General features: G+C 39.3%; 5 protein-coding genes across 32 annotated transcripts; 3 read left to right on the forward strand and 2 right to left on the reverse strand.

Moving 5' to 3' along the window:
• Positions 1-192991: 192991 nt before the first annotated feature.
• On the reverse strand, positions 192992-383819 carry ANAPC10 (anaphase promoting complex subunit 10). Of its 15 annotated transcripts, XM_075421061.1 has the most exons (12): positions 383735-383818; positions 380995-381042; positions 377211-377327; positions 375722-375812; positions 374817-374937; positions 346240-346414; positions 300895-300967; positions 299333-299391; positions 262517-262604; positions 256976-257039; positions 252586-252679; positions 243555-249091 (listed from the first exon to the last, which is right to left on the reverse strand). In XM_075421061.1, the coding sequence occupies exons 3-12, from the start codon at positions 377323-377325 to the stop codon at positions 249072-249074; spliced, it is 900 nt and encodes a 299-aa protein (XP_075277176.1). In that variant the 5' UTR covers positions 377326-377327; positions 380995-381042; positions 383735-383818; the 3' UTR covers positions 243555-249071. The 15 variants fall into 15 exon arrangements, 10 of the variants coding, with proteins under 10 accessions (XP_075277183.1, XP_075277176.1, XP_075277175.1 ...); XM_075421060.1 differs by lacking the exon at positions 380995-381042 and having other exon boundaries at positions 383735-383819; XM_075421062.1 differs by lacking the exons at positions 252586-252679; positions 380995-381042 and having other exon boundaries at positions 249045-249091; positions 383735-383819.
• Positions 204054-281862, forward strand: HHIP (hedgehog interacting protein). Its single transcript, XM_075421055.1, has 13 exons — positions 204054-204320; positions 211245-211440; positions 218712-218868; positions 219662-219863; positions 254403-254554; positions 254995-255168; positions 256554-256697; positions 257591-257712; positions 259723-259846; positions 260530-260660; positions 261246-261327; positions 271442-271590; positions 274131-281862. Exons 1-13 carry the CDS (start codon positions 204054-204056, stop codon positions 274322-274324), a joined length of 2094 nt encoding a protein of 697 aa, XP_075277170.1. The 3' UTR covers positions 274325-281862.
• Positions 383820-383965: 146 nt separating the features above from the next.
• ABCE1 (ATP binding cassette subfamily E member 1) lies at positions 383966-402001 on the forward strand. 3 transcript variants are annotated; one of them, XM_075421059.1, is made up of 19 exons: positions 384319-384461; positions 387106-387234; positions 390198-390365; positions 390657-390742; positions 391125-391222; positions 391617-391734; positions 393665-393802; positions 393970-394039; positions 395155-395251; positions 396209-396298; positions 396894-397015; positions 397710-397931; positions 398286-398345; positions 398428-398486; positions 398654-398764; positions 398851-398993; positions 399099-399221; positions 400362-400473; positions 400712-402001. In XM_075421059.1, exons 3-19 carry the CDS (start codon positions 390263-390265, stop codon positions 400757-400759), a joined length of 1800 nt encoding a protein of 599 aa, XP_075277174.1. In that variant the 5' UTR covers positions 384319-384461; positions 387106-387234; positions 390198-390262; the 3' UTR covers positions 400760-402001. The 3 variants fall into 3 exon arrangements, with proteins under 3 accessions (XP_075277172.1, XP_075277174.1, XP_075277171.1); XM_075421057.1 differs by lacking the exons at positions 384319-384461; positions 387106-387234 and adding an exon at positions 383966-384263; XM_075421056.1 differs by lacking the exon at positions 387106-387234 and having other exon boundaries at positions 400712-401241.
• A 1813-nt stretch (positions 402002-403814) lies between these two features.
• On the reverse strand, positions 403815-441405 carry OTUD4 (OTU deubiquitinase 4). 7 transcript variants are annotated; one of them, XM_075421049.1, is made up of 23 exons: positions 441242-441405; positions 438250-438529; positions 437587-438122; positions 436217-436300; positions 432004-432054; positions 430031-430077; positions 426657-426729; positions 426108-426189; positions 425179-425323; positions 422738-422795; positions 422231-422348; positions 421932-421996; positions 418297-418397; positions 416815-416939; positions 416502-416682; positions 415168-415333; positions 413687-413807; positions 412233-412288; positions 411526-411684; positions 410806-410944; positions 409492-409761; positions 408710-408750; positions 403815-406462 (listed from the first exon to the last, which is right to left on the reverse strand). In XM_075421049.1, exons 3-23 carry the CDS (start codon positions 437737-437739, stop codon positions 405236-405238), a joined length of 3462 nt encoding a protein of 1153 aa, XP_075277164.1. In that variant the 5' UTR covers positions 437740-438122; positions 438250-438529; positions 441242-441405; the 3' UTR covers positions 403815-405235. The 7 variants fall into 7 exon arrangements, with proteins under 7 accessions (XP_075277164.1, XP_075277167.1, XP_075277166.1 ...); XM_075421052.1 differs by having other exon boundaries at positions 409492-409588; positions 409682-409761; positions 437587-438529; XM_075421051.1 differs by having other exon boundaries at positions 409492-409606; positions 409682-409761; positions 437587-438529.
• Positions 441406-498595: 57190 nt separating this feature from the next.
• On the forward strand, positions 498596-556984 carry SMAD1 (SMAD family member 1). Of its 6 annotated transcripts, none has more exons than XM_075421072.1 (8): positions 508536-508610; positions 529127-529214; positions 530172-530798; positions 543938-544195; positions 546905-547021; positions 550834-551055; positions 553404-553660; positions 555575-556984. In XM_075421072.1, the coding sequence occupies exons 3-8, from the start codon at positions 530399-530401 to the stop codon at positions 555716-555718; spliced, it is 1398 nt and encodes a 465-aa protein (XP_075277187.1). In that variant the 5' UTR covers positions 508536-508610; positions 529127-529214; positions 530172-530398; the 3' UTR covers positions 555719-556984. The 6 variants fall into 6 exon arrangements, with proteins under 6 accessions (XP_075277190.1, XP_075277189.1, XP_075277187.1 ...); XM_075421071.1 differs by lacking the exon at positions 508536-508610 and adding an exon at positions 508646-508875; XM_075421073.1 differs by lacking the exon at positions 508536-508610 and adding an exon at positions 527468-527557.
• Positions 556985-576716: the final 19732 nt, after the last annotated feature.

Raw genomic sequence — 576716 nt, forward strand, 5'->3', positions numbered from 1 at the left:
TGAATTTCTAACACCTTTTACCAACAACTTGACTCAAAGTCAAGTTGTCTTGAACAACCTGACAATGAAAGAACTGAGCTGGATAATGATTCAGTGCCCTAGCTCACAGTTAGCAGTCAGCCTGTGATAAAATGCAATTGTAAGTCTGCATAATTCCTGAGGAAAAAGTGCCACCACAACATTGTTATTTTTACAGAATTGCAAAGCAGTAATGTAGAACAGTATAGACCTTCTTAAGTAATATTAATGTGACCTATTTTCTCCAGGTTTCACTTTTTTTCCAGAAAAATGAGATAGGTCTGGTCATATAATGCTCTCTCCAGCTGTATTCTGATTGGTTTTATGTATGGCTGCCACAGAAAGGTCAAAACTTCTGAATTTCTCTTCTGAGTTTTAAATTCATTTTGATGGAACTTAATAAGCCAGATTAATTTATGAATCTTATTTGTGTTTACATTGCGAATAACCCTGGACCTTGAGTAAGGCTCCAAAATACCCCATACAAGTAAACAGGTGTAATACACAATACCAGTAGAAAGAAATTTTTTTCCCCCTCAATGTGTCCTGAGGGGGAAAGAAAAAAAAGCTAACTGGGTAGACACAATCACATGCTACCCGAAATTACTATCAGTTTTGTTACAATGCGGCCAGACCTGTTTTTTACCCAAGAAATCTTTTGTAAAAGTTTTATCTGAATATCATCTAAGTTATCTAAGTGTTTAATTAAATCTGTTGCATTTCACTACTCATTCCATAGGAATTAATTGTCCTCGTTTAGACAGTTTTTTAATGCCACTATTATAAAATTTCCGATGTAACCATTGAGCTATTATTTTTTTCTAGCACATCTGAAATTCCCATTAACAGTATTAATTCATAATAATCTCAAAAACAAAGAGCTTCTTGCAGCCATTTCTACTTGATACTCAGCTACTTTTATTATACTGCGTCCGCCAAGTGATTGCAAATATGCAGCTGAGTAGAACAAGTAAAGGAGTTACACCTAACTGAACATCCGCACCTCACATTCTTGGTCTAGTGTATAAAAAACAAATGGGCTGATTATAAATTATGTTTGTATGGCACATTTGTAGTTTACACCGTAAAATGGTTATTTTAGGAAACTGGACCAGACCACTTTTAAACACAGACTCCCTCTAGAACCCGAAACAACTATTTTCAGGTAAACTGACTAGAGTCACTCACCTTGCTAGGAGCCCTAGTTTTACAAAGCCATCTCTATTCTCCCGATACAGGTATATTTTCCTCATGAAGAATGTTTCTGTACCATGACACAGACAATTTCATTGCCTTCCTGAGGAGTTCAGACGAAAAACTGAACTCCCATAGTGTAACGAGAAGATAATCCTTTTGTGTCATGGTCACCGGAATGAAAGTGAGCTGATGTCATTATTTAGTTTTGTCTTCTGCTTTGTCAACTTTTTCCAGTCATTTGGCCCATGAATGTAGGCATTCAGATGGTGATGTATCATGTTTTGTACTCAGCATATTCTGTTCTTCTGTAAGTGGAACTGCAGCAGTCTTCTACAGCCGCCAGCACAGTCACACAGAGGAGCATATAGACGGCTACTAATAGTGGGACCCAAGTTTTGCTTGCATTTCCTCACCAGACTATTTAGATGGTGCTCAACCAGTAGTTGTTGAAAAGGCTTGCAAAGATGTACACTTTTCTTGGAGTGATGGTTGTACCCTGGTAATCTGGCTGCTTTCTGAGCGTGCACTTCGTGGACCTCAAACATGGACCTATCTATGGTTCTTTCTGTGTTTCTCAATGCTCATTGCCACTAGCAACATAGTCTGATTCTTCAGGCTGTTTTGCTTCAGTCGATGCTGTCTGAGTGGAAGGGACAACTGATTCTTAGGAGCACCTGATGCCATCTGCTACAACATCAGTGACCAAGGTAGTTCACACAGTTGCAGAAAACCAATGACAAATATGGATCGCCACCCAAAATTCTAATAAATTTTCTTTTTACTCACTTGTTTTTAAAACAAATGCTTTTTGTTAGATCCCTGCAATGGTGTGTTGGCTGATTAATTTAGTTTTTAGAACTTGCACATCAGTGAAATTTATGCACTTTGTGCAATACCATTACTTATCATTCCATCCTGACACTACATCATTGTTCTGCCTGGTGTTCACAGAAAGCCCTGACTTTTGAGGCTTGATCAGCACTTGTTCCCTTTCCTTTTCTCCTAAGTAGGAATAAACTGCACCAAACCTTTTGCTGGCATGAGGTACTGGCCTAGTGACACCCTCCTGATGTCCTGAGATCCAGACAGCATATGTAGATTTGCAAGCTAGTGCATTGTGGGAATGTCATGATCACAGTTTCCTTGGAAGTCAATGGGAGTTTATCTTGAAAGGAACAGGCTAATAAGGATTAGGTGACACCAATTCCAGCAGGTAACTCATTTCAGTATTACTGCCAGTGCTGCAATATATCAACTTCAGAAATTTTTTCAATTTAATTTTAATTTTAATTTAATTCTACCTCCTAAGCAGGACTGTCTAATCCCTGTCAAAACTGTATTCAATGACAGAATGCAGCCATGTGTCTTTAAAGATTGCCAAGCCTGGCAATGGCTTGACAGCTGTTCATTATTCGGAGAAGGCAGCCTGAATGCAAGTAACTTCAGCTTTCACAGAAGCTGCATGACTGAGTGCTTAGTTGGTTGAGAAAGTGAACTCATTTCAGAGCTGTTGTTATGGACACCTGACAGTTTGAAATGAAAAGTGTTCTAAATACTAGCAAAAATTTTTATCCTATGATATAATAAAACCATGAGCCATATGAAACCCAGCAAGAAAAAGAAGAATATAGCAGTCTGCATTAAGTAATTTTAAGTTAAGAAAATGGAAAAACACAAAACTCGAGAATCAAGCCTATTATGACACATTTACTTACTGCACAGTTCAACAGACTCCTTCCTGTGCAAGCTTATCAAGTTACACAAGGAACTGACATTTAGAAACTGCTTACCAAGCAAATTTTGTGAGTAATTTCTTTGGTCTAATATGCAGGCCACTTTGTATTGAAGTTTGCATCTATGGTGAATGGATGCTTAAAACTAGAGGCAGCTGACACAAGCACTTCTGTCTTTCAGAGCTTCAGAAGGAATACACTTTTCTTAATTACTCACCTCATCTGCTTTATAGTTGTGTTGTGCTTTTGTGAGTGGCAACTTATTCTTAGGTTCTGTTTAGACTTCCTGAGGTGCAGGTTTATCACATAGTGAAACCTATGTTTTGAATATGACAGTTGTTTTGTTTGTTTTACCGTGTCTTAATCATGACATCATTAAAGTTCAAGAATTAAGAGGAAGTATAAATATAATCCTAGAAGAAATTTTGCATGATATGTTAGTGTCAGTTCTAAGTATTAGTTCAACTTTCTCAGCCATAAAATTAGACAATCCTGTAAAATTGTGCTAAGTTCCCGTAATACCCTTTACAATTTATTTCTAGACTTCTGACCTCAAAATAGGAATACACATGGCCCAGGGGGGAAAACCCCCCAACATTCTGGTTGTTTCCATGATTCTTTTCTCTAAACTTTGAGTCACAAGTTTTGAAAACTGGCTGAATAAATAGCTACAAACCTGCAAATACTTGATTACCACCATTCACATCTATGCATCCAAATCTCTACAGTGGCAATTCAGGATTGCCTTGCCAGATCCCCATAGATAAGACATCTATGGTGTCCAAAGCACTTAACAAGAATCTCCCTCCCCTGCCCCTTGGGCTTCAAAAAATGCTCTATTGCTATTGTCTGATAGACTGTTAGAAAACTGAGTGCCACATGTTACTTCCCTTACTAGTTTCTTTTTCAACATGTGCAAATTTTTCATCTGTTCTCAGGGTGAAATCAAAACTCTGTTAAGGAGAAATTCTCTACATATGAAATGCATGACAAATAAAGAATAAAACTGAAATAGAAGGAAAATCAACCAAAATAACTAAGAAGGAAATAATATACAAAAAACCATTATTTTTTAAGTTCTTTTCTTCCTTAAACCCCAGTCTCACAGCACAAAGATTGGTATGGCAATAATAGGTTTTCTGTAGTCATGTTTAGTTTAGAATTGTGTGTAATAATGCTATGGCAGTAAGTTTATACTGCTAAGAGCTTTCCAGTTCACAGCTTGCGTATTTCCACTCTGAGCTGTGGAACACCATAAAGTCCTATAGCTTATCACAAGGGCCTGCTGCATTTAAAGCTTACACCACTAGCTGTAGGGGTTGGGGGGGGGGGCAAGAGGAAAAGATGAGGCAAAAGAGAGTAAAGTGAGGAAAATGCTTTGACAGTTCTTTAAACACACCTAAAGCTTAAACACATATGGTTTTGGAAATAAGCTCTATTACATGGTACTCATGGAGATACTCATCTACTACTTGAGAAGCTGAAGCAGCCCCAAGTCATTTGGATTTTTGTGTACTCTGCATTTGCAAGGATGGAAAATATCCATATTCCTTCTATAATCTCTAAAATAAGGTTATTCACTCACTAAAATTGGTACCGTTCTCCCCAGTACTATGTCTATATTCCATATATTTCCCTATATTTGTTTGGCAGCTTTTCCCATAGATACACTCCCTCTCTTAAATCCACTTATTAACTGAGTATGATAGTATTGTTACCCACCCAGGAAAATGACATCATCCTGTTTTACCATGGGAGAATTAAATTTGATAAAGAAACACTTGGATATAAAAAGATGAAGTATTTCTTTCAGGCTAACTACAGTCTTCAATGTAGTAGCAAGTGTAATGGCTGGTTGTAACTTCAAAAGTATACTCTAGGCCTGCCTTAATCTCCTTTGTTGGTAAAAATAATCAAGCTCACTGGTTTTAGGAGCTAATTGCTCTAAATTGGAGTATACTTCATTTTGATTTGTAAGCTTCAACTTTTCTATACACAGTAAACACTACATTTCTGAATATTTCTTTTTTTTATACACAGAACTGTATTTTTCCAAGCTAGCTGGAGTTTTCCTATGCTTTGAAAAAGGATTTTTTTTTCTAGTCTACCAATGTCTCCTTGTTATCTCCTTTCCATTCCTTCCTGACCAGTTCAGAGATGTTCCACTTTGAAAACTCCCCTAATTAAAGAATTAAATTAAGTACTTTTATTAATCTTCCCAACAGATTATTCAGGGTTTTCTTTTTTAATCATGATGAACCCTTTTCTGCAACCAACTTGAAATGCTTTTTTTTAAAAAAAGGCAACTTCTTTTCCAGAACCCCACAGCTTCTAGCACCCACTCCAATACTTTTTAACATGTATGAAAGCAATCTAAGGAGATAAACATATTAAAAGATAAGCCAATTATACCATCTCACACAATTATGTTAATCAAATGCATATATTTGTCTGGAAGACCAGGAGCTAAATCAACAACTTTCTGTATCCTTATATTAAGGCTAAACTTTGCTTATGTAAGAACTTCTAATATCAGTTAATTAAAAAAATAAAATAAAGAGCATGACTGATATAAGATAACACTGTATATATATACATATATATATACACATACCTGGCTGGAATTTGGTCTGAAACACTAATTTAAAATTCGGTTAGTACTAAATCAACAAAAAGGACTGATTTTCAAAAGCATATTATGGCTTTTAAATCAGGTTTAACATCTATTTTACAGTAAATTTCCACCTGTTTTAAAAGTGATATCTAGGTAACTGTCCTGCTGTCATTATCACTATACTTCTACGTGTTTGTATCCTGTGAATAGGTGGACAGATTGCTCTGTACTATGTGATGGATGAAAGCTTAAGATGGACATCTGAGCCAGGAACGACAGACACTTCCCAGAGTTTTCCTCAGAAGACTTCATCTCCAGGAAATTTTGGAGGACAATAGTCTCACACAGTAATACCTTTAAAAAACAGAAAGAAAAAGGAATACTGTCAGAAATAACCTGTAATATCACTTGCATACAGGTACATGATAGCTTGTTGTCATTTAGGGGATATGCATGCTTACTCACCACGGGCTCCTCTGGAACTCAGATCACTGGTGTTAAGCTTTTCCTTTCTATCTGCAGTATGGCCCTATAAGCAACCTTAATACTTGGCTGTCAATAGGGATGTAGAAAAATGTGTAAAACATCTTTGCATGTGCTATCTTGAGACTTAAGAGGAAGTTTTTGTTAGCAACACACTGTTAAAGCATTAGACAAACACAAGCCTTCTATCATTTGAAATCCAAAGAGTACTTTCACTCCTGAGCTGAATATTGACGACAGATCCAAGATTACGAACCAAAGATCCCATGCACAAAGTAAGTGCGGAGATATGCTAACTGCCATCACACAGACTAACCACAGAACCGGAATTATGCAAAGGTGTGGTCTAGGGTCACTCAAGCAAAAGAAAGCGCAGATTTGGAAGCCATGGTCACAGGTTACTGTGTAGAGCCAATAAATCTTGTAGAAATACTTGCAGACCCAACCATACTCTTCATGGAGATGGCCTGGTGAATTTGCCTTGTGCTGTTACACAAACATCCCAGGTCAGTTCTCCAGACGCTAGGAAGACATCTGCTTTATTAAACTAATGACCAATTTTTTGGAAGACATGCTTGAGGCAAAGGCAATGCATAGTGTCACAGTTTGGCTTGAGCAATAGCAATAGAAGAGTTAATATTAACATACTCATATTTTCTTTCCTGAGTACTTCTTTTTAGTTTATTGTAGATTGAACAAAGATATCTCTTGTTTTCAAACAAACCTGAGTACCGACTTCGTCCAGAGCACATAAAATTTTTTCCATTGATTTTACCAGGTTTTTCATCAGGACAGTCATACTGCACTTGGCAGCTAAAAACAACATACATCCTACCTCCCTAAATGCCCAAAGGAACAGAAAGGGCCAGACACTGTGAGAGAAGATTTGTGCAAGTATACCCACTAGTATTACTAACATTCTGTTAGCAACTGGTGTTTCAACTGGAGGGAGGCTGTGGTAAAATGCAGGTAAGAGAAAGGAGGGATCACATGGACAACGCTGTTGCCGGGCAAAACCACTTCCACATTACTTTTAAAGATTCTTGGTGAGGAAAAGTATAGTACAGTGCACAGTGCTTTTCCTTTTCTGGTCCTTTCTGCTGTTTTCTGTTAGTTTTGCAGTCTACCTCTCTGCTCTTCCTTTTCTCCACCACCACTAATTCCCTTACATCCTTATTTACCTCACACAGCCCTGCTTGCATTTTTATGCAAACCCATCATATTCTTTGCCTGTCGGAGACTGCCCTGGTGCTACCACGGGCTACTGACACTTGTTGAATTGAGCTCAATTTAGCAACAGTCAGGAAGATGAGGAATCATCTCTGAAAAGCTAAAGTTTTAATGTGAGTGTAATGAAATATTACAGAATAAGAGAAGAGGTATAAAATTTACTGGAATTGAAATGACATGATTCAGAGCAAGAGTTTCAGAATAATTTGAATGGCTAAAAATGCAATTAGGTGTTTGTATAACTTTAGATAACTGATTTTTAAAATACTTCTGAAACTTTTAGTCTATACTTTACACAGGTTGGTCAAAACGCTGACCTCTCTTTTCTTCCTCCCTCATCCCTCCAGTTTTTCAACTGGTGTGGCCAAGAACTGTAGAAAACTGCCACAAAAGGGATATGGAATATACCATCCCTTCAAGAAGACCCACAGAGATTTTTAAACCAGGTCTACTGATGAATTTTAGATTTGTGACAGATCAGCAGCTGCAGGGAGTCAAACCTTCCTTTGACTGCTTGCTCAGTCACCTTTACTACTAGTGAAATAGAAGGTGTCTTTGAACTAAAAACTACAACCAGAATAACAGATCGTATCAGCTCTTCAGAGCACCCGTTCTCTAAACAAGGTTCCATAATACACATGGAAAAATCAATGGACTCTATTTTTCAAACAGCTTGATTGTAAACATTGAATAAAACCAATGTTATTTAACTCTTTGGACAAACACTATTATACCTTTGCATGTATTTTCTGCTTCTTTATTTCAGTCACACTGGAAATACCTTTCACAAGTTTCTTCTAACTGTAGAAAATTAAAAAAAAAACTGCATCCTTTTCCGTATAACTTTGAGATATAACACAGATCACAAATTAGCTTTGTACCACCTACTATCTGAAATAAATTATGGGAGAGAGATTTACAGATTTCAAGGAATATGGGATTTCAAATCTTATCTAAATACAGTCCATATTAAAAATGACCAGGTTATTGAAAGAATTAGGGCTTTTTTTTTCCTGTGCTTGTAAAATTTCCACAGCCTGAGTGCCTCCATTCTAAAACATGTCACTGATTCCTGAAGAGAAATACTATTTAATTTTTTATATATATTTCAGTTCTTTGTCAACAGGGTCTCTACTGTTAGCATTTTTTCTTTGCGGACCACTGGTCTCTAATTCAGAGTTGTAAAGAATATTGTGAATTTCTTTAGTTCATTAGTAATTAATGAAAGGCAAAAAGGAAGAATTACTATCCTACATTGCCACCCAGGCACAACCACCCATGCAAACATAAACACACGTCCCATGTGTTAATTACATAGCTTTTGTTCCCAGTTTTATGTATCACTTCACCATATATCATCCTCATTTAGGTTTTCATGTGTGCAAAGTGATTAATTTAAAATCATGGCAAATGCTTCAAAGTTCTATAGCATTTTAGAAGAAAGAGATGCTCTGGCTGCATGCAAGCGGAGTTCATGGAATGTACTGTGTTATGACCGATCAGAAAAATCAAAAGCTTCTGATGTTGACAGGTACTGGTTGCACAGGCTGCTTGAAAAGAAAGTGCCTTTTCAAACATATTCTTTCTGCATATCTGTAATCTCTTTTCTGGATAAAATCACTTCCCCTCCCATACTATCATTACTGTCAAGTTTGTTAAAACCTGAACTATGTCACGTCCATTCAGTCATAAGCTTCTCCAGGACTCTGGCCCCAAAGGACCCGGCTTGGGAACCTGCAATGTCATAACATTTTTGCTGTTATCACCTTGACTCAGTTCCTCCTTGTCACTGAGAACATCTGATAAAAAGTCTCTTCAACATGTCTACGTAATTGGATAGGAAATGCTCTTCCGATCTAAAAAATATTTGACTCTAAAAGAGTATTTCCTTTTCTCAGCTGGGGAATTTACTTTGCTACCTTCTGTACCTAGAGAACATATAGACACAATGAATAACACATGAAGAATGATTACATCAACAGACAACCAAATTACTGTGTTTCTTCCACGGACCAGGGAAATACAGCCCAAATACAAATCAAAGTACTAAATGGTCCCACTGGCAGCAAGGATTCTGAGATTATCTTCTCTGAAACGCGACAAAATTATCTTAAAACCAACACACGCAAAACCCTCAGAACCCAAAGCAACAAAACATCTCTCCATAGCTCCTTTCCTTCTCTGCTGCCTTTATCTCACAAACAGTAAGACTAGTCAGCTTAAATGCTGCTTCTCTATTTGCATTTATGTAGCCTCCCTCATTTGGAGACAACGTAACCCACTCATGGAGAACAAGAAGGCTTCTCTTTCTTCAGTTACCAGAAGCTAGTAGAAAACTTGTCAGGAGTGAAACATCTTTTGTCTGAAGCACAGCACTGGGGTTTCTGGCACAAATGGATAGTAAGATTAATAACTAACCTGGAGCAGGGCTTCTTAGCCAAAAATTAGTTTTGCAAGCTGTTATACACCCCCAGCCTCCAGATACTGTTTGTTGAAGCAGTGGTGATTTTTAAAATTTAAATCTCTATAGCCCCTTGGATGGAGTATCTGCATGTAACTTTCACTCCAAGGAGCACCGGGATGGGAAACCATTGGGCAAGTTGTAGACAGTATGACTTCCGGTGGTGGTTAATGGTAGGCTTGTACTTGCATGATAGGTTAAAACCAGCATTGAAAATCCAGACTTTCTCTAGGTATTCGTAACAAAACAGCTTTCGCAAACCTCACGAGAAACTTTAAGGACACGTTCACAGGACTTGAAGAAAAATGCATGTTCTAATTTACTTTTGCTTCAGGCTTAGGCTGGGCTTGGTGTGCTTTATTGATAGATGCTTCCAACAGGGGTTTCTGGTTTCCATTTTGCTGGCTTGTTACTTTTTGTAACAACTGTTGTTTTGATTGCTATGGAACACCGCCTAGCACCACGCATTTCTCAGATCTAAAAATAAGTAAACTTACAGTAACAACATAGTAGCACTTGGCTCATTCCTCAAAAGGCAGTCTGCAAAGCACTCCCTGGTAACCTAAGGCTGACTAAACAGCTCTCCCTCTTTCCTTTCAACCTGTTGCATAATAAAACAAAAAATGCAAACACCTGGCTGATTTCTAAACAAGCAGCTCATGTATCCAAAACGAAAACTAGAACTCTGATTTTTGAGACAAGGACCACAAAGTGAAAGCAGTGCCTGTGCCACCTCTCCATACCACACTCTCACCACAGAATCATAGAATGGTTTGGGTTGGAAGGGACCTTTAGAGGTCATCTAGCCCCCCGCAGCAAGCAGGGATGTCTTCAACTAGATCAGGTTACTCAGAGCCCCGTCCAATCTGGCCTTGAACACTTTCAGGGACAGGGCCTCCACTGCCTCTGCGGGCAGCCTGTTCCAGTGATTCACCACCCTCATGGTAAAAAATTTCTTCCTTATATCAAGTCTAAATCTACCCTGTCTTAGTTTAAAGCCATTACCCCTTGTCCTATAGCAACAGGCCTTGCTAAAAAGTATGTCCACTTCTTTCTTATAAGCCCCCTTTAAGTACTGGAAGGCTGCAATCAGGTCTCCCTGCAGCCTTCTATTTTCCAGGCTGAACAACCCCGACTCAGCTTGTCCTCATAGGAGAAGTGTTCCAGCCCTCAGATCATTTTTGTTGCCCTCCTCTGGACCCGCTCCAACAGCTCCATGTCCTTGTGCTGAGAGCTCCAGAGGTGGACGCAGGACTCCAGGTGAGGTCTCACCAGAGCAGAGTAGAGGGGCAGAATCCCCTCCCTCAACCTGCTGGCCACACTTCTCTTGATGCAGTCCAGGACACGGTTGGCCCTCTGGGCTGCCAGTGCACATTGCTGGCTCATATCCAGCTTTTCATCCACCAGTATCCCCCTGTCCTTCTCAGCAGGCCTGCTCTCAATCACATCATCCCCCAGCCTGTATTGACAGCAGAGGTTGCCCTGACCCAGGTGCAGGACCTTGCACTTGGCCTTGTTAAACTTCATGAGGTTCACAGGTCCATCTCTCCAGCTTGTCCAGGTCCCTCTGGATGGCATCCTGTCCTCCTGGTGTGTCACCTGCACCACTCAGCTTAGTGACATCTGCTAACTTGCTGAGGGTGCACTCGATCTCGCTCTCTAGGTCACTGATGAAGATATGAAGCAACACCGGTCCCAGTACGGACCCCTGAGGGACACCACTTGTCACCACTCTCCATCTGGACATTGAAACATTGACCACTACACTCTGGCTGCGACCACACAACCAGTTGCTCATCCACTGAACAGTCTACCCATGAAATCCATAACTCTCCAATTTAGAGAGAAGGACGTTGTGCGGGACCATGTCAGAGGTGTTACAGAAGTCCAGGTAGATGACATCTATAGCTCTTCCCTTGGCCACTGATGTAGTCACGCCATCATAGAAGGCCATGAGGTTGGTCAGGCAGGACTTGCCCTTGGTGAAGCCATGCTGGCTGTCTCAGAACACCTCCCTGTCCTCCACGTGCCTTAGCAGAGAGTCTAGGAGGATCTGTTCCATGATCTTCCCAGGCACGGAGATGAGGCTGACAGGTCAGTAGTTCCCTGAGTCCTCTTTTCTACCCTTTTTTAGAAATGGGTGCAAGGTTTCACTTTTTCGGCTCACTTGGGACTTCACCTGACTGCCATGACCTTTCAAATATTGTGGGGAGTGGCTTGGCAACTACGTCTGCCAATTCCCTTAGGAGTTTAGTATATAAAAACATAACTTCTGTGCTTGAAGATGTCTATTAATTTTCTGTTTCAAGAGGACAATAGCAAGTGTTTCATTCTCTCTCCCACAATCTAGATTTCTAGACATATGAGTAGTTGTTCAATTACACGATTACTCAGACTCTGTCCTGCATTTTAATTCACTGTACCATATTATGTGCTTCTTCATGGCTAATAGTTACACAATTCCATTATTTTATATCTGACTAGCTGCAAATACAGATCAATCATTGTTACCAATCCAATTCGGGAAGCAGTTAAATGACTTCTTGTTACAACAAGCTCCATAAATGTTGCCAATGTTTTTCAAAGCAAGTACTTTTGCCCAAAGTCTCTGAAGAGATAGTTACAACCAGGCCAACCTGACGCTTCAAAATCTATTTTGGATTTTGTTCCCTTTATCCATCTGCCATCAACCTCCCTTCTTGATTTGAGCAAGTTCAGGTTACTGTATTACAAGATTTTCTCTGCTTGTTCTTTCCACTCTCCTTAGATTTAAGCACAGCACAGATTTTTCTCCCTTTCCTTATAAGAAGTTTATAATGGCTGCAACAAATACCTGAATGACATAATAATTTACAGGAAAGAGGAAAACAAATACCTAGTCTTTTGGCAAATCACTTGTAAAGTCAAATATTTCTGTCTGCAAGAGAGCTTTGCTGCACTAACAGTAAAATTGATTTTTATGCTCAATTATTGGACTTTATAATGTGTCCTACCAGATGTATTTCATCTCTTTCCATATCCTGTAGGTTAAAAGTAATATTTACATGTGCCCAAGCAACAAACTTGGATCAAAAGTTCAGCTTCTTAATCTATGTTCTGCTGTCAGTTCTGCCCAAGAAAGTACCTGCTGCAACAGACATTTCCAATAGCACTTGCCCCTAAAGCACATTCACTGGCACTTTTACTTCAGAAGCCCTCAGAGAGCAAGAAAGACACTTGTTAAAAATTTTACAATGTTTTCATTATTTGTGTTAGGAGCTTAGCAGCTATGGAAATTGTCATCTACTATGTCTTTAAACAGGCAAACCATTTCAGGCCAGGTCCAACAAATGCCAGTTACTACAGATCAAGAAGCAGTATGGTAGGGCAAAGGGTCGGATGCCCTTCTGCTTAGATTCTGCTTGGCTTAACAGGGAGATGAAGATTTCAATCCAAATGACCCCACTAATAAGCTCAGACTACAGTATAGAGGTTCCTCAGGTCTGCACTGTCCTTTGTGAGTGTATCACAAAACTGTAGGGATGAATGAGATATTCTCACCTGGAAGTGCCAGGAAGCCTTTGCCAGCTTCTCAGCCATATTGCACTGGGAGAGACAAACCCTGAAGTAGTGATACTGAGCTGATGTTTTCTCCCATCAGCTCACCTGTTCCTACAAATGTAATAATCTTTCTAAAATCTAGAGGTTTTTTTCAAGAAATATTTTCTATTGGCTTTGAGCTCAAGGTGGTTTGCATTAGAAATGACTTCAAGGCCCTGGCTGAACCTTTCCTTCGAAAGGGACCTATATAGATCAAAATGTGTGTTCCCATGCTGATTTTCCTCCTCCTCCCCTTACTTCTGCAAAACAAATGTTCTCCAGTTTACCTAAAAGAGAAAAATTATTTCTTTTAGTTGTACAAGTCAGTAAGGCAGTGCTCTGCATCCTCCCCTGACCACCATGAAAGAAGAAAGATTTCTGGCACCCCACTAGGAACACCCCAGAATCATGATGTTCCCAGTGGTCCATATAGTAATATACATAGCAGGGTTTCATTGTTACTTTGCTGGCGTACACTCATTCTGTGTTGGCTGGCTCAGCAGTATTTAGCAATTGTTCCTTGCTTATGTGGAAATATTTCTTGGATTAGAAATCAGTCTCTCTGTGCAGCCTATTTGTTGAACTATGTGGTAATAGTAATGTTATTTTGTACTTAATCACTGTTAACAGAAACACAGCCATGACCGAACTATCTTGGATATACATACGATATTCAATATCATGTATAACAAAAGGCATTGTACTAAAAATGTCTATTGAGTGTCAATGGTTTTAGTTACAACTTATAAAATTACACTTAATGAAGCCCATAACATTTCACTTACTAGCATTTCTGTCTATAACAAATACTGAACTGGGAACTGCAAAAGGAGTACCACACTGATTCTCATAATAAAAGCGTCCATTGCAGTCATTCTACATAATCCTACATAACTTGCAGTTTCCAAGTTTGTGATCCTTTGATGCTTATTTGGCTACAAAAAGAAAGTCGTGCCTTCAGATAATGAAGGAAAGTTGTCCTAGGCCATTTGAAGTCTGAGAACATTTGATTCTTCCATTGCTTACAGCTAGGCTTGTAAAAGATCAAAAAGATTTTTGCAAGACTAGCTTAGCATAGAGGTTTACTTCTGATTTGTAGCACAACCAGTGACCATAAAGAAAGGTATTATCTTTGAGAAGCAATTGCACACAGTAATTAAAAAGCAGGTTACAGATCACTTCATACAACAGGGAGAAGCTGGAGCAGTGGAGAGCTGTTTCAGTATGGAAACAACTTCTGTACGTATACTCTTAATTTTAGCCAGGAAGCTTGAATTCACACAGAAGCTAAGATCTCTGTTCACTGAAACATTCCATTTTTTGTTATTCTTTTTCACTTGTTCTGGAAATCAGCAGACACCCAGCTTGCCATTAATAACTATGTCTGTTTTCCTTTATGAAGCCATGCCTAATTATCCAAATGGAGTGTTAAGACACAATTGAGTAAAACAGATTTTTAAATGTTTGCAGCTTTCTCCCCATGGGAATGAAATTTTCCTCCTACTAGGATCTGAAATGAGTGTTATAGTATATAGAAATGGAGAAGAATCCCACTAAACAGTCTTGAAACAATCCTTAATGTATTTTCTGATTTTCAAAGGTACGTTAGTGCAAAGCAGCAGGATGCATAGGCAGCTAAGCCTAGAATATCAAACACTCTTGAAAGAAAGGCGTTTGGATCCCACACGAAAGAAGAAAAGAGACAATGGCAGACTAGGAATATATGATGAGTCCTGCGTTTGATAGATTAATATCTATGCAGCTGAATTAAAAACAAGATTGAAACAAGGACAAAGATAAGACACTTGATGCATACTGCTTCAAAAGAATTCAGACCTATTTTGGGTCTCATTTGAGTGAAAGCAGCTTATGTTTCCTGATCAGACCCCAGGATTGGGGTACATTAGATACCTGAGTCAGTGGCCTTGGGAAAGACGTAAACAGGCTGTCAGCAGGCTTGGGATTACACTAAGACCAAGAGAACCTGTTCCTTTTGAACCAGGGACAGGAACAGAGCTTGTGATGAGCTAAGGGTAAAGTGAACTCGGTAAGGAAATTAGCGTGGGGGAGCCTGTCGTGAACATGATTTTCTGGTAAAGAAATTAATCTTTGCTCAGAATGTGATCTCTTTGAATCAGGATTGAAAAGTGGGCTTTCTAATGACAGAAGCATTGGACTTATGGGATCATGAAGAGTGAAGTCAGAGATCCAGTCTAAGGCTAGGACCAGGGTCTGTGTGAAGAGAATAGAAAGAATTTACAAAGGAGAATAAGTGACCACCTGAAATGTAGTTTTATGTATGAAGGACAGAGAGCACCTCCTTTACACTGGGGGAAGAGAGAGCCTCTATCCAAAACAGTGAATAAGCTACCGGTGCACTCTGCTGTTTTGGGTCTGAGCTATGCTTTTTACATCTCCTAGGTATTGTACCTACGCATCCCATTTCCTGGACAAGCACTTGAAGAGCTAAAAAAAGGTGAAGGTGGACATCAGCATCATCATTTTCACTTTTGGTTTAAAAGAAGGTCTCCATGCACATATTGTGAGGGGGACCTGATCCTACATGAAAAGGTTGAGCATACTCTAAGTATATCTACCAGACCAGGACAGATTAGGATTTTAAAAATATCAGTCCCTGGTGGCAGACAATTCCCCGCCCACCTCCCCATCCCCCCCCCCAGTAATGTGTTAACCCTGGGTATCCTCGTTAAATTTACAACTCTACTAATTGCAGTCTTGCTACTTACTTTACTTTTGAGCTGCCTACGCTGTAGATTCAAATTTATACTCTGCCATCCTTGGGGAAATTGATATTTTAGGTCCAAAGCAACAGAAGATTTCTATTTTAGACTGTACTTTCTGAGGTACCCTGTAGATGCCCATTTAGATTACATGAGCAAACAACACACCTTGATATAAAGGAAACTGCATGAGGCTTTACCTACCCCTTAAAAAACAGTCCAGCCTGTATATTCTGACATGTCTGCAGCACAGCAGGCTTAGAGAAGTGGATTCTATTTGTGTTAAGTGAAGTGTTGCCAGATCTTAAAGTGATCTGAGGTCACACCTAGATCTAACACACTCTTTCTGTGACTGAAACCAAGCCTTGCCTCACACAGAGCTCGCTCTAGACAAGGCGGTGCGCTGTGATGCTGCAAAGAACCACCATGAACAGTCCCAGAAGCAGCACTGTGGTTTCAGTATGAAGCAAGGTTTCAGCTACACAGGTGGCTTGCACTGCCATGGAGGGGTGGCTGAGATTAGTCTGGCATAGCTGTGCATTGTATCACACTCTTGGTGGGTACAGATCTTCAAGGTCTTGCACTACAACACCAACCAAAAGCAACAGGAGAATGGAAACATGAAAAAAAAGGTCTTGAGCTCTGCATCTCAGTTACCCAGCTATCAAAAAAAAAAAAAAAAAAAAAAAAGACCTCTGCCTCTAATGGTGATAACTGCTACCAAAAATCCTGTGCATTAACAGTATGTAAAGCGCTACCTAGAAAATCTTCAGCAGCATATTTTCACTGCCCACTTGGTAGCTCTCAAGATATTCTGACTTGGCAAAGGGCAGAAAAATCATGATCAGAGAAACGGTTTCTAAAAAAAGCTCGATTTATGACAGATTCTGTTTAATTCTGTTTACAAAGAATCCTGCTGCTGGGAGAAATTGATCTTGGCACTGACAGGTTAACATAAACCTACCAAGGGTGAAAATGAACCATCAACATCACAGCTAAGATGTAGATGTGTGTATTACTATGTCACAACTACTCAGAGTGATGCAAAATGTTTGTAGGCAAAATTATTATTGCTACTGAGAACATTGTTCTCAACCTCTTCACATAAATAATAAAAATTACTCACTTTTTGCAAATATTTCTTCCTGCTAATTACTGAGATAATACATACTGAGCTTTGGATATTTTAAAACCTGGAGAATGCAAAAGACAGGAACACTTGAACTTCTTATTAAGAAGAAATATTCTGCTTTTTAAGGTATAAGACAATGATGGATTTCAGAGTTTATGTGGGTATTGGTCTGCAGCTACTCTGCTACACCCACAGGACAAACACAATGGAATGAGTTTATCCGTCTCTCTGGCCTTGGCTTATTATTTAGTGTGATAGAGAAGGAAGTCAATCACTTGTCATCAGTTGATAAAGCCACAGAAGAAGATGTTTACTCCTGTTTTGTTTTTATTTGGTTTCTAGGATTTTTGTTTTTTTTCTTAGTATGAGGGTAACCACTTTTGTAAAAATAATATTTGCTAAACAAAGCATCATGCTGCTTAGCTGCAGAGTTTTCTCTAGTAAAGGCATTTGTCTTCCTGAATTTTTATTTCCTGTTCTCCTAAACACTGACATTGTCAGTTAAACATGAGCTTATATATTAAGAAAAGGGCTTGGCTTATACCCTTCTAGCTTACGTACAAGGCTGGAATATTTAAAACTTTGGAACTAAGGTAAAAGTTATTTGTTTGGGGAACTTGACGATACAACAGGATATTAAGACAGTTAAGTGTGATCATGATGCATGTTACAATTTGGTCTCAGAAGGAAACATGAGAAGGAGTAACACTCAGATAACAAAATTCTCTTGTTAGTCTTTCATAAATGCTTTTTTTCAGTCAGACACTTGATGTTTATCAAAACAACATATTTCATCTAGAACAAATAACAGTTTTCCATTTTACTTGGGATTATGTAATTACAATCCATCTAGTTCCTCATATGTGATGAAATGCTCATTCAAATAATCTGAAAATGGAAGTATGCTATTTACGTCATTTGTGAGCTATATTAAAAATATGTTGAAGTAGATGAGAGAAACTACGAGATAAGTGGGTATGCTACATTTTACAAAAATCTTCTGGATACTGCCATGAACAAAGACAATGTTCACACCATAAGTTCCTCCTGAAGAGGGAAAAAAAAAAATCTTTTATGTGAGGTCTAAGCATGTGAGGCGTATGTCTATATATTTAGCTTTCCAGAAAACAAACGACACTAACGTCACACCCAATCCTTCGAAAACGCACGTTGTAGAAACCCTTGTGGATTAACAAGTGCTGACAGTAATTCTAGCAGCCAACACTGCCCTCCTGTGTGGGTTGTTCCAACTTCATTCTACAATGGCTTCCTTTTTCAGGGTTGATAAATACATTTGGAGTGCATTGTTGAGTATGTCACTCCATGACTCAATTTAACTTTACCTTCAGAAAATAATTTTGAAAGCTAGTGTTTATTAACTGTTACTCTCCTTCCTATGAATTTCTGCAAAAATATAAAAGAAAGTGTAAAGACAGGAATTTTGGTTTTATCACTTATATTTGCTTTATGTTGTGTTTAGCATTTTTTTAAAAGTTCTACAGACCCCGTGGATAAGCCTCACAAGTTATGCCTAATATGGTGTGGATTTGCTTTCTGCAATTACATTTCTATATAGTTTATCTATGTGCAAATTTGATAGTGCTTACAGAGGTCTATCAAAAAGCTGGCAGAACATACTCACTTAACCACATACCTACCTCCTCAATGAATGCCATGAGCTTGTGCATGAGAAAAGCAGGTGTATTTAGATAAAAGGACCTAATCCAAAATTCACCAACATCAACAAGACTCTCTTCAGCGGACTTTGTGAGAGATGAAGAACTTCATACTTTCATATACTGAGCACTCAAACTACGATCTAACACAAATAACACAAAATGCATCCAGAAAGTGTCAAACTCTACAGAAGCAGTTCTGCTGAAATCAAGAGTCTTCAGAAGGCATCGTTATGAGCCTGTGAGCAACTGCCCTATCCACCACCTCTAACCTGTCCTGCCACACCAGCATCCCTGTGCAGTCAGGCTATGGGCCACCACATACGCAACCATGCTAGTTAGCATTATCCCAACCAAGCAAGCAAAAATATTGCGAGGTTAGCAACAAACAGAAACTTTTGCAATTTTGCAAGTACCTTGTCAGATCTTTAAAGACAGTAAAGAGAATCAAAATGTTGTTACACTACCATCCCAGCAGATTTCTGATAGTCCATATAGTATTAAAAAACCCAATAAAACTCTTTTAGATCAATAACCGCCTCCACCGGCCTCAAAGCATTAGGTGCTGTTAATCTCTGAATATATGATTCATCTCAGTCCACACACCACATGTATATACACAAACAAACATCTCAATCTCATTTAGAGATAATTGGGATTATTATAAACACAGCTGATTTTAATTTATTAATGAATTACCTTCTTTCTATCATTCCTCTAGAATGTACTGCTGAATTTTAATCCTGAATTGCATTAAAAGATAGCATTAATGCAACACTATGTTAGTATGCTTAAATACTCCCAATCAACAAGTTGCAGAAAGGTTAATTTAGCCACAGATTCTCTAAATTTTATATTGACATATTGTACAGTTACTGGAGTTGGCATTTCATAAGGAAAAGAATGGATTCCTAAGTAGTCTTGTTGTTAGCAATTGAAAGAAAATTTCTATACATTTTTGATCATAATTTAACATCACGTATGTGTGCCTGCAAAATTTCAGTATTTCTACTGTTGCAGAAAGCACTGTAGAGAATAATTTCCGCAGTCCAAAATGTATACAGCTCTGTGTATGAACCCATACCTCAGAGATCAAAGAAACAGAGATGGTCAAAACTCTCCACCTCAGGGACCACTTTTTGCAGATTTCATGCAAACGCTTCACTACACTTTTGTGTGAACACTGTGCTACATTCCTGTGTCGCATAGGACATCCTTCCAATATAAAGAAGCAAGTATTGTTCCAAGTTAAGACACTTCCCAAAATTATTAAAGGAAATGGTAGAGTGAAGAAAAAGGTTAGCACCAAGAGCAGTGTGGTCCAAATACAAACTATAGTATAGTAAGTCTGGTATAAAATTAAATTGTAGCTTGTTAAAAATGATTCTGATACTGTTTTTCTGAAGAGCACCAGTTACAGTAAGTATGCTGGAGAACTGAAAGTATTATAGAAATGCAGTGTTTTGCTGGTCTAGGAGGAATAAGAAATATGGGTTTGACCTGCACGTGCGGAGCTGAAAATTCATACTGAGACTGGGGAAGAGGGGAAGGGTAAGTCCCAAGGTGCTAGTGACAAGTCACTAAATAGCACAAGACAGTCACTGTGCTGTAATTCTCTACCAAAACATACCATACAGAAGGTGGCTGGAAAGCACATTACAATCAAGAAGAAACGTAGGTATGATTTCATCTGCAATTGTTGTGAGAAAAATGAACAATTCCATTGTTTCCAACCACTACAAAACAGCTGTTTTACAATGCTGATGTTTGTAGCTATACTTGGCCACCAGGCTGTGAAGTAGCCATGTTCTCAAACACCCTTCTTTCCTACATTATGTGGTGCAAACCCCTCGGTTCTTGTGCACACCATTACGCTGAGTTCCCTGGTTTGGTTTGTATTTCATCTGATCTTTGAAGGAAATAAATTCTGATGGAATAGCAGCTCGGCTTTGCTTCTTCTCAACCCCCTTCTGGCACCAGTAGTTGTTCCCAGTACTTCTACTGCCAGCAATACGGGAGGTTTCATGCCAGGCAATTGCAACTGCTAGTGTCAAGGGTCAGCTCTACAGCCTCTTGTCTTTGTCACCAACTCTCACAACTGGCTGGCATCAATTTACTTTTTTCTTTCAGTTTACAGTCAGCTTGAGACTTTCTTCCACATAAAGTTTACTTCCCCCTGTGACCCTCGTAACCTTTACTTGAAATAATTTGTATTGCTGAACCTGAGGTAGTTTGGCTGTGCCCCTGGGCATCAATTCAGCTTCTGCATCCTTTCAAAAACCTTGTGTATGTATACATAGTTTTCAGATGCCATCAAGAGGCAGAACACGTTTCACAGTTTTCTGTTCTGCACTGACACAGCCCCAGTATCGACCCCTGGGGTACCCCACTAATGACTGGCCTCCAGCTGGACTTCATGCTGTTGATCACAACACTTTGAGACTGGCAGCTCAGCTGGTTTTCAGTCCACCTCACTGTCCATTTGTTGAGTCTGTACTTCATCAGCTCGTCCACGAGGATGTTATGGGAGACAGTGTCTATAGCTTTGCTAAAGTCAAGGCAAACAACATCCACTGCTCTCATCTCCTCCACCAAGCCAGTCATCACATTGGAGCAGGCTATCCGGTTGCTGAAGGATGATTTCTCCTTCACAAATTCTTGCTGACTACCCCTGATAACATCTTGTCCTTCTTATGTTTGGAAACTGCTTCCAGGATTAGTTGCTCCAGCACCTCCCCAGGGATCAAGGTGAGGCTAACCAACCTGTAGTTCCTCAGATCGCCCTTCTTGAAAGCAGGGGTGATGTTTCTTTCTTCCTTCCAGTCCTCAGGAATCTCGGCCAATCGCCACGACCACTCAAAGATTATTGCGAAATGTCCCCTAGTCACTCTTTGCACAACATTCGGAGCATCTGTTTTCTGGATTTGTTAGTTGTGGACTCCTCGTTCTCCATTTTTAAGGAGGCTATAATAGCAGTGTAGATAGCAATCTCAATTTTTACCTTTTTCACAGACAAAACCTTTTCACTGGAGCACCAATGGAATAAATACTAATTTACAGATTACTAGTCCCAAGGTGCTAATGACAAGTCACAAAAGAGCATAAGACAATCAAACTTATATCACTCCATCTGGCGAAGGCAAAAGCTGAATGTCTACTTCAACAATGACCATGAAACAGAAACATTTTGCCATTGTTTTGCATGCTCCCTAAGAAAAGACTTGAAAGAAAAACTTCTGGTTTTGTACTTGATCATTCTTCAGAGGCATTTCTTGACTTGAAATCTGAGACCAGTTCTGTGATCACTATCTTCCAACACAATCTCACTGCTCCAAGTCATTCCAGGGGATAGCTAGAAACCCCCAGAAAAATGAAAATTCAAATACATTCAAGAGTGATGACAAAAGTACCTCATTGGTACAAGAATTTTTAGTGAAACTGAGGTTATGTTATAGTATAGTTCTGTATCTCTTACATAAAGGAGTTCGCTTAGTAAAAAAAAAAAAAGGGTGTTAATTCATAAGCCTTCTGCCCCTCCATTTTTCCTCAGGAAATTCTGAATCTCCAAGATGATAAATCATTTTGCCCTTCAGGTCTTTCAAGTAAAAACGCTGAAACCCTATTATGCTTTTCTAGGGCTCAAGCTACATAGAAATATGTGGGAGAGCTTTATTCCCTGCAATGAGCCTGCAATGAGCCTGGGGCGGGGGGGGCAGTTAGTGGCAAAAGAAGGAGAAGCATTGTACAACAGACCCAGCCAGAGAGCCATGAAGTAGGATATTCCTCCCTTTGAAATATTTTTTTTCCTTCTACTTGAGTCTGTCTTTGCATAATCTCTTCTATTTTGTTCAAGTGAAGCAGCAAGAAATTCCCCCCCCCCTTTTTTTTTTTAATTAAATTGAGAAGAACTGCTGGTACTTAGCCTCTGGTGGGAAAAAACACCGAGGCACAGTCCTGACTCACTTCTCCCACATTATTCACTCTGATGCAGTTAGAAGCCAATGCACACTAATTGCTGTGATCTCTCCATTTGGCTTTTAACTTAAATAGCCGTCTGTAGGAGAATCTCAGCTGCTTTCAGCAGCCAGAAGCACTTGAAAACAACAGCCCCCTAACATTGTTTAATTTTTACAACTTTGAGATCACAAAAGAGACCACTAACTGTTTCAATGAAACTCCATAGGATGGGCTTGGCTGGATGATTTGTTTCTGCTTTAGGATTTAATTTGAACAATATGGACTTTTCTCCATTAGCATAAAATAAATCAGCACTTTGCACCAGTTTCCCACGCATCACTTTCAACATGCTGCCAACATTAGGATCATGTTGATAGATGACAAGCCCTCAAACTACTTACATCTATTAGAGTCCATTGGTCACATCAGTTCTTGGTTTTGATGATTCTTTAAGTTGTATATCACTCTTACTTACTTCCCACAGCCACCAGGTTTAATATACACACAAGCCTTGTATTTCAGCCACAGAGCATATTTAGACAGTCATAAATTCAAATCAGGTAGCAGGGGTTTGGATAATATAGGACGTTTTCCCTCAGTAAGGCAGTTAGTTGAAATATACCATAGCTACACTTGCAGGATTTCAAGGAGATCAAGCATCAGAATTCATATTTTCCTCCCCGAGCTTTCTATATTCTTGTTAGTACATAAGATGCTGCTTTATATATAAAAGATTTTGTTCCACAAGTCTAACTGAGGTTAAGTTTGAGATTTACTGAACTAGAGTCCAGTTATGTCAGTTGATCTTCAAAACAATGTGGGATGAAACAAACAATCCAAGATAATAAAGCTAAGCACGGAGCTAGCTGCAAAGAAGAGGATATTTTTCCATTAAGGTCTTTCAGGTTTCTTCTTCCCCCACACCATCCCTGCCTTCTTGCACTGTGCCATAGGGGACATCACAAGGAGAAAAGGAAGGGCACTGGATTTATGCAGAAAGAAAAAATTAGCCTGTTTGAGATGCCCTTGGCAGCTGTACCATTTCATACCCTTACAGATGATGAGGAACATGAGGCTGTATGCAAACTCAGTTTGCGGGCAGGAGGTCAACACTTCATGGACAGTTTGGTTTCACACAGGTGGCCTCAGCTCAAGGGCTGGCATGACGTGATACAACATGGCCACCAACCCAGCATGCCAGACCAAAGCTGCCCCCACAACCATTCCTGGCAGCCCTCGAGGGTCCGTGGTGCCCCCCCACCTTCCCCACAAGCATACCCTGCTGTGAGCTTTCTGCATTTGGCCACACAATGCACCCCTCACCCTCAGGACACACAGCATCAAGTCTGTCTCTCCCCCACTGTAATGGCAGACCTCCTCCTACCTGACCCCGTTAAGAGCAGACCTCCTGCCTCCCCCCAGCGCTGCCTGCCTGATCCCTCCACCCATCCCAGCCCACTGGGGAACTTCTAACCCTTTTCTGCCCAAAAGAACAGGAGCAGCAGCTGACCTCACACCGTGGGACGCAGCAGCAGCAGCAGCAAGCTCTTCAGGAAGGTCGCTGGCATTTGTGAGGCCGGGCTCCAGGCGCCGCAGCTGACCACTGAGGGGGCCGTCTCCTCAGGGGAGGCCAGCAGCAGCCTCTTCAAAAGTTTTTAAACTCCCACCAGGGAAAGCCCAAACAGGCGAACACGTCTTTTATCTACAGTAATCCGTATGGTGCTGTGCACAATGCTGTACTTCTCCTTCTCAAAGAGGTGTTCACCATTTAAAAAAAGAAAAAAACAAACAAAAAAACAAACACAAATTAAAAGTTATTCTGAACTTTTCCATTACACATCTGGCCCATACCTGATACAGTGAAGGGGTCAGTCCTGCCAGAGGAGTCTCGCTAGTCAGGACCCTGCCATATTTTCTGGGGAGAGAGCAATAACACAGCCACAGGTGTTTCAGCCACCAGCCTGTCCATGGACAGAGGGGATACACCTCGATGGAGCACAACCAGTCTTTTGTACTTGATTTTACAGTGCAGAGGAGCCGTACTGGGGATCTCCGGTTTCCGTCAGACGCACATTCAGTGATTAACGCTGAATATACGCTTGGTCTGGGGGGAGCCCTGGCAGTTTGGGGAGCTCACATCAGAGAAGCTGCCGAATGCCCCGACTGAGCCTCCTCTGTGGAGAGGGGGCGAGCACAGGAGTTGCCATATCTGTACAGGTCATCCCAAACAGCCCGCGCCTTCTTCCCCAGCCTGGCTGCATGGGGTAGGATCCCTTCCCACAGTCCACTTTTAAATACCCAAGCCCCTGGACTCTGCGGTCCCAGCCCCGCACCAAAGGAGGCAACACAGCAAGCAGGTTCGGGCTGAAGCGGCACGGCGGTATCCAGGAGCATCCCTGCAGTCAGTCTCGCACTTGTGCTTGGTACATTTCCTCACATGCAAAACAAAGCTAAGTAAGAACACACAGTTTTCAGTTGTGTAACCATGAGTTCTGCACACCAAGAAACCACTTAAAAATAACAACGTTTTCTGGACTTCTTGTGAAGCGGGTATGTCCTAAAACTGTCAATGAGATAAGACACAGGATACAAAGGTTTGGGGAGACTTCAAAGAAAAAAATTAATAGAAAGATAAAACTAATCAGAAACTGAACTAGGGCATAGGCAGCAAAAGCATGTGATTTCTGGCTCTGGGTCCAGCAGACAGTGTTGGTGATCTGCTGGGGAGAGAGTTTCTACAAACAGTTTTGCAAACTACAGCAGAGGTCCAAATATTTACAAAATATTCAGAAACAGAGACTGCCATTCAGCTTTCTGCACCAAGTGAAAATATGTATCCTATCCACATTAAGGGGCTTTACCTATACCTAGACATTTCTATGGTAATCTTTCCAGATCCAGTTATCTCTGGTCCAAATTATCTGTAATACTTCTTTTCTAGACCAGTCTGTATATTGTATATGTAAACTTATATGCCAGTTTTAGTTACAAAAGAAAGATGGACTTGCTGAAGAAAGTTGAATGTGTATCTAAACACTACAATAAAACAAACTGCAGATGCTTCTCTGAAAACCATGACATTAAATATGCACATTTTTTTCTAAACACTTCATGTTTCAATTGGCAGCTATAAGCCAAATTACTCTGCCTAGCCCCAAAACAACACTTACAGAGAAGCATCAAAATTTCATGTAGAAACGTTTTTTGAAAATGAGGGGATCTTTTTTTCTTAAGACTTTACATAGATAGACTAAACATTTCTAGGTTTTTTTAAATATACAAAAATCAGATGCTGTCCACCTGCTAATCACCCAAGTCAGACAGAAAAAAACCGCAAATTGCTCCACATTCACATCTGAGTTTTTATGTATGTGTAAAAACATCACGTTGTACAACTGTTAGAGCAGTTTGGATTGAACCAAACATTGAACTAAAGAAGTAGCTTCAGGTTTTGTATTAACAAATAATCGTTTTCCCTGTATCACTGGACAGTTGCAGCACAGCTGCAACCAGCCTGCTTGGATGCAAAGACTTCCTTTCTTGCATTCACCTGAATCTAGAGCTGCAACAGCTCAAAGATGCTTTTTTTTTTCACCTTGGTAGCAGTGTAAAAAGTCTTCCGATTGTGCATATGTTCGTATTTTCAGAGTAGGCTACAGTTGGAAAAAAGAGGGTAATTTTTTGTTTTACAGCAGGAGATGAGAAAGACCAGTGCCATAGACAAGATTTTCATTAAGATGAAGAAATCCTGGTTGTCCAAATGGAAGAAAAATTAAGCTTTGCTTGAAGATCTTATATGAAACAGTTTGTGTGGCCTTTATCATTTCAGTCTCTTAAAGAGTGATAGCTGCAGATTTATGTGATTGTTGGACCTGGCCTTGAAATCTGAGTTCTTCAGCCTGTTTAAGCCCAAAATTCCATTCCAACCACGTAAAGACAGTTTTGATCAAAAAGCTGTTGCACTAGCCTGTAATCTTCCAATGAAATCTATCAAAACCATAGCAATAGGCCTAAAATAAGACATTAAATTTGACAACCAAAAAAATTAGCTGCAATTATGTATCATTGTCTTACCCTTACTGCATCTTCCGAGGTAGTCATCCTCTAAATCACATGCATAGCATGGTTTTGCATGTCTGCAAATATTTTAATTATCCTAAAATATGACCGAAGACTGTCCTGGTGGTGTTAAAATGTTGGGAGCAGCAGAAGAATGCAAGACATTTTTTGTATCAGACAGTGAAATATCCTGAATTAATAAAGTGAAACGAAATGAAAAATTGTTTAAGATGGAACAAACCCAATTTATTTACATATTACTTTCCATCATTTTAAAACTTCTTTTTATGTAGTTGGTTTATGGCATTTTTCACTTTCCTTTTCTAGACCAGAAGTTAAAAAGTTTAGTTAAAAATGAAGAAATATAGAAATGAAACCATCTATAACATTTACGAAGTGTCTCTTTCATGTAAAAATTGTCTTCAAAATCCTCATTTCTCTCTGTTGTGGATGTATGTACATGCCCAGGTAGATGCATGTTTTAGAGTAGTGTCATGCTTACTGATATCACTATGAAGCACTATAAGAGAGCAGGAACCTCTGTCTCAGAGCATATGTAAGTGGGTTATTTTTGAGGGAAAGATTCTAATACATAAAACCAGTATTATCTATTTGTTATTAGTGCTTTTCACTTGTATCTCTCAAAGCATCCCTTAAAGGGAGTCAGGGTCCCTAGTAGGAGGCCTGCTAATCTTTTCTAAAGAAGAGAAACACATCATCTACAAGGAGCATGTTATTGGACAAACACTGACAACGGAGAGTAATTATGAATAAACTGCTGTATTCATCTTACCTTCTTAAAGCAAAATGGGAACAATTCGAAACAATTCTAGTAGCTGACTGGAACAACAGTGGAAACCTTGAGAAAACTTTTTTCATTTTACCGAGGCGGAAACTGGCATCTAACTACACATGTATAAAGCAGCTCCCCTCGACGGAATGCAAGCATCTCAAGATCAGAACATTTGTATGCATGGCTGCCCACCAAGATCAGGTATTTTCAAACCTAGCCTAACACTTGGATGCCTACTTAAACCGTTGCATGTTTCAATACCCCAGTTCATGACAGTTCTTTAAATACCTTAGACATGTAGATGGTTTTGCCAATTTCTACTCTCATCTGCTTTCACTGAAGAAGGAGTAACAACCTAGTAGATATTATTTCACATTCCATTAAGGTACCAAGTCAGGAGGTGGGTAAAGAAAGAGGAAAAGGGACAGAAAATATCATTCTAGACTACCTGGCCATATTTACTAAAATTCCTTTAGACAAAAATTTGCTCCTCTGAAGATCTCCAGATGTTCCTCCACTGATTGTGCAGGAATGCTACAAGAAATACCAGGTGATTTCTACAACTTGGGATCCAGACTGTTCAACTTCCTGAAGATAGATGCCTCGTGGAGTGAGAATAGCTCTTAAAAATAATAAAATTATCACGTCATAGGGCAACACCAATGCCAGTCCCTAATATTGTCTTGCTTTTCTGTATGATAGTCTAGTGGGCAACACCGTTGTCTGGGAAGTGGAAAATCTATGTTCTAAGTCTTCTTAAACTGAAAGGCTCTGAACTTACACCTTCCAGCTTGTAGAAGGGTATCTTAAGCAGCAGGTGAAGGCCCTTTTGGGAGGGCTGAAGTGGAAGATGCGGCACTCTCCAGCCTTCCTATGGCTATGCAGTCAACAATGCCAGTCATGGGGCCAGGAGAAAAGTAGGCAAGCAGGACTCTGTGAGCTCTCGAAAGAGGTCACAGCGGGAGATATCATGCTCTGCTACCAGCCAAGTGCATGTATTTTACCCTAGACTTACCCTGGCTAAAAACCAGAGGCTATAACCCTAAGTGGGAGAACAGCTGTCAAGATTCATCCATATTGTTGAGCTGAATCTACACCCTACTTGCTTCAGCTATGGCACTGGAATTGACCGACTATTTATTTGCTGTCTTTTATTTGACTGCAATCTTCAAGTAATAGCATGGTCAAGCCTTCAAGGGAGGGATGAAAGCCAAACGCACTCTGAATTCAGAGTACCTGGTGACTGAGGTGCTTTCCTGAAACACAGATTCAAGCTACCTTAGACTTTAGGGACATAGCTTAGTGGTGGACTTGGCAGTGCTAGGTTAACTGTTGGACTTGATGATCTTAAAAGTCTTTTCCAACTTAACCAATTCTATGATTCTATGAAATACACGCTTCTTGAAATACAGTCCTGCCTTCTTACTCTTGGGGCAGTTGCTGTAGTAGCCATCACTGTAACGGGTGGCAGACATCAATAAACTGTGTTCCAGGAGACCAGGGTTATGTCTTGGGTGAATTTGGACAAGCTACTTCACCTTAGTTTGCCTCACCTCATTAGCTTCAATTTCTAAAACAACAACGACAACAAAAAACAATTATAACAAAAATAAACCAACTAAAGCTCACTGGTTTTAGCTACATTAAATTTTTCCCCTTAGCCCCATTTTTCACTTTCACCCCATTACTTCGATACCACAAATGAGGTATAGTAGACAGAAGAGCTTTAGGTACTACAGTCACAGGAGGGCAGGGCAAGAAGACTCTTTTCTATGAAAAAAAACAATTAATAATTTGGTTATTTATTTATTTTTTAGAAGGACAGGTTTTCTATCTCATTGCAAGCAATAAATATATACTTCTTTATCATTGAAAGCCTCTGGAAATTTTCAGTGAAGTCCACAGCAGGCTAATTGGAAGAAATACTATAAACAAAGAAATAGTGTTTTGCCCAAACATCTAGTCAGTTTTTTTCTGGAGAAATTGTCATCTGAATTCTTCCTCTTAGTAGCACGTCACCTTGATGAAATGCCCATCGCCACCACCCTCTGCCCCATAAATAACTATATTTCACATACTGGAGTATAAAATCAGATTTCCCTGAAATTTCTAGCTGTCCTTCGGTTTCACTTTGGTTTTGCAAATACACATGCTCATCTTCCTAACTATCATCTGAAGAGACCACGGTACTTTGGCTGCTGGTGAAAATGTGTATATGCTGTAGCCATAGCATTCAAGCACATTTTTCTTTAGATGCTTCTATTATGGAATATCCAGGAGGTGAAATACAAATTTCTATTAAAAGAGAATTTTGTATTTTTAGAGAACATTATCTGTCATTTCATGAAGCAAAGGAAGTAATCTGCATGAGCACCATGCATACTGGAATTGTTCAGGACACAGTTTCCAAAAATTTGAGCTCGTTCTGGAGTTCAACTTTTTTCATTGGAAGGGATTTAAGTTAGGTTACCATAGAAATGAGTGATGAAGCAGAAACTAGTTCCTGACAAAAAAAACCCACAAAAACCACCACCACAAAAGAAACCCTCCCCCACCAAAACCCCAGATATGGAAGTTTAGCAACAATTCTCCTGAAGAGAAGAAAAGAAAGATTATTACTGACCTTTCACTTAGTGATATAGTGTGCCTCATTAACTTGCACTGCATTTAGTTGTTGAAAACCATGTGTGTCCACACAACCAGACAGCAGTGCTGTTGTGTAGACATCACCGTAGAAAGGGCTTTAACCATTAGGAAAAAAATTAGACTCATATTTAGAAATATCCAGTCCTTTGGACAAAATTCCTATTTCCTTATTCACCCCTAATGTAACATTCAGAGAGTGCAAGATTCTCCAATTCCATCTTGTCAAGAAACATTGGATAGGAAACAGTGGTACTGAGTTGATTTCAATCTGAACTGCAAATACCAGTTCATTTGGATTTTGCTGTTAACTAAAGGGCCTTCAGAGAAAAAAAAAAAATAAAGGTAGGTATCCTCTAACCAGTAAGCTGGTATCATACACTGACTTAAATATAATTGAAGCCTGTGCCCAACAGCTGTGTTTTCAAAGCTGCTGAATGTGCAAAATATTTGGGTCAAAACACCCTGAGTTCAGGATTACTTCAAACTACAGTTTTGTTTTTCCCATTATATAGACAGTCCTTGCTTCCAGTACACAGGTCACACATAAGAACTTACTCTGAAACACGTTGTCCTTTCTAACATTTGGACACTTCAAATCGATACTTGTGACTTTGGTTTGCACTTATCTTTAGTTTTCCAAAGATAAGTGTTGAGTTGCTTGATATCACTCTCTAAATCTCAGCATTTTCTTTCTACTTCCTTCTAGCTTACACCTTCAGCCTTCCAAGCCTCCACCACCAAATGTCTTCCCTCACTTCAGAGATCTTTACTTCCCAGACTTCATCATTGTTGATTGCTTACTATCTTGGCTGTTTTCAGCCTTCAAATCTCAATTCTCCATCTGTTCTTCTAGTCTCTGGTCTTTTTGCACTCTTTGCGCTATCTTATCCTTTATACTCTTCTGGACTTCTCAGACCTATTTCTTCCATTTATGTGAACTATTTCTAACTGTGAACACTGTCCTTGCTTCATTCTTGCCCTGTGGGCACCTGACATTGTAACTAAGGCCTTTACATCTGAACCAGAATACTTATTCCTAGTCTTGCTTAATCTCTCCATTTCATTTATTCTTCACATGCTCCCAGCTCTCATTTCACTTTGAAAAGTTTTTTGCTGTAGTATTTCAGAACTGCACTTTTTGATTTCTTACATCTTAGCAAAGGGTGGCATCTGTATCTCTGTTATTTATAAGCAGAAAGCATTTTGGTCATGCACATTATGTGACTACATAAATATTGCATTGTTCTGTGTCTCCACACTACCTCTGAGGGTTCCAGGATCCTGTGTGGTGAAAAAGCACAAGGCAATTTTGGAAGATCGTATTTTCCACTGACAGCTCATTCTGAGCTGAAGTGAGTACACACTGTAGTGACATTTTTAGCTGTGAGTCCAAATGAAAGTTTTTTTTGTGGTAAAAGCCAAGCTAACCCTAGTATTCAAAGGCCTCCTGCTATATTCACTTTCTTGAGTTAATAATTGGCCCAACTACCTCTACCTCTAAGCTGACATTCAGCTTCAGTCTTGTGGTTTTTTTGAATTTGGCAAAATCTACGTAGCTGCAGAGTACTTTGCGCCAGCCTCCACTAGTCTGGAGTTGTCATTAAAACAAACCTAATATGTCTTACAGTCAGGAAACTGAAGATTCTGTGAAAAGCAGATATGTTCTCATAAAGACAGATCCTGTCATCAGACATTGCCTTACAAGGAGCTAGGACTGATTCGTAGCACCTCAGTCGTACAGAACACAGTCTCGCACCCATGTGCAAGGCATCCCTAGGGCAGAGGAGACGATGTTGCCCCATTTCTTAAGCCTCGGTAAAACAACAGTAGGAGAATGTTCCTGGTGTTTTTCTCCCACTTGTAGCAACATAAAGGGCAGAAAATGAAGTGCCTTAGTAGAAGATACAAAGCATATTGCTTGATGACTATGGATGAAGTCCCTGATGTAATTTTTTTCTTAATTGACAGGATTTTGTCCAGAACAGAGCAATAAGAAGAATTCAGTAACTGTAACATTAATGAAGTCCATGTATTTTGGGCTCAGACATCTATTTGTTCAGTCATCAGAGTGCCTGAATCCAACATAAATGTTTTGGAGAAGAGCAGAGACAGGGATTACAATACCATCACAGAGTTCACAACTTTCTTCCAAGATCTTTCTGCTAGGCCCCATTCATGCTTACATCTCACTTCTTGCATTCTCTGTGAACGCCCTTCATTGCCCATGAAATAACAGCGCATGAAAGAAAGTTTGAAGACTCTGGAGCCACGAAGACGGAAAATACAGCTTTTTCTTCTTTGCTTGCAGTAGTTGTTTTTTCCTCTAAACCCCAGCTGTTAGTTTTGCACAGTCATATCCTGAGTTGCTCAGTCAAGCTGGTTTATGAGATGTGGACAACTGTGCCTGCTATAACTTCTCAAACACACTGAATTGCTCTGATTTACGTGTATGAAAGCAAAAGGCTTTGCTGCTAACCCCCACAAACACTTCCATGAGTGGCAAAAATTATGTAACTACCTTTATTTTGGATTCCAGATATCTTTCTGTTACTCATCTATGGATGGTTTTTATCTTTGTATGGGCAAGCAGGTCATTTAGGCAGATGAGAGCTACACTCACAACAGGACTTCTGTGCATTTCACAACTCTGCTCACAAAAGAAGAGCAGACAGTTCAGAAAGGCATAAAAGTTGCAGTTTTGCCATGAATGCGTTATCAGTGAGACTGGTGGTCTTAGCTGGCATTGGTACAGCAACAAACTGAAAGCTTTAACTCAGCTGAGGAGCTGCACTGGTAGGCCATAAAAAGGTGCCAAAAAATCTGTCACTGTTCTGGATAATTTCCACCTGAAGTTAAATTTTCAATTAGTTTCCCCACTAGCACACAATCCATTTGTGTTGCCAATCATATTTATAATTAGCACATGCAAACCTGCTTCATTTTCTCAGTTGGCTTCCTAGCAAATACATGCATATAGCGGAAAAAAAATGCCCCTTCTTGGTACTAACCAAAATAGTTGCTAGTAAAATGTGTGAATGAGAACTGAGATCCAGATTTCCAAAGTTACTGAAACACCTGTGAACATTTTTAGAAACAGTCCAAGTTTCCTGATAAATAACTAAGTAGCCTTGGACCAAGGAGTCACATTTCTATTTTGCCTGGTTAGCATAAAATGAGCAGAAAGAAGTTTCTTCATTCCACAGCACAAGCTCATCAGGAGATTATTGGAAAGAAACCATTTCGGATTTCAGGGGAAACAATTTGTGCATTTCTGAGGATCTGACAAATTTAGATTGCTAAATCTTGATTCAACAGCACACAAACAAATTTTGATTTAATGTCTTAAATATCTAAATGACTTTCAAAAATAACATATTTCTACCCAAGATCCTTATAAACTACAACAGTGAGTGAAGCACCATTCAAATATCTTTTTAAATCAGGGTCTGAATTGAGCACTGATTAAGGCATTCTCTTTCCCTAAAAGGAAGGCCCATAAGAAATTATTTAAACCTAGGAACAGGCAAGCCCTTATAAAACCTAGAATTCGACTTAAATATCCATGGTAATTATATACAAATGACAATGGTCGGAATTTTGTAAATGGTGGTATAAATACATAATTTAGCATAACAGCATATATTTTAGCAACATCACAACAATCAAGTGAAGCAGAGGACAGAAGCTTGCAAAAACTAAATATGAAACCATGTTTGGGTTTTTTCTGTTCTCCCCCCCAGAATACCCCAAAACAAACCCCACAACAAGAAACAGATTTCTGTTTTAATGAAACACAGAGAAATGGAAATGAACAAGCGCTGGCACAGGTTGACCAGAGAGGCTGTGGAGTCTCCATCCTTGGAGATTATTCAAAACCTGTCTGGACGTGGTACTGGGCAACCAGCTCTAGATGGTCCTGCTTGAGCAAGGGGGTTCAACCAAATGTCCTCCAGAGGTCCCTTCCAACCTCAACCATTCTGTGAAACGTACAGATGCTTCCACATATATGTTAGAACTCAGCGAAAGAAAATAAGGGTAGTTGGATTGTCCAACCTTAAAGACTAAATCAGCCAAACAAACAATTTCTTGTGAAGCTGGCTGCTTGAATGGCCAGATTGCTTTTCGATAGTTGTAAGAGGTACACGCATCAAGGACATACACCAAACTATGTAACAGAAACCACCTCAGTGGTTCTCTTTGATGAACAATGTGGCTTAAACCTTTATCATTCATATCATTTAATCGCAGCTACTTTGTCCAGTCACTACTAAGCTACTGTTGAAACTGCTTTCTCTTCCCTGTTAGCCTCACCAGCTAATGTTTTCTTCTTGGTATGCTCACAAATTTGTGAGCTTTATTTTGATATGAGCCTTCTTTGGTGGCTCATCTCTTAGGTGGGAGCCAAATAGAAATTTTCTGCAGCACAGCCACTTGAGATCCCCTCCCTCTCTTTTTAAGACTGTCCTGACTTGCTTCACTATCCCAATCCTGTCCAGTCACTGCACTTCTGAGATTTGAGTTTTTCAACTATGAGTGTCTGTGTGTATATGCATATGTAAATCTTTTTGATTCTGTTCTCACCGCTCAAAGCTGTTTTCTGATATACATCCCACGTTCTTTTACATTACACCAAGGCTACTGAGGTAAATTTTGAAGTGGGAACAGATAGTCCTGGCTCTGCTTACTGCAGCTGGTGGCCACCTTCTACTTTCTGGCATGGCAACCCACCCCTCAGTCTTTCTCTATATTCACAATTTGTTCATTGCTTTTCTTCCATACTGGGTGTTCCTGCAAATGCATGTTTGAAAGCAAACATGTGGAAATTTCAGTCACTACAAATCCCAGACACTGATTCAGCTTCTTAAACAAAAATATTACAAATAAGTTTTGAATAGAAATTTAAAGGGTTTAATATGATCTAAAAATATCAGATAGGCACCTTTTAAAAGGTAGCTTTCCCCACCCCAAACTCTACATTTTGCCTGACTGTATAACAAATACAAATCCTAAACAGAATATATTTTCAGTCTTCTTTGAAAACCTTAAACATGCTATGTCCTAAGTCCAACTGTATACATTCTCTGTTTCCATTGCAGTTACTAAATTAAAGCTAGCCATAACCTCCTCTGTCTAGTACTGAATTTATGTACTTCAAAGAAGTTGATACTTCCTTTTTTGTGTTTAAAGCTTTTTGCGATGTCATTATTTTAATAAGAATCTTCCTGATGATTACAGACTGTTTGTCTATCATCAAGGTCTATCATTGGTCTTGAAATTCAATATGCAGATAAGAAAGAAAATCCAGCCTTCTAAGTCACTAGAATCTCTCAAGGTGCTAAGATTCAAAATGCAGTGGTGATGAATTCATTCTTCTTCTAATCACAGTAGGATCAGAATTTGGGGTGCCATGTTAATCATCCTCACAATAATCCCATTTTAAAATGTACTTATTTAATGCCAAGATTATACATCTTGATCAAAATGTATTCTTGGGTCACAATAGGGTGCCTATAACAGGGCACAGACAGACTGCCTAGGTGTAATGAGGCTGATGGGTGAATAACAATGTCGCTATTCATGTACCCAGACCCTGCTGTATCTGAGCCATCTGCTGCTGAAATTGCAATTCTGTACTGAAGAATGGTAGATTATTTTTTCTCTTCTGTTATTCAGACAGTGCTTTTCATTTGATATAACTTGCAGGCATTGGATCAATGCTTACTTGCTCTAAATGAGAATCCAAGATCAACTTTTTTGCAAGCTCAGAATAACATGCAACTGTGAAATTATATTCCTTAAAACAATACGCCTAACTGGATGAAACTTTAAAAGGAATTCATTTGTTAACACAAATGAGATCTAAAACTGGAGTTCTAGTTCTAAAGAAGTTGTATGGGAGAAGAAAACCACAGCACAATATCTATAGCACAGAGCAAGAGAAATCAAGCTCAAGAAATTGCTCTCATGAATGGTCTTGACAACTCCAGTGGATTACTGATGTGAGAAAATTTTGCACAGTTTGGCCCATAGTTACAATGAAAATTAATTTGTCTTAGAAGTCATAAGCAATACTTCTCCTGAATGCTCTGGGCTTGACCCCAGAAAGGACAAAGCAGCATGGCTGACTTTGAGAAAGCACACATCATTGCTTAACACCAGTCAATGTCAGAGGCTAGTATTGCAGAACATTACAAAACCTGTGCTAGATGAAGAAGTGGTCTTTGCGCAAAGATTAGATTTTTGCCAACTATTACAAATGAGGGAAGAAATAATGTCAAAATATATTTTTTCCTAGAAAACAATGGCTAGTTTATACTTTGTGATTCACACTTAAAACACTGAATCTACCACCTTTTACTGTTTGTTAACACTAAGTTACTGTAGTTTACTGCTATCCCAGCACGCCCTGTTAGCAGTAGCTATGTATCTGAAAGCCTATTACACTGACTTACTGACTAAACAGATTTGAGTCCTCTGCATATTTTTAGTCACTGCTAACAGCAGTGAATATTCTATATTCTGTGCTGAAAAGAGGGACCTGGACTTTGTTTTGTTTCATAGAGTTGACTTTTTACTGATGTTGTCTTTCATAAAAAAAAACACCTCAAAATGTTTGCAGAAGTCCAACCTCCAGAGGTCCCATCCAACCTCACCCATTCTGTGATTCCACGTGCATGTGTTTATGTCTACAAAACTTCCTGATCCTAACAGTGCATATGACTGCTCTCATGGGATATCTTTTACTGAATAAGCAACAAGTTCCATTGCCCCTAATCACTCTGCAACAACAATAAGAGAAAACACCATTGCAGCCCTGAGGGGAAGGACTTGGGGGTACTGGCGGATGAGAAGCTCAATATGAGCAGGCAATGTGTGCTTGCAGCCCAGAAAGCCAACCGTATCCTGGGCTGCATCAAGAGAAGCGTGGCCAGCAGGGCGAGGAAGGTGATTCTGCCCCTTTACTCCGCTCTCGTGAGACCCCACCTGGAGTACCGCGTCCAGCTCTGGAGCCCCCAACATAAGAAGGACATGGATGTGTTGGAGTGGGTCCAGAGGAGGGCCATGAAGATGATCAGAGGGCTGGAGAACCTCTCCTACAAGGACAGGCTGAGAGAGTTGGTGCTCTTCAGCCTGGAGAAGAGAAGGCTCTGGGGTGACCTTATAGCAGCCTTCCAGTACCTGAAGGGGGCCTACAGGAAGGATGGAGAGGGACTTTTCACAAGGGTGTGTAGTGATAGGACAAGGGGGAACGGCTGTAAACTAAAAGAGGGCAGATTTAGATTAGATATTAGGAAGAAATTCTTCACCATGAGGGTGGTGAAACACTGGAACAGGTTGCCCAGAGAAGCTGTGGCTGCCCCCTCTCTGGCAGTGTTCAAGCCCAGGTTGGATGGAGCTCTGAGCAACCTGATCTAGTGGAAGATGTCCCTGCCCATGGCAGGCGGGTTGGAACCAGATGATCTTTGAGATCCCTTCCAACCGTTACCATTCTATGATTCTATGATTCCTGATACACATACAGTGCCTTGCTGGGACAAAGCCCTTTTCAGGTGCCCACCACATTTTCCTTGATGAACTTTCTCAGAACCCAGGATTTTCCAGACTGATGACAGCACAGCCTCTAAGGCTGATATTCTTGCACCCTTACTGGCATCATCTGCAGTTTCACCCAGCAAGTAGCATTCCACACCTCATCTCCCATTTTTGTAGAGATCTGAAATAATGTATTTTTCCACTCAGAGAGCAATTACTGAGATGCAGTGTCATCCCTGGTAATGTTTGTGGTAGAACAGACTTCATTAAGTTAGTCAAAATCCATGTCCCACAGTTCAACGCAGAAGAATTTTGACTACTGGACAGGAGTCTACCTCCTCAGTAAATTCATGACAGCATACATACAGTCAATGATTATGTTAACCAGAGCATGTGAAACAGAAATTTTCCTACATTGCTTATACATCTCTATGTTTACCTACCCAGTCTGTACTACTAAACTTTCAGAATTCCCGCTGGAGATAAAAATGCAATAGCCAGCCTGCTGAAAATTTAAATAAAGGGATCTCCAGAAATTTATTTTTCTTTTTTGTTTAAATGGAGTTACAAAACTGCTGCCAGGTATACCTGAAATACATACAAAGTAGTTCCACTAAAATTAGCCCAGCCATTGCACTTAAGGCTACACTACAGCTATGCAAAATGATCCCTCATCAGCTAGAGATTTCAGGAAAAAATCTCCTTGTCTGGTGTTCTTTTAATGGCACAAACCTGGCAAAAGCACTTCTGCTGCTTCTTATTCAGAACATACTTTGTATGCAAAAAAAAAAAAGTTTATGTGTAGCATAAAGTGAAAAAGAGGGCGTTCAGGGGTTAACTGAGGCAAAGGAGGGGCACTGGGGAACGTATCTCTATCGGGGGATCTCACACAAACCCTATCAGTGGCATACATTAGAATACACCCCTTCCTGCTCTTGTACACAGACTGGAGTCCCCATATCAGCCAGCACAGATGTCTTACTCCGGCATTTCTCTCTACTATACTTGAGCACACATAGGAGGGAATAGAAAGCCACAGTCATTTATTTGACTAGTATCAAAACATGATTATGAAGTGATGTCTGAGAGCAAAACTTAGTGCTTTGAAAACAACTGGCTTGAAATTCTCTGCCAATGGACCCATGTCTTTCCATCCAAAGAACGAGCGCTATCAACAAAAAGCGTCCAGTTTGTCTCCAGTATGTTTGCTTGCAGCCACCCAGCACCAACCAGCCTGGTTCAAAGCTCGCTAGCAGGAAAGCTTGTGAGAAAGAAAGACATTTCACGTGTTTGTGTGTGTGTGTATTTAATGGTTTGCTTCTCATCAAGGACTGCCAAAGAATAAAAGCAGTCCTTCTGATTTTTGACCATTCACTGCAAGGTGCTTTCAGTCTTGTTTGAGGTGGTGTGAAATGGCCTGGTGCTGGTGACCACACCTACTGTCTGTCTAAAGAAAGACACACATATTGCTAATAATACCCTGGGCCCTTTAGTCCTTTCTCACCCTGTGTTATATTTACCATCTACAATATCCTGTCTGGTTTCATTTATAGGTTAGACCTCTATAGACAGCAAAACACACTCACTGTTGCTAAGCCTGCTTCCAGCATGTAGAAACAGAAGGGGAATAGAAAACACAAGTGGATACAAGCAAAATTTTAAAGGCCTGAAGGACAACTTTGCATAAGAAAGGACTTAAGAGTTAAAAATGCCTAAGTTTTTACTGTCAGGCTTTTGATTTTAATCATATTGAAAACATTTTTCTCTGTTTACAAGGTAGAGGTTAATGCAACTTGTGGGTGAATACTTCAGTGTGTGTGTGTCTTCATGTTAAGCAAGAGTAAGTCTTATTTAAGACCAAGATGGCTACTGTGTATAAGAATAGGGATGATACATACCTAATATGAGTGACTATATAAAAGACTGTCAATATTCTATAGCAGAACATACTCGAACTGAAGAAGTGTACGTTTTGCTTCTAGCTTGTGTTCCACACTGTAAGTGCAGACACTGACTTTTAAATGTTTTGCAGAAACTGTAGAAATAGCAATTATTACCTCAGGAATTACAGTAAACTTGCATTTTTCAGTCTCCAGTTACTAAAAGCAGATGTGCTTTCACATTTTTAAAGTGTTAAATTTTAAATCAATATAGTATAAGCATCACTGTTACTTTGGGGGACAAAGTAGCTTTTATAGAGGTCTATAATATCATGAATCACATGGAAAAGGGAAAGAGTAACTCTCCACTGCTTTTGTTCGTATTAAAAAGATGAAAAGGACAATGAATAAGCCTCTCACATAGCAGATTAAAAAAAAAAAAGGCAAGAAAAGAGTTCTTGAGCATGGACCTCATGTCTTCAGTATGTTGTACAGGTCAAATCTGCACTGTCAAAAAGGCAGTAAATTTGAGAAAAGGTTTGAATGCAAAGGGAGGAAGATTACATCTGCCCTACGCTCATCTTTGTCTTAAGGCACCTGTTACCAGTGTTGCTGGCTGCAGGGTACTGGGCTCAGTGGGCTTTCAGCATTTTCACTTTGTGCAAGTTATTCACAAATAGTGCTAGGGATTGCACAAACACAGCTAGCTAGCTGTGGATTTGTTAGAATTTAGCAATTCAGAGCTTGAAGGGACCTGCAGAGACTGTTTAATACAACTTTTTTCACATTGTGCCTGGAATAGGGGTATTTTGTGTAATCTGTTTTTTAAAGCAATCTCCACTGAGCAAGGTTCCAACACCAGTTCGCTTTTACCTTCTCTTACTCAAAGAGATTTCTCTGGTATCTGATCTAAAACTTATTTCCTGCAAATTAAGCCAATTACTTCTCATCTGTCCTATACTGGAAATAAAGTACAAATAAACTAACTTAAAATGGGCTTACCATTCAAACAAATATAGGTAGCATCTGCTGCTGGTCTGACTTTCATGCCCCCAGCTCCTGCAAATCAGGGCTTTTCTGATTTCCACACACTTCTCCCTTTCCATTTTAATAAACACTTCCCTTCCCTCATCTCACGCCAATCCCCTCTAATTTTTCTATAACATGCACCTCATTTCCAAATGAGAGCCACAGAACAGGTTTTTTTTTTTAAGATTCCTGCTGCCTTATTGTCTAAACCTGCTTTTTCAGCATCATCTTCCCACTGTTTCCCAGCAAGCTGCTACTGCCATCTACTCCATCGGTAGGTAATGCCTGTCAGTCTACTTGCTGATCAGCACGCAATGAAACTGCAGTGACCTAAACAAACTGCTTTGTGAGCACATGTGCCAGGCCATATGTTGCACAGACTTCACTGACACAAATAATTTGAAGTTCACAAATAGTTTAACTGCTAAGTAGTCAGCATCCACTCTTGTGGGACTGGTCACCCAAGCTAGGGGAAATTTTTTTGATTACTTAGCAATCACAAACATTTTAAACAGTGCAATAACAAAACATGAACACCAAGTAACAAATAGTAAATATTATTTCTAGTACACAAATTCCGTAAAAGTTCAGATGGAATGCAACAACTCTGAAAACATTTCCAAAAGCAGAATCATTCACACAGAGGCTTGCAAACATCAATTAAAAAGTACTGTAAACATGGTTTATGAGAATTATTCCTGGAAAGTGATCAAAAGTTTATTATTCTTACTTTCTCTGCATTCAATTAACACTGTTTGTTGCCCAGGACACTCTTGGTCTAGAATCCCAAAAAACATTTGAGCACTTACTGAATTTCTATTTAATAAAAGAAAAAAGGAAGATGCATGTTAAAAAAACACATAGGAAGCAGCTATAGCTGACTCTTGCACCCCATATGATATTGCTGCAGATATAATTACGTCATACTTAAACTCAGAAAAAACACACAGAAATGAAAAAGATATCTTTATTTATTGAGCAGATGGAAAAAGCTGTGACATTTAAAACTTTCCTTCACATTTTATTTCACTGAAGTCAACTGAAAATATCTCTGGATTTCACGAAGTGCAGACCCTGGCAAGGAACTGCTTTTATTTGTAAAGAATGTCCATCAGTACCTGAAATTGCAGGCTGACATAGAATTCTTCCCTACTCTTACTGGGAAAAATATTACTGGTTTGAGAAGATTTACACACAAACAGAATCTGATTTCCTGCAAATTTACAGCTCTCAGGATAGCTTCATTACTGCAGGACTTACACACTCCACGCTCTTACATGCATTTATCTTCACAGATAAATATGATATAGGGACATACTACTGTTTTTTTCCTATAGACCCGGAGCTCAGTCTCAGAAATAAAGGTCACTTGCCAAAGCTCTCACAGGAATGTTTTGGCAGAGCCATCTCAAACGATCCCCTTACCTCTCCAGTCCTCCTTCCTCTACCACCTTAGTGGAGGGCAGTCCTTTGGGTATCTGTTTTCTGGCCCCTCCTGCCCCAGATCCCCTGGCTCCTGCTTAAGCAGAGCTCCACAGCAGTCGCTGCTGAGAGCACCTGACACCAGTTAGTAAGCGCTACTAATTCAGGGGAAGAAGTAGCGGAATAATGAGGGTATCATCCAATATAATTCAGGTTTTCAGCCTTAATTGACTCTTGATTATTATAATCATCATCATAAAGGACTAGAACTAGAGGCGGGAAGGTCTGTCAGTATATACCAACCGAGGAATTAACATTTTAGCCCCACAGTTGTTGATTTTAATGGACGTATTTCATCCAGGCATTAACTTATTTTTTTGCATTCTATAAAAATAGTTTCTCCTGAAATTTCCTTATTTCCTCTCTTACAAAATTGATGATGTGTTGAAAACTGAATTATATGTCCTTGCTCAGGCTATGGAATTTCTCTGGGTACCAGTGGCAGCCTTTTCACAATATGATGCTTCACACAGCCTTGCAGAGCCACAGGCCAGGATATGAATTTACATTGCAATACTGATTTCTACATTCACTCAGTGAAGATGCAAAAGCTTTGGCCTAAGGTCAGGGTGTGAGACTGTTCTGTTACTCTATTCTATGAGAGCATCTACTTAGTGAGAGTGCACAACACAGCTCAGCTCTGTAAATTCACGCTCCAGTCTAACGTACCATAATAAGCTTTTAGCAACAAGACTTCTGTTCAAGCAGCTGGCTTTTTAGACAGCTGCAATACAGCAGAAAAACAGAGCACAGTGAGTAAATGAAAGTTTGCAGTGGTCAGCTTTGATTAATCACTGCTAATAACTGTCAATAAATGAGTGAGTAGGTACATCAAATATGTAATTTAAAAATGGCTTTAAACAATAACACTGTATATCTAGACTAGTAAATTAAACAATGCCTAGGAAACTCCCAGGCACTTAAATAGTACTGTTTATGCTGGTAAGCTAGTTTTGGCCCGAGCCAAAGTGTGGAAGCTAGAGCCTTCCAGGAGCCACTTCCAATAGGCAGTTGACACATACACAAGCATAAACAAGGACTATTCCAGCTAGTCTCAACAGCAGTGTGTTCCTGTGCAGCTTTAATTTATTAGTACAGACATAGAATAACTGTGTCATTTTCTGTAACTAAGATCTCTTTAATTTTAAGAACTTGTTTTTTGAATATATAGCTCTTTTGAGAGTGCTGTTTAAATAGCTACAAGTGAGACAACTTTCCTTTCTTCTTTCCTCCTGAAAAGGACATAAGAAAAGAAAACCATGAAAAACATTACCGAAATAAGAGTAGGATGGAAATACACCTCATTGCTATACATAACAGATCAAACACACAGCAAAGGCCATAAGTACCAACGATAAAGTTTCCCAGAGTCCTTAGTATCACAGAGTTCTCAGAACTGGACTTAGTTATGGTATTGATGAGGAAAGAGATTCTAAGGCTTGAGGCCCCGCAGCAGTTTGACCTTTCTCTTGTTATGCTACAGGCACCACATGCCACGTCAGGTGGCATTTAAGAACTTCCTGGTTTTAATGTTTCCCCTGGTTTTAACACTTTACTTAAGAGCATTGATTGAGACTCTTTCAGTAATAGGATTTTCTTGTTAACTGACATTCCAAATTATTCTGGAGTGGTTTGAAACGCTCACTGAAAAAAGGAAAATTACTGACTGGAAGTCCCATGGTATGTGCGGCTTTGCCATATAGGTGCACAGACCAAAGGGTCATGCAACAGTTCTCCCGCTGTCATTGTAATGCTCTTTCAAAAGGCCGTTCGCATGGGTTGTCATGTGTTGAAATTTTTTTTAAGGACACTTCTGGTTCATCAGAGGGGTCAGAATTAATTTCAGCCGAACTTCCCTGTGTAAGAAATACAAATATACTACTGTCACTGCAGTATGCATCTGAGGTACACAAACAGAAAATCAATAATGTCAATACAATGTTAGTATTAGTTCTGCTGATATTTTTCCTTATATTAACTTATTTCATTAATACAGTAGACTATGTTTGCATAACTAAATCTATAGTACGTACTACTGCGCTTATTCTTATTATTAGATAAGTTATCTAATATTTTAATTTTTAGCAATGTCAACTTATCACAAATAAGACTGTGGTTGCAAAATAATTATAGCATCCAAAGTAGCTCAGACAGATAAAACGCACTTGAAGTGTTCAACTGCAATCTCTGATGCAGGACTTTTAATGACAAAAACTGTCATTAAATGGAGAATAAAACTGCAAACCAGGAACCATTCCTCCTAAAATGTGAGCAGGTACTACCCAGGAAGGGAGGACAGCTGAGGTAAATTAAACCTTGATTACAAGATGACTAATGTTAAGAATGCCATCCAGTGGCAAAAAAATCCTAGTGGTAAGGCAACTAAAGTGTAAATGAACACCAGAAATTTGAGTGAAAAGTGGAAAAAATTAGGAAGCTGACACTTCATATTCTATAATACATACAGATAAATATACATACATAAATATCCAAAGGTGTAAGCTTGGACTTACCTTTGATTTTTTCCATGCATACCAAGCACAAGTAACTCCAAGAATAAAAAGGAACATAAAGGAAATGCTGATTCCTGCCACTAGAAGAGCAAAAAGAAAGGTAGCCATGACTTTAAGCCATTAAGGAAAGAATTAATACCCACATTTGTGGTGGATAATTATGCAGCATGAAATGGTTATATGTGTCTCTAAAACAATAGGTCTTAATTTTTCCTACAGTCAAAAATCTCATTCAAGTCTGGATTTGTACAGAAACGAACCGAGCATGTTATAGCTCATTATAGTCAATGATTTTTTGTCAGTGCAAAGTATGTGCTATAGTCATCTCCAATCTTAATATACGGACAGCTATTGCTGCTCACAATATTATTGGTGCTACAGATTTTACTGACAGAAAAAGCCCAAAAAACTAATTATGGTAATAAGAAAGTAATGTTTCTGTAACGTAATACATAGTAAAGTGATATTTTTATTACTCAGATCACCAGAGAAACACCGTGATTTGCGGTTAAGGAGTGTCTTTAATACTCTATTATGAAAACAGAGTTTTTCAGGCTAATCTAGGCAAGTCCATACATAGCTTTTGTATTCTATAAACAATTGCAGTAAAAGAAGTTACAATTTCAAAACTTCAGAAATAATTTCAAAAATTATTTAAGCAGAAGTATTATATTGAAGTTGTCAACTTACCTAAGAGAGTTGACAGATGTTTTTCTGTTAAAAGAAAAAGAATGGAAATCAGAAGCATGAGAAAACTGTACAACTATGTGTAATGAAGCTAAAGCTGTTATCCCCACCATTTTTTGTAATTACAAAGCACTGAAGTTACAGTCAGGTGTTAGAAAGAAACATTATTTCCTGCCAAAATAGTAGATGGCTGCTATTAACTACTCTGTACCTACATTCACCATACTTGTACGTTGATTTCTGTCTACCCTCCTTCATACGTGCTTAGTCTGTTTGGCACACAAGGCTTTGTGTGCTGGAGCCCTCTCATACATTTAGAGAGCTGTGCATTTACATGTATTTATAATTAGCATAACTAAGTCCAAGTCAGAACAGCAGCTTTCTTCAGATCCTGCCATGCTGAACGAGGAAGGAGGAAGCAAGCAGATAAGACTGTTGCCGCCGAAAGTTTCCTTCTTCTTTTTGCTTTTCTTCCATCTTCACCACTCAGCCTTGAATAGTGTCTTGAAATAAGAAGCACAGAGAAGACACAAGCAAGAAAACAGGCAGGTAAAATTACTGACTTTTCTGCTAGCAACATTGCCCTAGCAGCTGTTTCAGAGACCACCACCACCACCCAAACCCTCACAAAAGTAGGAATTAAGAAAGTATTAGCGTTGCGAAACTCTGGCCTGCACCTATAAAGTTTCATGCAGCTCGTAGCTGTGGTCGTAAGAGCAAAAACAGGGCTTGTGAAAGCAGTCACTTCATAAAGCCTCCAGAAACATCAGCAGGAGCAGGGTATCCCCTGAGACACACACAGAGGGGTGTTACAGAAAGAATCAAGACACTTAGCACGTCTATGGAGCGTTTTGCTGCTGTTATCTTCTTCATCCGTTTTCTGCCTTTAGCTCAGAATACCAAGCTATCCACTGATCATGAAAAGTGACTGACATTTTACACTAAATGATTTATTTTCTGCTTCTTGACAGACAATTATTTAGACTGTGTATTTGAGATATCTGAAATATTCTGTGTGCTTCCACCTCTGTAGAGAAACAGGAGGAAAGCTGTTTAAATCAATCACAGGGCTATACTGCTGCTAAATTGATTTGTGTCTGCAATTTTTTTAAGGCTTTTGGATAGAGTCATTGGGTGGAAAACAACAGGGGGAAAGTGGAACAGCATATTCACAAGACATGGGTGTGCACACTGACGGAAAAACTGACCCAGGATTCGGAGGAAACAACAAATTAAAAAACAGACCTGGAACCTGATCATTCCCATGTGCTATTTCTGATTCAGAAGCTTGCTTGACTTTGGAAGCAGGTGAGAAACTATGTGGTGATGTTGTGGTGTTTGCAGCAACGTCCATATTGTTACAAAGATATCCTAAAATTAAAAAAATAAATAAATTATTGCTGGACTGTGCCATACCATTTATTATTAAGATTGTTTGATAATGTCAGTTATAAAATCCTGCTTTCAGATGCTAATAACTTGGACAGTCTTGCCTGCTGTTTTACATTTGGAATGTTTCCATCCGACTGTCTCACCTTTCTGTATGATAAATTGTGTTGTAATTGCTAAGACATTTCTCACAAAAAGTTTGAAAAAAACCAAGACTGACATTTACTCAGCTTAAAAAAACATTTTCATAGATATTCTTCTCACATACTGTTTCCTTGCTTTGGAGTAGGAAACTGAAAACCAGGAAGGAACAGTAGCAGAGCTATAGCCTTTACTAGATTTGGGCACTCTGTAAAAATTAGCAAAACCATTTTCATTTGCTTTGACCAGTCTTGATAGGATACAGCAGCTAAATTCACCTGGGATGTTTATTGATGTTCATCCTTGTTCTCACTTTTCCTCTTGGCCTATAAGCTTCTCATATGGGAAGCAATCACATTAATACAGATGATGACACTCATTAGCTCGCTTTAGTTAACAAATGAAAACACATTTTCTTTCACATTCCTCCTCAACTTCGACTGCAAATTAATCAAAAAGATTTGGGGAAGGTGAAAGATACTCTCCCTGAACTTTTTCTGAATGACAGGAAGAGAGGAAAACTACACCCTTTGCTAAATTATTGGAGGATTAAGCAGATGTTTTCTTACACAGTCTCAGTTGTGACACGAAAAACAAAACAAAACCTCTTCTACACAAACAACTTTAGCCAGTGAAGTTCCAGGAGGTTCCACATGGGAAGTAATTGACTGAAACAGCACAGGGGGAGAAAAGCTGTGCCACGTGAGATTCTTGGACATACAAGTTAAAAAAAAAAAACCACACCATCAAACATTTGAAATTCTAATCTCCCCTGAAATCTCGTTATCTATAAAGTACTTCCTAGAACTATAGTATCATCGCCAGGTATAACATCCACAGCCTCTCTGGAAGGGAGCAAACAGATGCACCCATGGTGTTGCAATAAAAACGAAAAGTATTTATGGGCAGATGCTGCCTCTCTCTGAGAATATGCTGCACTTGCTCGCAATGGGTTTAAGTTCCTCAGTGGTCAGGAGAAAAACTTGCTTTGTCACTTTTAAGCTTTTATAGGACTCTGCCAAGCAGAGCACAGCTCTACAGAGGGGACCTAATGATATGCATATCTCCATGAACTCCTTTGAAGAGGGATGGCATAAATTCTCAGCCAGGCTTGTGATCTTGAGAGCGCCTGTATGTTCAGGATAAGAGGTCCATTAGCCAACCCCCTCCACCTCTTAGCACCTTCTTAAATTCTCCCTCTATTGCTGCCTTTAGTAGGACAGAGGTGTAAAGAAGAAAGTGCCTTACAATCTTCACACTAACCTAAACCTATTTTTCTCTTTTTGAGATGGAAACAATGTTCTAGTGAAAATTCATGAAACTAATAAAATCAGTCACAAATTCTAGCAGTTAAATATAAAATCCTTTCTCTATTTTCAAAAATTAGATACAATATCATATCATATCACATATCATATCCAGTCACAAATTCTGAGTATTAAGCATAAACATTTTCATTAGACAGAAATCACGTAAGGAGCTGGGGTCCTGCCAGACCCAGTAATGAAAATGGTGCAGTTGGGAAGAAGTTTATGAAAATTGCAGTGACATGCCAGCCCTTCTCACTTCTACTCAGTAAATTTGCAAAGTCTTTGTGGGACAAGTAGCAAGCCCTGATGCTTGTTGTTAAATGGAATGAAATAATTCAATTTTTTGCTTTCTTTGCAGCATAACTGTGATACTGCCACTGTATCTGTAACTAGCAATGCTGAAAAAAAAACGATGGGCTGTATGTGTTGTAATTTCTCTAGTTCCACCATTGATTGTTAGAATATTGGTCATTATTGATATTAACATTTATTCTTGTCATTCATTGTTGAATCTATGATGACAAATGTTGCAAGAAGACTTACCTTTTATTGGCATGTGTCTCTAGCTGCAGGGGATTTTTTAAAAATACAACCACCTAACTTATTCTTGAAGTTTTATTATTAGGGGTGCTACAGATATTCGTATGGGAAAATAACTGTACTCTTTTTAAATGAGTTATAGCTTAATGATAGAGAGGTAACTAAAGTAATCATTCATGTGGTACAATATAATAACACATAGAGAAAACGCCTTCAATGATTGTACAATGATTTGTAGATGAAGTCATATGAATTAACATTTGAAATATACTTGAGTATCTTCAAACTGTAATTACAAGTATTGAAGAGAAAGTAATAGCTGAGAAAAATATAAAGAAATGTTCACTCACCTGTAAACAACAGAATGAACATAGGTATTGTCTTAGGCATCTCCATTTTTTCCTTTTGTATCTGGAAAAGTGCAAAACCAACAGAAAACAAACCTGAAAAATGCCCAGGTTACTGTCCCCGCAGCAAAGACGCTGTGGTCATTACCCACCAAGGCAACAGACCTCAAAAGCCTAAGCCTGCTGCACTTATCATCCCCTGAGCTGGTCGTTGGCCGAGTCAGACTGCTTTCTAAAACCGCTGGTACAAGGGCTTAGGTGCCACACAGGCTGTGTAACTCCAGGAGCTTTGGATGTACTGAAAAGAATTTACTTACTACCGAGTATAAAAATTACAAAACCAACAGCTAAATGACAAGTTGTATTCATATGTAAAACAAGTTCTGAACTGTGCATTTACTAAAATACTCTAGTTGTGATGAGGATATTCTCGTATGTCACACCTACAGAGAGACTTTGTGTAGATCTCAAAGCTCTTTGTAAGCATGGAAAATGTATCCTTTCACAGATCGAAAAGCCTGGACACGTGGAAGTGAAGTGCCTGTTGATCACAAAAGACAACCATTTTCTTTTGTACTAGTCACAGATCATAATACATTCCTAAATATTCAGTGCACCATAAAAATAAGTATTCAAAGCAAAAACGTTGCCAGCCTGTAAAGTGCAATGATTAGTCACATACCTGGTTATTTAGGATTGTTTAAAGAAACAGTACCATGCCTTCCATAGCTGCTTCCCAAGTGCATCACGAAATTGTTGTTCAGTGTTCCAGGTGGTCTGACACAAGCATGTACTTCATCCGAGGGTATACCACAGATGATGCTGGGTTAAATATTGATAATTCGAATAAAAGGGAAACAAATTTGTCAAGCAAAAAGAGTTTCCTTGGAAAACTGTCATGCTGCTGTCAAAAATCTCACCCTCTTTCTCTGCTGAGACTATTTCTTTCAAAGTATACAGTAGTACAACATGGAGTACTTGTCTCTCCATGGACTCATGCACTGTACTACAACTCCTTGTTAGTAGGATTTGCCTGGATGTTCCTCAGCCATGAACCTCCACACATGAAAAACATACCAGTTAGACTTTCACAAGTGACAAATTGCTGTCTCACCAAGTATTAACAAAAAACCCCACAACTGTTTACAGTCTCTTTTTATGAATAAATTGCCAAATGGCACTAAAACCAAGCAAACAGGAGTAACAAGTATTTGGATAGACATCTCCATTCCACAAGACAACATAATGCTTGCAACAACGTTACATTAACAGCTTTTTTCAGTGCACACATTCTTATCTTTTCTTCTGAACATTCCTTTATCAGGTCTTAGCAGGCCTTTGCAGTAAGAAACGCTGGCACCAAGTTTTCTGCCTTCCAAGTCTATTCCTAACCAGCACAAGAAACCACTTTCATTATGCATCCTTCTTCTTTCAAAGACTGCTCCCAAATTATTGAGTAACAGATCGTTTCTTCTCAGACTTTGTTTGAAGAATATCTTCAATAACAATTATGTTCTATGTCCCTTCTAATAATATCTTAAGAATATTTTTACTGGATTAAGAAATGAATTTCTTCATGTATCTCCTATGTGCACCTAAAAAAGTATTCACGCAAATCCACTACACCAGTGGAGAGCCAGAGCTCCTTCTACAGCCAATGGAAAGAGGTAATTCAGTGGCAGAGCCCCTAAAAGGCATTGTGAATTTCTGAAGTACCAAAGCCTGTCCATCAATTCAGATGGATCCTAGGAAAGATTGGCCTCTTTTGCCTGAAGTCTGACCATCTAGTTAACTTGTCTAAAAGCTGGCCATTCTGCCTACATTTTCTGCCTTCAGACATTCACTTGTAAACAGCAGTGAAAAGGTACCAGTAATGAATGCACCTACCTACAGGAGAGGAAGAGGATATATAAAATGTGTAGGATGCTCATTTGCAACTAAACGTAACAGAAGGCTCCCCTTGGACCACAGAGGAGCTCTGTAACCCATAAAGGTCAGCTCTGTACTGATATTGACGGAGCTTCTGTTTCCCCTGGCTTGAAGTGTAAAACCCCCTGACAAAAATGTCTCAGTACTGACAAAATCTCTTTCCAATGTACACTTGATAAAATGGTACCAAAAAAACCAGACCTCCTCTTCAGGAAAGGCTCCTCATCTAGGCGACTGACTTACCAGGCGTACTGATCTCTATTTCTTCATGACCTTTCTTGAATTACTGCCTGTCACATAAGAACTTTCAGAAGGAAGGACTGGTGGTGGAGCAGTGTATATAGGAGAGACGCTTCCATCTCTTTACAAAGATCAAAGGTGTAAAGGAGAAATATATTTAATACTTTAGGATCACTGTGCATTGTATCACATTCGTATCACACAAACATCATGCCTACTAGATCACCTACACTTTGCTGAATGATTAAAGTTCTACACAGTGTTACAAAAGAGGGAAAAAGATACACAAATTTTGTGTGCGTATATGTTTTTTCTAACTACTTTCTCTTACACAGTGGCTTTCAAAAGTTCCGTTTCTAATAAACTGTGCCAGTTAGATGGCCAGATAATTATATGGTTGGTGGCTACTGTATCTTCATTTCTCCTCATGCTTTGCAGCAACCAATTAGATGCTATGTCACAGGTACAGGTCCTTTCCCTATTACTTCCTATTCTAAGTTTTGAGATTTGCTTTGTTTGCTCTTACTAGAATTGTTTGGAAAAAAACCCTACCATGTATTTTTGTTAGAATGTTTTGATTTTTAAATACTTTTGGTCATGGTTCAGCTCTGATAAATCTCTGATAGAAAACCATTAAATTTCTGCCTGCCTAGCAAGCTATGCTCCCAGAGTTTGCCACTTCATGAAAGACATACATGTGGATTCTTTTGGACACGGGGATGCACAGAAGTCAGGCTCATAAGCAGCCTGATGACAGGTAGCCCTCCAGCCAGGATTTTTAGACTTCCCAGGTGTATTATATGCAATAAACAAGTTTAGAAGTTTTAACTGAAAAGGCATATTTCCCAGATTTCCATCCCTTTGTCATCTGGAGGCTGAAGTGAGCCTTGAAATCCTGGGATCTGTGGGTCAGCAATACTGTACAGCTGCATTTGTGGCACTCCACATTTAAAAAACAAAGTAAGGTGCTTAAACTGAAGTCATATATCTCTGAAATCAAATACAATACAAAACCTGTGGCAAATCAAATAGAATTGCTTTGGTTTGTGGAAGTTATTTATATAGGAATTTGGTCATGTATGCCAAATTTTACTTGTTCTCAGTAGAAATCATACAAACATTAATTAATGTAACGGGCAAATTTCTTCACTTAAAAATTGGGCAGTAGTTATTATGGATTGTGTGTCTAAAAAAATACTTGATGGACACAGTATAATTCCACATGGCCTACCAGAATGCACGCTGCCATGCTGTGGGCACTGTACAGATGCTTGACCAAGAAACAATGCTTGCTTAAGAAATGCTTGAGTCTCACATCTCTGACTGTATACTAGACACGTATTCTATAGACATCTGGATTCAAGCACAGTTGCCTAAACGGTGTTTAGGAGTCATTTGACCTGATCCCAGGCCGGTGAGCTCAGATTCAACTGTAATTCTGCTCTGAAGTGCAGAGATGAAGTACTGAGAGACAGGCTGTTAATGTATTTTCCTTTCTCCCTTGCAGGGAATGCGAGTCTTCCCCAGAAGTGGCATCATAGACAGATCTTTCCTGCAGAAAATCAACAGCCAAGATGTCAGCGGAATTGTCAGTGACTGGTTATTCACTGCTGAAGAACAGATGAAATCTGCTTCTAGTGTGATTTTGTGATCTTGATCCTTCTTTCAGTTCCTCCATCTTTCTTAGAGCCCATATTCTCCATCTAATGCTTTTAATCTTAAAACCTGTCAATCTCTCTACTCTGGCTGCCATATCTTGCATTTCTGAAATCTGCTGTCATTGCCACTGCTAGCAAGAATGCCAGAGTGAATCTGATCTAATTTTAAGAAGTGCCACAACAGCAATAGATGCACCATATGACAAACAACAGTGATTTAAGAAACAAAGTGGAAGTGGGGGAGAAAATTCAGAAAGCCACCTGTAAACAACTTTGCTGAAACTGCAAAATTAAGAAGCATTTTGTCAGCTGAGTTCTGCCCAGTAAGTTGTCTAAACATCTGGAACCTTTCTCCAACCCTTCTCAACACCATATTCTCATTTGCAGTCACTTTCTTGTCCTCACACATTCAAATATAGGCACTTCAAGCTTCCTGAAGTGACAGCAAATATAGATACAGGCAACAAAGAAATAATTAGCCAAGAAAATAGACCATATTCATGGTGGCAGCAAGGTCTCAGCACCGTGAGGTTCAGGTGAATGCAAGTCACTAGGAGAATGTATGATTAAGCTAAGGTAATGCAAGGAAGAGCTTAAATCAGTGCACTTAACAACTCTTCACAGAAGTATATTAAACATCAGTAACAAAGAGTTAGCTGCAGCGGTTGACATATTGCCAGCATGTGCAATCCTGCCCTGGAAGAAATGATCAGCCATTAGTATCAGTGGACTTGCATTAGCTGCTGCCCCCCAGGAACTGAATTGTAAGAGGTAAGAGTACCATCAAGTATGAAGAACAAAAAGCAAAGAAGCATAGCACCTTACTACTATAAAAGCTGCCCCTTGTCTTTCTACAGCCTGCTAGCCTATAGAAGTAATTGTGTTTAATATGAAATGAAAGCTTCTAGCTCTATGGGGCAGAAAGCTCATCTCCAGATATGTGCATGAAGAAGCTGGCTTCTATATGCTGTAAAAAATCAACTGTCTTTGGTAATAAATGTTCCTGGCAACAAGTACTGGAGAATAGTACAAATTTATCCTTTTGGAGTAACTTGCAAAAGGTCTGAAGAGTTAAATATTTTTCCAGTGACTTCAGAGTCATGTGATCATTCAAGGGCCTGTTACAGCAGTTAAAAAACATGGCCTGAAGTTTTAAAATTTTGGATTTTTTGCAGACTAATATTGTCAAGAGAAAGTCCAAGTTGTAAGTTGAAAAAACCTCTCTTATTTGCCTTTTACCTCATGGTAATGCTATGTTATGTCAAAACAAATCAATGTGTCATTCTTTCCAGCTTCTAAATAGACCTCTTCAAGTTAATTTAAAAAAAGAATTCACATGACTCAGTGTTACCAGCACAGCTTTGCACCCTACACAGCAGGTTAAGTTCTACTTACAGAATTTGATTGTTACTATTTTCAATAGTGCAGAACCCTCTATATATTTAGAAACTTTGCAAGTATCATGATTGCAAATAGCAGTTTTTGCATCATGTGTCACACACATTGATTTTTATGACTATACCACTGTATGTGCCTGGCAGCTGTGAATGATGCAAAGTAGCAGAGAAAATAATAACCACTAAATTAGAAACTGTATTACATTCAATGATCTACTCGCAAAACAGCTTCTATTTACTTATAAAATAATAATAGGCATACCTTCTAAACTAACAGACCTTTGTAACAAGATATTTCCTATAAGGTGACTCAAAATCATTGCTGCTGCAGATTAAGTCATACACATCATAGTCCACCAGTCTCTTTTCCTGGTCCTCTTACATGCACACATATGCACCCATGCTTATGGTTTTTCTTCCAAGCAAGGCTGAGGACGAGCTCCAGGGATATCCCTGCTGAATTTTCCTCAAAATTATTCCAATGAGGAAGAAGGGCTTACCCCCCTGAGGAACAAGCTGCCAGGATCCTTCTTTCCAGATTTTAACAGAGCTAGGTGCCATTTGTTGCTGACTTGTACAGTACTCCTGTTACACAACGCCATCACCCACAACTGAGATAACTGAATGGAGCAGAGTTCTTGAATCTCAGTGGTTAACGAGCAATACAGTTTTCACATGTGGAAGAAATTTTGCCCAGTCTGATCTGCAGCGACTTACTGGTAGATTCTCTCTTGAAAATTTATGCAGCGCCTAGCAGATACAGGGAGTGGAGGTAAGTAGTTCATTCCTCTTCCTGCTTACCTTGGCATAATTACTGACACCACACAAGAAGCCTCAGTATTGTGGACAACAAGCAGAAATCACTGCTGTCTTACACCTCATATTTGGAGAACTTCAAAATTCATCTTATCATCTTTGCCTTTTGACTGAAAAGTAACGTTAGCCTTTTACATTAACTTGCTGTCCCAGCTGTCTGTACTAGGGAACAAAATGTTGCTAAATTTGCAGAAACTGTCCTCTTTATACTAGAAACTGCAGACATGTATAACACAAAATTTCTGCCTCAAAGCATTTTCAGTTTCATTTATGTCTGTCCTGTTTCTCCTACCTGCCAAAACTATGGATTCCCCATAACGCCTACAGGAATAGAGATTGATCTGTATATTGAATTAAATTCCCTTGAAGTTATTCCACGAAATGATCCCATTTATCAAGGAAGGATCTTTCACAGGCCTGGTGAAAAACTAACCCCTGAACCAAATGAAAGTTTGCCTCCCGTAGCGACAGCTCTCATTTTTGTGCTTCCATGTTTGTTTTACAGTGGCATAGTCCTTCATTCACAGACTACAGGTAGTAGTTTGAATTCAGCACCGTATGGAGGTTGCTGAAGTGAGAGACTGTCAGCTATTTATTTTTTCACATTTGAGCATTTCACTCAGGAACTATAAAACGCTTCATCCTTTCTGCATTTTGTAGCGGAGAATAACATTGAGCCCCTTGTGTTTTAGTTCCCTTGATCTATTGACCACACATTTTAAGGAGAGGCTGACAGCTAGCATGTCAGTTATTTTCAGATATCTGTCTCTGTCAAATTCAGAAATCCCAAGAAAATAAACGAAGTGCAGAATTATAAATACATGTGAAATCAGAGCTGTCATCACTCTCAAGGATTTTCCATTGTGCCTGCTGCACTGTTTTTAAGCTAAGATTTCCCAGATGTTTAGTAGGAATGTTTAGAAAGCAAAGCATTCCATTTTTCTGATGGCTGCAATGTTCTTAAATTTAATCTATTCAAATTTGGGGTTTTGTGCCTGATTTGTTTTTCTCAATTGTCTGAGTGGAATAGAAAAATAAAACCAAAGAAGTTTAGCAAGCCTACATAGCTCTTGATGGCCTCAAAGCTGTTGTTTCAAATTTTCAGGTACCCTGCGTTATTCAGAAGAATAAAATGTGACAGAGACCCCTTGAAAGGATGCTCCTCTTGTGCTCACCCTGGTCTTCAGAGGCCAGTATTGGGTCTGTATTGCTCTGAGCCATAGAGGAGCAGAGCAGAAATTGCACTCCACATTGTGTTCCTCCTGCTAACAACTGGTTTACTGACTGCAGATCAGACAAGACTGATTTAAATTATAAACTTTAATTATCATTTAAAATATGAAGAAGGAAATTTTATCTAAAACGTTCATCTTATTTTACCTTGCTAATTGATATAACTGAATACCTCCACTTTCTGGTCAAGCAGGTGCATAGCTATACATTGAAACGTAAGTAAATATAGTTTTCAACATACTTGCTTAGAAACCTGATTTTTATGCTGGTTGAGAATACTGACTGACCCATTATCTGTGTCCCCTAAAATGGTTCATTTTTACTCACTTTTTTGGTCAAGCTGCACTTGGAAGGAAATAGTAGATCTTATATGCTTACACTCTTAATGAGTCATCTTGTGATTTTTACTCTCATTCTGGCTCAGACTACGGATGATCCAGTCACTAACACAATCTTACAGGTAGGGAATATCCACTCTGAATCCTCAGAAGAGGCTGCTATTGTCAGAATAGGTCTAAGGTAGCCACAGCCTCCAGGTGATTGAACAGTGATACCCCCGCCACAGCAGTGGCTTTCTTTAGAACCACAGTAGTGCATATTTACTACCTAAATACCATTTTTCTGTGTAACTTTTTTTTTTTTTTCAAATTTGTAACTTCAGATTCAGCTGTGTATGGCTACTAGGTATGACATGGGACACATGGTAGATATGTGTCCTTCTAGAGTATTCGGGTACTGTAAGACATGCTGAATGGCACTACACATGGTGGGAAACTGAATCAAGCCCCTACAGGAAGCCTAGCAATAAAGAATAAGAAGGAGAATCTACTATGATAGATCAATAATCCCCAAATTTGTATTTTCGCAGACTCTCATGAAGAATGGAGACTGACGCAGGCTTCGTCTTCACTGGGTTATGTCAGGCGTGACAGGCAAACTGTGTCTTACAAGGAGGGATGATCAACAGGTTCTCAGGGGCAAAGGACCTAACTACAGCAATGCAATTCCCATTCCGTGACACGTGAATCAATACACAGTGTTAGTAAGGTTGTACCCCTGTACCGCTTCCGAAAGTGTGCCTCTTGTGTTCCTTGGGCAATGTGTGCAGCACTCTGGATTGCCACCACCTTACAGACCCCACTCAGAGGACCACTGCTAGGCAGCCAACATGATCACAAGACAAAAATGTTTACCTTAAGAATGTTCTGCTCACATTTGAATTAAGATTCAAGCCATTTCCTATGCCTTAATCAAAATAAAGAAGTTTCCCCATTCCAAAGTTTTGCTGTACTCTGTATACAGTCAGCTACTGTAATTTACTGTCCTGTTAAGATCATATATAAGCTGCAGAAAGCTCAAAAAGTTGTAGCTAGGTGGCTTGTGTTCACTGCCCATAGTCACCAAATTACGTCAGAAACGAAGTAATGTAATTGGTTTCGCCAGCCAACAGACAGATTTTAAGACTGCACTTATGTCTCTCTATGGGTAAGTGGATTTGGCATGGTTTATATTACAGAGAAACCTAGCTTCTGTACACACCTCCTTTTCTTCCCATACTCTCTTTTTCTCTCTCTCACACATACATACACATGCTTTTGCTCAAGAAATGTCCAATAACTATAATGCTAAAGTTCTTTGACGCTAGATCATTAGGCCACTTGCGACAGACCCAATAAACAATTGAAACAGCTAAGAGTTTTAGGCATCTGGTCTCTGGAGAAAACACCAGAACTGTGCAGAAGATGTCTGTGCGGTGACAAGTGAGATGAAGGCAAGTCAGAGTGGCAACCTACAGAGCCTGCATGCTACCATCTCATAGGAAATGCTCATTCTGCAAGAGCAGTGCTGTCTGCAACACTGCAACACTGAGCCTCTCTGTAGCTTATTAGACACCTGACATAGTACTGCAGGAAGATGCATTCTTTCATCCAGGATTTTCAATTAAGATTCCATCTCAAGATCCTTCTCTTTTAAAACATAAGAGGGCAACTGCCCACTTCTTCAGTAACAGATTACATTTCACAGCATTCAGAGATTCAATTCCTTTATCAAAATAAGAAGACTCAAGTCCACATTGCAAGTGTCCTTCACCACCAGCAAGGAGACTACTGTGAGTCTTTCTTTTAAAATTGGATTACAGTGCAGCAAGGTGTTTAAGAATGGTGGGCAGGATGCAAGAGCAAAACTCTTCTTGATCTTGGTTAGCATACAGTCTTGGAAGGAGAGATCTGAGATTCCCAGCCCTGCTGTAAGCACGATTTCTTTATCTTGTTTCTATCACAATACATACATTCAGTTATTAACTCCTTTATACATAATTTTCTAGTACCACTTCTCTCAAAGCATAGTTTAATACACTTCTGTTAACACTGTTATACATGAATTATCCATTATTTGCACATTACCAAGTTAATGTTAGCCACAGAAAATTTCTCATTACCTAAAGTCTGAGTGAAGTACAGAGATCCACTTCTAGGGAGGTATCCATACATCCTTTCGAAGTTAGATGTGCCAAAGCACTCTGCCTAAGTGACATGGAGTGCCTGGACCTTTGTAACCATCCATCACTTCCATAGATGACAGGATAGCTGTGAAGTTCAGAACTGCTTTGCAGAACACTATGTAACAATATTGTTGTGAAGGAAATATACGCAATACATTTTCCTATCTTTGTGCCTTCCCACAGGAAACAACAGCCTGATCTCATGTCATGTGTGCTATATCAACAGAAATGTCCTAATAACCAAAACCTCAAGCTCTGAACCATCATGGTCTTTGAGTGGGTACTTCGGCATCCCATTTTCTCAGCGAAATGCCAACTGGCTAATAACAACATTACCTGCTTAAGCCTCATGCAGAACTTGAATGCCATCTTGAGCCTCTGCATTGTAGTCTGCACTGGCTGAAGCATGAAATTTCCACTGCAGGTTTGGTTCCTTTTCACAGGGTGAGAAAGTGACAAACGTCTGAAACAAATGATCCAAATGTGAATAATCTTGCACAGTATTCATTTCTACAAAAAAAGTAATTTTCTATAGTCTTACAATTAGCATAAATCTTTTTGCTTCCCCCAATACACCAAGTTTCTATATTATTACTTTGCATTTAAAATATCGCGAACTGAAAGCTGATGTCAGAATTTTTAGCAATGAAGAAAAGGACGCTATTGTATTTGATGTTCTTGCGAAGAAATGCTTTGGAGAAACTTTGAATACCTGTTCTCTCCGTGAACACTAGAGGTCACCAGTGGTACAGACACGAGGAAAGGCGTTGGTTTTATGATCTTCAGCAATACAGACAAGGGCCTCAATCCCTCTCCTGTGACCTTCATTTAAGTTATTACTGGAAGTGCTTTGGCATCTCGATTTTTGGAAGACTGAGAAGATTAAACTATTTCTTTCAAGCACGATATGCGTCAGATGTATAGCTGTGTATCTATTTGAAAGAGATGGGTGTCTCTTGAAAACATGATTTATTTGTCCCTCTGATACTTGAGAGTTCCTTGGCTGATACCTGCTGTATTTCAGCTCTGAGTAATGTTGTTGAGACAGAACCACAGAACACCCAGCAGAAACACATGTTGTTTCAAACGAAACAGCATGGCCCATTTCAAGAAAGAAACAGTGCTCCTTTACTGGTTCCATGTGTGGTGTGTGAAGGGTTCACTGAAGCAGAACGTTCAAGAACACCAGTTGCGTTTTTTGACTAAGAGACCACATCATATTTTAATACATTCAGGACTTTCCATTTCTATGAGTGATGCTTATGACAAAATACCCCAAGTCCTCTTGCACATGAAGAGGCTCAGAAATGCTGAGAAAACTATGCTGCAGCACAGCCATTCCTTAGAGAATACATATCCAGCCTTTAAACTCTAAAAGACAGAAATTTGCTTAAAACATTTTTTTATCACATCAGTAGTTAAATTTAGCAACCATCAAATTTATACACTCTATCAGCTATTTACGTAATACGTGATACTAATATAATCCTAAATATAAAGCAGGGGTTTTTAGCAGTGATTCATTTTATAAAAGTGTTGACATGGTACAGTGTAATAAAGAGAGTACTGCAATTACGGAGACTGACCGGAATCAAACAGTACCACCTAACAGAAAGTCTTCTTCATGTGTCAAAAGTTATTCCCATGTTAAATACCAACTCAAAGATTGTTTTGTCGAAAGATTTCATAAGATTTTGGATATTAAACTTGTCACATTGAAATTTTGGTGCAAAGTCTATTGAAACTCTATAAACACTGAAACCTGCGGTAAGTAGCAATACCACACAGGCTTTTTTCATGCTTTCTTTCTTCATCCAGATTTCATCTAACTTTGAACTCCTTTTACTTTGAGGTGCAGTACATAAAGAATTTTTAAAGTTACAGAAAGTTCAAAATTAGGCAGGCAGAAGAAACCTTACCCTTGAAAGAAGTAAAAACAATTGGACGCTATATGCTACATTTTATCATGACTTTGTTTAAAATAGCATATTGATGTACTTAAAACACTTCAGATCTGTGTGTTATTTATGATGCTGTAAACACACAGAAAAGCATGAAAGTCAGATTTTCCACCGCATCCAAGGAGAGAAATTTAAAATTACAGCTATTAGAAATCTGTTTTACAAGCTGTGTGAAAGGTGTAGTTAAATGCAGTGCTATAAACTTTGATCTACAATACCCAACATATTGCAACTCCTAGATAGTGTTAATGAAAAGAAAAATCAAACTAGATTGAGACTTCTGGCTACGTTCTGTTTTTTCTACATCCTTCTCAAAGGAATGTGAGAGCACATGTGAAAGCACATTTTATACATCCTTGTACTAGCAAGACACAAAATAAGAATACTGCAATATACAAGTTAATGCAGTACTTATGATCAAAGGTAAGCAGAGGAGACAGCTCAGCTCAGCGGGGAAGACTATCAAGCGGTTGTGTGAAGCTTTATGAGTCAGGGAGCAGATCTGGGATGCAGAACTTAGTGGAGGGTCTTTTCTTGTGAGCTCCTGCAGCTTCTGCTCATGGGCTTTTTTCCCTTCTCTCCTCCTCCCTGTTCTCTCACTACCCCGCAGCAAATGTCAGCCGAGAGTAAGTGGAGCATAATGTGGCATACCTACAACACTGCCATGCCTGTGCCCAACCCATGATATCTCTTCTACCAGGACTAATGCACATGGGAAGCAAATGGAGCATCAGCAATAGCTGAGAACTGTGCCTGCATGGGGAATTCAGCATGAGGCAAATCTAACTGCTTTTGGCTTCTTTTGGGCAACCCATCTGTGCAATGCAGCATCAATACATATCAGATACGATCTTCACCACGCAGTGTTTGTCCAGTGAGTCTGAACTGGACTTATTTAAAAAAATGTTAGTTTTTTATTTAGTGCATTCGTAAAAAGGCAGGGACCAGTGAAGAAAGGGAGCTAGATAATGGATTATGAGATACAGCTCTGCAATCACCCTACAACAACAACAACAACAACAACAATGTTAGCTTTCACCTGGATCAGTTCTCTGTTGCCTGTACCCTGTAGTCAGGCAAGTGTGTGTTGTATCGGCACAAATGCTGGTTTTGGTACAAGACAGCAAACACAGGAATGGATGGATGGGACCAGCTCTTTTGGCAGAAGTCTGAATTAGCTTGACTGAAAAGGCATCACTGAACTGTAGCATGCATTTTATGAATATGCCCATGAAAGACAGAAGTTGGCATCAAAAGACATGAGAGTGGGCCTTAAATTTCCCCTTTAACGTAAAACATCCAGAGGTGTTGATATTCAGGATATGCTACTAAACTCATCCCACGCCTTTGTGGATGTGGGTCTCAGCAGAGGGTAAGGGTATTAGCATATGAGATGGGGATATGTACCTGGGTTTAAAGAACCAAGCATTTTTTCTTTGCTGATCTCAGGGAAGCTTCTGACACTTTTACTATAATGATTTACTACAGTTTTCGTATTCAGTGAATATATGTAGGTCCTGGAAAATCTCTTCTGTATTTACATAAATCTACTATAAATAAGGCTGATTTACCTTCATCCACCCATCATATAGCTCTGGAACTAGAGGAAGTAAATATTGGACCTGGCAAATATAATATTTTATGCTTCTGGTCCCTTCCCATTTTCTTAACTTTCATCATCTTCCAAAACAAGGTTTCTATTTTAATTATTCCGTTGTTGTGTTTTTGGAGTTTTTTTCCTAAAAATGTCTGATTGATGAGAAACCTCTGTTCAACTGGAAAACAGCATTCTGATTAGCAGAACATATGTTCAGCTTGGTGAACCCCACAGATAGGCCAAGTGCATAATTTTTCTGATTCTTTCGTCTGAGTAGCTGAAACCCTCATTGGTTTCCACAGAGGATCAACGTGTTTCTTAAGTCCTTAGCCTTGTGCTACTTGCTTTGCACTGACTTGCAGAGTAAGGTAGTTTACTTGGGCATTTGTGGCTCGCTCTATAGCTTGAAAGTAGCTCCCCTCACCTGGGTCCAGGTCTGTGGTCAGAAAGAGGCAGCGCCCATCGCCACATTGGCTCAGAGGAACCTGGCTGCTTGCGTTTCTTAAGAGCTCTGTCTTGCCAAGTAAGTCAGGGTAAATTCTGGCACACATAAATTGCTTAGACTTGAGACCCAAGCACACAGCCCTGCAGCATCAGGGAGGTGATAGAGGTGGCTTAGAGCTCCTTGTATGCTTTCTTCACGAACCTCAGTGTGCTTTTCCAAAGATGTTAAGGTTTTCCACCAGACTTGTGCCATACCTGGAGTGAAGTTAACCATCACGGCTACCTTTGCTGTCGGAGCCCCTGCAGTCAAGGCAGGAATGCAAGTACAGGCTGATAGCCAGCTGTCCTGAGACTGTGTAGTTGCTGGACTTCAACAGAAATCAACTTGTAACACAGACACTATGTTGGTGGGGGAAGGGACAGCACTCTATCCATGGCCACCCACTGCCTAGAAGTCGTCTGGCAACAGGGGTGTTATTCTTGTTCCACTGGCAATCGTGGGACTTCTGCTGGGCTTGATCCTAAATGAATGCATTTTTCTGACCCGGAGTCCTTTCATGTGGTTCGGCATGGAAAAGTGCCATGGTATTTGTCACAAAAAGTCCTTGCTAGCTAATCTGTTTTTAGGATTGTTGATAGTTTATAAATTAGAATTATTAGTCAAACATTGCTCTGTGTATGCAAACTCCTAGTACAGACTGGGACTATATAACCAGCATGGAACCACCTTTCTATCTATGGCAAATTCTTTTGACACAATGAAAAGGTAGTTGGAGTAAAACCAGAAGGCTACACAAGCATTTTAGCCCTGACATGTACTCTAACATATCTTAGTCATTCTATTGGCCTCGGAACATTTACACATCTCCAATAAAAGTGAACTTCTTACGTACCAAAACCTTGGCAGGTCCCATTTAAATATGCCATATGCTCTGTGGCAACTAACTGCCTTGTTATTCTCTATGTGTTAAAAAGAACAGGGACACATTAATAATTTCAAGATTAGAGAGGCAAAACTAGATGAGTCTGCTAATCAAAGCAGATTCTCTTTAATCAAAGGGCAGGTCCTTCAGTAGCGCACCAGCCTGCCTCTCCTAGGCACACAGCGTGCCTGTCCATGAGTGAGCTGAAAGAGGTATTCAGCAGCAAAGAACCCTTCCCAGGTGCATGACCATAAATCCCAAGTCAGGGAAGTTCTGTTACTACAATAGACTGAAACAGTGAGAAAAGGAAAGTTGGCAGGCACTTCTGTGCATCCATGTGTTGCTGTGCTAACCCAGCTTTCACATCTCACACTCCCAGATTCTCTTACTCCCTAGATTCTCTTGCTCCTTTTGTATTCCAAATTCCTTGTTTATCCAATTACCATAATTAAAACTATATACAAATGTGCATATAGTGCTAAATTCTACGATAGATGTAGAACTGAGTCTTGAACTGCAGAACGTTCAAAACAGCAAGAATGTCTCAAGTCATATAGACCCTGTAATTTTTTGCCATTCCACACCTGGCTGAGTTTTGGAGCCCCTTTGCCCATTCTCTGAATGGACCTTCCTACATTAAAATGTTCTTGGCAAAATGCAGAGTTGATGATAAACATGAAAGAAATGTGGATTCATTTTCTAAAAAATTGGGATTTTTCTGCCCATGTTCCTCCTTGCCCCTAAAATTCAAAGTCTGAAACTCAAAAATAGGGAATGTCATCAAATGTGGAAGAAAAAGACCATGCTAGCTGCTCCTGAAGCCCTAAAAGTAGGTCACTTTCAATCGGACGACATTTCAAATGGAACATGGATCTTTTGTACTAAGTGCCGTGTGAAAATCTGTCCATGCAGCTGTTGATAACTATTTTTTGCATCAGACTGGTTCTGATAAACTTTTTTTTTTTTTTTTGTCATATCCACACAAACAGATATTCACAGGTTGGGAGAACAACTTCTTTGACCTGTAGTTTTCTGGTGGTGGAATCCAAATTCTGTACATTCCACTCTTTTTCCAGGAATGCTAACTACAAAATTAATACAATGTGCAAAACAAAGGACAAATTTAAGGAACAAATGGGGGGAAAAAGCCACCAAAACCAAACTCCTGTTTACACTAACACAGAATTGAATACTACAGAGTAACTACGCTTGCTGTTCTCCCCACTCAATTTCATTTAAGAACCTACTAAATATATTTGCTTTGATATGACTCTCAGCCAAAGGATTTCACTCTCTTTTCTTTTACAAGGCAACCTGAAATGTGTTATTTGTTTTGTGTTTGGCAAAAGATAATAGAAAGATTAGAAACATTTGTTTTCTTCAGTCACATTAAAGTGAGAGTGCATGGCAGCTGCTAACTACCTGAATTTAAGTAAAAATTCTCCACTGAGCTTTCTATATACATATGTGCATGTGTGTGTATAAAAAAAATATATTTATAAACACATACAAATATACAGTATATATAAGTATGCAAGGTCAGCTTCCAGACAGTTCTTCTAGAGCATTTGATATAGCTGCTGATAGAAGCAAGTCTACAAAGCTATATGAATGACTGGTAAATCTGTAGTGGCAGCTTCTCCTTGCCAAAATTTGTTGGGCTACTTCTCATGCAGAGAAGGGTGACGAAGCAGTGTCTTGAATGGTCTGAACCTTCACCATGCTATGCAGCCAGAACCTCACACCATTTTTAATCCTTTTCACCTTGCAGGGGAGAAAGGAACCTCTGAACTGTGCTACCTCTATAAAAGATGCGCATATGTCTGAGTGGAGATCAGACTTCCTTGGATTTCTGGGCAATGAAGGCTTTAATGGCACAGTGTGAAATGAAGGAAATGCTCTTTCCCCACTTGTACTTGATGTTGTTTTTTAATCTAGCACTATCAAAAGCCAAGTTATGACACACAACTCAGAGAATAAATTTCATGTGAAGTCTATGACACTGGAGATGTGCTCAGATTCTAAAACACAAACATAAAAAAACCCTAGAAGTATGATCTGCAACAGTGCCATGCGATGTCTCATAATTAACATTCTTGTTTCCTTGACATCAAATATCTCTGAAGGACACATCTGTGCAGACTAGAATAAAACCTGCTGTATCAATAGGTGATAACAAAGTGTGAAGTTGAGCCCAAGCTCTACATGTGCAGAGAAAGACAATATGCACAGAGTACCAACCTACCATACGTTCAACCATGTAAGTGAACATGTTTTATCCTTGTACATGATTACAGATAACTGAGGATAAGCACCTATTCATTTGCATCTTTTAGCGGGACACATTGTCAGCAGCACGTGATTTTCAAAGTGTTAACAACGTGCAAACTCAAGACATTTGCAGTCACAAAGCATTATTTCATTTTTTCTAAAAAATGTGAACATGTGAAAACAGGAAAGCAAAACATAAATTGCTGAAAAATGAAAACTCATAGACCACACAGTTCTGACTATGACAGACTGCCATTTACAATGATGGGCTGTATGTACTGCATATACTTACAGAAGAAATGAAGAAACTTAAGAGCCTATAGAGTGGCTGGGGCTGAACTTGAGATGTTAATTTACTCAAATTATTTCCTGCTTTTTTTGGTATTTGTTGGTTGTTTTTTTGCTGTTGTTTTCGTGGTTTAGTTACCCTCAGTCAGTCAGGACAAGTTAAGACTGTTTTTTTGCAGCATGGACACAGCTGAAGTGTCAGCGGTAGTGGTGATTAATACATCCACATTTTTCCAAGTCTGGCTAAGCCTGTATGAGCTCCTTTCCTTTCTCTTTCTCAACCTCTCACCTCTTTTCATTTGGAACATTCTCTAAAACAGAATTTAGATCCTGAGTAGAGAAACAAAGGGAATTTCATGAGTGGACAAAGGTACACTGGATCTAAAATACAGAAATACCTAAAATTGACATTAGCTGCAGTTGCTTACAAGCCACTGCCTCAGTCACGGTTTAACACAGTTTACAAGAAAAGGAAAGGAATGGTCAGCATATGTTGTGGAAAGAATGAGTGACCCTGGTGGAATGGGTATCAGAGATCATGTATATTGCTCACCAGCAAGACATCTGTTTTCAGCCACGGGGCTTTTATTCAAGAACTGATGAAAAAAGTCTCATGATATCCAAATACCATTGCTAACTCTTGTGACAGTCACAGAATTTCTTTAAATGTCAGTCCTATCATCCTGCACTAGTGATGCTGCCCATGCCAGCTGTTTGCAAAGTATACTGCAGTCACTGTATGTGCATGTTTGACTGATTTCTAATTTGGAGTTACCACTACTACATTTCTGTCATTGTACCAGGCTAGGCCATTATGGACCTAAGTTCCATTGACTTAAGTACTGAAATTAGAGTGGGACATACAAGCAGTATTGCATCTCTGAAAAGGAATTAACCCATCTTCCTTCCCATTTTGCTAAAACATTCCTTTAAAAATACTTACAATACAGCACAAGTCTGAAATTTACCTGCATATTGCCACTGAACTGGTTTGCTGCTATACAGGAACCTTTACAAAGCAGAAAAATCAATTAAACATCCTTTGAAATGAAAGTCAGATGTAATGAAGATAAAATTCAAATAAGCTTCAAGCACCAGACTTTTTTTAAAAGATAATTCACTGTTATTGAGAGGGACGAGATGTTTATAGTAGTCTTATCCCAAAAGGCCACCACATACAATATTCCCACTGACTTTAATAGCTATAGTAGGTGCAGATTTATGGTTGGGTGTAAGGATGTTTCAGTCTTCACCTCTTCACCTCTTATTAGCACTTGTCTTCTGCTTCCTTGCCACAGTTTAAGCAGTCCCAGATGCTGTGCAGTTCCAAAGCTCCCCTCTAGCCCCCATAAAACCAGAAAAAAGTATGCTGCGGAGTACGTTGTGAGAGGTAGAGATGGGGCGGGAGGGCAAAGAGGAAGGATTCTCTGTGGAATATGACATGATGAGCAAAAGATGGTCTCAGCTCACTGTTAGCTGAGTTAAATCTAACCTTGCCCTGATCATACAAAAATTTTCAAGATTAATGCTTTCATTAGTACAAGTATCTTCAACAAAGTTCAACTTATTTAATTTCTTAGTAAGAAAACCTAACAGTGAGGTTCTGATGCATATTAATAACCTAAATATCAGAAACATGAAAAAATAAACCCACATAAATTTTAAACAATCATAAATTCTTCACTGCCTTCATGAATGAATCTATTCAGGCATTTCAAAACTACAGCAATTTGGCCAGTTATAATTTCAGTGATTAGGATAAATGAAACTAGGAAATCTTTATATAGAATAAAAGAAACAAGCCTAATGCCATTTTATCTGAATAAGAATGCATGGAATTTACTTTATCCTAAAGTTGCCATTTAAAAATACCACTTACATTGCTCTAAATCTGGAAGAGGTTCCTACAAAATGTCTTGGACTGTAAAGTAACGTGAAGAAATGGATATAATTCTCTCTGGAAATGAATATATTCTCCTCAGATTATTACAATCTTGCAGTTATGAATGATACTTTCTATAGTGCTGCGGTAAACAGGAATTTTAGCTTCCCATATTCTAGCTATAATTAAGATGGTTTAGTTGCTTTGTCTCTTTCTATCTCTGTCAGAAGATCAAGATTCATATAAAGATACACAACCGCCTCTCCAGTGAGAGAGTATCTTAGTAGCCAAATGCCTCTCCCTTTTCTGGCAATCACACTCAGCCCTTGTTATTGTGGAGTCAGAGATTCTGCCTTTAATATTACTATTAAAATGGCATGCAGAGGGCAATTTGATAAGACAGTGACACATATGCATCAAACGCCATTAGTATTGAGTTTTGAAACTCCTTCAATTTTTTCTAAGTGGTTCTCTACATCAATAAATTAAAGCCACAACAAAAAAATACCTTTTTTCTTATTAGACTGCCAGAGATCCCAAAGTCTATTTGATATCTGTTTCCAATTTGTCTTTGTGGAAAGGAGGCCAAAGAGCTGCTTTTCTTCCTCCTCGCAGAAAGCAGCCAAAGTGTAGTCTAACCTGGGTGCACCCACCCACACTCACCAGTGTATTCAAGTCATGACTCAAGTTAATAAATTCGATTAGCTCGTACAGTACTCCAAGCCAGCAGCCCACAAGGCAGGTTCAACCAATACCTTTGCTTCACTCACTGCTCTCAGCAGACCACCAAGGCTCTAGTTTATATTTTTAAACCTGGGTTAAATTGTGGCATAACCACAAACCATTGTATGCGATTAACAGTGGGGTTCCAATGACTGACTGACAAACAAAATCTTAGCACACTGAGTCTGCTTCTCCCAGTAGTAAACACATGTTATTAATGAAATGATTCTAACAGGCTGCAGAATTGGAAGCTTTTTTCTTGATTGACAGACTGCTTTTCTTAACAGGCCAAGTAAAAAGGGCATAAAGAGTACACTTGTATTTTTTACTTTGTGAAGACATAAAATTATTGCAGTAGTTTCTCCATTCAGTTATAACCTAATGGAATGTTTCTCTAGCCAGTCACTGAGTGATCCATTACCTTGATATACACACTCTGTTACTCTGAGCAGAAGGGACTAGCATTTTTAAAAAGCCCCACTCCCCAATCTGTACTCCTTCCTTTCCACCACTGACCCACTGCTCTGTCATCACTGACATAGCTTAACAGGAGAACAGCTAATTGGAAAAAAAAAAAAGAAAAAAAGACGTCAGCGTGCATGTGGCATGAGAACATGACACCATCACTCAAAACTACTGCAGACTGGTACAGTTTAATGGCCAGCTGCTCAACACAATGCTCACTAAGTTAGACTGGGTATTAAGCAGCGAATGAAACAGATGGGCTTGCTCATTCATGGACCCTAGAGTTCATACTCTTCAGAAGAAAGTGATGGCCAAAAAGCAGGATGAGAAGTGTTACACAATTTCAACATGCTTTTTTTTCTTTCCACAAGAAGTGGATGAACTACATATCCAAAACATCTTCAATGACACAATTCATACCAAAATTGTCATCACAACTGTCAAGGCCCCTAACATGGACCTACAACATCCAGGCATGGGATTTAGCTACACGTTCAGCAGCTGTGCTCTTCAGGCTATTAAGCAATTCTCACTACTTCAGTCTCTGCCTTGACTGTTCATATATGCTACTAGGGTGTCATTTGCCAGGCTGGTGGAGGACAGAGAGAGGAAGCAGAGGTTTCTGTCAATGCTGCTGCCAAAAGGTAAAAACACAAGTTGAACTCTAGTGTCGATCTGATGAAACCACCCTAATTTATGGGCAGTTGATCTATCTGGTTAATCATTACACCCAGTGATACTACTAGCCAATAAACAGTAACACACATGTATACTCTCCTGGTAAATTTGCTCCTGTGCTCAAAAAGTAGGTTTGGAATATTTATCTTACACAGCCTGTCCTGCCAATCCGTACAGCAAAACCACTATCATTACACCACGTGCTTGGCCTCCAAAGCTGCAAAGAGAGGATGAGATGAAATGCTTGACTTTCATGGAAGGTTCTTACCGGGGAAGAGAAAAGTAGTATTTTATACTGAGCCCATTCAGTGCTCCACTATCATCACTATCTTATCCTTTTCTTTTTTTTTATATGGAATACGACAGCAACTAAACTAAAAGGTCAATATTAATATTGCTATTTTGAGGTTATTACATGAAATTATTCTGTTGCATCTCCTACATGTGAATAGCAAATTTGTTGGAGAAAACAGTCAGTTTTCATGGGATTCACTGTTTCATTTCAAAGAAACAAGCTGTGAATGTTGAAGGGAGGTTTCTTCCATGTAAATGTCAGAGTGCATGTGAGAGCAATCCATCACAGTTGAGTCAGTGGTATTTCCATGTGGCACTATTCTCCGTGTACGTGGTGTACAGCATGCTGAACTGCCTGAATTGTTATGGTCAGGCTAGAAAAGGGTTTAGTAGGTCACTTTTTTTACATATTATTGACCTCCCTCTTGGAGACAGATCTCACATCTCCCAACTTTGCAGTGTTCTTGGGCAGAGGAGTAAATTTATGGGTGGGAGGGGACAGAAACTTAGGAAAGGAAGGACTGGAGGGAATGAAACAGCAGTGGTGCAGTTAGGTAGGATTATCTGTCAGGCTGTGACTCTGCCTTCTTCTAAAGGTCCATGAGAGATGGTGTAGATTCCCTCCAAATGACTAATGCAGATTTTCCTGGATGGTTGCTGTAGTTGGATATCTACTGAATGTTTATGCACCCACTCTTGTCCTTACTCCTTCCTGTTCATGTGGGAATAAAATGATTCTTCCTCTGCAGCTTTGAGAAGTGACTAAACCCAGAAAGCCAGTTGTCCCATTACTACTATTCACAACCACCTCCTTTTTGTGGCTAAGTAGTAGCCACAGGCTTAACCTAGAAGTTCTCTTCAGATTCTGCCCCTGAGGATCTCTCTTCCTATAAAAAGAAAAGTTTTTCTTTAAATAGAACTTCAAGGAAAGAGCTAAATTGCTTTTTGTTTGCTCAGTTAGTGTTGCATTATCCTCTGTTTCCTTCATTAATAATAGAGTAGCAAACAAGACTCCTCCGCCTTCTACAGAGGAGAGGGGGAATGGCAAAACAGTAGAAAATGATCCAGCTGTAAACTGCTTTAAACACTAAACATAAGCAAGGATTTCAGTCAAGGCACTTTTGAATCACTCACAGCATGGAGTGTTCTAAAATAAGGTGACACCCTCACATTAAGCCTTAGAAATTAACAAGTAACTGCCTTAAACTTGTTGAAAGTAGTTTCAATGGGATTAATGGCTTCAATGAACCAGTTAAAATGTTGATACTAATTTTCATTCTTATATGTTAGAAATCATGATAAAGGTAATATGAGAGATTGCTAGCCAGGGATTCCTGCCTCTCAAGGACCAAGGAGTGAGAATATGAAGTCTGAGTTTTATTGCTCCATTTTGGCTGGCTGTGATGAGGGCTTGGTTCTCCTATCATAAAGCACAGGGACATCCTGTTGTCAATTAGACTCACCAGTATTCTGTGGCAACAGCATTGGGCCCCTGGGATGTTATATAGTTTGTTTTGCTATGTAAACAGCATGAAGTAATACAGGCAGTGAAGGACACAGATGAGCAGACAATTTGCAGCATACTAAGTAAAAGAATAAAAGTCTGTAAGTGAGAGTCAGAGAATAAACAATAACAACATCCCTGGGATATAATTTCCACTGGTCTGGGGTCATAAAAAATATATACAAAAGAAAGTTAAGGGACTAATTAAAATAAAATATACCCATTCTTTTGTTTCTGTGGATAGAGCAAGAGAAGGACTTAGTGTAGGAAAAAAACCAAACTTGTTTGTTATTCACTTTGATTTTAGCACATATCAAATACAGCTTCTAAGTGGATTTTTTTTTTTTTTTTATATTGCACCTATTCTGGGACCTGATCCAAAACTCAATCAATTTGTTGAAAATTTTTACCCTCCCTTGTTTTCAGTAGGCTTTGCATCAGGTTATAGAACCAAACGTTTATTCTGTACCTGTATATTTATCTATTTGGACAAAGTAAAATGTAAGATAGTGTCCTTAGACACATTTTTAATTGGTGCAACTTAGGTGCCCTTTGTTCAAAAATGCAGTTCCATATTGTATTAGAAAAATCTCTCTATTTGTAATACTAGCATAAAATTGTACGAAAATGGGACTGCAACAGATTTAAGAATGTGCTCCTGAGTCTTTCTTCCTCTCCTTTTGGACACACAGAAATGAGGTATGCAGGATGTTTAAAATCTATCAGAGTTCACTGATCAAAGAAAACATATAAATCCATGTTTATTAACAATGTCTGCACTTAAGTAAAACTTACCACAGCACACAAACACCAAAATATTTCCCTTAGTCCCCTGGCGCTCATTGTTTATGGCATTCAGCATAGAGTGCGCCTTCCCACCCTCTCATTTATAAATAGTGTTTCCCTGATAGTAGTTTTCTATTATCAATTTTACAACAGCATGTCATTCAGTCTTTGAAATTTCTAGACAACACTGTGGAAAAATTGCATGGTTTACTGTTTTGAACACAGGCTTGAGAACCCAGACTCTTGGTTTCTGTTCCTCTCTCTGTCAGCACTTTGCTGTGTGACTGTGGCCAAGTTACTCATCTTTTCTACTCTTTGTTCTGCTACATCTGCCATTTTCTGGATCCTTCATCCATCCTAATTTCAGATAGGTGGAAGCAGGTTTTTTTGAGTTTTCTCTCACAACTTACAATAGAATAGAAACTACTGAAGGCAGGGATAGAAAAGATACTCTCTGCCCCAATGGATTTTTTGTAGTGAAAAGACGAGAGGCTGCACAGGAAATAAAACCCAAGCAGTAACGTAAACAGCCCTATGCACTGTCCAACGCGCCCAGGAAGGAGCAGCTGAGCACTCAAGAAAAAATATGGGAAGAGTGGATGTGGAGATGCATGGCAAAGAAAGAAAGAAATTCAGCAAAAAAGAGAAAGAAAAAGGTAAAAAAACATTAAAAGGTACAGTGGAAGCTTCCTTTCTCATGCAGAAAAATAAGGGAACTAACCATTCCCTATCCTTCCCTCAAACGTAAGTATAGAAAACATGGGGCTAAAACAGAGTAGAAAGGAAGGAAACCAATAATGAGCAAGGATGTTAACAGGCAAGTCAAAACCCATGTACTGCTAAGGTACATAAATGAGAGCCACAAATGGTAGCCAGTGAGTGGGGGTTGAAGGAGGAGCGCTCCTGATGTTACAGGAAAATTTCCTTTAAAATTTACAAGGAACATCCTCAATCTACAACCCATTTTTTCACATTTCAAGAGCTAAAAGACGCATACCTCCAAGATTAGAGAAGGAACTCACAAAATATTTCACAGCCAGAAGACGACAACGGCTTCCCAGAGACGGCCCTGCCGACCGCAGGGACTCAGCTGGCCACGGAGCACGGCCCCAGGACAACCTGGCAGTGCTGGCCCTGCTGGCTGCTGCTGCTTTGCTTCCTCCCATAGCCAGGGAAGTCAATAACCAGCATCCCATGATTACCCAGCTCTTGCTGATCAGTTGGCACGGTCTGGCATGGAAGGTGTGCTTGAACTGCTTGGTAAGTGCATGCAGCTCTACAGCAACAGCTTGGACATCCCTCTGATAGACAGCATTAAAATTGCTTCCTAGGAAATACCATCAGTGTTTAAGTTTTCTCTCTCTCCCCCTCATTCCTTCCTATCAGCATGAAAATGTCAGCTCCTCATTTGAGAAGGCCGTTGCAAAATCAGATGACACAGAGCAAGCATCTTTCAAGGACTTATTGTAGTCTTTCCTTTTAGTAGGAGGACTTTGGATGCCTCCAGAAAAGAACCGAAATCTCCTCTTTTGCTAAAAACATCTCACATTTTATATAGTGATGGGAGTTTAGCCTTCTAGAAAAGACTGAAAGGCAGGTCACTATCCTAGAGACAGTGAATTAATGTGGAGGTAGTGTACACACAGATTCAAACATAACTTTTTTTTTAGTTCACACAAAGACAGCATAAAAAACAGATTATTTTATGACAGTGTGAGCAATAGATCTGCCAAAGTGAATTTAAACACAGCTCCATAACAGAATTAAAACCCATCAAGTGGCGTGACATGCAGTATTTCATTTTCTGGCTCACACTACACTGTCTGTGAGAAAACATAAAACTAGTATCTTTGTGGACTCTATTACTGACACTTTCTGAAACTGTGTGGTACTCATTAATCAGAAAGGAAGCCAGAATTCTTATATGAAATATATTTCCATTTAAATCCTAACAAAAAAAAGCTTAGCCCAAAAATGTTAAGAACTGATCATGATTGCAAAAGAGGAAAGGGTAAATATACTTACCAAAAAGATGTCCTTTGATTTACTTTTAATTTTTTTTTTTTTCTGAATAAACAATGGAAAGATGACTTCTGCAAATAATTCACCTTCTATTCATAAAATTAAAAATGCAATTTTTTTATCACTTCTACCTGTTATTGCACTGGAGAATAAGTTTCAGAACATGACAGTTAGTTTATAGCGTGATAAATGATTGCATTACTTTGAAGCTACCCAGAACCCCACCTTCCTGTGCCGGCACTATACAGCCCTTTCGACTTCCAGAAGAGAAGTAATGCTAGCAAAGATGTGCTTATTTGAACATACTTCCCACATTTTTCACTAATGTGTGCATATATTTATATTCCTCAGCTGGTGGATTTTGAAGAGATAATTGTTCATATTGTTCAACTCCTCTGGAGATGCTCCTGGGGCGGGACCTGGGGAAGATCTATTTGCAGATGAGTGCTGGGAAGTAACATTGCTTTTCCTTATTTTCCTCTTTCAGAGTTGAATTTTTTCATTCACTGCCTAGGCTGTATTGTAGCGTACCGGACAAAACAGCCCTGTCAGAGCTCTCTGTATACCTCTTGGGCTCAGGGGATGGAGTTACAAGCTGCCTGTCTATCATTTACTACTTACTCCAGAGAAACCCAATTGTACAGAGAGCTGTTTGGTTTACTTTGCTTTCTCCAGAGCATTTCTCCAAGAACGAAAGCCTTAGGAGACTTCTGTTCATTTACGTAGAATGTTTCTAGATTTTCATTGTTGCCTTCCTCCTTCATTTATATATCAATACTGTACGTACATATTCATCTACATTTGATTTGCTGAGAATACAGCATCCCAGAACTCCTCAAAATACAATGATACACTACACAATGCATTTTTTTCAGATGAAATCTGCAGCAATTAAGACTTTAAGAGTGACAATAAAGCCACTGAACTTAGAACACTGACCAGAGAGGAAGACAAAACCAATGGTGCTGAAAGATGATTATTTTACTTCCAAATATATTAAAATAGTAAGCATGTTCCTAGTAAAAAGACAAAACAAAAAACTGAAGCATGCCAGTATTAAAAAGTTGTTTGAAGCCTTTAAAAAAATTCACTTGGCCAAAATTTTTTTATCCCTGAAAAACTTTGAAAAAAACATCTCATAATTTGCCATTTCAAGACTATTCTAAAGTGCTTACAAGTTGCTACAGATAGTGTACTGTTCTTTGACCAAAATAAAAAAGGAAAAACAGGTATGTCTACTGTAGAAATGTGTCCAAAACCCAAAAATAATTGTGGATCCCCAAGGGCCCACCCACAGACTCAAAAGTAGAGTGAGTTAAAATATTTCTGCCCAGACTACAGTAACTTTTGCACATCTTTGATGCAATAAAGATCTGTGCAGCATCCTGTTAACACAAAGATGCTGTTCACTACAATAACTTGCTCTTAAGAGGTGACAGAGCCCATTGAGTACTGGACTGGGTCTAGGGTGGTTCTGTTGAAATTCTGTTGAATCTTTGAAAATTACCCTACTTTGTGCCTCAGAGGAAGAGTTTGCAAATATACCTTCCTGCTTTTTCAGAGTATTTAGTCATCTACACATGAAAATGTATTCTTCTTTCTATGTATTTCACGGTACAAACATTTCATAACAGAAATTCTAGAATTTGGTAGATTTTCATGCAGTTGTAAAAATCTGCATCTCTTTCCAACATTCCAGCATGACTATTTTAACAGAAATACTTTTGTATTGTTCCACTGCTACTCTTTGTAGGATTAGAAACACAAGAAATACATGTGAATCAACAGGAATATTAGGGGGCTAAGATTTCAATTTGTACAGACTGTCCAACTAAAGCAAACAAAACGCACTCTAGCTGAGAATCTAGTCCTTGAGACTACTTATTGGTACTGAGGATGTCTAAACACAGTAAGGCATACGTATGTGTAATCAATAGCTGCTGTCTGCAACCTGTGTGCAATCTCAGTCTGACCGGTAGAGCTGTACAGACACCTTGCCAAGAGCTCACCGTACAGTATAGGAGCTTGTACCACACCTAGCAATGGCAAAGCCTGCTGTACTCTCCCCTGCAGTAAATTTGTCCCTGGAAGTTATCTAGGTTTTCTATACATTTTCAAGACATGGAACAAAACAGCAATCTCAGTCTTTTGGACATGCAGGGTAGAATCTCACATCGCTGAATAAAATGCCAGTATTTCCTATGAATTTAATGGGTTTCTGGTATCTCTTAGGGGTAAAAGTTTCTTTCTTAAAATTTGTTTTGGCCACCAACGCTTTAAAAACACCCACTGGAAACACATTACACTAAAGCTTCATTATTAAAACAAATGAAAGACTTAATAAATATCTTTTTACCCTACAGATGTTTAAAATAAAACGCCTCTTCCTATCTAAAACATCGAGAACCAGAATTGTGCTGAAGTTTTGAAGAGCAGTGATCATTTTATTATTTGGAGTCTGCATTCCATAACAAGGACTATAGACTTGTAGAAGTGGGGATTGAGACAAAGCACTGAGTGCAATGGGACACTAGTAAAACTTCGGTGCTTCATACGGTTGAAATTGCATCAAGTATCCCTTCCTTGCCCTTTGTTGTTTACTCTTCAATACTGAGGACTGGGTTTTGGCATTTCTTTTGAAAAGAAGAAGTTGCTCTAGTCTCTGTTTTTTTCCTCAGTGATGCTTGCCAGTTGTGCTAACTGTGCTACAGGATGTAATAGAGAAAACAGAGTCATTCCAGGCCGCTAAACTCATTTTCACTTTTCAGTGAAATAAGTTTTAACCAACTTTTTAAAAGGTGAAAAGCCAGTGCATTAACACACTAGTACAGACTGAGGTTTGCAGTCTAGAATTTAAACTCTTCCATTGACAAACCAAGTAATATATTACATGCCATACAGATTATGGTGATCCATAAGCCACCTTTGTTCTGGAGACTGTGTTACCCTCCATGGAATGCAATTCTCAAATCTCTGTGGAGAAAGGTTCTTTTTACAGAGGAAGGAAATACTTCCTAATGAGAGCATTTACTGGAAATACTGTAAGTTCATGCCATATAACAAAGATGCCTAGTAAGTCCTGCAGTATCTTCAGAAAGGACAAAACCCAAAGTCAAAGGGGTGTCAAATTAATTCAAGGCTTTCCTTTGTCTGATCTGGATGAGAACTTCAGGTTTCATCATAAAGGGAGAAAACTGGAAATTGAACTGACTGATTTGTAATCATTGAGAAAAGGCATCAACATCTGTTTCTGGTCTTTAGCTGAAGAATCCCTTCAGCTGATCATTTGGATTGAAAGTAAATTGATTTGTTTTCATAGGTCCATTTCTTCCAAGTTCAGAAAAAACAAACCTCTCCTGTGGGCCTGATGGATTGTGTTCTGAATTCTTGGCTCTTTTTTTTTCTGGCTGGGTTTTTTTTTCATTAGAAACTACATATTCTTTAATTATATTAAAGAAAAAGCTGATTAATTCCATTTTCATCAAAAAATGGAAACTATTGATAACTCTAGCAGTTCTCAACTGAACACTATAATTATTTTCAGCAGTGTGTGCATTAGATTCATTAGATAAAGCCAATAACTGTAGTGCTGAAAAAAAGATTGGCTTCTGAAATATCTCTAGATAGATGAAAGAAACTACTTTATCACAGTTCATTCAGAAGTCAAGGATTAAATGGATGTAAGAAGCCCTGGTTTTCCAGTATCAATAGCATTCGGAAATGCAACAAAATTCTGAGTGCTGTGAGCCACAGAGGTACAATAAAACACAAAAATTTAATAAAAATACTATCTTTTTGTTATTTAGCTTCAGCTATACGCAGACCTATAAGTGCCAAATGAAGAAGACTCAAAGCTTCAGTCTGATTTCTAGTCAAAGTACAAACACAGACTTCTCTGTACATAATGATCAGAGTTTTATTTCTGTTGAGTCTTGTTTGGAACCTGATCTTAATTTCATTGCACCAAATATAAAAAACTGTTACAACTTACTGAGAGGTGGTCCCTTCCTTTGCCAGGCAGCAAAAGAAGAAAAAGGACTTCATTTGATTAAATAGTTTAAATGTATGATCTTAAAATGCTAGGAAAATGCTTACAAAACTTTCCAATGACTCAGTGAAATCTGGTCTGAGAACATACACCTCAAGAACCCCTCCTGATGTGCAGAAAATCCTCCAAGCATGGGAGGTTCTTGTAATAAAGGTTATTTACAGTGTGAAACAAAATATGAGCAATCCGGGATGACACAGTTACCCAAAGTTCTGTATTAGTAAGTCTAAAAGTAAGAGATGTAACGTCTACAGACATTCACAAACAGGCAAAATAATTATCCAGGTTATAAATATGACTTTTTTAGGGGGAAAAAAAGTCTCACAGAAGACTTTAGAATATCTAAGTGAGGTCTTCTGAAATTATGTATGTATTGGTAAAATATCAGAAACTGAAACACAACCTTCAAAAAGAGAAACTTTGTATTTTACTCGAAATCCAATTTTACATTAGAAAATCGTAATTCTAGTCAAAATTCACTTCTTAGATATTGGTAAGAATTCTGAGGACACTTCTCTCACTTAAGAGACCTTAGTACCCAGCTAAACTACCTACTTTACAGATATCATGTACAGAATTCTAAATAATATCAATGTATTATGCTTTTTAAACTAGAAATCAATTCTTTTGACAAAGGATTATTTCTTTCTTCCTTTTAGTGATTGTAAATGACTGTCATCCAGATTTCTATACACAGGCCACCATCTTCATTCAAGACTTGAGTGTGTGGCAGCTAAGTAACAGCAGTGCATAACAGAGCACTCCTCTACGCCTGCCTGAACAAAGAGGAGGCTGGTGTTTATAAGGGAAGCATCATAAAGTGGACAGCATGAAATGGTGAGTCACCAAACCATGACTGAAAAATAAAAGGGATATTTCTTACGGCTTACTAATGACTCAAGAGGCCATCTGCAACCAGTAAATCACCAGCGTCTTTAATATCTACTAACGCTGTTACGAAAACTTACATAGATAATTTTTAATGGCCAAGCATAACATTTTTTTTCCACCTTCACCAACATCATGGTAAAAGATTTTGGTTAAAAAAGTCTACTGCACAGGCTGGTTAGGGGTCTTTATAAAACCATGAAGATCATATTTAGAACTAGATTTTGCTGACACTTCACATTTTACATTTATGCTAAATGCACAGGCAATAATTTAATTTGCCTGGCATTTGTGTCGGTAAATATCCTAAAGCCACCAATGGGGGCTCTGTACAATCAGAGAAAGGATGCTTGCATTTTCCAGTTATACTTTTTCTATAAGACACAAGTTAGTTTCAGTATGAGCATTTGAAACACGAAAATAACCTGAAAGTGACTAAAATCAAAATACGTTACAATTATGTTAGATCACTCAAGATCTGCAATTTAAAGTCTTCGTTCTTGACTCCATATAGCTGCCTGGTGAATTGTAAGTGATTCTTCAGCTGCTGGAACTTAAGAACCCAAAATTTCCAGTGAGTTTCCTATTATACCTTAGTATGACTGGTGTTTTCTTTAGGGTTGCCAGCAGTTCTCTTGAAAGTAGCTCAATTTTTCCAGATGTTTCTTCACTAAAGAGAGCTACTTCTGCTTTCCAATATCAAATCTTTCTTACTGCCACTTCCTTTTCACAAGATGTTATCAAACATCACTGCCATCGCTATTCTTCCAGCTTCACATTTTACATTTACGCTGTTGAGTTAATATAGCAAAAACCATAACGTAATCCAAACACGGCAAATTCTGCTCAAATTGTGAATTCTGGGTGATCTTGCTGTTCCTGAACTAACTACAGCTTCTTTCAGCACTCCTCACAAACCAACCAAGTATATCTCATTGTCTTTGTCATCTACCGTATATCATAACATTATGGGGTATTGAGACTTGCTTACTTCAAAATATTTCAAAGTTTTGATCACTAAGAATCCTGCAACTTGCACCACCATTCCAGTGAATTTCCAAGTGTTTTCTAAAGTTGCTTTTGAGTGTGTTACTTCATGAAAAGTAACACTGCAAATCCTAATATAAGGAAAAAAAATGCCTTATAGTTGATCAGACAAGAACCTCAATGTACTTAATTAATAAATCATAAATTAATAAATCTGTTGGGCTGCTGAACATGACAGCATTGAAAGACAGCCAGTAAATGAGTGGGATTTAGACTGTTACATCTGAGACAGTTCTCAAGAATCCCCTTACAGCCTGTGCAGAAGAAACCGTACTATTAAGGCATGAGACATCTCATTCCAAGGTTACAGAGGTCAGATGAGTCACACTCAAGAAATGCCTTTTTCTTCTCTTCCCCCCCCCACTGATTTCAAAGGGAATTTAGTGACTAGTTCTTATATTGGTGCTATACTGATAACGTCTAGTTAACCAAGGTGAATCCTGCCCAGGATACCTGAACTGGAGCTATGAAAGGACAGAAAGTAACATGATGATTTGAGCTTCTAACACTTTGTGAAGAAGTACGAACAGGGCCTGGATCTGAGAAGTTTAATAAATGTGTTTAACTTTCTTAGGGCTTAAATGAAGCAAACCACAGAAATTTGAGGCTTGGCCTTCATGAGCTGGCAGATTAATATTTTTTGGCATTCCATTTCTGTGATGATGTCAGATTGATTATTTTATCAGAATCCAAATTTGAATGCATATGACATTTTGTTTATGCCAGTCCTCTTTTCGTTCTCCATGTGTATGACAGATATACCAGTGCTAAACAACTACAATTTTGTGTCACAGACACAGATGTGGAGCAGTATGGAGGCTTTCAAAAAGTTCAGTGTTGCCAACAAATAATCTTTCACCTATCATCTTGTGCAACAGTGTTTCAGAAGACTGTTCAGAAGACACTGCAGGCACTGCAACCCACTACTCGCATCAAGAAAACCTAGTATTCTTGCAGGATTTGATTGCACAATAAAGAAGATGGTACACCTACAAGTTCTACAATGTATACATACACCTAAACATATTTTAACAAGGTTTCCGCCTCATTCTAAACATCTGAATTTTATCAGAATTTCATAGTGTTGAGGAACTTCATTTGAACAAGTTCAATGCTGTCCATACTGTAAAACCAAAATGCATCTAAATGTGTTCAGTACTGTTACTGTAATTGGACTTTGCAACAAAGCAGTTATGTTTGTGGTGTTTTCCCACAAGTAGGTGGGCTATTTAAAGCTCCTTATTTTATAAACAGCTTTAAAAAAAAAACCCTGGAGCTTTCAATCTACAAAGGCAAAGCTCTTGCTGAAAATACCTTTACAAAATCGAACAGCAGCTTCCTTATCCATTGGTTCTTTTGTGTGCCTTTAACCAAAGACGTGTCTACGTTGCAGCCAGAGGTGTGACCATGGTACGTTTAGGCACTCCTGAGCTCGCCCTGATCTTGCCAATACCACTGTAAATGTAGTGGCAAAAATTTCAACACAGGCTGTATAACCCCATGAGACCGTAGTACTAACGCCAGCTGAATTAAAGCTAGCTGTGATATGTCTCTCTCTGCTTCAGGCACGCTTCTGATTGCTTTGCAGACATAAGTCTGCTTGATTTTGTACATCTATGACTGAGTCAAACTTTTCTCATGCTACCAAGCCTTATGCTGGCAAGCTTTCTTTCTGTGTACAGAGTCAATATACTCTCACTCTGTTTTCAAGATTCTAGAAAGACAAGGCTGGAAAAGCAGTATAAATCATTCCATATTGGAAAGAATTGCTTACATTTGAATTCTGTAATCCTTATTTGAACAAAACTCATATAGACCTTAGTGGGAGTTCAGCTCAGTTAATGACTGCAGTACTTGGCCCTTAATTCCTTTTTCTGCCCTGCTATCAGATGTATTATTATTATGAGAAACATCTGTAATAATACTTTACACTTCCATAGCCCCTGACATCTGGGGGCTTCAGCAAACTTTCTCTGAAATTACTATTAGGTATTCTTATGTTACTAAGGATGTCAAGTAATTTGCCCAAGCCAGAGATATAATATTTATGCTTTATGTAGCTCTTACAAAAAATTGAATGAGGTTGCATTGATAAATACCATCTATTACACAACCCATGTCTTTATTAACCAACTGAAGAGAAAGGCGACTAAAAAATGACTGATGCTGAAGGTTAAAAAGAATTGTAGATGCCCAATATCAAATAGTGTCAGATTCAGCTATCCGTACTTGGAAATTCTTGTTTTGCTTTTCAGACTCTAGAAATCACTTAGCATATATGAGGCCAGAAGTCTGAGTGGGACAACAATGTGGTTTCTGTTTATGCTTGCTAGCTTGCCTGTCTGTGTTTATCTGTGGGCTGCAGCTAACTGATCACATACCATATCTGTTCCACTGTGGCAAACCAGCACTATTTGCTTTGTTTTTTTCCCCTCGAGGTGCTTTTTAAAATGCTTCCAGATATCAAGCAACCAATTATTTTGGGAGATCTTGGACCTGATCATGTTCTGTCACACAAAATGTGGCACACAGTAAGCAAATGTTCAAAAATGCACATGAAATGAGGTGCACGATGTACATGCAGTCGTCCCAAAAGAAAAATGAACAAACCCAAGTACTGTAAGGAAAGAAATAACAAAATCATCTCATTATATGAGGGCAAAAAAATAGAAAAGCTGCAATATCACGAAGAAAGTGTCTGGCAAACTGATCATAAATGTCGACGTGTTCATGACAATGAAAGGGAAGGGCCTGTGTTCAGTCCACAGCTAGTTACAATTCATCCCTCATTATAAGGCACTCCGTTATCAAGACTCAAGAATAATAGTTCATTGTTCTGTTAGCTCTTTCAGACACTCAGAACCACAGGATCTCAATTCTCCTCTGAATAACCCTGTCACTGTAGAAATATAGACTACTTTACAGCTATGTATGTCAGCTGTTATATCCCCTTGTACCTGCTTTATGTGGTCTCTCAGGGTGATAAGGCAACACAGTACCTCCCTTTCTGGACACTTCTAGCTGTAATTTGTCCTTTATCAGACGAAGAAATACTGCTTTAAGGCTGAGAGCAGCTGTTATGCTGAAATGCGAATGGGCCCACAGCCAACACAAGTACTTTTGCTTTAAAATATAATGTATGACTTACCTGTATTAACTTAATCACATAACAATCTACAGACAGAAACACATTCAGTTGTCTTAAAAATCTGCTAGGATGCAGCACCTTGCTGAAGCATTTGAATGGCTTAGAAATGTAAAATGCATGCTTCACAACCCTAAGTCTTCACATGCGTGTTCTTTGAAGGGTAGAGGGCTGTCTGAAAGCATTGCCTGAGAGGAGCGGGAGTGAAAGAAAGTGAGACCAAGTGTGCTGCCTAGCTGCCTACAACTTTTGGCAGTGGATCAGACAAACAAGTTCAGCAGAAAGTCGATGTAATTTTATTGGACCACACTGTCTCAAGCAATTAGAAAAATATTTGTAAAACATCAGATGAGAAGGGGAAACGTGGAGCCAAATAATGCAAAACAATGTTTATCAGACAGAAATTGTGAAACTGGAAGAATAAACACAATTACTCTATCAGCACCTCCAGTTCTTCTGAAGATTACTTAGCTTAAAAGCAAAATGTTTTCCTGTTGCATTTAAAAGAATTAATAGTTAAAAATAAACTTTACAAATGTACACATATATAAAAAGAAAGTGCTATATATAGAGTTCTACTGTGAAGTGGTCAGTGCTCATCAACAGAAAATTACATACTACATGAGTGCACTTTATGTACTAACATTCACATGCATATTTGGGCAAGGAATTCAAATCCATGGTTGTGCAAGAAGGATAATTTTTAGATCCACAGATTCTTTCTAGTAGAACTACAGATCATCCAATGTATGTGTAAGCTGCTCAGATAAATTAATACTGTGTGAGGTAAATTCATTCTTTGTAATTATTTCCCCTCTTTAAATACTATGCTGAGAAAAACAGTTTTGACAACTTGCATAGTGCAAGCTTAGACACACAGCACAGTAAAGATGGCCATATGATTTCTTTTTAAGTTGCTGTCAAGCCAGAAATTTGTCTGCATCTTAAGTTGGGATATTTGTTCTTTTCTACCAAGTAGAAATATTTCATTTTCTGCCCCAATTAACATCATAAGACTTGTCACATTAACTGTTCTGTTAAAACTCCAGCTACTTAGGCATTAGCACATGGGGAAGATTTATCTGGTAATTCTAGGATAACACAGTACTGCCTGACTGTTGGCAGTTATCTCAGTAATAGGATTGGACAAAATGCAAATATTACTATGCCCATTAGAGGTTCTATCAAGATTAATGATGGCTGTTAATGAATCAGAAATAGATTCTGAGCTCCCTGGAATTCAGGTGTATTGTGCATACCAATTCAAATCTATCTTCAGCCAAGATGGAAACCTGCTGTCCATGTTTACTCTTTGTATAAAGAGTCAAAGAATTCAAGCTGTTGAAAGAACTGTTTTGACCAGAGTCCCAACGAAAAACACAGCATGCCAAATAAGAGAGATATTCAGGTGAGAGAAGGGTGTCCTGAGGAAAGATTCATGGTGCTGAGTGACAGAGGCAGGACTTTCACAAACACGGGGCTGCTTCAGGCTAACAAGATGGCAGCCCAGGCTTTTGAAGAATGCTGCTCTTTCAACACAGGGAAGAATTCTCAGTATAGCAAAGACAGGAATCCAGGTGCTTGGAACTGCTAGAAGTTTCAATAGTTTATAGACTACTACAGTTACACAGTTGAAACCTCAGCAAAAGCAGGAACAGGCCTTTATAAGACCAACCATCAAGTTTACCTTCTGGGCTCGAATCCAGTGCCAACATATTCAAATACAATCCAGAAAGAACAGCCTGTGTTGCCCAAACAGTCTACTTGTACCTAGCTATACAGCAATGATTTCTGGGCAACGGTGAAAATTATCTACAGTATAACAGACTTTTCCCACAAGCATATTCACAATGAAAACAACCTGCAAATTTCAGGACAAACTTAAGTCTAGAGAAAGCAGCTCTGTTTGAAGTTGTGTTTACAGTGAAACTTTGGCAGTCCCGAAAAACAGCTAAGCTCCGATTTCCGTACATCTATATACGCTGCAATATATCTTGTGTGGACTAGAAATGAATCCTTTGCATTCCAGAAGCATCAAAGAACGACTGCTAAAGAAGACTAAAACTTCTGTGAGTGATTGCTGGGGGTGGGGTTGGGGGATGTGACATAACTGTAACCAGACAGGACATTAAATGTCTCAGCAGAGCTGTTCCTTACACACATCCTTTAGTGTACTGTCAGCACTGGAAAAGAATCTGTGCTGGAAAATACTGACAAATTATATTTTTCAATACATATTACATAGTCGGTTGAGCAAACAAGAGGTAAAAGCACATGAATAAACAGCTGATACCAGAAGTTCAACCAGCAGCATGCAAAAAAACCATGAACATAAAAATGGACAGTGAAAAGGAACTAGGCAGTTGAAACAAGAGCATGGAAGATAGTAGAGAGTTGTATGAACAGATTACATATGGCATTTGTATGATTTTAAGAAAAAAGTTTAAAGCAGCATGTCATGCAAGCAAATTTCACTCTGAGAGAAGTACTTCAGCAGATCAATTTTCAACTGGATGTCTTCATTGACCACACGAGATTTTTTTTTCAAGGACTAATGTAGAGCAAATACAGAGTAAAGAAACCCTTTGCAAGAAGTATTTACAAACATGCATTTGAATAAAACCACAACGTGCTTTAGATGGTATTTGGTTTACCTTTTCATTCATACTCTAAATAATGAAAATTACTTGCACTTGCAGAGAAAAAAAAGTTTCTCCATTAATATTTTTGAGAATATTAAATAGAATTACACACACACTTATACCTTTAAAGTTTGTGTCTGGAAGTTACAGTTGTATAAAGGGTAAGATGCAATGACTATGTTTATACAATCTTTCAGGAAAGACTGCAAAAGTATGAATATTGTTGACTATCCCACCTTCCATATGTACCCTTCACCTCTTCAGATAGCTTGCAAACACAATTACCTGTGTGGTATACCAAACTACATAATAACAGAGTGAGCCATGATATATGTTATACATGCTGGCCCCCACACTTGCAGGGTCACTATCTGTTTGGAGGGCAAATGTGGCCTCAGTGGAGCATTCAAAGAACAGTCTAACAGGTATCCAATGCTTTACTGTCTTGGTAAGGAGTGCCTTGTTCCCAAAATAAAGGCCAATAGCATTAACAGAGCTATCAAAACATATCTGACAAGATCGCCTGTGCATATGGGACCCTGAAGCTCCCTGGCCTGGTTCCTTGCTCCAAAAATGTATCTTTCCTATATTTTAAAATTACAGATTCACAATTCAGCATTTTTAACATTTAAAATGTCCTATGTTGATTATCTCCTACTCTTTCCTTTAAAGAGGTCCCATCCCATCCTTGAAAGAAAAAGATCCTGCTGGAATTTTTCAAGATGTTCTCCTCCTTACAAAGCATTGTCGCTTAATTAGAAATAACTACATTCTCATTGAATTCAGGAAAGAACAAGATTAGAGATGTCGGTGGATAATGAAAATATCAAAAGTTACATTACATTACATGTTTTTAGGAACAGTATAAGCTCATGTACTTCAGGAAATAATGCTAACCCATAAATATCTGAGGATAGAAAGTTCTTAATATTATTCCGTAATATTCTTAGTCTTCCACTAAAGCTTTTTTGTTGTTTGGGTGGGTTTTTTGTTTGGTGGGTTTTTTTTTTAATCTTCTTGGAACATCGCTATTGGTGACAGAGCACTGGCCTAGACAGCTTAATGTCTTCCTCGAATAAAACAATTTATGTTGTTATGCATGAAGTCAATAGTCTGCCTTGAGAGTACTTTTTCCAATAAAGAAAGGAGGGAAAGGAAAGAATCACACTGCCAGGTTTTCCTGCCTTACAGGTCATTGTTTTTTCTTGTTAATCTCTCTGCATCTTTTCTTTGTAGCATCTCTCGGGAACACAAGCATCATCATTTTTACAAGGCAGGAAACAGTCTCGTTCTCCAAGGACACAACTTCAAAATCACGAGTAAGTGACAGAGCTACAGTGAGAGGAATCCTAACATACCTTCCCACAAGGGGAAATTGATTTCCCTGAAGCACTGGGATATTCTGCCTGCATTCCTCTTCATCTTTCCTTTCGTATTCTTGATATACAGGTGGGGTTGAGGGACATTTTGCAAATGAACGGAGTGTTATCTTCCTTGGTGTCAGTAAATATGGCAAGATAATTTCTGCTGAAAATACTTCCTTTTCACACAGGCACAGAGCAGAGAAGAGACTAAGTCTGAGTCAGTTTTTCATCTGAAGGAAAAACCGATTAGGCTATGCCAAATATCTATTTTTCTAGACAACCTATTTTTTCTGCATTGAAAATTTGCTTCGAGGGGCAGTCAAGAATGTTTTACCTTGGTGAGTTCTGGATAGCTGGCAGTCCAGTTAGTGCTATCGTACAGTTTGTAAAGTGGTGTTTCCACAGCAAATGGATATCTCTACTGCACTACACATGAGAAGTAAGTGTGTAATTTTCTAGAAGCACCATATTTACTGTCCCTGCACCATACACTCGATTTGTGCATGCACAGTAAGTGCAGTGCTTCTCAAATACATTAGATCTGCTCATGTGCATGTCTTTGCTGTGTCCATGCATTGGATCAAATATTTGCCACATATACTTCACCAGTGCACTAAATTCTGTTTGCATGTATTCCTCTACTGGAAGACTCAGGTGCAAACTTGGCAGCCTTGCATATTGGATGCCCGAGATGTAAGTATTAGAACACTACCCCAAGCTGCATTTAGGCAGCCCACCTTTCTGAAACATGTAGGTTAAGGTCAGAAAACTACTGTTCTTCAATATGGCAATGAACTGTAAGACAATACAGATATAGTCTGAAATATGAGTATCGTTTTCCCACTGTCACATTAATCTGCTTTCCTCTCATGGTAAAGAAGTGAGAACTAACAGAAACGGTGCTTGAATTGGGATGCTCTCTAAATTACTCAAAAATTAGGGATGTTCCACATGGAGATCTAACACAGTCTTTGATTCAAATGGCATTGTTTCAGTTGTCTTCAAATACAAATTAGCATTTTTCAACAGTTTTTCTGTCACACCTCTTGTGATCTCAAAACATACGAGATATGAAGTCTACATCCACCCCAAGGCAGAGCATAAAATGGAATGATTAGGGTGATCTTTTTTCTGATGTAGTCACCTACACATGATTGCAAACATCCCAAAATACAAGATACTCAACTACAGGGTGAAAATATAATTTCTGAAAACATTTCAAATAAATCCAGGACATATTTTTGAGAAAGTCTGTACTCTTTTCCTCTTTTCCTGTCTTAATTACCTCCACAAAAATGTCAACTACATTTGGCAACAGATGAAGAGTAGGAATCTACAATAGAGCCAAAAAACTGAACTAGGAAAATGTTGTTTCAATGGAAACTAGTTCAAATTACTGTAAAGACTTGTATGTTACCTTCACTTAGAATAAGTTACTAATCCTGAATGCCAGTTCATTCTAGCTGTTTAGGTATGAGGCAGTGAAACAACCCATGAACAAGAAAAATACACACAGTGGTTCTGCAGCATGCACTAAATAATCTGCAGCAGGAGGCAGCAATAGCAGTTTTATCTTGCAAGTTCCCTCACTGGTTCTTTAAAGAAGGTAGTATAGAAAAGAAAATGTACGGATCATACTTTTACATTAAAAAAGTAGATGGAAGAGGTTTTCAGTTGGTCACATACAGATCCATTAGCTTAAACCTCTCAAAGAAAAAAAGAAAATCAAACAAAGGCATCTTTGTCTTGCTTACTTGCATCAGTTGACAATCACGGTCTATCACAATCAGCTTACACTCAGGTATAATAAACAGTATTGAGAAGGTTATGTTTTAATGTAAGAGATGTAATTTGCTGCTGGTGACAGGTTCAAACCATGCCTGTAAACCCATCATATAACACATCCTCTTTTAGTCCTACTTCGATTAAAAATCATAATACTAAAGGATAGGTTTTGGCTTTGGTACTCACTGCAGGCACTTCAAAAGGACACACAGGGTAACTAGATACATTTTCATTGACTCATCCAGAGGGCCTTTTGGGTCCATCCAAAAAAGCAACTTAAAGAAAGCATGCATATCCTCCCATCCCATAATGGTGCTCCATTACTTTAGCGCATGTGGAGATATGCATGCCTGTGTAGGAGATGGAGAAAAAGACACACAAGGAGGAAACTTCTCACCCCATTAGGCACTGAGTGCTTCCAGAAGCTCTGCAAACCATAACAGAGATTCCTCTCCCTGCTGTGCCCCCAGGGTTCATCTAGTCCTTGCACCACCATAAAAGCAGGAAAGATGTAGAATCACACAGTTCTTGCCCTATTTCTTACACTTATTCCTTAAGCACCTTCTTATTGACATCTTAGGTTAAATAGACCTCTGGACTGCTCCAAGACAAGCATTGTCACACTTTGATGTGATGTTCTTCTCTTTTCCTTTCAGAGAAAAAAACCTGTGAAGTCAAGCTGAAGAAATTCCTGCTTTGATGTATTCTCTTGTAGTAAAGGGCGTAGCATTACAAATTAACTGCCCCAAACCTGTGAACTTTACAGATTTAGTAAATCTGAATAATAATTTATCGCAAATAAGCCTGGGGAAACCAGTTTGCCTCCAAATATTTGCCACCAAACTAAAACAAGTCAAAGTCAAGCCTTTGTAAAAATTTAGTTGGTTTATTTCACTATTATTGTCTATTTTCCTATCCTTGGCAATAATCTGACCAGATCTGAAAGGCTGGAACTTTTGCAAGAAAGTTTGCCTTCTCAGATGGTCTAGTACCCCACCTCTGATTCTGTATGTCAGGGCAGTTTAGATAAACGTTTGTTATTTTAGGCACCTATCCAAGACTCTTGCGGCTTGCTTATTAGGATTTAAGAAGTTAATTGGAAGGACACACTTTTCCTTAGTGGTAGAAGCAACTGATTCATTACATTATGTGAAATCTCCTATTCAGAGAAACAGCAGAACATAGCATTCTACAGACTGAGATAAAGAGTGTTTGTGTGTGTGTGGCTGAGGGGAAGGGGCACAGCAGGGGAGTAAAATACTAAGAATATCAGTGCACCAGATGAGATGTCAGTGGAATAGAAAGTCATCACAGGATAATGGTCTCCTGCTGTTAAATGAAGGCCAAGGCAAAGCAGATGTTGACTCAGAGCAAAGAAGTTTATTTTTAAAGCACAAGACACCAGTTCTGTCGTAGTAGTTATTCTGCTAAACTGCCGGTAAAGTATCATTCATTTCACTTGATAGACATTTTTAAGAAAAGCATTACTTACTGTGTTTTATTATGGAGTTGTTATATTTTTATTGACTTTAAAAAAATCAGCCAAAAAACCCTTCAGCAACTTACTGTTATGTTCCATCAAGCAGAAATGAAACTAGTAGTGAAAGTACAACCTTACTTGAAAATTGCACTGAACTTCCATGGTTCTGCAAATTTCTGACTGAGGTTGGTTTACTGATAGGCCTCAGGCCATTAAAAACTAAGTTATCTAACAGCACTATCAGCTGACTTCAGTTACATCTATTCTTGTAAAAATCAATCAGTTGTCCTAATCTGCAAATACAGGAAGGAAAAAAAAAATGTTTGAGTAAGGAACCCGATCTTTTTGTTAAAGTTGACACTTCTATTCTTAAAGCTCGCACAAGACTGACAATTCTATATAGACATTTTGACTGAAACCTTGGTTCCGCTTACATCAGTGGCAATATACCCATTGATCCACAGGGACTAATGATTTCATCATGTGTTAGTCTGCAAAATGGATTTAGATGCAAAATGGCCAGTGCTGCACATTCTTCTGTCTGCTGTCCACTGATGCACTTCAGCTTTTCTGTTGGCAAACCACCTCTGTGGTTTGATGTAGTATCTTCTCTCACTTGTTTATGGCCTTTGGCAAATCCTTTAACCCCCATTTTCTCATCTGTACATTATATGATCCCTTGTGCCTCTTTATTTTGGTTACGGGATCTTCAGAGTAGGGACTGTCCTGAACAGAAAATACACGGAGAGTGGCTAAAATGCTCAGTCACTGATCTCTGCTATTGCCACTGAAAGTACTATGCCAAAAGATAATCAGAATACATCTGATGCCTCATGCAGCATGTTTGTCTGTTCACTGGCTTGCTGTTGAATGCAGAGACAAACAAAAGGCCTTGACAGTCACATTCAAAACCTTTTACAGATTTGGGTGTGGTTATTTGAAGAATTACCTCAACTTGAGTTATCACTTTTCATCAAAACTACATTTGGAAGAAGAGAACTCCTAAACCAAGAGGACAAGAAACTTTCCTAGCAAGTTCTGAACAGCTGTGTTTTGGAAGAATTCTACTCTGGAAAAAAACATGACAAATACAAACTTAGCATCGTCTTCCTCTTCTGGGATCCATTAGTAAATCCTTCTTTAAAGTCCACATTTTAAAAAATCATGGACATTTATGAGAAGAGGTCTCCTTAAAAAACAATGGAAACCAGGCTCCCAAGTCTCTGTGTTGGTCTAAAGACTCACAGTTACACTTCTAAGTCACTCAGGTGCTTCAGAATTGTATAGCTGTTCATGTCTCAAAAACCACTTGGGTATAAATAGACAGCATTCCTAAAAAACGAGCTCAACTGTTAAACTCCTCTAACCAATGCAATAAAAGTATCAGAAAAATCAATTTAATCTGGTTTTCTTTTTGAATCTGATATATATTGCCAACCAGTTTACTAAACTAAACATACTGTACTAAATTAAACAGCTGTACTATAATTTTCTTACTTTTCCCTGCATATTCCCATCAGTCAAATGATAGTTCAAATGTACGCAAAGAATATATGCTCTTACAAAAATTTCAATTGCAAAAATCAGTATTACATATAATTAACAACACAGACAATCATGTCGGAACTGGTTGGAAACATAAACATACTGCCGTGCTAGTGAATTGCATCTCTAAGAGAAAAAACCGGCCACTACTCACAAAACAGTAGCTATATCATCGACCACAGCCTGTTTTTATATAGTAATCTGTTTGTGTATTCTGGTCATCAAGAGATGACTAAAAATGGATTCATTAAAATGTGTTAGTTAATGAACCTGCTACATTCACCTTAGTTTCTCCATCTAGGCAGAGCTTTAACATGTTTGAATTTAGGTTTGCTCATCTGTAAAATGGGGATAATGATATTTTATTTCCTCTACTCCTTAATTTATTTATATAGACTGTTAACTCTCTTGGGCAGGAACGATGCCACTGGGTATTTTACACCACCCAGCACAGTGGGCCAGTAATCTGGGCTTGCACATTCAGATACTATTATAAATCACCATTTTTCAATGCTCTTAACAAAGTCCATATTTACGTGAATCCATTTTATTGTTAGATTTTTTGTTTATTTGGTGTACATTTTGGTTGTTTGTTTGGGTTTTTTGGATTTTTTTGTTTGTTTTTTTAAATACAAATAGGAAGGCAATTCCCTTTGCATTTTTACAAATTAAATAAAGATGATAGCATCTCTCCTGAAAAAATGGATTGGAAATTAACAGTGTCAGAAGAATCATCTAAAAAAGTACAAAACGATATTGCATTGCCCATTATGCAAGCAATTATGAAGTAGGCAGCTATACTTTAGAAATAACCCAGATAGATTTTTAAACAGAAGCAGTATGATACTCTGAAACAAAGACAGAAAAGATAACAAGGTTTCCTCGCTAGGGACAGTGGGAAAAATATAAACTTTCTAGGAACGCAATTATTTTACATGCACGTATTCTCACTGCAGTTAAGGATAGTTCAACAGTTAAATGTTTTATACTCAGCTTTGTCTTCGAATGCATGAGACATATAATATCCACTGAAATACCTGGGAGTTGTGATTGTGTATCTGAGAACATAACTATGCCAACTGAGTCTAAAACTGGGCCAAAAATTTGTGAAGTTTTTGCCAAATATTTGGTGGTGCTGCTGCTGTTGTCATCCACAGCTAGGAAGTTCAGAGGCATGCATAAAAGAAAAATAACTAGAACAAGGACTAACATAAAAAGTATATGAACTTTGATTCTGAAATTTAGTAGAGATTTATTGCTGTAATTTAACACTGGCAATGGATTTGGCTTAACACAAGACACAAAGGTCATTTAATGAGAGCACCCTGCTGGTCTAATAGATCGCCGTGTGGCATTGATCCAGCTGGTGGTCTAGATTGAACGGGTTTCCACAGCTCCTAGTAACCACTGTTTCTGCCACAATAAAATTTTACCATTTCAATAGGGTGTTGCACATAGTTTAAATTTGTATTTAAACAAAATTGGACGCTATCAGTAGCATCACTGGCAGTTTGGAGTTGACTTTGCTTGAACTGCTTCATAACATCTCACTAAGCTCTGAGAACTCATGCTAGAAGAGCATCTACTCCTCAGAATTAAAAAGGATACTGTGTATGACAAACAGCTGGAGTATATGTTTTTCTTAAAAATAATCAAGCATTGTATCAATACAGAATAGTAAACACCTCAAGAATTGTGTCACTTCAATTTAAATACCAAAGTATGACCCTGAGAACAGGATTAATCTCACCTAATTCTAGCCATCTACAAATCAGGCATCTGATCTGTCAGCTGGGTTCCCAGTACAATGAGTAGAAGAAATAGGTACTTCCTGATGCAAAACACCTAATGTATCTATGTTATACTTTTAAGACGGGATGGAAATTTGTTAAGTGCTATGGATATCCCACCCCTGGATATAGAGAATCTTGGTAACTAACTTAGCTTTGTTGTCTTAACTTAAAAATGGCTAAAAGCAGGTGAGAAATATCACTCCAAATGCCCAGCTTTACACATCCTGTTGTGAAAATTCTGCATTGGTAAGTCTTGATAGTGAGTAATTTTTCTGTTGCTTTGATTGATGAAGAATGAGCACAACATATAGCCGTTTTCAATTTATGAAACGCCACAAAATTAAATTAGGCCGTTTTGCTTATATTCTAGTTTATAATTTCATGACTGGCAACATTATTATTTGAAAACATTTCACACTTGTAATAAAAAATTATTTTAAGCTCGCTTTGCAATAGCTGCAGTAACAGTCATAAACACGAGATAGAAGCAGAATGCGCATTTATGACTTTTTAAAGCATGTTACACAATTATAGCATTTGCTAATCAAATTCAGCTACTGTTGCATATTTGCCCCACACTTCTAGAAGTGAAAATTTTAAGTTATGGCACATTATTTACCATGGAAGCACATTAGGGACAGGAAATGGAAAGATTTATATTATTTCAATTAGTTATTACTCACACAGGATTTTTGTTTAAGAACCTGAAGAACCTGGGTGCAATCAAAAAGCTCATTTGTCATTTAGATATTTTAGGTGAAACTTCAAACTACTTTAATATAGCTCAATGATAACAGGAATGAAAACGTACTTTAAAATTCAACAGATTTTTTTCAAAGACATTAAACAAAGATATTAGTACTAGCTAACACAGGTGAATTATACATGTTTTAAACATGAGCATTGTTATTGGTAGTAGACTTCAGATGATATTTAAAACATACTATTTAAATACTACTTCATTTAGTTTCTAGTTAAACACCACTTTCTACTGTAGTCAACATCTGGTGCATAGGTAAAAGTTGGCTGTTCTCTGTAACATCCTTATTAGAAGTGGCTCTGAATCCCCTTTGCTCTTCTCCACCTCTGTCATATTCCCCTGTCCTCATGGATTTGTGGGGCCATGCCAAAGAACAGCAAATGCATAATCCATTATTTATTTATTCCCTGGTTATTCTACATGTCTTTCTGCAGATGGTACCAAAAAAATGAAACTCACAAGATGTTTAAGAATTAATGATTGGAAAAATTAAGAAGGACAAAGAGATTTCAGGGTTAAAAATGACCCCTGGAACTAGACATCACTATCCAAGCTGCACAATAGAGTTCACTGGTTGAGACGTCATTCACCGTGTGCATAATCTTAGAAGTAAAACATGACATAAGACAATAGTCAATGAGTGCACATTTTGATTACAAGTAAGAACTTATTTGAACAATCACAAAAATGAAGGGAGGGAGGGGTGCGTGCATGAGTAGAAAAGCGACAGAGTGAGCACACACAGAGCCTCTTTCAGGTGAATCTGAGAGGTTGGTGGAAAGCCTGGTGAATGCGGATTTCACCATCTGGAAATGAAGCTGCTATATGTTTACTAGAGTTCTCACAAAGAAGATTGATCATTTCCAGATTTCTCTTTTTGCTGGGATGGATTAACATCTGGAGAAAAGAAAAGCTGTGTTTGCTCTTGCAGAAATTTCTACTACGTGTATGCATTTACTGAAGCTTGCAAAGTCCTGGGATATCAGGGATTCCAACTGCTGACGAAGTCTTCACACTTCCGAGATAGTGAAATGAAGCTAAGAAGGATTTTGCCTCTTCTTGGTAAAGTAGTTACTGCTATTATACAGAATGACAGGATATAGCCCACTTTATGAAGTTTATGCTAGATCCTTGCTCAAGGAAACGTCTCGTAACATCAGTGCTTTTGTCGGAAATCTGGTGAAAGCAATGGTGGGAAATTTTTTATAAGAAAGATAGTCAAGACTAACCACTATCTGTCTGTCAGGTTTTGCTGTTATCTCTTCTGTGGATTTGTCCAGTGTTCTGCATGACAACTATTCATGAATGATAAATATTTAAAGAATCAAGTACATACTCAATATCATTGATACCATGGATTAACAATTCATGTGTCAAAGTCGTTTTGGATGAAAGAGTTAGAGCTAATTAAAATAATAGGTTTACATTTTTATTTAACCATTAAGCAAACTACTTTTTTCTTGTAGACTGTTCTACTTAATTGCACATCATTTTGAATATGAATCACAAGAAGTTACTTTTCTGAAAATCTCTGCTTCATAGTATAATCTGGACTATCTCCTTGCACATGAATGAGAATTTGTGATGGTTTTGGAAAAGCTTTATGGCTCACACCATTTTTCTTTCCAGATATTTATTAATTTTTTAAAAAAGATGAAAAGACATTTCCTATGATAAAACATGGGTATTAAAGCTAATGTATTGAAACAAATGAAAATTACTTTGAAAAGAAAATGGAACATTATTTTTAGAAAATGGAGAGAGCTTCTTATCATCAGTCAGATTACAAAATGCCTCTATAGATTTCAGGGGGAATAAGACAGCTTTTATAAGCTCTAAATCAGCAGTTTGTTTGTACTCAGGAAAATGATTTAGTACATGTTTAACTTTAGGCACATCTTTAAATTCCATTGATTCTGATGGAAATAAAGCAGATGTGCTTGGAGTTGATCACATGCTTAAACAGTGTTGAATTGGGGCCTTCATACTTTACAAGTTCCATATACTAAATGTTAATTAATCCTTACCGCACTTCTCAAGGAATGTCTCATTAATAAATGCAACTAGTGGGAGTGGAGATTGCCTAGTAACTCATGTAGTAGCTAATTAGTTTGTGCTACAAAATGTAGCTGCAGACCTCCTAAGCTGTCTCATTTCTCTTGTGTTGCAGAACTGCGGATAGAAAGGAGGTACTAATGGTAAAAAAGGTTTCTTGTCAATAGGAGAACTTCAGTGAACGCTTCTGGTTTTGTGCGTACATTCATAGTAAGCTATATTTCAATCATTGTTGGTGATATACTGAGAATAAGAAAATAAATACATGCAGTATGTAGGCAGAATGTATTATTAGTGGTCAAAATACAAACAGGAGGTGAGGAAGAATGATAGGGAAAAGCAGCGACTTCAATAGCACACTATAAAAACTAAAGCCTCATTACTGTGGAAATGTCTAAAACAACTGAACTCTGGAAAGCAAAATATTTCAAACCTTTTAAAACAAGTAATTATAAACAACATCTTGTGAAGCATTTAATTGAAACTTGACATTACTTCATAAGCATAGTCCATATAAGAGTAGGAGGGCACTTTCATCATGTCAAACAGCCAGTATTTTTTAACATCAGAAAAGGGTTGAGTAAAAAGGAGGCTCTTTGTATTTTAGGTAGTTTGTGGTAAGCATGGTTAAGAACTCCGAACCCAAGGCAACCAGGCTTTCACCAATCCCACAAGTTTTCAGGGTAGACTTCAGTAACAAATATACATATGCCTGCAACTAGATATTTCAGTTAGTTGACTTAATCAAGAAAAGATTAAGCTTTATAGTTCTAGTACAAGACATATCCAGACTTAAATCATTTCAATAAGATCATTTTCTACAACAGTTTAATAACACACCACTTTATTACTAGATTTACATAGTTCCACCTTCACCTAATCCCTCCTTTACACCAGAGTTTGTCAGTAATTAATATTGCCATAGGTAAGAGCCTTTCAGTATTCATCAGTACCAGAGGGGACCCATATTCAACCTGCTTCACATAGACAAGAATCTGCCTGAAAATTCTGGGACATCTGACTTCCTTCTCTCTCCCCAGTAATTTACTTTGAAAAGCAAAATCTGATATGGGACAAAGCATCATTAGAAACAGGACATCATGAGGAGCTAGACTGTTTTTACTCAATACTCCTGAAGTTTCTTTAAAGATATGCTGCCTCAATTCACTCTTTCATACTGACTCTGTGCTACATCCTTCTGACAAAACACCCTCCACGACTTCTCCCTGTAACAGGTAGCACATGGGAAAAAAAAACGCCTCCCCTAGGAATCCCCACTGCCAATACTGCAAATGCAACTATAGACAAGAAATCTGTTGTCTGATTTATATGTCCCGGTGTAAACTGGTGTAAAAGGTTTCCCAGTGCCAAGGGTTGGCTCATTGGAATAAACATAGTGGTCAGTGGCTTGAACATCCTGTGGCCAAGTGTGTCATTAAAACCTGGTGGTCCATGTGTAAGGTGAAACCACAGCCATATAAACACACATGCTATTTCCCACACATCCAAAGGAATGCTAGAATGTCCTACTTCCCCACTGAGTGATGCTGTTTCGTGGGCAATGGCACCTGGGAAGTAAACGTAACAGGCTGTCTTTTTGCTCCCTTCAGTTTAAAATTCAATCACTCCCCAGGAATACTTCTTTAGTAGTGCAAATGACCAAATAAAGCATCAAAGATCATCTTCACAACAAAAATGACTTATTAACCTGGATCATACTAAATACCAAACTCCTCCCCGATGTGTATTCCTAGATAAACACTTTTTCACCCGTGAAACAGAGTATTTAACATGAGACTTGTATCATTTACCCACAGAAACTCCTCATTTTCCTAATGTTAACTGTTCTTTGGGATTGAGGCCAGAACACTGACATTGTCATAGGATCAAGACCAGGTTTAATCTAAGAGTAGTACGTATTCTTGTAAAACACTGGTGCAGTGACACAGAAAAAGCAATGTACAGTGAAATAATATAGAAAGCTGATGCAGCAGTAACTAGTCATTTTCAAAAGAAAACGTAAGGTGAAGCTTTTAACTGGCTAGGTGCTTAGTTATCACTGCCTTCAACTCTAATATGTCACTCAACAGCCATTATCAAATCAAGTATCATAGTCAAGCACTCTCACGTGGTAGGTGCAGTTCAGGAAAAGGAGGTCAGTCTTGCTCTAGTTATTGCTGGTGGCAAGAGTTGTTCCCTCTTCTGTCAGGAATGGACAGAATACTGAGGATGGCAAGAAATAATCAAGAAAAAAAAAAACCCAGAACACAAACCAGAAGAAAACATGAAGAAAAAGAACGATATGGAAATAAAGATAAAGCTATGTTGGCAGAGCTGTAGGAAGGGAGATCAGCACTCACTTTATCAGTTCTTGGCACACACGGCCCTGCTCCCAACAGATCCAGAGAACACCATTTTCAGATGGGCAACGTCCCCAGTGGCAACTTTCAGGTGACTTTCCTAGTGCTTATGAGGGTTGCCCTGGCTGGGAACAAGTTTGGCTCAGAACAGCTCAGAAGACCTTCCACTATGAATTCTGCCAGGCATTACCTCAAACCTGATCTGATACGCTGCCTGCAGGATTATCTGGGCAGTAGCTATGCAGCTTATTTAGGATAATAATTTTGTAAGTGGTCCATTTAGAGGCATTAATTGCTGCAAAAGCACGCTTTCCTTTGACTCTCCAGGAAGCGAAAAAGAAAAAACAACATAGTGGCAGAATTATCCCAGAAGTATTTACATGCTAATATATTTTAAAAATACTAATTATTTATTTTAGAATGGCTATTTGTTCTAATTTTCCTAATTTGGAATGGTCTTTAGTTAATGCTTTAAAGCCATATGCTGTAGTAAGGCCCAAAATAATGTTTAATATGTATCTTAAAAACTGCAGTGAGTGGTGCAAAGTAAACACTTATGTTTTGATTAGCCCCATTCCATGCTATGTGTCAGAACAAAAACTCTTAAAAACATTGGCCCTACTGTATTGTAGGACCTATGTATAATTATTTCAAAACACATAGAAAGTGGCACACAGAAAAGTAACGAATAAAATATGCAAAAAATAAAAATCAAGAAAAGTTTTAGATATTACAAACAAAGCACTTTCTGTGGGACTAGATTCTTTCAAATCCAACATATTTATAAGGGTACCCTGCTTTAAAAAAAAAAAAAAAGCTGTATATAAACTAGATAGCATACATAGCTGCTCTGTTTAGAAAACAGCAAAGTACCATGTAAAAAAGTCTCTGTTTAGTCAGCCCACCCACTATGAAAGAAAAAAAAAAAGCTGACATTTAGAAAACAGGATATACTGAACAGTTTTCACAATTGTGCCCAGCAAATCTGATGGAGCTTTTTGTGTAAAACCTACAGGATGGGCCCGATCCTTCAAGTTACCACCTATTGGGACATGAAATGCATTCAGGATAAAAGTTAAACCAGTGTTATAAGCCCAAGCTTCCTTTACCAAATGGCCTAGAGAGAAACCACTATTTATCAGTGAAACAGGAAATCAAACAGTAAGTGTGCAGCAAATATCAAAACAACCTCATCTTTTGGAAAAGTGGTCTTCTCAGTCCTACTGCAGACATGACAAAATATTGTTACTGACAGACCAAAAGAGAGGTTAAAAAAACCTGCAAACCCTAAGTACATATAAACATGAGAAAAAAACCCAAATACTGTTAAATGAAATTTTCAGAGTACAGATTTTCCTATGTGTTTGGAAAATGCTAAACACAATGAGGTCCAGATGCTGATTGGAGCCAACGAGCTTAATGCAAAGCAAATACTGCATAGAATTATTATGCACGTCACGTTCTCACAATGCTGCCTGGTGCGGAGGAAGCCTGTGTGCACTGCTCGGGGTAGTCTCCATCCGGGTGTGACGTCTGCTGGCTAATGCTGCAATGAATCAAACACGTTACAGGACGGCAGCGTGTAATCTTCTGAGCACAGGTATACTGCGGGTGACATTCAGCCTCTGAAACCACATCAATATATACAGTCCTTCGTTTCAGACTTTCAACAGACATGAAGTCTGTATTTACACACACACGTGTGCATATATAGGCATGCTTTTCTGGTTGAAAATACTGCAGTAGGGAGCACACTTGTTGTGGAAAAACAGAATAATAAGGAAAAGCTGCTCTTTATCTAGCCAACCCAGAATCATTCCTAAGAACTGGGCCTACCTTTGTCTCTGCTTCTGGCTTGCCTGCCTGTCTCCCTTCAGCCCTGCCCCCAGTCCCTAGTACTTGTTAGTTTCACCTAGAAGGCTAATAGAAACACGCATATACAACTAATAACACTGAGGTTATGTATACAAAGCCCTCCCCAGTCTCCACTGAGCCAGCCAAGGAGCTCTCAGCTCCTGATCACTGCCTCCTGAAGGAGTCTAATTAGACCCTAAGATCGGCCAGCAGAGATGCTCATCTGAGCCCTCCAGTCTGTTCCCCTCTATGTGAGATGGGCTAACTTAAACAGCAGGTCTTTTTTATCTCTCTCAGACCTATGAACGATAAAAGGCATAGTCAACAGATAAGGAACAACTTTAAACACTGCAGAAACATAAACAAAACTTTAACTGCAAGCTGAGAGATTTTTTTTTCTTTAAAGTGCATGCAGTCCAGCAGAGTCATCCTATGCTAAAACTTCCGACACAGAACTCCCGCAAAAGCAAAATCCAGTGCCAAGGAGTCTCCCCTTGAGTATTCACCGAACCTTACTAACTAGACGGTGGTTGAAGGGGATTCCATTGGGGAACTCACAAAATCAGCCCTTGTACAGACTTGTGTCAGCCTTGCATCTCAGAAACAGAGGAGTCTAAGAAACAGCAGCATGCTGTCAACCCAATGGCAGGCCAACCAATTCAGTTCCTGACAAGGTTAAAACAGTGCTCATTGTCTGAGCAGCAAGTCAATATAAGCCAGGAAAAACTTTCAGACATTAGACCAGTGGCTATACTTCAAGCAACAGAGGAAGTTATGCTGAGGAATCCACTGCTTTTTTGTCTTCTTTTCTCCTTCCCGCCAGGGGAAAGAACGTTGGAGCTGCTGTGCAGGCTGGTAAGGAAAGCAACTAAATGAACGAAGCTTAGCTCCTTCTCATCCAAAATTATAGTGTGTTCTCTTACTTTGTTTCCTTGAATACTGCTGAAAGATAAGAAATTACTCAAAAAGCAAATATTTTCCCTTTGTCTTCTGAACAGAGGTCAAGTATTTAACTCTTTGAAGAACCACTAACTGCAGGATCATCCCTAGGAATAAGTCCTAAAGGGCACTTTCAGTAAGAATGTGTTTGCTAAGCTTTAAACCATCCTGTTTTGAGGAATGTTAATTTCAGATCATAATTTCAATAAAGATAGAAAGACTACACACACAATTTTCATTAGTGTCTCTCCAAGTTTAAAAAGATATTTCATATTTCTCTTGGTCAGTGAATGAGGAGTTACCTCCTGTATGTCCCACCAAGCAGACGTACACCAAACAGTGAGTGACTGAGTTCTATAAAAAGGCCTTAAGCGATTAAAAATGCTGTTAAATTATATAAACTTATTAGATGCATAGGCTACTGTTTCCACAACAACACATTCTATAATTTTTCAGAACTGGACATACAACAGTTAAAAACTAGAATTCACTAATGTAGGGTTCAGCTAACAAGTCTGACCATCACTTCCTCCATCCACTTGCCATGGAAGAAGTAATGGCATTTCCATTAAAAACTGTTATTGAAAATGTTCAGAACTTTCACTACTCACTTTATGCTTCTTCAACTGAATTTTTATCATACTTGAGGACATATACATTTGGAGTTTGGTCTAAATGTGGCAGAAGTGAGAGCAAACAAAACTAATCCAAGTGTCACTGAATAATGATATACAGAAAGAGAAGATAAGCAGATAAATAATTCTTTGTTTCTTTCCTGGAGTCTCAAGGATTGCACACATCAGGAAAACTGATTTTTTTCAGTTAGTGGACAACACCAGGTATGGAGAAGTAAAAAATTCATGCCCCTGTCCTCATCCACATCTTCTCTTTTAGACTCCTGAAGAGTTCCTTGGCAATACCAGAGGGAGAGATAAGTTCTATTCTTTGCCTATATCATATTTAGAACCACTAGAAAAAATGGTAAAAAAATTATGTGTTTCTTTCACCTCTTCTTTCAAATTTTATGGTTATTCCCTGCCTGTCTCTAAACTCAATTGGGGCATTGTTATGTGCTGCCACATATTTGCCAAATCGAAATGAATATGCAACTGTACTTGTGCATACTGAATTAAGTGACTAGCACAGTAAAGAACTTGCAGTCTGGCAACTGGATTGAACAGAGTGGCTATCAGCAGGGGATATATGTCAGAAGCTGTACATTAAGCTAAAACAGTGCCTCCAAAACACCTTGCACAAAACCAGGTAAAGGTGTAATATTATCAATGAAAAGCAAAGTAGAATCTATTCACTCTGAAGCCTGATAAAGTCTCCGTAAATGTAAGGACTATCATTCTGTATCTTTGTTAAATTTGGTCTTAAAAATATTTACTAAATGGCTAACCACGAGACTAAACAAAAGCATTACCACCATTGTAAATCAAGATCAAGGCAGTTTCATGCCACGCATGGAGGCAGCTGATAATTTAAGAAGAGTGCTACAGATATTATGAGAGGTGAGAGATGATGACGATCCCATTGCTGCCTTTTCTTGAGATGCCGAAAATGTATTTAATAGGGTAAGATCAAATGCTGATATCTACAATATGCTTCTTGCAAGTTTTGTTTTGGATTAAAACTCAGAAACCTAATTAAAACAATTTACTTTCACCCATTAGCCTTAATCCTTATGAATGGCTTACTGTCTTCTCTGGTTATTTTAACCAAGAAGCACTTGAAAATGATGTTCTCCCTCTCCTGTCCTACTTTGCACTTGACCTTGAACCTCTGGCCATCTCCTGCGTTTTTATTCTGAAAAGTATTTGGCATCCAGAAACTGTTGGTATGTGTAGGTGACATCCAGACAGCTATTAAGAGGCATTTTCAAAGAACAACAAAGACTCCTGAAGAAATAGCTCAATTTCATTTTCATTTACAATAGTATCCTCTTTCACTCCCTTGCAAGACCAAGCTATATCTTCATCACAACACACTGGTGTACCAGAGTCATAATATCTAAAATATCATAATATACAAAATTTTATCTAGATACACAAATAGCTGCTTTGCAGGATCATAGATTAGGGCCTAACTCCCATTGACATCAATTAGTGTTAAGAACTTTGCTTGCTTAGGGTTCTTTTAAAAAAAGTAGTAGGTGCTCAAAGTTTTAAAAACATGGGTTACTTCCCTAAGTAAGAATCAGGCCTATCATAATTTAATAGTTCAAAGAAACAAAGCTCTGCCAACTGCAGAATGAAGTTCCTAATTCTAAGCACTTAGCTTTTAATCTTCAATAATATTTCCAAAGTGTAAAATGCTTACAAGTGAATTTGGAACTCAAACAAAAGGAAGACAGATATACAGTGAATGATAATATTACTGAAAATAATTTAAAAGGTTTCAAAACTGAGATCCTCAGAACTGTAGCCTTTCAAAAAGACTGTTAACATTAAGAAGCTTATACAGAGACAGCTTAAGCTCCTCTCCATTTGCAAGCAATATACAGTCTTTTTCACCATACACTAGTGAAAGGGCTTTCCTGACAACATCATTTCACCTGCTTGCAGCAGAAAATACCTTTCAGATTATGAAGTACTTTTCAGTGTTGCTTTATTTTTAGATTTTTTAGCAGTGACATTCAGATTGTTTTTTGTCAAAGGTCCTGGCCAGCTTCTAAAGTCTGCAAAGCCAGCACATACAAAATCTCACCTATGAATAAGTAAAACATACAGCTGACTGGGCTTTATGACTCGCTCAACAAATCTGTGCATGTCAGAGACTGTCAACAGCTTTGGAAATATCAGTAATCCATGTACAGTAGCATTTCCAGCTTTTAAGAAAAATAAGACTCACTTTTTTGGTAAAACTGAGAACACTGGATGTTGTTGAAAGAAATGTGCTTAAAAAATCTTAACATGGAGAAAACTAAATAAAAAACTAAACAGAGATATTATTTCTGAATATTTTCTTCTTTACGAATAATTTTTATACCTTCTCACCATACTGGAAACACCAGCTTGCCAGTGTGTGCTTTTGCCCTTCCGGGCTCTCACTGCTACTCTGCCTATCAACCGTCAGCTTAGTAGGATGTATGTTGTTGACTTTCATTACTTTCTGCCATTTTTCGATTGTTAAATTCTTTATAAAACCCTATCTCACTTGACATATTTTTCTCTCTGTGCATACACTCAGCTAGAAAAAAATACAGATAGGTCTCCAGGTAAAAGCCACAGAATTCTTGAGGTTGGAAGGGATCTCTGGAGGACCCTCTGATCAAGCAGGGTCACCTAGAGCAGGTTGCCCAGGACCTTGTTCAGTCGGGTTTCGAGTGCCTCCAACGACAGAGACTCCACAACATCTCTGGGCATCCTGCGCCAGTGTTTGAGCACACTCACAGTAAAAACAAAACAAAAACCCACAGCAAACAAACAAACAAAATAAAAAGAAGCAACCCAAAACACACCAAAAAAGCAGACCCTATATTACAATCTTTCTTCCACTCAAAAAAAAAAAAATTACAAACTATGAGTGAGTAGTTATTAAGCATATGCAAATATGAGTGTCTAGGCACCTGTATATATGCAATTCTCCTCTGTATTTATTTAAGTATTTCAATAGGAAATGATGCATTCAGATAAAATCTTTTATCTCCAATGATGGCCTAGGGCAAGTCAAAAACAAGACAGGAATCTATATTATTATACATTTCAACGTAGAAAACATGTTAGAAACAGCTGCACACCATATTTTTTTGAGAACAGAAATTGTATAGTCTGCCCAGTTGAAATATATTTAGTGTAATATGTTATTCTATTCAATACATGAACTTCAATTACAATACATATTAGTTTTCAAATATTCTTATTATGATTGGGTGCAGAGCATATTTATGACATAACATATCAATAGCAAGGCATATAATTCTGTATATAGAAATGGATTCGATACATCGGATTTTGAAGGAAAGGATGGGCAGAACCATGGTTTCTGCATGACATATTTCACTACAACATAAGAAATCAACAGTTTTCCACAAAGAAAAATAGGTGAAACCCCGCTCTTAGAAGACATGTGATTGGTTTCTTTAGTTTTTAGATGGATTAAGAGAAAATGTCATTTTAAAGTCCCAGCTGACAGTTTGTCATCAATGCTGTAAACCAAAGGTTCACATTTATTGAGCACAACAGCAATCTCTCTCTTTCTCAAAATCTTTACTTTTTTGGTAGTTGTTCTCCTCCAGCTCCTTTAAGGACCTGAAGTATGTGACATTCCTGTGCTTTGAACAGGTCTGCAGTTCGAAGATCTGAGAAAGATCACATTTTCTCAGTAGTGTCATTTCAGGGAGCCTGGCTGAAGGCTTTTCAAAAGAGAAAAGGAAGCACCCAATTCCCACTGATTTTCTGTGGCACATATTCTTAGGAAAGTCTCAATTCTTGACTGTACATTCTAGCAATGACTGCTTTATATACTCTAAGTCTCTTCTTTACCTATTGCTGCAGATAGTCCTCATCACTTGAACAGCCACAATGACTTTCTCTGACTACTTGTGTGTAATGGTTGTAATAAATTTCACCTGTTTAAATCCAACACTGACATTTGTTGTTGCCAAAAATTTCAAATGCCTTTTCAGCCAATAATAATATTGGTGTCAGCTGCCAGGTCCTTTGCTTTGTGAACTTCTGCCCATTTAAACTAATGGTGTCTTATTTGTTTTATGACTGTTTTTTTTCTAGTAGATGCTCTTCTGTGAAGCCTCCTCTTGGCTATGTAAGCCATACACCAGTCTGGAGGACACCTGCTTTTTAGTACTTGCTGCCAGACCTATTTGAAGAGTCAGATCTCCACTAAGCACATCAAACACTCTGGTCTCACTAGATCAGAAACACCGTGAGTTGTTTAAGAATGTGGCTTGATATTATACATAATCCGGTCTAGCTGCAGGTGGCTGCCAAAAGGGGAAATCCTGCTCCCCCTACCCCCCAGCCCATGAATGCTCTTTCCCTCCCCTCACTTCCATTTGGAAGTAAAGATCCTGAGGCCCTTAGTTGAATCAGTTCCTTAAGTTGCTCCAGTGGAAAACTCCTTTCTTCCCCACCAAGAAATAAATGATTTTTGCTGAACTGACAGCCTGGCAGCTGCATGACGTGCTAGATCTAACGTGAGGGGGAATGAACTCCTGGACAGGAGTGAAAGGAAGATGACAGAAGCACCTCCCCTTCTGGTGGCAACTAGCAGTGAGCAGTTAGATCAGATGAGATAAAACATCAAGCAGCAAGTACATGAGCAACAGGTACGACGACGAGTCAAGACACAGAGTTGAAGACAAATATGAGAATCAGCTGATATGTAGGCATAATGCAATTTTTGTAAAACATTTTGGCAAAGAAAGACGGTATTGATTAGAAAGATTAATTCAACAGAGAGTGTTCTGAGATTTGAACATCCATCCCAACTGTGGTTTTCTTAGAGTAAGATCTAAGTAGCTTCAAGGTGAATTCTTAGAACATTGTTTCCCAAGTCTATTTATAATCTACTTTTCATAGACGGATCTTTACTCTTATATATTGCAGAATACAGAGTCTCAAAAGGGCAGATAGGGGAAATGAAGTGATCATCCTATCCTGAGACCGTAGAACACATTTTGGCAAATTGCCATATGGGAGATAAATGTGTACATACAAAAACACAGATGAAGGCAAGAGTTAGTGCAATGAAGAGAAAATATATTAAAAAAGCAAAGCAAAAAAGAAGCGATAAGCTATGTGTGGAAATTACAGTGTCATGGTCTACATCTAGCAACTGCCAATGTTAACCATTGATTCTAAATTTGAAAAAAGTAATTTAAAATTAGGTAAAAATCCACAGAAATTAGTTTTCATAGTGACTTTCATCTGAGGATCTGAAATCATTTGGCAAGTAGTAAGGAATTTAGATGCGCAGATCACTTGTCTGTTTAGGGAATATTCATATACACTTTTCAATGGGGAGAAATTAAATACCAAGCAGAATGTGACATGCCCAAGAATATTCTATGACAGAACCAAAAATAAAACCCAAACCACTTCCCTCTTGAACACCTGTACAAATTCAACCGATTATATGAAAGACAATAACATCAACATGATTAAATATTTCAGCATATTGATTGGTGAAGACCAAAATTCCCAATCATTTAGAAAACCTTCTTCTGGACAAGTGTATCACTGACTTCCATGTTACATATTTCTAACCATAGTTTGGTCCAAGAAGATGCATGTAATAATCTCTGTGCTACAGAGAATGATTGCCCACCAAACATGTTCAACAAACTACTGTACGATCAGCTCCCTGGACAAGGAAAGTAAGCCTGGAGGATGAAGAAACAGGCTAGAGTCCGACTTTAGCTAATATAATTTAACAATACTAAATGCCCTAAAACTGTATCAGAAATTCCAGCAACCAAAGGCATCTTATCTTAGGTTTCAGTGACATTCAAGTCAATGTTCCCAAAAACTAGCAGATCAGAATCTTTCAGATGTTATGACTAACAGATAATTACGAGAAAACTCTGCCCTATGACTCAAGAGCAAAACCAAACTGTATGGGAAAAGATGCTGACAGAATAGGAACCAAAGTAGAACAAACAGAAGCAGCACATTATAATATTCTTTAAGTGATAGCTATCACCGTACAAACGGCAAAACCAAACTGCACATTTAGTGAGACTGGCAGTAAGGGCTGGCAGGTAGTAGAGTGAAAAACCAAGCTCCAGTCAAGCCAGAGTACAGATTACATGAAGTGACATGAAAGAGCCAGTAGCTGATTAAATGGGTCAGGTCTTTTTGTTTTACCCTATGAACCCTGTATGTCATGAACATGTACACCCAGTTCTATAGCCTTTATGAGCAAGCACTAGGGGATTATTGTTCCAATGCAGCCTTGATAAAACTAAAAAACGGGTGATGAGATTTCATTATAATGTACATCCCAAATGAGGATAGCTTCAACCTCTCAGTGGCATCTGGTAATAATACTGTACTATAGCAAATAAAATATCAGAAGTAATAATTTAGTTTTCTATATACTCCCCTTTAAGGCATCTGAAACTGGCTACTGTCAGAGAACAGATGTAGGACTAAATGGCATGTGTCCAGTGTAGAGGAAAAACCTAATTCCCGGCTACTACATTTATATGAGGAGAAAAAAAAAAAAAAAAAAAAAGAAAAAAAAAAAAAAAAAAAGGAGAAATTAGAAAAACCAGATTTAACTGTAATATTTATGTGGATACAGGCAGACCCCAGTAATTTATACTAGGACCTCATTACTGAAAGCCTAAATTGCACAAAACAGTGAAGTTAAGCCAGCAGATCACAGAACATGACTGCCTGGACAAGGGGTAATGGTTTTAAACTAAAACAGGGTAGGTTTAGGCTGGATATAAGGAAGAAATTCTTTACAATGAGGGTGGTGAAACACTGGAACGGGTTGTCCAGAGAGGTAGTGGAGGCCCCATCCCTGGAAACATTCAAGACCAGGTTGGACAGGGCTCTGAGCAACCTGATCTAGTTAGTGGTGTCCCTGCTCGCTGCGGGGGGGTTGGACTAGATGACCTCCAGGGGTCCCTTCTGACCCAAAAACTTTCTATGATTCTCTGAGATGGTCTGCATATTGTCACTTAGGTGACAATATCCCAAGAGCTACTCCAGCTTCTTCCAGTTGTCAATCACCACTTAGAATTTCAGAAATTCAGATGACTTCTCCATGCCCCTCACATTTTAGTCACAGAAGACAGGTGCTGTCATGATATCTGGAAAATATTATCTTCAGAAAAGATGTTCGCAAGGAAGGATCTAAAGCTACTGAATGTATAGCCACCTTATGTTACCAAAGCAGTCACTGTGTGACTTTCCAGGGGAAAAGAAACCTACTGAAGAGAAAGTTGAGGTTTTCAGTCAAGAAAGTCCAGAGTCAAGTTTACAGCTTGCAACCTAGAACTCCTGGACTACCAACACAATCCTCATAAGTCAAAAAACGAAGAGGCTGTCTTCACAGGAGAGAGAAAAACATCCCAAGTCTGTACCATTTGATTTATATTTGCAAAGGAAAGCTGAGCCAGTTATATGTGTAAACAGGGGTTGAGCTGATGTGTTGCTTTTCTCCTCTTCCATTCTGGGAAATGACTGTGGGTGATCCCTCTTCTTTCTTTACCTCCCACTGTCTCTTCCTCCTCCACCAGAAAAAAAAAAATAAAAAAATCTGTTTGCCAGTAGACAGTGTGAATACCAGCTGAAACACCTGCATGCCAGACACATACAGCTGTCCTCTTCCATGCCTCTTGCTGACAAGGCATCTGTGCTGCACACCACACACACCAGTTTCCACGCTGTAGGTAAGTAGACTTTTAGTATTATTATTCCCACTGCTCTTGTACAGTTCTCTTTACCATCCCCCCTAGCCTGAAGAGGGGAACTACTCCACAATGTAGAGCAGCCCAGTGAAAATCCTCTGTACAACCCAGAGCAATGACTTTTAAAATTCTCTTATGGTACAGTCACCACATCATTCTAGTATTGGTTACAGGGCAGCATGAAGTCAGAGCCCTCCTCTAAACAGGAAATACAAACATTTACAAGGTTAAGAACAGGCCTAACCCTCTACTACAGAAACCCCTCACTCCATTTTCACAAATTTCTGTGCTTAGATAACAGCATCACTGCCGATTTCTTCACTTTTTTTCTTCCTGGTTGTGCAAGAATCAGACTTCCTGCTATGCTTAGTTTATTCCTTCTACCTTGAGATTTTTAACCTTATTCCAGACATCTCAGAAAACTGGACAGGAAGGATAAACTTCAAATGAGGGTCAAGCAAAAATTTCAAACCTCTGTGTCTCAAGATTACAAAATAGAACCTTATGAATAACTGCTTTCAGTTCCTGTCTAAAGGGAAAAAGGATTTTAAAAAACTGTTTCAGATTAACAACTTATATTCAGGAGTTTCATTTGACAAGGTACAACCAAAGTTTTGGAATACATTAAAACAAAAGTATTACACATATACAAGATTATTTCAAAATGCAAATAAAATATATTATTTTAATAAATGTAAAAATAATACACTTTGACTTTTTCAACTACGTATTTTTCACCAAATAATTCACCATATCTGCCTACGTATATAATATCTTTTCTTCGATGCCCAAATTTGACTTTCTGTAAATACAAATGTTGTATGATTTTTTCTCAAATAATATTTATAACTAAAAAAGTCTTGAATTTTCAAACTGCAAAGCACTTGCAGTACTCTTTCACTTCAATTACTTCTGTTTTGTGGGTTCTCAGCATTTATAGAAATTGATGCCTGTGTGTAGAAATATGATTTAGGATCCTAAGATCTGTCATCTAGATTTTAAAACTTTGGCTACAATACAAAAGTCTACAAAACTGCAAGCTAAAATGCAAAGACATACACATAAGGTATTGTTATTTAAATAAAAGCTGTTAAATTTTAATTTTTCCCATTTTCCAAAACTTTTGACAAAAAATGGCGACTTCTGCTTTGTCATATATTTGATACTAAAAGCACATAATACATTATATAATTAATTTTTTTTCTTTCCTCTACTTGCTTGCCAATAATTCAATAACTAAAATAAATACTAACACCAAATCTTCCTTTCAGTTATACCGAATTGCCTTATACTTACTGGAGTTGACCAAGATCTAACTTTGGGAGGATGGAAGGAATCTGGAATGTCTGTTCCTAGAGCTCCGTATCCTTTTTTTTCCTCATTTTATTATAGGTCTCTTTTTAAAAGTTGTGCTCACCATTTTCAGAAAACAAAGAAACCACTAGCAAAGTGTTAGTGATTAATTTTTAATGTTTCACTGGTTTTCATGTATAGCATGAAGGAAGATATTAGTGTTGGGAACACAGAATTTCTAAATACTTTTTAAAGACTACAAAACTTCTTGATTTTTTGTCTCTCAGTATCGGTGGTGGTGGTGGTGGTTTTGTTTTTAATATGTCCATGTGAAGGCACAGTTACCTATCAGGAGGCAAATACACATACAGTACTTTAACCTCCCCTTAAAAGTCAGGAAAAATTGAGTAAAACTAGTGACGGTGTTGCCATAATGAAACAGACTGATTTAAATTTCTTCTCAAAGAAGAATATGTGGGTTTGCCATTCTCTTCAGTTAGGACAGAGGCAGACTCTTAATTTAGCCCACACTTTCTTCCTTTAAATCAGAGACAGTAGTGTAACTAGTCTCAAGCAATGATGCTTAAATGTTGTCCAAACCTGTTTTCCTTTACACTTCTAAGCAATATATAAAGAAAAACAGTATTAGAAAGTCATGTTAACATGAAGAAAAGTAGAGATGGGAAAATGTAAACAATAAGCCCCATAAAATTCACGAACAAACCAGTACATTTTGAATCGCTCCTTGGTAACTGATGAAAAAAAGTGTTATGAGGCAAATCCTTCACTGGGTCACTCACTGGGGAGACTGGTAAAAATAAATTGCACCGCTCTAATTTTCCTAGCAGCTTCCATGCTATTCTTTGAAACTGAGTAAGAAACCCTTGGCCTAATCCCAAGAGCCAATCTATAGTAAATAGTGCACACTTAATGCCTAAGTTCCTTTTTAGCACCATTCAGACAGTGACTTCAGCCACACAGCTTAGTCATAGCAGACATTTTTGTGGTGAAAGCATTAAACCCACATGCAGCTCTCTTTCTGTGGCCACTGGGGGTCATGCTCCTTTCCCATTAGCTGAATAAATCATAAAGTCTGCACAGACCACACAAGAAGCAAGGCTAGCAAGCCACAGGCAGTGCCTACAGCCTGCTATTTCTTTTCAGAATTGAAAAAAAAAAAAAAAGGAAGAAAAGAAAAACAGGAGAGAAACACAGCAAAACAGCCTAGCTTTAAGAAATTATTTGGGGTTTTGTTTTAATTTGATCTCTTTGAAGTCCACAGAGATTTGTTTGTCTGTCTTTTAACCCAAGAAGCTACAGTGAAGAAGCAAAGCAGAGAAAAATAAAAAGAGCAGCATGCGATTCCTTTGTCCTATTCTGCAACAGTAGAAAATAAAAAATCCTGGTAGTCTGTTAAATAATAGAGGCTGTCATGCAATATAGGACCTCATGAGACACCCACAGAAAACAAAATGTATCAAGATGTTGATAGATAATACATAATATAGGACTGAACACGGAATTAAAATAGTGTATAATATTTTTCACATCAAATGATTTATTCTGCCAATGAAAATGACAGTAACTGAGCAAGGTCTGGAAGTCTAGAGGTTGGTTCAAGTTCCCATCAATCAGGAAACAAGATAAGAAGGAATTTTAAACATAGCTATTAGCATGCAACTAATGAACATGAAGATATGCAGAGCTCATTATACTAAGGAGCGTTTCTTTAAAATGTACCAAACCCTGAAATATTTTAAAAAGTGCACTGAACTTTAGAGAGACTTTACATGACAGCTTGATTGGCAGCTAGAACATGCCCTATTTCTCAAAGAATCCAGATGGAGTGGGTGGGGGGAATGTGTGGGAGGGTAGCTTTTCAAACTATGTTCTGTTCCATGATCCTGTCTAGATCATTTGGACATGCAGTGTTTAGAAAATAACATTTACATGCTTCACTGTCTACATGCTGGAAAACTTTTTTCAGCAGGGAGGACAGCTGAATCAAAGATTGCTGGGTCTATTTATGCACCATCAGCTGAAGCTTTGTTTGCATCCTGTTATGTGTTGGCAGTTTTGGTGCAATCTAGGATATTTTCTAGCACAACAAAAAAGCACACCAGAAAAAAAAATAAAAACAAACCAAAAAAACTCCAAAGGACAATAGAACCAAAAAAAGGAAATAAAAGAAAGTAAGCACCAGCTAGGGTCAGATAGGCTTAGACCAGAGCTTAGAAAGCTCTTTCAATCAGCTCTAGCAGTAATCCTATATCCTTACCTGCAATATAACTTACTCTTTAGCTATTACAGTCCTCCTGAGCAAAGACAGATAATCGTGTTGAATTGTGACAAATTACATGGTGGTTTTGAGATGTGAGCAAGCACTCACAAGGGAGTAGGGCATGACCACTTAAATCCATTTCATTTGTGACTTAATATTGTGGGTTAAAACTTGTGTGACCTTTGCCAAAGACATCTCATATATGTGCAGGAGAAAAATCAAATTCCAAGTCCCAAAAGATTCCTAGCAATAAGATATACAGTTTCTGACAGGTCACCCAAGGCCCAGCCTGAGTTTTATCATGAGATTCTTACTGCTGGATTAAGTACCACTTTAACCAGAACAACAATAAATAAAAATGCCTCAGTGAAAAAATATAGAACTGTGCAAAATTTAGGATTTCACCCATTCCAGTGGAGCACACAGCTTTTAACATCTTCATACATGTATCTTCCACACCAGTAAAAGCATAAGACATTCTTAGACAGCTCAAATAAGGCATCCTTCCTGAAACCAGAGAGCTCAAAACATCTCTAATAGTTGAGATTTCAAATTGATGCAGTTACCAAAAGAAGCTGAGTGAAGCACAGCTCCCTTCTGGCCACTATAAGCCAAATTTTTAACCTTTCCCTCAGGCAAAACTTGTGCTGATCTCACTGGGAGATTTGCTCAAGTGAGTACAGCAATATCAAACCCCACCAGCAGCAAGAATCAAGGATACCACTTCACTAATTTTAAAATGAAAACCATATAAATATACTTGTTCCATCCAAATGTGTATGAACATTAGCAACATAAAACATTTCATAGGTCTGTATAATACAATGATAACTACAGATTCAAACTTGGCTACTTTCAAAGCACCCTTACTTGTAATGAGCAAGCACAATGCAAAACATTGTGAGGCCAAAATCTCTCTCCAGAGTCTGGCATGGATACATGGTCTCCAGAATCTGGCATGAGCCCAGGATAGGGTAATGCAATATGTGTAAGTGAAGGGAAGAAAGACTTTCTCAAGGCAAGCAGAAGGGAACCTAAAAGGTTCAGGTAAGGGAGAAAAGGCCAGTCTTCCCTTCTCACTTTACCCCCTCTGCCCGAGTCCCATACTAAGGAAAGAGTAAACATAGCTCAATCAAAGATTTCAATTGAGTTTAGCTCTGACATTCCCATAATACAGAAATTCTCATGTATTTTTGCCCTGCTGCAAACAAAGACATGGGGAAATGGTTTAATCCTTAATAAATGTGCTACCAGCAACACAGTACCAGGCCTCTGTCCTCAGACGTACTGACGAGAAAACACAAATGTTTGAGATAGCAAAGGTTACAGCATACACTAACGAGAACAATCACATTCATTCCCATTGTATGCCATTATTTCTACCTTTGCAAATGAACTTAAGATTCAGATGTTTACACAGAAGAATAGTATCTGACAACTTATTCTGCATTGGTTTCTTTTGTACCAAAAAGCATCATCAACTGGGACAGACGTTTTCCTGAGTATATATAGGGTCTTCCATCCTCACTGATCAAATACTATGAACAGTGTAAGTGCATTAAAAAGTACATTTCCATGCAGTGCAAACCAACCAACATAATACATTCTACAAAAAAAATATGAGCATCTCCCGTACCAGTAAAGGCTGAGAGAGCTGGGGCTGCACAGCCTAGAGAAGAGAGGGGACAGGGGTTGGGGGTGTGTGTCTTATCAATGTATGTAAATACCTGGTGGGACGGGCAAAGAAGGTGGAGCCAGGCTCTTCACAGTAGTGCCCAGTGACAGGACAATGGGCATATGCTGAAATGTACGAGGCTCCCTCCGAACGTCAGCAAACACGGCTTTCCTGTGAGGGTGACCAGGCACACGTAGACATTGCCCAGAGAGACTGTGGAGTCTCCCTCCTTGGAGATCTTCAAAAGCCATCCGGACCTGGTCCTGGCCAACTGGCTCTAGGTGGCCCTGCTTGAGCCCTGGGTTGGACCAGATGCCCTGCAGAGGTCCCTTCCAACCTCACCGTTCTGTGATTACGTTGACTAAAAAAAACCCTGAAATTTTCTTATTTTCAGGTTGAATTTGTGATATTAAATACCTTTCCGCCTTTAGGCCACAAATTCTAGATAAAACCATAGCATTACATAGCATTGTGCTGAAGAAATACGACAGAATGCATTTCCATATATTGCATGAATCGAGTAAAAGTGTCACCAAAGGTTCACATTTTCTGTATTTTTAAACAAAAGATTAACAGAGTTCATATTTTTTATGACATAATACAAAAATCAGCTGACTGCAACAACACCAATATAAGAATGTTGCTCACTATAGTTCTGTATTAAGTGTGACTAGGTGTACATTAAATTTCAAGTACTCAGGACTATTATCTCATCACTATTTTCAAACATGCAATAGCACACAAAACACAGACTCTTTTTTTCCGGAAAAGGTCTTGTAAAAAAACAAGGGTAAAGCTAGGGGTGTGGTTATGATGAGATAGTACCAGTCACTCCTGTTTTAAAGATACCTATTCCATGTCGAACTTGTGATATCCAAGATAAGGAGTATCTCATGCTAACCAGCTTCTCTATTGTGCCTAATTACTTAATTACTCTTTTGCTAACTTCCTCGGAATTTTCGCCACCTCTTAACATTGCAACAATAAGAATTTTTTTTGCATCTTACTCTTGTTGATCTCAGGATTTTACTAACTGGTGAGTTGATAAATTTAGGAAAACTGTTAAAAGCATGCAATTCACAATATTATAGGTAGGTAAATTCACAAAATATAGGTGTATTCTGTCATTATTACATAACCATTTAGAACTGATGGGCAATATCCACAGATAACATGTACAGTGCTTTCAGTAATTTAATAGGAAATTATTGAAGACATATGGAGCATCTAGAGCTGTGAAGTGCCACTTACCTACATCCCATCGGTTAAGATTAAACCTTAAAATTTATTATCACAATGAGTGATTATTTTATATTCTTGAATCCAAATGCTATTAGAGCTATACAAAGAGGCTCATACCTTGGTATGCAACAGTATATTAGGACTTCTTAAAACAAGGCTAAATTTGGTTCTGTTTGATACTTGTCAAAAGGTAGAAAGTGTTAAGTTTTTAAAAATGTTACTTCAAAAATGCAATACAATTGAATTAATTCTGTTTCTAAGAATACTGCTGTAGACCAGATTGTGAGACAGCAGATTGTTCTTTTAAATGTCAAAATTAAAATACTGTACCAGTTGGTCAAATATTTTGCTAGGGAAAAAATACATGAAATAAGCCATCTCCCTGAAATTATCAGAAGAAATCCTGTTGGTGTGAAACATATTTATCTAGCTCTCTGTTTATTGATAGGGGTATTGCCACAAACTTCAGAGTCAGTTTCTGCTGTGTCTTATTATGGCTTGTTGCTGCTGCATACCCTTCTCCGATTTAAAATCACTTTACTTAGAATGATATACATTTTGAGCAGTGGACTATATTTGTAAAACTAGTAGTTGTGGTAACAAGACGAGGTTTACATGTCTGTCCACATCAGCACCGTGTACTCAAGATGGATTTCAGCTGCCAAAAAGGTCAATCCAAACTGCTTGCACAAACCTGTCTTTATGCTCCTGTTTATTATGCTCCCATGTAGTAGATGTCTCGTGCACTAAAACAGTGCAGCCATATGTCAACATCTCTCTGGTGGTTCCGAATGTTCTAAACAAGAGCGAGGGTGCACTGAACCTCCCATGTAAACTTTATACAACAGATTCAGCAGAACTGTAATTATTTACAAAATGATGGCATGAGAAATCTCTGGATTTATATCTCACTTTAAAGTAACAGGGATTGTGTCCACATAATTCTTGAGTTCATGGTAGGTTTTTAATTTACTTTCTCATTTTTGGTACCATAAGATACAACTCAGCACTCTTTAAATATCGATGTCATTACTTTTTAAGTTTTTGATTTCTTTCTAAAAAGCACTTCTCACTCTGTTTTTCTTTTTTTTTCCTTTTAATAAAGGCACTGTATTTAATTACAGATGAACCTGTACATTGAGTTACTGGCACTACATGACACTTGTGTCTTGGATTCCAGTTACTCCCTGGACAGAAAGAAGCAGGTAAACAAGAAAAGCACAGAATTCACTCATCTGCAGAGAAGTACAGAGTAAGATTGGTAGGTTGAATGCCACTGGACTAAATTTTCAAGCTTCTCTCAAAGCCTGACATATTTGTCACTATGTAAGGTCCTTAGATGAAAAACAAATCATTCTGTCTTTTCCATTGTTTTTTATAGACAGATTGAACAGAATAGCATATAGTCAGGCCTACCTGAAACAAACTGCACTCGGGGATTCTGACCCCAGCTGATACCAGTTTTACAGGATTATACCTCATCAGTCCCCCAGTGCCCTGAACTTAAAATTTGTGACTCTCTCAGTCTTATTCCTTCTTACTTTTGCCATCTTCTTTTAAATATGTTGCTCTCTTCCCCCAAACAGTACACGTGCAACGAATCAAGCTGCTTCTGTAAGATCAGACTAAGTGACTAAGTAAATATGACACCTTGGGTTTTAACTTAATTATACCTCTTCTGCAGATAGCCACAATGTTTATGAACATTTGCATCAACTGCTTTTTAGTTACTTTAACATTTTCATATGCAATTAATCTTGTCATTCCTACTTAAAGTATATTGAATTACCTTTACTCCGTGTACAAAAGTCTTCAGTTGTTTTTGCTGCAAAGCTAATATATAATGAAATAATAATGACTAAATCATAATACAGTGCTTCTTGTCTTAGGATCTCCAATAATTGAGTATAATGAAGTATTTATTATTTCTGGTTCAGGACAAGCAAACAGTGTTAAATGGCTTCTTCAGAATCCAGGGCTTACAGTCCTCTGGTCCAGCCACTCCTACTACAGTTTGTTATTTCTCTATGCTGGTGGGCCTCTTGCCTGACTTTAAGACAGTTAAATAATTTAATTAAACCATTACGATGATTGTGCTTAAATGAGCAATTAAGACAGAATTCTAAACATGCTTCCTCATTTGGAATTTAGCCTACTTTCTATCTCCTTCTGTGTATCAAAGCCAAGGCAGCTAGGCTAAATCCTGAAATCACTGCACTTCTTATCTTACATGGTTTATCCTAAGCTTATACGAGTGCTATGTGGTGAGTGCTGTTTTCTTAGGGCTTGGGAAAACTTACATCTACACAGCCAATCAATGCAGTCAGCAGATTGACTGATGTAACATGAAGAAAAGATAATTTTTATTTCTTGCTGCACTATATATGTGTTACTTTCCTCAATCTAACAAATAAGTTCTAGAGTTGCAATGAATATCCGTATTAATCATCTGAAGTCTTCTGAAATAACCTTCACAGGCTTACTTAGAATACTCTTTGTTAAGTACATTTGGACTGGGGCAATAAAAACCAAAACCAGCAATAGCACAGTTACCATACCTGTATTTAAATAATTACCAGGCAGAACTGAACTGATAAAAATAAAGAGGCTACAGGGATTTTGTGATATGTAAATGAAACTGGCATGCCTAAAACATGTTTCATCTCTAATTGCAGATAGTGCAATTTAATTTAAAAGGAATGATCTTTAAGTAAAAGATTACCCACTTAAACAAGTTTTCTCTCCAAGCCTCCCTCTCTCAGTTTTAAGTCACTCTGTTTAGATCCTTTGCAGAACTGGTGTCTTTCTTTACTACTTTCATTCTGTATCATAAACATTCAGTGTTATTACAGACATCATGGTATCAAACTCCAGATAGTCTGTTGTTTTAGGGGAAAAAATTAGACTATATTTAAAGTGATTATAACTTTCCACTTGATAGTTTAACATTCTACAATCATTACTGAGTCTGCAGGCACTGTTAACCTGTTCTGGTGAGACAAACATGTCTTTTCTAATGTTTACTGAGATATTGTAAATTACTTAATGTACAGCAGAGTACGTTTTTCTCAGTTAATCTAGATCTGATCCCTGAGGGGCTATTTATTACATATGTATACAACCTGTCTGTAGAAGTGAACTTAATGTAATATGACACAAGTAGCACACATTGTTTAAACGTGTTCCAGAAAGTCAGCAAATTTAGTTAGAAGAATACTTACATGCTCTTCTGCCTGGAAAACAATGAGGAAAAGGGTTCTATATATTAAACACTGCTGTTCACTGTAGGTGGCCAATTAATACACTGTATCCAAGCTGGAACAAATCCTTCAAATATATACGTAAAGTATATAATCTCTTATCTACTTAGGCATTATCAAATTTTTAACAAATCCTCATAACTTCAAACACAGCTTTAATGGGATGTAGTACTAAAACATGCAAAGTAAAGAATGAAGTTTTTAAGAACATAATCTGTTTTAGAATGTTTCAAGAGAACTGCTTTGAAATGCAATTATAATCTTAACACATGAGTAAATGTGTTCCATCTTGCAGCATTACATTACATGAATTAATACATATAGAAAGAGATACCCTCATGTTCCTAACACCTACCACACTTTGAAAATGGGAGTTTAGACACAAGTATATGAGATGGTTCTAAAGGGTAGCTATGTTTCAATACAGGAGCACGTTTATGCTGCAAGTTTGGTCCCTGTAAATGTTTTATTTGATAATGAGAGTTCACTTGAGAGAAAATTCTAGCAGGATTTTATAGCTATTCTATAAATAGTCAGAACATATTTTAATAGAATCTATCTGTACTTTTGGGTCTTTATCTCACTAACTAAAATTAACACAATGCATCTTTTTCTCAGGGTGCAAAAAGGTCAGTGCGTGAGTTGCTGCTTCCTTAGACCGTCTCAGCTTTCCCTTACACATATAGTGAAATCTCTTATGCCAAAGGCTACACTTCCAGTTTCCTTTGTGTACGCAGAACACAAGTTTTTCACAACATTTTGGTCTATTCTTGTTCTGGTTTACAGTTCCCTTGTCTGCATGACTGACATAAACGAGAACTATTTTTGAAAAAGCAATATGGGTTTAAAATCATAGAACACCAGGTTGGAAGGCACCTCAAGGATCATATGGTCCAACCTTTCTTGGCAAAAGCATGGTCTAGACAAGATGGCCCAGCATCTGTCCAGCTGAATCTCAAAATTGTCCAACATTGGGGAATTCAACACTTCCCCAGGGAAATTATTCCATTGGCTGATTGTTCTCCTTGTGAAAAATTTTCCTCTTGTGTCCAGCCAGAATCACCCCAGGAGCAACTTGTACCCATTACTCCCTGTCTTTTCCATGTGACTCCTCATAAAAAGAGAGTCTCCATCTTCTTTGTAGACACCTTTTAAATACTGGAACATGATGATAAATTCTCCCCTAAGCCTTCTTTTCTAAAGGCTGAACAAACCCAGTTCTCTCAGCCTTTCCCCATATGGTAGGCTTCCCAGTACTCTGATCATCTTTGTGGCCCTTCTCTGGACCCTCTCCAGCCTGTCCACATCTTTTTTGCATAGCGGGGACCAAAACTGAACACAGTATTCCAGGTGTGGCCTGACAAGTGCTGAGTAGAGTGGGATAATGACTTCTTCGTCTCTGCGGGTGACGCCCTTGTTGATGCAACCCAGGAACCTGTTGACTTTCTTTGCTGCAGCAGCACCCTGTTCACTCATATCGAGTTTGTTGTCCACCAGGACCCCCAGGATCCTTGCCACAGAGCTGGTCCCCAGCCAGGTAGATCCCAGCCTGTGCTGCACTCCCAGGCTATGTTTTCTCAGGTGCAAGACCTTACATTTGTCTTTGTCGAACTTCATAAGATTCTTGTTAGCCCACTCTTCCAGCCTATTCAGGTCTTCCTGCATGGTGGCTCTCCCTTCTGAAGTGTCCACTTCTCCACTCAGTTTAGTATCATAGACCTAATGGTTTGGGTTGGAAGGGACCTTACAGATCACTCAGTTCCAAGCCCCTTGTCATAGGCAGCGACATGCCTCTCCAGTTTTCTTGTAGGCCCCCTTCAGGTACTGTAAGGCTGCTATAAGGTCTCCCTGGAGTCTTATCATCAGCAACCTTCACCAGCGTACACTTAATCCCATCACCCAGATCATGTATGAAGACACTAAACAGCGGTGGGCCCAGTATGGATCCTTGGGGGACTCCACTTGTGACAGGTTGCCAGTTTGAGAGGAAGTTATTTACCACCACCCCTTGGCTGCAGCCTGCCATCCACGTTCCCACCAACTGCACAGACCACTTGTATAGACCTTAAGGCAACAGTTTCTCTAGGAGGAGGCTGTTCTATTAGTTTGAAGACAAAGTGACAAACTGTTTCAGGTCATAGAATCCTAGAAACATTTAGGTTGGAAAAGACCTTTAGGAAGGCCAGTACGTTCTGTTCAGATAAGCACAGTTCACACTCACCACTTTTCCTTCCGAGACAAAAATTATTACCTGGTAAATGAATTTTGCTTCTTTTCTCAAAACACATTGCAATCCCCAATTAAGAAAAGAAATAGATTGTATGCATGTGATACAAGCCTTGTACTTTAATAGAGCAAGCAAACCTTTACACTATTTACAGGCCATCCTGTTAAAGAATGTCAGTGAACTTAGATGCTCTTTCCAGTGCTTTGATATTAAAAGAAAAATCAAAAGCGGGGGGGTTGGCCACATATGGTAACTATGCAAGGTGTGATTTTGATCTTTTTTCAGTGAACAGCCATGGTCAGATACAAAAAAAGATGCAGAAATATAACCGAAATTTAGGTAGAATTTAGGGAATCATGAAATGGCTATTCAGCTACCATTAAATATAGCCAAACTCTAAAAGCACCTTGGTTTTCATTTTTAAGAGTCCTGAGTGCCTTCATTGCTGCTTTCATGCCTGCCTTTGAACACACCAGTTAACACAGAGCAGAGCAGCTCAGACCTTAGTTCCTGCCTAACCACTAGCATCTCGAGGATCTCTGACAATGCAGTTTGCATACATTCTAGATTGGGTTCCAAAAGCAATGCAATAGTAACTACAGCTATGTTTTTAAAGATATATCAAAGGGTTAGGCTACAGCATCTTTTTATTAACAGATCAGCACTTGTAGAATCTTCCATGTATGAAGGCGGTAGAGTTTCAGCTCCATCCTCTGTCTAACAGGATTCAAATCCTGATTGCTCACTTGCAAGGGAATTTACCATTGCAGGGTGAAAAAGAAAGGCATGCGTACGTGTGGACAGCAACAAGAATCATTGTGCTGAAGTTGTTCTTGAAAATTCAAGGTTTCTGTTCTAAAACTAAAACAGAACAGGAAAAGTTGAGGAACTGTGGGTTTGACTCCTGCTTCAAGAACAGTGTATATAATTTACATGAAAAAAAAATCAATAGGTCCATAAACAGACGTTTCTAGCACTGGTAAGGCCCTAGGTCTCCTGCTGCTTGATTGAAGGCTTCATCACCAAGTCTGACAACTGTATTCATACTTGCTTCAAGCAGTTCATCTAGGGTAGCTAAGATTCAAAAGAAAAGTTACTGTCCCTTTATCCCTCTGAGCCAAGTATGGCCTATACTATTTCATAGCAGAGGCTCAGTTTGAGTCATCTAAAGTGGAAGAAGGACTCTGTACTTCCCACACATGGTGTGTGAGCACTAATAATAGACACTTTATTGTTTTGGAGGTGGTCACGGCCACTGGAAGATTTAAAAAAAAAAAAAGAAAAAAAAAAACCCACCAAAAGAAACCCCTGAACATTTTAGTTCATTCTGTGAAGACTTAGGAAGTCATATTGGGAGAGGGACCTCTGCTGCAAAGTTCTAACAGAAAAAAATAGTTATGTCTCAAATATGTTAAGGCAGAACTGAACATGCACCTCTGCCTTCACCACTCTCTACTGAATAACTACATGCTCAGTGGCTCTGGTGCCTTTCATGGCCTTTCTCTCCCTGTACATAATATAACTGTTTTAAGTCTACTGTGCTGGCCATACATACAAAATTACACATTGCAGAACATCAGAATGACAGTATGGAGTAGTGAGCGCTCATCCCTTTTTAGATCTGCCCCTTAATGTGGAATGACATTGCTTGTACCTTAGTATTTGTGTGTTTTTCGAAACATAGCACATCCTGTTCAGATTTGCAAGTGTCAAACTATCATTCACTATGTATTTCCTGGTTTTAGTACTACTACAAGATCTTTTTTGACTAATGAATAGTATCTTGAACAGGAGAGGGAGGAAGGAGAGCTTAAAGTGAAGCTAGTTGTTTCCTTTTCAAATTAAGGAGCTGTCTTTTTTTTTTAATATTTGCTAGAAAGATTATACTATTTGTTTCATGTTGTACCACACAACATGCTGATTTAAGCTGTGTTTATTACAAGCCTGATTTACATAGCTTTCTACATTTACAGGAGCACTTGTCCTAAAGGGAGTAATGGGGATGTCAAGTATGCAGACAGGAGTAATTCCTTTTGTAGTCAGTATAAAGCAGGGAAAACAAAGAACTCTGAGGTAATCTGTTCTAGTTTGGGAGTGCCCCTAAAATGCACACAAGACTACAGATTCCAAATTAGGGTCTTGATCCAAATCCCAGTGAGTTTAACTGAAAGACTCCCCACCAAACAGGGCAAATTCAGTACGTTTTGAATCAGGTCCTAATATCTTCACAGTGATTTGAATGTTGTTTTCCATGCTAGTGGAAGATGACAAGTATATTCAGGTACAACATTGTAAACACTCATTCCTGGTCTCAGTAAAGTCACTGCAAGTTCTACTAACCTGAAAAATATATTTGTGTGAAAAACTTTTTACATAGCTTCAGCACTGTAATCACTGAATTTTATGAGTCAACATTTTCTTATCAGTTTGACTAATGGCTAAATCCTTGTATCAATGACATACACAACAAGGGCTGTATTATCAGAATATTCCTACATTACACATCTGTTTTCCTTTGAAAAATGCAAAATAAAATATAAGTATTTATAAGATCTTTTTTTAGAAATAGAGAAACTAAAGAATAGGGAGGAAGCAATTTTCTCACTATTGCACAACAAGCTAGGAGCAGGATATTAAGCCATAACAAACCATTGCAATTGTCCGCTCCGATTTCATGAATAACACCAGTCAAGGACTCTGCAGAGTTTATCTTGTTTAAAATAAAGCATATTTTCTAGAAATAAATGGATAGAAGTAGAAAAAGAAAGTATAATTTTAAAATGTTCAGTGGCAGATAATCTATCACAACTGTTCTGCTCGTGCACTATTCCAAAGGTTAATTACTTTCTTTCCTCAAAATAACACCTGAGTTAAAGTCAAAGTTTTTCTAGCTATCAGTTGCACTGACTTCTAACTTTGCCTGCTAGAATGAAGTGCCCTGTATTAGAAGATTTCTGTTCCACATATGCATACTTGTATGGACGAAAATGCAAGAATAGAATTTCATTTTCCCCTCTGATTGGCAGTTAGCCACTGTCACTATAGTCCCCCAGGACATCCTCCCGCAACTATAGCTAAGTATAGTTTTACATCCACTTTTGAAAATAATGCATCATACATATTACTTTAGTACAAAATTAAGGCCATATGGAATGCACAATGTATCTTAACATCAAATGAATTTGGATTGTATTGAAGTTACAAAGGAATAAAAAAAAAAAAAGGCATCTTACCTTAACTTCTCCATGGACTTTTATCTTCAACAATTTGTTTTCCTTAAACTGTCGCCAAACACTTAACATTCATCTACACAGGTGAATTAACTATGTGTTACTAACTATATGGATTACATAAAACTGACTTTTAATAAAACAAGAAAAAAATACTCCAGTATTCAGCTGTGCTATGGCACATTTCCACAAGAAATTGAAAATTGTATAGCAAATCTCTAGCCTATATAGGATAGTATATGACACGAAACTAAGCTGCCTCATTGGAACTTCTATCCCAGCCTCTCTCCTCCCTTTCAAGGTGGCTACAGGTAGACTGTTAAGTCTGATCTGTCCCCACTGATACAAGTGCCCCAGATCCATCAACACTACAAGCATGAAGAATAAACTGAACAATCTAATCTTAATAATAGCATAGCCTAGAAAGCAAAAATTCTGTCAGTAAATGAATAAATTATGTTCATGTTTTACTGTAACATAGGATAAATTTACTTAATTAATACATATCACTATAGTATACATATCAATAAATTTGTATGTTTTCTGAAAAAATTTTACAGATTTCCCAAAGTCTGTGAAGCAGAGATTATCCTGCTTCACAGCAGAGACGAGAGTAAATTTATATTTGAAGAACAGGCATCTTTTTAAAGTTTTCTGAAGTGCTCTCAGCTCAGGAAAATACAGAGGAAACAGCAAACATTCAAGAACTTGGTCCGCAATTTACCTCAAGAAATCCAGTACATATACTTGCTAAATTATAATTTATTGTGTACTTTTCACATTTACAACTATTTTTGCTTGTAAAGGTACAGATGGTCCATTGCTTCTGAAACAAGGAAAAGAAGAGTTTAAATATAATAAGAACAGTGTCTAGGTCTGTTTGGTCCTCTGCCAACACTTATTCTAAATACTTAACATGATACAGACTACTTAAAGATACTTTTTTAAAATTCACAGTCACCTTACTTAAATCACGTTAGAATTAAACAAAAGTTGCATTCCATACTGAGAAAAAGATTAATAAAGGTGAAAACAAGACCATGTTTCTCCAGTTAGCCTCTTGTCAACTCTGTAGGTCTAGATAATATCAAGATGCTCTAGAGAGAACCCAGCACTCCAGCTAAATAACTGGTAAGGTATTTGTTTTATCAAAATCTACACACAAAAAACAACTTGAAACTTCACCACCCAGAATGAATACCTAGGTCCTTACGGGTTTGTTTTTCTTCATTTTCATTTTCTGAGACTAATAAAGACCTTGGGGCAGGGCATTTCCTTTGGATTAATGACTGGCTGGGGTTAATGGCCAGGAGCTGTTCTTTGGGCCATCAACTCTTCTCAGCTGGTTATTAATCCCCAGGAAATGCTCTGTGCCTCAATCATTATTGCTTAATTCCAGTGCAAACAAACTACTGTGGCAGACAGCATGCTCTATGCTAACCCTTAATTACATGCAACACAGATTCAGTTAATTTAATCAATTGTTTACACCATAGTCTATTTTCTGTAGGCAGAGGAAATCACAGATCTTTTGACTGTTCTATGAAATCTGTTGGCCTTGGACTCATGATCATTTGACAGACTGGACTATTTCTGGATGAGCTGTTCTAACTGTCACTTATGTTGTCATTGTTACTAACTATAAGCTGGATGGTTATTTCTCATTTTATTTCCTGGCAAAATTAAAATACATGCCCTGAACATTCTTTGCAAAATGCTGTTTCCAATGACAGCATTACCTACCCATGCATGCACCTTATCTTACGTATGAGGTTATTAAATTTTACAGGATACCTAATTTGACACATCCTGACATTTGCTCTACAATTTCAGGCATGCCATAGAGTTATTAAATTAACAACAGTAAAATATAACATGGACTTTCTCCAGGCTTGTGCTATACAAATATTTACTAGAGCACAGAATTTTGTTGTATTTCCCTAGTCTACTTGATAATCCCCTGATTAGACATCCACATGCTTGGTGGAGCCGAGGGAAAACTGTAAATGGTCAAAAGCAATGCAGCATATTTGTTTTTAAAGGCCAACTTTACAATAGTTTGACTTAAGAAAATTATTTAATCAAACTGGCCAAACTCATCGATTTCTCAGCTTTGGGATTATAACAAAAGGATTCAAAGAAGCTATCAGTGGTAACTGAAAGCCACTTTTACTACAGCTTTCAAAGCAGAAAACTTTAGGAATGTAGATACTGCTAACTAATTGGGGGACTTGTCCTCTGCCTTTCATGTGAAAAACGGAGTTAAAACTTCAAAATATAGTAGGTAGGTGCTTATTGTCAAAAGCCTTTATTCTTTTCCAAACCTCTACTCTTAATTCAAATACTAGTATAAGGATGATACTATGCTGAAATAAGTGGAATAAACAGAATTTAAATTACGATTTTCAAGTACCTGGTATATTCTTCAAAGTTAGATGCATTTACCGTGCATGAAACTCCTCTGTGATATGAGAAATGTTTGCTACATCTTTCCTGTAACTATTCAGAGTATTACATTGCCGTGCTAGGCACCTCACTGACTGTTTCTCTGAATGCAAGAGAGAGGATTAGGCTGTGAAGGCAGCAACAGAGAAGGAGGTTGGGTAATAAAAATTCTTCATCATCATCATCTTGACTGGTCAGAACTCAAAATACAAAATCTAAACAGATATTTAGGCTGCATTTCCAAACAAGTTTACCACATAAGCAATATGAGTTCCCAGAAAAGATGCAGGAAGCTGTGTTAGTATACTCTATTAGTACCACTCTGCTAGAAGGCATTCAAACTCTAATGGTGTGCAGCATGTCCATGAAGGGCCTGGGCTGAAATGCTGCTAATAAACTTGAGTTGAAGGTAGTGGGACAGGGAGGCCTCTTGCAGAATCTGTTTTTACAATGCCCTTTTTTTAAACCTGAAAGACAGGTTATGTCTTAATTTGGGTCTGCAGTTTAGGAGGTTGTTTCAGGTAATTCCATTCTTTCAGATGTTAATACGTACTGAAGAAAAATATCTCCACAAAGGGTTGCCCTATTTGTCTAGACTACAATATAGTAATGGGAACACACACTCTCCTACATAAAAACAGTTTGATATATACTATATCGAAGAAGGTCGCCAAGTTGAAAAGGTATTATAGAGCTCAAAGCAAAGAGCTTTGTTAAGATTGCAGGAGTGGAAAGAAGTACACAACAGGCTAAAAAAAAAAAAAAAAGAAAGAAAAAGCATCAAATATATTTCAGATCCAAATATGGCATTTTAATCTAAAAAATATGAACAATTGATTGAGTGAAGTCACCCAGGTCATTCTAAGCATACAGATGTCAGGTATTGAAAAACAGTATTGCACTTTGATTCTCTGAACAAGAATTTCCAGTCTTTTCCTGCATGGTTTTGCTTTCAAATATAAGCAGATGACATTCATTAAAACCAGATGCTACTGTTTCTTTGCTCCATTTCAGTTATCAATATCATGTTTGAAAGATTCAAAACATTTTAATAAAAATTTGACTGTGTTGCGATCACATCAGGCGAGGCTGGGTTAAGATGCCAAATTCTTTAGGCTTTTTGCAAAGAGAAAAGAAAAATCCAGATAATTCAAACTGTACTTCCCCCTCTTCTATAAAACAGTTTTAAAATTACTTGTGCATTCCAGAGCAGAAAGCAAACAAATAAAAAAATCATCAAACCCAAACAAAAGATAAAACCCTAGGTAATAAGCAAACATATGTCATCTGACGACATACCCTGGTGACTTTCTGTCAGCTGGATGGAGTACCAGCCATGCTTTTTCCCTGTTTTCTTCTACTGTGGGAAACCTCAGAAGAGGAAAATACAGAATACATCCACTTTAACTTTGCTTTTGCTTCACTAGGGAATGTTATTCTAAGGGGATCTATTCTCTGCTTCCTGTATGATACTCCAATAGCTGAAATGGAGGTGGTCCAGCAAAATCACGTGTTCAAAGCCTGGATGCTCAGTTTGCAGCTCAAGACCATTCTCATATTCTGAGATCTACTAGGCTTCAGGGTTTGTGCCAAAGTTCAGAAACCATTGCTCTAATTTGGGAGCTTTTAATGGATTAGTGTTCTACATTTTCCTTGTTTAGGCAGATACACACAGTATGGTGCTTGGCTTTGTTCCAGGCTGCTACATTTCGATCTTCTCATTTCTCGGATTTCTTACAATTTACCAGGTAACAGCTACAATATTATTCTCAAACATTCCATTGCTGGCAGTTGTTAGATATGACTCTGTAGCTTGTTCAGATCCCATTACCTTTTGATTTATTGATTTTTCCTCTCTTTGTTGCTGCTTCTCTAGAGAGCAGATTTTCTTCCTCCTAATTATGTTACAGCTTTCTATAATGAGAATCGCTCCTTCGTTTTCTTTCACATACAGTGCTTCTTATTAAAAAGTAACTGTGTTTGCAAGAAGCTAGTGTCCTCCATCAGAACCTTGTAATAAATTACTGGATCTGTCCTACTTCATTGTGAACATTCGCTTCTATCACAGAAAAGCTCTAGAGAAAGACAGTCTTGGTTCAAATGATAACAGCTGAGTCTTGACACAAGTGCATTAAGCAGTAAAAATACTTGTTTTACCCAGGCAGAGCTTCACTCCAGAACTGGAATAAAAATAGGGCAAGGATGGGATTGAGTCATATTTGTGTAAGGAAGCTTACAAATATGCCCTAAAAGTTCTAATTCTTCAAATGGTATGTCTGTTTCACTTCCCACTCCTAAAATAACACATAATGTGTCTCTCTGTGAAATTATGAGTATCTGGATATTTCATTAACAGGTAATAATCAGCTGTTCTTTTTATTTTATTTCTGCCTGTTTTTAAAACAAAGCCATTTGATTGAGATAAGAATAAACAGGCAGTGACATAAGCAACTTTCGTGATCCTTTCTATGAGAAAGATGCAATTGCCTTGCAAATACTCCACTTCATAAATGTACATTACTTTGAAAGCATATGTAAGGAAACATCCCTTTCATACATCCAAAGATACTTAATGTATGCACATGCTTCAGATTTCAGGATACTTAAATGTACATACGTCAAAATGAATGGGAATACAGTGCAGCTCTTAAAGAAGTAATACATTTTTAAAGAAGCACTCTGTTTCAGTCTTCTGCGGAACAATTCCTTTTGAAATTGTCAAGTGTCCACATGTCCACAAAAATAGACTATGAAAAATGTAACCCTGATAGATTCTAAAGTTCGGCCCATGATCACTGTTAATTCACAGATCTTTATTTCACAGGTCACAAAAATTCTGCTCACTAATACGGTTCTACCCCCTCATCATTTCTATCTACCAAAGCACAGGTAAATGCTGTTAAGACAGAAGATCCTTTCTGCACAGCTGCAAATTGGAGGGTCCCACTGTGATCATGAATCAGATGAAACATACTTTGTGTGACTACAAATATTTAAAGCAGTAGTGTGTAGGACAATCTCTATATTTTCATGTGATCCACATTAAAAAAGATTGGGAAACTGGAGGCAGGAAAATGTACCATGAATTGTAAGCACTTTCAGGTAGGCTGAATTAGATTTTGTAACTAAAGACAGTTTGAAAGAAACAGATCTTTTCAAACAACAACTGAATGACTTTCCATTCGTTCACTGTTTTGTGGTACAATGGTCACTCTATTGTCTACAAAAAATTGGTACTGATTTCTGTTCTATCTTCCTATGCTGAAACTAAAGCTGAGATACTGTACGTTTTCGTTCTCCCAGCCATGACATCATTTTTCCAGCAATAAATTTTGCCGGGGCAGACAAAGTGGACTCTGATGATTTGTCAGAGATCTACAGATGGCCAGAAGAGAAAGCAAGCCTTAGCTGTAGACCTGGTCTGCATCTGCACAAACTATCATCTGAGCAGTATGCATGCAGTTGATCCAATTAAAAATGACCTTCTTGGGGTCTCCACACATGCGCTACTTGACGCCTATGATATGAGTTCTCTTCAGAAAGACTCTGACAGAGGTATCAGTAATCTTGAAAATCTTGTTTAGTAAAATCCCAACATTCTTAAAAAAAGTGTTCGGAGTGGGAATTTTAATCTTAGTTTACTTTGTTGCTCCTTTTTTTTCTCTGAGCAACTTCAGAGGTTTCCATTCTCTCACAGTGTAAATACTATTAAACTTACCTTATTCAAATGGAGCAAATACAAAATAGGCATAAATGTTCTCCCTTGGACAAAGAATTTCCCTAGCTATTGGGTGGCAGTGAAATCCGTTTGTCCACCCTGAACACAAAGTACCACTAGCCACTTTGTAACCACATTTAGAATGGAGATTAGTATTTTTTAGTGTCAAGATGACATAATAAATTCCCATTTGTCCAGGGGGCCCTGATGGATAGGCATGACTTTTTGAGGGATTTTCTTTGGATGAAAGGAAGAATTCCTAAAATAGAAGGCATTCTGTCTCACATGCCATGCCTTCAGGGTGTGGCTGCTCGTACTTGGAAACCTTCACTTCTCAGATTAACTCAGATGATTTATATAGCACTGAAGACACAGTTGTCTAAATAAGAGAGAGAAGGAAAATCACATTGTAGGGCCACCATGATGGTTAAAAGAGTGGCTAAATTCAAACAAACTCTCTTACAAAACTGTCCTGTTTACCAAGTAAAACCTAAGATAGTCACATACCATCTACCAAGTGAATCTCATTCTAAGTGCTTCCTTTCTTTTGGGTTTTTGGTGGTTTTAAATCTTTAAATACAATCTCTTCAGGCAATCTGTGCTGTAGTTTGTATGTCCTCAGATCACATGCTACATATATTTGAAACATAAGGAATCACAAAAGACTACAACTGCAAAGGAAATTTCTCTGTAACAAGTATCCCAGCTACTACTCTCTGTGTCCTTCTATTACTGAGACGCTATGTACGTTGTCTTGAGCAAGGGTCCTAAAACTGCACGTAGGTCACATCTGATACTTGTGGATCATAACACTTCAGTAACTGTAGTGCACAAAGGACGTTAAGCTAAAGTTGCTGGGGGAGGGGAACCTCAATTCATTCCACTCCTACCAGTTTGATGCCAGTGCCACCAGTAGATGCCCGGAGCCTGGAGAAGGGTCACAGGTCAGCAGGAGAGCAGCTGAAGGTCCACAGAGGAACTGCAGCTTCTCCAGCCGGTAAGTCAGTGCCATGGAGGCCCAACTTAAATGCCTCTATGCAAACACACGTAGCATGGGGAATAAACAAGAGGAGTCAGATATAGGCACATGCCTGCAGTGCTATGACCATTGCAGTCAACAGCTCAATGTCCAAGTGAAGACAAGTGATGAGTGGCATTCCTCAGGGGCTGGTATTGGGACCAGAGCTTTCTAAGATCTTTGTCAGCGACATGGACAGTGGCATTGAGTGCACCGTCAGCAAGCTTGCTGATGACGCCAAGCTGTGTGGTGTGGTCGACAAGCTGGAGGGAAGAGATGCCATCCAGAGGGACCTTGACAGGCTTGAGAGGCAGGCCTGCGTGAACCTCATGAAGTTCAACAAGGCCACGTGCAAGGTCCTGCACATGGGTTGGGGCATTCCCAAAAACAAATACAGGCTGGGTGGAGACTGGATTAAGAGCAGCCCTGAGAAGAAGGACTTGGGGGGTACTGGCGGATGAAAAGCTGGACATGACCCAGCAGTGTGCGCTCACAGCCAAGAAGGCCAACTGTATCCTGGGCTGCATCAAGAGAAGCATGGCCAGAAGGTCAAGGGAGGTGATTCTGCCCTTCTACTCTGCTCTGGCAAGACCTCTCCTGTAGTGCTGCGTCCAGCTCTGGAGCCTTCAGCACAAGAAGAACATGGACTGTTGGAGTGGGTCCAGAGGCAGGCCACAAAATTGATCTGAGGGATGGAACACCTCTATGTGGAAAGGCTGAGAGAGTTGGGGTTGTTCAGCCTGGAGAAGAGAAGGCTTCAGGGAGACCCTATAGCAGCCTTCCAGTACCTGAAGGGGGCCTACAAGAAAGCTGGAGAAGGACTTTTTACAAGGGCATGTAGTCACAGGACAAGGGGTAATGCTTTCAAGCTGAAAGAGGGTAGATTTTGATTAGGTATAAGGAAGAAATTCTTACTGTGAGTGTGGTGAGGCACCGGATCAGGTTGCCCAGAGCAGTTGTGGATGCCCCCTCCCTGGCAGTGTTCAAGGCCAGGCTGGATGGGCCTTTGAGCAACCTGGTCTAGTGGAAGGTGTCCCTGCTCATGGCAGGGGGGTTGGAACTGAATGATCTTCAAGGTCCCTTCCAGCCCAAACCATTCTATGATTCTATGAAGCTGAAAACTATGCTGCTACTTGAAATTCTTAGGTATTTTCTAAAATAAATGGCTGGCTTGTCTGCACTCACAATTATCAAGCCAAATGGAATTTTTAAATCTCAAGGAATTTACATTTCTGGGTTTGATTCTTCTCTAAGGACCATTTCGCTCTACCTGGAAGGATGAGTTACTAAAAGCAGGAGTAAAATACGCAATGTCACTGGCAAAGTTTCTTTAATTTCCTCCTACTGTTGTCACTGGAACATACAAGTAAAAAGGCCATCTACCAATAAAATGGCAACTCATTGCTAGACAGCAGCAGATTATAAAAAATAAAGTGATGAGGCTGGGATTTCTTGACGCAACATTAAAGCCTTTCCTTGTCACATGTCATGAAGCATCTGCTACACTGCATGGTGCTATGTGGAGGCTAATGACCCTTTGGGCCCCCTGGCAAGTTCTCCTTGACAACAAAGCATAAATGGCACTTTAATATAGCCAGCCCCTATTGAAACGAGCCTTCTAAAGCCAAAAAGTAGTACTGGGTTATGTGGTTCACTGTAAGACTGCTTCTGGGTGCAGCATGTCTTGAATGCTGTACACAAGAAAGTGAATCAGAAGGAGAAAAGTTTTCCAGATAAAGAAGTAGAGCAGGTATACCCAAACGAAAATAACATGACTGCTATGAAAAGAAGTAAAAGTTAGCCTTTTTTTGGTTGTACTAAGAGAAAAGAAGTAAAATGCCAAAAGAAACCTAAAAAATAACTGAGATACAAAAACCTAGAATTTACATAGATGCCTTTAAATTTCCCTAAATATGAACACAAGGACACTGAGACAGTTTCTCAGGGACCAAAAAAGAAAATAAATAATTTTACTCCATTGTTGGATGGGAAAATAAGCAGCAGGACTTCTAACTTGATGTCATATCTGCCATTATCCTGATTAGCAACTTTTATCTAGTTACTTACTCCAGTTTAGTTACTTCTCCAATGGGAATAAAAGATAAATCTCATAGAGGAAATTTTACAACTTCTCTTTTGTATAATGATTTAAAGATAAAAAATCCTATTTCAAGGGCTCTTCATGCAGAAAACATATTCTTTCATTGAACAGTTTATAGAGGCTCCACACACAGTCCACGGCCCCCAGTAAAAGAGAGATTGACAAACTGGCATGAATCTGGAGGAAGACCACTAAACTGGTCCGGAGCACATGATGTAAGAGAAGAGGCTTAGAGCTGAGTCTGTGAAGACACATCTTAGGGTTTCTATTGTTCAGCTACCTGGTAGGCAGACAGTCAGCCTCTTTTCAGAAATGTAGAGTAAAAGAAAAACTCATGAAATTCTGATTGTTTGTAAGTCAAAAAATGTTGAAAAGAAGGTAGCTATGCAGGGAACAAGCTGCTTAGAGAGGCTATGAAATGTCCGTCCTTCAGTCTATTCAAAGCTTTACTAGGCAAGGCATGGAGCAACGTGATACAACATAGAAGATGGCCCTGCTTAGAGCAGGGTACTGAACCAGACAACATTCAGACTTAAAATTTTCTATAATTCTACAAACATATACATTGATATCAAATTTTAATGCACACATCTCAAGAAAATTTTAAACACCCCACAACCCACAAATAAACCCCATTTTAACTGATTCAGCATAATATTCTTCACTGTTATTGATCAATGACTAAACTATTTCATCATTATTTACTATCACGAAAGACAAGCAGCAATTATTACCCTGTCCTCTTTCCTAAGCCCCTTAAAGTGTCCTTTATGGTACTACAGTTTTTACTATATAGTTAAATTACAAGCAGATATGACCTTAAATTAGAACTTCCGAGACACCCCTCTGAACTTGTGCAAAAGCTGGACACAGAGGCAAACTTAGAAAACCTAAGCTTTTAACACCCTGAATTTAAGAGAGGCTTATTTTGTCAATGTCCTAAAAGAAATGGTTTGTCCAGCTCCTTTCAGAAGCATAAGAGAATGAAATCTTGGAACCACTAAAACAATAGCAATTTTGTCATAGACTTGGTGAGGAAATTAAGATTTTCTAAGTTTGTAAATTTTATAGCCTCAAAGCTTGTTCACTTTATTCCGTCAATTTTTGATGCAAATGTCATTTGTGTGAGCAAGCCACACGGAAGTTGGAGCTATGTTTGGAAAATATCCCATGGGCTATTTAAGAACTTTCAGAAAGATTCTGCTTTAAATATCTGGGTAAATTTATAAAATAGGTTTATAAAAATATGCATAGAATCACAAATTATTTTAGTCTTGACAAGAGCATATGAATTTAAAGAACATGAGTCATAAAGGCAAAACTTCATTTACACAGAAGAATCCAATTTAGGGTTTCCATTAGCTTGCATGTTACAATACTGAGTGAACTTTATTTCACTTTCGTAAGCAGTACATTCTGAAGCAGTGTTTCAGTCAGAACAACAGGAAACATTAATAGAACAATACTAACATTAATAGAAATTGTTCTCTTCTCTACGCTAACGTAACATTATCTTTAGTAGAATGCTGGATACTGTGTGAGTATTCCTTAAAGTCAAAAGGATTGCAGCCTACTGTTCAACAAACATGGAGGAAATGCCTCTGGAAAGTGTTTATAGCAAGTAGACATAGGAGAATAAGTACAAAGAAAAAGATGGGTCTTTAACTCGTAGATTTCTACTTCTTCAACAAACAGTTGATGCCGAGCAGGGTATTGCATAGAACTATGAATTCAATTTCAGATCAACAGTTCATTTTAATTGTTCGGTCTCTGAAAGACTGTATATAAAACGCAAATAAGAGGATCTCTCTCCTGAGTAAGACTTGTATTATCCTTGTGAGCTTCATGCAACTACCAAAAAACATAAATATGCATGTGTTTGGGTATCAGTATCACCACATACATCTATATTTATGGATAGTTTGGCTCAAATTTAATGCAGAGATCTTATAGTATTCCAGAACGTGTCATACCTAGTATAGCAACTTGCTTAGTATTCTTGTGGAAGGGGCTCTGAACAGAAAGGCATGATAGTGATACCGTACTCTCACTACCTTCTAGAGCTACAATGGTCCTGGAGACTCATGCATCCATGCAACATCTCTCCTGAAAACCTGCTTAAAGAGAACTTCCAAAGCTGTGAAAGTCACTCCTGCATGTACTTATGCGAGAAAGGTAGTGTGGGAGACTGCTCCAGCGCTAAACATATTCAGTTAACCTAGAAAGACTAATACCTTTGTTAGTCAGGAAAGGAGGACCCTCAAACATTTTAAAATTGTACACCACAACTACACAATTTGATTCATTCAAGGAAAACTAGACTGAGGCTAAAGACATACCTACATGCAAAGGCACACCTCTTTGCAGTGTAAAAACCATTCACTGCAAGTGAAAGGCAACTCGTAAAGTATGAGAATCTTTAAATTCCAGTGAATTATAGGAACTCAGATTTTGTCAAACTATACCCATCCCAAGACCTGTGTAGAGCTTCTTCAAATGCTGCACCAATCATACTCAGTGTAAAAGGCAATGTTTTTTCTTATTTTTTTTATATTTGAAAGAGACCTCTTCACACGTTTAAATTGATATTAGCACTACTTATTTTTTCTCGATAAGAAGGCAAGGTAGGTTGAACATAATAAAAAAAGTCTCTTAAATTACATAAGCATTTCGGATTTAGTGCCTTTATTACAGCCTGCATTGCAATAGAACATCTTAAGTATTACAAAATTATTTTTAGCCAATCTAACATTTAATATTCTCAGTCATCGTTTTTCTTTACAGTGAGTAAGCACTGGAAATGTATAAAGCATAAGCCTAGTTATTAACAGGTTCAAAATATTTGTCCATTAAACCCTGGTTTTGTGGCACTTCAAGAATTCTTTAGAATATACACAGAATCCAGTAAAAGCAGATGGGAGTTAATGGAGATTTGGAGAAGACTTAAGCTGGGAAAAAGAAGGTGTTTATCATTGAGTATCATTTTAGGATGAAGAAACAGACAGCAATTCCTTGTTTATGTGAACATTCTTCCAGTCATCTATGTCTGAGAAAGAACAGAGTTTTTACTAAACGATTTTCAAATATTTTGGTTACCCTGTAGGAAACCATTAATGAGCAAAGTTGGTAAATCAACATCCTTCACTGGTCTTCCAGACTGACTTTCAGTTGAGACAAACTTCATGTTTCCTTCTAGCACGGCTGAGAAGAGAATCCCTTGCCTCAGTCAGGAGACTTAGACATCTGATTTACATGTGAAAGTTGATAATATGAAGGACACGCAGCTTGCCCTCAGTTTCACTCACTCTCCATCTGAGCACTTCCACAAGTTCGATGACGTCTAGTACAAAGAATGACTATGTTACATGATCTTCAGAGAAACAGATGGATTCAGATATGCAACCAACTGCAAAAAACAGGATTGTTATTTTCAACATCAACCTGAGCTCCTCAGTTTCTACATTCCTTTTCAGAAGACAGTTGAAAGCAGCTTGATTTTCACAGGTTTCTGTACTTGTTCCTAAAATTGGTTTCATAGAATCATCGTAAGAGTACAGCTCTGTGGAGAGGGACCTGGGAGTGCTGGTGGACAACAGCTTGACCATGAGCCAGCAGTGTGCCCTGGCTGCCAAGAAGGCCAGTGGTATCCTGGGATGCATTAGGAGGAGTGTGGCCAGTAGGTCAAGGGAGGTTCTCTTTCCCCTCTACACTGCCCTAGTGAAGCCCCATCTGGAGTACTCTGTCCAGTTCTGGGCTCCCCAGTTCAAGAAAGATGAGGAGCTACTGGAGAGAGTCCAGTGGAGCGCTACAAAGATGATGAGGGGACTGGAGCATCTCTCCTATGAGGAAAGGCTGAGGGAGCTGGGCTTGTTTAGCCTGAAGAAGAGAAGGCTGAGAGGGGACCTAATAAATGCTTATAAATATCTCAAGGGTGGGTGTCAGGAGGATGGGGCCAGACTCTTTTCAGTGGTGCCCAGCGACAGGACAAGGGGCAATGGGCACAAACTGAAGCATAGGAAGTTCCGTCTGAACATGAGGAAGAACTTCTTCACTCTGAGGGTGACAGAGCGCTGGAAGAGGCTGTCCAGGGAGGTTGTGGAGTCTCCTTCTCTGGAGATATTCAAGACCCGCCTGGACATGGTCCTGTGCAGCCTGCTGTAGATGACCCACAGAGGTCCCTTCCAACCCATAACATAGCAGTTAAAAGTGGCAAGTGGGTGCAATGGGAGTGACTTCTTTGTTGCAAATCACCAATATGTACATATAATATCAATAACTGACATGTAACGTCATGGATTCTTCCAAAAACTCTTTTCAACTTCAGTTATTTGATACATAAGGAACACTCTGGTTAGCAATCTAACTTCTTTGTTAAATTAATTTTGAGAATTATATAATTTAACCACACTTAATGCGTACAACTTTTAATGCATTATTGCAGGTTTCCCATCATTGATTACTAACATTTACATTTAAAAATATAAGAACATGGGAAATGCCATACTGGGTCAGACCTACGGTCCATCTTAGCCTGGGATCCTGAACAGTGGCAACAGCAGATGCTAACTAGGGAGAACACACAAGCCTGTTCTTTATCTGGGGTCACTCCCCTGTTCATCCAGATTAGGGATGTTAAACAGTTCCTCCCTGCCTATTTTGTTTAGTATCTGTTTATGGACCTGATGTTCATGAATTCATTTAAACGCTTTTGAATCCACTGACACTGTCCCCACAGTCTTTTGCGGCAACACATACCAAAATTAGCTATCTGTCTTAAGAAGGAATTATCTGTTTTAAATGGATGTCCTGCTAGTTTCAACAAGTGCCTTCTAATTCTAACACTGCCATGTTAGCAGCTAATTAACATTTAGCATTCACCTTATCTACCACCTTCATGTCTTTGTAAACCTTGATGATAATCCTTTCCTTCTCTGTTTCAAACTGGACAGTCCTAGCTGTTTCAGTTGTTCTTCATAAAACAGGTGTTCCATCCTAATTATCATTTAAGTTGCTCTCCTGTGAACCTTCTTTACCTCCACTATCTCCTCTAGTAATCCAGAAGTCAGAAGTACACACAGTACTCAGCATGTGAGCACACCAGGGTTTTACATAATCTGTCCTGTTCTCAGTACCCTTCCTGATAATGTCAGCAATTTATCGTCTCTTTTTGACTGCTGCTGCACACTGAGATGGTGATTTCAGAGAACTTTCAATTATGACTCTGAATTCTCTTTCTTTAGCTGTAACTGCCAGTTCTGATGCAGCTTCATGTAAGTATTCTTGAAGTATCTTTAATTTACCATATTGCATTATGATACAGTTACTCAGGACTCAGAATTCCTGACTAGTATCCATAAACACACACTTGCGGCCTATGCTAACTTTCTTAGTGCGTTGTACATTTCAAGAATGACCTCTGTAGAAACTTGCAAATAACAATGCTGCACAGCACACATTTTTATAATGATCTTTTTTTACCTTGCATTACTTCTTGGCGCCCACCATAGCTCCAAAGAAATAATAATCAAAGAGAGATGACTGGAATCATAACCAGTTTTCCTCCTATCAAGATGGTACAGCCTCCATTAAGATGGCTGCTGTAGATACCTTAGCTCAGCCAGAGCAAACTAAGCAATGTGTCAGAGGCCACCATTTTTTGTTGCACTGAAGGAAACTTGCTACAAATCACATTAGCGCACTACACTTAGGCCTAATATCTCACGTCAGTGACGTAATTTCACACTATGTGTATTGACATTCACTAAGACACTTAATGTTCTTTGACTAGTTTTCCTTTGCTTGACTTTTTCTGTGGTTGACTTTTATGGATAGCACATTCCCCCTTCAGTTTTGGCCCTGGCAGAAACTGGGTTGACTAAAACCACACAGAATTCCAAAATCAATAGCCCAGGTACCCACATCAAAGTGGCAGGAATTATCATACTGGTGGTTCTGGCCATACATCAAAGCCAGACCTTCTACACTTTATCAATCCTAACAGTAAATTTAAACCTATTACATCTTCAGTAGCTTTAAGTCAGCACTTGTTAAACACTTATTGTTTACAGTCCTTCTGGTATTTCTTTTAAATTCCAGGACCTCCTGGAGTCTTTAATAGCCTTCCAGATATTTGATTCATTCACATGTTCCCCTGGATGACTTTCAGACAACTCTGCACATTAGATGCAGTGGATACATCACTAAATTATTCTACTGAAAACCAATTATTTTGTTACTGTTCATAAAATAGGATTTCCAAACAAATATAATTACTTCACTGTCACTTTTAAGATGAGAACATCCCTTTCTAACGTGCTCAGAAGTCACTATTTCTCTGCTGATTCTTTGGGGTTTTGGCCACATGATAAGCTAAAGCCAAGGGACTCTCTTTTAATAGGCATGGACAGATTATCAAGCAAACTTCACCCTACAAAATGGTTAAAGCCTTTATTTGAAGTGTCTAAGTCTGTCATGCCTTAAAGCTCTGTGGAGAACTCTGGTGCAGTCCTAGACTTTAATGCAAGCAGATGGGTGCACAAGAGAAAATAAAAAAATATAAACAATTCTTCAACTTCAATACCTAATGATAAGCACAACTGTTTGCATGTTCGTGCCTTCAGTTGCCTAACTGCTGCCACCACTTTCTTTCTAATGAGCCACTGATAACATTTTGAAGGGATTTTTCTCTCGCTTGCTGGAGGAGGCATTACTATCCTTGGTTGTAACCAGACACACTTCAAGCTAGCAGAAAGTTTAGGCTGACTTTGAATATTCGAACTGGGTGGAAGATGCTCCCTAAAACCTGTGTGTCCTGCCAATAAAGTTTAAATCATTTAAGTAACTTTACTGTAGTTCCTGCAGTAACTTAAAGGAGCCCAGAAGCTCAGCAGGAACACTGAAGAAGCAAAGGCAGGGTGACAGACATGTTGGCGGATATTATACTGTTTCTTACCACCAACATAAGACCACCAGAGCAGTACAACAGACCCAAACAGAAGGGACAGAGCAAAATAAAATAAAGAAACAGTTCCAAATCAATGCAAACATTTGAAAAAGGCTCGGAATTAGTCTGTAAACATTTTAAAACAACATACTGGGTTTGTTTGTTTTTCTAAATCAGTTCACCCTTTCCCAATTTACTTAAGACAAAAATGTCTTTGGAGAGTTACCTCTGCCAAAGTATTTTGTACATCAGCCATGCTGTGCATGAGATATGGCAGGGCTCTGGATGCACTAATAGGCCTTAATGGCCCTGACGAGTCTCTTCTGGGCTCATACTCACACACTCTGCCCATTTTTCATTCAGAAGAACAGAAAATGGTATCTGGAAGCAGCAATTCTCTCTATTCACCTTCAGCAAAAAGAGAATTGATTTAATAATAAATTCTTCCCCATACGCATCATCAAACTTTAAAAAATCCATTAATTAGTTCATACAACCCCCTGTGATAGCTCTGCCTTCATTACAGATTCATTTAGATTCCTTCTGAAAGGTTAAGTAAAACTACCAAGAAAAATTATTGTAATAATGAGCATAGCTCACAATCCTCCTGCTCCTTTCAGACAATCAAAATAAAGTAAATTAAAAGCCAGCTTATGTTTAATCACAAGTGTCAAATATTTAAGTTGTTAGAAAAAATGTTAGTAGGAGCCAGGTTCAAAAAAAGCAACCAAACAGAAGAAAAAAAGAGGGTGTTTTTAATGCTAGGAGTAGTAATTCTACACAACTTCTTGCCAAAAGATGTGAATGTAAAATGTTTTCGTGGACTCAAAGGAAGACTGAATAAGCACTTGAGAGAAAGATCTGTTGCAGGTAACTAAACAGACAAGTCACATCAGGGTCTAAAAATTATTGGTGGCTGAAAAAGTATCAGAGGGATCACACATGTGCCTGCTATTCCTGGTCCTACTTTTCCCTAGTCACTGTCTTATGGCTGACAAAAACAAAACACTGTTGAAATAATTGCTTGCGTTGAAAGCAGAATACTAGACCAGATGGACCCTTTGCTCTGAACTGGTAAAACTGTACTTAGTACTTCTTGAGAAAAACTAGGGAAAGAAATGGTAAGATACTTTCCCTCTCATTTTAGATTTTTATATAATGTTAGATCTTCCTTCAAGAAACTCAAAGATATACCAACAGACATGTCAGTGCATCCACATGTTTGGGGTTTTTACATAATTTTTTTTGTATGCTAAATGTAAGCCCACCTACCTACGCAATCTTTGAGAGAAAAACACAGATTTATTCCTTTAAGGCCATCTGTTTTAAACACAACTCCTCACAGATGGCCACACTTTAACCTAAGGACAACATTTGGCCCAGTTTTATACTCGCAGCAGAAATGGTCCCTTCTGTGGCCCCTTTGCAAAACAGGTAGGCCACAGCCAGCTGCTTCTATTCGTTCTGCCATTTTCACGAGTTACTTGAGACAGAGATAGGAGTAGAGCCCAGCACAAAGCAGAAATAATGAAGTGCTTTGCTCCAAAAGGAAATGTGGGATAAGAACTATAATAAGACTGAAAGGGTAAGCAAAGAGTTTGCGGCTTAAAGCAGTGCAATGTGTCAGCAAGAGAGAACAGCAGCCTTGCTGGCACTGTTGCAGACTGGAGCCTTAATCTGTAAATCACTGTGCAGCCAACACGTCAAAAAAGTTTGGCCACCCCTGGTGTACAGGCATCAGGCAACAAAATAACCTACTGTGCTAACCTCCAGTGGATAACCCGTTCAAGCGAGCAAAACACCCAGCAGTCCAATAAAGATGAAAATTGCCAAAGTCCAATTACTTTTAATCAAGAGGCCACAAGTGATGAGAGCCTGTCCTATAATCTTAAAGGAGAAAAAAGTCTCAAGAACAGTAGTCTGTAAATTTCCTCATCTCCGTTTGGGAAAGCACTCTAGAATTTTTGGCACTAAGATGACAAGTCAGTAGTAATTTAACTGAAATGTCAAATGTTACTGCCAAATGTTGGTAGCTATTTCAAGGTATAAATCCAGGTTGCCCTGAAAGCCTGAACTGCTACCTTCTTCCCCACTATCACCACTAGCATTTTACAGGAATCATTTAGTCACGCCAGAGAAGTTCAGATTTTTAAATAAAACTAGAGGTTTGCAAACTTTGAAAGTTCTTTCCTCCACTTCTGAAGCCAGGCCAAGTTATGTTCTCTGAATAATCACATCTGGAAGCACCACACAAGGTGGCGTGCAGTCTCCCATGCGGAGTAGTAAGTTGCCATGGTGAAGAACACAGCATGCTCACTAGAGCAAATACCCTAAATAATCACACTGAGACATAAATATTGCATAGAACTAGTCAAGATTTCTTTTTTCCTCCTCTCCTTTCTCCTCACCTCCCATAAATTTTGGTTTTCCAATTCAGAATATCCATGCACCTAAACAACAATTGCTCATGGAAACGTGCCAGGGTTTCACCAGGAAGTTCTATCCTCGCCAGACAGAAATTTCCAGTCAAATCTAAGGTCAGAAACCTTGAATTTGCACCTGTCCTGCAGGTTATGGCACTAAGACAGGATGTAGGACACACAGATTCAAATTTCTGCTTTATTTAATTTGAAGCAAGAACATAACTTAGATTTCCCAGAAGAACTTCATAACTACTGGTACACCAAATCAGTCTTTTCTGACAAAATTATTTCACTTTTTTTGGGAAAAAGTAAATACTCATTAGGACACAGAAAAAAAGAAACAAGCTCTATGGTCTAGCAGCATGGGAGCTCTCTTTTGTTGAAGGAACCTCAAACCAATGCTCGTGTTTTTATTGAGAAAATTACTCAGATTTGAGACCTGCCTACTCAATAACTGGTTTGGTATGGATCACTCTCCTGTGTTCATTCACAATACATATTGAGAGCTCTTGTTTATGTTATGTACTACGAAAAACCTCCCAAATATTGGAAATTATTAATAACAATGGTTTGGGATAATTTTAATACTGGACTGCTGAACCTCTCTACCAGCAAAAGCAGTAGTAACTCCTATGCCTACTAAAGAAAACAATCTTTGAAACTGGTTCATAATGAAGGAAACAGAAAATATGAAGTGAGGAAATAGTGACACAAAATGGCAACCAATTTCCCACTGGCCTCTCATGGGGGATCTTTACGAAACTTTATTTTACCTTTGAGAGTCTCTTCTTCTCCAAAATATACTTGCTAATCTTTATTAATGTACTTGTACTCAAGTGAGAATGACTTTAAGGAATCTAGAAAGACAGCTTTTTTTTATATGATTTGGAAACAAAAAATTTCAATCTTCTCCTACTGTGACTTATTCAGAGTTGTAATTTTCATTGCCAGACATGCATTGGTTTCATTTGTGCCATTTACAGAAGTGAGTGCAGACCTTCCAGAGTCAGGCTAGAAAAACTAAACCTTAATTACTGAGATTACGGTAGTGCTGATTTGATTTCTGTTCTTAAAGCAAACACTTCCCTGTTTAAGAAATGTTTTATAAAATGATAGTACTTACTGTTTGAAAGCCTGTTATCTGAATATTTCCAAGTAAATCCCTTAATCAGCTGATGAAGTAAAAGTTCTAAAATTTGACCTTTTAAGAAACAAAGTAATCCTACAGCCTGAGATCAAATAATAGGAAGGAATCCACATTAGCTGCTATGTTTTATAAAGCTTCAATGCAAATACGAATGTGCAGTTAAAAGAATTATCTTTCAGTATCACCAACTTAAAATCTGTCCTTGTTACAGTCTTTTATTATGTTCCTTCCCAGAGGGGACCTCTGTTTTCTCTATTAACAGATGACTGCCTCGTGAAACGGTAAGGACAAATACACTTTTCACAGCAGTTCAGGAAAAGGTAAACGCCATTACACTAGCATAACACAGCCTCCAGTGCTAATTTGTAAATGAGATGAGAATCTAAGGCACTCACTAAAAAGCTGATGGCCTAGTAGCAACATTTTAATAGCCAGATTTAAGTCTTTCTAAAATCTATGTGTCATCAAGGTCCCAGTAAACACACACCTGCCTCACAGTATTTACCCCAATAAATACTTTTAGAAGTCTTTCTTAAAAAAAAATTGAAGAGTTCTTCCATTCAAAACTAGCACATATTAATAATATTGAATGAATGTAATTCCAATAAAACCGATGTTTTTTGCATGCCAACTGCCAAACATTTATTAAGCCAGGTTCCTACTGGCATAAAAATTATTTTAATAAATATAAAATAAATAATATTGCTTGAAAATTTTGTAACACCCCAACATTATGGCTAGCATGCAAGCACCCATAAATGAGTCAGACCGTATTTTCCCACTTAGGAGATACTGTTTCAACTTAATTGAAAACTGTAGCAGAAATTCCACAAGGATATGTCATTTTGCTTAATTTCAATATAAGAAAGGGATATTTTAAATGAAGGAATTAGCTTTCAAATAATTTAACACATAATGATTTTATAAAAATTGAAATTTCATAAATATCTTCTCACTGAGAATTCTAATTCATTGTAGTTAAGCACAGATTCAAAAATGTATTTGTAGTCATTTTTTCTGTCAAATTTGGAACAGAGATGTTGAACTATTCAAATTTCCTATGGTACAAATTTGTTCTTTCTTGGTCACCTCTAAATGAATCTAAAATCAAAACACTGCCAGGCAGAAACTACCACTGACAATTATTTATCTGGGCTTGGTCTGAACTGTGAATCTTAAGCTAGACAGCTACCAACATAAGGTACCAATTCTCCAAAACTTCTCATTAAATACTGTTGAAGAGAACTATGAAGAAAAAAGACCTAGGAAATTGTTTTGTGTCCAAAGTTTGTAACTGAGTCTAAATGGAGTCATTAAAGGGTCTTCTCGGCAACAGTACTATTTCTTTTAGTAGCTGTGTCAGAATTCAGGCAGTGGTCTAGCTGCAGAGTAAGTGCAGTCTGTGAGGCAGAACTTGTCTGCACTGCCCCAGATAACTACTACAGGTACATAGGTAAAAAACACATAGGCCATCATGCCCTGAAGCATTGGTCCCTGCCAGTGCTGAGTCATTTTCTTCTCTCCCCCTCAGTCATCCACCTGGGACATTCTTTCCTTCTGTTCCAGCTGCCATAAGCAGTGGTCTTTTTTGCTCTGGTTTCCCCTGAAACAGCCAATTGCTTTCACCAAAGCTGAAGAATGCAACTGCCTTTTGGTCATCTGGGAAGGTCTGGCTGCCCCTACTATGACTTAGTAGGTGCTAATGGTAGCATGAGCAAAGACCAACTTGTTTCTTCAGGGCTGTTGATCTTGCTTAATGATCTTTGGAAAACAAGGCAAGACAGCTAATGATGCCAGTTAGGTGTTGGTTATTTCCATGCTGCTGCTAAGAGCAGAGTATGGACTAGTTCTCCATCAGTTCTATCCATTTTAAAGTGGGTCAGAGCACAATCCAAAATGAAAACATTGTGGACATTTGCAGATCAAACTAAATGACAGGCATTGTTTTTTAATGGTGATCTTCCATAGTTAACACTTCTCTTCCCTCCACAGAGACTACTACAGAATGAATTATTCAACCTCCTTATCCACAAACTTAAAATTCATGTGCCTTCCACTATTTTTTGTGGGGTTTCTGTTTGTTTTTTCTTTTTAAATCAACTTTCAGGTTAAAACTTTCTCTTGAATACTTACTGCTTGAAAATTCAAAAATCATACCCCATCTTACAAAAAGGCTATTGACTGCATTGCTGATAGTATGAGCTTACCTTAAAACAAGCTAGTGTAAGAATGGATAGCACTCCAAAAACCACAGTAAAGGAATCAATACAGGTTAATTTAGACATAACTCCAAGTATAGCATCATATTCAAGTTTATCAAATATTCTATTCAGAATAGCCATGTGTAAGAAGCTGCTCTTAGCACATAATTATCATAAAATACACAATGTTTGAAAATAAAGTTTGGATTAAAATTAATGTCTTGCTGGGTCTGAAGTCAGCTAGCTGCCTGAAAAATTATGTATTTTGGGGCTAGATTAGTTGTACAGAAGCTTACCTAACAGACTGCACCTGATTCCTATCCTGCTTTAATAATGGTTTAACCAAAGAAGTGCTTAGTTCCCACACTGCTGCTACATGCAGTGAACATAGTCCAAACATTTCCTTCCCTGTGCCCTGTCTTTTTCTGCAAACACACAGCAGTGGCTACAAAGCATAAATCAAAGTGCAAGTTCTCCTCTGAGGTTGGCTGCTCGATGTGTTTTTTCATTGCTAGACCTGCCACTTTTGTCCCTCATCCCCTTATTTAGAGTTTCCCTTATCTACCTTGAGAAGACAGAAACACAGAAGTTCTTTTATACTCCTGTATTAAAACAGAAGGCCTGGTTGGTCTAATGGCAGCGTGAGTTGGCAAAACCACCTTCACCTCTGGGTAAGGTCCTAAGAATACTTAGTATTCCTCAAATAATAATCTCTTTGTATTATTAAGCCGGTTTGATTGATTGCCCAGTGTTGATACCCAGTATTTTATGGTATATTGTGTGGCCTGTCACAAAATCTGTTACTTGTCAACAAGTGGGCCACCAGCAGTAGCATGCCAAAAGTTGTGGAATGACAAACGTAATTACAAATGGTATTCTGAAATGCATCTCACAGTTTCGATGTGGAGCAGGATTACTAGTTTATCCAGTATTTTTAGAAAAGCCTAGCAATAGAAACGCAGGGAAGGAATCTCAGAACTTCTGAGTTCAACTCAGAATGCAAAAGGGAAGTCCATTACAGTTTATAATACGATCAAACTACATGCTAATTCAAGAATCGTCTGGCACGTGTGGTAAGGCATTTAACATAAAAGCACTGCACAGCTATTCATTAACATACGAATATGCTGAAATTCTGCAGGGGAAACAGTAGAGAGCAAGGAGAAAGGACTAAGGGTATATGAACAGTGGATGGAAAGCACATTGCTTTCAGCTACTAGAAAGATGAAGCATATTACAGAGACAAATTGTGTGGGCAGACAAAGACATGATGCAGGAAAAGGAACATCAAGAGCACAAAAGGAGGGGCAATAAGAGGTCATAAAACCAAGCAAGTCAGATGCAAAGGTTCAAGTTATTGGGGAAACCCAGAGCAGCAAATGGTATGTGCTTAATACATTCCATGTGAATATATGTCTGCCAGCCACCTTTCACCATCCTCTGTTTCCACAACCCATCACACTTCTCCTGTGGAAGAACCTGCTTTGAAGGGCCTCAGAGGGAGGACTTCCCATACACCCTGTGTAGGTCTTCCCACACACCTTGTGTGTCACTGACTTCACATATCTAGGGCCTCTTTATAGAAACTGGGATGAAGAAACAAAAATCTTTACTAAAAAAGAGGGAAAGCTGAACATGTGTTTCAGTGAAGTCCACTAACTCCTGTAAACAAGTACTGTATGTACTATTCCAAAACTACTGTCCTATGAGAAACCTTAAATTCGAAATACCTGGAATGCAGCAGTAGCAGGATCTGTTCCCTCTGGCCCATATAATCCTTCCTAGCTTACACCATGCACTCAGTTTGACATTTCTCGCCATAAAATTGGCAAAAGTATACACAGAGGTCAGACAATATATTGCTAAAAGATTGTTTGAATCACATTTCTTATTCAAGAGTCTCATTTCTTAATAAATATCCTAGTGATCTGTGGTTTTGACTTTTGCATGTAGTTCTATGAACACTAGTAAGAAATTGTCAAGTGCACAGTGAAAACTGGGTGGGCAACAATGGGTGATAATAGATCCAGCGGCAACGGGGAACTAGCTGGAGCACTCTTAATTCCTAGGTTTTCCTCATATGTGAGGTTTTAGAAGTATAGATATTTTCAGTGTGTACATTGCTTTGAGTTGTTGGTAGGGGTCATTAAAACCTTCTGTTTTTTTCTGACCATCACCAACCACTGTTGTTCTCAGTGTTCTGCTGGCTGAGAGATGTGGTCTCAAAAGGGGAAGGGCATAGTGGTATTGGGGTGGTCAGTCAAAGAGATGCTGAAAGGTACTCCCAGAACAGCAGAAGCACATCATGGGGGACTGTTTCTGTTCACTAAAGATAATCAAATCGAGAACATGAATTTGACTGTCTCTTGGTATCATTAACTTCTTTTTTATTCTTTTTGAGTTGTCTCATTGAATCTAACTTATTTTTCACAATTGCTATGCAATGTCTTGGTGGCAGTCATTATTACTTCATATGGAGGAAAATAACCTGTATGTCGACAATATCTCCCATCCACAGTGAAGAAATAGGGTGTTATGATATGCTATGGCTTTTCAACTACATAACCTGGGACAGCATCCAGCCAGCATAGAATCAACGTTTAAGAGGTACACTGGTATAATTAATTCTTGTCCAAACCCATCATTATTGCAGATTTCTTTGAGTGCTGAAGACTGAATCCAGTGATGGTATGAAATAATTCTTTTAGATTGCTAAGAGATAGGTCTGGACATATTTTATCCCTGGTAGTCTGATATCGAAGTAAAGACTACAAAATATTTTCATCAAAACTTCATAAACACAATACAGATTACACAACTAGTCTAAGAGTACACGAGTGGAGGAAATCAGCATGTTCCTAAGAAAAAGCAAGGAAGACTGTAACTGGAATAGTTATGTCACAGGTCTTGCGTCAAAAACCTACTGGAATGAACTACAATGAACTGAACAAACATGTAAAGAAAGGCATAGACCTGGTCTTGCTCCTAACCACTTTTGAAAATTGATGGACTGCACAAACATGACAATAAACTGAAAACAGATTATTCAGTCAGTCATGCTCCCTGCAACATGCTGCAACTAAGGACGACAGTCTATGCAAGGACATATGCAGTCCTTTGAACAAAGTATTCTGGCAAGCTTCCAGTTACAGCTGCGTTTCCCTCTAAAAATCTCACCACTGCTTGGAATTTCTTTTTTGTGCTTTTTGGGCAACCCTAGACCCAGAGTGTGGTAAAACTCCTGGCATGTCACTGATTTTAAATTGCTGTGTCAGCTCTATTTTTTGCATCATAGCAAATAATCTCTCAAAATAAGCACAAGTGAATGCAAGATATGTTGTCCTAGCACTTGAAGAATTATAAGCACATGGCCAGTACAAACAGAAATCCTCATATCAATATTTTTCACTGTAAAATTATTTACAATACATTGTAATTCTGCACAGAAAATAGTGAGAGGCAGTAGTTCTGTTTCAGTTATCGCTAAAACCGGGATATAGAGGTGAACCATTTGTACACACTTTAAATAATTGTATTGAAATAGGCTGTTTCACAGAATCACAGTATAAATACCTCAAAACCAGACTAAATCTAAAGTGTCCAAATTCCAAAACTAAATACCTCTCAATTGGACTGGATATAGAATTGCAACAATGCTATACTGCTGCTCTGTAAATGTTTTATAGCCTTTTTCAAAGAATTGCTTCCTAGCAACAGAATATTACCTTAGAGCTGACAATTAGTAAAGTCCATCAGAGAATATCTTACACCATGTCTGTCATATCGTACTGTCCTTTTTTTCCCCAAAACAATTACTTTTCATATGCATAACATATGTTTAAATGTTTTTTGGAGCAAGGTCAAGAAATTAGTAAATCTGAACGCCATCTGGGCAAATTCCAGAAGCAGAATCCTTCAAGTTGCTAACTATTTCTCCTTCATGAAAGGCTAGATCCTGCTCTTTTTTCATCTCTGAGACTTATTTGGTGAAAAACAAACTGACATTGAAATACTTCTATTTCACATGCTCCTGTTATTTGGGGAAAGTCAGCAAAGGATAAGAGGTGCTGGAACAACAAACACAGCCTTTATAAATCAAAACTAGTATATTCTTAGATACTTTCTTCTTTGAAACCCAGTGGTGTATTACTTGCTTTTTTCTTAAATTGAACAGATGTATGGGCATTATGTTGAGTGAAATCATTCCCCAGTACAAAATAAATTTGCATAATCCAGACACATGACATAATCTACATGATGGCTGTAGAATGGCATTCAAGTTTTCTCTTTTACACCTAAAATCAGTGGTAGAGCTACAGGCAAAGAAAATGGTGATCACTGGATTCAGTAGCTATGATTTGGACAAGACAGTATAATTTTGTTCCGTATCTGTCTTCTGAGATGCAAAAACAGACACAAAATGAGAAACAAACTGAAGACTAATAGGATGACTACATCTTCCTACAGGATGGAAAGATAGTACAAAGGCTAGAAAAAGTACACAGCCACATGAACAAAGACTGCAGATCCAAGAATATGAGGATGGAAATTTGAAAAAAAGAGTACATTTATTTTACTAAGAAAGTTTAAAAAAAATACTGTTTGGACAAATATTCATTCTCCAACTAAGTCTGACTGTGAAAAATTAAATTATAATCCTGATTCAGATAATTGTTAACTTTGAACATGTGTGCAAGTTATTGAGCAACACGTACTAAATATGTGATTAGCTTAATATAAGATTAGAATTAAACCTCACACAAGTTGAGGGATTCTTGACAAAGGCTAACTGATTAAATTGGCAACATATCAATAAGCAGAAACAAAAACAAAAACCCCACCACTCATTATGTCACAGATGGAAAATTTTGCCAAGCAATGACACCTTAATTAGTAGTACTGTCAGCTGCAAAAGGTCATTTATTTTCAACTGCAATAGCAGCATTGTACGAATTATGGTTGGCAGACTGGTACCTCCTCAATCAAAATAAAACATAAAGTGATCCTTAGTGGACCAACTGCAGCTGCCCAATCATAATAAACAAAATTCCTTAGTTGATTTTTTTTTCTCGATCTATGTTTTCTTCACCTTTTCCAAAAATTAAATGGATAGAACAGAGGTGAAGGAAAAGACATTTTAGGCCGATTTGTGTATGTGTTGGATTATCTGAGATACACAGATAAACCTGGGTGTTAGCCTGAAAATTGAGCAGTATCAATTTCAAAATAAATAATGTTAAAGGTATTTTCAGGATCAGCTTTTTTTTTTCATGTTCATTGCCAAAGAATTTAGAGTACCCTGTTGTACTCATAACATAATGTGGGTGGTGAAAAGAATTACCTATACACATCTGTTGTTTCTACAGAACATATTACATGTTGTTTCAGAGCACTGAATGCAAAAATTAACATAAATAACCTTGATGCTGCTATAATGCAAAAAAATACACTAAGCAAGGCTTAAAATAATGGAATTAGTACTTAAATACTGAGTTTAAAATGTTTACAGTAATTGGCCCAAGGAAATGCTGTAGAAAGAGCATATAAATTGTGTTTTTTCCAAACCAAATCTTTTTGGGCTAAAATCTGAAGGCCTTAGTAACACAGTAGCAATTTACTCCACATGTCCCATAAATATACCTGAAGAAAACACAATCCAACCATGACATGTCATCAGTAGGCTTAAGTTTAAACACAGTGACAATATCATAATTTCCCGCTGGAAGGATCATTGCACGCTAAAGTTAAGAAGAGATGAAAAAGCTTTGAAGATGGAGTATGTAAGCCCACTTTGTTATATCATGAAACAAATTATGGGTGTGCACAGTTAGTTCCTGTGTCACAGATCAACACCTGTGATTTTCAACTAATTTCATGCAACTTCCACTTCTCAAACTGCTCTATTAATTATTACATATTTGCCTAATTTTACTCACGGGTGATTTGTGTAAATCTAAGAAAAATACTGAAGCTATTACACAATGTGAGGTATCAGACTCAGTCAGTATTTATTAAATACCATGTATGCATTCAGTACTGAGTGTACAACAAAACACAAAAAAATATTGCCTCAGTTCTCAGATCAGCAGAACGTGATCTGGTCTACTGTAATAGAGTAGCTGATAAAAATAAACCTTTGATACCCATTAAAAATGTGTTATTACGTTATGAATGGCATTCATTTCACCTAGCCCTAAAAACTGCATCTAGACTAAGTTTACAAGCTAAACTCCATTTCTACTAGATTCAGAGAGACAGGCAATTACAGAGGATGATTTATCCTACCTCAGTTTGAGATCTTAGATAAGACTATGATTAAACTTAAAACACAGGCAAAATTTTGCTTCAATCCACAAAGGTCTGACCCCAACCTAAGCAGAATGAAACCAGTGTAATTGAGAACAGAAAGAATGCTTATAGAATATTTGCTGTTAAGAGTTTTTAAGTTATTCTGTACCTTATCTCAAGACACAGCCTCCAGTCACAGTTTGTCATTGTAGATCTCCTTTAGAGTGATTTAATGAAGTTTTACTTATTATTCACAGCTAAGAAGTAATGACTAAATTAATTTCATAGCAGATCTCCCTTTAAACTGCCCAGACAGAGAAAAGTTTAATTGCAGATCTCAGTTTAATCCTCCTTGTCAAAAGCTACTGAGTTTTATGCTCTTTGATCTTATCCTCAGCGTCATATTCCCAGTAGTCCTGTGTCTAGCATCCTTAATGGATGAGCCTCAAGTGTTCTTGAAGACCTTTGCTGCAGACTCCAATACAGATCAGTAAAATATCCCTGTGGGTAGCAACTCTCTGTTCTGCCATCCCTCAACCAAATGCTGGCAGTCAGGTAAATATTCATTCCATGGTGATTCCTAGCAACAAGCTGGGCCATTATGGAAGCTTTTGATGATAAATACCAACTACGAGCTTCATTTTCCACAATCCTAAAAATATGACTAACTTACCACTTTACCTAACAGTTTCTCACCTTGCTTTCTAATTTACATTCATTCAATTGCCAGATGCTCAGCAATGTACTGGCCGAGTAGCTGCATATCAGCTACAAGGTTTGATAAGGATTAGCCACAACTCAGAAAAGAAGTATGATATAGTGAAAAGAACCTAAAAACATGATTCAGCATACTTGCATTCTGATCCTAGCTCTATACCTGATTTGCTAGATGGGCCTTGTTTCTTGGCTCCCTCTTCCACAATCAGCCTACAGCATGTTCTGTACCATGCCTTAAACAGAGCACACCCATTTAACTCACTTCTTAACTTTTCTTCTGTTTCCAAGATTGCATCCAAAGTGGCATAGTGTAAACAGGTCACAAATGAGTGGTACAAGCTACAAAGTGAGGCAGTAGTCATTGGAAGAGATTGGTACTGTCACAATTGATCTATTGCCTGAAAGCAAGGAAACCTCTCAAAGGGAACTTGCTAGAGAAAGAATCATTAAGGTGAGGTAATTCCGTAGGACTGATTAAGCCAGTGGAAAGAGTGCTGCACTAAATGTATTTCTCCATATATTCATCAAATTCCACAAACACAGACTTCTCAGGGTTAGGTAATGTCTGTTTAAGCCAATGGTTCTCAGTCATTTTAGATGTGCAACATACTTCAAATAAGCTTAAAATGCTAAGGCATCATTTTCCTGATTTAATAGTCTTCCATCAGAGAGAATCTTATTTAAAAGCAAATGTCTTCTCTAATTTCCAGAAAGGCTATAGACAAAGCTACAAAACCACATATGAAGTACACGGATTTATGTTTTAGTCTGATATGTCTGTTGATCTCCATACAAAAGACTCTTTTCATACTAGTGACTCAGGACCTCCTTCCAAAAAATCCACTATTTCTTCTGCATGGACATCTCCCAGAAGCTTCTGCTATTTGTTTCACAGCATTTTAATAACTTATTTTCTTGATTATATTTTTTCAATTAAAATTTATTTTTTCACCTGAAGTACGAAAATTAACATTTTAATCTGTTTTCAGAGACAACAATCTTCATGAAATATTATTTCATTTTTCCCTGAAAAATAGTCCTGAAAAAATAGCTAGTTAAGCAAAATTTGAAGATAACTAATGATCTCCGTTGATGAAAGTGCACAAAGAAAGACAAAGAATTTAATATTTCAATTGCTGTTGTCCTCATGAGGGAGAAAATATTGGTGATACAATCGCTTAGCTGGTTTCAGAAAAGCTGAATCTTAGGAGGCTTTTTACAATATTGTTTAATTCCACAATGATAAAGTATGCAATTTTTAAAATGTGAAAGAAGATTTAGGGGAAAAAAGACAAATTCCACAACTACCTCTAGATCCTGCTCCTGTAAATGTTTATAAGTTTAATATATTTACATCTATAAAAATTTTCTTTATACCAACCACCATAACTGTACTATGCTTACAAATATCTGAAGGGTGGGTGTCAGGAGGATGGGGCCAAGCTCTTTTCAGCGGTGCCCAGTGACAGGACAAGGGGCAATGGGCACAAACTGAGGCACAGGAAGTTCCGTCTGAACATGAGGAAGAACTTCTTCCCTCTGAGGGTGACGGAGCACTGGAACAGGCTGCCCAGGGACGTTGTGGAGTCTCCTTCTCTGGAGATATTCAAGACCCGGCTGGACAAGGTCCTGTGCAGCTTGCTGTAGGTGACCCTGCTTCGGCAGGAGGGTTGGACTAGATGACCCACAGAGGTCCCTTCCAACCCCTACTATTCTGTGATTCTGTGATTCTGTGATTTGTGAAACAACTTCATTGGCATGACAGAAGCTGGAGTCACGGTGGAGGTGATAGTAGATATATAGGAGGGAAAAACAAGATTCCATTGCACTTGAGCATGACCTAGTGGCTGGTTCATTGAGTGGCATTTATGGTAGAAACAGAAAAGACTACCTGTCTGCTCTGCAAGCATCAGGGTAACTAATGTGCATGCAGCTGCTCATTGAGGATTGGATAAAGGGAAAAAATAGTGGCCTGGAATGAGGTGTGTAGATGAGAGACTCAAATTAGCCATTTGGGACTCATGTGCCTGGTACTTGGACCCATCAAATGCACTCTATTTTGTGACTAAATGCTCTAACAGATTTGCACGGAGGATCAAAATCTGTAAACTTTTTTCTTCCTACCTAAGTATTTACTATAACACCTATTTGAACTATATAAAGATTTAATGGGCTAAAAATATAGACTTAGTCGCACACAGTTAGTATCACTATTAAACCAGAGATAGGTATTTTTTATATTCTGTATTTAAATTGTGTATGATTCCAGTTAGACAACAAGTGAAAACTCTACTAGTAAAATAAATGGTGAAAGAGTATATCATCTATATTGTTTACATGTTCAAATCATTTCTATAGTTTCTCAAGAAAGACTGTATACTTATTCTCTAAATCTATGAAATAGTTTCCTCAAACTTAGCCAAACTGTCATTTTACTTGAGTACCCTGGATAAACTATGTGGTATATGAAGCAACTGACATCTGTGCCTATTCAAACTTTATTGATGCTACTTACATCATAAAAATTTAATGTGATTGCTTTCAATTTGGAAAACATTAGTTTGTCTTAACCATGAAATATCCCACCCATAGCATACTCTACACATTCAAGGCAATAAAATACAAACCTTTTTGGCCTGTACCAGTCAAACCAAAATGGTAAATGGAAATATGTATTATGTTTTCAATAATAATTTTTAACTAAATCCCTTGAAATGTAAAACAAACTTGCATTACTGAAGCTGAAACAACTTTAATACTACTGTGTCAACAGAATCTGAATGCCTTTTGATGATGACTGACAGACAAAGATAAATATTTCCAATATAAAATGTCGTACACCCCCCGTCCTCTTTATCCATGTCCTAAGACATTAAACAGGCTTCTGCACCTCTTCATTTTAGTGGTCACAACACTTAGACTTCCAGTCACTAAAAAAATTACTTACATGGGCACTATGCTGAGCTGCTTAATCACCCTAGCTACTCCATGACAGTCATTCAACCACTAAACATTTACCTTGCTATCTAGAGCTGATCCACAATGAAGATTAAAATCTTGGCTCTGATCTACTCTTTCATTCATTCTGCTGTCTTCTCCCTTAATAAACCAAAAGGATTCAAAAAATGAATAAATGTAATGGTTCAGTCACACTTGTCTATGTTTCAGCAAGATCTAGCTTGCCCACATGTTGATCCTTAGTTCAAAAACTCACAAGCAAAAGGAGTAGGTACATAATTCTGCTTGTAAATCATTAAAGCCTGGACCTATCACTTCAGCTGTGAGCTCAGGTTTTAGACTCAGGATTTTCTTCCAGGCAGCTAGAAAACACTTCATATTAAACCAGAAAAAAAGCAATTATAGTGATTGGCATACTCCTTTCTGAGTAAACATGTGTCACTTTAAGAAGGACAGAACACATTGGGAGTGAGTAAATATAAATAAATTCCAAAAAGAACTAAAATAACATTGTCTTTGGTCCTCATTACTAAATGGGACATATTAAAAAGTCTGGAAAAAAAATCATGCGCTATGTCATCTCCTGTTTAACTACTGAAAAATTATTCTTAGTTGAGATAATTCTTCATAACACTACTCTACAGAGTTCATAAGTCAATTTTATATGCAGCCTTTTTGGATGAGCAAACTACACAAGGCTACTTACTGTACACAGGCTGAAAATACGTCAACCATGGGAAAGGCAAGCCTACTGCACAAAGCCACATATGAAAGAGGAGAAACCTCCACAACAGGAAGTTGTGGAGCTGCCTGTGGGGTGGAAAGCACATGGAACTAAGCTCCTTGCCACCCACACACTCCATTTTTTCTGGAGCCAGGTACAATATCTTGTATGATTTCCTTCTGTGTCAGTGCTTGAGTAACTTTCCTGCACAGGCCTGCATAAAGCACCTACTCTGTTAATTTGCTTAGGGGATGAAGAGAAAGCGAGGAACATTTTGTGGTAAGGAATAATGCCTTCCTTTCCCTTCCCTCCGTCCCTCCTTCCCCAACTATCGTTTTGTTTTAGTTCGATTTGCTATAATGAAATGGCCAATGTTATTCTGCACAGAGCATCCACAGCTATGTAGTCATCCAGAGTCTCCAGGTTTCATACAAACAGAATTACATAGAACCAGCAAATCCATCACAGAAAAGGAAGCCCTAGGTACCTGTAGTGACAGACCTATACTGACATTTAGTCATTACACAGTTGTTTCTAAGAGACACGTGTGTTACCTGTATAGTCCTCTGTATTTTTTGCCCAGTTCCTCCAGATCTTAAAATATATGCTCATCTGCTCTTTGAAATCACGCTTAACTTGCAGTTGGTGGCAGGAACTAAAGCCCACACTGTGCTTTTGCTTGTGCGCGACCCCCCACGGCTGCAGTAAGGGCAGCCTTTCAACACCTTTTTCACACTTCTTACCAGAAGATATGTAAGTTCTTCTGCAGTAGAGATAAATAACTGCAAAAGAATCCTAGTGTGTCCACACAAAATTGAGGAGTTGTGTGGACTGCACAAATAAGTAGAGTACATCAGTGCTTTTGTGTAAATGTATGAGGCCCAGCTAACTCGTTCTACAGACCCCTCACAACTGATACTTGTGCAAGTGCTTAGCTAGGCAACCATTGATGATTTTTTGCTGTAAAGACAGTAGGAAAAGAAAGAGGATGAGAAGAAAGCAACCACAAATGAGCAAAGAACTCTGATTCATGACTGAGAAAACACTGATCTTGGCAGTGTTACAAAAGTAATATTTTCACTAGAATGAACTGTTCTCAAACAATTTCTCCAATATGTTAGATACAAAAAAGTTCTCATTCAGTCTTCTCTTTGCACCTCTTTTTTTTGGTTCCAAACCCAAATATATTGTGGCCAAAAGTTCTTAAAAAAATCCCAGTCTCCGTTTGTATTTTAGCTGTGTTTCTCTCTCATAGTATACCAGACCAGTGACGCAGTACGGAATCTCGTTCCAGAACAATATTTCTTTTTCTCTATCCTTCTCTTTTAATAGTCCCTTGCCATAGAGAAACTACTAGCATTTAGTGAGTTTCTGTGCCAGTAGTACTCAGTTTTGGAAATGAATGAAATTTTCTTTGTCTCTCAATGATATTAGTAACTCAAAGAAATACTGATACTTTGACAAACTCATAGTAACCAGTAACATGCTATGGATTACTTAAACCACAAATGAAACATAACTGCCTGTGGGAGGAAATGTGGCAATTGTTAAACAGTGGTTAGCTTCAGAAACACTTCTAAAGTTTAGACAAGAAGCAAAGCAAAGAACCAAACTGAACTGAAACTAAAAAGGGGATGCAGACAGGAGAACCAAACCTGGAGCCTGGCCTCAATTAATCCCCCTGCTTTTGCAGATGCAGTTTAATAACTGCATATGATGATCAGCACCAGGTTACAGTTCTGATGCAATCCAAATCAGCTGTTATCTAAAGGGATGCAATTCCAGCCGTTTTCAGGGGGAAACTGAATGCAGCCTTCTAATTGCAAAAGCACTGTATTAGGGGACTTACTTTGCTATTGATTCAAAGGAGTGACCTGAAATTAGCACTGCTGCTCATAAGAGCAGCCTGGGGGGATCTCCACTTTAAACACAGATTTTGTGCATGAAAATAACATACTATATCTTCATTGCCCTGGGAAGACAGCGGCATTGGAAGCAAACAGCTTCCTGGTGGATATTATGAGTGTGGATTCCAATTACATCTTGGGGTAGGTGCAGGACTAGTGGGGAAGTACTCTTCCTCTACTGCTTTGGCTACAACTTCCCCACTGAGGCATTACTAGAAACTGAATTCAAGTTGCATTAAGGTCTAGAACTGCAAACAGGGTTAATATTCTTTTGTTATAAGGAAAAGCAATAGCTTTACCCTCCCTCTCTAGAATGACAGCACTTTAACAGTACTCACTGTTAGAATAGAAAATACGTAACTTAGAAAGCCAGCAATAAACCAACCCAGTAGTTTAATTTTACGTGCTCAAAAGAGCTGAACTGACATCCCGGGCCTAGTATTGTTTTGTGCTATGCCACCTTACAAACAGCTTTGTTTAACACTACGATTTTTATTACTTGAAACTCTAAACAAACCAATGCATTATCTATTTTTAAATAATAGCCCTGTTAGCATTTGTACTACCAGTAAGCTTCCTAGAATGTTTAAAAAATGGGTTAAATCCTGACACTGAAAAAAACCCTAAATATCAGAATTATGACATTGAAAACTTGCACTCTTCTGAGATCACGCAGAACCATCTGAATCAGTTTCCTGACTTCCAGACTTCTGAGATTCTTAGACGTTCCTTAAAGCAAGAACTTTCACCGAGAGTGAATCTGATAATGTCCTAAAAAGTACTACAAGAAATTGGCTATAACCCATTATGTTAAACTGACTGCTGAAGTCTCTTTTCAGTGGATGTATCTCCTGTTTATTACTTGAAAAAGTTAGAAATTTGAGAAAAGTCTTAAAACATCTCTTGAAAGAAGAAAATATTTCTAAGAATATTTTATTACAGTAGTCTTGTGAACACTTGGTTTTCATTGTAACTTCACTTCAGCTCTGTCCCTATATTTCTCCATATCAATATTACCTTTAACATGGAAAAAACTAGCGTATGATGTTTTTGCAAGAAAAGTTTCAGCCATGGAAAGTTCATAGATTTAAGCCCCAAGCATGTAAATCATCTGGAGCAAGAAAACCCTTATTCCAAAATACTCTGTGAAGTAACAGTGAGACTCTGTGTTTGAACGATAATCTGTCACGTCATGGATCTAAAGTAAGTTTTTGAAACTTTCAGAGATTTGAAGAGAATGGGTATCAGAAAATCAGATGAAAATGGGACTAATGACCTACTACACCTACACAACTTGAGCATTTTCTTTGCTTTTTTACATAGGTATAAGTCTTTTAAATATATTCATCTGAACTGTAACAGGAAGTAAAACTTGGCAGAGTGCAGTTTTGGAGGCAGTGACTTCAGCAGTGGGAGATTAACAGAAAGGAGTAAAAGGTCAGAGAAAAAATCTGAGTGGATTAAGAATGCAAAGGAATGCACAGTATGAAAATAGGATTTTAGATACAGGTCTCCTTGTCTGTCAGTAAATTTATATTGTCCCCATCATCGTAAGATCTCAGGTGCTGGAAATCTCAGAGGTAAAAAATGAAAGAGCAAGTATTGCCTGCTGTGCCTGTCAGATAGCGCCGTGTCACCCACAAAAATACCAGTTGAGATTATGAGCTCCTTATGTAGACTAATGAAGAAATGACTAAATGTTCTAATTGAAAATAATTATTTTCATATCCATAAAGTATGGGTTCTCAGAATTTTGGCTAGAGTCTCAAAATGTTGTATAACAGCAATCTACCATATATTTTCCTAGCTATGTAATAGCAAAACAAATGGTAATACTTTACATCACAGCAATTTAGCATTTTGCATTGCTGAACAATAAACATAGGCTAGAAAGTACATCCTAAGTTCAAAAATGAGTTTTATTGTCTAGCTTCCATACTGTATTTAAGACAGGAATCTCAATGGAAATCTCTGAAGAATAATAGAGTTAGTATCACTATGCACAGAAAGAGTATGTGAAGCATGTGAGTAAATTTAATGAAGCAGAAAAATGCACACAAAAACCTACAGACTCAAGAAAATACCTTATTTGTCATGTCAAGCTAATTAATCACTTCCTGCCACTTCATGTGCAAAGTCCTCTGATATTGCAAGTGCAGCCAAGCAGCATCTTGGATTAAAATTTTATTTTCCTCCGTATGAAGTAAAATACATTATATCAGCATAGCACAGCGCCATGTGCCAAGTTCATACTATTATCCACAGATCAGAATGCCCAACCTTTCACCTGCATGTCTTAGACAGCGTTCAGCTGGACAACGTTCATACCTGGCATCCCTTTTTGGCAATGGGCCAGGAAGCATCCTAAGACAAATTGTTATTTTGGATATATTTCTAGTCATGCAATGGAATAGGGACCAAGGGATACTCAGGAAATGCAATGGCTAGCTTGTACTTGCTCCTAGGAAGTTACTGAAAAATCACTACGAAATAGATGAGGTGGAAGCTATTTAAAATGAATTATTCTGATACTGGGAGTCAAAGTCTGGTCATCCAGGAGACTAGTGAGATTCTCCAGGGACTTTCTGAGGTATACACCCTATCAGCTTTTGAGAAATGTCTAACACATTGCTCATGCAACACCAGGTCAGCAGTGTTCAACTCCTTCCAAGTAGTAACAGAAAAGACTGGAGACTGTAGCGCTAGACTACACATACAAATGTAGTAATAAATGTTCTCATTCAGAAGCTCTTTGGAACAAAAGAAACCCTTTGATAAATGTAATAAAGACAGAAAAACTATTCCAGTTTCAGTCCTTTATCTCTCTCTCTCTCCATGCGTCTACATCCCAGAAGATTTTTTAATTACCAGCCTTTAATGTCTGAATGTTTGTTGGCTCTCTTGGACTGAAGCTGTTCCACCTTGCCTGAACATTAAAATATTTATTAAAGTGAAAAAAAATGCATCTACAATGCTAGAGACTATGGGCAACTCAATAAGGAAATGATTCCAGCCCTATCATGTCAATGACTGTGTCAGTTCTCAGGCCCTGCAGGCAGGACAGAGACAGCAATGCCTGTTTTACAGGTCCTGATGGGATGTCAGCATGAGCAATGAAGCTGTTTATTTAGGCCAGTCAAGACTAAGGCAATTCTAGAGTTGAACATGGTATATATTCAGAAGATTTTAGAAGGGAAAATTCAAGTGGCTATGGGCATTACACACTGTCAGCAGTAGCAAAAGCTAAGGGTTTTGCTTTTAGAAACTTCACATCTAGTTAACAAAAAGTGAGATGCTTACACTGTAAGACCATATGAAAATAAATGCCTTACGGGGTCAGAGAATGGTCTACCTAGCCCAGTGTTCTCTTTTCAATAGTGGCACTAGCAGATGGTATTTCAGGAGAGTACTCAAGCCTGGCCCTTGTCTACAGGTACCCTTTTTTAAGGCCTTATTTTAATGACACTGTAAATATTGCATGCTGTTGCTACACATGCTTATTTCTTAACTATCAAGGAGCTTGAAAGAAACCATACATGATTATACCACACAGATCAATTTGCAAGATAAAGCAAAAGGATTTCACTAGATGTTTCAACTTAAACTTAGTGTAAGCAAAAATTAGCCTTCTAAATACAAATATTAAAAGTACAACCAAAGATTCATCTGATAATACATATTTGAAAAGCCGCTATGTTAAAGTGTCAGGAATAGTTTAATAAATTCTAGGTCAGAAAGATACATTCAAATTCTGAATAAATAAATTAAAACGTCTATTTAGATCAGTATTTGAACACTGCTCATCAGCATTTTTATATGTTGCTTCCATTCTACAAAGGCTGCTAAAATACAATGGAATTTCAGATGGTCTCCACATTGACTTAACTCATCTGTTACGGAAATCAACTGAGAATTCTTTTGAATGTCCCCCTGACATGAGAACAATTTCACCAACCCATCCTTGTTTGCAAAAGCCAGAGTTCCAGTGCAGTAGCTTGCTGTTGTGATTTAAATATTTCCATAAACCCAAATGTCAGAGGATTTTCTGACAGTAGAATATGTAGTGAAAATTGAAAACATGTTATAAACAGACTGAATTACTGTATAATTAGGATTTCCAAGAAGGCAGCTTGCAGTCTAGTCAGCATTTTAAAGATGCAGAAATAATAAATAATGGGATTGTTCATGTAATCGTTTCCCAACAAATACAAGTCTGTTAACACAGATCCAACTGACATGGATCCAAGATTTTACATCTTTTCTAAGAAATCAATATTTCTTAGTCTGTGATTCCATTTGCTTTATCAAAAAACAGTAGAATATGAAAATAGACTATCAAGGTGGAGTTTTAAAATAGTATGAAATGAACAGAATACTATGGAACTTCCTGCTGCACAGAGTAACAAGTGCAGGTGGCTAAGCACACAGGTCTAGAACATTTTTCAACTAATTCTCATTATAGAGTAATATAAACCACTTGCTTTTATGTTCTACCTCTGTAAAATACAGGTGGTATGATCATGCAAGTCCAAACTTGGCGAGCTCAGCTGAACCAGAAACCTGGAGTTGAAGAATACTATATGCTACACGGTGTAATATATAGAAACGCTCCAGGCTTCCTCACTGTTTTTTGAGTTGTGTTGTCCCCCTGAGAATCTTTGTCTACCTCAGTGGCATGCTTCACTCCACTGAACTGCAGCAAGATGATATTTTAGGATTTGTTTGATCTGACTAATCTCACTGTCTTGCTGTTGGCAATGAACCAGGATCATCCTTAAGAAGCTGGTAATAAATAGATTCATTAAATTATTTTAAGTTTTATTTCTAAGTCTGCACTTTAATAAATCAAGTTCTAGTGGAATTTTAGGAATGGAAAATAATGATCAAAGTTTACAAATGTAAATTGACTTCCTTTTTTAACTTGGCTAAGGAGTAGAGCCCACCCTCACACCTTTGCTTCATTCATCTGCACAATCGCTGTCAGTCAATGCAGTGCAACTATATGGGAACTTAACTTATTGCTGATATAAACTATCAAATAATGTTTTGTCACTAGAATAAAAAGTGATATATGCAGGGTACTCCAGGGATGAACTGACTGTAAATTCTAAAAACTAATGACTTCCTTGAAAATGCTCCTGTAATTTCAGTGAACATAAACCTTGGAACAATTTTAAAATCACTGCAGTACAATTCTAACATTTTCCCCGCAAGAATAAGTTCATACATAACAATAAATAATTACCAGTTCTTATGTTCTTACACATAAAAAAATAGACAAGAGTTACGGCTATTATTTCATTGCACAGAATTTTAACTGATGGGGCTGATGCTGTTCGGGTGAGTAATTTGAACATATTACTAGGTGTAGCACTTTTCTTTTAAAATACGGAAATAAATGAAAAGCATAGAAGATCTTAATCCTGACAGTTTATTAAGGCCATGAAATATCACAAAAATTATGACTGCAAGCTGTTGCAAGAGTAGGCTGTAAAATGTCTGTTATCTCACAATACTATTTACCACACGTCTCAGGAGATGCATTATACTCACAATAACCTGTCCCTAGCAGTACAGCCTCCTTATATCACATCTTCCTCCAGAGTGATGTCTGATCAAGTGCAATTGCTATTTCTTTCCATGAGGTGATTTGGAACTAGATAGTCCTGTACTTAAATGTGAAGCCAGTAGAGTAAATAGGAGTGTTTGCATCAAAAGGTTCATGTACTGAATGTATTAATCACAGAATTCAAGGGAGTTTTATAACAAACTCCTAAACCGTGCCATGTATGTCTCTTAGGGACACTGTAAAGCTGGCCACTTTTGTCCATCTGTCTGCCTCTGACAAGTAAGCAACAACCTGTCACTTTGTAGGCCTAGCACCTTATCTGTTACTGTTCTTCACACCCAGGAGCATTACCGTATTGACCATGCTACCTGTTGAAGCAGCAGGTTCCGATGACTGTTCTTATTGTGTTTAGCACTACAGAAGGTATTGCATCAAATAATATTTATAATGCACTTATATCAGATGTGTATGTAGCAACCATGTAAATACAACTAATCTTCTTTGTCTCTTCCAACTTTAGTTGTAACTTCTTGAACTACTAAATTCCTGTAGTAATTTCTAAGAGTAATCACATACAGGATCCGTTTTTTACTGGGTAACCATGGGGTCGATAGATCAAAACTGTAAGCAAAACTGGTGCTTTGCAAGCAAGCAACTGCTCAGGTACATATTGCTATTAAAAACAGCTTTGTGCAAAACATGACGATATATAACAAATCACATAGTAGAAGAACACAGTGCCCAGCCAGAGCCAAGAACCGCTGAAAGTACTCTGAAATACCTGCCTTAAGTACTTGGATTCACACATGTTTTTGAAAAGGGGTTGATGGAGAATCAAAGGAAAATTCTTCTAACTATGAACTGTCAGATAACAGGAAAGAATGCTGTCATGAACAGGGATATACTTTTGAAAGATGAATGAGGAAAGGAAGAAGAAACTACAGTAAGTCTGCACTGCAAGCTGAAAGCAGAGTGGATGTAGCATTTTCTCTTGCTACTGAGCAATGAAGAACAAGAATTTCTGCATCTTCTGGACCTTTCCATGGATCAAGACAACAAGGTCAGAGCACCTGAGGTGTGTGCTTTTTCTCATTTGCACATATTCCTTTAAGTTACCTGCTACATTACTGCTTTGTGAGTAGTAAAGAGGGGGCAAACCTTATTTCATCTCCTTGACATGACAAGAGCCAAATACAAAATGCATACAGGATCAGCAAAATATATTCAGATCTAACAAACTGTGCTGACACAAGGGAACAATATGTATAGTTTCATTTTAAAAAATACTTTCCTACTAAAGTTTAATGCTTTCACAGCTTGCTTCTAAAGACAACAGTATGCATCAGCAACAGCAAGAATCCTTTTTTTACAGTGGTCATCCGTGAGATAACCTGATAGAAAAGTTGGAACTATTTATTGCCAACATCGCTTTGATATTTAGTCAGAGTGTTATCATACTTATAATAACATTTTCCTTCAGTTCCAAACTCCAACTATTCATTATAAAGGCATTCCAACAGATATTAATATCACACTCCATATTAATTACTAATCTAAAGACTGCCTGACGGTGATTGGCTCAGTATTTCAAAACTCTTAATAGTGGGTACTAGACATAATGAGGTCATGATTTTTTTTTCCCTACAAGATAATTATTCACAGAGTGTCTCCTTTATCAACACAAGGAATCAGATGAAAAAGAGTCTTGCATGTTGGTAAACATTAATGGATTCAGGCTTCTAATTATATTTATGTCTCTCTAAAAGTGTTTCATTATGAAAAAATGACTAAAATTTGTTGTAGTAAAGCCCTTCATCTCCTAGTACCATGTATCCTGATTAAGACTTGACAGTTTTTGAGAACTATTTTTAAGTAATTTTCTGTCTCCCTAAAAAATCAGTTGTCAGTGATTAATTCAATACCCAAAATTGTCTGTTTTAATGTAAAAGTTATTTCATCTCTAATTTGCATATTTTGTTATGTCTTTTTAGCTGCCAAATTTATAATTAAGTGATAAATAGAGCCTCCTAAGGGTTTTATTTCAATTAAACTTGGCTTCAGGGTGGTCTTTATTTTAGTCAAAATTAGAAAATTGATGCTTGATTTCCAAAGCAAAAGCCACACCAAGCTGCACAAAAATAATTCATTCTAACATTTTCCAGAGTTTCACTGATGTGTGTTCATGGTATGTTCCACATTTTATTAACTGTTTATGTATATTAGTACTGTATTTCCAACAATCCATAAAAAAATCTTTAAATGTGGCTATAACAAATAGTACAGCTGACATATCCTTTAATTTTTTTCTAACAAATTCTTCCAATTCTTGTAAGCTAATATGACTTTTTTTCAAAAATAAGCTATTACAGAATACTATAAAACATTCAAACCATTAAATACAAAGAGAATAAACCATAAAAACTATTTTCCAGTCAAGTATCACCAGGAAAAGAACAAGCATAAGGAATCACACTAGACAATTTAAGACATCAGAATACAGGAAATACGTATTTGTTTAAATGCAAATGAATGCATTTGTTTAAATGCAAATAAAAATCACAAGATTTTTCCAGATTATCTTAAAATGCAACTCTATATTCATGAAAATGTTTTTAAGCAAATGGGATGGGTTTCACATGAGTTGTGATGTTTCCAACTACGTTATTTACTTCATATTTGTCATAGAGGTAGACATCAAAAGTTATCCTCCCCACTTCCTTTCAGTACAATATTTACAAATTTGTTGAATGTTTTCCTCTCACCGGAAAACATAAATACAATAAAAACTACATTTGACTGGTGTCTCCATTCACAATTCCACTGCAAGTGTATTAATAACAGTTCAGACATACTAATACCTCTTCTTATGTCAAGTAAACATATTTAATAATCTTCGCCATTAAATTTGCACTTGCCACCTGCAACCTGCAAGGTGCAGGAAATGCATCTTCAAATATAAATTTGTCCTGCTTTAGGAAACAGTCCAGTCACTTCTCCTTTAAAACGAAGAACACTAACTTGCCACTGGATTTCTTCTACGTTTTGATATGTATAGCATGTGTTGCTGAAGTCTACCCTTCATCTGCTCTGATAGGTCGGTATCTATATTTTATATGAATGTTTGAAGTTGCATGTATACTACGATTTGAGCTCAGAGGTTGCACGTTCTTTTGGGACAACTTTTCTAATGTGAACTAAAGATGTTCAGCACTATTCCTAGTGACCTCATAGACTTCTCAAAAACGGTAACAGATATGAAGAGGCTAAGACAATAGCACATAAAATTATAATTTACAAAAAGAGCCATTCCTATGGCCATATACAGCTGCTTCACAGATTTAGCAGATCATAGAAAACACCCAGCAGGGTTGCAGAAATACGTTTGAAGATATACATAGGCATATATTGTGTATGTACATACTTCTTTTGGACATAAAATATATTTGCTTTTTGTCAGCTGTGTCTCTGGCTATCAATTCATAGCTTAATGCTACTCTTACTGGCACTATTACTGTGCACCCTGGAGAAAGGGGAAAGCAATTTCAGTCTCTTGCATAACTAAATCTGTACATATCTAGAGGTGACTTTCAGAAGTAACAGTGAGTCCCATGTAGGTCACAGAACATAACAAAACAAAGTGGCCATTTCTGTTCCTGTAATGACACCTCTTCATTCTTTGTGATAAAGCAATTTAGTTCTTTAACTTTAAGATTCTGCTTCCTTTGAACAATTGTATTGGCTTCAGTAGGAGGCTTGACAACATGATCAAAGTTAAGGTGATCAAAATCTTTCTTCTCTTCTTTTTTTAATGCTTATAGATTAAATTTGTTAAAGTTAGCACCATGTTGCATACTGGACACACCAGGGTACAAATGCTCCTATATGGACTAAAGACTAAAACTGTATGAGTACAATCAGACAATTAAACTGCTGAATGTCATCATTCAAGGAAACAACTGATTTTACTTCCAACTTGCCATCCACAAAAGTACATACTGTATTTTAAAGAAATAATGTAATCTATGTTTAAATGCCAGTGTTCTAGAAAGTAATGGTAAGTTTTCAAGGACAGAGCTAAAACAGAATTGCAGCATTTACTGGTGTCAAGGACATGGAATTATCAGTTTATGTCTTGCCACAGTTTCTAGAGCAATAAATGCATTTGTTTATAATGTAGCCGAATAATTATTTATCTTAATTTTTGTCAATTGAAATAGTGTCTCCAACTATCTTAAATAATTTGGCTTATCATATAATACTCTTTGTGAAAGCAAGTATTAAACATTTTAACGTTCACAATAAAATAACATTCTTAGTGAAATGAAAGAAACAGAAAGTTTAAGTAATTTTCTGTTACTCTACTTAAAAATCATAACACAAAGATTTAAAGATTAATACATCCTGGATATTGTAATGCTATTGCTTTAGCAGGTGTCAAAATAATCAAATCTGCTCATCATAAACAGAGAGACAGGCTTCAAGAAGTATTACTTACTGTTTGACATGACTTTACATCAAGCTCCTGAACTCTGGAGAAATGTCTCATCATCTACACCAGTAGTTAGTAATTGCATGACATTACGTGCAGTAATTTCCATCAGTTCAATTTCAGCCAAAAGAAGAAAGAATTACTATTCCAGATAAAAATTAAAAGAGTACCAGTGTGTCCTATGATACAAACAGCGCAGTTCCAGGCACACACCAAAGAATAGACGTTACATTCATGTCTCGAAACTAATTCGGAACAAAATAAGCCCTTTACTGTTCTTAGTTACCATCTGAGAGCCCAGCCTAATATGACTGAATTCAATTTTGCTAGTCATCAGCTTAACTGGGAGAACTATCATGCCTAAAATATGACTTGAAATATTTTTCATGCCCTAGTTCCAAATAAACCATATGGGATGTTCAAGTCTAGGATAGATACATCAGAGGCAGAAAAAAACCCAAACATACAACAGATAACTGCAATGACGGTGAGCAACATTATTTTGTTACTTTCAGTGAGTGTGCCAGAAACATTGGTCAAGCACATTAGCTTTTACTCCACAAGGGTTTCTGTTCCAACAGTTAACAGGGATGAGCCAGTCACGAATGGCTGTAGTGAGCTTTCCTCTTACTTCAATTCCTAGCAGCACTGATGCATTGTGTATTACGAGATATTAACAATTGACAGAGTTACAAGGTCACCTCATCCAGCCCTTGTCCATTCAGAATTGTTTTTTCCCTTTCGCGTACACTCTGCCATGAGTAGACTGAAGCAACAGGATTTCTCCTCATTCATACGGAAATTTATTCTATAGGATCCTAGGAAGCATTTTATTTTATCCTTGAAATTTTCACCTTTCATGCACTCTGTTCTATCAGACATTATCACATTAACTTTCTGTCCATTCTTCTTACGATTCTGCTCATCATTACGGCACTGTGTGTTAACATTAATTTCTATGTTTAATTGTTAATTTTGTTGAAAGTGCTACAACACTTTTTCTCTAGATATGTGTTCATGTTTTAATATAGTTATTATGCATGACGTGCAAATTCTACTGAATGCAACCACATTAGGATTCTCTCTCTTGATGACCAGGTTGTTAGACGTTAGGGAAGCAGACAGGGACAACTCTCTATATTCCTCTCTCACTACACTTTACATGTATAGCCTAGAACTGAGTGTTGACCTTATGAACTCTATGAAGTATCTGCCTCCTCGACATCCCAAACTACTTCAAATCAGTTACAACTGCTTGTTATACAGAAGAGGTAATGGGCTTTCCTGCGTCTTAAGTCACTATGTCTAAAATACCAAAACTGAAAAGTATCCTGTATTCTAATTGTACAGCTAGGATTTGAGGATTCCAGATGATTTGAATCAATGATTTGAACAGAATACTGATTTATGTACTTAGACAGCCTTTCAGGATAAGACAGTAGGCCATTTCTTAACTGCCCTGTTTTCTCCACCCACGATTTATTTCTCACTCTTCCAGTTCCAAGATGAATCACCACCAAAGTCTGATTCCCAGGGTGTTTCACTAGTCAACTCCAAGAGTCGTAGCCCACCACTACTACTGAGCAGAGCTGCGGACACTCTTTCTTCTCCCTAGCCCTTCTTTACATCTGTGCAATGCACAGTTCTTATACAGATCTTTGCCTTTCTCTGGTTTCTGCTGTTCATTCCCTGTAGTAGTTCCATGTGAGCGGGGCGATTAGACAGTGAGCTCTGAGAGGAAACAAGCAGATCTGTGGTGTACATGTAGCTATTCTCCTAAGAGCTTTCTTGAAATAAATTTCCTGATACACAAACTCCTAAACACATCCTCCACAAACACCTCTGATAAGATGACCAAAATGAAGGTCTGTATAGAAGTCTGTTCAATAACAACGACAGCAAACTGAGATAAGTCACTTCCTAGCTGAAAAAGCCACTTTGCTGATTACTCCAGGTCACAAAAGTCATGTAGGAGAGCCGAATATGTAGGGCCAGCTGGTCCAGTTAATTATACACTGTACAGCAATTATCAGAAAGGTCAAGGACTTGAAAAGGTGTCACAGGAACTCACACTACTTGGCCAGGTGCCATCGGACATAGTACACTAGAAAGGAGTACATAGCATAGCTTGACTGGAATGAGGTAACTACCTTTGAACCAGAAATTTTCAGCGTTGTGTAAAGACTGCTATGATGACTAGATTCTAGAAATGGGACTCTCCATACCACAGAATTGAAGACTGCATAAGAAAAAGATTGAGGCTATAGATCTGGGGGTTTCCTATGTTTTATATGCCTTTTCTCTCAGGTAACCACAGAAACATCTGCAAAACTACATGGGTGTAGGTAGCCACATAGTTTGGCTTATTTTACGTAATCCAAAAAGACTTAAGTTAAAAAATAATGACAGCTTCCCCAGCATGACCATTGCCTCCTCCCATTCATTTCCAGGAAAGCAGGTGTTTAGCAGCTTATTGTGAAGAATAGTTCTGGTGGATGATATGTTCAGACTATGTTCAGGATAAGCCACAGAAGCCACCGTCTCATAAAATGTGCCTAAGAAATGATACCGCTATGCATAAAACATTTTTGCTACCTGAGAGCAGATAGACAGGGTAACAGAACAGCTGGAAATGTCTGCTGCGTGGAAAGATGTCAGCTATCAGAGAACTGTCCATGGGTCAAGCATATTTCAAGGCTAGGCTGGAAACAGATTGTAGACAGATCCCAGAAACTTGGCACAGGTATGTAAAGTAGCGGTTGGTATCTGAGATGGTAATTGTATTTATACCTTATGCTCACTGTGATCTGATGAAGGCACAGCTGGGATTAATGGAGTTTTCCAATATTCGTTCAGGTCCTGCTACATGTCCATATCATCCTGAAAATGTTGCCTTTCCTGAAAATTCCTGCATGGTCAGTTTTCAGTTTTCCAAATCCCCAAGGAACTTGATTTATTCCTCTTATTATTTACTAACTTTTTTAATTCTCCAGGTATCCTATAGGCCATGGATTGGTAAATGGACTGATATGCTGTACAGTTAAAGAAGCCAGTGGACCAAGGGCAATACTCATTAAAGACTTTGATGGAGGTGGCCAAAGGCATCACAGAACTGAGGGTGGGCCTGTTCCACAACTAAGCACTGCATAGCCTCAGTCTGCTTAGTAATTCTTTTCAATTCAAGCCTCCCCCATGGAGCTGAGAAAGTTGGAGTAGGTGGCCTGCTGCTTCTCTGCCAAGCTAATCTCCCCAGCTCCTCCAAATGTCCAGACATAACTAAGGGAAAACATACTGTCTAACTTAGCAAGTCTGCTTTCCCCTACACCGTTCACCCACTGACCCTCCCTGCCCCATACCTCTAACCTCAATTTAGCTGCTCTTGTATCCAGTCTCATAGTCAGTCTTCACACCCCACTTGTCGCTTGCACGGTCCCCCTCATGTCCCCGATAAATCTGTTGCTGTTTCCCAGTCTATCCTATCTCTCCTAACACATACCTTCTGTGTCTCTGCTCAAACTGTCTGCTAACCCAAAGGCCTGAATGAGCATGAGGGAATAATGGCTTTTATACTCGTGGACAAGCCTTGTTCCCAGTTTGGGAGCCTTGGTTCTGATCTTCCTGGGTGGGCTAGTCATGACCCTGTCTTGACAAGAATTAAGGACTTTCCACATGGGTTGGGCAATATTTAGGCACGCGGCATGAGGGAAATGAATCAAAACAAGGATGGGTGGAGGACAGAAGACTAAGTTGGCAGGAGAGAATTGTAAGAATGTGAGAAAAGCAACTTAGAAGGCCAGATAACTTTATAAATCTAATTCTGGATGGCTACCTGACTTAGACAAGTAGTGCATCCTTGGGAGGTAGGGTTAAGGAAGAGGAGAAAAGAAGGCAGATGACATGGACAGCAAGACTTAGCTACTGACCTTCACCTAACTAGCTAAATGAGAAAGAGAATCCTAACATTAATTTCCAGAATCTTTGCCAGGAAAACAAATTACTCAGCCAGCTATACTGAAAATATATAATCTTATATTCTAAAACATTCTGTAGCCTAGTCTCTTTACTGCATTCTCCAAGGTTTCTGGAAATTTGGTGCTTAGAAGATGCAGTTTTTCTGGGAAAAATAAATACTACAATCTCCCTATATCCATGAAGATACATTCAGTGTAGAAATTAATTACTTATGCTAACATTCATATTGCATTTATCTCAGCAAATATTTCCAATATGACCAAGGAACTAATTTTAAACTTAAGTTTCAGGGAAAAGCAAAATTAAGCATTCGTGTCAGAAATTGGAATTTAAGAGAATTAGAGCATGTATTTGACCAGGACACAGCAGTAATACTGTATAAGTTTTCTGACCATTAGTAGCCAAATAAAATAAACTATTAAAATATTTATTCAAACAGCAAGCCATATTATAGTGCATATTTATGAAATGTTTTGCTAATAGTTTCAGTTTCAAATAACAATATTTGAGATAATTTCACTGGTTTATGGATATTCAGCGAAGATTTTTTTCCTTGGCAAACTTCTCACTACTATTCCTTTTTAGCCATTCAATTTGACTCATGTTAGCATCAAACATGAATTGATCCATCCTACACTGAAAACATGATAGTTTTTCTGTGGACTCTTAAGAGAACTGGATTAGGTCCACAGAGAAGAAATATTCCCTCTTCACTCCATGATACGGTTTATAAACTTCAAAACTGAATTTTCTGTTTCCTACAAGCATTTACACTGATTATACAGTACTCATTTACAACTTGCTAGTTCACTTTTTATTTCTCTGTCCTCTCTACAGCATGCTGTTCATCACAATTCAGGGACAGTTCCACAACTAGTTTATTTCACAATCCATGTCCATGTTGTCACCAAAAGGGAAAGTTCTCCCTATTTCCTTAAGCCCTTGGCCCCTCCTTTGTGCCAGCACTGGATTGCCGGGATCAGATGGATTGACTCTGTTCATCCGAAAACTACCAAAATTAATTAGACTTCTGGCAGATCAGCTCTCTGATCCAACCAATTACACAGCTACATGAATGTTGGTGCCACCAGAAGAAAGGCATTATAACACATTGCCTGGAGCAGAAAAGTAGCAGAATAGATTTGAACTGGTTTACACCCGTTGTGAAACTGCAGCCTTAATATCACATGTAACTTTACTGAACATACTGATTACCGTGTTCTTCAATAAAGGCAATAATAAATAAAATGGGAGTGAACACCAATCCAAAAAAAGAGCACTTTGAATACTAAATAGTTCTTAATGTGACAGAGCTAATCTGTACAAACTAGATACTAACATATGACTTTATGCAGCACTATATCACTTGTTTATTAAAATGTATACTATTCTATATTCATCTCTATTTTAGGATCTTACTGAAAAAGGGACATTTTAGACAAATTTGTGCCTCAGCTATTTTTTCTGCTTCACAAACATTAAAATTTATACCTTCTTATTAATACTTACCTAACAAAAATGCCAGGAATGCCCTTTCATCACACATTGAAATTGTTAAATAAATTTTATCCTCATCTTATGTCAATTTCCTTAGAAATAATTCTTACTGTTACTATACACATAACAGCTGTATCTTTTTGAAAAAATTGGATACCTATTGTTTTGATCAGTCTAATAATAATTCATATATTCATGAACAAGTTTCATCTACCTCCTCACTGTTCATATGTTCTGCTTTATTTGTTTCCATAATTTTTAGCCCCATTGAAGATCCTAACAGGTAAACATAAATGGATGTTGCATATGTGAAACAAGAAAGACATATCAAGTAATGTAATTAACCAGGATATATGGCAGTAATTTTCTAGAAATGTACTATTCACACCTGTTGAAATTATTTTGCTTCTAAAAGAAAAAAAAAATAGGTTGAAACTCTCTTTTTTGTCCCTTTCTTCTTAACTATAAAATGTTCGACATAGAGCATTTCCTGGGATTCACTACTGGCTGTTGTTAATGACCCTCAGCTCAGCTCTAGACCATCAGTTTTCGCCAGCCAGTAATTTTAAGTCAGCACCAAAAAATGTTATTGCAGAGCTCTGTTGAAAAATCACAGTGAGTTTTCTCAAAGAATACTGAAGACCATTGTCAGCTATTATATACTACTAGAGAGAAATTTGTCCCAATAAACTGATGCGATTAAGAAATCACTAGCTTCCTCCTCTCATATATCATATTTCTAGCTATTCCAACAAGAACTTTGTCTTGTTTATTCCTCCTGTGGACCCTCTAGACCTCATTACCCAAAATACTTAAAATCAGCTGACCTCCTTCTACTCTACCTAATCCCTGTACAGACCATAAAATTTGCACTGATATCAGCATATTGCAGTCAGGAATTAAAATAAAAGAGTCAGGTATTCTAGCTGTAGTTTTTCTATTTCACCTTAAAATGCCAGAAGTCATTTGTCACACTTATTGAATGACCTCATACGTGTTCAAAGTCCGCCAAGTCCTTTTCACTATTATTTCCATAAACCTTCTGATGTGATGACTAATCTGCTGCAGAACTACATGATGTAACACAATGGCTAAAAATAGTAAGGAGTATCTTTGCTTTCTTTTACTGCCAGTCATTTCTAGCGTTCTTCCTGCCCTCACATAACTTTCTGCCCTTATAAAATAAAACTTTAAGTAGCTTTATGTCCTTCAGTAACTTATACATAATTTTTTTCTCACACTATATTGTGTATATATGAATGCATATGTACAATTATACACATGAAAAATTTAAAAGACAACTACAACTTTAAGCACTAGAAAGTTAGGAAATACTGGAATTAGTTGTTGGTGGTGCAACCCTACTTAAAATATTAAGAGTGATAGGGGCCTTACAAAAGTCTCTGAAAAAATGAATGATTCTGCCTTTGGACAAGGATTTGAAGTGTCTGCAATAACTAGGGCTTGGGGTCATGCATGATAAGGGCAAAGCAATATATTTAATAGCTGCTCATTAAGTGCATCCTGCATGAGGTAGGAATTCTGTGTAAAAATAGTTTAATCTCATAATTAAATGTAAACATATGAGGGACCAAGTTTACTCCACCAAAATCTCCCAGGCTTTTTCTCCATCCTTCTCCCTATCTATTAGCACACCTCTGTTATCCCCACTGTCCATTCCTTTCTTGTTCATGTCCCAGTTTGTTCCTTTTATTTATATATGTTTGCCTTTTTCCCCTCTACATTCCACAAAGGCAACTCCTCCTCTATGTTTCCATGGGGGTAACAAACAGCATGTGTAAAACAGATTCCCTGATCTGTTCCAGTGACTGAACCTAGATCCAATCCAGTTCAAAACAGTGCAGGAATGTATGTGTACAAAGCAACAGTTCGGTTCAAGGTTACAATATCTAAAATAGAACATTTGACTGTTGAACTTGACAACACTAACAGTGTTCTTTAACTGTAGGTTGTGTGTGTATGTGCCCATGTTTGTATGTGATTTATTTTACAATAAAATTGAACTTGATCTATGCCCTTAATACACAGGAGGTTCGATTCTCTTCACACACTGCTTTACACTGTAAAACTACTTTGGTTTCAGCAAAGTTATTTCTGATGCTTACTAATCCAACAGTAAACTATTGCTTTCTTTCCATACAGATAAATACCCGCACATATACATTAGGATTTATACATGCGGTCACATATGTACTTGTACCTCAGTACTCATTATATAAACATTGTAACACAGAGAGTGTACAAAGCAATTTATGTCTACTACGTTTTGTGTATTGCCGTGTTTGACTACATTTGCTCTACTGTGTTTTCTGGAAGATTATGTTACTAAGATCCTATTCAAGCTTGTTGCCAGAAAATTTCAGTTCAACACTAAACTGAACACTAAATTAAGGCAATAAACTAAACTTCCCCCTTACTCCTGGAGGGGGTCCAACAAAAAAAAGAACATAAAAGCTGCTTGTTCAGCTGTGGCACTCCTCTTTTAAAGCTATTGTATGACTGCCTTTATTTCAGTGACACATGCTGCCTGTCAGAAGGTGATAGTCTCTGTCATATTTATTAAAAGCCGTTTTGGTACTAAGCAGCCTTAAGTAGCTAACTAAAGACTGTGACATAAATGATGTATGACATCATAAGACACGAAAAATGGGTCTCAAAGTAGTCACCAATCAGTGAGCCTACCGTACAACATTTTTAGCTACAAAACATGAGCAGAAAAACAGTGACTTACAGGGCAGGAACTTCAAAACTTTGAATGTCAAAAGCCATCCTTCCCAGGAGTTTAATTTGGTTTTGTCTCTTTTTGATAACTGAAAAGGTATAGAATCTTGCAAGCTAGAAGCTTTCTGCTAGCTATGCCTTTTGAGGGACTCATGAGAATTATCTAACAGTTTCTGCATCTGATTAACTCTGTTTTTTAAAGTGTTTCCGACTGCTGACGAAAACATGCAATAAATAATGCTTTGTTTTAGAAGTACTTATTTACTATACCTTTTCTGAAGGTAATCTTCTAATGCATTATTTTTTACACAGCAGTAAAGTAACATTTAAGACTGGTATGCCACCACTAATTTACATCACAGAAAAGTCTGTACAAAAGACTGGAGTGCAGAGATATCCAAGCTCACTTTAAGCCAGCTACGAGAAGCCATCCTGCTGTATGGCCATGGAGCCATGGCAGCTTATTTTCTCTGGAAAACTTCCATCTTTCCCCAGTAAGATTTCTTCCAATGGTTAAACTTTCTTATTTATACAGGTATTTGAGTACCTCTACATTGTACTGAATGTGCAGATTACATTTACACATCTCTGGCCCTGCCTGAATTTAACAAGATTTCTTGATTTGGCAGCACTTGCCATGTTGCTGCTACTATAAACTTGGAAAGTGGATTTCTTTTTCCCTTGGAGATACCGAGTATGCCATACTGAAATCCAGATCACATACACAACAATTAAGGTTTATAAACACACTAAGCATTATTTTTCCCCTACTGCACCTAACACTGGGTTATAACTGTCAAAATTGGGATAGGTTTCTTACATCTCTTCCTTTGAACAGTAAAATACAAGGCCATGTCTTTTATTTTGTACTGTCCCTTTAAGAGTAGAATTCAGAATATTTCATAGGACTAAATATTAAATATGATTGTGTTCATGAGAAAGCTGAACAACTGCTTTGTAAAGAAAGGAAAAGTTGGTTTTGGCCATACAAGAAAACAGCTGGTGAAGAAGAGACTCTGTACAAGTCCTCCTTACAATATTTACAATAAAGCAGACTTGCAGTTATAAGGCTTGACTGTACAACAGAACAGAAAGACCTGATCTCTGCTTGGCTAAAGGAGGAGGATATGAAGAAAGTCAAGGAGGGCTGACAGGGGTAGTGCAGAGGTTGAAGTGAAGTCCTAAAACAAGCTGTTGCAGAACTTGAAATTAATATAAACCACAAGAATCAAACGGCTGTGAGACACAGTGCTGCTTACTTCTCTCTGCGAGGAGGCAGATGGAAATATTTGACACTTATTGAAGTATAGTGACATTAGGTCTTCATATTATGCAGAAAGAAAACAGGTGGGTCTCAGGAAACAATGAGATGAAAGCTTAGTGTACCGCCTGTACTATCTAACAGTTTTCATGTTAAACTCCTTTTCTTACTCCTGAAGACTCCATTATTGTTAGAATAAATAGCTCCACTTCTGTAAAGCAATCAGAAGCACACTCCTATTAATAACCTGAATATTTTGGGGGCAAGAACCTGGAATTTTACACCTGGACAAGAAATGACTCGGAATGATTCCTGCTGACAATTGTTTTGCTTCATGTTATTTCTTGACATTGTAGCTGGGTGGTAAATACTACCTTTCCTGTTAAACTCTGAAATCTCAGAAATATTTATTGCCCACATTAGAATTAACCCCAGAAATTTCGAAGTTTTTCCACATAAAAGCAAGGAAGAGAGACTCTAGAACAGCAAAAAGGCATCATTGTCAGTGTTTTTATTCTAAAGTCAGAGCAGGGATTTGAAACTTAGCCTTCTGCAACTCAGTTTGCCCCCTTATTTTTTTGTATTTTTCATTAATTTTTTCTTTCTTCCTCACTCATAGTAAAAGTGTTCATAAATTAACCTTTCCATGCCCCACCCCTCCAATAATTTTATCACCGCCTACAGCTTTATAGAAACAAAGAGGAAAAATAGCCAGTCATTTTGCTTGCTCTTACTGCACCAAGCAAAATCCAGTATGTCAAGAAACACAACCATTTGCTTGATAAAAGTATATTTATTTTAAGCAACTTGAGAATACTAACCTAATCAGTTCTAAGGTGTGAGAATAAGTATGCAAACCATTCTGTTGAATAAGATATTCAAATAAATCAACATACTATTAACAACTATTCCAAATATTCTAGATTAAATTGGAAGTGAAGAAATCAGACTAACGTTAGCCAAAGAATTTTCACCACTCTTATGAATTTAAATTATTTAAGCCAGTTTCAACATTTGAAGAACTTTCCTACTCTAAAGGGAGTTATTAAACATATACGTCAGTAATTCACAGATTGCTGCTAGTCATCAGAATCTAGAGTTAATTCTATATAGCTAAAATTTCTCTTCAAAACAAGAGTGTTTGATTCACTAAAAACATCTCAAAATCAAACAGAGAATAAATAATCTTATTAATGATAGACAATTTAAAATGATGCCTTTCCTTTAGGACCTGAGAAAGGGAGGTACCCGATAATCCAGACTATCTAGAGAGTGAACTGTGAGCTAATTTACGTGGTAGTAATGAGCACATAGCTTTCATACGTCTTCGTGAATCGTTTGCACACTGAGCTAACTGAACCTGGAGTCTAGAGAGTAAAGAATATGACACTATAGGGAAAAGGAAATAGTCCAAGCAAAAGGAGGTAATAATAAACATTTGGATGAAATTTACTTGGGTGTGAGGAAAAAAACAGGGTCATACTGTGGCAAGGAGTTCAGTATTCTTCATTTCCCACCCTTCATACATTTTAGGGCTACTGTAATGCTATACCGTTCCCAGCAGAAACAGAAGATGAGGTAAGGGTCTGGACATTTCATCCTGCATTAGGCAGGGGTCTTGTTTGTTGTCTCTTCTTGAATGGCAGTTTGGTTTCAGAATGGCCAGCAGAAGATATCAGACTGTTACGTTCCCCCCAGCATAGATCGGCAGGGACTTGTTCTTCTATCCTCTCCAAAATTCTTTCATACCATTCCTCAATAGACCTAGCTATCAAAGGCAGCTTTCAGAACAGTCGCTAACCATGGAAGGGATTAACACATTATTTAGGTGCTATACGGCTCTCTTGAGGAAAGAGGGGCTTTAAAGTCAAGATCTAATACATTCTCTGCAGATGCTGAAGCTGACCACACTATGAATCGCCAAAGAGTTTTCAAGGAATGCAAAGTGGTCTCATTGCTACGTAAGAATTAATTTACAGTTGTATTTATTGAACAGCAGGATAAGTCATTCCTTTTTGACTTCTTTCTTGAAATGAGACCAAGTGTCAGCTAGTACTTAGCAGAACTATGTTACTTTTACACAAGATGGAGAGCTGGCCTGACAACCTTTATTTCATGTAGAGAGTCAGCTACGCATGTTAAAAACTCCCACTGACTGTTCTTCCCAGAAAAAAAATTTTTCTAGAAACTCCTGTTCTATGGATGAATCTGGAATTTTCTGTAATGTTAGGCAAATAATGTTGTCTCTAGGAGTCTTCTAAACCTGTGTGCGATTACACACTTTGATTATACGGTTTTAACCCCATTTCTGTAAAAGAACCAATAAAGAAGCTTAATTTTACACTTCTGTTCGTGTTAAAAAAATTCTTATAGCTGTTTCACTGAGAGGGTCTTCAACCTTCCTTCTTCGAAGAAAGGACTTAAAATTTGGCAGGATGCTTTTCACTGTCACTATGCAGTCTCAACCTATTTGGACAAGCTATAAACTTCTGACAAAAATCAAAAGTTTGCACATTCTTGATGAAAGTTTATTAGAGGGTATCAAGCAACATTCTTTATGGAGTCTGTTTTCACATTTTGCCTTCCAGAACTGTACAGCGCTTTTCCCTGCAACAGCTCCTCATGGCTGCCAGAAACAATTATGGCACTGGGCACTGGAACAGAAAAGAGGCAAACAGTCTTCCTGTGTTCTCAATGTTCCTCTTGTTATATACACAGCTCAGAGAGAGAATCACTTGGGTTGGAAGACACAGTGCTCAGAAAAAAGCGAGTGAAAAGTGGATGGGAAGGCTTGACAGGAGAAAAAGGACTATCAGACAATATTCTCAATTTTCAACATTCCTCTGCTGTAGGCATATGGTTGGGCAAGTCACTGCTAAACTGCATGCATCTTCTCCACGCTGCGGCCAACCCACAAGAGGTGATAGTTTATAGCTGTCGCCAAATACTTCATTTGGAAACATGCAACAGTCTATGCTACAGGTCTGCAATATCTCTATTTAATATCAATGTAGTCATCTGTGTAGCTCCACCTAACAACAATTCTGTCTTTCAGGGAGGTCTTATTTGGTTTACTGTATCCTACTTTGTAAGATAGGATGGTACATTAGAATATGTATGCAACATGATCCATGCTGCAAAGTCTTGTTCAAATTTTTTAACATATCAGCATTAAGTTCACCTGTGCAACCTTTAATTGCTTCCTGCATGCACAATTATTGTATTTAATTTTTGTTTACACCAATAGATTTTGTCCTGGATCTCTGCTTAAATGAATAGTCAATGTTTAGGGAATGATTAAGGCTTAGGCTTTGTATAAGGATGTTGTCATTAGACTTCTGACTCATTTGCTCCAGAGGGCAGATAGTGCCCTGGAAGGACCAAGCAAAATCAAAGATTGGTGTTCTCTTCTGAATGTGAATTTAAAAGTCTGTGTTGAGCTGAACAGGAGGACATCCAGAGGGAAGGATCCGCACTGTGGCCACTGAGGGAGTAGACTGTGTCAAGAGAAAGGCGAGGGAAGAGAAAGCAAGGTCTCGCTAATGCAATGGAAGGCTGCTTTATTGGAACTGTGTTCTGTCTCTGAAGTCTGCCAGAAGACCTGAATTCTTACAACAGAAGCATAACTCCAGAAGAGCTCTGTTTTTCACACTTTAAGCTCTATAAGCAGCTCCAAACCATATGAGCAATCAGGCCTAAAGTATCCTACATTCTGATGATTAGACATTTTTGACAAAACAGGATTTGCTCTCTCAGTGTTTCAAGTACACAGATATTTCTGTGGAGGCACAGAAAGCAGCTCATTTTACAAAATAAGTTATGTCTTTCTTGCAGGGAATCTATTTAATATAGTAATCATTGCACAGAAAATTCCACATGGAAATTAGTTACTCAAAGAAGGGTTTGGCTAGAGGTCACCAACAAAGCAAAAGGGGAAAACATTGACTATGCAACCACGAAGCTATGCTATGTTGTCAACGCAACTGAGGTATATTTAACTGGAGCAACACAGTACCATATACGGATAGACAAGCTCGCTCTGAATGACAGACACTGCTCCCTCTGGGCCAAAACACCCTACTGCTTAATAGGGGTATGAAGATAAAAGACTCCTGAATTAATTAAAATCAAAGTATTGTCCAGAATTTATTGATATTCCTGTAAATAACAGGTGCATGCCAGAAACTAGGATGCAGGGCTCCAGGAACCCAAAAGAACTAAAACGTCCCCAGCTCCCATGTCTACTGCTGTGGCTGTCAGTTCAGAAGCAGCCAAGAGAACAGAGTCCTCAAATACTATTGCTTTTCTGCACATTTAGTTGGGAAGCAGATGACCCCTTAGTTCTTTGCCCTCCACTATAATCTGCTGCACCAGAACATAAAACTGCAACGTATTTTACTTAAACCTTGAATAACCTTGGAGATACAGCATGGACTAGAATTCTGTCTCTTTTCAAGAGCTGCAATTACATGTCATTTCCTCACAGGAGTTACACTTGAAAAGCACAACCAGCAACTGACTTAGTAACTCATGTTACTTGGACAGGAGTAAATTCTGCTTATTGCAGAGAGTCCTGAATTCACAGAATGTTAAACTTATGAAAGAGTGTCTTCATGTCTGAGGATCAGATTCTTAAGGTCCAGTCTGCATAAAAATTACTTACATGGCTCTTGGCTCAACTGAGGGACCACAAACGTTGTGTACTATGGAGCCACTCAACATAATCTGAAGAGAGTATTTCCTTCAGTGCAGCTGCAAAAAACCATAAATAGGCATTCCCTCTGCTTTCTTACAAAGAACAGAATCTCAGACTTGGCTTAGTAAAACATCTGCTTCACTTGGGGGAGAGAATCCCCTTCATTTCTTTCCTACAATTATGACTATGTAATAGAAGCAATACAAAAAAAAAAGGCAAATCTAAAGGATGAATCTATGTTTCGCTCACCTTCTCTGTCTTCTTTTACACCTGTAAAAAAAATTACAATGCCATGCTGGAGTAATTTTCCCTCCCTATATACTCTCAAAGAAAAGTTAATGCACAGCAAGGAAGGGGCAGAATAGCATGGAAGTCCAAGAGCTGTTGTGATCATTCTCTGTCCTACTTGCTCAAATTGTTTTATGGCTTGGAAGCTATGGAAGGTTTTCTTCTTTTCTGTCAAGTGGCTATTGACTTGAACAGATTAACTTGTCACGAAAACTGTTCAGGTATATACATTTTAGTAATAAGGGACATACATGCAGGCTCAATCTGATATTGAGAAAATTTATGCCTATTGTAACTGACAAGAGTGGAGACTGAGTGCCCACAACCATTCAAAGTAAAGTACTGTCTGTTCATTTTCCCTTATTGTCTCTAAATTGCTATAAAAATTAATCCTTCGTGTTAAAATAACGCTACTGTAATGAACCTATAATATGCACTCTTTTCCCAGACAAAATGTTGCTTATTTTTTTAATAAAACATTTTTATCTATTTTTTTCTGTTCCTTGAGACAATAGTTGAAAAAAATTAGCATATAAAACTTTTCTCATTCTTCATTCTTTATGTGTACACCCCATACACACAATGAGCAGAGGCTACAGTATTTTGTGTTGTCTTCCTTTCTATCTGCCTGTAAGTTGGGTTTTCATAGAATCACAGAATGGTTTGGGTTCAAAGGGACTTTTTAAAGCACATCTAGTCCACCCCCCCTGCCATGGGCAGGGACATCTTTCACTAGATCAAGTCGCTCAACGCCCTGAGCAGCCTAACCTTGAATGTTTCCAGGGATGGGGCATCCATTACTTCTTTGAGCAATGTGTGCCAGTGTCTCACCACCCCCATTGTAAATAATTTCCTTCTTATGTCTAATCTAAATCTACCCTCTTTTAGTTGAAAACCATTAGCCCTTGTCCTATCACTCCATGCCCTGGTAAAAAGTCTCTCTCCGATGTTCTTATAAGCCCCCTTACAGTAGAGCCCAACCCAGGGGCAGGACCTTGCAGTTGGTTTTGTTGAACTTCATGAGGTTCATATGGGCCCAACATTCAAGTATGACAAGGTCCCTCTGGAGGTCATCCTTTCCCTATAGCGGGCATCCTTTCCCTCTAGCAAATCAACTGCATCACTCAGCTTGGTGTCATCCACCAACTTGCTGAGGGTGCACTCAATCCCCCTATCTATGTCATTAATTAAGATATTAAGCAGTATTGGTCCTAGTACAGACTTTTGTGTGACACCACTCATTGTTGGTTTCCATTCGGACATTGAGCCATTGATTGTAACTCTCCGGATGTAGCCAGCCGATTCCTTATCCATCTAATAGTCCATCCACCAAATCAATCTCTCTCCAATTGAGAGGCAAAGATGTTGTAGGGGATCATGTCAAAGGCCTTACAGAAGTCCAGATAGGTGACACTGATAGCTCTTCTCTTGTCCACTGATGCAGTTATTCCATCATTGAAGGCCACAAGGTTGGTCATGCACAATTAGCTCTTGGTGAAGATTTGCCCTTGGTGAAGCCATGTTGGCCATCTCTCATCTAATTTCTGTAAAATGGTGCAAACCTTGTTCATGTTTTAGTTAAAGACATGCTTCCTTCACCTTAATTTAACATATCTCATGGTACTCAGGTGTGTGACACCATTTCCTAGCACAATACTTCCAGGAAATGTGGCTTTCAAGCACAAAAATATTCTGGCCACAAAGAGTATGTTTTCCACTTCTTCACTGTGTTGGGAAACTACAGAGGATTCACTGGTACTATTAGGTTTCCAGCAAGTAATATACTGTTATAATACACATCACCTAATCATAATCTTTGATAGCCAATGAGGGGTGACTAGCATTTTAGAAATGCTGACAAAGCTACTAAAATGATCTTTTATTTTGGAAATTGAGTCCTTGCACGTATTGCAATTGAAAAGCTTGTGACATTTTTATAGGACTGTTACTCCAGTTATGGCAGTGATTGGCTAGATTCCGCCTGTGGCTGTGATTTCACTAAATCAGGGTAACAACTCTGAGAATAAATTTCTGTGAGAAAACATGAATACAAGCAGCAAAAACTAGGCAAAAACTATCACCAATAAAATGCAAAAATTTTTACAAACCACTGTCCAGTGGGTAACTATGACATAAATTCCTCTAGCTGAGCACTTTTTGCCGTCCAAACAAGGAAGACTTTAATCAGTATGAACCATATCCTCTTCCAAACCCACTAGCTTCCTAGCACTTCATTGTCTTCTCCAGATAGTTTTGCATCCTGCTTGAAATTACTTTCATGAATAGTGTGTGTCTGGTACCCTCAGTAAGCTGTTCTGCTGCCATTTTCACTGTTCCTGTTTTTTCTGTCCAGAATAATCACTGCTTGTTCTCAGTTCTGTGCTACTTTTTCCAGTTCTCAACCTGCTCCAAATACTTGACACAGGTCTTTATTGCCTCTGATTCACCATCTTTTCATACTTCATGTATGACTGCATAGTTTCCTCATCTTACTTCTGTATTTATTTCTTTCACTAGCCTGTCCTTGTCCTCCAGTGCCATTTCATTCTCCATGAACATTTCCAGAGACACACACCCTACAACTGTTTAATAAGTATATTTAATAACTATAACTGCTTTGTCTCTACTTTAGCTTTATCTGTTTTTAAGTATGCCATCACATAGTCGTTTACAACATCGCTGATTGTAATTTTCAAGTAAAAATCAGTTTCACTAATGAATAATTAGCCATAATCAGTTTTTTTTTTCTGTTCCTTTTTGATGCTTCAATTCAATTATTTGTGCCTAAACAAAAGTTTTCTTTGAAAGTTAGCCTATGTCTTAATTCCTTCAGCTGTTGTCTTTCCTTCCTCTTTTCTGTCATCATCAGTCATCTCACGGATGTAAAGACAACACTAGAGAAGAGAAATGAAAACAAAGAGGAGTGTAGGATAGTGCAGTAAAGTGAAGAGAGCAGAAAGAAAGGAGAAATGACAGACTGAAGGATATTGGGAGAAAACTGGGAGCAGGGAGGAACACCAGAGGAAGACAGGGGTAAATTGGTGTGAAAAAAAGAGCTGAGCATGAAAGGGGGTAAGAAGGAAAAGGCAAGAAAAACTGCAGGAAAGCACCATAGCTATAGATAGCATAAAGTATAGACAATAAGAAAGAACAGATAAAGAGGAAACAGAAAAAAAAGGAGATTAATCTGGAACAACAAAAAAAAAGCCCCGAGGAGATGTTCTGTATCAGAAACAAGCGGTGTTTTTAACCAAACTTGGAGATGCACAGTATAATGGGAACACTACAGACCAGTGTAGAGGGCCTAGGACAATAAACAGAAGAAATATTTTAAAATAAATGAGCACAGAGTGAACAGAGCAGTTGTGCTGCTGTACACTCTAAACAGAAAAGGGGTTATAAGTTATGAACATTAATCTGGTGTTTCTCTACAATTTAAAAGGCAAGCAGGATTTTAAAAGGTATTAGCATAAAACTAAGATGTTGTATTATGGTGTGTTTTTCTCTGCTATATGGTCTTTGACAACTCTATGTGCTACAGTATATTGAATAGGATACTAAAGCTAGCAGAGCTCTGCTGTCATGACACAATGATATATGGTAACAGTAAATGTACACTTGGGTGTATTGCTCCTGATTACTTATTTCAGTCTTTTGCCAAGCTGTAGTCTGCCCCATTCCTGCTAAACATTATAAATATTTTTAATGGAAATGGAATACACATCAAAAGATGCGATATTATTGTTTTATGAGGCACTGGTTAGACCTCATGCTTAGTTGGGCTCATTTTGCTACAGAAAGGCTATTATTGTACAACGTAATGGAGTACATGGGATAAATTCAGCTTTTGAGATAATTTCTTAAGAGGAATTGCATGTTGGCAGATGCACTGATTTCAAGTGAGGCACGCGTGTGCATCTGAAGGTAGAAGGTAGAATATTCTCCAACAAAAAGAAAAGTGCAAAGTAGCCAGATGAAATCCCTTAAAATTAAATTGTCAATTTGACAAAATATACTTGGTTCTTACAGTGCTTTCAATGCACAGTGCTTGGTTATTATCATTATGCTTATCTTGTGTAAGGGGAAAAGATATAGTGACTTGACAGAGGGCACTTACAAAGTCAGATGCAAAGCCAGCAACAATAGCATGAATTAATGTCAGCTTTGTCAAAGTTGATATTACAATTCTGATTAGCTCCAACTGTCCCGGGGCTTAAGCAGAGTTTTCCTATCACTCTGTCTATTAATTCATCAGTCTAACCAGGAAAAACAACAGTGGCCTAGCTTTCTTAGGGACAGGTGCTAGCTTCCACTTGTAGCATCTTCTCTGAAGATTGTTTTGAAAGGACAGCTAGTCCCTCAAGACACCTGGCTGTGCTCAGGAAAAGGGATGTCTAGTGCCAATCTCTTTTTCTGGGTGGACATGGCACAACAGTTGGGCTTTAAGCATGGTTATGTATCTGAGCAATAGGTAACATTTGCTTGTGAGAGCAGTGCGTGCCCTTACAGTCATTTTCTAGCTCCTCCTTGGCAAATGCAGCAGGCCAGATGGAACTGTTCCTTGGGCTGCCAGTTGGACCACCCTGGTTTGTACCAAACAGGATTTTAAAAAACCCAAGGGGATGGAAAAAGTCTGAAAATTAGCAACTAAAAATAAACAGGAAATGAAGGCAGAACTGTTTCACATGAAGTGCCATAAGTACGTGAAATAGAACTGTCACAGAATCACAGAATCACAGAATGTTTGGGGTTGGAAGGGACCTCTGTGGGTCATCTAGTCCAACCCCCCTGCCAAAGCAGGGTCACCTAGAGCAGGCTGTCCAGTTAAAATTATCAAAATGATGAATTTAAGTAAAAACACTGGGAATAGTGAAAATAATGCCAGGGCAGAAGGGAAAGGAAGAGTTATATTTAAACAGAAAAACCCCCACAACTACAACTATACTATCATTAGAACCATACATGGATATCTTCGATGTGAGGTAAAGGAATGTGTCCAGAAGTATGGAATTTTGAAGGTCTGAAACATGGTAACTTTAACAACACTCCTCTGCAATTCCTTATTTCTTGCAGCAGCTATGGTCTGTAGCTTGAAAATTTTTTCCTTTAAGGAATAGCTTGGAGATAATAAGACTTAGGCCAAATACATAACAGAAGTTTGTATTCTATCATTTGTTCTGCATAAGCACAAGCAATTAGATAGGAGAAAGTTACCACATAATAATAACAACAACAACAATACTTTACTAGTTATCCAGGATCAGTTTGGAAGGTTTAATGCAGACTTTTTTTCCAGATGGATATAAGATGCTGTCGGTCTGTGAGGACACATTATTTTCAATATACATTATTTAATGGAAACACAATGCCAAAGAGAAATAGCTCCACCTACAATTTGATAGCACTGTTTAAGCTGGAAAAGTCAGCAGAATGTCTCAAAAAATACAAGGCATGATCCTCTATTGCCAAGATAAAACGTAGATGATCTACTCATGGCCATTTTCTTCTGTAGGTTCTGTTACTGCAAAGAGCTATGAAACTGCTTTCTGACCATTCCATTTAACTCTCACGCCAACAGAATGTAATACAGAAACTAAAGTATAAACACACATACACACATTATTTACACAATGTATCATGTATGCTAATGTCAAGATATAGAGTAAAATACTGCAATATGCAATTCCTTTCGGTATTTTACTCATCTGAGACCTTGAGACACTAAAGGCTGTGTTTTCTAATTTTGGAGTTTTATACAAATGTGGGCACTGGAGCACTTTCATTATTTAAACAGTTCCTCAAAAAATTTAAACACGGTGAAGCACAATCAAGCATTATCAGATAGATTATTAAGTAGGACTTGCTAGGGTACTTGAACTGCTGACCGAAACAACATATGCAGCACACGTTTGTGCAGCAGACTGGGAGCCTTAAAAAATCTTCCTGTTCCGCATGGTGAATTCCAATGAATAACACTTGGTTCTGGCAGGGGTGGGGTGGGGCAGGGGAGGGAAGTAACAACAACAAAAAAAGAGATATTGCTTTCCTGCAGGACATATGGAATGCAAAGCATCCAGGACAGCAAAGTGCAGAATTATCACTTCAGAGTTCTTTGGATTTGGTGAAGTCTCCCTACAGTTAAGGCCAGCAACACAGTCAGAATCTTAGATATTTCCATAGCATCTCGAAGTCAGCGCTTTTTTAGTTGGCTGTCTCTGAAGTGGCACCATAGAAACAATCTCTCAGTGATTGTGCTTGTGTATCAACACTCTAAAGTTTGCAGGTGAAACAGCACTAGGTTTCTTTTTTTTTTTTAAGTTCCAGCACTACAAGTATAAACTGAAAATGATGCTGTATTCTTCTGATTCACTCTGCCTCACTAGTAGTAACAATATTTCTGTATTTGGGATTTACAGTAACAAGCAGAAGATAGTAATTCAATACAAGAGAAGCTGGTTAGCAAAGAAGACGTCATAAGACCACATAAAATGGTGGGTAGAAACTGCATGCTGCTTTAGTTGGCAGGCCACCTTCCTTTCTTTTGCTACTAAAGTGCCAATAGACTTTAATATTCTAAAACGATAATGCACAAGATAGAGCACAAGGCATTTTGTTGTTGTTCCATGGGTATTTTTTTTTGCCTTTCAAAGAAAACAGAAGGGTTTTTACAGAAAAACCTTGGGGCAGATTCTTAGGTAGTAGAAATTATCATAACTGAAATCAACAGAGACATGACAGTTTCAAACAGCTGATGAGCCTTCTCTTCTCTTTTACGAGGGGTCTTGAATGTGGCCACAAAAGGATCACAAAAAGTCCCATCACAGAATTTCCAAGCCACAGACGTCATGGCCAAAAATCTGCCTCTGCTACAGGTTTTCCCAAATGTGCTACTGGTTTTAATGAAGCTCAGATATTGTTACTTCTTTAATTGTTAGAGCATGGACGCTTCAAAAGCTTAGAATTTTTGGTTTTTCTGTAACTTAGAAATTTTCAGTTTCTTAGGGAAGTAACAGGCTATGTTTTCCTTTCCCAAATTTAAAAATTACATTAAGACCTAGACAACCGATAAGTAAAGGAATTTATCTGTTAATTTAACATTTTCCTTTATTTTTCATTACATGCAATCTTTAATCATTTACTTAGAATTGTTCATGGGACAAAACCAGGAAATCACCATTCTGAATATTATCCATAGCTCAGAGTTCACACCAGAGTGTGAACTTCAGCAAGTCTCAATTGCTACCTACAGATATTTAATTTAATAATGGAAAGAAGCATGCATTTTCTCCATATACAACACTATTCTAACAAATGTTCCTTCTACAATCTCTATACTTCCATAGTTTCTTTAAAATTTACTCTAATATTACTCTATCAACTACTGTAATATGAATTAGCTGAGAAAATCAAATGTAGATTGCCACTGTGCAGGGCAACATATAAATACATATAAAATACACAGGGAAAATTAATTTCCAAGGGCCTTAAAACAACAGACTAGAGATATATTAAACCAACTTAAATAATAAAGGTTCTTAAAATAATTGTATTCAGGTTTCTATTTCATTATGTGTCTCATTCCAGTATCATCATTGTAGTCAGTGAATTTCCAAAAGCTAGGTGATTCAGACATTGTTTTACTGATGCCACCATGTGAAAATAAGATTAACTTTGATGCACACTGTACCAGAAACTCAATATAGGCCCTGCAAATAGTGTTCCGTATCAACACCCATATTTTTTATTGTCAACTAAAGTTTTTTAGTGAAAGCTAATTACCCATTCTCAGTATGAAACATCGATGGAGTTGGCGGTGGAATCATACTTGGGTTGCAGCACTCCTCACCATCTCAGCCAAAATTCATGCAGCCAAGGGTGTTGGCTACCTGTAAAACAGTGATATCATCATTTCCCATTGTCTCCTTTCTAAAGCTATGTGAACAAAATCATAGTATTAACCAATATGGCTTCTTGCAAAGCTGTATTTCTACAAGCAAAGCAAAGTCAAGAAATTGCAACTCCAGAGTACTTTACATGTTTTGAAAATGTAAAACTATAACTATGAAAAAGAAGGAATTTTTATCATTCACTTGAACAGGAATATTTGACATACAATACACACTTCTGACACACTGATCCAACAGAACCTCAGTTCTTTTCCATCAGGTCAATAATAAATATTCCACAATGCTTATGAATATGCAGATTCATAAAGCACTAAACCTATAAGAAAAAGCACAAGATCTCTCAATTTTTGCTGTTTTATGCTAAAACAGTTATTCAGAGCACTTGATACCAATAGAAAATGCATGTTTATCAAATCATAACTTAATAATATAAACTGCAGTGTTACAGTTCTTTTCTAGTTTGTGGATTGCCATACACAATAACTATATCTTACATGCCAAATGAAGCAATGAAACATTATTCTCATTTAAACACTACAGAAAGCTCCATCACAGCCTGGTTAAATTATTTACCAAGAAGATCTTAGGTAGTTTGGGAATGTAAGAAAAATTGCCTGTTATAAGCTGTACTTGGCACATATGAAGTGCTTTGCATTTCCACAATACTCCTCAAACACGCACGTAAGTATCATGCGCCTTGTACAACTAAGGTCATTTAAATGGACATCTCTCTCCAAGAAAGATTTAAAAACAAATGTTTTCTCAAATAAGAATCAGAATACATTCAGTGGTTTCTGCTTTAGAGCTAACGAGAAACCATGGCTTCCTCGATTGCTTAAAAGTTAAGTGGTACATGAACCAATTTTATTGTCCTATCAATGCATGACTTAAAAGATTCCATATTAATGTAAGTATAAAAATAAATATAAGTATGTAAGTAAACAGATACTGCTAACATCTTTGCACTTATAAGAAATTAAGTATCAAGTTGTTGCAATGCTGTAGTTCAGGCCCAGGCTAGAAGGATGTAGATAATAAGGGGATAAGTAGAGAGAACTGATAAATTTAGGGGAACCTGTTCAATGGACTCTAGATCAAGCCACAACAGAGAGGATAAATGATATCTGAAATAACCTTGATTTCATTATTCACTTTTCCTTCTCTATTTTGTCATTAATTGTTCTCCATTTTTTTCTATTTTTCAGTGCCAGCCTCACTTTCCTTTTATTCCTAAATTTTTATTTTCTTCAGATAAAAGGATCTTTACTTAGCTCCACCCATCAATGGGTGAATTGCTGCCTACTTTGAGGAAGGATATAAAAAATCATAATTAATCCATTTAAATGTTATGTCTTTTCAGAATTCCATCTCATCCTAAAGGCTGTAGGTAGGTGGATCTCAAGATACAGTGTGGAATCCTATTTGAGAAAACTCTAAACTAAGGATCAGTAAGAAAGAAGAGAAGCACAGGACTGTTACCCCATCAAGTTTTCTAGAAGTGTCCTATTTGTGTCCTATATGACTCCCTCCCCGCAGGAAAACAGAAGGTTAAATAACTCATAATTACTATGTTATTTGCTTGAAATTACATTTTTTAACATAATGTTAAAAACTATTATTAAAACTTCTAAAAACTCTGTCTCCTACCTAAAAATACTGGAAAATTTAGAATTGGTACCTGTCCACTCAGTTCTGTCAAAAGAATTTAATACTGCAGACTTCTAGACTAGTTCATTGATTTCTTGGTGCAACAGCACTCTCAGGGAACATACAGCTGTCACTTAGAAGTGTTTCCCAAAGTTTTGTCTGTAGATATTACCTACTCCTGAGACATACAAGTGCCCTTGATGTTAAAGTTCAAACCCTTTGGAAAGCCATGCTTGGTGGAGCGATACACAAGCCTCCCAGAAGAAATGAACACTCCGTGTGAAGTTATACAAAAAAGCACAGGTCCAGAGAGAACAGCACACGCAGTCCCTGTGCGCCTTCAAGCTGCCAGAGGCACAAGATTCTGGTGCCTTCAGGGCCTTCCTCCATTACATATATTCAGATAAGTTTATCATAAACAGATCCACTGAAAGTACAGTGCTAGCATCTCAGACTTTATATTAGAAAAAAATGACTGCTGGAACAAAGTATTCCCTCTTGAACAACCAACTGACCCTTAAGTCTCCATAATATGTTGAATGGCAGTAGAAATTTGACTCCCACCCATACTTGACCGATTGGCTAGTAAAATTCAGCAACTAGTCCATGATACACACATTGTCCTGCAAACAATGTATTTCCATATTAAATATAATTAAATATCATAATTCCAGTGGATGGATCTGAAAAATTTATCCTGATTATCATTCTTTCTGGAACTCAACACTTAATCCATTGATCTCTATATCATATCTGAGTGGTGATCTATACCTACTTATCTTGCCCCAGACACAGAAAGTAGTCTGTAACTTTTTACCATCCCTGGAACACTGTAATTTCTGTTTTAAATAATAATTTAGGCCCTACTCTAAAAAATTATATGGGGAGTAGGAAAGGTTAAAATGCTGGAATCATGACCACTTTAAATCATGATATTGCCAGAATCGGAACCGAACCTCTGCAGTTAGGGTTGAGTGCAGTCTGTTTATCTCATTCAAACAACATCTAGTCTGCAGTGACCATTCCTTGGGAAATTAGGGATTCCATCACATCTGTAACAAATTACGTGGAGCAGTACAGCTCATCCTTAAAGTTCATTTGATAGTGACTGTAATACATGCCTTAAGGTTAGGATGGAGTGCTTAACTCAGTCACTTGACTACACACAGAATTTCAAATGCTGTAGAAGCCAGGCTGCGAATAGAAGTTCTGGGGTTGAGGACAACTCACCTGGAGATCATGGCCATTATTTTTCATATCTCACCACAGGCAGACCATATTCATACAGCTAATACTACTACCTAACCGGGAAGCATACAATAGACTAGAAGAAGTTTTCTGTTAGAGCTGTCCAGGAACAGATGGTTCCAGCATTTGCTATTGTGCCTCCTATCCTGGGCTATTTATTTATTTTTTAAAATAAGATTCAACCGTAAGTTCAGTCAAAGTTCATCTGGCATCCACATCAGTTTACATCTTTATCCAAGGATCTTCTTTGTTCATACATTTTACGGTCAAATGAAAGAAATTATCCACACATTGCCACCTGCACATGAACCTACCACCTACTTAGATTTATTGCTCACCAGTTAATGGACTCTTCACCTCGAGGTTTAGAAGAATGTACACGATCCAATCTGTCTTTGAAGACCATATTCCTGGCAAAACAGTATCAGCCTGCAGAACCAGGGAGTCCCAAAACCTGACAGTTCGACAGTGCTCTATGCAGATAAAGTAGCTTTATGACCACATCCTAAACTCCTAGCCAAACTGGTGTCTACATTCCATTTTAATTACAGTGAAGTTGAGCACTGCTTTTTAGTTAAAGGTTGACTATTGTAAACAATCTAAGATTCACAGTCTTGAAATTTTCTGTGCATCACAGGAGCATGAGGGAGGGTAAGCAGGCCAAACTCAGTCACTTCAGTGATGGGTTCCCAAGAAACTGCCTCTGTAAGAACCAGCTGTTTATAAAATCACCTGCTTCTTCCAATTTTTTCTTTGCATGACTGGGACTCAGCCTACAGCTTTAATCCTCTCCAGACTGATCTCATTCGGTCAGGATTTAGGCTGCTAACACAATGCTCCCAATGCCCCTTCAGGGAAGCAAGACAGAAAAAGTTACTAAGGGTAAAAAATGTAACTGCAGGTCAGTGCAGGCTAAATGGACACTTCAAAAAGATGGTGCTATGTATGCATCACAGTGGCACAGACAAGACAGCCTGGAAGTGTGCAGGAGCCTGAAGAAACATGTGTGATGCCAGAAACGTGCGGCAGCTTTCGGCACCATCCTGAAGTCATTTAACAGAGGCCAAAAGACTGATTTTTAGCATGCTCTCAGCATGTGTCTGAAAACGACTGTTAGGTGTACCAGTACTTTTGTCCATATGCCAGGGCACTTGGTAGTTCTGCAAACAACGTGTTGAGAAGTGAATATATTTGAGATGAACACCCTACTTTCTGAAAGATAAATTAGACACAGTTTTCTGAAAGCTACATTGCACATATGAATTAGACACATACTGTTCTAAGAAAATATACGACAGTGGTTGCTGACTCCATCGTTATTACCCACCTGTAGGAGAAAAGTTTTTTTACTGTTTGGAAAGTAGCCTCAAATAGCACAGTTAATATAGCATATATGCTCTATATGCAGCACTGCTGTACCTGGTGCCTTAGCATGTATTACATGAAAGCTATTACAAAGAATTTCACAAAGCTCTTGTATCAAATATAAACTGACTCACACTGATTTATGTAACAGAGCAAAATGCACACGCACTGCATCAACAAAATCCATGGAATCCTATCTGACATCCCAGTCACTGAGCAGCTCAGAGCACAGCTTCATGGCTGCTTAATTTTAACACTGCTGGGCTGCAATTTCCATCCCCACATTTAGCAGGCAACAAAGAATACTAGGCACAAATATTTAGGCCCATTATTTAGTTCTGGCATGTGCAATATCACTTATTCAGAACAACCTTTATTCCTTTGATAACTATTACAAGCATTTCAGAGTTTCCTTGATGGCATCTTACACAAATTGTTCCTACAGCAAATTAAGGATACTTCAAACACTGGAGCAAGGGACAGCATACACATGGCTGGTAAACTGCAGTAGGCAATGGGATTACTACAGCCACTGGTAAGAAAGATTTTTCCACAGCAGCTTGCTTTGTCTCTTTGTAACACACATAAATAGAGACATGTTGTTGAGGTGAATTACAGCAGGTAGTGAAAGTATGAAGACCATAGGCAAGTGGGCCTCTTGAGTCTTCATTCCCTCACAAAATAGTTTACTTTATCTGCCTTCTATTAGCCTAGCCTTATGTTGCAAAACTGAACACACGTAATTGGAGGTTTGTGTTAGCAGCTGACGTGATGTGCTAAAATAATCTGTAGTTCATATTCCCTGATGGGCCAATCAAGTGGAGTTAACATCAGTCCAATACTGCTTTTGTACCCAGATGGGACTCAGGTTTTTTTGAAGTCATGTTTAGAGAGTAGATGCATTCGTTTACAGTCCCAAACGGTCCAGGTGGCTTCAGCTGGTTTAGAGGATTTCTAAGAGCCATGGGGAACTCTGTGGTAAAGACATACCCTAAAAACCTGTCTGTGACTGTCTGGGCACCTATTTTCCCATAAAAAAACCCTAACAAGTCCTGTTCATTCATGTTATACCAGCTTTCACACCTCGTATTTGTGGTATGCAAAGACAAGCAACATGTTATTCTCAACCCCATGAAATGATGTGGGCTATAGTATATGGTGGATAGAACCAACCAGAAATGTTCTGACCAAACTGAAAAATTCTGTTACATCACAAACAGAAATATAACCATAAATATAATGGTTTTATAAACTTCTGACTAACCACAAGATGCTTTAATGAAACGATTCCAGCAGTTTTCCTTCTTCTTTACCAGAGGAGCTGCTGCAGCGAATGGACTTGCAGAGTTCACAGCTGTGGGGAACTCCCGCCATAAAGACTGTCCCGGAGTCAGGATTTCCTGATATTCCGGTTCTCTGCCTTGAAGCCACAGGAGCCCTAGCCCCAGTGATGCAGCAGAGAGCCAGAAAAAACTCTCAACCTCACTTCTAATGGGACTCAAAGGACAGTTGGGCTTTCACCCAAAAAAAGCCAGAAGCATAGGAGCTCAGACTGCCAAACCTTCAGATTCCTGCCCAAGTCTTCATTCCAAATTTCCAGATTCCTGGGTCTCTGTCCATCTAGCTGACAGAAAACAGCGAGATGGGACCTTGAAGTTTCAGGAGACACAGCTGAGGCAGAAGCCTCAGAGCTTGGACTCTCAAGCTCGATTTTGTTCAGAAGTCATTTAAATGAACTATCTGACTACTTTAGAAAGATTTTTCTACTTTCCTTTATAAATGAAACATATAAAATTCAAAATTTAAGGCTTTTTTCAGAATTGAATCTGGAAATAGAACTCTAATGGAACTCTAATTTTGAGCATCTACATGGAGAATCCATGACTGTGTGTTTCTCGCTGGTGTATGACATAGAATGACCCCAACAAGGACACAGGATCATAGAATATCTCAAGTTGGAAGGGATCCATAAGGATCATTGAGTCCAACTCCCTGCTCCTTGCATGACTGCTTAAAACTAGGAAATAAAGTAGAATCATTGGCTTCACAATACATCCCATAGTTTAGGAAGAGTGCTCAAAATAGCAAGTATAATGTTACAATAGACTCAGTGAAAAGTGTAATGGTGATGAGATACGGAGAGATTCCACTCTCGTTTCATCTGACAATGAAGTGGTTCTGAAAAAAAAGCTTTTATTTTAACAAAATAAAGGGCAAGACAAAAGTGTGTTTGAGAAGTTCCACTCAAATGTCAGCTAAAACAAAAGCAGAGCCACTCTCCAAGAGCTGAAGTCCACCTGCTTCACCTAGTGAAGTGTCCCTGATACAGATGGGTGATCTTCCTGTACGAGTATTTTAAATACCATAATTTCTCAGATGCAGATCAAGGTGAGCATTGATTTGTCTCCTAGCCTGCCCCAACACTGCAACATTCCTCCTCATGGCACTCCACGTATTTGCCACCAGTTGGGAAGGATGGAATTCAGCCCTGATATCACTGTTGGGAAGACACATCTCATACTGCATGTGCTTAGCTGTAAAAGTGAAATGACCACACGTGAAGTTCTTCTATGAATCACAAGAATATGTAAAAGATGTGCTGTCAGACAACATCAGTAGGGAGTTTAGGAATAATTCGATGCTACTGTTTGCTTTCATCAAATCTGAGGCCATGAGATCACTTTGCCCAGCTTCTGCGCCTACCAGCAAACTCATACAACAACTATATTTTTCAAAACTGACTGCTACACGTTAACTACACATTTCCTCATCTGTTCAAACTACTGAGAAATTCACTAACTTTAAACTGCAAAGCAAGTTTCTTGGTGCAATTAAATTCCCTTGCAAAATATGTATGACTGTCTGAGAACAAACATAAAATTATCTGAGAAATAATGAGTTCAAGTTCATGCCACAATCAGCCTTACACTCTTTGAAGGGTGTTCTGACACATTTAATTCACACGATACAGGTACCATAATGTATCACGTTATAGATAATAATACAGATAATGAAGGTAATAGCATAAATAAGCACAGTCTGCTAATCTGCTAGGCAAAACTAGAAAAAAATCTAGCTACATTCACACACTGTAGCAGCAACAGCTTCCATTTTAAAAACTTCTAACCCTTTCACACATAAATGTATTGCAAACCAAAGATTCTCATCTACATCCTACATTCTCCGAACAAATCACGGAATTTATTCAGCTCACTTATGGCATTACTGTGTTTAATCATTTCTAGTAATGAGCTTCACATGACAGAATCCAGGTTGCCTGAAAAAAATGATGCATTTATTAACCATATTTCCCATGTATGTGTTTTTACTTCATAAGTATTCCCTTATCTCTGTTTATCAGAGGCTGTAAGTCACCCGAAGTTGACACTCTGAACTGGTATATACTAATACTGAATTATTAAATAATTGCATTATTAAAAAGGTTTATCAATAAAATCCTGTATCAACCAGCTTGAAAAAACAACTTTGCTGAACAAACTGTCATGTACTTTTAAAATGTGGAAATGAACAGAAGATTAAATCCGGTCTTCTTGCACAAAACCCCAAGAATCAGCAACTTCTATTCAGAGGTTTTAAAGAAGATTCAACCTTCTACACGTCTTGCTTATACGTCTTTATATAACTCTGCCACTACAGAGCGTGAAGTTTTGAGCACTTTATATTATACAAGGTCAACAGTACATTCCACAGAATTTCTGGGAAATGTCTCCATCATAGATCTGTGTAAAATTTCTGTGTAGAAACTGACCTTCACAAACTGTCAGCTCTTTCTTAGTCTGGCAACTTGATCTAAATCCTGTTTCAGGAAATCATTCCCTGTTTAATTAATACACCTCAAACTCACCTTCTCTGAGAACTGGTGCAGGTATACATAGAAACGGATATTTATGCAGGCAGCACTTGAAGGAGGAAGAAAGGTTATTTACTAATAGCTGTATTACTTTGATCATATAGATTTATATTCGTCACTTCCTCTCCCCTTCAGCAAGACAGGAACTGCGAGGACCAGGCCACAACTGCTCAACAGAAATTTTCAGTGAACATTTGTTTTTTCAAGAGGATATCTGCCCCACAGTCACTTCTTTCCACTGAGTTCCAGTTTCCCACTCCAGTAAGGCCGATGCAGGGCCCACGTACGCAATCTACTTCAAAAGTGTGAGCACCTGCCTGCATACAGAAAGAGACACACAGACCTCCAGCTGTGTCCTTTTGCCACTACAGTTCTGCCAGTGTAACCGTCTGTTAGGAGTCTGCTTGGGAATAAAAGTGACTTTATTTTGTTACTATTATTCTGCTTTATACCAGAATCACTTTTATTTCAGAATAACTTACGTAATAATCTAGAGGAATAAAAATGGCATAGATGTTGTAGTATAACTACATTGCTACACTTCCGCCAGTCAGGTTGCTCATGGAACAAGGTCACGTATTGCAAAGCAATCCGGTTTTCTAAAACGACAAAGCAAGAGCGCTGCATCACCAGTGCTGTTGCTGTCCTAAGGGTGCCATCCTTATTTCACTCATCAACACGAGTGCTGGGGCCCATGCTGCACCGGAGGCCTCCCTCCCTCCTTCATGCTGATGTAGCTCCAGCCTTGGTCGGGAACATTTTCAGCCAAATGAGAATCAGTGGCAAGACAACTGGTGGTCATGAGTTTAGGAACCACTAGCCTTCAAGAAATCCACTTAAAGGGAGAGGAAAAAGTCTTTATGTCTACTCAATGATTTATGTGAAGCACTATTCGTCCGTGCCAAATTCCCATTTAGTTCAGTGCAGACTGTTTAAGGAGAAGAGTTCAAACGTAAATCTGAAGAGACTCATTTTCTTTGGTTAAAAACGAACGTGAGGAGAAGAGTAACAGGCCCTAGTTGCTTTAGAAACAATGCTATCACGTATCTGGAACTCCATGCAACACTACTTCTCCTTTCTCCCTGCTAAGGGGGCTCATTGGGTGCAAGCCATTTTTTCCTCTGTTTCAGGGATTATCAGCAAGTCCCTGGTAAACAGACTTTGGGGCTCCACTCGTCTGGCGGCCCTTTACCCGCAGGTCAGTGGCTGTGGCTGCACCCACGCTACAGCTGCCTCTGAGGACTTCCCCCACGGGAAGAAGCCAACATCTGCTTGCGATGCTCCAGCTCTCTCTTCCCACCTGCGGGGCTCTGGACCGCCTCCTCCCCGGGGACCTCGGCCTCTGCCCTGCGCTGGCGTCCTCCGGGCTCGCACCTTTCTCCTTCCCAAATTCACTTCACCCCTGTTCATGCTGGGTTGCCCTTTCCCTTTCCGGCTGGCTCCTGGTCTCCCAGGTGCTTTCTTGACGGACACTCGGTTCATCCCACTCTTCCCAGACACCAGTCTCCCGTTCACAGCACACCAGGAGGACGCTCGCCCCTCTACACCCCGCTGCCTCCGACCCTGAGCGACGGCTGCCATGTCAGCTGCCGCCGACGCCACTGGTCGTACTCTGCACGTGGTTAGCACTGTCAGAGCGAAGGCGCGGGCATCATCACACTGACGGACACCCAGGAGTCGGCCCGCTGCACCTTCGGTGGAAGCAGCGATGCCGGAGCTCCCCGAAGATGTCGCCGGGAGCTGACGGCACCGCTCTGCCCTGCGCCCGTTGGTGCCCGCCCAGAGCTCGGCCCCGCGCGTCTGGAACCTTCCCCGGCATTCGGGGATGAGTCGGGCGGGCGATGGCCGGGCATCTCGGCCCTCAGGGGAGCGGGACCCACCTACAGCGCTCGCCTTCCGCCGGGCACCGCCGCGGCTCCACCGGTTCTCGCCGACGCAGGGCCGGCCGGGAGAGGGAAGGCGCCCGCCCTCCTGGAGCCCCTGTCCCCGTTTCACCGGGGAAGGCCGGGGGGGGGGCGGGGCGGGGTGTCAGGACCAAGGCGGCGCGGGGCGCGGCGACCCCCGGGCCGCCGCCGGGAGACCGCTACAGGGCGGGGCGCCCCCGCGTGCCCCGCGCCTCGCCGCGCCCCTGCGGCTCGCGCCCGCGCCACTCCCGCCCGGCAGCTCGCGCGCGGGCCGGGGGGGAGGGGGCAGCGAGGCCGGGCGCGGCGCCGCAGCCGCTTCCCGCCGGGCCGGCGCGGGCGGCGCGCGCGGCCGGTGCCGCCGGGTGACGTGCAGGGCGCGCGGTGGCAGCACCTCCCCGCGCGCGGCTTAAAAAGAAGAAGAAAAGAGGGAGCGAAACATGAGAGCCCTGGTGAGCCGCAGCCGCCGCCGGCAGCAGCGGAGGGGGCATCGCCCGGCCCGGCCGCCGCCGCCGCCGTCCTACCTCGAGGACACCCTTCCTATGGGACGACAAGTGAAGGGCCGCCGCCGCCGCCCGCTGCCCGGCCCGCCCCTACCCTCGGCGCCTCGGCGCGGCAGCGGCAGCTGCTAAACCTGTGCCGGTCTCACAACTTCGCCGGCCCCGAGCATCCTCCCGCCGGGGCGCGGGGGCTCGCTCCCCCGCTCCTGCCTGTTCGCGTCCGCCTCTTCGGCAGCGGGGGCGACCGAAGCGCTTCTCCTCCGCGGGCTTTTTAATTGCCACTCTTATTATTCTTCTCCAGACTTTCCCCTTCTGGGGGAGGGAGGTGGTTTCCTGATTCGAAGTGCGAAAGAAAGTCAGTGGGATTCCCCTCCTTCTCCCACCCCCCCGCCCCGGTTTTTGGGTGCATTCACACGCTCCCTCAGGCATGATGCTCAAGATGCTGCCGTTTAAGCTGCTGCTGGTGGCCATGGTCCTGTGCTTCTTCGAGGGGGATGCCAAGTTTGGGGAGAGCGGCGCCCGGAGGAGAAGGTGCCTCAACGGGACCCCGCCGAGGCGGCTTAAGAAGCGCGACCGGCGGGTGCTGTCCCCGGAGGCGCCGGGCGGCGGGGAGGCGATGTGCCGCGGCCTCTACCCCCGCCTGTCCTGCTGCTCTCGCGCCGACGCGCAGGGGCTGCTGCACGCCGAGGCCAAGGTAGGCACCGCCGGGGGCGGCTTCGGGGGTCGGAGGGGGGGGGGGCACGTTTCAGGCTGCTTTTTTTGTTTTGTTTTCGTTTGCGTGGAGCCCGCGCACCGGCCGCTAACCTGCTGCGTTCCCCTGCGGGGGGGGGGGGGGGGCGGACGCAGGGAGGCGACCGCTCCTGCCGGGGAGGTGCGGGAGAAGCAGAAACACGGCGCCGGCGGCGATGTGTTTGCTCGGGAGCGACGGGGAGCCCGGCTGCGGAGCGGACGGGCGCTGCGCGGGGAGACCGCTGTGCCAGCCGACGGACTTTTTGCCCCGCAGCGCCGGAGTTTTTGGCTGCGGCCCCGTGCCCGCCTCGGGTGGCCGCGGCGGGCCGGCGCAGCGGGGCCGTGCCGGCCACAGGTACCGCCGCCCGGGCGTGGCTCCGGGGCGAGGCGGGGGAGCGGGCCGGGCTGCGGCGGCCGTCCGGGCACGGGCAGCGGCGGGGCCGCGACGTTCGCTTGGCGGTGGTCTCCGCTTTATTTCTCTGGGGTGAGAAATCTTGTCTCCACGTGTTTGGTCAGTAAGGTTTTTGGGTGGTAGATGGTGCCGGCGTGCCGAAACTTGATGACCTCCAGCCTCCTCGGGGCCCGCGCGTTACTATGCCGTGCGTCAGCCGCTAAAGACCCCCGCGGCCTCGGCTGCGGGACCCCGGTCTAACGGTCTCTCACACGAAGTGCCGTGAGGCGGCCTCCCCGTTCCGCGCTACCTGGCCGCCTCTCGGCCCGGTTTCAAGCCGCGGTCATGTGAGGCGCCTCCTCTGCTCGCCGGTCTGTTAGAAGTGTCGGTTCTCCGCGCCCTTTAGCAGGTCGAACGCTGCTGGCTGGCCTGCTGCGGGGAGCTGCGGGCGCGGTGGTGCCCAGCCCTGCAGCACCGTGGTCGGCCAGCTCCGCAGTGGTGGCCGGTGTCGCACCCGGGGGCACGCACAGGGAGGGAACTGGCGGAGCAATGTCATTAGGAATCACGGCACGTGAAATAAAGTCAGGTGTCTTTTTATTTTTTTTCGTTTCCTTTTTTTCCCCCCCTTCATCCTGGTTTAGATTTAATTAAGAATTCCTCAGTTACAACTCTGTAGTTGTCAAGGTCTGAGAGACTCTTGGAAAACTTGTGTTTCAGTCTTGCTGGCCCAAGCATAATAAAAAAAAAAAAAATACCCAGCCTGAATCGAATTTTTATGCTCAGTTCACGGTAGATTTCACTCCATTCTCATGTAAACAGCTTCTACGAATCAACATATGTGTCTGGGTGGTATCTCTCACTTTGTTTTGTAACAAAAAGCCATATTGCATCATTTAATTTGCTCAAGTCATGCAAATAGGAAAAAATCAATAGGACAAAAAGGGGTCGACTTATCCTCCTCCCCACTAAACTGCTGCCCACACACAGAGTCCTGTTGCTTATGGCAAAAGAATAACAACAACACCATTGTGTTTGTTAGTTGGTTCACTAATGGGTGAAACTGGAGAACATCATTCTCCTTCAGTCCCCAGCTCTGTCCAAATGTTCATGCCTTTTGAGGGAGCATTTGTCCTACCCCCTCTATTCCCAGATGAGTGAGAACTGTCTTACTGCAGGTTTTCAGCTGCAGATCTCTCTTTATTCATACCATATGCAGCAGCAGTTTGAGATTCAAGGCAGATATATTTCTTCATGTTGTCTAGAGACAGTGTCATTAAGCTCCTGTGTGATAATTGAATTAAACTATAAACTAACCACGTGCAGGTAACCTGAAAGATTTAGCGGGGGGGGGGGGGGGGGGGGGGGGGGCAAGAAAAGAAAAAAAGAATAAGGACCGGAAAATATGTCCTTAATTCACCCTGTTTGCAGTCTCTTGGTGGCATATATGCTACCAAGATTATTTAATGCTTGGAGACCCTTGTAATAGTTGGCTGAATGCAGTAAACTGGAAATTGAATTTTGGTTACTTTTCAATCTCCAGGTAGTTGAAGGGTTTATCCTCTTCTTACTATTCCTTGAAAATATCTTTTCATTCCCTTTGGGTTTTTTTTTTTTACTAACAGTACTAAAAACCTGACATACACGTGAGGAATTGACCATATAATCAGTAGCTGTTTCTGAGCTGTTGAACCTGTTTTTTTAAATACAAATTACATTTTTTAAGCAATATTATTTTACAGGGTTTTAAAATCAAGACTGTTTTTCACCACAGATTAACACTTATGAAACTTGCAAGTCTGATTTGTCATATCAATATATGTTTAGGGAAAATGTCAAAATATATGTCATTCATACTTGACAGAATGAGGTGGTCATTCCATAAAAGACAGGGCAAACTATTATGGAATACATTTGAACGGAACTTTTCTAAAAGCACATTTTACACTGTGTTCTACTACAGTTCCAAAACCAACTTTTTAAAACTCCATCATATATCTACATGATGGAGTGGCTATGATATTAACAGAACGCTAGCTTCTTTAAAAAAAAAAAAAAAAGAACTACTGAGCATGCTCAGTAGAGAGTTAAGATGCTGGGTCTTTGAAAATTTTTGACCAAGTTATTGATCAGTGTTTATAATGAAAACACTGCCATTGCCTGCGGTTTTGGTAACAGAAATGGAGCTGCCAATAATGAACAGCTACAACATTGTGCAGGCTCAAGTAAGATTTTTGCATCCTGTTTTTGACATTTAACTCTTTGTCTTCTGGTTTTCTGCAATATCCCCTTGTTTATGAAGGGCAACTACATCCCAGTCAAACATCATAATACCAATTTTTCTTAAAGTTTGCTTGCAGCCCAACAGTCAGAGAAGTTCTCTCTACCTTGGATGGTTTCACAGCCAAGGCTGTCAAGGAATGGGTGAAAAGTAATTGTTTTCAAGTGTGCCCTTTTACAATCATTTGTTTGCTCTGGCTCTTTCACGAACAAAGGCTATTGTTGAACACATCCAACTAAACAAATAACTCATCTTGGGGTCCCTTTAACAGCTGCCTTAGTACAATGATCTATTTACATATTACCCTAAAACTGAAACCGAACTCTTTAATGATATAATCCAGCACTATAATACAGAAGAAGCATATGTTCAACTCAACAGCTGAACAATCTCTTAAGCATATGATTTTTAGACATAAATGCCTGTATATCAAATACGGCTTAATGCAATGACTTATTTCACTGTGGTTTTTTTCTGTTAACGTCAAAGTTATACTGCCTTTCTCAAACTAAATATGACAGAGTACACAAAACAGATTACAATATTCAACGTAAAGAATTTCTCTCTATTGTGTTGTCTTCTGGTTTGTCTTGTTTGCACTGTTCTTCTTGTTGATAAACCAATTTAGTATGCTATGCTTTCCTGTGCATTCCAGGATTTATCATACCTTTAGTCTATCCGTTCTGCTTTCATGTGGCTAGAGATTAAAGGATGATCTTACAGATGTTGTAAATTAGTCAGCAGCAGGCATAATCATTATTAGGCATGTTGCAATAAATGTTTGGAAGTTTTACATATTTTCCAGAACACAGTTAGTTTAAACCACTGCAGTTTGATGGTTTCACATACGACTTTAAAAATTGAAGCAGGAAATTAGTTTACAATTCTTCAAAAGACGAAAGCCATTGTCAACTTTAAGGTCATTTTCAAAGTAGAGATCCATCAGAAAAAGCTTCATTCAAATAAGTATTTCAGCTTTCGCCTAAAACTGGTTTAATATACTCCAGGATAAATACATTATCAATTTACTGAAGTTCAGAATAGAATGGTTGTGCTATCTCCCAGGCAGGACAGAGTTATACATCAGACCTCACACAGAGCAAATGTTACTACCCTCTTTTGCTTGAGCATTCTAAAAGTTAAATAACATTGTACTTGATTTTCAGATAATTGATTGACTCTTATTCCTTAATCTTCCGATTAGCTATTATATGACCAAGATTCATTCCAGAAATGACATGAGGGGATGAATTCCTGTGGTTAATTCCTGGATAGCAGCTGCTCAAGGGGATTAGGATCCTTTTGTCTTAACTTTGAGGACTGAAATGTTGGCAAGCATTACTTCTCCTGGATCACCAGGCAACGTCAATTACGGTTTCCACAAGAAACAGTAAATTAGCTTTGCTATCCTGAAATTTTTATTTTTTTTCCACTGTTCAAAATGCCTTCTGGAGTCTTCCAGTAGAAGTACAGTCTTCTGTCTGCATCACTGAGGAGCTAATTCAACAAACACACTGAGTATTTACGTAGTAATACTTCATGTTTACTTGTACTTCTAAACACACCCATCATACTGCTACCACAAGAAAGCCTACTGCCTGAGATCAACTTCCTAATGAAAACATCTGAGGCTTTTGCAAAGCAGGTGATACTACTCAATGTAGGCAAGTACTTTGAAGAGTCTGTAGTCACGGTGTACTTCCCTTTGGTGGAAACACCAAAATAGGTCATTTCATCCTTACTTTAGGAGATCTCCTGACTTCTTCATGACATAATGTTCTTAAAAAGTAGCATTTATGGATGGTGCTTTCAGTCATCCCCTATTGGCTCCAGACTGTGTTCTATTTGGCAGACAATGACTTGACTGAATTATACAGGCCACTTCCCATCAGAACCACAGCAACGCAAAGTACCAAGGTCATGATGCCACCATCCTTGAAGAAAGTCCAGCTAATGCAGAAAATTGCCTCAGCAATGTGGATTACTGCAAGCATATAACATGTGTTCTCTACTACCTATATTGGACTCCTAGGCAGTATTAAGTCAAGTTCAAAGTTTTAGTTATTGTGTGTTTTTGTTATAGTTTATTGTAGTTGTCATTGTATTTTTAGTTCTTGTCTTCAAGGCATTATTCCACAGATCTACCGTATCTTGAACATCTGAAACTGAAGGAAGAAGCCTAAGGCTAACAGTTCTGCTGCTATGGCCCAAATGAGCAATCTAGCAAAAAGAATCTAAACTTCTTCAGAGAGAAGTGGCTGTGGCTGTGGAAAGAATTCCCCAAAGAATTCAGGGCCAATGCAAACCTTTTGCCACACATGCAACACGCAATTAATTGATTACTGTCTTCAAGGTGGTTTTTTTTTAAAAAAAAAAGACAAACAGTTTACAAAAGAAGATGTGAGACTATTATATTCTCAGGAAGGGTCTGAAGAGAGATAATAAACCATACATGGCAGATGTTAGTCGCATTACTTAATTGCAGGTGCTATGAAGCTGAGGATAGTCTGAGAACAGATAATCTAAAGAACAGAACATTTAATGCATGTAACAATCCTGGAAGATCTGGAGGAATTCTTTCTGAAGCCAATGGCAGCTCTTCCAGAACAAGGGTAGAAGCCAAATGATATTCTTCTAATCAGTGGCCAAACTTAAGCCACTAAACTTTAGTACACATTTCAAATGGCCTCTTGACAATATATGTATGGTAAGACTGGAAAGAGTTTGTCTTCTAAATTAAGGTTTCTCTAAATAGAATTTTGTGTACCTTTACAGGCCATATATTGTGTAATATTTTGAATACATATCTACTTTAAACAATAGAGTGCATTTCTCTCAAGTGTTTGAGGTTTATGTAATTATGATCCATAAAGAAAATGCAGAGTTCAGAATTGTGTTATCAAAGTACTGCATCCTAGAAGTGAGCCAAGCTATGAGACAGCATACTCAAACATATCAAGTGTGTTCATGCATTGAATAACTTATTTATCAAAAGTAATTTATATCCCTTCAATGTTATGTTGCAAGGCAATGACATTGGAAAGTTCTTCTACAAATCAACTCAGAGATATGAACTAGAGCAAAACAGTATCAATATTTTCAAATGTGCTATTTACAAATGTTTACGAATTTTACAGAATACAAATATTTGTGGCATTAATATTTCTTAATCTAAGTGTCTTACAGTCTTTGTTCATAAATGCGTTAAATAGCAGAAAGAACCTGAGCTTTGTTTTTGCATTGGATCAGATTCGGTCCCTCTCAACTGAGAACACATTTCCCACTACCCACCATTGGGATGAATGACCAAAAAACAATCCATGTGGTTAACAACAGATTAACAAAGTGCACTGCATTCAAAGACTAATAAAGACGACTATGCTGTTTTCCATTATTTTTCACGATTTGATGACATTGTGCTCCTTAGGTTCCTATGTTTGCTTAAACACATCATCAGTCGTGGTTTTGTGATTCTTCAAGTACTATGCATAATGTATGCTTTTTTTTCAGGACAAAGTTACAGTTTCAATGTTGAGACAAACGATGTTATGGACAAATTCTACTTTTCCACTTATAAAGAGAAATGTCAGAAAACATACAGCTTTTCCCACCTCCAAGTAGTTTGCATTTGAGAGAACAAAAAGCAGAGCAGCATTTAAAGATGAAAAATCCAAGGCACCTGCTGAACTCCACAGCAGTCATTTAAGTAGCTGGATTGCGGTATCGTTCAAGATACACCTATTTAACAAATATCTAGATATGTTTTCCCTGACAAGTTTTGATAGTAGAATTTTAGGTTTTAGTCTCTAAATACTTGAATAGGTAACCTTACAAGTTAGGTTTTTAAGTATTTCTTATAAGAGAAGTGGGTAGGCGGCCTGCTGCTGTAGCTCCTCCTTATATAAATGATCCCTCTAGTACAGAGATCGCCTACGTGATTAAGAGATTGTGGGCAAGAGTCCATAAAATAACTTGAGTAAAGCTATTCTTGTCTGAGAAAGAGAAGCAAGTGCTCAAAATCTCACTGTACTAATGACATATTGCACTTTTCATAGTAATAATTTTTGCACTTCTGGAACGGTGACATGAAACACGATGCATTCGTATTAACTGTATTGGTTCCGCTAGCATTATTTATTATGTTAGATCATGCAATCTTGTTTTGTGTAAGATGGGGAAACAGGTCATATGTTTAATTGTCTCTGGTTTGTGGCTTGCAGATACTATCTGTTACCAACAACACAGAATGTGCGAAGCTACTGGAGGAAATCAAATGTGCACACTGTTCACCTCACGCTCAGAACCTATTCCACTCACCTGAGAAAGGGGAAACACCTGAAAGAGAACTAACTCTTCCCTACCTGTGCAAAGACTATTGTAAAGAATTCTATTATACTTGCAGAGGTCACGTACCAGGTAAAACCTATAACAAAATATGGGGCTGAAGGATGTCTGTTTTGAAATGTTGATATTGCCTGAGCAGTTACCGATCCAGCTCTTCACTAGGTAAAATCCTCATTGATATCCAGGGGATTTTGCCCAAGCAAAGACGGAATATCTCAGGGTCTTCACAGCGGAGCTTATGTAGTGACATGAATACTTTGAGTGCTTTCTTGCCACCCTCCTATTAAACTCTCCGTGAAGCACAGGATTGTTTGTTCTCAAAGTTACCTGAAACTATTACCTTTTCTGAAATGTTAGAGTGTTCATTTAAATCACGTAAACACACAGTTGGCCATCTGAAAGGCTATTCTAAATGATAGATAGCTTTAAAATGCAAGAAATAAGGGATGCTGGCTGTTAGCTGTAGACTCCAGAAGCTGATGAGTAAAGTGTTTTTTCTGGTTTTGTTACCCTAGAAACTGACGTTTTTTCCACAGAGTTTAAAGCCCATTGAAATCAAAGGGAGCTATTTGATAGACTTCTGTGATCTATGAATCACTTCCAACATGCTGTTAACAACTGAATTCTTAACTAACCTAACACTTCCTCTTTGTAGTCAGTAGAGTTAGCTGGACATAACCAAAACCAGAATTTGACCTGTGTTGTCTAAGTCGGTCACCAAATGTGTGCTATCACTTGTAACTACTATCAACAAAATAACCACAGAAGATGGTTCTTTTAGAAATACTGTCTTAATACACTATTCTATTAAATAACATCTTTGGTATTCTCAATAGTAAATTATTTATATGTTTAAGACTCTCATTTTTAAACTATGCTTTTTTCCCTGTCCAAACACTACTTATAAATAATGCCACACAGGAGAAAATAATTAAACTGGTCAAGATTTTCTTTTTTACTAACAACACAGACTGGAAAAAAAGAGTTGATAACAATATGACGAATTTGTGAACAGTCATTTCTGACATATGAACACAGCTTTGTGGTATAATATAAACATATTTGAGTAAAGGGGATAGTTTAAGTGGATAAGATTTGGAGGAGGGGTTTTTCATTGTATGTGTACAGCGTGTACTTGTTTTCTCTGAAATCCCAAGAGTGCAGGGATTTTTTTGCAGCGTTCTTTTATTGACTTGAGAAAACATTTTGAATTGACTTACTTTTTCCCTTTACTGTGGTTTAACATGTATCTCAACCCATTCAAATATGAAAATATTATTATTGTCTTTATAAACTAAGAGATGTTTCTAAGGCTTTCTTAAACCAGCTGTTTCTTGCTCTTTATCACATTCCCCAAAGCAAAGCAGAATAGATGACAGTTGCCAAGACTGCCTGCTGAACAGCGATAACATATTAGATATTCTAAATGTCTGGCCCGTGTAAGAAGTCATCATAAAGACTTTTTTTGACATGAGTTTGTAGCTAGTGCAAATGATTAGCATGTTCTGCAGAGCAGATCCTTCATAATTGTTTTGTGAAATTCTGTGTTTCTGAGGAAACGATTTGTTTCATCGGAAAAAGTGAAAGAGGGAAAAGGGAGAAAGAAGGAGGAGATGGAGGGAGGGAGGGAGGGAGAGAGAATGAGAGAGGGCTGAGCAGCACAGGAGCTATAGCCACAAGAACTTCACTCCTCAGATCAACATATGTGGTGACGAATGACAAATTTATTTTTCCACAAAGTTTGTGTATATGTAAAACTGCTGAAGTGCATCAAGATGTCAAGTGCTTTTTGTGACCACCCAGGCTGCCTTGAAAGATAACCAGATGAAAGCATAGCTTTAGCACTGGACAGAGCACTGTGCTTTGCTGGAAAAGAGCTTACATACTTTAGCGTCAGTTAAAATAGGATTTTTCCTACATCAATCAGATGCTAATAATCATTCTAAATACTTGTTCTGGAAGTGAGTTATACTAACAAAAAGTAGTTGCTTACTTACATCCACCAACAGGGTTAATTTGGTGACTTCACTGGTACATATGGTTACCTACACTAGGATTTCCTGAAGGTATTAATTAAGATTCAGGTCCCTCTTTTTGAGAAGATGGCCTATAGGATTTTAGTAGCCTTATACATACTAAAATGTAAATAATTAAAATAACAGCTTGTTTGGGTTTTCTATTGTACTTGTGAGACCTGTATATCCATACTTGTGAGACCGTATGTTTACTTGTGAGACCTGTATATCCATAAAAATATTTATTGCAAAAGAAAACAAAATAGAAAATGTGGAAGCTATGTTTTCAGCTTAGCCTGGAGGGTCAAACAAAGAGTTGGCAATTAACAGGCCCCCAAACCCAAGGTCTCTGGCAATGAGTCACTGTGCATTTGTTAAAAAGTCAAATAATTACTCTGTTAGGGAGTGCTAATTGTTTCTGAACACCAATGCAAAGGAGTTTAAGGAAATTGCTGACTACAAAAATAATTTTTATCCCTTAAGTCCTGCACAAATGAGAAATATTATTAGTGATTTAAGATAGCAAGCATCTTTTCTGGAATTGAAATTCTAGTGGTACATATTAACCAAGAAGACTGAGAAATTATATATCAGTTTTTTTCATGAGTTAGCTCCAGAAATTCATTTATTGTTCTGTCTCTTTTTGCAAAGATGAAAACTCTATCAGATCCTTGGTTAACTCTTTTGAAGACAGCAGTTTGCCCACCATTTATGACTGTATCAGAACTTCCCTCAGCTTCTTCAGGAACATCCAAAGAAACAGTGGACCCGATTCTTTATTCAAACAGAATACCAATAGCTGGTAGGATTGTATGAATATGTTAACGCAGGAGGGTGTAATGTTTCACAAAGTCTCTGAGATTAGAACTTACCTGCTTCATACCAGGTGACTGCTCTAATTATTTCTCATCTGATCTTTACTGTAAGCCTCAGTTTAACTGATGACTGATGGAGACATGGAAGTTAAGTGACTTAATGAAATGTCTTCAATCAATATGAATTTTAAGTTTTCCAAGGCCATAAGAGACTGTCTAATCTTTATTATTAATATAGGTAGTAAAGAAAGGGACAGCTGATTCTCCCTCTAGGCATGAGGAGAAACTTGATCCAGGCCAGTGGAAGTGACATAATCTAAGGAACAAACCTGTGCCACAGCCACGGTGCGTTCTGCCATCCAAGGACATCAGACAGATTTTTAATTATATGCTCTCCATTTGAAGAAATGGTTTCCAGATGATTGTGGGTGAATTCAGATCCCGGCCCAGATCTGAATCCAGGCATTACCAGAACAGATGCTTGATATGAATTTTTTAACTCCAAACAGGGGAACCCCAGGCCAAAATGCTGGAAATGTAAGAAATTCTGCAACCCACACAATGCTTCCAGAAGTTCTAACATAGTCGACTAATAGTCACAGACAACATAATCAACCTGCAGAAAAATAGTACTGGCTTATAATTTTGCTACTGCTAACAAGAGCATCAAAAGGATTAACCCTGCATACAGGTCCATGCAATGTGTGAGTATGAGAAGGGGGCCACAAGTCACTTGAAAACCAGCAGGAAATTATGTGAGCTACCACTGAACTTCTTACATTTTGAAACAATCTGTCTGGAATCACCTCTTTGATTTAGTTTTCACTGAGAGTTGAGAAGAGACAGGAGAATGTGTTTTTTGTGAACGAATTCACAACTAGCTGTCAAAAGTGCAAATCAGAAAAAAAAAATCTACAATACAAAAACCAGGAAAATGCTTCTTTTACACCATACTGAACTGGTAGGTCATAGCAGGAATGAAGCACGTGAGTCTGATTTCCAGATGGTCTCTGAGCCAGTGTAGGTCTACTCAGATGAGTGGATGATATTCAATACTGTGTGCAGTGCAAACAAGGAAGAAAGTGAATAGGAACTTGACTTGCTGTGAAGACTAGGACAAATGCTACCACAACGTTTGAGTTATATAGCAAAGAGAAGAGACAGGGAGATACATAAGCAGGGAATCCAGCAAAGTGGAATTTGGTGAAGGTAGGATAGGAAGGAGGATACAGCGTGAGGAAAAAATGACCGCAAATACAGGAGGAGAGAGGAGGTGAGGATCAGCTGAGAGCAGTTTTCCTTTGAAAAGGCATGAAATCGTGCAATGTATTCCCACAGTTTTGTATGAAGGCAAACACAGAAAGCCTTCATTGTAACTTCCTTAACTGAAAAGTTTGTAGTTAGATCTTTTTTGCAAGACAGAAAGTTTTAAAAGCGTAGAAATGCAAGCCTGTGCCAAGTCTGACGTACAACACTTCAACATGATGTTTAATCTTCCTTTGTGATTTCAGTTTTCTTTGTTAACACGGGCACTGCTCTGTCAACACATACAAAACTGGTAGGAAATTTGTAATGATATGTATGAGTCTTTTAAAATAAAGTAACAAGTACAGAAATTCACACAAGACCAAATGTTGCAGTCCTTATTAGGCATAGTTCTCGTACAGGACAGTGACAGAGCTGTATTTAAATAAACTCAGACTGAGCAAAATGATCGTGTTTTTTTTTTTTCTCCAAGCAGTGCTAGTGCTTAGGGGCACTTGTCAGGGACCGTTCTTCTGGACACTGTACAAACACTGAACAAAATAGCAAACTCTACAGTAAAGACCTAACAATCTAAGCACGGTGAAGAAAACATTAAATGGCTACAAGCGGATAGGAGAGTAGAAGCAAATGTTTCCCCAACTGTCTTTAGTGAAGCTGTTAGTATGTTGAATCTAGCATATATAACAAAAGCAGATTTTTTTTTCTAAGTTACTGTGTTTTTTATAGAATAAAATTCCATCCCTAATACACAGGTGAAACTATTTACAGAGGTTACATTCCTTCCAGTAATGCAACATTTTAGCAATTTACTCACTGATTTTCATAGTTTAATTCAATCCCCATTTTTTACAAGCATTTCTAAGGAAAATGGAACATAAGTCTTACTCTTTGTTGGAACCTGCTGATGGGTTTGCTAAATAGCAAAAGGCAACTGCAGTGCAATATGTACCTAAGTGCATGATAAAATATTTCATAAGGAAAAGGGATTAGTGTTACATATAAGAAAAGGCATTGCATAAGGCATTAGTCAAGTGAGTTTGCATCTGATTGTTATCTGAAATGAACATGTACCGAGTAAACAATATGATCATAATACACTCTCAGTTTTTCTGACTAAAGATAACATTCAAGCCAAGAGTAGTTTATCTTTAGTAAATAGCAGGTGGTATACTTGAAAAATTCTAGAAGTCCTTAGAAATTCTACACCTCTAATTTGTTATTGCATTTTCCAGAATGACCCACTGTATCTAGAGAGATAAATTATTAAAGACAAAACTTTGTATTCATGAGTCAAATCATTCAACAGCAGGATTCTAGATTACCTTTGATTTTGGCATTACATTTACAAGCCTTGGAATACTACTCCGTGATTAGATCAGAGTTCCTCTTCAGTTGTTCCACTTGAAATTGTATCTCCCATTTTCTCCAAATAACTACTATAAATTAAAACCAGCTCCTCAGAGATGATATTTACTGAAGCTCCAAATCATGGTAATTAAACATTTACACCACAACACACTACCATGTGTTTCCAGATATTATTTTATAGAAACCAAAGGCAGGCTTTGTCATGTTATTTTTCCAATATTTTTAAAGGAAGATGCATATGAAAAGAAGTATAGTTGGGTGGGAAGGGCTTTCCACTCCACAATAATTCTGGGATCTAAAAAATTTTCCTATTCCTCATAAGGAAGAAATTGAACTCTTTCGAAATTTTCCATGAAGAAAGCCACAGAGAGACCACCCCAGGCTAGCTAATAAAGTCATCGTTAGGACATTTACTTGGGAAATGGGAGACTTAGGGTCAAACTCTTGCCTGACAGATGAGGGGCATTGACCTGAATATTCCTCTTCCTAATGAAACACCCGAATTACAAGACATTGGAGTATAGTGATACGAGCATTGCTGTCTGTTGCCCTCTTTTTCATTTGGACCAGAAGTTTGAGTTTGGACCAGAAACATCATGTTAACTAAAATTTTGTCAAAACAGATAATGTTTCTGAAAATGCTTTGCTTTTAAGAAATTGGCATTTTCCAATGAAACGCAGCTGTCCCTGATCAGCTCTTATTGTATGTTGTAAGCCAGAGGTGTTATGGCCAAGATCTATGGATTACTGCATTATTCACAAGTGGTAAAGCCATGCATAAATTAGGTCTCTAATTCCAATTAAATGCTAATTCTGTGTATCCTGTGAGTTATGTCCTGGACCATAGTACATCCTAATGCAGTATGCCAGTAATGCAAAGAGGAATGAAGGTAACTTAAGAAGTATTATCTTAACATCTGTTTTAGTAAAATAGTACATGTATAACCAGCCCAATTCTATCTTCTTAGATTTAATACTAATGATTAAAAACTGGATAGAAATTACTACAAATAGCTTTGTGGGCAGAAATAGAGATATGTTTTGCTGTCACTAAACATAGTGTAGTATGAGTAGTGGCAGGGTTTTACCTCAAAGGTTCTGATTTTACCAACTTCTTGTTTCCCTGGGTCTTCAAACTCCTTCCCATTTTAACCTAAAATCTAAATACCACCTTTCATCGAAGCCAGTTTAAAGCCAGGTCAAAGCCAGCTCCAGTGTAGCATGAGACATCCCCCTTTTCAGGGGATGGGGTCTGAGGAAGTAGACCTTGCGATGGAATGCTATGTTCACCCACTCTAATGCTGGGAGTCAACCAGAGGCCAACTGCATGTCAACGTGGTCCAGTTTTCAGCAGTACTTCTTGCTTTCTGACACAACTAATTGTTCACCTCTGTGACTGATGTCCCTTGCTACCAGCATTCCACAAAGTCTTTACTGCATGTCTTTTACCAGTCTTTACTGAAATTTTTACTACAACAAGCCACTTTAAAAAAAAAAAGTCAAATGAAAGCTGCTCAAGCTATTTTACAGCAGATACTACACTTGATTAATAGGGCTAAAATCAGGGAAAAATGTATCACAGACTTAACTCTTTGTCTCTTGATTTTTTAATGAGTGAACTGTAGTGTCATATTGAATGAATTGGTATTTTTATTTAAGCACACTGAAAATAAGATTTAATACAAATACATAGGTGAATAAACTATAAAAGGTAGTACACAGTGCGTATTTATTCAGAACAGGCCTTTTTAGCAGATAGCACTTTGTTTAAAATAACTTCTTTTTTCCACTCATATATAATCTAAAGATTAGTTTGACGGCACGAAACTGCAGACATGACAACACGCTAAATATTTGTATGCTCTTTTGCATTTTTAAGGTTTTCTCCAAACTACAGCTGATGAGTTGTGCTTTTACTATTCAAGAAAAGACGGTGGTGTATGCTTTCCAGATTTTCCAAGAAAACAAGTGCGAGGGCCAGCTTCTAATTCCCTGGACCACATGGAAGAATATGACAAAGAGGAAGAGATCAGCAGGTTCATAAAGATAAATGCTGTTTAATCTGAAAAAAAAAACCCCTAGCAAAGCCTGTGGTTTTCACAGTGAAACAGCTCAGTGTGTGCTTATGCTCAGCAGCTGTGTTTTCCAGATGTTACTTTCTTTTGCTGCTGCTAGTGTACATCAAAAGAGAAAGTTACATTAGCTTCAATATTTCATTTGATATTTCGGTTGCTGAAAAGGTGTTAGAATCCTGGTTTGATCCACCCTGTGGATCTTGATTACAGTCCACCCTGTGGATCATACATAGTTCTAGGAAGTCATTTCTACCAGAATTTAATATTACTAAACAACTACAATATGTTTATTAGTAAGATATTTAATTTATTATTTTGAACTTATTTCATTAATGTATTTTTCGTTGTGAAAGTAATTAAATCAGATTGTCCCATCATAGGTCATTATTGTTAAATAGGTTTTAGAAGCCAGATTTTGTCGAATTGTTGAAATTTACTGTGTTTGTTGTAAAGTAGAAATTTTGTATTCATAAATTGTTTTCTCTTTTTTTACCAATTTTTTTCTCTCCTATTCCTCTGCGTTTCAGATCTGAGTTAATTTTCTTTTTCTTGTATACAAACCAAATTTTGCTCAAGTTCAAACGGATTTTCAGTATTATCTGCTTACATACATTCAAGGAAATAATTTATTCTGGATTGTATAACTGGTTTTAATATCACTGCAGAACAATCATTTTATCTTTTTATGGACATTGTTGTGTCATGGTTATGAGAAAAAAAGAAATTTCTCACTGTTTTTTAAAATTTTTTTTAGAAAACACAAGCACAACTGCTTCTGTATTCAGGAGGTTGTGAGTGGACTAAGGCAGCCTGTTGGAGCAATACATTGTGGGGATGGATCCCATCGCCTATTTATTCTTGAGAAAGAAGGCTATGTGAAGATTTTCAGTCCTGAAGGAGACATACTCAAGGAACCTTTTTTGGATATACACAAGCTTGTTCAAAGTGGAATAAAGGTTGGATTTTTTACTTATCTCTATCTGTTTACATTTTAGCCTGTATATGGGGAAAAAGGGAAGAAACGTTTTTCAGAAATTATGTACGTAATAAAAAAGAAGAGTAATGACAACAGACACTACAGTTCTGTCTGGCAAAGAAGTGAAAACTTGTGTTGAAAGAGAAGGTAAAAGAAATATATGACACCTTTATCAGGAAAAGAACCAACTTACGTGATGCTTTGATTTCCTGAGCACTTCCCTTTCTGCCTCTGTAGGTAACCATTATGTTCAAGTTACCAAAACAGAAGAAACTTATCAGGGGTATTTTTGAACATCAATATAAGGCCATTTCATATTTCTGAACTGAAGATTCTGATAGCTTGTATTTGCAAAAAACTGACACTGAAAATTTCCGCAGAACTGCTATCGGTCCCAAACAAACCTTTCTCAGGGAAATTTTTACAGCTGGAACTTAGAGGCAAGGCTAAATGGAAAACTGGTTTTCCATGCTACTGAATAGGCAATAGCCTGGTTGATAAGACTCTCAACAGCTACTCTCAGATTCAGATTCAGCTTTTAGTTCTGTTTTAAATCAGTGACATGATCTTTTCAGTCTTTACTACACTAACTATCACATAATACTCTAAACTGGATCTGTTTTAGCTATAACATTTTGTGTAAATAATTTGATGTTCTCTAAGCTAGAAAGTCTGATTCAATTTCCTGAGACAACAGTTCAGTGACTGAGGATAATTGTATTGCAGTGTTTAATGCAGGGCGGCAAGAACGGAGGCTTTATGTACTTCACAGGTAAGGAGAAAGGGAATGTGCCTAGAAGCAATACTGTAGCTCTTAAACAGAAAGGGCAAAGTACAAGAATTTGAGGCATGAGTACATTATATCAAATAACAAATAAACAGAATAAACGAAAACCCACATAATGCAAATGGTTGTTTTAAAAAAAGGGTTCTTAAGCATCTTTATGTTTATCCCCTGCAGTCTGATTCTTATAATCATTGTCCATGATCTTTTACCTACAAAGATGCAAGATTACTGTGATGACGGTAGCAATTATTCCATCAAAATACTACTTGAAGGGTATTTGGTTTTACTTACCTGTTATACACTTTAAAATTAGAAATCAGTAATGGAGGATACTATGTGGATAGACAATTCTCCAGCAGGCAGTGCAGATAGTGTACAGCCAGCAATTAAAAAAACCCAACTATCTAAAACACTGCATCTACATGCAAAGTGTGAGAATTACTGAATGTGTCCTCTGTGCCTACTCAAGAAATGCTTGTTGTTTGAGGTAGATGAATTTGTATGTATACATCTTGCTCGACGTGCCTGAATCTTCTCATATAGTGGTATAAGTGAAAAAGTAACACAAACTCAATGAATTTTTAGTTGTCCCTGATCAAACCTAGGCCCATACATTCCAGTTAAGTGTTTTGCCAAGCTGACATGTTGCCTTTTTTGAGTTCTTTGTTCATTTACACAGATTCATAGATGTTAACCCAAATATCTAGTCAGTTCCTGTATGACATCATCCATATAATGTTGCTCGTGAATTAACATAGAGACTCTTCACTGAAGTAAACAAAAACTGTTTACCTGTTTTCCAACCGTGGAGCAATGGTAGCAAGAAAAGGCAGATGATTCTTTTCCCTAAAAATAAGTGTGAAAATTTTCTCTCTTTATACCCAAGTGTCTGAAAATAGTTTATGTTATTTTTTTTCTGTATCTGAAATATGAACAAATACTTAACTCTAGTGACAATGGTAAAAGTATTTTCCTGAACTTTTATAAATATATATAAAAAATAATAATAATGATTATGCAGCTGTTGTTGAATGAAAGGTAATTTAAATTGACTCCTCTGAAAACCGTTTTGGACAGCTGTCCCCAGAAGATGTTTTTCATGTTGATAGATGGAGTAAAATAGTGGTGGTTGATTTTCTCTTCTTTTTCTAATGTAAAGAGGAAATTTAGGAGTGATCAAATCTTTATATTGTCACAAAGCAGCAAATCTGTTGCATGATGATTTTCCAGAGAATATGCTTGAAACTATCTTGAGGCTGATATAGCCATGAAACAGAAATGACATATTTCCTTCATAAAAATAATCCTGGACTTTAGTTCTGATCTCACTAACATCTTCTCACTCATCACAGCACTGGCAGTCAGATAAGGAGGAAAACAATGCACAAAAACAGAGGAAGAGAATTGACTGCATTGTATAGCGATCAGCCATGATACTATCCTAAAAAGTTTTTTCCTCTAATGGAAGTAATGGTCCGTGTTGGATGAAATTAATTTGGAGCCCCTAACATTGCTGTGAGCAAGCTTGTAGACCTTCTTCTCTGGTCCTGCTAACCTAAGCACATAAATAGGATTATCTGGAGTTGCCTCTTGTCAGTCACTCCTGTGAAGGTCTGCAGATATAAATGGAAATTAAGTGACAAGAGTGGTACAATCCGATGCATGTGTTTTATTGGTGCATTGGCTTTTAGCATTCATTGAAGTCATTGATGTCTCTGCTTGAAAATTGTTGCTGCAATAAAATCTGCTGTTATGTGGTTTAATTTTAAGGAGTTCAAATGAAAGAGAAGTGATAACTTTATAGGCTGCCAGTGTCTCAGAAGGAATTAGCATGTAGGGAGTATGTCGTAACAGAGAGAGATACCATGAATGGATGATGGTAGCTTGTGCTTCCTGGAGGCCCTACTCAAGAGAAAATTAGATGCAGGATTCCTGAAGATTAAAACACAAAACAAAACAAAAAACTCTGAAGAGCTTAACAAACTATTTTTCTCTGCACATCTCCCAGTTTCTAATAGTCTTTGACAGCGCAGTTTTCAGGAATGCTTTTTTGATCTTCTATTTTTAAATGGATCTTAATGAAGATGCTAATTCAACATCTGTGGACCTCTCCAATGTATTACATATCACACTGGCCACATACATATTATAGTATGTGTGGATGGTTTGGACACTTGGCCAAGTCCCCTCTGTCACCCCTAGCCTTTTCTTCCCTAGCTCAAGAATGTGGTGAAAAGGAAGTTGGGAACCTCAGTCTTGCCCCAAAGTTGAGTAAGGACATGAGTGAGACTTGTAACTAGAATCTAGAATGTGCACCTGGGCTCAACTGTTTAGGAATACAGTGCAGTGGAGAAAATACTGATTCCATCACCTGCGCCCGTTACTGTTGCAAAGTACCCTGAGTATGTGGCATGTATGTAGAAGAAAAGAACAAGCGTTTACCAGAAAAAAAACATAAAAGTCTGCTTCCCTGTTCTGGTGATTTACTGCTCCATTATGCTGCAGTGATGAGAGTTCTCAGTTACAGAGCAATAACAATATTTTACAGTTGTTCCTTCGAAGTTATGTAGCAAAGACAATTTTTTAATGAAAATATTAGTACCCATTTTTTCTTTTGATTTTCACCACCATTATTTTCTTTTCATTTTAAACTATTGCCAGGCAGAAGAGAGGTGGAAGTTTGAATGAGAAGCTATTGAATAGTGGTAATACTTTGGTTTCACTGGCGCTTCAGGACACCTTAAGCAATTATCAAGAAACAATAGTCCTGATATGTCTGAATCTATTGTCAAAAAGTTAGATAAAATAATTAAATGCTTTAAAAGTATTGAGCAAGTACAATTTTATCCCATAATGCATTCAGCAGAAAAAAAAAGGATCAAAACATTCTAAACACTTCAATGATTTCTTGAGATGTAGCAGTGCTGAATATGTTATTATTAGAAGATCAGTTACCTTGTACTCAAGATCGTATCTAGCTCAGAGAAAAATGCTGAATGCTCCAGCAGTTCTCCAAATTTCCTCACTCCTATGTCTGTATTTTATCTTATTAACTGTATTATTTCCTAGGATTTAGAAACCTTGAGATTAGTAGCAGCCACCATAAAACGTAGCACAACCTACTACATCAATTTTCACTCACTCTCTTGTCTCCTGAGCCCAATAACATGTATTGGTCTAAAATCTATTGATCTAAAATGTATTGTTCGGAAGGGAAGGCATCAAGGTATGATTTGGCAACCACAAAAAAGGAAAAGCCTACCACTTCTCTTGGGAGTTAAATGCTGTATTCACCTTTCAAAATACTTTCTGAAAAGCTAAGTAGCTCTAGGGCTGAAACTGTTAGTCCTTAAATCATTTTTTCGGACCTTCCTTACAATCATTCAACTTTCCCAAAATCCTTTTAAAGTGAAGGACCTCAGAACTGTACAAAGTAGCCAAGTTTACATCTTATTACTGCCAATGGTAAAATCAAGTCTCTGTTGTTACATGCTAGTTTTCTACTTATAAATCCACCAACTGAATTAGCTCTTTAGGTGTGGCATTGCAGTTGGGCTTCATGTTCAGTTGCTTGTCATCTCTGATCCTTAAGTTGTTTTCAGTTTATTGCTACTTTCTCTGGTTGTGACCAAGCTCTCACATAGCTCTGGTGTGCACTTTGCCTCACACAGTGCGTAGAGTAGAAACACCTACAAAATGGATATCCCTATAACTGCCATTACGGAATTATCATTTGTACTTATGTAGAGGGTTGGTTTTTTTTTTGAGTTAGTAATAATATATTCTTAGTACACCTCATAGGAATACTGTGATAAAGGGCAAAGCCTCTGAGGAAGGAAAGGGCAGGGGGAGGAAGGGAGGGGAAAAGGGACAGAAAATCTCAATGAGATGGTATTGGAGATCACTGTTAAGAATATACGAGTTAGACTCCTTGACCTCCTTCACCTTTTTCTGTACTCAAACACTATGGTTTTCCTTGTTATAAACAAATTTTAAAAGAAACCTCCCCTAAATCGTAAGTCATAATCGCCTTTTTATTTCATCTTACTTTCAAATTAATCAGTAAGACTAGTTTTATATGGTTTTTTAATTCCCGAAGTTTTTAAAATGCTATATTCCTATAGAATTCCTTGTAAATATTTTAACAGCCAATTCTCTTTGCAGTGAAAAAAATATAGAAAGATCTTACAATTATTTTAGGTATATGCTCAGCAAATTTCCAAGTAATAATCTTATGAAGAGTTAAAAGTTAGATATATTTCATAGTGTATGTTGGTTAGTTTTTATATCAGAGCACAAGTACTTTCAGTCCTGCAAAGTCTTATTCATGAGCGATCCAGTGATTCAGGTAGGAATCTTCTGTGATGCCATGAAGAGTGCTGTGGAACATATGCCGTAGACCCATTTTCCACCCATTACAATTCATATATTCAGTATAAGAGTATGAAAGTAGACTGTCAGGTATTAAATATGCTAACTACGCTGCTATGAGCCAGTTATTTCAGAGTTTCTCACGGTCAAAGGAGCACCTTGTCACCATAGGTGCCTTTTTGCAGGAATGCAGGACTAGTAGTGAAATTTCTATTACGCCTTCATGTTTGTATCACGACGTAACATTTAATCACATGAATACATATTACTCAGATCATTCAATATAAAATATCAATTAAAAAATCAAGAAGATGCCACTACCTCCAGCACTGGCACAGCATGTTTCAAGGAGCCTATAATAGGTTGTGCAGCCTTTGCAGGGAGGGGTGCTGCTACAGAAAACTACGATAAACCAATGATAAAACCTATTTAAAACTTTGTGTGTGAACAGCATCAGATTGTGTTATCTGCTGAATTGTATGCTCAGCTCTGTTATTGATAAAACTTCTCACATATTCCTCTTGACAGTGGATGTATACATTTGTTTTTGCATCATGTTGAAGTACAGACATAAGTTAACACATCCACAGTCCATTGATACCTACAGGATTTATGTTACTGACAAAAGACCCACAATCCACACAGTTCGTGCTAACCCCTCCATGGAAGTCCAGTAATTTCAATCAATTTATTTTCCTCTGAATTCTTTCGTGGATTAAGGTAAAATCAAGGGACATTTCTTGAACTTCTTTGCCTTGACATCACAGAGCAAGCTGGGGTCTCCTCCACTAAGCACTAGCTTATGCTCTCCGCAAAGGTTATCTTCTGCTCTCTGCTCCCTAAAAATCCAAACTTACAGTGGCTACTAATTTTGTGACCAATTACTCCCAGATGGGATTATTTTGATGCATGGAGAGAAAGGGGAGCAGTGGAAGGATGTACCTCTCTCCAGGCTTTACAACTGGAAGGAGAATTGGGAGATCCTATCTAAGTTTCTGCTGTCTTCAAGCTAACGGGACTGCAACTCTTCAGAGTTACTCAGAAACATTGTCTATGAAAACTCTGGAAGGTGAACCCTCTTTGTTCTACCAGACCAAGCTCCCACCTGTCTGTGAAGAATAGGGATACCCCTCTAAAATAACAAAGGTAGAGTACAGAATATAAATATGACATACATGCTATTATGAGCAGTGTAAGATATCATCTTCATTTCATTCTACTATTAGTTCCATCGATGCTAGGAGCAAATTCTATATGCTGTCTTGCTTCTGTACTTCTAAGACTAACTAAATGAAGATACATGCATAGGGCCAGGCAGAGTGACAAGGGAAATAAAAGTATTGGCATGTAACGGTAATACATTTTGGGGTATTCTTGGGTGTCCTGGAACTCCTCTTTCAGACTATGAAAGTGGAGACTCTACCATGTCTTCGGTGAGAAGCTGAAATGCTACGTTATCTGTGCTGTTGCAAAAATGACAAGGCAACTAATATACACCTCAGCTTTCCACTGGAGACTGCAGAGGGGAAAGTGATGAAGACTGTTCTTAGCAGAGGACTTTCATGTGAAGTTGTGTGGGGGTCACAGAACACAGGGGTTTCTCACTCATCCAAGAGGTCAGAAGAGCTGCAGTCAGGTTTGTAGCACAACAGACATAATTTCTGAGGCCACGCCTCACGTGTGACGTGCTCACTAGGAATCACAATTAATTGGGTTTAAAAGTCTTCACATAATTGGGGCAGAAAACTAGGAAAGAAGTAATGGTTAAGGTGTGCAAATGGCTGAATGTGAAAGTACAGGACATTTTAAACATAAACCAAGTAGAATGTCCTTGTTTATGATGACCTCAAACATTAATAAAACAGACACAATGCACACAGCACAACATCCTGCATGAGAATTCAGCCTTCTTCATGAAAAGGAAGATTTTTTCTTTGTTAGTGGTAAGTTCTTTATGATTTTTGAGAGGGTGATAATACTTTTCAGAGGACTTAATATACTTCAACTCTATTCAGAAACTGTAAAATGCAAACAAAGTTTTAACCGAGAACTATGTAATGACAGTGAAATTTGCCTGGATTTCCCATTAACCATTTGCAGATTTTGGTTCTAATCCTAAAAGGAGCACAACAGTCCTTTGAAAGAGGCTATATCTTACCACCATATAGCTCTGTTTCTTTCACAGAAAAGATTCTTGCAATTCTGAAAAGCATGTGCCAAAAGCTCTAGAGCTCTCTATTTTTGTGTCAGAGACTGCACTAGATAACCATACCTAAGCTAGCAATTGTGGAACGGTGCAGTGGCCCTAAGGTTGTAAGCTGACCAGATGAAGAATTGCCAGTTTATTCTAAGGAAATTTGAATCAACAAAACATAGTTGTTTCTGTTGATTTTGGGTAGCGTGTATTGGATTTGAGGAGCTGAGAGGGGAAAGAAGATAATACTTTATCATTTTACACGCACATGTGTAGTTTTTAGTGTTCTGTGTTTCCTTGAGAGGAATCCCATGGTGCCAATTAACCTAACTTATTCCAAAACAATTCTCTGTTTGGAAAGAATAATTTTCATTGTGGGTGTTCCATGAAATTGTATGCCTCATACCCTGTTATTACTGAGATGTGTGCAGTGCAATTGAGAATGCCAGTTTCTTTTCCATGCACTGTATAGATTATAGCTGTATCCCACACACAGTGCTAGATAATCCCTACTTTAGATTTGTTACATTTACAAATCCTTTTTGAACATTTAGCTGTTTTAAAAATGTAAAAATCCATCATCTTCTGAAACTGTATTTGTTAAAACCAAAAGCTGAATTTAGAAGCGATCAAAACCAATGAATAACATTGTAATTATCTAATTAAAAGGAAATTATTGCATTTGCTGAAATATAACAGGCAGATCATGACATCCAACACAAAACGTCAAAGCAGGAATAAAGTTACACAGAAAATTCCACGGTTTTTTAGCCAACACAGTTTCAACCACTTGTTTTTCTTTAATGGGGGGAGGTTTAACAGTCCACTAAGGCTCCAAGATTCATCATCCCTTCAAGCTCTTGGACACCCCAAATTCTGTAATAAGGTCCTAGAATATACTTCAGGGAACCCACGAAGTACTGGAGCTCTCAAAAACAGTATCATGTCCTTGAGACTTCTATGTGCTTTCCTGTCCATCATAGTTATATGATTTCCTCTGGTGTTGTATTCCTTGTACTATGCCGTATAGAAAATGGGTCATGTCTTTGTCTTGAAAGATTGAGATTAAAAATTGAGTAACATACATACTTTCATAGTTAACATAGCCCAACTGCTATTCCTATATATACTTCCCCCAGATGCCACAGAACAATTTTCCTCTATATCCTTTTACACACATTTTCTCACAAGCTCTTAAGTCCTATTCCTTAGACAGGATCAGCAAGTTGGATTGAGGGAGGAACACTTCCTCCACCAGAGCACTGGTATATTATCATGTTTTCCACTCATTTTATCCCCTTTGCAGTTAAAATTAGACAAATGATCTGTCCCTAATTTAATGGTTTATATATAATTTTATTTTTAAAAAACAGTCAGAACTAATTTTTCCCATTACTGAAAAAAAGCCCTCCAAAAGATGAAACCACTTGGTAGCTGACACTTATTTTTGTTCACTGCCAGTGTCTGCCTGCATTCTCATATTGCTGGAATTTTTAAAGAAATTATTCCATAAATCTCAATAAAGTAATATTCTCTCTTAGATTTAATTTGGAAAAAGGAATATACAATCTGTGGGAGGGAGGTCTGCAAAATACTTTCAACCATTTGTTTTCAATTTACAGCAGATACTTTTTAAAACCTTGATCTATCTTTACTGGCATTGAATTGCAATCTCCACAGCTGAAATGCAACAATTTTAATTTATGTAATATTCATTATTTTTATGCTAACTGAATGCCTTGAAGTAAAAGAGGGAGTAAATCAGCAAAAGCTTTTGTATTTTTGACATTCCTAAAAATTCTGTGAATCTCTGTCAGCTAAATTCTCAATCACTGTAATAACTCAGAGACAACATACCAGAAGTGTGAGTAGATGAATGGATCTGAGTCACACTGTAGTGTGAAGGAGAAGAATTTTTTTTTTCTTTATTTCTGCCAAACTACATAAGAAAACTACTTACTTAAACTTGAAATATCTGTATCATTTTTTGGAAGTGTGATCAGTTTTCATGAGGAACCACATTAGAAGGAAGTTCGCTTCTCTCAGGACATCATTTCAAGCTCTTCCTTAAAGAAAATACATACCTTTCCATTACAAAATGAATACTTAATTGTGACAAATTAATCTAAAATGATATTGTACACCTCATAGGAGCCTAGTTGAAGATGTGACTAAGAACTACTGACTCTCCTTATCAAGTATCAGACAATGTTTAAGTATGTTAATGCATGCACCAAGCCCTGAACACTTTACAGATCTAGTCAAATAAATAGAATTTCATATTAGAAGAAAGGCAGTGCAAAATGTTGGCAGGTTCTATTACTGCTGTTTTCCTCCCCATAAATGCCTTACAGGGTATGACGGGACAATATTGTCAGGACACTATTGCTACAGTGACTTTTTGAGGGAAAGAGCAAGCAGTCAGTGGTCTCATCTAACAAGCGTGTGTGTGTGTGTAAGTCAGATCAAATGAAACTTAACAAGCCACCTATGAGATTACTTAAATTTGCCCCTACAGTTACTTACAGAGCACAGCCCTGCCAAATACAGCAAAGTTCCAAATGTCATGTCAAAAGTTTAAAGCAACAGACAAATCCAAAAGTAGAGAATATTAGGGAACTGCCTAACAGGATCTGCTCTCTGTCAGGTTTTACCCCCTCTGCTAGGTTGCCCCTCACTGGGAGAAATGATAACTATTTCACAGCCAGTATCCATTTTTCTCCAAAGGTCTGTGGGGCTGGGAAGGCCACAGATAAAATTGGATCAAACCCTTTATTTACAAATGCTTGGTAAAAAGTTGTGTAATCAATTATTAATTTGAAAGTAATTTCAGTTCTTGAAGAAGAAGCATTCAAAACTGTGGTTTGGCTGTAGTTTACTGAGTCAGTATTTTGCAACTTGCAACATTTTGCACATCTCGTAGATATACATTCTCCTTACAAATTATACAGACCTTTCAATAATTTTGCTTTTGAAATAGTATGTTAAATACATGTCTGGCACAAATAAAAGAACAAAATGAACATAGTTCAATACAATTCATATAATCCTCTGTTTTGTATAAAATTTATATACAATTTATCAATGTGTATAAATTTTATTCTATTTTACTATCTGCATAAATATTTCAACTTCCAAGAGTAAGTATTCTAAGGACAAAACAGTGGCAAATAACTAAGGGAAAAGAACTTTATTAGCTACTTAGTAACTAGCAACTTGTGAAATCACTTTATATGAATGGTCAAAAAAAGCCCCAAACGAAATCTATGAAAGAAACTACTACTCTGCTCTCAATCTGAGCACTGCTAAAATTATCTTTTAATAAGGCCTGAGAATTCCTACCCTTGTTCAATTTAAAAAAATGTACCTTCAACTACCGGTACTAAATTTGATTCCTTTGATTTTCGTAAGTGCTGTAATTCATCAAAATACCAATTAGAGATGTTTTCATGGAAACAGAAAAGAGTATCTTACTCATGCGCTTGATGTACTTGATAGGCAATGAAGGAGAGGTTTTTGGAAAAAGCAGCTTCAAAAATGAATTTCAAAACAGACTCTGCAATGTGCCAGTTTGGTTAGCAAATGTGTATTATCACTCAGCAGTAACCAGTGATGAAATAGAAAGTGCAAAGGGTATTGCTTGTGTTATAGTATCACTCTGTCTGGAGTATTTAGAGAAGCTCCCAAGGCTGAACTGCACAAAACTTACACTTCTTCCATTATGTTTCCTTGTTTTCTGTGTTCATTGTTGTGCCCATTTGCAAAAAGCTAGAACAGTGTTTTCTTAAGGCTGTCCCCAACTACACAGTTCTTCATTTGATCAGAAACTAGCAGAATTAGGATTTGTGTCTAACTGATTAAAGGTCTGAGTCCATGATACTCCGTGTTTCAGTTCTAGCTATTTGAAACTTTATCGTCTTAATTTTGAGACTGAACATACACTGTGTTGTTCTAATTGCACTGGCTTTTTGAAAGGAACTTTGTACTGGATTCAGCCAAGTTAAAGGGTTTCCAAGATCATGGTCTTGGCTCAGGATAAATGGAGCCAATGAGCTAAACAAATTCCTGCTTTCTTGGTTCTTATAGTACGAGAAAAATGGAAAGAGAAGAATACTTCTACTGCTTTATACAAGTGAAACAATCGTGGAAACTGCATAAATATGTTAACTGTGTTTACGTCAGCAAGACACACTATTTCAGAAATTATTTTTAGCTTTCTTTCGAAATGTGAACCACAAATTATAACATTAATGAAGCAAACATTTCTCACTTGGCAAATTTAAGAAAAAGTTAGATTCAAGAGTAGTCACTTTGGGATTTAAAAGAATAAAGAAATTTAGTCTAGTACAGACAAATATTAGTGTTCTTATAACATGTAATAGTAATAGCTGTCTTGCACTGTGCTGAACGAGGATACACATGTCTATATTTGTTTCAACTTCTGTTACTGAATGCTTTTCTAATGAGCTACATTTTAAAATTGGGATTGAAATAAATGAGCAATGAAAAAAAAAGAAAAGGGACTTCGAATCAGGAAAACAGTGTACATTCTTTCAAAGTCATGTTTATAAGTTCAGAGAAGCAGTGGATCTAGTTCAAAGACAAACCATATTTCAATCTGCTTTTCAAAACTACCATATAGTTCATTACGAAAGTTTGTTTTCAGCTGAATCTTAGCCTAGCGACAACGGATTACTTGAGATACATTACTGTACATCATAATGTGTTTTCACTTTTAAGGTGTCACAATGTCTATTTATTACAGGTCACAAAATCATTAATTTACAGTTTTGGGTTTGGGGTTGTTTTTTTTAATAACGTAAGGAACCAACCGCTGTTTCAATGGGCTTAGGCTCTCAAGCCATGAGAGAACCAGTAATTTGCATTTGGTGATTTTAAATGACTGTGGGATATTTAACCTGCAAGAATTCATGCTGCACAAACATGATTTTCAACACATGCAGAGTTAGATGTGTAACTGACCTCCGAAACATACAGTTTGATTCATGCACAGAGAAAGAACATTTGAATTTAGAAAACTCCATGTGGTTTCACTGACAATTAAGCCCTTTAGACTTTAGGCACTCTTTAAAGTGCATTGAATAAACAAGTATTTCCTGATGGCTTTTTCATGTATATCACAGGCACGTATTTTTAAGCCCTCTCAGTACAATACTGGAATAGTGTGTAGACACCAAAGACAATCATTACAATAATTCTGGAATACCGAAAGGGCATGTCAAGTTTTGATGCAGGTCTGGAGTGAAATATGTGAGTTGATTCAGGAGGTTAATGTGGTTGAGCCACTAAATAAAAATGACCATAGTAGAATGAAGTTCAACATCCTCCCATGGGATCCTACCATGAGGTAATAATATTACAGTACTTTTCAAAAAAGGAAGATTTTTATGTTGAGGAAGTTAGAAATAGCCTGAAGGGGAAAGTTAGGAAATTAAAATCCATAGAAGCAGCGTGGAGGTTCTTTAAAAGTACCTTATTAGACTCGGAGAAAGTATGTATATACTGGAACAATTAGGAATCAAGAAGGTGAGAAATATAGCAAGGTACAAGGGAATGTTCAGGCTCCCAAAAAATAATAATCCTATAATAAAATGGAAATCCAACTCAAGTGACACTAATGGAGCAGAATATAAATTCAGAACACCAGAGTAAGGGTCATATCCTGCCATTGTTTCACTAGCAAAGTAAGTAGGAGTTTCCCATAAACATTTATAGTAGAACAACATTCTGAGGTTTCAGAGGAAATTTAAAGAACAAATAGGGAAAAACACAGAGAAATTTTTAATACTTTATGATAAAAGAAGAACTTCCTCAAGCTAGACAATGGCCTTTGGCAGAGGCTGGTTAGCTAGACCAGTAGAGTATAAAAACAAAAGATACAGCTTGATTTTTTTGCATAAGAGAGACTGGGAAAGACACACCTCATAGTTCATCTTTAACGTTTTCTGTTTCTCCACCTGTAGCCTGAGAAAAAAAAAAAGAGAGGGAGAAGGAAAGCACCAGCATAAATTGCCCTAAAAATAAGTGCTCTAAAGGAGCTAAAAATTGGAGTAGTTGAGATAATGAACTTGTACTATTTATTTTTACAAAATTCAGCTGTTATCTGTGAGTCTGGCTCTAAAAGGGCTCTGAAGGTCATCTTGCAAATTACAGAGAAGTGAGAACCTAGAAAAATCCTAGGTGAGAAAAAGTAAGAGAATTGTAAAATTAGGTCAGAAAAGCATCTTGTGTAAGTGTTAATTTGCTGCCACAAAGAGAATTCTGTCAAAGAATTAGTAAGGTAATGAACAAAAAATAGTTTACATTTCTAGAAGTTTTTATACTGTGTCTCTGAAGACAGTAGTAAGAGAGATTGCTAGTCAGAAGATAAAAAAAAATTTGTTGTGGTTCTGACTGCACTCAGGGAATAAATGCTCTGTACCAGTGCCTCTGGACGGACCTCCAGGATGCTGCTAAACGAGGAGGTGAAAAAGAAATAGAAGAAATAAATGATATCTTGAAAATAATTTTAAAATGTATAATCTAGTACTGCTTCCAGAAAATCAGCTGTTACTTTGAAGAGTTCATGATTGCTAAGTGGTAGAATTTGCCGGTGATACAAGATCAGAATACATTGGTAGGAAGTCGAGAGAAATATTCTAAATCTAGGTAATGAAATGGCACACTAAATTCAATATAACATACCTCAGGAAGAATTTTTAAATACACAAAGAGCTCTCACCATATTCTATTCTGTCCTGAAAAATATTTAAGAAGCATCCGTGGCAACTCTGAGTAGCTACCCAACTATAATAGTAGGTATTAACCAGTATGTAAAAGAGGGTCTGAAGTACTTTGGAGAACGAACACTGTCACAATATAAGCCAGCAGCATCCTCAGGAGTTCAGCAAGACACCAGTGGATTAAGTAGTGTTGAAAAGGGGTTTTGTTTGGTGGCATCTAAAAAATGTATTTAATTTGGAAACAATAAGGTCTAGCAGAAATAGGTGAACTAATAAATTTCAGAGAAGGCAATATTGCCTTTTCATTCTCTTTTTTTCTTTGATGAAAAAGTTTAACAAATTGAATTGTCACACGTAAAAGGAATGACATTTGAGCAACATAATCACTTGTCTGTTACATGCTGCTGCTTTGATAGTTTTGATTCAACACCAATTAAAGAATGATTCGCCTGTAGCTTTCCTACTACTATAATTTATTATCCGATTGTTTACAAAAATTACAGCAGCCATGTAGCTTTCCTGATAGGGAATCGGGTCATACGTCAATAAAACCAGGTCCAGGTAGGTCTTAGCTTCACTGGTGTTGTAGTCTATACAACTGTCATCTTTAATCTTTGCTTCAGATTCTTTGTCCAGAAACATCCTAGTGTTAATGCTTGTTTCTTTCTTTTCTGTGTGGAGCAGAACCAAGACATCTCAAGATTATCTTTTGTGTGAAACTTTGAATATGCTGCAAAGCTAGGTGACTTGGGAACTCATTTAGGCTATCAGACTCACATACAAAATCTGCTTTATACCAGGGCTGGATGCAACAATAAGCATTTCCAAGGCTATCAAGAGTGACTAAGAGTTGTCAAGATATAATTCTGGGGACAGTTATAAAATTGTAAAATATTGGAGACAATATACAAGAAGACAGATGAAAGTCAGAGAAGCAGCTCCAAAGGCACATAAAAAGTCAACGGCATTTGCTCATAAAGAGACCTGCTGTGCTGCTGTGTGCAATTAAATATTGTTTGGTAAAAGAAACTCATTGCTCTGTACAGATGATCAAGGAAGTTATTCAGACTATGCAAGTTACAGATTATAGTCCCTGCCATGAATCAAGGGCAGAATTCCTCTTCTGATGTTAAGGAAACTGTTGTGTGGAAACCTTCTCAGGTCAAGAGTAGAAATTCTAGTAAAAACGGAAAAGGAAAATGAGAGAAAGTCAATAACAACATAACCAATATGTTGACAGGTTAGACCTTTACATAGGTGTTTTACTGATTAGGATTTTCTAGCAATAACTGCCACAGAAATGTTTTGCCAAAAATCCTAGACTGGCATTAGTGATGCAATTCTCTGTATTCGTTGCCACACTTAACTGGCCCACTTGCTGAACAAGCCCCATTCTCTTGGCCTCTCGACGCAGGGCACATGTTCCAGTCTCCGGCCACCCTTCACTGAACTCACTCCGGTGTATCGATACCGTTCTGGTACTGAGGGGCCTTAACACCACATGCAGCTTTCTAGATGCAGCCTCATGAGTGCAGAGTAAAGGGAGGATGATCGCTCTTGTTAATACAGCCCAGCACGCTGTTGGTCTTCTCTGCTGCCAGGGCACACTGCTGGCGCATGTTCAGTTTGCTGTCTGCTGAGGCCCCAAAGTCCCTTTCAGCAGAGCTGCCCACAGCCAGTCAGTCCCCTGCCTGTGTTGTTGCAAATGTAACAGGATTTGAAAAAGTCTGCAGTAATCTATAACCATAGCTCCAATTCATTCCTTCTGACGGTGGCTATCCAGCCAGAAGTAGTTCTTCGTCAACTCAGTGAAGATCAAGTTTTCTCATTAAAACCTTAATCTAGACATGGCCTCCCCTGAGATATCTTTCTTATCCTTCTGTCCCTCTTCCCACCATAAAACCCATCCAGTTGCTTTAACCACTGTAAGGTACAGAGCTTCATATCAGGCTGGCTTCTCTCTCTCTTAAGAATTTTTTAAATTTCTCAAAACCCAGTATTCAAATGAGATTTGCAAGCTTATAGATGTGCACAACACTTCAGAAATAACAGATGCTGTCACACTGTTGGCTGAATGACTGTGAACTGTACATGTGCATAGAAGGGTGTGAAAGAAGCCTCGCCGCTAACAGTATTTCCACTGAAGAGCGTCTTTTAAGGGGTTGATTTTCAGAACTCTTAATCACTGCTGTAACCAGATACTTAGACTTGAATATTTATTATATACATAAGGCATTAAATACTTAGCTTGATTTACAGCTTGGGTTAGGATGTTATTTTTAAATAAGCCATATAAAGTACCTTCAATCCTGTCTATTCAGACACTCATGAGGCAGACTCCAAAATCATGAAATTGGCTTAAAAGCCATGTGCTTGAAAACTCCGTTTGGAAATAGAGGGAGTGGAAATTCACTGCCTCCTTACTTTTTAGCTTGATTTGTGTTCTCAGACTTCTTCCTGCAATCATGAAGTCTAAAGGTTTCAAATTAACAAGCTGAAAACCCACAGCAATGTTTTATTCTACTAATTTCAGCTTTCAGTACACCTCTTATACTTTGCAAGGCTTGTAATATAATTGTAGGCATTGGCTACACTACATACTAAGATGTGTACGTACCTCTATGTAGCTGAAAATTTGACAACATAATGAAATATTACTTGTAATTAACAAGAGACTGGATTGGTGATTTTCTGTAGCATGCCTTCAGATGTTTGCGTCCACATTGCTTCCATACAGTCAGCTCTGATGAAGTGCGTAAGTCCTTCATGCAGTGAGACTGTGGGAAGAGCCCATACGAGCAGAGAATAGGGAAACCTGCTGGTTTTCTGGAGAATATCTGTCTTGTTTTAATCTCCATATGAGAAAGGGCAATTTTCATATTACGCTTGTTACATTTCATGTGTCTCTGGGAGATTGTCCTCTATCAATTCCAAGAACAATTGCAAGGAAGGTTTAGTTTAGAGAGGAAGTGAAATTACCACTCTTTAATATGTTTAAGCAGTTATATTTGTATTCTTCAGATATAACAAATTGTGTATAGCCTGTCACTTTTTTCAGCAGTTATTGTTCTTTTTCTCCTAAGGGAATATGTCTGTCGTAGCTCAGTGCAGCTCTGCTAATTATTACATACCTCGTATTTCTAAAGAAGAAATTGTGTTTATGTTAGCTATTTTTCTTTCAGGAAATGTTCCATTCAGTACTTCAGTATAGACTGTAAATGGGTAAATTCCTTGTTCCTTTTTGTGGGGGGAGGGTAATAGAAAATTTTGGCATTTATCAAGGAATAATGAATCAGTGTATCACAACATTCTGACAACTCCAGACATTTTTTCTACTTTGAATTTCAATTGCTGTCACATTGAGCTAATGTCCATTCAAATGCAGAAGTCATCATGTGTAAATAATGACATCATTTAAAACAGATGCCCGAATCTTGCAACAACAACAAAAAAAATCAAGAATAATGAATAATGTTTGCTTAAATTTCAAGTTTATATTAAGTAATGCAATGTATTTTCTGAAAAAGTTATCAGGGGTCTTAGGATTAAATTGATCCATATCATCTGTGTACTGCATATCTTGGAAAGAAAACTAGTAATGAAAGATATAATTCCAGTTGATAATGTCATTAAATATGAACTCAATTGGTACATATTTGCCTAGATCAAAAAGTATGTTAAGGACAAAGATGCTGCTGAGTGAGCCATGCTGTGGAGCAGAACGGCACAGACATTTTGGGGAAGGCACTGGGGATCATGTCTCATCACCATCTCTCCTGCTTCTTTGCTCCTTTCTGGGAGTGGAGAGATGGCTCAGACATCATTGGCCTACATCTGGGAAAGGACACAGTGGGCAACAGGCAGAAGAAGCAAGACTGTGCATACCACAAGCAGAACAAGACTTGTTTCGTGTGAAATACAACTTTGTCATCTTCTACATATGTTATTAGCATATGCTATTGCATAGAATTACGATAAAATTGTGGTGCTGACATATCTCGTGTCACTAATAGAGAGCAATAATGAAATGAAGTTACCATTTAAAAAATGTAAAAAACTTTAGAATGAAAAGGAGATGCAGGAGCTGGACATTCTATATGCACAAATTATCACCTAACAGACAGTATTCTAATTAATGTAAATATAAGACTAAGATTTTCATATGTGAGTTAGTGCTCATGGTCAATCTGAGACTAGTTTTGAGGAAATACTGATTGTGCTTTCTGTGATTCCTATACGCTTTTTATCTGTTTTGCATTAAACCTTAAAAACAAGGAATCACTTTTAGAAATACTCTTTAATGCTTAACATCTTAAAGCAGAAGCAACAAAAAATTAGTCCATGGCTATTCTGAAACATTTTTTAAAATTTGAGCGATTCTAAGAAGCCTTTTCAGGTCAAACTATGATAAACAGGCATCTGTCACATGGAAGGGAGTATTGTTTCCCGAGTAAAACAATTATGATGATGCTTATTTCATTTTCAAGAGAGCATCACTGAAAAGCATGGTTGCTTTTTTCATGTGAGCACTGAGACTCAGGACTGAAACGTTGGTTCTTGCAGATGATTACAATTCTTACAAATTGCTACTGCTGTACTCCTATCATTCCTGGCCTGTTTGGGTTGGGTTTGTTTTGTTTTGTTTTGTTTCAAACAAGTTACAAAGATGGCTTAACTTCAGAGAGGTTTTCTTAATGGAATCCATTCCACCCAGAAAGTGTTCTCTCTAACAAATGGGAAACATCACTAAATTTCACCCAAAGTCTGAGCAATGGAAATCTACATAGATGATGTCAGACATTACAAATATTATTTGTACTTGCTAGTTTACTTCAAGGGAAATTATGAGAATGACATCATAATGATGACTGACTAATTTTTATTAGTGTTTTCTGTCTGAAACTCTAGACTTACAGTTATAAAGAAAAACAGCTTTTAAAATGCCATACCTGTTATTCTTTTCTAACACTTTGCGATTTTCGTATTTGTAAAAGATATTAATATTTTAAAATACCATAGATGCTATCAGCTCGTATTACAGTCATTTGACACGTCAAATATTTTTTGTCCAAAAGAAAAAAAAAGAGTATTATTTAATGCTCATAAAAGATAGGAAATGATCACATCTTCTTTTAAATTAATTGCTGCTTGGGTTGGCCTATGAACTTATAAACTTTGCTGGAACAGTTGTAGCCAAATTTCTTTATAACAGTTTCTTACTATGGAAATGAATTATGCTGATGAAGGGGTGATGACCAGCTTAGGAACAGCGATACGTTTCTTCAGTCGGCAAAGGCAAATTGCATGGTACCACAACTTTAGAAACATCCATAATCCGCAGAACCTGTATAACTCTATTTTACAGCAAAAAACACAGCAATCCAGCGTTGCACAAGTACTTTTTGCAGAGGTCTGTTGGGTAATTTTGCCAAGGACATCTTACCAAGAAGTACTGTATCAGCTCCAGCTTTGAAGAGCCGCTTGAGTATTGTGTGTTATCTTCAGACCTGGAGATAGCAGTAGCCAAGGAGACCAATAGAACGGTATCTCCCACGGCAAGCCAAGAAACATTTTTCAAGCCCAGACAAAGGGCATCCCTACAGAAATACTGTGAGTCATCAAGGGACTAGATATGACAATTCAAGTCAGTAGAGTCTCCATAACTAAAACCTGGTGGGTGGCACAGCAACCCAAAGGCTCTGTCTTGTGGAGAATTCCTCTCCCTATTTTTAGGAACTTTCCACCACTGGACTGCATTCTTAGGTTCTTTACTGAGGACAAGATTAGGCTACAATATCAGGCAGAGACAAATCTCTATGACCATACTAGTATCTTTCTCCAAATGCTATTCTCCCATTCAGCACTGCGTTTATATTTGACCTCAGAGGCAATGGAATTATCAAAGTGTTTATGGTCGAGCATGTTCATAGGTGTGTCATGTACTAGGACTTTTGCTTATCTATGAAGACTTGTTTTCATGAGAAATGAATATTTGTGGTGCCAAAGTGCTTACACACATTAGGGTACTTAAATACTGTGCCCCAATGGAATTTTCGCATTCATGCATTATTTTAATATGCAAAATTCAGGGATGAATTTAGCATCAATAATCACTGCCAGACCTGCATATACGGCTTCGACTCCTGGCATAAAATTATGCATTTGTGGTCTCAACTCCCACGCAAATACACATAAATATGTAGGTTAAGTGTGCAAAGGCAAGGTTGAAAATGTGACTCTTGTGTTTGAGCTCAAATCCAACTGGTAAAGCAGCTCTAGTGATTTGAGAAATTACCCCCTCTCTGTCTTCTTTGTCTTTCTCTTGCCTCAGCTGAGTAACCATGTAACTGCTCCCACTTCATCTCAGTGCAAAGCAAATAAAGTTCAGCAAATCACTAAGGGGCAGTACCTTCATATAATGCTACAGATTTTTACTTCCAGTGAATCCAACAATATTTTGGGTAAATGATATGTATCTGAGTTCAAAGATACTCTGAAACAAGAGGTCTAGATAGGATCAACGGCATCATTCATCTCAACACTGAAAGAACATTAGTTCTGAGACTGATTAGCAGAGCTCTTCTACAGAGAGTTACAAGACCATGTAATGGGCCTATGTGACAAAGACTTCTCCCCTCATCAATCACATTTGCAAATGATTTTCAGGATAAAAATGAACAAATGATCTGTGATAGATAATAAACACCTAATCATTACATCACACATACCACATCAATTAATACAGATACAGTTATTAAACGTCTTTTATATATGACATATTAGAACATTCTATTTTATGAAGGATTCAAAAGGATTAGACTTTAAATTGTTATTTTAGTATACTATACCTTTAAATTGTTGACATATAAGTTGTATAAATAGAAACACTATAAATCTCTTAAAAAATGTACCATAAATTTTTTATGTATGACCTTTAAGTAACAGCAGTCTGTTGCATAACTCTGCAGGGGAAGTCACATGGTGGAAACCTCATATTTCCTTAAATTTATGGTTGTTTCTTGGTGGTCTAAAAGACCTTTTTTACTTTTTTAAGTTCCCTTTCAAAGTCGTAATCTTAGTAAATTGTTTAATGTTTGGTCTAATGCAGGTCAATGTAAGTTCTTATTTAGATTTATAATGGGAAATATATAACATCAGATACCAATGAAGCCTGGCTAATAAAGTCAGGGATATCAGTGTTATGTTTCATTATAATGATGTGAAGATAATGCCTTTAGCTGCATAACCACCACATTAGCTACACTCCATAAAAAAAGTTTATGAAATCTCAGGATCAGATTCATTAAGAGAAAAGTCTCCAATTTTTTCTAGTAATTCTTTCCCCCTCAGTCAGAAGCATTTTTGGTTGAGAAATTCCCTCATCACCATTGTACAAAATCTCATTTACTGACACCAACAGTCATGTAAACTCTGAAGTAGAGAGAATCAGCTGCCTCTTGGTATCCTGTTTTGCACTAGAAAAAAAATCAGTGGAATTTGGGCACATGCCTAAATGTTTGCTGAATTAGGGCCTTATGAAACAAAATTTTGTATTAAGGCAATTAACATTGCTATTACTTAGAGGAAACTTTACTCTTTCTATGCCAAAGGAGTTTTTGTTTATACTCCGAACAGTGGTATTAGCATCAACAGAAAATGACTGCTTTGAGTTAAAACATGCAAGTGAATAAAAGTTGCGTGAACAAGAAGAAATTATTAGTGGTTTTCCACCTCCACTGAAATCCTTAGGATCCAAAACAGGAATTTACAACACTTGGCAGAACAAAAATTAAACCCCACTCGGAAATGTCAATATTTAAAATATGTAGTACAACCATAATTTAATGAGTTCTTTAAGAAACACAGGCACATACATGAAATGCCCATTTTTCAGAACCCCTTTTCCCCAACATTGGAATTGAACGTTGTAGGCACAACAATATTAAATTTTTCTATACTATAAAATATTTTTTTTAGATAGTTCAAACACCATTTATTTAAGCCTTAAGATATGCAAATCAAGCATGTGTGCACTGTTTATATCCACTCATATTCCGCTTTTGGGACCACAAAAGATAATTAAGTTTGATGAGAATTTAAACTACAGGGACAAGGAAATCTGTGTCCATCTAAATGCTGGATGCGTGTGCATGTGTATATGTGTGTGTAGTGAGTATATGCATAACACACAAGCATAAACAGCTTGGAAAATTCAAGCCTTGCACAGTCATAAATTCTCACCTGAAAGGCAGATGTGCATGTTCCACAGTAGATGCAAATGAAAGCAATGCTTTGTGTGCAGCCTAGCAAAGGATGAACTAATATAACACAATTCTATAATCAAGCTGAAAGAGGTACTAATAATTCATCTTCAAAGAACAAGGAACGGCTTTACCATCAAGTCATATATTCATAGTCTGTTAGGTCACAAGCACAGAACTCAGCCCTCAGATCTACTCAAACTTGCAGCTGCAATGGACTCTCTAGTGGGCTGCTGTTCATACCTGTGGTCTGCCTGCATCTTCGGATAGCCCGTGTCAGCCTGAGTGTAATGCACCGATCAGAGATGTGCAATGGTGTGCCATTAGTGTATTAGTAACATTTGATTCAATAGACTTTGATCACCCTGTCCAAAGATCTGAGGTGCTATGCAGGCACAATGCGTAACGAAAAAGAATGGAAACTAAAAGAATCAAAATGGCCACTTTAATTTTCCATCTTTTTTTGCGTTGTGCCTTCTGGGTAAGCACTAAAACAATCAATACATGTTAAACAAATGTCTCCAGCAGTGTTTAGCAGTGATAAGAATAATCCTGTTCAGGTATGTAAAAAATCTGCTGGAAAACAAATGAAGACGAAGATACAATAACAGACAGTTTACTGTCATCATATGAGTACTGCTCAGTTAAGGAACAGGTAATTTGTACAATGAGTGTCTTTGAACCTGGAACAGGGTTAATCCAGGTTCTTGACAGACATGAAAGACTAGCAAACCTTTGCAATAATTTTCTTTAAAAAGAGCATTTAGAGCCTGAACTTGGAGAAAGGACGACAGTACTAAAGGCTAGCCTTGGAGAAGTCGTCAAATGTGCACCAAAAAGAGAGCCTGGAACTTTTTCTGTCCATGCAAGGCATTCATTAGCCTCACAAATAACAGAAAAATCAGCACTGCTGGGGCTTTCACAAGTAGATGAGGGTGTCAAGGGAGAGGCAAAAATCCATCCCGCAGGCAGCGAGTCTCAGGAACCTCAGAATGCTGGCAATGGCTTCATTAGAAACCAGAGAGCCTTCCTATGCCAAGAACAGACACTAAAATCTCAGACAGTTAATGCAAGAACAGGATAGAGAGGAGTGAGAATATTCTGAGATTTTGCAAACATACTCTCACCAAGTGTGGACTGAAAGGTTCTCAGGAAGGGCCAAATGAAATACTCCATTTCGGTGTTGACATTCTTTTCACTAAAACTAATTTCTAAAGTGAAAACAACTCACTGGAAAAAAATTAAAATTCACAATTTTACAAATATTAGAACTGCATGTTTCAACAATTTCAAAACTACTTTGTTTTTTTCCCCAACATACAACGTGTCACAAGCAAACCTCCCTTTCTATCAGGGAACGCAGTGGCTTAGACAAATCATCATTTTCAAATACTGTCTTTATTCAGAAAACTTCTGGCCATTTATACCAAAGACATTTTTCATGGTAATTTACTGGTTGTCTTAGGACGAATGAGTTCTGAAGTTCTAAGTCTGTATCGGCTATTGACGCACACAAACATATTCCTCTAATTATTCCATATGCATGCAATGCCTCACCCTATTTCATTTTTATAACTGTGCATGCTTAACGCATTCCGTCTTTGCAATGTCCAAAACTATCTTTGCATTCTCAACAAGAAACATATTTCTCATTCACACATCTTGGGCCAAACCCAGATGGTATTAGTTTCCTACAAGGGTATTTCCTGTATGTCTGAATTGTCAACACGGCTGTGGATTGCCATCATTCTCCTCTTATATACAGATTCTAGTCATGAAGAGCAAACCGTATATCCTCCACCACCCTGGTTTTTCCACTTGGCACATTTCATTAAAATATTCCCGTCTCTCTTCAAATTATTAATATTTTTTCACTATTTCACTTGAGAGGTAAAGACGAGATCAAGCACAAAAATGCCTGACTATTTTAGCTTCCTGGTGTTCGCAAAATGTCTGTGGAAAACCCTGGATTTCTCTGGATTTATTTACTCCTTGTGTTCAGGTAGCTGGCAAATTACATATGTTTTTTAAGACTGACTGAAAGAACTCAAATTATTTGATTACTTGGGTCAGCATTTGAAATCCAAGCTGTTGCTTAACTGCAGGTAAGTTGCATGCTAGCCTTTCAGCCCTCAGGCTACACAGCTCCTGAAGCACGGTCAGGCTGATGGGATTGGCAAAATAGCAGAGGAAAAAAAGCTTGGGCAGTACCAGAGAATTCAGATGTTTTTTTCTTCCCAGCTCCCATTCACTGCTTTTTCAGAAATCTGGGGGTGCGATGCTTAAACATATTTCTGACCCAGGTGCAAACATGATGCACATGCACAGTTCTTGTTGAAAAAACGCAATAAGAGCATTTTCTGGTTTTCACTAGCTGCCTTTGTATCAGGACTCAAACAAGTGTAGTCCTTATATTTCAAACAATTTGATTTTGGATAAGAAATACACTTCCAATGATCATGCTCACATGTGGAAGCTTAAATCTCAGTAGCAGATGCTGGACCTCTAAATTGATTTTCTGTTTACATTTGTGCCAATGAGACAATACTGTTTACTTTTTGGAACAATGGAATGGACGAAGAACATAGGTACAAAAAATTTTAATATTGGAGTAAATAGACATAACATAGTTCTCTAGCCTTCATCCAGTACATCTGTTGTATGTCTACTGGTAAAATGTTGAAGAATACTTAGGGAGCTTCTAGGAATACAATTTCTGCTTTTGCCTATCATGTTTAGCATAATCATTTACTGAGAAAACCAGCAACATATGCAACCAGCATTTGCTTTGAAGATATGACTCACCATTATCAAAACTATGTTGAACACTGATGCTAAATATAAGCTGAAATATGGCTTTCCGTGCATCCACATTTCAGAGGCCGAAAGTTCTTTGGATATTAGGGAACAGAATAGTATTTTCTTTATCTCTAGAATTTGCACACACATTCTTTGGCAACTGAAAACGGTGATGTGTTCCCATCTTTTGGTGCCCGTAGACAAGCCTCACACTCTACATGGTGGCTCTGCCTTCAGGGGAGAATCCCAGACAAGGTGGTAGGGGGAATATAAGCATCAGTTACAGTTCACCTTTCATATACTTCCTGTCTCTGTCCTGTGTTTTTTATCACCCAAACATCTATGCTTCAAATTCTTCTACTCCCTTACGAAAACCCATTCAGATAATATGATTTTCCAGTTTCTTAAAATGAGAAGAAAAGGTGATTTGAAATATCTTGCAGAAAACACTTTAGAACCTTTGCTACATACTTTCAGAGCCTTAATGACGAAAGCTAGAAATCAGCTAAAGAAATAACCGTCAGTGAAAAAGAGTGTCTTTATATTTTACAGTGAAGATTAGTATCCTTTTGACAAGCCACTGAACTCACTCTTCTCTTGAAACAGTGCCAGAGCCAGGCTCATAAAGCCCACAGTTTAATCGAGGTGATGTTGCAAACATGAATGATTACCACAGTAATGCTTGGGGAAAAATACAAATGGTGTGGACTGAATGAAGCACGTCTCGTTCTTTATTACCCTCTGGCGAAAGGTATCCTGTTTAAGATGTGCATTTTTTTCCCCAAGATGCAGACTGCTAGCAACTTACTTTTATCACTTGCTGAGCGAGTTTTAGTATCTGTTATCATACAAACAACAGTAAAGATGCAAGGACCAATCTAAGTGGAAATCTGTAGCTTTTTTCCTTCCAGCTGGGTGTGGTTTGCTGCTTTCTCCCCCTGCCCCACAATATTTAAATACATAGCTCACATGAATATAACACTCTCCTTGCAACCAGAAAAAGCAAGTATCTGCTTGAATAGACAACAGTTCACTACTGAGAGCCACAGGAGAAAGGCAGAATTGTTTGTAAGACAGAGTAATGTCATCAGGGCATCTTTCCATTTGTATCTCTCTTTTTTGAAACTAGTTGTTTTCTAATGCCTACAATTAGACAGATCAACATTTCTGGTTTTAATTTAATGCAGAGAGTATGATAATTACTGTTATTCTGTTCTGAATTATATCCCTAAATTTCCATATAAAGTGGTCATGGTAAAACAGCATGAATTTGTTTTCAATTATCGGAGTATAGAATTTGTTGTAGGTTGGTTCATTTTACATAAGCACTGTCAAATTTGCTATGTGTCACCATACATCCTCTTTTTTTCCCTCTCTCAGCACAAAAAAAAGTCTTACGGCTCATTTCAAATTGCTGTAGGCTTTTTTGTGGACATTTATGAAAAGTCTTAATTTAGCAGCCCAGGGAGATCTTTGCACCATAGTAAGATTTTTCTTCTTCCATAGCATATTTTTATTTTTAGCAATGACAAAAGCAGCAGTGATTGGCTGAAATGTCATGCCATGTATAAGCAACTTCTATATTGAATTATAATTCTTAAACTCTTTTGACAACTCTCTGCCATTAGATATATATTTTAAGCAGTAAGAATAAATTTATGAAACATGCTACTGAAAAATAAAGATAAGTTTTATATACATAGTCAAGGAATGAGATCATGAGAAGATCAGGGTAGATGTCTGAGAGGACCACGGTCAAATTAGAGCATTGGTAGAACAGTAAATCGTTAATAATATTAATTTATATTGTTTGTATGTTTACAGAAAAATAATGTTAGATAGCATTAAAATAGTTTAAAAAAAGTAATTCTTGATTGGAAGTGGTAAAGCCATGGTTTGGGTGAATGAAAAAAGGATTATTAGTCTCTTGTCATCATATCATGTATTTGTGAATATTAATGTAATGTAGTCTGTTCTCTTTGGGGTATCATCTGAGCCAATTTTATTGGATGGCCCAACTGAAAGAGTTGTAAAATTTGCCTTTATCACAGAAATGGCATAGAAAGGTGAGTAAAGCTTAAAAGCAACAGAAAGAAGGAGAAAAAGATACAAAGGTCATCAAGCCTATTCTCCCCATTAATGAAGGATTTTCATGGTCAGTAAATTTCTTAACACTTACTGCATTCTCGTTCACTTGAAGGAAACTTTCTTGCTTTCCTAGAAGGTTAATTCTGCAACACAATAGACCTGAAACCAATGCAGCTGAAAAGCTGTCAGGAGAAGACAGTCTATAGTGGAAAAATGCTGAAGAGGAAAAGTACAGGAGAGCAGATATGCCAGATAAATAAATAAATAAATAAATAAGCAGACCAGAAAGTGGAGGCATGCCAGGGAAATAAGAAGGAGCATGCTTATTTTTCACCTTCCCTTAGTGGCCTCCACTGGTGAACCACTCACTGAATTGCTGGTGGAATGTAAAGCTTCCTTGAAAATAAATCCAGCTGGGGACAGAGGTGGAATCATCACCTGTGTTCCCAGAGGATAAATGCTGCTTACAGCTCAAGAGGCCTCTGTGGTGCAGGAAAGTGTGTAATTCACACCTTCTTGAGCCAGCTTTACTGAATGCAATAATCATCTGGTCTTTATTTGAATCTCCCTCTTCCGGGACTGATTTCCACTGTCTTCTGTTATTCCAGTTCTCCTAAAGTAGTGCAGTACATAAAGTTCCTCAGTCCAGATGCAGACCTCACATGGGCTCATGGCCACCTCCTTGCAAGCACACTCACAGTCAGATGCCACTCTGCCCGAAACCTCTCAATTATTGGCTGGCTCTTGGCATTCTCAAAGCTTTTAGCTGCTTCTAACCAATAATTGGGAGAGCTGCCAAAGTAGAATTCATGACTTACTAGAAGAGTGTGAAGGAGGCAAGCTGTGGGTTTGTGTTGGGTTGGTATCTGCATTTATAAGTTTCATGTACTTTCTTTAGGAGGACGGGAACAAAGAATTGTATTATCAGGGGACGAGGATTGTCATTTGGATTAAACTAAAGACTTGCCCAGCAGAACAGCACAATCTGGAGTTGAGGAATTAAAAAAATAAGTACAGAGGACTAAGACTAGAAGTGAAAGGTCCTGCATTTAGTGACTGGTATCTTCAAAGGACCATGAAGGTAAGGAAAAGAACAAATGACTGAGGCCATGTCAAAATTTTGTTGTTGCTGCAACACATGTAAGAAAAAACCAAGAATTAGGTGTTAAGTTCCAGCGCTATCTTTAGATCTCAAACCATTTTTATTTATTTCTGTTCAAGTTATGGCCACTCCAAAGTTCTTTTGCTGGAAAACTATGCTGCATCATAAATATGCATGTGTAATTCCTGTGAATAGGTACTCTGACTTTTCCTCAAGCGCAGAGAAGCCCCGTTCAAAATCCATGCAGAACTTGCCTTATGAATCACCTTCTTACAACCTTTTCATAAGTCTGACTTCTGGACCCACTGGGCACTAAAGGAGTGGGATGTCATAACTTATCACAGAATCACAGAATGGTAGGGGTTGGAAGGGACCTCTGTGGGTCATCTAGCCCAACCCTCCTGCCGGAGCAGGGTCACCTACAGTAGGTTGTAGAGGACCTCTTGCGCTCGCTTTGACGTTGCTCAGATGTGCTTTGAGTTGGAGACTGGTAACAACAGTCGCTGTGCAACCTGAAATGCTTTTTGTATGCCCTCCCAGATGGCTAAGGGTTACCTTTGTGGGCATGCTTAGAACAATCGTTGCTGTCAGGTTGTGCCTGGGGAGGTTTAGAGGAGATACTGGGATAGATATCTTCACTGAAAGGGTTGTCAAGCGTTGGCACAGGCTGTCCAGGGAAGCGGCTGAGTCGCCATCCCTGGAGGTATTTAAAAGACTTGTAGATGTGGTGCTTAGGGACATGGTTTAGTGGTGGACTTGGCGGCGTTATGTTTATGGTTGGACTTGATGATCTTCAAGGTCTTTTCCAACCTAAATGATTCCATGATTCCATGATTCCATAACTTATTGTGAGTTCAGTTGTCCTGTAAAAAAATGAGTATTTAAATATCACTGCAAACATCAGAGCAGACAACTTTGTGATGGGTCTACTTTGGCCATCAATGATTTTCAGCCAAATCCTGCCCTGCATCTAACTGAAGAAAAAACACCTCTAACTTCAGTAGGTTTCGTGCTTAAATTCCAAGTAAGATTATAGCCCTCTAAGTATTTTTCCTGTGTAAATTTAATTGTAAAGCATTTCTGTATCTAAAGTTATTTTTAAAGTCAAGTATTAAAATAGTGCATTTGTTGAAATCAGTAAAAAATATTGAAAGTTTTAAAAAAAATCTTAGATAACTGCAAAGTACTTCATAAGTGAGGAAAAAAAATGAAGCTTTGCAGCACAACAGGAAAAAGGAAATGCTTTGTAGATAGGGTCTAGTATGTACACTATACTGAGCCATGACATCAGTGTAATTATTTTTCCCTGAGGTAAATGTCTTATGTTACAAATTCTTCCCTTGCCAGAGGCCTCAGGCCCCACAGATGTTCAGATAGCAAAGCATTTCAGTTCTCAACACCCAAGAGGTCTATATGCGCTCTGTTCCTATACCATACCTACAGCCCAATCGATTTCTGCTTTTCTCATTCTGTATTTGTTGTCCTCTTTCACCTGTCAGAGGCAACTCCCCCTTGAGTTTCTCAAAATAGTTGACACAGCTTTGAAAGGCAAGGTGTGCCCTTGCAGCAGACCTTTTGCTGGCTTCTGCTTCTGCTGTAGTCAAGTTTCTGTCCTATGCTGGGGCGAAATTTCCAAAACATGTCGATGAAGCAAACACTTCCCACTAAGAAAAATACGTGACATTGATCTTCAGCCCCACAGTAAGATCCGGTAAAGGAAGGTTCAGATAAGCAGGAGATTCTTTTGGGATCTCCTAGCTAGAAATCCCTTTCTGAAGAGTTCATATGGTACTGCCTGATAAGAGATTTTAGGTTTTCCATGACCCCTTCCCCCATGTTTTTTACAAATAAAACTTAACATCAAGCACATGTTAATGCATATTAGTTATGGTATTTATTACACAGGAAATAAACTACATTAAGTGTGATCGTACTACCTCAACAAGTTACCCAGCAGTTGCTCTATAACGGATGAAAACAAATGATACAAAAACATTACATTAAAGTCAATATTTTAAGTCACAAATGACTGTTGAATATTTTAACTTTAGTATTTTAAGCACAACCCCTTTTAAAAAAAGATTGCTACTCATTTCCAGCATGAGAGTGGGACAGTCCAGATGAAAAAGCTGTTATGCATAAATGCCACTATTTTATATAGGTGAATGAATTGTGAAATCTATTTTAAAGGAAAACTCAGAATCTGCTACTTATATTGTTTACTATTAAGCCACACAGAGTAATGGAAATAAATGGTCATGTCTGGTTTTGCTTACTAAAACTAATTAAGGTTACGTAAATAAGGGTCATGCTTACAATATGATCTATTTTGAATGAAATATAGTTAACAATACCAGTTAAGGCATTGTCATGTATTTCTCTATATTTACTATGGGAAATAATACATATATTGATGCAATGAAATGGCAGCATGTCTTAAAAATAACTGCAGCATGTGTTTCTGTATTATATATAAGTGTAATACTTTAATAATAGAATAATACTTCTGTATATAATATCAGAGATATAGCAGAGTAAATTAGGAAACACATAGATTGAAAGTAGTGCCCACTTCTAAGGAGTGCTTACGTGAAAATAGCACCTTTCTATAAAAATCCAGTATTCACGTGCAACAATTATAGCTCTTAGTGGTAGTCGAAATGCAAAGTGGATTGTATTGTGCAGTTGTTTTGTTTTTTTACAAGTGTAAATATATTACAACAGAAATCACAATGCAAAAAGAAATATTAAAAACATATTTCAGTTGAGAATGCTTACTGGTGTAATATACTTTCAGAACTGACATAATGTACCTAACTAACCATTTAAAAATGAAAAGTAAAGAAACACTTTACGTTTAATGGATACAATTAATCTTTACTTGGCTTTGTGCTGACTTAAGATAATACAATTCTGATTAAATTATTTTCATGCTTGTGGTCCTAAACTAGACCAAATTGGTTTTGAAAAGAGCGTTTTTCCTTTCTCAGAACTCCTTAGCTAAAGCTTATAATCTGGCCCAAGGAAAATCAGTTTTGAAAGAACTGTAGCATTGGTACAAAGGATGCAATTACCGCGAGTAGAAGACATTGGCATTCAAGCTGAAGAGCTGCATAGGCAGACATGGGAAGTGTGAGCTTCTAGGTTTAGTTACAATAGAGATTTCACATTGGCCCCTGTCCACAGTATGTTTAGGTAATTAACACACATTTCAGCCAACCATCATTCTTTGTCTTCAACAGACATCCCAATGGAATACCAAGATTTGTCTCTTTCTTCTTGCCCTTCCTTCTACAACTGACAAGTATTAATGGTTATTCCATCAAATTGTTTAGTGCAGAATCTCACATAAGCTACCATGTCATCTACAGTTTTTTGGTGCTGGTTTCATCTAAGGCGAAACTTTAAAAGAAAAGGATGTCAATAAGTTATTAAGCTGCCAAGAAGAAGATACAGATGTTTGACGCATGGAATCTACAAGACAAGACTATAAAGCCTGGAATGCTGGTTTCACGGCAGACATCAAAAGTCCATTGATAAAAATAAAAGTGAGGATTGTTCTACAGGGGAAATCTGAGATTTCTAAATTTGGTACATAGTTATTCAGTTTGACAGTGCCAAAATGCCTGCTTGCTGAGTATCTTTCAATTTTTCTGGATTTTGCTGCATATCTCTCAGTTTACTCCACAACATGCAACACTACAGAAAACTGTATACTTTCTGGCATGGCAGAGATAATTTCAAAACCTATGGAAGTTGTGACAGTGGTTTAATTGGAAAAAACAGGTTTGCCAGTTAATGATAAAGCTGAAAGTACACATGAACAACTGCTTTCCAAAAACAGAAAAAATAAGTATGGAAAAACTGAGGTGGATTTCTAGTTTACCAAAATCCAGCTAATGGCTTGATGCTGCACTGATTTCAGTATCTTAGAGGAGTATTTCCAAAGTTTTAATTAAATGCATGAGTAAATAGACTTTTTAGAACTTAGTTTGGCTCACTTTGAAAAACAGAAAGCAACATGACTTTTCAGGAAGAAATGGATACATTCTACAAACAAAGTAATATATTGCAGTCTAATAGAATCACGCAAGACAGCAATTAGCAGAAATACGGGCCTGATGCTACGAATACAACTTGCCATACTTACTACCTTGCAGGTCCCGCGTTTCATTCTTTTGTCAAATTCTTGCTTCATGTGTACTTCATCAAAAGCTCTTAATTTAATTTTCACCTGTTTACACTTTCAACAACTTCACTTTCACACTGAGACTGCTCTGATGACACCAATTGCTAAATAAAATCTTCAGCTTAGTTACAAAAAGATCTTCTCTTACTAATACTTTCAATAACTCACCTTGAATGGCAGGCCTAGTGTGACTCATTGACATTCCTGGGCCCTTAAATGAGTTGAACTCATCTCTCAGGAGAAGAAATAGGACCGTCTTTGTCTGGGCACAACAGATAGAATCATTCATCAGGAATCTTTGAAATATGCCTTACTGTTCCCAGAGCAACTGATTTGCCTCCCTTTGCTTCAGACTTTATCAGAGAAATTTGGTCAAAACTGTTAGAAACTCATACAATAATATCCACAATCAGTTCAGACTCAGCTGCAGAATTATTTTTGGCTCATAAAGGAGAAAGAGCTAGATTACCAGTCCCTTCATCCATGATGACGGCAACCAATTTGGCAGCTCTAACTAGACTTTCAAAACTAACCTCTCTGATAACCCCCTGAAACTAAATTTTTCTAGCAAACAAACTAGCAAATTTTGGCTGCCTCTATATTAGCAGGATCCAGATTTCGTGGTACAAATCTCTTTGTATGGAAATCTCTTGACCTATTTACATCTCCATTTCTGACTCTGGTTTCTCTTTGATGGTTGTGATTACAAAGGAAGTATGGCAATCATGTTGAATTAAAATAAATTAAAGCTGTGCACTTTCCCAGTTAGGCCTTTTGTGGGATGTCGTTCAACAGGAAGACAGGCCCATCCATCACTCTGAATTGCAAATACATTTTAAAAGCTTCATTCTCTCTTATAATTTAAAATTTCATAATTAGTTAACATGGGTGTGGTAGAGTTGCAAAATGTTGTCTCCTTATGGGTGCAGAGTTGGAGCACTTGAGTCTACAACAGAGTCATTAGTTTGAAAGACTGGCAAGCCCTGAGTTAAACTCCAAAACAACTATCAGCTTGTGAATCATCATATATATGAATTGAATTTGAATTGTTAATTAGGCACTCTGTTTATGCCTCAGCTTCTCTCCCTTGTATTACCTCAAGACCAACAAATGAATCTAAGTTTTATTCTTCATTTTTACAAATACAATTTTAGGCATAGTACTAGTGCATACATTTTTAGAAGTCAAAGAGAAAATTGCCTTCTATTTAAGTACACGGGGTATTTGCATTGTCACAGTACATTACATGGATTTGATGCTTAACATATAACTGTACTAATCTTTGTGGCAAACATAAGAACAAAAGAAAGTTGTTCGGAGATTTTTCTATTTCTATTTTAAAAAATAACAAAAACCTTTCCATTGAAGGACCACATGTAAAACTATGGTTTCTCCGCACAGAGACCAAGGCTGCTTATTACTTACAGTACGCTAGCCATGATGAACAGACCACCATAGTTGTGACAACTGATGTTACTGCCTCCAGGGTAAAACAAAGGTTTACATATTACACAAGCAATTTAACTGTTTTATAAACATATTGCCAAGACAGTGGGAGTTGGCAACCAGCACTGTGTTTTAGGTTTTGGATACTTGGATTAGAAGTGACTGCTGATTATAGACCTTTTTATTTGTCTTCTACGAATTACAAGCAACCTAGTAACCCAGCAAAGAATCCTTCACAGCACTTAAACTTGTCTTCATGGCTTCCCAAAGATTACGTACACAAATCACTCCACAAAAGTGGTGTAAGAGACTTGTGCATAGATAACTACATAAGACAATTGTCTTGTTCTAACTCTTAAAGACTTCCCCAAAGTGAAATGTTTTATAATTCTTTTTGTGCAGTAGTCAGGAAAGAAATAAAAGAGTTTGGGCAAAGATTATCCACAAGAAAGAAACTCTTTTTTTCTTGGGTTCCAGCTGAAACACAATAAAGAACATAATTAACTTCACAATTCTTTGTGTTTTTCATTTGACTGCAGGGAGGAGATGAAAGAGGACTGCTAAGCCTTGCATTCCATCCCAATTACAAGAAAAATGGAAAGCTGTATGTGTCTTATACCACCAACCAAGAACGGTGGGCTATTGGACCTCATGACCACATCCTTAGGGTCGTAGAATACACAGTATCCAGGTATCAGTAGAAGTCTAAAATTCACAAATTCTGTATTTCTCAGCAACCTTTTCATTTTAGTATTTTCCATTTCTAAAATGAACTATCAGATTTACAATGCGTATAGTTGGGCAACTGCAGAAAAATTATTGTTGATTTTATTTCAAACAGTAGTTTTGGAACACCAGTAAGTACTCTGGTTTATTCTTTTTTAAGCCTTTTTTTTTTTTGTTATTCTGTCATTTTTAATTATAGTTATTGCCTACTTATTGTATATGGGCAGCAAAATATTTTTTTGTGAATGCTGGAAAATTGAAATTTCTCAGAAATAACAGTTTGACATCTTTTCACCAAGTTACAACATACACATTTTAAAGTATAATTTGAATGACTCAAGTTTATTTTTAGAAAGAACAATAATAGTGAACTGTGAAAACTGTGTTCATATCTTTATATTGCAGGAAAAATCCACACCAAGTTGATATGAGAACAGCAAGAGTGTTTTTAGAAGTAGCAGAACTACATCGAAAACACCTAGGAGGACAGCTTCTGTTTGGCCCAGATGGTTTCCTATACATTTTTCTTGGGGATGGCATGATCACTCTAGATGATATGGAGGAGATGGATGGTTTAAGGTATAGAAACTACCAATGGATAGACTTTTATTACTGCCTTCTGGTTTTGCACAGTATTTGGGGTCAGAATCAAAACTGATCAGCAGTTGTCAGAACAAAGCTTACTCCCTCTTCCTTTACTACATAATCTACTATTCTCAGTGCCTGGGTTTAGCAAACTGCTGATTTTCAGAACAATCTTACTGCTTAAATACATCTCGTAGTTGTGTGATATCAAACCATTTAAATACTGAAGCCCTCATCAGTAGATACAATTGTATTTAAGCACAGGTTAGACATCTTTTTTTCCAAACTGTTATTCTATGAACAAGACAACTGTATTGATCAAACATTCTAAAAAAGTTTCTACAAACACATATCAGAGTCAATAACAGAACTGTATCACTTAGGAAAATGTCTAGAGAAGATATGAAGCAATATACTTTGGTTCTACCTATCCAATTTTCTCACCCTGCTTTTTCCCTGTGTTTCATTATGCTCTGTTAGAGTTGCAACATTTGCCTTAATTTAGAGAAATTGTGGTACTGAGCCTTTAGAGACCTAAAAGGAGTTGCTAGGCTCAAAGGCCTCTTTTGGCTCAGCAGAATAGCAGGTGCTCCTGCCCTTTGGAGTGAGGATATAGTTAAAACCAAGACCAGAGAGCAATTGTAATACTTGTTTTTAAGTTATTATAAAACAAGGGGAGACTGAAACAGATTCATGATGAAGAAAGACAGAAAGGAATCAATTTAAATATCACATCTTTTCATGTTTGTAAAAAGTTTTGATGCTTTTCTTCTACGTTCTCGTCTTTCTCCCTTCCCCCATCCCAGTCATGAATGTAAGGCAAAACATTTTACTCTGTCCTGTTTCATGTAACAAGAAAGTTCTGATTCTTTAAAAAAAAAAAACAACATCTCCATTTAACAAATGCAATTACTTTTTTTTTTAATTAATGTATAATTAATCTTTGGATTGTACTGTGACTAGAAGTCATTGAATTCAAGAGTAGGATTCAAAGTGTTAGCAAAAAGCATTATGTAACTACATAGTGATTCTATCCATAGTTACTCTAAAGGACATACAGTATAAAAGAGTTAATAGTCTTATGTTTGAAACTGTAAAACAATGTTGATGTATGGAAAGTTGCTCTTATTATTACTTCCCAACAACATGGTCAGAGGCGTTCTAGTATGCACATAACAAGGCAACACATTGGCCAAATGGAATCTTTGATAGGTTCTGCCACCATTCTTTGGACTTGCATGTGCCATAAAACCAATCTATATGTGATTATTCAGTGAAGTGGGTAGTTTATTTCCCTGGTTCACTGTTGTATTATATGGATTAAATCTACCAGTAAAATACTTTTAAAAAACAATTATTCTATCCTCCAACTTTCTCAGTGATTTTACAGGTTCTGTATTGCGGCTCGACGTAAATACTGACCTGTGCAATGTCCCTTATTCCATACCACGGAGCAACCCACATTTTAATAGCACAAACCAACCTCCTGAGATTTTTGCACATGGACTCCACAATCCAGGCCGGTAAGTAAATTTCAGTTAAACTGAATTACTCTGGAGCAGATACTGTTTTCAACAAGAAATCTTTTTTACAGTCGGGTAACAAAATTTTAAGAATAAAGGCACTTGTGAACTTTTTAAAACTTCCACTCCTCCACCTCCACACTTATGTCACACTTTAGAAACCAATGTACATTGGCAAAGAGGAAGGAGAAGAACATGCACAACTATTGCAAGTCAGGACTGAAATGACAGAAACAAAGTACAGGATTTTTGTTTTTATTGAATAGTAAAATTATTACCTTTATGGAAGAAGAGAACCTAAAGCAGAGAGTTGGTAAAGTACAGCTGAGATGGGAATCTTGACTGAGAAAAAAAGGCATGTGGAAAGAAAATGAGAACATCTGGTCATGTCTAAACAATAACAAGAGGAGAACAACGCTTTAACTAAACAACACATAATTCAGCAAATTAGGTGGGTGGTAGTATCGAAGTGACATTTAAAGTCATGGTTTGAAAAAATTCAGAAAGTCAAGTTGTTCAGAGAAGGAGTTGATTCTTGGACTTTTCAACAGTCAAAAATTCCTACACCATATAAGTCAACCCATTTAACTTGGTTAAAGCAGTATTCATTTCAGGTGCTATTGTGCAGAGTACATTTTATTACTAGGAAAAAATAGTTTTACTTCACATTATATAAAAAAAGGTGCAGGGATGGGAAAGATGTATTATCTCTTGTACACAAATCTGACACGCTTCTCAGATATTTTGGCTCAGTATGAAATAGGTCCCTCAAACAATTAGGCACCACAAAGAAACAATAATCCCTCAAAATGTGGTCTTCATACTATTGATAGAGAATTATACATTATGAACTCATCTATCTCATAGATTTTCTTATACTTTTTGTTTTACAGATGTGCTGTGGACCGACACCCAACAAATATAAACATCAATTTAACTATACTTTGCTCAGATTCAAATGCAAAGAACAGGTCTTCAGCAAGAATCTTACAAATAATAAAGGGTAAAGACTATGGTAAGTTCTATCCAAGGTAAAGTTACTCAAAATAGTCAGTTTCTATGCCCATAGAATAATAAATAGAAAGCAGAAGAAAATAGATAACGGACTGTACAGCCATGATAGATAGCCTACAAAAGATAGAATTTATGAAAAGTATGGTACAAGCAAATAAAAGATGCAAGACAAAATTTAAATCACTCGACTTTGTTCTTGTTAGTGTAGAATATCATGTAAATAAGATTTAAGAAATATGCCAGTTGCTAGTCTGTCAAATATTTCACTGTTGCTGCATATGATGGCTCATAAAGAAAAGATTTTGGAATATCAAGAAGTGATGAAACTGTATTCTTAGCCATTCACAAATAAACTTTTAAGATAGAAAATGGAAGTTTCATGTAATGTGCCTCCTATAATGGAAAAAGTGAGATAGGCAACAACAGACCACAACCAAATAGGGAAACGACTGAGCTCTGTTGAAATGTTACTAAAAATGAAAAACTTAGAAAAATGCACTATGCTACTACTTCATAATAAACAACTAGTTTAGATTAGATTGCAGAAAGATAAACATACTCAATTAGGGACTTAAAATTTTAAAGTGTTTCTCAGAATCAGTATGATTGTAAGTAACAATTTTAGTTTAATGTTTAACTCTGATACTCATTAAGATCACTTCCTTGTTCAGGCAAGCCAGGTGACAGTTACTCTGAGCTATCAACTACCTTGGTTGACCATTTAGCCGCTTGTAATTTTCTCGTGGTAAAACATGATAAATGCCAAAGGCATGTAAAGGCGTCAGGAACTGCTCTGTCACCTGGAACATGGCATTTTCTGATTTTATTCACATCCCTAGTTCTCCCACCTGTACTTCACTTAAAAACAAAGAGGCCATGCTGGCTAGTACAACAGTACACAACAGTGTAATGCAATTGTTCTACTTTAGTTATTGCATTTATTTTTCTGTGTTTATTTTATAAAAGCCAAACCAAAGAATAATATTTGGTAAACCACTGCTCCAGTGGAATTTTGACTGCATCATTATTGCAGAGGAAACTAAGCAGTATTGTGTCTATTCAGAACAGCTTGCCAATATTAATATTAGGCTGCGGGTGAAATGCTTCAGTAAAAAGAGCTCATCATCCTTTTCTCCCATATCAAATTTCAACTCTTACTCTTGTAGAATAATCTGGGAAATTCATTTATCAAAGACTTGCAGATAGCCCTCCGACTAAAAAAAATTGCTCCTATAAAACAAATACAGTCTGTTGGCTGTGGCTTTAATTTAAAATTATGAAGTTAGCATGTGAAGTTGAGCCTACTTTTACCCTAAGCAGTATTTGATTGCATGAATAGGAACATTTACACTGAAACTTCCTGGAAGACATTATTTGATATGACTAAACTCTGCAGTTCTGTAAAAAACAGAAAAAAAAAATGTAGGAACTACAACTACTACAGCAGCATAAAATAAACTAGCACAAGAAGATACGGCCAGCAATACTTGTGTTTTATGGGACTTAACGCACATACCGTCTTTAAAACTGATTTTGAAAGAGTTTCTCAAACCATTGAAAGGCTTTGAAAACAAGTTCTGCTGAAAGTCACTGGAATTTCTGCTCTTAGATGCTGGAAGCACTTTACAATGAAGAGGGTTTAATTGTGTTCTGAAGTTCAGGAGAGCCATTCTGCAGACTGTATTGACACGTAAAAGTTAATAGCAGTAATCACATCAACGTCAATTGAAGTCCGACCTAATCCTTATATAGTTTTATTCTCCCAACCTGTGCACACAGAAGAAAGCAATTATAGCCTCTCCTATCTAAATCCCTAACCGATTGTTTCACAAACAGCCTTTGTTGCAATTTTCTGATTTTTTTTAATGTTTCATTTCCAGCAACACATCTTGAATTTATGAGGAATGTTTAAATGGGATTAACCTCCTTACCTGAAATAAGAACATTTTCATAAATGTGAATCAAAATATGAAACTGCATATGATCTAATGCTACGGTAGTTCCTTTTTAGAAAGCGAGCCTTCACTTTTAGAATTCAAACCATTCAGCAGTGGATCCTTGGTTGGAGGATTTGTCTATCGAGGCTGCCAGTCTGAAAGACTCTATGGAAGTTACGTATTTGGAGATCGCAATGGGTAGGTTTTTTAAAACTCACTCTTAAGTAAAAATGCGCATAAGGTATATTTCGTCATTGAGCTTCCTGCAAGGAGGAACACCAACAGTCTTGTATATTGTGTCACTTTGCCAATTTAGTGGTGTGACGATGCAGATTAAATTCTAGATTAGGAAATAAAATAGCACAGCATTCTAATGAATGGCAACATACGCAACATAGCTGATCCTTGGAAAAAAGCACAAAGACACTCACATCACGGTGCTCTTAAGGTTTTAGTTCTAGAAACACTTACGTGCATCATTTACATTATGGTGGGAACAAATGTTAATCGTGGAACTGTTTCCCCAACAGGTCTAACTAGTGAGACATCGAAAACTTTGGGGTTTTTATGGAAACATCATTGATGGAGCAAAATGAATGTTTTTTTAATGAATGGGCGTATTTTCCCATGGCAAATAGTTCAGTATTCACAAATGGCTATACAGTATAGCTTGAACTCAATTTTGCAATGTTTAAATGACAGGAAGGGCAATGCTCTGGTTTTTAAGCATCTGAGAAATAACAGGCAGGAAATCATAGGATGATGAACTGCACGGATGTATATATGGTGCTGCTTGCAGCAAGTGTTTACTTATTTATCTGGACAGTGAAAACTATTCAAAATGTAATATAACAATTTGCTTTATGTGTTTTTGAATACAGAAATTTTTTGACACTGCAACAGAGTCCTGCAACCAAACAGTGGCAAGAGAAACCCCTCTGTCTTGGCAACACTGGTTCATGTAGAGGTTTCTTTTCAGGCCCTGTCTTGGGATTTGGTGAAGACGAATTAGGTAAATAGAAAAAAAATGTTATTAAATCATAAACCTTATGGGTAATGCCTGCTTAACTATTCAAAATTACAGTAAACGTTTAAAAGGAAGAAATCTAAAGGCTCTTTCCTTTGCCAAAGCTGTCTACGCTGCTTTCAGCTACACCTTAGCAGCCTTGTAAAAAGAAACGAGAAGAGAATGGGTTGTTGCAAGGGGCAAAGATCCTCGCTGTCTCTCACGTTCTGTGAACTGTGTTACTTGCTATGACACAATGTATCATATACTTGCTTTTGTTCCCAACATCACAGCCTTAAGGGGCAAAGATACTGCATGAGCAGACCAATCCCCCTCTTCTCCCTTCCTCCACCATTTTATTTTTTTAACCAATTCGATACAATATGAAACAAAAAAAGTTCATGATAAAGTATCTTTCACATTTGAGCATCAGTTTGGGGGAAGTGCTTATTTAAATTTTTGAATAGCAATAATTCTGCTGTATATTTCAGTGATGAATGCATCTTCTGAAGTTTTAGCTAGATCACAAAAGTCATGTACTTGACGTGTTAGGAAAGGAGAACTAATTTATTGCGCTGGTTTCTTTAACAGGTGAGATTTACATATTATCAAGCAGTAAAAGTATGACACAGCCTCACAGCGGAAAACTCTACAAGATCATTGACCCAAAAAGGTGAGCATCGCATTTCTTGCTAAGATCAGTCTTTCCTTCAACAGGTTAAAAAACAAAAGGTAAATGTAGTTCTTTCCATGTAGCTGAATTATGCAATACTGATATTTAATGAGACAGGAAATTCTCAATGCAGAGGGCTTCCTAGAAGCAAATGTACCATCAGCAGCAAGCAGAATAGATTCACTAAAAGTAATGACTGTCTCATAGAAAGTGAATGTCAGAACAACAGAGGTGTAACCAACACTAACTTCTGGAAATTTCTACTCTTCGACATTATGCTGAATCCTGCCCACTCTCCCACCTAGATTCACGTTCTTTGCATGTTTTCATAAAAGCATAGACATATTTAATGTGGAATCATATGGACCAATACAGGTAAAAGATGCTCCTGTATGTTCTAAAGCCGAATGACTTGTAGGTACCGCAGAGGTTACACAGCATCAATGGAGGGCAGATGCTGGAATTCTCCCCGGCACTACTGCTTCCTTACCAGTGACTGCGGTGGAACAGTGCACAACAGGAGCTGCCCCAAAAGGTTAATACTGGCTGACAATACCTATTCTGTGTACTGAAAAGCTACCACGGAAAATAATTTGACAGTACTAGCTAGAAGACAAGCCATCGCCGGTCAGTTCCAGTCTCACATCCTCAATTTCAGTTTTGCCATAAGTAAGCTCTAAGGGACAAATTCAGTCTTTCCCAAACATCTCTTCTGTTGTACAGGAGATACCACCAATGGAGAAGTCCAATACAGAGGACTGAATCCTCAGTGAGCGTATACTCCCACTGCTTACTGGTTTTCAACATCCTTCCACATCCCTGCATTTACCTGTTTCTCCCTGGGGAGGTTTGGAGCACCAAGGAAGGAAACCTCCTGTCCTTGGACTGTGTGCCAAAAATACACTGAATTCTTTAGCAGTTCTTAAAGCACTGTTTCCAAAAGGCTTATAAATCCCACGGAAATTATTTATAAGACACAGAATTAATATGATTGGTTTAATTATTTAGACTAATTTACCAATTGTAAAATGAAGATAAATGAAAATTATCAAACCAGAGTTTCTTGAGATGTGATGTTTGCAGAGCAGCTAGAGCTATGAAAATATTAAGAAAGACTACAAAAAGCCAGTTCCCAACATGACTCAGGGGCCCTAGCAGCAGTAAGAGCAAATGACTAGCAGATACTCACTTTAGCTGGAGAAGTACTATTTTCTTCACAATGGATCTTGCTGCTCTATCAGGCCAAGTCTGTGGCATGTAAAGGTACCACGTCCAACCTGCAAAAGCATCAGAAATTAACACAAAATGAAATGGCCAACAGAAATTGAGTTTGTCATATTGACTACTTTGACCCTATAATACCCTGCAAAAGCAACTGTGTATTTGTTCAGCATCTGCTTCAGCATGTTTCCCCATTAGCATCAGATACAGTGAGGCTTGCATTTTTGGTTTTGCTGTTGACTGTTTTAAGAGAGGAATTTATTGTCGGAATTTATTGTCAGAATTTAAATTCTAAAAATTGTTATTGGGACAACAAGAGAATTCAATAATAAATTAATGAAATTGGATGCACGCTGTACTATAAGTTACAGTAGAGATTCAGTGTCTTATAATTATACTGTCCCAAATCTATAGCAAGTAATTTGGAAGCAGATGTTACTGCAGGTTAGTGCAGTCTGTCAGTCAAGGTTATGATGTATGTTTTATTTATGCTTTCTGGTATTAAAAACATTTTTTTAGAACAAAACTTGCCATTCTTACTGGGATTGTTTAGTCTGTTGGTGTATGGTTTTAAGTGAATTTTACACACTAAATCCACTATTAGTATCTAATTACATGGGGCTGCCTTGTTTGACCTCGGCTTTTTGTTCTTGTTACCTCTTCCAGTAGGGTGGTCTTCAGCTGACATACCTGAAAGGCCAGACCTCCCATTGCTGCACTCATGGTTGGCTGTTTTCGTGTATGGAAAAGGGTCAAGACTGTGTTTGGTTACTGGTGAAAGTAACCAGAAAACGATAAAATACTTTTGCAAATTGGCACACAGTTGAAATTAAACAGACTGTGGCTAAGGGATATAGGTTTTGGTGACACTTTTTAGAAGCATGGGAAAATTTTAATTCAGGCAAAGTTCTGAGTTTTGCTGTTTTTCAATCTCACACCATTGCAGGCTTTTAAGTGAAAGATAATGAGTTACTTCCACAAAAGAACATTACAGCTCTATTTACCATTTCATGCTAATTTCACATTACACATGTAAACAATTTTAAAATCCCATGGCTTTGGCAAATGTTCATGTAAAGCTTTACTAAGAAAACATTAATTGTTATTCACATGCTAATATTTTTGCATGCTAATATTTTGTTGCGCCTTATAACGTCTTCCTCATGGTATGTGCCATACAAAAACTTCATACCCTAGCACAGTAAGCTTTCTAGAAACAAAATAAAGATGCTAAATGTGGGCTATGAGCATCAGGTATAAATAAAGTCATCAAGGTATTGATTTGTCATGTCTTAGAAAATCATTACTTGCTAACAAAACCCTGTGGGAGGTGGCCCCTGGCAGACTCATCAATTTGTAGAGAGACTCTTCCATGTATGGGGCAGTGTAAAAGAACAAAGACATGATGCCTTGTGGTAGCCCCTTGCTGGATTAATAACTTCATGCAAAAAACAGTCCTATTCTGCTAGTGGTTGGTTGTAAGCTGCTGCAAACTTATGAAATTATTCTTTTATTCTAAAATGTAAATGTTACATGAAGATGCAGGATTTGATTTCTTTTGATTTTTGTAGAAAACTACTGCATAATCAAAGTTCTTTTCAAACATAACCGTGACCCTGATTTCCTTGTCTCAAATATAGCTTAAGAAAGAAACCTACTACTTGGATATTGCTAGCAGTAGAAAAAATACAAAAGAAGCGAGCAGGTTAAAACATTAGATCAGAGGATGAGGATAATCCAGGAAACCTTTTGCATTAGTCTTTAATACTCAGCAATGGGAAAGTCCTATCCTAAACCAATCCTTCATGTGTAATAAAAATGAGGTGTTAAACTGTGCTGATATGTAACAAATTGATAAATCTGATCAACACAGAGGTTTTGAATCCCTCCATCATCAAGGCAGTTTGAAACATAAAATTCAAGGTACCACAGGAAACTTTTGTTCAGTTCCTCCAAATACTTCATGTCAATAACTAAATAGCCTCCCATCAAAAGCACAGAATTAAATAATCCTTCTCTTTGTCACAAGGCTGTTATAATGATACATTAGTACTTGGGAGCTCTTAGACAATGAAGTGATACATCAGAAACAGAAAAGTTAAAAATGAATGTAAAAACCACGTATGTGAGGTGCTGCAAAAAAGAAAAACTTTTATTTTCTATTTTTCTACTTTCTGTTTTATATTTTTTCTGTCCTGCTTTCTGTTTCTACAAATATATACTAAAATCAATCACAAAAACATTGACTAATGTGTAGGAAAAATGCCTAGGTAAACAGTGATACAGAAAATGTGTATACGTCCAAATATTCCAGTTAGTCAGTAATGGAGAAAATAGGAGACAAACCCATTATAAAAGAAAAAATAATCATTTTCTGCATGATAAAAGGAGGAAGTCAGCTGTGGACAGTAATAAAAATGCATATTTAAATAAGAAAGATCTGTTGATAGATTCATATCAGCTGTAATTCAAACATTATTACCAGCTGTTCTTTGAAAACCATAGACAGGGACAGACCAAGAGGTAAGAATATAAACTTTGGAAAGTGACAGAACAGCCATAATGTGACTTTGTAAGTCTTCTTTTAGAATACTTGTATTATGATCACTTTTATCTCCAAGTAAATTATAGATAAACTGAAAGAGATTCAGAGAAGACTACTCAGAATGACAGACAATGCAAAAGATTTCCATTTAAAATATGAGACTAAATCCAGAAAAGTTCATAGGGCAGTCATGCAGTGCTGTATCCCCTGTGAAGTTTTAAGTGTTTGCCACTGTTGATATGGAGATTCTAAAGAGGTTGAATAATTCTTTTGACCAGATGGCTCACTGGAGCCAGCAGGTGATTTTTATCAAAGAGGGCAGAGCTTAAGTAAGTGTTCTTGCACATGTAAGAAGACTTCCTCTTCCTCTCCTTGTAACACCTTATAGATCTGGATTTCAATATGTTTCGTATCAACAGCCAGAATAGCTGCTTTCCGTTGGATTGAAACTTGAACTTGATTCAAACCATCTCACTCCTCTTTCATGCCACTCCAGAGTATGTAATTCCACTTACCATCCTTTCCATCATCACCTTCTGGGATTTCTGCTATCAGAGAGTATTTCCAAACAGACTGACTTCACACACTAAGGGACAATATCTAGGTCATACCTCATTTTGACATTGTTCGGGCTCTTCACAAAAACATTGGTGATTTTATTTTTTTTTAGTATGAGTCAAGAGTGTTTGATGGTATGATAGAAGAATAGTGTAGCCCTCTTGAAGACTTTAATTACTATGGAAATGGAATCTCAGAAACATACGGTATTAGACTAATCTGCATCAAGATACTGAGTTCTGATGGGTTATAGATATACTCTGAAGATACTACTGGAAACTCTCTGTAGAATGAGCCAATTTTATTGGTGAATGCTCTCACCAACCCAGGTGGGCCATATGATTTCTTTCTGTTCAGAAAGTTACTATCCCTTAAGTCATTTGAGGGAATGGAAAGCCAGAATTAATGTCTAATTATGTTTAGTTTAGCCGGAGCATGCAAAATTCTTATCTCATTTACCAGCCCACATGCAGTTACTATTCCCATAAGAGACACTAAATAGAAATTAGAGCTTTTTGCGAATACCAGTCTAGAGAGTTTCACTTTACAGAAGTACTTCACAAAAACTCCTTTGTAACCACGATGGAAAAAACTAAGGATTTTTTTTCAATCACATCACAGCTCACGGACTGTAAAAGTTTTTGTTTTGGTTTGGGATTTTTTTTTTTCCCTTTTTTTTCAGGCTTTCTAGCACTGGCTATTAAGGAGCTCTCACTTTTTATCACTTTATAAGGAAAAAACAGCTCAGTTTATCTTTTGCTTATTTTCTGGAGCCTGCAGGAAGCCTCTGCCATCCTAAAGAAAGTTATACATAATAGAGCAGCTTTAGCCCAGTAAGCCAGTCTTTCCCAATTCATCAGTCAAAGTGTTATGCAAGTGGCCCCCTAAATTGATAAATTCCCACAGTGCCTGTTGACCCAGCTGCCAAGTGCTCATGCAGCAGGTGTTGTTTTCATGACCACCCTGACAGTAATACAAACTGTTTAGCAGTTGCATTGACCTCTTAGCTATTAACATTGATACAGGCTTCACTAGGGACTAGTTTTCAAACATGACAGAATTTCTTAAGACTAGAGGTCATGAACAAGCATACCATATAAGAATAAATTTGATATGCTGCTGAGTTTAAATCTTAAAAGCCGTGAGTTTTTTCCACATTATTCCCATGTAGTAAATCTGGAGACAAGTAACGAGCTTTTGGCATCCCTCCCAGGACTAAAGGTATACTTTTTAATTTTAGAAGCTGTACCTGAAGAGTTGTTATATTTATTCTATGACAAGTAGTAAATTTAGTCTATGACAAGTCCTGAAACAAAATGAATTTTTCTTGACATTTTCCCTTATACAAGAAAAACCCCAAACAACTAATGCACAAATTTTGGTGATATACTTAAGCATCATTCTAATACCTAATATCTTGTGTGCAGTTAATTGAAGCATAATATTCTTTCCATATACTTCGTACCACAGTCAGGATTTCCGTGGCTGTGTCTCTTGTTCGAATTTGAACATCCAGTAACTTTGTCTGGGTTTTTTCTCACTTCAGTGGGAAAGTAGAGATTTTTGATATTGTGTCAAAGGCATGATGGATAAATTGTTTTCAGTTCAGTACCATTGTATTACTGCTGAATTTGACCCTCATTTGCACTGATTTATGTATGTCCAAGTTACAGGCTATCGCATATAGCAACTAAATTACTCTGTGAATTTAGTGGAACTGTGAAGAGATGCATTAAAGAAAGCCTGAAAGCAGTTCCAGGACGAGTTTTAATCTATTAAAGCCTATTAGACTTTTATATGCTTCTAAACTAACAGTAGATGCTACTTCCTTATACTAGCTACAGTAATGCAGTAAAAATTATTTTGCACATTGTACAGTCAAGAATTCCCAACTCACTGCACACGTCAATGAAGGGACCAGCAAGGGCCCCAGCCCGCAGTACAGCTTTTCCTCCATGTTCCATACATTTAGAGTTGTTACACAGTTTCATGAAAGCATGTTTTAACAAGCAAGATATACTGTACTGTACTGTATATATGAACAGCTCTTTAAGATAACTAGAATCGTACAGACCATATAAATAGTCATTATCAGCTACATTTTTGGCTGACTTTCTGCGGACCAAATAGTGCTTACTGTAAGAGTAATCAAGCTGTACCCTTCAGAGTTTTATAGATTGAGGCATACTAGGAAAAAAATTCTCTCCAGCCCACAGTGTGGCTCCATCTTCCACTGCAAGAGACACAGCGAAGCACTAGCCATATAAACAAAATCATAGACTTGTCTAATTGCTGGAAAGATCAAGTCCCAACAGTCAGTTTCAAGACTTCTGTTATCTTTGTGAGATTCAGTTCAGCTTATGCTGAGCCTGAAAATTTCCCCCCTTTAAAGCCTTAAGAATGCAAAGCAAGTATTGTGGGGCAGAGACTTTCTCTTGGTACGTGTCGGTACCATAACGGCATCCAAATCTTGAGAAAGAAGTGTGGCTTTTCCCATAGTACAACTAAGGAAAAATAGTAATTCTTCTCACACACAAGGATTCTGCTGCAGCTGCATTTGTATTCCTCTTCTCCTAAGGCACTCTGCCAACCAGAATTTTTTCCATCTTTGTTTCTACTCCACCCCACCATTAATAAATATTATCCGAGACTGATGAGTGCAAGTTATTGATTGATGGTAGAATAAAAGGCAAGGTTATATTCACAAGTACAAAGAGCACAAGAAAACTTTAAATCGTAAAAGTGACCAGCCATGCTTTGCTGGATACAAAAAAGTATGATTACTGCCTCCTTAATTAAAAAAAATTAAAAAGAACCATATACTCCAGGACTATTATAGATAAATACTTTACATCTATTAATAAAATAAATCATTATTTTTACAAATAAAATATCTCTGTGATTTATGAGGTCATTCTTTGCTAAAGACATGCCACTGGAGCTCTCTTCCAAGAGATGCTCCAGGAGCCTAAGGTTACGCTTCCTGCTGAACACAGTACTGTACTTGTGTTTGAGCAAGAAGAAGAGAAGACTTCCATTTAAAGTCACTTGAAAGAAATGGGCTGTAACAGAGACAGATGAAGGAAGAATGTTGTCTCCTGTGCAGTTTGCTATAAAGAAATCAACACAAATTTAGATTTTTTTCCTTCCAGAGGTAAGAATTGAATTAGAAGACAGATCTTTTTACTTTAATTCTGAACAATTCTCCCCTGAAAATCATACCATTTTATAGAACTGTTTCCAAAACAGCATTGCCTGTGAATCTCGCATATAACTTTTAACTGTAGTAACTCTTTTAACCAGATCATATGTAATGCACTCATTACTACAGAACTGGAGTTCCTTGTAGGTCAAAAAAATAATGCATTATATTTAAAAGACAGCTGTGGAAATATGCAAGCACAAGACCTGAAAGGGTGTCAAATATGCTGCACGAAAGGTGTCAAAACATGTTTCAAAGCCCTTAAATAATACAGGACCTTAAGTCTGATTCTCGGAAGTGCTTTTCAAATCAGAACTTGGTGCTACGCTAAAGATGCATCTACACATTCTTTCTGTCTTTAACATCCTTCAGGAAACAGTTCTTCTGTACAGATGTTTAAATAATCATGGTAGCAATTAAGGCTGAGCAGAGAAAGTGCTATAGTGAAACAAACCAGTGAGCCTGTACTCTATTACTCGTTTTCAAAGAAAAATGCAAGAAACCCTGTACTGTACCATTAGCAAGCTGCATGCCAAAATTGGGGAAGGGAATGTAAGCTCAGTTAGCTAGCAAGGGACTTCTATGACATTAAGTATGAGTGCTTATTTTTCTTAAAAATTATTTTTACCCTATATAATATTACTTTGAATGGTCTCATTGTGCATAGAAATATCTTTTTTAAATCCTTCTAGAACGTGGACTTCATTGATATCTTAAAAGCCATGAGTTCAACTAGTTAATTCTATTTTCTTTAGCTTAATTTTTTCCCTCAATATTTCTTCTGATGTTGAAATGGGAGATAAACAAGAATGCCCAGTTTTCCTCCTCTTGTTTTCTGCCACTGTTTTCCACACCTCCATCATACCCCTTCTTTCCCAGACTCCAAAGACTATCTTTTTCTCCACACAAGAATATCAATCTAGGATTTTAATATTTGGCAGGGTAATCAGTGCACAAGTTGCCATTCCAGCTATTTGCATATAATTGGAGTTTTAATACTGATGTCAGTATAACGTACAATGTTATTTTCTATTCTATTCTATCTCATACAATTTTGGTTTTGTTTGTTTGGATTCTACCTGGACACTTAGCCAAGGTTTCTCTGAGCTCGCTGCAAAACTATTAGAATTTTTGTCCTGCAAATTTGACCTTAGGAATGTATGGCAGTAGTTAAAATTATTTCCTTGAGAATGAATAATTTTGTATTTGTCACTAACAATTTACCATTAAGTTGCCATTCAAGTACTTGTTTCGATCTCTTGGGAGACATTCTTTTCTCAGTTTATTCCTGTGCAATCAAACCCACAGGAGACACAAAACATAGTACCTGTGCTGGGAACCTGTAGCCTTGTCATGATCCTATCATCTGCTGAACTGCTGAACTTAGACAGCAAATAAAATAAGTGGTCAGCATGATGACATACAGCTAAATTAAAAAAAAACAACACTATAAACATCTAAAAAGTTTTGGAAGTTGTGTCAACATTAAGGCATGTTTAAGTTAAAACACTTGTTTTACACACCTAACACTACAGAAGGAGCACTACCGCTCCCTCTTTGTTAAGGAAGACAATGCTGTGCTTTTTTTAAATAAAAAAGGCTACTGGACATCCAAAATATTTTGTAGAGACTGACACAAAAAATTGCACTATGTAAGAGGACACCAAGAAGCCTGAAAAAAACCATCATCAGAAATATTTTAAGTCAACTGAACTAGAATTTCCTTCACACACACATTTCACAGAATCACCCACAGAATGGCTGAGGCTGGAAGGGACCTCTTGGGGGCACCTGCTCCAACCCCCCTGCTCAAGCAGGACCACCTAGAGCTGGTTGCCCAGGATCGTGTCCAGACAGCTTCTGAATATCTCCAGGGATGGAGACTTTACAACCTCTCTGGGCAGCCTGGTCCAGTGCTCAGTCACCCTTACAGTGAAAAAGTCTTTCTTGATGTTCAGATGCCTAAATAAGCATCCAGAACGCATAGTCCAAATACGATTTCACAAAAACCTGGAAATAAAAAATCTGCAATATCAAACTGGATTTGTAGACAGACATAATACTTTTGCAAAATTATTATGCATGTCATAACATGTGACATAAAACTTGCTGTTCAGATTACTCTTCCTGGCATACAATTGAACATGTAACTCAGCTAGAAAAGAAAAAAGACACCATGAGATTCTGGACTGAATTATATGACTGTTTGCACTGTCTGAAGAAAAGCCACACCATCAGCAGAATTTAGCACATCTATATTGTCTAGAGATATATGCTGCCTGCGATCAAGCTGGTTTTGCCAGGTCCAAGCTTCAAGAATTCTCAAGCACTATTATTTAATCTTGTAGAAGATCTCTGAAGACCGCTATATGAAAGAATAGCAAATCACACTGTATTTTTCTGTCATGTAACATATCATGTCTATGTTTACTGGCGTTTATGAGGAAAAAAGCAATCCCCTTAGAACACAGATTTCTCCCACTGACAATACCATAAAAAAGAATGAGACCATTAATAAAAGACCAAAGTTTTTCTTCTTGACCCTGACTTTTACCTATCATCTGCTTGGTTCATGTATTTTTATTCAGGCCTTTAGTCCCTGAAGAATGCAAAAGAACAGCTCAGCCTGCACAGATACTGACATCTGAATGTTCAAGGCATTGTCGGAACGGGCACTGCACTCCCACAGGAAAATGCTGCTGTAATCAAGGCTGGGAAGGAGAGTTCTGCAGAACTGGTTTGTATATAGATTCATAGCAACACGTGAAAAAAGCAGTGACATGTCATAATATGCTTTTAATTATTTGCTGAGAGAAATTTTCAATATGTGTCATTGACCACCAGTTCTAAGACAACATTAAAGAAATACTGATCTCATGAGTTGCAGGGAGAACAGTAAGTCTTTAGATGAGTGCAACAGTTAAAACTTCTAATGCAATGTGAACCATTACAGGATGCAATTAATAGCATAAATATGACAGACAACACTATTCTTATTTTTTCACCAAGATTATAAAATGAAAGGAAGTGCAATCAATACATGTTCTGTGTTTGGATATTCAGCTTCCACCTGTAGTACTATCATTGTCACTGTCAAATAGGAGTACTTTGTCAGGAAAGATGCTAAATCAGACCTGCAGGTTGCTATTGCATATTTTGCACTTCACTAATTTAATGCAAATTCTTTAGTTTTGGTACATTGTTACTTTTGATCCTACAAAATAAAATGGCTCCAGTTTGTTAAAGAGAAGTCTATGTACAACTCATCACAAAGCAGCTAATAATCAGAACGTTGTTGTAATCCATTATTAATAGCAGTGCTTTTATTAAGTCCTATCTTGTTGCTGTAGCGTATCTTTTAAGTCACTTGAAAAAGTGACTGTGACTACGCTAGTTTTTGGGTATGCCACCAAAGGGGTGAGATGAATGAACCTGGAGTGCCACAGCTGTGCTATCTTTGTGTCACAGAGGCTGTGGTTATATCTGAGCTGTATAACTCTGGCCTATGTAGATCTTCCAGAGCAAGCCTGGGTACCAGGAGGTGTTATTAGCGCATCAGCACGGTCTTCTGACTGAGCGTATTTGCTCAGCAAGTTTGACCAGATGCCTATACAAAGAGATAAGGTTAATGGCAGTAGAACTCAAAAGAGGAAAAGAATCACAGAGGAAGACAAAGCAAGGATCACATGATGGACCAGGGATAATGGAGGTTGGAAGGGCACTCACGAGGGCCCTCCTGAAGCAGGGTCAGCTATGAGGTCCTTATAGCCTGGAGTGTACATTTCAGCAACCTCCAGGTGTTTAGTGATGAGCAGGAGTAACTTCATTTGGAATGCAATGAAATTAATGATATCAGTAATGGTATATCTTACTGGCAATATTAATGAGCTGACCATCATAGAGCTGTGCAACAAAGGCAGGTTGGAGAAATGGACAGGGTAATCTGGCCAAATGGCCCAACTTCAATTGTCCTCACTTGTCAGTCATAGATTTCCTGCACTTAGAGAACAAGGCCCATTCTACAGCCATTGTCCAAGTGGAACTTCAAGTAAAAAATACCTCCAGCGTGAAAATAAATGGGTCTTGAATAATCTGTTTTGTTTAAAAAATAACAGCTCTATGATAGAAAATTCAATAGATGCAATGTACAAGAAAGCTACAGAAAATATGTAGCCTAAGCATCTTTCTTCGCTATATCCCATGCAGCACTTAGCAGACGTTCTAGTCCCGACCTGAAGCTGCTATTACAATTTAAATACAAAAAATTACCTTACAAGGCATCAGTTTCCTCCTAGGGTAATTAAGAAACTCATGAATAAAATCAAGAAACCTGTTTTTAAATAGTGTATTATAAATCTCTGTAAATCAGTATTATAGCTTTATTGTAATAGGTAACATTAAACAGCAAAATGTCTGCAAAAAGAGATACATTGTATTTATCACAGGCCGTGACTCTACCCCAGAAGAAAATCCTTCCACAACTAAAGCTCTTGATGGTTAGTTTTTGTAACACTGGGTACAATTTAAAATAGCGTTTATATTTGAAAAACTTAAGCAAGCTGATTAACCTAGAACTCTATGAGTAAATCATCGGGCATCTGCTAAGAGAGAGGGAAAAACTTTAAAACTTAACTGATAAAAGCTGCCAAAAAAATACCTGGTTCTTTTTTTTCTAAAGGGAATTCAATTTTGTTCCAAGTGTAAGTGATTCAAGAGCCAAAGGAGTGCATCTCTGTGGTCAATCGTATTCTGCTCTGCTAAGGAAAGGGTCTAGTGCAGAACCCTGCGTGTGCAAAGGAGTTTACCTGGGATTCTGTACCTGCTAGCTTAGAGATGGCCCGGTGCTAAAAGGTCTCACCAACTGCAGGACTTTTGTGGGTTGCCAGCATAAGAAATGGCAGGAGGTAGACCACTACTGTTTAAAGATCTAGATGTGCTGTATGTCTTGTTTTCAAATGGTAAGGCATTTGGAGCCTTAGGTCTTTTGAGATGGGCCTTCTATACACTCCAAGATGAAGCATGAATATGGGAATTCGACATTTTCAGAAACCTGCTATTTGAGTTTCACAGTCTGTCCTGGGTGATGTCCTCTCAGACAGACAAAATTACTTCCTAAAAATATAGTTTCAAAACTTCTAATATTTCATCCTATTTTGTTTTTAATTTATGTGCTTTATCATTAGAAGTTTAGAAAAGCTCTTAATGAATGCATACTGTATCTTTTCAGCTTGTGATTTTCTATATAAATTAGAAAAATCACTGTTTTTTTACCCACAGCAAAATGTGACCCAGCCTGTCGACATGGAGGTGTCTGTGTAAGGCCTAATAAATGCTTATGTAAAAAAGGCTATCTCGGCCCCCAGTGTGAACAAGTGGATAGAAACATCCGAAGAGTGACAAGGGCAGGTATTCTTGATCAGATCCTAGACATGACATCCTATTTGCTGGATCTAACCAGCTATATTGTATAGTGTCTGCGACTGTTTGGAAACTACACTTTCAACGGGCATTTGTTTTGAAACCTGTCATTTTTAAAAGACTGTTATCCTGAAACAAATACCGGTGGTTTGATTTACTTCATTAATTTAAGTATAACATCCACAATTGTGCAGATAAATTCCTTTGTATGTGTGTAAATATTTTTGTACGTCTCCACAGATGTACCGATACCCAATACATGCACACATACACATGCTCGCACTATCACAAATACAATTTTACAGCTAGTGGAATTTTTTTTTATATTTATTTCTTCATGAGAAATAGTTTACAAAGTAATTCCACTGTAAATCGCATTTTCGTCAAAGGACTTTCGTGGTGTCTTAATGGATTCTTCGACATCCCAGAAACCTCATGTCTGTACCTATCTGATTATAGCAATGAGAGCAGTTTTCAAACATCACTGTATAAACTGCTGGACTTCATAAAATCAGTTGTAACAGTTTCTAAGGTGAACTGAACTACATCATGAGACAATATTTCAGAACTCAATGCATTCCTATCTAGGCAATTCATTGTAAGACTGTAACCTTCACCTTCATCAATCTAACTCTATTACAGAATGTTATGCATTTCTCTATCTAGCATAGATGCAAACATCTGGTTACCACAGCTTAATATCAAGATCATTTCAAGTGTTTAATAATTAAATTATATTCACATATTTCAAAACCAATCATCCTAGAAGGTCTGCTTTTTATCATATATTTTATTTAACGATGGACACTGGGTTCATGTTACATATTTATATTATTTTCTTTTTATAATATAGACATCACCTAGATGAGACAGCTTTACCATGTCCTGTAAAATACTAAAGTTACATTTTTCACCAACTTAATTGGAAAGACGGGGAAAGAGAGAGCAAACACACTCTTTAATGTGTTGTGGATCTAATCTAGAAATATATCCTTGTGTCAACTTGTATTCATTTACGACGGATGAAAGAAACAGCTGCCAACCAATCATAAAATTCCAGCATATATTAAAAGTGTTCATAAAGGGATTTTCACTGTAACAGGACGGGCCAGATTATACACGAGTAGACTGCTGCCAGTTTCACACTGAACAGAACGTCCCTGGACGAGAGCTCACATGAGCACGTGTTGGCTGTGTAAGATGTCACTTGTACGAAACATATAACAATTCTCACCAAATGTGGTTCTAAATGTAAATGTTCCTTGAAGAGCTAACATAAAATTAAGTCTTTATAAATGTATCAATAAATAATGGTGTACATGCTATAGTCAGGTATTCTAAAGTATTAACAGTCTAATTAGATGTATCTTCAGAACTGGGGCCCTCGTACCTCCAGCTGTAGGGCATCACTGACAGTTTCTTTGCTCACTACTTACCAACTATCAGATTTCCTTTGCACTACCTAGCTTTTATAAAATCTTGCCTATTGAAAAGAAAGCAGAGTAGCCACAGTGTGCACATCCTAAGGTTCTTACAAGCAGCTGCGCATGCATCAACGGTTTACAACATTTTAGGCAACAAGATCTAAAAGACTTTAGCCATATTAGTCTCCAGTAACAAAATTACCTCTCGCGGGCAGTGACATGCAATGAATTTTCCTTTATAGAAAGTTGTCAGTCTTCATTTAGTAAGCATTAAATCTGAACGTACAGCACGACTGATACTTGCATTTCTCTGTCTTATGCATTCCAGCTCAGAGGAACAGGAATTACATTTGCCTTCCATATATGTTTGCCTGGTTTTCGAGTGACCTCATGCCAAATGGAAATTGGTTGAGAAATCTTGGTTAAGTGCTCAGCAAACAATGGTCTGCATTAAAAAGTGCATGCATAATTTTGCACAATGTAGATTCAACTGACAGTCCATTGAAAGACGTCTCGGGATTAAATGAGCATGAAGACCAAATTGCCCTCTCACCCCAGAAAAGGGTGGTCCCTTATAGTCACACGAACACTTCATTGGCTAAGCAGTGTGACCAATCTTAAAATGAACCCTGCAGTAGCATCTGTAGGTTAATAGCAGCTCTTTGTCTCCGCTGCTTTCTGCCTTTAGTCTTTTCCCTGAACTCCCATCACAAAAAGTTTTACAATTAAAAAATGTCCTGACAACCATTTTTGTAAATTGACCTCAGCATTTAATCTTTCCTTATTCAACATGGGTGACAAAAATGTGAACTTCTCATGAATGAGCCAGCTGTCTAAATCTGTCAAATAGCGCAGTTTTATTACATTCTTCATAATCGGCAAAGCAAGAAAGTCACTGAAGTATTTTAGCAACATTTAAATATGTGACAGAGATAACATCTTTAACACTTTAATGAAATGTATTTAAAAATAAACCCAACTTTAACTCTGCTTTGATGCATTATTTTCAACAACCAGCTGGGGAGATGTGACAGTTCTTTTCTCACTGCTTAGTTTCTGGAGACTTAAAAAATACCCCGGACAGTGCCTAAATTGAAGATCCCTGGTAACATATGTGCCATAGTCATGTAAAGAAGGGATAACAACGATCTTAAAGTTATGATCTTAATAATAAAGACAATTTAGTATACTAGTGAATTCAGAAAATAAAACTCAAGTAAAAGCTAAGAATTAAATCCAGGCGTCATTCAAATCAGTGGCAAAAATCTCACATCAGCTGTGCTGCACCCAGAAAATGGCTTTCAATGTTTAAGCAAAATACCTCAGTTTATTTGATTAAAAAAAAATGTCTATTCGAGTCATTTCATCAAAACTTCAAAACTAAGAAGTAATCTAAGTGTAGATTAGAGGGAGAAGGGAGATAGTTCATTGAAAGCATTTTGCTTCATTTTAAAATAATCTTTTACATCATGTGAAAGCAAACGTCTGCATTAAGCCCACATGGGTATGTAGGAAGTCCCAGTGGAAAAGAAGTATTCTCAAGAAAAAGACACAGAAAATCCTAGCTGCTTATTTATCAAAAGAAATTATACTATTAAAAAGAGTGAGTAAACCCCAGGCCTAGCCACCCAAGATGCTAATATAAAAAGGGCAACTGCAGTAATTGCCCTGAGAATTGGCATACAAAAAAAAAAAAAAAAAAAAAGTCTGTAGAAAGCCTGTTGCCAGTTAGGTCATTCTGCAGCCATTCTCACACAACCTCCGAGAGTGTCCCAGAATAAAACTGAGCGTATAAATGAAACTAGATAAATGAGGCAATTAGATAAGGGCCTCCAGAAGGGATTTTATGTATGTGTTCAAGTTGTCTCTGTCTCTCTCTCTCTCTCTCTCCTAATCTTTTATTCCATTCCTTTCTTCCTTTATTTGGAGATACTGCCTCTCTGTTCCCAACACATTGTACATTTCAAGCATTCTTTGAGGCTTTCTACTGCTAAAAGAGAACAAACATACCTGTTGCAAGAAACGTAATTCTGTTCCTGATGTCTGCTAGTTTTCAACCCCCATTTTATTATTTTGAGACAGAAAACCTTCATCTTTCTCTTTTTAAAAGCCACTGATCAGAATGAAGACATATTCTTGGAATATAAGGAGAAATGTCTTTACTCCATAGATAAGTAGGGAGACAAAAAGATGTTACATAAAATCAGCTCCAAATTGTTGCACTCCATTTCAGGAAAACAGTAAGCTTATTTTTCTAACGTGTCCTAAAAAGAAATATTAACTCAAACCCTCCCCCTCAAGGAAATAAATTTCCTCTGTTAACAGTCAGAGACATAGATGCAAACCCTTTGTACCTTTAAATTTTCACAGGTTATTCTATTTCATGCAAGCAAATTGAAAGTTAGGTATAAATAAGTGTATAAATTCTATATCGCCAGCATGACACCTCCATTTATCCCGTTCTTTCATTCACTTCTCCACATTTTGGCTTTGCAGCTCCTTCTTTTCTAGAACCACAGCAAACATCAATCATCCCTGGTTGCTGGCGGGTGATGTTTATTATTTTTGAAACTGCCTAAAAGATGCGTGCATCAAAGAGGCTTCACAGCAGGCTGAGGCTTCTGTCTTTCGATCATTCCACGGGACTTTGTTATTTTACAGTTGCTTCCTAATACTGCATCTTAGCTGGACCTTGCCAGTTTAGAAGTACCAGCCTCAAGCAGCTCAGCCTCAGGCTTTGAAGCTCAGCCACAGACAGACTGAAGCTGGAGGAAGGGAGAAAGCACTTGGTCACTCTGCAGTCACTACGTTTATCAGAAAGTTACTGATTTCAATCCAATAATCAGATGCCTCAAGTAAAAAGCAGAACCATAGTCCTGGGATGATGAAATGTTGCTTTTCAGGATATACTTTCTCTCTTTTGGGTTTAGAAATGAGGACGTTTTCACGTGCAAATACGCAAAATGGAGATTCTGAAAACACGAACAAGCAATTTTTCACAGGTGCAAAGCCCCACTAAGGTGAAAATAAAGATTCGTACATGCAATTCTACTTGCATCCATGAAATAGGCATTTATAAGATTGGGTCTACATGGAAGAAACAACTCCAAGGACCTCCTGCTCTGCCTGTTTTTCCTTGATTATGTAAATCCTTTAAAAGACATTAATGCATTTTAATTTACTATCCTTTAGTTTAACTGTGTTTAGTTTAATAAGGAATGATACCATTTTGATCTTCTGTCCAACTTAAAAGATGATCTTTGTCTCAGAAAAAACAGAAGGGAGTCATGAAGTAAATAAAAACTGATTTTTCCCATTTTCCAGTATTAAAAATTTACCAATACTTTATTTTTGTCATTTAAAAAAAAAAAACTACGAATCCCACCAAAAAGGCAACCAACACTTTAAACTTATTCTAATCCAAATTTACAGAAAATATGTACCAAATAATCTGGGTTCTGGCTACAAAAAAAGGAGAAATATTTCCATAAGTAGTTTCAGGGCAAAACATTGTAGAAACTCTGAAAAAAGTTAAGACTGTTTTGCTAAAATGTTCTGTTTTCAACAGCAGAGTAATTCAGTGAAATAATACACATGTACGTTTTAGGATATAGGTGTGAAACAGCAGAAGCCACCTGAAGGCTTAGTACAGGATTATTTTAATCTTTGAGGGCCTGACTCAAAGTCCATTGATGTCAAACAGAAAATCTCCTATTGACTTCATTAGTTATAGGATTAAGTCCTTAAAAGATATCCACTTAGCTGGCAGAAGATCTTAACTTCCGACATCAGTGCACACATGACCTCTCTGTGTCTGCATCTGCAGCCTTTAGAGACACCAAGTTTTTCTGGAATAAGACTGCAGATTCAGCCCTGCATAAAGCCGTACAGAGCATATCCAATCCTTTGGGTCTTCTTATAGGTATTGCCAGCAGCTACACAAGCAGTCTATTAAATCTGCCAGACTTCTCGATACTTCTTTAAAGATGTTGAGCAATTAAGCTCACATTTTCTTTCTTTCACACACATATATCCTTATTCCAAACATACAAGCATGTGCCACTAAGTGGGAAAGTAATTAAAATACCAGGCCTGTGGCCCCAATTTATGAAACAGCCATAGTAAGTAAGTAATTCTGCATAGACTTACATGGGGCAGACTGGCTAATCAGACAGTATTACTAATGACTTATCTGGGAAAAGAGAAACATTACTATGTTATAGCACTGTACAAGTGGTTCAACTAACACATCAAGTTTTTTGCTTCGGTTTACTCATAAGTTATTAATAATTACTATATTTGGTCTATATATTAGCAAAGGATTATCATGTTGTCCCATAACGCAAAGAAAACTCCTGTAGGCTTCCACAGGAAATTTTTCTTCACATTACACTGCACAGTTTGATTTGAAAGCCAAGTGACACACCTGCTTACCACAGCTCTCAGTACTGAAAATATATCAATCTAATGATCATTTCATTCTACAGGAATTCACAAAACATAATAGTCTGTGTTATGTACATTTAATTTGTGTCTTTACCTGTTGTCTACTGTACACACGCTGGCTTCCACAATCAAAAATGTCAGAAATTATTGCTAAGAATGTGCACAAGCAGCAAGCTGCATTATTAGAGAAGAGTTTTATTTCTACTGGTAAAAAATAACTTTCTATCTGTTATTAGTGATCAATAGGGTCCCATGTAGCATATAGTTTAGTTCCTTTTACAGTCTATGAGATTTTCCCATTTATTTTCATTCTGCAATGAAAATAGAAGTGAAAAAATATTTAAATGTAAAATTTTTTAAATTCCCAGGAAATTTCAGAAAGAAGGCACCAGCTAAAGCATGTGAATATACGCAGTGGCTGCATTCACAATATTCTTGGGTAAAAAGAAGGCAGAGAGAGGTGGCTGTTTTGGAAGTGTTTTTTTTTTTTTAACATAGGATGCATTTTGCTGTAGGACAAAAAGATGGTTTGCATCACAAGGCAGTAATAAATAAATCTCATTTTCTGAATGTTTCTAGGAGGAGCTGCTAAAAGGAAAATGTTCTAGGCAGAGTCAAAACTGGTGTGCAGAATGAACTTAATTCATATCAAGATATACTGAGACCAGAAACCATCTGGTATTAAGTCACCAGATTTATCTTATAGTGATCTCCATTAATACCAGAAGCAGTAACCCCACCCTGTGAATTACCAGAAATGCTATTAGCTGTCCCCCACAAAATATACTGCAGAATTAACACTTCAGTTCCCTTTTGAGAACAATTAGATTGTAATGGGAGCCAAGAAGAAAAGGAAAAGAAAATAACAAAATTCTGTCACTTGAGAACATTACTGTTGTGATATTCCTCTGTTCAATTAGTTTTATTTTATAGTAGCTGTCAGGTACTGTATGTACATTTGAAATGTGGGGAAATAGCTTAGAAAATATCATTCAAACTATGTTTAAGTATCTTCTATAAACTGTATTATACTACTAAGCATATACTGGCACCAATCTAGCAGAGCACTGGAGCACACAAGTAATTTTAAGCATATGAGTCTCACTAAAGTCATGTGCTTAACATTACTAATATAATTGAGTGCTTTCTTGGTTTGAGACCTTACAAGTCTACCTATGTAGACTATATATGCTATATGTGTGTTTCTTTTTAGGGAGACAGCACGGCTGAAGTTCACAACAAGAGAATTCAGTTACTGTCTGTCACAAATTCTATATAACCCGAAATAATTGCATCTTTGTGCCTCCACTTTCCATCTGAAAATCAGTGAAATCAATCTTTGTAAAGCGCTTTGAGCTCTTCAAATGAAAAGTGCTATAAAAAGTACAAATTATTATTATATTATTGAACACCATGTATGTATACACACTATTATGTAATATATAATATATGTATAACGCATATAAATTCTAACAAATGTATTTGTGTAATAACGGAGAAATGGAACAGTTGTATCTGGAAGTGATAAATGCATAGAGTTGGATTTATTGTTAATCTGTGGATTTAATGATTTTTTTAGACAAAAGGATGTTTAAGTGTATAATTGCTTTTCTTAATTTAATATATTTATGTAAATGCATGCCTGAAGTTCTGGATAGATAGTTATTCTGTGTCCCTTAAGCTAATAAAATATATTAAACTTTATCTTAGTATATAAGGTACACCTGCTGCTTTAAATTTTTTTTGTTTTAATATTTTTGTTATGACTAAATGCATAATTTAAAATTCATTAAATTTTAATTTTAATTGGCTCTTTGATCTTTGCAGTAAAGCCAAAATGCCAGCATTTTATATATTCTTTGAAATGTACACTAGTTTTATTTATATAAATTCTAAAATGCTTTCATAAAATGTGACTGAACGCTGCTATTATTTTTGGAATGGGAAGTTTGGAATGGGGTTTCCTGTTTGCTTCTGGGTAAGTGAGAGTAAAAATTAAGACCGCCGTACTGAAAAGATCCCTGTTTCCTTGCAAGCAATACGTGAATGCACATACAGCTTGAACAAGGGATTTCATGCATAGGTATCTTGGAGAATTAGTTCAGTGATGATGGGATAAACATTGGGGGTCATTTCTTTGTTTGTGTAATATCTTCAGAGAAGCATGTCATCAAATCAACATATGTTAAATTCAGATGTACCATTTCCAGTAATTTAAATAAGGGCCATAAAAAATGGATGCAGTGTGGAATTCTTTTCATTTCTCCCCATCTTACATAACAGGTTCTGTTCCATTGAAATCAGCACCTGAGCATATATGTGGAAACAGGGCCGACGCAATATATCAACTCACTATATTTTTTGATACAAAAGAACATTTAATCGTGACACTTAAATGCGAACTGCACTTGAAGCTTACATCTGTGAGAGTAAAAACCAGTTTGGAAAGGGAGCACTAAAGAGCCAAGGGCTTCTTCACACACTAAGTTTACCTTAGTGGTTTTGAAATGCTGTTGGATTAGTATTACACATTTAACTTACCTAAAGTGTTTAGCCTGCCTTGCGTTTACTTTTTAGACTAAAGAATGAAGCATTACTGACACTATGATATTGATGCTATCTCTACATTTCAAGATCTAAGCCAAAATAATCTTGAAATTGTCATGAAATTGTTTTTCCATTTTTCAGCTAGTTATACCATTAGTGATATGGGCTGGTGGCCAGCCAGAGAACTAGGAACCAAGGAGAGTTTGAACTTCACCCAAATTTGATGATATTTGAAAACTGTATTTTACTTCAGCTTTTCAATTAATAAATATAGCTGTTGCAACAATGTTCTTTTAAATACATTTTCTTAAAAATGTTCTTCATTTGACGAAGGGCTCAGGACAAGAAAACAGCCAAAAGACAGCGAATAAAAAAGAATGAAGAAATCCATGAGGATTGCTTTTATTTTTTTAGTGGGACCTATATATTCACGAAGAAAGTAAAAGAATTCTGTGAGGTACAGTACATAATTACAATAAATACAGTGGAGCATGTAGTTCTGGTGACATCATGAGTCGTTGAGTTTGTTTTTGTAATTTATTAAGACATTATGAAAACCTACTGACATATTTATAAGCTTTGGAATTAACAGCTACCTTTCATTTGTTTTACAACACATAAGACATGAATTTTACTTAAAGAATTATACACAGCAAGACTGTAATTCTATCTAGAGCTTCTGATGGCATCCTAAACCTGACGGGGGCTAAATTCTGTTCTGCCTTGAGATGAATGCAAGGAGGTACCCTTGGCCTTTCGAACAAGGTTTCTGTGGTTTGTCAAAGTCATCAGATCTTTCAAAAGGTATTCAAAGCCTAAATGCACAATTCTGGACCATTTCATTTTAGTAATCTAGTTACTAATAATATCTTTACTTCAGTATTTAATAACTATTCCCAAAATATATTTACTTTGAATAAGCAGCTGTTCTTTTATTGCCTTCTCTTTGCTTCCACACATAGCTCTGTTCTTTAAGCCTTTCATTCTTTATTTGTTTTCTTGTAGAGATGCTGCTGCTTCTCTTGCAGCATCTTCTTCTATTGCACTAAATTTACTACATATTTACCAGGTTTTAACAAGACTCATTATGGCACAAGTGCTTTTTTTCTATTTTATTTTAACAAAAACACTAAGTAAGGGATCAGCCCCTGGTCTAACTCTAAATTAAAAATGCACCACAAGTAAGTAGGGTAGACTCTTTAAAATGCCAGAGAATCATTTCAGTCTATGTGGTTGTATTTACTTATTTTGGGGGAAGGGCTGATTTGAGTCGTATTTGATGACATGTCTATGGATGACATACATCTCTGGCAGAATTGGGCAAAGTGGGACATAGCTTTGGTTTTCAAAAACCTCACTGAACAGTGGCTTTCTTGTTTGCTTGGTTTGGGGTGGTTTCTGAGTTTTTTAAAGGGGGGGGAGGGGTTGAGGTTTTTTGTCTTTCAAAGCTAGGACTACTCTTGGATTTTGTCTGAATTCCAAAATTTCGGGCTGAAACAGTTGAATGAATGGCTCTTATACCGGTTCAACATTCAATATTTAAAATTTATCATTTATTACTTAGGCTGTTGCCAATATCACAGCCTTCTTCAACTGTTGCTTATCTTACAAATTAGTACAAATTCACTGATATCAGTGTTGTCAGGAGGTGAATCGGGTTATGTTAAGTAGCTGCTTTTCCTTCTCACTTCAAATACATTACACCCAGAAGTGCTTGTCATATCGTTCCACAATGAAACCAGTGTCATCATACCAGCAGAGCTTGCTGCACTTACACACACAGCTCTACATGTTTCACCTTTCACTATGTGCATCTGATTACTCAGAAATGGATTGACTGAGGGAGGGCATGTAGGAGTGGGTATGCTGGTCCTCCATTAGATCAAGAAGCATGTTCTCCCTTCAATATTAGAAAATTGAAATCCGGTGATATACATGCAAGCTATCTCCACTTCAGGGAAGGAGAACATACATGTGAATCAAAGGGCTGCATTTGGTTCAGGAGATTTATAAAGAAGAGTTCCAAACTCTACACACTCACATGCAGTGGAATTAGCACTTTCCTGGTCAGATGAATAGAACAGGTGCAGATACAGCTTTCAGGTCTTTAAACTACACCAACCCAAATAAATTACAGCTATGGAGCATGTTTAGCAATTTCAAGCAAACATTAGAAATGCAATGCCCACGGTGCAGATAAAGTGCTTATGAAAAGGGTGGATGCAACATCTGTACTGGCACGGAACGCCTGTTGTAAAGTAATAGCTGCAGAATGACTCCTATAAAGCATAAGACTGTTAGTACAGCTGCAGCTTTTAATAGCTATTGAATTTCTTGATCATGGAGGCAGTTCCAGAGCAAGGGAAATGGACAAGTGAAACTATAAACTGCTATTTTACACCTATGAATGTAATATCAAATAAATGTGGTTGAACCCACTCTTTTTTTTCTCAAGAAATTCATCCCTAGAGAGCCTCGTGCTAGATCTTACCTAGTAAGCCATCAGAAGGCACTTATGTCAGCCTAACCCTGAGGTTTCCAAGATGCATAACTGTACCGTCTACATATACCTGTTGTATATTATATCTGTAACAGAAACCTGCAGCTACACACACATGTGTAATACCTCATGGATCATTTGTGCACTTATTCAAAGCTATTTGGTTCTAGATCAATGCAAATAAGGAATGAAAAGGTACGCAATAGAGTAGACAGTTTTTTGAGATGGTTATGCAAGAGAAAAATTATGGGGAAGTGACTAAGTTGCACAGAGACTTGAATATGGGCAACAGGATGCAACCAGTAAACTCATAACCATGTTAGCTTGTTAAAATTATTGCAAAGATTACAGGTGTCTGACATTTTCTGGGTTTTCTTATTTAAATACCTTAGTAGTAAAATCAATTTGTGTCTAAGAGTGCCTCAGTAAATTACTAGAATAATATTTACTTTGCATTTATAATTACAGCTTTTTGTTTATGACAGAACTTCTATGGAATTATCAGATTTTCAATATGCAGATAAACTGTCATTTTCATATTTTCTAAACTTATTATTGTTTTGAAAATTCTTCACTTCTTTTATTAGCCTGGAAATAAAATACATCATGTAATACTCAGGTAGTCAGTGACTTCTGATATTGCAGATTGACCTAAAATGGAATTCACCCAAAATTACCCCAGATGGAACACTCTGAATATCTTACTTTTAATGTCTGTCATACACAGATTGCACTGGATTTGTTTTGTTTTGTTTTGTTTAGGACCGCTTTTTCTTCCAAGAAGGTAGCAACTTTCAAAACTACGTGCTGTTGATGTCTACCCAAAGCATGTCCCAGGCAGGCAAATCCTTCTGAGTCCTAAACAACACTCCCGTCTACCTAATTTCCAGTACTACTTAAATCTTCTGGCATCTGAACTCACTACGTACGTTTTAATCTGGACAGAAATTTTTCTGGCTGGCATATAGCCTCAGAAGTACTTGAACAATGCAGAGATTGATATTTATCTCCTTCTAAAAGCAATCCAGGATAAGACATACAACTGCCAAAGCTTGCTTGAGACCTTGGAGAATCCTGAAAAATTAGTCATAGTCAGCACTTCAATTAACTTCATGGGTGGTGGTGCCAGTTTAATGATAAGAACACTACTACAATTCAGAAAGAGGTAGATCTAAATCTTCTGGTTACTTCCCAAGAAATTGCTCTGACTGCAGTCCTTCTGGTTGAAACCAAGCTGTAACGCAGCCAGAAATGATAAGAATCAGTGGGTCAAAAGAAAAGAGAGAAGAAGGGAAGGAAGCAGGACCCAGTCCTTCAGCTCTTCCTCCTTCCAGGTGAGTCAAACTCCCTTTTCTGGCTCTGTGCCCTGCTTTTCCGACCAGTCTGTTTTCAACAGGTGGCACTAAGAATGCTGCTTCTTCTGCACTTCTTCACTTACCCCTCACTGTGGCAGAGTGTATCTGAAATCTCCAAGAAGTTTTGTAAAAGCATTTAGGGACAAGAACCAAGTGTTTGTTTATAGGGAATAATCATAGATTTTTTAATTATTACTATTCTACAAACGATAAAAGCCCGAGTTCATATCACAGGCATAGTTCTACAAGGAAGAGAAGACTAAACAAAAAAGCAAAAAGCCATCACGTGAACTGCTAAGAAAACAGCCCGACAATAAAAATTACTACCTGAGACCTAGAAGTTATTTATTTTGTTTTTCAAAATCCACCTGCCAAAAAAGATCACAGAGTAAATCCAGATCCACCGATGTCCATAGGAGCTTTGCCTGTGATTTCAGTGGTGCCAGCACTCCAACCCACAGAGAGATTAAAATCTGATGCAATTTAACAGAGTCTTTAGGAAGGCAAGTTCAGGCGGCAATGGGCTTCAGTGGAGCGTGTGGCTATCATTGTGAGCTTCAAGCTTCAGCTCCTTAACTAATGAATACCCCTACGAAAAGCTCAAAATGAAAGATCTGTCAGATTATGGCACTCAGACATTAAAAAACCCCACGAGTTTAAATCAATCCTTTCACGCATCTTTTGCACAGGTAACAGAAAGGGCTGAAGTGTTTTCTGTCTTATAGAAGGAAATGAAAGTGAAGACATGTCTTTGCTGACGTTTGTAGTGACTACTGAGTTGCACAGAGATCTGGGAGATAGCTTTAAGTCAGCTTGAGTATGAGCAGCAGTCTAGTAGTGGCATCAGGAAGTCTAGGGAAGAAAAGAAACATCTCAGGTACGCCTGCGAAGCTCTGCATGACTATTTTTAACTGCAACCAGTCTCCTACAGTGCTTACTGACACCTCAGAAATTTACGCTATGTGCCGCAGTCACTATTAACTGCAGCACAGACATGGCCAAAGACTCATCTTTAGTATCACTACTGACTGAAGTAAAACCTTCCACAGATCATAAAATGATCACTCAAATTAAAGGGATTAATTAACAATGGATGTTAACCCTTTTATAAAGAGTAAAGTCATGCAAATCAGATTCCTTCCTCTGCCTATTTTGAAAGCTCCCTGCTCAGAAAGCTTTTTATCAATTATCTGTAATGGTATTATTAGCACATTTTCCCCAGTAAGTTTCTCTTCAGAAATAGGTAATGTTGACAAACTTTGCACAACAACTATAAGAGACAAAAGATTTTAAACAAATGAATATTCACTGGATTGCAAACATTCAGATTAACATAATCAGGGAAGTGATTAGCAATCCTATAAAATGACAGTGCAATATATGATAATGCTTAAAATAAATAAACTGGATTTTGCCTATGTAAAATATTTTCACTGATTTCAATCAAACGTAAAATTCTTCTGCATTTTCCGCCTTAACAACTATCCTGTATTTTCTGCTACTACAAAACAACGGCTTCCTTGCATTTAAACTGCACAGATGGGTTAGCTATTACTGCTTACCTCCTGCTTTTTAACATGGTCATAAAAGCTTGAGGTTCGGCCTTCTTTCTGTTGCTTCATGATGATGAAATATTTCAAATATTATTTGGCTACAGTGCAGTTTTGCACACACAGCACGTAAACTGCTTAGCACGAAAGAGAAAAGGGGTCTGCAGGCCCATTTCCTGCCACTAGCAAGTGAAAAGAAACATAAAGTTTAATCCAAAAAATCAAGGAATTAACTGAACAGTATCAGATGTGCACTTATGTACACAAGTGTAATTAACAAAATTTCATATGCATAAAAATTGTACTTATTTGCAATCTTGAAAATCCTTCAGTATCAGCTATATGTGTATAAAATATACCTTTATTAAAATACATTAAAGCAATGCCTCACTTGAATGCAGATGGATGAACATGTTAAGTCTAAGAATACATGCAGAGGGTAGTCACATCTATCAAAAATTCTTCAAATCAACAGGAATGGAAACATCTGGGAGGTGCTATCCAAACTGAAACATTATACGACACGTTGCAGAAGATGCTACCTACAATATCCCATTCTTAAGATCAAGTGGCCATTACATCACAGATATGAAATGAAAGAACATGTCCCACGGGTTTTTTGCATCATAAAAAAATTAAGGATCATTAATTTTTTCAGTTTGCTTCTATCAAGGAATTAGCATAAGAATTTCCAAGCAATTTGCAGGTGAATATTTTAATAATAATTTAATAATATTTTACTAATATTTTAACAACAGGAATTCCATTTGCATGGAAAGTTGATGTCTGAACAATGTTTAAAGTCTGGTTTTTATTTCCTGATCCTACAAATTGCCCTACTTGCCACCTTTAGAAGTATAAGCAGTTGGAATGAACACATAGCATCTGCTTATGGATTTAAAAGTTTCACATATATATAATTTTCAGAATCATATCTTAATAATAAAAATCTTCTTTTCACTCATGATTTCCTAGTGTGATATGATAATCTCTCCAATGTTCAAGATACAAGATGTAACTTTAAAAGTTATACAGCACAAAAAGTGTTTATATTTTCTTTACACATATTGGTCACTTCCACCAATTTTTTTCTTCCTCTCCCTTGATTAGTACCTATCCAAATGCCTCAGCAGCCCAAACATGAATGTGAATAGATAAGCTACAATCTGAGAATTTCAGGTGTGGTGAAGTGCATGCTTTCACCTCTCCTCCTTTTAAAAGTGTCAAATGCTTCCTGATGCGCTTAGGTCCATGAAAATGGAACATATTTTCTCATTACATTAATTAATGGGTCTGCTTGGGTGGTATAATTCAGTATAAATTTCCTTTAGTATTCTGTCATACCTAAAAAGGATCTTATTTTTGTGATGTCTTTAAATTTTTATGACTTCTACTCTGTTTAGTCTGTGTGTAATCCTTCTTTTGAAACCTAATGTCCTAGAAAATCTGCAGGTTTTTCTCAAAACTGGCACACTCTCTAGTGTATAGTCATTTCTTTTTCTTGCCTTCTTAGAACTCCATGCAAGTCCTTAAGGTGCAGTTCACAGCTCAGGGAATTTATGATTATATCATCAATGTAAACTAAATCACTGCAATATATTAAATCTGACAAGATGCTGTTCATTAATCTCTGAAATACAGCCAGGTGTGATGTAATGAAGAGAGGCTTCCAACTCAGAGAAGCCTAACACAGCTCCTAGCTCAGCTTGATGGTGGCTTCCTTTACCTCATCTGGGAGAAGGACTGCCTGGGTGGGGACTCTCACTGGAAGTGTAATTTCAGAAAAATGTGGTTTGGGGAAAATGAGACAGGGTAATCCCTTGCTGTGCCAATGTTTCTCAAACAGCTCAGCTTCTGCTTTCCTTTCATTTCCAGGTTAGAACACTAACTTGGATGTACTGTAGTGAACCACAGCTTCCCAAGGAAATACTTTTATGGGCTGGAGTTACCTTTTTACGTATGAAAAAGAAGAGCATTTTAAGTACTAGAGTCTCAGCTACCGGAGAAAGTAACGGCAGGCTCAGAGCACAGAACAGCAAGTGCTGCAATTTACACATGCATTATTACTTGATCAAAACAAGGCTTTAATTTGGTTGTGACAGTTTTAGTCCTTTTTCTTTTTTAATTAATAGTTGTACTATTTCAACAGAAACAAGGGCAAAATCACAAGAGACCACATATAAGGAAAAGCTTAACATTTCCACATCATTAATTCAAACCTCAAAAACAAATTGATAAATGTTATTTCTAATTTTACTTCATTAGCAGTGTATGTGGAATATGTATTGAACAAAAATAAGACTTTGAAACTTCTTCCTGCCACAGTAACAGAAGAAGCTTTGTGAACCAAACTCATATTCCTGAACTGAAAAAGAAACAGACATTTTTCCAAATATGGAAATAAAATGTGAAAACAAGTTTTGATACACTCCATGATTTAGCATTTTGTGTCCACGCAACATTAAGGTTCACACCCTAAAACACGTATGGCCATAACTTTTGCTTGCTGCAAACCGTAACCGAGCCGGCTACCGCAGCAGCACAAAACTGATTGATTTTTACAGATTACTTGATCTGATCAATTTTATCCAGCTACAAACAATAGCTTTTGTTTACAATGAACACAGTTCCTACACTACATCCAACCTGGGAACAAAAGACAGCTCTTCTCGGAAAAACAGGTCTTGGGTAAACTTTGTACTACATTCTGAAATTTCTAGGAAAGAATGCAGAGCAAGACTAGCCTTTGCGTTTTCTTCTGACCATGAGGAAGTTACAAGGAGAAAACTCCTCTTCCTCATTATTATAGTTGTTGTTATTATTATTATATTAAAATCGCTCGTATTTGTTCCAGAGAAGAATACTGCTAGCTCCTCCTGAGCTCCTCATCCACGGACAAAATGAAAAAGACAGGACAGAATAGTAAAAAGACTGGAAGTAGAACTGGAAGCAGAGAGACTGATGGGAAAAGGCATCTGAAAAATGGCAAAGAAAAGTGAAATGTAATGAAGGATTATAAAGAAAGGACTGATAGGATAATGAGTCCTGAAGAAAAAGTTAGGGATATGAACAGTAACAGTCTTCCTTATATTTCAACGCCGTGAATTATTTGCAAATATGATAAATGCATAAATTTTTTATACCTATCTATGCTCAGGCATCTTACAGACTGTTTTTGCTGATATCACTACTGGACACGGCATTGGGTAGTACCAGTTGCAGAACAGCAGTCAGGATGATTCACAGTGGCAGTTTCCACCTCCGTGTCAAACTGTGTACTACTCGAAGCCACTTTGTACTGTGTTGTAGGAGCAGCAGTAGCGAGGCCCTGACCTAGTTTGCACAGAGCTATCCAGGCCCTTAGATTAGCCTATCTATTCCCTCTTAACGGAATCCAAATCTTAGTAAAATGTGACTGTTCTATGTCAGTTATTAGAATGTTTGCCTTCCTCTCTCAATTGTTTCTAGCCTACCATGCATGCCACTAACCATTGAACGCTATCTTTAAAAGACATAGATAAGAATACACTGGAATTAGTCTGCAGAACAATATTATACCTAAAACGTTAAATGTCTAATGGATTTACTGTATCTATGCTCAGGACTTTGCACTATTTTTTGCAAATATTCTGGGATTTTACCTGCAGAAGTGATTTAGAGAAAAAAAAATTAAGCAGATTCTGGGGAATGTTCCCAGAAAAGGAATTGTGTATTTAACAAGAAACCAGATTCTCAGAAATGTATTCATCCATTAGATAAGAAATTTCTTTTATTGGCTATGTTATCTATCAGAACTAAGTTTGAATATGGTATCAAATAAGTACTTCACTGATTTGTTGGTTGATTATCTTTAATTAAACTATAGATCTCTTCTTTAACTACATTAATTGAATTAAATGTATAAAAATATTAAATGACTCACTTCAACTACTAAGCTTCGAACTTATTCACAAATAGACAAAAAGGTGATGTATATCCAATAAAATATTCCCCAACAAGAAATCACTCAGCAATGGTCAAGGTACTAGGGCTATGAAGATGATTTGGGGACAGGAGCATCTCTCTCTCAAGAAAAGGCCAAGGGAGCTGGGCTTGTTCAGCCTGAAGAAGAGAAGGCTGAGAGGGGACCTTATAAATGCTTACAAATATCTGAAGGGTGGGTGTCAGGAGGATGGGGCCAAGCTCTTTTCTGTGGTGTCCAGTGACAGGACAAGGGGTAATGGGCACAAACTGAGGCATAGGAAGTTCCAGCTGAACATGAGGAAGAACTACTTCACTCTGAGGGTGACAAAGCACTGGAACCGGCTGCGCAGAGGGGTTGTGGAGTCTCCTTCTCTGGAGATATTCAAAGCCCTCCTGTGCCACCTGCTCTAGGTGACCCTGCTTTGGCAGGGGGGTTGGACTAGGTGAGCCCCAGAGGTCCCTTCCAACCCCTACCATTCTGTGATTCTGTGATGCTGTTGCAACTTCATGAGTTAACATTACATTCTTGACCTAACTTGACATTACATCCATTCTGGACCAATTCCTGCCTTGTGAGATAATACAACACACAAGTTCTTGCTTTTGCTAGGGTGTACCACTCATGCAGTTATCCCACAGTACTTTATGCAGAGCTATCTCAGCCTTTCACCAGAGTGCTTTCTATTACAGAAAAAGCATTTAGCAAAGAAAGAAATATTTTTTCTTAGCAAAATATTTAAGAAAGCAGTAATTGTGTAACAAAAGTACTCCACAACTGACACAGTATTCACCATATTTTGACATACCATTTTTTTTGCAGCATTAGCCAGATTTATCACACTTCAGGATTAAGGATGAAATTCAGTTTCTCTTGATGCCTAGCCAACAATCTTCATTAAACTACTGAACCTTGTAGGCCTTAGTCTATACTAATGCTACATTCCTTGGAAAACTCATTAGACCAAAGCATGACTATAAATATGTGTTCAATGATTTCAGGTAAAGGTAGACTCAAAACCATTAGTAAATTAGTTAATTAATCCCAGGCACTGTAGAAACTTGGATCCAGCATGAAAACAACTAGTAGACATATTCTTCAGGTTTAAAGATACACACTCATACTCTCCATCAGGAAAATATTAAACTGAAAATTTTGTCCATAAGAATGAAAAATGTGGAAACTGCTGTAGCCTTAGTTGCAATAATCAGGAACCACTTATTCTACTCCATTAACTTTTATTTGACAGACTGTAGATATTTTTAAGCTAATAGGAGTCTGTCATCCTTCAAATACTAACCTGATTTCCCATGAAATGATAACAGAATACTACGAAGTTCATCTTAATTGCATACAAGGGTTTTTTTTTTAATTGTTCATAGACATTCATATATATTAGAAGGGATTTAGTACAATTCCATTTACTTTAAATCACCATTGTCAAATGATACAGCAGGAATTTGAAAGCTTAGATATTACTATTAAAAGTCTTTTAAATATTTTTAAAACATTAAGATTTATTTGTTTTTTTGAGACACTAATCGAATACCAAATTGCAAACGTAAGAAATGCAAGAGTTATTCTGAGTTAAGTTTTACACTCAACAGTTCACTGATTCATGGTGAATGAAATCTACCTCTTGTATTCTTGTATTATGTCTGTATTTCCACAGACTTTGTGCTTCCCCTGCAGCTAAATGATGTTCTGATGATTGTCTATTTAACATCAACTATCTAAAAATAAAGCATTAGGCTATAACTCAGAATACAACAGATTACTGCAGCAATTTATACAACTACTGTACTACAAGGGTTTCACTCTTTAAGGTCTTGGAGACTGTCAGAAATAGCCTTCACCTCTTAAAAATGTGACTGCTGCCCCAGATCCCAGATGGAAAAAGACAAAACCTCTACGAATTCCAGGTTTCTTGCAACCATGAGGGACAGAGCTCTGTCAAAATCTTTTCAAGGCTACAGTGTTTTCGGTATTGTTTGCCAACAAAACCAAAGCTCAGCCACAGGCAGAAATTAAGATTTAACTAATTACCTCTCAATAGCTACTACAGCTGCTGTACAGATGCTTTATTCAGATAAATTAATAGCAAGTCAACACTGCTCCCTGGACATAAAACCTATTGATAGTAACAGAAATAAACAATGTTCCTCAAGAGTATGGCCATTGAGACTAGCCTGTCTCTTATCTATTTCTCCTTTGCACTTGGCTACCAGAAAAGTTCTGGGCCAATTTTTATGTTCTAAAATTAAATATTCACCCTCATAATTTGTACCTCTGTATCACCTTCCACCCAAAGTCGCACTTCACTTTGAAAGGGCTAATTAATTCTCTAAATATACAATAAATACTCGTCACATCTAACAGAAAATGAACCAAACAAAAAGCTGGCACAACAAACTTGAACGTGATTTTCATTGCCAACTGTTCTAACCTCTGAAAACACACTGAAAAACCACCTCTAAGTTTGAAAAATATACACTAAAATGGTGCTCAATAGATCCGGAAAAAACATGATGGGCATTATCCAATAAGCTTTTCTTTCTCTGTGTTATCTTCATCATTACTCTATACTCAGTTCTGTACGTGCTTCCACCAGTCACAGATAAATTTTGTGGGACAACCCCCCTTTACCTGAAAAGAATCAGTTTTCCCTTCAGAAGCCTGTCCCAGTCCAGTCTGAAGGTTCCCCAGAGCACAGCTGCATGATTTGTGGAAAAAGGTTTGAGATATTTATTCGTTTGTGCTTGCACTCCTCCCTACTCTTCACAATAAGTTTAATATGAAACCTCAGGTGAACCAGAAGGGTCTTCTAAGCATCTGTGGAAGTCTGTCACACTAGTTTGCCCACAAACTATTTGCCTGTTGAGATGCCAAAAACTGTCACGGTCTTAAAAAAGTTAGCTTCTACTGAAACAGAATACTTCTCTAAACAGACTGGGAGGTTAACCAGTTCCATTCTATCTGCTTCTATGCTTTGATTTTATCTTTTGATATTACTATTCTGAAGACCACCCATCAGCTCACCCGTTTAACAAAACTTACTCTCTGATTATCTAATCAACAGTTGCGGTGAGGTAAAACTTCCTAAAAAGATGCAGGCATTTAAAGGCAATTATTTCATTACATTCTTATATCATGGATCACTATATTTGACTTTTAATATAGATACTCAAAACAACACAGTGGATACAAGTTCATGTTTAAGATCGTGTGACATGTTAGCACTGAGACTTGATTCAACGAGATACTCAATACCAAGTAATTCCATTCAGACTAATTTGCAAATAGGAATCCTCACATTTCTTACCTTTAGAAATAATTTAAAAAAAATCCTCCTCTCTGAAATTGGAAAGCTTAACTTGATGTGATTCAAAAAAGAATTCCTCTGCTTTATACAAGATTTAGTGAATTATCTAAAGGTAACGGAGTCTGAGAAGACTGGTTGTAGTCGGTTTGACAGTGTTCGGTCAATGGTTGAACTCCATGATCGTAAGGGTCTTTTCCAACCTAAGTTACAACATGATTTGTTTTTAAAAATTCTAAGGGGAAAAAAACCCCAAGTATTTCTCTATCCTACACTGCATACGCTGTTTGTTTCAAACAAATCCCCGACGAAAGAAAGCTCAAAAGGAGCACGCCTAAAACTCTGCAGAGCCTCCGCAGACCGTAAAGAGGCGGGGATCACACGACGCCGACGACCCTTCCGCTCGGACGGCCTGCTGCGGCCCCACGGACACACCCGGAACGCGCTGCGGCCGCGCCAAGGCAGCCTCCACCGCACGGAGGGCAGCGCAGGGCGAAGGGCGCTGGCTCCCAAGCCGGCCCTAGGGCCGGTAGCAGCCCCCGGGCAAAGCCGAACCCCCGCGGCCGCCTCACCGACGCCTCCTCACGGGGGCGCCGCCTAGCGGAGCGCGCGGGGCAGCGCCCCCGCCGCCCGGGAGAGCCCCCGGCGGGGCTCCGGCCGGGGAGGGCGGAACGGCCCGGCGCGCGGACTCGGGGCGTGGCCTAAGGCCTGCTGCAACACCCGGTACTGCGCACCGAGAGCCCGCGCCGCAAAGCAGGGCCCGCACCGCCTGGGCGCAGAAAGCGCGTCAACAGGTAAACCCAGTGCAGCACTTCTGGTTCCTCCGCTGCCTAGCTCGGAGTGACGGCTGCAGGAGGTGCTACAGGTACCGGTATTCCCCCCCCAGCCAGCAGAAGTATAGTTGAGAAGATGAGACAAGAGCTACCCGCTGCGCAGCAAGGAGACAGACACGCATGTGACTCCATACGCCTTAGGAAACAGGCAGGAAAATTTGGAGTGAAGAAGAGAGATCAGACCAAATAACATCCAATTCCAGCTATCTAGCTTCTGAGTCAAAAAAATACCTTAACATGCAATTTTCCAAAGGATTACTTTATCTTTCAAAAAAACCCTGCAGTTCAGATAGCATTACTAGCTAATTGCTCCCATAAACTTACACCACAAACCCAATCACCTCCACCTTTCATCAAAAACTATTTGATTTTTTTTCTTCAAGCTGAATACTAAAATACATGGATTCTTCCAATCTTGCATTATAATTTCAGAATGGAATTTTTTAAATAAAAAATTGAGTCACTAAAGCTATAACGTATTAAGTTATAGGAATACTCCAGCATCAAAGGCACTATAGGAACAAACAAAAATTACACTACTTCAAAATTATACAAGTGTTGTATACAGTATTCAGTTAAAAGTATGAAGGTCTCATTGGTGAACATCTCGTAGAAGCACACATAAGACATGTTCATAGATCCTACAAGACTCTGAAAGTTGTTATGTGCCATCACCCGCTTCCTAACTGCAACAGAACTCGAGGATGCTAAAAATAACTGATGGTGAGGTGTAATTTCACCGTACACTTTTCTTTCCCAAAAAACTTCTGGAATTTCAGTATCTTTATTTTGTGTAGTGGAAGGTACAGTACACAACAGAATCACAGAATCACTGAATGCTTTGGGTCGGAAGGGACCTTTAGAGGTCATCTAGCCCAACCCCCCTGCAGTGAGCAGGGACACCTTCCACCAGACCAGGTTGCTCAGAGCCGCATCCAACCTGGCCTTGAATGTTTCCAGGGATGGGGCATCTACCATCTCTCTGGGCAGTCTGTTCCAGTGTTTCACCACCCTCATGGTACAAAATTTCATTCTTATACCCAGTCCAAACCTACCCTCCCTTAGTTTAAGGCCATTGCTCCTTCTCCTGTCACAACAGGCCTTGCTAAAAATATTTTCCCCATCTTTCTTATAAGCCCCTTTTAGGTACTGAAATGCTGCAATCAGGTCTCCCTGCAGCCTTCTCTTCCCCAGGCTGAACAGCCCCAACCCTCTCAGCCTGTCCTCACAGGAGAAGTGCTCCAGCCCTCCGATCATTTTTGTGTCCCTCCTTTGGACCCACTCCAACAGGTCCATGTCTTTCCTGTGCTGAGGGCTCCAGAGCTGGATGCAGGACTCCAGGGGGGTCTCACCAGAGAGGAGCAGAGGGGCAGAATCACCTCCCTTGACCTGCTGCCCACGCTTCTCTTGATGCAGCCCAGGATATGGTTGGCCCTCTGGGCTGCGAGATACATAAACCTAACAAATTTCAATAGAAGTAGAAAGAAGTCCAGAGAAATATCAGTGTCTCATATTGAGATTCTCTGACAGCTGTACCATCGTGCATTTTTAACAAGGCAAGACCAACAGAGACCTTAGAAGAATCACTTATAGACTATTCTCCCCCTCTTCTTCTAAATTAGTTGTAAGTAAAAGTAACAGTCAAGAAGCAAAGGAACATAACCCACCCTCCACAAAGCACTGCATGAAACCATTTGGGACTCCAGTCAAACACATTACTGTGACAGTCGTGTCTCTTCAGAAGATGTACAAGTGTGTATATGTGCGAGTGTGTGGATGTGCATTCTCACGTGCATCTACACATTTATGTAAGCATAGACATTTGCTTTACCAGTCAGAGATTTAAGGCAGTGCACAGGTTTTTAACACAGATCCAAGACAGGCCCCATCAGTGCTCTGTTAAACTCTTCTTGTTTATGCTTTGAGAAGGAGTAGATTGCCCAGAGAAAACAGACTAGGTTTGACGATAAGAGGGAAAACCAGACATTTGAGAAAACATCGACATGTGAGGATCATAGGGATGGATATTAAGCATCTGCTGAGGAAAATTAACATAAGTTAGATTTTTATCATTGTGCCATCTATGCTATGGTAGAGCCCAAACACTCCATTTGATTTGCAGCTCCATTATTCCAAACAAATAGAAAAAAAAATCCTTGCCACACAGCTGTAAGATTCCGCTGCGTGAAAAGCAAGGGAGTGCTTTCACACTCCGAAGTAAAAAGAAAACCCCTGCAAAAGAAGGTTGGTTTTGTTTGGTGCCCACCCACCCCTCAAGATATAGCATGTTCTAGGGAAGAAAAATTGGCTATCTTTGTTATTTCTTGTAAAAAATAAATTCAGGTGGTTATTTTTTTCTCCTGTCTTCAAAAGCCTATGCACTTTTATTGCCAGGATCCTAACTTCTGGACTGGAAAAGCAAAATGCTTTCACCTTATGCAGACGCGAATATGAATTAAATATGCTATAATATCATGGCAGCTGCAAAATTACCCAACTAGTCTCATGAAGATTAATTTCCTTTGCTTCCAGACTGTCAAATGGTGATTTCCTTTTCTTATAAGAATATTCAGTGTTTTGATATGTATAACCAGATCCACAGTATTTTGGAACTTCGTGCATCTCAATTTTCTCCCATGAGAAGTGACACATTCCTCAAGTTTGTGAAAGCTGGAAAAAAATTCTAACCTAAAATGAAGAGCCAGATTTAATGAGAAAGAAAGACCAAATTAATCATCGTATCTCTAATGGTTTCCCCATACCCATTTGCGCTGAGTTGTCCAGTACTGTCAGTCCCCACAGCCGGCAAGTGCTTTCAGAGACACATGCATGTACATTGCAGTGAACAGGGCACAGAGCATCCATTAGTAATTAATGAGGAATGAGCAAAGCAACTGGTAACAGTTAAAGCAAGCATTCGCGGACCACTTTGAATAGGTTGCTCTGCATTCTTTTGCAACGAACAGGGAAAGCTGTGATTGGCTCCATATGACTGGCAAAGGTGATGATAACATGACTTATGAGCAACCTGCCAAGAAAAGTATTTTTGTAGCAATACATTACATGTATACATCCAAAGATGCTCCTCTAGAGGCACACGACACGGTAGTTATTCATGTAACTCACCTCGATATTCATGTAAGGGAAGAACTTTTGCAGCCACAAGGCAATCACAGATAGTAGAACTGTGAAGAAAGTAGTGGAATTTACTCAATTCCCATTTTTAAAAACAAATCTCTATTAATGTCAGACCTTGCAACCAGCACAACATGCCAAACTAATTACGCAGGTATCATACTTAAAGCAAGTGATAGAACCTTCCAAGTCAAAAGGAAGAGTCATGCTTGCATCCTGCTGCGTGCCACGTTACCACAAAGGGCTCCTCCTGGCTATTTCCGATCTTTTCCAATCTATTGTAGTCTGGATTCTCTCTTACTAGTCGCACTTTTGGTTGTTTCCTCTTTCAAACTACTTTCCAGATGTTGTTGCTTACCCACTTTTTCCCTGTCACACTGCATCCTTTGCCTGAACTTCTACACCATTCCCGTCTGTGTTTCCCCCTACTATGCAACTCACAATCTAAGTCAAGATTTTGAAACCTGTTGTAAATTACATTAATTGGCAGTTCTTTCATGCAGCTGTGTGCATTTCTTAAGACCACATACTTACAGGGCTTGGGGTGTGTGTCTTTTTTACCTTTTTTGGACAAATTTTATACTGAACCAAATTGCATCTGGTTCCAACACCAGCTGAAGAGTCATGCTGGTACCTTTCAGGGGTCCTAGCAGGGTCAGGTTTATAATTATTTTGTACAGTATTCAAGTGGAAGAGAGATCCACTAGAAACTTGAAAGGAAAACTGGTTTATGCATAACATGCTTGACTACTTCATGGTATCACGGGTAGCTCACAGATTATTTCCTACTTGCTAAATGCAAAAATGCATTAACAAATAAAGAGTTTTAAAAAAACATGAGTCATGAGGTCATCTGGAAAAAAAGTGAGGCTGCATGAGCATGGGCAAAAAGTTTTATTAGCCCTGCAGGAACATTTCTCTTTTTATTTAGAATCAACTCAACCTACATAGTTTAGAAAATAATTATTTAGAAAATAATTTAGGCTATTTTAAAATTATAGTATTAATTTCCACAGTTCCCTTTTTAATATGGCCTCATAAATTAAAAACAAAATCCTGAAAATATTCAAGGAAAATAGGATTAAAACCTAGAAGTCAGACCACAGCATTGTAGCAGACCAAAGTAAAATCGTGAATCTGTCCAATATCTTTGAGTTTTTAAAAAAGCATTCAAGAAAAGATACTATTACTTTATATTTGCCCTACACAATCAGTAAGAAAGTAACTGGGAAGAGAAAATTAGAAGATAACACTTTTCAGCTCGGATATTATAGTGACTTTTTCAATTTAAAACTAGAAAAAAACCCTAGCTTTGTTGGAAAATTATAAAGTGCCATCAAAAGATTTTCTTTTATACATATGCCTGAATCAGAAATCTCAAAACCACTGTGGCAGAATATCTGTAACTAGTAAGGTTGACTGTAGAAGGCATGTTTACCCTGACCTCTAATTCATTTTCCCCAGTGCAAAAGCTAGACTGCAAGTCCAAGAAACATCTATAGTCACAGAGGGAAATTAGAATTGCCTCCACTTGCTCTTTATGTCCCACATACCTTCCAAGAATGTCTTCCCAGAGTGAAAATGGTTGCAGCCTTCTCCTTTCCTGTATCCCCAAACCTGAAATAGCTGAAGACAAGGAAGTAAAAGATATGCAGAAGCTAAGGGCCACACAAATAGAAGCAGAGAATAAATCCAGTGACAGACACATCTCAGGTCCCAGCCCCAAGGTCGTCTACTGCATTCAGTGACCAGGGAAGAAAACGAAGCCTTGCTCATTGCAAGATCTGTGCCTCCTGTCCCCGCTTCCCCTCCCCTCCCCTGTGTAGTACTCTGGGTCTCTCCTATACCCTTTCCCCTCTTTCATTCATCACTTTCCTTCTTCTGATTTCTCCCCTGAACTGCTTATTCTCCTAAACATTTCAGAATATTTTTTATAGCGTTTTTAAAATTTTCTTTCCTATCCCTCTCACCCACCTAACTGGAGATACATCACACCTCTCATGCCAGCTTCCGTTAGCAGCTGGTTGAACAGCAGCACACGCCTATGGCTGGCTTGGAGGTATGGATGTGCTGCCTGGCCAGTCAGTACGTGTTTGCTGACTGATCAATCGCCGGAACAAATAACACCAATGACTGTTGAGCTCACACAAATTCTCCTCCTTCAATGAGAGCAATAATGGTGGTCTCCATCCAGTTACCAATTCCCACAAAGATTGTAGGATCATAGCATCCTTCAAAACTCTATCCTTCTGCCAAAGCAATTTTAAATTAGTTACTGTTTTAAAAAAATACCCACATTTGTTAAATTGTGGAAACAGTGAAAAATGTAGTATGTACAAATGGTTGTCTCCATGCATAGAAAAATAGATTTCATATAGACTCTGCCTGCATTTCACATTCTGTTGGTCTTTACTATACATTTTGAAGGTAAACAGGCTGACAAGTAGCTTTCTTTTCATGTCCGGTAGAAGAATGATGCCACTTACTCCAGTCCTTATAGCTCTTTGAGCTGTGAGCCTCTATCGGCAACCTTTTCATAACTTTTAAAAGACAGTATACTAATTGATTTATAGTTGAATACTAAAATGCATCCAAAATAAAAATATTAATTGTTTTCATCTGTTTCAATAACAGATTCTACTCACATTTCCTCCAAGGGCATATACACTATAAAATCAGGCCAACCAATGCTCTATCAAAATGAGTACATATGTCATTGATTTAAATTTTCCTACACAATTTTTCTTTTACTTGTTGTGTTACCAGATTTCTAAAACAAAGTTCCTGAAAACAAGGAGCTTGGACAGGGTCTTCAGTTTAAATTAATGAATGCTTGAATGCAATGAAGCTCTACTGGTTTACATCAGCAGATCTAAGAGATGTTGTGCACAAAATATTGTGGTTTGAAAAGTAATGTTGCTACAATTAAATTAACTTGTAATAAGACAGAAATTATATGCATTTTTTAGGATTATATATAAAACCCTGACAAGCACGACTTTTCTGAGGCTTGTCATTGCCCCAACATGGCTTTACAGTGATTCACCAGCCTGCTAGCCAATCTATAATAAATTAGAGAGCTTCGGTTGCATCCAGTGTTCAAAAACGCTTGGGTTCAATTACCATCAAATCAACTAATAAAAAAGATAAATATTTTTATTTTTTAAAAGAACTTGCATTATCGATTAGACTGTGTGGTTTAAATCAGCTTTGGAATTTGGACAAACAAATAAGGACTGTTTTACATAGCCAGCTGCACATCAAAAGTAATTTTGCAACACAAGAATTTTCTGGCCAGACCTGCCTTTTAGACAGTTATAGATCCCAGTGGAGGCATGGGAAGACCAGAGTTCAAATTCAGTTTACTATGGCAGTTCTCCCAGCTCTGAATCTTTGCCATGTGACTGGCAATGCTTACTGTCACCACAGGGGAGTCTTAAAAGGGAAAAGTCGTAGCTCTGACATTGAAAGAAAAAGCAAATACTACCATACATAACTCATATAAGAGCAGAATGTTTCTCAGTAGAATTTCAAGCTATGTCTTAGCATTGCGCAGGTATTCCATTATTGCTTGAGAATGACAGCAAACACAGAATAAATTTTATTACACAGGAAAGTGCATTTGTCAGCTTATCTACCTCACTGAGCATACCCTGAATAAACTAGATATGCCATGAGGAAAAGGTAAGAGATACTATAACGAAGTCTGCATTAGTGAGCAGCATGGTACAATAGAACTGGGTCTACTGAAGTCACTAACATTGAAGTATCTCTTGAAGTAGCACTTACTGTACCGACAGCATGAAGGACCTGACATCCCTACATATATATGCCTTTTGTGGGGTTCTGTTTCAGAATTGCTCTAGCATGGGGCTGTGGATGGAACACCAATAGAGTCTGGAGTGTAGTAGGTGCACTCCTGGAGCACAAGTTTCGCTTGAAAGGAATCCATATTTTGTCCTCTGGGACTTCACTGTGATACAAACCAAAAATGCAGCAAGTGGAGGCCACTGTGAGGTTTGTTTCAAAAGCATACTTCTGATCTGGACTGCCATATACATGTACCTGAGGCTGAAAAGCATGAAAAAGTGTTCCAGGGTAAACAAACCAGCACCTATTACGATAATTCTCAAATCATGGATGTACATGATCACATGCAATGGGTTGACCACTTCTGTGCCTGTCTTAGGGCCAATGCAATATTTGGCATTTGCTTGAATAAGTAGCATTTTAATTTTTTTTTTTTTGTGACCCTTCCAAGTCCTTTTCCCCCATATTCACCATTATTCAACCAGTTCTACCAATTGCTATTATTTTGTGGTTTTCACATTAATTATAATGTAGGGAGACTTCTTTCTCTGTTAGCTTCTTTTAGTGAATTATCTATTCCGTATTCAGCATCATGAACTTCAACATACAGACTACGTGTTTATATCAATATAACTTGAATATTGTTAACCGATCTGGAGTCAAATAAGAAACGGGAACCTGGCATTGCAATCTACTATTGGTCAGATTTACCCCTACAATACATTTCTTATATACCTACACACCAATAAGCAACTGCAACACAGAGGTTAGCTAAGAGAATTTTAAGTGACCAGGTACAGCTGTAGCAGCTCTCCATAACTGGAAAGTATCACAGATGAGGAGTGACAATAAACCTAAATTCATGATACCGCCATTATACTGTGCTGGCTGTTTGTGAGATCAGCCAATCTATACTAAATAAAGAAAGAGTGTCTAAATCTGGCCAGTGCACAATAAAAGCCAAGATGAGTATAAATGCTATTGTCATATAAGCTTGTTGAGAAATCAAAATACAGCGTAATAACGCGATTGGGGTAGCGTGATTTGCAGGCAGAAACTGTGCAATTCCCTAGCTGATTTCTATTTAAATTTTTGCAGGAGCTAAGTATACAGCTTTCTATGCCAAAAACACAGCAAATATAAGCAGATTGACAAGATACTTATTTTGTAGCAGTTTTGTGGAGCAGTCACCAATACTGACCCAAACAACCTCTTTTTAGATTCTTCAGTTTTACTCATTCATACAACTGGAAGCAATGACCTCTCCTCAGCTTTAGCATAATGGTGGTTAAGCATTTAATCCAAACCGCTGGCAAGCTAGTAAGCATAGCTAATCACAAAGTTGAGGAACTGATCTGTTCACAGGCTGACCCTGCTATAAGAAACATTATATACTACGTCTTCTGTCACGTTTGAAACTCTACAAACTCATAGATGCAAAATCATAAAGTGTAATGAAAGATTACTGTTAATGAGCAAGACAGATGATTTCCATCCAACGAATTATTGAGATTTTGTACAGGTCTCTTCATAGTCAAATTTATCTAGATACTTTAAAAACAAATGGAAATAATGTCAAATGACAGCCAATTTGTACAGCATATGAATAGACTTGGAAAACTCTCCCTGCAACAATCTTCAGCTCTGCATTTTTTTAACAATTCAGCATCCTTCTCAACAACAATACAAATGCTATTGATGGGTCTCCTTGTAAAAAGCTGTCTCCAGCTCTATGTTGTAGCATCAGTGACAGCTATGACAGTACGGCTTTGGCATTTAAAGGTGTTTTCGCTATCAAAAGAAAAAAAGTGTTAAGCTGAACAGAATGCTTCAAGAGTTTCAGAGAATATAGGAATTTTTCATCTTTAGGTCACTCTTTTCATCTTTAGGTCACTCTTCACCTCCAGTCAGGTGATCACTAGCTGGTGTGACAATGACTCCAATAGAGCAGACTGGTGTTTTAATACTAACTGGTAGATAATCGGCCATATAAATAAAATTATTGCTATAGATGCTGGCATTTGTGAAAAAGCCAGCCAAGAGTTCAAAGACTGCATGAGCATAAAAAAACCCCACATACTATATTTCTTCAAATTACTTTTATAATATATTTTAAATCTACACTGCTGATGGCACTATAGTTTAAGAACATTTAAACTTGTTTCAACAAGCTAACTGCAGGATGAGAAACAATTCTGCTGAGGTATCAGTGGGCACGGTATTTTGTTAATTATCCTGCCAAAAAGCAGAGCGATTAATCTCACTAAGTGCCAAATACGGGGAACATTGTACAAACACTGCTACATGTATTGAACCTGTTCTGTGTAATCACCAGATTACAGACCTGTCAGTCTGCACGTGCAGAGCCTAAATTCATATGCAAAATGATGGAAAAGCTGGTCTACACAAGATACATGCACAGAATAAAATAATGAATTTTGGCAAGACATAATTGTAATTGCCAAGTCAAAACCGTAGTCATATTTCTTAAAACAATTTAAAAGACATACATCTGACATATGACTTCTACATAGAATCACAATTAGGTTATTGCTTCCTATGCATGACTGTCACTTATTTTTAAAGCCGTTGCAAAATTTCTTTTCAGAAAGAAAAGTAGTGTGTCATTTTTACCCCTCAGACTGAGAAAATTCACAAATGCTGAAGTTCTGGAAAAATATTACAAACATTTCAAATAGTTTATTTGCATGTTTTTCATCTAAATGAATTTTTCAGCGTTCACAAATTGTAAAAGTTACAAGGCAGTACGTTCATAAGCAAGACTTCTTCAACTACTTCACAGCTCTAGCTATTTGGGTTCCATGCAGCACAGATTTTTATCTGTGATGAGATTATATTTCAATGATACAGCTTGGCAACTGCACTAGAAAAAGTTATAAAAATGAGAAGGTATGTCACAAGATCACGGTCTTCAGAAAGAATAGGGCTATTACTCTACCACAGCTAGTCACCTACCAATCTGATGGCAAAATAAAGCATTTCTATTATTTATAGCAAATCAAAAATGTCCATTAAGGAAAATGCATCTGAATTTTTCTTTCCTTTTTTTTTTTTTTTTTTTTTTCCCATTCCTTGTTAAAGTATTTTCTATAAAGAAAACAAGACTGTTAGGGAAACCAAATTTTTCATTCAGAAGATAGAAAAAAAAGCGTAGGTCATTCTCCAGATATGTTAGATTCTATTTTCAGTGGGCAAAATGTAGTTTACATCTTAATATTCTTTCTAGATTAGGAAAATCCCTACTTGGAATCAGCTCTTCATAGTACAATGGCAACAGTCAAACTGAGCCTCCATGTGAGCGTATAGGCTCACTGAGTTATTCATAAAGGAAGGAAGGACAAACTTGTTAAAAAGTTAACAAAGTTAAAAGGAGGAGAACGTATTTTGATTCATTCCCCTCGTTGCACCACAGCCAAAGGGACCGCTGTCCTCATGGGGAGAGTGAGAAGACACCAGTTTTCTAAAAGCCCAGAGGGCTAGAAGTGGATAACAACCAAAAGTGATGGCTTGAAGCCATCAGTACATTTCTTTCATTTACAAAAAGAACTTCAATATGTGCTTGAAATGCTTTGTTTTAATTTGTTAGCTGTTCTGCAAAGATCTCTTGATAATACAGAATCTTTCCACAATAAATGTTGGCCAGAACAAGTTTACTCTAGAGTTTTACTCTATCATTGAGCGTTTACAAAATAAAATAAATTTAAATAAGTAAGGTTGGCCAAATTCAAACCACAAATCAGAAAACCACCAAGTAGGACCATCCTCCCTGCCAAAGCTTAATGTGACCTAATGGGAGAGCTGTAAGAGGTTAGAGTTGGTTTTTATGCAGCTTCATGTAATATTTGGCAAACCGAAGGGGCTGGGCCAGGACTCCTGATCCTTAAACAAACATTTGATGTAATTTTTTTTCACTTTTTCATCATAATAATACTCTGCATTCTGCCCTCCTATGACCTCAGCCCCTTTTCCCCAGGGTGGGTCGGATTTAGGACCTCCTTCCTCACTTACGAGTGCCATTTGAATCAGCCCCTTCCAGATGTGTTTCACCTCCACCCACAACCGGCCCTGCAGGTCCAGCAAAGTGCAGAGAGGGAAAGGACCGCAGGGAGAAGGAGCTGTGCCCTGGCAGCACATCAGTTGGCTTGCAACTTCTCGCTGAGTTTATTATTCATAGCACTGGTGGGAGGGCAGGGGGCAGGGTGACTCACACAACATCTTGTCTAAATTGAAAACCAATACCAATCCACACCCCCGCAACCGAGAAGCAGAGCTGCGGTGGGTCACTGTGGTCAGTTTTGCTTCCAGTGGATGTCTGGGCCCCAGGGACTTGCCGCTCCAGGCTAAGCAGGTCACTCACCATCATTAAAACAAGAGAGAATGGCAAGATTATCTTTCCCTCCAACCCCTTAAAAGAAGCAATCTCCACTGCATGTTTTCTCTGTAAGAAGCAACATTAATGTTTGCAAAAAAGAGTGAGAGTCAATGTGAAGTCTCTCAAATTGTTTTTTAATTTGTATGAACCATATAGAAAACTGTATAAAAAACCCCAGCATTCCAATTTAGTGCTACTTTAATATGCAAACTTAAATAACTGACATGTATAGATAAATACTTAATATTACTTAATATGTAAAATGAAATAACTACTAATGCTACTGTAATATGTAAAATTAAATAACCACCTTACTAGCATAGATGCAATTAGAAAAGGGTATGTTATTTAGCCTGAACTCCACAATATTTCAAATGCCAATGAACAAGAACATTATGGTCCTAACTACAGATTGAGAGAGTAAGGCAGAAATAAAATGGTACTTTCTTTCCAGTACTGCTACAGAAAAAAAAATAGTTTAACCGTACTGAATTTAATAGTAAAGTATTTGCATAAAAAGGAGTTAACACGCTGTTCCAAGCATCTTTTAAACTAACAGCTCCAGGGTTTTTGCCACAGAGAAATTCACTACCTCAAGATACGTGTGTATCTTCAAAGGCAATTGTATGACTTCTACTCGTCCCGTTGTCCTGGTTTTCTCACTGTTTAACAGTTCTGTTTAATCTTGTCTTCAGTTTGCCCCCTCAGTGTTATTTTTGGTGACCAAATACCTAATCCTGTTGTCAGCACACCCTACCCTGAAAAGGGGTAGGGGCAAAGTAAAGAACTACACAACCCCGGCACCTGGAATAGGTGCTCCCAGCTGGATGGGGAGCTGGGATGGGGAGCCATCAGTGCTAGTCCAGGGCTGCCAGGAACCTGCTTACTTGAGGAGTGATAGGAAGTTCCCGGGATGCTCATGGTTGTTTCAGTCACCTGGAGCGAAGCAAATGCAATGAGGACAATAGAAAATGGTCCTGCCTATCCGCTGCTGCAGCTTCTACCACCCAAGAGCTCCTTCCTGCCTGGGATCCACCAGGGAGGCTCCACGTTTCCTGCTCAAGAGTGCCACAGTGGCCCCAAGTGGTAAATAAGGAAAACTTCAAGCAGAAACCTGCAAGTCTTCCTGCGGAAGAGCCAAATCCTAAATTAAAGGAATGTGTGACAAAGCTGCCAAAAGTGTGGCACTTGGCAGCTCTTCCAGCTGCCTTCTACTGCTTCCCTTCTAGCCCCCAAAGTATCTGTGATGTGAGTAAGGGGCGCTCTTAAGTAGCTGCTGGCCTTTTCCCACTGCAACTGCTTGGAAGGGGACTCTTGGCTTCTTCAGGCACCACTGGGTTAAGGCAGAGAATGTGGCTCCTGGGCCCTCTGCCCAATTCCTATTCAGGTGGTGGAAAGCAGCACAGGAGATGGCTGGCTCTTTCTGAATTCAGGAAAGCTTCTAACAAAACTAGAAGAAAATAAAGCACCAGCCAAAAACCTCTGCCCTTGCTTTCTCCCAACCCTTATGTCAATTGGAGTTAACTCCCACTGAACTATATATCGGCTAAGGGCAGGCTATCTCACTCCCTTCACATCTGTTTCACAAACCAGCGTCCACCCTGAGGTACTGACTGTGCCTTCACAACCTTCCTTCAGCACCTTCCATCCCCACACCTTGGAAGTGAGAGATGTAGTCTTTAGCTGCTTTCCCTGTAGGTAGCACGCTTGCTCTTCACCCAAGTCACCAAAGCCATAGTTAGGGAAACATCTCTCCCACCTCACCCTTGCTTATAAACTGTCTCCATCTGGCTAAAATTAAGTTAAAATTCTTTCTTCTCAGCTTAGATTGATATTTCTAATATTTCATTTCCAGAGGGGGGAAAAAACAGCAAATTACCAGTGTTTCATATTATGTTACACTCTCCATTGAACTGAACATCTCACTGACTCCTTTCCACCTAAGGATAATTGTGCTTTATCCATTAACATTAAAAAAGTGTAAGTATATGCCATCTTTTACCCCAAAAGCAGAGCACTGTACAAATACACAGGTATTCAATCAACACAGCTAGCTACAAACCAATGGAAAATGGCTATTTACACACACAAAAGACACCTCATGGAAGAGCAGAATAAAAATGGAAATATATCATACCTAAGTTATCAAAAGGATAATTTAATTATTCAAAATGTAATTGCAGTTGGCATAGACACATACACACAATATTTATAAAATGTTTGAAATGTGTGGGCAATGCTTTCAAATCTTGCTGATACCATGAGGGGATCAGGCATGTGATTATTGATTGAGAGGAAAAAGCAGCACTGCATTATTTCACATTAACTCTTGCAGTTCTTCGGAACATCCCATCCTGCAACCGATCAGATGTTACTCTGTTGAATTTGAAATATCTGACATATAAAACAGCACACCGTAACAAACGGTAGCTCTTTATTTTTTAATTTTTTACAGACCAGAAGATACAGCTTGGTCTGGGGATTTAGGTTCCTATCCCTACTGTGTCATTGGCTAATCGTGTGAAATCAGCAAAGTATATTAACCCCTGTAGTAATCCCTACTGGTAAAAAACTACCTTTTGTGACCTCTGAATGAAATGTAAGATGTTGTTATTGCTGAGGTGACCTGAGGAATAACCAGAGCTATGTTAGGGAAACAATTTTTACATTTCTAAACAATAGACAGATATTTCTATAGAAGATATAGATTAGATATATTAAGACCTAAATCCATTCTTTGAGTAACCTATCATTACAAAGACCATTCAGAAAGCTGTAGCCCAAAGACCGTTTTACACGACAGATGTCTTTGACAATTAGGCACTTCACAGATACAATTTAAATGTGTTTCTGTACTGAATTTTTAATTGCATCTTGCCAATATATTTTTAATAGAAGCTGTCTTAACAGGGAAATGTACAGAATCTAGTTTAGCATGGAAGACAGTCATTCATCTGCTGGAAATTGAATTTCCTCCCTTTTATAAGAATGTATAAAACTTTTGAGGGAGTGGGATACTGAGGAGTGCTGCTCTAACATAAAGCGAAGACTACACTGGTCTGTACTCAGATCTCTCATGAATTGGTGTTTAATGTTCAGTGGCTTCTAATGTAAACTTTATCATATGGGTGAAAAGCGGCATATCAGCATACAGTACAGATGCTTCCCATGAAATCAGTTTGTTTCAGAACCTTGAAAAACACCAGAGCTGAGACTGCTGCTTACACCACATATCACCTAGGCATGGCAACCCAAAGAGTAGGAAAGCACTGGTTATCGTTACACAGCCTGCTATTGTATCACATGAAAGATAGGGGCCGAGAATAGTAATTTTTTACAAGTGTACAGAACATTCAAATCTGCTTAAACACAGGGATTTTGTAGAAGAGGATCAGAAAATTAAAGCTGCTGTTCTACACATCCCAAACAAAAGTAGTTCAGCAACACGGTGGTACCATAATTGCATCAGGGGCCCTGTCAGAAAATTATTGAATAGCTGAAGCATTAGGTATTTTAAAATTTATTATATTTTGTGACCAAACTGGCAACTGCAGAGGGGTTGGGACTATATTACAGTGTAATAAAAACCTCATAAAACATTTAAACAAACTCACACATCTGCAGAGAGATGGGAGGTATTATGTAATGTAAGTCATTGCTAAAGTCACCTCTCACCCTCCTAGCTGCTGCAGGAGCAATGTTCAGTATAAAGTGCCTCTGTGGTTTCTCACTCTGTCTCACTCACCCCCGCCCCCAATACACACAGACACACTCTCATGTACGGATGTTATTTACATAAGTGACACCCTGGTGCTGGGAGTGGTTTGGTGCTTTTTTCCAACAAAAAAGGTCAAAAATAAGAAAAATGAACAAACCTGGAATGATGTTAGTTTCAAATAAACAAGTGTAGCGAGACAAGTAAACAAGAGAGATCCAAAGGTCATTTTATCTTACTCCCTGTAGTAAGGAAGTCTTGGATATAAGTCTTTCCTTTAACTCTTATCTAACAACCTCCAAAGGATTTCACTGCATTTAATAAAGACTATTCCATGGACAAATTCTTGACCTACATCCTAGGCTGGCATTCCTATTGTGTTTGTTCCTAGAAAATTTAACAACTGCTCTACAGCATTCCTTTTGCAGCTTGCCAGAAAGCTTATGTCTCAATTATATGCAAATATGGATGATAATGTGTGAGGTAGGATCCACAATTTCACTCAAGGGACTACCTCAAAACCAGTCCAACAATCAACAAGCCTCTGTCCAAACCACAAAAGACAATGAGAGATGAGTGCTTGGAATGTTTTAAAAAATTATGGCCGCCAAATTGTTTGAAGGCAGTCAGGAATGTATACTGAGGACTCATTAGAGTTCCTCCCTGGCTGCTCTCCTCACTGCAGCATATTCAGATCAGCTCCCAGAAGGCCCTTGACGAAATATTAAGTTACTGAGCTGGAAAAAACAAATATCTTCAAAGTTTCATTTCTTTCATTCTTGATTTCACACTGACCTATTCTGAGACATGACACAACATGGGATATGAAACACTCTGCAATGCAAAACAGCATAACCACCACCTTTTCTACTATTGAAAATATGGTTATTTTTGCCAGCTGGAAGCTGAGCAGAAGCTTTGTAAAACTCTGAAGTCCTTTGTAGCCTGGTGGTTTATGTGAACAGATATTATCTTAGAATACTGAAAACTTCCATGCACTTTGTTAATTCACTTCTTGTCTCTCCAGCTTTTATCTTCTAACTTAAAAATTGCATTTTCACTTATAAAGGTGCAGACCAACAGCGCCAATAGCCCAAACTCTGTAAGCAGTAAAGCCACTCTGTAAGTGGCATTATATGCTTATTCCTCCTCTTCTAGCAACATCTCATTAGTAAGAATATTCTAGCACAGGATAAAGAGAAGGGGATGAATGCCTGAAAAATTCTACATGTAATGGTGATTTCTAGGCTGCTAAGTTGTTCCTGAAGAACAGTTCAAACACAACAATCTCTTCCCAACTTCAAAAACATTTTTCTGAGCTATCGTGAAATAAAACTGGAAAAGCTACGACCTGATTGCCATCACGGAAACTTGGTGGGATGAATCCCACAACTGGAATGTAGCTCTTGATGGCTACAGGCTGTTCAGAAGGGACAGGCGAGGAAGGAGAGGCAGGGCTGTTGCCCTTTACATCAAGAAAACATTACAGAGTGAAGAGCTGTCCCTGAAGAATAACCACGAGCAGGTCGAAAGCTTATGGGTAAGAATCAGAGAGAGAGGCAACAAAGGGAACCTAGTGGTTGGTGTCTACTACAGGCTGCCAGATCAAGAGGAGCTGACAGACAAAAGCGTTCTTCCTCCAACTCCAGGAGGCTTTGCGCTCACAGGCTCTCGTCCTACTGGGGGACTTCAACCACCTCGACATCTGCTGGAAAATCAACACGGCAAGCTGTAGGCAATCCAGCAGGTTCCTAGAATGCATTGAGGACAACTTCTTAAGCCAGGTAATAAGCACCCCTACCCGAGGGGATGCAATACTAGACCTCATGGTCCCCAATGTGAGTGAGCTTGTTGGGGATGTCAAGATCGGAGGTAGCCTGGGCTGCAGTGACCACGCACTGGTGGAACTAACGCTACTGAGGGAAATGGGAATAACGAAGAGCATAGTCAGAACCCTAAATTTTAGGAGGGCAAATTTCCAGCTCTTCAAGGAGATAGTCAGAAGGACTCCCTGGGAAACGGTCCTCAGGGACAGGGGAACAGAACAGAGCTGGCACGTCTTTAAGGATGTATTCCACAGAGCACAAGAGCTCTTGATCCCCAAGTGTAAGAAGTCGGGCAGAGAAGGGAAGAGACCGGCATGGCTGAGACAACAGATGCTGGTCAGACTAAGGAAGAAGAGGGAACTGCACAGGCAGTGGAAGCAAGGACTGGCTTCCTGGGAAGAGTATAGGGAAGCTGCCCGGTTGTGTAGGGATGCGGTCTGGAAGGCCAAGGCACAGCTGGAGCTGAACTTGGTAAAGAATGCGAAAAATAACAAGAAGGGCTTCTACAGGTATGTCAGCTGGAAAAAGATGGTCAAAGAAAGCATACCCCCGCTCATGAGCGATACCGGCAAACTGGTAACAGCAGATGAGGAGAAAGCTGAGGTACTCAACAACTTTTTTGCCTCAGTCTTCACTGGCAACCTCTCTCCTCACCCCTCCCGAGTCAATGAATGGCATGAAGGAGACCAGGAGGGTAAAATCCCTCCAGCTGTAAGTGAAGACCAGGTTTGGGACCTCCTGAAGAACCTAAACGTACAGAAGTCCATGGGACCTGATGAGATGCATCCCACAGTCCTGAGGGAACTGGCTGATGTAGTCGCCAAGCCACTCTCCATGATATTTGAAAAGTCATGGCAGTCAGGGGAACTCCCCAGTGACTGGAAAAAGGGAAACATGTGCCCCTTTTCAAAAAGGGTAGAAAGGAAGACCCTGGGAACTACTGACCTGTCAGTCTCACCTCCGATCCTGGGAAGATCATGGAACAGATCCTCCTAGAAGATATGCTAAGGCACATGGACGCCAGGGAGGTGATTCGAGACAGCCAGCATGGCTTCACCAAGGGCAAGTCCTGCCTCACCAACCTAGTGGCTTTCTATGATGGTGTAACAACAAGGGTGGACAAGGGAAAACCAATGGATGTCATCTATCTGGATCTTTGTAAAGCCTTTGACATGGTCCCCAACAACATCCTTCTCTCTAAATTGGGGAGCCATGGATTTGATGGGTGGACCATTCAGTGGATAAGGAATTGGTTGGATGGTCGCAGCCAAAGGGTAGTGGTCAATGGCTCAATGCCCGGATGGAGACCTGTGACGAGTGGAGTCCCTCAGGGGTCCGTACTGGGACCGGTGCTGTTCAATATACTTATCAATGACACGGACAGCGACATCAAGTGTACCCTCAGCAAGTTTGCAGATGACACCAAGCTAAGTGGTACGGCTGACACACCAGAAGGACAGGATGCCATCCAGAGGGACCTGGACAAGCTGGAGAGGTGGGCCTATGTGAACCTCATGAAGTTCAACAACGCCAAGTGCAAGGTCCTACACCTGGGTCGGGGTAATCCCCAGTATCAATACAGGCTGGGGGATGAAAGGATCGAGAGCAGCCCTGCTGAGAGGGACTTGGGGGTACTGATAGACGAAAGGCTGGACATGAGCCGGCAATGTGCACTGGCAGCCCAGAGGGCCAACCGTGTCCTGGGCTGCATCAAGAGAAGCGTGGCCAGCGGGTCGAGGGAGGGGATTCTGCCCGTCTACTCTGCTCTGGTGAGACCTCACCTGGAGTACTGCGTTGAGCTCTGGAGCCCTCAGCACAAGAAGGACATGGAACTGTTGGAGCGGGTCCAAAGGAGGGCTACAAAAATGACCCGAGGGCTGGAGCACCTCTCCTATGAGGACAGGCTGAGAGAGTTGGGCTTGTTCAGCCTGGAGAAGAGAAGGCTGCGGGGAGACCTGATTGCAGCCTTTCAGTACTTAAAGGGAGCCTATAGGAAAGATGGGGACAATCTTTTTAATAGAGGCAACAGTGACAGGACGAGGGGTAATGGTTTTAAACTAAAACAGGGTAGGTTTAGGCTGGATATAAGGAAGAAATTCTTTACAATGAGGGTAGTGAAACACTGGAGCGGGTTGCCCAGAGAGGTAGTGGAGGCCCCATCCCTGGAAACATTCAAGACCAGGTTGGACAGGGCTCTGAGCAACCTGATCTAGTTAGTGGTGTCCCTGCTCGCTGCGGGGGGGTTGGACTAGATGACCTCTAGGGGTCCCTTCTGACCCAAAACTTTCTATGATTCTATGATTCTATGAAAACAAGCCATGTATTAAAAAAGCTGCTGAAGACATCTAAACTCTAAATAACTTACCTGTGTCTCTCTCAGCTACCAGATAAATTTGAATAATATATGAACGGATAAATTTTCACAGTATCTCTTGTTTACCAGTCTACTGTAACATCATTTTGCGATCATGGATTGAAGGAGTTCTGAACTTTTTAATATTTTGAACGAGACCTTGAAAGAGGAGTTCCAGCTTTATCAGCTTATATAATGAAACCAGATTAGCTCATCTTTGAGACTCTTCTTAAATCCTCAGTAATTTGTTCTTTCTTAAGTCAGGTCAGCTCTGTGCTTCACTGAAGAGCTCCCCATTACACCATATAGTGTAACAGAGACACCTGGGTGCAACAGCTTTTGAGTACGAGGGGCATTCATAACACCTACTTTTGGGAGTTGACTGAAGACTTTCCAATGCCTGTGACTGGTAAAGCTCAATTTCTCCTTCAGGGGTTTTGAAAGATCAATGTACACTTCAAAATTACAGCATAAGACCACATAAAATAAGCTCCCGGTCTTACAGTTTTGGGATCTAGCCTAGCTTGACTCTGTAGGGAATGTGTTATCTCTGCTCAGTCCTTTAGGCAGATCATTGTCAGCATGGTTCCCACAAGAATTTAAAATATTTCTGGACTAGTCATAGCTTCACAGCTTTAAGGCTGTGTGGAGACCTTATTGCAGCCTTTCAGTATCTAAAAGGGGCTTGTAAGAAAGATGGGGAAAATATTTTTAGCAAGGCCTGTTGTGATAGGACAAGGAGCAATGGCTTTAAACTAAGGGAATGTAGGTTTAGACTGGGTATAAGGCAGAAATTTTTTACGACGAGGGTGGTGAAATACTGGAGCAGTTTGCCCAGAGAGGTACTGGAGGCCCCATCCCCGCAAACCTTCAAGGCCAGGTTGGACGGGGCTCTGAGCAATCTGGTCTAGTTGAAGATGTCCCTGTGCACTGCAGAGGGGGTGGGCTAGATGACCTCTAAAGGTCCCTTCCAACACAAAGCATTCTATGATTCTATGATTCACCAGCTTATAAAGGCATTCAAGGAGCCAGTATGCTGGTTTGGGCATAGAAAAGCTTAGCAGCACTGTTGCCATCATGCCTTCATTCTTAATCACTTCTTGGTATGGCTGCTAAGAGTGATTTATGTTAGTATTTTATGATTGTCTCTCATCAGTCCAGCAGTTCCAAATTAAGCTTCTGTCCAAGATAAAGGCTACATGGACAAAACAAAAGCTTTAAATTACCTTTGTTGACATTAAAAGATTTGAAATGCCAATGATGAATTAGATACTTTCTAGGGTTGATGTCATTTTTCTGTACTGAATATTTTAAATACATCATTGTTAGCATTCTAACGTACAGAATAAAAGTCATACAAACATACATACACGCATGTATATATAGCCCAGTAACCTACCTGAAAGGAGTCCTGGTGAATATTTATGGAAAAAAAAAAAAAAGAAACAGGCAAGCATAAGTGATACTTTTCAGACACACACTCTCCCACGTGTAGTCATGTGTGACTTAGTTTCTGAGCTATTCATGTCATCTTCCTTCCCTTTCTAAAGGGCATTAAAATAATTTGAAGTTCGTATAAAATTACAGTTCTATAGAACAACTTACAGTGATATATTTCCTCATTGGAAATAGAAGATTTACACTTCATTATCATACATATAAAATCAAGGTCAACAGATAATACAATACAAAAATTCTTCCTGAATTCAGTGGAGATCATGAATGTAGTATAGTCCTGTAAAGGAGAGAGGTTTGAATTGAATAAATACAAAATAATGATGAGAAGTACAGTTCAAAACTTTTAACTCACAGCAACTTAGTTTAAAATATGATGTCAGCTGAGAAGTCTTGTGTTAGCTTCAGTGTGAGACGGATCAGACCGTAAAGATTTGGGTAGCTGATGCACAACACAACTACTACATCTTAATCAATTCTATAGTAATGTATGTTAATGTTATCTCAAAGAATTGCTAACACACCTAATAGACAACAATCACAGTGTTTTCTTATTTGTGGACAAACTGGTATTTTTTATTTCATTAAAATTAAGTTAGAGTAATCAGTCACTGATTTCCACTACTGTTGGAAAGGCCACTTTTTAAAACTTTCAGTGCAAGCTCAGTAAGTTCTCCATATCCTACATAAGTAAAATGGCATTTTTAGTAAAGCCTCTGATGAAACCATTTACATATATTTCTAATGTAGAAACAAGCTGCTTAAATGAATTTTTCTTTTCATTATTGTTTCATGTTTTATCCCACTTCCTGGCTCAGACTTGAATACTCAGTTTAAAAATCTTTCTCACAATTTGCAAGTTAGAGCACACTTCAAAATGTTTGCAGGATTTTTCCTGCCTGCTGTCAAGTACCACGTATAGGCATATGATGCAAATGCCCCGTTGTTAGAGATGCATCAAATGCCATCATACAGAAACCTTTTTTCAGCTCTAACTTAACATTTTCTCAAGATTACAAAAGTACACATTATTTGATGTTCAAGTATGTTCTAAAATATGATAAACATATATTTACCAACAAAAGCACATGTTCATGCCTGTAAGACAGAATATCAATGAGTTGCATCTTACAGCAAAGCATGCTCCAATGTTTCATAGTAGCACAGTACACAGTTACCATCTGTGTATTAAAAAATGTATAAATACCATTTGTAACGCTACAGTTAATCATAAAAGACCACCAGAGCTGCTAGAAAAAAAAACCTGAAAAGTAATGTGACATCAAAGATAAAAAAAAATACATAGATATTCAAGGAAAATACATTTTGCCTTAAAGGGTTTCATCTCCTTTAAGTGAGAGATTTTTCACCCTATTAAGGTTGCAGAGCTCCAAACTTCAGAGCACGGACTATGCATAGATTTCTTTCAAATGAAATAACATAAGCTACACACAGAAAATTGGCCAGCAATGTTTTTTATTGTGCATTCAAGAGCAAAGAGAAACTACACACAAATATCAGTCTTACTTTTAAATGCCATTTGCAAAACTATATTTTACTAATTGTGGAAACCACACAATGTAGTTTAAAAGACATGTTATAGTATTCTTGGAGGAAATAAATCACTGTTCTCGGTAACCAGTCTTGTTCCCCTGATGTGCAGTAAGCAGCACAACAATGTATGACCGTTGTACCTGGTCTCCCTGACCACTGCAAATTATAGTAATTCTGTTGTACTCAATGAAATTCTAAATTAATGTTTAATGATGTTGGTTTGTTTGTGAGTTAGCTATAATGACAAGCAATAGGAACAAAATGAATTCTGAATTCTAATTTAGGGTCCATCTGCTCAGCTGAGAACCAGACAATTGGAAGGATTCTACAAAAATCTCTCGGAAATGATATTTAAAATGGAGAATGCTATTCCTCCACAGAGTATGGAAGGAGGATAAATACCCCACAGAATAACGTATTAGTCTATTAAATTTTACAGCTTGAAAAAATGCTCAAGAATATTACATATTTCTATCAAACGTTTTGGGGTGTTTTTTTTTTGTGGGTGGTTTTTTTTTAAAATCTCTTTCTGCCTTCTTATTCTAAGCAGTAGAAACATCAGAAATTCAGTAGAAAAATCAGAAATTAATATCTTTGTCAGCGACATGGACAGTGGGACTGAGAGCATCCTCAGCAAGTTTGCTGACAACATCAAGCTGTGTGGTGTGGTTGACATGCTGGAGGGAAGGGATGCCATTCAGAGGGACCTTGACAGGCTGGAGAGGTGGGCCTGCGTGAACCGCATGAAGTTCAACAAGGCCAAGTGCAAGGTCCTGCACGTGGGTCGGGGCAATCCCAAACACAGGTACAGGCTGGGCAGAGAGTGGCTTGAGAGCAGCCCTGAGGAGAAGGACTTGGGGGTACTGGTGGATGAGAAGCTCAACATGAGCCGGCAATGTGCGCTTGCAGCCCAGAAAGCCAACCGTATCCTGGGCTGCATCAAGAGAAGCGTGGCCAGCAGGTCGAGGGAGGGGATTCTGCCCCTTTACTCCGCTCTCGTGAGACCCCACCTGGAGTACTGCATCCAGCTCTGGAGCCCCCAACATAGGAAGCACATGGATGTGTTGGAGTGGGTCCAGAGGAGGGCCACGAAGATGATCCGAGGGCTGGAGTAGCTCTCCTACGAGGACAGATTGAGGGAATTGGGGCTGTTCAGCCTGGAGAAGAGAAGGCTCCGGGGTGACCTTATAGCAGCATTCCAGTACCTGAAGGGGGCCTACAGGAAGGATGGAGAGGGACTTTTCACAAGGGTGTGTAGTGATAGGACAAGGGCGAATGGCTGTAAACTAAAAAAGGGCAGATTTAGATTAGATATTAGAAAGAAATTCTTCACCATGAAACACTGGAACAGGTTGCCCAGAGAAGCTGTGGCTGCCCCCTCCCTGGAAGTGTTCAAGGCCAGGTCGGGTGGAGATCTGAGCAACCTGGTCTAGTGAAAGATGTCCCTGCTCATGGCAGGGGGGTTGTAACCAGATGATCTTTAAGGTCCCTTCCAACTCCTACCATTCTATGATTCTATTCTATGATTCTAGACTTAATGGCAATAAGACAGCTTATATTAGTTGAGGACATGCCCTCTTGGGAGAAAATGAGTTCTGGTAGCATCACCAGCTCAGTCTTGCAGTTTCCAGAACTGTTCATTACTCCAGTTCATCCAGATCCCAAATTCTGAACCATTAGAGAACAGCACTTCACACAATTGAACAAAGGAAGCAAATCTTGCTCAAAATAGAAAGTTATCAATCTCACTCCACCTACCACCAGTAATTGGAGCTGTTTCGGCAGCTGGTGACTGCTGTGCCCATATGCCACACCATCTCATTTTTCACTGGCAACAAATCTTACCAGAGTTTGAGGAGAGGTGATGCAGCGGCCACTCTGGTACACATGTAGAAGAATATCTATCTAGCTTTTATATCTGCATAAAATACACCACAGTAGTGTCCAGCAGCTTATAAGCAGGCCTAAAGTCTGCGGAGTATGTAAGGAAACTAAGGTTTATAAATTCTCCGGCTATTAGTAATATTATTCCTCTATAAGATGAGAGCCTGACTAGACACTTAGAGCAATTGTGTTAGAAGTGGGAATGAGAAAAGTCTACAACTACAGAAACTCATCCAAAAGCCAATTATGCTTAAAACTTTATTGATATTAAATAAACTTGTGAATGTTGAAAATGTTGATAATGTAAGTCCACATTCTGAATTCTTCATTCATGTCAATTAGACTAAGTAGTATTCATGCACCAAATTCTGTATGAGTGATGCAGTTAAATCCCCACTGATTCAAGTGTATAATCTCAGTCAGATGTGTCTTCTGCAGTCTCTTTAATTGAGAGACTTGTTCTAATTTTACATAAGAGCCAGGACAGATGATAATTTGGTAAGCTCAAGCTTCTTTAGCCTATATGGTCCAATAAATAAACCTATCTGCATCAAAAACTCATATCGCAAGGGACTTAAAAGACACTTAGTTGGCTAACTGTATTCATGCTCTTTAGAAGCATGAGAAATCCAGGAAAAGAGGGTGGAGTAAGCTGAAAAGAAGTTGTTAGTTGCTCAAGAATAGTTTATGCCAATTCAAAAGAAAAATTAGAATTATTTCCAAAAAAAAGGAGTATAAGTGAAAGTCGCAATCTGTGCTTAATCCATTTGTGTGGGATTTCATGTTGAGGAATGTATTGTTTACTTTTCAAGAGAAGCAGCCATCGTTACAGTAATCTCAGAAATGTATGAACTCTATTGAAACACATTTTAATAGCATGGCCCATAAATTACCACTCCAATTCACAGCATATTTCTGTACAGAGTCGCATTATGATGGGGCTTTCCTTCTTACCTTTTAAGATATCTTTCTCCTGCAAATAAGGCTGTGGGCACCATCTCCAAGATCCACCCTTGGGAAAGACCTTCTGTGCTTAGTCTTCTGCTCATTTATAGATGAGGTCTCACCTGCCACTGCAGTAACATCACCTTTCCTCATGGCGCTAAACAAAAAAAGGGTCAAGAAAATTCAAATTGTTCTCCCTTTCCCAGCTTACCAGAGCTTGCAAGAAAATATCATTGAGCCTGAGTCACAATAAACAAAAAGATGCAACATCACAGAGCTTTCACAGAGAAACAGAGCTGTATCACAGAGGGTACTCACTGAAACAGCTTCCAAAACTTTGTTGTTTTGCCAGCTGGTGAAAACCACAGTCCCAAGCTGACTATCTCAGTTCCCTTGGCAATGTTTGGTGAGAGACAGGCACTTCAGAAAAGAGCCCTCAAAGTGAGCAAGTTGAGCTTGGAACTGTGTAAGACTTGTCTGCAGCAAATGCCTTGGAGATGGATTTGCTTTTCTCCTGGAACTATAGTATGTACATACAACACTAACAGAATTCCAGCCAGTAAATCTACAACACCAGTATCTGCGCTGTGGTTTCCTGTGCTGATAGCTTCAGCATTGGTGTGCAGACAGAGCCAGCCCAGAGTTTGAGACAATGGTGTAGACGTACTCTTAAACACCTAACTCTGGGCTACAAGAAGCAGCGCTTCTTGAGAAGGACCCTACCCTGGGGTTTGACTGGACAATGGAATTCCCTCTCCTTTCACCCTCACCCACCACCAATGTGCAAGGCCAGAGTTCACCAACCTTTCTGATCGAGAGTGATTTGAATGCACATCTATCACTTGCGTGGCAGGTCAGAAAGGATGCAAGAATGAGGAAAGTAAAGGAAGGAAAATAGTTTATTGACTTTTCATGTTAAACCGACCCACTTCAAGGAAACATTCATTGGGCCAGGGCAGAGAAGAGAACACAATTTTCCCCCATTCCTAGAGACATGCCCAAACAGTTAGAGTGTTTTCCTCTGTTCTTTTTCATAAACACACACCTGTGACTCATAATAATTGTTAATTAAAATCAGATGTGGGTGATTCCACAGATCTCCAGAGGAAATGAACCAGCAAAAATATAGGTCCTATGTTTTTTTGATACAGCCGGATAATAGAGTGGGCCTTCCGGAGATCAAAAAAGTGTATTAGGAAACAGATGATCACTCTTGGATACATTTAAACCTCTCAATTGACTTTCTGATCTAGGCCAGAGCTTTCACATAAATATGGGAATAACTTAAGTTCCTGGGCCTTCACGGGGCTCAGATGAGCCCAGAAAAAAAAACCATTGCCACTTTTCTGGTACATATATCTCTTGCAATTTTGCTCACCTAAACTACATTCCTAAAGATGGAGAAATTGATCCAGTGTTGTTACATCTACTTTATATAGCATTTCTGCCAACTTCTAAATTATCACAGAAGATGAGATAGCTTTAGCTAAAGTATCTGAAGGGCCATCAGAAATCTAGCAAAACAGAGCATTTTACTTTCATTCTTAGGTTCACCTCCCATGCACCATAAGCACACTGAGACAAGATCCTCTGATCAATTGAACAAAGGTGATTTTCCATTAACAGAAACTGTGTTTTTTCCTCTCTTCTGAAGCCAAAGGAGCATTGTCTCCTCTCCTCAAGAAAGACTGTCATAAACGACACTGGTAATGGCCTAGCCTTCAGAGTATCTTACATTAAATATGCTAATATTACTGTTCATATTACTTTTATAATTTATTATATTTTTGCACTGCAGAAATTATTTTATTTTTCTATTGGCTTCTTATTTCCCATTTTCCGTAAGTGATGTATAGCTTCATATGTGCTATGCACATTCAACTAATGGAACAACAGGTGACTCATTCTTTTTCTATCATTAGACTAAAACTGATCAGACATTTCATGTCAGGAAAGGAGTTGATATGGTGCAATTTGCCAGCATCAATCCCTTGCCTTACTCAGAGTTTCTCATCATAGTCCCTTCCTCACGTTATACCAGGATGAGAGTGATAGCAGGTATAAGAGAAGGCAGACTTTGTCAGCTTTCTGCCACATAGGGAATATTTTTTCCCCAAAAACTCCTACTCCTAGGTGTTCTTGGTATTGTAAGCCTCCTTAGCAGAATGGCAAATGCAGTCTTTGGTTTTGGTACAGATTGGTTTCTGCAAGTTTTGACAAGATCATCAATAAATGTCAAAGCTAAGCACCTGCAATGTTCTGCACATTTTATACTCTCTGAAGATTTTGACTTCAGAAAATCTGACACCATTCTATGACCTGTACTCCTTATTTCCAGAGCAATAAAAAGAACCTTCTACTCGATTGCCATCCCTGCCACATGGAGTAAGTCTTGAGCAAAGGCTAGCAATTAGGTCTCTGATATGTCAATACAATATAGTAAATACAGATTAATGAGATTGACCTTAGTCAAGTTAAATAATTGATGCACTTTAAGATGGTTCTGACAAATATCGCATGCAATATTCAATGTTAATTTTAGTTGTACTACTGACTTTCATGAGATTGATTCTGCTAAACGTCTATGAGCAACAAAAAATGCAAACTGTCATTATTTAGATTAGTATACCAAGACTAAGCAACTTTAAGCATAAGATGAAGCATTCAGTATCACAATGCCTTCTGCTTGGTTCTGCAAAGTTTTTTTGAAGAATTAGACACAAAATAATCACACAAATCCTCACACTGTAATTTGCAATTAGAAGTGAAGTTCTACAGAAAAAGAAGCCTGCTTGATTTCCCCTCCCTATAATAACAAGAGGAAATGGTAAGTGTGTGTTCAGGAAGATCAAAAAATAAGTCTGCTGAGTTTGTTTAAGAGTCACAAATGTACTTCAACAACTATTTTACTTTCTGTTATTTTTATATTACAATACAAATAACTTGAAAAAAAGCTATGTTTGGAGACTTACTGAATAAACCACTGTAGAAAGTGCAGTTCAGCATCAAACAATTTTCATTACTCATACCTCTTGTATCCTCTTGAGCATTAGCCAGCACGTCCCTTTACTATTATTTACACAGAATTCTTTCAGAATGATACAGCACAATATCATCATGTTGTGTTATCCACTCATAGAGTTATTAAAAATTTTTACATTAGAGCATTTTTTAAAAAAGCAAGTTTTGGTCCCAGCCCTTTGCATGGAATTGTCCTCAAGCACGCTATCACTGACAAAACCCCATGATTTTGAAAGCTATTTTTTCAGCATTAGCGGAGTGCAGCCTAACAGTACCTTTACTGTAGTCTTGCATGAAAGTAATCACTTTTCTGTACTTTTCCTATGACAAATTTATTTTTCCTATATGCTTTTACTGGCTGGTGCAGTTGGCATGGCTTGACTGACAATGAGCCAGAAAGATGTGAGTGTAGGGGGAAACTCACAGTTCTCTCAGCTGTTGGCACAGTGGAGGGTAAGAGCACAGCAGAAGTGATGCATTCAAGCACAGACCTGTGAGTTAGTATTACCTGCCTGCCAGCTTGTGAACACTACTGGCCGTGCATGTCAATGCAGATTATTCACACCCTTGTAAACTAAGAGAAGGTGTTGGAAACTAATGGCATACAAAAATGTAGCAAAATGTTTAAAGTATTCATCAATTGTAGGAGCGAGTGAGCGCTATTATTTGATCCTAGGATTTTAAGAGGTGAAGTAGCTGATCTGCAAACTAAAACACACCCTGAGTCATGCTTACAACAAAAAGTTTTGTTCAGGATGTTAACAGCACATCTAACATTTTACTATGTATTGTTACCAGAATAGAATTATAGCCCTATTGGGACACCAGTCTCGTGTATTCTTATCATTTGGGAGACCATCTTTGAATCATGATGCTACAGTTGAGTCTTACAGACTAACTTCCATCTGCCTACTCTGAAGGTGCTATAATGCCAAAGGAAATACCTAAGTTGGTGGTACTGAATAGTAAATTCACATGACAACTCATCCTAAACCTCCAGAGTCCCAGTTCACTGCTTGCCGGGCATTAGCGATTTGAAGGCATCACTACCTACATTTTTCAGTTTTAAGCCAACATTCAAAGAAATCTTGTGAATTTTCATTCGTGCATATGAAGCAGAAATCATAAAATATTTCTGAACTAAACCGGTTCCTCTGCTTTCTGAACAAATCCTAGTTACACACTTGCCTTCAGAGAAGTAACTTAGAAAAACCTCAGGAGTAATGAAAACACACATTAAAGAATTATTCTCATACTTTGGAAAAAAAGAGGGGAAGTCCCATTGTCAGATGAAACAAAAAGTTGTTTTGAATCAGGGAAGTTGAGTAAGTATACACCTATGTTTTTTATGACCTAAGAAAGCCCAGGAAACATGATGATGACACAGGGCCACGTTACGGGAGATAGCACAAACATACAAGTAAGATAAACTAATTCTTCAGCCTAACAAATATCCATAAAGTCTCTTTTTACTTCAGCAGAGCTCAGCAAGCTATAAAATCCAGGAGAAAAAGGATACTGTAACCAGAAGAAGACACAATTCAAGAGGAATTAATCTCAGTAAATGCTAAAGTAGACAGGGACAGAAGACTACATACATTAAGATCAAAAGCACTTTCTTTCTGAAACCAGTGATGACAGAAACCAAGATGAATATGACACTATCTGACTAGCCTAGGTTTAGCTGTAAGCAGCACTGGCCAAAGACTGCATTTAATACAGTATATTTAAGATCCAGTAACGTATGTGGTTGAAGAGAAATGGCAGGGAGGAATATAAAGGGATCTTCTGCAAATACAGACAAGTAGATACCAAAGCTAGAAGTGGAAAAGCTTTAGAAACTACACTACTTATGATATTTTTGAGAAGTGGGAAATGACAAATTTGTTCTGTGGCAAGGAGTTTATTTTAATGGAACAGCAGTAAAAGAAATGACACAGTGGAAGCACTTTGTGTGGTCCTGTTCATATTTTCACTAGATGGACAGAGTGCTGATTCCATTGTAAGCTTTTATTAACAGCCAAATCCGACAAAATCTGATTTTAAGCTAAAATGTATACATATATAAATTGTTTATTATTTAAATTTCAAAACAAGCATAGCATTCAGACTAAGAACTAAGCTCTTGCCAATTTTATAGAACATAACACTGCGAAGGTTATATACCAGTCTAAACATTTTCTCAGTGTATTGTGATGAGAAAAGAGTTCAGGTCTTCCCTGCCCTCCTCCCCCTCCCCTTCTTAAACATATTCCTCCCTCAAAAGTTTGCTTTTTGGGGTTAGAGAAATGCAATGCTTAATTCTTAAATCACAATGTTTCTACTCTCAGTTGGTTTCAGATTCTAAGCAAATTTTGCCAACAGCCAAATGTTCAAGAACTTAAAACCACTGAGGAACATATGAATGGCAGCAACAAGTAGAACAACAAGGTTCATTTAGTTCAACCTGTCCCTGATAGGAGCCCCTGGGAAGTATCCACCAGGTCCTTAAATATTTTCAAGCACTTTCTAGTGCTTTGGAGGGTGCTCTGAACAGCATCGTCTCCACTTCCTTGTTTTTCCATCTTTGATACTTTGAACTTAACACCCCAACATTTGTTGTCCCTTGTAGTCACTTCATTTCTCCAAGCTTTTGTTTCCAAGCAAAACTTTTTTGGTCTTGCTAGGGCTTGACACCATCCTGTTCCTAAAAAGGAACGCATATAGACCAATTCCAGCAAGCAAATGTCTAGGGAAGGGTGTAAGAGGACAAGCATGTAGTGGTATTTCACCCAATACTATAGAAAGCTCCAACAATTTACGGCCTACATCTTTTGTATTTCATAATCTTCAATGGATTTTTCTCCCATAAATTTGTTCAGTCATGTTTAGAAACCATGCAAGCTTTAAATGTCTACAACCTGCTGCAGTCAGGAGCTACATAGCTTAAATAGAGCTTCAAGAACAATATTCTTTTATTTATTTTGAACTTCCCATCTGCTGACATAATTTGATATCCTCTCATTCTTGTACTGAAAAAAACCATTGGGGGGGAATAAAATCAATTCCTACTCCATGGTATTCAATATTTTTATAACTTCATTTGACAGCGCCCAGTTTTTAGCAGACTACTTTTTAACAGGCGTGTGAAATAAGAAATTACATTCAATGGAGAGATTGTCTTGACGTAGCACTCCCCTATCCCAAGTCACCCATCCAGATGGTAATAGGAGCTAACATGAAATAGATGGGGAAATACTTTCTATGCCTTAATTATCTTCCAGGGTGAACTGACTTTTTTTTTTTTTTGGCTATTTTCATTTTGATTGGAGTGCTTCAGGACCACCAGAGCACAAAAAGGCTCCATATGATCAGGTGTGTCTTTGTGAAGTACCTCCTTGCCTGCAGAAGAAGTTCAGAGTTTAGAAACTCCTAATAGCCCTAGCATGCAGTATTAAGTCTTGTATTTGAAGGCCAGATAAAGTATTTGAGGTTTGTACTTTGAGACAATAAAGATGGTTGGAAAATCTGTCAAGCAAAGAGAACCTTGCATGACAGAAGGTACTAACAGAAGATAACAGTTTTGAATAGATAGGGCAGGTCACAGCCATACACTGGGAATGAAGAAACATCAATTAACCCAAAAAGGCCTGCAGTAATGAAGGTAAGCCTGGGTTGAAAGACAGCTAAAAGCTGGGTGGGTGGGGGTAAGAAAGCAGAGAGAAAAGTTTACTAATGGAAGAGCTTGAAAAACAAGAGTGTGAATATGTCTGGCTCACAGAAGTAGTTCAGGAGAACTGGGCAGGAGGAGTGTCTTTGCTTCTTTTATTACCATGCAGACTGCATGCTAGGGAAGCAGATTCACAGAATGGTGCTACAGATGGTGGTAGGTTAAAACTGTCTAAGAGAGCTGGTTCTGTGACAGTGCTACTCTAGCACAAATCCCTGGTGTAAGCTATAAACAAGTATAAAAGAACAGAGATATTTCCGGTACAAATGCCCCTAACAGACTATACCTATATAGAAAGCTACTTCAACTATTCTGGGGGAGCAAATTAACTATTTTTAAAATTCCTTGACTCTATAAACCCCAAACAAAAATAGCTCTTCTACTGTACTGAAGCTTAGCTAGTTACTATAGAGAACGAATTTTAAACCAAATGGGAAGGTCCACACAAAGTGACAAAGCATATTGCCCAGAAGACAGGATTTGGTGAAACATGAAATATTACCCAGGGTTAATTCCCTCACAAACCTCTTCAGAGTCCTCAAAACTTAGACAAATTGCAACTCTTTTAGCTGAAATTTCCCATACCAGCTGTCTGCCTCAGGCTGAATTTATTTTGGAAAACTCCAGCCAAAACTATTCAGCCATTTCAGAGAAATACTCTCACAACCTTTTATTTGGAAACTTTTAGCACTCTAGTGCTTTACAGTAGAGTTTCTGAAATTAGACAGGAAAGGAGAGAAAAGATATACCTGTAACCATTTATGAAAGTCTGCCTAATTTGGGCCAAGCTTAAAAGTGTGCACACCCTACAGAACAATACCTCAACATGATCTGGTGTGAAGCTAGATGGCAAAATCAACCTTTTGCTTTAATAGCAGCTTCCAGGTATTGTATCCTTGGGCTGGGTTGACTATTACAACCAAAAGTTTAAAAAAAAAAAAAAAAAAAAAAAAAGCGTCTCTCCCCTGTGCTCTCAAATACTCTCATCATGGAATGGTTTGGAAGGGACCTTAAAGATCATCTGGTTCCAACCCCCCTGCCATGAGCAGGGACATCTTTCACTAGACCAGGTTGCTCAAAGGCCCATCTAACCTGGCCTTGAACACTTCCAGGGAGGGGGCAGCCACAGCTTCTCTGGGCAACCTGTTCCAGTGCCTCACCACCCTCATGGTGAAGAATTTCTTTCTTGTATCTAATCCAAATCTGCCCTCTTCCAGTTTAAAGCCATTACCCCTTGTCCTATCACTGCAGGCCCTTGCAAAACATCCCTCTCCATCCTTCCTATAGGCTCCCTTTCAGTACTGGAAGGCTGCAATAAGGTCTCCCCACAACCTTCTCTTCTCCAGGCTGAACAACCCCAACTCCCTCAGCCTTTCCTCATAGGAGAGGTGCTCCAGCCCTCCAATCATTTTTGTGGCCTTCTTCTGGACCCACTCCAACAGCTCCATGTCATTCCTGTGCTGAAGGCTCCAGAGCTGGATGCAGCACTCCAGGTGAGGTCTTGCCAGAGCACAGCACCTGCTGGCCACGCTTCTTCTGGTGCAGCCCAGGATACAGTTGGCTTTCTGGGCTGTGACTGCACACTGCCGGGGTATGTTGAGCTTCTGGTGAAGCAGCATCCTTCTCCTCAGAGCTGCTCTCAATCCAGTCTCCACTCAGCCTGTATTTGTGCTTGGGATTGCCCCAACCCATGTGCGGGACCCTGCACTTGGCCTTGTTGAACTTAATGAGATTCACACAGGAGCACCTCTCAAGGTCCCCCTGGATGGCATCCCTTTCCTCCAGCATGTCAGCTGCACCACACAATTTGGTGTCATCGGCAAACTTGCTGAGGGTACACTCAATCCCACTGTCCATGTTGCCAACAAAGATGTTAAACAGCACTTGTCCCAATACTGACCCCTGATGAACACCACTCATCACTGGTCTTCACTTGGACATTGAGCCGTTGACTGCAACTCTTGAGTGCGACCATCCAGCCAACTCCTTATCCACCGAGTGGTCCATCCATCAAATCCATGTCTCTCCAATTTAGAGACAAGGATGTCATGTAGGACAGTGTCAAATGCTTTGCACAAATCCAGTTAGATTACATCAGTTGCTCTTCCCTTATCCACCAATGCAGTAATCCCACCGTAAAAGGTCACCAAATTTGCCCAGCAAAATTTGCCCTTAGTGAAGCCATGTTGTCTGTCACCAGTCACCTCATTATTTTCTATGTGTTTTGCCAGGCACAGAGGCGAGACTGACTGGCCTATAGTTCCCCGGATCTTCCTTTTTTCCCCTTTTTAAAAGTGGGGGTTATGTTTCCCCTTTTCCAGTCACTGGGAACTTTGCCAGACTGACACAGCTTCTCAGATATGATGGATAGTGGCTTAGAAACTTCATCTGCCAGTTCCCTCAGGACCTGCAGATACACCTCATCAGGACCCATGGACTTGTGCACCTTCAGGTTCCCTACATGGTCTCAAACCTGATCTGCTCCTACAGTGGGTGGTTCTTCATTCTCCCAGTCCTTGCCTGTTCCTCCTGTGACTTAGGCGGTGTTGCTGGAGCACTTGTGCATGAAGATTGCGGCAAAAAAATTCCTTGAGGAGCTCAGCCTTCTCCATATCCCAGGTAACCAGGTGTGGTGGTGCAGCCACCCCTCACACCTGGAAATCCCAGAACCCGCCAACATTGTATTCTTGCTTGCACTGCAAGAATAGCTAGCTGATGTGCATTGAATCAGGATGACTTGGCACTTTTCTTGTCTTTGTACAAGAGCAGTGACTTGGGCCGATCAGGCGCTCCCTGACAGCACCTGAATCTCCTGATGCCTGGAGTCGCACCTGCCTGGAACTGTACATTCTGGGTAGTACTGGAAGTGTATAATTGCTGTCTGCATCATGTGGATTGTGACCAGGATGGAAAATTATGACTAAAGTCAATCATCTTGAGACCCTATAAACAGTGGTACCAAGGAAGACCCCTTGAGCTCTTTTGGTCTGCAGCAGGCTGCACCCAGTAACTCCCTCTGAGTGGCGCGCCTCTCGGAGTAACTCGCAAACTACCTGGGCTGATCTCCTTGAGACTCAACCTTCGCCCGTTGAGAAATTATTTGAAGTGAGTATTTCACTGAACTCGAGGGGAATTTTTATGATTGCCTCTGTACGTGTGCATCGATTCAAAGCATAATATCCTATTATTGTGATTGTATGAGTAAATTCTTTCTAATCACTCTGTAAATGCTAAATTAACCCGTGACTGATAGCTGCTAAATTCCTGTGATTCTCTTTCTCTCTTTAAACTGTGAACACACCCTGAATTGCTGCTAAACATATTTCTTAGACATAAACTATTGTGGTCTAAAGCCAGCTCTGGATCCAGCCTCACCTAGGCTCCTCTCTGAGAAGGAGTTTAGAAAGGAAGGGGTCCAGCCTGAACCTGGTGACTCAATGGGAGGGTGTCGCTTACCCCTTACACTTTTCTTTTACTCTGTATAAATCATTTTCCACTCAAAATCTCCTTCGATTTTGTGTTCCATTCATTTGGTAAGTAATAGAGTGAACCTTGCCAACTAACTTTGTAAGATCACATTTTCTAAATTTTCAGTAAAATATTTTCTTGCAAAAACCTTTGAGGGATCATTTAAGTGACCTAACCACTCATTCGCGACACCAGGTCTCCCGTTTCCCTCCAGAAAGGGGCCACATTTTCCCTAGTCTTCCTTTTATCACTGATGTACCTACAGAAGCTCTTCTTGTTGCCCTTGACGTCCCTGGCCAGATTTAATTCTATCAGGGATTTAGATTTCTTAACCTGATCCCTGGCTGCTCGGGCAATTTCTCTGTATTCTTCCCAGGCTACCTGTCCTTGCTTCCACCCTCTGTAGGCTTCCTTTTTGTGCTTGACTTTGTCCAGGAGCTCCTTTTTTTAACATGCAGGCCTCCTGGCGTTTTTGCCCGACTTCTTTGTTGGAATGCATCACTCCTGAACTTGGAGGTGATCCTTGAGTATTACCCAGCTCTCTTGGGCCCCTCTTCCCTCCAAGGCTTTGTCCCATGGTACTCTACCAAGCAGATCCCTGAAGAGGCCAAAGTCTGCTCTCCTGAAGTTCAGGGTAGTAAGCTTGCTGTGCACCCTCTTCGCTCCTCTAAGGATCTTAAACTCCACCATTTCCTGGTCACTGCAGGCAAGGCTGCCCCTGAGCTTCACATTCCCCACCAGCTCCTCCTTGCTGGTGCAAACAAGGTCCAGCACAGCACCTCTCCTCATGGGCTCCTCTGTCACTTGGAGAAGGAAGTTATCATCAACGCAGTCCAGGAACCTCCTGGATTATTTATGCCCTGCTGTGTTGTCCCGCCAACAGATATCGGGGTGGTTGAAGTCCCCCATGAGGGCCAGGGCTTGCAAACATGAGGCTGCTCCTATCTGCATAGAGGGCCTCGTCCACTCAGTCTTCCTGGTCGGGTGGCCTGTAGCAGACCCCCACTGTCACCAGTCCCTGCCCTTACCTGCCTGTACCATCTTGCCAATTCAGCAGGACAGGAAGAGAGCTGAAGCAGAATATGTACTACGCAATATGGGGAGGAAGTACATGGTATTAGTCGGGACTAGCTGGGAAAGGAAAAAAAATATCTCCAGGTTTTGGGGGGGAGGGGGTGGGGGGGAGAAGAGAATGGGAAGATTAGGGTATTTGGGGTGAAGACTGAGGAAACGGGTATTGGGTGAGAAAAATTAGGACTGAACAGGATACAAAATGCTACAATAGTGAACCAGGGAAAGGGACAGAGACAAATGAGATCTCTGGGGAAGACGAATAGAAGTAAGGGGACAACTAAAGGCTAAGATGTGAAAGCACTGAGACTCGGAGGTGTCCGAGTGGGGACTGGGGGAGGACTTCTGAAGACTGGGGAGGAAACAAGCACTGCAAATAGGTGAAGCAGCGCCCAGAGATGACAACTTCTAGTGCAAGAAATTCCGGGCTGCCACCAGAAGCCAGAGAAATGGACTAAATGAATGCAAACTTTTGTTCCCAGTATAAGTGAATCACATTGGTTTTAATTCAAAGATGATTTTTTTTTTCTTTTTTACACAGGCCAACTCTTCAGTGGAACAGAATGGATGATGCAAGCAAAGCTCTGCCTTCAGCAACATCTGATAACACTAAGTACTTTCAAAAAACTGAACCAGGGGTTTCAGAGTAAATCCTCCAATATACAGACAATTAGTGATCACCTATGAAAATATTCAAGTGACTTTGCTAGAATCATTGTGCGAGAAGCTAAAGATGGAGTCCAACTTTCCAGAACAGCAATCCGTTTCAATCAAAAAACCATGTCCTCCCTTTCTGCAAGACTTCACCTCATTCACTCTACGCTTTTCAAATTTGCAGATGAGCCAGAGGTAATAAGACTCCTTTCACTATGCTATTTTGGTTCATTCCTAAAACAAGGTGGGAAAAAAAGAATACATAATTATAGAAAGACTGCATCATAATTTATGGGAACAAGAGGATTGTACAACCAATGTAGATAATCCTACCTTTTTTTACAACAAAGACAAACCTAATTGTCATTGCAACCTTTGCAAGATACTTGTCTCAATCTTTTTTTCATTTAATATGCAAGACCTGACTCTCTCCTTGCTTATACTGTTCCATTGGTTTAATGAGGTTGCCCTTGCTTTACGTTAACACACGAGCACAATTAATTCTATATCTGGAAGAAATGAAAACTACAGTATCTGGATGAAAGCAGTCTAAACAGATATTTGACGGGAATGATATACTCAGAAAATAGTATTTCTGAGAGATCCAGGCATGGCACAGACACTTTGTTGGTAAATACCAAAGCCAAATCATGTACCGTTTTTTCAGGTATGCCCAGACAAACCATCTGTTTTTAGAAGTACCACTACTTGATAACAAGCCTTCATAAAAATCAGAAACACAGAAAAGAAAAATCAGACAGGGAAGAATCAATAGCAAATTGCTACTGGAAGTAGAAAAGGGAGGTTAGGGAAGATGACAAAAACTAATAGAAAAAATTATTTCTGGACTACTGACATAATTGCTATATTGTGGGATTTTTTTAAAAAAATTGAATAAAAGTATGAAAATAGAGTAGCACTGGGTATGTAGGATACAGCAAGAGCATGTGCCATATGTGCTTCCACTGAGGTTTACATATTTACATACTAGGAAGATGTAGAATAACTTGAGACTTCATTGAGAAGCAACACAAAACAAAGACTCTACCCTCATTTTTCAATATGTTGAAGGACAGAAAATCAAATATAACGAAGGTATACATAACTCATATTGAAAGATTAGCTAGCTCTGCCAGAAAATTAACAATAGCCTATAAGCATTTCCACACACTAAGATTTTGGTTTAAATCTTTACCCCTTTAAACTACTGATCACATTGGTGGTTTTATGATGGAAAATGGACCATTAGAAAGTAGTGTAATCCTCCACTGTCACCTGCCAAATAATGGGAAATAATATCTGCAACGGACAGAACATATAAAGCATAATGTTTGAAATATTTAAGTCTAGTCTTAATTAAAAGCAGGAGAATAAGCTTTAATACTGAATACAAGCTATCACAAGATCCTGTCCTAGCAGTAGGTTTTATATTAAACGTGACATTGGTTTTAAAGATAAAAAAAAAATTCAAAAATAAAAAAATGACACCAAATAGAACATGAAAGACAACTGAAGGATTAGATTGTATGGGCTTATTTGCTTCTAAGAGTAGAAATTCTCTTCAGAGATGTGCGGTCCAAGATTAAAGATTCTACCCTGAAGCACCAAAATGAACACCTATTCATTTTACAACGGATTTTCAGTGGCAGCAGGATAACAACCTGAAGCAGATGTACAGAAAACCAGACAAATACTACCTTTGTGAAAGCGCAGTAACCGTTTATGGTTCACCTTTTTCTTGAAATTTCTAAGCAGAGTAAGAAACATGATTTTAAAGGAAATGCACAAATGCATAAAACAAGATAATTCCTTTCACAAAGTGTTTTCTAATTAAAATGCTTACAGTACTTTTTCATAAATTCATGGCTTGTCATGATAGTTCTTGTTCTACTGTGAATGAGTATCAACTTTACAGACTGCTTTCTCCCCTGCTGCTTCAAATTACAGATTATATGAAACTCCAGTACAAAAATATGGTAAATATTGAAATGAAGCCGCCATTAGCTATTTTGTTTGGTCAATTCTGTAAGTTAGATATTGTCCTCCAGGAAATATTAGTGTTATACTCAAGAAACCTATCTACCTTCTAAACATTCCTTTTAGTTTAGTAGCACCGTCAGTTAAAAGGACATGAGTTTTTCATTACAAATCTCACTTTGCTTGAATTAATTAGCTAAATTTATATTAGCTTCAATTTTTTTTTACCCAAGTTATAAATGTTATTTCTTTGGGGGGTTATTTCCCTCAATTATTAAAGAATAAAATAATGAAAACTAGAAAATTAAATTGTTCTTTCTAGCTCGGTTTCAGTAACCAAAATCAATTCAAGGAATTGCATGAAATTGCATATAGTTCTCTCAGTGAGCGTTTTACTGATATGTAATATCAGGCTCTCTGTAGAGTCCAAATCCAGTACTTTTCCTTCTCAATTTGCGTTAGTTCAACTGTCAAACTTCGGTTCAAACAAGTAGCAGTGAAAAATTTAAGCACTACTAATGCTAAAAACACACCTCCTAGCTCTACTCACAGCAACAGCAAGACTAGTGCACCCATGCCCACCCTCACCTGTAAGCCAAGTCACTCATCACAACCCATCCCACCAGCAGTTACTACCCCTCAGGTATGCCAATTACACAAGTGAATTATCTCATACATTGGAGATACATTCCTAACTCAGTCAAAAGCAAGTGAGAATTTATACAAATTATGTTTGTAAATTAGCCTGTTTTGCCTGGGCAGGGGCAGGAGGTGGGGGTGGTGGAGAAATCACAGTTAGCTCAGCTGCCAGATCTAAGTCATCACTGGGCTTTCCTGAAGACTGGAGAAGATAACCAGTCAACAGTGCGATGATGATAGGCATCTTCAGTCAACATCAGAACTGAATCTACAGCCATAAACTGTCTCAAAGCTTAAGGAGGAGGAGCTCTGACGCTTTCATCTTACACAAGGAATTTCTGCCCTCCAATTTTAAAAGATTTCAACAAATGACACGTTCAATGCTGCACTGCATGTGTCTGGAATTTACTCCCAAAGGAGTTTTGTATATTGAAAGAAGCATTTGAGAATGAAATTTTCAAAACTGCTCAAGGTCGGCCTGTTTTTATCTATATAACTGGAAGTTGCTGATCCCATTTAATTTACTTGAATTAAAGCATTATATATTGGCTTAACTGTTCCCTACTATAATTAACGGTGGTAATTCACTTCAGTGGGATCAGAGTTCAGATATTTAATGCTTTCGGTGATCCCAAACTTACTTTCTCATTTCATATATAATTATGTCTGGATTATATCCTCTAGCAGCATCCAGTATTAGCATAATTTTCATTACTTGGGTTTTTTTTCCCTCTTCCATTCAACTAAACCACGCTAATACCATTGACTTGCTGCAAGAAATGTTTATTCTTCGGTGCAAATGGAGAAACTGTCATAGGTAATTGTTAGGCTGACGTAAAACAGCTTGTTGAAATGTCAGCCTCAAACTACAGCAAATATGTCACGTGAAGGATTACTTAAAATTTACTTCAATGAACAATGTTTAATGATGATTTATACAGTTTTATAAAAGCACCTTAACACCTTTCTGATCTAAACCAGAACACTTAAGTATTCCAAACCAACAGCAGACCACCCAAAACCTTTGCCTGGAAGCCTCAGCAATCCCGTCTTCAGAGGGCAGTGCACATGCTCTTAATACTACGAACATTTTAATTGCATTTAGATTATTATCTCATGCTCCAGCAAAAACCTATCGCATTTAATTAAAAAAGTAAATAATGTGGTAGTTAAATATTAAATAAACAGCTATTTTTGTGCATACGTGCAAAGCATTTTTGTAATCAATCGATTATTGTTTAAGAACCATTACATACAATGAAAAAATTCAGGAATAAGAGCCCAAAGGTTGTCACTGATTAAACACGTCAGGCTCTCAAAGCATAGCATTCTACTGCATGTTATAACCTTGTACTCTTCCGAGCCCCAAACCTGCATTTCCCCCATGTAGGCAAGCATGTTCTGATGTCAATCTGGGGTCACCTCAATGATCCCAAAGAATTCTGATGCATTCTATTTGAGCCGCAGAGCTGGATGGTAAATAAAAAAAAAATCCACTAAAAGTTATCTGCATAATTCGTTCACATACCAAAACACAGTAACAGCAATGATGACCATTTATTCTTACAGTTAGACCTGGAATAGAATCACAGAATGGTAGGGGTTGGAAGGGACCTCTGTGGGTCATCTAGTCCAACCCTCCTGCCGAACCAGGGTCACCTACAGTAGGCTGTAGAGGACCTTGTCCAGGCGGGTCTTGAATATCTCCAAAGAAGGAGACCCCACCACCTCCCTGGGCAACCTGTTCCAGTGCTCCATCACCCTCAGAGGGAAGAAGTTCTTCCTCATGTTCAGATGGAACTTCCTGTGCTTCAGTTTGTGCCCATTGCCCCTTGTCCTGTCGCTGGACACTACTGAAAAGAGCTTGGCCCCATCCTCCTGACGCCCACTCTTCAGACATTTGTAAGTATATATTAGGTCCCCTCTCAGCCTTCTCTTCTTCAGGCTGAACAAGCCCAGCTCCCTCAGCCTCTCCTCGTAGGAGAGATGCTCCAGTCCCCTCACCATCCTCGCAGCCCTCCACTGGACTCTCTCCAGTAGCTCTTCATCTTTCTTGAAGTGGGGAGCCCAGAACTGGACACAGTACTCCAGATAGGGCCTCACTAGGGCAGTGTAGAGGGGAAGGAGAACCTCCCTCGACCTGCTGGCCACACTCCTCCTAATGCACCCCAGGATGCCATTGGCCTTCCTGGCGGCCAGGGCACACTGCTGGCTCACGGGTAATCTGTCATCCACCAGGACACCCAGGTCCCTCTCCACAGAGCTGCTCTCCAGCAGGTCCAGCCCTAGCCTGTACTGATGCACGGGGTTGTTCCTCCCCAGGTGCAGGACCCTGCACTTGCCCTTGTTGAATCTCATCAGGTTCCTCTCTGCCCAACTTTCCAGCCTGTCCAGGTCATGCTGAATGGCAGCACAGCCTTCCAGTGTGTCTACCACACCTCCCAGTTTGGTGTCATCAGCAAACTTGCTGAGGGTACATTCTAACTCTTCATCCAGGTCGTTGATGAGGAAGTTAAACAAGGCTGGGCCCAGTACTGACCCCTGAGGGACATCACTAGTTACCAGCCTCCAAACTGGAGCAACGAACTCTCAATTTTTGCATTACTAATCCAGATCCATTCTTAAAATAGAAGTTACAGAAAAATCCACTGGTCACTTTGAAACAAAGACACATATTCATGGTTGACAATGTCTAAAGTCTTCAGGAGTTCCTGGGAGGTTTATTACACTAGCTTCTGACTCTCCTTCTTTCTTTATAGGTCTCAGTGTGATTCAGCTGTAAGTCCTGTCACCCTGACTTACTGCAAGTGGCACTCTGCTCTGGAGCCAGCCCAACTTACTTCACAAGGTGGTGGTATAAACAGCCTGAGCACTTGTTTCACTTGCAGTTCTTGACTGAAGACAATTACAATTATTACTAGCTATTGCTTTGTGAGAGGTGTGGGTTTTTCAAGCAATGGCCCGCTACCTAGGGGTGAGGCTCACTTTGTGTGAGGTGAAGCAGCGACTTGCCTTCCCAACAACCGGTTGCTCTCCATGGTCCCTCAGGCTCTTCAATCACTTCATTTATCACACGCAAATTCATGCGTTTTTGCTAATCAGTACCAGCAATCTGGCCATCTGGCGCTCTCTCTAGTGTATAAAGACCTTTCAAGCCTAAATCATGTTTCAATTACTTCCCTTAAACTATTTCAGAGAATACGAAGAAGAATAAGTCCCAAGAGCAAGACTCACTTCAGTTCTTGATCTCTCATACTTCATTCATTTCAGATTAGGCCTTTGATTCTCAGAAAACTATCTACATGCCAACTGTTCAGTAAATACTTAGTCTGATAGCCTTCATGTTGGGTTATCAATAACTTCAGCTTCAATTAGAGCTCCAGGCACCCCACAGCATAGTAGCATGCCTATTTGTGAAGACTAGGTTAACTACAGAATTAGGCAGCAAGTGATGCTTTAAGCAGGTCACTGGTGTATAAGTAACTGAGGGTCTGGGGGAGAGCCATCTGAAGTCTAATGTACAGAGTAGCTATATAAAAAAATTTAAAAATTAATAGAAGCCCAATATTCTACATTTACACCAAACAAAGTGTGGAAAATGGCATGTACATAGATCTTCGAGCCAGACTGCAAGCTAGTATCAATCTCATGTCAAGTATCCCCTATAAAATGTGAGGTAGCTTATCCCTCTTTCACTAAACAGTACGCTATGCCTTTTTGGTAAGGTAAGAGTAAGCACCAAGGCAGCAACTAAAGAGCTTCAGTTGTGCAACGACAGACACAGTGTTGGCAAAAGTATTTCCCCTACAGATTCAACTAGCACAGCAACCCCCAATATATAGTTTTAACTTTAAAATGAAATTACATACAGAAATTACGTTACTGAAAATTTGTCTTTAAAACAGTATCCTTATCTGAAAATCTGCTTCACAATGAAAGAGAAGATAGACAAAGGAGATATGCTTCAACATCCAGCTCTGCCAGAGACTCTCTATGCGAGCTTAAGCAAAACACAAATGTTTTGCTGTTCTCCATTTTAGAAACCAGGAGCAGCAAATACCTCTTTTCTCCCTCTCCTGTCATCTGCCTTTTTTGTTTACACTGCAGTGCTTAGAAGACACACAGATGTGATTTAGTCAAAACACAGTTATTCTCATTCATTTCAACAGGAGTTCCTCAAGATCCTGGTCACTCAGTCACCTCCCTCTTCTTACTGTCTACAAAGCAAATTAAGCCAAGGTTCAATTTAAAGAAATACCTCTTCACTTACGCTAGCAATCAAATTTCTATTCTGCAAGGCAGAAAGGCCTAGTGTGGTATCCTCCACAAAGAGTTTTTAAAACTCTAAATTATTACTATTTGAAGTGATGATTCAGATCACTGCCAAGTCATGATTTTTTAGAACAAATACATCTTCAATTTGTGTCTCATTTATTTCAATATTACCTTAATCTTATATTACTCTATCAGATGTTTCTCATACAAGAGAAAAAGAGAAAGACTACTTAGCAATGACATCTTAGATGGCAAAACAAAAGGCGCAGAAAACACAATCGGGTAATCAAGGAGTGATACTTGCTATGTAATACAGACAATCACAGCAATTCACATCTAATACACTAATAGTCTGTTATTTATCCCTTTTTATGGTACTCTGTTTTTCCCGTGAGTCCATTTAGGACTTTAAACAGCTGCCTGCTTTGACAGTGAGGGATAATGCTCCAGCTACAGCAGGGGTATGTGTGTGTATAATCTACATTGCACACAAGTTGAAATAAGATGATTCCTACCTTTCATTTCTCATCTACCCTATAATTCTGCTTTTGATACTGCAATTAAACATAAAAGTTCAGGAAATACTTTTATAACTTGCCTGAAGTTAGAAAACTGCCAACTTTTCAGCCGTGGTGCAACTTGCAATTCTCTTTTTCTTCAATATTATCAAGTGAAGAAAATGCAAAAAATGAAAAATTTAAAAGTTTGAGGTAATCATGAGATAACACTCCTAGTCAGACTACAACAAAAATCTGAAAACCTAAGACGTAAAAGTAACTGTAATTCAATATGCAAAAGGACCTAACTGTTTAAATTTAGTGAGCACTATTCCATCAACCGTAATAGAAAACAAGTAAATTAAGTGCTTATCTGCTTACCAGAATGCATTTTCAAAAAAGCAAAGCAGGCTTTAGAGATAGTGTTCCTAACTTGGAATTCTACTACAATTCATTGCTAAAAAAAAACAACGAAGGTTCATGCCTTATCAGCTTTTGTAAATACCTCTGTAGTTCCCTCCATTTTTCACAGTAGTCACAAGGGACTATAAATTATCAAATATTTTAAAGTATGGCCACAATAGGCTACCACAGAATAAAGGTGGCATCCTAGTTACCTCTCCTCTCCCTCACAGCATTGCTCTCAGCATACAGCTCTGAAGTTTTATAACACCTGACAAACTGTGAGCTCCCTTGGTTCAGTTTCTTGGATAGCTGCTACTTGATAAAAGTAGCCAATTTTGATACTGCTACATTAATAACACAAAATCACCCACTATAATCTTAGTCCCCAGCTGGAAAAGAACACAAGTGCAAAGAAGGTATCTGTCTTTATAGATGAGGTTTGTAAAAATAAATTGGGAAGCTACTCATGGGTCTGCTGGGAAAGTCTTGTGACTGGGGGTAGGGGGAAAACAGCCAAAGCCTCTGAAAGATCTTTCACATAGGGAAACACCTATAGGATACTGCTCAGAGCACTGCTTTAGTAAAAACAGTTACTCAGGAAGCGTTTAACCTTTATTAGCCTAAAGTATTAGCCATTATTGAATAAAAATATACACCCTCTTCCCCTTTCTAAAACCTTTAGATTGGACGTGTCACTGATTTGAATTAAATTCTAAACCTTAAGTATCTTCAGTCAGTAGTCAGCTTTCTAAAAACAATGCTAAAATTGTATGTTTCTATTTGACAAATAGCAAAAAAGTATTTTCTGAGCATACAACTTGTAAAATTTTAAAAGTTTTATAAAAGCTCTCTTTTTTCCATGGATCAAAATTATTTAAGATCAGTTCTCCTTGTAACCACTACACTTTCATATTTGAAGAAGCAAGCCAAAATACTCACATAACTACCCTTAGGTTTAGGCACAGAGTTCTAATTCTTAGCAAGCCACATTTGTGTATATCTGATTATTTTTTCCTCGTCACTTTGAAGAAGCAGTCTTGGTATGCTTTGAGCTGGCAACAAGTCAACAACCTTCTTAGCATCCCCTGAAGTTAACATTTGTAAAACCACCTTGTAGGGCAACCAGGTCAACTGTTGACTTTAGGGTTTTTACAGATACAGCTCTGTATTCATTTCTACTGAGAAGCTGACAACCTGGACATACTAAAGAATACAGATTCCCAGGACCTTTCTCCTTCCAAACTAGCAGCCAAAGTGCACATGTGGGGAAAATAGTTATGAAAGTAAGATATTGTTAAAGAAAGCAAAGGAAATTTCTTCTTCAGATTGAGCAGGAAATTAATATGGAAGACAAGTATATTGAGCTAAAATGTTATTCCCATTTTCACTAAAAACCTGCAAATTCATGATCAACATCAAAATGGCTGTAGTATTTCATCAGCACTATTTATACATGAGTCTAAGAATGTTTATTTTTGTGAATTTTCACTGCAAATGTAAAGAAAAGCCAGAATGAGTTAAGTTTTGCAGGTTTGGATCTCTAGCACACATTAGCAGTTAATGTAATTTACAGCACTTGTTGAAACCTTCCAAAGAAGCATGTAGTTAAAGCTTATATATTGCCTAGCTAAGTTAACACTACAAGAACTTTCTGTTCTCAAACTCAGTCTTTGGAAAAATGTGTATGCTCAACAATCTTGGTGCTTAGTCACATAAAATTGCTCTTTCAAGTGATAAGATCCCAGACAACTGTGTCTGAAAAAAAAATGAGCAAGAAAAAAAAGTAGCAGCTAAACACAACGTATGTGTAGTAACTTCCTGCAATGTTTTGGCTGACCGTTTTGTTTATCTCAATTCAAATACCAAGTACTACATTAATACACAAAGGCAGTAACTTGCTTTATTTTCAGACACAGTCCTCTAGGATCTCATCACTTAAAAATCAGCAACCTTATGTGACTAAGCACCAACAATGTTAAAAAACAAACGTACTTGCACAGATGTTAAATACCAATGCAATGTATCTACAATTGTTACCAAACAACATAGAAAATATTTAAGATGGATTTAGAATGGCCACTGTGCTGTTTTTCAAGTAACACTGAGTATCAAAGAGCAAGGCACAAACTGTAGTAATGAGTTTGCATTTTTATACTGCCTTACAGGCATAGTCATGTATTATTTTGTCAGCAGCAGCTGAAGGAGTTACTAGTTGTACTCTCCCTTTTAATCTCCTCCCACCCTCATCATGATGACTCACTGTTCACTCCCATGGTTTTACCACAGATTACTTGCTTCCACCAAATACTAAGAATATACTTATTCAAAAGGGGCAAGGAAGGACCAAGGATCTGACTGATTAACAGATGCAGTTTAGTAAACAGTCACAGAAGCATCTGAAGAGGCTCAACCATGGAAATAGTAATTTCTGGCAATAAAGTAGAAACAAAACATTGCAATGTACAGTTTCAGACTGGATCTGTTTTTTGAAGAATAACATGTAACTACAGCCTTAACCTTTAAAAAGCCTCATGCACCTTAACATCTACTAGAAGATTGCACTGAATTGAATTTGTGAGTAGTTTCCCTCCCAAAGAGTAAGGCTTAACGTTATCCAGTTTAACATAGGTGTTATAGGTTCTTACCACCTCTTGAACACCATCTATGATTTCAGAGTAGCAGGATAAGCAGTGAAGCTAAGTTTCAGCTTATTCAACTACACTATCAGGAATAACAATTTCAAATTTTGGAGACAAATACTGGTACCTATCCTGCATGGATACAGGAGCCCTGAAAAAAATAAATAAAAGCAGGAATGGCTCTCTAAAGATTCAGAAATGATGTCTAGTGAGGCAGGGCAGAAATAAGCAGAATAAGACTGCACTGACAGGCCTGTTCCTAGTCTACTGGATAATATTAATCACAGAGCAATATTACTTTGATTTCATTAGCCTAAAGATAATGGGTGCTGCTTTAAAATATGTACCCTTAACATGGACACATTTAGTTGTTTATGCAACCCTTGAACTCCTACCTGAATCATTCTTGGGGATGGTTCATGCATAGTGTATTCATGTCCTTTTCAAGGACTGGCCTTTTGTGAACTGATGAGAAAATAAATGCATGTATTATTGAAGTATGCAATAATAACTTGAGTGACATGTAAGAGAAAAGAATCCTTCAAAATATCAAGATATTTTAAGTGTTACTGACCAGAGTTCAGAATTACTACAGAATTATCTGTGGTAGAATGATTAAGTAGGGAACAGTGGCTTGACAATATAAAGCTAGGATGGATAACTGCAATCTTACTGTCTTTGAGGAAAAACAGGAAAATTGCATGCCAAATAATCTCCGTTCTTAAAAATCTATCAATAACTTCTCAACAAAATAACTGGATAAATCCAGCTTTTTGTTTTGTTTTTTGTGGCTTTTTTTTTGATAGAAAAACATGAAGTGGTACATCAAAAGTACAAATTCTGCTTCCAGTAAGTAAGAGGAATGTACAACTCCCTGACACTATACAATAAAATCCACTGAACTGACAGAAGTGGTTAAAAGTGCAAGTTCAATGAGCTTCTGTTGAACAGTTCTGCTGTTGATAATACCTTTCCATGTAAAGGTAAAGTACAATTAAGTCCTCCTGAAATGACTGAATCCACATTTAAACAGAGAACTCAGGCTAGTAATGGACTTCTCTATAAGGTTCCTTATCAGGAAATGCCCATTTTAATTACCCTCCTAAACACTGTGGAATTCAGCCATACGACAAAAATGTTCAGTAAACAACCGCTTACTTCATTATGTATATAAAGGATTTCAACAGCTGAATCTTTATCCTTCTTTGACAACCTTCCTACTTTCCTCTATTTCACCCTTCTCCTCTGGAGAATGCTGTAGCACTCTTTGATGAGCTTCCACTCTTATTAGCCTTTCCTTGCTCACAATTAAGAAGAACGTCAGAAGTTTTCCTTGGTGGAGGTTAGTCTGGATTTACCATCACCGTCTATGGTACTAGCAGAAAGAATGGGTTTGATCAATACTGAACATTTTAGAAGAAACTCCCATATTTCAACAGCCTCTCATTCTAAAGTCTACTGAATTTTTTTAAAAGGTGAAATAACTAGTAATTAGATTATCAGACATTAGCAGAGGTGCTAAATATTACTACTCATAGCAAGTAGACAAAGCACGCATTTACCTTCAATGTTCTTTACTTTAAAACACATATTAAAGAAACTCCATGCTATGACTCTGTTACACACTTGAGTTCTCAGTATTTTAGAAGGTGCATTGGACCTTCAGATTCACTCCTGCTGTTACTGTATGATGTTGGAGCATTCCTAACTCTCCTCCTGTTTTGAACAGCTGTCATGTTTAGATGACCTACACTCAGTATATCTATATTAATGTATATAGTATATTGTGTAAATTGGAAAGGTTCAGTTTTCTTTATGTCACTGGAACAGGCTCTCCAGGGAACTGGTCAGAGCACCAAGCCTGTCAGAGTTCAAGGGGCATCTGGACAACGCTCTCAGTCATATGCTTTAGTTGTAGGTAGTCCGACAAGGAGCAGGGAGTTGGACTCTATGATCCTTATCGGTGCCTCCCAACTTGAGATATTCTATGATCCATTCTATGATCTACTTTGTAGTTATAAAGAAGGTTTAATGGCATGCACGCAGTCATTAAGCAGAAAAAAAAAACCTACACAGAAAAGGGTACAACACATTAACATAAGCAATGATGGGAAAGTACTACTGGTAATGTCTTCAAACCACATCTGTTCAAGAAGAATGCTCTTTAGAAAGAACAACTTTTAGGTAAAGGAATGAACAGTAACACTATAGAATAAACTATTTCCATGCATGATCATCAGGGGAAGAAATCACCTGAAAAAAGAACTGTATTATACCAAATCAATTCTTGATTCATGGTCACAAATATGTTCTTTTAAAGTGCCCCGATTTTTTTCATCTCAGATAGTACAAGAGCACTCAAAGACTGCAAGCAAAAGTAATACAAGATTATAAACTACAATATAGTGTAACACAAGATTATCTTTATTTCAAAAATGTACAAACTATAAACATAAAGATATAATTACACTGAAGTAAACTCTGCTCTAAGTATTTGCATACTTAAGCAATAATACTCCCATTAAAAAATGCCTTTTTCTCATTAAGAAATTTTATCTTATGGAGCGATACATCATGAAATCAATTGTTGTACATCTAGGAAATTTACCAATAGAGCTCTCTTCCACTGGGGTGTACACTTTGATTTGTCTCATGTGAGTGTCTCTTCCATTTTGGTGATTAGCTAGAACAGCAATCTGAATCATAAACGTGCGAATAGGCTTCTTATGAGTATCTGTTAAAGGAACATGAATCCAGCCACTTGGTTCCACTAATTCAAGTTGCTGCCAAAAACAAGACAAAAAAGCAAAACATTCAGAAACAGTTAACATACTTAATTTTAATGATCACATATTATACCCGTTTAATAGAGCAGAGTCTTGCAAACCAGATTTTAGTTACTTTTTCAAATGAATTTGAAATAGTACAGTTGAATACTCATAGCTAATTTACTGCTGGTGTAATTGGATACAAATTAATTCAGTTGACTACAGTTGTGTTTGCTTTTGCCTTTCAGAATCTACTCTTCATTTTGTGCCTTAACCTTAAAATAAAAATCAACATAAAAAATACAGGCTTGAGTATAAATTCAAGAAAGTTAAAGCAGTACTATTTGGATCTTGTTACTGAAGTACACTGCTCAAAGACGACAGAAAATACGCATCTTAAAGTTAAATTGTTTTATCTAGGCCCTCTGAACTAAAATATGCTAGAATGACTTACACAGGAAACTAAATCCACACAAAGTCTGGGTATTCAGAAATCCCTTAGATTATTGAGGGACCGGAGAGGAGGAAGAGGAAGGTGACAGAGGAAAAACTACAGGATAACTCATAAACTTCATCTCACCTATGTGAGAAGACAGATGCCTGGCCAATTAATAATTGCTGCACAGCCATTTAACCACATTCTAAGGTCCATTTTTACTTAGCTTTTATACAACAGACCGAGTGTAATATGATTATTTTTTTCTTTTTAATCCTACAGAAACCAATGTTAAAGCAAGCAAAGAGTTGCATTTCATTAACTCTAAACCACATCACTGACACATCAGCATGCTGAAATCAAGCTAGATGCTATGCAGAAGTGCGGTACCAGCTTTAAACAAAAGCTAGTTGCACAACTTCAAAGCACAGCTCAAAACACATATGGAAGGGCACACAAGTAAGCAGAAATCGGGGGCGGGGGGGACATGACACAAAACCCAAAACAGTTGTCCACAAGCAAGTGGATTTCACACAGCTAAGCAAGTAAGACTGCTGTTCTTAGCAGCCGAGTTCCTCTAAGGAAGATCTATGCTTCGAGCAGCTCAAAATTCCCATCTTTCTCCTCAGAATAATGCACAACAAATGTCCTGTCAAATGCTTTGCCTTTGCTGAAGCTTTCAAAAGACCCATGTAAGATCTAGTGTTTCAGAGGCAGCAAATGCCCTGAGGAATGACCCAAGAAACAAGTAAAAAACGTTTGATGACTACTTTAAGTTTAAGGTGACAAATAAACCTTTCACACCTCCACATAAAGAAAGAAAAAAATCACAGCCCCAAACTCTCCACTGCTGCAGGCTCTCCAACAAACAATTTCCAAAGCATTAAATTCACTAAACTTTAGCAGCGAGTCTTTTCACTCCAGAAGCTAGACACTTCCACAAACACACATTCACTGATTTGTTATAACCCTGTCCATTTCAAAAAACCTACAAAATCTTTTTTTGCATAGGAAACTTCAGGTAACATTTGGCTTTACAAAGGGATAAAAATGATGTACTATTGAAGCGGCTTTACAAAGGGGACGTTTATCACGGTGAGGTAGTAGTCACAGGTTTAAGCAAGTACACTTTCCATCCCCACACTGAACAGAAAGGATGAGGATCCCAATAATATTTTATTCAACTAGTACTAAGGTAAAGAGGCTATGATTTAGAAGAAAATTAAAAGGTTAATGCTAATTAAACTTGCATTTTAATATTACTCTCAGTTCAGAAATTCTGTCTACTGATTCAAAGTGGAAAATTTACGTTTCAGAGCTATGATATTGAGATTTTTATGCTTGAATTAGTATGAAATGGATTAGCTGATACAGAAAAAAGTGTACCACTTGCTGTAGGTTGGCATCACTGGTTTCAGACAGATCCAACATAGTTCAGGTTTACACGCTTTACTGGGAAAGAAACTGCAGAGTGAAATAATGACTCCATCTCCAGAACCAAGGGAGCTACCAAGGGATTGGCAAAAATGGACTATGTGTACAAAAGGAAGTTGGATGCTTATTAAATTCACAGAGGAAAATCACATCTTTTATTTTAAAAGAATTATTAGGGTCATAAAGGACTGGAAAATTAGGAGTTACAAAGGTAATTTTACTAATGTAATAATAGACTTGTATCTTATTACATAAACAAACTTTTGAGCACATATTTATCAATGCTTTGTTTCATCCCTGATCAATGGGAGGTGGTCATATGCTTTATTTATAGCATGTTATTTTTCAGTCCTGCTACAAAGGCAGCCAATTTCTTCACAAGCCTTTCTACAGAGACAGTAGAAGTTATTTCTACATCTGTAAGACAGGCAACTGAGGCATTAGGCTAATTAGATTACAATTTCCCTAGTTCCAGATGCCGACTTTCATACTTTGAACCTGATTTTTCCTGACCTTAGTAACATACAATATTTTACATGAGATTTAGCTCCAAGTTCACTTGCAGATGTGTCTGAATTTCTGTGAATTGGTAAGAGTTCTCAAACCAGCCACTAGAACACACAGTATGAGCAGCCACCTAGGAAGTTATTTGCGTGCATCATGTAAAAACTCCATGAATAAGCACAGATTGCACACAATTCATCAAGCAGCATTCAATTCTGCTAGCCACAAAGCCTTTTTCTTTTTATTCCCGAAATCTCTGCTTCACTTACTCCACATGTTCCAGCTTCTGTAACAGATGAACACATCTTTGACAGTACAAATCCTGGACTCATCCTCAGAATAGACTCCTTTCCCCATTCCAATCAAATAGTTGCCTTTTGGACAAAGCATGCAACACTCATGACAAAGCTGAAGGCTGTACTACAACTTATTAAATGCAAGAGGTCTGTGTTAAGACTGAAATGTTTAGAAAAAATTAAGCTCTTGATTTTTGCCCTCTAAATAACACTACTGTACTGTGACATTTTTTGAGTCTTTTTTTTAAATTGATGCCTACATAGTTCAGTAAAATGATTAAAAACGTGAGACCCACCCAACTACTGAAGTTTAAATACAACAAAACCTAATGATTATTATCTGAACATCTCCTAGAAAAGGAAGTAATATTTTGCCAGTATCATACACGCATTTTCTGTGACCAAAGGAATGGTACAAACCAGACACACACACACGTTCCTAAATTCTTCCCTTCCACATCTGTAATGCTTTCAGATGGGCGAGACAGTTTCCTTCTCCAGAGGGCCCAGGTCCTTCACCAGGGAGAAGGAATATGACATTGGAATAGGCGGTGGTGGTACAAGACAAAATGCTGCCAACTCTTAAGTCCATGTCAGCACCCAGATCCAGCTATTAAAATTCCAGGCAGAAGTGGGATGAAATATGCAGCTCTACTCTGCCTGGAGCACTCCCAGTGTGAACAGAATCTAAAGGAAACTTACTGTGAAGTTTCAAGCCCATGCAAATGGCAATCTTTCAAAGCCTTGTAAACTGGTCTGCAAATCTGGGTGGATTTTTACAGGGAGGCAAAAGGCACATCCTCAACACAAAGGCTGAACTATTGCCAAATTTCAAATCCTTGCTTCAGAGCTTGGGGGCACTGGAGCATCAAAGAAGGACACCAGAATATTCTCACACAAGCAAAATAGCATACTTTTCACTAGCCTTATTCTTGGAACAGAACTGCTTTGGCTGAAACTTTCATAAAAACTCAACCCAAAGCAGACATCTGGCATGGAAAAATTTGTCTGAACTGAACTTTGGCAAAAGTTACAAAGTAACTAAGAGTTAAGCCTTAAAATGGAAAGGGTCACACAACCTTAAGTACAGGTAGTACTAGGAGCTCTAGGTAAATACTATACTTTAAATCCATTTCAGTTGACTCTGCTGTCAACCCTGTTCTTTAAAAGCACTAGCCAGTGCATATATGTGTGTTTCATCCCAACTCTACGGCATAAGTGCACTATGAGAAAATATTAGATTAAGATTCCTCCTGTATTTTATCCTCCTATGTAGGTCATTAAGAATCAGTTACAATTAACTGGCTTCCAGGAAAGTTTAAAATCAGCTATATTATTAATTACCTGAGTCATATTAAAAACTGGAAGTTTCCCTCTGTTATGTGTTTTACCACAAAAGATTTAAAAAGGGAAACAAAGGAAAGAATCATTGCAAGTTCAGTATTAGTAACGCAGCACAGTTCCTGCACCTCTAAACTAATCTTACTTACAATATACTAAAAGCCTAGCGTGCGTTTGGGTTTTTTTTGCTTTGTTTTGGTTTGTTTTAAATTTGCTTCTAACACTATAAATTTTGTGACAGTCGGTAAACAAGAGGAATATGAAAGTCACAGGAACAAAGGAATAAAAAATGAAATGGAAAAATCACTCGTGTCCTTTGCTGCTGTTATATACTCTAATATATCTCTTCTCCTGCTTTCTCTCCATTGCTTTCTTATTTTTCCTGTCCTCTGCGTGCTACAGCTTCGCCTGTGTACATACACTCTCACTCCAGTAATCCACGTTATTTTGAAACCCAAAGCAGAAATAGCGTTCTCAATGCAAATCTCCTTCCCAGCCAATTTAATAGCCCTCTTTCTTCACTTCATTGTATAATTCAGAGGTTCTACAGAATTCCATACACATTTGGCAAGACTACTATTGCAACTATTGGGTGTTCTACCACAGAAGATGCAAACCACACAACAAAACAAAAGTAACAAAAAAAAAAAATAATCAAGGTCAATGCAACTTGAGTACACTTGAGAAAGATAACTGAACACAAAACCAGAGCTTTTAAGAGGAAGTGTGTTCTACACTGGTATTGCTGGCCTCCTTATAGTATAGGAAATTATTTATCCAAAGCAGGCTTTTCTACTGTACTTAATCCAACCTAAACTGAATATTGACCTCCTTCATACTCAGTGGTATTCTGCTTAAATTCAAAGTGGCATATAACTCAAACTGCTATTTCTACTAGGCTTATAAACCCAACCCAAGTTGTTTGCTATATTTACAGTAGGCTAACATCCTTGAAACAACACATGATTTTTGCTGCCCTGTGTCCATATCTTTTGTGAAGATACAGAAAGGAAAAAACCCCCACCGTAAGTAGTTTCATATTCAGGGTCATTACAAACACATCCCAGAATGTATGCTAGACAGGGCTCCCAGATTTCTGTGCCTATATAGAAGAAAAATCAGCCTGTTTTCTTTCTCTGGAGAAAAAAAAAAAATCCTCTTCTGCACACACGTACTGACAGAAAACTGCGAACTACTGCTGCCATCACAGCTTCAGCGTAATACAACACGATTCTGAGGTGCTGGTACCTCATCACATTTCCATTTAATTATCTGTACTACTAGATCCAAATGACAGCACGTATTTCTAGTGGCTGCCTCAAACAGTGAAACGAAACAGCATTTGATTTTACTCCTCCTACCTTTCTCATAAAACTGTTAAAGCTGCTTCTTTTTATTTTAGTGACTTAGCCACCTTTGAAATTAAAAGCAGTGGTTAGACTGTTCTTCACAAATATAATTTTGCCTTTCTACGTGTTTAACTAGTTCTTACCACAGAGCTATATAAAAACTCTAAGCTTCTCAAAGCAGGTTCTCAGTAAATAGCGTATTCTTGCAAGCAGAAGATTATAAGCTAAGTTCCAGAGGAAATAAATGCTATTTTCAAAAATGAAATATTAATCAATACACAGACTTTCTCCGAGTTGAGCGATCAAACATAAGAAAGGCTTTTCCCTGTTTAGCCACTGTTGTTTTACGGCTATCCAAATATGTTTTCATAACAACTGGCAAGGAGAATGAAGCTAAATTTCCAAAATTCTCTTTCTGTAACTGCCATGTCCTACCATATAGCTACCACGATTCAGAATCGGTAGACCTCTGCATAATTCCAATTACTGGAACTGTCAACACATGAAGTAGCAGAGCTTGGGCTTCAGCCATCACTTCACTTAGGAAGGAAGAGAACCAGTTAATAGAAGTGATGCACCAGTTCCAGCAGAAAAATGAAGCATATCCAAAAGAAACTTCGCAAGTTCCAAGTGAGTCAAAGGAGGGACACCACATTAGCAGCTTAACAAGAAACACAGAAACATGCTCAAAGGACCCACTGTGAAAGCAATGACCACCTAAGGAGGTGGCTCTGTGGTCTTAATCAGTCACCTCCTCAAATGGTCAAGAAATCTAACTTCAGTCTATTAGGTAAGAGAAGTTTTCCATTCTTCCAAATAGCAATTCCTGAAGAGTCCAAAGGAGCACAGTCCATCCCTCAGGAAGATTCAACTATGGATTTGGGCAGACAGACGACTAGTGGCAAAATAAGCTATATTAGGCAGTGAAACCTGCAAATACTAAAAATTCCTATCATATATAAGCTTTTTGTTCAAAGGAGCTGAAAGAAATAACTTTTGGGAAAACTTGGGAGATTGAAAGAGAAAAAGGTCAAAAAGATTGTTGCAAAAAGTTTTCTAGAACCTCCTTCTTCAGACTATTCTGCTCCAGATTAAAACAGTAAAAATTAACCAATGCCCAGGTGTTAAGAGTTCTATCTGATTAAAATAAAGACAACTAAACACATAAACCAAGCTAGAAAGACTAAGTTTACTGATATGGATTACCAAAATAAATATTTGTCACAGAATATGTACTTGAGCCTAGACGTAGCCTAGAAGTCAACTAGACTACAGAGACAATGAAAATCTACTAGAGAAATGTTCATCAGTTCAACAGGGAAACACTATGAAAAATGACAAAATATATCAGGCAAATATTCATGAATGCACTATGTTCGATTTCATTTTGCACAGATCAGTTTTCAACATCTTGCAGAGTTTCTCTGAATCATTTGTACCCATATAAATAACCAAATGCACCAAGTGCGCCAGTTCAGTTTATGCAATTAAGCTGTTCATAACTGACAGTGTATTTATGTCCAGAATCACTCATAGCTTGTCTTGATTTCACTCATTTCTGAACTGTTGAATGAAGTGGTAAGAAGTCTTGCAAAAAATAAATATTCTTTAGAAAATGCTCTGTAAAGTGACACTTTTGCTTTACTACGTCAAGCAAAAGCAGCTCACCATCATCTTGGGGATCTTCCACTGTGAACTCCTGGTAAAAGACAGACATCTAAAAACTGGAGTTATAGCCTCTGACTGGGAAGCAATCAGCTAAGAAAATGTTATCCCACTGTGACGATCTCATCCTTTAAAATATGGTCAGCCAAGTTTTAAATACACTTGACCAGTTGTGGAAGAGCAAAAGACTGAGGTACAAAAAGGATTCAAACTACAGAAGATGTTTTTAAAGTCACTACTTGGTGAACAGCATAAAACTATTACACTGGAGGCTAGTGTAATGCTTGGAACTAAAAATATTATGCTTCTACACAGGCATCACTGAAAACCTGCAAGTAGTTTTTATACGACACATGCAACTGGATGGATGGAGATCTGCAGATAGATCATTGATACAATAAAAAAAACAAAACAACCCAAACTATTGACAAACCTGTCTGAAGTCGGATCTGAAATTTATTCAGCCCTTGCTCCCCCCTCTCTCCCCCAGCTCATTACCATCATTACCAACCTGAGCACTAGTATGAGTGTCACAGGTATGCAGCAGGAACTGTGACACTGAATTGCCAGCAGGCGTATCCATTGGGCATCACCTCAGGGACACAAAAATATGTTTGAAGAACTAGAATGCTTCAAAACAGTGTCATATACAACTGCTATACTGCCTAGTGGTCCCCTATATAAAAACCAAGCTTGATCCATTCTCATTTCCTTATGATTTAACACCTAAATTCTTATGGTTTCTTCAAATAATGCAGGCTCAATCATAGCAGCTAAACTACAACACCTCCAATAATCAGTTACTGTAAGTCAATAGCTACTCTAGAAAAATGCATTGATAGGTTGCTAGTGTAGGTAACCAGCAAGCCATATCCTCCTTGCATGGTGGGCCAAGGATAAGCTTCATAGATTCCCCAAACAGAGATTCTTATACTGCCTTTCCAAATTTCATGTTTAGATTACATAAGCAGCACAACACATGCTGGACAATGTCAGTGGGTTATAGCACATTGTCACGTTGCAGAACACAGGCATGTTTCTGAAGTAATCAGATGATGCCCATTAAGCTATGATGTAACCTAAATTTCATTTAGCAGAAGTGATTCACCAGCCAGCACATGAAATGGTTTCATTAACTGGTCCTTTTTGATATTCTTTAGCATCAAGTGTCCTGATAAGGTAAAAAGCAAGGAACAGTTTGATTTGATTCTGCTGATAAAACAATGCAATCTCTTCCCAGACATACTTCATTGATTCAGACAGAATTTCAATTCTACAACAGGAATAAACTTACAGAGAATACAGCATTGAAATTTAATCCATGAAGTATAAAACAGGAAAAGTCAGGTTTTGCATTGTTATCGCACTCACAGTTTGTCTTTGAAATCTTCTGAAATCAGATGACGAGAACATAAAAGGACAACAATAAAGTCTTAGACATGAGGGGAGTCTCTGGTGTGTAAGTATGCACATAAGACTACTGTTAAATGGGAGAAAACTGTGTACAATTTCTCATGCTGTGGAACATCAAGAATTTTATGACACGGACTCACAGGAAAAGCAGCTGTTTCAAAAGCATCAAGTGATACAGAACCATAAGTACAGATGCCTACAAAAGGGTAAAGGCTGTGCTGAACTGCCCATGTAAAAAACTCTTGAAAGATGAAGTTGCTTTGGTGGAAGTCCCACAGGTTGATACACAGATGGTCGGGCCACGTGTGGTGGGGCCCCTGTCCGTGGTCCTTAAGCAACCACTACCCTCCCCACCACACTCGCGCTACTGCATCTGCTCACAGCGTTTGCTGGTAACACTTGTTCGATCAGGTACATGCAGCCTGAAAGACAAATAAATAACATGCGAAATGCTCATCTACTGTGGATTTGTCAGCCAAAACTGTCTTATTCAATTGTAATATAAGAAAATACTGTCTGCTTAACTCTGGGTGGCAGAGAAAGAGCAAGCAAAAGGAAAGAAAAAAAGGAAAATGACAACAATCTTTGAATACTTCATCCTCTAGAATCTGGCTGACAACAGCTCTTCACTCTAGAAAACTTATCTGCAGAAACCATCAGGAACTTGTCACAGATTGTTTGCTAGGAAAATCTCTCTGGAAAGAAAGGAACATTGTTTTCACATTTTTTGTGCCATATACAGGGTTTTTTTTAATGTGTTCTGTGAGGGATGATGCACAGGCAGCTCAAAATTCATTACAAAAATGCACGTCTCAAGATGTATGCAATGTTTCAGAAAAGGCAAGACATGTTAAATCAGCTTGGACAGTTTGCTCTCAAGTCCCACATGCTTAAAATCCTATTTTTCAGTTGAGTAAGGTCAGTTGAACTTTCATGTAATAGAGTTTACGCTTGACACACCCATAAATTAAGTCTCATTAGAGAAGGACTGCCTGCGTATGTTTTAAGTGGCAGGCATCCTAACCACTGGAACTTAAGAAAAATACAAAACCCTTCTCCCTGTCCCTTCGGAAAGCAGAGTGATCAAAACAGCAAATAGAGTGACAACAGAGTCTAGCATGGAGTTTCATATGTGCATGTAGGGAAATAAGACCTAAAACTCCAAAGCAAACCTTCAACCCACAACAGGAAGTCATCTAAGTTTAGTTTGGGTTCAACTAAAGCAGAGTCCATCTTAACAGGAACCTGTTGCTCCAGCAGAAACACTGTCTGCAACTGAAATCAGTCATAACAGCTGTGAAATTTTGGATTTCTGATTTAATGAAAAATGGTTTTCATAATTCATTTACAGATCAGTCAAGAGTGGAGGAAGAGAAGGCAAACATTTCCTAAACATATTAGCATTCCCCTGCTGGGACCTATGTCTCATTAACCAGCTGTCACAATAGACATGAATGTTATACCTTTGCAGGTGCACTGCTATTAAACTTTGAGAAGACTCCTGGTATCAGGGGAAATCCTTCAGACCTACAGGGACATAGCTCCAATGTGAATCTCAGTCACTTCCCTTGAGCTTGGCAGATAGTGTGCTGAAGCTGAAAAAGCAACAAAAAAAGTTTCTTGAGCTTATGCTCTAGAGTGGTGGCCTGGCCGACAGTGTCAAAAATAGGTAATGCATCCCAAAACAAACTTTCTGCTTCAGTTTGCATACTTCTGGTACTTAGGTTGTTTAAAGTCTAAGTCGCAGACATATTGGAACAGATTGCATCTGGACAGTCTGGTCCTAAAAATGAATGGTAGAAAAGCTATGGTTTGCTGAAAGTCTTTAAACTTTCCAAAATTCCACCATTCTGAAAGAGGGATGATGGATTTTTTTTTTTAAAAAAAAAAACAAAACCAGGGTACTATCCAACTAAAATTATCAGTAGCTCAGAGTATCATAGGTGCACATGGGAGAAAAAACAGCACATTTTAAAAAACACAAAAAATTACTAGAAAAATATATAGCCAACACTGCACACTTAGAAAGAAGTGTAAATCTTATTTTGTACCTTCTAGGAAGCACTTCGAATCACAAAAGCTTATGTCACTGCAACGTTTTTTCATTTTATGGACAAGTAACTAAGGAGGAGGCCCCATATAAACAAGCTAACAGGTAAGTATCCTACTAAGTAGGAGTCTGGCAGATGATGACCAACTGACACAAGTCATTTTTTGTATGCTGTGTGACAATACAGAATAGAACCAGAAGTTTCTCTAACAATTACAAGTTTAAAGGATCAACTGTTGTAAAAATGGAGCAAACAGTGGCATAAACACGGCAAATATGATTCGTCAAACTGTTCCTTTGAAAATCCTTCCAGTAACTTTTACCTGATCAGAGGACAGAAAAAAAAAAACCACCAACAGGGATACTGCTTTACAAAAGTGTCAAACACAGCAAAACAAAACCCCCTACAACTTCCCAAGTTCATTCCAATAAATGGCACTATCTGCATTCAAACTTTCTAGTCACAACACAAAATACAAAATAGTGACAGATTAAAAAACCCACCTGGTTAAATATGTGGACTAAGGTTTTCACAACAAAGGAAACAGGGCACATCGTTCTTAAAAATTACTTAAGACAACACATTACGAGTCCTTTTATTTAAATTCTTATCTTAGTCATGAATTTGAGTTCCCCCACCCCTAGAAAGCACTGAAAACCCCTAAGATTTTCCAATTCCTATACTAAGGTCTAAAAACCTTAGTCCCTCTTCAAAACAGCATCCATCCAAAATAAGGACATCATCTCCTACAATTTCCAGGTGAGTCAGGCTGCTCTCAGGGAGCATAGTAGCACTTCAACAATCTACTGAAGAGAGGCAGGGGAAACCAGGATGGCAGCAAGTGAAAGAGCAGACAGCTATACAAGGAGAACAGAAAACAGACCAAACGAGCAGTGGAACATGCTATAGCACAGAAGTCTGAAAATATATTAAAAAACCCACTGAAGTTCAGGTGAATTTACATTACATAAGGGGCTGCTGACCAAAAAACAGGACAAGGTGTTAATATTGGCAGCTGCCTTTTATGAAAGGCAACAAAACACCACAGAATCCTACAAGAAAGGAGAGAATAAGCAGAATTTCCTGTAAGCAAAGAAACAAGTGCTTTAAAAGAAAATCCTACAGTTGTTACTTGTTAAGTGATGGCCCTAGACAAGGTGACCTTAAGGCAAACAGAAACCAGGAAACAGAAGAGCGTAAAGGAATCCCATCAATTTTGCCAAAACAGAACTGCTGGGTACAAGCAGAAACAATATAAACGGACTGTATGGATGCACTTAAAGTTATTACAAGTGCAAGTTAAATGCCTGAAAAAAGTACTGGGAAATAACTAATGTTACAAAGGTGCAGAGGTTTGCAAAATGGATGAAAACTGTACTTCTGATGTCTGCAGTTCCTATTCATATATAATGTATATAATGGAATGATATTATGTTTGTGTGAAAGTGCAAAAAATATCAGCTCATAATTTACCTTCAGAATTGTTTAGCTATATCCAGGAAATATGTCTAGACATAGCTACAGTTAAATTATACAAAGAAAGTATTTGAAAAAAATCAGATTATGCAATGAATTAAAGTGTCTGAAAACTAGCCACACAAAGTTAATCCTATATCAAATCATCTTGAATAACTTAACAGAGATAGGCTAGGCATTACGCTTTATGCCTTGCACTTTGCATCCCACAGATTGATGGAATGCTTAAAAAAATTAATATGGGAAATGAATAAACATAAGAAAAAGGGAATATGAGATTTAAAAACAAAGTCAATAGTAGCAGACAGCTGCTAGCTCTCAAGCACCCTTAATAGGTGAGGGAAGAAAGTACATCTAAAACAAAAGGAAAACACTCCCTTCACTGAAAAGGGCTCTTATTACACATTGAAGAGAACTAGGTTTCTAATCTCCTACCAGAAGATGGGCCCACAAAACAAAAAAAATGGGTCCATACTGGGACCGGTGCTGTTCAATATACTTATCAATGACACGGACAGCGACATCAAGTGTACCCTCAGCAAGTTTGCAGATGACACCAAGCTGAGTGGTACGGTTGAGACACCAGGACAGGATGCCATCCAGAGGGACCTGGACAAGCTGGAGAGGTGGGCCTGTGTGAACCTCATGAGGTTCAACAAGGCCAGGTGCAAGGTCCTACAGCTGGGTCGGGATAATCCCCAGTATCAATACAGGCTGGGGGATGAAAGGATCGAGAGCAGCCCTGCTGAGAGGGACTTGGGGGTACTGATAGACGAAAGGCTGGACCTGAGCCGGCATTGTGCACTGGCAGCCCAGAGGCCCAACCGTGTCCTGGGCTGCATCAGGAGAAGCGTGGCCAGCAGGTCGAGAGAGGGGATTCTGCCCCTCTACTCTGCTCTGGTGAGACCTCACCTGGAGTACTGCATTCAGCTCTGGAGCCCTCAGCACAAGAAGGACATGGAACTGTTGGAGCAGGTCCAAAGGAGGGCTACAAAAATGATCCGAGGGCTGGAGCACCTCTCCTATGAGGACAGGCTGAGAGAGTTGGGCTTGTTCAGCCTGGAGAAGAGAAGGCTGCGGGGAGACCTGATTGCAGCCTTTCAGTACTTAAAGGGAGCCTATAGGAAAGATGGGGACAATCTTTTTAGTAGAGGCAACAGTGACAGGACGAGGGGTAATGGTTTTAAACTAAAACAGGGTAGGTTTAGGCTGGATATAAGGAAGAAATTCTTTACAATGAGGGTGGTGAAACACTGGAGCGGGTTGCCCAGAGAGGTAGTGGAGGCCCCATCCCTGGAAACATTCAAGACCAGGTTGGACAGGGCTCTGAGCAACCTGATCTAGTTAGTGGTGTCCCTGCTCGCTGCGGGGGGGTTGGACTAGATGACCTCTAGGGGTCCCTCCCAACCCAAAACTTTCTATGATTTCTAAAACTGCATGGCTCTGACATGTCCTCTGTTATACAAATTTAATTCTACTATGTGAGTAAACCTTCATCTCCTCGTGACAGACAGTATAAATAAAAGAAGTCTAATAATTCCACAATAGAACTTGTTACCCCAGCAGTGCTGGATTTACCCAAAGCCAATTTATGAAAACCTCTCCGTTTAATATGGTGACCATCACAACAACATCAGAAACCTGTTCAAACAGAGAGAAGCCTGCATGAAAACTTTACTAAATAATTTCTCCTGATATGGAACTGCAACTCTTTGCAACAATGAAAAAACAAAATATGATTTGATTTAACCTTACTAACTACCCTCAGTAACATACATCATCTGGCTAAGAAGTAACAAATCTCAACATAAGAGAAACAAATTAGAATCTTCTGCATTTGCTAGTAGAAATTATCAAAAAAATCCTTCATACACACAGCTGAATTTGATCTCTGCTCGATACAGAGAGGGAAAAACTTAAAAAAGGAGCATAACAAGTATTTGGGGCTAGACTCTCATGGTTCACTCAAAGACTGTGATGAAGAACAACGTTCATAAAAAGCCTCAATAAAAACTGTATTTGTTAACATTGTTTTAACATGAGACATAGAACAGTCCAGAATGTGTGAGATAAACCTAGTTTATGAATTGGACAAAGAAGGCTAGAGAGCACAGGCCATCAAGTCAGGCACGTATGCTACATTATTACTCTCATTTCACTCTCTTTTGTGTGTTCCTGAAGAAAACGGAAAAATCCTTGGAAAGGTTTTTCTGATTCAAATGCACAATCTCGGTTATTTTATGACAGAGTAAGACAGAGAACAGCTCTCAGAAAGAAAGAAATTATACTTCAGATCTATAGATACATTTCTATGTACTACTCGAGATAAGGAACAGGATAAAGACACATTTTATTTCCTCCCCCCAAAAACCTACCAAAGAATATGATGTAGACACTGTCTAGCAGTGTTCTCAAAGCTCCTAGCAGACATGTGATCCCTGACCAAAATGACATTTCAGCAATGAAGGGAGCAAGACCTAACTCTAGAAAGGACTGTCATGATGATAGCTCTGAAGCAACTGAATCTCTTGCTCCAGAACTCTGTATTTGTTGTAGATATCTATCACTTGCCGGGTAGCATTTTCTTCTGAACCTCAAGGATTGCTTTAACTTGTCACTTGAACAGCATTCCTCTCTGTAACTACTTTCTTAATCACTGCAAGTAATCTGTTTTCCACTAAAATGTTAAGTTTCAGGGGCGGGGGAAGATTATTGTAATGATAAAACCCCTTCATATACCTACATGAAATACATTTGTTTATCTACTTTTACCTGAAGAAAAAGCCTGCCTGTTCATTTTTAGAGATACAGAATAATATATTCTGACTACTGTTTATGCATGCTAACACTACTTGTGAATTTAAGGAAATTTTTGGTTGGTTGTTTTGGTGCTGGCCTGACAAAGCATGACACATCCAGTGCGTTTTATGGAATTGTTTTCTGTTTTTTGGGGTTTTGCTTTTGTTTCTTGTTTGTTTTTTTTTAATCTTGCTCAGTAGCAGCACCTGATAACTCTTCCACAAGGCAATACCTACTATAAACAGTTAAATCTGATTGAATTTGTACTTACGCAAATAAAGATATTGACAACATGGAAGCCACACATAGGCCAGAAAATAATAAATGGTGGGCCAAATGGCTCCTAATTTCTTCTAGACTGGGGCCACCTTCCTCCTCCCACCCCACTGGCAAATTGTTAAAGAAGAGAAGTTAAGATAGACACAGGATGTTCCCAATTGCTGTTGCCCGCAAGTTAAGAGAAACAGAAAATGAGGTGTGGTGTGCCAGTTAACCAGCACCAGTAGAGATGACAGCACAAGACTTTCTTAGTTCTTAGGTATCCTAGAAAGTCCCCATTCCTTTAATATCCTCTTTTTTTATGCTTAACCCAAATTAAACGTTAACTGCTGGCTTTCCTCTTTGAAGGATTTTAGTACTGTGTTAGTAGCAGTACCCAGAGGGATCAGAATCAATCTTTGATTTGACTTTTCTGCGCATATTTAGCACTTCTCACGGTTTGAAATTACCTAGTACTCCCTCTAGGGATTACTTTCCACAATTAAGTCTGATTTACCTGATTGTTTTTGCAAAGCTGATTATTTATGATTCATTGACTTTATCCCTCAATGCTGATCCACAGTTTGTGGAGAAGAAATAGCACCAATGCCACTGCAAGGTATTTCCAACTGGCTAGCAACCTCTCCAGAAAGAGAACAGCAGGAGTGAGCAAGCAACATCTTATATCATCTTTGACACAAAAGAACTGTTTTAAATCTTTCAAGGAAGATGTTAGCATTCAGTATTGGACTTCCACGATGTTTTTACATATGGGATCCAAAAACAGAGCAGATAACTTTGGATTTCTCAGGCCTGGGGAACTTCAATGATAGGAAAGAGCATGGTTGTAGGATGTGGTAGGGGGAAGAAAAAAAGAGGAACTAACTAGTCCTCTATTTAACAATTTCCATGTAGTATGCAGGACCCTTCACTACAGAAAAACACGAATTCCCTTTCAAATACAGGTTTGCTGTCATCAGATAGCTTCTCCAAGATGTCCTCGCTAGCATGCTGCTCCCTAGAGATTAGAGAGTCCCTTGTTCCAGACAGTTTCTTCAGTGGTACCTAACCTCTTGCTCTAAATAACTGGTAAAGTCAGGTGTCTGGATTCCTCCCAGAATACTCATCATTCCCCACCACACTTTCCCAAATGTCAATAAATGATACAGCAGGCAAACAAAGCAAGCAAAGATTTTCAGCTTTCCTCAGCTCAAACCTTGAAGCCTTATGTGACCAGGAGCCTCTTCCAACATCCAAGCAAAAAACTGAACTGACAATCCACACAGCAACTTCCCCTTCAGGACACATGCAATTAACATTGTAACCAGAAGCTTCCCTTCAAATCTTTACAAGCAAGGAAAACCAGAAAATGCATGATGTTGTTACAGCAATTAACACTGTAGGGAAATTCAGAGTGCAGGCATTCCCCTTGTCAATGATCAAAAAAAAAAAAAGTCTAATTCTGCACCCAAACAGCCTGTTGACCTAATTTCTGCAATGGATTGTAGCATGTTTGTTCACAGGAAGTATAAAAACAGTAATATAAACTCACAAGTAATTTGCTGTTTGACATAGAAGACCACACCTCGGTGGAAAAGCATTATGCTTTAATCTGAAAAAGAAGTTAAGATAACCTACACCCAAGAACTAGTCCATTATCATATTGATAACAGTAAAAAGGAAAGACATACACTTTTGCAGTTACTTCACTGAAAGGAAAAGACACACAGGTATATAGTTCTGTGGTCATATGACATGATCTTTACCACAGCTGAGGAGGGCAGGAACCAAAAAAACCACAAGTGAAGTCAGTCTCTAATATTTTTTTAGATAGATAACCAAAAGCATGATTTCTATACTGGCAAGAACACACTGACATCATTTACCGCTGGCAACTATACTAGTAGAAGGACTTTAGCAGTGTTTATTCAGTCAGATAAATACATAATTATCTTGAGCATGAAAGGTAAAGTATCACAGTTTACCTAGCTTGAACCTTATAATCTGGTTTAGAATCATTTCCTTTCCTCTCAACTTTCATGAATCTGGCAAAAGTCTATAAAATGTAATCATCTGTCCCTGCATTAAACAGTTTGCCTACCACGGTCTCCAACAATATGCCCAAGCGCAGATAGATTAAAACAAATGAGCAGGTAGATGTTGCTACATGCCACAGTTTGCAAGAGAACAGCGTTACACATTTTGTAAACTACAGTTAAATTGAATTCTGATCAACTAAATATCTCAAGGGTGGGTGTCAGAAGGATGGGGCCAAACTCTTTTCAGCGGTGCCCAGCGACAGGACAAGGGGCAATGGGCACAAACTGAAGCAGAGGAAGTTCCGTCTGAACGTGAGGAAGAACTTCTTCCCTCTGAGGGTGACGGAGCACTGGAACAGGCTGCCCAGGGAGGTGGTGGAGTCTCCTTCTCTGGAGATATTCAAGACCCACCTGGACAAGGTCCTGTGCAGCCTGCTGTAGGTGACCCTGCTTTGGCAGGGGGGGTGGACTAGGTGAGCCACAGGAGTCCCTTCCAACCCCTACCATTCTGTGATTCTGTGATCTGATCAAGTGCCATAAAGACATTCTAGATGAGCCTGCACACTGAAACCTGGTATAAGATATAATTCTGGATGCACTTGTACTGTTCTAAAATGCCAACTTGACAACACGTTTGAATTAAAAAGGCTGGAGGGGGGAGTAAGGGGAAAGGGAATGAAAGAAATGAGTTAAAATATTGAAGTAGGGAAACTAAGTATTTGAGTCTCTTCTGTCATGCTATCATCCCCCGTCCACCCTATTCCTCACTGCCATGTTCAGTCTTCAAGCAGAATGCTTAAACGAAGGAAAGAGCATCGAGCTCTTTCTTGATACGTATTTTATGTTACCAAACCAAATCTCTGCTTGCTTCTCTTACTTCTGAAGCATTAATGATTATCTGCAAAAAGTGCCTAGTGAGCCTACATTGGTAAACTGTAATTAGAAATCCCTTCAAACTTGAAAAACCATTGAACAACAAATATCCCAGTACACCCTCCAAACACAGAACCTTTATTCCAACAGGAACTTTCAGTAAAAAATGATGTGTGAACAGCAGACACTGATGTTCACACAAGCATACTGCATACAACCCAGCAGGCGATTTTTCTGTTTTTTTTGGATTATGCCCTGGAGTTGCTGGCACAATGGAATTTCAATAACATAATTGCTTATTTCTCTGTGTGCCAGCCTCTGAAATAACAGGTAAAAAGAAAAAATACACATAAACCAAACATGCTCTTTTTCAAATTACAGGAATCACAAAATAAAGTGGTTTTAATTCTCTAGTTCAAACGATATAATTTATAACCATGACACAAATAGAGAAGAAGCACAAAAGAAGGGAAAATACAGAAATAACATAACGTTCCCAAGGTTCAGTTTACAAGGACCTCACACAAAGTTGTTTTTTTTTTGCAACTCTTACTAGAAACAGTACTATTTGCTAAAAATGCAGTAGCTGCCAAAAGCTATGATCCATCTAAAGCAAGCGTGTTTAAGATGGAAATAGAGTCTTAATGCTCAAGACAGACAGAACTGAGTATACAAGTTTTCTTTTAAAAGTGTTGAAGCAACTGCAGTACAGTATTAAGTTTGTTTTTCATCTTTCCTGAGCAAAAATTGATTGCATTTGCAGATAAGCACCTAAATTAGAGAGAAGCACATTAAGACAATAACAGAGTAATCAAACTTCAAACTTTCTAATTAAACCTCTTTTTTTCCTGCAGAAGGTTATTGGGAATTCAACACTAGCCTTGGTTCACATGATAGAACAATGGGAAAATTTTCCGAATGGTTGAACGCTAACCCTGACAAGTGGGGAGAGCCAACTACAATACATTATATGGTAGCATAACCTGCCACCCACGTTGCTGAGAGAACAGCTTTCAAACACATGCACCGAGCTGTAAAACCACAAAACCCCTTATTACACATTGTTCCTTACTTAAGGTGAAATACACTATCCCCCCCCCCTTTTACAAATCTTGGTGCTTTTTTTAAACCTTCATCTCTGAATTTTATTTAGCAGCTAATGAGACTATTTTTCAGATGTTTTCTTCCAAATGCCATTTTTCCTGTTTTGTTTTCTAACCAAAATAAAATCATGTTTTTATAGTACACAGTGAAGCCTGTTATGTCTTTCACTGCTGTTTTGTTTTTTCAATACTACTTCCACCTGTGTGACATTATCCAACTTTTTGAAAGGAAATGTCTGATATATGACTAATTCATTTGCGAAGATTTATTTCTTGAGTGTAATATTTTCCTTTTTAAATAAAAAGATGCATGACTCATCACTGGTAAAATAATAAATGGTTCCATCATGCTTTTGATTGGAAGATCAGATATTCTGTTATTTACTGTGATTTGTTTCCATTGTTAAGCAATCTGAATATATTCAAAAAGATAAACTGCCACAGTATGTGTGGTTATAGACACCGACATTCATGCAAGTCAACTATTGCTGTAGAATGACAAACATACTCCACCCTCATTACAACATGCTGTGGTTACTAGCCAAACATCTTTGCCTTTTCTGAAAAGGGTACTTCATAATAAAAGCAAACCAGCAAAACAAATAATAGAAGGGGACCTGAGATACGGTAGAAGTAATAAATATTGTTAGAAAACACAACTCTGAATATGGGAAGTGAACTACTGAATGATTTTAGGAACTCATATAACCCTGTGCTACAAAAAAAGATCACTGAAAAATGCTGGTATAAAAAAAAAAAACTTTCTTAGTTAATGATTCACCCCTTACCCCTCACCACACCACTGCTGCTTGAATCATTGCATTCCAAGATAGTTAGAGGATATATACAGTTTCTTCATGGGTTTTCAGTTGCAACTTCGCTAGCAATGGGAATTTTATTTGCAAGTGTTTCTATTCTACTGACAAAGTCAATTAGTTCACTGAACTATTGGTTGTTCTGCCTGATAGCTCAGTGTATTTATTCAAGTAAGCACTTTTATAACCCACAATTGAATGCAGACAGTTACCCTTGTAAACACGACTGTCCACAGGGATTTTCACTACATTTTGGGCATGTAAAAGAAAAACATGCTTTTCTTCCCTCAGCCTGATAGCGTGTAAGTTTGATTACAACTTCAATTTCAGGGAGCGAAGGGCAGGGGGGCTACTGTTATAAATATATATGATCTATTGTACCTAAATACACATATTTGGACCAATTCCTAGGAGCAAAGAACACAGACACTTGATTGATTGAACTCTAGGAGCTCCAAAAATTTGGTAATGCTGTCAAAGAGAGACAGATCAGCATCTCTGCTCTATCCAGGCATTAGAAAGAAAAATGCTGTGGTTTAAAAGAAACAAAGAGATGCTATATGTAGAACTAAGGGTTAAAGGCTACATAAAATGCTTTCACAAAAGCCAGAAGCATGGGGGGGGGGGGGGGGGGTGTCAGCTGCACAAGTTGGTAGAGTTAAAAACCAGAAAATTTAGAGAGGACTATTCCACAGTCTACCTAGAATTTTTGTAGGTCAGCAGCATGGCCATGCCACTGAAAATATGCAAAGAGGAAAAGTGACAGACTCTTAATTAACACGTACGTGTACTCCCTTCACTCTTCATACAAAATCTTCTTGCAAAGAAGAGACTCCTTATTTTTACTAATTACGAATGGTAAAGGGGCTAGTCTATTAGTACACTGCTATTCATTATTCAAGTCTTCCTTGAACAAATCCTTCAGGGATATAAAGAAGGTAAGAAACTATCAGGGAAAATCAGCACTCTTTCATGGCTGTATTCCACCACCTTGGACATTATACAGATACTACAAAAACTGTTAAGCCTACTGAAACTATCTAGGAAGTCTGTACTACAGCAGACAATCACAGAGATAATCAATAAGGAAGTACGGGTTCCATAAAGCGATAAACTTGGTGAACACCACAGAAGTATACACAGTATATTAAGTAATAGGTGCTTGATCAATATTAAAATACCACTGAAAACAAACAGCTTTTCTGAAAAACATTACCAAGAAAAGTTGAGTCAGTATAACAAACTGATGAACAAATGGGAACAATAGGTTTTAAGGACTGGAAGGAGCAGTGCTTTATTTTGGCTTAACTGAAGAAAGAACTTCATACATAAACACGTATGGTGCTTTACCTTGGTTTTGTGGAGTTTTTTTTAGGCAGATGTGAGTTATACCAGTGCAAGCCAGGCAATTCTAGACAGAACTAATTCATCTGAACAAAAGTGTCAAGCATTCAGGATCTGGTACCAACGAACATCACAATTACCAGTTTCAATCAGTCCGGTATAAACTGGACACAATCTAATGTGGGCTTTGACTTGGGATACTGGTTCAATAGCACAGATAATCTACATAGATTACAAACAAATCACTTCACCTTCCTACAAGATGACTAATACTGTTATCATTCTACAACAGTATTATCCTACATACTTCAAGAGAGTGCTAGAGAATATGCTCATCTAACTTTGCAGTTGGTTTCCTATACTATTCTGTAAGGCCACAATTCTATCTGTACTTTTTTTGAAAATAACAACATAAGTTCAAGTATTTGGCGCTCTCCCTCCCACACACAGAGCACTATCTGCAACCCGCTCCTGTCTGCCAGAGAAAGGACAGGCATTTGCTTGTAGTATTGTAATTAGAATACACTAGTGGAGGCTTACATTAAAGCCTATGAAAAATTCCCCCATCATATTGGAGGACAGTTTCTCTGCATTGATAACATACTTTTTTTTTTAATAGAAGTTTTAAGCTATCAATAGCAGAAATATTTTTATAGAAGTAAAAAAAATATAATGAACAGGCTTTTCAAGAAATCTCTTCAAACCCTTCTACTGGAACTTCATGCACAGAAAAAGAGACGAAACCATGTAACCAAACACTCATTACAAAACAGCTATTACACAGCATAATGTAAATGATTAGTGTCAAATTGGTTAGTAAATTATCTTGCCTTTTCTCACTGGCAGTGGAGAGAGAAGCTCTTTTTCTTTTACATGAAAAATCATACACATTTTCTAATGCCTTTTCCATGATGTAACTTAGATTGAATAATCATGAAAAAGGTTATAATTCCAGGCTAGGCTTTCACATATATGTAAAATTTCGTGCTTCGATCAGTTCCTAGCCTCTATATACTTGAGTTCCCTTGAGGAAAGCTCTGTACTTCATCAAGTTCCTGCCTTCAATGGAGCTGTTGCCACTTACTTTTACATGGCTTTTCCTCTCCTTCAGAAGGTAACGTCAGACTGACAATATTAAAAATACAGGGCCTCTTTAACGTACCCTTGCCTAACTGAGTCCCTCTGTGGCAAGAAAAGGTTCCTTCATAGATTTGGTTTTGAACACTGGGATACAAAACAAGAAAAAATATCTTTCTACGTGCAACACATGCCACAGCAGCACAATGTTTAGTTTGTCTCTTTTTCTCTAAAATCCAACAGAAGAGGTGTTTATTTCCCTTAAAATACCATTTCAGAGCAAGGTAAGATAAAAATGCTTAACAATTTTATAATACATGGACCAAAATAATCTTCCATTCTTCAAAATTCTTCCAGATCTAATGTGGATCTCACTATTTGTACACACATACCTCATATGCACAAAAGGCTATTTCAATATCTGCATTTCTCATGACTGCATAGTAAGCTCTGTTCCAATGTATTACCATTCCAAGGTATAAAAAGCAGGAAAACTGCAACCTTGTTCATGATTTCCACAGTTTGAAGCATGTATTAGTTGACTTCTATAAGCAAAGGAATGATGAGCAGGTCATATCATCTACAGTGATGATGATATTGGCAGGGAACAGTGATGTTATGCCATTAAATTAGTCTTTCTTTTGTGAAGAGTGGTTCATGTGAACACCCCAGTTGGTGACTCACAAAATATTGTTTCTGCTGGAAGGTGGAAATATGGAGTACCAACTGTATCAAAAGGAAATAACACTGCTTCCTAAACTTGACTCCTACCCTTGACATCAATCACAAGGTTTACTAACCATCCAATACCGGTGGATCATTTTACTCCCCTGCTTTGCAGTTTTCCAGTACTTTTAGATGCAAGGAACAGGTACTGTCCACAATGTGATAAACTAAATCCATACCCAATTAGCATAACAGCAAGACAACAATCAAAATGATCAAGCTGACATGATGACCTCATCTGCAGAGCATCCTAGAGACAGACAAGACTATATTTTGAAATTCTATAAAACTAAAGCTTACTCAGTCTTTTCTTAGCATCAAGTGTGGTTTGCAGAAAGAAGACTGAATATTTTTAACAAACATTCTGAACAGAAGGAAAAATTAGGGGTCAAAAACGCATCTTTTCTTATACGGAAGAAAGAACACTGAGGAATGGTTCCCAACCAAAGTACCTGAAGCCTAGTCAGGAACCTAAATAAAGCAGTAACAACACAGTACTCCATCTTCAGTTTAAAATGCACCTTAGATATGTTTGATCAGAGACACAGAGGCAGCACATTTTCTTGCAACAGACCTATGACAAGTATCTAAGTTTACTCCACATACAGAAAACAGGTTGAGATTGCTAGACGTTGAATTTCAGAAAATGTCTAGGAGAGTCCAGCCTTTTCACTGCAACCACTGGACCCTGTAGGAGTAAAGAGATTACAACAAAGTCAGACTTCCCTAACCACCTCGTCAAAAAGCTCCCCAGCTTGGGCATTCCTCTGTTGAGAACTCCCTGTTCTAGTGCAGCATCTCTTCAAACAAGGAAGCAGTGCCCCTGTCCGTGGTGCTTGGTCCACAACACCACGCCCACCAGGCAGACTGCTGTGCTTGCAACAGCTCTGGAGCACCAGAACCACTGGTTACAAAACACCAAGATAGACCAAAAGGGCTAGCAAACAAACTGAAAACAAAGTAGACAGCAATTCAAAAAAAGGCAAGAAAAAGCTGAAACAAAAGACTTACACTGTTGCCAGCAACAACACATTAAGGTAACAGGGCTTTCACCCAAGTCTTCAACATTACCTTCAGAACTGAGACTTGTTGAAGAAGTTAAGCAGGCTTTTGTTCCAGGAGGAAAGTGTACAGCAACTGAGGTAAAGCAAGCCTCTTCCAAAGTAATGTTTAATACTCAGTATCATTCTTTGATGCAAAGTCTGCTACATAGGACCTCCAGTGACAAAGTGTCTTTTTTCTACATAACCGCTATCCATCGCTTTCCAGTGATAAAGCATTACATACTTATAGAGGTTGTTCACCAGGGGAGTTACCCTGTTCCAGCAGCATTGCTTCAGACTGAATGGCTTCTGAAAGAAGTCAAGAGCAAACACCTTGCTCACCTAGGTCACACAAAGCCACGATGCTATCTGTTTGCAGATTTGCCCTACTGCATAACGAGAACACATTCATGGCCAGCAGCTTCCTGTCACCCGCTTCAACAGAGGATTTCTGATCATTTCCTTTTAGGCCTGAACATTAATACATCTTAACTGCCATGTGGATTATTACTACCCTTAAGCAATTTGAAAAGCAAAGTACACATAGCAATTCCATGCGCTAGAAATGGTTTGGTCCTATCACAAAGCTTGCCATTTTCTCAGAACTACACAAAAAACTAAATGAAAAACATCCGACTCCAAAAATCGTGCAAAAGTCCAAAAAGTTTGCTGGAAGAACTAACTCCTACTAAAATGGGAAGGAAGTTATATCTGTCTAGTTGCATCTTACCTAGTTACAGCCAAGATATTTACGCCACATTCTGTTGTTGAGCCCTCTACAAGGCACAGCAGAATAGAAGACTTTGTCTCTTTCAAGAGGTGTTCTGTCTTTTAGAGCAACTTTAATTTTGGGATTAAACACCAGTCACTTCTCAGATGTGAACAAATGCAAGAATTAACTACTTCCAGAAAGTGTGACCCACACCTTCCCAGAGTGTCTTTCATATCCAAAGATACAGAACTGGCTAATACAAGAGTTTACAGGTGTCTTGTCTGTGTAAAGTTTCTACATTATAGGCTGACAGTAGAAGCCATTGAAACTACTAGGCGAATATAACCTGAAATCCTGCCTACACTTAACATCATTAACACTTGATCTTTTTCTGGCAAGATGAACTGCTGATGACCTAAATGTCTTTGAGAGGTACAAAGGCAACAAGCACGTGTGAAGAGACCACAGATCTCTTGCAGCCAACATTTCACTCATATCCTATGTGGCAGGTTATTTCTGGATCATGAGAAAGTGTAATAACTTAAATCACGTACTGAAGAGTCTGGATGCTGTTCCAAAAATGCCTCTATCTTCTCCATCCAGACTGTTTGCACCCTTATGTGGGAGAACTCTCAGACTGAAAATGAGAAAATATTTGCTCTCCAGGCTTGACAGCTCTGATAAAACAGGCACTTCAGTCAGAAGAGAAGACTTAGTGCACACATCTTAACTGTAGTTCCTCCAGCTGAGCAAGGGAATAATACTACCAGATTATGATGGCTGCTCTCACCCACAGGACAGGGTACAAATGACTTGTTTCTCAGAGGGGAAAAAAAAACCTCCCACCTTTTATTCAGAAAATATCATCACCTTGGGTTCCAAAAAAGATATACCTACATATTAGATCACAAATGAAAGCTAATCTCATATTAGTGATAAAACCTAGTCGAACAGCACGTTGCATTGTTTTGAAAATGAGACCATTACGAAGAAAACACATGGAGGCATCATAGGACTTTCATTAGACATTGTGAGCTGGGCAAACATCCATGGAAAAATATAAAATGATTTAGCTGGATTTTCCACTCAGTTAATCAGTCCTGAAGCCAAATAGAATCATTTTATAATTAAGCAGATTTCTCTAAAGAGCTCATAACAGTTCACGCTGCTTTAATAACCTGCCTATGGGTCAGAGAAGCTGAAGAAAAGAGAAAGTTTCAGGACTCAAGGAAACTTTAAGAAACACATTCTGAGTATCAGGTAGTTTAGAAAATATGAAAATTGATTGCAATATTTAGCATTACAGTGGTGAAAAAGTTACTTACTAGTATTTTACAGCATTGAAGTATTGTACCTCATTAGTAAGCTGCTTGCCTGTATTTTCATCTCAGTTTTGAAGTAAAAAAAGCATGTGGTACACATAAGAATTACTGCTCTCATGCAACATGTAACAGTCATATTAATATACTACAAAAGATACTAGTAACTTTTTTCATTTAAAAGTGTTTTTTAACTAAGTACATTACATATAAAATCCCGTGTTTAGCAAGAAAAGAGTTAAAGAATTATTGCCTGAGAAACTGCAGGAGACTAATATGCTTATTATGCATTTCATTGTTTCTATAGATCTTTAATAACATGTATATCTTCAAAAGTGGAAGTTTAACACTGTATAAGAAACTTAAGTTATTGAAGTTATACGTATAATGCTGTACTAAACCTTATTATAAAAGGATAATCATTTAGTTATTGGTAGACTACAAGAACACAATCAAACTGCTAATTAAGGACAACAATGACATCTAGTGGACACTCGGGAAAACAGACCCGTAGCCTCACACAGGAAAAGACCCGGCTGCTGTAACAGTTATACAAAGTGCAACTCCCAAATTACTACGATGCAATTAAGAAGATTAAAAGCCAGAATTTGCAGCTTATGAAATTCAAAGTAATGTGGTAATTGGTTTCTTTCAAAATAATATTTAATTTAAAAAAAAAAAAAAAAAGAGTTAAGACCCTTCCATTTCAGATCTAGGATAAAAGTATAGGTCAAAACTTGAGAACATCACGAATCACTGAAAACATATATACATAGCACTAACATGACTAGCATTGAGGCATACATGTTTACTACACTTTCTACTGCCACTGCATCTACAACTTTCTACTTATAAGTTGCTCTTGTTGGGACTTCAATCAACTGAAAAACAAAGTGAAAACAATAAAAATCCCAAAAGTAAAAATTCAAACCACTGCTTAAGCACCTCCCTTTTCTTGTCATTCTGATCCTTCTGTTATTGTAATACCTGCCATATAAGGGAGGCAAGTTAAACCTTCCCTATCTATCAGCCAGTAGCTGCTGAGCTCCAGAGAAGAGGAATCTGAAACATGAGGTTACCATAACTCAAAATTAGCAAAAGATACCTGCTCATGAGTAACCTGATTAGCTTTCAAGGTGGACTTCTATAAAGATCATGGATTATTTTAAATATGCTTTTACTATTTACCAAAAGGCTAGCAAAACTAAGCAGTTATAGCAACTCAAATCTTATGTCTGTTGTCACATCAAAGAAACATTTTCTGGCTAGAAGTGTCACCATGAAAAAACACTGGGTTTGACTACTACACTTTTGTAAATAAAAACATTAACAAAATACTACTAATCTATGCCCCATTCGAAGTCTTAAGCATCAAATGTCATATCTACAGAAATGGAAACTGGATTTTACATCATATTGTTAGAAACCAAAATACTGCATCCCTTCCAAGATTTCTACATCTCTGACTGCAAAAGCATCGCAAAAGATTAGAAACTGTACTCAAAAGCAAAACATCATTTATGAACACATCTGATTGTAATTTACATTAGACTTCCATTTAAATTGGTATCTTGCTTTCTTTGTATATGAGTTTAGAAAAGTTAGTGTTGCAATTCCCCTAGCTCTCACCATCAGTAATGGCTAGAGGAAGCTATTAGGAAATACAAACAGATTCTCACTTCTACGAAGCTTCCGTAACCTGCAGAATACAAAGAAACTTTGCATAACTGATGATCAGGCCTGGTGTCCCAATTTCTTTTTGCCAGGGTCTCAAATGGAGCTTTGAATTGAATGCTACTACTTAATAAGAGTACGTGCATCCTCCCAGAAATGAACTCCAGACTCCAAATATATTTATGTACCATACACAGTCATAACCAAAATCTCTAGTTTTAAATTCTGATTCCTGGAGAGATTCAATAGCTGAGCAACCCACTCTTGAAAACTTGAAATAATACCTTTTTTTAAAAAAACATCTAAAAACACAAGTATTTAAAAGCCAAGCCTCCCTTTTGATGTATGCAATGCACAGGGCTGGCAGATATTTCAAGTGAGATCGAAGTTTAACCATTCTAAACGGCCCTGCTGTGTAAAACTCCACTCTCTATTCCATTACAAGATCTATATATCAAGTCTGTTATAACCTTGTTGGTAATGGAGCCTGACAAAAACAGAAACCAGTCTAGTAAATTTACAAGAAAAAATAAAAGCAAACATCAAAATAAATCCAGACTTTCCACCCCCCTCCATGGCACATTTTACCTCCAAAAACAATTTTACTACACCAGATGTCCTAGTAAGAGAGGACTATTTTAATATAGAAAGCAAAGTGCCATTGACCTACCCGGATTTCCTGGAGATTATGAAAATTATTTCCTACTCTGACAGAGATTTTGCTTGGAGTGTAACTTTCATCAGATTTGTAGTCTGCATAAATACATAGTGTCTTCACTGTTGTTTTTCTTCTGCAAGAAGCAACAAAAGCTATGTAAGGATCGTAAAGAAAAACATTCAGGATGAGTTTGTTGCTAGTTTGTAATAACTAAGGAGTTAAATGTTCTAAAACTTAATACAAGTGTGTCTACTTATTTGTAAGAACCTGGCAGCTAAGCAGCTAGGTGTTTTTCCACATTAAGTTATGCACATAGAGGTGATTTTCACTGTTCTTCTTTGTCTGCCTTCCAAAGTGTCAGTACACCAAGAAATACAACAGAAGTCCAAGATGCCAAATAAGCATTTGTATGTGACGAAGCATGGGTTTAGCTTTTCAAATATGGGCTCTACTATTATACCAAAGAGTTCTCCAGAAAGCAAATAAAAAAGGTGACAAATATCTAACCTCATATTAAGAGTTCGATTAAAGAAAAAGGACTGAAAGCATCATACACAGAACAGAATAGGAAAAGGTTTCTCGGACAATCAGTTGTTAACTCACACAGGACTATTTTAATCAACCCTTCAAATTACACTCAAAGACAAAGTCAGGAGAAAAATGTCACCTTGGGTAGGCAAATGTGAAACCGTTACAAGTGACCTACTATTAAACATTCCTTTTTATTGCTTATTTAGGGATTTAGTAACCATAACATCTTAAAACCTCATTTTTATAAATGCTATCTGTCTTCTTACCAGTTGGGTAACACGATTAACCCAGAAGTCCTTGCACTTCCAAAATTCCTATCTTGGTGAACGGTAATCAATACAAAGCTATACAAAACACCCTAACTCATATAGAGTAATTTTGGATACCTAAATTGGATGTTCACCAAATGAGGCTGTGATCCATCTGATTGCCAGTAAGTTTCTAGATTATCATCTCGTAACTGATCCACTCCAAATCCTAAGAAAAAGAAAATGTGATAGTCTTGAATATCCTATTTCTGTGATGTAGACATCACAGACATAACTCTTCTTCAACTGTTACAAACTAAAGCATGTATCCTAAGTTATAACATATAAGGAAATCTTTCTAGATATCCAAGTTGTGACTACACTTTTGTGACACTAAACTGAAACCGGGGAATCTATCAATCAAAGCTCAGTACTGGAGTGTCTTTACATTCTTATCTCCTGTTGACGTCTGTGGGGTTTGAAACCATTCAACATGTCCTGGAATTTCAAATGGTTAAGTAGTAATTCATACTAATTGCACGAACGATACTTAATGGTTAGGCTTTTCCACCTATTCTGTAATCTAAATGCTGAACTAAAGGAAAATCACTAGCAAAGACCATTCATTCATTATAAAATTTTAGCCAAATATAACATTTTCTTTTCAAGTAGTCTCCTGAAATATTTTTACTTTTTCAAGTTAGTAGCTAGAACAAGCAATAGATGCCCAAAACAGTATTCCTGAAAGTTAATGTTGTCACATTTAAAGAAACAACCCCAAATCTTTATTTTTCCATTCCCTCATTATCTGCCCTTTTACTAATCACATCCTTTTATTGATTACCCACACTAGCTGCAGTTTTAATTCAGTAGCCGAAGTTTAATCTGCAATAAAAGAAATTACCTTCACTCTGTTTGAAGCAACTAAACTGTATATGTTTCTCCAAGAAAGATATCAGGCTATCAGGCCAAAGACATTCAGCCTGAGCACAATTTTATGACATAAAGGGATCATTGACTGTAGGCTGTAGCAAGCCACCAGATCAATTCCCAACAGATATTTCTGAAACAGCAACTCTACCATCTCAAATGAAAAGAATACAGATTCTCAGATAATTTGAGCACGTATAAGCTACCATTAACTGCACCTCAGGACCATTTACAATAGTTTCATTCTACTTTCAGGATTTTAGGGAGCTACACCATAATGGCTGAGTCCACACAAAATTTAGACAGAACATGTAGGTTGCCCAGCTGCATGGGTTTTCTAAGTTAAAAATTGAAGATACCCAGGCAAAATGCCAAAGCATAGAAACAATTATACAGTGCTGGGTGTGCTTCTACTGTCATGGTCTAGTTTGTTCACTGTGCAAGTAAAAAATTAGCACAAAATTGGTAAAAGATTTGTTTTGTTAATATATTTCCTCATTGTAGGATTTCTGATATAGTTATAACTTTCATATTGCATCAAATATAGACTAGGCCAAAATTATTTGTAGTGGCTACCCATACAGCAGTTATACTGCTACACTCTGTATGTATGTCTTCTTATCAAAACATAGAGCATTATGTATTTTAAGAAGAAAAGCATACATTCAGCTTTTTATATCATTTGTTGTGATCTTACCTGGCTTACAGGATGAAAGAGACCAAACTGCTTGTGAGCCTATTTCTCTAACAGTACCAGTCCTCTCTAACTGCTTTGGATCAGCACCAGGTGGTGTCTTATTTGGGGTAGTCATTTCTAGTAACAGAAAACAAATGAGTTAGTTGATATATTTTTAGCTTGATGGAAAACTTCAAGGGTTGTGTTTGTTCATATAGACACTTTAATTCTTTGGCCTCACACTTCTGTAATAGTCTACGGAATTTGTGGTTTATACATATGCGTACACTTTTTTGCATGTCTGTAGAACCTTTTATTTCTAGATATGAAATAATATATAGAGAAAGTAAAAAAATAAAATATATCTTTAAATAAGAGGTTCCACATACATGTAAATTTTGTGTCCTTAAAAATTCAGTACACACTTGGAAACATATTTTACTTGTATTGTTCTAATCCACACATACAGAGTCAGTCAGGGTTTCAGAATTTGGCTTTTTTGCGGCTTTGTTTGATTTTAAGAAATTAAAACAGAACCTGTGGACTTAATGGCTAGCAATACAACTTCTTTCCCCCCCTCCCATACACGTAAGTTTTCTTAATCTGCAAGTTCAGAAGCCTGTTCAGAAGTCTATTCAGAAACTAGAGCAAGCCTGTACTCCTGGAGATACTTTCTCCTTGAAAATAGGAAACCAGAGTTTAAACAAATCTTGTAGTCCCTACCTTGGTAGGGACTGGTTATTGCCACAATTATCCATGGTTCATTTCCTTAAGTTCACAACTTCATCTGGAATCATTAACCTGTGACTTTCACTGCTCAAGTAATCACACTGAGTCTCAACACCTAGGTTACTGCCATACATACAACGACATAATCAAGTTGGTTTTCATTTAGTATAGAGCACCTCACTACTTCCTAGAGGGTAGCTTAAAAGATTGTTTTCCCAAAACAACAACAACAAAAGATTCCAAAGAAACATAAATTCCACACAAGGAGCTACATTAAAGCTTAAAAAAATAAAATGTAAAGCACTCAAGACTCAAATTAGAGTGAGTTCTAATCCTTTGCTTACATCCATGACATCATATTATGTTCTGCTAAATCTCAGAAAAAGTCTTCCAGTACCTCTCCTAGATAGCAAATGAGGTACTGAACTAGGCTGGTATCCACAGGATCCAGACCTTACCCATTACAGAAGTGATACAAAGCAGAGACAAGATTTTCTATGTAAGAATAGCTCTGCAGCTAAAAAACTGTCGGACACAGGAAATCCGAATTCTGCAGTGTAAATCGCTGTCCATACCATTTGCTATTTGCCCTTGCCTATATTTTTTTTTTTTTTTTCATTTTGCAAACACAGGCTTGAGACAGACTGCCAGGTTTTTTGCTGCTTTCTCATACACGAGATTGCAGTCTTGACTACCATAAAATAGAAATAATTACATGTATAGTAAAATCTAAGTACTGACAACAGCAAGTGTCACAAAATGCCACAGATAGAAAGCCCTGTTCAAACAGCATCCTCTCAGAAAATTGGGTTGAACACTACACAGCTAATCCTACAGATATCACATATATATTCATATAATTCACAGATATACTAATCCTAATGCCATCTGACTAAAAAACCTCATGCAACAAGATATCTTAAAGTCCTTGCCCATGCAGAAAAATATTGTGAATAAAAACAGAGAAACAGGCAATCCATTTAGCCATTCCTTTAACTAGACAGTAGCACACAAATCTTCCCCAGTGACTGTACTTAAATATTACATTATCTGTTTTAAAACTTTTATCAAGTATTCACAACAGGCTCTTTAAAACATAGTTGTTCTCTACTGAATTGGCTACACCACAAGCCTGTTAATATGTAGAACAGTTTATAGACTAGAATGGAAAATAAGTAACTTACTGTAGCTGCTACTCAATACAACTTTAAATTTATTGATAGCAACTTCAATAAAACGCAATGTCACAAGTATTCTAGTCTTTTATGAATTTAAAACAGTCTTGGAAAAAATTACAAAAACACTTAGTTCACACCTACAGGAAAAACAAACATTTTTCACAGAATGGTTTGGGTTGGAAGGGATCTTTAAAGACCATCTAGTCCAACACCAAAATTTAAATTATATTTATTAAGCACTGGGGAGACTATTTTCCCGGACACAGAATCTTAAAGCTCAGATCACCTAGTAGTCCAAACTGCGCTATTTTCTTGCTTTTGTGACAATGAACCAACTAAGAGAGGTTGAGTTGCACTCATTTTAATTCTCACATTTACACAGAAACCAGTAATGCTGTTCTCCTCTCCTCTAAAAACATACCTAGAAAATTCAACTTCACAAAGTTAAGTTACATTATTCATTTGATACATCTCTTGAATATCATCACAAGGTAGTCTTCACACTCCTTTATTATTTTGACTTCAAGAGAAAAATTAACAAAAAACTCCAAATCTGACAGTGACATCTTCATGCCAGAAACAACTATTGTCAGATTAAGGAAAAGCTCAACCTTAATACATAAGGAGTATGCAAACATGCCATCAAAACCCACCAAAATAAGGTAAATCACAGAAATTACATTGTACACTCAGATCACCTCAGAAAGTTGACTACGCATGCCTTTTAGAACAATTACTGTAATTTTAAAGTACGCAGAATCCCTTAAGACACTGATGTTAAGATTTCTTCCAAGGTTCAGCGCACACAGGGAAGCCCTAAATAACTTAACACTGCCAAGACTTAAGTTGCACTGGTTCACAAATGTTTGAGGCACATATTTTGGGGGTCGGAAACATACAGCAAGAAATGCCATTCAAGTTTTCTACTGTCTTAAACTGAGCTTGTTTCATTCTATGTACAGGCAAAGCTACTTAAGATTCAGATTTCAACTCCAAACTACTGATGGCAAATAAGTTAACCACAACTCGTGCATTACTGATGTGAAAGACTGAAAATATTTAATGTTTGAACTAATCAAGTCAGTTTTTCATGACAAAACTTCTGTTTAACCAGCTTAGTAACAATACATTCTGGACAGCTTTGCTGAAGATTACCAATACTCTAAGAATCTTAAAAGCAGAAAGCTGACAGACGTACTGAGGAAAAATAATACAGCAACAGGCCAGCTCACTCAAGTAACACTTTCAGGCATTTTAGTAGTCATTTTGGACAAGGCACAAATACGTAACATTAGAAGTAATTTAAGTCACCAAATAAAACTTAAACAAAAAAACATTTTCTTAGCCCAAGAAGATAATGGAACGAGAATTGGTTTTTCTCATTTTTTTTCCAGGTTGCAGAAAAACAAGTAATATGTCTAGAAGCCCTTCTTGACATCTGCTGAAAAATGGAAAGACACACTGCATCTATAGAAGCATTGGCTGGAAACATGTCAAATTTTCCAATTCAGTTATTCCAGAAGATCATTAACAGGCTGCTGTTTCCTTATTAACAATATTAAAATATTAATGTCTTAATGACGTGATCGACGTCACACTTTCATTTTGCCACCTTCCACTATATGGTATGCACATACTTTGATCAAGACAAGAAGGCAGCTAATCTTCCCCGCCCCCACTCCTTGAACCCTTTATCCCTCAGCATCTCCCTCAGAGAAGTTAGTTCTTTTCCAGAGAGCATCCCTTTGAAGCAGCAGCCATTAAAGATGCTGTAACAAATGTACAGTTTATAAGCAGAGTGAAACAGATTTACACGGTTCATCAGTCTACCTTTCACCATCAAAACAGACCGGTCATTCTCAGTATATCAGTGGAAGACACTTTTAAAAGGTGCATACCTGAAAGAAACCCCTTCACCAAGCACACGCATACTCTTCCGCAACACACTGAAGAGAAGATAGAGAAGGACATATCACGGTCCATTCCTACTACAGCTCCATAAAAATCCAGGCTGAAGGAAACTTTTGCAGATTCCAAAGCAGTTTTCTCCAATTAAAATTTCTAATTCCACCATGTTAGTACACACAGAACTGTTTAAATACACACCTGTAAGGACCTTTGAGAGACCAGACTGTCCTCAACAGATGTCTGGCCAGGCATTTCCCTGGCAAAAGATATTTCATAATCTTTGTGGACAGCCAGCTTTGGTGCTTTGTCAACCTAAAAGCCAAACGTTTTGCTTTAACATCCAACCCAAGTATTACCTTCTAAAAACAAGCATGATTTCTTCACTTGCTCTACAGAGAGCTCGAAGACTAGTTAATCACTAGCCTTTACATAGCAACCCTTCTATGGATGTGAGGGCACTCCTCAAATTTGCTTAGTTTATTTTCTTGTGTGCCTATGCCTTTCAAGTTCCCCCTCACAAACCAAGTTTCATAAATCTAATACTCATGCAGAATCTAGAAATCTACATACTATGGTTAACAAAATAGCCATACCACCTTAGCTGGGGCCCTTCTTCAATGGAGCAATCGCTTTCCTTGTCTTTGTATTTAATCACCTCTGTTAACGTGCCAAAATAACATTTGTCTAGTTGAAAGGACATCATATAATCAATTAATATTTAATTTACTATGCACTACAGTGTTCACATGCTTTTTTGGGATACTGCTTACTCCAGCAATATCCTTTCTGCTAATTATGCCTTTGATTTCTCCTCCCTGTGTTCTCTTCCTCCCTCAGTTCTTGTTAACTGAACTTCATTACACTGATTTCCAATCTGTTACCAACCTTCTCAAGATCATTTTGAATTCTGACCCTGAGCCGTACAGTGCTTGCAATCCTTCCAACTTGGCAACATAGATATTTTCTGTTCACCATTACAGAAAACAATTAAAATACACTCAAAACAGAACTTCCCAAGAGGACACTTTGTGACATCCTTGTTTAAGCGAATTATTTACAAGTCAGCTTCAAAAGCAATTTTTCAACCACCTGTACAAGATCTCACAAAAAATTATTTTTAGACCACATTTCAGTAGCGTGTCTTTAACATCAACCCAGACAACAGCAGAAACTCTGTAAAACTCAAGACAAACCCCTCATATTCCTTCCTCACAAACTGCATTGGCTATTGTAAAAAAAGTTTGGTCCAAACTAGTCCATTTTCTCTTTGCACATTGTTTTTAATTGTCTTCTAATCACTGACAAATTCTCCTCCAAAACCACCTCCTCAGAATCTTTCAGGGGGTCAAAGCTCAGCTAGCCTTGCTCTTTTTTTAAAATTATTATTCTGATTGCATTCCCATCATATCATTTTATTCAGTTTTAGCAAGTATCTGACTACAACTTCTCCAACACAAATGAAGATGGGCTCCACTGACTGCTCCAGCATTTTTACAACATCCATGATTTATAAGACTGTTTTTCCTGTTCTTCCTAACAGAAGGTCATTTCACATCTTAGATTCCCTGTCTTTGATACTTGCACTACTCATTTTACCTCACAAGCTCTTTCCCCTGCTCTCATTTTCTTTAGATGGACTCTTGTTGGTTTAAGGCCTTTAAAGATCTCAAGATGTATCCAGAAACCAGTCTCTTACTACGCTTCTGTATTTTTTATTCAGATGTACAATTAAACTGCAACATTGAACATTCAAATTACCGATGGTCAGTTAATGTATAATAACGACAGTAAGTGCTCAGCAGCATCCTATTTTGACAACTAGCTCACCTGTACATTTGGTCTCTCAGATTATTGTCTCAATACAATTTTAAACATTATTGTTTTTACTCTGCCTTCACTACATTGCTTTCAGCCTATTAGTGAAAATGACTTAAGTCTTTCATTGTCACAAACATAAATATATTTCACTAAGGTAATTAGAGCAACTGCATAAGATAACTACATTAGCAATTTTAATACATGTATCCCTAATCAATCTAAATAAATACATTTAAAAAAGAAAACAAGACAAAACTTATTTTTGTACAAGCCCAGACTTCCAAAGTTACGTAGTAAGAATATAAGCTGTTCTCTACGGGATGCAAGCCGTTCTTTACAAGTGTCTACATTAAGTCAAATCAGTCTGCATAAAAACACGGTGACCAGAGGGTGAAGTCAGTTTGACAAACCAAGCTGCATTCACTCAGGCTCCTTGGCAGCCCCCCCCCCCGCCCTATTTATAAGGCTTTTAGTTACGATTTTAAGTCTAATCAATTAGTTTTGCAACATTGTATCACGCCGCGTCCCCCGGGCACTTCAGCGTGGCAAATAACTCTGCAACACCCACCCACGGAACGCGCCGGCTGTGCCTCACCCGCCACCAGACCACGCAACCCCCGCCAGCCCACACCGAGGCAGGCACCCACAGGAGGCACCCGGCTAAGAGGGCCCAGCCCCTCACCCCGAGCCGCTGCTCCCGCCCGGGCACAGCCACAGCTCCCGCGGCTGCCGTGACACCTGAGGCGAGACCCGGGAGAAGTCGCGACCCCCAGGGGAAGAGCGGCTACGAGCTACGCTCCCCCTCCCCCCTCCCCCTCCCCCTCCCCCTCCCCCCCCCCCCCCCCCCCTCCTCCTCCTCCTCCTCCTCCTCCTCCTCCCAGCCCCAGCCCCAGCACGGAGCAAGGTCCCCACCTGATCCGCGAAGCGGTTGCGGCGGATGAGGGGGGCTGCGGGGGCGGGCAGCAAAGCGGCAGCGAGGCAAGTGCCGCACGAACCCCCTCAGCCCGCCGCCAGGGCCCGAAGCCCGCCCGCCAAAGAAGCTTCCGGGCCAGCGCACGCGCAGAGCCACGCGCGAGGTGGGCGGGGGGGGCGGAGCCCGCCCGCAGGTGCCCGCGTGCGCCCGGTGGGGAGAGGCGGAGCTCGGCGCGCGCTGGGGGCCCGGGGCGGGGCTTGCTGCCCCGGGGACTCCCCTCAGTGCTGGGCCGGTGTGCGCCGTTACGCGCCGGGCCCCCGCTTCACGGAGCGCCCCGCGACGCGGGCGGCGAGCTGGGGCAGCGCACACACTCCGCGCGTAACGCGCCTCTGGCGGCGTCACCGGAGATGGCGTCACGAACTGCCGTGTCCCCAGCGCACGGACTGACACCGCCCGTGCCCCGCCCCTCCCCGTGCCAGGAGGTGCCGCTCTCTCTCCCTCTCTCCGAAGGGACGCGCTTTCTCTATGGTGAGCCTCCCTCCCTCCCTTCCTTCCCCTCTCCTCTATGGTGCGCGCCCAGGCCCCTCCCTGCGGGGGCGGCGGCCATCTTGGCCGGCTGGCGGCGGCGGGAGCACGTTGCGTGCCGGCCCCCGGCGCAGGGGACGCGTTTCCCCGGTGCGGCCCGGCCGGGGTGCGGGGGCGCCTCGCTCTGTCCCCCATCTCCCGGTGAGCAGCCTCCGGCGGTAGCGGGTGGGGGGATACCGGCGTTCTCGCACGGGGGGCGGGGGGGGGGGGGGGTTAGGGGCCCTCTCCCTCTGCCGGCAGCCGCCGGCGGCCTTCTCTTCCCGCGGCGCCGGGGCCTGGGGCTCGCCCGCAGCGCTCCTCGCCCGGGCCTCGGGTCCGGCCGCTCCTGGAAGTCGTTGTGCCCCTGGCTCAGAGGCAGCCGGGTCGCCCGCTCCATGGGATCGGGGGCTCGGTTGCGGCGGCGGCACGGCCCGGGCGGAACGATCGGGCAGCGTGGGGCGGGAGGCCGCCCCTTCCCCGGGGGCACGGCCCGCTCCGGCGGTTCGGCGTCCCTGGCGGGTTGTACGTCGTCCGCCGGCGCTTTGCGGTTTCGCCAGCCGCCCTGTGCGGTGCAGCAGCAGCGGGGGGGCGCAGAGACGCCGGTTCCCCCCCGCGGAACGGCTTTCCGCGCGTCGGGGCGGCCGGGCTCCAGGGAGGGGAGGGCCGGTGCCTGCCTACTGTGGAAGCAGGGGACTTCCTCTGCTGGGGGAAAAACCGTGTTTTGACTTATTTTGGGGATAGATAATGTCTGTCTACGTGCTTCTGTGGCGAGGAGATCAAGACTTCTTGCGGGTTTGGTACGGTCATAGGGTAAGGCTGGTCTTTACAAGGTACGTGTGAAAATAAGAACATGGCGAGGCTTTTCTCTAGCACCACGGTAGTGATTCCCCTCTGGAATGCACTTGGTTATTTCACCTGCAGGGTTCTGTGACGGTTTTCAAGCTCTAACTTAAGTTTCTCTGCTATGGTTTCCTAAACAAGTCGTCGTGAAATATTTCTGTGATTTTCACATGGTAGATTGCTAATTTATGGGTTTATTCCCATGCGTTTTACTTCATGTTCAAAGAAAATATTAGAGAGTGATAATTAATACTGTTCAGCACCAGCTAAACACACCCACTTATTATGCTGCATCAGTATGTTTGACCGTGTGCCTTTCATGTTAACATTGTATTTATTTTCATATTCATGTCATGCCTTATGAGTAATATAATGAGTTAAATGCAGTAGGGAGATTTGGGGCTTGTGTAAACTTCTTTTTGTAGATTGTCTTCGTTTCTAAAACAAATGTCAAAACCTTAAGCATAGACTAGTTCTTAATTCTTAGTAAATTTTCTTTTTTACTTGTAACATTTACTATTATTTCGCTTTAATGCTTACAAATGCTTCCGTATGCAGTTTGAAAATCTGTTCTTTGTCTGTCATTTAAATTTTCTTCGGGTATTCTAGTCCTTCACTTTCTTGTTCTTGTTATGGAGTGACCATGTGTACTCCATTAGCAGTGGACTCAGAGATACTTCTTGAGGTTAATTATGTTCAGAGGAAAGTGCAAGTGCTACTCATTCTCAATTCTTTCCACAGCATTTATCTTTGAGATCTGATGCAATGTAATTTAATAAAATGTTAACTTTTTCTGCAAAGTAACTAAACTATGGCTTAATTATCAACACAGATCTCTCCTTTACATCATTTAATTGAATTGTCTCTGGTTATATTTCAGTCTTCATTTACTGGTTTGTTTTTTTTAACATTTCTTTAAGTTTGAATAATTCTATGCAATTATAAATCCTTCTTGGTCATAATTGACTTGACTTAGTAAATTCTAATATAACTCTAATGCCTGTGAAAGAAATATGTATTAGTATTTCATATTGCAAGTGCATTACATTTGTTCTACAGGTTGTACATTACTGTTGCCTTTTGTGACAAGTAGCAAGGTCTACTTATGTGCTTTTTTTTTTTTTTCTGGCATGTCAAAGATAGCAGCAGCTGTGTCAGAGTCCAAGAATGCTGACTTAAGATATTTGTGATAACATGTTTTTTGTCTTGTTCTTAGACATGTTTTTTAGTGTTTGTATTGTGTCAATAGGATTTAGTGGACAGCTTTTGGCTTCAATAAATGATACTGTCAAGGTCTTTAGAACTTTTTTTGGGGGGGGGGGGGGGGGAGGGGGCTAGCAGTTGTTACTCCTCTCATTCTTTCTCCTGTGCCATCAGTCTATCGTTCTGGAAAGATTTTCTGTTGTCGCTGCATCAAAATTCACTAATTCAAAATAATGCTTTACTCTCTAGTTATTAACAAATTAATATTTTCATACTGGTTTTGTTCTGTTCTTCTTGGTTTGGAAAGCAGAAATACAGACATGCACTTAAATGTTTCTGAATACCAGTTTCTCCTGCCCTTAAACTGCTGACTGTACTTAACAATTACTGGTATGCTGTGTTGTAGCGTATGCATATTGTATTCATTGCTGACTTGTGTTCAGTGTACTGAGAGTTCTGCTATCTGCACCCTGAAATCAGACAATCCTATTTGGTATGTCAAGTTAAGTGCCACCAATGTAACTGTATATAAATATGTAACTGTATATAAATATGTAACACTGGACTTGTGTTCAGTGTATTGAGAGTTCTGCTGTCTGCACCCTGAAATCAGACAATCCTATTTGGTATGTCAAGTTAAGTGCCACCAATGTAACTGTATATAAATATGTAACTGGAGTTCAGTCTGGTTTTGGACAGTGTTGTTTAATTTGCTCTAGACTGTCATTTCTAAATAGAAATTATTATTTTCTTTTGTGGACAGTTATCGTCATGGACATCAGAACAGTCTGGGAAATACTGCAGAAGTGACAGAAGTCACAAATATTTTTTTACTGAAAATGGTTTAAGACCACTGCAGAGTTTTGCATAAACTGATACTTCCATTACGCAGGTGAGAGTAGGGGGGCACAAGTGTGTGTGTCCATGCTGGTTCATGAGTTCTGTTTCCCGTCTACCAAGTACTTTATAAATGCTTGGTGTACTTGCCTTTGTGGTGCGTTCAAAACTCTTCACCACAGATGGACATTTTCCCACGTAAGTTAGAAGAAAAAACCAAATCTTACGGTGTTTTATTACTTGCCAACCACAGTCTGATTCAGCAATGGGTAGTCTAAACTTTTTAGTCTGTTCCACGAAGACTGGGTGGAAAGCTTGCTGAGGTAGGGGGCAAAAACTAATTGTTTTAAGCCATATTTGACTTGGTCTTTTAGAGCAAACCCCACTCCACACTCCTGCTTTGATGCTTTAAGCTAAGCACTTGACTGAAAGGGTGGATGGCTGAGGAGAGAGTTTGTCTGGTCTGCTGTCTGTCCTGCTCAGGCAGTAACCTCGACCAGAGGTTTGGGAGGTTGGGTGGGAGAGACAAGCTCCTGAAGTATGGCAGCTTAGTCTTCTAGGGCTTGCTTTTGTAACCCATAGAAATATTTTACATGCTAGTTAGAGCGAAGATAACTAGCAGGGAAAGCCCTGCCCAGAAGATAGACAGTGTGGCCTGTCTGCTCAGGGTACTCAGCCAAACAGGTGCTGCTGGAGAAAGGGCTGACCCGCATGAGGCACTCCCCTTGGGAGACGGGAGAGTGAGTGATTCACCCCCAAATACTCTACGCACTGCAAACTACAGGACTTTTGTGAAAACCTCTGGGATGTATTCCCAAAGAACTTACCTAGATTTGAAGCATTGACAAAATCCAGTGTCTGTCTCCTAGAAGATTACCCTGACTCAAACATCCTTGTAGTTTTTAAGAATAAGACTTTCAGTTTCATGTTTTCTTATGAAAGAAAAATGTATTAAAGTGGGAGTTGCAAACCTGTTATTCCATGTCTGTTGGCCTGGTCTGTGGATGTAATTGCAGTGTTCAGCCCTACTTTGCCAATCTGGTCTGATGATACGGCGCTGTAAAATAACTTTTAAATTTGTTTTTAAATATTCAGTCATTTATTTGAAAACATCAACTATGTTACTAAGACTTTTTGGCTTAGGAAATGTTAAAATATTAAAGAAAAAATTTTGAAATATTAAAAGTAAAACCTGCCACAATAAGGTTGGAAGCATGACTGATAATTACATTAATTTATATCTGATCAATAAGATCTTTGAACATTAATTTAAAAATATTTTGGAAATTCAAAAGAGAAATAAGACTACCACTTAAAATATTCAGAACTGTGGTAGTAATGGATTTAAAGATACAACATCATCTTAATTTCTGACCTTTGTTCCCTTTTAGATGCCAGTGTCTTCCTTTCTTTCATACTGCGACAGTATCCATAGGATTCCTTCCAACTAAAGTTTATGGGTGGGTTTAGGAGTTTAGGAGTTTAACATGATAAAGGCGCCTTACGCATATTTTATTCTTGCTTCTTTCAGGAGACTGAAAGGTACAGCCTTTCTTTATATAATAGCCATATGTAGTAAATAGTCTTTAAACCACTGCAGGATACTTTAGTTTGGTGGAGGAAGGATGAACTGGACATCCAACAGAAAATATTTTCTTTAATAAGAAATGTTGGAATACTTGGAAGGAAGTGCACGTGTGGTCTGTGTGGAAACCTGAAGCATTTCAAGACTCTTTCCCAGTTATGTCTTTGAACTACTGATAACATACTGCATTGAATTGAAACGGTTTTGAATTGACATCATCTGTAGGGCCACCATCACTTTATTTAGTGGTGTTAAACTGGAAATGCTTTGTGCTTTCTTTATGGTCTCTCTTTAGACCTAAAAAAAAAAAAATCTGTTTGTCCTCTATAATATCTTGTAAACTTCCCGGAGCCTCATAATTCAGTTGTCTTTGTTGTTCTGGAGCAGGAGTGAGTGGAGGGGGTTGTCCTTAGCTGTGTGTTGCTCACAGGCAGATAATGTCGTTGTAATTGTTATTCTCAGTACCATGTGTGAATATGGTAAAGGAAATATAAATGCACTTTAAAATACATTCCACCTTTTTATCTGTCAAGACTTAAATTGAAAATTCTTTGTCCTTCCCTCCCTGCTGCTACATTATTGACGTAAATTCCCAGTACAGCCCAGTGTTTCTCAGTGTGCATTACAAATGTGCAAGGGAAGAGACAGTTATGTAAAGGAATACAAGTAGTAATTTCCCTTCTTCAAGTGCATTTATTTGTGATGTCAGGAATATTTAATGGTCTAGTACTCCAAGATTTTTTTCTTCTAAAAATGAAATCATTTTATAAAGAATCTTGCTTACTTTTATTGGCATCTATTAGAGTCATTGATACCATATTAGGAAATGCAGAATTATTCAAATACTAACGACACCCAAGGTAAAAGAAATCAAACATCATCATGTATGTCTGTTCCCATTGCCTGGACTACTTTTCTATATGCAACTACAAATTGTGACTTTGAAAACTGGTTGAATTTTTACACTATCTTAATCATTTAATAAAGAATATTGGCATACAATTTGAAAAATGAATATTGTAACCAGATTCTTGGAGTAATAGTTGTAGTCACAATTTTATCAGACACTCTACCATGAACAAGGTTACTTTACATAAGGCAGCTTGCGAAGCTGAAATTTGCAGCAGTATATATTCTTCTGTTCTTATGATAACATGCTTTTCTTGGAAACAAGTACATTCTCGAATATAATCACAGTTTTATTTTACAGTGGAGAAATAGTAATGGAAAGCTGCTGTTGAAGATTTGTGCAGTTATTTACACATCAGTATCCTTACGACTTGTATCTGAGACTTTGCCCTGTTTGACATCTTGCTTAAAAGAGGAAAAAAAAAAATCTCTGAACTATGCTAGTAGTAACTTCAGATACATATGTTCTTCTCTTTGCTGTCGCTAATTTTGTTCTCTTTTGGATTTTTTTTTTTTTTCTTAAGATCTGGAAGACTCCCACTATTCCTCCTCATAATTGGTGTATGTGTTTAACCCTAAATTGTGCATTATGGCAGACAAATTAACAAGAATTGCTATTGTCAACCATGACAAGTGTAAGCCAAAGAAATGCCGTCAAGAATGCAAGAAGAGTTGTCCTGTGGTTCGAATGGGTAAGAAATGTAACTTTACAAAGTATTTAAGCAGTTGGAGAGTTTTAAATTATGTTCTGCTAGAATGAACTAGTTTTTTATAATTGCATGCTTCGGTTCATAAAGCCTTTAGAATTATCACTGAAAGCATGAACAACTCATAGTAGTAATGCCACATTTCAGGTCTTCGGATGATCTGAAGCTGCAGTGAACGTTAATCAGTTACATGTTCCTCTGTGGAATCTAGTAGTACTGGCAAGAATTCTGATTCATCAGAAACTTTCCTGAGTTAATCTTATTCTTTTTCACCAGGAAAACTTTGCATAGAAGTCACATCACAGAGCAAAATAGCGTGGATCTCAGAAACACTTTGTATTGGTTGTGGTATTTGCATCAAGGTAAAAGTTAGGCTGCTTTATTTAGAGTGATAACATTTCCTTATTATGCTATTATATTTAGTAACGCATGTTAATAATGTTTGATTTTGTTTGGGTTTGTTTGTGGCTACAGACACCTAGCAGTAGAAAGACGTTTTTGTAAAAGAGTTAGAGAATATCTGCAGTCTGCCTTATTTGTATTGTAGACTGACAGTCTGCTGACTGTTTAATTTGAAAAATGTGGTATATAACTTTTTTTGGAAACTGGACTATGTAAATGAAAGTGAAGTAATTTGGTAAAAGTTCTTTTAAAAGTAAATGCACAGTTGGGTGCAATACAGAACACAGCATTTTGTTAATAGATTGTGTGCACTGGTAATCTATAAATTTATTTCAATTACAGAAATGTCCTTTTGGAGCCTTGTCAATTGTTAACTTACCTAGCAACCTGGAGAAAGAAACAACGCATAGATATTGTGCCAATGCCTTCAAACTTCACAGGTATTTTATTTTTCAAATCAATGTAAAAGAGATGAAAAAACCCAAGGTTTTTGATAGTCTAAACATAGTGCACATCAAAGTGTTCTTGGTTATTACCTCAGTAGCTTTGCTTTTGAATGTTAATTACTTTTTTCTTATTAAACAATATTATAATGAAATAACATTTTAGTGCTTATTTTACAGAGCTCCCGTTTAAAGAACAGACTGCTCTTAAATCTTTCTTATGATCTTCTATATTTAAGGAATATTGATTTAATTTGAACTATATATTGGCAAGTTAACAAAGTAGGCTGAAATTATCAGGAAGTCTGAAAACAAGTTGTAACATTTACTTTACCACCAAATGTTGGTGTCTGATGGCATTAATATAATCCAAAGTTGTCGATGTTTACAGGTTGCCTATCCCTCGTCCAGGTGAAGTACTGGGATTGGTTGGAACCAATGGTATTGGAAAATCAACTGCCTTGAAAATTTTAGCAGGAAAACAGAAGCCAAATCTTGGAAAATATGATGTAGGTATCAGTAGTAAAATAGAGTTGGCATTAGAGGTAGCTGTGGTTATATTTTTTCACTGAATTTTCGTATCTGTGAACATGATGGAATTTGTGAGGATGCTGGCACTTTCCCTATTAACAGCCAGTGACCTACTCCACACAGAAACAATAGTAGAAGGATGTTGTTAACAAAGGCTTTTTTGCAAATTCTGTGTATCTTTCAAGAAAGATAAGGATACTAATTATAACTGTAGCTCACAAAAAACTGTAATCGGTCTTTAAGTCACACTTAAGGGTTTTTTTATACCTGTCTTTAAAAACGTAAACTTTTTTCCCCTGCACAATTTACCTGTTCCCCATCAAGGGATTTAAATAGCTCAAGTTTTGGCGTTTCTTCGAAGTTCAATATTGTTTTTATCTGAACAGCTCTAGTGTCTATGAGCGTTTACTGTGTATCCTTGTGATCTCATAGGCTTTTTTATCTTTGATTCTTTTGGAGATGATCTCTTATAAAATATGTTGTTATCCTAGGTAGTTGTTGAAGATATTTCCTACTGTAAACTTAGTACTGAGTTCTGAAAAACCTTGGTTTCTTATGTTGCTAGATACTTAGAAATTTTGATAGTATTTTTTGAGAACCAGACATAGAACAACTTGTAATCCGCTGGTCTTCATGGGAGATCATAATCCATTTTCCTATGTATTTACACTAAGTCAAACTGTGCAGCTAGCAAGCAAAATAATTTACAGGGGTTTGTTTACCTAGCACTACTCCAAAGAGTAAATATTATTAGATGAAAGACATAAATAATAACTATGGTGACTCTTCTTATCAGACAATATTTCAGTTACCACCTTCTCACCCTCAAATCACTTGATGACAATTGAATTCTGATGCTCAGTTTTGTCCTTCGAGAAGGACTTGTAGGAACAAGCATGTTCAAACTTTCTTCATCAGTTTCTTTACCTGAAAGAGTAATGTTTTAATAAATTAGGCTGCCACTTAAAACTACAAAGAAATAATAATTTCCCAGCTACGTTTTCCATTCTCTTTCAAGTTTGGTTTGTATTATATCGTGGACTTCTTGTTTCAGGTGGTAGTATTGCAGAAATACCAAAATTTTTGACTTTCTGAATGTGTACTTAATTGAATTATCATGCTTCCAAAATCAGACTTTCCTGTGAAGAGCCAAATCATTATGACCACAGAAACACGTGGTATGAATTGAATCTTCCGTGTTGCTTCTTATGAAGCATTTCCTCTGTGTATTTGCTTGGTTTGGAAATATGGCTGTGTTGCTCTGTTTCCGTACTGTTCACCATCAGAATAATTAACTTGGCACCATGCAGAGTAGTACGCAATGTAAAACAAAACTGTATGAGTTGGGACTTCTTTGTGGGCTTTGGACAGGTTCTTTTTTTTTTTTTTTTTTTTTTTTTTTTCCCCTTTGTTGTCTTCTCTTGTATTGGAAATGTTTGCTACAGACAGAGAAAATGACCAAACTTTTATCTTTTGTGCAAGTCCAACCATTTTCATTTGTATTATCTGGACCAAATGGCTAATAAATGCAGTTACACTAATCCCTACTATCATTCTCCCCATGAAATAGTTTCACTTGGAGCTTTATAGCTGTCTAAGGTCAGTTTTGGATATCCTAGGTGCAAATTTAAAATGCTTTTTCTTGAAAGGGCTAGTGACAGTGCACCTGGGGAAAAAAAATCAGAACTTTTGCCCTCCATTTTGCAGTTTTATAATTTTGCTTTTTTTTCTTTTAATGGAAACTTTGCAGAAGCAACATAAGTTTGGTAACTAGCTTTTATCCAGGCTTTTTTTTTAACCTTGAAGCATACTCGATTTGCTGTGTTGACTGGAATTTTAAAATTAAATATTTTTTTAATGATGTTTTTAGAATGGTATAAGTAAACACAGCATTTAATTTTCTCACAGGATCCACCTGACTGGCAAGAAATTTTGACTTATTTCCGAGGATCTGAATTACAAAATTATTTCACCAAGATCCTGGAAGATGACCTGAAAGCTATCATTAAACCTCAGTACGTGGACCAGATCCCTAAAGCTGCAAAGGTCAGAAATTTCAAGAGCTGATAGAAAGTTGGGAGCTTTTCCCTTGATACTTCTCTTGTGTTTAAATATTTTATTTACCAGCATAATTCAATGTCAAAAATCCACTAATGTCTGAAATTTTCAATGTTGAAATAATGTTGTGGGGTTTTTTATTATTTATCATGCAGGGAACAGTGGGATCAATTCTGGATAGGAAGGATGAAACTAAGACACAAACCGTTGTATGTCAGCAGCTAGGTAAGTAATTTTGTAAGGTCAAACTTGAAAGCCTTTGAGAACCTTCTATTTACTGAAAAAAATAATGTTACTACTAATGTGATAGTAGACTTACATTATACTGATTAAAAAAAAAGAGAGAAAGTAAAGATGCTTTAGTTTAAAGGCTGGGGCTTGCTGTAAGCATATCTGAACCAATGCAAATAATACTTTCTAGTGGTAAAGGCAAACTAATTGATACATGACTAGTTAACAGAATCTAATGCAGTCTCTGTGCGATGGTAGAAAGTATTTATTTTTAAATCTGGAAAGATTCCAGTTACCATCTGCTGTTCTTGCTTGCTTACAACTCTGACGAAATCTTAGTATCCTCTCCTGGAGAACCATAGCATATAGAACATGTTACCCAAGTACAAAAAGACTTCTCCCCCCCCCTCCCCAAAAGGCTGTATGAAGCTAATTATAACGGGAGTAGTACTGACTTCTGAGAACAATGCAATTAATGAGAAGAACATCTGCATAGTCTACCCCTGAAAATTTTTTGTAGGTGTTTTGAATTCGGTTACTAAATTCAGGTGTTAATTCAGGTGTCACTAATTTAACAACAGTGTGGTTCTTGGTAGACTAGGGTGGTAAAGGTGGGACTGCATTGTGTCACCAAGAGTGTGGTCTTTGGGTCTCAGTTATTAGTGAAACAGTCTATTCTTGAAAAGTATATTCTGCTGAGAAAATACTGACTTCACCCATTTGCTGTAACATTTGGGAGACTTGATTTTCCTGCAAATCAGAACTCTTCAGCCAGGTCTAAGAAGAAACACTTTTAAAACTAGTATAGTTTCTTTTTAGGGCCAGAAATCTTAGCCAAATACGTGGTGGAAAAAAAAAATAGAAGTGTAATCCTTCTGCATGGTAAGAAACAGCCATACAAATTAATTGGCTAATGCTGCAGAGAAGCTGTAACTTGCTGTGACTTAAATAGCATTATGATACTTCTGTGTAAACTGAACACTTACTTTACTTCTGTTTTTTTTTCCTCTGAGCAGGATGTCTGCTGTGATTATACATGTTTCTGTAGGTAATAAAAATATGAACTGTTGTATTGGTTATAATATCTAAAAGTAACCACTTATTTGCAGACTTAACCCATCTGAAAGAAAGAAATGTTGAGGACCTTTCAGGAGGAGAACTTCAGAGATTTGCTTGTGCAGTTGTTTGCATTCAGAAGGCTGATATGTACGTTTAATTTACTTCAGAATTTATCTCAGAATATGATCCTCTAATTTACATTTATTGTTAGAAATACCAATTTTGTTTGAAATACTTAAACAAAAGGATTTTTTGAAAAAAATTCTTTTTACCAACTCAGTAGCCAAGATCCTTATATAGTCCCTATAGAATCTCTGGGGTTTCGATACTTTAATTCATCTGACTGGAAATAGCTAATTTCAGAGGCCAGTGTTAAATTTCAGCATCATAATTTGATAACCTTTCCCTACGCCCATGTAAATGTTTGTACAGCATACCTCACTTAGCCTCTCTAAATCTGACAGATCCTTCCTCACCTGTGGGGACTTGTGTCCCTCTCCTCCTGTCCTGCAACCAGAAAATTACTGTTTAGTCTATGCTGTTTCTGACTCCTTTGGACCAAGAAAGCAAGATCAGAAGAGTATACAGGGTTTCATTTTTTTGTTGTTTTGTTTGGATTTTTAAAAAAATTATTAAAATTTTTTAAATTATTTAAAATTTTTTTGTTAGGGTTGTGGTTTTTTTGGTGTCGGTTTGGGGTTGTTTTTTTTCTTTGTTTTGTTGGTTTGTTTTTCTCTTGGAAGGTGTCCTTCTTCCAGTCTCCTAAAGTATTTTTGCACTTTTCAGTTCCTGTTAAATTCAGCCTGAATCAGAACTGAGTGCATGGGATTCCTAACTGATTGCTGATTTCTTGTAACTTTTGATAACTGTCAGAGCTTTTAGCAAAGTAATACTTAACTTGAACAATTTAGCAATTTCATGTGACAGTAGTGAGAGACTCAAGGCAGGTGTCAGTATATAATTCTCATTTTTTGTCTGTCTTTCTCAGTATAAATAATGATAACTTTTTATTTCTGTGTATTTAATGGTTGAAATGGTAGTATTAGGTTTGAATATGTAGAAAGCTTGCATTCACTAAGACTTCATTCTTTCTTTTGGGGCTAGCTTCATGTTTGATGAACCTTCTAGCTACCTAGATGTCAAGCAGCGCCTGAAGGCTGCCATTACTATTCGATCCCTAATAAACCCTGACAGGTAAATACAAAATTTAAATGTTTTGCTAGACTGCAGTAACAGGTGACTTACAGAGGGAAGAAACATCCGATCCATCTCCCTAGCAGTGCTGACTTGTCAGTATGTTACACTAATCAGTGTTTACAATATTCTAAGCCAGTAATCTATTCCTTTGCATTTTGGAAACTTCTTTCCTGTAGTTTCTGTACTATTTCAGTATTTTGTAATAAGGACGTGAAAACATAGGTGGCTGTTTTTCACGTGAATATTGCTGTTCCATCCCCTTCTCACAAAGATTTTTTTTTTTTTTAACTTAAAATGCGCTAAGTATTTTTCACTCCAGTCAATCAATATTCTTCCACTTATTGTACGTAAAAAAGCTGCCAGTTTACACTGAAGATGGACTTTCAACTTGTCATTCACAACATCTGTTTACTGGACAGTTTTAAAAAAATGCTTATCAGAGATTTGAAGTCCGTATTTAGTATAAAGATAAGAAACCATATTAAATGAAAATCATGTTGACAGCTTTTGCTTATGCAAGACTACAGTAAGAAAGAAAGAAAAAACATTTTGCACTGAAGTATAAAAGCATCTCTCTGGCTCTATTTTTCAGGTACATTATTGTTGTAGAGCATGATCTAAGTGTGTTAGATTATCTCTCTGACTTTATCTGCTGCCTGTACGGTGTGCCAAGTGCTTATGGTGTTGTTACTATGCCTTTCAGCGTAAGAGAAGGTAATTCTTGCCATATTTCTCTTTTTAAACATAGCAAAAAAAAAAAAATCTGTGGAAGAGAAAAAGATACCAAAATGCTAGTTGTCTCTTATGTCAACATGTCTTCTTCCTGTTACAGCTCAGTATCTAAAAAACTACTGTTTTATTTTGCGCAGAATTTCTTTTCTACATGATCCTGAATTTATAACTCAACCCCAAGTCTTAATTATGAAATGCCCTTTGTCTGTTGCTGTGGACGTAATTTTGATACTTGCAGGTGTTTTGTAAACAGTGGAGCTACACAAAAGACCCTATAAATAGTAGAGAATGGGCAGGAGACAGTTTGCACAGTACAGAGTTATGTAGTGTTTCACTGAATTGACCACGCTTGTAGCACTGAGACTCTCAGTAATAAATGTTTTTGTGAGAATGGGTCCAGCAGTAGTAACTTATTTAAACCCTACACACATTACTAACACCGGGTTTTTCAGGAAGAGCTTCTGTAGCCTTTCTGTAACTTTAGTAAGATTTTTTTCTGCTTCAATTTGCATAATGTAAACACTTTCAAATAGGAGGTTTTGTTGCCTCTTTTAACATGCCATTTAAAATCCACTGTTCTCCTTACTTGATTGGAATTTACAGCCAAGAATTGAAATTAATCTTATCTTGCTTTGTTGCAGACCTTTTTTAATGATCTTTTTTCCTCCCTTCATAGGCATAAACATTTTCCTAGATGGCTATGTTCCAACAGAAAATCTAAGATTTCGAGATGCATCTCTGGTATTTAAAGTGGCTGAGACAGCTAATGAAGAAGAGGTTAAAAAGATGTGTATGTACAAATATCCAGGAATGAAAAAAAAGATGGGAGAATTTGAACTATCCATAGTAGCTGGAGAATTCACTGATTCTGAAATTATGGTGATGTTAGGGGAAAATGGTAAGTGTAATTCTTGTTGGAAACTGGTTCTACAACTCTAAATAGGATCCTAAAGCCATTTTTCATTGTGGGAGTCAGGCTTCAAAATTACTGGTTTTGAGTCAGGTTGAACTGCTTGTTTCCTAGAGAAGACGTCATGCCAGTCAGAGCTTAGCCACTTATTGTAGCTGTAGATGTGTCTTCCATTTGAAAAAGCAAGTATTAGCAAGTGCTGCTTGCTGGAAGTGAATATAGGAATTCTCAAAGCAGTCTAATTCTAAAATGTGGTCTTCATTTTTTTGTATCAGTGACTCAGTTGTTAAAGGGCTGTTATTAAAAAGTCTGAAGTAATGTGTAACTTGCATTTTATTTTAGGAACTGGCAAAACTACATTTATCCGAATGCTTGCAGGAAGACTTACACCTGATGAAGGAGGTACTGCTTAACACCTTAGTTGTAACCTACTTTGAAGATACTGGAAAGGCTTGTTTTCATTATAAATTTTATCTTTTTATAGGTGAGGTCCCAGTTCTAAATGTCAGCTACAAACCACAGAAGATCAGTCCTAAATCTACCGTACGTTTAAGCCTTATTTATTAAGTATTGTGTTTGGTACAAAATGCATGTTCTTGGTACACAGGCAGAATTTCTTTATGTTCGGAACAAAAAGCTCTATTAATTCTATTCATGTTTCCTTGTGGTGTGGTGCATGAAACTGAGTGGCAACATTTGTCTTTTAACAGGGAAGTGTCCGTCAGCTACTGCATGAGAAGATCAGAGATGCCTATACGCACCCCCAGTTTGTAACTGATGTAATGAAACCTCTTCAAATAGAAAACATCATTGACCAGGAGGTATTAATTGCCTGAGACAACATCCTAACTTTTGTTCAACCTGTACCTGAACTAAATATGGTCTTATTCCCCCCCCACCCCTGTAGGTTCAAACACTGTCTGGTGGTGAGCTGCAGCGTGTCGCATTAGCTCTTTGTCTTGGTAAACCTGCAGATGTCTACCTAATTGATGAACCTTCAGCATATTTGGACTCTGAGCAACGTCTAATGGCGGCTAGAGTCATTAAACGGTAAAGTATACATGATGGGAAAAGTCCCTGATATTTTCAGTAGTTTTACAATAAGTAAAACTTACTGTACCATCAGCTCTCTCACTTTCTGTATTTCTATTTCAGTTTCATTCTCCATGCTAAAAAAACAGCTTTTGTGGTAGAACATGATTTTATCATGGCAACGTATCTTGCTGATCGTGTGATTGTTTTTGATGGTATTCCTTCCAAGAACACCCTTGCGAACAGGTAAGAGACCTGTTTGGATTAGTAAGCAAGATAAAAGAGGACAACATAAATGGTTTATCAGAGGCATCAAAAAAAATAAGGAGGTGAAGCATCCTTGCCAACGGAAATTTAATCTGCATTTAAAGTTATCCAAGAGTGTCCTGAGGGTTCTGTCTTCTGTTTCAAAGCAAGGAAAAGAAAATGGGATTGACCCACACTTTGAGGCTGCCTAGACACAGAGTTGAGGCCTAGCTGGAGAGTGTAACCAAGCCCTCAAAAACTAGACCAGCTCCTGGCTTAAACTAGCCTTAAGCAACTGCACACCCATTAAATTACAATCAGAGGAGAACAAGGAAGTGGCATTGATTGCAAGGAATGAAAAAAAGGGCCAAGGGTAAACCAGGTATGCTTATGAAAATAACTTCCAGCTGTATTAAGAGAAAGCAGTGTACTAGGGGTACATGTATGCAGATATTGTGAAGTGCAGGGTTTGACAGCAACATGTAATGTGTCCAGTATCTATGATTTTTACTCTGTCAAAACTGTCCCTTTTGATATATCTGGTTTTATTCCTGTAAATAATTTCATTACAGAAACTTTTGAGCAGCAGCCTTATTAGAAACCAGGCTTTTAGAACAGTGGAAGTAGCAAGTACTTAATGTGAGCCAGATGAAGTAAACACGTTGGTCTAGTACTGCCTTTACAACACAGCGCTAGGCTGGGTTTGATGGTGTTCCTTCTAAGAACACACTTGTTTGGATTAAAAAAGTCACGATCACGTAACATACACTGATGCTGAGAAATGGTTAGGACCGTTGTTGTACCTTACTCATAGTGCAACTCTTTTTTTTTTTTTCTTTGAATGTAAATAACTGTGCCAGCACACACGTGTGTAGATACAAAGTAACAAGAATGTAAAGCTAGCAGGCTGAAGACTTCTTGTGCCATCTTGAGATAGTGCTGAAAGAGGAGAGCAGCAGTTAGGACTTTCTGTCCAAGACACCATTTGACTGAAAATGTAGCCCGTCCTGGTGTGTCAACTACGGCTCACGTTTGCATTACCAGACTGGAATGAGCTCAGGATGGAGATCAAGGCTGCCTGTAATCGGCATAGTACAGAACTTCTGAAAACTTCACTACAATGTTCTTCTCTCTTAACAGTCCGCAGACTCTTTTGGCTGGAATGAATAAGTTTTTATCTCAACTTGAAATCACTTTTAGAAGAGATCCCAACAATTACAGACCAAGAATAAACAAACTCAATTCAATCAAGGTAAGACAGAAGCACCTTTACAGTAAAGAAGCCATGACTCTTTAATATGAAGCCAGGTTTTAAAATAAGGAACAAAATGAAGACTAACGTGGTAGTTTTGCTGTGCTTGAGAACAGCAGTAAGAGTATTATATTAAGGCAAGTAGAAAGGAGTTCAGATAAGTGTCTTTTGTTTCAGCCATGTTCAAGTCCGCCAAAGACTATTTCAAGTAACATTGACCTTTTTTTCTCTTCCCAAGGATGTGGAACAAAAGAAAAGTGGAAACTACTTTTTCCTGGATGACTAAATATTGAATCTGAGCATCTTTGTAACTGGCATATAGAAATGCATATTGGAATCCAAACATCTGTGGATGAGAAGGCTCAATCAGGTTTTAGAACACTTCATGTTTTGGAGCTTAAAATCTCTTGCTGCCTGTAACGTCTGAGACCAGTAGCAGTGTAAATCCTAGCCTGAGTAAAACTGCCACTTTCTATATTTTGGTGACACAGCCCTATTTTCAGTGTAATACTTTCAAAATAGACCACCTCAAAATTCTGCAAACGAGTCTCCAGATTTTTCAAAATTTAAGGGAGGTTTTCAATTCCATGTATCTCACTCATGTACCAAGTACTGACTGAACTTCCTCATTTTAAAAATCTTTGAAGCTGTTTTATGTATAAGAGGGACCCTTACCAAGAAATGTCAAGATACAGAAACAACTCCTATTTTAAAAAGGCTGAATCTCTCTGGCTGAGGGTTCGTAAATAAATATCCTCGTAACTTAAAGCTCTTCTGTGACACAGTGCAAAAATTCTTGAATTACTAATTCAAAAGTATGTATATGATGTTGTCATGCACACCTTTTCTCACACTATAGAAAGGAACACACAAAAGATGGAGTACAAAATACATATAACAACATAAAGGAAGAGATCTACACCTTTATCAGCCGTCTGTCCCTGTGCATCTTTTCAGACCTAGTTACAGGAGAATAATCAAATCCTTTTAATCTTCCGTGACTTAGACCTGCATAGTAAAGAAAGGTTAACGGCTGTTTTCTCTGGTTGCTTGTTCTACAGACTTGACAGTATGCTATGGGAAGTAGGGTTTTGAGTAATAAAGCTACCTGTTTCACAAAGTACTAACACTTACCAACAACACCCTCCTCCCGTACTGTGATAGCGCTGCACAGAGCTGGAGAGAACGCTCACCTAAAAGCTTGTAATGGACTGATCATCTATATACAGCTTTGTTAAGGACTGAAGAGGGTATGGCAGCTCATCCCTCAGCACAGGGTCTACCTTACATCTAGGCCTTTTCTGAACAGAGGAAGGTTTCAGTTTTTATGTGTACAGAAAAGCATCCTCTCTCCAACAGCTCTAATAGCACCCTACCTAATGGGATTTACAAAACCAAATTGGATGTTTCAAAGCCTGCAGGTTAAGAGATCCCCTGGTGTTGTACTGATTATCTGAAAAGAAAACAAGCATGTTTCACCTTGCAGACAGCTTGTGAACTTGAATAAAACATCCTGTTTATGTACAGAGTTCACTTTCACGTAGTAGCACTGCTTTGTAACACAATGAAGTAGTATTCTGTTCTCTACTTCGCGATCAAATCTCAGTTTTTAGAAGCACATTAAAATGAGCATCATGTAGCAGATTAAACATCCTACTAAAACTACCATTTTCATCAACAGATACACAGTATTTCCAGCAGCAAAGCTGTGGTTCATTAGAAAGGGTTCTCTTAGGTGGGGAAACTGAGACAAAACTGATCCTTTCAAACTTACTAGCAGGTGTGAGAATCCTGACCAGCTCCTCCTTCCATCTGTAATTGCTGGCACCCACCATCTTCCCATGAAAAGAAGTTTTTACAAGGTTAAGATGCAAGAACTGCTTTTGCCTAAAGTGAGAGCTTTGATGCTTACTATAGACAAAAATGAAAGTAAATAAAAAATAGCTTGTTAAAAATCAATTTCCATATAAAGTAAGGTACTTCAGGGAGACAGAGCGAAAAGTGCCTATATTTAAGTATTCCTACACAAATGTTACACAAGTTTCAAAGACGTGTCAAAATAACTTTCAGGTATGTATCTCAAAAGGAAGGAATGTATTTTCCATGCAACAGTTGTCTGTTCTGCATTTACTTGCATGTGCAAGATGTTATGAGAGATGACAGAAAAAACACGTATTTGGTGTTTTTTACATCTTTGCCTCATAAGTTACAGGACAAGGCAGTGGTCTGTGGTTTTTTTTAAGCCATTATGTGTGTTAGTAACTTGGATATTTTATAACCTTGGCAGTATTGTGTGTTACATACCCTCCTACGTACCCAGCTACATCTAACTGACAACAGAAATCCAGCCATATTGTGCCAACGGAGGTATGCCATGAAAAAGTAGAGGTAATGAACACATCCTTACACCACCACCACCGCCTGTTCAGACAAAAACTTCCAAAGGCTAGCTAAAATTTACAGTTAAGTCATGCAGATGAGTAGAAATCCCTGTGGCCTCAGGTTCTGCATCTTCTGTCCTAATTAGGGAAAGGTAAAGATGTAGATTAGCAGATACCTGAAGCTGCACATCTGTTAGTTATATGCTAAATATTACATAGAGTCCGCTACTAACCAGTGGGATCCTGCAGTCTAAAACATCATGTGCTAGGTAAAAGACAATCAATCTAAAAGTCTTTCAGCAAAAACAGAGAAAACCATAAGTAATCAACAGTGAAGGTGGAGAAAATATTACATCTGCACATTTCAGTCCATAACTGTCCTACAGCAGCAAGGCAGGGCATAGGCCCAGCTTAAATTTTTAAATGTAAATTCTAAAAGCACAGCCCTACCAGTTACTGCTATGCCTGTGCTTCCCGTTGTTTCTTCCAAGAAGTTTCTGTGGAAATGACAGTGCCTTGGTTCTTGCAGCAAAGCTCACAATTAAATACCTGCTGCAGTATGGAATGATTGTTTTGGTGACTGCTGGACAGATCTGGGCTACACCTGGAGTTACGCTTTAGAACCTCCCAGGAAAGATTACAAGAAGCTCCTTTTAAGATCCCTCAGGGCTTGCTTAATTCTCAGCCTGAAAAGCTGAAGATTGCCTCTTCTGAAATCCTGAATACATTTCTGAATGGAAAAAGATTTAGACTCAAAAAAAGACCCCCAAACCCCACAGTACTGCCCCTACCCACTACCATTTTACGAACTAGAAATCTAGTTTACATCCCTTCAAGTTTGCAGCTTGCCTACATATTTACTGTTTATACTTCTGCTGTGTCTACAAGTGGCTCTAGTGGAAGAAAACCATACACTTAAGTCATTGCAATAGTTTCAAAGACATGGATATAATTTAGAAAGAAAGTGAAAAGACAAACATTTATTTTAAGTAGGGTTTTATACATGGCATGCATCTGAAAAGAAATTCTTTATCACATAACTATCAAGTTTCCTGATCAAGGGTATACAATCTCGGACATGAACAAAAGAGTACCATCACCCACACTAGTATATACACAGATATAAAAATATACACAACAGTTAATTTTACAGAGCAACAGAGCTGAGTGAATACTGTGCACGCTGTGCTCTCCGCGTCTGGACAGCTGATCATCCAAACTGCAAAGGCAACAGGAACACTGCAGAGATCTTTACCGGGGTCAGAAGAAACAGCATCAGAACTCTGACACAGTGTAAAAATGTAAGGCAGAAGCCACTTTCTTCTGAATTGTAGGGAAGAGCAGAGCACACAGACTCTCCATCTTGCTTTTAAAAGTAGTTCCAGCAATGAGTTGTACATGCAAAACATAAATTTGCATCAACAGTGCAGCAACAAAAGAATACTGAACAGTAGCTCAATCATACAACCTTAAAAAACGTAACGTGTACTTTATGCATCTCTCCTCACAAAATATCTAGGATTTGTCAGTGCATTAGTGTTAAAGTGGCATTAAAAAAACTTCTGCTATTATAACAGATGCAGAATTATTTTGGAAATGCATAGCATCTACATTTTTATTGTCTTTGTAATTATTTAGTTGGCATAGGCACCATTCTAGTCACACCAGCATTAAGAATTCTTGGTGGAAACAGCCATTCTTAACTCATACACAGCTTTTCTTGACTGCTTGTCTTGATTTTGATTTCAACAAATAAATGCTTTTTAAAATTCAAAAATATACCCTATGAATATTAAAAGAACTATATACAACATACCTAAGACACAGGGTTAGCTGGCTGCCGTACATGTAACACACTGAAGAGAAACATTCAAGTTTGACAGATTTTTTTTCTGTTTTTTTTTTTTCCTTTTTGAGATGAAAGGCCTTTGGGTTGGAAGCATATCAAAGACAACAGTGCAGTAGGCTGAGAATTCCTTTAGCTCAGTTCAGAACTAAGGCATTGTATGATAAAATATACATTTATATTTGGTGCAATGTTACTGTCAATTTTAAAATCTAGATCGCATCCAATGCTGTAATTTGTCACTCTAGTAAACGTACATACCCATCTTCTATCACAAACTCAAACCCTGGGGGGGAAGTTACCAAACACTAAACCTATATTGTTTTTTTCTAATTTGAGATTGAGGAAAAAATGCTAAGCCAAACAACCTCTATAATCCCCCAAAAACCACATGGCACAAGTTCACGACCTCCTAGTCGTTGCTCGCCAGAAGTTCAGTATATCCTTGAACCTCACTAAAAAGAAAGATTAAGATTTTTAAACTGCTACTTCAAATTACTTTTTGCATTTTAAAATTCTCAGTTATCCATTCATTCTATGCTTGATGCCCCCTCTGATTATCTCCCAGCGTTGCCCTTCTCCGGTCATTCCTGTATGGCCTGCCCCTGAAGTTTCGCTGGTACTGGTAGCCATCATCCCTGGCTCTGCCGGGTGGTCCTTTCCAGGCCTCCTCATTTCTCTGGAACTGGTATCCTCCCCTGCTGGAATAACCCCACTCAAGTCTAGGCCGCCTGCCTCCTCCGTAAGTCTGGTTATAGAATTGCTTGGATCTGCCACTTCTCAGCATATTGGAAACTTCACTCTCATCTTCAGAGCTCTCTTCCCTTGTTCTCTCTGCCTGCAGATTACCAGCGCCCTTGGAACCTTTATCCATCTTCTCCTTACGACTGCAAATTCTGTTTTTCAGTTCATTTTTCAGTGGTTCTGCCGACAGTGGTGGAGTGCTGGGCACCGCTGCCTGCCTCTCCATCCCCTGTACTTGCGGAGAATGATTTTGCTGCCCGGCTGTTTTTTGCTTAGCAGAAGAAGCTGAAGGACAAGGTTGCTCCAACTGAGGTGCCCTAGCTGAAGCTTCTTTTGGGGCACTGCACTCACTGCCTGCACCAGCCACCAGGAATGGCACGCTGTTCGAGCCACCGCTGCTGGTAGCCTTCTGAAGCGCTTCTGCACAGTTTACTACAGGAACTGGAGGGCTGCATTCTTTAGCCACATACATGTTTGCAGAGGTGCCAGCTGTTGCCTCTTTGTCCTCAGGTGACATGACAACATTAGGTCTTGCTGCAGAATTTTCAATGAAACCCTGAACTGGGTACCCATACCAAAAGTGAGGAAAGAAAGGAGGTGCTATTGGCACAGCTCCTAGGAAGTGATTGTGTCCAAAGGGGGGCTGTGGGAACATATTTTTCCCTCGCAGGGACTCCTCATAGTTTGCGTGAAGAGCTTGCACTGGATTCTCCGATTCTACACAGACCTGTCCTTGACTTTCTGACACCTGAGCTGTAGGCATAATCAGAGGCAGTGATGGAGATCTGCTGTCAACCTGTGGAATTTGACCGTTGGATCTGGTCTCGCTCGGAACAGCAAAGTGCCTGTTTGTCCGTGCAGTTTCGTTTTCATTCTGAGTCGGTGGAGCCTCCTGGAACCAGGGGTTGTGCGGGTACACAGGGACGGACACGTTTGGGTACATTCTACAAGCAGTTAAATAGGCCTGGTGCAGCGGGTACAAGTAAGAATGGGGTGCCCACATGGGGCAACTGTATGCCTGCAAGACAGGGGGGAGGGGAGAAGAAAAAGTATTTGGTCTTTTGAGTGTTCAGACACACGTAATAGCACACACGTCGTTTACCATTCTGAAACAGTTAATCACAGGAAGTAAAGGTTAATTTTATTTACAGTGACTGCCCTCAATCCTAAGAATATCCAGGAGTCCAGGATGATGTTCTAATTTCTAGTCTTTCTTCCAAATGCAGTTCAGATGGGCAACAGTTATGACCAGTAAGAAAACTTGGTAATATGATTTCTATATAGCTAATTTAAACACGTGATGCTATTAAGTCAAGCTTTAGCTATGCATTTGAAGACATACATTTCAAATTAATTTTCCAGAATCACAGTTATTAATCAGCAATTTGCCCCACTAGCTCACTTTTCGAAATGATAAGGGTTAACAATCAAAACAACTAGGAGTCATACCACACATACATTTTCACTTAAAAAAAGAAAGAAAAAAAACAAACACACACACAACAGACTACACCAAGACCCGAAGTTAGATCATTGCCCCAGGGACAATTTATAAAGATTGAAATCCATATATTCACACAACCCACAGATCAGCTTTCTCAAAAGCCCTTTCATAAAGTAGGGGGGGGTAGGTTTCTTTAGAATACGCAAGACACTGTCCGGATACCGGTGGGAGACACACATGGACACGCGCCATTTTCAGCGGCAGCCTTTCCCGTGCTGTTAGTGAACATGAGCGACATTCACAACACTGAAGTCACCCATCTCAGGTGGTGAACCCCTTCCCTTTACTTCCGTCTTAACCAACGGGCACACACTGGCTTACAGTTACATTGCTCAGAGTTTGAGTTGATAAACACAGACTTCATGTTTGTGTTATGGTACACAGCAGCTGGCCCAAGAGCAGCATTGTAGATGTTTTTATAATACAATGTGCCATACAGAACACCACGCAAGGCTGCTGGAGGCACAAGGTTGCCTAAGGGAACACTGGAGTAGGCAGAGGGCAGAGCCCAAAACCTGGCACGGTCTTGTCTGTGACACCTGTAGAAACAGTCCCTGGAGCAAACTGTCCTAAGAAGCCCAGCCAGACCTCCTCTCAACAGGAACCAGCCAGTTCACTCCCACCAAGCAGCTGAAAGGGTGGGGATAACAGCGTGGCGGGATCGGAGACCCAAGCAGTGGACTGGATCATGCAGAAAGTAGTTCCCAGGTCTACCATACTATTTGGTCACCAGCTGAGGAGCACAGCTACTAGAACATGGTACTTTGACCAGTAGGTGCTGCTGAAGCACCAAAATCACGGACTATGTCCTAAGTAATACAAAGTACCAGTAAGGAGAGTCCCAAATGTACGTAGGCTTATGGAACAAACACTGTTTAAATACATTGCAATGACACTTGCTAATGACTTTTGGATATTCTGTTAAGCAAAAAGACTTGTATTAGGCACACAGTTCTCAAATCTAAATTTACTTTGTAAGTTGTGCTGAACATTCCCTCTTTCCATGCACAGACACCAAACAGAATCGTTACTTATGGCCAAAGTCATGTGGAATAAGCCTAAGAGCTCTCAGCACCTTTTCCAAAGTAGTTTGCCTGACAGAAGGAGTAAGAGAAGGTAAAAGAAGGAACATTTTTATGTGCGGAAGGGAGAAACTAAGCAAACAACTAGCCCCTTACCAAGAAATGGAAAATGTTGCCTTTTTGGATAAGCCTCTTCCCCAACCACACACGCAGATTTGCACCACACATACGCATCAACTGCTACTATAATTACTTAGAACATTAAAAATAAACAATTGTTGTCCCTAACCCGAGGAGAAAGGACACGTGCAGATTACTTCAGGGAGCGTCCACAGGGAAAGACATACTAGGCATTGGTACTGCAATGGCCTTGCGAGTACACAGACATGGTCAGAGAGCCTTTTGTCTTTTACTATATGCTGCTTCTGAAAGAATGCATTTTCAAACTCACAGTGGTCTACCTGTGAATTTGTAAAGCACAATCTGTAGACTGTAGAGCCACAGTTGGAAGCCAATAGCTCTCACTATCAGTAGAGAGAAAATTTATTTCTGTTGACTTGAACCCCAATGTGGACTACTGTTGGGATCCCAGTTAACAGAAGACAAAATAAGAAAGTATTTCAAATTTAAAGATGAACCTGAAGTCTACAGCTGCAGAACCAAACTTCTGCACTCCAAGTACTACCAAATACAAGCAAATTTTACAGTATAACACAAAAACATAAGCTCAAAGAGTTACCTTCACACCAAGATTGAAGAAAAATCTAAGAATATTCTTATCTAGGAAAAAAAAGCAGAAAAAGATCTATGACAACCTGAAATATTACCTTAATCCGACTGAAAAATTAGTCCCTGCATAAAGTTCCATTTCAGTGGAGAAACACTGGTATTAAGTTGCTACTTGCATGTCTTTGATTAATTTGTTTGTTGGTTGTTTTGGGGGCTTTTTTTTTTGCCACAGCAAGCTACCTAGAACACAACTGCAGTTTAAATTTCAGTTTTAACAGTTTGTGAAACTGAACTTCTGGTTTCTAAAGAAACAGTTCAGTAAACAAACACCACCGTGCAGTCAGACATGATACGTTCTTCATGGGCACATTCCACATTTGTAGTATGCCAAAACCTGTGCTTTCCCAGACCAGTAAGGAAATGCTCAACAATTTCCAACCTTCTGATTACAAGAGAAAATGTGCTACTGTAAAAGGAAGCAGTTTCCCCAAAGAAAATGCTTTACATTCACAAAGCCTCAAGTTACGGTGGGTCAAGCTACGAACCACAAAACTGTAATCAGATTTCCAGGTGTAACCACCTAACATAATCACAATGTTAGCAACACAGACTGAAGAGTTACAACTCTATTCACTAGTCCCTCCCACGCCTTAAATCATGGAATGATAACCACTAGATCTTTTGACACAGACTGACAACAGGACCAAATAAGTGATCTTTATCTACATTTTAAGAAAAGAAAACCCATTAGGAAAAACAGTATAAAATCCAGACCTCCTCCTAGCTTCTCACCTTTAGGTAAGTCTTCCCCAGTACTGCACAGGGAGTAAGAGGGTGCAACAGCTCTTTCTCCCTTTTCACTAAAAGGGAATCCAGGGTATAGCGGATCCTGATAAGGATTCAGAGTCTGAGGCAAAGGCATTAAAGGCTGGTTAATTGCTTGTAGCGACACAAGAACTCCAGCAACTGGAGCAGATGTTACCTGAGCCTGCGATACAATAGAGTCAGGTCCCGTTGCTGCGGCTGCCATCAATGAAGAAGCAGGTATTTGGGCTGGAATACCTAAGGGGAAAAAAGCATATACGTCAACTATATACAACCACAAAAGAAAATGACAGTGGGAAAGCAAGTTTCAAAAGACAGGGGAAAAAAAGAAAAAAGGTATTCAGGAAGACACAGGAGGAATTTCTTGAGTTGACAAGTTAGAAACGAAGACTTCACTAAATGCAATGAATAGTTTTCAGAAAGAGTGAAACAGTTACGCTTTCCAGAAATAGCTAAACCCTTCCCATATTTATTTTTAGAATTATGAATACCAGAAGGAAATAGGAGCGGGGAAAAAAAAAGGAGGAAACAAACTTATATGTGAATCTCTGCAGTTCTCATTCTGACTAGTTATTTACGGTCAATTCTGAATCTGAGCTCAGATTAACTGGACTATGCATCTTCTGTCACAGATGCGGTCAAGTACGACAGGATTATTACTGTATCACAAGAACACAGGACACTGATTTGAAAGTTAGTTCTTGTAGAGAAACACAACAGCAGGAGAGAAACTACAGCACCTGATCTAACGAGCAATATTGAATCTAAGCTAATTCCATGTATCAGAACAGAAGACAGGCGCAGCACAGAAATCCTTTATACTGGCTTTGTAGCTCAGGTCCAGATGGATCTCATTAGTTCCAGACATACCAGACCCAAGCTGAGTCCTTAATGAATCAAGGAGCTTATTACAGGGGACACAGAGCACAAACACGTATCAATCTTCGACATGCTGATGACGTGTTCTACCTCAAGCAGATCCTCAGAATAAGCCCCCTCAAAACTCAACTCTACCCCACTCAGGAGAAAAACAGAGTCGAGTACACATCTCTCTTCCACATTCAGGTAGGGAGTAAAGCAAACTACGTATGTGGGCGACCAAAGATCTACTAGAACTCTCACTAGCTTTTAGCAGGGAGAAACTATATTCCTGTAAGTGACTGCCTTTGGAATATGAAGTTATACGAAACAGTGTCTCCTGAAGCATCTTCAATTTAGCAAGACATTTGAAGTATTTTTCAGGGTTAGTAGTTTCCGATTTACGTTAATATTTCTTCAAACCTGCTGGTCCATAGGTTGTTGGGTCACTCGGCCAAGCTGGCACAATGGCTGGTACAGAAGGCACTGCTGGAGGTAAATGCACCTCAGAAAAGACTGGCGAAGGTGTTGGAGTTATGCTTGGTAAACATTCTGTCACGTTCTATAAAAACAAAGACATCACATTAAATTATTCCAAATCACCTTTTCTGGTGACCCCTAATATGTCTGACTTCTACCAGAAAAGGCTTGATGACTCAGTATTATCCAGACTACCACCATCACCACAGCAAAATATTAACTAGTGACATACCAGGCTGTATCCATAAGAGAGATCTGAGATACATTGCATCACTGTGTGAAGAACTGCACTGAGCTCTACCCAGAATGTGCCTGTACCACAAACAGCCATCAGTGTTACAACCACCTCCACACGCATTAAATTTAGTTGCTCCCATCCAAAAAGAAAAGCCACCCTCCTCACAAACAATTACCAATAACCTTGGAGAAACCTGAAAAAGCAAAGGTAAAGAATTTAAAGTGAAAATCACTATTATCTTAGCAGAAAGATATGAAATAACCCCTCTCCCAGAAGAGAAAGGATATGCCTTTACTTTTTATCAAGCATTGTCCTTTTACATTCTTTATGTTGGACATAACAGATTCCTAACCTTAAATACCAAATTTTAGCATTATTACCATAGAAATGGCTACATAATTAAAAGCCAGTATTATAATACATACGTGGCTGTGATGAAGCTCCCCTTTGTCTGAAGTCTCCTGACTGGAAAACTTTGAAATCAAACAAACATTCCTTACTTGCTCAGCAAGAATTGGAGAATCTGGTTTTACTTGTTCCAAAGGAGATGAAGCTTTTGGGTAACTCTCATCTTGACTATTCTTCTAAAGCAGAGTTAAAAACAACAGACACAGCTGGTCTAATAGTAAGATTTACTTTTCAAAGAGGCATTCAAAGATACTAAACCACACTACGCACAAAGTGGGCTGAGCACCCGATCACTATTATACTAGTGTAACATTTTGCTCATTGAAAGGACGGCAAAGGTTAAAAGCAAACAAGAGGCCACAAATCTTCACCGAACTTCAGAGATCATGGTCTGTTAGCACAGTAGCTATTAGTAAACATCAAATCTTCTGTGGTCCCATTATACTGAAAGTACAGACTGTACTAAGCAATTACAAATCCAGGTTCATAAGTGCTCTCGATAGCCCAGATCTGAGAACTGAGACTGCAGAGAAAGACTGTAAGTATGGGTTACAGGGGCTGAGGAAAGCTGACAGCAATACAAGCCTCCAACCTTAGAAGTATTTCACTAAAAGCTGTAAAGCAGCAGCAATCACAGCTCTGAAGGTAGCTATTGTTCTGTTAATCATGTATCAGAGAAGCAACAACATTAAAAAAAAAAATGTGGTCTTTTCTTTAAGATTACCTCAGATGAATTTGGCTCAAGCTTCTGATTTAAGTGGATCTGTCTGGAATTTGACTCTGTAACACCAAGACATAACCTAGTAAATGAACCATTACACCATTTATGGCTACCACAACTTAAGCCAGTTAAAGTTTGTCTTTCCTAAGTTAAACCTTCAAAACAAAGCCTACCTCAGCACATACTACTTCAGAAAATGTAAACTTCAACTTTTATCAAAGATCAAAGCATCCTAAAATAAACAGTTAAGGCAATAACAGAGCAACTATTTCAACCTGGGTTTTCAAAGCTCTACAGGAGTTCTTTACTGATGTTTGTTGACCATTTTGGTGATGCTTCAGGGAAGCAGGAAAGAAATGCAGCTGTCTCTTTAAACGCATATCATTCATCCCAAATCCCTCCCTCCTTTTAATGGAAGTTTGTACTTCCATTAAAATGAAAATGTTTTGATCTGCATTTCTGTATTCAAGTGTTACGGTAACAGAAGTTTAAAGTCATACCTACTTTTGACTAACAGATCAATTTAGAAGGCTTCAATTGTTCAAAAGATCTAGAAAGTTTTCAGACTGATGCAGAAAGTTTTATTTCTCAAGCACCAACAAACGCTTCGTGGGGGAGAAGGTGTTTAAAACAGTCATGGCATAATCTTCACATAGTAAGATCTGTACAAGTTCTTCACATTCTAGCTTATGTTCAAAACTGGTTACCACTGCTTGTCAATCAAATTCATGCACATAACTGTAGCCAGTAAACAGATATGTACTTTTTAAAAGCTTAGTATATGCACCTTCACAACTAGACAACAACGTAAATTAAAACAATATTGATCATGAGAATTACTGCCAATTCCCCAAGCACCAACAGGAATCTCAAAACACTCGGAAGGAAGCACAGTTAATTACCACAGGATTTTTAACCTAATTTCAGAAGAGGCAACACAACCCAGAGCATCACAAAAAACAGATAAAGATATACATGCTGTGCACTTCGGAAAAATCTATCACGACACTGTAGTCAAGAGCTTTCTCTACATCAACATTCTTTTTGGGATTGCTGATGAAATAAAGTTTTTAAAGGAAACAAGTTTTCAGATGTTTGGGGACTGAAAAACAGGTAGCATTAGTCCCTGTGAGACCATTCAAGAAGGCATTACATGTTCTAAGAGGGACTAAGGAGCACAAGTACCATAAATACACAACAGCAATGCCTCTGCTGTTGCCAGAGCTAAAGGAACCAAAGGTCTTTAGTTATGGCAAAGCTGACAGGACAGCTCTCAGCCACATTCACAAAGCAGGAAAATGTGCACTTTCTCCCTCAACCATACCTTTGCTACTTTGAACCTATCTTAGTTTGGCACTATTACTTATGGTAATTTTCCCCATCTTGAATAAATTCTGAGGCTGGTAATAAAACCTAGCAAACAAAAAAAGCTTTGATCTAAAACCATTTATTTTTACCTTTATCCTTCTGCTCTTCCACCTCTGCTGTCCACTTGCTGTTTCTTCTTTCATTATTTACAAACTTTTTCTGGTTCAAATTATCCACAGCTTGTGTAGCCGCCTGACAGACTGACTGATTCTAAAAAAGTTTATAAAAGCAGAAATACGAATTTATATAATAAGCCCAATGACACTTTGTCATTATCTGTTACAATACTATTATGCCTTCACAACATTATCTCATCTCTGCGACAGGCAGAAAGGCATGGGAGGGAAAGCAGTCTTGATCAGTATCATTCAGATTCACTCACTCTTTCATTTATTACTAAATTTTTGCAAAGTATCTTTTAAAAGCATTCATGTCCTTAGTTTACATGACAAACAAAACCTGCTTTAGTCTGTCAATGTCTGCTTTAAAATCACATTCTGCTTCTGCAGGTGAAGAAACACAGCATAACGTTAAGCACAGCTCAGAGGGAAGCAAGCAACCTCTGCCCGTTAGGCTTCAGTCTTGGTCTGCTCTTTGCAGCGCAGAAGAGCCGTACATTTCATCTCGATTACACCAATATCAGTAATTACTGCTCAAGAACGGAAAGATATCACGCAGGAAGTCACTTCCACAAAGCAAGAGATTTAAGGCCCATCTTTCACCTACTCATTCTTCCCAGCCTGGGTCTTCTGTTTGCCATAGGATTTAAACACAAAAAGCCCCACAGGTCTCTAGAATAAACCTATGTAGACAGCAGCTCTTCACCCACAGGATCTGCTCACTCCCTGGATGTACTGAGACTCCAATCCACTTTCTTTAAAAATCGCATCCAATAGAATAATCTCTCAAAATCTCAAGGCCATATTCTTCCCTCATAGACAACTCCACTGAAGCCAGCTCAGCTCCACAACAGAAAGAGAGCAAGTCAGAGAAAGAATCTGCCTTACTTATGACACCAGGCAAGTTCTCACACTAAAAAGAAAAGTCACTTATACATAAAACAGGCTGTACGTAAACCAAATCAGAAACAATCACCTAGTCACCCCTGGTATTAACTCAAGCCCTACAGTGCCATCTTACTGAGCTGTTTCTCAGCTAAACGTGTATTTCAGAGCAAGTTCTATCCTTGCCTTGAAGTTTGAGCCCAACATACAAGAAAAAGACATCATCTGAGTAATCGGAAGGCTTTGCACTCCCCTACAAAGACAGGAGGAATACGAAGAAAGAAGCCTACAGCGTCAAAAGCTCATGCGTCTACCATATTCACATGCCTAAAGAACTGTGTGCAGTGGGCATTAATTATTCCCAGGGGAAACTACTATGTATGTGTCTTATCTGGAATATATAAAGCATTGCAGATTCACATATTCCTATCTAGAAAGTGAGCATGCAGAAATCCTTAACTTCTAAGTTGTATTGTAATGCAAGAATAGCAAAGCAACAAGTGCTAATTAAAGATTCACGGACAAGTATGAAAAATGCACTATTAATTACAATGAAAAAAGCATACACTGGAAAGAGCAGGAAAAGCTTGTTCATCCCTCTGCTGGATCTCATACAGCGACCGAGATTCTTCTATAGCCTGTTTCTCTCTGCGTTCCTCTGGAGACAGGCCAAAGTAGTTACAATCTTTGCTGCCATGGTTCAGATCCTCGGTTCTCTCCCGGTCTGGTTTTCTGTAAAGGAAAAAATGAAACATAACCACTTTGACAAAGAAATCCAATTATCACCAGTATCAAACACAATACAAACTCATCGTTTAGAAGGAAGAAAGACAGTAATTATATAGCACTGCTTACGCAATCCACATATACCAGAACCCTTTCTGCCCATTGAAACTTACCCATATACATAAAATTTAAGGAAGGGAAAGAATGGATTTTGTCCATGATTTGTTCAGTCCAATACAATTTTGAGAGACTTTGTAACAAATGGTAATTATTAGATTGTAGTTAAAAACCAAAACCCTACATCAAGTGATCTAATCCATTTCTGTGCGAATTGAGAACTGACCAGCCCCTCATCTGCTATCTAGGAACATGCAAGAGAAAGTTGGGGAAGATTTCTGTAAATACAACAACAAAATGGAAAATGCATTATAATTTTCAATATGTGAAGCATCACTACACAAAATTAACATCACTATTGCTTCAGCTTTCTGAATTACTCAACTAAACTTTTTAGGATACTCGTGTATTTAGGTTAAAGGGGGAAGAAAAATGCATTTAAAACGTTGCATATGGCAGACTCCATTTATTCCACAAGGAGTTACAATACAGAAGAGTGACAGAATAGACCATGAATAGTTTGGGTTTGTATCCAAGTACAGAACAGCTTTTTAGATAGGATAGAAGAGTGGTAATGATGAAAACAAACTCTGCTGCAGCAGCACAATGAATCAAAAAAACACTACCAACAAATGCAGGAAAAATGCTGTTCTCGTACTGCTTCAAGCGCTCAGCCATAACATGAAGCAGTCCTCTATAACAGGTTCTGCAGAAGGTGAGAGATGATCTTAGCCATGCCCAAGAACCTCCACGTGCAACACCACTTCAGCCCCACCCAATAAGAAAAAAACCCCACAACACCCACTTTCCAAGAAGAAACTGCAGTTTTGTGTATGGTGCTTCCAGGGGAGATGCTGCCATGCAAGAAAAAAATGTGGCAGCTCATGATGGCATCTTTCCTGTCCCTGTGTGTATTCTTAAGGACTTGGAACAGTTCCTAAGAATTTAATGGCAACATATTTCAGAAGAGCATGTTGGAAGCATCTGAAGCAGGCACCTGGGCTCCAAGCAGCTCAGCTGGAGTTCAAGACAAGGAAAACGTTATTTGCAGTTTTACCTTACAGTCTGGGAAGGATTCCTGCCTGGAGGTTTTTGCTCAGCTGAGGTCTGATGAGGCTGGGGTCCAGAACATAAGAACTGATGCTGCCTGGTTCCCACAGTATGCTGAAGTCGAGGAGGTAGTGCTGACTGAGGTTTTATTGACTTGCTCTGGTTCTTTGGCCCTCTGCAATCTGCATCTGTGATACAGACGCAAAAACAGATTTTTCTTTTTTTCTTTTTTTTTTTTTTTTTAAATCATTTTTTAAGCTCTTTGGGACAAAAGATCTGACAATAAAGATTCTGCCACACAAAGACAGGTACAATCCTACCGGGCTGAGCATTCTGCCCCCATGCTGGGAAAAACTTTTTTATCTTCTTCCCTGGCACAGTGTTCCAGCCCTCCATAGGAGAGGCCTGTGGAAGAGGTTTAAGGCTCTTCAGTGAGACAGCATGCCTATAAAAAAAAATCATGGAGGGAAAAATATCTTAACGATCAAACTGGTGCTTGCATAAATTAATACCACATGTTTACTACAACTGATGGGTCTGTCCATTTTTGAGAACATTGCATTCAAAGTCCTTTGCTCTTTATAATTACACTCCAGAAACATGTAGAAGAATAAACCTTTTTTTTTTTCCAAACAAAACTCTGATAAGTTTATGCAAACTTAGCCAGTAAAGAACAATCCACCATTTGTGAAGTGAGTATTCCAATTTCTTCAGGGCAGACAGAAATGGAAAATTATCAGAAAAAGCAACATACTCAACAGGTAAACTTATCACAAACACTACATTAAAGAGTGAAAAACATTACATTGGTGGTTTATATCCCAGAGTAACTACTGTATCTTTAACTGAGGATGCTATAGGATGTCTAAGCAACCTTTTACATAATTTCAAAGGAAGACATTCAAATCAGGTTAAACCTCTATCTAAAAAGGGAACAAAACTGCAAGACAGTCTTCAAAGTTCACATTTTCTTTTTTTTTTTTAATTTTTTTACAGGAGATCACATGACATTAATGGGCATCTGTCTCCTTCCCTTATTTACCTTGACTGAAACTGTTTCCTCTTCCTAAACTACACTGCACTGCTGGGGTTTTTTGCCCCAGAAGAGTTGCAGAACTTGCACAGCAAAGCTCAAGAAGATCTCAAACCACACACCCCCCCCCAAAAAAAAACAAACAAACCCCCCCAACAAAAACAACCAAAACCACCACCACCCCAGAAAAACAACCCACTATAACAGCCAACCAACAACACACAAGAAAAACCTGCCATTCCCACCAACATCTTTAAACACTTAGTTTGTCCCAAGGCAGGGCAAAGATGATGCTGATCTGAACAGCAGCTTGGCACTCTATGAAATCAGGCAGAGCTACTCAACCAACAGAGAAGCTAGGTGCTTTGATAGACCTTTTAATATGAAAAGCTCGTCACAAATCTAGCATCTAATTATTAAGCACAACAAGCAACACTTAATTAGGATGGTCAACCATTAATTCGGATGGTGTCAATCTGTTTAGGATTTAATCTTGTGCAAAAAAAAAAAAATCCTAATACTAACGTAGTCAGTTTTACTCTGCAAGTAATACCCAGGCTTCCTAGCACTAAAGAAGAGAGTCAGAAGTGACAATCAATGCAGAACCATTTTCTCCTTTTTTCATTATTCTTAACAATTTTGTGGTAGTACTGCTTCAAGTAAAGAAGCAGATACACTTCAGCAGCTGAAATGAACTCTGAACTAAAGTAATGCTGCCATTACCAAGGTTCAGTTTGGCACACTTTTCCAAAGGTGATTAAGCACTTACTTTGCTCCAAGCTCTTCTACAAACACAACAACTGGCCCATTCTCTGAACAAACTTCTTGAATATGGGCATTATAAAACTTCCCATTATGGTCTAAGCACACCTGGAAGAAAAGAGAGTAAAAAACCAAGTGCATTAGCTTCAAAAGAGACAATGAAAAATATCAGCAAAGTTAAAAATAGAAATTTTCCTCTGGGCACAGTATACCCGAGAAATAAACACCATGTAATTAAATGTATCAAAAGGAAATCTTCAACCCATATTGCTTCTTCAGAAAGAAATAAAAATAGTATTAAAAAAAACAAACACAGAAAGCTTGCTGGGTAACACTACTTAATGCAACACTGCGTTCAAAACTACATGAGAAAGTTAGAAGTAATCAGTGTACCAAGGCTTTTCAGCTTTATTGAAAACACTTTTTCTTCCAATAAGACCCAAAGTTTTTCCTTGTTAAAATTCATGTATAGAAAAGAAAAATTCATTACTAACTTCAGTGAAATTGAATTCAGAACATAATGAACACCAATTATTTCCGAAGTTATTCTTCAGAAAGTTTTTTTAACACAACCAAATAAAGTTGTTCAGATGTGGTCAGTGTTACTTGTCTGACCTTCCATGTTCTTAAAATTTTTCTGTTAAATATAAAATAAATTTCATAACATTCTGCTGCAACATTTGGCTTTCAAGTTGTATTAGTTTGCTCAACTCCAATTTTCACTACCTACTTCATCTTCCCTTCCCATGTTTTTACCCCATACATTTACCACCTGGCCATGCACATAGAAATTGAACAGAAGGAGTATGTTAATTACCAGAGTTCTCTCTACTAATAGTATCTGTACTCTTTAGTAAATACTGCACAGGACAGCCTTAGGGACTTAAGTAGAAGTTTTAAGCCTGTACTATTAAACAATAAAATCAACTCCACATTAGGTCTTTTTGTTTGTTTTGGGTTTTTTGTGGGATTTTTTGTTTGTTTAGAGATGTGTTTTTCCTGCAATTTATTCACTGTGCTTAATTCCATTACACAAATTAAAAAGTACAAATTGAGAGAGCTCCCATGCTGCATGTAAAACATGGTATTTTCACATTAATAACTTTAATAGATGATCAAATGTCCTAGAAAGAACCATATCTAGCCAAGTACCACCGGTTCAGTTAACACATCCAAGGAGATTCACATAAAATTTGAGTACTACAGAATTTTATGGCAAATCTTATTTCTTCTTAAGCAGCAATACATACTACAAATTTTAATGGAATTTAAAGAGCAATTGTGTAACACACTTCGAATACTTCAAGCGGAAGAATCGCCCAAAACTTCAGATCTTCAGGATCTGCAGTAACTAAAACATGCAGCAGTATGATAAAGCAAGTGCAGCCATCAGCAAAAGATGCAGTGAAGTTTTTATAAAAACAGACCTACCCCACACTTTTGCACATCATGGAAATAACTGGTGAGCTTATGGAGCCCCACCACGAGAAGAACTGAGCTTAGCCTGAACCACAAACTGTCCTAAATGCTTTTCACACAGAGGCTAGCACTCTACAACACCAAGGAAGGACTTCCCATGGAGGCAAGCCTGCACACACTTATTTGCATATTTAACGTAAGGTCCACAGCCATCTTACTAAATATACTCCTGAAAGTTAACCTTGTGACCTTTTAATGCAGTGAAATTGCACTGATCAAATGTTCTATTGCATGAACAAGAATGGTGATCTAGCATCAGCAGATGAGGAGAAGGCTGAGGTACTCAACAATTTTTTTGCCTCAGACTTCACTGGCAACATCTCTCCTCGCCCCTCCCCAGTTGATGGACTGCAAGATGGGGACCAGAGGGGCAAAGCCCCTCCCACTGTAAAGGAAGACCAGTTTCATGACCACCTGAGGAACCGGAACATACATAAGTCTCCGGGACCCGATGAGATGCATCCCAGAGTCCTGAAGGAATTGGCTGATGTAGTTGCCAAGCCACTGTCCATGATGTAGGTGAAATCCCTGGTGCCTGGAGGAAGGGAAATGGTGGGCCCATTTTTAAAAAGGGTAGGAAGGAGGACCCTGGGAACTACGGACCTGCCAGCCTCACCTCTGTGCCTGGGAAGATCACGGAGCAGATCCTCCTAGAAGCTATGCTAAAGCACATGGAGAACAGGGAGGTGATTCGAGACAGCCAGCATGGCTTCACCAAGGGCAAGTCCTTCACCAAAGCCACCTGACCAACCTAGTGGCCTTCTGTGATGGAGTGACTGCATCAGTGGCCAAGGGAAGAGCAACAGATATAATCTATCTGAACTTCTGCAAAGCCCTCAATACAGTCGCCCCACAACATCCTTCTCTCTAAATTGGAGAGATACGGATTTGAAGGGTGGACCTTTTAGTGGAGAAGGAACTGGTTCGATGGTCGCATCCAGAGGGTAGTGGTCAATGGCTTGATGTCCAAATGGATGCCAGTGACAAGTGGTGTCCCTCAGGGGTCCGTACTGGGACCGGTGCTGTTTAACATTGTCATCAGTGACACGGACAACGAGATCGAGTGCACCCTCAGCAAGTTCGCAGGTGACACCAAGCTGAGGGGTGCAGTCGACACACCAGAAGGACAGGATGCCATCCAGAGGGACCTGGACAAGCTGGAGAGATGGGCCTGTGTGAACCTCATGAGGTTCAGCAACGCCAAGTGCAGGGTCCTGCACCTGGGTCAGGGCAATCCCCACTATCAATACAGGCTGGGGGATGAAGAGATTGAGAGCAGCCCTGCCGAGAAGGACTTGGGGGTACTGGTGGATGAGAAGCTCAACATGAGACACCAATGTGCATCTGCAGCCCAAAATGTCAACCATGTCCTGGGCTGCATCAAAAGAAGCATGGCCAGCAGGTCGAGGGAGGGGATTCTGCCCCTCTACTCTGCTCTGGTGAGACCCCACCTGGAATCCTGTGTCCAGCCCTGGAGCCTTCAGCACAAGAAGGACATGGAGCTATTGGAGCAGGTCCAGTGGAGGGCCACAAAAACGATCTGAGGGCTGGAGCACCTCTCCTACAAGGAAAGGCTGAGAGAGTTGGGGCTGTTCAGCCTGGAGAAGAGAAGGCTGCGGGGAGACCTTATAGCAGCCTTTCGATAATTGAAGCGGCCCTATAGGAAAGACGGGGACAATCTTTTTAGCAAGGCCTATTGTAACAGGACAAGGAGTAATGACTTTAAACTAAGGGAGGGTAGATTTAGACTGGATAAAAGGAAGAAATTCTTTACTATGAGGGTGGTGAAACACTGGAGCGGGTTGTCCAGAGAGGTGGTAGATGCCCCATCCCTGGAAACATTCAAGGTCAGGTTGGACAGGGTTCTGAACAGCCTGATGTAGTTGAAGATGTCCCTGCTCACTGCAGGGGGGTTGGGCTAGACGACCTCTAGAGGTCCCTTCCAACCCTAAGCATTCTATGATTCTATGATGTCTTTTCTACAGGTATGCTGTGAGTCATGAACACCATCAACAAATAAATAATGAGCATATATACAGTCGAACACACCAGCAAAGAATATTTAGAAAGTAGCAATCATATCAAAATAGTTAACAGAGGGGAAAATTGGCATCTTGAGAAAAATGTTAATGTCTCTATAAACTATAATTCAGTACTACTTACTTTACATTTGTCTCCAACTGAGTATTGCATGCCAGCAGCAATAGAAAAATCTTGTTTTTGCTGATCTGTAAATACATTAGCAGTAATATATTGTTAGCTTAAATACACCCAAAGAGTTACTTCCCTGATGCTGTAAAAATGCAAACCAGAAGTTCAGGCCCTAAATCTGCACGCTGACCCATGTGAGGAAGACCACTGCCTAAACCCATGCTGCCATTTGCATCGCTGTTCTTCAAGAGGCCTTCACTTTATACATTAAGCTTGCAAAAGCTGGAACATTTAAGTATTTGGTTACTTACCCCATTTGGATTGGAGCCAAACATCATACTCAACATTCCTGTAAACTGATGGATTGAGTGATATAAGAACTTTTTTAGGTAAGACCAACAATGTAGAACTTCCATCGCTCTTGAGGTGCTGTATGAAACAGAACAAAGTGCTAAACAGTCAGCTACATAAAGCTGTACAGTTTTAAGTTTTTCAATCACAGCACTCAAGCTTTAAACTGAAAAATAAAGAAGCTGAAAATACATAAAGCATAAAGAGCTTTGAAAAAAATAATTCAATGGTGTTCTTTTAACTATAACAGAACAAATTTAAGAACCAAGCAGCATTAAAAAAAGACACTGCCCGACTTTCGGCACATATCAAAACCAAACATTGCTTTTCAAAGAAATAAGTACTTTTTGAGATACCCAGATGTTAGGAAAACTAGAAACTCAGGATTCTTTCATGAACATTAAACACTGAAAAATATAACAGAGTACAAGTTACTATGAAGAAAGTAAATTTTAACATATAAATACCTTGTTGCCAGAAAGAGACTTCAATCCATTGGTATCACCAACTGTTGTAGCTTTACTTCTGCAAAAGGACAGAAGCGAGATGTGGTAATATAGTATTAATAAGGCCTGGAAATCAGGTAAGAAACATCTTGGAAGTGGATAAAAAGACTGAAACTACAACTCTACATATTTTTCCACAATAAGCATACCACAGAACACCCTCATCTCTTAAAATAAAAAAAGCTAAGTCTAAAACAAGAACTACATTTCTATATCATATAAAGCTAAAAATAAGATTCTTGTTTCTAAGTACAAATTTTAGGAAGTTTAATTCACTGTACTGTACTGACTTAGCCATCACTTAAGAAAAAGGGGGGTGTGGTGGGGAAAGGAGGGCAGGCAAGGGAAACAAAAAATTCCTCTACAATTTTTGCAGCTACGCAAGGAAAAGGTAGCAAGAGCAGACATAACAAAACCCCAAAACTCAATACCAAAACCCACTCCACTAGTTAATTGGCATCAGGCACTCAAATTTACTCTTATTTTCTACATCTGACATCACTCGAAAATTACTCTCCACAGAGAAAAAAACAACAAGTATTTTTCCCTACAGCAGTTGTAGGCAACTGTCAGCATTAACTTCTCCCAAAAACAAAATAAACTATTACACTTAATAACAACAAACTGAAAAGTTCAGATTTATAAAATGAAAAAGATCATCTGGAAAACTAGGTAGTGAAACAAGCTGAAGTCAACTTCAAGACAAGCAAAGTGTAATATGGGTTAACTAAGTCAAGAGTCAGACACACTAGCTCTTGCATCATAAGACATATGGTTTAAATTAAAAACAACTGAGCTTGATAGTCTCAAGTGAGTATATGACCTTCATTTACAAAGGTACTACGGAGGTTATCGGTATATTTTCTTACGAATCCCAGAGATACAGGTTAATGCTACTGCATATGAAGCCCAGGAAAGCTCCAAGAACAGAAAGCAATAAAGAAGGTTTCCACTCTGTGACATTTAACTACAATAATTATTCCCCAAGGCAGAAATACTTTATATTTTAATTGGAAGTGTTCCCTACTATTTTTTTTTTCCAAACAAGAAAGGAAGCTAATCCCTTTCCCAGAACTTGGTTTTCTTTCTGTGGTGATTTCCATCATCTTCCTTTCTGTTGTTCTCAGCTTGAGGAGACAATCAGCTTCCAACACCTCAGAGAATCTCTCCTGCCACATGCCACACAGACTACAGCAGAGCCCCCAGGAAAGACTTTAATGACTTTCAGTGGTAAGAGGGGTCATGATGCACTAATACAGCATAATCTCCATGGCCTCAATGGAATTTCACACAAGCCAGGGTTTTAAGAACAGTATTAAACAGAAGAAAAACTGCCAATAAGTAAATGCAAAAATGGCACTGTGAAAGACTTCCTGTGCAAAAGGAATCAGTAGGTCAAAATCTCGAAGCTAGCTAGAGCATCCAGGTCCAGCAAAAGGAACACAAACCCACAAATATAATCACTTCATAAAGATCAAGAAACAAACCAGAGCAAGCTACATCTGTATTTCTCCATTAGCTACATCTCAAGCAGGCATTTCAGCCCCCAGATGTTGAAGCAACACAAGTTGGATTACATTCCTGTAACCCTACTCAGCTGCAAGAGTGAGCCAAGTAATTCTCAGAGTTTACCATGCCAGACTGGCACACTGACAGTTCTGCCAGGGGATTCTACTTTTTTAAACAAGAAGAGGGTGTCTTGGTTTCGGCTGCCGCCGGCAACAAAAGCGCCACGCGGCCGCCCCTCCCCCCGCCGGCGTGCGGAGGAGAATGAAAAGAAAGAGGCAGAAACTGGTGGGTCGGGATAAGGGCAGTTTAACAGAAACAACAAACAGAGGGAACAGGAACAACAACGATACAGATAAGGAGAAAACACGACAAAAACAGATCCGCTCTCTTGGACCGCACCGGCGCCGCACGCTCCCGAGCCGCAAGAGAGTTCCCGCTGCGCCGCCCCCTCCCCCCCCCCCCACCGGAACCCAGCGTGACGTCACATGGTATGGAATACCCTGCTCTGTTTGGCCAGGTGGGGTTAACCCTCCCCCCCCCCCCCCCCCCCCCCCGGCTGTGCCCCTTCCTGGAGTCCGGTGAAAATTAACCCTGTCCTGGCCAAACCCAGGACAGAGGGACACGTTGCAATGGCAATATTCCATTATATAAAGAGACCCAAAGCTAGACTGCAGGAAAAACAGAGGAACCAGAATTCTGTCCTTAGGTACAGTGAAAATTACACATTTCATTTTTCATAGTTCTAACTTTACCTCTTTGTGTTTCTTTTCTCAGTAATTTGTAGAGGTTTTCAACCCGAACTGTTAGATTCTACTATCCACCAGAAATCCAGAAAACTCATTTAATATGTACTGCTCACAGGCATCTTATATTAACTTTTAAATCCCATTTACCTGTAGTTGTCATCTTCTGAATCTGAAGCAGATACTTCACTGCTACCATTACTTTCCTCTGTCACACCAACAGCACTAAGTTCTGCTATGATTTTCTTTACATCTGTATCAAATACTTTCTCATACAGCAACTCATACAGCAGAGCTGGGGAAAAGTGGAAGATAAAATCAGTTACCAGGTAAACGAGATTTTACACCACCATTACAGATGCATTTCAAATTACTTCAATCAAAGCAAGCATTTTGATGTGTCAGCTGAAACAGTGAAGGCATTAGAACCAAAACTAGTGCAGCTAGTGTGACTTAATGAGCGTGCATGAAACTGCCAGGAACCAGGTCAGGCAAATTTGGCCTTAGCATTCTAACTCTGCACATAGCCAGAGACTTCATGAAGAATCAGAATCCTTGTAGGGATTGTCACAGTGACCCATCAAATCCAATTAGGACCTTCGGACATTTCTGCAATCTAGTAAAGAAAACAGTAATCCATGAAGACAGTTCTTTTTTGCATATGCAACCTCCATAATTTCTGTGACAAGTTACACATGCAAGGACAATTTTAACATGAACAATTAGTTTGCTAACATAGTCCGATATACAAAATTAAAACCAGAATGCTGACCACACACAATACAACAGATTATGAGTTAGTACACCAACATTTTCTGTTTACATTAGACCACCCAGATTCAAAGACGCAGGTAGGTCTTCTCTTCTTGGTACTTAATCTGCTTTGTCAGGAATCAGAACACAGTAAGAATACATGCTCTCGCAAAATCATAGTCATCGACAATTCAAATGGAAGACAAAGCTACTAAAGAGTGACTATAATAAGCCTTCATATAGAGCCTTTTCCTGAAACCTGATGGTGATCATTTCAATATTTTTGGTAAAAATACATGCTTTTAACCAACCAACATAATACTTACATTGGCATAGAGCAGCCTTTTCTGAATACTCTATGGGATAAACAATATCATAGTGGTTTCCATTTGAGAAGCACAGCAAAACCTATTTAAAAAAAACACACAGGTATTTTAGGGTTTGCATTTTACTTGATTTTTCGTATGAGCAGTACCTTTCAAAATTCAATTTAATGTACCAATGCGCTTTGTTATCTCTCAGGATCTCAAAGTATCAATAAAATGATCAAAATGTTTAGTGGATGTCCTTTAAACCAAAAAGAATTTGACCAAAAGCCAAAAAGAATCTAGGACAGAGGTGGCTATGTCAGTTAGCACTTGTAAATTGATTTTTACAGAATTTCAGATTACTAGGAACATATACTACATCCCAAACATGGACCACCTATTTAAAAAAAGAAGTGCTATATGTATTAACAGAATAGCTGCCTTACACATGTACAAAAGAAATTGTTAAAATTGAATTCTCAGAACATTTAAATGTGTTGGATAATAAAACTCACATGGAACTATATAAAGTAGTCTTAATTCAGCCTTTCACATTTTTTTCTTTACCTTATCAGAAAAGCCATTTTCAGTTACATGTGAAGGACAAGCATTCGGTTCCCGGTATATTATGAAATCTTTCCTGAGAAAAAAGCATCAGTCAAGAATTCATTTAAAAATTAATGTCAATAAAAATTGGAATATTCAAGTCAAGTTCAAGGAACATACATAACCACAGAAAACACCTAGTGAAAAACAATACTGAAAAACATGAGTACAACTATCACTGGTCAGAAAAAGGCTTACTTTTATGAAAGAATATACTAGAATAAGATGCGCTGGCACAACATGCAGAGAGCCAGTGACAAGTAAAACAAATTTCCAGACACGGCCTTCTGGAGCTGTGTCTAGAAAGATGATGGCTCCCTAGTCCTGCAGAAATTCATTACACATTGCCATTGGGAAACCCATCAGAACAAAGAGAAGGTTGGTTTTACGAACAGAGACAGGAAGCAGTGGTAAGTTTCCAGAAGGTGAGCAACGGCCTAGGCTAAATCTGTACTAGCAGACTGACTACATGCGTGCGAGAACCCTCTTGGGCAGGGAGGCCAGCTCGCAGAACAGCCCATGTCTGTGCTCAGAAACTCTTCTTGCCTCCCAAACCAAGTTCTCGTGCTCAGAAAGGTCCACACAACATTTCTGCTCCCAAACGGTGGCACAGCTGCCACAGCGCGCTAAGGAGCATGCCAAAAGCCCAACAGACCACCAGCAGGCACTGCCTGAAGATCAGATACTGTAACCAAGTCCCCAGCATCTCTGAAAAGCAAGCCCTCCACGCCTCCGTTTTTTCACATGTAGCCAGAAGAATCTTTTCTTGCCCTTCAAAACAGGTAATACACTGCAAAAAAAAGACTTTCAGAGGGCTCAGTTTCCCCTTCTCTTCGGATACAGACTCCATGAAGTGCGGAGTCCAACACTATGTTGTGTTTGTTCGACTCAGATTGCTGGGTTTAATGTGGCAAAGAAACCTCTCTGTTGTCTCTTCAACTGCAAGCACAAACTTTTTGGAAAGCTCAGACCGAACCAGCGGACAGCGTGCTGCTGCAGTGTTGGCAGATACTCATCACCAAGGATACTGGTCCAGTATAGTTTTTCAAAACAGGTTTAGGAAATTTTTTATCACTGCAAACTAAGTTTGTGTATCTCACTAAACTTAAGAGGATTAAAAATACCACAAATGAAGAGTTGAGCTACTACAGTTGAGCAAAGTAAGAATTTACATTTCACATTTTAATTCTTTTTTTAGGTTGTTAGATCAAAAAGCACAAAAAGCTGAACCAGATACAAAGCAGCAAATACAGGAAAATCCACAACTGATACTGACGTGATATACTATTTGATTATTTTATTTTCTAAAAACTGAAAGACTATCAATCTTTGCTATTTGTTTTTCTGCTATAATCAATCTCCATCATGATCTTAAATTTAATTCTTTTCTCTCTCTCCTTTATCCATAATCCTCCCTTTGAATTCTTTGCTCAGCAACCTATCACTTCCTTCAACTTCTTCCTTGCTCACACAAGCAAAAGTTTTATTAGTCTTGCAAAATGATTAAGTATACTCACAGGTCCAGTTGTCGGATTTAAAAAAAAAAAAAAAAACACTTTCTACAACTACTCAGAAAAAGCAATTCTGAGAGGAAAAAAATTTCATAGCTCAGAGACCTAGCTGTTTCAGAGAGGCAAGGCAAATTTACTAGATAACCAAATTATACTAGTGACAGACCTGAGGGATGAAAATGAAAACAAACCTATCCATACCCCATTTCTACCCTATGCTTGGAAAGTCTGAAACCCTCTCACTTCTCCACTTGGCACAGAACAGGAAATTCATACTCCAGCTTTCCTTCAGTCTGCCAGCATGCAGGAAGAGAAGTAACTCTTTCCCCCTACCTCCATCACCATTCCTACTTTCTCAGAGCCTCTAAATTGCCTTTTTAATAGAAGCGAGTCTTCCCAAAACAAGTACGGCAGTAACAATTCTTGTGTGTTCAACTCAGCAGTGAAATACATATAGTCGCAACTACGCCACAAGCCTCCTCACACTTCCAATGGAAATTAAAGAAATAATATTATCAACCAGGGTTTGTCTCTCTATTTATCTGTGGTCCTGGATACCAACGCATCATGACTTCAGAATAAACTGCTTCTATTTCATGAGCATACGTTTCTCACGGTCAGAAACACAACAAACAGAGGATCATGACCATCCAGTTCCGACGTAATCAAGCATGCAATTTTGTTGACTTCAATTAAGTTACATCCCTCTACACCCTGGCTCAATCTGACCATCAGACCTTCTCTCTAAACCTCTTGAGCCAAATTTTACTCTTCCAGTTCAGTCCTCTTCCACCCATGAAGCACATGCAAATCTAAACTGTCCCATCAACACATAAAATGCAGACCGAATTTCATTCAATTTCCCACACTTAGCACTCATCTAAGTATCTGAAAGTAGTATTTAACTAATTTCTTTCCTCTTAACAACTGTCTCATCAAGAGTCAAAGGTAAAGAAAGTCATTAATTTACCGCACACATTTTGAAATCTTGAATTTAACTGGTTTACAAACAGCAGAAAGATAAGACGCTGCACATTGCTCATTCCCTTGCACAGTTATTAGAAAGCAGCTATAAATATTCAGCATACTGTTTCATACTACTTTGTGAAGAAAGATTAATATATAGGATTGCATTTAATAAAAACACATCAGCAAAACTGTTCATCCCCAAGAGCAGTGTTTATCTATGCCCAAATACCAAGACATTTCTTAAACACAGCTCAAGCTATGGCCCTTGACAAACTCATACTATTTCACCTACACTGACACAGTGGAAAGAGGAAAATTTATACAGAAAAAGAGAATAAGGTACAGCAGTACACCAGGTAGTCCTGTATCAGTACATACCACTTCATACCAGGCAAGGTGGGAGAACGGCCTTCTAGCATACAGCGTGCAATACTCATATCACTAAGCGACACTAGAGCACTTGTACAGAGATAAAAGAGAAATGGGTACAGCCCACAGCTTAGCAACAGGGTTAGTATTAAAGCCTTGGTGAGAAACAGGAAGAAAAGCAATTAGAAAAATTAAGATATGAAAACTAACAAAATACAAACTGTACAACTCTACCCACAATTAGTTGTGCAGGTGTGATGCATGACAATATTGAAAACCTATATTCAAATCCCAGATTAAATGTAATTTTCAAAGCTTGCTTTTCTATTTGTATTTAATACCTCAACACCTGCAACTTTCAAAGCTTATTTGTAATTCTCTGGAGAACTATGGTATAACACACAATTGCATCTTTGCTATTCCAATGGATTCACTAAAAAAACAACTGAACTTATCTCAATAAAACATATTTAAAGATTTTCTTACTTGTACATAAGAGAAAGGGCACTTATTTCTACTTGTCCAACCCATTCCTGTATTGAAAATACAAAAGAAAATTAAGTTCTAACAAACACATAATTATTACACTTCCTCACATGTAGATCGAGAGAAGCAAGAAATCATTGTCGAAAATAAATACATCAACACTGAGTCCGCAGTTCAGCTGAAACTTTGATTACATTTGAAGTTTTTTTTGAACTAACAATAACTATTCCAGTAAGGTGGCTAAGGGGTACAAGCTAGGAGGATTTTTTTCCCAAAATTAGAAATAGATCTGTATGAAAACTGAGAGAACTAAAAACAATCACATAAATGCAGATCTATCATTAAAGAGTATGATTTTGATAGGTGAGATAGTGTGGGGTTGTTTTTTTTTTTCTTTTGTTAAACTTCAGCAACCAGCAGTCTAGCTTTTCAAAAGCGATTTTTGAAAAAAATGAGAGATTTACCAAGTGCTTTTAAAAATGTTACTCTCTACCTTCAAAACTGCCTGGTTTTGTGGGTCTTTGGCTATAGATAAAGTGGAAGAAGAACCTTGAGGCTTAACTCTCTTGCCTAAAACACAGATAACTTCCATATAAATATCCTGACAGTCTTGTCAACTGCTCCAACACAAAGCAGGCAGCCCACTTCCACACAGCCAAAATAAACTTGTGATACTTGTATTTCTCATGCAAGCAGCTGTGTATCGATACCTGAAGAAAGACCAAAAATATGCCCTTTAAACAGCAAAATGTAAGTAAACCCATAACCCAGACTGAAATCATAGAAAAGTGAAAGTTGGTGCTTCCATTACCAGCCTAACTGCTGTACTGTGCTCCAGTATCATGTGACCTGGGTTTTTTGGGGTCTTTTTTTTTTTTTTTACTTTTCAAGGTAGGGGAGGTACTGTTCTTTTGGTTTTTGGTTTTTTTTTTTCCTACGTTTTTTAAAAAATTCGTACTAAATTAAAAACAATTCTAAGTTTGGGCAGGAATTTGTAGTAGTCTGATATTAATATTTTTTTAAAGTCTCCTGACAATTTTGAAATATAGAATGTAATAAGCTACTGTACTATTTTTCAAAAATATTTTTTTAAACACTAGCAGACATGTATGAAAGACATTTTCTGTACACACCGTGCAGTGCTATAAACTATCTACATTGGTGTAATTCAGTGCAGCATAAGTTCTACTGGAAAATGGCATGATTTACCATTTATCATAGCATATAACCTTGGGATTTGACTAACAAAGCTTTGAAATTAAAAATCCCGGAATAAACAAAGCAAGACCGAAGCAGAATAGGCCAATACCCACTTTTTTCCCCCCCTTCCACCATTCATTTTGGAAACTGAAATAAAGAACCATCTGGGTTAGCCATTCTAACTACGGATGCTGTAGGCATTGGGGGAGGGGGGAATAATCATGCTTTATTGAATTTTCTCCTCATAGAAATTAAAAGTTTATGCATAAATGCTTAAAAAAAAATGTAACATATTTTGCAATGTTGCACTAGATAGTCCTCTCCCCCCACCCCCATCTTACACAAATTGCTAACTCCCTCATAAAAGTACTAAAATTAAGTTGAGGGGGAGGAACAATAATTTCACTTCAAATCAGTATCTTTGTAAGAGCCTGCGGTTACTGTTCGTAATCCCTTACATCAGTAACTGTCTTTTCATAACCTAAACTTTTAAGCCTTTATTCAAGGCTGTCTTCAAGAAAAAGCTAGCCACACTATGTTTGTTGGCATTTGCAGAAGCTAGAAATGTTTGGATACAACTTTGAAGAACAACAGCTTTAAATCAAGACACAAAAAAACCTCTTGAAATCATTCCACAATACACGCATAAAAGTATATATTCACATAATTCAAAGACCTCTTAAGCTCAAAAACATTTGTGAGGAAAAAATATCCAATTACCCACCAATTTCAACAAAAGTACTGCTTTCTATTATAAATCAAGTTTAACATACCTGTGGATTTTCCAAACATTTTAAATACTCTTCAAATGGCCCCTCTATGAACTGTATTTAGAAAAAAAAACAACGTAATAATCAGTTATTTTTGTTAGTGTCGCACATGGAATCCCCAGTCTATAACCCACTGTACCAATGGGAAGGTACCATTGGAAATTTAAGATTATCCTGCCCTCAAAGAGCTTACAATCTAAGTATAAAGTGATGCAGAGATGAGGGAATAAGTGGTCAAACACATAGGTCTGCATTCCAGAAAATAACCACATAACCAGCTTTTGGAGTCATCACACAATCCAAAACAATACAAACAAGAAAAACCCCAAAAGAAATCTAGGAGCCAAATGAGAAATCTGAAAGAAAGCAAAGATACTGTCAAGTAGATGTTTATGGGCATTTCATCCCAGGCATGCATGGCATCACTGGAGAGAGCATGTATGGGCTTATTCAAGTACCTTGTTAAAAGAAATGGAAGACACATTTCTTTAGTACCCATAGATAGACAAATCATACAGCACTTTCTCCTCTTTTCTGTATCACTTCTAACAAACTGTTTTTACTTCCAGTGAAAGGATGCAAACAATTGGGCGACACATAAGTGCCAGGCTGCCAGTGCCTCCTTAACATGCACGAAGAGGCCAAATTCACATTTGTCAAGGACCGAGAAAGATGCTGCAGTAATTGAGACACATTGACTTCAAAGGGGTACAGTCATGCTGACCAACAGAGAGGCTGCATTTAAAAGATGCTATTTAGACAGAACCTGCTTGATTTAGTTAAAGATCCACAGAGGTCCAAATGAAGAATTCCCATTATGAACTTAAGCCACAAGCAGGATGGCCTCTTTACCCACAGCGATTAAGAAACAAGCTCGTAAGGAAAATTGAGCAGAGTACCGAACCATAGAATCATTTAGGTTGGAATACATCTTTAAGACCATCAAGTCCAACTGTAAACCTCACACTGCCAGGTCCACCACTAAACCATGTCCCTAAGTGCCACATCTACATAACCTTTAAATACCTGCAGGGAGGGTGACTCCACCACCTCCCTGGGCAGCTGGTTCCAATGCTTGATAACCCTCCCTGTGAAGAAACTTTTCCTAATGTCCAATCTAAACATCCCCTGGCACAACTTGATGCCATTTCCTCTCGTCCTATCACTTGTTACTTGGCACAACAGATTAACCCCCACCTCACTACAACCTCCTTTCAGGCAGTTGCAGAGGGCAGTAAGGTCCCCCCCTCAGCCTCCTCCAGGCTACGCAACCCCAGTTCCCTCAGCTGTTCCTCGTAAAACTTGTTCTCTAGACCCTTCACCAGTGTCGTTGCCCTTCTCTGGACACAATGCAACACCTCAATGTCTTTCTTGTAGTGAGGGACCCAAAACTGAACACAGTACTCAGGGTGCAGCCTCACCAGTGCCGAGTACAGAGACACGATCACCTCCCTACTCCTGCTGGCCACACTATTCCTGATACAAGCCAGGATGCCGTTGGCCGCCTTGGCCACCTGGGCACACCGCTGGCTCATGTTCAGCCAGCTGTCAACCAACACCCCAAGGTCCTTTTCTGCTGGGCAGCTTTCCAGCCACTCCTCCCCAAGCCTGTAGCGTTACATGGGGTTGTTGTGACCCAAGTCCAGGACCCAGCATTTGGCCTTGTTGAACCTCATACAGTTGGCCTCAGCCCATCAATCCAGCCTGTCCAGACCCCTCTGCAGAGCCTTCCTACCCTCAAGCAGATCGACACTCCCACCCAGCTTGGTGTCATCTGCAAATTTACTGAGGGAGCACTCAATCCCCTCATCCAGATCACTGATAAAGATTTTAAACAGAACTGGCCCCAAAACTGAGCCCTGGGGAACACCACTTGTGACTGGCCACCAACTGGATTTAACTCATTCACCACAATTCCGTGGGCTCAGCCACCCAGACAATTTTTTACCCAACGAAGAATAGACCCATCCAAGCCATGAGTAGCCAGTTTCTCCAGGAGAATTTTTTGGGAAACAGTGTCAAAGGCTTTACTAAAGTCCAGGTAGACAACAGCCACAGCCTTTCCCTCATCCACTAAGCAGGTTACCTTGTCACAGAAGCAGATTAAGTTAGTCAAGCAGGACCTGACTAGTGAGATTAACAGTTCTGCTTTAGCCATGTTGAACCTGGCTGGACAGTGCTGTTCATGAGAAGAATCTAAAAGTCTGGCCAAAATTTTTAATTTAGACAGAAGCAATCAGGTATGAAGTTAAAAGGTGGATCAGTAAAACATGATCATAGACAGCAGTTGTTTTGTGTGATGAAATTAAATGACCTAATGCACAGAGAAAGAAAGCAAGGGCATCTCACAGAAAACCGAAGAGATAAAAAAAGAGAATGAAGACAAGACTGCAGCAGAGACAACACTTCAAGAAAGGATAAGTATGAATATGAAAATGAAGATGGTGTTTACACACAGTCACCTGAAACATTGGTTATAGCAGTATCAATGGAACGAAAGAGACAGAAATCCAAGCTGAAATGGTTACAATAGAGGAACTTCAATGACTACCACCAGTACATGTCAACAGAGCCTAACTATTAAGAAGGCAGATGAGTAAACAGCTGAACTAAGAGACTACGGAAAGAGACATTTGTTGATTGTGCTGTTTTGGGTTTTTGTAAGAGACATAAGTTAACAGTGCTATATTCCAGATGGAAAACACAAAGTATAGTAAGAGATACAGGGAGCAAAGGAGATCAGCAGAGCTGAAGTGAAGTACCTGAGGGAGAAAGAACCCTAGGAAATGAGAAGAGATACAAAACACCTCAACCTTGTACATGAAACACCTATTCTGAAAAATGACAAGAAACTTTTATAAGAGACCTTTCAGAAAGATAGCAAAGATGGATAGAGGAGAGGTCATACCACTTGGATTAAGCATAAGAAAATAAATAGAACAGTGAGACTGGGAGTTTGGAGGAGAGAGACCAAGACAGTAAAACTAGCTAGGGCTGACAAAGCAGCTACCGAGCTGAAAAGATGCCAGAAACTGGGGAGGGGAAACGACATACATTTAGAGGCAAAAAGGGTCATGGTGTTTCCAAAAACTACACAACGCAACAAGAAAACAGAAGTAGAGAAGCAGATATTCAAGTGAGTAGGGCAATTCTGGAAAGAAAATTATTAAAAAGTCAGCAGTGAAAAAATAAAAAAAGAAAGGAGAGAGCTCTAAGAGTTGGTAAGTCCTCAGATGGACTGGAAACAAACAAACAAACAGTCCTGGAAAACGGAAACAGTCAAGTCAGAGCTGCATTCTCCCAGGGAGAGTCACTGTATTTTATGTCATTCATTCTTGACAACTTCCACATTACAAGTGACCAGTCACATTTCAGCATAGGCTACTTTGTCAGAAATTACAGCAAACACATACACTCTTATTCCCACTTTCCTCCTCTTCCCTATGCCCATGTGCATCTAAAAACAGCCTTTTTATTTTGGGTCCAGGTACATTTAGAACAGAGAGATAGACGAGTAATAATCCTCTAGTAACAAATGCTTACACATACTCCTGTTTGGCTGTCCTGGAAATCAGCTAAATGGTATATACACTAGAACACATACAAGTGCAACAGAAGCGCCATTATTTATTATTGTTCTTCTAAAATAAAGAAAAGAAGGATTCTCTAATGTTAACACTGATGGCATTGGCCACATATAGATCAATGTCACAATATTTTATGTCCACAGTTGATGAAGACCTTCATTACAAATGTTTAGAAAAAAAACCTACCATGTCAATGCATAATAAATTGTAGACCCTGAAACAAATTTCACTAATCTCATCAGTCAATTCCCTTCTATATTGCAAAATCAATTAAATAGCACAATAACAACACTTCATTAAAATAAGCGTGATACTAAAATAAAATCCTGCTTTCGGTAGCTCCACTACAGACTATTAAAGCTTCAGAATGCTTGTTTTTTAATGAGCAATAATATCTCTTCCCACCCCACTTCCCTCCAGTCTAAGCAGTACACAGGTCTTTCTCCAGGCTTATGAAAATGAGTTACTACCACACGTGCCAATTAACATAAAGAGCACTCACTTTAAAAAGCATCAACGAGTATACAGCTATGATGAATACTGTCACAAACAGTATAATATACCTTAGAAAAGCAGAAGGAATAAAGCAACATTTTTAAAATGCTCATAAAAAAACCAAAAATACTTACTGCTTCAAACTTCTCCCTGTTTTTCCGAAGATAGTCTACACAAGCCATCCTAACATCAATATGCCGAGACTGAGAGTATAACACCTACAAAGAGAGAAAGAGAAGCATGTGACACCAGTTCTTAGGAGTTTTGATGACAGCTCACAAATAATTAATGACTGTTGTCTAAATAAAAGCTTGGAAAAACTCTAGTTTTATTTTTAAGAATATTTAAAAATGCATATTCACTCAGTAACAACATCTTTATGCAGGTGAAACCTCAATTACTTAAATCGAAAATTAAGTAACTGTAGAATTCACAGATTAACTAAATTCAAACATTCAATTTTATGAGGATTTACTGAGCAAAATGAATAGCATTTGTTGTCACTCTTTAACTGACTCCTTTGTAAAGGACTTCAGTTAACTGAAGAAGTAAATCACTGCAGGAGCGGATGAGGAAATCAGCTACCAACAAGCACTCGTTCAAATGAAATCCAGCCAAATCTAAGAGAGAGCAGATTTACTTTCTCTCGACTTTAAGAGGTGTACATCTGTTGCCCAAATACTGATGTGGAAGCCATGAATTCAGATCCCAATATGACACCTGCGTTCTACTGCCTGTTCAAATCTCTATTGGACAAATACGACTTTCATCATAGGTTCAGAGTTATCTCTAATGTGACTTTGCCTCCCTCCTCACTGCAACGTAGGGAAGTTCCAGTAAACTTAACTTGCAGTCTCTCTTGCAATCCTTACACACTACCCTCAACTTCAAACTTTTCCAAATTCAGATCAGTTCAGTCTTTCTGCACAAGGAGTACAGAAATTAGGCCAAATTTGAAAAAAAGGTGAACTGTGTATAATGAGCACAGGAATCTGGGCTCCCACAATGAGAAGCACCAGAGCTCCCACTGCTGTTTGTTTGTATTCAAGACAAGATGACGCTGTCACTTTTTTCCTTTAACAGTAACACTGAAATGGGGGAGGGGAATTCAACAGGAAGAACTGAAATTACTCACTTTCTCTGATTTTATAGTAAACTAATTAACAAAACTAAGAACAAGGTTTTTCAACTCTTCCCACGAAATTTCGCTTCCTAAGTAGTCTCATGCGAAGGGGTTGTACCCAAATGTTGAAAGCTTACACTGAAAAAAGCTCTGAGCAGGCAGTGGCAGGTCAAAACAGGTAACAGTTTCTTGATGACAGAAGGCGGCTGTACACACAGCACTCCTCTCGCCCCACAAGACAGAACTTCCCATCCCCACCCCTGGGACACGACTGCGCACCCTTAACCGACGCTTGTCTGCACCGTAACACAAATCATCACCCACTCGAGAGCCACTGCCCACGCCTCCGCGCCAAGTAGCTTCGCTTATGTCGGCGGTTACCTGCTCGGCCACAGCCCTGAAGAGACAGGACCCATCCTTGGCGACTCTCTTTCGGTACAAGCCCTGGGATCGCAGGTAGCAGTCCATCGCGGCGTCCCCGCCGCCGCCCTGAGGACTCCGCTCCCCGCCGGCGGGCCGGCCCGCCGCCTCCATGTTTACCGCTTCGCGCCGGGGAGAGCCGCCGCGCCGCGCCTAGCCCCACATGGCACGGCAAGCCCACCGAGCGGCCCGGGGGCCGGGGGAAGGCAGCGGCAGCGGGCCCGGGAGGAGAGCGTCGGCGCCTCGGCACCGGAGGCGGCAGCGGCAAGACAAGCAGCTGGGCTCACGTTATCCACTGGCATGTGGGAATCGCGGAGGGAAACTGCCAAGTTTTACTCCCCGGCCTGGACCTCCGGCTCCGTAAAACCCGTCGTTTCTAGGCTTCTCTCGAGGGCCGGGCAGCGGCTCCCGGACGCCGCTCCGGCGGGGCCCCGCTCCGGCTTCTCCCCCGGGGCGGCGATTCGCGGCGGGCTCCGCAGCCCGGGCGCGCAGCCGGCCTGCCCGGCGGAACACAAAAGAGAAAGGACATGTGCGGCCGCCGCCGGGCCCCGAGGGGAGGGGACGGGACGGGACGCGGCGAGGCGGGACGGGCGCGGGGAGGCGTCACCGGGCGCTGGTCTTCACTTTCGGCCCGGGCGCTGCTGGGAGCGGTAGTCCCGGAGGAGGAGGAGGAGGAGGAGGAGGAGGAGGAAGCGGCCGGACAGGGCTCGGCTGTCAGCCCCGCACCCCGTCGGGCTCGTTTCGCTCCGTCACAGCTTTTCGGTTTGGTAACTAACGCCGGGATGTCGGACACCTGGACCACAGATAGGTGGGGTTTGTGGGTCCGGTTTCTGGCTGTTCTGGGGTTCCCCTGCCCCCCCTCCCACCAGCTTAGACTGTAAGATTATTTTTGAAATCCATCCACCTGCAGGAAAGAAGATAGAAATAAAACTGGGGTAGCAAAAGGAGGCTTAACTAAAAAAAAGATTTAAAAAATACTTTTAACGTACTGCTTTTTCTGTATGCACCACTCTCAGTGGTAAGAAGCAGCAAACATTTCCATTACAATCACATGACTAAGTTTTGCTTGGCACTGTAAACAGGCTTTAGAAGATTTTGGTGCACAAAATGGGACAAGAAAGGAAGCCTTCCGAACATGCAAGGCTTTTTGTACTGTGGTTGTGTGACTTACCTAGGAGCAAGAGCTACAAAGCTCTCAGCAGCACTTGCAAAAAATAAAACGCTATCAGTTACTTCTCAGCTTAAAATAACCCTTTTAGATGCAAGAAAGAGAGGCAAAGACAGAAGAAACAAAAACCCTGATTTTTACTTTTGGCCAACAGGAGTAAGACTAGGGAGGGCTGTGACTTGAGCTGAGATCTGTGTATAATAGTAACTGATCAAATAAGCAGAAGTTCATGAGCCAGGCTGAGTCAGGAGAAAGTGCTCTAGTGGCTCTGTACAAGCAGTATCGAGCCCCCTTTTCCTAACAGAAGCCCAGGTTTGCCAGAAAGGAGTTGGTCTACTGGAAACAAAAGCAAGTTCTCGGGGATCTCTGTTGACAAGGAGAATAAAAACTGAGACGCGTGAAAGTAAAACCCTAACGGCATCTGAACCTTCAAGGCACACAGAGCTGGTTAGGCAGCGTGGCAATGTTTGAGACGAGGTGCATGAGGTAAAAATACTAGCGAGGGGCTGGAGCGAAAGCTCAAACTTCTCACCAGAAGATGGGAAAAGTCATCTGTTAAGACTGAACTATAAACAGTCGCTACCACCAACTCGGCTACCATATTCACTAAAGAAACCCAAGACTAGCAGAGTCCTGCATGTGAGAGGTGTAGACAGAAGTGATTTCACAAGATGCTTTTGAGACCTACCGAACTAGTGTTCAGTTACGGAGTTTCTTAGGAATATTCCATTTTTCCTCACCTTATTTGTCAGAGACAGAACTACCTTCTAACATGTTCACAAATTTGTCTTCCCTCATGTTTGAGCCTTCTGTCATTGTGATTTTAAAGGCCAGTTAGGGGAAGGGCAAACGCCCTTCATCACATCAGACTCAAGAACGCCTGTACACTCGAGGTCATCCAGTACGTGGCAGAATGTAAATTTAGTTCTGATAAGTGAATACATTGAGAAAATTAAAGAACTCATAGCTGTCTCATAGTTGTCAGTTGCCTAAAAGCCTGCTCTTTTTGCAACCAGCTCCTGAAGTCAATCAGGCAATGGTGACTCACAGATTTTTTTTCCAAGTACTACTATACAAGAAGTAATCTATTTCTAAAAAGGTGAAGTTCTCACTGAAAAAATCCAACCTGTACACACACAGTTTCTACAGCACAAAGAGAAATGCAGCCAAGAAAGCGAATGGTATCCTGGGACGCATCAAGAGGAATATGGCCAGCAGGTCGAGGGAGGTTCTCCTCCCCCTCTACTCTGCCCTAATGAGGCCCCATCTGGAGTACTGTGTCCAGTTCTGGGCTCCCCACTTCAAGAAAGATGAGGAGCTACTGGAAAGAGTCCAGCGGAGGGCTACGAGGATGATGAGGGGTCTGGAGCATCTCTCCTATGAGGAAAGACTGAGGGAACTTGGCTTGTTTAGCCTGAAGAGAAGGCTGAGAGGGACCTTATAAATGCTTACAAATATCTGTAGGGTAGGTGTCAGGAGGATGGGGCCAGACTCTTTTCAGTGGTGCCCAGTGACAGGACAAGGGGCAATGGGCACAAACTGAAGCACAGGAAGTTCCAGCTGAACATGAGGAAGAACTTCTTCCTTCCGAGGGTGACAGAGCACTGGAACCGGCTGCCCAGGGAGGCTGTGGAGTCTCCTTCTCTGGAGATACTCAAGACCTGCCTGGACAAGGTCCTGTGCAGCCTGCTGTAGGTAACCCTGCTTCGGCAGGAGGGTTGGACTAGATGACCCACAGAGGTCTCTTCCAACCCCAAACATTCTGTGGTTCTGTGAAAGACATCTGAAACACCTCAACATTGAAATAAATGCTCCATCGAAGTAAGAATAGCCAAATTATAATTTACAAGTTATTACAGATGTTCTAATTAGCAAGCAGCTTTATTAACACTTTCAGGCAGCACTTCTACCCCAAGCAGCAGCTCCAGCCAGCAGTTCCTCCTCTGCACCAGCCCCTACACAAGCACTTGTGCTGCCCATACACTGAACCAGCTCAGGAAGATGACTCAAGCTAAAATATATATATAAAACAACCAACTTTATTTTTAAACTAGGATTAGTTTTGTGATTCGGTTCACGGCCCACCTGGGCCAGCAAAGGGGAGATGGGGCAGCGGCTGGGGGTGGGGGGCTGCCTTTGCTCATGGAACGGCAGCCCCGGGGAGCAGAGGCCAGTTTCCGCCCAACTCCACGCCCGCTCTCTCCCGCTTCACCAGAAGCCTCCGCCCAGCCTACGAGCCTGGCCCGGGCGACCCGGCGGCAGGCGGCCGGGCAGGGGCGGCCCCTCGGCCTGCAGCCCGGCGGCCTCCGGGCGCAGGAGCGGACCCACGAGGGCCCCGCCCCTCTCCGCGCGGGCACACGAGCCGCCGCCGGGGGCGCGGGGCCAGGCTCCCCGCCCGGAGGGGCCGCGCCGCAGCGCGCACACTCTCCCCAGCGGCTCGGTACTTACCCCTCCTCCTCCTCTCCTCCCGCCGGGCAACGGCTGCAGTGGCGGCAGCGGCACCGCCCCCTCCTCGCCTCGCCGCGACCCCGCGGCGGCGCAGACACTTCAATCTCCCGCGGCGGCCGCTCTGCTCGCGTCGCTCCCCGATGATGCGGCCGCTGCCAGCCCCGTCCCGGTCTCGCCCTCCCGCCTCGCCGCCTCTCATCACTCTTCGCCGCACGGCTCCCCCTCCGCCCGCTGTTGGTTTGTCCCATCGGCCACACCTGCGCGGGCTGCTGCGGCTCGCACCATTTACCACACAGGGGAGGAAAGAGGCGGTCGGGGAGAATGCCGGGGAGCTGTAGGAGGGAGCGGCGTTTAGCGCGGGGCTGGGCCTCTGGGCTTCATCGCTGGGCGGTTTTAAGGAGCCGGATGGGGAAGAGGCGAGCGGCCGTCGCCTTGCGTCCCCACCCTTAGAGGGCACGCAGTGGTACAGCCCGGCGAGCGTCTCCCCAGCCGCCGCGAAGTGTGCGTGGGGGGGTTCTCAGCCCGCCTCATACCCGCGGGGCCGTGGGGGCTCTCGCCGCCTCCAGCCGTGCGGCCTAGCTGGCAGCCCCCCCGGCTGTCGGGTGCCACGGGAAGCGTTTTTAAGAGTTTTTCTGACAGGTAATTTTTGTAATGAGTTAAGGGCCCGGAAGCGCAGGTGTGGGACCGGAGAGGCTGGAGCTGGCGGGCACGCGGGCCGCAGCGGTGCCCTCGGTGGGTCCGTGCCGCTGCGGTGACAGGCGGCGCGCGGGAGTGCTGGGACCGGCGTGGATAAACGCGTGGAATGGCTGCAAGTCGGTCGTGGGCAGGCTGTGACCAGACTGAGCCAGTGTCAATTCAAATTGGATTCCCCCCTCTCCCCCCCTCCCCCCCCCCCCGCCCCGACTAAATGCGTATTCAGGCGAGGAATTAAATCACTCAAATACATGATCAAGCCAAAGTGTTTAGGGGGGAATAAATAAATAAATAAATGCTTCCAAGTTATCTAGCATAAATATTAATAGTGGTACTAAAGCCTGACGCTTAAGGGGACAGAGTTAAAAAAAAAAAAAATAAATAGGTTGCTTGTTTGCTTAGTAGTCCACTACGAGATTTTTGTCTTTGTTTGAAATGACCATTTTTGATTGGAATAGACTATGAGGTTATATAAAGCAATAGGCTGATCTGGTAAGGTGCAATTCAGTCCACCTTGTCTGTGCAAGTTAAATAGAAGTTACTACTGTCTAGTAGGCGAAAAACCAGTCCAGTGTAAGTCACTTATGCCTACCTGGTCTCAGGTTTCCAGAAGTGCGGTACAGTACACATTTAAGCTGGTAGAGCCTGTGTTTGTGCCAGACAGTGAAGCACACTGAGAAAACTGCCCCAGCTGACAGCCACACGTTCCCCTGCAATATTTTTCGATGAGATCAAGTCCTCAAACCATTTTGTTGTGCCCTTGCCGTACAAACACCGGCACAATAGAGGGAGGAGGTGGGAAGAAGAAAACAGATGAAGAAGAGATGACAACTTTTGGTTCGGGTGTAATGCCAGGCCAGATCCTTGTCAAAACTCCAACCTGAGAGACCAAGGATGTTGTCCCAAACCCCTTGTGCCAAATCTGAACAGCCTGTTTAAAGTTTTAGTTTAATCCTTCCGTCGTAAAATTGGTTCCCCACCAGATGTGTGATTCTGACAAGCCACAATTACTTGGTTTTGGACTCTTCTGTGGATGTTTACAATGTCTATTGCCATTAGTGGGTGATGGATCAAGCTTAAATATAGAAGGATAAGAGTATCTTCAACATAAACCATTTTATTTATGGATCTCTGTGTGTAGACAAACTTGTTTTTAATTCTGCTGGTGAAGAATAGGCCTGGATTTCATGGCCATCTTGCAGAACAGCAGTGCGATCATAGCAGAATATAGTAATGGTTGCATTACTCCTGCATGCCATTTATAGCTGACTGCATCTTTGTGCTCTATGCACAAGTCAAAGATCATACACTCCCAGTAGTATATACCTTCATTACATCTCAGGGAACTACAGAAATGCAGTCTACTTGAGTTTGAAATTATTATTCTTCAAAAATGTAGTAATCGTGTAACATTTTGCCTTCTGGAAAGTTTTGGTCAAGGCTAGAACCCCAGCCTGATATTTTAACTGGTTTCCTTCCATGCAGATTTAATACTACATCAGATTTGAGGTGCTTAATGTTCAGGTAGGCAGTACCTGAACAATGATGGGCTGGTGGCACAGTCAGCAGCTTAATATCTCAGCACAATAGAGCAAGCAACAGAGGGGTTGGTTTGAGTTTGTGGAATAAATTCCTGTCAGAGCAACTAATTAACACTGTCCCACATAGTATGAAAAATACAGGATAAAAGGGCTGCATGTGACATGATAGTCACATTTCCTAATTCTCTACCGGAAGTATTTTTGTTGCTGCCGTAGGAGGTGTATTCTGAGATTCTGGCCAGAATATCCCATTGCAGTCTCTAATTTGGGGAAGAAAATTTTCCTTGGTTGGATATTTTTAGACAAATTGTTACCATTAAGTACAACAGAACTGATAAAAAGCATATTGTGGTAAAAGCTGTTCCTTCTACCCTTGAGGAACTCTTCTTTGTAAAATGTCTTGAAGACGTTGGTCGTAGGTTTGTGCAGTCAAGAAATACTGAGAGATGAGGCAAGAATAGTCATTTAAAAGTTTTCGGAAGTCATGAGTGGTTGTGTTCTAAGCGTAGTTCATCTTGGAGCAGCAGAAATACTGAATTCTGTTTTCCCAGTTTTGTGTCTTCTGCCTTTACATTGCCTATATGCCCATCCTGCCACAATAGCACAAGCTTCCTGCCGTGTTCCCATATTTCTAGATGCCACGCACATTGCTGTGGCACCCTAATAGGCCTTTTAGCTTTCTGACATGCCCTGTAATACATTCATCTTCCCTCTGTGCTCCCAAAGTGCTAGCTGAACAAAAGGTAGCAGGTGTCGTGCCGGATTCTGAAATACGCTGTGGTTTTGTGCTTTGGGGCTTGGCATGTGCTCATTATCAAGCCAGGAGGCCAAACAGGACAGGTGACTTTGGTGCTCGACAGCAGTAGTAATTTGAGGTTTTCTCCTTGACTTGGATATTGATTTTCATGATACAGAATCTTACCCTTGCAGAGACTTTTGTTCCTCTGTCATATTTTTTCACCATTTGGGGATTGATTCCAAATATTTATGAGAGAGAAGAAAAGAAACCAACAGATAATCAAGCAGAAAGTATGAACAATCCTTTTCTTTTTTCTTTTTTCTTTTTTCTTTTTTCTTTTTTCTTTTTTCTTTTTTCTTTTTTCTTTTTTCTTTTTTCTTTTTTCTTTTTTCTTTTTTTTCTTTTCTTTTTTTCTGTTTTTTTTCTTTTTTTTTTTCAAATTAGGGTAAAAGTGTTAGTCTTAAAGATAAATGAAGGATTTGTCTTTATGAGTTTATAATGCCTTTCACAGTCAGGTTTTGACTCCAAAGTGGGAAGATGTAAGTCTGTCTGTAAACCTGCAATTAATTGAAAGCCAAATTTGTTACCTGAGGCATGGGGTGATCGAAAGAGAACAGAAGACCACAGAGAGAAGTTTGTGAGGTAGTTGGTACCAATGTAGAGAAACATGACAGGCATTAATACAGGATTCTACTATAGGTATGGGAGTTAGATGAGGGGTCTGGAGTGCTGTGTGATATCAAAGTACGCTGAGGCCAGTAAAAACCAGTCTGAAGGAAGATGGCAGAGCCACAGCCATTTAAAAGTATGTCTGTCGTTGTATAGAGATAAAACATGAGTAATTGGGTTCAAATTGGTGTAGGATATTACTGTAGGTAATGTGAACAGTTACATTGTACCCAAAAAGTCTACTCTTTCCTCAGTTTCTTTATACTAACATAGACTTGTACTGGGCTTGCGTTGCAAGGTTTTGGTAGCGGAGGTCTACAGGGGTAGCTTTGTGAGAAGATGCCAGAAGCTTCTCTTGTCTCCAATAGAGCCAATACCAGCCGGCTCCAAGGTGGACCCACCACTGGCCAAGGCCAAGCTCATCAACGATGGTGGTAGCACCTCTGTGAGAACATATTTATGAAGGGGAAAAAGTTGCTGCACAACAGCAATTGCAGCCAGGAGAAAGGAGTGAGAAAATGTGAGAGAAAAAACTCTGCAGACACAAAGGTCAGTGAAGAAGGAGGTGCTCCAGGCACCAGAGCAGAGATTCCCCTGCAGCCCATGAAGAAGACCATGGTGAGGCAGGCTGTCCCCTTGCAGCCCTTGGAGGTCCACAGTGGAGCAGATATCCACCTGCAGCCCATGGAAGACTCCATGTCGGAGCAGGTGGATGCGCCTGAAGGAGGCTGTGACCCCATGGGGAGCCCGCGCTGGAGCAGGCTCCTGGCAGGACCTGTGGACCCTTGGAGAGAGGAGCCCAGGCTGGAGCAGGTTTGCTGGCAGCACTTTTGACCCCGTGGGGGACCCATGCTAGAGCACTCTGTTCCTGAAGAACTGCACACTGTGCAAGGGACCCACGCTGGGGCAGTTCGTGAAGAACTGCAGCCCATGGGAAGGGCTCCAGTTGGAGAAGTTCATGGAGAACTGTCTCCCATGGGAAGGACCCCATGCTGAAGCAGGGGAAGAGTGTGAGGAGGAAGGAGCAGCAGAGAATGTGTGATGAACTGACCGAAACTCCCATTCCCTGTCGCCCTGCGCCGCTCAGGGGGAGGAGGTAGAGAAACAGGAGTAAAGTTAAGCCCAGGAAGAAGGGAGAGGTGGGGGGAAGATGTTGTAAGGTCTAGGTTTTATTTTCTCATTCTCCTGCTCTGATTTTGATCGTAATAAATTAATTTCCACAAGCCGAGTCTGTTTTGGCCGTGATCATAGAATCATAGAATGGTTTGGGTTGGAAGGGACCTTAAAGATCATCTGATTCCAAGCCCCCTGCCATGGGCAGGGACATCTTCCACTAGTCCAGGTTGCTCAGAGCTCCATCCAACCTCGCCTTGAACACTTCCGAGGAGGGGGCAGCCACAGCTTCTCTGGGCAACCTGTTCCAGTGTTTCACCACCCTCATGGTGAAGAATTTCTTCCTTGTATCTAATGTAAATGTGCCCTTTTTTAGTTTACAGCCATTCCCCCTTGTCCTATCACTACACACCCTTGTGAAAAAGCCCCTCTCCATCCTTCCTGTAGGCCTCCTTCAGGTACTGGAAGGCTGCTATAAGGTCACCAAACCGTAGTGATGGTAGTTGCTGAGTGATCTCTCCCATCCTTATCTTGACCCACGAGCCTTATTCTCTCTCCCCTATCCAGCTGAGGAGGGGGAGTGATAGAGTGGGTTTGGTGGGCACCTGGCACCCAGCCAGGGTCAACCCACCACAAGACTGTTACAAAGAAAGAGTCCCACCTTTTCCCCAGGCTTGTTGCAGCTCCCTCATGTCCTGAGATTGTCCTTCATAAAAAGTAATTTGCTGTTGTTTTCAACAAATTTGTTTCATCTGGATTAGGGAACTGATGCAGCTGACTGCTTGGCTGCAAGGCATTGATGTCAGTAAAAGTGGACAGGGGGAGTCCATGATACGGATTAGGAAGTGAAGGGACATAACCCTGTTTACAGAAGTAAATGTCTGACTGCAGCTAGAAGTGAGGAGTGTGGCAGCAGTATTTTGTTTCAAAAGCAGAAAAAAGTTTTTTCTGTAACTCAGAATGAGTATACAGTAGCATACATTAAAGGAGTGGTTTCAATGAGCCATCATGAGAATTAATCAAATCAGTGAAAAGGAAACTTTGATTTAAATGATTGCTTTTAATCTGAATTACAGTTGTATTTTTTCTTAAAGACTGATTTTTCACTGATTGGTAACCATTAAAATGTGCTGATTATAGTCTTTATGCATAATTTAGCATTTCTTTTTGCTAACAAAGAGGGCATGCTATATCTACATACATCGGAGACATGTCAGACTTTAACATAACGTTTATATGGATTCTTAATTTTTACATGCATTTTACTATTTTAGAAGATGAGGACGGTTTAATTTCTTTTTTTACTAGATAATTATTGCACTTTAACTTGTGATTCATATCAAATTCCTAGTGGATAAATATGGGAACTGAAAAAATCATGAGAAAAATACTCTTTATAGTTGATTTTAGTTAAATAAGATTACTATAAGTGTATTTGAACCTTCTTCTTAAGAAGGTTGTATGTTTTGCACTTAAAAAGGTTTTATTAAAAAAGTGGAAGTATACTTGTAGAAAGAGAATGTAATTGGTTTGATCATTCAGTCGTTCAAGTGTGTAGAACTAGTAGAGATCATCCTGCCCTTTCCATCTGTTTTTTATTTATGGATGGAAATAATAAAAGAAAAAACAGCTGGGATAATTCATTAAAGTGATCTGGTTGAATAAACAGAAATGAAGAAAATACTGCCACCTTGCTTGCAGAAAAAGATACTTGTCAAAAACTGGTTTAACATTTCAGCAAACTGAGATTAAGCATTCAACAGCTTGACTTTGCTTATAGCTTGAACAGAAAGTCCATGCTGCTTAGTAATACTGCTTCTGTAGTATTTGTTTCATAAGGCAAACGTATTTAAAATTAATTTTTAAATTAACCAACCTGATTGATTTTATTATGGTTTTATTTTAGAGACCTGGAGAAGTCACCAGCGAAGAACGATTTTTTAGCCTTACTCTTAAATAGAGCACAGAGTCAGGATCTTAGAATCACAGAATGGTTTGGGTTGGAAGGGATCTTAAAGATTATCTGATTCCAAGCCCCCTGCCATGGGCAGGGACATCTTCCACTAGTCCAGGTTGCTCAAAGCCCCATCCAACCTCGCCTTGAACAGTTCGAGGGAGGGGGCATCCACAGCTTCTCTGGGCAACCTGTTCCAGTGTTTCACCACCCTCACACTAAAGAATTTCTTCCTTGTATCTAATCTGGATCTACCCTCTTTTGGCTTGAAGCCATCACCCCTTGTCCTATCATCCTCTAGAAACTAGAGACTTTTCTTCATGTATAGAAGGCTGTACATGATTGGAGGAGCCTGTCTTATAGCAAAGTTAGAAAAAATACCATTCAAATCTATAAATCTCTCATATTGCTGCAGAATATTCATTCTGTGACTTCTTCTATGTTTTGAAATGAGCAGCAGTTCATACTATCAACTTTGCTTGAAGTAAGTGCAAGTGCAATGAAATATATTCATAAATAAAATCAGGATAAATCATGTTACTAATAAAGCTCTAGTGATAAAAAAAAAACACATACAAAGAGATGGACTTTGTATCAGACAATCTTGCAGAGCAGTAAGAACTTTTTCTTTCTTTTGCCATTGCAGCTAAAGCCTTCCGCTGCCAATGCTGTTCTCAGCAACAGTAAGTGCAAATCTGTACCAGTTAGACACAGTGGTTTTCCTTACGGTTAAAAGGCTAGTGGCCATATATTGTAGTTCAGCTTATTAGCCTTTAGATGGCATTAGCTCCTTGAACATTTTAGGTTTAAATTTTTCTAACGTGTTCAGGTGTGAGATGAGGGAACACAGCAATAACTTCTGAACTGACATTTTGTTAGGGGTACAGAGTCAACACGCTCAATGCATGCTTCACCCCTCCCCCCAAAAAAAAAGTAAAAAAGAAAAACACAAACAGATATCTTTGACTGAAAACATGAAGGATGCAGCCCAGCTCGAGAGCACAGGGCTGAGAAGTGTCCAGTTCTGAGCTCGCTCTGTCCCCAGGCGTTGTACTACAAGAAGTCAAGTGTAAATAAAGCAGCAGGGGATTGTCATGTTGTTTTCCCGTCTGTTCTGCCTCTGCCAGCTGTATACAAGCACAGAAATACACCGGTTTGTTGGCTTGATGCCATGAGAGGCTCTGTATATGCTGAAGTGATACATCAGTGGCTCCCAGTGCTGTGGCTAGGTCTAGTTCTATTGCTGACGTGTGAAGTGACACTACTGCAGTATGTCGTTGAGACTAAGATTACGAAAAGAAGTATAACGGGTAGCACACTGCTTTGCTGAAAGTACCATTGTGTTCCTAGGTTTTGTGAACCACTGCGAGTAACGTTGTTTGAACCAATAGGTTTTCCATATACTGTGTTGCATTTCAGTAGGATACAGGGCTTCTGCATGTTTTTAAGTATGAAATTCTTGTGCATTCTGTGTAAGAGAGAGTAATTTAGCAGATGGTGACACACAGGGGTATTTAAACTGTGTATGTCTCTACTGCAGAATGTTTTCAAAGATACAACAAATTAACGGAGTGATTCATTAACTGAAAAGAATTGAGTAAGGCTGCCATGCATAGCAACATACAATTCCTCCTTAACTGCAGACCTTTAAAGTAGTTTTTCATCTCAGTCTCAAAGCGCAGAACTTCTTTAATGAGTGCTGCTAGATCCATTTTGTGGATGAGGAAACTGGAACATCAGAATTTGACAATACGCACATGATCATCCAGGAAGTGTCTGACATGTCTGGAAATGGAACCTGGGTGGGTTCTTGATCTCTATTCTTGTGCCTTAACTGCCAGAGTAATTTTCCATTTGCTGTACATCTTTATCTGGTAATAGTGTTGCTGTTTTCCACGAGAGAGTCTGAGTTAGTGTCCAGATTAGAACAATGGCTATGACAACTGTTTTTGATAAGAGTACCAGAAAAATGCACAGTGCTTTAAAGTAGGCACGTGTCAACAAACAGCACAAAGTACTGAATGCTGCCAGTGCCTGTCTTCTGTGTGCATGATGTGTAGATGCCACAGGATGCTACTCCATGGATTTCCACTGTTTTTTCTGAAGTCATTGAGGTTGTAGCTGTGTAAGTAAAGTCTGAATTTTGCCTTCTGGTTTCCAAGTGAGCATTTAATAATCAAGTAGACATCAGAGTGTATTTTGTGCTGGCTTTTAGCTCAATGATATACAACATTGGAATTAAGTAGGCTTTCATTGCAGCTGCATCTCAGTTTGACTTAGTAGGGTTGCTAAAGGAATGTCTTGTTCTCGTGCCATATTTGTCTTGCTTTTTTTGTAATTTATTTGCTTTGGAGAACTGAACCAGACTTAAGCATCTATTTCTCAATGAGTTTTTTTCTGAGGGGGATGTTTTTGACCCAGTGTTACAGATAGTTTCACTAAAGAACGTAACAGTTAAGTGATTAGCGCAAGGTAATTCGGTGAATGGATCAGCCTTCCTGAAAATGTTAAACTCTTCTGGCTCCTTGTCTTTTAAACTAGTCTAGCCGCTATAATCATATTGGCTCCCAAGTGAAATGAAACTTTGAGAACTGGAAGTCGCTTTTCATACCGTCTAATTGCCCATCTTATGTGGGAAAATGTCTGTAAAAATCCTGCCTGGGAATCCTACCAAAATTTTTTTTAATAATGTTAAACAAAGCTTTTAGCATCAAATACTTTATTATCTGTTGACATTAATTCACAGGGAGTATACACACGTAAAGTTGAGCACATGGTTTACTGGAACAAAGCAAGAGTGCACAGCACCTCTGAGGTGAGGTTTTAAGTGTTCTGCCCAGCGCAAAATACATGCTGTTTAAGAAAAAGACGACAGTTTCTGCTATAGGCAGTATAGAAACTCAGAAAAGCATCTCTTCTTGTATAGTGATTTTTAAAAGATAAGCATTTCCAGTTACTCAAAATTTTTCTTTCCAAGTATTATCCCAAGGGTTTCTTCTCCATACCATTTTCACTTTCCCATTCTTTTTGTTCCAGCCTGAATAGTATTACGACAACCATGAAAATTTGGGGCAGTAAGTGAGGAAAGGTTTGTGAGGAGAATCTGTCATTAGACTGATATAGTGGTAAAAAATGGCTGTACTTTAAGGCACAGGTGTGATCTGAGGAAAGATTTGTTAGTTCAGTACCATATCTGTATTTGTTACTGTGTCATCTGGTTTAATAATTAAAAAAACCCTTCACTTTTATTTTCCATTTGTCAGTCCAATTTCCCTGTCCTTCACTGTTTCAGTTGTGAAAACAATTTGTGAAAACAACAGGAGTCAAAATATGGAGAAAGCTGAATAGAAAAGGAATGCTAAAAGGTTGATTTTACGTATCACAGAGGGTTTTGTTTGCTTTTGAGAGAGAGATGGCTTCTAATAGCAAAAAATTACTTTAAAAAATCAGTAAATTCTACTGTGTAAATAAATTGGGCATATAATTTAATGTAAGACGAAAATTGTTGACTGAAGATATGCATCTTATTTTAAAGTTTAACTTAAATATTTCTATCTTTTTGAAATGCAATTTTATTTTGCATATCAACTTTATAAACAAAATATGTGTGTCTTTCAGTTCTGTGGCTTGCAGTGTACTATTAGGTACTGATGTATAGGTATTCTACCCACGTTAAATCCCAGTTTCATATTCCCTTTAACATTCTTAAAATACAAACTCTTTTATGTTAATACATCTCTAAATAGAAATCCTTCCTTGTTTGCTGATAAGGTGAAGCTAAAGATATGTACACCTAGCTAAAGAATAACCTGAACCAAATTCTGGAAGTTAGAAACACTTCTGATCTGGGAGAAATCAATATTTGAATATTAAGGTTTTACACATCTTCAGAAGTAGATTGACATAGCTGTTGCACAATCAGCTATTCCAAGATAATAATAATTGCTTGGATAGGCTCTTGCAGAATAAAAAATGAGTTTATTCTGAAATCAGTCTTTTTACAAAGTAGAATTACTATTCAGTGATTGGATTATTGTATGCTGAAATAAAATACTCACCTGAGAAAAATCGATTCAACCAAATAACCACTTTGTAACAAATATTTTTATTAGTTTCTCTGGCGTGGCTAGGGTAAGATGTTGGCATCCTGAGGTTTTCAAAAAAAGGAGAAATTAAGTAAGTTTTGATTGAAACAAGTATGTAGCTGATTGTATCATTCCTAACTCATCAGGACATATAGTATGAAATTTCAGAAGAACAATATTTGAGAGGCCTTTCTCTAAAACAAAATACTATGTTTCAGGTGGAGATTGCTTGATTTCTTGTCGGTTAAGTAACATTCACACTCAGTTCTCTTCAACATTGTCGTACTTACTCTGGCAACAAACTCGTCTGATGTGTCTGGCTGCCATTGTTTGCCTCTGCTCTCAGTCTAGGCCACTGGAATTCCTAACATTTCCACAGGGGTTTCCATCGGTTGTTAACGGAGCTCTTCCTGCTGTGATACAGACCATCGTCTCATCTAGATATTAGTGCAATGATCAGGCAGCAGAGTGGTGACCGAGTGAGGCAGCGTCTTCTCCTACTAGATTAATCACATAATTGTCTGTCAAATTACTCAACTTCCCTCCACTGGCACTGGAACTGAGACTGTCTTTATTCTTGCCAAAGAGTATTCCCCTATCTTTGGCTATATTTTAAGCTTTTCCAACTTGTGCAGGCTATCTCTGCCTATTATTTTTCTGACATCATACATTTTGCTGTCAGTAATCCAGCAACACACAAATAATTTGTTTTTTATGTCTGTAATTTATGCTCCAGAGTTGAGTAAATTGCTGCACTTCAGACCCAATCCAAAGTCTAATGAAGTCACTGGAAACATTCCAGTTGACTTCACTAGGCTTTACATCAGCCCCATAAGTAGTACTTGCCTGCTACTGAGTCAGAACTTAAAAAAGACAAAGCAGAACATTTTTTATCATTCTTAGCCAGTCACAGTAAGGAAAAATAGCAAACGGGAATCAGAATGCAGCTTAAATTATAACTGTATCAGCTGCTAGTCCTAAATAGTGCTTCATTCAAAGACACAGTTTGACAATAAAAAAACTACTTAAGTATCACTGCATTAAAGGAAGAGGTTTCTTTTATTTGTTTCTGATTTTTTTTCTTGTATTTTAATTGGCTATTTAGTGGATTTCACATCATGCTAACGTGAGTAAAGTTCTTGTGATTGCTAAATGTTACTCTTATTTTCAAAGTCTCATTTTTACATGTTACAGGGATCAAGCTGACACCAAATGTGTGAATCACTTGATGAAACAGAAAAATTAAAAAGAGAAGAAAAATGAACAGTATTTATTTTCTCTCCTACAGAGTCCAGGCAGCACTGTGAGAGAAGGGGACTTCTCCTTCTAGTAGTGCTTAAAATTGCGTGAAATGTTAAACTTTTCTTGAAGGAACTGAACTTGAAATGTTTAAAAGAAAAAAAACACCACACTATGACTTTTCCCCAGGGGTGCAGCAGCCTTTGTAAGGCAAACAAGCTGTAGCACTGTGCTATAGGTACAGGTGGCTGATTAGTGCTCATCACTCTCTTTAACCCCGGGGGAGGGGAGAAAACCTTTTAAATCTCTCTATCGAAAATGGAGGTAGTCAAGCTGCAAAAGAAGCCACGACAAGCTGACTATGTAGAAACTGTGTGAACAGTTAATTCAGTTAAATCTTTGATGAAAATTTATTTGGTATACTGTTGTATTTGCATATCCCTCAGCTAGGGCTCAAGTCAACATACCTCTACTGAAATTAAATTTGTGAAATATATATAACTTCAGCATCTAGAAGACAACAGATTAAAGTACCATTCATTTACTAAAGGAAAAAGAAGATTAAGCGAGTTTTAGGGTGCCAGAGAAGAATCTGTCAGTATCTGCCAGAATCTGAAGATCTGGATCCTCACAATTCTCAACAGGTCATATAAGATCAGGTTCAAAGATTTAGTTAGGTATCTATCTAATTTATTTCTGGCTGTAATGTGATTAAAGATCTGGTGCCTAGTTTTGCAGGTCTTGGTTCTATGGATGTTTCTCTCAACAGCAGGTCCTCAAAAATAGGAAAAAAAGGGGGGGAGGAGTGCTTTTAAAGTTGGATCAGATCTCTGATCTGGTTTGTTATTCAGCTCCACAGACAATCACATTAGAACAAACAGGGCATCAGCAGAGGTGTGGAAATGATCAGGGATGAGGGAAGGGGGCTGGAAGCACTTGGCTAGCTTTGTCAGTGTGAGAAGTGTCCTTGGAACAGGAAAGCCTCATTTCCTCAGGCCTCATCTACACTACAAAGTTTTCTAAGAAAAGTTGTCTCATGTTGCCACACGAGTTTGTAATCTGAAAAAACATAACCCTTCCTTTGAAAGAAACTGTCTTCTCATACCACACCAGCCCTCAGCCACCAACCACACTGCTAATGACATAAGAGCACTGGCACCTGGAAGCTTCTGCCCCCATGCATAGCAAACTTCTTTAATCAGTAACATTTCATATAAAGGTAGATGTGCTGCCCTGGCAAAGGCACCCAGGTGGGCATGTGCTCTGGTGGCACAGCAAGGTTGGCAGATGTGAGCCAGTAAAAGTGCTAGCAACAAGGTCTTCTGCTGCGGGAGAATAATGTTTTTGCTTCCCACACCAGGGCAGTGATGGGACTGGCACTTGCATATCTCACGGAGGTCTTTTGAGAGGTGACAGCAAAGCATTCCGGTACTGGGCTCCATTTGAGTGCTTTGGTTATGTGGATAATATCTCCTATGAAAACTACCCTTAACCATTTTCTTGAAGACTGTAAGTTACAGGCTTCATCATGAAATCTGTTGATTAAAGTAGCACTGTTACTATGAAAAATGGTTGAATTCACCATTTATAAACTATGTGGTTTTGTCCATGTCACAAAAAGTATTGTTTTGTTTTAAAATTGTCAGGGGTAGTTTCACGGTTGTAAGATCTTGTAATGCTTAAGATTTTTCTGTAATCCCACCTGTAATAAGGAGATTATTTAAAAATATGACTACTCCAAAGAAAAAATGTCTTTCTAGGTCTTTTGGGGGGAAAGGAAATTTTGCAGGTAGGAACCCCCAAAATGTGAACAACAGACATGACACATCAAACCAAGTTTCTGGTTAACTGAAAGTTAACAAAAAAATCATGGAAACACTGATTAAAGGGGGAAAGCGATAATGTTTTAGTAAAATAGATCCCAGTTGTTTAATTAGAGCAGGAGACAAAGAGGGAAAAATAATTTTATCAGTCTCAGTAACAGTAACATCATTTTGTACTCCCTGTTGTAAGGAAATGAAGATTTTGGTATTTTTTGGACCTTCAGCTTCTCCACTATATTTTTCTTCTGTTTTTCTATGGAAGTCAGCGCTTTGCGTTCAGACTGTTACTGCTAGTCCACTGTAATAATCTGTAAACCTGTTGGTCAGCCAAACTTGACCGAGAAGGAGGGGTGTCAAAGGTATTAGGAGACCCAAATACGCTGCCTCCGTGGTGGGAGAAAGCTGTTCTAACCCCTCATCTTCTGCCTACAAGAAGCTGTAGTCAGTTGGCTAATTGGCATGGGTACCTGTGAGGTAAGCTGCTCACAGTAAATCCACACCAGCCATAGCACTTAGTGCCACTTGCTAATCCAAAATAGACAGAACACCTGGAAGAGGACTGGGAAATAGGGAGACAGGAACATAGGAGCAGAAATTTAAAAAAAAGTACTTCAGAGACAAGTAATGTTAGTTAAAGTAGGATGTCAGCTTCTAGTAAAACGGATGGTCTTTATTGCACTGCTTACCGAGTTGGCTGTGGCCCTGCAAAGCAATTTCTGAGACCACCAGTCTGCAAGTGTATTCATGAAGTGTAGCCTCTCAGAGCATGGCCATGCTTTAGATCAGGAAAATCTTACATTTAAAGACAACTTATTAATTGTAGTTCTCACACATGGTTCTACAGAAATATCCAAATTTTAAAAAGAGAAAGCATTTTCTATTCCATTCACATCTGGGAATGAGAGGAATGAGAGGAAAACAGAATTTTATATCTATGAGCAGGTTTCCAGAATTTCATTTAATTGAATTTGGGAGACTTGTCTGTTGATGTTGTAGTATTTACACTGTGTGGTGACTGATACTGCACTGCTTGGTAACTGCTGAGGCAGGAAAAACAATATAGTACAAAAGCAGAAACACATGTAGTAAACCAGCTTGGTGCACACAACAGCACGAAAGCTTTGTGAATGCAACAAGTGCATGACATAGATACCATAGCAAAGAAGCCAAAAACAGGATAAATATTTTGTGATTATTTCCTTACACAAAATACTTGGATCAGTTGCACTCTCCCAAGCCAATGACATGTTTCTTTTCTATTAATACAGCAGCAAGTGGTTGTGCCAAGAGGTGTATGCCAATGCAAGCAGCAGAACTGAATGAAAAATCTGGTCCTGTTCCCCGCCTCAATATTCAATCAAATACACTAAATGGGGCGAATTAGATTATTTAAAGACCTTTATTGTATTAATTGTCAGAAGAATGTCTGCAACACAAATAGGACTACTGTTTACATATTGAAACTGATATTTTTTTGCTAAATTAATTCAGTTCTAAAAATGCTATGCAATATTCGTACATAAGCATTCCAGATCCTCACAACACCCTTGTTTAATGGAAACTTGAAAAACTAGGCCATGATACACAAATGTGTATGTGTGTAATAATATAGTCTAGGCTAAAGCTTTTACAAGCTTTTGATAGTAATTCTCATTCTGATGGCAGGTGCTGAGAATGTTGTGGAACAGCAGTCTGATTTGGAAAAATAAGACCAAAATATGTATAATTTCAATAATATCAATGCCATAACCTCAAAATTAGGAAAGCTTCTGCTGTTGATTTACATTACTCCCCCTTCTATGCAGTAGTGTCAGTAAACACACTGTTTACCATAATAAATTCCATCCTAATCCTAATGAACGTGGTTTTCTCCGTGTCCTTGAATAAAGGGATATAAACCTTTATTACCAAAAGCACAGAAGAAGCCAAGAAATCTTTCTACGTTTCTCGTTGGATGGCCCCTTTGGTGGATGCCCCCTCCCTGGCAACGTTCGAGGCCAGGCTGGATGGAGCTCTGAGCAACGTGGTCTAGTGGAAGGTGTCCCTGCCCGTGGCAGGGGGGTTGGAACTAGGTGATCTGTAAGGCTCCTCCCAGCTCAAACCATTCCGTGATTCGTTGGTTCCATCCTCATCAAAACATGCTATTGTTGTAATCTGAAAATAAATTTGCCCGAGTTTGTAACTTCTGTTAAATATTAAGACTACTTTTGCGCTAATCAGATTGATCCTATCTTTCAACTAAAAGCCTTTATTCTGTAATTCTGTGATTATACAGATTCAAAATATCTTTTCATCAAAACCTTTACCTAAAAATTAAAATAGCTAATGTTAATAGATGTGGGATGTATTACTATGGAATAACTATTTTATATGAAGAAAGCAAATAGAGATACTGAACAAGCAGTTCAACACTGCAGCATTAGCCCTTCTTTGTTTTCAAATGACACTCTAAAAGTATATATACTTTCAAATAGCACTTTTATCTAGACTCTGCAAAGTTTGAAAATAAGGTAACTTAAAACTGAGAAATGTTTTCCTGTCAGCTGTAGTGAGAATAATGTACAGGAAAAGGTGATGTAATGATCATATCACTTACATTATTCTCTCCCTAATGAATAATCTTCCACAGTAAGGATGAGCTCACTTACTATTATTGGAGTCACATCTGTACGCCACAGTACACTGCTGAATGCACCGGAGTTTTGATGCTGTATAATCTGCCTGTAGATAACACTTTTCATTGGGATTGCAAAACCATTATATGTACTACATATGGAGTAAATTTTCCTCATGAGGAATCCAACAGAAAAAAAGAAACGAAGCTTTCATTTGCAGCAGTTGTACTTGGGATTCACACCCTTCCTAAGCACAGCTATATCTTTCTTCTAAAACCAGTCCCAGACTATTATGAGTTTGGAACATTTAAAACATGTGATGAATGTTTTCTGTTGTCATTTCAGCCAGAGCTCATATGATTGATACAGTAGTCTCAGTTTAATTTCAAACTAAGGATAGAAAATCCTCTCTATTTCTATTACTATTTGTAGCTTCAATGCAGACAGTTAGTGTGCTCAATTGTGAAACTGTGTAACTTATGTAATGTGCTTTCTGTAAATGATGAATCATATTCTTCTTTAAACCTGGTAAAGCGAGTAAGGCTGGGAGTCAATTTGGAATTCAAGAAATAACATAATTAGAGCCACTGAGTAATGTAATTCAATATTATAAATGTCTTGAATACAAAAGCTTTTATTAATATTAATGAAGCAGGAATGGACAGAGAAGAATCGTGTGTGTAGAAAGTCTAAAAGAACAAATCTCTCCCTTAGAATAGGCACATTCCCTAATGCCGTTCACTTTCCATGCATCTAATCCAATAATTGTACAGGACTGGAAATACTAGGAACATTTTAGGCTCTGATTCAGGAAAGGGTTAAGCATATGCTTAAAATGAAGTGTGTTTCTATGTGCTTTGCTGAGTATAATGCTAGGAGCTGAACCTGGCAGACCAGATTCCCTTTTTGTGGTGGTAGTGTGTATTTGTGGCAGCAGTGATTCTGTGGCTAACCGTAAACTTCTCATGTAAGTAGGAATAAAGTACTCTCACTTCAGTGTTTTGTGTCCCTATTTATAAAGCTGCTTTGAGACATCAAATTTCATAAAAAATTGTGAACTAAAAAGATATCAAGAATTGCAAAGGAAACTTAAAAATCATTCCTCTTCTAAATATGGTCCTAACACTGTAATCTTCCCCCTTAGCTAAATAACCTGTCATCACAAATCCAAAACTAGACATGTATGTATACCCCCATGTACACAGACATGCCCTTATATAAGCAGTAGTTACACAGTTTCAGATTCAAGAACTTTCCATATTTTATAGATGATTAGGAAGAAAATTATTTCCCTCTTTCATCAGTCTTTATGCACATTAAAGGAAGCCATGTAATTTCTATTCTCTTACACTTTTCCCACCATTTTTTGCCTTCTGTTTCTTCTTCTCATGATCACCACATGTGTTAAAACTTGGGTGGGACAGGCTGAGAAGTTGGGAACTCTGTTGCACAGGCCTTATACACAGCAGCCACCTACTCCATCTCCGCTTCATCTCAGCTGTGCTTTACATTTCTTTAGCTAGCCAGTAAGTTTACCTGCAGGCGTTTCCTGGATTCCTGCAGAATTCTTGCCCTTGAATTTAGTTTTTTCTGGTTAGTGGACAGTTCTTTGTCACTTTCTCTTGTGAAGCTACTTTTTTCCTTGTTCAGAATACTGTGATTTTTAAAAGAAATGAATTAATAAAAACAAGCAAAAGCAAACAGGTTAGCATGTGGATGATGCAGATTAAACTTTTGAATATATTAGGTAAAATCTCTGTGCATACTGCATACCAGAGTAAGAATGCTTAGTTGTACATGTGGGATAATTGATCAGTTTACCTCCCTGGAAAATATTAGCCTACTCAGGCTCCCCCACATTGATTCTCTGATGTCCCCATTACTACAATAATTGGACTAGATCCTAGTCCACCTTTGACTACTTCACAGCATTCTGTCTCTCAGTGTCCCTTAGCAGAATTAGTCAAGGCTGTCTGTATACATGAAGATGAAGTGGGTGATTTGCTGGAGTGATCTGTGGTCCAGATATGCTGCTCTGTGGAAAGTTCTTTTCAGGTGACTCTACCTGTAAGCTGGTGCAGCTTGTTAAATTTGTGCTGAGGTTTGCACCAGCCTCAGGACTTGCACAACTAGGCTGTACTAACAGAAAAGTCCCCAGTTTAGAGGTACTATAAGCCTAAGAGGTACCATACCTCCTTGAAGACTGCATGTCATCTATCCCTATGGTTATTTGTAGAAATTAATATCACCAACAACCGGCATTAGTGGAAGCTCATCATGCATAGAGATTTTCACTTGCTTATTAAAATTTGAACTGGACTCATTGCAGTGCAGTGAGATTTTGTCTTCCTCACGTTTAACTGCACATCTTTCTTCCGTCATTGTAAGAAAACATTGTAAACTTTAATTTCTGTGATATGGATGTTTCTTCTAGATTTACTAAATGCATCCTACAGGGCTTGCCTTGACACTTTTCATGAACCTTTTTTATGTTCTGTTTCTATCAGCTCTCTTTCTCTAGCTGTGTACCACACCCTTTCCTTTGAGAGACATCAAGATTGTTCTCCTGCCCGATTTCAAGACCTCAATAATTCTACAAAATTAATGCATCATGTCACCTATGGATAGAAATAAGCAATTGCATCCCTCATCACTATATTAATCATCAAATTATTCAGTTCACTCTCAGCCTTCATACAAATATGTCACATTTTCTATCAGTTGATATTTTTAGTGGATAAATATCAGCCAGCAAAATAAACATTTCAATTCCATAGTATGAGATAGAAAGTAGGAAAAGATGTTTGATTCCTCATATTAATTTCAGTTGCAAAAGTATTTTGTCTCGGTTTGTGCCTAGTCTTTGCCTGTGTAGCCATATTTCTGTAAATCCTAGAACAGATCAGTTTTCTTCTGTGCAGTGCAACACCAAGTGAAAGCAATTAGCCCCTAAACTGACAAGCCAGTGAGTAACTTTTCTATCTCTCAGACTGCAAAATATTCAGAAGTATATATGTATATATGTGTGTATTTTTAACTACAAAGTATTTCTTCAGGGAATGTGAAATTTCTGTAATCGCAGCAATGGGCAGAGAGTACAGTTAAACAAGAGTACAGATGGTTAAAGTTTGCACAAAGTGAATGGAAGTTTGTTTCCCCATAGTGCAGCAGGTAAGGCAAACACATAGAATCTCTGTCAAAAAGAGATGATGTTTCCACACAAATACATAGCTTTTACTTGTACAAAAAGCACTTGTTTCGTCGATTCTCTTGTTTAGCTTCACTTAAAAAAATCAGGTACAAGTGAATTGAGTGGAAAGTAGAAATAAAACTGTTTTCTGTGAAGAAAACAGTGAAGGAGTAGAGGCCTTTCAGAGACTCTGATCAGGCTGCCTTTTTACTCTTCACTTCTGCTTCAGCATTTGCTACCATGCTGAACTGTAGTCTGCAGCAATCCTTGACAGGGATTTTTTTCCTCCTTGATTTGAACATTTTTGAGTCAATGCTTCATAAAGTGGTGAGTACCTCGCAAGAACCATGTGATGAGCACGTGCCTCCTTGATAGAAGTATCTGACATCAAAGTGTCTGACATACAATCTGGAGGAAGTGTGGAATTGCTGAAAAAGAAGATAACATCTTCCAAGCATAAACCTGGGTTCAGGTTTTTTCCAGTAAGGATCCAGAAGATTGTATTAGTTTCTGAAGTAAGTCTAAATGGTTTAGTTTGAAAATCAGATTGAAAACCTTGACGTCTTGCATGATTTAAGTGCTTTCTTGTTTCATTTGGTTTTGACATACCACACGAGTCAGACACTTTTGTGTTCACGTTTCAATGCAGATGGGACTCAGGATAAATCAGTACATACACATTAATTGTCTTCTCGGTTAATATTGAAAGACAGCTACTTCTGGGTTTAATCGTGGTTACTGGTTATCAGTGCAGAGCAACTACGGGACAACTGCAAGAGAAGAGAGATTCAGCTCAACGGAATGCAGTTATCCAGATCAGTATTGCTCAATTCATCTTTCATTTAATCGTTTGCACTGGACTCAAGTTTTATATCTTGCTCAAGGAACAGCGCTTCTAGGAGCACAAAATTTGTGAGTTCACAATTTGTTCAGTAAAAAGAACACTTCCACTCACTACATAATGAGCTTCATTTTTAGAGCTCTTATTCTTGGCACCATGTCATTACACAAAAATCAGAGTTTTCAGTTTTCATTTAACAGGTTGTTTCTTCCTAACAGTTGCTCATAAAGGCATGAACACATGACCCAGATGTGCTTCCTCCCATGATGTCTGCTTTCAAGATAAACCAAAACTGCCAGAAGATAACCCAGTACCAGTATTCTGGGAGTCATGTCTCTTAAGTAATTCAGCAATTTTTTGTGCATAAGGGGTTAAGAATTTTACAACTCAGCCTGTAAAGTATGCAGATACATACTTCAGCATTTTCACTAAAGAGTTAAAAAATATGAAGGATTAACTAGTCCTGTTTCCTCTTGGTTTGTAAGAGGGTCTGTGGTGTCCTCTCTCTGACACCCAAAATGGGAGTAATTCCACATTGGCAAGCAAACCCATGAAAGCCTCATATCCTGATGTACCCAAGACTTGTGATAGGTCAAGTCTACCTATGCAGCCACAATTGCATAGTGCTACAAGAAGTCTCTTTTCCTGGTGTGGGACCAGTTGTATCCTGCTTGCATACATGAAATCCACTGAGCCAGAACATGAGGGATTCAGTGTCCACCTCAATCATGCAATGATATTCACTGTAAGAAGATTAAAACTGATTAGTGAGAGAGAAAGTATTTTCTCAACAATCTCTCTAAGGAAACTAAGAATTATTGCAAACCATACTATCTTATTTTCTTTTTCACATTTTTAATTTCAAAATATTTTTAAAATTCTGCAATAATACAAAAGTCGGTTTAATTTCTAAATGAATTAGCTTACTAAAACAACTGGTTTCACACACAAAACCTGTGAGTGAGTATTACCTATAAGTTCTACTTTTTTCAAGTGCTTTGGGATACACTGTCTCTGATAGATGACTAATATATGAATTGCAGAGAGTAATATTTATACATTTTATCTAGCCTAATGTATAAATTTATGTCTGATTTTTAAGTTCACTACAGGTAAGCATCCATTTGCCAACTCTGAGAACAAAAGTTTCAAGTATCAGAAAATTAGCTGTAATTTTAGCTGTATGATACACAGCTAAACCTGATATACCAAAAATAAAAATATAACTACTGTTACAATTTCCTGTATTTCAGATAAGTAATCTGGTGTGCTTTTTTATTTGTATTATGTATTCTGATTAATGGAAATGTAAATATTTAGATTTCAGCCATCTTTCTCATTTCATGTTCACTTTGTTGTAACTCCTGACCTCTGACTGAGAAAGGATTTTTGAAGCCTTCCCCAGGCTTGGCTGGTAGGACAGTGCCAAAATCCATGCAGCTACTGAAATGTCCTTCTCTCTCTAGCTGCAGAAGCTTACTGCCTAATCCCAGGGAATTAATAAATCACATAAAACGGACAGCTAAGAAACTCCTGGACAGTTTAGGAATCACTGTCAGCCTTTCCCTCTGCCCATGGGTCCCCAACTGGTGTCTACCTCAAGACTCTCACCAGATGTGATCAGCTGGGTTTCACACTCAGTGCGGTGGCAATACAGAGAGCCCATTCATCCTGCTGCAGAGTGCATGGGCAACTCTAACCCCTCAGGTGGAATCTCCAGGCAGCTCAGAGCCCCATCTGGTAGCCATTTGGATGATGTGAACCCAAATAGTATTTGAAACGGCTTCCTTCTTCTTTCACTTTGCCCCATTGTTGTGATGGGACATCATGACTGATGTGAAGCCCAAAGCTTATTTCACGTTATAGCAGCAAACAACTTTATGAACTTCTTCCAGCTTTCTCAGAAGCTTGAAGGATCCTTGAATGTGGAAGCTGTCAGTTTTCATCACAAGTTTATGTAAATGCATAAATGGATAGTTTTAAGCATCTGTAAGATAATTTATTTCAAAAGCTTCTAGGAAAGCAACTGGGTAATTATTTACCACTTTGGTTACCATCACTGAATGTAGCTGGCAGTGAAAGGCATCAAAATTATAGTTCTGTCCTTGTGTTTGATGGATTGTACCAGAATGTGAACAGAATATTTCCATCACTGGGCGGTAGTATCTCTCATCTTTCATTTTGCAAGTTTATGTTACAGAATACAAGAAATTGGAGGAACTCAGGAGACATTTTAGATACTTCTCCTACTGTCACTTCCTGTGAGGTATGTTACATTATGTAATATTTAAGCTTACTCATGTAATGCCAAGCTCTCCCAAATTTTAATCAAGTTGTCAATCAGATTGCTGTAGAAATATGTCCGAAAACTGAAAAAAGTATGATATAATCAGAAGATAAATGAGTCATATTTGCTACCCTAAGCAAAGCACTAGACGGAACTAGTGTGTGCCACCGTGCACTCAAGGATCTTAATTTGGTGGTTGATTGTAAAATGCACCTCTTGTTACATCCGGAATCTTCCAGCTCTATGCACAGAAGTATTAAATAGGCCTAAGTTGGTTGTAAAACCAAATGGTAAGATTGTTAATTAAAAATTTTAGCTAAAGGTTAACTAGAGTGACTTGGATAAAAAATGACACTTTGTAAATACAGAGAAAATTACAGTAGTCCTATGTGAAACTTGAGAAACAAATGCCTCCTTTAAAAATGTGAAGTGGGGACCAGAAATTAGGGTTTACCAATTCAGAATTTATCTACTTGAGATCTTGCATCTAAACACAGGAAAATCTTCAGAGCTATAGGTCCATTATGGGACCCATAGGTAACAGTAGTCTCCCTTCAGACAAAGTAAGCCTTAGCCTACCTGCGTAAACGCCAAGAAAAAGTCTTGAAATGTGTACCTTGAAATCAGAGCTGTCGCCACCAAGTCTCTTCAGGAAAACATCTGACTTTAATTCATTCCCTGAATACAAATTTCATTAATTCAACCCTGTCCTAATCCTAAACTGTAGACACCTTCCTGTGGTGCCTCACTAGAGTATATATCATATATGAAACACTCTTGCATATTTAAAAGCCTAAGAGCCAGGAATTAGAACCAGTTGGCTGTTACACCTTTAAATATGCAAGAGAGTTTCAAACCACTCTGCTGAACTGCTGTAAAACTTCAAGTACAACTCAACCCTGTTACACTTCACCACTGCTGGTGCACTTAGCAATAGGCCACGAGAATCTTCAAGTGTAGTGCCAGGATCATTTACACCAACCTAAGCGCAGGGGCAGTGCCAAAAGGGGAGCTCCCGCTCTGCCCCGAGGTGTGCGTTTGCACAGCCTCCCTCAGGCCTGACACTGGCATTTGAGCAGCTAGGAAATATGCCAGATGACAAAACTGACCTGACTAAAAACTATGTCACCGGAAGAAAATAATCCATCTCAGAAATGTGGGTGGGGTAGAACTCTTTCTCTAAAAATTTAGACGATTTTAGCACAGTAATGATCCCCTAGGCTGGGCCTTCTATACTTGGTGGATAATCACATCCTGCCTGCAGATCTACATGTTGAACAAGTGTGCTGTCTAATTATTGCAGGAGTGGAAGGGCAACTACAGTGCAGAATGTGCTATACTATAACTGTTTCTAAGCTAGTCATGTGACGGAAATTTGCATGAGGAAGAGGATTCTCGTGAAAGAGGATTTAAGATTTTAATTCAGATGGTCAAAGCTAATTACCTTTTTACTCTGGCCACTGAAGTCTCCTAACTGAGTGGAACAAGGAGCAATGGCATGTGATTAGATTCTTACTTGGAGAATGCTGTTGCAACATACATTTTTTTTTAAATAAAAGGTACTGCCTAGAGAGCTTTTTAACTGTAAATGAAAGAGCATTATTCAGGGGCCTATGAAAGCATAATTCACAGGACAAATATTTCATTTGAACTAATGCAAAAAATAATCTGCTATATTAGGTCATAAATGAAAATGAATATATAGAGTCTCGTCTCCAACTATTCCCGTCACCAGAATATGAGATACTTTGGCAGAGACCTACGCAAAGAATAATCTCCTCAGAAAAGCTCAGGACAGTGATAGTGGGAACCCTACAAGTGAACAGTGGGAATAGCCTCGTCAGTGTTTGTGTGGGCATGCACCAAGTCTGTCTGTGCTAAGCTTGGCTGAAGCCACTGCTATGAGTCACTCACAAATCTAAATAAAAAGCATTGTGGAAGATTAAACAGAGACTGAAGAAGGAGTTCGAAGCCTTCACCATGTGTATTTAAGATCGTGTTCATTTTACTGCAGATTCACAAAGTGAACAAAACAAGGGAGCATTTAACAAGAGTTGAAGACAAGTGTCTTCAGTGTTCCACATTTTTCTTCATTCTCCCTTCTACTCCCTGCAGCAATTTGAAGGCATCTAAAATAATTTGTTTAAAATGTGCTTTAAATACGTGTTTTCTCATAAAAAAAACTCTTCACATTTCAGTGCAGCTAGCTGAGCTATGTTGGTGTAGTAGAGATTAAAATTTAACATGAGTAGTATTGAATGCTTTTTGACAAATATTTTGAAAATTTTGTCATGTTTCTTTCTGACTGAGGAAAGCAAAGAATTCTGAGATGGGATATCTTCACATTTGTAGGTAGAAAGACAAGGTAAGATGGGGCATTCTGTCAGCTTTATATAAAACAAACAGGTAGAAAGCAATAACAAGTGATACAATAGCTGTGTCATTCTGTTACTGTACCAGTAAGTACTGGTAGTTTCTGAAGGGTGTAGAAACAAAGGGATTGATTCTTCACCATACCTGTTCTGGTTTTATAGATCTCTGATGTTCAAGGCCTGAATACTCTTTTTTTCAGAAACGGAGGCTTTCTAGATGTCTTTAAAACATAAACAATGTTTAAGATAAAATGAAAAGGATTCTATCTTCTTTGCCTCTTAGGTGACTATCTAGTTAAGTTTGTACTTACACTGTGGATATGTTTGTCAGCTGCCCCTCTGGAAATAATGAATGCAGGAGATTGTTCCATTATCTTGTGAATTAAATTACATACTAGTTAGCTGAGATGTGACACTGCCAGTGTACTGCACCATATAATTCAATCCGATTTCATTTTTCTCATCTTTGTGTGCCAGTCGTAAAATACAGATGTATTGCCAAGATCTTCAAACACATTTCCAGCAGCAACATGAGCTGAACAAGAGCCTCTCGTTCCTTGACAGACTCCTCAGGCAGCTGCGTGGGTGGCTTTGGAGTTTTTTTGTGGTCTTTCATGTGGTTGAGTTGCTGATGGGCTGTTTTGTCTGCTTTGCCCCCCTGGGTATCAGTTCCCTTTGATTTTGAGGAATTTATTCATCCATTTGAGAATACAGTTCTGTGTAAAACTCTTCTGAATTATGCAAAATGTACTTCTTCACAAGAAAAATGTATCTTCCAAATCCATGACCTAAATTACAGTTGGATTGTGTAAAAACTTCAAATGTGACACTGAACATTTGATTTCATTTATTTATTTATTTATAGTTTATGGTATATCAATAGAGAAACAAAAAATAGAAGTTAAATGTTTTCCTGCAAAATTTCTCAAGCTAAAATTTGTGACTGCTGCATCCAAACAAATCATACGTGTAAGATGTGGTTGTATACAAGCAATGGCACCAAATTGTGTTTTTAAACATTCTCCCAAATATTTCAAAAACTGACAAAATTTGAAGAGTCCTCTTGCTCTTCCTTCTTTTTGATCATCTGCAACTCCTGTCTGTGCACCCAAGAGGTTAGGGGCATTGTTCATTTCTACCTGGTCGCCAAATGCTACCATATGTAATCACACTAGCTCTCAAATTTGCCTGAAAAAAAAAAAAGTTATACTATTTCCCTACGCAAAAGAGGTAACATAGAGTTAAACTGCATAGTTAATATGCTAATGAAGATTTTTTAAATAGTGAAGATTAGTCCTAGGCTCCTGAATATCTTTACTTTGAACAGCTAACATATGACAAACTGTTAGATGTAAAATCTTTGAGTGTTTGTTACCACCTGAGAGCCTGTTACCAGTCCTCACGGAGCTACCGGCACTGGTTTTTTCCCTTAGGGTGACCGTTTGTTAAAGAGAAACTTTATTGCAGTAGGGTTCCTGACATAACAATGTTTACCATATAGCAAGAACAAATAAGTGCTCATGGCATCCGCAGATAAATACAGAGAATGTGAACAGTGATGACAGAAGGAGAATATGATATTTATGATAGTTCAGCTAATTAGTATGATTAAATTAGAGACAGATGGGATAAACTGCAGCATACAAGCTAGCAATTTTCTTGACTCTGAGTTATTTCAGTTCAAATGATCTTCTAAGGCAAATGGAAGAAGCCTCTAGACTGAACAAAGCACACTGCTGTAGTAAGTAGGATGACTTAATAAATCTTTTTACCACTGTGTAGCTCCTAGGCTACATTGTTCTAAGTCTTTATGATCTAGGGATACAGGGAGCTCCCTGGTAGCACTGAGCTTGCAAAAGTGTTTATTTGTCCCTGATAGACTTGCTCTTGTCTACCAGCAAAATGGTATTTTGGAGGTCTGTTGAAATTATGATCCCATAGAGTGGTTTATATTCCAAGTATAAGTTTTTTACAAACTGTTTAAAAAAAGACAAACTCACAGTGAATTAAAAAGTCCTAAAGAAATGAATTTGTAAAAGTGCACTTAACACAGCTTCATCATAATAATGACACTCTCAGAGTTAGTTCTGCCCATCCGTTAACTGTATAAGCTGGGATTTATTGAAAGGGTTGCAGCAAAAAGGTGGGTTGCAGGGCTGCTTTGATGTTCCAGTGAAACCAAGCCTTGTCCTGTCCATGTCACACCATTGAAAGGTTTGTCTGGTCGATGCGTCTGGGTGAGAGCTAGCTAGGGATAAGTCTGAGGTAATGCTGGTCCACTGGAAGCAGACAAAGGTAAGGTGAGAATGGTATCTGTTTTATGGATAGCATATAGCTGTCACTTGTGCTCTGCATCTGAATGGTTTGAGATACTCAATGGCGGTAAAGCAACAGCACTCATTTCCAAAAAGGCTTATGTTCTGTCTGTATCGAGTCAGAAAACAGGAATCAGCATGGGCCTGTACATCTTTAACATTATCTACTCATGGATAGGTTATTGGAATATACAGTATAGGACCCTATTCCATATACCAACACAGCAATGAGGAGCTGGTACAGAAATTGCTTGCACTGTGGTTAGGCTACCCAAGCCTTTAACTCGGATCTGAGTTAAAGCTACGACAGTCATTGAGTGCTAGTTCTCTGGCTCTCAGCAAGTAGGCAAGCAGAGAGAGCAAATAAAATTAATGCTAGTTGTGGCTTCTGGCCAAATCTATCAACCAAATCTGTCATTAAGAACTGTTGAGCTAAGCATGGTCATTATAATTTGCTGCGTGGTAGGCATGATCTCTTTTCCTTTCATGGAGCAATGAAGAGAACAGGGAGAAAAACTGGGGTCCAGAACTCAGATCTCTGAGTCAAAGTGGCTCTCAGTGCTTTCTCTGATAAATAAATCAGTTTCTACTCTGCCCAGCCAGCCACCTTGTTAAAGGGAGGTGCCTTGAGCCACTTACTAGGACCAAAGTAGGCAAGGCGTGGATGAGAGTAACAGATGCATCAGCTGCTCCATCAGAAAATCAAAAGGAATTAGTAGAAATTTCATACCATAGTAGTTCTGTCTGTTTTGATAATAGCTTCACCAGCTAACAGACAGACTGTAAGGAGAACACTTCCTAAGTAATGGTGCATGTGCAATTGGATTTGGATCTGTCAAATTATAGCTATGTGAGATGTTGAGACACACTGTCTGAGTCTGCATTTTTCAGTTTGTTTTGGTGTTTTTTCAGGCAGATGTTGTACATTAGCTATAAAAATATTAAAGGCAGGCAAAAATCCCTTCTGGTAGTTTCGAGTGTGATGTGGAATCCACACAGACTGGCTCACACAGACACTGAAACTGATATGACTCAGCAAAGATCCTGAAGTGACTTGAAATTATTTTCTTCTGCCATTTCCCCACTTCTTGGCATGCAGCATCAGCCATACATCTTACTAGCTTCCCAGAAATCTGTGAAGTGATGAGCTCTGATGCCTTCCCTCAGCCACAAAGAGACTTGAGTACTTTAACCATTGGTCTCCTTTCGCACAGCCAAATAAATAGAGTCTAGTGAATGTAACAGGAAACTTACCAATATAGAATTGCAGCACCATGGCAGTTATCGTTTAGAAGTAAGATTCTTATGATGCTTATAAAGTAACTTAAACATAACCAAAACTCTTTTAAATAAACTTGACTAATTTACCTGGTAATTCACCAGTGAGTTATCAAGTGTTGCGTGTTGAAAACATAAAAGATTGTCTCCAGTTGTGGTAAAACATGCACACTATTTTAATCAATATTGAAAGTAGTTATCGAGAGGATTTTAGCTGTATCTGCTGACAGATAAATGTACATGAATAATGTACACAGATACACTTTTACTGCTCTGTCAACTTTCTCTTCTGTAAGCATAGATACAGGTAATACCAAGTAGCTGTACAGTAAGCATGTTTTTGCCCCTATTATCCTGAATTGCTTGTATATACACATCTAATAAGCACAGTCCAAATCATGGTCTTCAGTAGCTATATCACTGTGACCATATCATTAAGCAATTGAGCTTGAGCTATGTGATAAAGTAACAGAAATTTGTTTCCAGCCTTACACCTTACAGCACATTAAGTGTGTGATAGCTGGTGATAATCTGGTAAGAACAATCGAATTCCCCTCCCCTCTGTCCTCACAGTAAATTGCTGACCAGCTTTCCTGATGGTCTCTTGAAAGTAGAAGAGATGCAACTATTTTAAAAATACCTATTCTTAAGGGAAAACAGAGTCTGAAAAACAGGGACTCCATGAGCGTAAAGCTACTGTTTGAAAGCAGTTTGACTCACCATCTGAAGTGTCCAGACTCACTCCCAGAAGTGTCAGAAGGGGACTGTTGTGTGTAAGCAGTTTACCTCATCACAAACCAAATGCTGATATGCTCTGCATATGAAGAGATATAGGCAGAAGTGGAGTTTAATGTGTTATACAAGAGGGAATAACATTTCTTTCTAGCTCTTCTTTCAGTGGCTTCCAACACTATGCAGATAATCTACGGATAACAAAAATTCTAAAAATACTAACACTGGTAGTGTCATTTTTGAGATTTAGAGCCAATACTCAGCCTAAGATGGCTCGAGGCAGTAGTACACACTATTTCTTAGTTACTCTTCCCAGTTATCAGTATCCTTTATTAATGTTAATTTTTACATAATTACTTAACAACAATATTAAAAATAAAATGCTTGCCTTTTAAAATAAAGATCAGAAGTGTTTATCACATAAAAAGAAATGCACCGAGGATATAGCTACACTGGCAAGTCTATAAACAACTGAAAATACAGAGGACTTTCATATTATGGTGATTTTCTTTATAACCAGAATAGCTAAGAATTTTCTTAAAACAGTGTCTAAGTTCTGTAGAGACTGAAATACCACGAGGTGGCTGCAAGAGAGATTTTAGTATAATATATTATTAGCAATTATTATTATATTTCTGTGGTTGCATTAAACTGGAGACAAAGTCTAGTGGCTTTTTTAATTGTTTGGAAACAGAAGTGCCAAGGTATTAACAGGACTGTCTCTTCTTATCCCACGAACAGACAGTTTGAAAGAATGTTTTCCAGTGTGAAAATAGCGAGCTATGTACCTACATACAAGCTCTGCATGACAGAGCTAAATGAGTTGACAGCTATTTCTGTGTCTAGATGTGTGTTTCTGATACCACAGCTCACTTTCAAGAAATGCACAAATAAGTTTTGGATTATTCTGCAATTTATTCCATTCACTGAAAGGCAAGCCGGAGACAGGATCTGCATTCATGAAGATTGTATGAACTGTTTGTTTCTTCCTTTTTTTAAACAAACACCCTTGTTATCAAAGATGCCAATTCAGAAAACAAGATGAATCAGAGTATAAAGTTAAGCACTTTAAATTTCATTAGCTCCGGTAAATCTCATACAGGCATTTTAAATCATTTGCTGAATAGGAGACAGTTCTAAGCTACATTAGGATTAATATGCTTTTCACGCTTAGCATGTCTAAGCGGCTAATCCTGTGCAAAATCCACCTTCACTCTGCTGATGGCTCTTTTTTTTTTTAGCTTGTTTATAGGAGCTTGTTGAGATTTTTTTAAGTTTGTTTGTGCATCTAAAAATATTGGGATATCTGCTTGTCTATCACAGGTTTAACCTTACTGCTGAGGTTTGGTTATGTGCCATGGGTAATGGAAAAAATGTAACCATTCTACAGTGTTCTAAAGTTGCAGCTCAATACCTCTGAGTATGTTCCCAACTACACAGGAGTTTATAGCTAGCTGTTGTATTTGCATCTACTACTATTTTTTCTGTTTATCTCATTTTTGCAAAACCAGTTAAGACAAATACATGTACATATTTATGAAAGAGATGAAAGTTGTTTGTTAGGCACAGAATTTGTGGTATAAATACAGCTGTGGCCTCTGAGAATAATATATAATATAGAACAATGTGAACATATAGATTATGACAGGTATTTTTCTGTTTGTTTTATCCCTTCACTCTTGACTGAATCATGTGGCTTTTTAAACTTGTTGCCTACATGGTGTTACAAGATACAAAGAATAAACCCCTTAGGTTAAAGTCTAGCATGTTCGTTTTCCTGAGTAAGCAGTAACACTAAAAAATTTTGTTATGTCCCAACTAAAACTGATAACTGTAGTAGTGACAAGCTCTTTAACAATATCGATATTTTAACGATGCTGATAGGATTCAAGGCTACCACACAGTAGTGACTTTGCAAACTTCTCTAGATGTTTCTGTAGATGGACTTTGTACAGGCACAGATGGCTCCTCTTTAGCTGTTGATAACAGTTCAGATCAGCCTCCCTATTTGCAGATTCACAAAACATGTCTTCTGGCTGTGCAGCTATCTGGGTAGCAAACTTTGATTTGCTAGTTTTTCTTCCTTTCTGTGACCCCCTGGAAGCAGTCCAGCAACGTCTTGAATTCCAGGAGTTCCTGTGGTTCTGTGGCTCACTGGCTGAAAATTGTATTAGACTCTAGGCCTATTCACAGAACTGCTGTAAAAAAATTGTCAGAAAGATTAAATTATCCTGAAACTCCTTACTGTTTCATACATGCATAGACACAATCACTTTTGTTTTCAGTATAAAATTTTAACTGAAATTTATCAAAGTTCAGTTAATTCTTTAGCTAGTTAAAATATGAAGTGGAAAGTCTATGGACATTTCCCAGTTTATTTTCTCTGGGTTTTAATCTGCATTTAAAACTAACAGGTTTTAAGATGGGATTTTACATTTTTAAATGAGCTGAAATAAAATAGTGCTGACATAAATAAAAACACTTTATACTGCTCTAGCTACAGACTCAAGCTTTTGTGTTGTGATTGGAGATTTAAACCACAATCTTCCCACAGATTTTGAAGTGACCCAGACAACAATAAAACTGCATATGGCTCTGAAAATCACACTCCATGCTTGCCCACCTAGCGTTGTTGGCCAGAGTAGCTATTCAGGGTAATCGTGCATACGTGTACTGTCTTCCAAAATAAATCTATGATTTTGTGGAATAAAAATGTCACAGTGGGGAGTCATTCCAGGCTTACACCATCAAAACCATTCCAGAATAGCTGCACTATTCACTTTTCCCATTCAGTCCTGCAGTGGTATGCATGCTTTGTCCATGTTTTGTTGGCTTGTCTGATTAAAAGCTTCTACTTGCTCATATAAACCAGATTTTAAAAAGAAGAGAGATATTAATGCAAACTCCCAATCGTCTTCTGCTAAAAACAAGCATTAGCTCAAAGGCTAGGTCACTTGAAAATGGGGACATTCTGAAAAGGTGCTTCTCTTTTCATCTCCACCATTATATACAGTGACACTATTCTTTTTCCGAACATGTATCACTTATATATCTCAGGTTGCATGTTCAGTAAGAAAAGGTGACCTTGCACAAACTACACTGATAATGTGATTTGAGCAAAAGTCTTTGCTTAAAGCTGAAAATGTTATCTCACATTATAAAAACTCTAGGTATTTCCACAGTGTATAATTTCAGTATAACAACTATGTATTTTTAAATTGTTAACAGAAATGCAGGAGGATATCCCAATATAGTCACTGTGGAAAGCAACAGGTATGGCTTATGACACAAACTCTGGACAGTGATGCTAAAATTAGATGAAGACCTAGAAAGCCATTTGGAACATAGTTAGAATACCTGAACATAAGATCTACTCGCATGGAGACAGAGTAATGCATGTAGCCTAACTTCCATTTTAGAGCAACAGTGGCCAGTTGAAAATGCTTAGGATAAAGACAATATGAATAAGTAATCAGACAGTGATACCCACTTGTTAATCCTCTGAGCTAGTCTGCCATCACGTTCAAAACAAACTGGAAATTCAGGTGACCCCTGCAGCAGTGTACCAGAGCATTCTAAATAGTTCAACGATGTTGCCCCATTCAGATGATAAGTCAGGGTATGATGTGCCAGTACAAACAGAGTCATCGCATACTGGATTTGGAAATAATTCAGAAAGCTGGTGTGCCAAGGCCAAAGGGAACCCAGTAAGATAAACCTGACTATTCAAGGTCAAAACCCAGGAAAATAATGACTGTATTATTCAAGCCAAGTGCTGGAATGAGATGGGCTGGTCTGGGGATGTATTTGGCTGAATGCTGGGACTAGTTTTCCTGTCAGTTTGCATCTTGTTGTTTGACACAGTGTCCAAGAATGTGCAAGATCTGACTGAGGCTTGTTTTTCTCCTAACTGAGGCAAAGTTTCAGTTCAATATCCACAAAGGAAGAGCCTGTGGATTCCAAGATGTTGAATAATTTTGTGCTTCAGCCTTTCCCTGATACATACCTGATAGGCATACACATAGAGATATTTTCAGGGTCTTTGTCCTTTGTGCGTTCCCTTTCTGCATAAAACTTAGTAGGAATATAATTGGATTAAGACCTCTATGCTTAATTCTAGCCGCAGTTGCCCCATGGATGCAAAAGTATTCAGGCGGGAGAAAGATATGTGCAGAGATACTGTGACCATAATTATTTTGTTTCCATTAGGACAAAGAGAAATTTTACTAATAGTATTTAAGAAGTTCAGAAGCTCCTCGGCTTTCTGAAACTCTTAATGATGAAGGAAAAAAACCCTTATGTATTAATGCAACATACCTATCCTTTACCTACTCTGTAAGGGGCCTTGTCGCAAAATAATCACGGCTGACATGAGGACAGTGGGTCAGCCTAAAACCAGAAATCCATCATTATGGTAAGACCAAAAAAGCTTTGATTCTCAGACTGTGCATTTAACTTAGTAACCACAAGGAGGGGAGAGATATGTTATTGTTGAAGTGGGAGGTATGAAAATTCTAGAAAGTACCTGTGCATCTGCAGTATGCTCACCCTGTATGCATCAAATCAATTCCTCTGTTGTACTCAAATCAGAGTCACCTAGACAATGGATCTATAGTTAACAAAGAGTGTATCAACATGCTATGAGTGCTATATAGGGGTGCCAGAAGGCAAGGTGTCACCATCAGTGGCATGTTTACTGTATTTAAGAGAAGTGACTGCTTAGCATGATCTTAAGCTCTAATGTGGGAAGAAAAAATACAGTCTGGAACACATCTCTAGAAAGTTGTCAATCCTAGTCTTCTTTTAGCCAAATAGGTATCTTTTTCATATATTACTGATTAGATTATATTGGTCTGCAATCTGGCTGAGCTGCTGTGGAATTTTTTCGGTCTGACAGCAAAATCATTATAACTATTATCACAGTTATTACCTTTCCTAGTAGTCAGAGTAGACAGATAAAGTATCAGCTGGAAGTAGAGGCTAGTATTTTGTAGCTTATGAAAGCTTGTGGCTGCCTATCATCTCCAAATTGTGAGGCCTGGAAGACAGATTTTAGAATGTTTCTAGTCTTTCTTCTTACATAGACAGCCTTGAAAATACGGCATGATTAAAAATAAAAAATCACTGAGGTGGAAGACTGGTCACAGATTTTTCTGAGAGCTAACAGGTTATTTGCAGTTCTCCGCAGAAACTTAGTTCTGGAAAGAAAAACATAGCTGTATGTCACAGGACTGGGAAGGGAAGGCAATCTGTGCCACTACCAACCAGAGCATGAGGCTACAGCAAGCTCCCTAATAGGCAGCAGGAAGGAACATCTCAGCAACACAAGATGCAGTTTGACCAGGTGGAGCAGACAGCACTGATAGTAACTACCTGGCTGACCTAAGTGATATAAGTCAAACATTCAGAGGACCTAAAACTGCATTATGTATGGTATTACAGTATTATCAATTACAAGATTTTTTTGTTCCAAACAGCGTTACAGGATTGGAAAGCTGGATTTTCTCCTACTATGGAAAAAGAATTAAAGTTTCAGAACCTATTTTATGCAGCAGTGTTGGCAAGTTTTGTAGGCATTACACCTTTGGAAGATCTAGGAAGAAAACGAAAAGTGCTTGTTTCTGGCAATAGCAAATATACTTTCGATACGGAGCTTATATTTTGAAACTAGGTATCAACAGATGAATTAAGAACAGCTCTTAGTTTGTGCTGTGCAGGCTCCTTTTTACACACAGATATCTTTCTTATGTGTCTGTACCGTTCTTCCCTGTTGGCACTCTGACCAGCTCCACATTGCTGCTCATGCCACTACAGGCTGCTCAAGGCTGAAACTCGGCTGTAGTTTTTCTTCTGAGCTGGCATATCTGCAGCCGCTAAATGTATATGGACTGGTTATCCTGCTCTGTGGGTCCCTCTTGCCATCAGTCTCCTTGCTGTCACTGTATCTTTGCTCACCTAACTGCTTCTACAAAAGATGCTCTTTAATTGTGGTGGCAGCTAATTGTTGGGAATTTGATAGCCAAACATGAAGATGCCAAAACAAAACAGGCACGTTTGAAGATTTAGGCTCTCCATCTTAATCCTGTGACAATATCCTGGCATCGGTGTAATACCGAAAGGTTGCTGAAAGCCCTACACCTTTGTTATTGGCCATACTTTGTTGTCTCTTGGATTTCTTTAAAGCACTGTTCATCGTTTTCTACCAATCACTCTTGATGAAGTATTTTTCCCATTAGCAAGGCAACCATATGTGTACTCCTGCCTGCCTTACAAGCCAAGATACACAGCAGCATGGAGCTGAAGCTACTCCACTAGGAACTGCCTGACATGCTTAGAAGCAACAGCATGAGCTGAGCGATACTACCAATGTTGAATCAAAACTACATGTAAGGCAGCACTGAAGACATTAGCCCATTTCAAAACACTTGTGGTCAAATGGCAGGGAAGGTGTATAGCAGAGAAATTAGCTTCTCGCATCTGAAGTAACAGCTGAAGATAGATACCAGTACATCCTGTGGAACTGGAAGTAGTGAAGGTAGAGGAATGTATTTATGTTGTGGACTATATCAACTCGAAATCTTAGTTGTCTGTAGCATTTAATAATCTAGAATTCAGCTGAATACGTAGGCAGCCTCTTCACCTTTCACTGCTGTTAGCTCATTCTCTGGCTTGTTTGGAGAACTGTCATTTGAAAATATTATGTATGCCAGCAATTATGCCAAAGCGTTCTGTCAGTAGAGTGGATCAAGCAGTCAAAATGATGCACCATTTACAAAGTGCTTAGTTTCTCATTTGCTTACTACAGCATATGAATAAACATCAAGCCGTGGTCTACACTGAAGAAAAACTTTCCCACAAATTGTTAATACTCCTAACCTATATTTCTGAAAGAGATTTAAAAATTGTTGGTGGAGCGTAGTTTCAGCTCTGCAGACACATTGCGCTTGCAAAGTGTTTATCCGGTTAGGAGACCCTTCTTCACTCTGTTTCCATTTCAGGATACTGCTAACAAAAGGGTTTCCTTTCATCAGCGCTGTGGGAAAAACACAACTATATTTGAATATGGTCCGTATGACCGCATCCTCAGGCTCTACAGCTGACTGCCATACTGATTAAGAGTTGCAGGTTCACAAAATCTCACACTAGGCAAGGCCCCGCTGACTTTAATGGAAGTTACTCACATAATGACTACAAAATCAACGGTTGTTTTTCCCACATAAAGACTTGTTTGAGAAAATACGTCTTCGGGAGGATTTGTTTAAATACAGACCACGTATTGGATTTTTTTTGAGAAGCAGCTACTCAATTCACACTAGGACAAAGTCAGAATCATTCATTCCAGGTTTTGGGTTTTTTTGTCACTAGAACATTAGCTTGATTAGCAAAACAAAAGCATTCATAGCTTAAGTTCCTTTCTGCCTGTTACAGCTTTTAAACAAACCCATTTCTGACTTTTCTCTTTGCACCTTTTTCCCTAGACTGATTAGCCAATGTTTGTTGTCTGTAGTTTTGTAGTTTCCACTTCTTGGAAGATATGCAAATTAAGGGAACTTTATTATCTTGCAGCTTTGTATTTCCTTGAAAAAAGCAAAAGGTTTACTCTTTAGGTTATGTGTGAAAAGTCACCTTCTCATATGTAAAGAGCTCAGCCTTCTGTCTTTGTTTTGGTATGGGTGTGGATTAAGCGTTTAACAAAAAGTGTTGGTAAAGTTCACACTACTTAATGCTTTTGTGAAGACTTGCTTAAATACGAACTTTCTAAAATAAAATGTAATTCAAGTCTTCTCAATAAACTAACATATTTTAATTCCTTCTTTAGCTCACCGATAGTCACCTGGGAGCCTTTGCTCAGTTTAAACACTGTCTACATCAAAAAGGAGTCTTTTCTATTTGAAAGCTTGGGTGTTTTTCCCATCTCTAACACTTGTTCTAATAAAAGACATTACCTCTTCCCACAAAGCTTGCTTTATTATATTGTGAAGCATAGCAGAAATAGAAGGAATTCAAGTGGTGATTACAGAGAGATTTCTGAATTATAGGCCAAAGAGATCAGAACTTTTTTAGAGAGGGAGCCAAATACCTGACAGACATATAACAATTCAAAAAAAAGCAGAAAGAAAATAAATTGAACACACCTGATTACCTCTGGCACTCTCAGAATGTCAGAACAAAGGTTTTGCAACTAAACTGAAGAGCAAAAATACAATGCTTGCATTTCACTGGGGAAATTCCACACCCACCCCCCACCCCCTTCTATGTCTTTACTTAAAATGCCCCCTGCCCTTTTTTGCCTATTGACTTTTGGTCTCTGTTGCAAGAACAGATTAATTTTAATATTCACTTTTTTGCAAAGAATTTTCAAAGTTCTACAAAGACATCAAAATTAATTTTGTTGCTCAATGTAGTCTTCCAGCAGAGTGCTGATTTTTCTTTCAGCTACTCCTTAACGTTTGCACAGGGCCTAGGAGAAGGACCAGCTTATGTTGTTCAACAGCGATCATGTCAGAAGCTGGTTAAGAAGCAGCATGGAGATGCCACCACCAACTCCATCTGCTGACAGGAGGTTCGCAGTGGGATTTAATATGAATATTTGGTTCTAACAAGCAGCTGCCTCTCTAGGGAATGGCATATCAGACCGCACATCACAGTGCAAAAATTGACAGCATCCAGCAGTCCCCGTAGAGTCCTAGCCGTATTTTCAGATACATACTTCTTGCCTTGTGCTCTGTTATTTTTTTATGTAGTCCGTGGGTTTTATGCTAGGTAGTGAGTGACAAAAGAAGCAAAGAAGCAATTGGTTTGCCCTTTCAGAAAGCACTGAAGTAGCCAAAAAATAAAAGACTTTTGCATCTAATTGCCCTGGAGATAACTAGCAAGGGTATTGCAAATACAAGTCTACAGAGATCCTGCAGGGTAAACTACTGTCAACTGTACTGATGCCTGACAAGTTCTTTGCTATGATCTGTTTTCATTGCACCAGTTTATAGCCTGGTGATCAGATTAAAGTTTGTGTTCACCATATTTCTGTTGCATTGGAAATTCTGTTTGTTTTAGTACAGCAGCATACAGTATTTTCTTTGAAATATGAGGGATTAAGAGTTTTACCAGGAAGCTTCTCTGGTTTGAAAACTTCCCGGAGAAAGGCTGGCTTCCATTTCTTTCGCAGTCAGATTAAAGTCACTTCCTACATCTGCATGGTTATATCATTCATACATAATGTACATAGGTAGGTCATCAAGATTTGTAATTAGGACATGTTTTTGGGACCCAGGAAGGGCTTATTTTCCAACACCAGCTCTGCCACTGATTTCATGAACAATTGTGGGCAAATAATTTCGTCTTTCAAATTCAGTTGCTGCATTTATAAACAGGAATAACATCTGATGAGGTTGTGCATGACTCTTGATTAATTTAAGCAGGCTGGCACAATTCTCTTCATGTTGAAAAAATGGTTTAAATTTGTCTGATAGCTATTACACAAAAACTTATTATAGACTATGAAATTTTTAGAATATCAATGGGCTTAGACTGGGGAATACCTTCTGAACTATAACGGTAAGAGGCTGATAATTTTGCTGTGCATTTTTGTTGTCTTTAATAGGAGGGAGAGCCAAGCTTGTCGTACTCACCCTTTTGATACCAATGTGACTGATGGCTTGTAGGATGGGACTAGTGACTCACAGAATAAGAGTAAGAAAGTGTTGCCCTATGAGGATAACTTTCTGTAGGATGCAAAGGAATTTTGTGATTTCTAGCAATGCTAATGGCAGTCATCAGGTGAAAAATATTGCACATAGGGCTGGAAAAATAGGGGTATATACTATTCATTTTCACTTCCAAACATTTTTTTAAAGTTCATATCCATTATTTATGACATAAATTATATCCCTAGTTCTTTGTATTAAAAACAGATTTGTAGGGGAAATGGGAATAGTCTGTTCAGGGTTTTCGTGTTCACCAGGCTAAATCTATCTGCCTAATTACATACCACAGCATCCAAACTGTAGAATTGTTTTTAAAAAAACCCAGAACAAACAACAAACTTCTCATTGCAACTAATTTATCCTGTGACATTTAAAATGTATCTTTGTAGAGCCCAGTAAAGCAAACACTTCAACCCTTTAGTAGTTATCATGAGTAATTAACTGTTAACAGTGTTCTTAGGAGAAGTGTGACATTTTGTTAATGTTCTACAGGAACACACAAATACAACCAAGGGAGAAGTTTGTTGTGAGCATCACAAAGCTAGCTGACACAGAACAGGGGTAGATTGTAATGTGAGAGAAAAAGAAGAAAGATTAACTACTAATACATTTCCTGACATTCACCTTCATAATCTCAAATCTTGTGGTAGCATCTGTCCTCCAACATGTGAAGAAATAAAACTCCCTCAAATTTAGTGGGTTTGTACCAAAGATAAGTTCAGTGGATAGCATTTTATGTTAAAATGAAGATGTATTTCTCTTTAGTTTTCAGAAGCAATTGCCTTTTCCAGGTGGATGACTTCCATTTGATTTACCCAGTACAGAATTATTATGTCACTAGCTCAGTGAAAACTCTGTAGCAACTGAAAATAATATTCCCATTCTGGTTTTCTGATACTGTCTGTGGCCTGTTTTTAGCGGATATTCCTCTGCCAAGGAGAGGAAAAGGATTATGGCAGTGATACAAATCTCATAGACAGCTTTTAAGTGCCAGGCCACAGTCTCACTAAGGACAACACTGCATATTCCCAGCAGGACACTGATCTGATGTGTATTTCAGTTTTGCACTTCTGTTGGGTAAGGGTATCACCTCCCCAGGGAGGTCTGCCTAATATTTGAAGAGGCTTTGAAGAGGGAGAGAAAATAATATGAATATCCTGGGAGAGGAGAAGAGAGAAGTGGGAAAACAGAAGAGGGAAAGGCAGCTGACTGGAGAGGGTATGACAGTAGATAGCATAGTAAGTTGAAACTGAGTTATAACATGGATCATGGAACAAGCCTTTCCTTTCAAGTGGCTGGAGTTAGAGAAAACGGTGACAAACATCAAATATGATGTTAAAATGGTAAACACAAAGCTCTATCGTTACTCTGCCCGTGACGCTAGCAGGTGCTCACATTGGACGGGGTGGGAAGGAGTGGCTGCCCCCACGAGGATGCAGGAAGGCCACAAATACTCTGTCCAGCCTTTCTTTGTTTTTTCCCCTCCTCATTTTCTCTCTCTCGTTCTCCAACTCCCTACCCCCCACCCAAAAATTTCCTTCTTCCTGGCAGTTTTGCGACAAGCGTGACATTTCTACCAGCCCCCTCAGGCTGGCTGGAAAGGAGATGACTGGGAAGTAGGGTCGCAGCTGGGGCTGGGCTGCCTTCGGTGCACGCCGCAGTACTAATGGACTGGCAAGAAACCGCCTCATCCACCTCTGTGCTCTTCCCTCTTCTGGGCTGGGGGAAGCCACGCTGCTGTGCAGTGCTGGGGCCCGGTGGTGCTGCCTCTTCTGCCAGCGCCCAGCCTCACCCGTTCGGGCACGGCAGCCGTGGAACAGAGCTATAGAAGGCAAGGCTGTAGGGCAAGAGGCAGTGGTGTCAGGAGGTGCCTTTGCAAGCAGAAGATGCAGGTATTAGGGAAATGAGGTGAAGACCCTGGAGGCAGTGCTTTGATGAGGCTCTGAGGAGTGCAGGGAACCAGCTAGAAGTGCAAGGGGCCCCTGCTGCAACACGGGGAGCAGGATTTGAAGAGCTTTGCCTGGATGGAGCCTGCACATACTTTGCTATATACTTTTACATGCAAACACTTGGTGCAGGGAGAACAGAAAGAGTGCACTGTTTCACTTGGAGACCCGGGACACCTGGGTTGGGGCAGGCAAGAAAGCGGAGCTGCGAATAAACAGAAACAGAACAAAGAAAGATGACAAAAGCACTGAAAATGTGAACAATATTTTTAAAGAACAAGCAGGAGTTGGAAAACTTCCCAAAGCTGAACTGATCGCTATCTAACAGTTGTATCAGCCTTGAACTCCTTTTTTTCTCTTGCTTTCAGCAACAGGTGAAGACTCCGTTTCGGGAAGCAAGGCTGGAGTTAAAGAAACCACTGATCAGTAGCTAGCTTAACTGAAAAAGTAGAACAGCTTTCTGGCTGTCTAGGGATAGAAGAAGCAATTTTCCCTGTTTTGTTTCCCTGAAATGATGTTTGGTCATGTGAAAGCACTTTGACTTAAACTCTTTTATGTAAGCAATGCACCATGGTGACCTGCTGTCCAACGATAGTGATGACTGTCTTGATTGCAAGGTTGTGTCTTTTTGTGGTACAGAGTGGTTAGGAAATACATCCATGTTCTTGTTAGGCAGCTCAGTGAACAAATGCAGCTTTTTAAAATACCTTCCAAGACCTGCATTTGTGTTACTTAAAATAGATCAAATGTCTCACCTGCCTCAGTGGGCTACTATGGTGCAGGAGCAAGAGTCAGTGGCAGAAGCAGAAGAATACTTTACGCCAACGTTTCTGCGAAATCCACATAGTTCTGTGAATCTACAGTTTAGGATCCTAAACTACTCCTCCACAGTGGCTAGATTAGAATATTTGCAAGTTCCTCAAAATCTTTCCTTCTTACTGACATCAGTTTCTTTTGAAGTTGCAAATTGTTTCTCCCACCATCCCTGATCTTTTGCTAATACTGTCTTTCTCATTGACTGTACCTATTTCTAACCTGAAAATGCAAAAGCATGATTCAGTGGATTATCACCTGTTTATTGGTAAAATAAGTATATGAGCCTGTGGAAACTCTCACTCTTTAGGTGTGCTTGTCTAGACTCAACTCTCTTGAGTTTATGAGAATGTGTTAGCTAGCTTCAGCCTAATTATCTAACCCCATGAACATGCTAATGAAGTTTGCCTTGTCAGTATCAGAAACTTAGACCATGTTAGAGTTCATTTACCAACAAGTAATAAAATAACCACTGTATTATTGCACTAAAGGCAAAACTGGACAAATTTGGGGCGGGTGATACAAAGGAAAGGGGGAATCTTGAATCTTAATGGGCTCTGTGTAGTAGAAAGATAACTACTGAAAACCAACTCCCCACTTCCATTGCTCTCAGCCATGTGTTCTGCCCCCACCTTCGAATCATTTCTGATATATGCTGTATGCCCTTGTGCACTTTGTTCAGATCTCTTGCCCAGTAAGAGACTAGACAGTTCCCTTTTTTCCTGGATCATTTTTCTCCTGGATTCGTGATTTGAACTGGCTCAGGAAATGGGTCTGACAAGCTCTGAGGATGGCAACAGGTAAACAGAGTAATCACACTGCTGGGAGAAGCGCAGGGAGACTGGGTGAGCGGAAGTGGTGAGCTGCGAGCTGCTGGATCCTCTGACCCCATCCTGTGTAACTTCATTTCCACACAGGTATTGAACAGTTTTTAAAGGTTTAACAACCCAAAGCTGTTCTGACAGCAGTGGAGTCCAGATATGAGTTGACCACTCTCTTTAAAGTCCCATTCACAAATGAGCCCTATTCACATGGGTCATGACAAGGCAGTAGGCTGTGTTGCTACTTTGCTTGCCTGGGCATCTTGGCTCAAATATGTTTTGAGTACTATTGAACTTCTTTCTTGGGAGGCACAGAAATGAGGGTATCTCCCAAGTATCATTTAGCAGTAGCACCAAAATGAGACATTGCTCAGAGTTAATTGAGCAGATCTGTGACTATATCTCCTCCCTACTGCTGAAATAGTTAACGGTGTTGACATGTAAATTATCCCTACTGTTTGTTTAATAAAGAGCAGAAATTGTCTTTCCCAAACAAGTACAGTCCTTCCAAGGAACCATTACATAAACACCCCAGGACTCGCTCCCAGCCACTTGGTTGGTTAATTATAAGCCTCACCTCTTCCTTATCAGACTAGGAACCCTATTTCATCATCAGGAAAACTATCACAGACACAACAAAGCCAGCAGCCTTTATAAGATAACTGCAGTCCCTTCACCTAATATGCACTGTCAAAACACTGTTGGCCAACTCATCGTCAGAGTGTACTGTCGTACTCGCTCTGGACAGGTCAGTGCTCTGCAGAACCTGCCACTGTGCAGATTTCACCAGGGGTGTAATATTTGGACATAGCAGAATGACCGTCTCCACAGCTCGCGGACTTTCCAGTCGTACTTGTCAGACCAGCGACCCTGGCAATCAAAAATTACAGCAGTAATGGGAAAAAACTTCTGACGCTGTTTGCAGCTTCTGTATCCGTCCCAGTCAGATGAACAGCTACCTGCCTTCAGGCTCTGGTGGTACTTCTAGAGCCAGTTTAACTGGTTCGGAGATGGCACAGTCTGCTCTGCCAAAGCCAATAATGCCTGGGGCACCCAGGACAGCCTGTTGTGCCTGTTGGTGGTGCAGAGGGTGCTTCACTCCTGCTTAGTAGCTTTTCTTTTCCATGGTGGATGATCTTCTTAAGAAGGTTGCTACAGATTCAGATGCCTTTGATTGTTTTGTGACTGTTTGGGTGAGTTCTGGGACTGTTTTAAACTTTGGCTTATTTAAAAATACAGAATGCCTACATAAATAACAGGGTGGACAGAGAATTTGTGTTTCTTAGAGCCATCTGCTATTATAGACTTGAACATAGAAATCGAATTGCTTGTTTTCTGGCACAATGCAGGAAGAAGCTCAAGGACTGGAATATGCCTCTGGAGAAGTGAAAGGAACAATGGTGATCTCTGTAAGCAAAATGCTTACAAATATCTGTTTAACTGTGGCCTCAGACATATCAGCAAATCACACTATCAGTGTACCTCTGCTGCGAACCAGAGAAGGGAATATTAGTGCCTTTAGTTCTTTTTCTTTCCCAGACTGAGTTATAGCTTGATAGGTCCTTTATTCCCATTTCCAGCACAGCTGTGCACACTGACACAAGGGAAAGGGTGTTACAAGTGAAATGTGGGCAGGTATAAACTCTGTGTGTGTGCAGGGGGAAATTACAGTATTTGGCTATACAATAAGCCAGTATTACTGCTGAAACTACAGCCTGAGGCACTCCCTCCCCCAAAAAATAAAAGGGGGCAGCTGGAATACTTTTATTGTGTCTGAGTTTGGTTATCCACTTTGCAGTGTAGCCCCGCAAAGCGGCAAAGCTGGAGGGACAGGATGCAGCAGCAGGAGGCCAGGACAAACAGAAGGGGGATGCTGGGAGCTCCTGCAGCCGGCAGCGTCTGCACAGGGAACCACAGCCTTGGACTTCTGGCAAGCTGATGAAGTAATTTATGTGAAGGCTTGGACAGTAACTCAACACAAATGAAGTTGTAGGTGTAATGATGTTTTGAATCAAAACAAACTAGCTCAAAATTTAAATCAATAACAAGAGCTTAAAGCTATCATTTAGGAAAGAACTACTACTGGCATAATGGTCCGCATTTTTGAAATGCGGAGCAGTGAACCTCTCTGAAGGCCATTTGTTGGGCTTCCTGTGAAATTATGTAGCTCTTGAGATAGGGCTTCAATGCAAAATGTTTATCAGCATATTCTGAACTGTAGGGACGTCAGTTCTCCATTGAAGTCTTGCTTACCTACATGGCTGAAATGAGACACAGGATGTTGTTTCACAACACTTTTAGCTGACATAAGCCATCACTGCTGCCCAAAACAGTGCAAGGGTGAAGTTAGAAGATCCAGTCGAGCCAAACTAACAGGTCATTGCTGCTGAAAGCAGGTGGTTCTTCTGTCCGCCCCCTCCCTGCTGCTGGCCGTGCACTCCTTGCACTTCTCTTGCCCTGTCTTTGCTGTTCCTCTGATCCTTCAGTGAGCCGTTCCAGCTCCCATGCAGTTAAAACACGACAACCGTTGTCCCACAGCTTAATGAGCTGAGCTGGCTCACTGCAAAGTCGCTTGGGCTTTAGGGCTGCATGAGGAAAAAGGACCTGGCTCCACAGCTGCAGGCAGGTGTAGAGGAGAGGGGAAGGAGGGTGTGGGACTGATATTTTGGCAGCAGCAAGCTATTAAATTGGCTCGGCTGCATGTTCTAGCTGCACCTAGAGCTAACACTGCTGCGGTCCCACCTGGCTCTTGTTTTTTGCTTCCCCACCTCCTTCCTTGTGCCAGCACCAGCATCTGCACAGCCAGCTGATGGTCTGCACCAGGTGTCAAAGCCAAACCAACAAAAACGTTGTTTAGCTTTAACCAAGATCAGCTTTACAGATAAGCAGCGAGGGGGCAGGAAGGAGTGGGGTATGGGAGTGGAGGGAAAAACCGTGGGGGTTTTTTTTCAGCAGCAGTGACTGCTTAAGGTGTTAGTGGAAGTATATCCCTGGAGGCCTGATACTGTGGTTGAGCCCTAGAAAATGAGACATACCGAGTTTCCAGAGCAAATTTGCATGAAACTCAAAGGGTAAAGGCAGTGGATTTCTCTGTTTCACATTTTGTTCGCTGACTCCTTCCAAGGGGTAACTTGACCCAGTTATCCATCTCAGGCAATCCCAGATTTCTCCTGCTGTTAAAAACACCATGTGGTTTAGTAAGGAGTGTGTAAATTAATCATCTTGTCAAACAAGTGGAAAAAAATACACTGGCTTTTGCTTTTTGAAATACATCTGTCCTGTTTGGTTGCTAGATATTTGTTTTAAAACATAATAACTGTTATTACTGCTGAGACAAACACAATACAATGCCAAAAACTAAACTGGATTCACTGTCAATTTCACATTTTTAAGTTCCAGTTAACCACCCTGTCTGTTTTCAGTTCCAAATCATCACAAAACAACCAGATTTAACTTCTCAATAAATGCTGGATTTACTTGAAAGAACTTTGTAGATATTAAGAGGTTGTTGGATGTGTTTTAGTGTTGGCTGTAATGGCTGAAGTTTAAAAGCTTGAATTTTACATTACACAAGACTAAGGAGCATAGAGAAAAAAGTGGAAAAGCTAGACTGATGATGTGAATGTAGCCCACATATTGGCTGCAGAGCTGAGTACAAAATCACGCTTTTTCTTAAAAATAGCCCTGATAAGCTACCCGACAAAGACTTGTCATGACATGGCTGAGGAGGCAGCAGAGGCTAGGAATGAGGTGGTGGGGTTGGAGGAGGTATGGGATAACAGCTGGGCCCCTGGAAGAAATGTCTGTGTGGCTGTAACCTGTGGGGACATCTCAGTGGGCTGCAGTCAGAAAAAGAGAACAAGGGGTGATGCGGAGGGCACGAGCAGAAACAGTGATGTGCTAAGCCTGCCACCAAACACTATGCTCAGGGAAACCTCACCCCAGCCATGGCCTTGTTTACAAGTATTTAGGGTAACTACTTTTCTGTTTATGGTTGGATAAAACCCTCACTTTGCCACATTACAACCTCTTTACTGCAATTCAGTGTAAAGTTCACCATAAAAATAAGACCAACTACAGTAGCCTTTTTTGAAAATAAAAAAATCTAGAATCTAGTTTGATATTATAAAGATATAAAAGAATGCAAAATTTTTCTAAATTAAAAGTTCAACTGTTCAAAATGAGGTCAAAAGCTATTGCATTTTGATTTGGTTGAGTTTTTTTATACAAGCTCAGAACATAATTTAAGAACAACTCCCATATTTTGCAAGCATGAGGCAATAACATATGAATATCCCATTGACACCTGAAGATTTAGAACCATATTATTCAAGACTGTTATCCTTCAGGGATTTTAGTACTTTGTGTCATGCATGCTGCTGAAATAAAGGCATGTTACACCTATGCAATTTCATCACCTTGTCATTTAGACTGGACCATAACATAAATTGAGACGATGCAGGCAGGGGAAATACAACATACCACTCATTTCACTAACTCACATGCTACATACTGAAAAATGTTGTTACTCCTGTTGAATAACCCTGTCATGCCCAGTTCTATGAAGGCTTCACAGTTCAGTCTTTGGAAGTTGCTAGCGATGTCCAAAATGATGAAGAATGATGAAAATACTGCATGAGATAAACTGTGAGAGTCTGTCCTCTCACAATCTATTCCCACTGTTGCTTTCACTCACACATGGTCGTGAGGCAATTAATATGAACAGAGTTTATTCATTTTGCTCAGCTCAGAAGTATGAAGTTCCATGCATGTATGCCAAACTTATTGTCTCATATACTGCAGTTCTGTTTACCCATCTTTGGAAGTTACAGAGACCTCATCAGAGGAAAACAGATATAGATTTTCCATTGCACAATGGAACAGGCACAATGTTAGATCAATATTATACCTGTCACAAAGATAATATTATACCTGTGTCCCATTGTAATAGCTTTGTTAGATTAAAGACCCCAAGTCCCTCAGGGAGTGTCACAAATCCATATAATGTCCCTTTGTGCTAGATTTTTGTATTTCTATCTCTGATTTAGTAGACAGATGTGAAAAAGCATATGAAGCCAGATAAGTCCCTAGTAACTACACAACTGCAGATGTTGAAGAGAGCAAGTTATTCTGGCTAAGGTCAGTATTAATTTATGCTCAAAACTTTCCTTCCAGACATGCCATTATTTGATGGTGTAATATATCTTACTGTTATTTCGGGCTGATCTCTCCCACGTTGATCAAACTGCTTCCCCATCTGTGGCCTTTTCTAGCATGAAGTTGTAAAGCATTCAGATCCCAGTATTTGCTTTTTCTGGACAAGGGGAATAGTCTTAATTCAAAGACAAAAGCAACAGCAGGTTAAAAAAGTCTCAAGACAGCAGAATTTCAAGGCTTTGTGATATCTTACACCTATAAGAGTTTGCAAAAACAGTTTCTTCTCTACCTTCATCTTGTTATTTTTGAAGGGCAATGCAATCTTTGGATCTTTTCAACAGAAAAAAATTCTGGTTTGCTTTTGTCACTGGCCAATTTCTGAATGTTCATGCCTTTCTCCCCCCCCCCCCCCCCCCCCCTTTGATCTGTCTAAAACTCTTACCAAATTCCCATTCTGCTATGACCCCACGTTTGGCAGAGCCACAAGTTGAACTCTGCATAATATAAACAGATAGTACAAAATAAAGTGCTGCTTTATAGTCAATTGGCATTAGCTAGTGGTCATTCACTGTAGGGTAACATGGTTGCCTAATGCTTTAAAATTTGAGGTGGGTTGAGTAACCATGCAGTTTTAAAAGCTATTTTTAAACTATAAACTGACCTCATTTAGCTTGGACAACTGCCTTACCCATAAAGGAGAACAGCAGTGTTGTGATTCAGCCCCAGTTAGCAACAAAGAACCATGTGGCCGCTCTCTCACTCCTCCCCCACCCTGGTGGGATGGGGAGGAGAATCAGAAGGAAAAGCAAAACTCGTGGGCTGGGATAAAAACAGTTTAACAGAATGGCAAAGGGAGAAGAAAATAACAACAATAATACTGACAAAAAGAATATACAGCAGCATGCAATGTTCTAACCACCCGATACACAGCTGGCTCCCGAGGAGCAAATCCCCATGCTTCAGCCAGCTCCCCACTTAAACAGTGAGCATGATATCACGTGGTATAGAATATCCCGTTTAATTGGCTGCTTTGGGTCAGCCCAACCAGCTTCTTGTGAAAATTAACCCTATCCCAGCTGAACCCAGGACAATTATTTCTAATTTTTTTAATATATTTTAAAAGATTCTAGGTTAGCAAAGGTCATTCAGAAGACTTAAAGACTCTTCTAGCACCCCTCTGAGTTTAGCAGGAGTCTTTCCACTTTTTTCAAACATCAGGGGATGTTGAAAAAGAACAAGTTCCTGGCCTTCAATAGGAAAGCTTCAAATATGGCATGGCACATTGCAGGCATATGCTTTATTGCTATCAACCCGCCAACAAAGTTATAGAGCTGAACTAACTTGGCACTTTCAGCATTTCTTACTAGTTTCAGCTCAGCACCGTGCTAATGAAGCTGAAGGGCTTCAAGTCAGCTTGGAGCATGAGTAGGAGCAAATTGTCATCTGCACAAAATATATTGTTTAGATATACCTAGAAAAGGTTGCTCTACATATACGTTCTCCAATGCCAAATGATTTTATCACATTAGGACAGTAGCCCAGCAAACAATCTTATTGACTCTGGGAGAAGAACAAGGGGAATTCATATGGAAAGGAATTAATTCAGGTTCAGAAAAGAATTGCAAAAGATATGTCATAAACTATTGAAGCAGGCTAAGAATGCTACCAACACCACAGTTCTCCCTGGTATTATTTCATAGAAACAAATTATGCTTTGAGAAAAATACATTTCTTGGGTGTTTATTTAGTCTTTATCTAAGTAACGAGTGTTTGTTCAGGCCTAAACCCTAATTTTTAACTTTTAATGTGATACTGCTGGTTTAAAATCATAAAAGAAATTTAAAAGAATTTAGAAGTTCATTCACTTCTGTTGTTACCCATGTTTTCCTGTGTTAATACTGTGGTGAGTACTCAAGCTGCTTCTGATGTCATATGAGCTGTGAGGTTAGATTTCTTCCTTTCTCTAGTAACCATTTTGGGCTACATTCAATAAGGCAGAGGTCACTAAAGCAGGCAGACCTAAACCTAAAAGTATTAATTTCAGAGCACCATACGTAATGTGCAACTCACTTCATCCAAGCGAGCCCAAAAAAGCTGTACGACAGAGCTGTGCTCCCTTTTGACTGTGTCTGGGCCTCTCCCTTGTCATCAGGCAACTCTCCTGCTGGGATTGTGAGGGGTTGAAAGAGAATTTGAAGCAGCAGCCTATGTAAGATCTCTAACCAGCAGAGATGTTGCAGATCTTGAGGACAGCAGCAACAGTAGCATCTCTTCCTCCACTTCCCATTAAAAAATAATGATGCCTACTCAAAGAGGACTCCAGTTTGTGAAAGTTGAAGGTAGGCATCTTACTCACAGCCCTGAGTAAATACTATTGAAGAGCAGAAGGTTTTCAGAGGCATGTCCCAGCCTCTATATTTTCCAGCTGGATATGCCAAGATCATTCCCTGGTAAAAAAACCCCAAATGTTTTTTTGTTGTTGTTGTTGTTCCACTCAAAGGCACACCAAAGTAAGACACAATAGTGTGGTTGCTTTTGCTGCACTACAAGGTCAACAGCTGTGAGCCAGCTCTGCTTAGTTTTTTTATAGCCAAAACTAGGAAGCTTTGCAGTGAAATGCAGTGAATATCACAGAATCACAGAATGGTCGGGGTTGGAAGGGACCTCTGTGTGTCATCCAGTCCAACCCTCCTGCCGAAGCAGGGTCACCTACAGCAGGCTGCACAGGACCTTGTCCAGGTGGGTCTTGAATATCTCCAGAGAAGGAGACTCCACAACATCCCTGGGCAGCTTGTTCCAGTGCTCCATCACCCTCAGAGGGAAGAAGTTCTTCCTCATGTTCAGCTGGAACTTCCTGTGCTTCAGTTTGTGCCCACTGCCCCTTGTCCTGTCGCTGGGCACCACTGAAAAGAGTTTGGCCCCATCCTCCTGACGCCCACCCTTCAGATATTTGTAAGCATATATTAGGTCCCCTCTCAGCCTTCTCTTCTTCAGGCTGAACAAGCCCAGCTCCCTCAGCCTCTCCTCATAGAAGAGATGCTCCAGTCCCCTCACCAACCTCACCATATCGAGCATATCCTCATATTGAGATGATTTCCATGCCAGAGCTGACCTGCTGTTTTGAGAATATGGGCAGGTACACATGGAAATACTTGCACCTGTCTGTGTAATGTATGTTCTAACTCTTCCTCCACATGGTACAGAAAGATCAGGTTCCTCACTGAAGAATCTCAGTATTGGCCCGTGGTCATGACTTGTGTCACAACACATAGTACTGTGGTGTTCATGCCTGGTTTTCGAAATAGCTATTTTATTTCTGCTACTTCCCAATTTTGCCTGCAGGTTTTCCCCATATGCACAAAGTTTAAGTGTTTTCATATAAGGCAGCGCAAGAGGATTTTTTTCCTTGTAACCACTTGCACTGGAAATTAAAAGAAAAATTCACAGGAAAAACATGTGGTTCGGGGAAAAGGTCATCATCAAGCAAGTGGAGGAAAAGAAGGTTATCATGAGTAGTCAGCATGGATTCACCAAGGAGAAATCATGCTTGACCAATCTGATAGCTTTCTACGATGGCATGACTGGCTGGGTAGATGAGGGGAGAGCTGTGGACGTTGTCTACGTCGACTTCAGCAAGGCTTTCGACACGGTCTCCCATAACATCCTCCTAGGGAAGCTCAGGAAGAGTAAGCTGGATGAGTAGTCAGTGAGGTGGATAGAGAACTGGCTGAATGGCAGAACTCAGAGGGTTGTCGTCAGCGGCGCTGAGTCTAGTTGGAGGCTGGTAACTAGTGGTGTCCCCCAGGGGTCAGTACTGGGCCCAGTCTTGTTTAACTTCTTCATCAATGACCTGGATGAAGAGTTAGAGTGTCACCTCAGCAAGTTTGCTGATGACACAAAACTGGGAGGAGTGGTGGATACACCAGAAGGCTGTGCTGCCATTCAGCGAGACCTGGACAGGCTGGAGAGTTGGGCAGAGAGGAACCTGATGAGATTCAACAAGGGCAAGTGCAGGGTCCTGCACCTGGGGAGGAACAACCCCATGCACCAGTACAGGCTGGGGCTGACCTCCTGGAGAGCAGCTCTGTGGAGAGGGACCTGGGAGTGCTGGCGGACGACAGGTTGACCATGAGCCAGCAGTGTGCCCTGGCTGCCAAGAAGGCCAATGGGATCCTGGGGTGCATCAAGAGGATTGTGGCCAGCAGGTCGAGGGAGGTTCTCCTTCCCCTCTACTCTGCCCTAGTGAGGTCCCATCTGGAGTACTGTGTCCAGTTCTGGGCTCCCCACTTCAAGAAAGATGAGGAGCTACTGGAGAGAGTCCAGCGGAGGGCTGCGAGCATGATGAGGGGACTGGAGCATCTCTCCTATGAGGAAAGGCTGAGAGAGCTGGGCTTGTTTAGCCTGAAGAAGAGAAGGCTGAGAGGGGACCTTATAAATGCTTATAAATATCTCAAGGGTGGGTGTCAGGAGGATAGGGCCAGACTCTTTTCAGTGGTGTCCAGCGACAGGACAAGGGGCAATGGGCACAAACTGAAGCACAGGAAGTTCCAGCTGAACATGAGGAAGAACTTCTTCCCTCTGAGGGTGATGGAGCACAGAAACAAGCTGCCCAGGGACGTTGTGGAGTCTCCTTCTCTGGAGGTATTCAAGACCCACCTGGACAAGGTCCTGTGCAGCCTGCTGTAGGTGACCCTGCTTCGGCAGGAGGGCTGGACTGGATGACCCACAGAGGTCCCTTCCAACCCCTAACATTCTGTGATTCTGTGAAAAAAAAGAAGCTTAGTTCTGCAAAACTCAGACCTGGGGGCAAAATATGAGTAGACTGTTACCTTGTATAATTCAGGGAGTTTGGTTATTTTGGTTTAGGTCACCAAGACACAAAACCAAAGTCTTTACTTTTTTTGAAATGAAAAATTTCACTCCTACGAAAACTCTAAGTTATCTTGAAAAAAATCGCATAGCTCTAAAATTAAGATGCCCAGCAATTCTAAAGGATCTGATCTCTATAAAAGTCACTGGAATAATTCCCATTTATTACGACTGAAACAGGGTCAGGTCTTAAGAAACACCAGCTTTAGTTAGCTTAACTTTTAAATATTCCTTTGACAGAAACCCATCATGTGGTGTTGAGTAAATAGTAAATAAAAGGTGCTAAAGTAAAAATGGCTTGGATGACAGCCATGCTCTTGATCTCCCAGCCATCTAGACCAGGAGCCTAGCTCAAAGCATGCCGTGGTTCCCCCTCTGCTAACATGCCTCTGTTTCTCTCGCTGTAGTGAAAAACAAAGTGGTAGCCTGACGAATGCCTAGGTCTCACTCTGATATAAGGCTGAAACATAGCTGGGATGCACATCCAGGAGTTTGGGAGTATTCTGGGTGCTCAAGTTAAGGCATAGTTACACTGACCTTTGGATACAACAAACTAGCAGGTTAACTGAGTGGGTTTAGTATGGTCGTAGCCTTTTGCATTCTTTGGACTTTGTTGTTTAAACTAGTATTTTTGCTATTAGAGATACTTTTAAGACACTCCCTAGGTCCTCCTCATTTTTATTAGTGTGTCTGTACTGCTTATGCCAGTGGTTGTATTTTATTCTTAGAGGTGTTACTTTGTCAATATACACTGCCCCTTAAAATCACTCTTATTTATTGCTTACAGTATACGTGTAATACCCATCTCTAGTAATCTGCAGATGATCTCTCAGAAATGCTGCCAAGATTCCAGGAAGGCTTCACGATGGTCCCTCTTACTTGTTGGATATTGTGTTTAATGGTGAACTCATTTCATAAATGTTTGCCACATTTTTTCAGCCGTGCACCTGCTTTGGAAAGAAATCTGAAGTGGAGCCTGATGTTGCTTTCACAAGATAGAGCGTGCTAACCCCAGGTGCAACTCTCACTAGGCAAGCAGAGTCAGCAGCAGAAATTCCAGTTACTGTGTTTTGTAGGTGCCAGACCTTCAACTTCAGCTCTCTAGCACTAAGCTGCAATGTGCCATGGAGCTCATGCCAGAATTAAGGTTGCCTGTTCATAGCATAGACATGTCTTTCATGTTTGAAATTATGTCTAAGGAGGAACCTGAGATAAGACAGATATTGGCAAAGGGAGAGACGAGAAGGGAATTTCTACATTTATTAGTCATGTTATTGAAGAAAGAGGAGAGATTTTATCATGTCTGTCTTGCTGAAAGCAAGCCTCTGGGTTCACAAGATCTGCTGTTAACAGTACATAACTGAGTCTACTTTCATACATGTTAATGCTAGAAAGCTAACATCACTTTCTTTACAACAAAGAGGAAGAAAGTTCTGTCATTGAGGTGTTTGCTGCATGTATGCCTCAGTGTGCATGACCAATAGGTGAGAATTAAGCTGACATTTGTTCTAACGGTTAATAACATGTGAGTGGGGGGAACACAGAGCTAATCTAAATGGGGATGGGAGCACAGCTATGTAATGCACACTCCGCTGGCCCAGCCCAGCAAAAGGGCTGAAGTCCTCCTAGCTACCCACTGCTTTGTAAATGTGTATCTGGTGATTAAAGTACTCATCCTGAATGAAGACTAGTGATGTGAAGAGAACTACAGCAGTCCTACTTATGTCAAGCCCTTTAATGGGAAAACATTTGACTTATTAACTAATGGGTTTTGCTGTTTTACTGGTAATAGCATGGTTCCTTTAAAAGCTTTGGCCTCTTTTTCTAAATGTTGTTGCTGAGCTGTGCCCCACCCCTGCCTAAGCAACACCTGCATACCTGCAGGGTACTATCTTCTTGATAGCTTGTATACGTCGATAATATATGTTGTGGAGTGGTCTAGACTGAAGATGTTTAGCCATTCGTTTTATCAATGTAAGGACACTGATCTAACATTCGCCACATCCCCAGTGACATAGTAACTTACAGTGCTTCTAACATCCTTCTTGTGGCATTTCTGTTCTTGGTAGCCACTGGGCTGATGAGTTTTCAAAGGCAAAAAAGACGCACCCCCTCCAAGACACACACACAAATGGCAAATCCTAGCAAGAAGAATACAAACTGACTCCCGATAGCTTGGCACTGTGGGAGCTGTATGCAACAGCCTTCTCAGCAAACTGATAGTGTTTCAAAGCAGTTTCTCAGTGCTGACTGACTGCTTATGACACATGTTAAGCTGAACTGGGGGTCTGTACAATTGCTCTGGATACAGAAATGTATAACATGTCCAGGAATCCTCAAAGTACAGATCCTATGGGGTCTGAGGAAGCCTGATGGATTTCAAGGAGGAGTGAGGCATTTGCGAGTGATACAATATTTGAGGCTTCCAGAAATCTTTCTTCACCAAGCTGTACATATGTGTACTGCACTAAGAAGAAATAGTTAACTTGCAGAAAAAAAATGCAGAGGATAATGTTCTTTGCCTGTTGACATGCATGCTGTTTAAGTCACACAAGAGACCAGACTGCTGCTCTCAGGAGCAGTGGGTTTACTAACAGGCTTAAGGCTACTTTCAGCCATTTCTGTTTCTCACCAGTAGTGTCGAAGGGGCAGGGGCATGAGCGGAGCATTACTGCTGCAATCTGATGGTTATCTGCTTCTGGTAAGATCCACCAGAGTTGCAGGCATCCTCCAGCAGGTATTTTGGGTCCTCCGGCACACTCAACCCACAGGCAGTCTACTGATAGATTCAGGTCACATTTTCCTTGCTCAGTGGAGGAATGGGGAACTCAAGGCCATTGCATTTTCAGTTTTTTACACATTTAAAATGTAAATGGGGTAAATAAGATAATTCTTTGGAAAAAATAATGAGATCTTCATTATGTGGGAAGGAGGGAGAGAGAGAACAAAATGTTAGGAATGAGACCAGGGAGGTAAATACACGGAAGAGAAAAATAATCATAGTGCATAGGCACAATATAAGCCACAGAAGGAGGCAGAGGAGAAACAAATGTGGGGCTTACTGGGTTAGGACAGCAGGAGGAAGGGAGATGATTGTCAGAGGAAAAATGAAGGCATGTGCACGCTCACCAGAAGGAGCTGCACAAATATCAGCTGGGGAGCAGCTGCTCTGCCCATACGTTACAGGATCAAAAAGCAAGTATTTCGGTGTGTGTTTGTGTAGTGTATAACACAATGCAATTCCAGTCCTGATTACTATTATAAGTGTATACACAATCAAAAATCATCACATGCAGGCCCCAGTAGGAAAGATGAGACAAGGGCTTGGCAAACCACTGGCTGACCTACTCTGTCACTCCTTATTTTATTCCCATTTACTCACCGTAGAGCTAATTAGTGGCATATTGTGGAACTGAGGTCATTAAGACTTAGACCTTTTTGCATCTTCTCCAGCCAATTTTAAAATCAACTAGAGTGTTTCGGTACATTTCCTTTTTGTAGACAATGCCACTGTATTCAAACCCCCCTTGCCCTTTATTTTGGTATTTACACACTGTCACTGCCATTAGTAGGGCTTCTGCTCAGTGCAGCACAATGACTGAAGATTTTCCAGTGTAGATAAGCTGCTGTTCTTTTTTCTGGACTATAGTCCTTTCCTGGAGTAGGTGGGAGCAGTATGCAGATTCTGCCCCACACGCTTCACATCAAAGGACCTCACTCATGCGTAGACTGAGAACTGAGCTGCGCTAGAGAAAACTTCAAGGATGACAGACAGCTCTGGAAAATCAAATCAGCTTTAAAGGGAAACACACAGCTTTCAGCTGGTTCCGCACTGATAACAAGCATTTACAATCACTAGATCATGACAACTGCACCATGCAGGGATAATTGTCTATTATAAATGGCACTGTAGTACGGAGAAGACCAGTGATTTGTCTTTAACGTGATTATACACCACAAATCAACGATAAGGCAGGCATTGCTTCTCTGATTCACTTTCGTCAAAGATGAATGACCATAAAGCAAAGAAAAAAAAAATCAAAACAAAGCAAGCATATAATATGTGGATGCTTTTCAGCCTAACAAAAAAAATCTAGAAATTAATTCTTTAGTAGAGTGATGGACTGATAGATCTGAGCAATACAATCATAGAGTGAATGTGAGGTTTATAAATTAATTTTGTCCTTAGTGTTCACTCTGCAGCATCCTGCCCCACACAGCATGCAGGAGGTGTGAGTGAGACAGGAGAGCAGAGTCCTGACCACTTGCCGTTACCACCATCCTCACAAGCACTTTCCTCTTGAGCCAGTGGTGTCATTTCTGTCTCCTGGCTAAATTTCAGTTTGATTAGTTACATTCTGACTGCTTAGTTTCCCAAGAAGCATAGTTGTCGTTGTTTTTAATTATTTGGAGAATAAAATTTACATGGTTTTTTTGAGCATGACAGTCACACTTAAAATTCTACATGCATACTGTGTTTTCCAGGCAAAGAAAAAGATACAGGATTTGAACCAAGGAGCTTAGAGTCAACATAAGGATGAAACCACGTTAGAACAGCATCCAGGGAGATGAGGTAAAGGTTGGTAAATGCGAGTGTGAATGGATGGGAAATGTGAATGTAAACAAAAAGGAATGTATCTGAAAGCAACAGATTATATAATTTGCTTTATTTTGCATACGTCTTCATAGAAAGTTCTCATGATGTTTGCAGTCTTACAGGAATTCAAAGTTTTTGCTTTTAGTGCCCTAGTATTGAAAAGCTTTCAAATGGGATTTTGCGGAGAGAGGGCTAGCAGGTTGTACCAGGATCACAGAAACAAAACAAGCTCCCTTCCTTTCCATTTATGTTGCCTCTGAAAATGCCACGTCCACAAGCAAAGACAAGAATGATTTATTTAATTAAACACAAGGCGTGACTGTAATTTTATTTCTCATCTGAAAAATGAGAAATACGGTCCCAGCAGTACAGTGCCCCTTCTACAGGACAGACCAGGGACCTGTTTTGGGTACCTCAGACATCTGGGAATCTAGCCCAAAACTGGGACAGTGCCTTAGCAGTTATGTCAGCTGAATCCTAAATCCAAATCCTATACTGTTTCTTACAGTATCTGAGTTTTCCCTAGAGTGTATCTCATCCAAACACTGACCAAGCTTGACCTATTTTGTTTGAGATTTGATGAGATCACAGTGCAAGCCTGTCTAACTGCAGGCCATAAATTGTTGTACTTCTGCATCTGGTCGCTCTCTGACAAGCGTATGCTTTGCTTAACCAGGATGATATAGTCTACCAGTGCTGTTTTCTGAGTGCTGAAGCCCTTAGGCACATGAGCGGCTCCAAGCTGTAGGGTTCATGTACTGTGCAACTGGCATTTATAGAAGCTGTGCATTGACTGTAAGGCCACTTTCAGTCTGCAGGTTTTCAGCTAGAGTAAGGCAGCATTGCTAGCTCATGCTATTTGCAGTTTTCTGGGGGCCTTCTGTGGTGATGTCCATACTGAACATTTCATCCTTGTCTGTAAAGACGATACTTTTAGGCATCCAGATAAAATGCTTTACACTGAAAACTACTTTATAACTAATTGTCTGAAGAGGCAAATGGGTGATGGGTGCCTTAATTTTGCCTTTTTTTTCTCCCCCATTTTAAAGAGTCATTAACTGTAATATTTAGAAAAGCCTTTTCCTGAGTGTTGGTAAGCCATGTGGTCCTTTCCCTTCTCTCTGACACCTCCAACAGCAGCAGAATCTCTGGATATGCGTAGCATGCTTTGGTCCTTTAAACTATATTTTTAGTGGACTGAGATAATCACTTGCCATTCAGGTTGCCCAGTACTTCCTACATTGAGACTATATTGATTTTATGCATTTAGAACTTCATCAAACATTAATTGTCCTCAGTGTGTGCTTCAGGCAGAATATGTGTAGAAAATGTCAGTGAAACAGTGTAAGTATTTCTGAAAACCAGATAAAGAATAGCTAATTGGTTTGCCAGGGCTGAAAATATTAGAGACCTTTTTTTTTGAGAGGCTCCAGTGCTTCTGTGCACTCAGGAAGAGAGATGAAATTTTGCAAGGAAAGGAAAGATGAATTTTGTGTCAAGAGATGAGCTATGAGCTGTAAGCCAGCCTCAGTTAAGTCTCAGTTTTGCAACTAAATGTTGCAAAAACAGTTTTCATAATGGCTAGCTGCAGCATGAATCTGGTGAGAAACCAAAATCACTCTCCATTACTTGACCACTATTTGTTCTGTTCAATGAGTGAGACAGAGGTCTTTAGGAAGGAACACATACGAGCATACAATTAAAGACAGGTACCAGGATGCACCCAAACTGAATACTTAACTGAGATTATACTGGCGACACTAATTTTGATCAGTTGCAACTTTTAAGTATTTAACTTAATTTTTTTTTTTTCAATTTTTACTTATAGTGAGGATTTACAGATGCAATTTGTGCAATAGTATATTAAGTGTAGAGGGGGTTGCCTTTAAAGCTGCTCAAACTTGTTTGTAAAAAATTTGGCTATTTTTGGTCCAGGAAGAAAACAGCAGAGTTTAAAATTGGTCTGAATGCTCGTTACATGGGCAACCTTTTTCAACACTTTGTGTGACTGCCAGGATGTTTGAAACCTACAAGGTAGTTTCCTTCTGAAAGTGCAAACAGAAACTAATACAATACATGTACATTTGTTGTCAGGGCTATCTGTTATTGAGAACTCACTAAGCACCTATTGCCTTGGAATGACTAATTAAATACTGATTTACTTACTCTCCAGAGTTCAGTTTCTTCCATAGCTTGAACAGAGGAACACTCTGGAACTGGAGAACACAGGAACAAAAAAACCATGGGAACGCAGGCATACCCAGTGCCTGAGTATTGGCTTCTTTAAGCCGGCTGAACACAATTCTGCTTTTTGAAGAGTCACTTGATAATTTTTGTTGGGATCCTTGAGATTCTTTGGCCTCTGGTGGTTCACGAACAGCAGAAGGGCAACAGCTTTCTTGCTTTTTACCATATAAAGCAGTGTCCAACAGCTGCCTTTTCTAATATGCAGTAACCACACCAGGTCACTTCATTCCTCAGTCCTATCATGCTTTCTCCTAACCTTCTGTTACTCACCAGTGAGCCCTGCTTCTATGCTTAGTGTAGTTCTTCTAAAACCATGTTTGTAGTTATGCGCAGAATGAAAGTATTTTTCCTTGGTTAAAAAAAAAGCTCATTAAGTCTACCACAGTTTCATAACCACTTTAAGCTGGCTGACGCCAACAACACTGTCAAAAAGATAAGTTTTGCCCTTTCTTCCACCTCAGTCCTGCCCCTGCACAGGATCAGCACAAGGATTTGGACAACCACACAGGGAACCATATCAGGGAACTGATCCAAGTTAAAAATTAGCGTGGCCCCTGAAACATGTGTTTTCCCCAGCCAGGTCGGTTCCCTAGGCCTGTTCAGTTCGCAGCTGCACCAACAACTGTGCCAGCACAAGGCAAGTGGGTGACGTGGGGTTAGGGATGAGCAGCCGTTGTGGAGGAGGGAGGGTGGGACTGCTTTACCGCTGACTTACGCAGCCAGAAGTGACACTGAACAACATGACAGACTTGCATCAGTTTAGAAAAATTGAAAAGAGGTTTCTAAATTACTCAAAATAAGGACCTTTTATATGGGGAACAAAATTAAGACATGGTGCCTTTTTTCTCTGCTGTTTCTAATCGTGATATAAAATGGGCTGAGTATGTTGTCACAAAATATCATCAAAGCCTGGAAGTAAAGGGATGCATTTAGATGCAATGCGTGTGATTTTGTTAGTCTTCCAATGGTGTAATGTAGCTGTCTCCTCTTCGGGTATAAAGCAGGAGATAGAGCCCTGTATCCAGACAATCACCATGGTTTGCCCAGCCTTCACCCATCGCCGCAATCCAGTTCTACCCCAAAGCCTCTTTAGCCCGCAAAGGGTACCGCAACTGCACGACGGTGGCACTCCCTAGCCCCGCACAGCCAGCAGTGACACACAGCCACTCGCATGGCACCAGTCAGTAGTGCGCTGGTTGTACAGGCAGCGCAACCGAGTGACCAAATAGTAAGAGCTCAGAATTCCCAAACCACCTTTGATTTCTTTTCAAATAGAGTTATTAGCTTTAATTTTGCATCTGCCACCTGTCTGAATAAATTTTAATATATCATTCTCTGGTGGTTTTTGCAACAAGGTGTAACTGGGACAAGGACTGTAAGAACTTGAAGAAAACAGTAATTAACATGAGAGATAAGATTAATCTTAGCAGTGTCTTCCAAGAAACCAGTAACAGAACTAGGTTATTCCAGTTATGTAAATCTTTTTAAGCTGAGTGAGTGCAGAGAAATTTAATTTTAAAAGAAAGTTAGAGGCCTGTAACTAGTGGTGTCCCCCAGGGGTCAGTACTCGGCCCAGTCTTGTTCAACTTCTTCATCAATGACCTGGATGAAGAGTTAGAGTGTCACCTCAGCAAGTTTGCTGATGACACAAAACTGGGAGGAGTGGTGGATACACCAGAAGGCTGTGCTGCCATTCAGCGAGACCTGGACAGGCTGGAGAGTTGGGCAGAGAGGAACCTGATGAGCTTCAACAAGGGCAAGTGCAGGGTCCTGCACCTGGGGAGGAACAACCCCATGCACCAGTACAGGCTTGGGGCGGACCTGCTGGAGAGCAGCTCTGTGGAGAGGGACCTGGGAGTGCTGGCGGACGACAGGTTGACCATGAGCCAGCAGTGTGCCCTGGCTGCCAAGAAGGCCAATGGGATCCTGGGGTGCATCAAGAGGAGTGTGGCCAGCAGGTCGAGGGAGGCTCTCCTTCCCCTCTACTCTGCCCTAGTGAGGTCCCATCTGGAGTACTGTGTCCAGTTCTGGGCTCCCCACTTCAAGAAAGATGAGGAGCTACTGGAGAGAGTCCAGCGGAGGGCTGCGAGGATGATGAGGGGACTGGAGCATCTCTCCTATGAGGAAAGACTGAGAGAGCTGGGCTTGTTTAGCCTGAAGAAGAGAAGGCTGAGAGGGGACCTTATAAATGCTTATAAATATCTCAAGGGTGGGTGTCAGGAGGATGGGGCCAGACTCTTTTCAGTGGTGTCCAGCGACAGGACAAGGGGCAATGGGCACAAACTGAAGCACAGGAAGTTCCAGCTGAACATGAGGAAGAACTTCTTCCCTCTGAGGGTGATGGAGCACTGGAACAAGGCTGCCCAGAGAGGCTGTGGATTCTGCTTCTCTGGAGATATTCAAGACCCGCCTGGACAAGGACCTGTGCAGCCTGCTGTAGGTGACCCTGCTTTGGCAGGGGGGTTGGACTGGATGACCCATAGAGGCCCTTCCAACCCCTAACAGTGTGTGATTCTGTGAGTCCATTCTCTCTTACTGAGGCGATAGCCAGGAGAAAGTGAAACTGCCTTCAAAAGCGCCTACATGGACACAGGCAAGATCTAAAGGGAGGAATTAATTCTCTAGAAAGTACAATATTGGTGCAGTGCAGTGGGCAGGAATACCATGCTGTGTGGCAGCATGTGGTTAGCCGTCAGAACAGAGCGCAACCTCCTTTCTTTACCAGCAACGTAATATGGCTGGAGCAAAGTCCTGACATCAGAATCTACAGAGAAAACAACCAATAAAGGAGATAAGGGAGTGCCCTGCTTAGTACTTTGTTTCGGCCCAAACTTTTTGGATTCATAACTTTTAATAAGGGTCTTGGCAGCTTTAGCTGGGTACATTAATCTTAGGAGTGTAATGAATTTTGGTCTGAATCCGATCATCTCGAGGGTAGAAAAGATGAACGACTACTTAATCTGATCAAAGACCTTTCTGGCATCTGCAGATAGATTTATGGCAGAAGCCTTATTTAACGTAACAGAGGGAAATACATGTAATAACCTTGTAAAATTAGGAGTTCCACATTTATTCTCTATAAATCCCACCTAATCATGGTGGGTCAGTTCAAGAAGAACTTCTAAGAGTGCAATGGGTTCTTTGTTCTTTTGTGTAGGAGAGTGAGTCAGGAAACTAAGGCAGGTCCCACGCAGACATTCGACTTAACAGAGACAAACTTATGAAGGGTTTATTCTAGAAAATGGCTCAACACACCAAAGCAGGAGTATAGAGAGCCCTCATGTCATAACTTCTGTCTTCAAGGCCTTTCACAACTTAGTTCCCTTTCTTTGTGTGTAACCTACACAGTGCCAGCTCAAAGCATCTCCTCAGCGAGGGAAAATTGAATCTTGGCACTCACGGACGAGGACAGATCAACTTCTGGCATAAACCGTCTTACTTGGGCTTCCACTGGGGGATGCAGAAATCACTTTTGTCAGGATGGCACCAGAACAGTTTCCCCAAGCACCAGCCTCCTTAAACAGCTCAAGGTACCACCACCCTGGTAATTCTGCACCCCCACTAAAGCCCTGGTGATGAGCCTCTGTGCGCAGCCCCACTCAGGCAGCATTGGGCAGGTGCTTGGGGCGGCTGCGGTGCTTCTGCTGCCGGGGAGCCAGGGAGCTGGAAGGGAGAGAGATGGAGGGGAAGGAGAGCAGCCCCGACAGCCCTTTTACCCCAGCTGCCCACAGCTGCCAGCACAGCGCTGGGCAGCACAGGTAGGCAGTGAAGGGGGCAGACAGGAGGGCCACAGGCCCTCTTTAATGGGGACAGGGTGTCGGGCGAGCAGCTCTGCTGCTGCTATCGTTTTGCTGCCCTGTTCAGTCTGCCTCTGCAGGCCAGAGTTCAGTCAGCCCATGCCACCGTACCACTCCTGCTGTGGTGCAGGATGGAAGCATTCCAACTAGCTCAAACCCAGGTGCCTTTCTCGACAGTGCAAATCAGCTATGAACTCTGTGCTACTGTGGCTAGACAGGTCCTTGTATCCAGATGGGTTTGGAGAACCATACCCAGCTCTGCACAGTTATGATGACCTCCTAAAAATACTCCTTACCTTCTCCCACATGCCGTCTTCTGCCTGAGGCATCTTTCCCAAACAGATCTGTGTAGCTGCTAAACAGCCTGTGCATCCCATTTTAATAATGTTGAGGTGGGAGGCTTGTTTAATACCTCACCTATTCAAAGAAGCAGCAGACAAGCCATGAAGGATAGGGGTTGATAGATTTTACCAGCCAGCCCAGGAAAGAAGGAAATAATGAAATCAAGTATCCTTAGAAAGCTATTATTCCTCTGGACAGAACTGCCTCTTCTCTCTGAAAATACTGTTGGTATTTTCCCATGCTAGGGCAACACTGTAATGGCTAAAAAGAAAATGACTCCAGTGATTTTAATGTAAATAATAAGTTATGTGTTTGATACAGTTTAATTATCTGTGAAACTCTACTTTCAGGCAGAAACGTGGTGTACATAAAGGTGAAGCAAAGTTACTGAGCTTGGAGCTAAACTGTCTCCAGAAGGCACTCTCTATCCCTGGAACCTCTTGAATAAACCTGATGAAGCCTGGCTGAGGTTAACAAGAAATACTAAATCACAATCTGCATATAAACTCTGATTTTAGAGGAAGACTGAAAGCTAGTAGTAGTAGTAGCAGTATTAGTAGTAGTGTTTCTTAAATATTTGTTACATAACATAATGGTACACAATATGCAGCATAATGAATATCTTTTAGTACTCTGCCTTCTGATAAGCTGTTTCTGAGACACAGATTTTAAAGGTGATTAGGCAGGTGTTTGGTGAGATCTCAGAAAGCGTCTACGAGATTAAAGTCTCCTTTGAGAGTCTTATTAGAAGTTTATCTGCCTAAGTGCCCCAACTCCATTAAAATTCAGGTTCACAGGCCTTACGCCTGATGGTGTTGTTGGATAGTACAGCTAATCTGATGAAAAGTCAGGCTGTTTACAGAAGGGATGGTTCTTCTCTTTCTTCATTGCCCCAGCCTCACAGCCTGTTTTCCTTGCACCAGTCTGAATGATCATGTAGTTGCAGAGTAAAAAGAGGAAAAAAAAAGTTCTCTCTCGCCTCTTGAGGTAGGACAGTTATTCAGTTCAACGCAGAGGAGGAACACTGTTGTAGGAGTAGCATCAAGCTAGACACCCAGGTGTACGTGCCCCTCTGCTCTCCTTTTTTTCAGTTTCCTGGTGTTATTCACAAAAGCTAGGGAGATGCTAATGATGTTTAATTAGTGTACATTAAAAGCAGCCGATGGAATTAGAAGTGGTCAATGTACAAGTATGACACTGCTGATACTACTCACACACAGAGTGATGCGTTTGGGCTGTTAGTGATGAGTTGAACATGCTAAAGTGAGCAGCTTACTTGAAGTTTTGACTTGGCTGTGTACCGAAACAGCCCGGCCAGGGAAGCCTTGTGGCAGATTTGACCATGGCACACTGTTTCTGCTTGCCTTCTGGTCTTCTCATGCAACTGATCTGTCTGAAGCCAGTTCTAACCAGCTCTTTCCAGAACAACTGTTCTGGTTATTAAACATCAGCAAAAGGCCATACTAGGCTGTTTTATAGCCCTTTTTAGGTAGGGGAGCATAGTAATGTGATGCTCCCCAAGCCTCAATGTAAGCAGAAAATAATTTAATTCTCTCAGGCCAAAGCCAACCAACCAGTCAACCCTAACAACAAAAGCAGTAAAAACGTGGTTCTAACAAGACACCTGACAAACTGCAGTGCTTCCCTAATTATCTTCTTGTCATATCTGTTTAGTGTGAATCACGCACTGAAGAGATACTCGAGCAACGAGGATCCGGTGGATGCAGCTTGCCACATGCCCCAGTCCTGCCAGTCAGCCTGCAGAGCCGAGCCAAGCCGAGCCGAGCCAACCTCGGGCACATGTTAGGCCTTTTCCATGTATTTCTCTGTGTGAGGCTGGGCCACCGAGACTGCCAAACTCTTAGGGCAGATACTACTGCTGCATCCATCACTCTTGACCCAGGATGCTTGGCCTTGATTTAAGCAGTACCACGGCACAAAAACCAGTAGCAGCCTCATGTTTCCTCTGTACCTTGTTTGCAAATATCTTCATTACACTGACAAAATTTAGACATCTTAGTTTGTCTTGAGATAAACCTTTACCAGTTATATCTGCAGGCCAGTGCTGCACCGTATCTGTGCATGATTACATGTAAAAAGAAAAGTTTACTTGCTAACTGTAATTGTGTACAGTACAACCACAAAATACAAGTTAAAACTGATTACCAAAGTTCACTCAAGGTTCAAAACTTAACCAGTAAAATACTAATTTTATTCCAGGCTTCCACCATCAATATTATGGCATCATTCTGGGTAGGCATTCCTCACTACACTTCTGTTGTAGCATGCTACGTAACAAGGTAGTACAATTTTCCCCGTTTGCAATGTGTGTAGTATTTCTGTGACAAAGAAGTGGATGAATTTTAGATTACGAAGTTAGAAAGCAATGCCGATAACCTCACAGCCACATAACGGTATTTTTTTACTGCTGCTGTCAGGCTCCTGTGACCTTGGGCGAGCCATTCCAGTTCTGTGTCCTTGGACTCATAATGCACCTGGGTGGGCAGGTGGCCAAGCCCAAGACTACCGCTCATCTGGTAAAACTCTCAGGGCCTTAAATTCTCTGGGCTTCAGTTTTGCTGGGTTTTAAAATGAGGTTGATACCATAGCTAGAACTTCACACACACGTGAAAATTTACTGGCGTAAGTACAGAGATGTAATTACGCCAGCAGAGGTGTATCGTGATATTTTGCCATGTAGAAACATCTTGCACTTGTTACTCCATACCTCCTTCCAGGAATGATGACTGGGTAGAAGCCAAAGGACTTGCCAAAGAAGCGGTTCCAGCTCACCTCTACGTGCGCCGCGCTCACCCGAGTACAGCAGCCATTCCCGCAGACGCAGCGGGCCGGAGACGTGCGGGCCCTCCCGCCGGCCGCGCACCCCTGCCTGGATCCGCGACCTCCGAGCGGAGCTCGCATCCGCTTCGAGCGGGCCGCGGGGCTGAGGCTTCGTCACCGTATGCCTGACCCCGCGCGTTAATGGGTTTAACTGGACGGACTGGTGGTCGCCGCAGCGGTGCGCCCGTCCCGCACCGGGGGGATGACGAGCGCCCTGCTGCTGCACCAGCAATTCCTCCGGTGCCAAGAGTGGGCTACGTCAGGGAGGGAACCGCCGGTAAGCAAGGGGCGGGATGGAATCCAGTTCCCTCGCAGCGTTGCGGGGATTAACTTCAACCGCGGGTCCCGCAGCGTTTGGAGCTCCCCGTAAAGCCCCGGCTGCCCGAGCAGCTCAGCCGCGCTCAGTGGGTAAATACGCACTTTTTAAACCCCCGCCGGGCCCGGAAGCCGCGGAGCACACGCGGCCGAGGCCGGGCCCTCGGGGCTGGGGCACCGGGGCGGGCGAGGGGGAGCGAAGGCCCCGCTCCCGGGGCCGCGGGGCGGGCGCAGCGCTCCTAGCGGGGGCGGTCGGCCCCAACCGCGCGCGGCGGGGGCGGTAATTTGGCGAGGATCCCTTGCCGGGCCGGTGCGCGAGGCGGCTGGGCGGCCCCGCCTGCCTGACGCCAGCGAGGCCGGGTCAGTCCCCGCGCGGAGGCAGCGCGAGCGCCGGGCTGCCCGCTGGCGGCGCCCCCCTCACCGCCCGGCAGCCGGTAACAGCTCCGCGTCCCCGCGCCTCGCCTCTCCCCGCTGCCCCCGCCGGGCGGCCCTGCCCGCCCTCCTCCTCCCCGCCTCCCCTCCCCCGGGTGGTCCCTGGGCCGGGCCGGCGGGAGCGGCTCCTGCGCGCCGCGAAGGGAGCGCGGCTCCGCTCTCCTCCGCTCTCCTCCGCTCCTCCCCGGCATGATGGCGTCCCTCCGGCAGCCCGGGGGAGACCCGGGGACGCTTCCCCGCCGGCCGCTCCCGGCTCCAAGTTTGTGGGTAGGTGCCGCGCCGAGCCCGGCGGGAGGGAGAGCCCGTCCCCGCCGGGCAGCCGCCCTCCTCCTCGGCGAACCGCGCGCCGGGGCCGCCGCCCGGCCCCGTCCCGGCCCCCGCCGTGCGCCCTGCGAAGGGACGCGGCGGAGCCCCGGCCAGACGGGGCGAGTGCCCTCCTTTGCTCCTTTGTTTTCGCGGGGGAAAACCTTGCGCCTCCTGCCTCGCCTGGTCCGTGTCCCTGTCCATTTAATGGTTTCTTACCCCCCCCCCCCCTTACTTTCCGCAGCCCCCCTCCCTCCTTTTTTTTAATGACAAATCTCTGCTTAGAGGTCAAGGAAAGTTCACTTTTTTTTTTTTTTACCCTGCTCCCTATTAGAAGGTTTGAGTGCATGAGATTTTCCCGTCCTCGATGTAGTTTCTTTGTATACTTGAGCTCCACAGCCAAATAATCTTATCCCGAATATAGATCTTGAAAGCTTATTAAAATTTAGTGGTGTGGAAATATTCAGGCATGCATTCGAAAGGATCTGGGCCAAATCCTGACTGTTTTTTTTTTTAATAAGCTGAAGTCAGTGGGAGTTCTGACTGAGGAAGGGTTTCTGGGCTTGCTTGGTTGGTAGGTGAATCTGAAGAAGATATGTGATCTGACCTTACAGTTTGCTTTTACAGTATCTGAATAACTAGAGCTTATTCTGAAAAATAATTATTATTTTGGTATATTTTAGGAAAAATGATGCTCACTGCATGCAAAAAGGTAACAGTTTTATTTGGGGAAGGAGAGGTATTGTTAGATCCAGGTAGGGAGCAGTAAAAGTGGATGTGTGCTTCAGACACGAGCAAATGGAAAAGATCCCTTCGAGAAACATGTCAGTGTTTAACAGATGTCAGTGTTTAAAGATACAGCATCTGCAAACTAACGTGCTTAGGAAAAAGCTGTATTTCAGACATGTCATAGCTGATAGTTCAGATCTCTTTTGCACACAGAGGAGAAGTCAAAAAGAGAAAACTTTAATTTTTTTTCCTTAAATAGTTAAATGTGGTTTTAAGCGTCACTCAAGAAGACAACTAAAAACTGAAGCAAACCCAGCCCGCAGAGACTGCTTTTCTTTGCAGGCGTGTGTCTGTAATTCTGCTAGTCTTCATGTGGCTAACTGTCTGCACCTTGTCCTGTCGAACAATAGGAGAAAATCATGTGAGGGAACCTGAAGTGTTTTTTCACACTTGTCAGTAATTACTCTGCTGAATTTTAGGAGCTGAGTTTGTTAGTTGCAACTGATTAATACCCGTTTGCTTTTCCCATTGAACCGGAGAGTGATGAAGCTTTTTAGAGGTTCTCACTGGATTTTAGAGTGTTTTATGTGCTCACTTCTTTACTGTGACTGGAAGAGCATCAGTATGAAAATGAAAGTTCATCTAGCCCTTTCTGAAGTTCTTGCTCTGGTCTTAGGGATGAAATATTGCAATTTACTTCAGACTGTAAGTAGGTGCTTGTGAGAAATTTCCCTTGATTTGGGTGATCCAGAAGACTTCCATAGCTACCAGAGAAGATCAGTTCAAGGCACGATCGGGTTACCCTAAGAGTAGGGATTTGTCCTTGCTTCAGTTTTGATCCCATCAGCCATTGGGTGTGTAATCAAATACATTTTCTTCCTACTCTGTCCTGTTCGACTTGCATTTTTGTGTACCCTTGAGGATGTGATGATCCAATAAGTTTGAGAAAAGTGACTGAATAAACAGATGGAGATGTTTCTGTATAAATATTAACTATCAAATGTTTGAAAGATGATGACTTTAGTATTTGCTTTTCCTCTGTAGTTTGAACACAAAGTAAAGAGCTGAATGTAAAGAAAAGCAACACAAAGGTTAATAAAAGTAATTCTTCTGTTCCTGAATACTGGGAAATTACTTAGATTAGATGATGAGTTTTGTTGCTTGGTATAAAGATTTAAAAAATGAAGGGGTTGTAATTCTCTTTTTTTCTAATTGAAGCATGAATTCACTGCCTGTTACATACAGCCGGTGTTCTGCTCTGTGAAACCCAAGTTGTGTGTGTAAAATAAAAGCCATTTGAGTAGTCTTATAAACCTAATGGAGGCATCATCTCAGCTTTATAAATAATGTAAGTCGTGTATAATGTGGAGTCCCCAGAGACTGCAGAGAAAGCATCATTACCAGCCTTTTCAACCTGCTGGAGATCTTAAATTGATTTACAGCACTGAACTGGTGCAAAATGATACATCAGGATGACACGGGGTCACCCTGTAAAAGTCTATGATGTGAGCCCATTAGTTCAATCATCATAATTAAACCATATTATGAGGGCAGCAAAGCAAGTGTCTGTGACATGTCCCGTTGTGCTGAATTCAGATATGGGTGGTTTAAGAATCAAACAAAGAGAGCACCGTGTTTATTATTTAAGTTGTGCAAAGAGTAGTTGAAATTAAAGCTTGTGGCCCTGTGAAGAATAAATGCAGAACCAATTCAGGTTGACGTTGACTCTTAACCTTTTGTTTTTGCAGTCATTAACAACTGAAATAGATGAAGACATGTGCAGCTTGGAGATGCGTGTTGGGGGAACTGGTTGGGAATGAATATCTCTGAATGTTATATATCCTTTCTCAAGCCTCAGAATCAGCTAGGCTTTACCTGCAGATTGTGCTATCAGATATCGAAGGGACAAACAGGCAAACAAGCTAGTTGTTTTGGCTTTTTTTTTCCCCTGTTATTTTTATCCTACTAAAGTTTGTAACCGCCTGTTGAAATGTTCCTGCAGATCTGAGTTCCTGTGTAAGACAGAGCATCTTAGTCATATCTTGAACTACATGATCAAACTTACGTTAGAACAGAGACTAATTTTGAATATGGGTTGGCATAAGTCACTCTTCTTAGTGAAGGCCACTGTGACTTCAGATTTATATTTTCACTCTTAAGTAGCATAGAAAGTAGCGTGCCACAGAGAGTAAAACATGTATTATGTACTAAACATCTTACGTCGTCTTGCTGTTTCTGCTGATAAAATCACTATGAAGTGTTTTGGGAAAATCCTGCTAGACCTCCCTTTTCCCTCCCTTTTCTTCTTTCTGGTAGTCAGTGTGCTGCTTGGTGATTTTGGGGTATTGCATGTATTAGTGGTTAAACCAACTCTTCATACCTGAATTGGTGTGAACTCTGCACTGCATCTCCTGAGCTTCTCCCAGCCAAGAAAGAAACATCTCTTATTTTTAGTCACAAATGTAACTAAAAAAGTGATTTTGAGGGATACAAGAGAAGCAGAGAAAATAAATGGTCACTAGCTGTGAGAGATCCATTAGTCTTCAGGTTCAGTTGTATCTCAACAGGATGTGCTTTAGCTAAGGTTCTTTCTGAGTGGCAGATAAAAGAATTAAAGCTTGCTTCTGGGTGCAGTGTCTTGCAAAATGTGGATATGGAGCTCTCTTCTGCTGTGTCAGTGTGGAAGGATAAATGGAACTACCTTATTGAAGAGAGCGCCATAAAAACTGAAACGAAAATTGGATTTCATGAATTATGGTTAATGAAGTGATCCTACTAATGTTTTTTTTGTGGGGTGGTGTTTTTTTTGTTTTTGTTTGGTTTTAATTTCTCGTTTAGGTTTTGATGACAAACTCGCCCAGTTGTGATTTCAGGGTGGGAAAAGGTCTGTTCTGCCCATAAAAACTTCACTTGTTTCACTCTAGTAGCTGCAAACTAGTATTCTTCCACTGGCCTTACTTCTGTGTATAGCAATGTCTCAAAAAATTGAGTGTGTACAAGTCTTAATAAAGGTGGTATGCAGTTCCTAGAAGTTTACCTTTGAAGTTTATTGAACAGAAAATTCGAGTTTAAAACATAAACACCAATTTGGCAAGTATGGCTTGAAATGCTGGTGTCTTAAAGTCCCATCTGCACAGTCAAAACTATTCCCTAGCTATTTTGTTCGAGTTACGATGGTGTAACTTTAGAACAACGTAGGGGATTTTTATGTTAGAACAAGGGTTTTTGCTTAGGATGGGGAAGAAGTTATTTTCAATTGATATTTTTTAGTTGATAAGAGTTGTATCCCTGCAGGCTGTTGTACAACTATTTCCATTAGAAGGTGGCTATTCTTCAAGATTCAAAATAACCCGAGAAAATGTTAGATTGGGCCTTTTGTGAAGGACTTTGTGGAGGATGGATGCAGGAGTGAGGAGGACACTCTTGGCTGCTAATGGCTGCCACAAAGATCCCTATCCTCCTGAGAGGACAAATGTTAATTTGCATTACAGAAGCTTTTGGGTTTTGTGTGTATTTGAGTGGGGGGGGTGTCTTTGTTTTTTAGCAGGATAGAGTAGCCAAACATTTCATAAAATGAACAGGCTAATTTCAAGGAGTGTAAAGCGTTTTCTAGAATGAACCCAGATTGTACAGGATCTCTCCCTGCTTCAGTTTTATGCCTGCATGTGTTGACTTTGGAAGTGCCTCCTAGTTGAATAGGAATAAAGATCGAGCACACTACTTCAGGTTAGACTGCGTGAGGTTAAGTGTTCAGTGTACCTAAGGCTGAACTCTGCTGAGTTGTGCAGATGGATTTTTTTTGGGGGGAGGCAGGGCAGGGAGGGGAAGGGAAAGGATGGAGGGAGGGAGGATGTCTGTTGGGTACTATGGCACTGGGATTGCTATGGTGGAAATGTTGCACACCTGTGTGACCACAGCGGTACCCTCTGATCGTGGTACTGCATGTGATACGGCGCTGGGTTGAGCCATCGTTAAGCTACGAAGGATTTTTTACAAGTACAGATTAATTTACTCAGTTGTACTCTTCTTGCGAGCACTATGTCTTGTGAGACTGCAACAGCTGAGTTTAGATCAAGAGTTGAAGCTTTTTTTTTTTCCTCTAGAGTTGCCAGTGCAGGGAACCTGACCAGTACAACTATTCTGAACACTTGCACAATTCAGTCATTCTAACCTAGCTTTGCAGTTGTGCTGAACTATATGTCATTTTTATTTCAATATGGGTTATCTGCTTGGGAGAGCGACTTTAGAATAGATGTCACCAGCCTTTCTCATTGTGTTCTTCCCCCACCCTTTCCCTAGCATGCACAGGCAAAGACTGGAGTACAAGGAGGAAAACAAATTATTTTTAAACATGACTTTAAATAAGTCATTATATTTAGGCGCTGTTCAAAGCAGTATCATCCAAAGGCAACTATTATGTCGAATTGGCATGTAAGCAAATGATTAATGTGGTTCACCAGTGATTTCTGAAGCATTATTTCATATTTCTGTTGCTTGTAAAGGGAATGCTCTTCCCAACATGATGAGACTGTCTAAATAAGTCAGTATAGACAGTCTGAATTATAGCACTTAATGGTATTCAGAAGTATTTAACTTGCAAGTTTTTGTCATTAAAATCATGAAAATGCCAATCCACATCAAAGTGATGTATGGAGTATCAATCCAATATTGGGTAACTTGGAAATAAGATACCCATTAGAATTTTTTACAATGCTGAAGTGATTTTAGACTGAATTGCAAGAGTTTTCACTGTCTCCTTGCTTTTATCCCCAGCATGGGTGTAAGGATCACGTCTGCCCTCCAGTTTCGACTGATGGAGCTTCTTTCAGTACTCAGAACTAGGGTTAGAGGGGAAGCGGAAAATGTATCCTATTTATACAGGTTTTGTGCACGAGTAGAAGTGGGACTTCAGGGTTTACAGCGTTGCAGAGTTTCTTCTACAGAGGTTGTAAGACTGATGTGCCTGTTTAAAAATTTTTCTACTTAGATGAAAGCAAAAAAGCATATGTGCACACAGAACTAACACTTGACACGTATGTAGCAGGTAGAAATTTTTTTTTTTAATTCTGAGAATCCTTTATGTTCAGATTGTTTGGGGCCTGCAGTGACCATAGCTGATGGTACTTCTGCTTGCTTTTCTTCCTCTCTTTGTTTGATATTGGGAATTAGTATCTCATTCTTCGGTGTTTACATGAAAGGCTGATTTACTGATGGTATTTTTCTTATAAATTGTTTCAGACTTCTGATTTCAAGCATTGACAATAATAGCAGCATTCTGTCTGGCGTAGTGTGATGAAACCAAGGCACAGGACTCTTAAAGATACCTTATTCTTACATTGGTATATATGTAGGATTATTCATGCTTGATAGGTATGCTGTATGTGCACATATGAATGCCTAAATTAACATTTCACTGCTGTGAAAGTTAAACTGTATGGATCAGATGAAGGTAGACTAAACCTATATGTAATTGAGAAGAGTCTGTGTATTTATCAAAGTGTGTGTATGTAATAACTGTTTGTATATAAATACTTAAGTGCTGCTTAGATGCTTAGAAGCGTAAAACCAGTTTTGGTTAAAGGTGAAGCAAATAACTGGAGAATCATGTTGCAACAAATCGGTACTGGGGCCGGTGCTGTTTAATATCTTTGTCGGCGACATGGACAGTGGGACTGAGTGCATCCTCAGCAAGTTTGCCAGCGACACCAAGCTGCATGGTGTGGTTGATGCGCTGGAGAGAAGGGATGCCATTCAGAGGGACCTTGACAGGCTGGAGAGGTGGGCCTGCGTGAACCGCATGAAGTTCAACAAGGCCAAGTACAAGGTCCTGCATGTGGGTCGGGGCAATCCCAAACACAAGTACAGGATGGGTGGAGAGTGGCTTGAGAGCAGCCCTGAGGAGAAGGACTCGGGGGTACTGGTGGATGAGAAGCTCAACATGAGCTGGCAGTGTGTTCTTGCAGCCCAGAAAGCCAACCGCATCCTGGGCTGCATCAAGAGAAGCGTGGCCAGCAGGTCAAGGGAGGTGATTCTGCCCCTTTACTCCGCTCTCGTGAGACCCCACCTGGAGTACTGCATCCAGCTCTGGAGCCCCCAACATAGGAAAGACATGGATGTGTTGGAGCAGGTCCAGAGGAGGGCCACGAAGATGATCAGAGGGCTGGAGTAGCTCTCCTATGAGGAAAGGCTGAGGGAGTTGGGGCTGTTCAGCCTGGAGAAGGCTCTGGGGTGACCTAATAGCAGCCTTCCAGTACCTGAAGGGGGCCTACAGGAAGGATGGAGAGGGACTTTTCACAAGGGTGTGTAGTGATAGGACAAGGGGGAATGGCTTGTAAACTAAAAAAGGGCAGATTTAGATTAGATATTAGGAAGAAATTCTTCACCATGAGGGTGGTGAAACACTGGAACAGGTTGCCCAGAGAAGCTGTGGCTGCCCCCTCCCTGGAAGTGTTGAAGGCCAGGCAACCTGGTCTAGTGCAAGATGTCCCTGCTCATGGCAGGGGGGTTGAAACTAGATGATCTTTAGGATCCCTTCCAACCCAAACCATTCTATGATTCTGTAAATTGTGACTTCCACTTAGATGTGTTTCTGAGGGTGATAGGAGGAAATGTCTGCTGTTAACGAGTTGCATGTTTGGCTTTATTCTACCAATATATTTCACCTTTGTATCTGTTTGGTTTCATTTGAATATTGACATGGGAGAAATCCATGCAGTGTTCCTGCTGTCTTGCATTTCTTTTACTAGTAAGGACTTTCAGCTGACATGTTGAGCGACAAAATATGTGGCTTGTAACTAGCTGTATTTCCTGAGGCAGTGGAAAGAGGGCTCTCAAAAATTTTCTCCAAGACAAATTTGGAAGAGTAGGTGTGAGAGAGGGTGGAAGGTAGTGTGGAACTGACATCTCCTGGTATTTCACTTCATCGTGTCCCTGTAAATTAAACCTCTTCAGGTTAGTACAACTACAAGTCATCTGTGATTTTTTTCTTTTTTTTTTTCTGTTGACCTTACTCCATGTATATTAAAATAAGTCAAACTGTCTTGCCTTTGCAGATAGGCTGGGAGACAAACAGTACATGAACATGACAAGTGTTAGTCGAGGTTGCTTACAGTATCTGGTGCTATAGTGATGAGCATGGTATGGGAACATCTGTAGATCAGAATCTTTCACTAGCCCACAAGCAGTGCAAAAAGGAGCATAAAAGTGGCTTCTTACCAGGGCTGTATGTGAAACCAAGTGACAGTGATGAGGACAACCAACTTCCATTTTAATGGAATGGAGCTTTACATGAAGCCAAACTTCAAGCGTACAAGCAGTGAAGGAAGAATGAGTGAGGCAATTCAGAAGACTTCTGGATGCTTTGAAAATATTCTAAAAGATGTAAAATTTGGAGAGGGATTATTTCTCGTAATGTTTTTCTGTGCTTTGCCTTCTGCTCTCCATGGTTTGTGTTTGAAATTGTTAAAAGCAAGTACAGTTAAGGTCACAGGCCATTTTAAATAGGACGTGGTGAAGTAGTCAAAATTAGGGAGACAAAGTGATCTGATTGATATTTACATCATAATTTGTGGAAATCTGTTTGTAGAATTCTGGACAAATCTTCTGTCATCTGTTGAAATTTATGATTTTTGATTAATACCACTGGATCCACTGAGTTTGACTTCCTGGTGAAAATGCCATATTACTTTAAAAAGTAGTTCTCTTGTGACTCTGCTTATGCATGGCAAATAGAGCTCGGTCCCTACCTCTATCTGCTAGCACTTGATGTGGTTTTGTATTTGTGCCGAGGCAAGCAGAGTTCTATCCAGTTTTCCTGAACTGGTTGTTTTCTGATGTGGATCAAATTCTTGTTTTCAAATGATTAGCAAGTGGTTGTTTTGAGAACTTCACAGAATCACAGGATGGTTGAGATTGGAAGCAACCTGTGGAGGTTATCTGGTCCAATCCCCTGCTCAAGCACGGCCATCTAGGTTGCTCAAGACCATGTCAAGATGGCTTCTTTTTTCCCAATTGTATGACAACAGCATTATTGTCTTGTCACAACAGTGATGAAAGTAGATTTGAGATTTACCGAGACCTTCTCGTAGATCTGACAACATGTACGTGATGGCTTCAGGGATTGTTAAATACGTAACGTGATTATACTGGTTTAATTTCAAATGTGTAGTTTTTCAGGAATCTCAAACACATCTAAAGTGTGTGCTTCCCTGCACAAGGAGGGAAGAGGGAGATGAGGGAGGTAGAGACTCAACTTGTGGCTTTACTGAGGTCTCACCCTGAATCTCCAATGTTCAGGACCAGAGTTTCATCTCCCTTCATGCAGTCGCTTGGTCTTGCCTCTTGTCATTAGACACTTCTGCCTTTTTATCACTGAGAGGGGAGAAAGAGAAAGAGATAGATAAAACAGACATTGGTTATGTCTTTGTCCCTGGGCTGCTAATTACCTAGTGAATTCAGTGACAAACTATACTATTTTCGAAAACGTGAATTTTGGCCTTGCTGAATGTCTTGGAAAACCTGGCTTATGTATAGGTTGCCATTTTGGCTATTACAGTTTCCTGTTGTGCATTTCTGTCTGCTACTGGCTTTGCAGTCTAGCATACTTAATAACAGGCCCTTTATTATCTGTGCTAGCTGGTGTCAGTGTTAAGTGCTTCCACTTGGATGTAGTAGCCAAAGGAAAAGTCTTTGTCTTTATTAACTTAAAAACTTGAGATAATGTAGTTATAGTTTCTGTAATACATCGTATTAGATTTTATAAGTACTCTCAGCTTAAAACTCTGTAGTGTGTGGTATTTTGGGGCAGATGGGTATGAAATCACTCTTCTTTTTTTCTGAAGTTTGCTGTCTAGTTACCTAGAGCAGAAGAAAGTGGTAGCACAGGGGGGATTGAAGTGCTTGCTTGAGTGTTTGGTTATTCAGAACCAGCTAAGGCAGAGCTCACTGCTCTGGGGATGAGATGAGGTTTTGCAGATCAACTGAGGTACTCGTATCTGGGTTTGAGCTAATCTTTGTCCTGGATATCATTTAAAATTAGGGGAGTGGCAGCTCCACAAGATGGAGAGAACTCTTGGTGTGAGCTAATCTTTGTCCTGGATATCGTTTAAAATTAGGGGGGTGGCAGCTCCACAAGATGGAGAGAACTCTTTAACACTTGGTCTCCTCTTCCCCAGCCACACATTTCTTAGCGTGTACTGGCTGGGTGACTTTGGTGCTTATCCTGCTCTAAGCTGATCCAGCTGTCCTGCAGAACATTTTTGTTGATGTTTCTGCCAGGTGAAGAAGGTGAATTGTCTGACAGGGTATAAGCAGGGGGGAAGTTGTGTTGTAGTACCAAAGCTGGCACAAGGGAATAAAGGGAAACCTTTTCTCTTTGGGTGGGAGCAAGCTGTTAGAGCTGCTCATCTGCTCGTGGACCTGTGACCTTGCTGGCCCGAGGCAGCCAGTTATGAACAAGTACTGTAGTACTCGTATAGTACTCCCAGATGAAGACTTCCTTAGTATGCTTGCCAAGGAAAGGTCTAATTTACAGGGGTTTTTCCCAGATACTTACGTTCGTTGTTAGCAAGGTGAGGTTAGACTGCCAACAGTTACGTCAGTCACAGAGCCCCAGTGTAGTTACATTGGCAGCAAAACCACAGTGATTAATGATACAGTGTATTTTATGAGGGAGGACTGATGAGGAGGAACACTTAAACAAGATTTTCTGGTCAAGTGCTGTTTTACTGGTGTAAACTGCAAGCTGTGTTAGAAATGTTTTTCTAGTTTAATGCAGCCATATGAGCAGAGCACAGCTAGTGCATGTGTTGTGTGAGACAGGACAAATGTTTTTCCGCATGGGAAAAGAGTGTCCTCCAAGTTTAACTTCTTAGTAGGAGAAACTTTCTTGTCCTCTGTAGAGGATTAAGTAACTTGAAGCAGCTGGCAGACCAGGTACTGTTAGCAGCATTACCAAGAAACTAGAGAAAAGCTAAATATTAAATCCATTAAAAGTCCTTCTTTGAAAGCAGGCTGGTGTTACCAGAAACCGCTGCCAGTGAAGACAATTAGGGCACGTGAAGATGGTACGTGCTGTAAGTCAGTGCACTGCTTGTAGCTTTCCTGGGTTGTGCACCACTGCGTAAGTCACTCTGAAATTTTTGGCTTTCAGTCCACTTTTCTCAAAAGAAATTTAGAAAGCACTTGTTTTAACGGTATAGGGTAAGTGTGTTTAAAAACCCTCACTTTTTCTTGTTACTGCTGGCTATTTAACATCTTCAAACATTGCATCTTTGCTATGTATTTCTTAACTTCAAGGAATTAAACTATCTACAAATTTAAAATACAAACTTTAGGTATTTTCCCTAGTGGCAGTGCCAGGGCGAGGTTTTTGCTGAATTCCCTTATAGCTTCTGCTGTGCCAAGGAACTATCCAGACCCTTGGGAACCCAACTGTGAATTTTTTTTCTTTCCTCTGGCTTGGCTACAGGCTTCTTTGAAATTTTGTTTTGTGCAGAAAACGTCACCTAACATAACTGGCATAAACACTCCAAGGCTATTTACTACAGTTTGCTGGAAAACTTGTTCCCTTTGCCCTTGTCCCCATTAGTTTATCCGCTATGACTCTTGCTTGTGGTCAGACCTGGTGCATCTCCTGTGGTTTGTGAGCTGGGAGCAGTTGAGAACTGGGAGTGCTGGTGGCAGGATGCTGTGGCTGAAGTCTTGTGTTTCTGAATATAGGCAGGTTTCCATCACACCTTTGTCTAGCTTCTTGCCTCCCCTGGCTTGGGGCACCAGGGCTCTCAGTCTTCCAGGCTGGCCACCAGTCAGGGTTGTTTGAGCCTGAAGGCTTGTTATCTTAGGAAATGGGGAGTACTGATTTCAGAATTAAAGGCATCTAGATTGTCAGCTTAAAAACAAGGAGTCTGAAATCTTAGTGTGCTCTTTTTGTGCACTAGCTTTCAGCCTAGAAGTAAGTTGCCTTGTAAAGCTGCAAGTCCTGGAAGTTCATCCTTGCAGTCTCACTTTGCGATGTGTTTGGGGCTTGGAGTCCTGCGCTCTGTACTGGGACGGCTATGACTGTTCTGTAGCAGGGAGCAGTGGAAAATTTGGGAATCATAATGGCTGTTTCAGCTAGCCTGCTGCTGACCCTGCAAAGGATGTGGTGTTTGGGAAATACTGTGTTGTAGTGTCTCAGCTGTAAGATTACAGTACTGCAACTTTGCAAAACCTGAGTTTTGAAGCTTTGAACTGGTCTTGGAAAATTATGGTGCAATGAATAATAAGTTGCCGTAATTCCATATGCAGAATCATATAGGCTCTGTTAATAAAAAAATCTTGCAGATAAGGAGAGGGTACTGAGCAATTCTTTATGTGGCTTGATTCCTCTTCCAAAAATCATAAAAAGCTTACAGATAACCAGGGGATCAGATAGATAGATTGCAGCCATTTTCTCGTGTTGTAAAACTTCCGTATTCCCAGTAAGCAATGTAGGAGGATATCTCCCACTTCCTTTTGAACTATGCGGCTGCCAAGCACTGTGTGACCTATCAGTTCCTATCTGTGGGTTGAAGCCTTTATACAAACCCCTCCAAAACCTTGATCTCAGGAATATGAGAAAACAGTTTGACGTGAGATTCTGCAGATGTCCTGGCGTAGTGCTGCGACGGCTTCTTCTGCCTCATCCTGCAGTTTTTTTTTATCTCGGAACCCTCACATGTGGGGGTGCCCTCATTTTGTGCTTTTAGAAGGCAGAAGTTGTGTCTGCAATTTCTGGGTCTGTGCTCGGCCATCCCTGTCAGCAGTACTTCGGAGGCACTTTTGTTGGCTGTGGTGAGTGTGGTAGCACTGGCACATGCCCTGATTTCAGCCCCAGTGCCTTTGCCTGCTGGCCCCTCGCTGCAGTGGTCATTGCTTCTTGCTCAAGGCAAGCTGCCTCTGGCTGAGTGACTTGCTGCCCTCCTTCTCCATGGTGTGGAAGTGTTGCTTGGGGTAATGGCATCTGCTCTCACAGAGCTGTCTTGGTGCTGTCCTGCCAGCAAATGTTTTGTGCCGGTGGTCACCCCTCCGACTTTCTTTGTCTAATAACTGTCTCTCAATCAGTAGCCTTCAAGAATTTTATTCTCCACTTGTTAACAGGAGAAGCTGCTAACTCATATCTCCTGAGCAGCAGCCCACTGTGTTCTGTGACAGTACTCCTTCTGCCAACAAGGTTTTACATGCTTAGGTATAGTAGAAAAAAATTGCACTGATAGCCAATTCAGTTGCAGTCAGTAGACTTCTTTGAGTTAAAACACTCCTGAGAATGAAGCTTTTAGACTTTGGTGAACCGACTGTCATCTAGAAGGTTATTGGCCTCCAACCACAGTAACGTGCGATACCTGTCTTATTCCAAGTGTGCCTGCCTAGTAAACTGTACCCTGTTCTAGGATTACATTGGGATGTAGTTGAAGGCAGTTCATGTTTTTAGTGTAGGCAAGCTCAGTACCTCACATGCCCATAAAGACCTTGATCAACCTAGATCTGTGTTTACTGGTGTATTTTAAACGGGAACCTGAAGTTTCCTTGGCCTGATCTCAGGAGGATCCCTGTAAATTTGTATTTGCCTGTGAGTTGTAGTCTTTAGAGACTCTCACTTTCTTGTGTGTAAGCTGAAGGGGCATCTCTACACACTGTGATCATGGCTCCTTCCATTTGTAAAGGGTCTTCTGGGTTGAGGTGGCTTGCCAAATACCAAGATACTGCCAGGGAGTATCTGCTGCAATGTGGTTGTGCAGCTGCTGCTCACTGTCCTGGGGACCAGGAGCAGACTGGGTTTTGTGTCATCTGAACTCCAGTCCCGGTTTTCAGAAGGCCACTAATGGCATGCTGTAATTAAACAATATTTCATTAGAGGGTGGAAATCTGGCAAATCTTGCTGTTTGTTTCTGGGTTGTATAAACTTGACTTGGAAAGCTGTATCACCTTCAAACACTTTCTCTGTCCAGAATGGTAGTTGCGAATTGCAGGACACATCATGAAATTTTACGTAGATCTTTTGCTCTGCCTTTTGACATTTTAAAGACATGATGAAGTTACAGTGTATTAAAGGTCATTTAAAGGCAAAAAATACCTCCTTAGTTTTTGCAAATAAGACAAAAAAGAGGAAAGCTAGAGGAATCCTTTTAAAAAGTAAAGCGTGCATCTCATGAAATGCGTTGAATTGTCTTCAATATTGGCAAACTGAAGAGGCTATTCTTATTTCAAGTGTATAAATGGGGTGGCTAATCTGTGAAAAGGTTTAATTATCTATTTTAATTACATTCCTTATTTGGTTTAATTTTCATCAGTTTATTCTGCTTTGCTGAGGCTTGACCTAATTACACTTTTATTAGTGAATAAGTAATTTTTCCGTCTCAGTTTTTGTTGTCTCTTGCTTTGGTGAAACATTCTGCTTTAAAGCTGGGGATATTGAGCTGTAATTTAGCATCTTTACTTAATCTCTGATAAATGAGGTCTGGGTCACAATCTTTAGAAGTGGTTTAATGCAGCTGATGTAACTGCATTGGTGCATGCTCCTGGTAAAATGAATCACTTGTAGGAGCAGTGGCTTCCATAAGCTGAACATAACTGGAGTGCATTTGGTGGGGTTCCCTCCTTAAAAATACCCCATTGTAGCACTACTCTGGCTGGGGCTGACAAACCCCTTTCCAAATCCATGCAGTCTGTGCTAGGCTGTACTGTTTTGTGAACATAAAACACATCTTGCATTTTATGAGCTTTACTCAAGAATTTTGATGCCTGAGTGGTGATGGGCATTTGTTTTGTTTTCAAGGTTTTCCCTTTATGCTGCAAATATATGTTTTAACTACTTTGAGAAAAAAAAAAAAATCCCTGAAAGTGACATGTCAGTAAATTTTCCCCATGTCACCTGTGAAGGAAGTTCCTCCCTCCTGGTGCTGATGAATTGGAGGGAAATGCTTTTTTCAGCTGATAAAAAGAAATAAAATTCCATGCCCTTCCCAAAGGAGGAATTCAACAATTGGACAAGTGGCGTGGGACCATGTGTTGGTTTGTAAAAGGATATAGTTTGTAAAGATGTTTCCTTTGATGCCTGTGATGAATATGGATGTGTTTCCGTTAGAGAGGGTTTTGATTAAATTATGCAATTAGAGCTGACCAGACAGATCTAAATATAGGAAGAGGTTTCAGTTATCCTGCCTTTGTGTGTATTAACACACCCACACAGATGTGTATTTGTTATTGTTGTAAACAACACCTGTTTTCTAAAGACAGTTCAAAAAGTCAGGAAAGGGAATGGCCTTTGTGGAAAAAGGGAGTTATACAGGAGTTTTATGATGAAAGGGATCCCCCCAGCCCCCCTCTTTTCCCCAGCTTTTTGACCTTCTAGAAGAAGACTTCCAGCTTACTTTAGTAGCTAGACTAGTCATGGCATCTTTGTGAATATCCCGTATTCACAAAGCTGTAGCCAGCGCTCCAAAGGTTGTTCTGCATTTTTTAGCACTTGGCCTGTGTCGTCTAATGATGCTGATTGAGCTGCTTGCCCACTTCTGTACCCCTGAGCGCTGCTGGTACCTGGTGGGACAACGTGTGGAGTTTAAATACTCCACAGTACAAGTGAAGTGTATAAACCTGCCCCAAGGATCCATGATGAAATACACACTGTGATGGCTGGTGATTCATTCTGTTTCTTGATGAATGCTTGTTTGGATAATTTTTTCTATTGAATGCTTTGTCTTAATTTGAGGATTTCTTTGACACCTTCAGCTTTGAGAGAGTGTGAAAAATGAGGAGTCTCTCCCTTCATGGCCTTTAGGAAAAAAAACCTCATGAACATCCTGACAAGTTTTGTGGTTCACAGCACTGTATTCATCTTATAGGTTATTTTAGTGAAGTTCAAAGTTTTGTAATCCCATCTGTGCCAGGGTTTTGACTGAATCATCAAATTACAGTTCCTTCCTGACTTCATTTAAAATATTAAGTTGCGGTTGTAGAGACAGTCTTTGATAATGCATCTGATTCAGTCCAACTGCTCGCTGACACCAGAAGGGATTTGTCCACACCTGGGTGTACATTTTGATGTGTCCTAATTGTACTAGCCCTGGTGTGCACCAGGCTTTTCCACCTTCCTGACCAAGTAACTTGGCAAACTTTGTGTTATTTTTTTGTGTAGTCTCGGCAAGTCGTATGAGCACGGTGAGGAGACCAGCAGGCATTAAAGGAAGAGCTGGCAGTTTGTGACTTCGTGAAGTCTCACATGCATCTGAATGCAGGAGGTCAGCAGTGCAAACTAGAAATTTACCATTGTTTCTCAACTCCGAACTCGTGGATTTGATTTGGCTTATCAAAGAAGTTAGAAGTTGTGCAAGTCCTTCTTCTAAAAGTGCACATTACTGCCCTGTTGAGAACAGCTAGATGTTTCTTACAAGAAAGCGCACAGGCTGCTGTTAACAGTTACCTGGGGTGCAGTCAGCACCTGCTTTTTCTGTGACACTCTTGCTCTCCTACCATCTGCTGAAGTAAAGGGTGCATGCAGGCATCTAAAAGGATTTTCTCTGTGGGCTGAACAATGACATACGGGAGGATTTCCTGGAAGGGTGATCCCTCAGCCAAATAGTATGAGCAGTGGTCCCAGAGGAGGTTTCTCAGGCCAGGTGCTATGATCTGTCTCTCAGGATCCAAGACAGAATAGGCTGGAAGTATCCTCCTTGCCCTTGCTGGGCCTAAATTAGGGAGTCTAATGCAGTGTTAGGAAAAAAGCTACCTGTTCCTGCTAAGTATGTTGAAGTACTTTCAGCACCAGTGTGCTCTCTCCTTCCTCGAACGCTTGATACAGGTATGTATGTATCACATATTGATACCTATATCAATATGATATGTAGCAGAAGTTAACATGATTGCATTTTTAAGTGGTTGAAGTTTGTTTTAATTTCTTTCTACAGTGCCAGGAAGACATACGAAAGAGTTAGTTTTTTTTTCCTTGTCCTTGTCTGAAACACAAGAGAAGCCAAGTCAGGTTCTGTATAAACTCATTCTAATGAGTTTTACAGCACCCTGAAATGAAACTTGCTTTCTTTTTGCATGTGTATTGTAATGTCACTGAGGCTTCTACCAGGTTTCCGTGCGTCTTTCCAAGATGAGCAATACCTGATCTTCTACCATAAGAAGGTGCAAAGAAAGAACTCTCTGATTAACAACAGAGTATTTCAGCAGAAGACTCTGGACTTTTTGCTTTATGAGTGACACCGTGTAAAGAAAGAAATCGAAACTTTCTGCTGCTTGCTCCAAGAATAGGGAGCCAGAGGAAGTTAGCGTGCAATCTGTTGTAACACATTCTAGCATTACAGCTGCTTAGACTGCATGGAAGTAGTTCTTGCAGGAGTAGAGTGACAGCTCCCTGGCTTCTATGCCAAAATCTGATCTTTTTTCTTTTTTTTAAAAAAAGGTCTAAATATTGTACTGAGCACATGAGTTGGTGAAAAGATGTGTCTTTCAGAGAAGGTAAATTACTACATATTTTTAAAGAAGCAAATTAAGATCTCTCTGCTTTTATTTCTTGGTATTGTCAATAAGTAATGGACGCTGGGAGGAGGTATGTTGTGTAAAATAATGTAAATTGGATTTTTAAAATATAGTCAAAGACTAGACAGTTTTCTCCATTAACAATTATGTAGATTCTCTTCACTGTGGTTCCTGCCCCTTTTTATGTCTAACTGTGCTGAGCATATATTAAAAATATTTAATGGGATCATTTTTGCCTGCATCACTGAGCCTGTAATACAAATAATGAAATTAGTAGAAGAGTTAGAGCCACTTCTTTTTTGCCTGAAACTTGGGCTAGGAGTTGTTTCATTTTTCTTTGGGGAGAGGATCATCTAATTGTCTTAACCCTTTCTCCGCCCACCAAAATCAGTCATTTATGCAAAGTGGAACAGTTTCCTATGGCATCTCCTGTGGGAATTTGAAAATAGTCTCATTGACTATTTTACTGTCTGCTTACTGTTGCTGGCAGGGTAACTATCTCTTATTTGAGGGCTAGAAAAATAGAACTTCACTCTTAGGTGTTCAATTCCTAAATACATGTGTTTAAATAGAAAGGTGGCTAAACAGCTATATATATAATGCTCACTTTTTTTAATAGGCTTCTCACAAGCTACATGCAGGTTTGAATGTTAGTCCAAAGATTACACAAAAGACAGCAGCAGTGAAAGAAGACAAATAAAGTAGCACTGGAATTTAAAAGAATTTTGTCGATTCCAACTCATCCATCGGCAGACAGAATGCATAATAAAAAGTGCATGGGTTTTGATGTGTAAAGAGTGGCTGATAAGTGGGTAACAACTCAATTTCCTTTAAATTGATTCCAGGCTGCCTTTTGGAAAGTGTCCTGTTGTTTGGCCTGGGCTTCTGTTTTACCCGTACCTCGTGAATAAATATACCCTTCAAGGGCTGGTGGTCAGTCAGCTATTGGAAATACTAGCTGCTACTTTCCCAGAAGGGCATGTGTATTTGGGGAAGAAGGACGCAGACTGTGTAATCTGCTGACTCGTGGTTTAATCTTTATTTTGCACTTCCAGCTGATAAGACCACTTTGTGCAAAAGTAATACAGGAAATGATGCACTGCAAAAATCAAGAGTGGCAGAAAGGGAAACGGAATGTACTGGCAAGCGCTCAGCAATGCGAATGCACTCTCTTCTTGGAAATGAAGAACTCCACCTACGCTGCCTCTTTTTTTTTTTTTAGGTTAATATAGGTGTTGGAGTTCGGTGTCAGTAGTATATAGCAGCCCATGGGTTTTCTCCCCCTTGATCTTGTGCCTTGTTCAGGGCTGGCAGTGTGCTTAGCCTCTGTTCAGGCAGGCAGGACTTCAGCAGGAGTCGCTGGGCTGGCGGCTGATGGCTGGCTAGGTCTTGCTGAGCTACATTACTTCCAAGCTGAGTACTGTATCTAATGCTACTCCCGCTCCCAGTGTATTTCTTGCCACAGTTGTTGCTACAGAGATGCCAGCTGTTCAGATAATACCTTTGATTGTGATGGTGAAATATGTTTTGGGGTATATGGCTTTGGGAGTGGGGTGTGTGTGTTGCAGGGTTTGATCTAAAAACTCTGGAAAATCTGTTTTTGTGGTCTGACTACTTGGGGCTGGATCTGAGCATTGTCTTAGTCTTTGCAGAGCTTATGTACTAGCTCATGTTAGGGTTATATTTTCAGGCACTGATATAAACATACAGTCTTAATAGATGAGACTTTTAAAAATTTCTTTTTTGCAGCAAGTAGGTTGGCCACTTACTTGTAAAGTAGCTTGGTGGGTCAGGCCTAGGTAGAACCATGTCTGCATTCATTATCAATGTTGAAAGAAGTTTAGATCATGATTTAGAATTTGTACTTTCTGTTTTGTTAGAACTTTTAGTTAGTCTTTTAAATATTTTTTGTTTGATATCAATGGATGTGAAGTAGAAAGCTTGACTTGATTACTTGGTGATGTAGCACTGAAACTTGTAACTTTTGTGTGTGGAACTTGTATCTTTTGTTTGAAAGATACAGAAAAATGTTATTTAGAATATGGATTGAGATACAGACTATATGCGAGTTGAGAATAACTCTGTTACTTGCCAACACATTTGAAGCACAAGTACTGTGGTTCTGGTAATACAGTCCTTAAATTAGGACAGCATTTTAATAGAGACCTTCACAGTGCGTGTGAGGATAAAGTATACCTGGGGTGCAGTCAGTAAAAGTAACAGAGTTTCAGTTCATTTAACGGTATAGCACATGCCCAGGTAACAAAACAAATTCTTAAATTTGCCCCAGGCTGACGTAAATCTTCCATTGCATTGACACTATTATTTCAAATACAATTCTTAGCATAAAAGGAATGGGAAGTACCAGTCTGAAGTGCAGGTAGACATGGTCTGTGTCTTAGTCCATAATCATTATTCACATAAATGTAGTATATGCATTCAACCTAATAAAACTGAACCTTTGCAATTAGATACTTGTTTTAGTGACAGATTAATTTGAATCAAGCTCAAGTACTTCAAGTATAGTGGTATACCATGAGACCATTACAATGCATGTGTGATGGTCAGGAGGGTAAGTGTGGCATAGCATTTACAATTTGACGTGGGTGTGCTGACCTTCTATGTGTGTATAGGTTGCTGGTTGGTTGAGTTTTCTGGTGTCTTTCTGATGGCAGCAAAAACATTCATATCCTTTTCCCCTTCCTCTGCAACCTGTTGGTATCCAGTCCAGGATACGTTTCCTGTCTGTCTTCATGCTATGTTTGAAAACTAGTGGTTTACTGCTCTTTGTCTCATTTTCCTCTCCCTGCCATTGCAGGATCTCTCCTGCTTCCCCCAGCAGAGCCCTTTGCCTGCTCCCAGCCTGGGCAAGTACGAAACTTGCTGCTCACAGCAGGGGCTTCTCCCCTTCTTCACCCATTGCTTTGTCTCTGTTCTGTGTTTCTCAACTTGAGGACCACTGTGCCATGTAAAATTCTCTTATCAGGACTTCCTCCTCCTTTCCACTCCTTCATGTGTCCTTGACTGCATCAGGCAGGCATTGGAACGGAAAGAGTCAGCATCTAATTGGTAAAGTAAGTTCATTATATCTTTCCCTCATAGTTTGCTTATGAGCTGTGAGGGCTTTTTGGTGGGGTGGGGAGGTGGTTTTTTTTCTGCATGTGAGATGAGTGAGGGGAAGGACGTTTCTAGTTTCCTTTCTTCTTTTTTGGTTTGAAGCTGAACTGGTTTTGTTTCAGATCATGGTATGCACAAGTCTAGTGCAGTGATTTTTGAGCTGCATCACTGGCAGTTTGGAGAGGGCTGGGTAGCACAATGCTGTTGGGGCATCTTACTTCCAACAGTGGTTCCTTGGGACATTTTGCGGGTTAAGGCTGCAACAGCTGATAGGTAGAGGGGAGCGCCTTTCACACTTAATGGTGAAAGATGAAATCTAAGCGACTGTTTTAGGCTAGATTTAATGTGAACTACATTTTTGCCCTTTTGTGGGGTATGTGTGGGAATACAGCCATGTCTTTTTGTGTTTTGGCTTTTTCTATCAAGCTTCTTGTGGTACTAACTGAGGCCGTGGTTGGGCACCGAGCAAAAGTATTGTTTGAAGCTGGCAAATGCAATTGCTGTCCCCCTTGCTGCATGGCAAATTGGGTGAGGGAACTGAGCTGATGGGGATTGTCCCACCACCTACCTCTACCCCCTGCCCTCTCCTCCCACTAACCTCCCCTCCCAAACCTCCTTTAGTTTTGTTTATGCCTCGTCGTCATTTTCCAGGGTGATCACCTCATTTATTCAGGGCTGTTTTTGGGGAGGGGGATATCCAGGGTTCAGCAACAGGCCTTGCTGCTTAAAAGTCCTCATCAGATGTGCCTTGAGTCCAGTTGTGGAGGCATCAACACTTTATTGTTGGGTTTTTATGTTGTTGGTTGGTTTTTGCTCACACCACTCTTGTGGGGTGGGGCTGTGTTTTTAACTGCTGTATGTTAATTTAAAAGGTAAAATCCTTTTTTTTCTCTCCATCTGATATTCTCCTGCAGGTTCTCGGGCAGAAGGATTTAGAATAATGAGAAGGTCACATCCGTCAAGGGGGGATGTCAGTGCTGCCTTTCTGGGACTGGAAGAGTGAAAAGAAGAAAGGACAAGAATTATTTGTGACAGGCTGCTTTTGACTACTGAAACGATCTGCTATACCCTGGTGGTGGTGGTGGAAGAACAGGACAGTCTCTCCTGCTTGGTTCTGTGGTATCACCACAGTGGGGTCACGATGAATGTGACAAGTTTATTCTCCTTCACCAGTCCAGCAGTGAAGAGGCTGTTGGGATGGAAGCAGGGGGATGAAGAAGAAAAATGGGCAGAGAAAGCTGTTGATGCTTTAGTGAAAAAACTGAAGAAGAAAAAAGGTGCTATGGAGGAGCTGGAAAAAGCATTAAGCTGTCCTGGTCAGCCCAGCAACTGTGTCACAATTCCTCGTTCCTTGGATGGCCGGCTTCAGGTTTCGCACCGGAAAGGGCTACCGCATGTAATTTACTGTAGAGTGTGGCGCTGGCCGGACCTGCAGAGCCATCATGAACTGAAACCACTGGAATGCTGCGAGTTTCCCTTTGGTTCAAAGCAGAAGGAGGTTTGCATCAATCCCTACCACTACAAGCGGGTAGAGAGTCCTGGTAGGTTCTTCCTTGTTTGTACCTTTACACCTTATCTGAACAATGCAATGTATGGCACTTAATCATGTGATTCATCAGCTTAAATAAGCAAAAGTGGCTGTGTGCACAAGTCAGATTCTTCCTCTGCAATTTATCTGGATGTAAGCATTAATTAGCAGTTCTCTTTTCACATGGTGAATGCTTCATTTGTGTAAATGTTTTATCACTATACAGAGGCATAGTCTTATTATATGCCTCAGGCTGCTGGGTTTAGTATCACCTGGTTTTGTCAGTGACCACTGTCCTTCAATTAATTTGTTTTTTACTTAATTGAGCAGATCGGTGAATCTGCATGAAGCATTCCAAGCTAATGTAAAGGATTATTGCAGTCTGTGCATGAAAACCATTCTGACATATTGTGGTAGTGCTATTATTATTATTCTTATTTGCAAATTGTTATTTCACTTCTATCACTATTGTTTCTTCATCCCCTAGAAGATAATATTGTCTTTAGAATCTCCCACAATTTTGGCCTTTTTAAAAGACACTAATTTTAGGCAGCAGAATATAACCCCCACAATTTAAAGCTTTGACAGCAGTGTTTGGTTGTATGTGAAGTTTTCCTGTCAGCTGTTCTGTAAACGCAGTTTGCTTACCTGTTACCCCTTCCCCACTTCTTTTTTAAGGTGCAACCCAGTCTCTCTGTCTCCTCTTCAAAGGCCAAACCTCTTTTTGATAAACCTGTACTTAATTTTACTTAAGCAATTTTATTATCAGGGCATACTTCCAGGGTCTAAGATGAAATATGCTTGAATGTGTCTACACTGATCTCCAGCTACTTGAGAGGTTGTACAGGGACATCTGCAGAAATGCACTGCAGGTGTGGGTGAATTTCCCTGATTTAAATTTGGGAAGTCCATCAGTGTTAGGCATTTCATAAACTCTGTCTCTGCAGAGTGGCATGGACAGCTTAGATGGAAATAAGATTGTTGCAAGATTGCTTTTCTGTGGGTGGAAATTGCATTTGTCTTGTATCTGCAACATATAGTGCATATCCAGGTGTCAAATATTTCCCTTTGGTGTGTTAGTATTAACCTGGAAATCATGTGGATGGCAGAGGTAGTACCCATGTATGTATTTATGCAGCAGAAGCTTGAACAAAGGAACTCTGCACTGGAAAAACAGTTACTAAAAAAAATTTAAAATAAAAAAAAAAGTTAAAATTTTTAACAATTCCATGTTAAGCAAGTGGGATAGTAAAATAGTCCTGTCCTTGTACTGCTAGTGGTCTGCATATGTCTGTGCTAGTTGCTTGCATTCAGCATTCAAAAATACTGAAAATTAAGATTCCTGAAAGACATCTGTTTCTATCAGATTGAGCAACAGTTGGGCTCTTACTGTAAAGTCAAATGGCATGTTCCAACTCATTTTGCTTTAGTCTTGGAAACAATTACTGAGTTTGAATGTTCTCATTTGGACGATTTATACCACATTTAAAAATAGGTATTTGTAAATGTCCTGTCACTTCAATGAGATATGCAAGATAAAAATGGAACAGAACTTTCAAGAAGTGTCTTAACTAAAATGTACATTTCAGATGAGTGCTGCTAAGTAGTTGGAAAGCTGGGGTTTGGGTGTTAAGTAATCTTATGAATTTTGTATTTGGGAAACAGAGCAAGAAGTAATTAATTGTAAGCCTGAATTCTAGATTGCTCTGTAATTGTTTTTGGATAAGACAAAATTCTCTACATTCATGTAGCTACAGACATTTTGCTGGAAAAAACCCCAAACCAGTAACTTCAGCTGGAGATGGTAGAAATAAAATGCTTCCCTTTTTGCCCAGAGAGTACCCTTATTCAGGAAAAACTAAATATTATTGGTCAATTGTCTAACAGGCAACTGGGCAGTTTTCTTGTAAATATTAGGGCTGTAGTCAGTTTGATAGAGCTGATGGAAGTATTCAGTCTTTTGCAAGCTCAATGTGCTGCTCTAACCCATTAAAATGTTGTGGAGGTAGCTGCTGACCGGGAGCTAGTGCTCGCTTCTGCTGAGGTGCTCTGTTAAAACAGGGTCTGGAGGTACGATGTTATATGCGTGCTGAAGTTGGGTCCTGAACCCTTTAACAGCTTGCCAAAGTGCGAGAGTGGGGTTGAAGCCCACTGTGGTTTTACTGAGGTCTCTGGCTGGGTATGTAAAGGAGGAGGATTTTATATTTAGTCAGCCACAGATCTGCTGTTGTTTTGAGGGATGTTGCATGGGGATGAGTGGGAAAATGTGGCCTTTGGAAACAGGTGGTAGCTGAACTCCCGTTCGGCTTGGAGAGCTGTGCTTCATAACGTATGACTTCTTTTTTTCCTGTCCCTTCCTTGTCCCTGCTGTCCTCCAAGCATTGTCTTTATCTTCATTTCCTGACGGTCACTGCCAAATTCTGCTAACCATTTTTTCCTAATTTTGCCAGGACATTAAAACATTATTATTGCTGCATAAGTGCTTGCACTTCGAGATTAATGGGTTGTGGGAATTTACGCGTCAGTCACTGTTTCCAATAGTCTATGGACTCAAGCAGATATCAAGGCCTGTGTTTTCAAGGCTGTCATCGCAGCCAGGAAGATTAGAAATGCAATTCTCTTGATAAAACAAAATTGGAAGCTCAGATTGTGTATGATGCACGTTTTGTGTGCAAGGTGCATTGTGAAATTCTGTCTCTGCTTGACAGCGCGGTCTCAATTTCACTGCTTTGTGCAGATCCAGTTACTGGAGAGCTGAAGTGTGTGGTGCGTGTATGGGATGGCATCTATACGTTCACTCTTCTGCTGGTGGTTATGTGATTTGTTTTAGTGTTGTATATGTTTTGAGGAAAGAATTAGCGGTAAATCATCAAATATGTAAAATCAGGTAATACTTTATGCTGGGAAATCAGTGCTATGGGTGTGTCTTGGTTTTCATGGTGCCAGAGGGTTGCATGGATTTTCTACCTTGATGCCTTATTCCATCCTTGCTGTTTAGTTTGAGAAGATAAGCTGGGAAAACAGGAGAATTAGCATACCGTGGTGTGTCTGCCAGCTACAAAGCTACACCTGAATCCAAGCAAGAGATTTTTCTGTTAGCTAGTCTAGATAGAAACTGGTTGTCAACAGTTCCGAGGAGGTGGAAAGCTGTCGGCAGTCTCCAGCAGGGATCCTCCCAGGTGTCTCCGAGCGTGGGCTGTGCTGTTGCCTCTGTGCAAGGAGGGGAGCATGCCGTCTGGCAAGCGCGTGGGTGTGACGTGGTGGCACCATACTCATCCGTGACCTGACCAAGAGGCTCTACACAGGCACGGGTGCCCATCTGATCCTGCAGTGAGTCGATAGAGGAGGCTGAACAGACAGAAAACTACTTTTTGGCATGGTTAGCTTTGCAAGCCTGGTGCCCTCAGTTCGCTCGCTGCAGTGTCAGATGTGGGCAAGGCAGCATGGGGGCATGGGGTGGAGGCGAGGAAGGGTGACCTTCCCATGACGGTGTGACACTTCATCACCCTGGTATCAGCAAGCTGCCCCCCAGGTGATGGACATGTGGTCTGATCTGTGGCAGGGTGCATAAACATCTCTTGCTTGCTGTGTTGTGCCAGCACAGCAGTTTGCGTGGCCTCATGCTGAACCAGATCACAGTCACTTTTTCCCTTCCCTGCTGTGTTATCTTCCAGGCTGATCAGAGCAGCACCGGGGCACACAGCATGGCTGTGGGAACATCTGTACCAACACAGCCCTGTGGATGACATATGGGAGGGAGTGGTGGGAAATAAGAGGAGAAAGTAGAGGCTGCTTTGTTACTGGGGGTGGGAATACAACCTTGTACTCAACTGCCAGGAAGAAATATCTCCTTGAGATGTGTTACAGTAGCTCACTGCTGCTGTTCCGTACGTCTGTTGTGTGCAGAATTACTTCTGGTGCAGGGTAGTTACTGGCTGACAAATTTCTCCCTTGGCAAGGCAAAGCAAAGCTTTTAATTGAGGAGGGCAGGATCTGAATTTGATGCCTTTTAAAAACTGGCACGCTCAGCTGAACGGGTGTGCTCACTTGGCTGAATCTGCTTTTCCTCCTCAGTTTTATTTTTTGGTTTAGAGATATCTGGAAATGAGGCTCATACTTGGTTGAGAACCATCCTTTAAGCATGATCAGGACTTGAGAAATAATTAGTTGTAGAGCATAAGTAGACGTTGTGAGGAAAAGTGAACACAATGTTCCTCATCACTCTCTGAAAATGTCACAAATGACCTCTCAGGTTTTGCCAGAGAATGCATGAAATGACATTTGGAAGTAGCCCTGAGATACTTCTTTCCCTTCTTTTATTCCTTTGGTTTCTGCGGAGATACAGCCTCTGTCGCTTGCCTCTATCCTCAGTTTTGCTGATGGGATCAGGTGAAAGACGTCATCCAGAATTTAGGGGAAAAAAATTATTTTTTTTTAAGCCTGGATCCCATTTGCTCAAAACAAAAGGAATGGGATAGGGAGCAAGGAGGATGCAGAGATGCTTAAATTAGCACTACTATTAAAAAAATAATAGTAAGTCACACCTTTAATGTGGCTTTAGGGGAGGAGGTTCAGTTCTTTCACCTTAGCTATAGGGAAGGAAGGAAGGCAGGCAGATTTAATTTTCTTAAAGTACTAGTGAACACTAGCTCTCAGTTCCATCTGATGCAAAATTGTGTTAGTTTTCCTCTGCTAAGCGTCCTTGCTCATCAGCCTGCTAGATCAAATAGGATTTGAGTGTATAATATGTTACAAAGGAGGCAAAAAAGCAATTAACTTCTCTTTTATTCCTCATGTGTGGAAGTGGTTAAAGGTGCAGTGTTTACATAAATGGCTACCCATCTGCCCAGAAACTGAATACTGTCTCCTGAGAGCATCCAGAATCTGCTGATACCTCCTCAGGGGTCAGACTTGGGAGAAACCTGTTCTTCATTGATCTCAGTGAGCTTAAACCTGCCTTGGGAAATGCAGTTGTTAACTTTTCGATATTCATTTCTGGAGGTGCTTACTGATGCCTCGCAGTGCTTGAAGCATGCAGTGCCAGGGGGTACTAAAACTGGTCAGTCCAGAAGCAGCAGATCTGTTCTCTGAAATATTCTAGTTGCATGGATCAGCCCACTAGCCCAGCCACTTGGAGGCAGAAAATAACTACCCTGATTCAGTTTATTTGCAATTATCAATAAAGCATATATAAAAAAGGCTGGATGATTTTCCTCTGTTAAGTTTCTCTTTTTTGGAGAGCTGGCTGCTCTACATCAAGGGGCTTTATGAAGCTGATGGTGCCCATATTCCACCCAAACTGGGGGATGAGCAGTGGTTGCTTTTTCGTGAGGCAGACAAATACACTGTCAGAATGGTTGAATTTTGAATTCTGCCTGAAGACTGTGATGTTCCTTTCCATTATAACCATGAATTTAAAGTGGATGTCTGCTTCAGCAAGCTTGTTTTTGGCAAGAAACATTTTACCTAAATGTACAGCTGCTTTTCTGCCACAAGAACAGGCCGGGTACCCAGGCTCTGAGGAGAGTGGTAGGTGTGTCGTGCTGTTTTTGCTCCCAGTCTGGACTCCTTGCTTATGACTTTGACCTGATTGTTTTCATATTTGTCTTTGATCTCCTCTGCTGTTTGCTCTGAGTCTCCATAAGGCTGCACACCTACTGTAGGCACCAGGAGTGCAGAAAGAAACTTGAAATAGTGGAAATCCTGGATAAGGCAGGTTTAGACTCATATGGTCCTGGAAATAAAGGCTTCTTGAATGCTCCCCTGTACAGTATTGCAGCTCTGGTCCTCAGTGAAAGAAAAATAAGGCCTATTTAAAGGAGATTTTAAATGCTATTTGAAATCACAGAAACATTTGATTGGTCTGGTCATGCTTGTGAGCTCGCTCTCTCTAGGTGCTTTACAACCCATCTCGTTCCCCTGTACTCAACCAGCCTAGGATTGCTACATGCAAAATGAATATTCCCAGACTGTTTCTAAACAGTGTAAACTGAGAAAAGGATCTTTAAAAAGCCGTCACGATGTACTCCTCCTGCACTTCAGAATCGATGCAGCCTGTAGCGGTGGATTGCTGATGCTGCCTTCGGCAAGTGGCAGGCTGCAAATGCAGCTCCTGGGACCATCAGTTGGCAGGTGCTGCAAGTCTGTCCAGATCACAGTTGGAGACAGGAGAAAAAAGTTGGGAGTAAGTGGCAAGTCCCTTTGGGACCATGAGCTTGCCTGGCTGGGCTTTTTGGGGTCCCAGGGCTTGCTTGGTGGCTCCTGCCTTTCCCACCCAGCACCTGGGAGAAGGGGATCAGCAGGAGAACCTTTGCACTTTTTCTGGCCAGATGAAAGAGCTTTGATGGGCCCGGCTGGAGGGAGCCCAGCGGAGCAGCTGCCGGCTGACTCCCACAGCACCAGAAGTGGCAGAGGATAACGTCAGAGGGAGGGGGACAGTGGCCTGGGGAGCAAAGACGAAAGGGAAGCTGCTCCAGGAGATGTAAGGAAGAGGAAAACCCTCACGTCCCTTCAGCGTTAATAAGTAGAACCAAGTTAGAAAAATCCTTGATCCCGCATGATTTCCATAGCAGGGTTTCTGCACCTCTGCAGGCTGGGGGTGAGGGAGCAGAGCGTCATGCTGAGAAGTTTTGCCATATCACAGTGTAGCACTGCTGTTGGGCCTGACTTTAAAAATAGCGTGCTACAACAGGTGGGCACAATTGCAGGATGGTTCCCCGAAATAGCAAGCAACTGTCAGTTTGCTTGGCAAGTAATATAAAACTTTCTTCATTTCGGTTTTGCTGAATTCAATTCTAAAATTCTCTACCAGAACCGACCTGGGGGAAAGGAATTGAAATAGGGAGGCAGAAAGGAAGGAATGGTCTAACAGCAGGGTTCTTCTTGTCTAATCTCACCACGTGTCAGAAAAATGAGCTGCAGTAAAGGGATATAAGTTGTCAAGAAGGATATGTTTTTGTCCTTTTTTTTTCTTTCTTTAAAATTACCTAGATTCAGATGTTTCTTCTGACTTAAAAGACCAGTCTTCCAAGTTTTAAGCTACTCAGTAGGATGGTGACTGTGGCTTTTATAAAGGTAATTTGAACTCTGGTCTGTGTAAATGTCTGAGTTAATATACACAATCACACTGTAACTTCCTCCTGTATCAGGACTGCTTCTCCCCTCAAATCCGCTTACAAGAACTCCTTCACTGCTGTGCATACAATTAGTACTGAATTCTGAAATTGGCCTTGACAAATGTCAGTTTAATCAAAATGTTAGCTTATCAGAGCATCCTCAAATAAAGTCTAATGTTAGCTGAATATCGTACTGCAGGAAATGTACAAATATTACTTGCCAAATGCATTTAGACCAGATGTCTGATGTAAAAGTAACGCCAGCAAAGCAAGTCTTCAGCTGTAACTATGTAAAATGACAAGCTGTGGGGTCTACTGAAACTGCAAAAAAAAAAAAAAATTAAGAGTTGAGAAAACAAGACAGCTCTCAGCTTTCTCCCAGAATAGGGTGTCTGGCATGTTTGTCTGTCTGTCACCCAAAACAGGCTGCCGAGTAGCTATTATTGAGCTTTTTCACTTGCAATTACTAGAACATAGGTTTGGAGCAAAAGTCTAAAAGGCTGGCATTTCTGCTTTTGACAAAACAGTAAAACAAAGCCATGCTACCACAGCCAGTAGCACAGCCTTGCTTAAGCCAGGTGGTATTGGAACAACATCAAGTAGCTAGATCCTCAGAGATTGCTTTTGCCACAACACTATTAATATATTTTTAACTGAGAGTGAACTCTGTCCTAAGTGTAGACAATGTAAATGTGTGTGAGAACTTGTCCTCTGGTCAAATATTCATTTTTGCCAGGTCTTGTTTTAGGCAACACGGGAAAACCTAATGACATTAAAACTTTTTTTTCTACTTGGCATTTTATTGTTTACAAGCAAGATCTTGGCAAGACCTTTCAGTCAGCATGCTTCAGTGACTCTCTAATGCTACAAACAGCAAGCAAAACTAAGCACGTTCAGCTGAGCAGACGCTGGTACCTGCTCTGTTTGCACTGTGGGACTGGACTGTTTACCAGGATGCCACAGCCAACTTCAGCTGCTGTGGCCTCAAAGGCAGGAAATGAAGCTGGGAGTCTTTAAGAGGGTTGAGGGTTGAAATTTGTTAGTTGAACACTGCTGCTGTGTTTTGGGTTTTTTGTTGGCTTCCCTCCCCCCGCCCCCTTTCTCCTAAGTCTTCTTTTGCCTTACAACTTTGTCTTTGCAGGATTTTCTATCCAGTGCAGGGAGTACAAGTTCCCTCCCCCACCCCATGTTTTCATACCCATTTCCAGATAGCACGAACTGGTGTGTGAGGATTTCCCTCCTTCCCAGCCCACAGTTCTGGTTTTCTAGTAAAACATAAGTGGCTTTGCATAAATTCATATGAAAATACAGTTATGTGATGCTTGGAAATTAAAATGCACCGTCTAATGATAGTGCCCTCTGGCCTTCATTAGGGCTGGTGGCCCTGCTGTGGTATAAGCCTGTACAAACCCTTCTACAGAACATCTGACAACCAAGTTGTCATGATTTTTAAAAGCAGGAAGTGCAGTAGCAATTGCTCATCTTTTTCTTTTTTAATTCATTTTGTTATTTTATAAAGCTCACAGAAGCAATAGAATCTACTTTGGCATGGAAAGATGATCAAAGTCTGCTTTCTTATATGTGGCCTCTTGTTGTATTTCATTACTTGATCTTTCAATTTCCACACATGGAAGGAGAGATACCTACCCAAATCTTCATGTACCATGCAAAGAGGGGGAAAAAAAAAAAGAGCACTCGAGGGAAGCTAGCTGTCGTCTGGTCTTGTGTAAGATAACCAAATCCCGTCTGGGTAGAAAATATGCTACTTTGAAAGTACAGCAGGTCCTTTGGCTTGGATTAGTTGTTTTGGTTTTTGTATAGAGAAACTTTAAAAATAATGAAGTTATATTAATAAATTGGAGACTTTCTATGTTTGCTAAAATCATTATCTCCGGAATGTGAAAACAGAACAAAAAAGAAAACCAAGAAAATCTTCACTCTAGGACACCACACCTGTTAGTTTTCTGAAGAACAGGATCACGTGCTGGAGATACAAAGAGTAGAGATCAGTAGCTTTCTTCAAAGGCCACCATTGTATTTTCATAAAAGTATTTCTTTCTTGGTGTGGTTAGTTGGAACATTTATCTGAACAGCCAGGTTGACTTTGGTCTATCTTCTATATTTTTGGCATTCTTGGCTCTTAGGTGAAATAGCCCTGTGGGTGAAATTGCCTTGTAGCTGTAATTTCTTTAATACAGCTCCACTTCTTTGGTGCAGGCATACTCTGGGTATTATTTGCATGGTAAAAACAAGCTACTCAATTCCCAGGCTTGTCTACATCTAATGGCTACGTTCCACAAACATACCCAGCCTGGCTTCCAGGTGGTTTATCTTCCTCTTCAACCATTACTAGTAGCATTAGTGCTAGTAGTCATGTATTAACTCTCAACTCCAGGTCCACATTCACACAAAATCTTGGAGCAGAATTTAGCCACAGCATAGCCCTTAAAACCTTTTAATCTGGTGTTTGAGAAAGTACAGAAATCAAACTGTTGGATGACTTGTGGTTCTACTCTATTAACTTATTTTAACCATTTGAATAAGGTTGGATTTGCAAATCTGTTGCAGTAGCTTTTTAAGACAACAGTGTATTTAATAGTGTATTTCCTTTAAATATATGCATCCCTACTGAATAAAAACAATGATAATTTTTTTTAAATTTTGTTTTATTTTTTGTATTTGTGTTCTCTTCTGCTGAAGAAGGTAAAAAGGGAGAGATTCTGTCTGCAGACTGTTAGAGCAGCGTCCTCCGGAGATCTGCACAGCAAAGATGTGTACTACTTCATTATTTTATAGCAACAGGTGTGCTGGCTTAGCACAGAGTAAAGCTCTCATGCTTTCTCCCCTTCAATTATACCTCTTCTGGAGCTGGCAGCTGCAACAGAGATCAGCATCCTCCCCTGCTGTACTGAGCCTTGGTAATTTGTTATTCCATATGGTTGAGGTCTGCAACCTGATGAGAAGCTCAGTGCCTTACACAGGGGCAAGGGGAGCAAGAAAGGTATGCACCTCGCTTCATGTTTTGAACTTCTGGCATCCTTCCATACTTGCGAAGGGCCCGGTTCCTGCTCATGTCTTCACTCCTGAGTGAACAGCATTCAGAATAACTCCTCTGTGACTCTGGTGGGAGCAGCTAGCCTGCAAAAAAGCCCGTGAGCTGCAGAGAGATCAGGTTATGGCAGTGAGTGACTGTCTTGGAGTTGCACTAATTGGAGCGCTGTGGTCTCTGTCCTGCCTGATGTGGCCTTTCAGGGCTTTTCCTCCTCATTTAAGCTTGTATGTATGCAGGGAGGATGTGAATTAGGGGCAGCACTCAATGTAATTCTGCAGTGATGTTTTTGAGACTATTTGTGCTGTATTGATACCAGTTGTATTTTTTTATTTTGAAGAATTTGGCATTTAATCATTTGAGGTTGAAGTAGTTGGACAAAAAGTGTAGGTTTGCATGAGAGAGAGCTGGGAAGAGCAGACTTGTTCTTATTTCAAGGCCTTCTAAACTTCACCAGTGGATCTGCCCAACAGAAGAAAACATGCATATATACCATGGAAAAATCTGGCACTGCTTTATTTTAATTACAGAAAACACACAGAAAATATCCTGTTCTCCTGCTATTTTAAAATGCTATAAATTGTGTGGCTTTCTGTGATGTTGTGTATGTCATTGTTTAATGTGAGATGGGGGAGGGGTAAGGCAGGTGAAGTGCTTTCTGCACAAATTGACTTCAGAAAAGTTAATGGCTTGACCTTCATCCATAGGAAAGGAAGAGATAGGAAAGCTGTGTTTTTAATGCTCGGAAAAGTAAGGAAGAATCATAAAGACAGGAAAGGGAAAATACTTTTTAACACATGATCTCATTGTTTCTTTTTTCACTGGTAATTTATTAGCCCAGCAAATGTTGACTATGACAATTAAATAGTGCTTGACCTTACTGCAAAAGGACTGCTAGGTTTAACGGAATGAGCTTAATTCTGAGAGATCCTGATAGTCGGAGAGATTGGATTTGACATTTACTGTGCTGTGAATGAGGGGATTTGTGATGTCCACCTGAATGTGGAGTAACTTTTTGTTTAATAGCTTTTTCCGGTGATGCGTGAGAAGGATTGCATTAGAGACAAGCGACGGCTGAGGGAGATGCAGCTTCTCCTGGGTGTTTTGCAATTGAGAACTTCCGTAGAATGGCAGATGGATGTGTTTTGTTTCTGAAAATGCCATAATTATGAACTTTATATATTCCTTGTAAAGTGGAGTTGGTTAAAATTTTCACTTCTAAACAAACCTGCTTAGAGATGATATCTGCCTCAGATATTTGAGATCTGTTAAAAAGCTGCTCTAAGAAAGTGAGACATCAGATTAAATCTTTAAAACCTGCTTCTGACTCTAACAAACAGCCTTAATTTCAGCAGTGAGTGGTTTTTTTTTTTCAGTGTATGTTCAAGGAAGATCGCTGAGATCAAACTTTTCGTGCATTAATGCCAGTAGCGGGCACAAATCTGGTGGCTTAATTGCTTTCTTAAGTATAAGCCAAAAAAAAAAGAGCAAGGGAACTTTTTTTTTTGATTAATCTGTGACTTGCTTTAGAAATATAGAGTGAGTTTTATGTATGGCATCCTTTTGTATCCTTTTTAAACACGAGTGTGGACCTCTGGCCTGGTCTATGTGTTGAGTAGTGTCCTAATACTCTTGGATTCCATGATACTCACTTAAGTATATGAATGCTTCTGTATAAGCAAAGTGCTGGAAGAGTAAAAATGTCCCAGTGTCTTGGAAGAACCTGTTTGTCTTGGCAAGAAGATGTTGGGGTTTTTTTGTGATCAGTTTGTAATTCAAGCCTTTTGGTTTGTATAGGCTTGTTGTGTATGCGTGCTCCCGTTCCTCTTCTGTGTGCCTACCAGGTGTTGGGGACAGGGCAGGAGTCTCAGGGAGAGGCCATGGTAGCCTGGCTTGCTTTTGCTGGTTTTTGTGGGTTTTTTGGCACCCTCAGTGGAAGGCAGGCTATCCTGGGAGGTTTCTTCCAGTCCTGCTCGACCATAGAGCTGGGAAATGAAGATGCTGAAGGGGAACAGATGTGGAGAGGAATAACTTTTTTATTTCACTTCCACTTGTTTGTGCACAGGTCTCCTTCTCCCTGCCCTTGCCTCTCCTCTTCCCCCCATCACCCAAAAATCTCAATCTATAACAAGACTAGCTTTTAGTCCTTTGAGTGGCTTGTGCTTTGCTGTGAGGCATTCAAAGACAGAAGCTGAGGCACTGGAAAAAGAGCTGATTCTTTTATCTTAGTGTATCTGGTATCATATTCATATTGTCAGTCAAAAAGAGACCTTTGTTTCCTGCTGGTGAGGAGGCCTTGGGAGTGTGGTGAGACAAGTGGTTTCTGATGTGTGTTTCTCTGACCCCAGAGTAGCATATAGTTGGAGCTCAGTTGCTGCTCAGTTGGTTTTTTTAAATTACATAATTTTGTTTAAATTGCACATTTTGTAAACTGACTTGAGGAGTTAATAACTGTTTTAGTACTAACTTGTAAGAACATAGTCCAAGTTAAAAATAAAATTACATCTGTTGGGACGAGGTTGAGTTCAAGGCAGGTTAGTATTATAGTCTTCAGAAAAAAATATCTGTCCTTATTAGCATGGCTTTGGGTTACAGTCCATTACATGATTAGCAGGATCACAACTGCAGCAAAACGAACTGCATGTCAGCATTGTAAAGCACCTACTTCCCAGCATTTCTTTGTGTGAATAAAACTAAAATATAGAATTGTGGTTTGTTCTTGGCTCTTCTTCCTTGGCCCTCTGTGAAAACAAGCTGCCATCTGGCAAACCAGGTAGCTAGCACGATCACTATGAATTCAAGATATGCAGTAACTGGATATGAAGAAAAAATTTCTTGCTTAGACATGCACTCCTAGATTTGACTGCCTTGTTTTTAAGACAGATGCGAATTTTCCCTAGGGGAGGAAGAACATGGTTTTTTTCCCCTGTATAGCCTAGTCCTTGAAAATTGAGTCTCTAACGCTTTTCCCTCTTTCTCCCTTTCCAGTCCTTCCTCCGGTGCTGGTTCCAAGGCACAGCGAGTACAACCCTCAGCACAGCCTCTTGGCCCAGTTCCGCAACCTGGGGCAAAACGAGCCCCACATGCCGCACAACGCTACTTTCCCAGACTCTTTTCAGCAACCCAATAGTCACCCGTTCCCCCACTCGCCCAACAGCAGCTATCCAAACTCACCTGGAAGCAGCAGTAGCACCTACCCACATTCTCCAGCCAGCTCAGACCCAGGAAGTCCTTTCCAGATGCCAGGTACAGTCAACTTCTCTTCCTGTTCAGAAGGGAGATGGTGGTTAGACATCACCGGTATCATGATTTTCTTTGGTTAATAATACCAAATGATCAGCCAACACTTGTGTTCAACAGTGAGCTGAGATGTAAGGTGAGAAAGACTATGTAATTGCTTTGTCTAGTAATAATATTGAGGGTTTTAATGTTGTGCCTCTTTCAAACACAGTTAAAACATTATAGTAAAACTCTTCTGGGGTGGGGGGAGGGATTCAAAATGTTTTGGGAACGAGTTCAACTCTTCAGCCCACAAAGCGTGGTGTTTAATGCACAAGAAATGTAATGCTACAGATCATCCTTGCTTAGGAAAGACATCATCGTAAATTCAGCACAAGGCTTTAGTTCTGCAGAAGAAGGATGTTTCTCAAGGGGATCATGCTACTGCAACTTGGTGATAAGATTTCTTCACATAATGATGTAGTTTTAGGAAACAAATACACTTCCACTGAAAAACAGTTCCTTAAGGCCCTGAAAAAAAAAATCTTCAGGCTGTTTTACTTCCTAAAGTAAAAAAGAAGTAACAACTGTTATTGTTGACTGATGTCTGTAGAAAATTCTGTGAAGCTGTATTTTTTTTGGTCTTTATATGCAGATGGATAAAAATACTGCAGAAGCAGTCTGTGACAGACTTCTTGATTTAAATGCTAGGAGAAGGACTCCATACAAATGCTTACTGATGTTCTGCTTGCATGTTTTCTTCAGGGACTGAGGGCGTGTGTATGTAAACAAATGGGCAAACTTGTGAAAATCTGTTTTCTGTTACATGAAATCAACGTCCATAGATTTCTGCTGCTGATGGTTGTTTCTCTTTGAGATTTTTCTCTTGTGAGTGAAGGCTACTGAATTTGCAGAGTCAGAAGGGAAGGAAAGAGAGTTTGCATTGGCTTTTCTAAAAAATATGAAAACCAGCTGTCTTTCCTTCCTTTATTTTTTTTAAATATGATTGATGTGGCTGGGGCTCTTCCAGCAGAGATAAAGGCTTCCTTAAGAAGGTCTTCCTGAACACTGGCTTGTGCAAGTTCAGTTGATCCTTGAGGGGACTGTTCTGTCTGTGTGCCTGTAAAGACAAGTCAGCAGTTGTAGTGAAGAAATTGAATGAGAGAAGAGGTCAAGATCCTGATGTCCTTGATGCTTATCTCTGGGCAGTTGGCTGTCTTGCACTAATGGGTAAAGAGGCTGAATTTTGGAAAATACAAAAAAAGGAGCAAACCATTTATCTAGACATCTTGAAAACTTTGTAGATACTGGCTAATTTGTTGCCTGTGGCTTTACAGTCTTGTTTCCCTATCCATGTGTCACTGACATCATGTTGCCACACACATGAATGTTTAAGGCTTGGTAAAACACGACTGTGCAGACTGTTAAGCTTTTAATGCAGTCCTGTTGTCATCTTTGTCTTTCTCTTTTGCTCTCTTGTCCAACTGATGGTATTCAAGCAAAGGAATTAACAAAGTACCTGCCAGCCTTAGATGTAAAACTCTCAACACGGTGTCTCCTAAACAATAAGCAGTCAATAGATTTCATTAACATGTGTTTTCTTTAAATCCCCCCCCCAAACAACACCAAAACAACAAAGAAACCAGACAAAAACCCAAAACTTACAAGCAGTGGTATGATTCTCTTGCCATTTGTTGATGCTAATTTGGTTTTCAGGGTTTTGGAGGCCCCTGTGTTTATTTGCTGTGGTAGTTTGCAATCCATGCTCTCAGTAATGGAAGTAAATGTGGGATGAGCCGCCACCATGTTCACCGGAGTTAGTACAGTGGTAGTCTAATCTCAGCTTTTGTAGTGAAAGCTTGCAGGAGTCAGGCAAGGGTTTCTCTCTTTTGCATGTACCTCTGTGCAGTTGATTTGGAGAAGAGTGTCCTCTGGCGTATTGGGAAGTGGTGGTATTGGCAACTTCCTGCAGCTTCTAAGAAGCCATTCGGGAAGCTTTCCCAGAAGTGAAATAGGCAGCTGGAGGGCAGTGCAAGTAGCCGGCTGGGATGCTTCAACCAGGGCTGAAAGCACTGTGTTAGTGAGTACGGTCATTGTGCATGGGCTAGTTCTGTGCTAGTGATTCAATCCTGAACAAGGCAGTCCAGCCAGTAAGAGACACTGGCAGATAATTCCAGACCCAGATGGCTACTCCTGTAGAATCTGGGTTCCTGAACACTTTCTACTGTTCCGAATCTAGGGAAATAAAACTAATACTTTGCAATTACCATAATAAAGTCCTGGATATATCTGGGATGTTTGCATACTCTGCTAATAGAATCATGTTGGAAACAGAAGAGTTCAAACTGAAAGTTTTCTGCTCCAATTTCTATTCACATTGACCGTATTTGATATCTACCTCTGGCCTGGTCCTGAGACCTGTTTGTGCCTTAAAGTCTACAAGTCACTTTCAACCTGCAAAATACGTGGGCTGGAAACACAGCTGAGCTTTCTTTTGTGGCTTGACGGGGGGGAAGTAACTTGGTTTTGTTGCAGTTGTGCTTAATATGCACAGTAATTCTTTACTTTTTCTGATTCAAGGTCCATGATTGCTTTCTCAGATTTCTGGTGGGTGGAAGTTTATAGCTGAGTCAGGCTGGAAGCATTTCCAGGCTAAAACTGCTTATGTGGGTATGTATATATACTTCAAAGAGAGGAAAGGACTCGTGTATGTATCTCTGCCTTTTCTATATTTAGCGGATACTCCCCCTCCTGCTTACCTGCCTCCGGAAGATCAGATGACACACGATACCTCCCAGCCTATGGATACCAACATGATGGCACCTGCAATTCCCCCTGACATACACAGAGGAGGTAAAAACACTTCCTTCTTGTATTCTGGTTTGCTTCTTAAGAGTAAAGAACTTTCACAGCTTACTTTTCATAACTGAGTTTTAATTGTATGTTGTTTATGGAAATCTTTAGCAGTAGAAAAGGAAAAAAAAACAGGTAATTTTTATCCGTTGTTCTAAGAGATGAAAATGTAAATCTGGAGCTAAATAATTATAAATCTAAATATTTATTTAGAACAAGAAGCTATCACATGACTCTTTAAAAATGTAAAATGTATGGGGTTGATTACTTTATTGCTCCCAACCAACAAAATAACCAAAATTATTTTATGTTTTGTATCTGGAACTTCCACTAATCACCGAATAGAAATAATTCCTATGATGCTGCACATTTCTGCATGCCATGCTGAAATTACATGTGTGCAAGGAGAGGAATCTCTTTCTCTCTTATGATTACAGTGATTTAATGGAACAATGCAGTTAATGCTATATAAAGCCTACTGAATTGTGGATGACAGTAGATGTGGTCAAGTATAACTCTCCAAGCAAAGACTTGGATTAGAGGATTGATGCTAATACTGTCAGTTATGTAAACACCCAGAGACATTTTACACGGGCAGCTGGAATATCTGTGTTTTTTTCTTTTGAGACAATGCATCTCATAAAATTGTCTTTCATTATTATATTTTTGTCCTGAATTCAAAATTTCAGTCCTTAAAGAGTATGCTCTGCTTTTAATAATTTACCCTTCTCCTGGTCATAAGGGCATTTGAGGGGTTTTGTGTTGTTCCATCTTTGAGTCATACAGTGATAGCACTTGGTTCAGAATTCAGAGCTGTCTGCCTGCAGTGTGGAATTGCTACAGACTTTAACATCTGTATTAAAAAAACCCCTATTGCTTTATGTACTATGACACAGACATCTTTTTACACACAGCTTTTTAAAGCCTTTGCAGCCAGCCGTGACTGCTGAGTAAAGGATTTAGTGCATTCATCACATTGTGAGAAATAGCCCCTTTAGAGAACACATAAGCTTACACAGTTGTGGCCCATGCCAAGAAAGAGCAGCAAGCTGGATGCTGTGCCAGAATGATTATCAAGATATCAAGATCACAAGCATATGAACAATTTAACCGCTGTTTGATTTTTTTTTTTTTTTTTTTTTTTTTTGTGTGTGTGTGTGTGCTTGTTTTGTTGCTAAGCTTAATGTCTGGTTTCAGGAAGTATGTTTGCCCTCTTAGAACAATTTGAGTAGTTTTTGTGCTAACCTGTTTGCTCTCTGCGTGGAATGAGTTTTGCATGTGATAAACCCCATCTGTAGCATTTCCACTCTTCCCAGATCCAATACACTCTGTGTGAATGTATAGTTCTTGCTGGCCCAGAGTAAATTTATCAATGTTTATGCCTAACTGCAGACTTTTGCATGTATGTCCCTCTCACAAAATACACGAGTACTGCAGCATTCATCTATTACATGAAAGTTGATAAAGATAAAAGGGTTTACACTTTTTCTTCCTTTTTAACATTCAACCATTTAAAAATAAAAATTGTGTCTATTAGTATTTTTCTCTCCTAGCTGTTTAGTACAATGGATTTTCACCTCAGTCTCTTCATTAAAAAAAAAAAAAGATACCTTACTTCTGTGTGCCTTCATGTGTTTATTATTCATATATGTATGCTGTAATTGCACTACTTCTACAACCTGCAGCAGATTTTTTTTTTTTTAAAGAAGAGTTTTTACTACCAACTTACTGCAGCATTTTTTTTGCAAATTTTTTAGGAGCATGTTCTTCACAGTGATTTGTTAGTCTTAAGAGATTCGATTTAACAAGCTTCATCCTGTCAATGAAGTTGGGTGATTTCCATTGTTGGCTCGTGCTGGGAATAGAGAGACTAAATGCACCTGCTCTGCATGACTTAAAGCAAATGTAAGGAAGTTAGTATGAAATCTGTGTGAGAGAGATATGATTCATTCTGTAAGAATGGACAGTTGGCAAGATTTCTTCCTGACTTTGAGAACTGCGGCAAAGCTGCAGCTTTGATAATTGCTGGCATCTTCATGGGAATGAAAAATGTAGTAACCTCTTACTAATAATTAATGACTGATTTATTTAATTTTTGTTTTTTTTTTTTTTTTTACAATGACGTGAATAGATGGAAAATGCTAGAGTATCAGGAAAGATCAGCTCCTTTTTACCGGTGTTTTAAGCAAGTTGTTGGTCAGCAGTAGACACTACGCTCAGAAGTCTTGCACAGTGATGTAGGATTTGTTATCATGCTTTTGATTACTTGCCACCTTTTGTATCTGCTGTGTACTGCTGGTTTGGAGGGGACTTTTTGTTTTTTGTTTTGCACATGTCAGAAAACTCGTAGCGGTATCACCTGTGAACAAAGGAAGATAGGAACACTTGTCTTGGCTGATTTCAGTAAAGACTTGGGGCTGGGAGAAGAAAACCTCTGGTCAGAGAAACAAGCTTTCCTGTAATACCAGTCTGATTTTCATTTTAGCACTTTGACCTGTAGTTGGAGCTTTAATCTGGAAAGTTGGTATCTGAGCAGCAAGTCCAGCTGTGCTAGGCTTAGCAGTGAAATAGTCTCCTTCATTGAAAAGAAATCACATAAAGCAACCACATCCCTTCACTAGCGTCCTTTTATTTGGAGGCAGTTTAATTTTGTAGCTGGCACTTCAAAGAATGCACGCTGGGTGGAGATATCTGAAGAAGCCTATACTGTTGTTGGACATCCACTGGGAAACTCTTTTTGGTAGAGACCTTCGGTATCATTTGGAGAAATGTTCCCCATGCACAGTCACAAGTGTTACCTCAAGACTTAGGTGTGTTTCTAGAGCTTGATGGGTAGAAGTCATGAACCAGGAATTTCCTGTCTGCATTCTGCACAATTCCCAGCTTCAGTTAGGAGCTGCTGAGGAGCAGCTGCTTGTTACCAGAGTCTGGAAAACCATGTTCTGAGAAGTTCTGGCTATTACTCAACGAGTAATTCTTTTGGTGATGAACAGTTGCAGATTTTGCATTTGGTAGCACTTGATGAATAAAAGGTTCTCATTAAATAATATCTTCCTCCATTTCATTTGCTCTTCAGCCCAGCGTAATTGTTAGGATCCTGTGCATTATGCTTCCGATCCCAAGCAGTATGTATTCATATTGAAGATGTGCTTCATGCACGTTCTGCAGACAAATGTCAGTCTCTCAGGAGAGCCCAGGAGAAAGATTGGTACATTCCCTGAATCCTGAAAGATTGATCTACTGACTGTATATTTAAGCTACCTTGCTATACTTCTTTTTACTCAAAGTTACAAATGGTCTGTTGTGCAGTTGTGTGATGCTGTTTCTCCCTGTCACTATACAATGTTGCAGTAAGCACAGAGATGACTTGTAATGTGGTAGCTGAGTAAAATGAACTGAAGTAGAAGTTCATTTACTAAATTGGAAAGAATGCTGAGCTATGTAATTGCGGTATTACTCTGCTGTCCGGGCCCAACCATAGCATGTTGTAGAAAGTGTGCCAGGGATATTAGGGTGCTGCTTGGTATGTGCCTGGGAGCTTCCTGCACTTCTCTGTGCACATCTAGTGCCAACCTTTGTCTCCTGTGAGACTTGTGCAAGTAAAGTTGAGGTGAAATTATTCTGTGATGTGTCTGTGGCTATGAAAATTTAAAAAATAACTGAAGATAGAAGAGCCTTCATTTAGCTGCATTTGCTTATCCAGCTCATCTTTCAGTGATCTTCAGCCAAAGTCTGCAGGTTTATAAACCTTTACATCTCAAGCCTGTGTTCCAGAGCATTTAGATTGTAATGTTTCCATTGTTGCTTTACAGACGTTCAGGCAGTTGCTTACGAAGAGCCGAAGCACTGGTGCTCCATTGTCTACTATGAGCTGAATAATCGCGTCGGGGAGGCGTTCCATGCTTCTTCCACCAGCATCCTTGTGGATGGCTTCACTGATCCTTCAAACAACAAGAACAGATTTTGCCTGGGGCTGCTCTCAAATGTTAACCGCAACTCCACCATTGAGAACACTAGGCGACATATTGGCAAAGGTGAGTTTTGGATGTTTGCATCAATTTTTGTGTTGGGGGAGTGGCGTTTCCCATAGACACAACAACCTGCGCTGCTTGCCTCGAGCAGGCTGGTCTTCCCAAGTACATGGGATAAGTGCTTGTGTTGATAAAGATATATTTTTCTGGCCAGGTCTTATAAGCAAAGTATTGTTCTTACCTGATATGTAATTACAGGAAGCTTTTACCCTTAATCAATTTTTAATTGTCCGAAGGCTATCATAATCTTAATTGGAATGAGAGCTTAAGGCAGTTTGTCTAATGAAATGTCTTGATTTATCTTGATTGTTGGTGTATATTGAAATGAAAATTATAGTCCTTGGCACCAAATTTTTAGCTAGCCTTAGTTCCAACATAAATTAGCTATCCTAACATGTATTTAGACAGACAATCTCCTAAAACAGTTTTTCCAAATTAATTTGTCACAGACTGGTGATTCTTTCAGGGGGAACTTTGTGCTTCCCTTCTGTGGCTGTGACAGTGTCCTGCAAAAGAGAAAAGCTGCTGGTTTTTGTCTGACAATACAGTCCTCTTTTCTGAGAACTTGCCTATAAGGCAAGTGACAGGCAAAACTGACATTACCCCCTGCAATGGGACATTCCTGCCAGACAAATTTTGTAGGTGTTTGCTTTATTAGTAAACTCTAAATTTTCCGAGACACTTGAGGGTTCAGCATGCCCAGGTAGTGTGGTGTATGTTGTAAGTGCCCATTAATGAAGTATCTTCCTCCTCCTTAGAGGAAGAAAGGATTGAAACTGAAGAGAACTGTCAGGTCTTCAAGTTTCAGCCCTTGGTCTGGAGAGCTTTTCTCTACGTGAGGACTTGTGCAGCTCTCAGCAGTACACCACAGCTGTGCTGTGCCACTCAAGTCCTAATACTTCTTACTTCTTTTCCTCCCCATGCATCTTACCAAGTATCAAGATATTTATTCAACACCTCATTCATTTTCCTGTTAAAAGTAACCCAGCTACAAGCAAAGTTCTGCTGAAGCACTTTGCTGTGTGTGCACCAAAGGAGAGTGTGGAAGAGACAAGGATGCTTTGGAATAAGTACAAGTGTACAACTAATTATGATGTAGAAAACTTAGTCTTTGAAGAAGGAGGAGTAAACCCCAAACTTGAAGGCATAGCCATAAATGGTTTTGCATATCAGTTGGGAGTATATGTATACCCACACAGGTACATGCATAGTCAGCGACAAAACCTTATGTGACAGACCACAGTCTAAGGCTTTCTGACTTATACTTCAGTTTTGCTTTTAAGTTCTCTGTGTTCATTTCTCTGACTTGTGACATTGTGGGAGGTGAAAGCTTTAATCAGCAAATAATCCATTTTTAAACACAAAAGGCACATTTTCTTGCTTTCTCAAAGCCTTTGGAATTGAGCCCTACTGACAGCAAATCTCCACAAAGGTTCCATGTATGTCACTCTTCTGGCGCTTGCTGCCACCAGTGGCAGGTGAGGGAGCAGGCAGTAGAAGGGGAAAGGACTGCAAAATTGGTGTGTACCCTCGTTTGACAGATACATTTGAGGAATATAGAATCAGTTAACTTGGAAGAGACCTTTAAGATCTATGAGGTCCCTTCCAGGCCAAATGACTCTATGGTTCTATGATCATCGAGTCTACCACTGCGAAGGCCACCACTAAGCCATGTCCCTAAGCACCATGTCTCCATGTCTTTTACATACCTGCAGGGATGGTGACTCAACTACTTCCCTGGGCAGCCTGTTCAAGTGCTTGATAACCCTTTCAGTGAAGGAATTTTTCCTAATACCCAATCTAAACCGTCCCGGCACCTCTTGAGGCTATATAAGGGCCATTTTCTTTTTCCAGCTTTTTGGAATTAAAGCTTGCTGAAAAAACTCATGCTACCCAAAATAGTATTCAGGGCTTTTCAAGAGAATCCAACTTGGGGCTGCTTTAGTATCTACATATTATACAGTAGGTTTCTGCTTTCTTCTTTTGCATTGCCAATTATTATTTTACATAAATATAATGAGAAAAAAGTTCAAGTGGTCACGCTAGCCAATGTACTGCATCAAAACTAGTGCAGTGCTTGCTAGTTTATTGTTGTTGAATGTACAACATGTTAAAATGCAGGAATTATCAATTTCCCTTATGTACATACATATACACCCTCCTTTCAAATTCCACCCTGCTGATGAAACGGAAAAGCAAAAGTCAAGTTTGAAGACAGACAGCTGGTGGTCTGATGTGCAGTTAATGTTTAACTCTCTAAGCGGAAACATACGTCTGTGGAGACAGAGCATGAAAAATAAGTGCACAGTATGAATTCGTCTAACCTCCTTATGTCAACCTTCTCCTCCTAGGTGTTCATCTCTATTATGTTGGTGGGGAAGTATATGCTGAATGTCTTAGTGACAGCAGTATTTTTGTACAAAGTCGTAACTGCAACTACCATCATGGGTTCCATCCCACCACAGTCTGCAAAATCCCCAGTGGCTGCAGTTTGAAGATTTTTAATAATCAAGAGTTTGCTCAGCTTTTGGCTCAGTCAGTGAACCATGGCTTTGAGACAGTGTATGAGCTTACGAAGATGTGCACTCTCCGTATGAGTTTTGTAAAGGTACGTGAAAATTTGGTTGAGATTAAGAAAAAATAATTCATTTCGCTTACAAAATAGTGTGGTGAGTTTTAATTGTCCAGTATCTCCCTCCATTGGCCTTTTAATAGCTGTTGAATTTTAAGTATGCAATGATATTTGTTAAGTGTAAGACAGATCTTAATGAAAGAAAATTGTCTTTGTGGACAAAAATCCATCTGATGCGCATACTTTGAAAGCTTGAGGTAACTTGGAAAAGGTGTTTCTTCACAAAAGTCAGTAGTCACTTGTGAAGCGTTTCTGTCATGTCTGTTAACTATTCTAACTTCATTGAATTGCCCCTTGTAAATTTTTACTGTTTTCAGTTTATATTTAATATGTGTATAGATAGTGTGTGTGTATATATATAGAATTATTTGCATAATTGCTCTGGAATTACGGGGCTTGTCTTTTTAATTTTGTGGGATATGGCAAAATACAGTACAGGTAAGTTTTGAAAAGAATTGAATCATTAATTACTTGGCCTAAAAGTGGAAAAGCCACCAATTAATTATGTAACATCATGTTTTGCTCCTTTTTTTGCCCATTGTTACGGTCCATGCCAGCTCCTGCTCTGTAAGAGACCCAGCTGAACTTCATGCTTCTGTTCCTAGGTGGTATTTTTGGGGAGCTGAGCTGGGACTGCAGTGTAAGTCATTATAGCGGTTGTGGAAGTGTAGATAGCATAATCCTCTAAATCTGTCTTGACCAGCATCCCCCAGATTAAGAGCTACAGTAATTATTTAGAATAATATACGTTCCTTTCTTTTCGGGGGGGGGCATGCAAGGTAGAGATTTGTGATGTGGCTGTGAATGTCAACGTGTGTACTGATGTAAAAGGGCTGGTCACATACATGAAAGTAGTCAAAAGAAAATGGTAATATGATGAAATCCTCTTCTTGATAGGAGGAGGATGGAAACTTTCAGATGTGCTAGGACAGGGGTTCCTAAAATGGAATAGATTGTTTATAGCTCTGCATCCTATGGAGTTGTACAGCAGTGTTGCCTGAACAGTTGCACAGGACCTCCTGTGTATTGGATGTTGCACTGCACAGTGTTTAGAGCTGCTGCCAACTGTGTTGGGAGCTGGGTGACCCCTTCATTATGGGTTAATATAGAGCAGAGGAAGGTGTAGCTGCAGCTATCGTTAGTCATGTCTCCAGACCTGCCCCAAAAATGGTTGATTTACAAAATTATTTTGATTCCTGTTTAAATATCTGCTTACATCTTTGATAGTTACTGTAACTGAATTGAGTATGATCTGAAACAAAACCTCTCTTGTCTTAACTTGAGAAATAGCCTGCTGGGGAATGACCATGCCCTCTTTCTCCAAAGAGGAATGTTTCTGACTTATTGCTTGGTTTATTGTGTCCGTCCTGCGAATGATGCTTTGGTTCTTGTCAGACAGATGCCTCACCCTCACTTCCATAATGTCAGTCTATGACCTCATTTTTTAATTTGTTAATCTGTTTGGCCGCATTTCCCCCCAGTTTGTTCTATTTTTGGTCTTGGCAGAGAAGACTTGAGTATCACCCCTTTCAGAGGCTTTATTGGGACATGATGCAGCTGGCAGTGAGGTATGGGGAAATTTTGCACTGCCACAGGTTATGTCTTTAGGAATTTAAAGACTTCCATTCCAAGAGATCAAGAGATCTCAAAATGACACTTCGTCCAAATTTTAACTTCTTTTTTTTTTTTTTTTTCCAACTTCGTATTTGTTTGTTGAAGTGTGATAATGGATGGTGCATCAAGGGTGTTATGCTACCCTGCTGATAATGACTGTTGGAAGCGAGAGTATTTTGGTAAGAAAGATGATGGGTGAAGTATGCTTCTCATGTATTTGATATTACAAAATAAGGTGATTTTTTTTTCTTTCCCCACTTCTGATTCTGCTTCCAGGGTTGGGGAGCTGAATATCATCGCCAAGATGTAACGAGCACTCCATGCTGGATAGAGATACATCTTCACGGTCCCCTTCAGTGGCTGGATAAAGTACTTACTCAGATGGGCTCTCCTCATAATCCTATATCTTCAGTGTCTTAAAAGGTCCCAAGCTTCTGCATTTTGGAAACAACTGAGCCCTGCATGTACTTGAAGGATGTATGAGTCAGACAGACACATCCCCCCCCCGCCCTGAACTGGCAACAGCAGAATAAGAGCCATGAAAATGCTTGACTTCTGTGACCAACTGTTGGATTCAGAAAAAAAATAAATAACCCCCTTTGACGTACTGTTGGTATCAAGAATTTTAGTTTGCATTGTAATATACTATTGCAATGTTGATTTGCAGGGCTTAATGCGACGGAGATGACTGAGCCAAAACCACAATCTGTCGGACCGTGTTTGCAAAGGATCTTCCTGTAGCTGGCACTCTGAGATTCTCTTTCTTCCTTACGTTCAGTGCTCGCTGTTTTCCATGTGTCCTCTGGGGCTAAGAGCCAACGTTGGTGAAGTCTGCTTTTTGCAGGCTCTGTGCAGTACATTTGAAAACCATTTGTGCAAGTTGATGGTTGCTGCTCTCTTTAAGAGGGGAAAAAAAAAGAAGTAATAAGGTTTAATCTCAATAACTGTGTAACAATCTTTGAAATTGTGTCCTGACCATACTGCTGTAAGAATGTTAGGTATGTTTTTTGCTAAATGTATGTATTGTGTATTTGAAAGTTTAGAAATTAATTAGATTTAGACCATAAAGGAATTAGGAATATTTGAATGGGGGGAGGTGGGAGTGGGAAGGCAAAATGACAACCAAAATGTAGAATATATTGTAAACTTAGCTTTTTAGTTTAAACTGAGGTCTGAGTTTTGCTGTGCATTTCATTTTTATAGTGGCTTCTTGTTAATCCTGACTATTTTTGACTCTTCATTTTTCCCCAAAACAATTGTGCAGCTGGTTAATTCTTTTACCTGTGAAGAGGACAAAACAATTAATTCCTGCAGTTGTAAGGCTGCAGCTCTATGTATTTTAAGACAAAATTGTACAGAGTGCTCTTTAACTATTGAGCAGTTTTATACAGTTTATGTAACAGAAGTAGGCTTTTAATTTTGTAAGAGAATCTTGTTTTGCCAAACCTAGTAACTGTTAATTGTTTGGAGGACTTCAAAATCCCTATGTGGGTCTATTTCAAACTTCAAAAAATATATATTTTTAATTTTTACTTTTTTTTTACTGCTTGGTTTATTTTATTCTCTTTGATCTTTTATATTCACGTAAGCTGTAGTACTTTAAGTACCTTTATTCCAAAACTGGTGAGTCCTCTTTACTGGAAGTTTTGAATAAAACCTGTTGTTACTGCTTATATTTGATTAAAACCTTGTCTTGTCCACTTCTTAGTAGACTCTTAACAAACCACATAAAGGTATAGTCTTGGAGGAGGATCAACTAGAAATGAAGATAAGCTGACCGTAGACATTTATGATTAGTACAGGTTAGTAACCCTACTAAACTTAGTATATGAGATAAATGAGTACTCTAGAGAGAAAGATTTCTTAACCCGGCAAGTCTAGAATGGATGCAGTAACACTGAAGTATCCTGGCCACTTAGTTGAATTTCTGTGAGATTTCAACATACAATATCTGTATGAGAAGAGATTTTGCTGAGGTTGCACCATCAGCGGACTCTCGCTGCTCCTTGCCATGGCTGTGGTGAAAAGCCTCCATGCTCCTTTCCCCCACACCTCTGCTCTGGGGAGAGGTGAGGGAAGGACAGTCCCTTTGCAGCTGCGAAGTGTTTTGTCAGGTGCTGGGATGATGGAGTTTGAGAGACTGGGAGTTGACTGGAGATTCAGTGCCTGTGCCTGGTTATAATGGACCATGCAGCACCAACAGTAGCATGAGGGAAAGCTGAGCAACAGAGATGAATGTGTGTTCAGCCAGATGTATGCATGTGTATGTCACTGTCGTGAGAAATAGCCCTTTTTGGAGAGTAAGTCAATCCCATCTCTTTTTGGTTGTTGTTGTTGTTAAAAGTTAATTCCATTGCTTGGTTTCGTGTACATTTTTAAAACTAATCCTTCTTCCCCTGCTAAGAGGAAAAAAATTCCATAATGTTCAAGTTCTCTGTTTAGTAGAACTTAGTGACTTTTTTATATTTGCAAGATGCAAGAACTTTTTTTTTAATTCCGTTTAACATACATTTTTCATAAAGAAGCAGTCATATTACAAATGTAAGTCTTAAAAATAAGTAAAATTTTAAAATGACCAAAAAAAGAAAGAATGCTGTTTGCGGTTCAGTCACTGTCTCTGTTTTTTCCATCTTCAGCCCTTGCTACATTAAATCCCAGCTGTTCCCAACCAGTTTCCTTCCTTCTTTTGGAATACAGCACTGAGGTAGTGACTTTTTTTTTTTTTTTAAAATCAGTGCTGTAACCATCCATCTTGCAAGTCTTAAGGGTGTTTCTGTTTGGATGTTTTCATATTTGGATGATCCTGCACAAGTTGTGGTAAACACTGTAATAGCTTTGGAGTAGGAGAAGACAGTTTTATGTTGTGAGTGTTTTTGAATGTTAGTGTCTTGTATGTTTTGGGCTGTAATGCCTCTGTGTTTTTCCAAAATGGGGATTAAAATCAGAAAATACTAGCTCTGCACTGTCTCAGAAATTTTCAGTGGTAATACTTCTGTGGGGTCCTAGTTTTTGTGAGTTCCTTCTGTTTGTATGCTGTTGATACTGTTGAAGTGCAGCGTACACAGTATTTTCTTTATCTGTTACCCAGCTTTTTGTTTGTGTTGAGGAGACATTAGGTGTAAGAAAGAAGTGTATCTTCATGTGATGGCACAGAGTATCCCAGCTGCACTTTATTAAATAAGCTGAGTGGATTGGAGTAGCACCTGAGACTAATAGCCAGAAAAATAGGAGGTAGAACAGAAGTTGCCTTGGAGGAGGCAACTGCTAGCTTGAGGCTCTTGTGAAGATTTTTTTGAGCATCTTGGAGAAGTTTTCTTACTGATTTGCCCAACTTCAGATAGTTGGAGTCATAAAGCTGGAAAAGGCACGGGACAAGACAGAAGAAAAAGATTTTCTTGCGGACCCCTCACAAAACAGGGGATGATGAGAGCTAGAAACTCAGAGCGAGCCTACAGTGTCAACTCCATAATCAGGTGAGTCCCTGCTGCGTATTTGGTTTTATTTCCCCATAGTTTCCTGGGTCTAGTCTTCTGAACAACAGAGTTAAACACAGAAGACACTACTTCAAGGTGAAAAGCCAAGATGATCCCTGTTAGGAGAAACTGAAAAGGTAGGTATAACTGTTTTAGAAAAAGAATTGAGGAAGAGCAATGAACAGTACACGTGGAGACAAATACTTCCATGGAGCTGAATGTGTTTTGAAATCTGTGCTTTGGTTTTGAAGTGCTGGAAAGAAAACAATTCTCCCCAGTTGGAGATGACTTTTTTTAACCATTTAGAAGTCTCTGGTGAACCTTTAATAGACTTGATGAAAGCTAAGAGAGGTAGTCATTGTTAGTTGTGTGGATTTAGGAAGGTATGGAAAGAAATAAATTGTGCTTAAACATATTCTGTATCAGAATCATGGATCTGATCTTCTAATGCTCACTAACCTGGTATTGCTATGTAATTTGATAAAGCCATTCCCTTACTAAATCACTTCTCTTGCTATTGTAGCTATGTTTTCACAACTGCAGTTGTCTTTTCTAGCCTCAAAGAATGCAGTTCTGTGAGTACTGTTGTTTGAAGACAATAAATCAATACAGAGACATCTGAAATTTATATGTCCCTTTCCTGGTATGCCTATCTCCTTGATTTTTCCTTTGTCTTGTCTCACTTTAAACTTTTAGTAGGTATCTTGGAAGTTAGCTGTGTTTTGATGGTCTCTTTATTAATTGCTGCTGGTTTGTTCTGTTCAGCACACTGTAGCCTCTTATTCTGCTCTTGAGATTCATGATTCATAACTGTGAACTGGCAGTCACCTTTTTCTGGATGCCTGCCTAAATATACAACATAACTCTGCCGTCACCAGCCATGGTAGAGCAATATATTTTTTACATGCATCATCTCTCAGTTCATTTTCTTCAAATACATTTGTAATTCTGTGCAGGAGAGAAGTGAAAATGGCTCTTAGTTTACTCTGTCCCCTTCTGACCTTGACTTAAGCAGCTCAACAAAGAGAGACACCCTTGTCATGTTATCCTTTTAGGGGATGTTCTCTCTTTTCTGTTCCCTAAGCTGCTGTCCCCAACTTCTATGTTCTTGATGACTTTCCTTATTTTTTTGAATTCTTTCCAAGGACCTTTTTGTCTGATTTTTTTCTCCTACCTGGTGGACACTATATGTTTCAGTCAGACAAAAAACCCTTTACAGTATGCTTGCCAAAGGCAGGTAAAGAATTATGGGTTGCTGTAGGCACTGGAAGCCACCCATGAAGATACACCTGCTTCACAGGCACCACTTTTTCAACCCCTGCTGTCTCAAATGCCTTTTGGAAGAGAAAGGTGCAGTGAGACAGATTTGTGCTACTAGATTTCACTTTTGCTTCGGATTATTGTTTTAAAAGTTCTCCCAGTTATTAAGATTCCCTTCCCTCCTCTCTACCGTGGTATGTCACTTGGTTTGCATCTGACTGAAATGACAGAAATTGTCAGCCAGGGTGCTCAGGCTTTGTGTTTAGCGCTTGTGTTCCCTGACTGCTGCTTTCAGCTTCACAAGCAAGCCTTGCACTTGTTCTCGTCACCTCTCTTTCCCAACAGGCTCCAGAGTAAATCACTTGTGTGCTTTGCAGAATGATGTACTCCACACTCGCCTTGGTGACTTCCTCAGAGGGCAAACCCCTGTGGGCCAAAGGAAGCTGAGTAGCTGGGACCTGGTGCTCATTTGCAGGGTTGCTGATACGTGCAGGCTGGCTGAAGTGGTCCGCGTTCCCAGGGGCTGCCTTCCTCGTCAGGTGCTGTGCTTGTTCTTGTGCCACTGCAGGTCACACGTCTGTGTGGTGCAGCAAGCTGCCACCAGTTTGTTTCTGTACGTTCACATGCTGCAAACTGCTGAGGTGGAGAGCTCGGGTTTCCCACTTTTATTTGGTTTAGTTGAGGTGGCTCCTCTTTCATTCATCCCAGCTGTGGGAGATGATGATTCTTCAGCTGCAACAGCTACATCTGACAAGGTATGTGGTGAATTGGTTTTCATGAAGCAGTTGCGATGGAGAGACAGCCTCCTGATCAAACACAAAAGTAACTCCAATAACATTTCTAATGTAGGCATCCCCTGGGCTTGATGTGGGTACAGAGATGAGCGGGTCTGTTGCAGTGAATGGACAACATGGGTGTAGTTTTTACTTGGGTCCGATAAATGCTTTACAGTTAAAAATGGCACATGGATCCTCAGTGTATGTTAACCTGTCACGTGCAGCTGAAGTCATCAAAACTAATGTCAAACAACCTCCCAAATTTTGCCAACACTCCAAAAGTCTCGAATTTGATTTGGTCATCTTTCAGGAATGTAAGAAATCTTATTCTAGTGGGTGCAGATTCCTAGTTTTCTCTTAGGAATTGGTTTGCAATTTCCCCTTTTCATCCTGTTGCAAAGGTAGGAGTTGAAAAATCTATATCGTCTCTTCATGATCTTGCCAGCTCATCTGAAACTTTAAATCTGTAAAGCTTAGAGGAGGCTGCTGTAGGTGAATTTTGAAGAGGTGAGCACCTTCACGTGCTTCACATTGTAGACAGGACTTAAGATCTCTCTTAGCAGTGATAAAAAGCTGCCAGTTAGATCTCTGTATTGTAGTAAATGTAAAATGATCTATAATTGTATTACAGAGGGGACTCTGCACATGCCAAACAGGCTTTCCTTGCTTGGAGAGTTTGGTTTAAGTGGACAGGTCACTTACTTAGACGTGATGGGAACAGCACAGTTTGCCTTTGTAAAGAATATTCTGATTTTCCTATTGCAGGATCTTTCTTTCCCCAGTATCCCTGTAACATATCAGAACATTCTTTTATATGAAAACATTCTTTTATATGAAGAAAAATGGTGTGCCTAACCTTCCCTTCCCTTCCCTTTCTTACATGATTTCGAACTTCTTGGTTTTCTGTGCCTTTAGATGATGGAGTCGAACTTAGTACAAGCACAAGAATGAGACTTGCTGTGTGTAGTGCTGCAGTAAGACTTACTATTTTGCCAGAGCACTTGGTTCTTGGCAGGAGAGCAGGGGTCTGTCTCACCTTGGAGCCCTTCACTTCTGCCCTCTGTTGATACTTTTAGGATTGGTAATCCCGAGCGTTTTCAGATATATATATATGTAGATATATATGTGGAGACTGGAAGATGGCTGCTGTCCCATCAGATATTTGTTCAAGCTTGTGGACCAGTCTCCTCAAGTCAAAATCACCATAGGCTGTACTGCTGGCAACAGCAGTATTTAAAAACTGGATCCAAGCATGGCTTCGTTTTGAACGTGACTTGGGCAGTGGTTTGACTATGAACAAACTTTACAAACCTCTCAAACACAGCTTGATCCCTGTGTCTTTTGGATGTGGTCCGTGCTGTTTTCTAAAGCAGTATAGAAAGAAGCTACCTTGATCTGCATGCTGTAAAGACTTCTGTTTCCAGGAGTTGGATTTTTATCTTGTGCCAGGAGAGCTGCTTTGTAAACACTCTTTGGTGGGCTAGCTTTTAATTTGGGTGTGGGCTTTCTTTGTACCCCTACTGGTAACGATTGATTTGGTGCTAACTCGGGGTACATTCTGGGCATTGTGGCCAGTCTGTTTTCTGACCCACTGTATTGCCCTTGGTCTTTCAGGAATGATGTCGATGCCCTAAGTGTTCTTGTCATTTCCCCAAATCACAAGAGCAGATTTGAACAGATACAGCAATAGGGCTTAGTCAGAATTTGATGAGCTTACGTTGATAGAAAGCAGCTGTTTGCATTCTTACAATCAAAATATTAAAACATTAAACTTTCTGAAAATTTATCATCTTCAAAATGGTTCCTAGAAAAGCAGTGGGATGTCTTAATATTGGCATGGGCACATGTGGCAATTTAAGCAGTTACTTTGAGATAAGAACCTCAAGTTTGAGAAGCCTGATTCAGCAGAGCATACTTTCAGTAAGGGGCCACCTGTTCTGGCCCATGGGATCTATTAGCACCATACAACCCTCAGATAAATTGTATTGGGAGTAATCAACACAAGCAAAGCAAAAAAAGGTGTGTGTACAGTGGCAAGGGAGGGTTTGTTGAACTTGGTGCATTTTTAATTTAGTTTTCTTTTTTTCCACAGGCTGGGCTGTTAGGGTCTGGGCTATACAACAGCAGTTGATCGCCTGATCTTCTTTCAGAGGTAGATTTAATGTAGTGGCCTCTGATATTTCCCTCCCAATGCTGCCCCCCTTCAGTTGGACATGGATGTGGTGTTGCTTTTATGATAAGCAAAACTGGTTACAGAGATGAAGAGAACTGAAAGCTGTTCCTAGTCTAATTTCTTTCCATTCTCTGCTCTTTGTTTCTCTTGAGAAACAAACTCAAGCCAGCACTGCATCAGCGACTGCCTTGTCAGGGAGGAGCGAGAGGAGCAGCAAAGATGACGCTGATGTAGCTGGGGAGCTGAGCCGGTGAAGAGCAGTTAAAGGGAGAGCGGCTGGCTGAGGAGGTACCCGGGGAGTGTGCTGACAGCCAGGTTTCCATACTGTCACTTGAGACAGTACGGGGAACATTTCTGTGCCAGGAGCTGTGGGTGAGTGACTGGGCTATGGCTGTGCCGTTATATGGAGCAATCCCAAACATGTTGGCCAGACCTGGAACTTCACAGCTGAATGTGCGTGGGCGCTGTCTTCATTGTGAGCATCGCGTTGTACTAGAACTGGGGGGGAAAGGGGCGCCTGATTGTGATATGAGTGATCTCACTGTGTGTGGTGTTTATTTTCAGTGTTGTTTCAGAGTTGTGTGGGTGCTCTTGCACTGTTTTTCCTTCAATAGTAAGGTGGATTAAAGAATATGCAGAGTACGTGACCTTCCTGTGGTTTTAATTCATGGTCTGGTCACCCCTTGTGTTTTGTAAAACATTACAGTGTCTCCTTGCATTGGAAATCACCGTGGCCTCACACAGGTGGTGTATACAAGAAGCCCAGTCAAAATTCATTATTTCCACAACTGTGTATGTCATGCCTGAAAAATGTGACATGCCCACCACGTAAACAGGAAACGGCCCTTGTAGAGGACAGAGTGTAGCTGAAAGCCTAATCCAAATAACACTGTTAGTCATCTCCACATGGCAACCTTTCAGTACCATGCAAGTCTGGAAAATGTGGTTGTAACTGGCTTCCGCGTGCTGGATGAATTTGTAGATACCAGATGTTGCCTTACACATCTAAGTCTTTTTCTAAAATTGATCCCAGACACAAATTTTTTACGTACGGCAGTTGTGGGTGAAATCCTGCAGGCCTGAAGGTTAGTACTGACACAGGAACTGGGCTCCGCCTGCAGCACTAGAAGCAAGGCTGAGGTTTCTCTGGTCACCTGATGTTTCTGATGACAAGAAGTAGTAAAAACCAGAGAGGTGTTATACATTATTAAAGACACAGCTGTAGGAGATGGAATACAATGTACTTCTAAGTGCTGGCTAGTGTATCAGTAAAACCTGGCCTAATTTCCTCAAAAAGAATACTATGTAACAATAGACTGATCATATCCTCTTTAGGCATATATAATAATTAGGCATTGTCAATTTCCATATTTTTGCATGTGTAATCTATGGATTATATTCTGTGTCTGGTTTTGTTTTTTCAAATGCAGAACCAGAATGCTCCTTGTGAAGTTCCTACCTCTGGTTCCTTGTAGCCTGCTACCTCCTTCCAAAACCTTTCCTCCTCTGAACTCTTACAGAGGTTTTTGAGAGCGTAGTAGAAGGGCTGGTTAATGAAAGTAAGTAGAGTACAAGTTAATGTGGTACCATGAGAAGGTATTTAATGTATGCCTGGAGAAACAAACAGTTGTGTTCAGTTTGTTTGGGTTTTTTTGTTGTTTTGAAGGGGGGGGGGGGGGGGGTAAGTATCCTGTTTATTGTTTGTGGATTGTTGGGAGCGTAGCTTCCAGACTGCAAGTATGACATGGTTAATCTGGAATTGCTGGTTCACTACTAAGGTTCAAGTTCTGTGATTGGAGTTAAATTTTAAATTCCCTTTCTTTAGAGAAGGCAAATTCTACAAGACCCTATTTTAAGGCACAGGTGATTATAGTAAATAGTGAATTACTTTGCTCAACATGGATTTGTTGCATGTGGCAGTTGCACATTTTAGTCACTTTTCAAAGGAGCATGGGTCTTGAGGGTAACAGCCAAACAAATGGGTTTGTGATGTTTGTAGGACCTGAGTGTGCTGGTTGCTGTCCTCTAGCAGTATATGTTGTTAGCTGTGTGTACATTTCCTCTATCAAAATAGTAGTGTGCTTGAAATTGCTGTACCTGAAAAACAGACCTCGGTCCCATCTTTATAGTACTCAGTAGCTATTAACTGGAATAGCAGCTGCACAGGTCTTCATGTGGTCCTAGGGTTCTTTTGCTCTGTAGGTGCCTATGCTCTTTAGGTATACTGTAGCACTTGTCAAAGTGATAAAGGACTAAGTGTTAAGAAACTGAAGTTAAGATACTGTGGTGTCTGATAAAATGAAACATGCGTGGTGTGTAGAATCAAACCCTGGCTAGGTTGGAAGTAATATTCACATGGTACGGTGATTTGGAGCTACTCAACGTTAATGACAGGACCAAGCTTGGGGTGCATCACTTTGTTTTGTCTCATCAAATGTGCTTAAGTGATGATCTCTTGTGGGTTTGATTTTTTTTTTTTTTAATTTGTTTTGTTGGGGGTGGGTGGTGTTTTTTTTGTTTGGTTGTGTGTCCCGTCCCGTGTGTCCCCCCCCCCCATCCCTGGAAAGCTGGATGAAAAGAGGTGAGAAATTATAGCCCTGATATTTGGGGGAGTACAGGGATCTGCTTCACTTCCTTGCCACCTCCCCCAAATGAATTCTGCCTCTGTAGGTCTCATGGGAGGAAAAGGAAGAATCTGGAGGGACTTGCTCCATCTGGTTTCCCTCTGGCTGAAGCTGACCCAGCAACAGGGGGAGATCTCACAGTGGAACAGATGCTGTGTTCTTCAGAGGAAGTATGAATTTCAGCCTCTAAAAAGATCAGTCTAAAAGCTTGAGGGCTATGATGGGAGGGAAAATATTTTAAAAATCCAACACAATGCTTTGGGTGCCTAAAGATTTAAGAGAAGTTCTTTTAGGAATGCTGTATCTGAAGCACATTTGAGCCTCATACATGTTATGCATATGCAGAAGTGCAGTAAATCCCGGTCAGGTGATGGGCTGGCTGCATCATGCATGCTTTCAGGTATAGACAGATGGACTTGGTGTAGGGATTGAGTAAAATTCAAATGGAATGTATTTTGCAGTCTCCCTGTGTACCCTGTTCAGGTTTGTAATCACTTTTGTAGTTAGAATGTTTCTTCTCTGATTTGGTTAAAATTTGCCTTTCTACAGATGAAACGGATTACTTCTTAGTCTGCTTTTGATGGTGATGCAGCAGATCACTCACTGTCATCTTCATAATACTTTATGCTCTGAAGAAAGGTATGTTCCCACTCCTTCCCCTACTTCTCTAGTTTTCCTCGTGTCAGAACCTCATTTTTTAAATTCTTTGCTTTTCTTCACTTTTAAGTTTTCCTCCAGGTTCCAGTTTGCTTACGTCTCTTCTAGCAAGGTGCCTGAAACAGAGCGCTGTAGTCTACTTGAGGCCTCGCCAATACTGCAAAGCTATTGAGTGGAGAGCCGAGTAAGGCGAAATGGTTATTTCATTTCTTTCTTGTAATGCTTCTCTTAATACATCTCAGAATTGCATTTTGCAATACATTTCCAGTCTGTAGCTTCCAAGCTTTTGTAGTAGGATGAGTGCCTAGCCGAATGGCTTTGTTTTGTAGTTATATATGTATGAATTTATTTTATACAAAATGTTGTCTCTTGCACTTGTCTTTAGTGATTGTCACCCCACTAGAAATCCAGAGGGGTTCCATCGTGTTCTTCTGGGAATCCTGATGTATTCATCGTGTTGTGATGCTTTCATAAGGCTATTGTGAGAATGAGCAATGAGGGGAGGAAAATGTTGGCCTAGCTTCAGGACTCTAACATGCATAATTGAGCCAAAATATTAAATTTTGTATCCCCTGGAAATGGAGCATGTCGGGGAATGTCGAGGTTAGTCTTCAGAAAATATTAATAAAGCTAATCGGCAGAGATAGTTCCCTTGAATTAAACTTTTTTTGTTGTTCTTGCCTTTTCTTTTTGAACTCTGTTTTCTCTGATATCTTTTTAAACTAAAACTCTTCAAAGAAGTGTGTTGGCTTTTTTTTTTTTTTGTATTTACTGTTCTTTCTTGAGTAAGTGTTGAAATACTTATCCAACAAGCATCTGAGAGTCGCTATTTAAAAAAAAGGGGGTGGAGGGGACACCCTTCAACAGTTGCATTAAAGTGATAAAGGGCGGCAAAAGATTTTCTTTTTTCTCTTATTTCAATGGAAAAAATGCATGTGCTGTCACCTTTTTCATAGATCACAAGGAACAAAAAGAGTTGTCTTTTACAGGTCAGACTTTAAAACGTGGTCTTTGTTATTTAGAACGCATGAATTAAGAAAATATGTGGTTAGAGAACTAGCATTAGATCTGTACTTGTAGTCTTCTTCCAGAAAGGCCAGCCATGAACTTTTCAGAAATAACCTTTGCTAAAATACATGCTGCCCTCTTGTCTGAGCTTCTGAGACACTGTAGTCACTGTTAAAAAATCTAGGAGTGTTTGTGTGCATGGTGGGAGAATCAAGTGAGGAAACTCCCTATGAGAGCTCACCATACTTGCTGTATTACTATCATTATTTATGAAAAGTTTTGTTCTAAAATATAATGATAAATAAATATGATTTAAAATTAACTGGAAAGGTCAGAGGAATGGATTTCTGACATATGAACGAGGCTTGATTTCCCACCCCCCAACCCCCCCGATACAGTTTGCTCTGCTTGCTGAAGAACATCAGATCAGGGTTGTACTTTTTAGTTGGATGTCTTTTAAGATTCTGGTCAGTGGCCTCTGTCTCTGCTGTGAACTGAAGAGACTGCGGATTTTGTATCTTATGGTTAAGGAGCTTTTTCTACCACCTGTCTTGGCATTTAATACTGTGTTAACAAAACCAAAACAGATTTAACTGTTTAAACACACAGTTATCTTTGTGGTCTGCCCTGTTAATTTTACATAGACTGCTGGAATGTCCCTGTCCTGTAGAATAAGGGCTTTGACTAGTGAACTTCTGCAGGTTTCTCTAGCTTCTCTGATCTGAAGAATACGCCACACAGGTTTCTAGGAAAAAAAAATATGAACAATTTCTGATGTTAAAAGTAAGTATAAATTTGGGGAGGGGCAGAAGGGGCAAAAGCTTTGTGGTGGATTTTTTTGGGTTTTGTTTGGGTGGGTGAGTGGTTGGTTTTGGATTTGTTGGTTTTGTTGTTTTTTTTTTTTGTTACCTGTAGCAAAGACTGGAAAGGTAGTTTTCCTTCTACTTGCATTGACTCCTGAAGCCCTTGAGGTACTGAGAGGGGTAACTTTGTAGCTGAAAAAATAGCTTGCTACTTAATAGGGATGAATGTGACATCTGACACTGCATCAAGAGTAAACAACTGTGTGAATTTAAGGACTGGATAGGAAAGAGCATCGTTAGTGGTTCTAGTTAACTTATTTGGCTTAAACTCACATTCTTGCAACAAACCTGGAGTTCTTGAAACATGCATAGAAAGCTACTCTGAGGAGGAAGAGTTCAATACCTTTTCTCTACTTCATGGGGAATTGCAGAGAATAAAATTAAGTTTAATACTGGGGACAGGGGCAGGCAATTTGTATAAGTAAAGATAGTAAAACACTGTAACAAGTTATCTGGATAGGTTTTGGAGAATTGGTCGTTGGAGGTTGTCAATGACAGGTTAGAAAAATGCATATTGTGGTAGGACAGGTGTCCTTTATGCTTTCGTGGATGCTTTCCTGCTCTGTGCTGTGACTGAGTGTTGAGGGTTTGGTCTGAACATTTTAAAACTCCGTTCTGTCAGAGATACTGATGTTGAGGATCCCTTTGTCACCTGAGCATACTTTCACGCCTATTGAGACATATTGATTTAATATAAAACGGGCAAGAACGTTTTTCCCCCTCTTCTCCTTGTTCCATATGCCTATGTATTTAAGTGATGATAAGTTACAGCTAAAAAAATCAGTGATTTGCACAGCTATCCCAGTGACACACCTCACTTTCCGCTGGAGAGAGTGTTTCTGCTAATAGCATTTAACCTTCATTGGGAATGGCTGAGGTATGAATGCCTCATACAAGACCATCCGGAAAAGAGCTTTCCTGAAGCTTATCAATATTCCTAACAGGAATCTACCCAGAGTCTTCACTTCAGAGCAACAAGACTGGAGAAGCGGTGACAGCTATAATAGCAGGGCACTAATGACTTGGGAGAAATGTTACTTTTATAATTGGAAATGATATAAACAGTGTCATTAAAACAGATTGTAGATGCCATTTTTATTCTTGTCATAGGCTTAGTTATAAGAATGGATTCACTCTGAGGAGATGACATCAGAATTTTTATGCTTTCCACAATTAGATGGAGAGATTATGAGGCTTTAACTCATAAAATGCTGTTTTTCCAGAACACCAGCTAAAGTAAGTGAGGATTTGAATGACTGCTTACTTTTCCTTCAGCTGAACAGTAGCACAGAAAAGGTGAAATGTCATTGACTTGTGATTCTGACATGTGGCTTAAGAGCTGAGAGCTCCGACTTGAGCTCTGATTTTCTTGTTTGTTTGCTCTGGTGTGGTTTGTTTTGGTTTTTTTTTTCCTTAAGGATGTTTCTTTCTAACAAAAAGATCTTTATAGCCCAGTGTTTGGTATGAAATATGAGAAGCTTTTTTAAAGACAAAATCAAGATCCGTTCTCTTCAAGAAACTTTTTATTCCCCCAGTAACTCTGCTGTTCTAATCCTTTGAGTCTCCATTCATTCTGTCATTTTTTAGAGCAAGTAGGTACAAAAAGTCAGCAGCAGAAAGAGATGGTCGTGGGGAAGGGACACTTCAACAAAAGAGGTGGTCTTGAATACTTTAAATGCAACACTCAATTTCTGCTTATCATTTTAAGTAATTTTTAAGATCTAATGGATTTAGCATGTAAGCATGTAAGGCCTTCTGTCAGGCCTCCACTATTGGGACTGACATCCTCACTGAAGTACTCCACATCTGTTTATCGTGTTCTAGTATCGGTCTTGTTACATGAGAAGGAAATAGCACTAGGAATATAATCTCCTGGAACAAGCAGCAAACAAGGACAAGTAATGGTGTGTATATGTATATAGGTAACACAACCTTGTATTTGGGTGTTACTCTGTTCATTTTTTTAATGTTTCATCTGTTGATGATTTGAATAGTCTGCCTCCACCTGATCAGAGAATTGAGAGTTAGAGCACTCCTGGAAGCTGGTATAGCTGCTAGCAGAAATGGGCAGAAAGTCTGAGTCTAGGCCAGATTAGGGATGCATAGATAGTTACAGAACCAGAAAACTTCAGAGAACTAGACACAGCTTTTGAGATCTGACTGCTGGTGTTTCTTGCCACAGCACTGTGAGAAAAGCCATCTAACATGGCTGGTAGATTACTGGTTTAATCAAATAAACAGCTGTTTGTTTAGTGCTGAGAAGCTGAAATAGAGTCATCGATCAGAAAGAAAAACCTCAGTTATTCAGTCTGTCTCCTTCTGTACTAAAATTGCAAAACATCAAATGAATACAGTTGAATCTTGTCTGAACAGGATTGAAGGATGCTGATGACTGCAAATCATCCGAGGCGAGTACTGCAGATTTCCTTGTTCTCAACAATAAACATAAAGTCCAACTACATTGATTTATGCAACAAGGCAACTCTTCATACCTTTCATATGAAGTTTTCAGTTTGTTCCCCACCATGATACTCTGAATAGGTGTCTTAACCAGTAGTTGTGTTTCTGTGTTAAAATTTATGCTTTGTATTTTGTTTCTGGTTAGGCGGGAAATAAGATGACATTCCTACATAAACCCTATGTTACATGGTGATCCCTGTCTTACTGCAGCGACCATAGAGAGGGCAACAGCAAAATTCTGCTGGAAAGTCAGTAACTCACTCTAAAGGACTACTAAGTAGGGTTACAGTCACTTGCTGCTAGTCTTCTGTAACTTGCCAAAAAAAAAAAAAAGCACACCAAGATGAAATTCATGCTGGCAGAGGTGTGACTTTTATATTTTACATTCTGAAGCCTACTGAATGCACTCTGAATAAATGTTCAATGTGTTTAAGTTCCTCAGGTTGTTAAAAGTCTGTGATAGCCGAACAGGGTAGATTTATGATTGTGATGATGAATTAATACTGAATTCCTCTGTGTTCAGAATGCATCCAAGCTGCATGACAGAAATATATAGCACTAGCTTCCCCGTCTGGCCAGAAGAAGTAAGTGATCCTGAAGGCGAGAGTCACACGAATCATTTCTCAATTTTATTTCTATGTGCTAAAGATAAACACTAGTTTTCAGAGACAAATTAATGCTTAACTTCCACTGGGGGTGGGAAGTGCTGGTGGAACTTCTTTGCTTCTTGCAGCATAATATGCATCGAGATGGGGCTGCTGTTGGAACATAGAATTCTTTTCTAAACACGGGCCTAGTTTGGAAAGCAATTAGATAGAAATACCAGCTTCTGAACAGAAAGATTCCCAGTGTCCCTTCTAGACCCCTACTAGAAACAAATATTTTAGTGCTTTTCATATTCTGTATGCTAATTTTCCGTTTCCAGCTGCATCAATGACAATCATAACTTTTTTGTTTGGATTTTTTTTGCTTGCCTTTTTTGTCTGATTTAAAGATTCTTCTTTCATTTTAATTCTATACACACAATATTTTGTAGCATTAGCATAAACTTTGTAAATGTAGGGTGTACTAGCATAAAGGTGTTTATTTTGTGGTATAAAGCAAAAATACTCAGTATGATCCCACATGCTTTTTAACGAGCCCTTTCTAAGTTAGTTTGCCAGCCTTTTACAATGTTGTGTTACTATGTTTCTGGATGGGTTGATCATATAACTCAAGACGTGGAGTTGCTGGAGCATGTCCAGAGAAGGGCAACGAGGCTGGTGAGGGGTCTAGAGAACAAGTCTTATGAAGAACAGCTGAGGGAGCTGGGGCTGTTTAGTCTGGAGAAGAGGAGGCTGAGGGGGGACCTTCTTGCTCTCTACAACTGCCTGACAGGAGTTTGTAGTGAGGCAGGTGTTGGTCTCTTCTCCCAGGTAACTAGTGATAGGATGAGAGGCAATAGCCTCAAGTTGCATCAGGGAGGTTTACAATAGATATTAGGAAAAAATTCTTTACTGAAAGAGTGGTCAGGCATTGGAACAGGCTGCCCAGGGAAGTGGTGGAGTCCCCATTCCTGGAGGTGTTCAGTAAACGTGTAGATGTGGCACTTTGGGATATGGTTTAGTAGGCATGGTGGTGTCAGGTGGATGGTTGGACTTGATGATCTTAGAGGTCTTTTCCAACCTATGATTCTATGATAACATTGAATCTTAGCAGAATCTTTCCTCTTGGTCATTTTTACTCCCATCTGCTACAGCTGTCTGGAAAAATGGACCATTTAAATCACTGAACAATCGTGTGTCAGAAGAAGACCAAACTCTTGATTTTATGGGCATGTTGGAGAGTAAGCATGCCAACACAGCATGCATGCTCATACAAACACACCACAGAAACAGAAACTTCCTGCGTGATAGCCTCATGTTTAAGACACTTAGGTGGATTGCAGGAAATAGGCTTCCCTGTTCATACCATGGGTTTGGTCTGAATTGGAAACATGTTTTCTGTACCTCAGTCTTGAATCTTGATTATCAGATTTGTCATGGGCTTGGTCTTCCTCTTCATCTTGTCTGTAAGTATCATCCTGGAACCAAAAATGTGTCTTGATATGTTTTGCTGCAATGTTACGTTCCAATGGACAAATCTACCCACTGTCTCACTTTCAGCAATTGTAGTTTTCACCTGCTTGTGAAGCGCTCGGTGTAGGGATGTTGAGACAGAGACCTCTGAGCACCAATGCTGTTGGAGATGCATGGAAAAACACGTGAATGCACGAAAGATTACGTCTTTACTCTTACTGTTCAGGTTGTAAACGGAGTCATGCATTCATTATTCATTCCTCGTCTCAATGTATGCTTCACCTTGTGAACTAAGATACTCCCTTTTGGTGTGTAAGATTGTGTTAATTTCCTACCAACCCAATAAATCTTTAGCATGCTGGGGTGGTGGGGAGGAGGATTGTATTTAGTCACTTGAAAGTGTCAGTCCTTTGCTCCCGTTTTTGTCAGCTCCTACAGAACTTAGAAATTGCAGCCAGTCAAGCCTTTCGTTAAGGAAAGAGTAGCTGGGAAAGAGGGTGCCTTGTCAAAGTCAAGTGTCAGATTGTATTATGCTTCTTATGTTTACTAATATACTTGCTATGGTTTCATTGCTCTGTTGAAAATAATCAGCAGGCGGCAATTAATGATTTCCTTTTCAGCTCTGCCATAATGAACTACATGAGAAATATTTTGATATCATGAGTCATTGGTGGCCATGGAGAAAAACATACTCTTTAAGCCAAGCTTTTAAATGCTTTCTTTATTAAAAGAAAAAAATTAGTATTTTACTGGCAAGTGACTTGACTTTCCAGGTTTATAATTTTAACAATGAATCAGTCTTGGAGAACATTATTTAACATGCTTTTAAAACCAGTAGTCTATATGAATAATGTTTGGGGTTTTTTGCCCATATAGTAATTTTATTTTTATTTTCTGAGAAATGTGAACATTTACAGAAAAGATAATTGCTTTTCTAAGAAAATATTTTTTATCTTTCCCCTTTATATGTCATTTTATATCAGGCAGTTCATCATGAACAATTAAAAAGCTTGTGCATAAGCAGTAGAAAACTTTCCTGTAATGGTTGATGTAATTTCTCACTAATGTTGCAATCATAGCTCAATTCATACCGACGATAAAACGTTGACGTCGCTGCTGTAAGGCTTTGTGAAGAAACTTCAGCTCCCTTGTTAATAAAAATGTTACACAAATATAAACCATAGTTGTTGAAGATTAATTTTCCCTCTTCTTTCTTCAGATATTCTCTTTGCAGGTCTCAGAGGAAGCTCAAAGAGCAAATTTTCTTTTTCCAGCTTCTTCAGGCCGCTCCAACACCTCTGACTACCTTACGGCCCCTCGCCAGCACGGGTACAGTGAATCTGCTGGAGTCGTCCCCTCTTTGCAGGCTGCTGGACCTGGAAAGCTGGGGTAAGGCTACTGTCTCCAGACCTAGCTAGGGAGCTGGCTTGCTGCTCTGTCCTGGCCTCTGCAGTAAAACCTTGAAGTGCCCCACGCAGCAAATGCCTGTTTATGTAGTTGTTAATGAGCCTTTGGGGAGATTTGCTGCTTTTGTGCTGCTTCCTTGCTTGAGTCATGAATGCAAAATCTGAGGCCTGGGCTCATGTTGCATTTAAACGGGCAAACTTTCAGCTGTGAATATGCTTCCTATTGTTTCTATTTCAGGTGTCCGATTATCTCTTAAGATAAGGCAGAAAGACTATTTTGTCTCGAGTGCTGAGACTGTTCTTATTAAAAGGCTAGTGCTCTCTACTGAAAATAAGGCTGCAATTGCCTTAGTGTTGTGCTGCAAAGAGGAGATTAGTTCAGTCTTCTGTGCTTGTGTGAGCACTGAAATGAACTGAGGGGTGGGTGTCCTCTAAAATAAAGGATAAGTTGGTCATTCAGTTGCCACTATAGTTTCAGTTTGTACTGTGGCAAGGGCTGCAGTTATTCTGTAACTTGGCTAAACCTGATACCAGGACGGGTTTAGCCCTCATCACAAATGGACGCTGGTTTGTTCCTCTGGTCAGCTGTTGTAGGTTGCAATGGAGGAGACCCCTCATTTCTCCTGTGCATTGCGAGGCAATGGGTCTGGTTTATACCTGCAAAAGGGGAAGTGCTGTGATCCTGGGGACTGGGAGACAGGTAGTGTTCGCAGGATGGACCCTGATAGAGTTTGGATGCTGAACTTTGATTTGTGTTATGTCAGCCAAAGTTTCTAGCGTAGTGTGAGGAATATCTTTTGGACTGAGGAATATCTTTTGGACCTTTTTTGAGAGGTCCTGGAGGACAGGAGAGGTGCCCGAGGACTGGAGAAAGGCCAATGTCACTCCAATCTTCAAAAAGGGCAAGAAGGAGGACCCAGGAAACTACAGGCTGGTCAGCCTCACCTCCATCCCGGGAAAGGTGATGGAGCAGCTTATCCTGAAAGTCATCATCAAGCAAGTGGAGGAAAAGAAGGTTATCAGGAGTAGTCAGCATGGATTCACCAAGGGGAAATCATGCCTGACCAATCTGATAGCTTTCTACGATGGCATGACTGGATGGGTAGATGAAGGGAGAGCCGTGGATGTTGTCTACGTCGACTTCAGCAAGGCTTTCGACACAGTCTCCCATAACATCCTCCTAGGGAAGCTCAGGAAGTGTGGGCTGGATGAGTGGTCGGTGAAGTGGATTGAGAACTGGCTGAATGGCAGAACTCAGAGGGTTGTCATCAGCGGCGCTGAGTCTAGTTGGAGGCTGGTAACTAGTGGTGTCCCCCAGGGGTCAGTACTGGGCCCAGCCTTGTTTAACTTCTTCATCAGTGACCTGGATGAAGAGTTAGAGTGTACCCTCAGCAAGTTTGCTGATGACACCAAACTGGGAGGAGTGGTGGATACACCAGAAGGCTGTGCTGCCATTCAGCGTGACCTGGACAGGCTGGAAAGTTGGGCAGAGAGGAACCTGATGAGGTTTAGCAAGGGCAAGTGCAGGGTCCTGCACCTGGGGAGGAACAACCCCATGCACCAGTACAGGCTTGGGACTGACCTGCTGGAGAGCAGCTCTGTGGAGAGGGACCTGGATGTCCTGGTGGACGACAAGTTAACCATGAGCCAGCAGTGTGCCCTGGCTGCCAAGAAAGCTAATGGGATCCTGGGGTGCATTAGGAAGAGTGTGGCCAGTAGGTCGAGGAAGGTTCTCCTTCCCCTCTACACTGCCCTAGTGAGGCCTCATCTGGACTACTCTGTCCAGTTCTGGGCTCCCCACTTCAAGAAAGATGAGGAGCTACTGGGGAGAGTCCAGTGGAGGGCTGTGAGGATGGTGAGGGGACTGGAGCATCTCTGCCACAAGGAGAGGCTGAGGGAGCTGGGCTTGTTGAGCCTGAAGAAGAGAAGGCTGAGAGGGGACCTTATAAATGCTTACAAATATCTGAAGGGTGGGTGTCAGGAGGATGGGGCCAAACTCTTTTCAGTGGTGCCCAGTGACAGGACAAGGGGCAATGGGCACAAACTAAAATATAGGAAGTTCCATCTGAACATGAGGAAGAACTTCTTCCCTCTGAGGGTGATGGAGCACTGGAACAGGCTACCCAGGGAGGCTGTGGAGTCTCCTTCTCTGGAGATATTCAAGACCCACCTGGACAAGGTCCTGTGCAGCCTGCTGTAGGTGACCCTGCTTCGGCAGGAGGGTTGGACTAGGTGATCCACAGAGGTCTCTTCCAACCCCGAACATTCTGTGATTCTGTGGACTGCATGTAATAGCAATAAAACTGCTAGTCTAGTTGCACTCACAGTAGCCAAGAACATGCATTTGCAAGTGAGCAGGGTGGACTATTACATGCAGAATGGAGAAATGTTGGAGGAAGAGGGTGAAGGCAACCAGGTGCTACACTGCAAGTGCAATGCGATTAGTCAGCATAGGAATTGCCACTGAATTTGTATTCCTGAATGAGAAGTTGATTTTGCAATAAGGCGTAGTAGAGAGAGGGATGTGGGAGCATGGCAAAGCCTTCTTAAACACCCTTCCCAGCCTCACAGGGGGAGAAAGAACTGATGAAATAAAATCTCATCTCTAGGAAATAATGATTTCTTGTAAGTGACGCGAATTTCGTAACTCTGTAACCATAG

The sequence above is a fragment of the Opisthocomus hoazin genome, chromosome 5 (genome assembly GCF_030867145.1).
Source record: "Opisthocomus hoazin isolate bOpiHoa1 chromosome 5, bOpiHoa1.hap1, whole genome shotgun sequence".
Lineage (NCBI taxonomy): Eukaryota > Metazoa > Chordata > Aves > Opisthocomiformes > Opisthocomidae > Opisthocomus > Opisthocomus hoazin.

Bases quoted from the DNA above. Each gene is read 5' to 3' on its own strand.
- HHIP (XM_075421055.1), top strand. From the start codon at position 204,054: ATGATGCTCAAGATGCTGCCGTTTAAGCTGCTGCTGGTGGCCATGGTC. The intron at 256,698-257,590 runs GTAAGTAAATTT...TTTGTTTTACAG, and splicing joins GGACTCCACAATCCAGGCCG to ATGTGCTGTGGACCGACACC. The intron at 271,591-274,130 runs GTTTGTATATAG...TTTTACCCACAG, and splicing joins AGGAGAGTTCTGCAGAACTG to CAAAATGTGACCCAGCCTGT.
- ANAPC10 (XM_075421060.1), bottom strand. From the start codon at position 377,325: ATGACTACCCCAAATAAGACACCACCTGGTGCTGATCCAAAGCAGTTA. The intron at 375,813-377,210 runs GTAAGATCACAA...TCTTTTTCTTAG, and splicing joins TCTTTCATCCTGTAAGCCAG to GATTTGGAGTGGATCAGTTA. The intron at 262,605-299,332 runs GTGAGTTACATG...ATGCTTTTGCAG, and splicing joins TCCCTTACATGAATATCGAG to GTTGGACGTGGTACCTTTAC.
- ABCE1 (XM_075421057.1), top strand. From the start codon at position 390,263: ATGGCAGACAAATTAACAAGAATTGCTATTGTCAACCATGACAAGTGT. The intron at 391,223-391,616 runs GTATTTTATTTT...CGATGTTTACAG, and splicing joins AATGCCTTCAAACTTCACAG to GTTGCCTATCCCTCGTCCAG. The intron at 397,932-398,285 runs GTAAGTGTAATT...ATTTTATTTTAG, and splicing joins GGTGATGTTAGGGGAAAATG to GAACTGGCAAAACTACATTT.
- OTUD4 (XM_075421049.1), bottom strand. From the start codon at position 437,739: ATGGAGGCGGCGGGCCGGCCCGCCGGCGGGGAGCGGAGTCCTCAGGGC. The intron at 426,190-426,656 runs GTAAAGAAAAAA...TTTTTTAAATAG, and splicing joins AAAATGGCTTTTCTGATAAG to GTTTTGCTGTGCTTCTCAAA. The intron at 409,762-410,805 runs GTTTGAAGAAAT...TTTTCCCCTTAG, and splicing joins AACAACCTATGGACCAGCAG to GTATTCCAGCCCAAATACCT.
- SMAD1 (XM_075421075.1), top strand. From the start codon at position 530,399: ATGAATGTGACAAGTTTATTCTCCTTCACCAGTCCAGCAGTGAAGAGG. The intron at 551,056-553,403 runs GTGAGTTTTGGA...TTCTCCTCCTAG, and splicing joins TAGGCGACATATTGGCAAAG to GTGTTCATCTCTATTATGTT. The intron at 553,661-555,574 runs GTACGTGAAAAT...TTCTGCTTCCAG, and splicing joins TCCGTATGAGTTTTGTAAAG to GGTTGGGGAGCTGAATATCA.